Source organism: Rutidosis leptorrhynchoides, chromosome 1 (genome assembly GCF_046630445.1).
Source record: "Rutidosis leptorrhynchoides isolate AG116_Rl617_1_P2 chromosome 1, CSIRO_AGI_Rlap_v1, whole genome shotgun sequence".
Lineage (NCBI taxonomy): Eukaryota > Viridiplantae > Streptophyta > Magnoliopsida > Asterales > Asteraceae > Rutidosis > Rutidosis leptorrhynchoides.
Window position 1 is genome coordinate 211,452,793 of NC_092333.1, and position 576,716 is coordinate 212,029,508.

The following is a 576,716-nucleotide window of genomic DNA, read 5'->3' on the forward strand; positions in this document are numbered from 1 at the left end:
ACCGACCTTAACAAGATGCATATAGAATATCCCCATCATTCCGGGACTCTCATCGGATATGATAAATCGAAGTACTAAAGCATCCGTAACTCGGATGAGGCTTGTTGGGCCAAATAGATCTATCTTTAGGATTCTCATCAATTAGGGGCCATTTCCCTAATTCTTAGGCTACCAAGCTAAAAAGGGGCATATTCGGTTCGATAATCCAACATAGAAAGTATTTTCGATTACTTGTGTTTATTTTGTAAAACATTTACAAAATCGCATGTATTCTCATCCCAAAAAAAAATAATAGATTTTAAAAGTGGGACTATAACTCACTTTCATAGATTTTTTACTTCGTCGGGAAGTAAGACTTGGCCACTGGTCGATTCACGAACCTATAACAAATATGTACATTTATATCAAAGTATGTTCAAAATATATTTACAACATTTTTAATACGTTTTAATGTTTTAAGTTTATTAAGTCAGCTGTGAAATGTCCCGTTCTTATTGATTAAAAACGTTCCATATTAATTGATTTCGTTGCGAGGTTTTGACCTCTATATGAGACGTTTTTCAAAGACTGCATTCATTTTTAAAACAAACCATAACCTTTATTTCATAAATAGAGGTTTAAAAAGCTTTACGTAGATTATCAAATAATGATAATCTAAAATATCCTGTTTACACACGACCATTACATAATGGTTTACAATACAAATATGTTACATCGAAATCAGTTTCTTGAATGCAGTTTTTACACAGTATCATACAAACATGGACTCCAAATCTTGTCCTTATTTTAGTATGCAACAGCGGAAGCTCTTAGTATTCACCTGAGAATAAACATGCTTTAAACGTCAACAAAAATGTTGGTGAGTTATAGGTTTAACCTATATATATCAAATTGTAACAATAGACCACAAGATTTCATATTTCAATATACATCCCATACATAGAGATAAAAATCATTCATATGGTGAACACCTGGTAACTGACATTAACAAGATGCATATATAAGAATATCCCCATCATTCCGGGACACCCTTCGGATATGATATAAATTTCGAAGTACTAAAGCATCCGATACTTTGGATGGGGTTTGTTAGGCCCAATAGATCTATCTTTAGGATTCGCGTCAATTAGAGTGTCTGTTCCTAATTCTTAGATTACCAGACTTAATAAAAAGGGGCATATTCGATTTCGATAATTCAACCATAGAATGTAGTTTCACGTACTTGTGTCTATTTTGTAAATCATTTATAAAACCTGCATGTATTCTCATCCCAAAAATATTAGATTTTAAAAGTGGGACTATAACTCACTTTCACAGATTTTTTTACTTCGTCGAGAAATAAGACTTGGCCACTGTTGATTCACGAACTTATAACAATATATACATATATATTAAAGTATGTTCAAAATATATTTACAACACTTTTAATATATTTTGATGTTTTAAGTTTATTAAGTCAGATGTCCTCGTTAGTAACCTACAACTAGTTGTCCACAGTTAGATGTACAGAAATAAATCGATAAATATTATCTTGAATCAATCCACGACCCAGTGTATACGTATCTCAGTATTGATCACAACTCAAACTATATATATTTTGGAATCAGCCTCAACCCTGTATAGCTAACTCTAACATTCACATATAGAGTGTCTATGGTTGTTCCGAAATATATATAGATGTGTCGACATGATAGGTCGAAACATTGTATACGTGTCTATGGTATCTCAAGATTACATAATATACAATACAAGTTGATTAAGTTATGGTTGGAATATATTTGTTACCAATTTTCACGTAGCTAAAATGAGAAAAATTATCCAATCTTGTTTTACCCATAACTTCTTCATTTTAAATCCGTTTTGAGTGAATCAAATTGCTATGGTTTCATATTGAACTCTATTTTATGAATCTAAACAGAAAAGGTATAGGTTTATAGTCAGAAAAATAAGTTACAAGTTGTTTTTGTAAAGGTAGTCATTTCAGTCGAAAGAACGACGTCTAGATGACCATTTTAGAAAACATACTTCCACTTTGAGTTTAACCATAATTTTTGGATATAGTTTCATGTTCATAATAAAAATCATTTTCTCAGAATAACAACTTTTAAATCAAAGTTTATCATAGTTTTTAATTAACTAACCCAAAACAGCCCGCGGTGTTACTACGACGGCGTAAATCCGGTTTTACGGTGTTTTTCGTGTTTCCAGGTTTTAAATCATTAAGTTAGCATATCATATAGATATAGAACACGTGTTTAGTTAATTTTAAAAGTCAAGTTAGAAGGATTAACTTTTGTTTGCGAACAAGTTTAGAATTAACTAAACTATATTCTAGTGATTACGAGTTTAAACCTTCGAATAAGATAGTTTTATATATATGAATCGAATGATGTTATGAACATCATTACTACCTCAAGTTTAGTAGGTAAACCTACTGGAAGTGACAAGAAATGATCTAGCTTCAAAGGATCTTGGATGGCTTGAAAGTTCTTGAAGTAGGATCATGACACAAAAACAAGTTCAAGTAAGATTTTTACTCGAATTAAGATAGTTTATAGTTATAGAAATTGAATCAAAGTTTGAATATGAATATTACCTTGAATAAGAAAGATAACCTACTGTATATAATAAAGGTTTCTTGATCTTAGATGATTACTTGGAATGGATTAGAAAGCTTGGAAGTAAATTAGTAAACTTGAAGGGATTTTTGAAGTGTTCTTCCTATGATGATTATAGCTTGATTCTTGAAGTGATTTTTTATGAAGATGATGATTAACTACTGGAAAAATACGTTCATAATAGTGTGTGTGTGTTGAGAGAGAATTAGAAAGAGAATTGGAAGTGAAATGGAGTGAATGATGAGTGGTAATTGGTGAGTGGTGAGTGGGGTTAAAAGGAGTTCTAGTTAGTTGACTAGCTCATAGTAGAAGCTAAAATTGATTAGTCATACATGACATAATCAAGAGTGGAATCCCATGCTAGTTCCTATTGGTATATACCCATAGTAAGTACGTTTTGAAGCTGTGTATAATACGGGTAAGAATACGACTAGAATTCTTGATGAAAGAAAAGAATGGGAAAGTAACTGTAACCATTTTCGTTAAGTATGAGTGTTTTGATATATGTCTTGAAGTCTTCTAAAAGTATTTTAATACATCTAAATACACTACATGTATATACATTTTAACTGAGTCGTTAAGTCATCGTTAGTCGTTACATGTAAGTGTTGTTTTGAAACCTTTAAGTTAACGATCTCAATTAATGTTGTTAACCCATTGTTTATTATATCTAATGAGATGTTAAATTATTATATTATCATGATATTATGATATATTAATATATCTTAATATGATATATATACATTTAAATGTCGTTACAACTATAATCGTTACATATATGTCTCGTTTCGAAATCCTTAAGTTAGTAGTCTTGTTTATATGTATATAACTCATTGTTAATATACTTATGGAGATACTTACTTATCATAATCTCATGTTAACCATATGTATATCCATATATATATCGTCATGTCGTTTTTACAAGTTTTAACGTTCGTGAATCGCCGGTCAACTTGGGTGGTCAATTGTCTATATGAAACATATTTCAATTAATCAAGTCTTAACAAGTTTGATTGCTTAACATGTTGGAAACATTTAATCATATAAATATCAATCTCAATTAATATATATAAACATGGAAAAGTTCGGGTCACTACAGTACCTACCCGTTAAATAAATTTCGTCCCGAAATTTTAAGCTGTTGAAGGTGTTGACGAATCTTCTGGAAATAGATGCGGGTATTTCTTCTTCATCTGATCTTCACACTCCCAGGTGAACTCGGGTCCTCTACGAGCATTCCATCGAACCTTAACAATTGGTATCTTGTTTTGCTTAAGTCTTTTAACCTCACGATCCATTATTTCGACGGGTTCTTCGATGAATTGAAGTTTTTCGTTGATTTGGATTTCATCTAACGGAATAGTGAGATCTTCTTTAGCAAAACATTTCTTCAAATTCGAGACGTGGAAAGTGTTATGTACAGCTGCGAGTTGTTGAGGTAACTCAAGTCGGTAAGCTACTGGTCCGACACGATCAATAATCTTGAATGGTCCAATATACCTTGGATTTAATTTCCCTCGTTTACCAAATCGAACAACGCCTTTCCAAGGTGCAACTTTAAGCATGACCATCTCTCCAATTTCAAATTCTATATCTTTTCTTTTAATGTCAGCGTAGCTCTTTTGTCGACTTTGGGCGGTTTTCAACCGTTGTTGAATTTGGATGATCTTCTCGGTAGTTTCTTGTATAATCTCCGGACCCGTAATTTGTCTATCCCCCACTTCACTCCAACAAATCGGAGACCTGCACTTTCTACCATAAAGTGCTTCAAACGGCGCCATCTCAATGCTTGAATGGTAGCTGTTGTTGTAGGAAAATTCTGCTAACGGTAGATGTCGATCCCAACTGTTTCCGAAATCAATAACACATGCTCGTAGCATGTCTTCAAGCGTTTGTATCGTCCTTTCGCTCTGCCCATCAGTTTGTGGATGATAGGCAGTACTCATGTCTAGACGAGTTCCTAATGCTTGCTGTAATGTCTGCCAGAATCTTGAAATAAATCTACCATCCCTATCAGAGATAATAGAGATTGGTATTCCATGTCTGGAGACGACTTCCTTCAAATACAGTCGTGCTAACTTCTCCTTCTTGTCATCTTCTCTTATTGGCAGGAAGTGTGCTGATTTGGTGAGACGATCAACTATTACCCAAATAGTATCAAAACCACTTGCAGTCCTTGGCAATTTAGTAATGAAATCCATGGTAATGTTTTCCCATTTCCATTCCGGGATTTCGGGTTGTTGAAGTAGACCTGATGGTTTCTGATGCTCAGCTTTGACCTTAGAACACGTCAAATATTCTCCTACATATTTAGCAACATCGGCTTTCATACCCGGCTGCCAAAAATGTTTCTTGAGATCCTTGTACATCTTCCCCGTTCCAGGATGTATTGAGTATCTGGTTTTATGAGCTTCCCTAAGTACCATTTCTCTCATATCTCCAAATTTTGGTACCCAAATCCTTTCAGCCCTATACCGGGTTCCGTCTTCCCGAATATTAAGATGCTTCTCCGATCCCTTGGGTATTTCATCCTTTAAATTTCCCTCTTTTAAAACTCCTTGTTGCGCCTCCTTTATTTGAGTAGTAAGGTTATTATGAATCATTATATTCATAGATTTTACTCGAATGGGTTCTCTGTCCTTCCTGCTCAAGGCATCGGCTACCACATTTGCCTTCCCCGGGTGGTAACGAATCTCAAAGTCGTAATCATTCAACAATTCAATCCACCTACGCTGCCTCATATTCAGTTGTTTCTGATTAAATATGTGTTGAAGACTTTTGTGGTCGGTATATATAATACTTTTGACCCCATATAAGTAGTGCCTCCAAGTCTTTAATGCGAAAACAACCGCGCCTAATTCCAAATCATGCGTCGTATAATTTTGTTCGTGAATCTTCAATTGTCTAGATGCATAAGCAATCACCTTCGTTCGTTGCATTAATACACAACCGAGACCTTGCTTTGATGCGTCACAATAAATCACAAAATCAACATTCCCTTCAGGCAATGACAATATAGGTGCCGTAGTTAGCTTTTTCTTCAATAACTGAAACGCTTTCTCTTGTTCATCATTCCATTCAAATTTCTTCCCTTTATGCGTTAATGCAGTCAAGGGTTTTGCTATTCTGGAAAAGTCTTGGATGAACCTTCTGTAGTAACCAGCTATCCTAAAAACTGGCGTATGTGTTTTGGAGTTTTCGGGGTTTCCCACTTTTCAACAGTTTCTATCTTTGCCAGATCCACCTTAATACCTTCTTTGTTCACTATGTGACCGAGGAATTGAACTTCTTCCAACCAAAATGCACACTTTGAAAACTTAGCGTACAATTCTTCCTTCCTCAATACTTCTAACACCTTTCTCAAATGTTCACCGTGTTCTTGGTCATTCTTTGAGTAAATAAGTATGTCATCAATGAAAACAATGACAAACTTGTCAAGGTATGGTCCACACACTCGGTTCATAAGGTCCATGAACACAGCTGGTGCATTAGTTAAACCAAACGGCATGACCATAAACTCGTAATGACCGTTATGTGTTCTGAAAGCAGTCTTTGGAATATCATCTTCTTTCACCCGCATTTGATGATACCCGGAACGTAAGTCAATCTTTGAATAAACAGATGAGCCTTGTAGTTGATCAAATAATTCGTCGATTCTCGGTAGTGGGTAGCGGTTCTTGATGGTAAGTTTGTTCAACTCTCGGTAGTCGATACACAACCTGAATGTACCATCTTTCTTCTTGACAAACAAAACAAGAGCTTCCCACGGTGATGTGCTTGGTCGAATGAAACCACGCTCTAAAAGTTCTTGTAATTAGCTTTGCAGTTCTTTCATCTCGCTGGGTGCGAGTCTGTAAGGAGCACGAGCTATTGGTGCAGCTCCTGGTACAAGATCTATTTGAAATTCAACGGATCGATGTGGGGGTAATCCCGGTAATTCTTTCGGAAATACATCGGGAAATTCTTTTGCAATGGGAACATCATTGATGCTCTTTTCTTCAGTTTGTACTTTCTCGACGTGTGCTAGAACAGTATAGCAACCTTTTCTTATTAGTTTTTGTGCCTTCAAATTACTAATAAGATGTAGCTTCGTGTTGCCCTTTTCTCCGTACACCATTAAGGGTTTTCCTTTTTCTCGTATAATGCGAATTGCATTTTTGTAACAAACGATCTCTGCTTTCACTTCTTTCAACCAGTCCATACCGATTATCACATCAAAACTCCCTAACTCTACTGGTATTAAATCAATCTTAAATGTTTCGCTAACCAGTTTAATTTCTCGATTCCGACATATATTATCTGCTGAAATTAATTTACCATTTGCTAATTCGAGTAAAAATTTACTATCCAAAGGTGTCAATGGACAACTTAATTTAGCACAAAAATCTCTACTCATATAGCCTCTATCCACACCCGAATCAAATAAAACGTAAGCAGATTTATTGTCAAAAAGAAACGTACCCGTAACAAGCTCCGGGTCTTCCTGTGCCTCTGCTGCATTAATATTGAAAACTCTTCCGCGGCCTTGTCCATTCGTGTTCTCCTGGTTCGGGCAATTTCTAATAATGTGGCCCGGTTTTCCACATTTATAACAAACTACATTGGCATAACTTGCTCCGACACTACTTGCTCCGCCATTACTCGTTCCGACACCATTTGTTCCTTTCGTTCTATTAACCCCTGGTCCGTAGACCTCACACTTCGCCGCGCTATGACCATTTCTTTTACACTTGTTGTAAAATTTGGTGCAGAACCCCGAGTGATACTTTTCACACCTTTAGCATAGCTGCTTCTGATTGTTGTTGTTGTTGCGGTTATTATTGTTGTTGGGATGATTGTTGTAGTTGCTGTTGTTGTTATTGTTGTTGTTGTTGTTGTTGTTATTGTTGTTGGGCCGTTTGTTGTAGTTGCGATTGATGTTGCGATTGTTGGGATAATTGTTGCGATTATTGTTGTAATTGTTGTTGTTGTTGTATTGGTGATTCTTATCACCGTTTTCCTCCCACTTTCTTTTGACTTGCTTCACATTGGCCTCTTCAGCAGTCTATTCTTTAATTCTTTCTTCAATCTGGTTCACTAGTTTGTGAGCCATTCTACATGCCTGTTGTATGGAGGCGGGCTCGTGTGAACTTATATCTTCTTGGATTCTTTCCGGTAATCCTTTCACAAATGCGTCGATCTTCTCTTCCTCATCTTCGAATGCTCCCGGACACAATAGGCATAATTCTGTGAATCGTCTTTCGTACGTGGTAATATCAAATCCTTGGGTTCGTAACCCTCTAAGTTCTGTCTTGAGCTTATTGACCTCGGTTCTGGGACGGTACTTCTCGTTCATCAAGTGCTTGAATGCTGACCACGGTAGTGCGTACGCATCGTCTTGTCCCACTTGCTCTAGATAGGTATTCCACCATGTTAACGCAGAACCTGTGAAGGTATGCGTAGCGTACTTTACTTTGTCCTCTTCAGTACACTTACTTATGGCAAACACCGATTCGACCTTCTCGGTCCACCGTTTCAATCCGATCGGTCCTTCGGTTCCATCAAATTCCAAAGGTTTGCAGGCAGTGAATTCTTTGTAGGTGCATCCTACACGATTTCCTGTACAGCTAGATCCAAGGTTATTGTTGGTATGTAGCGCAGCCTGCACTGTGGCTATGTTTGAAGCTAGAAAAGTACGGAATTCCTCTTCATTCATATTCACGGTGTGTCGAGTAGTCGGTGCCATTTCCTTCAAAATAGTCAAATGGAACAAGTTAATCATACAGAATATTAAGAGTAGTTAATAGTATTTCGTAGCATAATATGAACTCATTTATAAAAGCTTTTTCTTCATATTAGCGTTTTATAAGTTTAAATTCGGGTAGTACCTACCCGTTAAGTTCATACTTAGTAGCTAATATACAATTCAACTACTACAATTCTATATGAAAAACTGATTATAATAATATTTCGCGTTCAAACTTTTATACAATATTTTACAAACTTACAATACCGCTTATTTTACATAAAGTATGAAATATAGCACACAATAACTTTGATACAAGATAGTTGTGAAGATAATTCTAGCTAGTACACAAGTCGTTCAGCAAAGGCAATAAAGACACGTAATTCATACGTCCAGAAACAAGTCATGCATTCTGGTTTTACTAGGACTACTTCCCATCCTTGGTCTTGTGGAACATAACCGTTATGGCCGTTGATAAGACAGCCTGTTGTAACGTCGTCAAAGGGACGAGGGTTACGTAATGTCCAACAGTCCCGTAACAATCTAAAAACCTCATTTCTTACCCCAATTACCGACTCCATCACTTGTGGGAACGTTTTGTTTAATAGTTGTAGGCCGATGTTCTTGTTCTCACTTTGGTGAGAAGCGAACATTACTAATCCGTAAGCATAACATGCTTCTTTATGTTGCATGTTAGCCGCTTTTTCTAAATCACGAAGTCCAATATTCGGATATATTGAGTCAAAATAATTTCTTAACCCATTGCGTAAAATAGCATTTGGGTTCCCCGCAATATATGTGTCAAAGTAAACACATCGTAACTTATGGATTTCCCAATGTGATATCCCCCATCTTTCAAACGAAAGCCTTTTATAAACCAAGGCATTCTTGGAACGTTCTTCGAATGTCTTACAAACTGATCTCGCCTTAAATAGTTGTGCCGAAGAATTCTGACCGACTCTAGATAAGATTTCATCAATCATGTCTCCGGGTAGGTCTCTTAAAATATTGGGTTGTCTATCCATTTTGTGTTTTTATACTGTAAAATAGACAAGAGTTAGATTCATAAAAAAAAATACTTATTAATACAAGCAATTTTTACATATATCATAAAGCATAAGCACACTATATTACATATATTACACCACACGAATACAACTATCTTATTCCGACTCGCTTGTTTCTTCTTCTTCGGTTTTGGTTCGTTTTGCCAAGTTTCTAGGGATATATGATGTTCCCCTAATACGAGCCGTCGTTTTCCACATTGGTTTAGAAAAACCTGGTGGTTTAGAGGTTCCCGGGTCATTGTTACAACTTAAGGACTTCAGGGGTTGACGATACATATAAAGTTCATCGGGGTTGGAATTAGATTTCTCTATTTTTATGCCCTTTCCCTTATTATTTTCTTTTGCCTTTTTAAATTCAGTTGGGGTAATTTCTATAACATCATCGGAATTCTCGTCAGAATCCGATTCATCGGAGAATTGGTAATCCTCCCAATATCTTGCTTCCTTAGCGGAAACACCATTGACCATAATTAACCTTGGTCGGTTGGTTGAGGATTTTCTTTTACTCAACCGTTTTATTATTTCCCCCACCGGTTCTATTTCTTCATCCGGTTCCGATTCTTCTTCCGGTTCCGACTCTTCTTCCGGTTCCTCTTCGGGAACTTGTGAATCAGTCCACGAATCATTCCAATTTACATTTGACTCTTCATTATTATTAGGTGAGTCAATGGGACTTGTTCTAGAGGTAGACATCTATCACATAATATCAAATGCGTTAAGAGATTAATATATCACATAATATTCACATGTTAAAAATATATAGTTTCCAACAAAATTTGTTAAGCAATCATTTTTCAAGTAAACACGGTCGAAGTCCAGACTCACTAATGCATCCTAACAAACTCGATAAGGCACACTAATGCAAAATTCTGGTTCTCTAAGACCAACGCTCGGATACCAACTGAAATGTCCCGTTCTTATTGATTAAAAACGTTCCATATTAATTGATTTCGTTGCGAGGTTTTGACCTCTATATGAGACGTTTTTCAAAGACAGCATTCATTTTTAAAACAAACCATAACCTTTATTTCATAAATAAAGGGTTAAAAAGCTTTACGTAGATTATCAAATAATGATAATCTAAAATATCCTGTTTACACACGACCATTACATAATGGTTTACAATACAAATATGTTACATCGAAATCAGTTTCTTGAATGCAGTTTTTACACAGTATCATACAAACATGGACTCCAAATCTTGTCCTTATTTTATTATGCAACAGCGGAAGCTCTTAGTATTCACCTGAGAATAAACATGCTTTAAACGTCAACAAAAATGTTGGTGAGTTATAGGTTTAACCTATATATATCAAATTGTAACAATAGACCACAAGATTTCATATTTCAATATACATCCCATACATAGAGATAAAAATCATTCATATGGTGAACACCTGGTAACCGACATTAACAAGATGCATATATAAGAATATCCCCATCATTCCGGGACACCCTTCGGATACGATATAAATTTTGAAGTACTAAAGCATCCGATACTTTGGATGAGGTTTGTTAGGCCCAATAGATCTATCTTTAGGATTCGCGTCAATTAGGGTGTCTGTTCCCTAATTCTTAGATTACCAGACTTAATAAAAAGGGGCATATTCGATTTCGATAATTCAACCATAGAATGTAGTTTCACGTACTTGTGTCTATTTTGTAAATCATTTATAAAACCTGCATGTATTCTCATTCCAAAAATATTAGATTTTAAAAGTGGGACTATAACTCACTTTCACAGATTTTTTTACTTCGTCGAGAAGTAAGACTTGGCCACTGTTGATTCACGAACCTATAACAATATATACATATATATTAAAGTATGTTCAAAATATATTTACAACACTTTTAATATATTTTGATGTTTTAAGTTTATTAAGTCAGCTGTCCTCGTTAGTAACCTACAACTAGTTGTCCACAGTTAGATGTACAGAAATAAATCGATAAATATTATCTTGAATCAATCCACGACCCAGTGTATACGTATCTCAGTATTGATCACAACTCAAACTATATATATTTTGGAATCAACCTCAACCCTGTATAGCTAACTCCAACATTCACATATAGAGTGTCTATGGTTGTTCCGAAATATATATAGATGTGTCGACATGATAGGTCGAAACATTGTATACGTGTCTATGGTATCTCAAGATTACATAATATACAATACAAGTTGATTAAGTTATGGTTGGAATAGATTTGTTACCAATTTTCACGTAGCTAAAATGAGAAAAATTATCCAATCTTGTTTTACCCATAACTTCTTCATTTTAAATCCGTTTTGAGTGAATCAAATTGCTATGGTTTCATATTGAACTCTATTTTATGAATCTAAACAGAAAAATTATAGGTTTATAGTCAGAAAAATAAGTTACAAGTCGTTTTTGTAAAGGTAGTCATTTCAGTCGAAAGAACGACGTCTAGATGACCATTTTAGAAAACATACTTCCACTTTGAGTTTAACCATAATTTTTGGATATAGTTTCATGTTCATAATAAAAATCATTTTCTCAGAATAACAACTTTTAAATCAAATTTTATCATAGTTTTTAATTAACTAACCTAAAACAGCCCGCAGTGTTACTACGACGGCGTAAATCCGGTTTTATGGTGTTTTTCGTGTTTCCAGGTTTTAAATCATTAAGTAAGCATATCATACAGATATAGAACACGTGTTTAGTTAATTTTAAAAGTCAAGTTAGAAGGATTAACTTTTGTTTGCGAACAAGTTTAGAATTAACTAAACTATGTTCTAGTGATTACGAGTTTAAACCTTCGAATAAGATAGTTTTATATATATGAATCGAATGATGTTATGAACATCATTACTACCTCAAGTTTAGTAGGTAAACCTATTGGAAGTGACAAGAAATGATATAGCTTCAAAGGATCTTGGATGGCTTGAAAGTTCTTGAAGTAGGATCATGACACAAAAACAAGTTCAAGTAAGATTTTTACTCGAATTAAGATAGTTTATAGTTATAGAAATTGAATCAAAGTTTGAATATGAATATTACCTTGAATAAGAAAGATAACCTACTGTATATAACAAAGGTTTCTTGATCTTAGATGATTACTTGGAATGGATTAGAAAGCTTGGAAGTAAATTAGTAAACTTGAAGGGATTTTTTGAAGTGTTCTTGAAGTGTTCTTCCTATGATGATTATAGCTTGATTCTTGAAGTGATTTTTGATGAAGATGATGATTAACTACTGGAAAAATACGTTCATAATAGTGTGTGTATGTGTTGAGAGAGAATTAGAAAGAGAATTGAAAGTGAAATGGAGTGAATGATGAGTGGTAATTGGTGAGTGGTGAGTGGGGTTAAAAGGAGTTCTAGTTAGTTGACTAGCTCATGGTAGAAGTTAAAATTGATTAGTCATACATGACATAATCAAGAGTGGAATCCCATGCTAGTTCCTATTGGTATATACCCATAGTAAGTACGTTTTGAAGCTGTGTATAATACGGGTAAGAATACGACTAGAATTCTTGATGAAAGAAAAGAATGGGAAAGTAACTGTAACCATTTTCGTTAAGTATGAGTGTTTTGATATATGTCTTGAAGTCTTCCAAAAGTATTTTAATACATCTAAATACACTACATGTATATACATTTTAACTGAGTCGTTAAGTCATCGTTAGTCGTTACATGTAAGTGTTGTTTTGAAACCTTTAAGTTAACGATCTCAATTAATGTTGTTAACTCATTGTTTATTATATCTAATGAAATGTTAAATTATTATATTATCATGATATTATGATATATTAATATATCTTAATATGATATATATACATTTAAATGTCGTTACAACGATAATCGTTACATATATGTCTCGTTTCGAAATCCTTAAGTTAGTAGTCTTGTTTATATGTATATAACTCATTGTTAATATAATTATGGAGATACTTACTTATCATAATCTCATGTGAACCATATGTATATCCATATATATATCGTCATGTCGTTTTTACAAGTTTTAATGTTCGTGAATCGCCGGTCAACTTGGGTGGTCAATTGTCTATATGAAACATATTTCAATTAATCAAGTCTTAACAAGTTTGATTGCTTAACATGTTGGAAACATTTAATCATGTAAATATCAATCTCAATTAATATATATAAACATGGAAAAGTTCGGGTCACTACAAGCTGTCCTCGTTAGTAACCTACAACTAGTTGTCCACAGTTAGATGTACAGAAATAAATCGATATATATTATCTTGAATCAATCCACGACCCAGTGTATACACGTCTCAGGCTAGATCACAACTCAAAGTATATATATTTTTTGAAATCAACCTCAACCCTGTATAGCTAACTTCAACATTACTGCATATAGAGTGTCTATGGTTGTTCCAAATAATATATATAGATGGGTCGATATGATATGTCAAAACATTTGCATACGTGTCTATGGTATCCCAAGATTACATAATATATTAGAATACATGTAATTCAATATAAGTTAGCTAGGATATGATTAATATAGATTTGTTACCAATTTTCACGTAGCTACAACAAGAAAAATTATCCAATCTTGTTTTACCCATAACTTCTTCGTTTTAAATCCGTTTTGAGTGTTTCAAGTTGCTATGGTTTCATATTGAACTTAAGTTTATGAATCTAAACAGAAAAAGTATAAGTTTATAGTCGAAAATATAGGTTACAAGTCATTTTTGTAAAGGTAGTCATTTCAGTCGAAAGAACGACGTCTAGATGACCATTTTGGAAAACATACTTCCACTTTGAGTTTAACCATGATTTTTGGATATAGTTTCATGTTCATAAGAAAAATCCTTTTCCCAGAAGAAAAACTTTTAAATCAAAGTTTATCATAGTTTTTAATTAACTAACCCAAAACAGCCCGCGGTGTTACTACGACGGCGTATATCCGGTTTTACGGTGTTTTTTCATGTTTTCCGATTTTTAAATCATTAAGTTAGCATATCATATAGATATAGAACATGTGTTTAATTGATTTTAAAAGTCAAGTTAGAAGGATTAACTTTTGTTTGCGAACAAGTTTAGAATTAACTAAACTATGTTCTAGTGATTTCAAGTTTAAACCTTCGAATAAGGTAGTTATATATATATGAATCGAATGATGTTATGAACATCATTACTACCTTAAGTTTAGTAGGTAAACCTACTGGAAGTGACAAGAAATGATCTAGCTTCAAAGGATCTTGGATGGCTTTGAAAGATCTTGAAGTAGAATCATGACACAAAAACAAGTTCAAGTAAGATTATCACTTGAATTAAGATAGTTATAGTTATAGGAATTGAATCAAAGTTTGTATATGAGTATTACTTTGATTTAGAATGATATCTTACTATAAACAACAAGGATAGTAAACTTGGAAGTATTCTTGATTTTATGAAACTAGAACTTGTAGAATTTATGAAGAACACTTAGAACTTGAAGATAGAACTTGAGAGAGATCAATTAGATGAAGAAAATTGAAGAATGAAAGTGTTTGTAGGTGTTTTTGGTCATTGGTATATGGATTAGATATAAAGGATGTGTAATTTTGTTTACTTGTAAATAAGTCATGAATGATTACTAATATTTTTGTAATTTTATGAGATATTTCATACTAGTTGCCAAATGATGGTTCCCACATGTGTTAGGTGACTCACATGGGCTGCTAAGAGCTGATCATTGGAGTGTATATATCAATAGTACATACATCTAAAAGCTGTGTATTGTACGAGTACGAATACGGGTGCATACGAGTAGAATTGTTGATGAAACTGAACGAGGATGTAATTGTAAGCATTTTTGTTAAGTAGAAGTATTTTGATAAGTGTCTTAAAGTCTTTCAAAAGTGTATGAATACGTATTAAAACACTACATGTATATACATTTTAACTGAGTCGTTAAGTCATCGTTAGTCGTTACATGTAAGTGTTGTTTTGAAGCCTTTAGGTTAACGATCCTGTTAAGTGTTGTTAACCCATTATTTATTATATCAAATGAGATGTTAAATAATTACATTATCATGATATTATGATGCATTAATATATATTAATATGATATATATACAATTAAATGTCGTTACAACGATAATCGTTACATATATGCTTCGTTTCGAAATCCTTAAGTTAGTAGTCTTGTTTTTACATATGTAGTTCATTGTTAATACACTTATTGACATGTTTACTTATCATTTATCATGATTAAACATAGTGTATCAATATCTTAATATGATTCATATGTATTTAGTAAGACGTTGTTATAACGATAATCGTTATATATATCGTTTCGAGTTTCTTAATTCAATAAACTCAATTTTATGTATATAACTCATTGTTAAAATACCTAATGAGATACTTACTTATCATAATATCTTGTTAACTATATATAGAATCATATATATGTCATCATATAGTTTTTACAAGTTTTAACGTTCGTGAATCACCGGTCAACTTGGGTGGTCAATTGTCTATATGAAACCTATTTCAATTAATCAAGTCTTAATAAGTTTGATTGCTTAACATGTTGAAAACATTTAATCATGTAAATATACCAATTTCATTTAATATATATAAACATGGAAAAGTTCGGGTCACTATAGTACCTACCCATTAAATAAATTTCATCCCGAAATTTTAAGCTGTTGAAGGTGTTGACGAATCTTCTGAAAATAGGTACGGGTATTTCAGCTTCATTTGATCTTCACGCTCCCAGGTGAACTCAGGTCCCCTACGAGCATTCCATCGAACCTTGACGATCGGTATCTTATTTTGCTTGAGCCTTTTAACCTCACGATCCATTATCTCGACGGGTTCTTCAATGAATTGTAGTTTTTCATTGATTTTAATTTCGTCTAAAGGAATAGTGAGATCTTCTTTAGCTAATCACTTCTTCAGATTCGAGACGTGAAAGGTATTATGTACATTGGTGAGTTGTTGAGGTAATTCAAGTCGGTAGGCTACTGGTCCGACACGATCTAAAATCTTGAATGGTCCAATGTATCTTGGATTTAGTTTCCCCTGTTTACCAAATCGAACAACGCCTTTCCAAGGTGAAACCTTAAGCATGACCATCTCCCCAATTTCAAATTCTATATCTTTCCTTTTAAGGTCCACATAGCTCTTTTGTCGACTCTGAGCAGTTTTCAACCGTTGTTGAATTTGAATGATTTTCTCTGTAGTTTCTTGGATTATCTCTGGACCCGTAATCTGTCTATCCCCCAATTCATTCCAACAAATTAGAGATCTGCACTTTCTACCATAAAGTGCTTCGAACGGTGCCATTTCGATACTCGAGTGGTAACTGTTATTGTAGGAAAATTCTGCTAATGGTAGATGTCGATCCCAACCGTTTCCAAAATCAATAACACATGCTCGTAGCATGTCTTCAAGAGTCTGTATCGTCCTTTCGCTCTGCCCATCGATTTATGAATGATATGCAGTACTCATGTCTAGACGAGTTCCCAATGCTTGTTGTAATGTCTGCCAAAACCTTGAAACAAATCTACCATCTCTATCAGAGATAATAGAGATTGGTATTCCATGTCTAGAGACAACTTCCTTCAAGTATAATCTCGCCAACTTCTCCATTTTATCATCTTCTCTCATTGACAGAAAGTGTGCTGAGTTGGTGAGACGATCGACTATTACCCAAATAGTATCATAACCACTTGCAGTCCTTGGCAATTTAGTAATGAAATCCATGGTAATGTTTTCCCATTTCCATTCCAGGATTTCGGGTTGTTGAAGTAGATCTGATGGTTTCTGATGTTCAGCTTTGACCTTAGAACACGTCAAACATTCTCCTACGTATCTAGCAATATCGGCTTTTATAACCGGCCACCAAAAGTGTTTCTTGAGATCTTTGTACATCTTCCCCGCTCTGGGATGTATTGAATATCTGGTTTTATGTGCTTCCTTAAGTACCTTTTCTCTCACATCTCCAAACTTTGCTACCTAAATTCTTTCAACCCTATATCGGGTTCTGTCTTCCCAAATATTAAGATGTTTCTCCGATCCTTTGGGTATTTCATTCTTCAACTTTCCTTCTTTTACAACTCCCTGCTGCGCCTCCTTTATTTGAGTAGTAAGGTTAGTACGAATAATTATATTCATAGCTTTTACCCGCATTGGTTCTCTGTCCTTTCTACTCAAAGCGTCGGCTACCACATTTGCTTTCCCCGGGTGGTAACAAATCTCGAAATCGTAATCATTCAATAACTCAATCCATCTACGCTGCCTCATGTTAAGTTGTTTCTGATTAAATATATGTTGGAGACTTTTGTGGTCGGTATATATGATACTTTTGACCCCATATAAGTAGTGCCTCCAAGTCTTTAATGCAAAAACAACAGCGCCCAATTCCAAATCGTGAGTCGTATAATTTTGCTCGTGAATCTTCAATTGTCTGGATGCATAAGCAATTACCATCATTCGTTGCATTAATATACAACTGAGGCCTTGCCTTGAGGCATCACAATATATCACAAAATCTTCATTCCCTTCAGGCAATGACAATATAGGTGTCGTAGTTAACTTTTTCTTCAACAATTGAAAAGCTTTCTCCTGCTCATCCTTCCATTCAAATTTCTTCCCTTTATGCGTTAATGCAGTCAAGGGTTTTGCTATTTTGGAAAAATCTTGGATGAACCTTCTGTAGTAACCAACCAGTCCTAAAAATTGGCGTATATGCTTCGGAGTTTTCGGGGTTTCCCACTTTTCAGCTGTTTCAATCTTTGCCGGATCAACTTGAATACCTTCTTTGTTCACTATGTGACCGAGGAATTGAACTTCTTCCAACCAAAATGCACACTTTGAAAACTTAGCGTACAGTTTTTCTTTCCTCAATAACTCTAGCACTTTTCTCAAATGTTCTTCGTGCTCTTGATCATTCTTTGAGTAAATAAGTACGTCATCGATAAAAACAATGACAAACTTGTCAAGGTATGGTCCACACACTCGGTTCATGAGATCCATGAACACAGCTGGTGCGTTAGTCAACCCAAACGACATAACCATAAACTCGTAATGACCGTAACGCGTCCTAAAAGCAGTCTTTGGAATATCATCCTCCTTCACCCGCATTTGATGATACCCAGAACGTAAATCAGTCTTCAAATAAACCGACGAGCCTTGTAGTTGATCAAATAAGTCATCGATTCTCGGTAGTAGGTAGCGGTTCTTGATGGTAAGTTTGTTCAACGCTCGATAGTCAATACACAACCTAAATGTACCATCCTTCTTCTTGACAAACAAAACAGGAGCTCCCCACGGTGATGTGCTTGGTCGAATGAAACCACGCTCTAAAAGTTCCTGTAGTTGGCTTTGGAGTTCTTTCATTTCACTGGGTGCGAGTCTGTATGGAGCACGAGCTATTGGTACAGCTCCTGGTACGAGATCTATTTGAAATTCAACAGATCGATGTGGAGGTAGTCCCGGTAATTCTTTCGGAAATACATCGGGAAATTCTTTTGCGACGGGAACATCATTGATGTTCTTTTCTTCGGGTTTGACTTCTTCGACGTGTGCTAGAACGGCATATCAACCTTTTCTTATTAGTTTTTGCGCCTTCAAATTACTAATAAGATTTAGCTCCGCGTTGCTCTTTTCTCCGTACACCATTATAGGTTTTCCTTTTTCTCGTACAATGCGAATTGCATTTTTGTAACATACAATTTCCGCTCTCTCCTTTTTCAACTAGTCTATGCCGATTATCGCATCAAAACTCCCTAACTCTAGTGGTATCAAATCAATCTTAAACGTTTCGCTAACCAGTTTAATTTCTAGATTCCGACATATTTTATCTGCCGAAATTAATTTACCGTTTGCTAATTCGAGTAAAAATTTATTATTCATAGGCGTCAATGGACCACTTAATTTAGCACAAAAATCTTTACTCATATAACTTCTATCCACACCCGAATCAAATAAAACATAAGCAGGTTTTTCATCGATAAGAAACGTACCCGTAACAAGCTCCGGGTCTTCCTGCGCTTCTTCCGCATTAATGTTAAAAACTCTCCCACGGCTTTGCCCATTATTATTTCTCTGGTTTGGACACGCAGTTTTGTAGTGGCCCTTCTTCCCGCATCCATAACAAATAATGTGGGCATTACTTGTTCCTTTACCCGATGGTCCATAAATTTCACACTTCGTTGTATCATGTGAAATGTCCCGTTCTTATTGATTAAAAACGTTCCATATTAATTGATTTCGTTGCGAGGTTTTGACCTCTATATGAGACGTTTTTCAAAGACTGCATTCATTTTAAAACAAACCATAACCTTTATTTCATCAATAAATGTTTAAAAAGCTTTACGTAGATTATCAAATAATGATAATCTAAAATATCCTGTTTACACACGACCATTACATAATGGTTTACAATACAAATATGTTACAACAAAATAAGTTTCTTGAATGCAGTTTTTACACAATATCATACAAGCATGGACTCCAAATCTCGTCCTTATTTAAGTATGCGACAGCGGAAGCTCTTAATAATCACCTGAGAATAAACATGCTTAAAACGTCAACAAAAATGTTGGTGAGTTATAGGTTTAACCTATATATATATCAAATCATAATAATAGACCACAAGATTTCATATTTCAATACACATCCCATACATAGAGATAAAAATCATTCATATGGTGAACACCTGGTAACCGACATTAACAAGATGCATATATAAGAATATCCCCATCATTTCGGGACACCCTTCGGATATGATATAAATTTCGAAGTACTAAAGCATCCGGTACTTTGGATGGGGTTTGTTAGGCCCAATAGATCTATCTTTAGGATTCGCGTCAATTAGGGTGTCTGTTCCCTAATTCTTAGATTACCAGACTTAATAAAAAGGGGCATATTCGATTTCGATAATTCAACCATAGAATGTAGTTTCACGTACTTGTGTCTATTTTGTAAATCATTTATAAAACCTGCATGTATTCTCATCCCAAAAATATTAGATTTTAAAAGTGGGACTATAACACACTTTCACAGATTTTTACTTCGTCGGGAAGTAAGACTTGGCCACTGGTTGATTCACGAACCTATAACAATATATACATATATATCAAAGTATGTTCAAAATATATTTACAACACTTTTAATATATTTTGATGTTTTAAGTTTATTAAGTCAGCTGTCCTCGTTAGTAACCTACAACTAGTTGTCCACAGTTAGATGTACAGAAATAAATCGATAAATATTATCTTGAATCAATCCACGACCTAGTGTATACGTATCTCAGTATTGATCACAACTCAAACTATATATATTTTGGAATCAACCTCAACCCTGTATAGCTAACTCCAACATTCACATATAGAGTGTCTATGGTTGTTCCGAAATATATATAGATGTGTCGACATGATAGGTCGAAACACTGTATACGTGTCTATGGTATTTCAAGATTACATAATATACAATACAAGTTGATTAAGTTATGGTTGGAATAGATTTGTTACCAATTTTCACATAGCTAAAATGAGAAAAATTATCCAATCTTGTTTTACCCATAACTTCTTCATTTTAAATCCGTTTTGAGTGAATCAAATTGCTATGGTTTCATATTGAACTCTATTTTATGAATCTAAATAGAAAAAGTATAGGTTTATAGTCGTAAAAATAAGTTACAAGTCGTTTTTGAAAGGTAGTCATTTCAGTCGAAAGAACGACGTCTAGATGACCATTTTAGAAAACATACTTCCACTTTGAGTTTAACCCTAATTTTTGGATATAGTTTCATGTTCATAATAAAAATCATTTTCTCAGAATAACAACTTTTAAATCAAAGTTTATCATAGTTTTTAATTAACTAACCCAAAACAGCCCGCGGTGTTACTACGGCGGCGTAAATCCGGTTTTACGGTGTTTTTCGTGTTTCCAGGTTTTAAATCATTAAGTTAGCATATCATATAGATATAGAACATGTGTTTAGTTGATTTTTAAAGTCAAGTTAGAAGGATTAACTTTTGTTTGCGAACAAGTTTAGAATTAACTAAACTATGTTCTAGTGATTACAAGTTTAAACCTTCGAATAAGATAGCTTTATATGTATGAATCGAATGATGTTATGAACATCATTACTACCTTAAGTTCCTTGGATAAACCTACTGGAAAAGAGAAAAATGGATCTAGCTTCAACGGATCCTTGGATGGCTCGAAGTTCTTGAAGCAGAATCATGACACGAAAACAAGTTCAAGTAAGATCATCACTTGAAATAAGATTGTCATAGTTATAGAAATTGAACCAAAGTTTGAATATGATTATTACCTTGTATTAGAATGATAACCTACTGTAAGAAACAAAGATTTCTTGAGGTTGGATGATCACCTTACAAGATTGGAAGTGAGCTAGCAAACTTGAAAGTATTCTTAATTTTATGTAACTAGAACTTGTAGAATTTATGAAGAACACTTAGAACTTAAAGATAGAACTTGAGAGAGATCAATTAGATGAAGAAAATTGAAGAATGAAAGTGTTTGTAGGTGTTTTTGGTCGTTGGTGTATGGATTAGATATAAAGGATATGTAATTTTGTTTTCATGTAAATAAGTCATGAATGATTACTCATATTTTTGTAATTTTATGAGATATTTCATGCTAGTTGCCAAATGATGGTTCCCACATGTGTTAGGTGACTCACATGGGCTGCTAAGAGCTGATCATTGGAGTGTATATACCAATAGTACATACATCTAAAAGCTGTGTATTGTACGAGTACGAATACGGGTGCATACGAGTAGAATTGTTGATGAAACTGAACGAGGATGTAATTGTAAGCATTTTTGTTAAGTAGAAGTATTTTGATAAGTGTATTGAAGTCTTTCAAAAGTGTATAAATACATATTAAAACACTACATGTATATACATTTTAACTGAGTCGTTAAGTCATCGTTAGTCATTACATGTAAGTGTTGTTTTGAAACCTTTAGGTTAACGATCTTGTTAAATGTTGTTAACCCAATGTTTATAATATCAAATGAGATTTTAAATTATTATATTATCATGATATTATCATGTATGAATATATCTTAATATGATATATATACATTAAATGTCTTTACAACGATAATCGTTACATATATGTCTCGTTTAAAAATCATTAAATTAGTAGTCTTGTTTTTTTACATATGTAGTTCATTGTTAATATACTTAATGATATGTTTACTTATCATAGTATCATGTTAACTATATATATATATATATATATATATATATATATATATATATATATATATATCCATATATATGTCATCATATAGTTTTTACAAGTTTTAATGTTCGTGAATCACCGGTCAACTTGGGTGGTCAATTGTCTATATGAAACATATTTCAATTAATCAAGTCTTAACAAGTTTGATTACTTAAAATGTTGGAAAAATTTAATCATGTAAATATCAATCTCAATTAATATATATAAACATGGAAAAGTTCGGGTCACTACAGTACCTACCCGTTAAATAAATTTCGTCCCGAAATTTTAAGCTGTTGAAGGTGTTGACGAATCTTCTGGAAATAGATGCGGGTATTTCTTCTTCATCTGATCTTCACGCTCCCAGGTGAACTCGGGTCCTCTACGAGCATTCCATCGAACCTTAACAATTGGTATCTTGTTTTGCTTAAGTCTTTTAACCTCACGATCCATTATTTCGACGGGTTCTTCGATGAATTGAAGTTTTTCGTTGATTTGGATTTCATCTAACGGAATAGTGAGATCTTCTTTAGCAAAACATTTCTTCAAATTCGAGACGTGGAAAGTGTTATGTACAGCCGCGAGTTGTTGAGGTAACTCAAGTCGGTAAGCTACTGGTCCGACACGATCAATAATCTTGAATGGTCCAATATACCTTGGATTTAATTTCCCGCGTTTACCAAATCGAACAACGCCTTTCCAAGGTGCAACTTTAAGCATGACCATCTCTCCAATTTCAAATTCTATATCTTTTCTTTTAATGTCAGCATAGCTCTTTTGTCGACTTTGGGCGGTTTTCAACCATTGTTGAATTTGGATGATCTTCTCGGTAGTTTCTTGTATAATCTCCGGACCCGTAATTTGTCTATCCCCCACTTCACTCCAACAAATCGGAGACCTGCACTTTCTACCATAAAGTACTTCAAACGGCGCCATCTCAATGCTTGACTGGTAGCTGTTGTTGTAGGAAAATTCTGCTAACGGTAGATGTCGATCCCAACTGTTTCCGAAATCAATAACACATGCTCGTAGCATGTCTTCAAGCGTTTGTATCGTCCTTTCACTATGCCCATCAGTTTGTGGATGATAGGCAGTACTCATGTCTAGAAGAGTTCCTAATGCTTGCTGTAATGTCTGCCAGAATCTTGAAATAAATCTGCCATCCCTATCAGAGATAATAGAGATTGGTATTCCATGTCTGGAGACGACTTCTTTCAAATACAGTCGTGCTAACTTCTCCATCTTGTCATCTTCTCTTATTGGCAGGAAGTGTGCTGCTTTGGTGAGACGATCAACTATTACCCAAATAGTATCAAAACCACTTGCAGTCCTTGGCAATTTAGTGATGAAATCCATGGTAATGTTTTCCCATTTCCATTCCGGGATTTCAGGTTGTTGAAGTAGACCTGATGGTTTCTGATGCTCAGCTTTGACCTTAGAACACGTCAAACATTCTCCTACGTATTTAGCAACATCGGCTTTCATACCCGGCCACCAAAAATGTTTCTTGAGATCCTTGTACATCTTCCCCGTTCCAGGATGTATTGAGTATCTGGTTTTATGAGCTTCTCTAAGTACCATTTCTCTCATATCTCCAAATTTTGGTACCCAAATCCTTTCAGCCCTATACCGGGTTCCGTCTTCCCGAATATTAAGATGCTTCTCCGATCCTTTGGGTATTTCATCCTTTAAATTTCCCTCTTTTAAAACTCCTTGTTGCGCCTCCTTTATTTGAATAGTAAGGTTATTATGAATCATTATATTCATAGATTTTACTCGAATGGGTTCTCTGTCCTTCCTGCTCAAGGCATCGGCTACCACATTTGCCTTCCCCGGGTGGTAACGAATCTCAAAGTCGTAATCATTCAACAATTCAATCCACCTACGCTGCCTCATATTCAGTTGTTTCTGATTAAATATGTGTTGAAGACTTTTGTGGTCGGTATATATAATACTTTTGACCCCATATAAGTAGTGCCTCCAAGTCTTTAATGCGAAAACAACCGCGCCTAATTCCAAATCATGCGTCGTATAATTTTGTTCGTGAATCTTCAATTGTCTAGACGCATAAGCAATCACCTTCATTCGTTGCATTAATACACAACCGAGACCTTGCTTTGATGCGTCACAATAAATCACAAAATCATCATTCCCTTCAGGCAATGACAATATAGGTGCCGTAGTTAGCTTTTTCTTCAATAACTGAAACGCTTTCTCTTGTTCATCATTCCATTCAAATTTCTTCCCTTTATGCGTTAATGCAGTCAAGGGTTTTGCTATTCTGGAAAAGTCTTGGATGAACCTTCAGTAGTAACCAGCTAGTCCTAAAAACTGGCGTATGTGTTTTGGAGTTTTCGGGGTTTCCCACTTTTCAACAGTTTCTATCTTTGCCAGATCCACCTTAATACCTTCTTTGTTCACTATGTGACCGAGGAATTGAACTTCTTCCAACCAAAATGCACACTTTGAAAACTTAGCGTACAATTCTTCCTTCATCAATACTTCTAACACCTTTCTCAAATGTTCACCGTGTTCTTGGTCATTCTTTGAGTAAATAAGTATGTCATCAATGAAAACAATGACAAACTTGTCAAGGTATGGTCCACACACTCGGTTCATAAGGTCCATGAACACAGCTGGTGCATTAGTTAAACCAAACGGCATGACCATAAACTCGTAATGACCGTTATGTGTTCTGAAAGCAGTCTTTGGAATATCATCTTCTTTCACCCGCATTTGATGATACCCGGAACGTAAGTCAATCTTTGAATAAACAGATGAGCCTTGTAGTTGATCAAATAATTCGTCGATTCTCGGTAGTGGGTAGCGGTTCTTGATGGTAAGTTTGTTCAACTCTCGGTAGTCGATACACAACCTGAATGTACCATCTTTCTTCTTGAAAAACAAAACAGGAGCTTCCCACGGTGATGTGCTTGGTCGAATGAAACCACGCTCTAAAAGTTCTTGTAATTAGCTTTGCAGTTCTTTCATCTCGCTGGGTGCGAGTCTGTAAGGAGCACGAGCTATTGGTGCAGCTCCTGGTACAAGATCTATTTGAAATTCAACGGATCGATGTGGGGGTAATCCCGGTAATTCTTTCAGAAATACATCGGGAAATTCTTTTGCAATGGGAACATCATTGATGCTCTTTTCTTCAGTTTGTACTTTCTCAACGTGTGCTAGAACAGCATAGCAACCTTTTCTTATTAGTTTTTGTGCCTTCAAATTACTAATAAGATGTAGCTTCGTGTTGCCCTTTTCTCCGTACACCATTAAGGGTTTTCCTTTTTCTCGTATAATGCGAATTGCATTTTTGTAACAAACGATCTCTGCTTTCACTTCTTTCAACCAGTCCATACCGATTATCACATCAAAACTCCCTAACTCTACTGGTATCAAATCAATCTTAAATGTTTCGCTAACCAGTTTAATTTCTCGATTCCGACATATATTATCTGCTGAAATTAATTTACCATTTGCTAATTCGAGTAAAAATTTACTATCTAAAGGCGTCAATGGACAACTTAATTTAGCACAAAAATCTCTACTCATATAGCTTCTATCCGCACCCGAATCAAATAAAACGTAAGCAGATTTATTGTCAAAAAGAAACGTACCCGTAACAAGCTCCGGGTCTTCCTGTGCCTCTGCCGCATTAATATTGAAAACTCTTCCGCGGCCTTGTCCATTCGTGTTCTCCTGGTTCGGGCAATTTCTAATAATGTGGCCCGGTTTTCCACATTTATAACAAACTACATTGGCATAACTTGCTCCGACACTACTTGCTCCGCCATTACTCGTTCCGACACCATTTGTTCCTTTCGTTCTATTAACCCCTGGTCCGTAGACCTCACACTTCACCGCGCTATGACCATTTCTTTTACACTTGTTGCAAAATTTGGTGCAGAACCCCGAGTGATACTTTTCACACCTTTGGCATAGCTGCTTCTGATTGTTGTTGTTGTTGCGGTTATTATTGTTGTTGGGATGATTGTTGTAGTTGCTGTTGTTGTTGTTGTTGTTGTTGTTGGGCCGTTTGTTGTAGTTGCGATTGATGTTGCGATTGTTGGGATAATTGTTGCGATTATTGTTGTAATTGCTGTTGTTGTTGTATTGATGATTCTTATCACCATTTTCCTCCCACTTTCTTTTGACTTGCTTCACATTGGCCTTTTCAGCAGTCTGTTCTTTAATTCTTTCTTCAATCTGGTTCACTAGTTTGTGAGCCATTCTACATGCCTGTTATATGGAGGCGGGCTCGTGTGAACTTATATCTTCTTGGATTCTTTCCGGTAATCCTTTCACAAACGCGTCGATCTTCTCTTCCTCATCTTCGAATGCTCCCGGACACAATAGGCACAATTCTGTGAATCGTCTTTCGTACGTGGTAATATCAAATCCTTGGGTTCGTAACCCTCTAAGTTCTGTCTTGAGCTTATTGACCTCGGTTCTGGGATGGTACTTCTCGTTCATCAAGTGCTTGAATGCTAACCACGGTAGTGCGTACGCATCGTCTTGTCCCACTTGCTCTAGATAGGTATTCCACCATGTTAACGCAGAACCTGTGAAGGTATGCGTAGCGTACTTCACTTTGTCCTCTTCAGTACGCTTACTTATGGCAAACACCGATTCGACCTTCTCGGTCCACTGTTTCAATCCGATCGGTCCTTCGGTTCCATCAAATTCCAAAGGTTTGCAGGCAGTGAATTCTTTGTAGGTGCATCCTACACGATTTCCTGTACTGCTAGATCCAAGGTTATTGTTGGTATGTAGCGCAGCCTGTACTGCGGCTATGTTTGAAGCTAGAAAAGTACGGAATTCCTCTTCATTCATATTCACGGTGTGTCGGGTAGTCGGTGCCATTTCCTTCAAAATAGTCAAATGGAACAAGTTAATCATACATAATATTAAGAGTAGTTAATAGTATTTCGTAGCATAATATGAACTCATTTATAAAAGCTTTTTCTTCATATTAGCGTTTTATAAGTTTAAATTCGGGTAGTACCTACCCGTTAAGTTCATACTTAGTAGCTAATATACAATTCAACTACTACAATTCTATATGAAAAACTGATTATAATAATATTTCGCGTTCAAACTTTTACACAATATTTTACAAACTTACAATACCGCTTATTTTACATATAGAATGAAATATAGCACACAATAAATTTGATACAAGATGGTTGTGAAGATAATTCTAGCTAGTACACAAGTCGTTCAAAGGCAATAAAGACATGTAATTCATACATCCAGAAACAAGTCATGCATTCTGGTTTTACTAGGATTACTTCCCATCCTTGGTCTTGTGGAACATAACCGTTATGGCCGTTGATAAGACAGCGTGTTGTAACATCGTCAAAGGGACGAGGGTTACGTAATGTCCAACAGTCCTGTAACAATCTAAAAACCTCATTTCTTACCCCAATTACCGACTCCGTCACTTGTGGAAATGTTTTGTTTAATAGTTGTAGCCCGATGTTCTTGTTCTCACTTTGGTGAGAAGCGAACATTACTAATCCATAAGCATAACATGCTTCTTTATGTTGCATGTTAGCCGCTTTTTCTAAATTACGAAGTCCAATATTCGGATATATTGAGTCAAAATAATTTCTTAACCCATTGCGTAAAATAGCATTTGGGTTCCCCGCAATATATGCGTCAAAGTAAACACATTGTAACTTATGGATTTCCCAATGTGATATCCCCCATCTTTCGAACGAAAGCCTTTTATAAACCAAGGCATTCTTGGAACGTTCTTCGAATGTCTTACAAACTGATCTCGCCTTAAATAGTTGTGCCGAAGAATTCTAACCGACTCTAGACAAGATTTCATCAATCATGTCTCCGGGTAGGTCTCTTAAAATATTGGGTTGTCTATCCATTTTATGTTTTTATACTGTAAAATAGACAAGAGTTAGATTCATAAAAAAAATACTTATTAATACAAGCAATTTTTACATATATCATAAAGCATAAGCACACTATATTACATATATTACACCACACGAATATAACTATCTTATTCCGACTCGCTTGTTTCTTCTTCTTCGGTTTTGGTTCGTTTTGCCAAGTTTCTAGGGATATATGATGTTCCCCTAATACGAGCCGTCGTTTTCCACATTGGTTTAGAAAAACCTGGTGGTTTAGAGGTTCCCGGGTCATTGTTACAACTTAAGGACTTCGGGGGTTGACGATACATATAAAGTTCATCGGGGGTGGAATTAGATTTCTCTATTTTTATGCCCTTTCCTTTATTATTTTCTTTTGCCTTTTTAAATTCAGTTGGGGTAATTTCTATAACATCATCGGAATTCTCGTCGGAATCCGATTCATCGGAGAATTGGTAATCCTCCCAATATTTTGCTTCCTTGGCGGAAACACCATTGACCATAATTAACCTTGGTCGGTTAGTTGAGGATTTTCTTTTACTTAACTGTTTTATTATTTCCCCCACCGGTTCCGATTCTTCTTCCGGTTCCGATTCTTCTTCCGGTTCCGACTCTTCTTCCGGTTCCGACTCTTCTTCCGGTTCCTCTTCGGGAACTTGTGAATCAGTCCACGAATCATTCCAATTTACATTTGACTCTTTATTATTATTAGGTGAGTCAATGGGACTTGTTCTATAGGTAGACATCTATCACATAATATCAAACGCGTTAAGAGATTAATATATCACATAATATTCACATGTTAAAAATATATAGTTTCCAACAAAATTTGTTAAGCAATCATTTTTCAAGTAAACACGGTCGAAGTCCAGACTCACTAATGCATCCTAACAAACTCGATAAGACACACTAATGCAAAATTCTAGTTCTCTAAGACCAACGCTCTGATACCAACTGAAATGTCCCGTTCTTATTGATTAAAAACGTTCCATATTAATTGATTTCGTTGCGAGGTTTTGACCTTTATATGAGACGTTTTTCAAAGACTGCATTCATTTTAAAACAAACCATAACCTTTATTTCATCAATAAAGGTTTAAAAAGCTTTACGTAGATTATTAAATAATGATAATCTAAAATATCCTGTTTACACACGACCATTACATAATGGTTTACAATACAAATATGTTACAACATAATAAGTTTCTTGAATGCAGTTTTTACTCAATATCATACAAGCATGGACTCCAAATCTCGTCCTTATTTAAGTATGCGACAGCGGAAGCTCTTAATAATCACCTGAGAATAAACATGCTTAAAACGTCAACAAAAATGTTGGTGAGTTATAGGTTTAACCTATATATATATATCAAATCATAATAATAGACCACAAGATTTCATATTTCAATACACATCCCATACATAGAGATAAAAATCATTCATATGGTGAACACCTGGTAACCGACATTAACAAGATGCATATATAAGAATATCCCCATCATTCCGGGACACCCTTCGGATATGATATAAATTTCGAAGTACTAAAGCATCCGGTACTTTGGATGGGGTTTGTTAGGCCCAATAGATCTATCTTTAGGATTCGCGTCAATTAGGGTGTCTGTTCCCTAATTCTTAGATTACCAGACTTAATAAAAAGGGGCATATTCGATTTCGATAATTCAACCATAGAATGTAGTTTCACGTACTTGTGTCTATTTTGTAAATCATTTATAAAACCTGCATGTATTCTCATCCCAAAAATATTAGATTTTAAAAGTGGGACTATAACTCACTTTCACAGATTTTTACTTCGTCGGGAAGTAAGACTTGGCCACTGGTTGATTCACGAACCTATAACAATATATACATATATATCAAAGTATGTTCAAAATATATTTACAACACTTTTAATATATTTTGATGTTTTAAGTTTATTAAGTCAGCTGTCCTCGTTAGTAACCTACAACTAGTTGTCCACAGTTAGATGTACAGAAATAAATCGATAAATATTATCTTGAATCAATCCACGACCCAGTGTATACGTATCTCAGTATTGATCACAACTCAAACTATATATATTTTGGAATCAACCTCAAACCTGTATAGCTAACTCCAACATTCACATATAGAGTGTCTATGGTTGTTCCGAAATATATATAGATGTGTCGACATGATAGGTCAAAACATTGTATACGTGTCTATGGTATCTCAAGATTACATAATATACAATACAAGTTGATTAAGTTATGGTTGGAATAGATTTGTTACCAATTTTCACGTAGCTAAAATGAGAAAAATTATCCAATCTTGTTTTACCCATAACTTCTTCATTTTAAATCCGTTTTGAGTGAATCAAATTGCTATGGTTTCATATTGAACTCTATTTTACGAATCTAAACAAAAAAAGTATAGGTTTATAGTTAGAAAAATAAGTTACAAGTTGTTTTTGTAAAGGTAGTCATTTCAGTCGAAAGAACGACGTCTAGATGACCATTTTAGAAAACATACTTCCACTTTGAGTTTAACCATAATTTTTGGATATAGTTTCATGTTCATAATAAAAATAATTTTCTCAGAATAACAACTTTTAAATCAAAGTTTATCATAGTTTTTAATTAACTAACCCAAAATAGCCCGCGGTGTTACTACGACGGCGTAAATCCGGTTTTACGGTGTTTTTCGTGTTTCCAGGTTTTAAATCATTAAGTTAGCATATCATATAGATATATAACATGTGTTTAGTTGATTTTAAAAGTCAAGTTAGAAGTATTAACTTTTGTTTGCGAACAAGTTTAGAATTAACTAAACTATGTTCTAGTGATTACAAGTTTAAACCTTCGAATAAGATAGCTTTATATGTATGAATCGAATGATGTTATGAACATCATTACTACCTTAAGTTCCTTGGATAAACCTACTGGAAAAGAGAAAAATGGATCTAGCTTCAACGGATCCTTGGATGGCTCGAAGTTCTTGAAGCAGAATCATGACACGAAAACAAGTTCAAGTAAGATCATCACTTGAAATAAGATTGTCATAGTTATAGAAATTGAACCAAAGTTTGAATATGATTATTACCTTGTATTAGAATGATAACCTACTATAAGAAACAAAGATTTCTTGAGGTTGGATGATCACCTTACAATATTGGAAGTGAGCTAGCAAACTTGAAAGTATTCTTGATTTTATGTAACTAGAACTTGTAGAATTTATGAAGAACACTTAGAACTTGAAGATAGAACTTGAGAGAGATCAATTAGATGAAGAAAATTGAAGAATGAAAGTGTTTGTAGGTGTTTTTGGTCGTTGGTGTATGGATTAGATATAAAGGATATGCAATTTTGTTTTCATGTAAATAAGTCATGAATGATTACTCATATTTTTGTAATTTTATGAGATATTTCATGCTAGTTTCCAAATAATGGTTCCCACATGTGTTAGGTGACTCACATGGGCTGGTAAGAGCTGATCATTGGAGTGTATATACCAATAGTACATACATCTAAAAGCTGTGTATTGTACGAGTACGAATACGGGTGCATACGAGTAGAATTGTTGATGAAACTGAACGAGGATGTAATTGTAAGCATTTTTGTTAAGTAGAATTATTTTGATAAGTGTATTGAAGTCTTTAAAAAGTGTATAAATACATATAAAAACACTACATGTATATACATTTTAACTGAGTCGTTAAGTCATCGTTAGTCGTTACATGTAAGTGTTGTTTTGAAACCTTTAGGTTAACGATCTTGTTAAATGTTGGTAACCCAATGTTTATAATATCAAATGAGATTTTAAGTTATTATATTATCATTATATTATCATGTATGAATATATCTTAATATGATATATATACATTAAATGTCTTTACAACGATAATCGTTACATATATGTCTCGTTTAAAAATCATTAAGTTAGTAGTCTTGTTTTTTTACATATGTAGTTCATTGTTAATATACTTAATGATATGTTTACTTATCATAGTATCATGTTATATATATATATATATATATATATATATATATATATATATATATATATATATATATATATATATATATATATATCCATATATATGTCATCATATAGTTTTTACAAGTTTTAATGTTCGTGAATCACCGGTCAACTTGGGTGGTCAATTGTCTATATGAAACATATTTCAATTAATCAAGTCTTAACAAGTTTGATTGCTTAACATGTTGGAAACATTTAATCATGTAAATATCAATCTCAATTAATATATATAAACATGGAAAAGTTTGGGTCACTACATCATGACCCTTTCTATTACATTTAGTACTTGTTGCTGGACAAAAAGTAGTTGGATGGTACCCTGCACACCTTAGACACGGAATTTTCTAATTTTGATTACCAGTGTTGTTATTGAGATTGTTGTTGGGATTTTTGTTGTTTCGGTTGGTATTGTTGTTGGGATGATTGTTGTAGTTGTTGTTGTTGGAATGGTTTTTGTTGCGTTTGTTGTTGCGAAAAATGATGCGATTGTGGTTGTGATTGCGGTGTTGATTGTTGAAATTGTGACTCTCGTCACTGTGTTCTTCCCACTTTCTCTTGACTTGTTTTATTTTGGCCTCCTCGGCTGCCTGCTCTTTAATCCTTCCCTCGATCTGGTTTATAAGTTTGTGAGCCATTCGGCTTGCCTTTTGCATTGAAGTGGGCGTGCTTGCACTCACATCCTCCTGAATTCTCTCTGGTAACCCCTTTACAAACGCATCGATCTGCTCTTCTTCATCTTCGAACACTCTTGGGCACAATAAACACAACTCGGTGAATCGTCGTTCATATGTGGTGATATCGAATCCCTTCGTTCATAATTCTCTAAGCTCTGTCTTGAGCTTATTGACTTCGTTTCTGGGACGGTACTGCTCGTTCATCAAGTGTTTGAATGCTGACCACGGTAGTGCGTAAGCAGCATCTTGTCCCACTTGTTCGAGATAGGTATTCCACCATGTTAATGCAGTACCTGTGAAGGTATGCGTGGCATACTTTACCTTATCTTCCTCAGCACATTTGCTTATAGCAAACACATATTCGACCTTTTCGGACCATCGTTTCAGTCCGACTGGTCCTTCAGTTCCATCGAATTCCAGAGGTTTACAGGCAGTGAAAGCCTTGTAGGAGCATCCTACACGGTTTCCTGTGGAGTTAACTCCACTGTTAGACCCTGAGTTATTGTTGTTTTGCATTGCAGCCTGTACTGCGGCTATATTTGCTGCAAGGAAAGCACCGAAGTCTTCCTCACTCATGTTCAAGTTCTGACGAGTATTCGGTGCCATTTCCTTAAAAAATAGCCAAAAGAATTAAGTTAATCATATAGAATATTAAGAGTAGTCAATAGTATTCCATAGCATAATATGAACTCATTTATAAAAGCTTTTTCTTCATATTAGCATTTTATAAGTTTTAATTCGGGTAATACCTACCCGTTAAGTTCATACTTAGTAGCTAACATACAATTCAACTACTACAATTCTATATGAAAAAACTGATTATAATAATATTTCACATTCAAACTTTTATACAATATTTTGAAAATTTACAATACCGCTATTTTACATATATCATGAAATATAGCACATAAAAACTCTGATACAAAACAGTTGCGAAAACAATTCTAGTTAATACGCAAGTCGTTCAACAAAGGCAATAAAAACATGTAATTCATACGTCCAGAAACAAGTCATGCATTCTGGTTTTATTAAGACTACTTCCCATCCTTGGTCTTGTGGAATATAACCGTTGTGACCGTTGACAAGACAGCATGTTGTAACATCTTCAAAGGGATGAGGGTTTTGTAATGTCCAACAGCCCTGCAATAATCTAAAAACCTTGTTTCTCACCCCAACTACTGAATCCGTCACTTGTGGGAAGGTTTTATTTAAAAGTTGTAATCCGATGTTCTTTTTCTCACTTTGGTGAGAAGCGAACATCACTAACCCATATGCATAACTTGCTTCCTTATGTTACATTTTAGAAGCTCTTTTTAACTCATGAAATCCTATGTTGGGATATGTTGAGTCAAAATAGGTTCTTAACCCGTAGCATAAAATTGCATTTGGGTTCTCCGCACTTAACGCTTTAAAGAAAATACGGCGTAACTTACGGTCTCCCCAATGTGATATACCCCATCTATCAAAGGAAAGCCTTTTATAAACTAAGGCATTTCTGGAAAGTCTTTCAAATGTTTGACAAGTTAATTTCGCCATAACTAATTGTGCTGATGAATTCTGACCGACTCTAGACAAGATTTCATCAATCATATCCTCTGGTAGGTCTTCTAAAATATTCGGTTGTCTACCCTTAACGTCCATTTTATGTTTTTATACTGTAAAATTGACGAGGGTTAGATTCATAAAAGATAATTAACAAACAATACAAGCAATTTTTACATTTATCATAAAAGCACAAGCACACTATATTACATATATTACACAACATGATTAAAACTCTTTAATCCGACTCACTCGTTTCTTCTTCTTCGGACTTGGTTTGTTTTGCTAATTTCCTAGGGATATATGGTGCTCCCCTAATACGAGTTGTTGGTTTCCCCAATGGTTTAGAAAAACCTGGTGGTTTAGAAGTTCCCGGGTTATTGTTACAATTTAGGAAATAAGAATGTTGCCGATACATATAAAGTTCATCGGGGTTGGAATCAGGTTTCTCTATTTTTATACCTTTTCCCTTATTATTTTCTTTTGCTATATTAAATTGGGTCGAGGTAATTTCTATAACATCATCGGAATCCTCATCGGGATCCAATTCATCAGAAAATTGGTAATCTTCCCAATATTTTGCTTCCCCGGCGGAAACACCATTGACCATTTTTAACTTTGGTCCGTTGGTTGAGGATTTTCTTTTATTTAATCGATTTACTGTAGGTATCAATATTTCTTCCTCCGGAACCTCTTCTTCTTCCGGTTCCTCCTCTTTCGATTCCTCCTCTTCTGGTTCCTCTTCTTCTGGTTCCTCCTTTTCCGGTTCCTCTTCGGGAATTTGTGAATCTTCCCAAAGTATATTCGACTCTTCGTTATTATTAGGTGAGTCGATGGAATTTGTACTAGTGGTAGACATCTATCACACAATATCAAACACATTAAGAGGTTAATATATCACATAATAATTACATGTTAATAATATATAGTTTCCAACAAAAGTGTTAAGCAATCGTTTTTAAAGAAAACACGGTCGAAGTCCAGACTCACTAATGTATCCTAACAACCTCGATAAGACACACTAATGCAAATTTCCAGTTCTCTAAGACCAACGCTCAGATACCAACTGAAATGTCCCGTTCATATTGATTATAAACGTTCCATATTAATTGATTTCATCGCGAGGTTTTGACCTCTATATGAGACGTTTTTCAAAGACTGCATTCATTTTTAAAACAACCATAACCTTTATTTTATCGATAAAGGTTTAAAAAGCATTACGTAGATTATCAAATAATGATAATCTAAAATACACCGATTACACACGACCATTACATAATGGTTTACAATAAGAATATATTACATCAAAAGTAAGTTTCTTGAATGCAGTTTTTACACAATATCATACAAGCATGGACTCCAAATCTTGTCCTTATTTTAGTATGCAACAGCGGAAGCTCTTAATAATCATCTAAGAATAAACATGCTTAAAACGTAAATAAAAATGTTGGTGAGTTATAGGTTTAACCTACATATTATCAAATCATAATAATAGACCACAAGATTTCATTTTTATAACACATCTCATATCAGGCATTTCGCAAACTGCATAGAGATAAAAATCATTCATATGTTGAACACCTGGTAACCGACATTAACAAGATGCATATAGAATATCCCCATCATTCAGGGACTCTCATCGGATATGATAAATCGAAGTACTAAAGCATCTGTAACTCAGATGAGGCTTGTTGGGCCAAATAGATCTATCTTTAGGATTCGCGTCAATTAGGGGCCATTTCCCTAATTCTTAGGCTACCAAGCTAAAAAGGGGCATATTCGGTTCGATAATCCAACATAGAAAGTATTTTCGATTACTTGTGTCTATTTTGTAAAACATTTATAAAATCGCATGTATCTCATCCCAAATATGTACATTTATATCAAAGTATGTTCAAAATATATTTACAACATTTTTAATACGTTTTAAGTTTATTAAGTCAGCTGTCCTCGTTAGTAACCTACAACTAGTTGTTCACAGTTAGATGTACAGAAATAAATCGATATATATTATCTTGAATCAATCCATGAACCAGTGTATACACGTCTCAGGCTAGATCACAACTCAAAGTATATATATTTTTGGAATCAACCTCAACCCTGTATAGCTAACACCAACATTACTGCATATAGAGTGTCTATGGTTGTTCTAAACAATATATATAGATGGGTCGATATGATATGTCAAAATATTTGCATACGTGTCTATGGTATCCCAAGATTACATAATATATTAGAATACATGTAATACAATATAAGTTAGCTAGGATATGATTAATATAGATTTGTTACCAATTTTCACGTAGCTACAACAAGAAAAATTATCCAATCTTGTTTTACCCATAACTTCTTCGTTTTAAATTCGTTTTGAGTGTTTCAAGTTGCTATGGTTTCATATTGAACTTAAGTTTATGAACCTAAACATAAAAAGTATAGGTTTATAGTCGGAAATATAGGTTACGAGTCATTTTTGTAAAGGTAGTCATTTCAGTCGAAAGAACGACGTCTAGATGACCATTTTGGAAAACATACTTCCACTTTGAGTTTAACCATAATTTTTGGATATAGTTTCATGTTCATAAGAAAAATCATTTTCCCAGAAGAACAACTTTTAAATAAAAGTTTATCATAGTTTTTAATTAACTAACCCAAAACAGCCCGCGATGTTACTACGACGGCGTATATCCGATTTTACGGTGTTTTTTCTTGTTTTCCGGTTTTAAATCGTTAAGTTAGCATATCATATAGATATAGAACATGTGTTTATTTGATTTTAAAAGTCAAGTTAGAAGGATTAACTTTTGTTTGCAAACAAGTTTAGAATTAACTAAACTATGTTCTAGTTATTTCAAGTTTAAACCTTTGAATAAGGTAGTTTTATATATATGAATCGAATGATGTTATGAACATCATTACTACCTCAAGTTTAGTAGGTAAACCTACTGGAAGTGACAAGAAATGATCTAGCTTCAAAGGATCTTGGATGGCTTTGAAAGTTCTTAAAGTAGAATCATGACACAAAAACAAGTTTAAGTAAGATTATCACTCGAATTAAGATAGTTATAGTTATAGGAATTGAATCAAAGTTTGTATATGAGTATTACCTTGATTTAGAATGATATCTTACTATAAACAAAAAGGATTTCTTGAGGTTGGATGATCACTTTACAAGATTGGAAGTGAGCTAGTAAACTTGGAAGTATTCTTGATTTTATGAAACTAGAACTTGTAGAATTTATGAAGAACACTTAGAACTTGAAGATAGAACTTGAGAGAGATCAATTAGATGAAGAAAATTGAAGAATGAAAGTGTTTGTAGGTGTTTTTGGTCGTTGGTATATGGGTTAGATATAAAGGATGTGTAATTTTGTTTACTTGTAAATAAGTCATGAATGATTACTAATATTTTTGTAATTTTATGAGATATTTCATACTAGTTGCCAAATGATGGTTCCCACATGTGTTAGGTGACTCACATGGGCTACTAAGAGCTGATCATTGGAGTGTATATACCAATAGTACATACATCTAAAATCTGTGTATTGTACGAGTACGAATACAGGTGCATACGAGTAGAATTGTTGATGAAACTGAACGAGGATGTAATTGTAAGCATTTTTGTTAAGTAGAAGTATTTTGATAAGTGTCTTGAAGTCTTTCAAAAGTGTATGAATACATATTAAAACACTACATGTATATACATTTTAACTGAGTCGTTAAGTCATCGTTAGTCGTTACATGTAAGTGTTGTTTTAAAGCCTTTAGGTTAACGATCCTGTTAAGTGTTGTTAACCCATTATTTATTATATCAAATGAGATGTTAAATAATTACATTATCATGATATTATGATGTATTAATATATCTTAATATGATATATATATATATATATATATATATATATATATATATATATATATATATACAATTAAATGTCATTACAACGATAATCGTTACATATATGCCTCGTTTCGAAATCCTTAAGTTAGTAGTCTTGTTTTTACATATGTAGTTCATTGTTAATACACTTAATGACATGTTTAATTATCATTTATCATGATTAAACATAGTGTATCAATATCTTAATATGATTCATATGTATTTAGTAAGACGTTGTTATAACCATAATTGTTATATATATCGTTTCGAGTTTCTTAATTCAATATACTCAATTTTATGTGTATAACTCATTATTAAAATACCTAATGAGATACTTACTTATCATACTATCATGTTAACTATATATATAATCATATATATGTCATCATATAGTTTTTATAAGTTTTAACATTCGTGAATCACCGGTCAACTTGGGTGGTCAATTGTCTATATGAAACCTATTTCAATTAATCAAGTCTTAACAAGTTTGATTGCTTAACATGTTGAAAACATTTAATCATGTAAATATACCAATTTCATTTAATATATATAAACATGGAAAAGTTCGGGTCACTACAAATCTAGAACACAGGAAACCCGTACTAAGTCACGTGGGACTTTAACCGCGACCTTTCTTTCATTGTACACCCTGCTCTAGAGTCACAAGAGTAGCCAATTTCGGTACAATGAATGCAGTGTTGTTGTCCTGAACACGAGGATAACTGTGGATGGCACACCCACCTTTCAACAAGTATGAAACGAGTTTATCCACCTTAGTGGGTAGCTCCATGTACAAAATGTCCGATCAGTGCTCAAACCACCGTTCTGAAGTTTCGATGTATATAGTCAAAAAAAAGTAAAAAAAAACAAAATTCTATGTTTGTATTTATGTACAAAAGTGTGATTTGAGTGAAGTTTAATTTTATTCCAATGTATTGTAAATTCAGTATTGCTTGAGGACAAGCAACGTTTAAGTGTGAGAATATTTGATATTGCTAAAAACGTACACATTTCTAGTTGCAATATTATTGAGAAATAATAAGTATTTAATTGTAATTATTTCATATTCAAGTTGTAATTGAATAAATAATTCGAGAATGTAAACGGAGCTTCGAGGTGAAAATTATGTCAAGAAATCGGTTAAAGACGAAGATTTAAAAGTCAACAAACAGAAAGTACAAGAGATCAAATCTAGCCACCGGACAAGTTGGAACGATTCTACACGTTTGCACGATGATAATAATAATAATAATAATAATAATAATAATAATAATAATAATAATAATAATAATAATAATCATTATTATAGATGGAGTATTATCAATTGAGATTTATGCAGTAAATAATAATAAAGGGAGTAAACACACACTACAAACACAAACACACGCACGACACGTACACAAAATACACACGCTACACACACAAAAACACATTCCTCAAAATATATATTATATATACATACTCCATAAGACAATGGAGAGGACAGTACGTAGATAGATAGAGAACAGTAGGAGTAGTGTAGATAAAATGCTCAAATTCATAACTTAACTATATACTATTCTCTGTCTCTTTATCTCCAATTCATGTACCAAGTCTTCATATAAATTAAAATTAGGTTACGGATTGCAAGTGTGGTATTATTGTATAGTACGTGTGTTGTTATTTCAAATTTCTACCTATTTCAAGTTAATGGAAGTGAAGTCTTTTTTTGTAAGTTTACTATTTTAAATTACTTTCATTTTAAATTATTGTTATTTTAATTATTGTTATTATTATTATGTTTGTTATTGTTATATATTATTTATATTTTTATTTTCGTACCACTATTATGATTAGCTAATTTATTTTTGTATTTACTTGGACGTAGTTACCCTCAATATGGATTATTATCTTTTTATTACAAATGTTATTTTGATTATTTTTGATATTGTGTTTAACTAAAACAACCATTATTATGAAAACTTAGTACTTAATCTCAATCACATATTTTATTGAACCAGTGACGTGGTAATATATAGAATATGCTTCAACACTATTTTGTAATCTAGACAAAATGCAGGATTGTATTATTGACAACAATATAAGACTACGGATTTGGTAATTGGGTGATACTAAAGTGTAAATAGTCGTGAACTTATAAAAAGGGAAACCGTTATAATTTAGGTTTAACGAAAGTTTACGCCTGGTTAAATCACAATTCGAATAATCGGGGTATAGTTTGATTTGTTGAAATAAAGTAAACGAAATTTAATGGACTGTTAGTGAATCGAGACTTTATAAAATCGACGGGTTATCATGAGGTTATATACTTTAATATTTTGTAAACGGGCTTAACAACAATCCATAGTAAATTGATTGTGAATTGTCAATGATTCATATCAATGTGGGGAACGAAATCTAAGTAGATACACTTCATTTTACTTTCTATTTTTACTTTTACAGCATAATTAATTTTATTTGCTTTTTACTATATAGTTATTTTTATCGCTTTTCTGTATTATTTTCTTTTATAATTTTAAAGCTAAAAATCAAAACAAACCCCTTGTTCTAAAGTTTGATTAATAGTTATTAAAATCTTAAAAACACGCTTCTTCCTGTGGAACAAACTTGACTTGCCAGTATCTATTACTACACGATCGGGACCAGTTGCCTGTAGTGTGATAATATTTATTAGCTAGTTTGCTGTAATATTTAAAGGTCGGTATTATCACATCAGTGTACTCTGAATCGGGGTTCACGACTTCCTAATAACAGAGCCAATAACTACGTTCTATTAGTTGGAAATGCTATTGAGTTTAAAGCATAATCAGAAAGCATCTCGACAACATACACAAGCCATAAGATTATTTCAGCATTATAACTGACTACGTCATAACATACACTAAAGATAACTACTCGCTAATCATGGCAACAATATCACAAGGCATAATAATGGATAACATTATATAGAGATAAAGGATAGAAGTACCAGTAGATTAAATGAGTTCCGAATACAAAACTGACAACTTCAAACTCCGGACTGCTCCTAATACAATCTTCTTCTCCGGGTACTAGGTTTCCCTCGCGGAGTTAAAGACCTTGAAAGTATGACTAATATTGTACAAGAGAGAGAAAGAAGTGAATTGAAATGTGTCTTGAAATAGATGACAAAGACCCTTTAAATAAGCTTGAATTTTGCCTGCAAATGGCTGGCAGGCCGTTTGGCAAGCCGTTTGCAAGGGCCGATTTTCGTTTTAGCTCCGATTTTCTTGATTCTTTTTGCACCGTCTTCATAATAACTTGTTCTTCAATTTTAACTGACGAAGAGGGTATTTTGCCGATAAAGTTCGAAACTTTATTGTTTTTGGGCCTTAATACCGAGGTGAAAACGTGACTTTTTAGCCGATATCACACACTCAAACACAAGAAAGAAGATATGAGTTTGAATGAGTTGGGTAGTCACTTGAGAATTGAGGAATCAATTCGTGCACAAGATAGTGGCAAGGGGAAGGGTAAAGAAGTGGGATCTTCTTCAATTAACATGATTAAAGATAAGTCCCATGGGAACAAATTCAACAAGAAACCAAACAACAAGAAATGAAAGTTTGAAGGCAACAAGAATGCGTCCAATAAGAAGGACAAGAAGTCTTGTTGGAGATGTGGTAAACACGGCCACTTTAAGCAGGAATGCAAAGTCAAGATGGTAGAAGGAGGAAGCACATCGGGTGCGGGCCAAGGATCAAAGGATCCTACTCCTAATCAAGGTCAAATTTTTGACTTTACGACTATTCCAATTAAGAACTATGTTTCACATATTTCTGATGCATTCTATGTACAGGATGATACAATTGGATGGTGGGTAGATTCGGGTGCAACTTGCCATGCATACAAGGATCGTGAATGGTTCAAGACATTTGTACCAGAAAAGGATGTCTTGCATATGGGTAACTAACCTATTGCTAATGTTGTTGGTTATGGAAATGTTGTATTGGAGTTTAGCTCCTGAAAAACTATTACTCTTTATAATGTATTTTATATACCTAACTTGCGTAAGAATCTTATATCTAGTCCCATATTGAATAAATGTAGGTATAAATAAGTATTTGAAAGTGACAAGTATATATTGTCTAAAGGTGGTGTGTTTATTAGTTTTGGGTATTATAATAATGGTATGTTTATGCTTAATCTCAAGAAAGTTCCCAATGCCATGAATTGTACTTGCATGATTAGTTCTAGTTCTAATGATTCTAGTTTATGGCATGCACATCTAGGATATGTTCATTACAAAAGAATGAATGATATGTTTAGAGATGAGGTAATTCCAAGTTTTGATCCAAATCTTGAACAATGTAAAATTTGCATGTTAACTAAGATAACTAGATAACCTTTCAAGAATATAAACTGGGTATCTAAGACCTTAGAACTCATTCATAGTGATCTATGTGACTTTCATGCTACCCCTTCGTTGGGCAACAAGAAGTACATGATCACATTTATAGATGATGCGCCTAGGTTTTGCTACATTTACCTTTTGCATGCGAAGGATGAAGCATTAGACAAATTCAAAATCTATAAAATCGAAGTAGAATTGCAACTAAATGGATCAATTAAAACTTTGCGTACCGATAGAGGTGGTGAATACTACGACCTATTTTATTTCCAATCGATAGGTATTATTCACCAAACCACGGCTCCATATACACCACAACAAAATAGTGTTGCTGAAAGGAAGAATAGGACACCAAAGGAAATGGTTAACTCCATGATGTCCTATTCCGGTTTAAGTGAGGGATTTTGGGGTGAAGCCATGCTTACAGTTTGATATATATTGAATAAAGTTCCTAATAAGAAGGAAATGAAAACCCCCTTATGAAATTTGGTACAACAAGCGATCCAATTTGCATTACTTGCGAGTATGGGGCTGTCAGGCAGTCGTACGACTAACCGAACCCAAAAGGAAAACTTTGGGTGAAAGAGGTGTTGATTGCATTTTTATAGGATATGCCGAGCATCCTAAGACATATAGGTTCTATGTTATCGAACCCAATGATTCTATAACGGTTAATACCATTGTAGAATCGAGGGATGCAATATTTGATGAGTCAAGGTTTACCTCAATACCAAGACCAAAGGACATGACCCCCATTGAAAACACCTCCCAACGAGCTCAATTGGACCTAGTGAATCATTTGAACCTCCTAGAGGGAGCAGGACAAGAACTCTCAAATCATATGGTTCCGATTTTCAACTTTACTTGGTTAAAGGATCTAGAGATAGCATTCAACCTCAATCATATTATTATTACAATATTGAGGAGGATCCTAGAACGTATGAGGAGGCAATGAGGTCTCGGGACGTAGCTTTTTGGAAGGAGGCGGTATGTGATGATATGGACTCGATATTAGAAAATGACACTTGGGTTTTAGTGGATCTCACACCAGGGTGTAAGGCATTGGGAAATAAATGGATCTTCAAGAGGAAAATGAAGGTCGATGGTTTGATTGATAAGTTTAAAGCTCGATTGGTTATCTAAGGCTTTAGACAAAAGGAAGGTATTGACTATTTCGATACCTCTGCACCGGTTGCAAGGATCACCACCATTAGATTGTTGATAGCTCTTGCTTCAACTCACAATCTAGTAATTCACCAAATGGATGTAAAAACAGCCTTCTTGAATGGTGAATTGGATGAGGAGGTGTATATGAAACAACCGGAGGGTTTTGTAATACCGGGACAAGAAGCAAAGGTGTGCAAGTTGGTAAAGTCATTGTATGGACTTAAGCAAGCACCAAAAAAATGGCATCAAAAGTTTTATGATGTGGTCTTATTGCACGTGTTTACATTGAATCAATCGGATAAGTGTGTGTATAGCAAGTTAGATCACAAAGGTAAAGGTGTGATCATTTGTCTATATGTGGATGACATGTTGATCTTTGGCACCGACCAAGATGAAGTGGATAAAACTAAGGAATTTTTTTCATCCAAATTCTCAATGAAAGATATGGGAGTAGCGAATGTAATCCTTGGAATAAGGATTAAAAGAGAAGGGAAGAACATCACAATTATACAATCTCATTACATTGAGAAGATTGTCAAGAAGTTTACTTGTGAGTTTTGTTCGCCAGTTGATACTCCTATTGATCCAAGTGTTAAGCTTTTGTCAAATTCGGGCAAAGCAATGAAACAACTTGAATACTCAAAAGCAATAGGTTGTTTGATGTATGCTATGACATCAACAAGACTGGATATTGCTTATGCCATGGGAAAGTTGAGCTGATTTACAAGTAACCCGGGTACTCCCCATTGGCAAGTTGTTAATCGAGTGTATAAGTATTTGAAGCAAACAATGAGCTATGGTATTGTCTATTTCGGATTTCCTCCCGTTATAGAAGGATATTCGGATGCAAGTTGGACTACCAACACCGAGGATCATTCGTCCACGACGTGTTAGGTTATCTACTAAGTGGTGGAACGATTTCATGGGCATCGAATATGCAAACTTGTATTACTACTTCGACTATGGAATCTGAGTTGTCGCTTTGGCCGTGGCCAGTAGTGAGGCCGAATGGTTAAGGAATTTGATATATGAAATTCCTTTGTGGCAAAAGCTTATCTCACCTATTAGCATTCATTGTGATAGTGCTTCAACGTTGGCTAAGACTTATAGCCATATGTACAATGGTAAATCAAGACACTTAGGTGTGAGGCATAGCATGATTCACGAGTTGATCACCAATGAATTCATTTCGGTTGACTATGTGAGATCACAACAAAATTTGGCTGATCACTTGACCAAAGGTTTAGCAAGGGACTTAGTGCACAAGTCTGCTAGTGGTGTGGGATTGAAGTTCAATTAGATCTTCCATAGTGGGATACACAATTCCCTTCTAGTAAAATGCTAGGTTCAATTCAATGTGGAAAGCCTACTATTTAAAGATTAGAACACATGTAAATATAATCCCAATGTATGTGTTCGGACCTACAAGATAAAGGAGGTTGAAGTTTTGACACTTTTTAATAGTTTTCTTGATAAATTGCATTATAGGAGCAAGATTGAAGAAAACTACATATGTGAACATGAAGTGTAGCCTCTTCAAGAAAGCTCGGACTTAGCTTTTGATATGTTCATGAGAGGATTAGGACACATGGCTTATAATAGTGTCGGGTTAATTGTATAATGTATGAAACCGATGTGTATATTATCTTCTAGTTTTCAAATGGAATGATGGGTTCAAACGTTATGAACACCCTGATTTTTGAATTCTTGAAATGTGTAATATGCTAATGTGGAAATTCAATCGTCTCGACATGTCCATTTATGCGTTGGTTTGATTGTTTGTTTATCTTTAAGTAATTAAGGATAACACTAAAATGGGAGGGAGTTTTTGGTGATTTTAGTGTGATCTGAGATAATCAATGTTTCAGGTTATTGGATTACTTGGTTGAGAGTGGAAGTGATTGTTTGATACTCTACACGAATTCGGGAAGTGTGGAGTACACATTCGTAAAGAGTAAGACCAATCACTTAGTATATAGTTGAGCTTGGATGAAGTAGTGCTTAAAAATGGCTGATTCACAAAAATCAGGTTTAAGCCGCACCGCGGGTGTCCAAGCCGCGCCGCGAATCCTAGTGTTATTTGGGGTCAGACGTTTTGTTTTTTTCTTCAGATTTTGGAACAAATCACTAAGCCGCGCCGCGGCCGTATGAGGTGCAACGCGGCTCCAAGGGTAAATTGATTACAGGAAATCTTGGCATAAAAGGATGTCAAGTCCAGTGTTGAGCCGCGGCGCGGCCCTTCTAGCCGCGGTGCGGCTTAAAGCGTAAATCTGAACTGGTGCCTTTTTGACCCAAAAGGCATGTTGGTCCAAAATGTTGCTTGGCATTTCCTGGTCACTTTGGGATGGTTTTAATCATTAAAACTACATGTTTAGACACCAAATAAGTGGCGTTGATTCCCAAGATGTGTACCATTTCATTATGGTCACATATGAAAGGTTGTGACTCTTCATTCACACATTTTGGTCAACTATAAATAAAATGCTCATTCATTTGAGAAAAGGTTCCAGAATTTTTCCTTTCTCTCTCACTCTCATCATATTAACAAACATTTCCTGCATTATACTTTTGCAAGAACAACTTTTCTTGGTTTAGAAAAGATTATTGAACTAGTCTTATCTCAATATTGATTTTGTGCAACCCAAGACCAATAGGGGTGAAATACTTTATTGAGAAAGTGTTTCACGATCCTAGTTTCAATTGGGTGACTTTATCCTATTGAGCAATCCATATTTCCTAACAGAAAACGTCTTCAACCGAAGAGTACAAGAACTGAAACTGAATAGGCTCGTACCTAGAAAGCAACAATAACAAACTAGCTATCTATACCAAGCCTCATCTACACCACATCAAAACGACCGTACAAACTATAACCAGCGGTCTAAGAAACTACAAACAAACCTAAACATGAAACTACCAGACCACTAGAAATTACCACAAGCACACAAACAAGACAAAACAAAACATGTTGAGTGTAAAGTTCGAATTAAACAAGGAAACCAAAAATAAAATTTTGCGAGCTGCAATCGGAATTAGAGCTGGGTTCGAACACTACTTCGTGAACGGGAGAATTTTGCAAGTACAAGGCTTGTAATCACGAGAAAGGGTTCAGCGAGTTAGAATTGGATTTGTTTTAGGATTTTATTTTTGTGTCTAAATTGTTGTAATTAAGCACGAATATAACTACGTGCACAAAAATTAATAGCGGAAATCTCTGGTTGCACCCGTGGAGTAAATCATTTTCCGTGTTTTGGAGTTGAGATATAACCACGTTTAATCTTGTGTTATTTATGCATTTATTTGTCATTCGTATGCTTTAGTTATTTCGTTTGTCATTTATGGGTGAGTGATTAGTTTAAATCACTCGTCTTGTTGGGTTCTATAATCCTAATAAGTGGTATCAGAGCTTCAAGGTTTGAAGATCGGGCATGATGGCAATTTGAAAGCAAGGTTTTTAATAAGTTGATGATTTGAGATATATCATCGGGTTATTAATCTACGGGATTATGGATTTAGTTTTGTAACATGTATCCAGACCAGGTGATTCAGTTGGTCCCGATAAGCTAACGGGGTATGTCTATGTATCTTTGAGAGTTGATCACTTAGGATTCGGGTGATAGTTCTTGAATGTTATGTTGTAAACGCAATGCTGATTGCATTATGATAGTGATTTATTATTTGTGAATGGTTACAGAGTCAAGGGTCGGGTTGATGGTATCATTGCAGAGAGATTTTTGGGAGATTCGGGTAATTGTATCTAGGTTCTTGTTCATCGTTATCCAGTGCGAAGGAATAATTGAGTCAAATTTAATGATTCATGCGCAAATTAGGAGAAAAATCATACCGGGTTCGTTAACCATTGGATCAACTTGAATTTGGGGTTGTTGGTAGAAAACACATAAGTATACATGTGGTAAAAATTGGGGCTGATCGCACCATTCGATTCTCATATACGAATTTTATAATTTAGGCAGTTTCAGGATGAACTTTTCAGGTTTGATAACGCAAGTGCGCGAGGTTTTATCTTGTGATACTTCGAGCGATACGATCTATGTTTTTGAGGATGTTGGTATGTTACGGGAGCTCAGTGGGGGTGATTTAACCCAGATTTGGGCGAGGTTGTAGTGAACAGGGTGCATCGGTTTGTAAGTCAAGTGGGAGTTAACGGGGGAGTATGGTGCTTGCGTGTTTTAAAAGGGGGTGACCAAGTGTATGGTATTCCCGGGTCTATGGAATATACAGGCGGTTCTGAGTTCCTTATCATTAAGAAATTTGATTTTCGAAGGGTGTCGAATAAAATGTGCTCGACGGTTGGTCAGGTTTGTATGATGGTTCAAAAGGGGGACTGGTTTTCTTCGAGGGTGATTAACTAGAGTCTTTAGGTGCCGGATGGGGTGGATAATCTTGTAAGTCCCAGAACTTGAGTTTTCTAGGATCGTTGAGGGTGTTGGGAACCTGGTGTGAGTTTGGTAACCGACAAAAGTTGTCAAGCTAGTGCAGTTAGACTACTAGTAGGGTTGCGGGAATGGTTGAGCGAATTATTTCTCCAATGTTCTCAAGTTTCATGTATTGATTACGGATAATATTAGGGCTTCGAATACTAGTTTTACTCTTCAATGGTAAAGAAATTTGTGACTCACCGGTGGTACGAACCAAGTTTCTTCTCGAGTAGCCACAGTTTTATTCTTACTCGTATAGTGGTAGTGTGCTTGGGAGATAAGATGGGGTTTGTGAAATTTATAGCGCTATGAGGAGGTTAATGTATCAACGTGAAAATGGAAAGTTGAAAAAGGTAGTAGATTTCAAGGTAATGATTGTGTTCTCTCTAGGTACTTTGATGAATGATCTATAAAGGCGTCTGTTGGGATTTTCTTATTGTTGGTAAAGGAAATCATAAATAGACATGGATATTATGTATGAGTGATCGTTGACATGTGGGTTCGGTATTAGACGTGTCTAAAGCGATGGGTGAGTAGGGATGGCAAAATAACCCGTACCCGATGGGGAAACCCGAAACCCGTTATAATTGGGCCGGGTCTGACCCGAGTCCGATGGGTCATGGGGCGGGTATGGGGATGGTTACAAAAAAAATTCTTGGTTCGGGTTCGGGTATGGTTTTGGATACAAACCCGTTTACCCGACCCGCATACCCGTATACCCGGCCCAAGAAATTTTAATAATAATTTTTATGTAAAATTGTAGTATTAGTATTATATTTTTAATGTATGAAAGATTTCTTTTATTTGTTTTGAAAACGAGTATAATTTTATTCAATATAATCATATACAACAAGTTTTCGAGATGTGATATTTTATATATACTTTGTGTATTTGAGTATTTTAGAAACTTTTCAATCAACTTTTTGTATGTGATATTTTATAATACTCTAAACATGAAGTAGTTAAGTTATTTTTCAAAATTTTGATTTGGTAACTTATTGAAAAATAGATACAGAATGACTAATCGGGTATACCCGTTTACCCGTGGAAAAACCCGAAACCCGATAGTATGTAAGTAAATGGGGACCCGACGGGTTTCGGGCCAGGTTTGGGGCGAGGTTTCTTAATCGGGTTCGGGTCCGGGATTACTTAAACCTGCCCCAAACCCGACCCGATGTCATCCCTATGGGTGAGGCCATGTTGTCTCATGAAAGAATCCTATAACTGAAGTCTCGCTCACTTAAGTTGGTCTTCTACTTTAAGAAGATGGTGGTGAAAGAAACCGAGATGGCCCAATCTAGTAATTATGAGATTGGATTTACGCTCAACGGTGTTTTAGGTGTCGAAAGACTTCATTCCGTTGTAGATTAGCAATGAGAATGCGGTGTGAATCGGGTGTCTCATGTGGCGGTGTAAAAAGGATTTGTTAAATCGACTAATTTAGAGTTATTGTGGGGTTTGTATAAATATAGTTGATAGGTTGGTGAAGGATGTTTGATGTCTCTATCAAGTGGGAGATTTATTGAGTGTGAAATTCGAATTAAACAAGAAAATGGGAGACAAAAATTCGCGAGCTGCAAATCTGAATTGGAGTTGGCTTTGAACACTACTTCACGAATGGGGGAATTTTGCAAGTACACTACTTCACGATCACGAGAAGCGAGTCAGAATTGAATTGTCTAATTTGTTGTAGTTTAGCACTATAAATATAATCCTATGTACCTATAATCTAAGTGCACGAAAATTAATTGTGAAAATCTATGTTTTGTGCCCGTGGAGTAAACTCTTCTCCGTGTTTTGGAGTTGAGATATAACCACGTTAAATCCCGTGTCTTTATGCATTAATTATCGTTCGTATGCTTTAGCTATTTCGTTTGTCATTTGTGGGTGAGGTTTAAATCACTCGGCTTGTTGGGTCTTATAATCATAATGAAACACACACCGATTAAGAATCCACCTTAATCATCTTAACATTCACAATTTCGTGCCGAAACATTTTACCAGAGCGATTTTTGATCTTGACAGAAAGGATTGATTAAGGTGGATTCTTAATTGTGTGTTTTGTTTTGTCATCTTTGTGGTAATTTATAGTGGTCGTTCGCATCTTTTGGTTTTTTTATTTTGGGTTTGTTTGTCAGTTTCTTAGATCGTTGGTTATAGTTTGTTTGTTCCCTTTGATATAGTGTAGATGAGGCTCGGTATAGAGAATTAGTTTGTTATTGCCGCTTTCTAGGTAAGAGCATTATCGGTTTCACTTCTTGTATCCTTCGGTTGAAGACATTTTCTTTTCAAAAACGTATTCATTTGTATATAAGCTATCGTTAATTTTGAAAGAAAAAAATGTGTACTAGCACGTATTGCTTTAGCATACTATGAGTTGCAAATATAAAACTTGTAAGTATCAAATATCTATGCAAAATCCCTAGGATATACAATTAGATTTGCAAATTGTACTCAATTGTATTCATAAACTCTATATAAGAAGAAAAAAAAATCAAAATTAAAAAGACACGTAATATGTACATAACCTAAAATCCCTTAAATCATACATAGACAACTATGAATAACAAATAATATAGAACCTCATATGAAGACATCTAATCTACAATTTATATGTTTTTTTAACGGCGATATCAACATCGAATGCTTTCATTTGTCGCCCGCACACGCGTTAGGATGAAACTCTTCACACATCATCGCCGCATTAGGTATCTGGTGTGCTTTGGATTAAACTAAGAGGCTTAAGGGATCGTCTATCATCCCAACAGAATCCTTGAGAAAACCCCTACCAGGATTCGAACCCTCACCTATTATTTCAAAGACGTGAGTTAGGGATTAACATAGGAGTTGTACCACTCAGGTAGTTCATTCACTTTAGCTTCATAATCATCTACACCTTTGCTTCATAATCATCTACGTTCCTTGTATTCTTCAGAAACTCGGAGAGTATCTGAAGCAAGCCAACTATAAAAATGAAATTGTGATACCAAAAAACGTAAAACAAACAAGGATTCACAATCTTTTTTGTTGGTAATTAACGAATCTCTTACCTATTGACAACAAGATCAAAAAATGCATCCGACATTAACTTTCTTCATGATGTACTTTTACTTGCACAATACCCGACATCTTTCCAAATCTAAGTCGACGCAAGCTTTACTAGATCATTTGGGGGTTATAAGAAAGGCAGAGAACGAGAATCAGTGAGACAGTAGTATGTTGCAAATAATTGATCATATTATTCGACTCTTATACGCCGGCTAACATGTTAGTTTAACCAAATATCGTTCGACATATACATGTCATGGTTAATAATTATACGTATAAAATGTTCAAATGCAATTGTAATGATTTTTTATACAAGTCTAATGAAAGCTTATGTAACTCAATTTTTTAATCAATTCAAAACAGTATATTTAAGGGAGATGATTCTCACACACACTTTTTTGATCCTCACACACCAATTGAGTATTATTAGAAAAGCAAAAGGTTAAAATAGGTGTGTGAGGATCAAAAAGTGTGTGTGAGAATCACCCCCATATTTAATCTTTTGTTGTAGAAAAGCTATTTTTTGTCCTCAAGTGGCAGGTATATGTCTCAACTCTACCCATTAATTATCTATATCTCGACTTGAATTATTTCAAATTTATTCGCAATACAATACAAAACCTTTTGAGACTAAAATAATGACAAAATGTCAAATGAACACCAAATTTCATTCAAGTTGATCTATTACACTAGTTAGATGGTCTTTAATGGTTTCTCCATTTATTTCGATAAATTCACCACCATTATACTTCATCGCTTTTCGATGGATATTGACTATGTAACAAAATGGGTATCAAATATATGTTACAACTAAATAATTAGCGTTTTAGGAAGCGAACTTTTTTTTTTTTTTTTTTTTTAGGTATTTCTAGATTTAACGTGTTTTATATGTAGCTTGCTGATAATACTGAAATAGAGATCTGAACCCACAAACTTTAGAAATAGCTTAAACATACGTATCGCTTAAAGAATTAAAGATTGATCTTTAAAACTTTATGTATAAATATAAATAATTAGAAAAGGAGTGGGAGGCAAGCAGGCCTTCGTGATGGCAACTTAGGTTGTTAAGTTGACCAAATGAGGATCCTACCAATATCCAATCATATTCAATCTAAACATTAACATTGTTTTTAGAAAAAATAACGTCGATAGTACCTATGGTTTGTTATACTTATCGTCACAGCACCTATGGTTTTTTTTTAGCTTGAATGGTACCTGTAGTTTGTGGCTGTTTCATGTATAGTACCTGAAGCAAACTGCCGTCACTTTTGTGCCGTTAAGGTCTCACATGTGAGATGCATGTGAGGGCACTTTAGTCCTTTACATATTTTGTTCAATATAAAAGGCTTTTTAACCCATCAATAAACGGACGTGTTTCCTGAGTAATACCCAAATCGATATAAACCCTAATTTCGTAATTCCCCAATTCGTCACTATGGTTGATTGTTTTTGTGGAAGGTCGATCTTAATCCTGGTCGTCGCTATTACAGTTGCCCTACCAAGGTATTCACTTTTTTCTCTTTGGTGCTGTGATGATAAACCCTAATGTGGTTCGTTATAAACCCTAATTTATCGATAATTTTTTTTTGTTGTTGTTCAGTGGTCCAATTGTCCGTTTATTGCATGGTATGATCCTCCAATGTGTTCTCGTTCACTAGTTGTTATACCAGGGTTGTTTGTTGAGGTCCAAGAATACTCTTGAAGATGAGGTCAGGAGGGTAAAAGAGGAGGTCAAAATGCTGAAGAATCGAGAAAAGAAGTTGAAGTTTTTAGTTTTTAGTTATTGTGTTGTTGGTTTTTTTTTTTCATGTATGTTACTTTAGTTGTTTAGATTAGTAATTTGATGTATTGAAACGTATTTTGGCTCAATGTATTATGGAATGGTAGTTTGAATCCAAGAATAGTTGGAATGGTCCACTGTAACTCTTGTTTTGAATCAGAAATGAATCCATTTGCAGTTTCCTTTATAATATCCATTATTGTGCAATTTCGTACTCAGTTTTGATGTTTGTGTAACATATAGCATTTTTGAACTTTCTACTTTGCTTATTGCATATCTTAAGACTATTGCATTTTTGTGCATTTTCCTTTAAAGCATTTTTGTGCAGTGCCAAACAATAATTGAATGTAAGTGCCAAAAAGTGACTATAAGTGCCAAAATTCAGTGTTAGTGTCAAAAGTGACCTAAATTGACTATAAGTGACCTAAATTTAGTGATCAAAATAATCTGTTAGTATGTTCTTGTAGAATGTTATTGACTATAAGTGACCTAAATTGACCTACATTGACTTTTACTACCTAAATTTACCTAAACTGACTTTAAGTGCAAAAATTGAGCTAAATTGACCTGAATTGACTTTTAGTGCAAAAAAGTGACTTAAATTGACTGTTTAAAATAAACAGGTCAGTAAACCCATCCATTGTGGTATGTTTGACCCAATTCGACATTCTTGACCCAATTTGACATTAATGACCTTTTTTTTTTTTTTTTTTTTTTTTTTTTTTTTTTTTTACTACAAAGGTATAAATGACATCCATTTAACATAAATGGACAGTTTACCCATTCATGGTGGTTATCTATTTATGTTTGACCCAATTTGAACCCCTTGACCTGTTATTTATTTATTTATTTTTTAACATAAATGGACAGTTTACCCATTCATGGTGGTATGTTTGACCCAATTTGACATTCTTGACCCAATTTGACATTACTGACCTGTTTTTTTTTATTATTATTTTTTTATTTTTACTTTTTTTGTAATACAAAGGTCTAAATGACATCCATTTAACATAAATGGATAATTTTACATAAATGGACAGTTTACCCATTCATGGTGGTTATCTATTTATGTTTGACCCAATTTGAACCCCTTGACCTTTTTTTTTTTTTTTAACATAAATGGATAATTTACTCATTCATGGTGGTATGTTTGACCCAATTTGACATTCTTGACCCAATTTGACATTACTGACCTGTTTTTTTCCTTTTTTTAATTATTTTTTTTTATTTTTACTTTTTTTTGTAATACAAAGGTATAAATGACATCCATTTAACATAAAATGGACAGTTAACCCTAATAATAGAACCATTAAACATAAATCAACAGAAATGGTCAGTTTGACATCCATTCAACAGAAATGGTCAGTTTGACCTACAATAGTACCATTAAACATAAATCAACAGCATCCATCAAACCCTAACAATAAATAAGTTCAAAAAACTTAAATCAAAAACATCCATAATTTTGCATAACTTGATATTCTAGGTTCAAAAAACATAAGATAAAACACTAATTAAAAACATCAATAATTAAACTTCAGTCTTCTTATTGCCACCAGTTTTACCAGGTTATTTAGCTTGTCTTTTTGGTCCACTGCTATTACCAACACTACCTTCATTTGTACAGCCTCTTTGATTATGACCTAATCGACCACATTTTCCACAACGAGTTGTTTTCCCTTGCCTGGACAACTTACCACCTGAGTTCATGGTTGCAGCTTTATCCATACCCTTTCTCCTGTTCTTTTTTGGTCTTCCAGCAGTTGCCACAATCAAAGGTGGAAGAAATTTACTAGTAACATTTGATTTACACCACAGTTCCATTGAATTCAAAGGACTGATTTTGAAACTGTAAGTGTTCCTCCATGTTTCTAACCAATGAACACGATGAACCCAACTTTCAAGGTGACCTACACGTGTACCAAATGCACCCATGTAGTACAACACCATTCCAACCTTTTGTCTTCATGTTTTCATGTATGTGCCTCAAACAATATCTATGCTCAGCACATGGAAACAACCTTTCAATGGCTGGCATTAGACCCTGTAAAAAATTCAATTTATTTAAATTCAATAAATACATATTAGAGTTTAAAAAATAAAAAACTGAAACAATTATTTATATAAATAATACCTTTTGTCTATCACTAATGAATGTGAAGTTTGATCTTTCAGTTAGATCCAAATCCTCTCCTAGATTACTTAAGAACCATAACCAAGAATTGTATGTTTCTTTCTCAACAATAGCATAAGCCAAAGGATAAATACCATTGTTTGAGTCAACTCCAACTGCAGTTAATAGTTGACCTGTTGCTGGCTCTTTCATAAATGCCCCATCCAAACCAAGCAAATCCCTATCTAAAGCATTGAACCCTGCTTTCAAAGGTCCTAAACAAATATATACCCTCTTAAAGATCATAGCTGTACCATCTGCTTCACAAGTTTCTGTTGCAACTTTAACAGTAGTACCTGGATGAACTCTTTTCAGTTCAACTAAATAATCCCTTAAATGATTATATTGTTCTGCATAATCTCCTTCAACAATTTTTTTTGCCTTCTGTAATGCTCTGTATGCCTTCATCATGTGTACATTAATTCCATATTGTTTTTCAGCCTGAACCTTTATAGCCTTTGCAGGTAATCTTGGATTTGAGGGTAGTTGTGCAACAACCTGTGTTGCAAGAAAATTATATGTGCAGTGCTTAACATCTCTAGAATAAGAACACAAGTGTTTATCCTTCAATGTTACAACTTGCCAAGTCTCTGAACCACTTTTCTTTGAAATATGAACTACCCACTTGCATTCCACTTTGTTAAGCTCTTTGTTTCTCCAACTTTTCTTTCCTTCGGATGCTGTTTTGTCATCCTCAACTACACTCTTGCCCTTATCATTAGTAGAACCAACAACCTGATTACCTTTTTCAGCCACTATCACAACATCTGATATTAACCCTTTACAAACTGCTCTAACCCTTCTCTCATCATTGTATTTAAACACAATATCCCTTTGGGTTTCAATAGCATGCAACTTGATGCATTCCATAGCTTCTTTTTTTGTCCCAAATTCTTGTCCCAAATACAAATTAGTCTTTGACAAATCACACAACTGGTTTTCTTGGATCTTTAATTCCTTTAACTTCTTCTTTCTGTCACCTTCAATGTCATCTGCATACTCATGATCACTATCAAAATCATCATGATTCAAAGTTTCTATAACAACCATCTGCTGCTCATTATCACTTACTTCAACAACTTTAGAAGAATTTCCCATGAATTCACTATCTTTGTCGATGCTACAATGGAAGTCATTCATATCAACATCAAAGTCTAGTAGGTGATTATCTTCATGAACATAAAAGTCACTATCATCATCCTCACTTTGTTCATTACTTATTTCATTCTCAACATAATTGTCACTCTTATCCTCCTCAACTATTACCAATCTATTATCCTGATCATGATTGAAATACGTGGACTGTTGTTCTTCATTTACAATAAACACACTAATTTCCTTATTCAATCCAACATGTTGCTTTAAATTGTTAACATCAATCTCACTCTCTAATGGCTCTAATCCAAAATCCAAATTAGAATCAGGAACACAAAAATGGTAAGACATCCTAGAATTGCAATCATAACCAAGATCCAACACCATTTTTCTTATCTCATTAACACTAAAGGTATCACCTACAACCAAGTCAAAATAATTTACCTTTCCATTAACATAATCCCTACGTGGAGGATGAGTAAAATTGCCACCATGATGTAGTTTGATTGTAAACAATCCGGGATATACATCTACATGTACATAAGAAAATGAAAAAATTGATCTTAATGAATGAAACAGTAAAATCAGTTTCATAAAAAAAAAAAAAAAAAAAAAAAAAAGAAGTTTAATAAACCATAATCTTACCATATATGTTGTTGACATCGAATGAGGATAACTGGTCACGCATTTGATACAAATTGGAATCCATCAGGTTGATTATTAGGGTTTGTGTTGGAAGCAGAATATTATGAACCGTAGTTTGATATTTTTGAAGGCTAATATACAGATTATAATGACATCCGCTGATTGGAATGCCTGTAATGTGTAACAAAAAATAGGAATGGACCAAAATGCCCTCATATGCATGGCACATGACAGATTTGATCTGTTAAAAAGGGACGGCAGTTTGCATCAGGTATTATCCATGATACAGCCACATACTTCAGGTACCATTCAAGCAAAAAAAAAAACCATAGGTGCTGTGACGAAAAGTTCAACAAACCACAGGTACCATCGACGTAATTTTTTCTTGTTTTTACCTTCTGTTTTTATGTCAACAGTTTTACCATTTATTTTGTTGGAATATACCCCTTTACAAAATCCAAATTATATGCATCATTAAGACAAAGGTATGTCTAATTACACGATATCGATATCCAACCTTTAAAGGGGTTTATATCTTTTATTGTTAATTGCGTTTTTAATGGAAAACTAGACTTTTTTTATACCGATCATTAAGTTTTAACATTTGGGACGCTTTTATAGAAAAACTTGAATAAATCTTGTTAGAAGGTATCTTCAAGTTCATCAAATGATCAAACTACATTTAGTTCCATATAAACCTGATCAACAATTTTGGATTTTGAAACACGAGGAAACTACGTTTTTATAGCAAAGTAACACACCCAACTCACAACCTCTTGACTAGAGGGATTATCTTGATGTCACCAAGTCAAATAGTCCTTTGGTAACACGACCATATTACTATATTAGAAACAAACATTTTTTGAACCTAAGAATAATTGAAATTAACTGATTATGCTAACATAACGCACACAAAATGCTAACAAGTACATGTTAAATCTTTAAGTTGTCTTAGAAAGTTTGATCATCATATAATAATATAAGTAGACATGTACCAATCATACATTATGTTAATGACATGGTACCCACTCATATAATTCATAAACGTAGTAACATCAGTCAACCACTCCAAAAAACAATTCAAACCTTCATAAGGTTCCAAATACAATAAAACAAACTTAAATCCCCTATTTAAACTCCCTGTATTTCCCTCACATTAAGTCAAACCTTCCCAAATAAACTTTCTTAATTACACAAACCCAAAAATAAAGAAGGAAAAAATGGAGCTGAACTTTCAAAATGATAATGTTTTTTCTCCTCCGTCGTCCTCATTGTCAAGAAAAGCCCTATATACCAAAACAAACGGTCGAAATTCAAATAGAAGCAAATTTGTTGGAGTTAGGCAACGCCCGTCGGGTAAATGGGTGGCAGAAATCAAAAAATCTAGTCAAAAGATAAGGATGTGGCTCGGGACATTTGACACTGCAGAGGAAGCTGCTAGGGCCTATGATGAGGCCGCCTACTTACTCCGCGGAGCCAATGCCCGAACCAATTTTATACATCATGTACCCATCAATTCTGCACTTTCTCTCAAGATAAGAAACTTACTTAACCACAAAAAATGTATTATTAGACAAAATTCCATCACCAAAACCAGCAACAACACCATCAACACTCAAACACGCTCCACGGACGTCCCCAAATGTGCATCAGTGGATTGTACGGTACAAGACAACAATGCAAAGATTGAAACTTTTTCATCTGGGCATCAAGGATTTGAGGTGTTTACTGATGGTTATAAGCCAGATTTGACTAATTGTATTGGAAATGTTCAGATTGGTGTTACAAGTGGTGGTTCTTGTTTTGAGCTACAGTCTGCGCCTTTGCCAATGAATATTGGGGCTGAATTTGATGGTTTTGACTTGGGAACAATTACAAAAAAAGGTGATCATGATGATGCAAGCACAAATGATTTTGAAAGGATGAAAGTAGAAAGACAAATATCTGCATCATTATATGCCATGAATGGAGTGAATGAATATTGGGAGAATATTCTTCATGGTTGTAGTGATAGTACATCTTATTGGGATCTGCCAATGTTGTCACAGATGTTCGGCCCAATTACTTAGAATTCCTTAAAAAAAATTACTTAGAATTGTATACAGTCACTTTATGTTTTTTGTTAATTTTATGTTTTTTGATAATTGAATTATAATTCAAAGGTGTATTATTCACCTGGTTACGGGTCTCGTCGCTCGGGCTCGCCAGACAAGGGTTTTACTCGTTAGTGGGTACTCATGTAGTTGCCGTTAAAGAGATTTTCTCTGCGAAAAAAAAAGAAAAAAAAATACTTAGAAAGAATTATTGAAATGAGTACAAGTATGTTTTCTAAATATGTATGTTAAATTGGTATTACCCAAAATCTGATTTTTGATCAATGCGGTTATTTGGTTTCTTAAAGTTTCACATTTGTGGCATCTGATATAAACTTAAGTGAAACCCAAACATGAATATTACTCTGTTTTATTATTCTTGTTTTGTCTCAAATTATTGACTGTTTGAGATATTAATATATATGAGAGCTTAGTCTATTAAATGTAGGATAGCAGTAGCATAACAAAACAAAAACAAAAAAAGGATTACGTATCAGTTTCAAGTTTTTTAAAGTGGCTGAGTTGTAGCTAGAAGATCAGCTTTTGATGGCCAATCAATTGCGTTTATACTAAGGTGAGGATGCTGAATTCTCTCTCCGTACAACCCCAACAACAAACACAAAACACTCAAAACTCAACTTCCATTTACCCTTCCATTCCTAACAATGTTCACCAAAATCCACTTCCAAACCAAGTTCCACAATCACCATCTTTAACACATTCATATGCCGATGCCGTCATGGGTAACAGTCCAAATTGTCAACGTACCAACGGTGTTCAATCTCCGGGCAAGCAAGCCAATATTGGGGCAAATAACGTGAAGGAATCAGATGGTCAACGACAACGTAAGAAGATCACGACTGTTTTCGTGGGAAATATCTCTAGGGCTACAACTCCCATGGTGATTAGCAATGCTTTTAGGAGATTCGGATGGATTCAAAATATTGCGTGGAGGAACGGGCGTAATTATGCCTTCATAAAGTTTGCTAATTTTGAACAAGCATCGGATGCTATTACTTATATGAATGGGAGGTTTCTCTTGGGGAAAAGGTTAAGAATGGGATTCGCTAAGTTTGATAAAGAGGCAGGCCCGGTTAATAATGCTAGAAGATACAATCATCAACAAGAGCAAGCGGAGAGAAATAACTATATGTTTTCGAATAAACGGAATGATAACCACTAAAGGAAGGAGGTTAACAACCACATTCAACTTCAATTGAATGAGGACAACAGCGATGGCATGGAGAGAACTGTTTTGATCATTGACAAAGAAGAAATATCCAAAGTTAAACTTGCGGAGTGGATCATTGGTCGCAAGGTGGAGATCGATAAGTGTTCTTCCTGGGGAAAATATGGTGTAATGATAAGATGTTGCCAGTGTTGGAAATATGTTCTCGGGTTGGCTACGGTTCGACCGTGGTTTGACCGTGGTACATATATTCTGAAGATATGCCCATGACATTAAATAATAAAAGTCTATTTATCCTATTCGGTCACACACAAAGACCAATCGTAAATTGTTTGATATACCTTCTAATCGGAAATTAATTTATTAATCATTAGTTAATGGTTTAATAAATTAAGTAAGTTTTTTCTATGTGTATACATATACTTACAAATCTAAATATGTAGAGATTTGATTTGATTTTGCAAATCATATTTTATATAAGATATAAGATTTGATTTGATTTATAAAATATGATTTGATTTTGTAAATCTTATTTTATATAAAGATTTGATTTTGCAAATCTTTCCATATTTTTATTTATTACATTTGTACTAGATGTATTAATTGTATCAATTATGTAATATATAATACCAAGCCTTGGTATTGGAAAAGTTATGAAAAAGATACAAAAACACACATACAAAAATGCTATTTTTCTTTATTATTTTCAAGTAACCAAAAATACTTGGAATCTATAATTGGGTTCGGTTTTTGGTGAAAATAACGAAGAAGAAAATATCCGTTAAGTAGAAGGTATAGATTGAAGCAAGGTTGGAACTTTGGGTGTCTACCGTTTAGAGGAACTCTTCTTTGAGTTTTCAAATTCGATCTTCAAAAGGCTACAAAGGTTGTATTCTAATCTTCTCTTGTTCGATTTCGTTAATTTGTTTTGTTTGCCAAAGTTTTGTACAATGATCCGTGGAAGAGTATGATTTTGTAAAGTTTTAAAAATGCTTCCGCTCACTTTGAATTTGTATCATACTCCAACAGTGGTATCCGAGCCATCTTGTACAAGTTTTAGCAAACTTTTCTCATGATATTTAATTTTGATGGATGCGTTGTGCATGATTCTTGGAGATGATCATGCATAACAAACATTCAAAACAAGTATCATGATTTATGTTTTATGTTTCCTAAATACTAATTTGAATCTTGGATTTTGGCAAAATGTAAAATGGGTTAAACTCATTTTTTTCATTTAAGAATTTTTTTTTCCAGCTTGGACAGTCCGTCTTTGATGGACTGTTTCGGAGCATTAAAGTCAATATTATTGTATGAGACCAATTGCATTTGAAAGCTAACTGAAAGAACTTAAATTTGAAAAAAAAATCATCGAAAACGGACTAGAAATGAGTAAGATATGACCATCTGAAGTTGCATGTATGAATCTGCCAAAATCCGAAAATTTTATAAGGTAACTTGAATGTTGACTAAAAGTGATTCAAAGTTTAGAAAAATAAAGTACATAAATTATATTCATGTTTTACATGAAATGAGAAAATTAAAATTGTTAATTTTAAACTTTATGCTTTGTTAAAGTGGATAAATCTCCAACATGTTTTAATTCACTTAATATGTTTGTTTAGATGGTTTTGGCATGAAAACCATACTTACAAAATATGAAGTGGGTTTTCATACATAAGTTATGTAAACAAGGATTGATATTTGCTATGTGACATTAAGTGTTGTTTAAATCAATTCTTATCGAAACATGTTTCATAAAATGGATGTTTGACACTCCATTTGTAATGTATATGATTGTTGTATGAAATCGGTAGTATTTGCCTCTATAAGACCCTTGTGTGAATGTTTGGTTGTGTGATTTAATTTATTATTTATTCGGGATGAATGTAATAATTTATTAAACGACTTGCATGTCGTATTTCTTATTTATTCGGGATGAATGTAATAATTATTAAACGACTTGCATGTCGTATTTCTTTTTCATATTGTATTTGTAGTAGTATAGAAAATAGAATAGTTATTTTGTAAAATAATGCAACCAAGATTGGAATCACGAAAATGATGTTCACAAGGCGGCCCGTCCGAGCATTTAATGGAGATGGCGGTTTTAGTAGGAGCCAATTCTCACACAAGGTTATGTCCCTAGTTGACCAAGTTTTTTCGTGTGTTGGCTCACCGGAAAAACGCATAGGACTCGAGGCATACTACCGATAATTGCGTGTCATGATTATTATTGTGTTCTTATTTGTCTATGCCATGCTAGCTAGAAAATTAGTATAGAAACAAAAAGACAATAATCACTTAAAATGATTTGGTTAAAATTAGTTTAACAAACGCAATACGCAATACATAATTAGCAAATGTTTTGAAATGGAATAAACTACTTTTGCTAAAAGAAAACAAAACCCCATTTTAAATGTAAACTTTACGCTACTCATGAGTTGTACACACATCCGAATCTTCTACCTGTTAGAGTTCGCGATACCTGAGAGTCTTGGGCCGGACTTTAATTGGGTGTTGGGAAGGGTGAGGTGAATTTTGCGATACCCGAGAGTCTTGGGCCGGATTTCACGTGTATCTATCACGGACGGTTTACAATCTGAAATCGTGGTTCGCGGCAAACCCGCCACGAGGAAGGATTAGCGTAGAAGGGATTAAACATGCCAAGTGAAATAATTGATTATCACTAATTCCTGCAGAACCTAAGAATTTCATAATGGATGAAATTGGTAATATAGTTACCTACCTAAATAGCTTATGATTGACGATCCGCGGTAAACCCGTCGTTACCATAAGTGAAATATGGATCTTAACCTTGTTAATTATAATTGTTTGAATATTGAACACACTTGGGTAATTATCTTAACAAGGATTAAACATATCAAACTAACTAATACAACTTACTTTAAAAATATGATAGATGTCTGCAACAAACACAAATCCTACTCCGTCATCAATCACTAATTTATGCCTTAAAGGGCTCCTCGCAAAGGACAAGCTTACGGGCTTGAACTACATGGACTGGCTTCGCAATCTAAGAATTGCTCTTAGGATGGAAGAAAAGATCGGGGCAATTGAGGAACCCTTACCGGCAGAACCCGGATCGAGAGCTACTCAAGCGGCTAGGGACGAGTTTGAAAAACTGCTTTTCGAGTCTAATTAGGTAGCATGCTTGATGTTGGCGACCATGTCTCCAGAGCTCCAAAAGGGCATGGAGAGCTTAGGGTCGTACGACATGCTTAACCAACTAAAGGACATGTTCCAACAACAAGCAAAGCAAGAAAGGTTTGACACCGTGAAAGCTCTCGTATCTTGCAAAATGGCAACGGGAAGTAGCGTTAGTGTCCATGAACTACAAATGAAAGGGTACATAGACCGGCTGGAGCGCCTTGGTTTTTCCATAAGTCAAGAGCTTGCAACGGATTTTATCCTGAACTCGCTGACTAGTGCATATGAAGGATTCATTATGAACTATAATATGAACAATATGGAGAAAACAATCATGGAGCTCCATGGCATGTTGAAAACCGCTGAGGCTAATATGGCCAAAGATAAACCCGTAACTACCTTCCTAGCCATTCGTGAAAGTGGGATCAAGAAGAAGAAAAACAAAGCAAAGGGCAAGAACAAGGGCAAGGGTAAGGTTGGCACGTCCAACTTCAAACCTAAATCTAAGGGCATTGCTAACTCTTCTACATCAAAGATCCCGCAAACCAAGTCTCCTGAAGAAGCAATATGCTTCCATTATGGGGATAAAGGACATTGGAGGCTGATGTCGTAGCACGGGGTTACAAAATAGTGTATATTTTTAATACGGAATGCTACAAAATTTAACAAGTTTTAATTAAATATTTACAAAATGGATATACCAAAACCTTGCTACAACACAATAGGCAGTGTACCTAGTCGCGAAGTAGTATAGTTTTTAGTAAGTCCGGTTCGTTCCACAGGGAGACGGGCTTATGAAACACTTTATTTTTATATAACAATATATAAATATAAATATAAAAAGGGGGGTTTTACCGTTTAATGACCGGTTTGTCGATTTTATATTTTAAAGTCACAATTAAAAGCTAATGCAAAATATTAAAAATAACTAAAAACTTAATTTAAAGAGTAAAGTAAATGACGATAATTAAAATGACAGAAATTAAAGTGCGAAAATTAAAAGTGCAATTAAATATGAAATAAAAGGGATTATGCTTATTTAAACTTCCATAATCATGATGTTCGGCGTATTAATTTTAGTTTTATGCCCATGGGTTAATTGTCCTTTGTCCTGGATTATTTAATATGTCCGTCTGGTTTTTGTCCATAACAGTCCATCAGTCATAAATATAAAGTGCGAGTGTCCTCGTCAAATTATCCTTATACCCGAAGTTAAATATTCCAACTAATTGGGGATTCGAATTGTAACAAGGTTTTAATACTTTGTTTAATGAATACACCAGGTTATCGACTGCGTGTAAACCAAGGTTTTACTACTTTGTTAGCAATTACACCAATTACCCTTGAATGTAATTTCACCCCTGTTTTAATTATTCTAGTGGCTATTAATCCATTCCCGTGTCCGGTTAAATGAACGATTATTCGTACATATAAATACCCCGCCCATCGTGTCCGATTGAGTGTATATGGTAATTTATAGGGACGCCCAATTGTAAATCTTTATATTAACATTAACAAACTTTCATTTAGTTAAACAAATATAAAGCCCATTAATAGCCCATAGTCTAATTTCCACAAGTGTCGTTCTTTTGTCAAAACCCCAATTAAGGTACAAAGCCCAATAACCCCGTCTTTAATATTTAGTCCAACATCATGATTACTTTGGCTCAAATAAGCATAATAATAACTTAAGTACGAGACATTAATTTAAAAAGAAGAACATAGCTTACATTGATTATTTATCGCGTAGTGTTACACGGACAGAATTTCGACTTCAAAAACCCGTAAAATAACCTTTACATAACCCGAACTAATCTAATATAACACTAATCTATACAAATATATATATTATATATTTATTTATTACATTATTCTTACAGAGTATTATTATGTATTTGTGTGTGTGGTGTTAAAAACGAACGAAAAACTGGCAATTTATAGAATGTGAGCTGATTCTGATCCTCATGCGACTCGCATGGGTTTATGCCTATTTGCCATGCGACTCGCATAGCCACGCTGGACAGCTCACATATCTTTTGTCTTCTTGTTCGTCGACATATTTATTAAATATATATAAAATATAAATAATTTTAATAATTATTTATATATTATATTATATTTATGTGCATAGTAGACTAGATATTTTTGGTCCATTGCGTCGGGCGTTTCTTCTTGGCTCGGGTCCCGGTTCCGGATTTTCGAACGTCCTTTCGTACTATTTTATATCGTGTACTTTGCGTTCCGCAACTTGTACTCTTGTCATTTTTAGACGTTCTTCATCAATAATTTGAACCTTTTTAATTGTATCTTGTATATTTGAGCATTTTGGACCTTTTTGTCTTCAATTCGTCGTTTTCGCCTTTTGTCTTCGCACTTATTTAATATAAACGAATATTACTTGAATATGGAACAATTACAACTAAAATCTTGTCATTTCGGAAGGATATTGATACTAAATATATGTTCATTTAGAGCACTATCAAATATCCCCACACTTGAACGTTGCTTGTCCTCAAGCAATACAGTCTTGAAATAATATAATACATCACACGAATCACTTCTTTATTCTTCACACTTTGTACATCAGTGATTTTGATAGAGCGGTATAAACAATGATAGTAATGATAGAACCATGGTTAAAGGTGGGTGTGTCATCCACAGTTGCCTTGGGTTTAGGTCAACGACACTTACAATCAAATAGCCGATTTACTTTCGGTTTTCAAAGCAAAGTGCACATTTAAAAGGTGGTTTACAGTCCCACATGACTATAAAAATGTAGATCCTTAAGGAAATTGGATCTTTATGAAAACATTTGATCTTTTAAAAATTCAAGCTAGATTTTACTCTAGACAAGTTTTCTGATTTGATCTATCATCGGTGTTGCAAAATATATTTGTGGATCAATATTTTGGCTTAAAACTTTTAGGTTCGTGTAATCCACTGCTATCCCGGTATCGGAAGCACACATCCAGTTTACTTGTTCCGTATATTACCTTTCGGTAAACTACCGTCCGGTTGTAAAGGAAATCGATGAACAAGAAACTGTTACGGCAATGTCTAATGACATGCATTTGTTCATGGTCTAATTAACGTGTCGGATGCTAGAACTATCCTTGGTAGGAGCAATAGTAAAGATCATCCTTTAATTTTTCGGTCTGGCACAAGGTCCTGTCTCCGACCATGCTATGCAACCACCGTTCTTACGGTTGACACCCGATTTGGTTCAGGTGACCTAATGAATTCCAGGTGAATTCCTAAGATTTTACGTTCAATGGTAATGAACGCATTGAAAATGGATTTTCAGAAAACAAATCGGTTTGTATTTTTGATCAAAATATTTTCTCGTTCAAGCTCGAGTTTAGATATCATTGAATTCCATGAGTTTGAATTCTCAATCTTTAAGGTCAATCTCAAGGATTGAGTAATATCAGGCTTAAAAGCTGATTTTTAATCTTTAAGGAGATTATCCTTTCTGGGGATCTGATTCATTAGTCTTATCAAGCTAATTTGCACGGTGCCTCCCCATTGTACGAGATAAATCCTTCTCATGGTTAGGATAAATCTGACCACTTGGCGACCCTGTTTGATGCTGAGGTCCGTGGATTTCCAGCTGATTTTAGAGATGACTTTTCTAGATTTTTCGTCAACCTACAGCTGGTCTGAACGACAACTTCATGACCTAAATCAAGAAGCACGTGTCTTTTTCGGAAGACTTTACTTTCTTTTAATGATGGAATTGATTCATCGTGTAGATCCATCTATTCTTTTTTTTCATCGGGTAAAATAGTTAATTTAGTTCAAAACAAAAACACCTGCAATAACTTTGTACAAACATGTGATAGATAGTTTTTTTTTAATTGAATAACTTGGTACATTCTCCCCACACTTAGTTTCTTTCTTTGCCTTTTTATTCTCCTTTATTCCATTTTAAATGAATTCAAGCGTTTTGGGTTGTTTCTCAATTTATGTCCTTTTCGAGGTAACGATAATTTCGGTATTAACACCTAGTTTTCATCGTTCATAAATATGTATAAACATGATTTTGAGTTCATTTAATTGAATTTTTTTCAAATTTTCACAAAATTTCGGCAAATAAACCAAGTATAAACCCAAGAGAATTTATAACCCTTCCCCACACTTGAGATCATGCAATGCCCTCATTTGCATGAAATCAGACTCTAATTATAAATTCATGAGGGTGATTAGTGTAGAAAAGTGATTAAGAATACCTAGTTTGTACTTACAAAGCTCGACGAATGATAGATGGCGCGCCTCATCGTTCATTCCTTCTTGTATTATCACACATGTTTTTCTTCAAAAATGGTTGCTTTTCTGAACTGTTTGCTAATCTTTGAAAATGCATCTTTTACCCTAATTTATTATGCATGTTTATTAACGAGTTATGCACTAACCCGAACCCCTAATTTAATGTTAAGTGGGGTTAGACTTCCCCACACTTAGCTGACGACATGTGAAATCGGTGGAATAAGTTCCACGAATTAAAATAGTGAGCCAGTTATTTGCATCTCGGGTGGTGTATAATATATCAATGGGTTTAAAGTTTAGACTCACCCGATCGTCACTACTTAATTTTTTTTTAAGTGTAGCTTTTAGTAAATGGATATGTCTCTTTTCTGGTTCTTGGTCAAATGGATCGATATACACCGACATACTTATATCTATAGGGTGGTCAATTCCAAAAGTGTCCTTCCGTTTATTCTCGGGATTAAAGTTTTCACCTCTATTACCCAATTGGGTGAAATTCGAGGTGTCATTATCTATTACAGCTCGTAGTTCATCTTCAGTAGATGACTCGTCTATTGAGAATATTGGGTTGGAAAGTTGTGGGATGGTAAAGTTCGGTTTGGCCTCGGGGGTAAAATTTTCAACGTTATCGTTTTCCCAAGAGTACCAATTTGTCACCCTTTCTTCTTCTTCATCCTCCATTGATGGATTGATTATTTCGTCGGTAGAGGCTAATGTGTCGATATGTTGTGAATTTGGTAAGACTGAATAAAAAGTATCATCGGGATAGTTGGTGATTTCGGAGCTCCCGAATTCATCAAAATTCGATGATTTGAGATTTTCTTGCACACGACTCCTCAGATCAACAGGTGTGTAATCTGATAGAGTTTCAGCTTGCCGGTTTACAAACTCTCTCATTTGTTCCTTTTGAGCATCAAGTTCTTCGAGTTTGATTTTCATATTGTCTAAAGAATTTTCGGACACGTAATTTTCCTCGTCTTCTGGTTGTTGAGTTTGGATATATTCTTGGGAATAATCCCAGTTTGAATTGCGTTCTTCATAATCGTTCCATTCAGGTTCTGTGGGTACGTAATTTTCCATAGGAACGTAATAATAACATTCCCATGTTGAGTGATAATCTCCACAGATTTCACAACCAGTTATTGTTTCGTCATTTGTGATCCAAGATTGACTGAACGAATTGTCATCAACACTCGGTTGAGAGTATTGATTTAATTGATTTTGGAGTTCAAAAAGAGTTTCCAAGGCCTTGTTTTCAAAATTTTCCATTTTATTGCGACGGCCAAATTCTAGCTACATTCACAAATGATCCTATTAGTTATAAAAATAGAAAAACTTATATAAGTTGTCCAATTAATAGACTTTTCTGATTTTTGCCCACGTTTCGAATAGCCAAAAGATGCAGCAGGTAGCCAGGACCCTTTAAATCGGAAGCCCACAACTAGCCACTAACAAATCCAACTATTACTACGAACCAGAAAAATGTCAACGTCCATTAATTTAACCGCTTAAATAATTTTTCTTTCTGTTTGAGATATTAGATAAGAAATAGAGAAAATTCTAGGTCCTAAAAACTAGAGTGTCGAGAAAATAGAAAGAAATAGATTGCGCGTCGAAAAGTGTCGAAAAATAAAAAGGTAGAAAAATAGACGTCGAAAAATAAAAGTAAGAAAGTCGTACGAAAAATGGCGTCGCAAAATTCTAAAGCACCTAAATCTTAGTCTAAGGAATAAGTACTTAAGGGATTTTACGGCAAACCTAAAAATCTAGAAATATAAAAATAAACTACGGCAAAATCTATATTTAAAACTAAGTACGAACGACAAAATACAAATATTACGCTAAACGACTAAAAGATACAAAATATAAAAATATATAAAAAGTTGAGAAAAAGAATAATTTTTATAAAAAAAAAATATTATTTTTATATTATTATTTATTAAAGATATTAATTTATATATTAATAAAACTAATTAAAAGTAAAATACAAATTAATTAAGAATTAAAACTAATTAATATTAAATTAATAAACTAATTAGGGTTTATATTAATAATAATAAATAAAATACCGTATTTAATGCGAAAGTAGGGTTGTATGTGGCCCTGTCAGACCCCTCATGCGACTCGCATGGGGTTCAGGCTAAGGGTCATGCGAGTCGCATGACCTCCAGAGCCGGTTCAAATGTAGTAGCGTGGTAAGTATTCCCGCCTGTCACGCGGGTGACCCGGGTTCGATCCCCGGCAGCGGCGCCAAAAACTTGATGTCGTAGCACGGGGTTACAAAATAGTGTATATTTTTAATACGGAATGCTACAAAATTTAACAAGTTTTAATTAAATATTTACAAAATGGATATACCAAAACCTTGCTACAACACAATAGGCAGTGTACCTAGTCGCGAAGTAGTATAGTTTTTAGTAAGTCCGGTTCGTTCCACAGGGAGACGGGCTTATGAAACACTTTATTTTTATATAACAATATATAAATATAAATATAAAAAGGGGGGTTTTACCGTTTAATGACCGGTTTGTCGATTTTATATTTTAAAGTCACAATTAAAAGCTAATGCAAAATATTAAAAATAACTAAAAACTTAATTTAAAGAGTAAAGTAAATGACGATAATTAAAATGACAGAAATTAAAGTGCGAAAATTAAAAGTGCAATTAAATATGAAATAAAAGGGATTATGCTTATTTAAACTTCTATAATCATGATGTTCGGCGTATTAATTTTAGTTTTATGCCCATGGGTTAATTGTCCTTTGTCCTGGATTATTTAATATGTCCGTCTGGTTTTTGTCCATAACAGTCCATCAGTCATAAATATAAAGTGCGAGTGTCCTCGTCAAATTATCCTTATACCCGAAGTTAAATATTCCAACTAATTGGGGATTCGAATTGTAACAAGGTTTTAATACTTTGTTTAATGAATACACCAGGTTATCGACTGCGTGTAAACCAAGGTTTTACTACTTTGTTAGCAATTACACCAATTACCCTTGAATGTAATTTCACCCCTGTTTTAATTATTCTAGTGGCTATTAATCCATTCCCGTGTCCGGTTAAATGAACGATTATTCGTACATATAAATACCCCGCCCATCGTGTCCGATTGAGTGTATATGGTAATTTATAGGGACGCCCAATTGTAAATCTTTATATTAACATTAACAAACTTTCATTTAGTTAAACAAATATAAAGCCCATTAATAGCCCATAGTCTAATTTCCACAAGTGTCGTTCTTTTGTCAAAACCCCAATTAAGGTACAAAGCCCAATAACCCCGTCTTTAATATTTAGTCCAACATCATGATTACTTTGGCTCAAATAAGCATAATAATAACTTAAGTACGAGACATTAATTTAAAAAGAAGAACATAGCTTACATTGATTATTTATCGCGTAGTGTTACACGGACAGAATTTCGACTTCAAAAACCCGTAAAATAACCTTTACATAACCCGAACTAATCTAATATAACACTAATCTATACAAATATATATATTATATATTTATTTATTACATTATTCTTACAGAGTATTATTATGTATTTGTGTGTGTGGTGTTAAAAACGAACGAAAAACTGGCAATTTATAGAATGTGAGCTGATTCTGATCCTCATGCGACTCGCATGGGTTTATGCCTATTTGCCATGCGACTCGCATGGCCACGCTGGACAGCTCACATATCTTTTGTCTTCTTGTTCGTCGACATATTTATTAAATATATATAAAATATAAATAATTTTAATAATTATTTATATATTATATTATATTTATGTGCATAGTAGACTAGATATTTTTGGTCCATTGCGTCGGGCGTTTCTTCTTGGCTCGGGTCCCGGTTCCGGATTTTCGGACGTCCTTTCGTACTATTTTATATCGTGTACTTTGCGTTCCGCAACTTGTACTCTTGTCATTTTTAGACGTTCTTCATCAATAATTTGAACCTTTTTAATTGTATCTTGTATATTTGAGCATTTTGGACCTTTTTGTCTTCAATTCGTCGTTTTCGCCTTTTGTCTTCGCACTTATTTAATATAAACGAATATTACTTGAATATGGAACAATTACAACTAAAATCTTGTCATTTCGGAAGGATATTGATACTAAATATATGTTCATTTAGAGCACTATCAGAGGCGCAATTGTACTAAGTACTTAAAGGAACTTAATGAACTACGGGCTAAGGGTGTCGCTGTACCTTCAGGTTTGTTCATGATTGAACTAAACAATACTACTATTTCTAATTCCTAGGTATTGGACACAGGATGTGGTACTCACATTTGTACAAATGTGCAGGGACTCACAAGAAGTAGGAAGCTGAAGACCGAAGAGCTCAATCTAATCATGGGGAATAAGAACGTAGCCTCTGTTAATATGATTGGAGAATACAAGCTTTCTTTTGATACTGGTCTATGTATTGTTTTATCTAATATTTGCTACAGTGCCGAAATGGCAAGAAATATTATATCTTTTGATGCTTTATTTAATGATGGTTTTGATTTTAGTTTTGATAATGGATCAATACTTGTTCACAAAAATGAGATGTTTTATTTCAAGGCTAGTCCTTGTAAAGGCATCTTAGAAACCACAACAAAGCTAAATGATAGTTCAATCTATAATGTTGATTCATCCAAAGATGTTTTGGATAAAACTTACCTATGGCATTGTCGTTCAGGCCACATAAACAAGAAACGCATAGCCAAACTCCAGTCAGATGGAATTCTAGAATCATTTGATATAATATCATATGATGAATGCGAATCTTGCTTATCAGGAAAAATGACAAAGGCACCTTTCACAGGAAACTGTGAATGGGCTAAAGATCTGTTGGGGTTGGTACACACTGATGTGTGCGGTCCGTTCAGATCGCCTAATAGACACAATGAACGATACTTCGTAACATTTACTGATGACTTCAGTAGATATGGTTACGTTTATTTAATTAAACTAAAGTCTGAAACTTTGGGAGTGTTCAAGGCATACCAAAATGAAGTAGAAAATCACCTGAACAAAAGAATTAAGATTCTCCGATCTGATAGAGGTGGTGAATATCTTAATGATGAATTTCGTGATCATCTACGGGGTTGTGGGATAATCTCACAATTAGCTCCGCCAAGAACACCACAATATAATGGTGTGGCTAAAAGGAGGAATCGGACATTACTTGATATGGTTCGATCCATGATGAGCCACACAAAGCTTCCAATCAGTTTTTGGGGTTATGCCCTACAAACTGCCGCAAGGATCCTTAACCTCATCCCAACCAAGAAAGTTTCTAAAACACCTTATGAGATATGGCATGGTAAAATTGTGTCTCTCTCATATCTAAGAATCTGGGGTTGTGAGGCTTACGTTCGTCGTGAAGCTCAAGATAAACTTGAACCCAGATCTGAAAAGTGTTTATTTGTTGGTTACCCGACTGATTCTTTTGGATATTTGTTTTACAACCCTACTGAGAACAAAGTCTTTGTGTCTCGAAGGGGAGTCTTCCTTGAAAAGGATTTCATGTCAAAAGGAACCAGTGGGAGCAAAATTGACCTTGAAGAAATTCAAGAATCAACCGACATAGAAACCGATATTGGAATCGATTCTCCTCAAGAGGTCGACGAGCCTGCAGTTGAAAGAGAAACTGGCCTACAGCCACCACCCATACGTAGATCTGATAGAGTGCGTCGAACACCAAAGAAATATAATTTACACATATTTGAGGGTGATGACGAAAATATATATTCTGATGAACCTATTACCTATCAGGAAGCAATGACAGGCCCCGAGTCTGTCAAATGGAAGGAGGCTATGGACAGACAACGAGATCCAATCCATGCATGATAATCAAGTTTGGACCTTGATTAATCATATACCAGGTACTAAAACCATTGGGTGTAAGTGGGTCTTCAAGAAGAAGACCGATATGGATGAAAATGTACACACATTCAAAGCCAGACTGGTGGCTAAGGGTTACACGCAATAATATGGTGTAGACTATGATGAAACTTTTTCACCAGTAGCTATGTTGAAATCTATTAGAATACTTCTTGCCATAGCCGCATTTTATGACTATGAGATATGGCAAATGGATGTAAAAACAGCTTTCCTGAATGGTAAGCTAACAGAGGATGTGTTTATGACACAAACTGAGGGTTATGTACATCCTAAGTATCCTAATAGTGTGTGCAAGCTTCAAAAGTCCATTTATGGACTTAAACAAGCTTCTCGTAGCTGGAATCTTTGCTTTAATAAGAAGATCAAAGAATTTAGTTTTATTAGAGGCGAAGATGAGCCATGTGTCCATGTTAGGTCTAGTGGGAGTGTTGTAGTCTTCCTTGTACTATATGTCGATGACATATTACTCATGGGAAACGATATCCCAACATTGAAAGATGTCAAAGCTTGGCTAGGGAAATGTTTCTCCATGAAAGACATAGGAGATGCATCATATATTTTGGGAATAAAGATCTATCGAGATAGGTCAAGGAGATTAATTGGGCTAAACCAAAGTGCATATATAGATAAGATACTGAAGAAATTCGGTATGCATAGCTCCAAGAAAGGGTGCATTCCTATGAACTCTGGAATGATATTGAGCAAGTCTCAATGTCCTAATTCTGACTTGGATTCAGCTACCATGAGTCGGACTCCATATGCTTCAGCTATAGGATCGATCATGTATGTGATGATATGCACTAGGCTTTATGGGTCGTACGCACTAAGCGTGACTAGTCGTTATCAGGCCAATCCCGGTGAAGCTCATTGGATAGCAGTCAAGAACATTCTAAAGTATCTTAGGAGGACTAAAGAGATGTTCTTGGTCTATGGTGGGAATGACAAGCTGAGCGTCAAAGGATACTCTGATGCTAGTTTCCAATCAGATAGAGATGATTGCTCTTCACAATCAGGATTTGTATTTATGTTGAACGGTGGAGCCGTCACATGGAGAAGTGGCAAGCAAAGTACTATTACTGATTCTACGACAGAAGCTTAGTATATAGCGGTAAATGAAGCTGCTAAAGAGGCCATGTAGATAAAGAAATTCATCGGGGATCTGGGCGTGGTTCCTAAAGCACACACGGCACATACTCAGAAAGTACCATTACATCCATCAACTTGTAGCAGAAAATGACATATTATTAAGTAGAGTAGACACGACTAAGAACTTGGCTGATCCTTTCACCAAGCCTTTGCCACAGACTAAGAATGATGCTCATAGCATGTCTATTGACATTCGTGTCATTGATGATAAAGTTTGATTGTATTTTTTATGTTAAGTTTGAAACTTTAAACATTGGGTAATAATATATGTTGCAATTGATTTGATGATTAATATATTGAGATTATATTATACGCAAGATGCGATCATTTCATTGTATATTGCCATGTTTCATTTTGCATGTTTTAACTTCCAATGAATATTATTTCATAAACTTCCACAGTCGGTCATTCTCTAAGGAAGAGAGAATTGAATTAAGGCTGCTATGAAGTGTAGTAATATAGGCTTATATGAAACTACATTCATGAGGAACTTGATAGTTGATTCAAGGTTCTGGAATGACCACTCTTAGACATTACTTCATGGTTTTGAAGTCAAAAGGTAAGCTCTAAGATGGCAACATCATTTATCCTAGAGTGGATATGTATGAGAAATCCTGACATAAACTATGTTATACTTTGACCTGTTTCTAACGCTGTGCGTAAATGCTGGTCATAAGGGAGCAGATTGAGTATATCATGGAATGTGGTGGATGACTATACAGTTGAAGCAATTTGTTCCTTCTTCTTTAAGCGAGTTTAAGCGATATCTCTGGGCCCATCGTTGATTTGTGCTGAATTAAATGCATGGCCACGCTACGACTGAATTAATGCAATTACAGTCTATTTGATCACCACAAATCTCCATCGGGAAACATAATCTTGAACGATGATGATTGACACTTAACCATGTCACACGTTCATATAGATATCTTGAACAAAAGGATGATTGATATAAATCAAAATATAGGAGTGTAACGTAGCAGACTAGTTGTTATACATGGTGTGTCTTTTAAGACAGACCAATATTATTAATGTCAGTGCAAGTGGGAGTCTGTTGGAAATATGTTCTCGGGTTGGCTACGGTTCGACCGTGGTACATATATTCCGAAGATATGCCCATGACATTAAATAATAAAAGTCTATTTATCCTATTCGGTCACACATAAAGGCCAAACGTAAATTGTTTAATATACCTTCTAATCGAAAATTAATTTATTAATCATTGGTTAAGGGTTTAATAAATTAAGTTTTTTTTTATGTGTATACATATACTTACAAATCTAAATATGTAGAGATTTGATTAGATTTTGCAAATCATATTTTATATAAGATATAAGATTTGATTTGATTTATAAAATATGATTTGATTTTGTAAATCTTATTTTATATAAAGATTTGATTTTGCAAATCTTTCCAAATCTTTATTTATTACATTTGTACTAGATGTATTAATTGCATCAATTATGTAATATATAATACCAAGTCTTGGTATTGGAAAAGTTATGAAAAAGATACAAAAACACACATACAAAAATGCTATTTTTCTTTCTTATTTTCAAGTAACCAAAAATACTTGGAATCTATAATTGGGTTCGGTTTTTGGTGGAAATAACGAAGAAGATAATATCCGTTAAGTAGAAGGTATAGATCAAAGCAAGGTTGGAACTTTGGGTGTCTACCGTTTAGAGGAACTCTTCTTTGGGTTTTCGAATTCGATCTTCAAAAGGCTACAAAGGTTGTATTCTAATCTTCTCTTGTTCGGTTTCATTAATTTGTTTTGTTTGCCAAAGTTTTATACAATGATCCGTGGAAGAGTATGATTTTGTAAAGTTTTAAAAATGCTTCTGCTCACTTTGAATTTGTATCATACTCCAACAGTTAGGAAGAAAGTTATCACAATATTTGTCATCACTTTTTACAGTCTTGTAATAAGGGGGATTTTCTCAAAGTGATCCCGATGAAAGATAGACGGGGTAAATTTTCAAGGGCGACATGGGTCGAGATTAGAGGGATTCCGTATGATTATGGATGTATGGAAAGTGTATTAGCGGTAGTACAATCTCTTGGTGATGTGCTGTACTACTCTAAGAAGTCTTATGATCCAATTCAAGCAGAATCTTTGGTGGTATTCATGGAGGTTTCTGATGCAAGATACATTGACAGAGAGATTATTACGGAGTTAAAAGACAAACAGATAACCAAGTTATGGGTTCATGAAGTTTACAATGATTTTGATCCCAGGGCTCATATTGTATCAGAAGACAACGAAGAATTTATTAAAGAAATCAATGAAGCAGTCAAAGAAAATTTGAATAAGAATGTTATGCCCGGGAATGATAATTTTAATAATCAAGAGTCAGGTGTTGGCGATGAAGGTGCACATGGGCTGGTTATACCTGAAAGGGTGATCTCTCCCGAAAATGTGTTTGCACCGGAGAAAGAAATCTCACCGGAAAAGGTGCCTGCTACACCTGTTACTCCGATAGAGGATGGATATGTCATAAAAAATTCAAATTTTGAATTCTTTGGAAGTCAAACGGGTAGGTCGTCTGATCCAGTGGGTATTAGCATTGGGTCTAAATCCAACTTAAACTTAGACGTTTATGAGATTTACAAAGGTTCGGTGTTGAAGAAGCAATCGGGTTCTGTGCCATTAAAGGAGAAAGAAGCTACCTGTTTTTGGAATAAAGTACCTAAAAACTTGAAAATCAACCGGGAGAGTTCCTTCTGTATGGATGATAAGGCAAAAGGGACGGCTAACAACTCTGTACCTATAGTTGCTTTATCCAGTAAAGTACCGATTGGTTCCCCATGCTCAAACAGGCCCAATTCCGATAAGTTTAATGGGCCAGATAAATATACTATTAAGCCCAGTAGTAACATTAATCCCACAGAAAATGTGGTGGGAATTAAGAGTCCAGAGTTTGATGTTGAATTACCTGACAGTCGGACCTTCTTCCACGCTGCTAGATACTCTCATGATAAACAAGATCTGCACAAGTGCCTCACGTTAGATTGCCGATCTAGTTGTGCGATCTATAAAAAAAATGCACAGGAAACCAAGGCTTTAGCAAAGAAGGATGTTGTTTCTCCACATCGAAGTCCGTCTAAGGGACACAAAAGGAAAAAGTTAAAGGCAAGGGATTTTTCTGAAGTTATGGGGGCTGGATCAACAGAACACTCTGATGATGACATTGAGGATGATGGGCAAGAAGAAGAATCTGTTGTGTTTGCTCGAAAACCTATCAAAGTCTATGGCAAGATCTTAAATCCAAAAAAAGAACTACAAAAAGAAAAATAAGGAAGCATCAGAGGGTTTTCTTGAGGGATTGCTCGAGAGTAACGAGCGTCCTAACAAAGCTAAGACATGAAGATTGCCACGTGCATTACTAGGGTCTAGGGGATAAAGACAAAGGAAGAAGAATGGGTAATTTGTTTAACAAATTCCAAATTCAGTTCATAAATTTGGTAAATCATATGCTAGTTAGCTGCATTGAATGGATGAATCTAGGGTATGGGAAAGCTTGTCATGTTAACATTGTGAATCGCGAATAGTTTTAGTATTCTTAATGGAGTTTGAAGTGGATGCTCTTGTTGTAATTTAAATGGGTTCTTTACAAGTCTTGTAGTGGTTTATAGTCATTCGGGTTTGTTTAGCGGGTAGTTGATTTGGGTGTCATGACGTTTCTTTGGTGAAATCCTTTGATATAAGTTGTTAGAAGTTGCAATTGTGGAAGGGAATAGTAGTTTCTTCAATAAATGATTCATTATATTTGTAGCGACCCCGACAAATCGTCAAGTGACGGCGTCGGCTACGTGGGTCCCATTACCTGATTATATGTCTTTAAGATAACGTTTGACCAAAATATGTCGCCTTCATTTCAAAATAAAGATTGGTTCAAAGTTTACAAGAATTGTTCAACCAAAAGTTAAGTTACAACGTTATGAGTACGATTGAAATCTAGGCGACACGGTTTAAAGTAACGTCAAAAGACGCTCCATGAAATGCAGGTATACTCGACATCCAATGCAAGTATCAAATAATGAGCGGAAGCATGTATCACATATCGTGCAAGACCTGAGAAAAACATAGAAATCTGTCAACGAAAACGTTGGTGAAATCATAGGTTTAGTAAGTAAATTGTATTGAACCACAAGGTTCTTTAAGAATTGCTCAATCAGAATCGTTCACATTCCAAAATAGTATTTGTATCACGAGCACCCAATTATCAAGGCTTAACCGAATCTTCCCTCTGAATTTTGAATTTAGTGTTAGAACTTACACTATACATTGTTGAAATTATATTTCATTCACTAACGGTAGCGAACCGTCTGAATGAGGGTTTGTTAAACCCGTATGGCCACACAACATAATTACACGCTTACACTTACACCCTGCAAGTGGAACTAATGATAATTGGATTGAGGACTTTTGTTCAAACTCGTATGCATCCTTGTATTCGTATTTGTTCACAATGTAAAAGCATGAAAAGTAAATAAGTGTGAAATGTATGTGTTTCTCAGCCCACGATGTAAAGAATAAAAGTGATTAAAAAGTGGGACTATGATCTCACCTTTGATTGCAAGAGTGAAATAGTACTTCAACAAGTAAACGTGCAAAGAACAATGCTAGTATCGACCTAAACAATTAGGTTGTATCAATAACGATAGTCACGAAGGGTCAAAGATGTTCAATTAGTCCTATGGCTCAACACGACTCGATTATGTAGCATGTGAGGCAAATTGTCAAGTTTCATGCAAGTTACAAGTATAGAATCATGTTAGAAAGATTGCATAATTAATTGGTTAAGTTTGACAAAAAGTCAAACTTGGTCGGGTCAAAGTCAACAAAAAAGTCAACATGTTCGGGTCAGGTCCCGGACTATTTTTCTATGCTAATTATTCATATACAAGTGTATTAAAACAAGTTTCATGTGAATCGGAGGTCCGTAGGTCATCAAACATTTCACGTGAAATGGGACGAGGAGGTCAGAATCTGACCAGGCACATCTGCGCGCCGCGCGGGGATGGGGCGCGCCGCGCCACCATCTGTGCAGGTCTGTTTCTGTTTTTCCACAAGTATGCACGAGCCAAAAACCAAATAACCACATTTTATGATCCGTAAACAATTAGAACATGTATCTTATATCATCGGAAAGGTAATTTGACGAGGAAAACACCTAGACACATTTCATCAAGCAATTCAACACTTACAACAACACAAAACCGCATTAAACGTTCATAATTAAAGTTTCAAGTTCTAAAAACGCATTTCATGATTCGGGCAACCAATTTACATGTATGATATGCCGTTTTGAAGGTAATCAAGCACACATTGCAACCAAACACTTATCAACAACAATTCATAGCATTTGATGCACCAAAAGTTCATATAAAGCTTATCAAATCCTAATCCAAGTTCACAAAATCACAAATCAAGTTCTTGAAGTTTTCTTAATCAACCTATACACCAAAACGAAGCTAATGATACTAGTAACACAATTAAAACATGGACTTTAACAATCTAACAACATATGAGCATCCAAAACACAAGATTAAGCAAGCATTTTTCATATTCAAGCTAGTTACACCAAAACAACAAATCGAGCATACAAATTACATACACGACATCACAATGAGCCATAGACACTAATTGACACACTTTTAAGTCAAGAACATGAATTTAAAGAAATCTAGTGTTTTAGAAATGTTACCCAAACTTGATGATATTGGTATCAAAATGTAGAGGATGAAGAGAGGATCACGAAAATGTAATTTGTTTTGATGTTTGCTTCTCCAATCGGATTTAGATGATGATTGAATGAATTTGGAATTTGGGTGTGTTCTTGCTAGAGAGAAAGAGAGAGAGAGAGAGAGAGAGATGGTTGAATGGTGGTGATTGGGGTGGACTAGGTGACCTAGTCAACTAGTTTGCCCCGTGTCAATTTTAGTCCCTCGAGTTTGTAGTCGGGTGCGGAAAATACCTAAACGGAATATTTTAAAACGCGTATTAACGGAAGATATTAAAATTCGATAACGAGAAATTTAGAATGTTAGCTAACGGAGGTTACGAATCTAGATACGAGGAATATTATCTAAAAAGAAAAAGACGGCGTTAAAAATAATTTAACGGAAAAATGCGGGATGTTACATTATCCACACCTCGAAAGAAATTTCGTCCCGAAATTTAGTTGGAAGTAATAGTCGATGTCTCTTGCTCGAGACCTTTCGTTGTCAATGCTATAAGTAAGTGAGGATACGTCCTTGGACATTTTCACGATTTCGGATAGTCGGGATTTTACGTTGTATTAAGGTTCGATTTCACGATCCATGATTTCAACCAGTTTTCCCATGCAGAGGAGTTTGTCATCAATAGTTGGTGCATCTAGAAGGATTGCACGTTCCTGTTCCGCAGGACACGTTTCTAAATTTGTTACACGAAATGTAGGGTAAACGGAAACTTAATTGAGTCGGAAGTTCTAAACGGTAGGAAGCGGTTCCAATACGCCCCAAGGTTTCAAAAGGTTCGATATTGCGGATATAGCCTTTCTCGATTTCCCAAAATGGATTACACCTTTCCAAGGTGCGGTTTCTCAATATTATGCGGTTACACACTGGGATTTGTGAGGTTTTCATCTAAGTTTGGTATAACTCTTCTGGCGACTACGGGTCATCTCGAGCCCGTCTCGGACTTGAACGATCTCAATTGTTGTTTCTTGATGGAGTTCAGATTCGGTGATTTGCTTGCCACATGCTTTGGTTAGATGAATCGGGGTATGACATTAGCGGTCCTATAGGGTTTCAGAAAGTGCGTGTGAACACACGAGTGGTGACTACTGTTGTAAGAGGGATCTACTAAAAGCGACCATGCAAGTTTGAAACATGTCTTTCGAAGACGTAAATCGTTCGTTTGTTCGGTTCGTCTGTTTGTGGGAGATACACGGTACATGTGTCTAAGCGGGTTCCCAAGGTCTCTTGTAACGCTAGAAGTGAAACGAGTATTTCGATACAGGATAAATGACGAAGATACACCGTGTTGGAATAGAATCTCTTAAGATATGTTTGAACAAGTCAGTTAGGGTTCGAAAAATGTTCGTTAGGACTATTCACCCTCGTGGCGAATACTAATGTAATATGAGGAGTTTATCTATCCATGGAGAAATGTTACAAGGAGTTTCCTTAAACGGAAATGCGAGCGATGAGGATAGGAGTGAAATGAGGACTTTGAATAGGATGAGCCTACATCTCGAGGTTGCCATAACGTGCCTCTAGTTGTCAAAAGTTGAAGTCTGAAAGAGAAACGAGATAGTACACGTAGTTGTATAGTTCGGGGTTGCATAATAGTTGGCCGATTATCAGAAACACAAGGGCGTTAAGTCAAAGAAGAGTGAGGTATCGTTGGATTGTGTGTTATCTTAAATTCCAGTAATATCAGACGGAAATGGTGAAATATCAGAGGTATGTAGTGTGGTACGAGATGACGAGAAAATTGATCGGATCCACAATTTAGTATTCGACTTCTCCGTGCAAAATAACGAATTTAACTAGAAATGTTGGTGTGAAGAATCACGCTCAAGGTTCGATCGCGGAGAGATTAAAGTCGTGTAGCACGAGAAAAGTCAGAAATGAATTTTCGGTAATAACAGACGAGATCTAAGATTTTACGAATACAAGTCTGAGTGGGGAGAGTTTCCTGATTACATGTGGCTTGATTTCGAGATTGATTGTAATGCCTTGACCATTAACATTATGGTCTAGAAAATTGGACTTCGTTCAACAGAAATTCTCACTTGGAGAATTTGGTATAGAGTTGCTCTTTTCTCAAAAGTTCGAGCGTAAGATGGTGATGTTGTTCGTTTTCCTTCTTTACTTGAATAAGTTAGGATGTCATCTATAAATACGATAACAGATTTGTCTAGATAAGTTTGCATACGTGGTTTAGGAGGTTTATGGATACGGACGAGCCTTGGATAAATCGAATGGTACTAAGAGAGATTTACAACTAACGTTGCGAGTTCGGAAAAGACTCAGGAGACATTATCTCCCTTAACCCCCAATTGATGATAACCGGAACGGAGGTCGTTTTGGAATACACACGGGATTCATGCAAGAAATCATGAGGTCATGGATGCGAGGGAGAGGGTATCGGTTTCCAACCGAAAATTACTCAGTTCACAATAATCTATACAAGACGATGGGGAAACATTTTTTTTTTTTTTTTTTTTTTTTTACGAATAGGTTCCGAGCTCCCTAGTTCTATAGGTGTCAAGTCAAAAGTCTTAATGTATATCCTCCAATAAAATTTATAGGCACACCATATTTTCCGTTGGTTACTTAAATTGCCTAAGTAGTGTCTAGGGGAAAAAGGTGGAGTGCAAAGGGTACGAGTCAAAGTCTTGTTTATAAAACGTCTAACGGTAACCGAATCGAATAAACATGAAACGTGAGAATTTCGAGAAGAAACATACCCGTGACTAGTCCATCGTCGTCTCGGGCATCCTAGGCGTTGATGTTGAAAGTTTAACGGCGTGCGTTGGGGTTGATTTTCTTATTTGGGCACGCACTCCTAAAATGACCCGGTTGGCCACATTCAAAACAAACACCCGTCTTGGGTGCATTGGGCTCCTTTTGAGCGACGGGAGCGGTATTCCTACAATCGTGGGCTACATGGCCACTTCTTTGACACTTCAAGCAAAATGGTTTGCCACATTCACCTAAATGATATTTGTAGCACTCATTACAATACGGTAGGTGTCCGGTATAACCTTTCTTGCCGTTGGGGATGAAGGGCTTCTTGGCGAGGTTGTTGTAATTGCTTGATTGGGGGGCTTCCCATTTTCTTTTGTTGTCACCCGACTTATCCTCGGCTTTAGGTGCCGGCACTTCAATCTCGTCCACTGTTTCAATCAATTGGCGGGCCATATTCAAAGCCTCTTGGTGGTTAGCGGGTTTGGATGACATTACTCCTTGTTTGATGCTCTTGGGGAGACCATCCATGTAAAGTTCAACCCTTAAAGATTCGGGGTTCACAAGATTTGGGCACATCAAAGCAAGTTCGGAGAATCGTTGATTATAGGCCTTAAGGTCGTTCCCGACCGCTTTCAGAGCTCTTAGCTCTTGTTCGAGCCTTCGGGTTTCTTCGCGAGGAAAATATTCGGTGATCATCTTTCCTCTTAAGTCGGCCCAAGAGAGAGCGTGGGCTTCGTGGATACCCACCGATTGTACATACGAATTCCACCATGTGAGAGCGATACCGGCGAAGGTGTGAGTGGAATATCTAACCTTGTCTTGGTCTCGACAACCGCTTATGCTAAAGACGGCTTCCGTTTGCTCAAACCATCGGGTGAGCACAACCGGTCCTCCGGTTCCATCAAAAGTGTGAGGTTTGCACCCCATGAAATTCTTATAGGAGCATCCTTCGTTGGAATTTCCGGCTCCATTGCTGTTGTTGTGATGATTGTTGTTATTGTTGTTGTTGGAGGAGTGACCGGCCATGGCCGCATCCACAGCAGTGGCTATCATACGTTGGAGGGCTTGCTCGGGAGTTTCGGGAGGAGCGCGTCGACGAGCCATTGTTCCTTCATGACACAAGAATATCGTTGGTTAGTATTTTCAACAATACTAACCTGAGTATGGAATAAGGATAGAGAGAAAATTTTTCCTTGACTCGCCCTAAATTCTTTATGTCATAATGTCGGAATGTCCATATGAATCACCGTAATATAATCCCGGAAATTATATTACCCTGATTCTCATGTGCATTTAACATTACTTCACAAAGTCAAGGTGGCGCATCAACAAAATTTATCAACGTAAGATCAAGATCGAATACGAGTTAGATATGATAGAAGAGTTCGAGTATAAATGCACAAATAGTCAAGTAATTCCTACTTCAGTCTATATGCCGGTTGTAGTCTAGATTCACCTATGTACCCTATGACTCGGGGTGGACACAAATGAACTCTAAATCCCTACAACCAAGGCTCTGATACCACTTGTAGCGACCCCGACAAATCGTCAAGTGACGGCGTCGGCTACGTGGGTCCCATTACCTGATTATAAGTCTTTAAGATAACGTTTGACCAAAATATGTCGCCTTCATTTCAAAATAAAGATTGGTTCAAAGTTTACAAGAATTGTTCAACCAAAAGTTAAGTTACAACGTTATGAGTACGATTGAAATCTAGGCGACACGGTTTAAAGTAACGTCAAAAGACGCTCCATGAAATGCAGGTATACTCGACATCCAATGCAAGTATCAAATAATGAGCGGAAGCATGTATCACATATCGTGCAAGACCTGAGAAAAACATAGAAATCTGTCAACGAAAACGTTGGTGAAATCATAGGTTTAGTAAGTAAATTGTATTGAACCACAAGGTTCTTTAAGAATTGCTCAATCAGAATCGTTCACATTCCAAAATAGTATTTGTATCACGAGCACCCAATTATCAAGGCTTAACCGAATCTTCCCTCTGAATTTTGAATTTAGTGTTAGAACTTACACTATACATTGTTGAAATTATATTTCATTCACTAACGGTAGCGAACCGTCTGAATGAGGGTTTGTTAAACCCGTATGGCCACACAACATAATTACACGCTTACACTTACACCCTGCAAGTGGAACTAATGATAATTGGATTGAGGACTTTTGTTCAAACTCGTATGCATCCTTGTATTCGTATTTGTTCACAATGTAAAAGCATGAAAAGTAAATAAGTGTGAAATGTATGTGTTTCTCAGCCCACGATGTAAAGAATAAAAGTGATTAAAAAGTGGGACTATGATCTCACCTTTGATTGCAAGAGTGAAATAGTACTTCAACAAGTAAACGTGCAAAGAACAATGCTAGTCTCGACCTAAACAATTAGGTTGTATCAATAACGATAGTCACGAAGGGTCAAAGATGTTCAATTAGTCCTATGGCTCAACACGACTCGATTATGTAGCATGTGAGGCAAATTGTCAAGTTTCATGCAAGTTACAAGTATAGAATCATGTTAGAAAGATTGCATAATTAATTGGTTAAGTTTGACAAAAAGTCAAACTTGGTCGGGTCAAAGTCAACAAAAAAGTCAACATGTTCGGGTCAGGTCCCAGACTATTTTTCTATGCTAATTATTCATATACAAGTGTATTAAAACAAGTTTCATGTGAATCGGAGGTCCGTAGGTCATCAAACATTTCACGTGAAATGGGACGAGGAGGTCAGAATCTGACCAGGCACATCTGCGCGCCGCGCGGGGATGGGGCGCGCCGCGCCACCATCTGTGCAGGTCTGTTTCTGTTTTTCCACAAGTATGCACGAGCCAAAAACCAAATAACCACATTTTATGATCCGTAAACAATTAGAACATGTATCTTATATCATCGGAAAGGTAATTTGACGAGGAAAACACCTAGACACATTTCATCAAGCAATTCAACACTTACAACAACACAAAACCGCATTAAACGTTCATAATTAAAGTTTCAAGTTCTAAAAACGCATTTCATGATTCGGGCAACCAATTTACATGTATGATATGCCGTTTTGAAGGTAATCAAGCACACATTGCAACCAAACACTTATCAACAACAATTCATAGCATTTGATGCACCAAAAGTTCATATAAAGCTTATCAAATCCTAATCCAAGTTCACAAAATCACAAATCAAGTTCTTGAAGTTTTCTTAATCAACCTATACACCAAAACGAAGCTAATGATACTAGTAACACAATTAAAACATGGACTTTAACAATCTAACAACATATGAGCATCCAAAACACAAGATTAAGCAAGCATTTTTCATATTCAAGCTAGTTACACCAAAACAACAAATCGAGCATACAAATTACATACACGACATCACAATGAGCCATAGACACTAATTGACACACTTTTAAGTCAAGAACATGAATTTAAAGAAATCTAGTGTTTTAGAAATGTTACCCAAACTTGATGATATTGGTATCAAAATGTAGAGGATGAAGAGAGGATCACGAAAATGTAATTTGTTTTGATGTTTGCTTCTCCAATCGGATTTAGATGATGACTGAATGAATTTGGAATTTGGGTGTGTTCTTGCTAGAGAGAAAGAGAGAGAGAGAGAGAGAGAGATGGTTGAATGGTGGTGATTGGGGTGGACTAGGTGACCTAGTCAACTAGTTTGCCCCGTGTCAATTTTAGTCCCTCGAGTTTGTAGTCGGGTGCGGAAAATACCTAAACGGAATATTTTAAAACGCGTATTAACGGAAGATATTAAAATCCGATAACGAGAAATTTAGAATGTTAGCTAACGGAGGTTACGAATCTAGATACGAGGAATATTATCTAAAAAGAAAAAGACGGCGTTAAAAATAATTTAACGGAAAAATGCGGGATGTTACAATATTCTCCTGATAGGTCTTATAATCTACATGTGAAGCTTCAAGTGGTTATGTTTCTCGATGCATATGGTTTGAATATAGGTGGTCTATTGGAGTGTGAGTTCTCTTACATTTAAATGGATAGATTGATCTTTTAATGTTCAAGGTAATGGAGTGATTGAGTTGGTTCAATGGTGGTTCTCTTTTCAGGTGGTGCCAAAGTTTTCAAAGGGATCAGTTTGCAGGAAAGTGGTCTTTTTAATGTTATGCTTGTAATTGTTTAGGTTATAATGTACGCATTTGGGCTTATGTATGTGAGCCTAGTTTGCAAGTTCATATTGGTCTTTTCTTGATTTCTCATATTTTCACTTTTTGGTGAAAATATTTATTAATATATTTCATGTTTTTTGCCAAAAAAAGATCAGCTTTTGATGAGTCATGGATCATATCCATCCATCCCATTAATTCTAATAGATCATGAGTCAAACCAATTCTAAATAGCTCATTACTTCATGGGTGAAAACAGACCCAAACAGTCAGGGTGAAAACAGACCCCAATCAGACTATTGATAACTTATTCACCATAAACTTGTTGAACTAATAGTTAGGATTATTGGATTTGGACCCAAGACGAGTGATTTTAATTAATCACTCACCCACAAACAATAAACGATATTGCTAAAGCATATGAACGATAAATAAAAGCATAAACGACGCGGGATTTAACGTGGTTATATTCCAACTCCAAAACGTAGAGAATGGTTTACTCCACGGGCGCAAACCAGAGATTATTTAATATATTTTTCGTGCACATAGATTAGAGGTACATAGGACATATTTATAGAGCTAAAACTAAGATGAATTAGACTCAAACGTGAACTCCTAATCGTATTACAATTTTTAGTAGCCGAGAGGCACATCGCGATCTGGATACATTCATCGCGGTCGCGATCTGCATCTAAACATAAACTTTTTGTGATTCGTGAGCCTTCATATTCCTTGTTGTTGGAAATATGTTCTCGGGTTGGCTACAGTTCGACCATGGTTTGACCGTGGTACATATATTCCGAAGATATGTCCATGACATTAAATAATAAAAGTCCATTTATCCTATTCGGTCACACACAAAGGCCAATCATAAAATTGTTTGATATACCTTCTAATCGGAAATTAATTTATTAATCATTAGTTAATGGTTTAATAAATTAAGTAAGTTTTTTTATGTGTATACATATACTTACAAATCTAAATATGTAGAGATTTGATTAGATTTTGCAAATCATATTTTATATAAGATATAAGATTTGATTTGATTTATAAAATATGATTTGATTTTGTAAATCTTATTTTATATAAAGATTTGATTTTGCAAATCTTTCCAAATCTTTATTTATTACATTTGTACTAGATGTATTAATTTTATCAATTATGTAATATATAATACCAAGTCTTGGTATTGGAAATGATATGAAAAAGATACAAAAACACACATACAAAAATGCTATTTTTCTTTATTATTTTCAAGTAATCAAAAATACTTGGAATCTATAATTGGGTTCGGGTTTTGGTGGAAATAACGAAGAAGAAAATATCCGTTAAGTAGAAGGTATAGATCGAAGCAAGGTTGGAACTTTGGGTGTCTACCGTTTAGAGGAACTCTTCTTTGGGTTTTCAAATTCGATCTTCAATAGGCTACAAAGGTTGTATTCTAATCTTCTCTTGTTCGGTTTCGTTAATTTGTTTTGTTTGCAAAAGTTTTGTACAATGATCCGTGAAAGAGTATGATTTTGTAAAGTTTTAAAAATGCTTCCGCTCACTTTGGATTTGTATCATACTCCAACAGTGGTATCCGAGCCATCTTGTACAAGTTTTAGTAAACTAATGTACTCTATGATAATCGGTTTTGATGAGTGTGTTGTACATGATTCTTGGAGATGATTATGCATAACAAACATGCAAAACTATTATCATGATTTGTGTATTTTTGTTTCCTAAATAACATTTGAATCTTGGGTTTTAGCAAAATGTTAAATGGTTAATCTCATTTTATTAAAAAAAAAATTTAGCTTGAACAGTCTGTCTTTGATGGACTGTTTCGAGGCTTTAAACTCAATATTTTCGTATGAAGCCAATTGCATTTGAAAGCTAACTGAAAGAACTTAAATTTGAAAAATAAAATCATCGAAAACAGATTAGAAATGAGTAAGATATGACCATTTAAAGTTGATGTATGAATCTGTCCAAAATCCGAAAATTTTAATAGTAGCTTTATTGTTGACTATTAAAGATTCAATGTTTAGGAAAATAAAGTTCATAAATTATATTCATGTTTTACATGAAATGAGAAAATTAAAATTGTTAATTTTAGACTTTATGCCTTGTTAAAAAGTGAATAATTCTCCAACATAGTTTGATTCACTTAATATGTTTGTTTGGATGGTTTTGGCATGAAAATCATACTTACAAATATGAAGTGGGTTTACATACATACATAAGTTATGTAAACAAGGATTAATTATTTTGTGTGCCACTAAGTGTTTAAATCAATCCTTATCGAAACATGTTTCATGAAAATGGATATTTGGCACTTCATTTGTTATGTATGTGATTGTTGTATGAAATCGGTAGTATTTGCCTCAATAAGACCCTTGTGAGGATGTTTGGTTGTATGATTTAATTTATTATTTATTCAGGATGAATGTAATAATTTATTAAACGGCTTGCATGTCGTGTTTATTATTTATTCGGGATAAATGTAATAATTTATTAAACGACTTGCATGTCGTCTTTCTATTTATATTGTATTTGTAATAGTATAGAAAATAGAATAGTTATTTTGTAAGATAATGCAACCAAGATTGGAATCAAGAAGACGATGTTCACAAGGCGGCCCATCCGAGCATATAATGGAGATGGTGGTTTTAGTGGGAGCCAATTCTCACACAAGGTTATGTCCCTAGTTGACCATGTTTTTCCGTGTGTTGGCTCACTGGAAAAAAGCATAGGACTCGAGGCATACTACCGATAATTGCGTGTCATGATTATTATTGTGCGCTTATTTGTCTATGCCATGCTAGCTAGAAAATTAGTATAGAAACAAAATACAATAATCACTTAAAATGGTTTGGTTAAAATTAGTTTAACAAATGCAACACGCAATACATAATTAGAAAATGTTTTAAAATGGAATAAACTACTTTTGCTAAAAGAAAACAAAACCCCGTTTTTAATGTAAACTTTACGCTACCCATGAGTAGTACATACATCCGAACCTTCTACCTGTTAGAGTTTGCGATACCCGAGAGTCTTGGGCTAGACTTTAGTTGGGTGTTGGGAAGGGTGAGGTGAATTTCGCGATACCCGAGAGTCTTGGGCCGGATTTCACGTGTATCTATCACGGACGGTTTACAATCTGAAATCGTGGTTCGCGGCAAACCCGCCACGAGGAAGGATTAGCGTAGAAGGGATTAAACATGCCAAGTGAAATAATTGATTATCACTAAATCCCGCAGAACCTAAGAGTTTCATAATGGATGAAATTGGTAATATAGTTACCTACCTAAATAGCTTATGATTGGCGATCCGCGGTAAACCCGTCGTTACCATAAGTGAAATATGGATCTTAACCTTGTTAATTATTATTGTTTGAATATTGAACACACTTGGGTAATTATCTTAGCAAGGATTAAACATATCAAACTAACTAATACAACTTACTTTAAAAATATGATAGATGTCTGCAACAAACACAAATCCTACTCCGTCATCAATCACTAATTTCTGCCTTAAAGGGCTCCTCAAAAAGGACAAGCTTACGGGCTTGAACTACATGCACTGGCTTCGCAACCTAAGAATTGCTCTTAGGATGGAAGGAAAGATCAGGGCAATTGAGGAACCCTTACCGGCAGAACCTGGATCGAGAGCTACTCAAGAGGCTATGGACGAGTTTGAAAAACGTCGTTTCGAGTCTAATGAGGTAGCATGCTTGATGTTGGCGAACATGTCTCCAGAGCTCCAAAAGGGCATGGAGAGCTTAGGGTCGTACGACATGCTTAACCAACTAAAGGACATGTTCCAACAACAAGCAAAGCAAGAAAGGTTTGACACCGTGAAAGCTCTCGTATCTTGTAAAATGGCAATGGGAAGTAGCGTTAGTGTCCATGTACTACAAATGAAAGGGTACATAGACCGGCTGGAGCACCTTGGTTTTTCCATAAGTCAGGAGCTTGCAATGGATTTTATCCTGAACTCGCTGACTAGTGCATATGAAGGATTCATTATGAACTATAATATGAACAATATGGAGAAAACAATCATGGAGCTCCATGGCATGTTGAAAACCGCTGAGGCTAACATGGCCAAAGCTAAACCCGCAACTACTATTTTAGCCATTCGTGAAGGTGGGATCAAGAAGAAGAAAAACAAAACAAAGAGCATGAACTAGGGCAAGGGTAAGGTTGGCACGTCTAACTTCAAACCTAAACCTAAGGGCATTGCTAACTCTTCTACTTCAAAGATCCCGCAAACCAAGTCTCCTGAAGAAACAATATGCTTTCATTGTGGGGAGAAAGGACATTGGAGGCGTAATTGTACCAAGTACTTGAAGGAACTTAATGAACTACGGGCTAAGGGAGTCGCCGTACCTTCAGGTTTATTCATGATTGAACTAAACAATACTACTATTTCTAATTCCTGGGTATTGGACACAGGATGTGGTACTCACATTTGTACAAATGTGCAGGGACTCACAAGAAGTAGGAAACTGAAGACTGGAGAGCTCAATCTAATCATGGGGAATAAGAACGTTGCCTCTGTTGATATGATTGGAGAATATAAGCTCACTTTTGATTCTGGTCTATGTATTGTTTTGTCTAATGTTTGCTACAGTGGCAAAATGGCAAGAAACATTATATCATTTGATGCTTTATTTAATGATAGTTTTGATTTTATTTTTGATAATGGATCAATACTTGTTCACAAAAATGGAATGTTTTATTTCAAGGCTAGTCCTTGTAAAGGCATCTTAGAAACCACAGCAAAGCTAAATGATAGTTCAATCTACAATGTTGATTCATCCAAAGACTTTTTGGATAAAACGTATCTATGGCATTGTCGTTTAGGCCATATAAACAAGAAACGCATAGCAAAACTTCAGTCAGATGGAATTTTAGAATCATTTGATGTTACATCATATGATGAATGTGAATCTTGCTTGTTAGAAATGACAAAAGCACCTTTCACAGGAAACTGTGAGAGGGGTAATGATCTGTTGGAGTTGGTACACACTTATGTGTGTGGTCCATTCAGATCGCCTACTAGACACCAGGAACGATACTTCGTTACATTTACTGATGACTTCAGTAGATATGGTTATGCTTATTTAATTAAACAAATGTCTGAAACTTTGGGATTGTTCAAGGCATACCAAAATGAAGTAGAAAATCAACTGAACAAAAGAATTAAGATTCTCCAATCTGATAGAGGTGGTGAATATCTTAAAGTCTTTGTGTCCTACTAATTCTTTTGGATATTTGCTTTACAACCCTACTGAGAACAAAGTCTTTGTGTCCAGAAGGGGAATCTTCCTTGAAAAGGATCTCATATCAAAAGGAACCAGTGGGAGCAAAATTGACCTTGAAGAAATTCAAGAATCAACCGACATGGAAACTGATATTGGAACCGATTCTCCTCAAGAAGTTGACGAGCCTGTAGTTGAAAGAGAAACTGACCTACAGCCACCACCCATATGTTGATCTGATAGAGTGCGTCGAACACCAAAGAAATATAATTTACACATATTTGAGGGTGACGACGAAAATATAGATTCTGATGAACCTATTACCTATCAGGAAGCACTGACAGGCCCCGTGTCTATCAAATGGAAGGAGGCTATGGACAACGAGATCCAATCCATGCATGATAATCAAATCTGGACCTTGATTAATCATATACCAGGTACTAAAACCATTGGATGTAAGTGGGTCTTCAAGAAGAACACCAATATGGATGGAAATGTACACACATTCAAAGCCAGACTGGTGGGTAAGGGTTACACGCAACAATATGGTGTAGACTATGATGAAACTTTTTCACCAGTAGCTATGTTGAAATCCATTAGAATACTTCTTGCCATAGCTGCATTTTATGACTATGAGATATGGTAAATGGATGTAAAAAAAGCTTTCCTTAATGGTAAGCTAACAGAGGATGTGTATATGACACAACCTGAGGGTTATGTACATCCTAAGTATCCTAATAGTGTGTGCAAGCTTCAAAAGTCCATTTATGGACTTAAACAAGCTTCTCGTAGCTGGAATCTTTGCTTTAATGAGAAAATCAAAGAATTTGGTTTTATTAAAGGCGAAGATGAGCCATGTGTCTATGTTAGGTCTAGTAGGAGTGTTGTAGTCTTCCTTGTACTATATGTCGATGACATATTACTCATGGGAAACGATATCCCGACATTGAAAGATGTCAAAGCTTGGCTAGGGAAATGTTTCACCATGAAAGACATAGGAGATGCATCGTATATTTTAGGAATAAAGATCTATCGAGATAGGTCAAGGAGATTAATTGGGCTAAACCAAAGTGCATATATAGATAAGATACTGAAGAAATTCGGTATGCATAACTTCAAGAAAGGGTGCGTTCCTATGAACCCTGGAATGATATTGAGTAAGTCTCAATGTCCTAATTCTGACTTGGAGTCAGCTACCATGAGTCGGACTACATATGTTTCAGCTATAGGATCGATCATGTATGCGATGATATGCACTAGGCCTGACGTGTCGTATGCACTAAGCAGGAGTAGTCGTTATCAGGCCAATCCTAGTGAAGCTCATTGGATAGCAGTCAAGAACATTCTAAAGTATCTTAGGAGGACTAAAGAGATGTTCTTGGTCTATGGTGGGAATGGCGAGCTGAGCGTCAAAGGATACTCTGACGATAGTTTCCAATCAGATAGAGATGATTGCTCTTCACAATCAGGATTTGTATTTATGTTGAACGGTGGAAGCCTTTGCCACAAACTAAACATGATGCTCATAGCATGTCTATTGGCATTCGTGTCATTAATGATAAAGTTTGATTGTATTTTTTATGTTAAGTTTGAAACTTTAAACATTGGGTAATAATATATGTTGCAATTGATCTGATGATTAATATATTGAGATTATATTATACGTACGATGCGATCATTTCATTGTATATTGCCATGTTTCATTTTGCATGTTTTAACTTCCAATGAATATTATTTCATAAACTTCCACAGTCGGTCATTCTCTAAGGAGGAGAGAATTGAATTAAGGCTGCTATGAAGTGTAGTAATATAGGCTTATATGAAGCTACATTCATGAGGAACTTGATAGTTGATTCAAGGTTCTGGAATGACCACACTTAGACATTACTTCATGGTTTCAAGTCAAAAGGTAAGCTCTAAGATGGCAACATCATTTATCCTAGAGTGGATATGTATGAGAAATCCTGACACAAACTATGTTATACTTTCACCTGTTTCTAACGATGTGCGTAAATGCTGGTCATAAGGGAGCAGATTGTGTATATCATGGAATGTGGTGGATGTCTATACAGTTGAAGCAATTTGTTCCTTTTTCTTTAAGCGAGTTTAAGCGATATCTCTGGGCCCCTCGTTGATTTGTGCTAAATTAAATGCATGGCCATGCTACAACTGAATTAATGCAATTGCAGTCTATTTGATCACCGCAAATCTCTATCGGGAAACATAATCTTGAACGATGATGATTGACACTTAACCATGTCACACGTTCATATAGATATCTTGAACAATAGGATGATTGATATAAATCAAAATATAGGAGTGTCACGTAGCAGACTAGTTGTTACACATGGTGTGTCTTTTAAGATAGTCCAATATTATTAATGTCAGTGCAAGTGGGAGTCTGTTGAAAATATGTTCTCGGGTTGGCTACAGTTCGACCATGGTTTGACCAATGTACATATATTCCGAAGATATGCCCATGACATTAAATAATAAAAGTCCATTTATCCTATTCGATCACACACAAAGGCCAATCGTAAAATTGTTTGATATACCTTCTAATCAGAAATTAATTTATTAATCATTAGTTAATGGTTTAATAAATTAAGTAAGTTTTTTTATGTGTATACATATACTTACAAATCTAAATATGTAGAGATTTGATTAGATTTTGCAAATCATAATTTATATAAGATATAAGATTTGATTTGATTTATAAAATATGATTTGATTTTGTAAATCTTATTTTATATAAAGATTTGATTTTGCAAATCTTTTCAAATATTTATTTATTACATTTGTACTAGATGTATTAATTGTATCGATTATGTAATATATAATACCAAGTCTTGGTATTGGAAAAGATATGAAAAAAATACAAAAACACACATACAAAAATGCTATTTTTCTTTCTTATTTTCAAGTAACCAAAAATACTTAGAATCTATAATTGGGTTCTGGTTTTGGTGGAAATAACGAAGAAGAAAATATCCGTTAAGTAGAAGGTATAGATCGAAGGTTGGAACTTTGGGTGTCTACCGTTTAGAGGAACTCTTCTTTGGGTTTTCAAATTCGATCTTCAAAAGGTTACAAAGGTTGTATTCTAATCTTCTCTTGTTCGGTTTCGTTAATTTGTTTTGTTTGCCAAAGTTTTGTACAATGATCCGTGGAAGAGTATGATTTTGTAAAGTTTAAAAAATGCTTCCGCTCGCTTTGAATTTGTATCATACTCCAACACTTGTTTGATCCGAACTTCACACTCAACAATCTCTCAATAGAAAAAGATATTAAACAACCTTCACCAACCTGTCAACTATGTTTGTACAAACCCACGGTAACTCTAAACTAATTAACAACCCCTTTTGATACCACCGGATGAGACACCCGAATCACGCTACACTTCACTCGTTAGCCTATGAGTAAGTGAAGACTTTAGACACCAAAAACACCGTTGAGCGAAAATCTAATCTCTTAGTTACTAGCTTGGGCCATCTTGGTTTCTTTCGCCACCAATTTTCATAAACTAGAAGATCATCTTTATAGAAGCCGAATTGAAGTAAGCGACTCTTCAATTATAGGATTCTTTCAAGACACAATAACGCCTCACCCATCAATCTAGACACGTCCAATCCCGAACTCACATGTCAACGACCACTTGTACAATACTATCTCCGTCTATCTATGATTTCCTTTACCAACAATAAGAAAAACCCAACAAACGCCTTTTGTATATCATTCATCAAAGTATTCTATTGAGAACGCAATCACCACCTTGAAATCTACCACCTTTTACAACTTTTCGCTTTCTCGTTGGTACACTAACCTCCTCAGAGCTATGTATTTCACAAACCTCATCTTCTAACTGAAGCACGCTCTCACTGTACGAGTAAGAATTAATACGAGTAATAATTAAGCACGGCTACTCGAGAAAAAACTTGGTTCGTACCACCGGTCACTCGAAATTACATTTCCATTGGAGAGTAAAACAAGTATTCAAAGCCCTAGGGTTACTCGGAATCATCCCACTAATCTTCAGAATATTGGAGAACAGCGTCGCATAACCATCTCCACAACTCCACTAGTTAACTAACTCCCACTAGCTTGATAACTTCCTTCACTTACCAAACTCATACCGAGTTCCCGACACCCTCAAAAAACCTAGAAAGCTCAAGTTCTGGGACTTATAAGATTATTCACCCCTATCCTTCACATAAAGACTACTACTTTATCACCCTCGAAGAAAACCGCTCCCTTTATTGAACCATCAACCAAAACTCGAGAAACCGTCGAATGAGTTCTATCTGAAACCCTTCGACAACCAATTTCCTTAATGACAAGGAGCTCAAACCATCCCACGTATTCCATAAACCCCTGGAATATCCGACCATACACTTGGTCACCCTATTTCAAAACACGTAAGCACCAAACTTCCCCGCTAACTCCCACTGTCAACTTTCTAACCGAGGCACCCCGTTCATTACAACACCGCCAAAATCAGAGTTAAACCACTCTACTAAGCTCCCATAACAAACCAACATCTTTGAAAAAATATCTCGTATCACTTGAAGTTTCACGAGACAAAACCGTCTCGCACTTGCGTCAACAAACCAGAAAAGTTTATCCTGAAACTGCCTAACTTTAAAAAATTCGTATATGAAAATCCAACGGTTTGATCAGCCTCAAATTTATACCACATGTAGGCCCATGTGTTTGATACCTACATCCAAACATTCAAGTTAATCCAATATGTAACGAACCCGCTATGAATTTTCTCCTACAGTTGCGCATGAACATCCAAATTTCAGTCAATCGTTCCTACTTACGGGATATCGAGGAATGAAAACTCAGACCCGTCACCTGGATCTATAAAAAATCTCTCTGCAATGAAACCATCAACCCAAACCCAGAAATCGTAACCCTTTGCGACCAATTGCATCATAACATTTTTCAGAACCGTTACGCGAATCCTGATGTGATTAACTCCCATATACATAAACATACCCATGAGTTCTTCATGACCAACTATGTCATCTGGTATCGATACATGTTGCAAAACAAATCCTTAAGCTTGACATTTAATAATCTTGATGAAAAAACAAATCATCAAACATATCAAACACCCTTGCTTTCAAATCGCCAACGTGCACGATCTTCAAACCTTGAAGCTCTGATACTACTTGTTAGGATTATTGGACCCTACAAGAAGAGTGAATTTTAACTAATCACTCACTCGTAAACAAAGAATGATATTGCTAAAGCATATCAACAATAAATAAAAGCATAACACAACGTGAAATTTAACGTGGTTATATCCGAACGTAAAATGCGGGGAAGGGTTTACTCCATGGGCGCAAACTGGTGATTATTTATATTTTTCATTCACGCAGGTTATAGGTACATATGATGTATTTATAGAGCTAAAATCAAGCCGAATTAGACTCAAGCGTGGACTCCTAATCACATTACAATTTCCAGTCACCTGAGGCACGTCAAGGTCATGATACATGCATCGCAGTCGGAACCACATCAAAATATAAAATTTCTTTTTTGCAATACGTGAGCCTTCCTATTCCTTGTTTAATTCGAAATTCACACTTAACAATCTCCCACTTGAAGGAGACATTATACAACCTTCACCAACCTGTCAACTATGTTTGTTGAGAAACACAATAACTCTATACTATCCGATTAACATCTCTTTTTATACCGCCGGATGTGACAACCAAATCACGCCGCACTTCACTCATTAAAGTACTAGTAAGTGAAGTCTTTCGACACTAAAAACATCGGTAAGCGATAATCTAATCTCTTCATTACTAGGTTGGACCATATTAGTTTCTTACGCCACCATCTTCATAAACTTGAAGATCTTACACTATAAAACCAATTAAAGTATGCGACTCTTCAATTATAGGATTCTTTCATTAGAAAATAATGCCTCACCCATCGATCTTGACACGTACAAGTAGAAATCACATGTCAACGACCACTTGTACAATATTATCCCCTTCTATCTACGATTTCCTTTACTAATAATAAGAAAACCTCGACAGACGCCTTTGTAGATCATTCATCAAAGTACCCTAGTGAGAACCCAATCACCACCTTGGAAATCTACCACATTTTCCAATTTTCTGCTTTCTTGTTGGTACACTAACCTCCTCATAGCTATGAATTTCACAAACCCTATCTTCTCACTCAAGCACGCACTCACTATAAGAATTAACCACGGCTACTCGAGAAGAAACTCAGCTAGTACCACTGGTTACTCGCAAATTACTTTGCCATTGGAGAGTGAAACAAGTATTCCAAGTCCCAGTGTTACCGGGAATCATCACACTATCTTGAATATATTGGAGAACAATGTCACAAACCATCTCTACAACTCCTCTAGTTGATCAACTCCTACTAGCTTGATAACTTTCGTCGATTACAAAACTCATACCGAGTTCCCAACACCCTCAACAATCCTTGAAAGCTCAAGTTCCAGGATGTAAGTAACTAGAGGGGGGTGAATAGTTACTTAATACGATTTTGGCACTTTTTCGATGATCAACAAGATTTGAACAATCCTTGATCACTTTAATCAACTCAAACCAATGTGTGGTGTGTTTTATGTTTGTAATGATGTGGAATGTAAAGTAAAGAACACAAATAAAAGGATTTATAGTGGTTCGGGTGGATGTTAACTAATCTACCTTAATCCACTCCCCGATTCACTAATCGGAATTTTTTGCTTCACTAAGCACCTTTCTCCAAATCCGGTGGAGATCCGATTTACAAGCCGCGTACTTCTCCTTAGACAACAGACCTAATCCTTCTATCCTTTTGAAGGATTACCTTCAACTTAGATCAACTTGTCTTCACCTTAGACAAGTATTAATCTCCAATGAGATTAATTAAATCCCTAGTTCCCTTTAAGGAAGATGATAGCTAAACTAGCATATGCTTCTAATTACAAAGTACAAAGACTCACCCTTTTCTAGTGATGATAATCCTAAGACAATTCTAAGGATTAATACAACACTATGTAAACTCACAAAGATAAGAATTTGAAAGTAAGTTTACAAAGACCCCTTCTATAACCTACGAGATTATAGAACTTCTCTTGCTAATCACAAACACATGTAGAAGTGATATGTTCTTGTGATTCTCTGATGATTTTGAGTTGTAGCATGCAAGAGGTCCAAGTCTTCAAAGTTCTTCAAGCCTTGATATTTATATGGAGAGATAAACAAGTCAGTCGACACTGTGGCTTGGACCACAGTCAACCGTGGGTCGACCGCACGCGGTCCAATCCAAAATATATATCCGTTGTATAGCCGTTTGAATAAGTTTTGGACATCACTCTTTGGATACTTTACTTCATTTAACACCTGCAAAAGATACCCAACATCCTATATAAGTACTATATGCATTAAATGTTCATTTACCTTGGATGTATTGCCTTGATAGTGACATATCATGCTCAAAGTGGAAAGTCTAACATTCTTGGATACAAGTCATGACGCAATATCAATTCTGTCATAATCCTTTATTTGTAATTAACACTTTTGCTAAATCTCTATTGGTTGGTCAACATGTCATTGATGACACTAACCCACTTCTATCACAAAGCATGCTAGTATTCAAATTTGAACTTTTTTGTAATTAATTTAGTGTGTTAATGATGTATTGACAATTTAAGCAAGTAATAACAATTAAGCATGTTGCAAGGCATCAAGTTAAATCAAGTTTAAACTTATTCATAAACTTAATTTTAGACTTAAGCAAACCTATGTGTGTTAATTATTCATTGTCTTTTAAGATCACTAGATTATGACATTTTAAGGATTATCCACGTAGCACAAGCATATAATGAAGTAGTCCAAATACTAGTTGGTGAAATCCAACTTGTAACACATAGGAAGACATGGTTCATACATACACATATTAAATAACTACTTAGCATTTAACACTTAGCACATAGTCAAATAATACACATGTATTAGTAGCAAGTAGTCATGTAATATTCATGTAATGACTAGAAAGAGATCACTAAATAATTTAGAATTAAACATATAGTGATAACATAGCATTGAATTAAGGCTATGTAAGTTTTACTTTCAAAGTGGCATTTGCAAGATTAATGTATAAGTATACATTAATACCCAACACATGTATAAGGAAGGAGCAATTCTTGGTTGGGACTTGGTGACCATCCTAAGAATGTCTAGATACATTTTAGATGTACATGTTTTCCTAAAACATTTATGTGTTATTCTTAATCAATGCTTAATCGTCATTAAGGTGTCATTAGGCGTGATTAACCAAGATTGGTGTTCTAGTGACCAAAACCCCTTTGGGTATGAAGGAGGCAACTATTCTAAGAATGTTTGAACATGTTTCATGAATTATAGATGTCCCGAAGTAGTCGAACTAAAATTGATGGAACTTGGGACAGAAGCTTCTATGGTCGATCCACGGTCGGCCGTGGAGTCGACCGTGCAGCCCTGATTTCATAAATCTGGGTACAAGTCTCCACGGTCTGACCTGCGGTCGACCGTGGTCCTAACCGTGTATCTCAGTTTTCATTTTAAGCTTTATTTGGTTTTGGTCTTTTTCTAGAGTAAGTGCGGATTAGTGAACTCGTATATTTATGTCAAGATGTATACCATCACCTTTAGTTATGTGCATATGTCATCATCAAAATGCTTATTGTTATGGGTTAAGATTAGTATAGTCATTCAGTATAATTCCACATTAACCCACATTCTCCCCCAACAAAGGACATAAAAGATTATCCACCTTTATTCATCACCTAAAGACTAGTAATTGATCACCCTCGAAGAAAACTGCTCCCTTTGTTAAACTATCAACCAAAACTCGAGCAACTGTCGAATACGTTCTATTCGACACCCTTAGACAACCAATTTCCTTAGTGACATGGATCTCAAACTAGCCAAAAAATTCCATACACCCCTATAATATCCAATCATACACTTGGTCAACTCATTTCAAAACACGTTATCACAAAACTTCCCCGATAACTCCCACTGTTGACTTTCAAACTGATGAACCACGTTCATTACAGCATCGCATAAATCATAGTTAAACCACCCTACTAAGCTCCTATAACAAACCAACATCTCTGAAAAACACAGCTCGTATCGTATGAAGTTTCACGAGACAAAACCGTCTCGCACTTGCGTCATCAAACCCGAAAAGTTCATCCTGAAACTGTCCAATTTTTAAAATTCGTATTTGAAAATTCAACGGTCCGGTCAGACTCAAACTTTTTCCGCATGTAGACCCATCTGTCTACTACCTACAGCCCTAAATTTCAAATCGATCCAACGGCTAACGAACCCGCTATGAAATTTCTCCTATAGATGCGCATAAACATCCGAATTTTGCTCAATTGTTCCTTCGCATGGGATAGTGATATTGCTTGGTTTATACATATTTATCTTTTAAATATCGATCCTTGTGAAAGAACCTGTTCATATACATTATAAACGATTCACAATAGTTGATTACATTGCGAGGTATTTGACCTCTAAATGATACATTTTACAAATATTGCATTCATTTTTTTAAAGATAAACTTTCATTTCAACGAAAGTTGACAGACATACATACTATCTCATAATATATATTCAAACTATGAATGACTTATTATCAATCTTGATGAACTCAACGACTCGAATGCAACGTCTTTTGAAATATGCCATGAATGACTCCAAGTAATATTTTAAAATGAGCAAATGCACAGCAGAAGATTTCTTTAATACCTGAGAATAAACATGCTTTAAAGTGTCAACCAAAAGGTTGGTGAGTTCATAAGTTTATCATAATCAATTATTTCCATTTATATAATAGACCACAAGATACTCATATTTAGAAAAACAATATGTTCAGGTCTACTCCTGCTATAAAATCATTCATATGAAGAACACTAGAACCTTTCAAAACCACTCGCCAACGGTAGCTAGTGCGTAGTGCAATGCAAAATCATCTCACCGTGGTAGTTAATACAATATAATTTTACAACGGTAGCTAATGCGTAGTGCAATGCAAAATCATCTCACCGATGGTCGATAATACAATCTTTATAGAAATTGAACCTCTGAATCCAAATAATTCTATCATAGAATGTAGTTTTGAATACTTGTGTCTATTTCATCAATCATTTATAAAAGCAGTTCATGTATTCTCAGTTCAAAAATATATCTCAAAAACATTTAATAAAGCATTTATAAAAAACAGCGCATGTATTCTCAGTCCCAAAAATGTAAGGAGTAAAAGGGAATCAAATGAACTCACAATATTGTATTTCGTAGTAATTAAGCATATGATGGCATTGAACAAGTGCAAGGTTGGCCTAGAATTCACGAACCTAAATTAAGTATATATATTTGTATGTTGGTCAATATTTGTTTAACAATATAGGTCAAGTCGTAGTGTATCACAATCCTAATGCTCGAGACTAAATATGCAAAAGTCAACAAAAGTCATCTTGACCAAAATGACTTCCAAAATTTATACGTGATTATTATATAGTTTAAATATAGTCATTTTATATATTTAAATATTTTTAACAAATTTTATTAGAGTAAATAATATAATTCATTTATTAATAAATAAAATTTTATATTAAAATTTATATAATAAAAATATACTTTTATATATCTTAAGTAATAATATTTATAAAGTTCATTTAATATCATAAAAATAATATGATAGGTATTATTAATGTAATTTTATTACACGTAGTAAAATATCTTTGTATCACATATTTATTTGATAAAATAATATCGATAATAACAATAGTACGTAAAAATTTTATTATTTTATAATAATAATTATTATTATTCTACTAATAATAATAAAAATATTTATATTTACTAAAAAAATGATATTATGGTAAAAAGATAATTTTTATTAAAATGATAATGATATTTTATATTAACAATGATATTCCTATAAATAATAATTTTTGTAAAAATGATAGTTTTAATATTTATAATACTTTTAATAATAATAATGATAAAAATAATGAAAACGATATTTTTATCTAAATCAATACCTTTCAATATTTTAATTTTATCGTGATACTTATACTCATTATTTCTTAATCAATTTGTTAATAACTTTTAGTCGTCTTTTACATCGCGTTTGTAATAATGATAATAATAGTAATCATAATAATTAGATATTACTAATATTAGTTTTAATTATAATAATACTAATAATAATAAATATTATGATAATATTAATGATAATACTAATAACTATTTTAATGATAACTAATAATACTAATAATAACGATAGTAATAATAATAAAAATAACAATTTTTAATGATAATACCTTTTATTAATAAAGATAATGATGATGATGATGATAATAATAATAATAATAATAATAAAAATAATAATAATAATAATAATAATAATAATAATAATAATTATTATTATTATTATTATTATTATAATAATTAGATAATAATTATAACGACGATAATAATAATAATCATTTTAACAATAAAACTAAAATTCAATTAACTATAACTTCTAATCCGTTCATCGAAACCATTCGATATCTAAATGAAAAGTTCTTAATTTTCCGCTAGCTTTCCAACGACATGCATATCATATACCTTATCCTAGTAGCATATGTATCTAATTCAGGATTCAACATAACCTATCTAACGACAATATCAAACGTACAAGCATGATAATCCTATATGCTCGAGCACTAGTCAGGGATACACTAATAATATATAAAAGTTAAGTTATGAGTGCTCACGTATCAATATTGTGATTCAATATTGCAGGAAAAATACGTAGACGTAATGGAGATGATAAACACTAGATTGACCTCATGAGCATACCCCTGAACCATACCCATAACCTCCAAAGCTATAACCCATAATTTCTGTAGCTCTATCCCGCTCATAAAATCCGTTTTGAAATAACTTGGACAGGGCCTCGTCGTAGTATTTTATGTATAATACTAATAATAATGATATCTAATTATACTAATACTAATAATAATAAGATTAATATTATTAATAATAATAATATAAATAATAATAATATGATTAACAATAATAATAATATAAATATATGTATGTATCGTGAGAGAGATAGAATGAGGAATGAATTCGAGCAGAGAAATAAGCGAGCTTTATAGACCCACCTGTCCATCCATCTCATGCGATCGCATGAGATGTGTGTGGAACTGTCATGCGATCGCATGACACTGTTTTATAGCTCATGATCGTTTGTTTCATTCTGCCGACACTCATTTTTAATATTTATTATATATTTAATTAATTTATATAATTATATATATATTATATTATATTATATTTATGAGCATAGATGACTTGAAATTTTGGTTCCAAAAATTTGTACATTAACGCTCGACTTATGTCCTAGTTCCGGGTTTTCAAACTAAGTTTCGTACACTTAGAAAACTAGCACTTTACGTTATGTGACTCGTACTCTTGTCAAAATATAGACTAAAATCATTGATAAACAATATTACACAGAGTGTAACTTATACATTTGAGTGTTTTGGTCATTTGCTTCTATAAATCGACTTCTCGCTGTTTTATTAAAATATATTTAATAAACAATATTACCTAAATCCAAACGTTTTATAACTATTTTAATATTACTTTGTAAAATATATATATACATGTATCTTTATTTAGAAATATAAACTATATATATAATTGGAATATTTATTTAATATAATATTTAGTTTTTCAAAACTAATTTTTTTAAGTGTGTTTGGCGCGTAGCTTATTGAAGCTTATGGAAGCTTATGGGAGCTTGAGCTTATGATTTTAATAAACTCCAAGTCATAAGCTTCGTTTGGTAGACAAAAAAAAAATAGAGCTTATGAAAATCATAAGCTCTGTAAAAATAAGCTACTTGTAGTAGCTTATGAAAAAAAGTAGAGCTTATGAACTGAAAAATATGCTCCAGCTAGTTTATCAAACATTTATAAAAAATAATAAGCTCCAGCTACCAGCTTTAAAAATAAGCTCCAGCTCCAGCTCCAGCTCCAGCTCATGCTCATGCTCATAAGCTCCAGCTCCAACTATAAGCTCCAGCTCCAGCTACTTTCGTCCAAACACATCCAAAGTCCATTTTATATTGGTTAACTCGTTTAAATAGTAAAAGTTATTATATCAATTAATATTTTTAATAATATGAAAACTAAATAATTAATTTTTCAAGGGACACGAGGTAAATCAAGTAAAGCACGCTTTTGAAATTTAAACGGGAATCTTTACTAACTTTTGACTAACTCTCGTTAATGATACTTTTGTAAATCACTTTACCAAATATTCCGAATATCGTTAAAAAGGAAAGATTTCTCAAATCAATGTGGACCTCTCAACAGAGACTCGTAATCATAATTCAATCATTTGATCTTATTTTTTAGTTTCGTCGATAATCATATTGAAAAAAATACGTTCATGTAAAGTATTATACGTTTAATACTTTTTTAACATTTTCAAGTTATAATATATATACATATATATAAATATATAATCATACTCGTTCATTTAATGGTTCGTGAATCGTCGGAAATTTGGTCGAGGTTAAATGAATGTATGAACATAGTTTAAAATTCTTGAAACTTAACTTAACAAACTTTGCTTATCGTGTCGGAATAATATAAAGATAAAGTTTAAATTTGTTCCGAAATTTCCGGGTTGTCACAGTACCTACCCGTTAAAGAAATTTCGTCCCGAAATTTGATTGAGATGGTCATGGCTGACAATAAATATGCTTTCATGACTCATATGAGCTGAAAGTTAGAATTTTATCATTAGCAAGTAATATAGACAAAACAATTTGATTTTGTGAAGCGTACGAGTGGAGTTATCACAAAAATGTAATGAGTAAGCGTAGTTTCATCATATCTTTTGACGTGGATAGAATTGATTTCCGGTGTTCAAGGAATTTAGAGGAAATCTTCGTAATAAGATTTGATTCTTCGGTAATTAAGGTAATTGCTATCTGCTTTAAATGTGATTATCTGTTTTGATTGCTCTGTCGGATATTTTAATATAAATCCACCCCCTTCGTTTCCTTACAACTCACACCTTCTATTTTTTCTCCTTCAACTCATATTTTAAAGTATTCATCAATATGCTCCATCCAGTACTGATTCTTGATATACTCCTCACTTTCATATATGTCATTCTTCTCTTTTGTCTACCACAGGAGGATTTTATTTATTTCTACTTGAAACGACCCGACCCAATCCATAGGAACGAATACAATAACATATGATTACATTGCGAGGCATTTTGAAAGGACCCGTTTATATACATTATAAACGATTCACAATAGTTGATCACATTGCGAGGTATTTGACCTCTATATGATACATTTTACAAACATTGCATTCGTTTTTAAAAGACAAACTTTCTTTACATCAAAAATTGACAGGCATGCATACCATTTCATAATATCCACTATCCAACTATAAATTGATTTAATAATAATCTTTGATGAACTCAATGACTCGAATGCAACATTCTTCGAAATATGCTATGAAAGAATCCAAGTAATATATTTAAAATGAGAAAATGCACAGCGGAAGATTTCTTTAACACCTGAGAATAAACATGCTTTAAAGTGTCAACCAAAAGGCTGGTGAGTTCATTAGTTTATCATAATCATTCATTTTCATCATGTTAATAGACCACAAGAATTTCATTTCCAGTTCTCATAAATATACGTCTCATGCATAGAGACAAAAATAATCATTCATATGGTGAACACCTGGTAACCGACATTAACTAGATACATATAATAATATCCTTATCATTCCGGGATCCTCCTTCGGACATGATATAAATTTCGAAGTACTAAAGCATCCGGTACTTTGGATGGGGTTTGTTAGGCCAAATAGATCTACCTTTAGAGTCCGCGTCAATTAGGGTTTCTGTTCCCTAATTCTTAGATTACCAGACTTAATAAAAAGGGACATATTCGATTTCGATAATTCAACCATATAATGTAGTTTCAATTACTTGTGTCTATTTCGTAAAACAGTTATAAAAACAGCGCATGTATTCTCAGTCCCAAAAATATATATATTGCAAAAGCATTTAAAAATGGATTAATGAAACTCACGCATATAAATATTGTAAAACAGTTAATAAAGCATTTGCATGTATTCTCAGTTCAAAAATGTAATGAGTAAAAAGGGAATCAAATGAAACTCACCATACTGTATTTCGTAGTAAAAATACATATAACGTCATTGAACAAGTGCAAGGTTGGCCTCGGATTCAAGAACCTAAATTAATTATATATAATTATGTGTTGGTCAATATTTGTCTAACAAATTAGGTCAAGTCATAGTGTACCACAATCCTAATGCTCGAGACTAATATGCAAAAGTCAACAAAAGTATATTTGACTCAAAAATAATTTCCAAAAATCTATACATGATTAATATATAGTTTAAATATCGTCGTTTTATATTTTTAAATATTTTTAAAAGATTTATTAGAGTAAATAATATAATTTATTTATTAATAAATAAAATTTTTATATTAAATTTATATAATAAAATATACTTTTATATATATATTAAGTAATAAAATTTATAGGGTTCATTTAATATCATAAATATAATATGATAGGTATTATTAAAGTAAGTTATTACACGTAGTAAAATATGTTTGTATCACATATTTATTTGATAAAATAATATCTATAATGATAGTAAGTAAAAGTTGTATTATTTTGTAATAATAATTATTATTATAAAAATATCAATATTTATAATTACTAAGATGACATTATGATAAAACGATAATTCTAATTATGATAACTTTAATATTTACGATAATTTTTAATATTATCTTTAAAATAATAATTCTATTTAAAATAATAATAATAATGATATTTTATAGTAACAATGACATTTCTATTAAAATGATAATTTTTGTTAAAATGATAGTTTTAATACTAACGATACTTTTAATAGTAATAGTAATGATAAAAATAATAAGAACGATAATTTTATCTAAATCAATATCTTATAATATTTTAATTTCATCATGATACTCTTACTCATTATTTCCTAATTGTTTCGTTTAATAGCTTTTAATCGTCTTTTATATCGTGTTCATAATAATGATAATAATAGTAATCAAAATAATTAGGTGTTACAAATATTTGTTTTAATTACACTAATATTAATAATGATAGTTACTATAACATTATTAACGATAATACTAATAATTATCTTAATGATAATATAGTAATAATAATAATAACAATAAAAATAACCATTTTCAAATAATGATATATATATATTAATAATGATGATAATAATAATAATACTAATAATAATAATAATAATAATAATAATAATAATAATAATAATAATAATAATAATTGGATAATAATAATAATACTAATTATAACTTTAACAATAATAATGATAGTAATAATAAAAAAAATAACATTTTTTAATGATAAATCCCTTTTATTGATAAAGATAATAATAATGATAATAATAAGATAAAACTAGAACGACGATAAAAACGACGATAATAATAATCATTTTTAATAAAAATATCAAAAATTCAATTGATTATAACTTCTAATCCGTTCATCGAAACCATTCGATATCTAAAGGAAAAGTTCTTAATTTTTCGCTAGCTTTCTAAGGACATGCATATCTTATACCTTATCTCAACCGCAAGTGTAACTAATTCAATATTCAACCTAACCTGTCTAAGGGCAATATCAAAAGTACAAGTATGCATAATCCTAAATACTCGAGCACTAGTCAGGGATACACTATTAGTATGTAAAAGTTAAATTATGAGTACTCACGTATCAATATTGAGATTCAATATTGCAGGAAAGGTACGTAGACGCAACGGGAATGATAAACACTATATTGACCTCACGAGCATACCCATGAACCATACTCAATCACCTCCATAGCTATAACCCATAATTTCCTTAATCCTATCCTACTCGAAAAACAATTTCGAAATCACTCGGACAGCACTCCGTCGTAATATTTTATGTATACTAATAATATCTTGAAATAATACGGAGTAAATATATATATGTAAATCGATTGAGAGAGTTTAGAGAAAAATATTTTCAAGTTTCTATGAAATAATAAAACCTATTGAATTCTATTTATAATAGATTTTTGAATTATTAAAGTGAATTATTAAAGTATAAATTATTAAAGTGAATTATTAAAGTATGAATTATTAAAGTGAATTATTAAAGTTAAAGTAAAGTAAAAATAAAGTAAAGGTAAAGTTTAAGTATAGTAAAAGTATAAAACTATGTACGTATAATACGCGTATAAATATATATAATATTAATTTAAATCTTTATATATATTTAATAATATAAAATATAAATATCGTTATCTTTATCATACTAGTTAAGTAATGAGTTGTCAAAAGTGGTTCTAGATATTTATAAAAGTTATATACGTTTTAATAATAAAGTTCTTTTTTAGCTGAAAACGTTTTTGTACGTTTGAAACTAAATAGATCAATCGAGTCTTTATTAGATTCAATCTTCCACTATCCTTTGTCTAGTTCTCAATGATTGACAATTTATTCTTATTTATAAATCACTTTACTATTTTTCGAATATTGTTAAAATGGAAAGATTTCTCAAATCAACGTGGGCCATTCAACAGAGACTTGTAATCATAATTCAATATATCTGATAATTCAATCATTTGATCTTATCTTCTAATTCTATTGATAAACATTTTGAAACATATACAATCATATAAAGTATTTAATCTAATATTTTGTTACGTTTCAAGTTATAATATATATACACATATACATATATAATCATATTCGTTCAATGGTTCGTGAATCGTTGGAACTTGGTCGAGGTTGAATGAATGTATGAACATAGTTTAAAATTCTTTCAATTTAACTTACAAAATATTGCTTATCGTGTCGGAAACATATAAAGATTAAAGTTTAAATTTGGTTGGAAATTTCCGGGTTGTCACAGTACCTACCCGTTAAAGAAATTTCGTCCCGAAATTTGAGTGGAAAGGTCGTGAATGATAATAAGTATGTTTTCATGATGCATACGGGCTGAAAATTAGAGTTTTATCATCAGTGAATAATTTGGATAAACAATCCATTTTTATGAAGAGTACGAATGAACCTAACATAGAAGAGTGAAATGAGTAAGTGTAGATTCATCTTATCATTTGACGTAGATATGATTGATTCCCAGATTTCAAGGGATTTGAAGAAAATCTTCTTAATAAGATTTGACTCTCCGGTAATCAAGGGAATTAGGATCCGCTTTAAATGCGATCGTCCATTTTAATTGTTCTGTCGGAGATTTTCTTATAAATTCACCTCCTTTGTTTCCTTACAACTCACACCTTCTGTTGATGCATTTTATGCAAGTCCCTAGTCATCTACCTACGTCCATTGCAGGTACAACAGTTTACAGGCCACCATGATTGCTCGTTATTATCCTATCCGTGTTTGTATGTGATTACAGGAACTGCAGGAATGAGATTTAAATGTTTGACTATGTTAGACTTAGTCAGATGTACGAGTGAAGCCTCACTAGTACGACTGACAGGCTCATATGCACGGTTGATGCTGAGCTAAGTCACAATTACAACCTAAATGAGAAGACACGAGTGAGTGATCACCCGTACGGCTGATGAAGCCAACTCGTACGTGTGATGAATGAATCGTATGGGTGAGTCAACAGCAGGGGTATATAAAGTCTTATGTTCTTCATTTTAGGTTAAGCCTCTCATTTGTTACACACACTCAGATCTAGTAAGCTCCTCCGATTCTCTCTCAGTCCAAATCACCCAGGTGGTGAATAATAGCCTTAGGTGTTGATCTAATCACACTTGATTTAGTTGTGCTTTGACTAAATTAATCAAAAAAACTTAACCTATTTACTAGAGGGTTTGATTCACTTATTACGCCATTGTGTGAGTTAAATCTGTTGATTTCTAAGTTCCTAGTCATGTTTCATCAGCTTCTATTCTTTCCCCCTCAACTCATATTTTAAAGTATTCATCAATATGCTCCATCCAGTTCTGATTCTCGATATACTTCTAACTTTCATATCGGTCATTCTTCTTTTTCATCTACCGCCGAAAGAATCTATTTACTTCTACTATACTCTTGGGTTTATAGTGTTTCTAGTTCTCCCGTGTCTTTATATTGCTATATGCATTGATATATATGGTTTATAATTTCTGGTTAATCGTTGGGATTTATATGTTCCCTTATATTTCAAAGTCTCTGCTTCTGTCTTCTATAATCATTATCATTCACAGTTAATGCTCTCTTTTATTTGCTGCAATTTATACCCCAATTTCTATTTCGGAGTTTTGTCCTTTCGTTTCTTCTTCTTGCTATTAAGCACCGCTTGTAATGGTCCAGAATTCACAGATATGAATTTTGGAATGAACATTGTTAATGTTCTAGGAAGGAACTTGTGATGGCACGATCTTGACTTGTCAAGTTACTAGAATACCTTGGAAAAGGCCGAATCATCAAGAAATATTTTCTTGATATTTTAGAGGTTAAATAGAATACAAGAGTCGTATAACATGGCACATGATGATGTTATGATCTGTGAATCATCACGTTCCATTTAGAAACTCAGCATGACTTACTGTAATATAATCACATTGATCAAGTGTCATTATATTATACTAATTCATGATTCAGTTCCCAACATTACTTCAAAATATTCCTATTTTAAACTTGAATGTTTCAGAATTTAGAAACTAAAATAGTTTCTTTTATGATGTAATACAGATAGCGCGAAGAGGTAAATGATTTCAAATAAGAAAAATTAAGAAAATATCTTCAGAAATATGGAGGATATTTATAATGAAAGATATGATGATATTTTAGAATTTATAATATCAGAGGATGATGAAGAATATTGTCCTTAGGGGTTTAGAGTCAGGAGCAAGGTATTCGTTAATGACTTCAGCAGGTACTGAATCATTTGGATCCTTTGAAGTCAGGTTCAGTCTTTGTAATTTGCCCACAGCCTCCTTCCTACTTTGCTCAATCCGTTTTCCAGTTCCAAAACTTCTCTTTTTCTGCGCTTTGCCAGCACACTTCATCATTATCATCCAGCTTTTACCGTTTAAAGTCGTTTATAGTTTTTGCTGCTTCATCAGCATTTTTTTTTTCCATTTTCGGAGAACCAATTCGTAGTTCGGAGTGTTTTTCAGAAACTTCACATTCAAATTAAGTCCAGAAGATAGACGTTATATATACACATATAACTGTTGGCGTAGACATCCTGCGAGATTTCTAAATACTAATTGCTAATTCCCAATGATTCGTATGGCAATTCTCTTTACAAGATGCGAATGAGTAAATGATGGGGTTTCAATGAATAATTATAATGACTTTTTGGAGAGGCTAAAGTCAAAGGGTAATGAAGTTGTTGGTACATCTGCTAATAATGTGGTGGAATGTAAAAGGTTCCCTGGTAACGATGGTATATATCTCAAGGTTATAATAAGGTTAGTCTGACTGAAAAGTCGAAGTTGACTTGCTGGAGCTGTGACAAAACTGGCTACTTTGAATAGGAGTCGCAAAGTTATTTTTTCTAATAAATGCCAAAGAATCTGACGCGGATACGTTGTTTAAACTTTTACTTTGGTTTCAAGAGTTTTTCGGGTACATAACTGTGGGTAACATGTGGTTGGATCATCATCTCGATTGCTCATCATTCGAAGTGTCTTCAGAAATTTTCGAAGGGTTTGAACACAGATTGTAATCGTTAACATACATTTGATGTTCTAACACAGTTTTGAAGTCAAAATATAGCTTGTGAAAGATGTAAGGATCTAAGAGTGATGATTTTGGTCATATCTCAAGTTGAATTTTGAGATTTTAAAATCAGAATATGTAATTAAATTTTGAATGAGTATGGTTGTTTTGATTTCTATAAAATAATGTATATTGTTGTGAAAGTAGGGAGTATAATGGATGATTTGTTGAATCAGATTCGAAGAATGTAACATATTAATTGTGAATTTATATATCTCTCGGGTATTACCTACCCGTTAAAAAAAAATTTCACAATTAATATTTTGTACAAAAGAATTTTATTACAGTCTTTATGAAAATATATATATATATATGTATATTTTATTCAGATGTAACATAGATTTAATGAGTTAATGTTAAATTAAACTCATTTGATTTATGGTTGAAACTAGAATTGAATAATCCCTAAAGGCTTTAAAAAGTACATAACTTTTACACAGTATTTCTTTAATGACATTGAAATTATGAATCAATACTTCGTTATTTGTTGATGTATGATGTTTGGTTGGTGGAATTCTTGTGAATTTCGCAAAGTACGAATGATGTTATCTGAAAAGTTTCGGGTATATCGATGATGAAAGTGTAAAATCAAATAAATACTTGATTTATTATGAATTGGAATTTGTTGAATTGCGACAGAGATTGTAGTTAAAGCTGGTTAAGTTGCGGCCGAAGGACGTACATTATTGCATATTTGTAATATGAATTAACCGAGTAGTTAAGATTCACACACAATAGCTTAGCACGGAAAGATTATATATATATATATATATATATATATATATATATATATATATATATATATATATATATATATATATATATATATATATATATATATATATATATATATATATATATATATATAATATACATATAATTTCTTCAGAGGGAATGAGTTAATTCTTCATAACTCGTTGATACAATATACACGTTATTGATTCGTAATGATGTCCACAGTGATTCTTGAACTGACGGAGTTTGTGATGTTATCGGTGTTGTTGATTCGGATGTTGACTGTACTGACGATGCTGGTAACGCTGACGGTACTGTTGATGCTATTGGTAAAGCAAGTTTAGCTTGTTAATCATACACCATTTTTGTCAGGGTTTCTACTCTTCCTTCTATCATTTTGGTTCGTTTAACTGATTTATGGTTAGGGCTAGATTAGATAATCTCTAAGACTTTAGAGATTACGTAATCACCGCGGAATGTTTCTCCAATGAAGTTATGAATTAATACTTCGTCAGTTATTGTTGTTGGTACTCCTTGGTATCTATGGTGCGTATGACGTTGATGCTCGTGGGACTGATTGTGAAGTTGAGGATTACGACGCAGTTGTGGTTGGAGGTGGTAATGGTACTGTTGGCGTTGATGATGGTGGTACTGGTTATGCTGCTGATGCTGCTGCTGGTGTTTGTAATCTCTGCACCATATTCTCCAAAGCCACTACCCGAGCGCGAAGCTCGTTGACTTCTTCTATTACACCGGGGTGATTGTCGGTTCGGACGATCGGATAAATAAAATCTAAAATTTGATGTAATATATAATCGTGACGAGATACTCTGGAAATGAGCGAGAAAATGGTGTTTCGGACAGGTTCGCCGGTAAGTGTTTCAGGTTCTTCTTCAAGAGGGCAATGTGGTGGATGGAAGGGATCACCTTCTTCTTGTCTCTAATGATTGAGGAGGCTACGAACCCATCCCCAATTCATCCAGAATAGGTGATGACTGATTGGTTGATCTATTCCGGTCACACTGCTTTCGGAGCTTGAATGGGATTCCATTTCGGAATCTGAATGACTTGAACTGAAAACGAATTCCATTTCATACGATTGGATAAAGGATTTTTTTTCCCGATATGAAATGATTTTGGCTAACGGATGGTATTCTAATTACATAGAATATATATATATATATATATATATATATATATATATATATATATATATATATATATATATATATATATATATATATATATATATATATATATATATATATATATATATATATATATATATATATATATATATATATATATATAGATCAAAAGATTTCGTAGATTACGGAGGACTTTGCGGGATATGTCAGGCAAAGTTTAAAGTAACAGATACGATAAGATATGATTTAACAGATATGCTAAGATATGAATTTTTGTCTATACACTATTCATGCAATCAATGCAGCAAGACGTGTCTTAGACTAAAAATGATAAGCAGGTAATTTCCTGAGGATGATAAGTAGTTAATTTTCGACACAAAATGATAAGCAAAACTTTTGACATGCAGACACGGTCGAAGTCCAGACTCACTAATGCATCCTATCGACTTATCAGTTAGACACACTAATGCAGACCTGGTTCGCTAAGACCACCGCTCTGATACCAACTGAAAGGACCCGTTCATATACATTATAAATGATTCACAATAGTTGATCACATTGCGAGGTATTTGACCTCTATATGATACATTTTACAAACATTGCATTCGTTTTTAAAAGACAAACTTTCTTTACATCGAAAATTGACAGGCATGCATACCATTTCATAATATCCACTATCCAACTATAAATTGATTTAATAATAATCTTTGATGAACTCAATGACTCGAATGCAACATTCTTCGAAATATGCTATGAAAGACTCCAAGTAATATCTTTAAAATGAGCAAATGCACAGCGGAAGATTTCTTTAACACCTGAGAATAAACATGCTTTAAAGTGTCAACCAAAAGGTTGGTGAGTTCATTAGTTTATAATAATCATTCATTTTCATCATTTTAATAGACCACAAGAATTTCATTTCCAGTTCTCATAAATATACGTCCCATGCATAGAGACAAAAATAATCATTCATATGGTGAACACCTGGTAACCGACATTAACTAGATACATATAATAATATCCCCTATCATTCCGGGATCCTCCTTCGGACATGATATAAATTTCGAAGTACTAAAACATCCGGTACTTTAGATGGGGTTTGTTAGGCCCAATAGATCTACCTTTAGAGTTCGCGTCAATTAGGGTTTCTGTTCCCTAATTCTTAGATTACCAGACTTAATAAAAAGGGGCATATTCGATTTCGATAATTCAACCATATAATGTAGTTTCGATTACTTGTGTCTATTTCGTAAAACAGTTATAAAAACAGCGCATGTATTCTCAGTCCCAAAAATATATATATTGCAAAAGCATTTAAAAAGGGATTAATGAAACTCACGCATATAAATATTGTAAAACAGTTAATAAAGCATTTGCATGTATTCTCAGCTCAAAAATGTAATGAGTAAAAAGGGAATCAAATGAAACTCGCAATACTGTATTTCGTAGTAAAAATACATATAACATCATTGAACAAGTGCAAGGTTGGCCTCGGATTCACGAACCTAAATTAATTATATATAATAATGTGTTGGTCAATATTTTTCTAACAAATTAGGTCAAGTCATAGTGTACCACAATCCTAATGCTCGAGACTAATATGCAAAAGTCAACAAAAGTATATTTGACTCAAAATAATTTCCAAAAATCTATACATGATTAATATATAGTTTAAATATCGTCGTTTTATATTTTTAAATATTTTTAAAAGATTTATTAGAGTAAATAATATAATTTATTTATTAATAAATAAAATTTTTATATTAAATTTATATAATAAAATAAACTTTTATATATATTAAGTAATAAAATTTATAGGGTTCATTTAATATCATAAATATAATATGATAGGTATTATTAAAGTAAGTTATTACACGTAGTAAAATATGTTTGTATCACATATTTATTTGATAAAATAATATCTATAATGATAGTAAGTAAAAGTTGTATTAATTTGTAATAATAATTATTATTATAAAAATATCAATATTTATAATTACTAAGATGATATTATGATAAAATGATAATTCTAATTATGATAACTTTAATATTTACGATAATTTTTAATATTATCTTTAAAATAATAATTCTATTTAAAATAATAATAATGATATTTTATAGTAACAATGACATTTCTATTAAAATGATAATTTTTGTTAAAATGATAGTTTTAATACTAACGATACTTTTAATAGTAATAGTAATGATAAAAATAATAAGAACGATAATTTTATCTAAATCAATATCTTATAATATTTTAATTTCATCATAATACTCTTACTCATTATTTCCTAATTGTTTTGTTTAATAGCTTTTAATCGTCTTTTATATCGTGTTCATAATAATGATAATAATAGTAATCAAAATAATTAGGTGTTACAAATATTTGTTTTAATTACACTAATATTAATAATGATAGTTACTATAACATTATTAACGATAATACTAATAATTATCTTAATGATAATATAGTAATAATAATAATAACAATAAAAATAACCATTTTCAAATAATGATATATATATATATATTAATAATGATAATAATAATAATAATACTAATAATAATAATAATAATAATAATTGGATAATAATAATAATACTAATTATAACTTTAACAATAATAACGATAGTAATAATAAAAAAAAATAACATTTTTTAATGATAAATCTCTTTTATTGATAAAGATAATAATAATGATAATAATAAGATAAAACTAGAACGACGATAAAAACGACGATAATAATAATCATTTTTAATAAAAATATCGAAAATTCAATTGATTATAACTTCTAATCCGTTCATCGAAACCATTCGATATCTAAAGGAAAAGTTCTTAATTTTTCGCTAGCTTTCTAAGGACATGCATATCTTATACCTTATCTCAACCGCAAGTGTAACTAATTCAATATTCAACCTAACCTGTCTAAGGGCAATATCAAAAGTACAAGCATGCATAATCCTAAATACTCGAGCACTAGTCAGGGATACACTATTAGTATGTAAAAGTTAAATTATGAGTACTCACGTATCAATATTGAGATTCAATATTGCAGGAAAGGTACGTAGACGCAACGGGAATGATAAAAACTATATTGACCTCACGAGCATACCCATGAACCATACTCAATCACCTCCATAGCTATAACCCATAATTTCCTTAATCCTATCCTACTCGAAAAACAATTTCGAAATCACTCGGACAGCACTCCGTCGTAATATTTTATGTATACTAATAATATCTTGAAATAATATGGAGTAAATATATATATGTAAATCGATTGAGAGAGTTTAGAGAAAAATATTTTCAAGTTTCTATGAAATAATGAAAGCTATTGAATTCTATTTATAATAGATTTTTGAATTATTAAAGTGAATTATTAAAGTATAAATTATAAAGTGAATTATTAAAGTATGAATTATTAAAGTGAATTATTAAAGTTAAAGTAAAGTAAAAATAAAGTAAAGGTAAAGTTTAAGTATAGTAAAAGTATAAAACTTTGTACGTATAATACGCGTATAAATATATATAATATTAATTTAAATCTTTATATATATTTAATAAAATAAAATATAAATATCGTTATCTTTATCATACTAGTTAAGTAATGAGTTGTCAAAAGTGGTTCTAGATATTTATAAAAGTTATATACGTTTTAATAATAAAGTTCTTTTTAAGCTGAAAACGTTTTTGTACGTTTGAAACTAAATAGATCAATCGAGTCTTTATTAGATTCAATCTTCCACTATCCTTTGTCTAGTTCTCAATGATTGACAATTTATTCTTATTTATAAATCACTTTACTATTTTCTGAATATTGTTAAAATGGAAAGATTTCTCAAATCAACGTGGGCCATTCAACAGAGACTTGTAATCATAATTCAATATATCTGATAATTCAATCATTTGATCTTATCTTCTAATTCTATTGATAAACATTTTGAAACAGATACAATCATATAAAGTATTTAATCTAATATTTTGTTTACGTTTCAAGTTATAATATATATACACATATACATATATAATCATATTCGTTCAATGGTTCGTGAATTGTTGGAACTTGGTCGAGGTTGAATGAATGTATGAACATAGTTTAAAATTCTTGCAATTTAACTTACAAAATATTGCTTATCGTGTCGGAAACATATAAAGATTAAAGTTTAAATTTGGTTGGAAATTTCCGGGTTGTCACACATTTGACCTCTATATGATACGTTTTATAAACCTTGCATTCTTTTGAAAAGATATACCATAAATGAATATTTAAAATTCAATGTTTTTGACATCAGATGATTTCTACATATAGACAATCACCGTAAATAACAGTTTACAAGAATACTTCCGTTGACAATGCAGTCAAAATAAATACACGGTGATGATTTTGTGAATGCAATGCTTCCTCGAATAAAACATGTATGACTCCATGCACATGGTTTCTCTAACATATATTCAAACAGCGAAAGACTTCTAGGAACCTGAGAATAAACATGCTTTAAACGTCAACATAAAGTTGGTGAGATATAGGTTTAATGCTAGCAGCGTTATAAATATAGACCACACGATTTCATATACATAAACGTTTTAATAAAAATATTCTAAGTGGTTGAGCACTTGATAACCATACTTAACATTTAATCAACGTCGCATATTCCCTTTATTATGAAATCTCACTACACTTTACCAAGTGTAGTCACCGAAACGAAGTACTGTGCAACCGTTGAATACTGGTCGTCCAGTCCGGTTGGGGTTGTCAGGCCCGATAGATCTATCAACAGAATTCGAGTTTACAATACCACATCTAAATAGTAGTTACCAAGCTACAGGGAAGTATGCCAGTGGTACAACTTAACGTAGAATATATTTTTTTATCACTTGTGTCCATAACGTAAATCATAAAATGCATGTATTCTCATCCCGAAATATTTAGAGTTTAAAAGTGGGACTATATACTCACTTTTGCCTTGAAGGTATTTAACCCGACTTGGTCTCCGATAGATATCACGAACCTAACCATATATATATAATATATCAACATATTTTCTTTTCAAGTAATCGTTATATATATATATATATATATATATATATATATATATATATATATATATATATATATATATATATATATATATATACTTATAATACTTTTAATATTTTCTTAGTCCGTAGTTAGCAGTCCGATGTTAGTGGTCCACAATTAGTTGCTCAATAAAATAAATAAAGACCCCATCGTATTCGTATTGATCAGAATTAATCTCGACCCATGGTACCATGTTGTCAAATGACGTGTTGCGTACATAAAGTACCGTGTTGTCAAATGACGTGTTGCGTACAATCATGAGGTCTTATGATTAATCTTCTCGTGTTGTTTACGGGTGGTCCTGAAATATATAAAATTAAATCATAAGTAATTATATATAAAATATCATATTAATTAGAAAAGATATGATTAATTTACTTTATCTCCAAATATTTTCGTAGCTAAACTAGCTTCGGATACCCAATCTTGTTTTAGTCGTAGTTTCTTCATTACAACTCCGTTTTTGTTGGTTCAACTTGCCACATCCTTGGATCGAGTCAAATTTTAAGAATATGAACTGAAAATACCTTAGTTTGTATTCAAAATCACAAGTTATAGGTCAAACTTTGGTAAAACTTATGAAAGTGATCATTTTCCATCATAAAAACAACATTTAATGATCATTTTTCTAAAAATACTTACACTTTGAGTTAAACCATGAAATTTTTATGTGTTAACATATTCATAAGAAATATCATTTTTCCAAGACATGAACTTCCAATTCATAGTTCAAGATGGTTTTTAATTATCCAACCCAAAACAGCCCCCGATTGCACTCCGACGACGTAGATTAAGTTTTTAAGGTGTTCTTTGTAAAACCAAGTTATATCTTGTTAAGTTAGCATATCATTATGATATATTACAGGTCTTGAAGTGTTTTAAAAGTTAAGTTAGAAGGATCTATTTAGTTTGCAAACAAGTTTGAAATCATTCAAACTATGTTCTTGTTGTTAAAATTTTACAACATAAAATAAGATAGCTATATAATTATGAATCGAACAAGATTATGAACAAGGTTACTACCTCAAGTTACTTGGAAAAAGTTACTGTAAGATATAAGAAAAAATCTTGGAATCAAAGAGTGGTGGAGTTAGATCAAAAGGTTGGAAGTATACTTCTTCAAATGGGTGGTTATTTTGATATGTTCTTGGAAGAGTTTTCTTATGGTGTTTAAGGCTTGTAATTGAAGCTAAATGATGGGAGAAATGCTTGGAGATGATCAAGTATGAAGTTAGGAGTATTTTGAGAGAGAAATGAGGGTGTAGGTATGAGAAAATGGAGTGAAGAAATGGTGTTCATTCATAAAAACGTTTTTAGTTTATAAAGAAAGAAAAGGATTCCTAATTTTGTTTTCTTACTAATAATTCATGCTACTTGACAAATCCTAGTTACCTCATATCTAGGGCAGTAATAATGTTGATTAGGATGTTGATTTGATGTGTATATACCAATAGTAAATACATATAGAAGCTGGGTATGATACGGGTACATATACCCTAGATATACGTATAGAAATCTTGAGGAAACGGAATGAGAATTCAAATATAGCTATCTTTTCTGAATATACTTATATTGTTTTATGTATTTAAGTCCTTAAAAAGTGATTAAATACATTATATATACGATACATGTATAAGCATTATAGGTTATAAGTATATATATCAAAGAATGTTATGTATAGTTATTGTTTTGAAAACTTAAGTTAGTAGTTTCAAAATATACTTATAACTCATTGTCATTAGTACACAATGAGATGTTAAACCATCCTTAGATCATGTTAAATATATATAAATACATATATATACACAAACGTATAATTATCGTATGTTATATAGTTCGTGATATCATCGGTCAAATTGGACTGTCAAACGTTGTGTAAAACTCTTTTCAAAAACACAAGTCTCAACAATTTGGATTGCTTATCATGTTGGTAAGGTTTAATTTATGTACATATTAATCTCATAAGTATAAAACGATTGGAAAAATCCGGGTCGTTACAGTACCTACCCGTTAAATAAATTTCGTCCCGAAATTTGAATGAGATGGTCATGGCTGACAATAAGTATGTTTTCATGACGTATACGAGTTGGAAATTAGAGTTTTATTAGCATCAAGTAATATTGATAAAGCAATTTGATTTTTGTGAAGAGTACGAGTGAGGCTATTACCAAAGGGTGAAATGAGTAGGTATAGATTCGTCATATCTTTTGACGTAGATAGGATTGATTTCCAAGTTCAAGAGATTTGGAGTAAAATCTTCATAATGAGATCTGATTCTTCGATAATCAAGGAAATTAGAATCCGCTTTAAATGTGATCATCTATTTTGATTGCTCTGTCGGATCTTTTACTATAAATCCACCTCCCTTCATTTCCTTACAACTCATACCTTCTATTCTTCCTCCCTCCATTCATACTTTAAAACATTTATCAGTATGCTTCATCCAGTACTGATCCTGGATATACTCTTAACTTTCATCTCTATCATTCTTCTTTTTCATCTACCTCCGGAGGATTTTATTTATTTCTACTATTACCTTGGGGTTATAGTATTGTTAATTCTCCCGTGCCTTTATGTTGCAATACGTATTGATATACACGGTTTGTAATTTATTTGTTGTTGTCGAGCTTTATATTTTCTTTTATATTCAACAGTTCCATACTTCTGTTTCCTCTTCCTGACTTCGAGTCAAGCGAATAATGGTCCGGAATTCGTAGGTATGGTTTTTGAAATAAACATAGTTAATGTTCTAAGAAGGAAATAGTAATTGCACGATCTTGATTTGGTAAGTTACCAGAATGTCTGAAAAGATAGAATTATCAAGGAGATATGTTCTTAATATGTTTGGAGATTGGGTAGAATGTAAGTGTTGTGTAACATGGCACATGATGACGTTATGATCTGTGAATCATTATGTTCCATTTAGAAACTCAGCATGAATTACTGTAATATAATCACGTTGATCAAGTGTCATTATATTATACTATTTCATGCTTCAGTTTCCAACACTACTTCAAAACATTCATATTTTAAACTCAAAATTTTCAGAATTTAGAAACTAACACAGTTTCTTTTATGTTGTAACGCAAATATTGTGAAGAGATAAATGATTTTTGATGAGGATAGTTGGGAATATATCTTCAGGAATATCGAAGATATTTATAATGAAAAATACGATGATATCTTAGAATATCTAAGATCAGGGAATGATGCGGAAAATCTGTCTGTGAAGGTTTAGAATAAGGAGTAAGGTTCTTACTAACGGTTTCAGCAGACACTGAATCATTTGAATCCTTTGAAGGTAGATTTTATCATTGTGATTTGTCCACGACCTCCTTTATACTTTGCTCAACCCGTTTTCCAGTACCAAATTTTTCGTTCGAGCTTTTCCAATCTATTATTCTTTATTGTCAAACTTTTGACCGTAATTGTTGTCTACTGTCTTTACCACTTTATCAGTCTTTTCCAAAACTTAATAGCACTAATTCGTAGACTGGAGCATTTTTCAGAAACTTCACATTTGAAATATGTAATTCTTGGGGATAGACGTTGTATATATATATATATATATATATATATATATATATATATATATATATATATATATATATATATATATATATATATATATATATATATATATATATATATATATATATATATAACTGCCAAAATAGAAATGCTACGAGATTTCAAAATACCAATTGTTGATTCCGCCAAAGGGGTAACGAGTTGCTGGTACATCTGCTGATAATGTCGTGGAATATAAAAGGTTCTCTGGTAACAAAAGGGTAATCGTATGTATTACAGGTTATAATAAGGCTACTTCGAATGAAAAGTCGAGGTTGACTTGCTGAAACTGTGACAAAATTTGCTATTTTGAAAAGGAATCGCAAAGTTATTTTTGCTAATAAATGCTAAAAGATTTAACGCAGATACGTGTTAAATTATGTCCTTGGTTTTGAGAGCTTTTCGGGTGCAAGACTGCGGGTAATGTGTGGTTGGATCATCATCTCGATTGTCCATTATTTGAAGTGTCTTCAGGAATTTCGAAAGGTTTGATCATAGATTGTAATTGTTAATATACATATGATGTTTTAGGACTTTGAATGATACAAATATTTTTCTGGATTCCAAGAATTGAATGATGTTCTAGCATAGTTTTGAAGTCAAAGTATAGTTTTGAAAGATGTAAGAGTCCTAAGAGTGATGTATTCTGTTAAGTCTTGACTTGGATTTCGTTTTGTCGTAATCAAATTTGGATGAGAATGGTTGTTTTGATTTCTATGAAAGAATGTATATTATTGTGAAGGTAGTGAGTATAGTTGATGATTGTGGAATCAGAGTCGAAGAATATAATCATATTAATTGTGAATTTATATATCTCTCGGGTATTACCTACCCGTTAAAAAAAAAATTCACAAGTAATGTTTTGTACCAGAGAATTTTATTACAATCTTTATGAAAATATATGTACATATATATCTTCTTCAGATGTAATCATGAATTTAATAAGTCAATATAATATTAGACTCATTTGATTTTCGGTTTGAGCTAGAATAAGTAATCTCTAAAACGATTAGGAACCACATATTCTTCACAGAATATTAATGAAGTTATGGATCAATACTTCATTATTTATTCTTATATATATTTCCTTAGTGAATCATGCTGATACTCATTGAACTCTTGCTAACTTCGCAAGATATGAATGTTGTTTCCCAGTAAGCTTCGAGTACATTGAAGATGAAAGTATAAAATCAAACATATTATTGAATAATACACTTGGTTTATTATAAAATGAAATTCATTGAATTGAAACAGGGATTGTAGTTAACGATGATTAAGTTGCTGACGAAGGATGTACATCATTGCATATTTGTAGTATGAATTTAAACGAGTAGTATCTACCCTTTTTCAATTCATACTTAATAGCTTAGTACGAAAAGATTTATTTTGGTTTCCGAATTCATATATATAAAATATTTATATAAATTCTTCAGAAGAATGAGTTAATACTTCATAACTCATTGATGCAATATACGCGTTATTGATGATGTCCACGGTGATTCTTGAACTGGTGGAGCTTGTGATGTTAAAGTTGCTGACGTTGCTGAAGCTGGTAATTTTTGCACCATATCCTCCACATTGATTACTCAAGCGCGAAGCTCATTGACTTCTTCTATTACTCCGGGATGATTGTCGGTTCGGACGAGCGGATAAATAAAATCTAGAATTTGATGTAGTATATAATCGTGACGAGATACTCTGGAAATGAGAGAGAAAATGGTTTCTCGAACAGGTTCGCCGGTAAGTGCTTCAGGTTCATCGTCAAGAGGGCAATTTGGTGGATGGAAGGGATCACCTTCTTCTTGTCTCCAATGATTGAGGAGGCTACGAACCCATCCCCAATCCATCCAAAATAGATGATGACTGATTGGTTGATCCATTCTGGTCACACTGCTTTCGGAGCTTGAGTGGTATTCCATATCGGAATCCGAGGGACTTCAACTAGTGACGAGTTCCATTTCGTATGATTGAATAAAGGATTTTTCGATATGAAATGATTTTTCGGCTATCGGGTGGTATTCTAATTATATAGAATATCCACATATATAGAACAAAAGATCTCATAGATTACGGAGGGATTTACGGAATATGTCAGACAAAGTTTACAGTAACAGATACTTGTAGATATGAATTAGCAAATATGCTAAGATATGAATATTGTCTATACACCATTCATGCAATGAATGCAGTAAGACACGTTTAGACTTAAGATGATAAGCATGTAATTTCCTACAGATGATAAGTAGATGGTTTTTGACACAAAATGATAAGCAAAACTTTGGACATGCAGACACGGTTGAAGTCCAGACTCACTAATGCATCCTAACGACTTATCAGTTAGACACACTAATGCAGACCTGGTTCGCTAAGACCACCGCTCTGATACCACATGAAACGACCCGACCCAATCCATAGGGACGAATACAATAACATATGATTACATCGCGAGGCATTTGACCTCTATATGATACGTTTTATAAACATTGCATTCTTTTGAAAAGGTATACCATAAATGAATATTTAAAATTCAATGTTTTCGACATCTGATGATTTCTACATATAGACAATCACCGTAAATAACAGTTTACAAGAATACTTCCGTTGACAATGCAGTCAAAATAAATACACGGTGATGATTTTGTGAATGCAATGCTTCCTCGAATAAAACATGTATGACTCCATGCACATGGTTTCTCTAACATATATTCAAACAGCGGAAGACTTCTAGGAACCTGAGAATAAACATGCTTTAAACGTCAACATAAAGTTGGTGAGATATAGGTTTAATGCTAGCTGCGTTATAAATATAGACCACAAGATTTCATATACATAAACGTTTTAATAAAAATATTCTAAGTGGTTGAGCACTTGATAACCATACTTAACATTTAATCAACGTCGCATATTCCCTTTATTATGAAATCTCACTACACTGTACCAAGTGTAGTTACCGAAACGAAGTACTGTGCAATCGTTGAATACTGGTCATCCAGTCCGGTTGGGGTTGTCAGGCCCGATAGATCTATCAACAGGATTCGCGTTTACAATACCACATGTAAATAGTAGTTACCAAGCTACAGGGAAGTATGCCAGTGGTACAACTCAACGTAGAATATATTTTTTTATCACTTGTGTCCATAACGTAAATCATAAAATGCATGTATTCTCATCCCGAAATATTTAGAGTTTAAAAGTGGGACTATATACTCACTTTTGCCTTGAAGGTATTTAACTCGACTTGGTCTCCGATAGATATCACGAACCTAACCATATATATATAATATATCAACATATTTTCTTTTCAAGTAATCGTTACATATATATATATATATATATATATATATATATATATATATATATATATATATATATATATATATATATATATATATATATATATATATATATATATATATATACTTATAATACTTTTAATATTTTCTTAGTCCGTAGTTAGCAGTCCGATGTTAGTGGTCCACAATTAGTTGCTCAATAAAATAAATAAAGACTCCATCGTATTCGTATTGATCAGAATTAATCTCGACCCATGGTACCATGTTGTCAAATGACGTGTTGCGTACATAAAGTACCGTGTTGTCAAATGACGTGTTGCGTACAATCATGAGGTCTTATGATTAATCTTCTCGTGTTGTTTACGGGTGATCCTGAAATATATAAAATTAAATCATAAGTAATTATATATAAAATATCATATTAATTAGAAAAGATATGATTAATTTACTTTATCTCCAAATATTTTCGTAGCTAAACTAGCTTCGGATACCCAATCTTGTTTTAGTCGTAGTTTCTTCATTACAACTCCGTTTTTGTTGGTTCAACTTGCCACATCCTTGGATCGAGTCAAATTTTAAGAATATGAACTGAAAATACCTTAGTTTGTATTCAAAATCACAAGTAATAGGTCAAACTTTGGTAAAACTTATGAAAGTGATCATTTTCCATCATAAAAACAACATTTAATGATCATTTTTCTAAAAATACTTACACTTTGAGTTAAACCATGAAATTTTTATGTGTTAACATATTCATAAGAAATATAATTTTTCCAAGACATGAACTTCCAATTCATAGTTCAAGATGGTTTTTAATTATCCAACCCAAAACAGCCCCCGATTGCACTCCGACGACGTAGATTAAGTTTTTAAGGTGTTCTTTGTAAAACCAAGTTATATCTTGTTAAGTTAGCATATCATTATGATATATTACAGGTCTTGAAGTGTTTTAAAAGTTAAGTTAGAAGGATCTATTTAGTTTGCAAACAAGTTTGAAATCATTCAAACTATGTTCTTGTTGTTAAAATTTTACAACATAAAATAAGTTAGCTATATAATTATGAATCGAACAAGATTATGAACAAGGTTACTACCTTAAGTTACTTGGAAAAAGTTACTGTAAGAGATAAGAAAAAATCTTGGAATTAAAGAGTGGTGGAGTTAGATCAAAAGGTTGGAAGTATACTTCTTCAAATGGGTGGTTATTTTGATATGTTCTTGGAAGAGTTTTCTTATGGTGTTTAAGTCTTGTAATTGAAGCTAAATGATGGGGGAAATGCTTGGAGATGATCAAGTATGAAGTTAGGAGTATTTTGAGAGAGAAATGAGGGTGTAGGTATGAGAAAATGGAGTGAAGAAATGGTGTTCATTCATAAAAACGTTTTTAGTTTATAAAGAAAGAAAAGGATTCCTAATTTTGTTTTCTTACTAATAATTCATGCTACTTGACAAATCCTAGTTATCTCATATCTAGGGCAGTAATAATGTTGATTAGGATGTTGATTTGATGTGTATATACCAATAGTAAATACATATAGAAGCTGGGTATGATACGGGTACATATACCCTAGATATACGTATAGAAATCTTGAGGAAACGGAATGAGAATTCAAATATAGCTATCTTTTGTGAATATACTTATATTGTTTTATGTATTTAAGTCCTTAAAAAGTGATTAAATACATTATATATACGATACATGTATAAGCATTATAGGTTATAAGTATATATATCAAAGAATGTTATGTATAGTTATCGTTTTGAAAACTTAAGTTAGTAGTTTCAAAATATACTTATAACTCATTGTCATTAGTACACAATGAGATGTTAAACCATCCTTAGATCATGTTAAATATATATAAATACATATATATACATAAACGTATAATTATCGTATGCTATATAGTTCGTGATATCATCGGTCAAATTGGACTGTCAAACGTTGTGTAAAACTCTTTTCAAAAACACAAGTCTCAACAATTTGGATTGCTTATCATGTTGGTAAGGTTTAATTTATGTAAATATTAATCTCATAAGTATAAAATGATTGGAAAAATCCAGGTCGTTACACTACTATTACCTTAGGGTTATAGTAATTTTTATTCTCCCGTGCCTCTATGTGCCAATACGTATTGATATGCACGGTTTGTAATTTATATGTTGTTGTCGAGCTTTATATTTTCTTTTATATTCAAGAGTTCCATACTTTTGTCTCCCCTTCCCGACTTCAAGTCAAGCGAATAATGGTCCAGAATTTGTAGGTATGGATTTCGGAAGGAACATAATTATTGTTCTAAGAAATTGTAATGACAAAATCTTGATTTGTCAAATTACTAGAATACCTCGAACAAGACCAAATCATCAAGAAAATATTTTATTGATATTATTAGAGGTTAAATAGAATACCAGAGTCGTGTAACATGTATATGATGATGTTATGATCTGTGAATCATCACATTCCATTTAGAAACTCAGCATGACTTACTGTAATATAATCACGTTGATCAAGTGTCATTATATTATACTAACTCATGATTCAGTTTCCAACACTACTTCAAAAACATTCTTATTTTAAACTTGAAGGTTTCAGAATTTAGAAACAAAAATAGTTTCTTTTATGATGTAATACAGATAGTGCGAAGAGGTAAATGATTTCGGGTAAGAATAATTATGGAAATATCTTCAGAAATATGGAGGATATTTATAGTGAAAGATACGATGATATCTTAAAATTTCTAATATCAGAGGATGATAAGGAATATTGTCCACAAGGGTTTAGAGTCAGGAGCAAGGTATTCGTTAATGACTTCAGCAGATACTGAATCATTTGGATTCTTTGAAGGCGGTTTAGTCTTTGTGATTTGTCCACATCCTCCTTCATAACTGGCTCAATCCGTTTTCCAGTTCTAAACCTTCTCTTTTTCTAAGCTTTGCCAACACACTATTCTTTATCATCAAACTTTTTACTGTTAAGGTCGTTTACAGTTTTTACTGCTTCATCAGCATTTCGAGAACTAGTTCGCAGTTCAGGGTGTTTTCCAGAAACTTCACATTTAAAGTATGTAAGTCTAGAAGATAGACATTATATGTACACATATAATTGTCGGTGTAGACATGCTGCGAGATTTCAAAATACTGATTGCTGATTCCCAGTAATTGGTATGACAATTCTAGTTACCAGATGCGGATGAGTACATGATAGGGTTTCAATAAATAATATAATGACTTTTCGGAGAGACTAAAGTCAAAGGGTAATGAAGTTGCTGGTACCTCTGCTGATAATGTGGTGGAATGTAAAAGGTTCCCCAGTAATGATGGCGAAAAGATAACATATATATCGAAGTTATAATAAGGTTAGTCCTACTGAAAAGTCAACGTTGACTTGCTGAAGCTGTGACAAAATCTGCTACTTTGAAAAGGGATCGCAAAGTTATTTTTTTTTGCTAATAAATGCCAAAGGATCCGACACGGATACGTGTTAAACTATGACTTTGGTTTCGAGAGTTTTTCAGGTGTATGACTGTGGGTAACATGTGGTTGGATCATCATCTCGATTGTTCATTGTGTGAAGTGTCTTCAGGAATTCTGGGGGTTTGAACACAGATTGAAGTCGTTAATATACATATGATGTTCTAGCACAGTTTTGAAGTCAAAGTATAGTTTTGAAAGATGTAGGAATCTAATACTGATGTTTTCTGTTAAATCTTAACTTGGATTTTGATTTTCAAAATCAGAATATGTAATCAAATTTGGATGAGGATAGTTGATGATTGCTGAATCAGATTCGAATGATGTAACATATTAATTGTGAATTTATATATCTCTCGGGTATTACCTACCCGTTAAAAAAAATTTACAATTAATATTTTGTACAAAAGAATTTTTATTACAGTCTTTATAAAAATATATATGTGTATATCTTCTTTAGATGTAACATAGATTTAATGAGTTAATATTAAATTAAACTCATTTGATTTATGGTTGAAACTAGAATTGAGTAATCCCTAAAACTTTAGAAATTACATAAGTATTTCTTCAATGATATTGAAATTATGAATCAATACTTCGTTATTTGTTGATGCATGATGTTGGTTTTCGTGAAATTCTTGTGAACTTTGCAAGGTACGAATGATGTTATTTGAAAAGTTTCGAGTACATCGATGATGAAAGTGTAAAATCAAACATATATTTGAATAATTCACTTGATTTATTATGAATTGGAATTTATTGAATTGAGACAGAGATTGTAGTTAATGATGGTTAAGTTGCAGACGAAGGATGTACATCATTGCTTATTAGTAATATGAATTAACCGAGTAGTTAAGATTTATACATAATAGCTTAGTACGGAAAGATTCATTATGGTTTAAAAATTTATATATATAAGATATACATATAAATTCTTTAGTGGAAATGAGTTAATACTTCATAACTCGTTAATATGACATACTTGTTGCTGATTTGTAATGATGTCCACGGTGATTCTTGAACTATTGGAGCTTGTGATGTTATAAGTGTTGCTAGTGTTGATGATGCTGACGGTACTGACGATGTTGGTGATGCTAACGGTACTGTTGATACTGTTGATAAAACAAGTCTAGCTTGTAAATCACGCACCATTCTTGTCAGGATTTCTATTCTTCCTCCTATCATTTTGGTTCATTCATCTGATTTATGGTTAGGGCTAGAATAGATAATCTCTAAGACTTTAGAAATTACATAATAGACGTAGAATGTTTCCCCCAATGAAGTTATGAATTAATACTTCATCGGTTATTGTTGTTGGTACTCCTTGGTATCTATGGTGCGTATGGCGTTGATGTTCATGGGGCAATTTGTGATGTTGAAGTATGGAATGTAGATGTTGTTGTTGATGGTGGTAATGGTACTGTTGCTGCCAGTACTGCTGCTGGTACTTGTAACCTTTGCACCATATTCTCCAAAACTACTACGCGGGCGCGCATCTCGTTGACTTCTTCTATTACACCGGGATGACTGTCGGTTCAGACGAGCGGATGAATAAGATCTAGAATTTGAGATAGTATATAATCATGACGAGATACTCTGGAGATGAGAGAGAAAATGGTGTTACGAACAGGTTCGCCGGTAAGTGCTTCAGGTTTTTCGCCACGAGGGCAATGTGGTGGATGGAAGGGATCACCTTCTTTTTGTCTCCAATGATTGAGGAGGCTACGAACCCATCCCCAATTCATCCAGAATAGATGATGGCTGATTGGTTGATCCATTCCAGTCACACTGCTTTCGCAGCTTGAGTGGGATTCCATATTGGAATCCAAAGGACTTGAACGAGTGGCGAGTTCCATTTCGTACGATTGAATAAAGGATTTTTCGATATGAAATGATTTTTCAGCTATCGGGTGGTATTCTAATTACATAAAATATCTATATATATATAGAGCAAAATATTTCGTAGATTACATAGGAATTTACGGAATATGTCAGGCAAATTTTACAGTAACAGATACGCTAAGATATGAATTTTGTATATACATTATTCATGCAATCAATGCAGTAAGATGTTTTTAGACTAAGAGTGATAAGCCAGTGATTTCCTAAGGATGATAAGCATGTAATTTTTGACACAAAATGATAAGAAAAACTTTTGACATGCAGACACGGTTAAAGTCCAGACTCACTAATGCATCCTAATTACTATCAGTTAGACACACTAATGCAGACCTGGTTCGCTAAGACCACCGCTCTGATACCAACTGAAAGGACCCGTTCATATACATTATAAAAGATTCACAATAGTTGATTACATCGAGAGGTATTTGATCTCTAAATGATACATTTTACAAACATTGCATTCGTTTTTTTAAAAGATAAACTTTCATTTCAACGAAAGTTGACAGACATGCATACTATCTCATAATATATATTCAAACTATGAATGACTTATTATCAATCTTGATGAACTCAACGACTCGAATGCAACGTCTTTTGAAATATGCCATGAATGACTCCAAATAATATCTTTAAAATGAGCAAATGCACAGCGGAAGATTTCTTTAATACCTGAGAATAAACATGCTTTAAAGTGTCAACCAAAAGGTTGGTGAGTTCATAAGTTTATCATAATCAATTATTACCATTTATATAATAGACCACAAGATACTCATATTTAGAAAAACAATCTGTGCAGGTCTACTCCTGCTTTAAAATCATTCATATGAAGAACACCGGAACCTTTCAAAACAACTCACCAACGGTAGGTAGTGCGTAGTGCAATGCAAAATCATCTCACCGTGGTAGTTAATACAATATAATTTTACAACGGTAGCTAATGCGTAGTGCAATGTAAAATCATCTCACCGATGGTCGATAATACAATCTTTATAGAAATCGAACCTCTGAATCCAAATAATTCTATCATAGAATTTAGTTTTGAATACTTGTGTCTATTTCGTTAATGATTTATAAAAGCAGTTCATGTATTCTCAGTTCAAAAATATATCTCAAAAACTTTAATAAAGCATTTATAAAAAACAGTGCATGTATTCTCAGTTCCAAAAATGTAAGGAGTAAAAGGGAATCAAATAAACTCACAATATCGTATTTCGTAGTAATTAAGTATATGATGGCATTGAACAAGTGCAAGGTTGGCCTCGGATTCACGAACCTAAATTAAGTATATATATTTGTATGTTGGTCAATATTTGTTTAACAATATAGGTCAAGTCGTAGTGTATCACAATCCTAATGCTCGAGACTAAATATGCAAAAGTCAACAAAAGTCATCTTGACCAAAATGACTTCCAAAATTTATACGTGATTATTATATAGTTTAAATATAGTCATTTTATATATTTAGATATTTTTAACAAATTTTATTAGAGTAAATAATATAATTCATTTATTAATAAATAAAATTTTATATTAAAATTTATATAATAAAAATATACTTTTATATATCTTAAGTAATAATATTTTTAAAGTTCATTTAATATCATAAAAATAATATGATAGGTATTATTAATGTAATTTTATTACACGTAGTAAAATATCTTTGTATCACATATTTATTTGATAAAATAATATCGATAATAACAATAGTACGTAAAAATTGTATTATTTTATAATAATAATTATTATTATTCTACTAATAATAATAATAATATTTATAATTACTAAAAAAATGATATTGTGATAAAAAGATAATTTTCATTAAAATGATAATGATATTTTATATTAATAATGATATTCCAATAAATAATAATTTTTGTAAAAATGATACTTTTAATATTTATAATACTTTTAATAATAATAATGATAAAAATAATGAAAACGATATTTTTATCTAAATCAATACCTTTCAATTATTTTAATTTCATCATGATACTTATACTCATTATTTCCTAATCAATTTGTTAATAACTTTTAGTCGTCTTTTACATCGCGTTCATAATAATAATGATAATAATAGTAATCATAATAATTAGATATTACTAATATTAGTTTTAATTATAATAATACTAATAATAATAAATATTATGATAATATTAATGATAATACTAATAACTATTTTAATGATAACTAATAATACTAATAATAACGATAGTAATAATAATAAAAATAACAATTTTTAATGATAATACCTTTTATTAATAATGATAATGATGATGATGATAAAAATAATAATAATAATAATAATAATAATAATAATAATAATAATAATAATAATAATAATAATAATAATAATAATAATAATAATAATTAGATAATAATTATAACGACGATAATAATAATAATCATTTTAACAATAAAACTAAAATTCAATTGACTATAACTTCTAATCCGTTCATCGAAACCATTCGATATCTTAATGAAAAGTTATTAATTTTCCGCTAGCTTTCCAACGACATGCATATCATATACCTTATCCTAGTAGCATATGTATCTAATTCAGGATTCAACATAACCTATCTAATGACAATATCAAACGTACAAGCATGCATAATCCTATCTGCTCGAGCACTAGTCAGGGATACACTAATAATATATAAAAGTTAAGTTATGAGTGCTCACGTATCAATATTGTGATTCAATATTGCAGGAAAAATATGTAGAAGCAAAGGGGATGATAAACACTGGATAGACCTCACGAGCATACCCCTGAACCACACCCATAACCTCCAAAGCTATAACCCATAATTTTCGTAGCACTATCCCGCTCATAAAATCCGTTTTGAAATAACTTGGACAGCGCCTCGTCGTAGTATTTTATGTATAATACTAATAATAACGATATCCAATTATACTAATACTAATAATAATAAGATTAATATTATTAATAATAATAATAATAATATAAATAATAATATGACTAATAATAATAATAATATGAATATATGTATGTATCGTGAGAGAGATAGAATGAGGAATGAATTCGAGCAGAGAAATAAGCGAGCTTTATAGACCAACCTGTCCAGCCATCTCATACGATCGCATGAGATGTGTGTGGAACTGTCATGCGATCGCATGACACTGTTTTACAGCTCATGATCGTTTGTTTCATTCTGCCGACACTCATTTTTAATATTTATTATATATTTAATTAATTTATATAATTATATATATATTATATTATATTTATGAGCATGGATGACTTGAAATTTTGGTTCCAAAAATTTGTACATTAACGCTCGAATTATGTCCTAGTTCCGGTTTTTCAAACTAAGTTTCGTACGTTTAGAAAACTTGCACTTTACGTTACGTGACTCGTACCCTTGTCAAAATATAGACTAAAATCATTGATAAACAATATTACACAGAGTGTAACTTATACATTTGATTGTTTTGGTCAATTGCTTCTATAAATCGACTTCTCGCTGTTTTATTAAAATATATTTAATAAACAATATCACCTAAATCGAAACATTTTATAACTATTTTAATATTACTTTGTAAAATATATATATACATATCTTTATTTAGAAATATAAACTATATATATAATTGGAATATTTATTTAATATAATATTTAGTTTTTCAAAACTAATTTTATTTCAAAGTCCATTTTATATTGGTTAACTCGTTTAAATAGTAAAAGTTATTATATCAATTAATATTTTTAATAATATGAAAACTAAATAATTAATTTATCAAGGGACACGAGGCAAATCAAGTAAAGCACGCTTTTGAAATTAAAATGGGAATCTTTACTAACTTTTGACTAACTCTCGTCAATGACACTTTTGTAAATCACTTTACCAAATATTCCGAATATCGTTAAAAAGGAAAGATTTCTCAAATCAATGTGGACCTCTCAACAGAGACTTGCAATCATAATTCAATATTTCTGATAATTCAATCATTTGGTCTTATCTTTTAATTTCATCGATAATCATATTGAAACAAATACATTTATCTAAAGTATTATACGTTTAATACTTTGTTAACATTTTCAAGTTATAATATATATACATATATATACATATATAATCACACTCGTTCATTTAATGGGTCGTGAATCGTCGGAAATTTGGTCGAGGTTAAATGAATGTGAAAGGACCCGTTCATATACATTATAAATGATTTACAATAGTTGATTACATCGCGAGGTATTTGACCTCTATATGATACATTTTACAAACATTGCATTCATTTTTTTTTAAAAGACAAACTTTATTCACATCTAAAGTTGACGGCATGCATACCATTTCATAATACTTCCAACTATAATTGACTTAATAATAATCTTGATGAACTCAATGACTCGAAAGCAACATCTTTCGCTATATGCCATGAATGACTCCAAGTAATATCCTTAAAATGAGCTAATACACAGCGGAAGATTTCTTTCAAACCTGAGAATAAACATGCTTTCAAGTGTCAACCAAAAGGTTGGTGTTCATTAGTTTATCATAATCATTCATTTCCATTATTTTAATAAACCACAAGATTTTTATTAAACATAATTCCAATAGCAGAATCCTCTCGTCTGCATAAAGGTAAAATCATTTCCAATAATATAATAGACTACAAGATTTTCATTTTTCATAAACATAATCCTCAAGCAGAATCATCTCGTATGCATTAAGGTAAAATCATTCATATGGTGAACACCTGGTAACCGATATTAACAAGATACTTATAGAATATCCCCAAAACAGAATCCTCTCGTCTGTATAATAGAATCCTCTCGTCTGTATAAAAATCAAAGTACTAAAGCATTCGTACCTCAGATGGGGTTTATTAGGCCCATAGATCTATCTTTAGGACTCACGTCAATTAGGGGTACTGTTCCCTAATTCTTAGGTTACCAAGCTAAAGGTGTGATATTCAATTTCGATAATCCAACCATAGAATGTAGTTTTGATTACTTGTGTCTATTTCATCAAACATTTATAAAACCAGCGCATGTATTCTCAGTCCCAAAAATATATATTGCAAAAGCATTTAAAAAGGGAGCAAATGAAACTCACGCATAAAAATATTATAAAACAGTTAATAAAGCATTTACATGTATTCTCAGCACAAAAATGTAAAGAGTAAAAAAGGGCAAATGAAACTCACTATACTGTATTTTGTAGTAAAAATACATATGACGTCATTGAACAAGTGCAATGTTGGCCTTGGATTCACGAACCTATATTAATTATATATATTTATATGTTTGATCAATATCTGTCTAACAATTTAGGTCAAGTCGTAGAGTATCACAATCCTAATGCTCGAGACTAAATATGTAAAAGTCAACAAAAGTCATATTGACCAAAATGTCTTTCAAAATTTATACATGATTATTATATAGTTTAAATATAGTCATTTTATTTATTTAAATATTTTAATAGATTTTATTAAAGTAAATAATATAGTTCTTTTATTAATAAATAAAATTTATATTAAAATTTATATAATAAAAATATACTTTTATATATCTTAAGTAATAAAATTTACTATAAAGTTCATTTAATATCATAAAAATAATATAATAGGTATTATTAATGTAATTATATTATACGTAGTAAAATATCTTTGTATCACATATTTATTTGATAAAGTAATATTGATAATAATAATAATAAGTAAAAGTTGTATTATTTTGTAATAATTATTATTATTCTACTAATAATAATAACAATAATTATATGTTGTAAAAATGATAAAATGATAATTTTTATTAACAATAGTACTAAAACGATAATAATAATAATGATGTTTCATATTAACAATGATATTTTTATTAAAAATAATAATTTTAGTAAAAATGATATTTTTAATATTAATAATACTTTTAATAATAATAATAGTAAAATAATTAAAACGATATTTTTCCTTTAAATCAATATCTTACAATATCTTAATTTCATCATGATACTCATACTCATTATTTCCTAATCGCTTCGTTTAATACCTTTTAGTCGTCTTTTATATCGCGTTCATATTAATAATAATAATAGTAATCATAATAATTAGCTATTACTAATATTTGTTTTAATTATAATAATACTAATAATAATAATATTAATGATAATACTAATAACTATTTGAATGATAATAATAATAATAATAATAATAATAATAATAATAATAATAATAATAATAATAATAATAATAATAATAATAATAATAATAATAATAACCTTAACGATAATAACGATATAACAATAATAAAAATAACAATAATATATTTTATTAATAACAACAATGATAATAATAAGAATAATAATAATAATAATAATAATAATAATAATAATAATAATAATAATAATAATAATAATAATAATAATAATAATAATAATAATAATTAGATTATAACGACGATAATAATAATAATTAGATTATAACGACGATAATAATAATCATTTTTAATAATAATACAAAAATTCAATTGACTATAACTTCTAAACCGTTCATCGAAACCATTCGATATCTAAATGAAAAGTTCTCAAATTTTCGCTAGCTTTCCAACGACTTGCATATCATATACCTTATCTTAATAGCATATGTATTTATTTCAAGATTCGACATAACCTATCTAACGACAATAACGAACGTGTAAGCATGCATAATCATATATATATATATATATATATATATATATATATATATATATATATATATATATATATATATATATACTCGAGCACTAGTCAGGGAAACACTAATAATATATAAAAGTTAAGTTATGAGTGTTCACGTATCAATATTGAGATTCAATATTGCAGGAAAAGTACGTAGATGCTACGGAGATGATAAACACTAGTTTGACTCACGAGAAATACTCTCGAACCATACCCATAACCTCCATAGCTATAACCCATAATTTCCTTAGCTCTATCCCGCTTGAAAAATAATTTCAAAATCACTCGGATAGCACTCCGTCGTTATATTTTATGTATACTAATAATATCTTGAAATAATACGGAGTAAATATATATATTGAAATCGATTGAAAGAGTTTAGAGAAAAATATTTTCAAGTTTCTATGAAATAATGAAACCTATTGAATTCTATTTATAATAGATTTTTGAATTATTAAAGTGAATTATTAAAGTATGAATTATTAAAGTGAATTATTAAAGTATGAATTATCAAAGTGAATTATTAAAGTATGAATTATTAAAGTATGAATGATAATGCTAAAAACGAACATATATTTCATAGCATTATCCCTCAAGAAAGACAAGCTTTTAGTTGCAATTGTTCTATTTACAAGTAATATTCGTTTAAATAATAAAAGGTGAAGACAAAAGACAGATTCGACGAATTGAAGACACAAATGACCAAAAAGCTCAAAAGTACAAAATACAATCAAAGTGGTTCCAATTATTGATAAGAAACGTCTCAAAATTACAAGAGTACAAGATTCGAAACGCAAAGTACAAGATATTAAATTGTACACAAGGACGTTCGAAAATCCGGAACCGTGACCAGAGTCAACTCTCAACGCTCGACGCAACGGACTAAAAATTATAAGTCAACTATGCACATAAATATAATATAATATTTAAATAATTCTTATAATTATTTATATATTATATTTATTTAATTAAAAAGTCGACAAACAAGAAAACAAGGAACTTTGAGCTGTCACCAACGGCCATGCGATCGCATGGCCTAGAGGAAGAAACTCCATGCGATCGCATGAGCCCTTTTTCCAGGCCTGTCCTATAAAGTTCACGAGTTTTGGACTCAAAAACATATCTTTTTCCATCTTTATTCATCAACTTATTATATATATATATATATATATATATATATATATATATATATATATATATATATATATATATATATATATATATATATATATATATATTATAATTTTAATTTTAATTTTAATTTTAATTTTAATTCTAATAATAAGGGTATGTTAGCGCATATTGTAAGGGTGTAAGTCGAAATTCTGTCCGTGTAACGCTACGCTATTTTTAATCATTGTAAGTTATGTTCAACCTTTTTACATTAATGTCTCGTAGCTAAATTATTATTATGCTTATTTAATGCCGAAGTAATCATGATGTTGGGCTAATTACTAAAATTGGGTAATTGGGCTTTGTACCATAATTGGGGTTTGGACAAAAAGAACGACACTTGTGGAAATTAGACTATGGGCTATTAATGGGCTTTATATTTGTTTAACTAAATGATAGTTTGTTAATTTTAATATAAAGATTTACAATTGGACATACCTATAAATAACCACATACACTCGATCGGACACGATGGGCGGGATATTTATATGTATGAATAATCGTTCATTTAACCGGACACGGGAATGGATTAATAGTCACTAGAATTATTAAAACATTGGTGAAATTATGTACAAGGACACTTGGCATAATTGATAACAAAGTATTAAAACCTTGGGTTACACGCAGTCGATAACCTGGTGTAATTATTAAACAAAGTATTAAAACCTTGTTACAGTTTAAGTCCCCAATTAGTTGGAATATTTGACTTCGGGTATAAGGATAATTTGACAAGGATACTCGCACTTTATATTTATGACTGATGGACTGTTATGGATAAAAATCAGACGGACATATTAAATAATCCAGGACAAAGGACAATTAACCCATGGGCATAAAACTAAAATCAACGCGTCAAACATCATGATTACGGAAGTTTAAATAAGCATAATTCCTTTATTTTCATATTTAATTGCACTTCTAATTATTGCACTTTTATTTATTGTTATTGTATTTAATTGCACTTTTATTTATTGTACTTGTATTTAATTGCACTTTTAATTTTCGTACTCTTTAATTATCGCAATTTTATTTTATCGCACTTTTATTTATCGCAATTTCATTATCGTTATTTATTTTACGCTTTAAATTAAGTCTTTTATTTATTTAATATTTTACATTAAGTTTTAACTGCGACTAAAGTTTTTAAAATCGACAAACCGGTCATTAAACGGTAAAAACCCCCCTTTATAATAATAATATTACTTATATATATATTTGTATTTTTATAAATTAAAACTAATATAGCGTTAAGCTTTGTTTAAAGATTCCCTGTGGAACGAACCGGACTTACTAAAAACTACACTACTGTATGATTAGGTACACTGCCTATAAGTGTTGTAGCAAGGTTTAGGTATATCCATTCTATAAATAAATAAATATCTTGTGTAAAATTGTATCGTATTTAATAGTATTTCGTTGTAAAAATAAAGCTATTTCATATACACCTCGCATAACATCAAGTATTTTTGGCGCCGCTGCCGGGGAACATATCTGCTTAAACGCCGGAAGCGCAACGCTAATATAAAAAAAAAGATTTTTATTTTTAAGTTTACTTTTATAAAAAAAATACGCTTTTGTAAAAATACGTTTTAAATATTCTAAAATATAAAAAGAAAAACAAAAATATAAATATTTTTAAGAGTTTGTTAAATATTTAAGTTTTATAAAGTTTCTTTATTTCTATTTTTAGTTTGTAAAAATATAAGTTTTATTTAATTTATATAAATATATTATATATATATATTTTAGCAAAATAGAAAAAAAAAATATAAATAAATTCGAGTCCAGTACTGTAGCAGCCCAGTCACTGGCCCGAAACCCTAGCCCATGCGATCGCATGGCCGGGTAACTTAGGACTCATGCGATCACATGAGCCCTGCTGACACGCCACAGTTGACATCGTACTGCATTAATTACGGGGTATTATTTATTATTATTATACTTTAACCCTAATTAGGGTTATAATTTTAATATTAATTAATTTTAGTTTTTAATTTGTTTTATTTTAGTTTAATTAGTTTTAAAATTAATAGTTTTATAAAATAAATAATATAAAAATAATATTTTTATAAAAATTGTACTTTTTACAAATTTTAGTATATTTTTATATTTTGTCTCTTTTTATTTGTTTTTAGCGTAATATTTGTATTTTTCGCTCGTTTTTAGTTTTTAAGATATAGCTTTTGCCTTAGTTATTTTTATTTTTCTAGATTTTTAGGCTTTGCCGTAAAATCCCTTAAGTGCTTTTTCTTTAGACTAAGATTTAGGTACTCTAGAATTTTGCGACGCCATTCTAAGTTTTAGTACCTTTTAAAGTTTCAACGCGCTACTTTCTTATTTTTATTTTTCGACGCCTTTTACCTATGTATCAATTATCACTCCAATTAGTAATCTCAATTTGCAATTTTAATTTTAAGTTAGTGATAATAATAAGGTTGGGTTAGTCGAGTGTTTTAAAGTTTTATAATTCACTCTTTTTCTTTCTTATTTCTTCAATTTTAATTTTAATTCCGACGCGCTCTTTTTCTTTTTTATTTCTCGCCATTCTAGTTTTTAGGACTTAGAATTTTCTCTACTTCTTCTCTAAATTTCTTTAAATTACGAAAATTTATTTTAAGTGGTTAAATTGATAGACATCAAAATTTTCTGGTTCGTAGTAATAGTTGGATTTATACGTGGACCGGGTTATTGGAGCCAAACAGTACTCAATTATATTGAGACCAAACGAATCCTGCCCCTCTGCTGCATCTTTTGGCTATTCGAAACGTGGGAAAAATCAGAAAAGTCTATTAATTGGATAACTTATATAATTTTTCTTTCTTTTTAAAAACTAATAGGATATTCAGTGAATGCACCGAGCAAAACGTTCACCACCTTTTGTACGTTCACCACCGGTAACTCGATCAAGACATCTAGCAAACATTGTCATCGTTGATTTTTCTTTAGAATCGTCATCCAGTCAACCAAGTACTCCAATTCAAATTTTCGATAATCCATTTTTTGAACCCGACCTCACAATTGAGAATCCGGAGAATATTCAGGGACGATTTATAGATCCTAAACCATTAATCTTTCCTCCGGAACCACCAATCATTCAAACAGAGATTTTTGAGGAACGAACCATTAAATCAGAATCCTCTAGTGATTCAGATTCAACAAATTCAATCATGGAAAATCTGGAACCTCTAAGTATGGAAGACCGAATGAGAGCTAAACGCACTAGCCAAGGTCACGCAATTACTCAACCAGACATTAATGCGCCAGATTATGAAATCAAAGGACAAATTCTACACATGGTAGCAAATCAATGCCAATTTAGTGGTGCACCGAAGGAAGATCCAAATGAACATCTTCGTACCTTTAATAGGATCCGCACACTATTTAAAATAAGAGAAGTTGAAGATGAACAGATATATCGCATGTTATTTCCCTGGACTTTAAAGGGAGAATCCAAAGATTGGTTAGAATCGTTACCTGAAGGGGCGATTGATACATGGGACGTTTTAGTTGAAAAATTTCTTAAACAATTCTTTCCAGCATCTAAAGCCGTAAGACTTTAAGGAGAAATTATTACGTTCACACAGAAACCGAATGAAACTCTATATGAGGCGTGGACTAGATTTGGAAAGTTATTAAGAGGATGTCCGCAACATGGTTTAGACACTTGTTAAATAGTACAAATATTCTACCAAGGATGCGACATCACTACAAGGAAAGACATCGATATAGCAGCTGGTGGTTCCATTATGAAGAAAACCGAAACTGATGCTTACAAAATTATTGATAACACTGCTTCCCACTCACATGAGTGGCTCCAAGAAAAAGATATCGTTAGATCATCTAAAGCAGCTAGAGCCGATTCTAGCCATGACTTAGATTCCATTTCCGCAAAGATAGATGCTGTCGAGAGACGAATGGAAAAGATAACTAAAGATATTCACTCAATACGAATTAGTTGTGAGCAGTGTGGAGGACCACATTTGACAAAAGATTGTCTCAGTATTGAACTAACAATGGAACAAAGAGAGAATATTTCATACATAAACCAAAGGCCTGGAAATAATTATCAGAATAATTATCAACCGCCAAGACCGATTTACAATCAAAACCAGAATTATAACCGAAATATTCCATACAACAACCAACAAGGTCCTAGCAATCAATAAGTATCCAATAATACTTACAATCAGCAAATACCTAATTTTCAAAACAAACCACAAATCGATGATAAAAAGCCGAATTTAGAAGATATGATGACGAAGCTAGTTGAATCTCAAACTCAATTTTTCACATCTCAGAAACAAACCAATGAACAAAATGCTCAAGCATTTAGAAATCAACAAGCTTCTATTCAAAATCTGGAACAAGAAGTAAGTAACCTAGCAAGGTTAATAGGTGAAAGAAAACCGGGAAGTCTACCTAGTGATACAAATGCTAACCCCCGGAATGAAACAGCTAAAGCTATTACCACAAGAAGTGGTATTACACTTAAAGCACCTGAAATACCTGTAATTTCTAATGAAGATATTCCTACTCCACAAGAACCATGACATGAACAAGATAAGGAAAAAGAATCGGTAGTTGAAAAGGTTAATGAAGATAACACAGTTAAAGCTAAACCTTATGTTAAACCATACCAACCACCACTTCCTTACCCGGGTAAAATGAAAAAAGAGAGACTTGAAGCCGAGCAATCCAAATTTTTGGATATGTTTAAACAGATAAATGTAAATCTTTCTTTCATTGATGTGATTTCAGGAATGCCTAGATATGCTAAATTTCTAAAAGATCTAATATCGAATAGAAAGAAAATGGAAGAACTCTCGGCTGTTACTATGAATGCTAATTGTTCTGCAGTACTGTTGAAAAAGATACCAGAAAAATTATCAGATCCAGGAAGTTTCACAATTCCATGTTTTCTGGGTAGTCTTAGTTCAATAGAAGCATTGGCAGACTTAGGTGCTAGTATAAATCTAATGCCGTATTCACTATACGCTAAACTAGACCTTGGAGAATTGAAACCAACACGAATAAGCATACAACTAGCCGATAGATCAATAAAATATCCTAGAGGGATAATGGAGAACATTCTAGTTAAAGTTGGTACTTTAGTATTTCCAGTAGATTTTGTTGTTCTGGACATGGAAGAAGATTCTCAAGTTCCTCTCATATTAGGAAGACCATTCTTAAACACGGCTAAAGCAATGATAGACGTGTTTGGTAAGAAATTGATCCTAAGTATAGAGGATGAGAGTGTTACCTTTTCAGTTGATAGAGCTATGCAACAACCGCAATCTGCAGATGATACATGCTTTTATATTCAAACTATAGAATCACATGCAGAATTGTTAGAAGAATTTCCAGAATTACAAGGAACAGGAGAATGTTCTTTAGGAGAAGGTACTGAACCAATTGATGAAACTGAAATGTTAACTACACTTATGGCTAATGGATATGAACCAACAACAGAAGAAATTCAAATGCTAAAAGAAGAAGACAGATATCGATATAAATCATCGATAGAAGAACCTCCGACATTAGAGTTAAAGCCACTTCCAAACCATTTGAAATACGCTTATTTACATGGTGAATCTGAATTACCTGTAATAATATCGTCTTCTCTTACTAAAAATGAAAAATCTCAACTCATTTCTGTGCTAAAAGCTCATAAACCAGCTATTGCATGGAAGATTCATGATATTAAAGGAATAAGTCCTTCGTATTGCACACATAAAATCCTTATGGAAGAAGGTCATAAAACATATGTGCAACGCCAACGAAGACTAAATCCTAATATGCAAGATGTTGTTAAAAAAGAAATTATTAAACTGCTTGATGCAGGTTTAATTTATCCAATCTCTGATAGTCCATGGGTAAGCCCAGTTCAATGCGTACCTAAGAAGGGTGACATGACTGTTATTACAAATGAGAAAAATGAGCTTATTCCTACTAGGACTTTAACATGATGGCGTGTATGTATTGATTATAGAAAATTAAATGACGCCACCAGAAAAGATCACTTTCCCTTACCTTTTATTGATCAAATGTTGGAAAGATTAGCCAGAAATAGTTACTATTGTTTTCTTGATGATTTTTTTGGATATTTTCAAATTCCAATAGCACCCGAGGACCAAGAAAAAACCACATTCACGTGCCCTTATGGTACTTTTGCTTACAAACGCATGCCATTTGAACTTTGCAACGCCCCTGCAATCTTTCAAAGGTGCATGATGGCGATTTTTCACGACATGATAGAAGAATGCATGGAAGTTTTCATGGATGACTTTTCAGTCTTCGATGATACATTTGAATCATGTCTAGTTAATCTTGAACGAATGCTTATTAGATGCGAACAATCAAATCTAGTACTTAATTGGGAGAAATGCCATTTATGGTTAAAGAAGGCATAGTTCTTGGACATAAAATTTCGAAGGAAGGAATTGAAGTGGATAGAGCTAAAGTAGATGTAATTGCTAAACTTCCACATCCCACCAATGTTAGAGGAGTTAGGAGTTTTTTAGGGCATGTCGGTTTTTACCGACGTTTCATAAAAGATTTTTCTAAAATTGCCACTCCTATGAATAAACTCCTAGAAAAGGATGCTCCATTCATCTTTTCAGATGAATGCATCAAATCTTTTAATATTCTTAAAGAAAAACTCACTAATGCACCGATCATGATAACACCAAATTGGAATCTACCGTTTGAACTAATGTGCGATGTAAGTGATTTTGCAATGGGAGCCGTTTTAGGACAAAAGATTGAAAAACAATTTCAACCTATATATTATGCTAGTAAGACGTTACAAAGAGCACAAACAAATTACACAACTACTGAAAAAGAACTCCTTGCTATTGTCTTTGCTTTTGACAAATTTCGATCATATCTCGTTCTAGCAAAAACGGTGGTCTATACCGACCATTCTGCTCTTAGATACCTATTTTCGAAATAAGATGCTAAACCAAGATTAATCCGTTGGATCTTACTCTTACAAGAGTTCGATATTGAAATCCGAGACAAAAAGGGAGCAGAAAATCTCGCCGCTGATCATCTTTCTCGTCTTGAAAATCCTGAATTAGAAGTTCTAAATGAATCGGCCATACAAGACAACTTTCCTGATGAATATCTATTGAAGATAGATTATAATGAAATTCCATGGTTTGCAGACTATGCAAACTACTTAGTATGTGGATTTCTTAAAAAAGGATTGTCGTACCAAAAACGAAAGAAATTCTTTAGTGATATAAAACACTATTTCTGGGAAGATCCACATTTGTTTAAAAGTTGCCCCGGTGGAATAATACGCCGATGTGTATTCAGAAATGAAGCTAGTAAAATCTTAAACCATTGTCACACAGGACCAACAGGAGGGCATTATGGGCCTCAACTAACAGCAAGAAAAGTTTATGATGCTGGATTCTATTGGCCTACAATTTTCAAAGACGCACACCTTCTTTGCAAATCCTGTGATGCTTGTCAAAGGGCCGGAAAAATAAGTCAACGTGATGAAATGCCACAAAATGTCATTCAAGTATGTGAAGTATTTGACATTTGGGGTATTGACTTTATGGGTCCATTTCCAAAATCTCATAATAATCTCTACATTCTCGTAGCCATTGATTATGTATCTAAATGGGCGGAAGCACAAGCTCTCCCAACTAACGATGCACGAGTTGTAGTCAACTTTTTAAAACGTCTTTTTGCAAGGTTTGGAACACCGAAAGCTTTAATAAGTGATCGGGGAACTCATTTCTGTAATAATCAACTTGAGAAAGTTCTCAAAAGATATGGAGTAACTCATAAAATCTCCACTGCTTATCATCCACAAACAAGTGGACAAGTTGAAAATACCAACCGAGCTTTAAAACGTATTCTAGAGAAAACCGTAGGATCAAATCCGAAGGAATGGTCCATTAAATTGGAGGATGCACTCTGGGCTTTTAGAACAGCCTATAAAACTCCAATTGGAACCACACCTTTTTAACTCGTTTACGGAAAAGCATGTCATCTTTCAGTAGAAATTGAACACAAAGCATTTTGGGCTTTGAAGACATGTAATCTTGATTTACATGAAGCTGGACGTTTACGGTTAAGTCAACTAAACGAATTAGAAGAATTAAGACATGAAGCATACAAAAATTCGTTAATCTATAAAGAAAGAACGAAGAAATGGCATGATAAAAGAATCAGAAGTTCAAAAGAATTTAAAGAAGGAGACAGAGTTCTTCTTTTCAATTCACGATTCAAGCTATTTCCTAGAAAATTGTAATCAAGATGGTCTGGACCATTCATAGTCAAAAGAGTTTTTCCATACGAAACAGTTGAATTGATAAATTCAAATGGGATTGAATTTAAGGTTAATGGTCACAGAGTTAAACATTACATAGATAGTCCGATGGAAGTTGACAACGAAGTTAATCACAATTTTGATACCACAGCTACTAAGTGTGGGGAGAATCAAGTCTTTTAAAGAATAATATGTATTTCTGTTAGAGTTAGATTTTCTGTTTTCGTGTAGTTCTCGAAAATGGAACCCGAATGGTCTTTCCCTAGCAGACCCTAAAGAACTAGTCTTCTCCCCCCATTCTGAATTTTTATTTTTTTTAGGTTTTTACGAAATGAAGACTTCCTGTGAATTAAACCATGGTCTAATGCTACACGCTTTGATCACTAAACGTAATAATGACACCCTTCCAAGTGAAATAGTATCATTAATCAGAGGTAAATTGGACGGAGTAAGAAAAGAATCCAGATGCGAAGATAATAAGTTACAATTTGGTAAAGGAAAATCAAAATCCGTAGCGAAAAGAAGAGCACGACACCTTGAAAGATGTCACAAATGCGGAAAATGGTCACACGAAGGTAAATGTTCAAATAATCAAACCTATTCATACACCGAATTTGTTACTTTATGCAGAGACGGACCGTTTATATGTTTAGAAGAAAAGCGTTGAATGCTCGAGGTTACGCCTATGTAGCCATGGAAAATCAATTAGTCCGACTATCTTATGAGTGGGCTAGAGCATATGACTAAGAAATATATTTCACAGGTAAGTTTGTACAGTTTTCATTTTTATTTTTATTTTTATTTTTAACCTTTTGATAATAAACGCAAATTTGTTCACTATAAAGTATTAAATTGATATTCGATAAAATTAGGTCTTGCGACCGAAATTATTGTTATCATTCAAAAATTTATTACATCACTGCGAAATTTAACGTTTATTCTTAAGGTATAAATATCTTTAATCAATCAACCCAAAATATTTCAAAAATTCGTCATGAGTTAAATTAGGTCATGGAACAGAAATTACTTTACCGAAAAGAGGGGCGCATATTTTTGATAATATTTGATTGATTAAAGTGGGATAAAAGCCAAAAAGATTTTCAATTTTTTTTTACCATGTTTTTAAAATTAATATATAAATATTAAATTAATATTGTAAACTTCTTTAAAATTGTAAATATTTGAAAAATTAATATTTTTAATATAAGTTTGTATGTATAAAAATAAAAATATAATTTAAGTTTGGTGTGAATTTTTAATATTAATTTTTTATTTTATGCATTTTAAATTTAAGTTTGGTGTGAATTTAAAAACAAAAATTTACTTTATTTCGCTAAGTTAAAAATATGATTTTTAAAATTCGTCGTGAGTTGAAGACTAGGTCTTTGAACCGAAATTGCTTTACCCGAGGGAGGGACGAGAACTTTTATTATCATTTTTTTAATCTTATTGAATTAAAGTATGCCAAAAATATTTAAAAAACCCAAAAATCTTTGCTTTTAAAACCGCGCTTTGAATTGACAAATTTTAAAATTTTGTTGAGGGACAGACTAGGATATCGATCCGAAACGCTCTCATCCTAAACAGAAACAAATTTTTAAAATTTTATTAATAATATGTTTTATAAAGTTTAAGGTTATATAAAAAATAAAAAAAAAAAAAAAAAAAAAACTGAAAGTACTCTACCCGGGACTCCATGCGATCGCATGGAGTTTGCCCTTTGCATCCATGCGATCGCATGGGGAGAGAAATCTGGCCAGGATCAAAAACTTCCAGCGAGCTGTTCTTCACACAAACACACACACATATACACGAAAAACACTCAAAATCCTCTCAAATTTCATCATTTTTTCACCGTAATTCGTCATTTTTCTTGCTCTAATCATGCCTAGATTCTCATTCTTCAGCAAAAAGGTAAAAATTACACCCCTAAACTCATAAATTTTTTAGTTTTTGTGATAATTACTAATATTTTACCTAATGCAATTTTGTTAATTTCTAGTGTAATTAGTGTTAAATTGTTAGTATTTTATGCATGTATAACCTAGATTGATGCTATTTAACATGATTTGAAGCCAAAAACTTCAAAAATTTTAGAAATCTAGGGTTTGTGTTCTTGAGCAATTTGGGGCTTTTTGACATAAACAGGTTATGGCCAATTTTTGTCATGAATTATTGCTAAATTGAGTAGTGTAACATGTTTAGGTAGTTAAATGATCCAAACATTGATCCTAAACATGATTTTTGAAGATTAAAGTGGACTTTTTAAGTCCAAAATTCATGAACTTGATTAATTTGATATATTTTCCATTTGAGACTTGTTTAATTGTTAGTAATGACTATTTTGACATGTTATTTGAGTTAAATGCTTATGAACTTTGTCTACATTTTCATATGTGCTTATTTGGAAAAGTATAGAATTGTAAAAATTGTGAAAATGTGTATAAGTTTAATTTTGATTTAACATGTTATTGTGAATGTTTTAAGTTGTTATTTTGCTAACACTAATGCATATTTGGATGCACAAATTTTGTGTTTAATGTGTTTTGCAGAAAGCCGATACTGGAGGTTCAAGAGCATCATCATCTAGACAGCCTGCTCCAGCACCAGAACCAGAACCAGAAATGCAACACGAGCCAGAACCCGAACAAGAACCACAACAGGAACCACAACAACAGCCTGATCAACACGTACCTTATTATGATCCGGTACAGTTTGTTAATTAATTCATAGTATTCCTGATGAGGCCGCCAGTAGAATACCCAACGATTCCTGAGCACACTTTGCATCCTAATCTGAAATTTGATAGAAGATGGAGGAATTACGAGACATATCAAAGGAACAAATTCAGATTGGTAACTAAAAATGTAAAGGTGCCAAGGGTAATCGATTGGGATCCTTTGGAAAGAGTTCAGCTAGCTAATAGAGTCAGACTGCTACTGATTCAGAGGTACGGGAACTCTTCTTTTACAGATTGGGAATGTCTTTTCACCATTCGTAGACCTGTATATAAGAAATGGTGTGTTGAGCTCATGAGTACTGTATCACTTGATACAAATATAGTTAGAATAGATGATAGAAGATTTCTTAGGTTTATCCTTGGCGGTAGGATGTACAGAATGTCCATGCTGGACATGGCCAGGGCTTTACAGATATATACTCCAGGTGAGTTGCTACTACCCGATTGTACAAATTAGATTCATTATGGTGAAAGGGTAGATAGCAACTTTGACGCTGACGCCATTTGGAGGCGTATGTCACATTTTGATGTTTTTACACGAGCGGGAGGACACTCCTATACACATATTGACAGATCCGAGCTTCGTATCTTTCATAGATTTTTGGCTAACTCGATTACACAAAGAGGTAACAATAAAGAAAAAATAACCTTACATGATTTATTCTACCTAAAGTGTATTCGGGATCCTAGAAGCTTTGTCAATATCCCTTACTGTGTTGGTTTTTATTTATCTAAAATGGTAGAAGGAATGCAGGACGAGAGTATAATAGGAGGAGGTATTTTTGTTACTCTCATTGGAGAGTATTTAGGTGTTGATAGGAACCAAGGGGGTCTATTACAGGTAGAAAGGGGCTCAGATGAGGAAATGGAGGAGGCGGAAGACATTAGGGATGTCTTTCGAGATGTTATTCTTGACGTCCACGTTCGTATAGATGAGGAATCAATAACGAACGCGGCCAAACATAGTATGTACGAGCAGTGGAACTCCGAGCGAGTATATGAGGATTATAGGCGACGCTAACACGATAGCTGGTTAGTTCATCAGCACCAAATCATGAGCCAGCTATCATATCAGGTACCAAATAATTACGTGCCTACTCAACCTGCTCATTTTCCGCCACACAACCCCGACATCCGACCACCCTTTAACCGGTATGACTATAACCAAGCCTATCAGAACACCTATAACTAACAATGGAACCCACCTGACGAGATGAACTGGAACCCCTATCCAGACTGATTTGGTTCCAATGGTTATTTTTATGATTTTTATGTTTTTATCTTTTTACTTATTCATGTTGAAACTTATGTTATTAGATATATTTATGTAATTTTTATCATTTTTATTATTATTGTGTACTAATATTTCACATTTAGGATTTGAAAGTGGGATATTAAGTCCCATTTCAATTTTCCATGCATGTTTATATTTGTATGTACGTATATTGTCGATTGTACAAAACAGGGTAAAACAGCGCATTTTCAAAGACTGGCATTAAGTTCAGCAAAAGCTACTAATTTTGACGACAAGATGAAAAATAAATGTGATGTAACAACAAGATGGAATGAACAAATGATGTGCACCATTTATCATTCAGCGAACAAACGCCAATATGTTTGGAAACTTTGGTAAAATTTAATCATTTTTCTACGCTATTTACCCTCAAAAATTTAAATTGTTACTGATTTCTTGCAAATGAGGGCATTGCAAGATCTTAAGTGTGGGAAGGGGTTAAATTATTTCGGATTTTAAAAAAAAAATTTTGATTTAAACACTTGGTTACCATTAAAAATACTAGTAACGCAGTAGTTGTATTAGAATCTAGTGCTCTCTGACAATAAAGAACAGCCCTAGTCTTATATACTAACTACCCAATTCTAGTAAAAATTTTCAAAATTTTCAATTAAATGAATTCAAAATCATGTTTATACATATTTATGAACGATAAAACTAGGTGTTAACACCGAAATTATTGTTACCTCGGAAAGGACATAAATTGAGAAACAAACCAAAATGTTAGAATTCATTTAAAATGGAATAGAGGACAATAAAAAGGAAAATAAAAGCCAAGTGTGGGAAAATTACCAAGTTATTTTAAAACATATATCACATATTTTTGTACAAATAATTGAAGATACTTTTGCTTTGGACTAATCTAATCAGTTTTACCCGATTTACTGTAAAAAAGATGGATCTACACGATGAATCAATTCCATCATTAAAAGGAAGTAAAGTCTTCCGAAAAAGAAACGCGCTTCTTGATTTAGGTCATGAAGTTTTCGTCCAGACCAGCTGTAGGTTGACGAAAAATCTAGAAAAGTCATCTCTAAAATTAGCAGGAAATCCACGGACCTCAGCATCAAACAGGGTCGCCAAGTTGTCAGACTTATCCTAACCATGAGAGGATCTGTCTTGTAAAATGGGGAGGACGCCATGCAAATTAGCTGGATAAGACTAATGAATCAGATCCCCAGAAAGGATAATCTCCTTAAAAGATCAAAAATCAGCTTTTAAGACTGATATTACTCAATCCTAGAGATTGACCTTAAAGATTGAGAATTACAAACTCATGGAATTCAATGATATCTAAACTCGAGCTTGAACGAGAAAATATTTTGATCAAAATTACAAACCGATTTGTTTTCTAAAAACCCATTTTCAATGCGTTCATTACCATTGAATGTAAAATCCTAGGAATTCACCTAGAATTCATTAGGTCACCTGAACCAAATCGGGTGTCAACCGTAAGAACGGTGGTTGCATAGCATGGTCAAAGACAGGACCTTGTGCCAGACCGAAAAATTATAAGGGTGAGCTTTACTATTGCTCCTACAAAGGATAGTAATTGCGTCCGACACGTTATAGACCATAATTAAAAGCATGTCAGGGGACATTGCCTTAACAATTGCTTGTTCAACGCTTTCCTTTACAACCGGACGGTAGTTTATCGAAAGGTAATTGATGTTATGCGAGGCGTATATGAAATAGTGTATATTTTACTAGGAAATACTATTTAATACGATACAATTTTACACAAGATATTTATTTATTTAAAGAATGGATATACTTAAACCTTGCTACAACACTTATAGGCAGTGTACCTAATCGTACAGTAGTGTAGTTTTTAGTAAGTCCGGTTCGTTCCACAGGGAAAAATCTTTAACCAAAGCTTAACGCTATATTAGTTTTAATTTATAAAAATACAAATATATAAATAAGTAATATTATTATTATAAAAGGGGGTTTTTTACCGTTTAATGACCGGTTTGTCGATTTTAAAAAAAATTTAGTCGCAGTTAAAACCTAATGTAAAATAATAAAAATAAATATAACTTAATTTAAAGCGTAAAGTAAATAACGATAAGGAAATTGCGATAAATAAAAGTGCGATAAAATAAAACTGCGATAATTGAAAAGTACGATAATTAAAAGTGCAATTAAATACAATGACAATAAATAAAAGTGCGATAATTAGAAGTGCAATTAAATGTAAAATAAAGGAAATTAAATATGAAATAAAAGAATTATGCTTATTTAAACTTCCGTAATCATGATTGTTGACGTGTTGATTTTAGTTTTATGCCCATGGGTTAATTGTCCATTGTCCTGGATTATTTAATATGTCCGTCTGGTTTTTGTCCATAACAGTCCATCAGTCATAAATATAAAGTGCGAGTATCCTCGTCAAATTATCCTTATACCCGAAGTCAAATATTCCAACTAATTGGGGACTTAAACTGTAATAAGGTTTTAATACTTTGCTTAATAATTACACCAGGTTATCGACTACGTGTAACCCAAGGTTTTAATACTTTGTTATCAATTATGCCAAGTGTCCTTGTACATAATTTCACCCCTGTTTTAATAATTCTAGTGACTATTAATCCATTCCCGTGTGCGGTTAAATGAACGATTATTCGTACATATAAATATCCCGCCCATCGTGTCCGATCGAGTGTATATGGTTATTTATAGGGACGTCCAATTGTAAATCTTTATATTAAAATTAACAAACTATCATTTAGTTAAACAAATATAAAGCCCATTAATAGCCCATAGTCTAATTTCCACAAGTGTCGTTCTTTTGTCCAAACCCCAATTATGGTACAAAGCCCAATTACCCAATTTTAGTAATTAGCCCAACATCATGATTACTTCGGATTAAATAAGCATAATAATAACTTAGCTACGAGACATTAAATTAAAAAGGTTGAACATAACTTACAATGATTAAAAATAGCGTAGCGTTACACGGACAGAATTTTGACTTACACCCTTACAACATTCGCTAACATACCCTTATTATTAGAAATTAAAATTAAAATTAAAATTATAATATATATATATATATATATATATATATATATATATATATATATATATATATATATATATATATATATAATACGTTTGATAGAGAGAAAGAAAGATGGATATTGATGAACCAAACACTCGTTTTTATAGGGCATGTGGGCTGGAAAAGGTGCTCATGCGATCGCATGAGCTTTACCCTTCAGGCTCATGCGATCGCATGGCCAGCTGGGGAGGCTCAAAAGTCTACAAAAACGTGAGCTGCTTATTTATTTATTATATAATATAATATATAATTAAATTTAATTATATATATATATATTATATTATATTCTTGTACTCCGTTGACTTGTAATTTTTAGTCCGTTGCGTCGAGCGTTGAGAGTTGACTCTAGTCCCGGTTCCGAATTTTCGAACGTCCTTGCGTATAATTTAATATCTTGTAATTTGCATTTTGAATCTTGTACTCTTGTAATTTCGAGACGTTTCTTATCAATAATTGGAACCTCTTTGATTGTATTTTGTATTTTTGAGCTTTTTGGTCGTTTGCGTCTTCAATTCGTCGAATCTGTCTTTTGTCTTTACCTTTTATTATTTAAACGAATATCACTTGTAAATAGAACAATTGCAACTAAAAGCTTGTCTTTCTTGAGGAATAATGCTATGAAATATATGTTCATTTTTAGCATTATCAAATATTCCCACACTTGAGCGTTGCTTGTCCTCAAGCAATATAGTCTTGAAATACTAGAATCACTTCTTTATTCTTCACACTTTGTATATCAGTGATTTCTTTACGGCGGTATAAACAATGGTAGTAACGATGTGGTTTACAGTCCCACATGACTTATAAAAATTTAGATCCTTAAGGAAATAGGATCTTTATGAAAACATTTGATCTTTTGAAAATTTCATTCTAGCTTTTACCCTAGATAAGTTTTCCGGAATAACCCTTCACCGGTGTTTGCAAATTCTTTTTGTGGGTTTGGTGGGTTTCAGATTTGAAAACTTTAGCTCAAAACTTGTGGTTTTGTGTCACCCACTTGCTAACCTTGTATTGGGAAAGCAACACGTCCAGTTTACTTGTTTCGAATATTACCTTTCGGTAAACTACCGTCCGGTTGTAAAGGAAAGCGTTGAACAAGCAACTGTTAAGGCAATGTCCCCTGACATGCTTTTAATTATGGTCTTATAACGTGTCGGACGCAATTACTATCCTTGGTAGGAGCAATAGTAAAGCTCACCCTTATAATTTTTCGGTCTGGCACAAGGTCATGTCTTTGACCATGCTATGCAACCACCGTTCTTACGGTTGACACCCGATTTGGTTCAGGTGACCTAATGAATTCCAGGTGAATTCCTAGGATTTTACGTTCAATGGTAATGAATGCATTGAAAATGGGTTTTTAGAAAACAAATCGTTTTGTAATTTTGATCAAAATATTTTCTCGTTCAAGCTCGAGTTTAGATATCATTGAATTCCATGAGTTTGTAATTCTCAATCTTTAAGGTCAATCTCTAGGATTGAGTAATATCAGTCTTAAAAGCTGATTTTTGATCTTTAAGGAGATTATCCTTTCTGGGGATCTGATTCATTAGTCTTATCAAGCTAATTTGCACGGCGTCCTCCCCATTTTACAAGACAGATCCTCTCATGGTTAGGATAAGTCTGACCACTTGGTGTCCCTGTTTGATGCTGAGGTCCGTGGATTTCCTGCTGATTTTAGTGATGACTTTTCTAGATTTTTCGTCAACCTACAGCTGGTCTGAACGACAACTTCATGACCTAAATCAAGAAGCGCGTTTCTTTTTCGGAAGACTTTACTTCCTTTTAATGATGGAATTGATTCATCGTGTAGATCCATCTTTCTTACAGTAAATCGGGTAAAACTGTTTAGTTTAGTCCAAAGCAAAAGTATCTTTAATTATTTGTTACAGAAATATGTGACATATGTTTAAAATAACTTGGTAATTTTCCCACACTTGGCTTTTATTTTCCTTTTTATTGTCCTCTATTCCATTTTAAATGAATTCTAACATTTTGGTTTGTTTCTCAATTTATGTCCTTTCCGAGGTAACAATAATTTCGGTGTTAACACCTAGTTTTATCGTTCATAAATATGTATAAACATGATTTTGAGTTCATTTAATTGAAAATTTTGAAAAATTTTACTAGAATTGGGTAGTCAGTATATAAGACTAGGGCTGTTCTTTATTATCAGAGAGCACCAGATTCTAATACAACTACTGCGTTACTAGTATTTTTAATGGTAACCAAGTGTATAAAGTAAAAATTTTAAAAATCCGAAATAATTTAACCCCTTCCCACACTTAAGATCTTGCAATGCCCTCATTTGCAAGAAATCAGTAACAATTTAAATTATTGAGGGTGATTAGCGCAGAAAAATGATTAAATTTTACCAAAGTTTTCAAACATATTGGTTTGCTGAATGATAAATGGTGCATATCATTTGTTCATTCCGTCTTGTTGTTACATCACATTTATTTTTCATCTTGTCGTCAAAATTAGTTGCTTTTGCTGAACTTAATGCCAGTCTTTGAAAATGCGCTGTTTTACCCTGTTTTGTACAATCGACAATATACATACATACAAATATAAACATGCATGGCAATTTGAAATGGGACTTAATATCCCACTTTCAAATCCTAAATGTGAAATATTAGTACACAATAATAATAAAAATGATAAAAATTACACAAATATATCCAATAACATAAGTTTAAACATGAAAAAGTAAAAAGATAAAAACATAAAAATCATAAAAATAACCAAATGGAACCAAATCAGTCTGGATAGGGGTTCCAGTTCATCTCGTCAGGTGGGTTCCATTGTTGGTTATAGGTGTCCTGATAGGCTTGGTTATAGTCATACCGGTTAAAGGGTGGTCGGATCTCGGGGCTGTGTGGTGGAAAATAAGCAGGTCGAGTAGGCACGTAATTATTTGGTACCTGATATGATAGTTGGCTCATGATTTGGTGCTGATGAACTAACCAGCTATCGTGTTGGCGTCGCCTATAATCCTCGTATACTCTCTCGTAACACGCTCGTCATTGATTCATCATCTATACAAACGTGGACGTCAAGAATAGCATCTCGAATGACATCCCTGATGTCTTCCGCTTCCTCCATTTCTTCGTCTGAACCCCTTTCTACCTGTGGATGATTACCTTCATAGGGAAGTGCCTGGTTACGTCTACTTTTCAATACCTTAGCACCTACATAAACCCGCAATCCTATGGTCTCATCCTGTTCTCTACAAAGCAGTAATGGACCCCCTCGGTTCCTATCAACACCTAAATACTCTCTAATGAGAGTAACAAAAATACCTCCTCCTATTATACTCCCTTCCTGCATTCCTTCTACCATTTTAGATAAATAAAAACCAACACAGTAAGGGATATTAACAAAGCTTCTCGGGTCCCGAATACACTTTAGGTAAAATAAATCATGTAAGGTCAGTTTCTCCTTATTGTGACCTCTTTGTGTAATCGAGTTAGCCAAAAATCTAAGAATCACACGAAGATCGGCTTTGTTAATATGTAAGTAGGAGTGTTTACCTCCTAGTGTAAAAACATTATAGTTTGACATACGCCTCCAAACGGCGTCAGCGTTAAAGTTCCTATCTACCCTTTCCCCACGATAAATCAAACTCATACAATCGGGTAGTAGCAATTCACTAGGAGTGTAAATCTGTAATGCCCTGGCCACATCCATCATGGACATTCTGTACATCCTACCGCCAAGGATAAATCTAAGAAAACTTCTATCATCTAACCTATCTACATCTACATTTAACGCTATAGTACTCATCAGCTCAACACACCATTCCTTATATACAGGTCTACGAATGGTGAAAAGACGTATCCAATCTGTAAAAGAAGAACAGCCATACCTTTGTACCAAATGCTGTCTAACACGGTCAGCTAGATGGACCGTTTCCAAAGGATTCCAATCAATTATCCTTGGCACCTCTACCTCTTTTGTTACTAATTTGAACTTATTACTTTGATATGATGGATAATCTCTCCATCGTCTATCGAATCTCAAATTAGGATGCAATGTGTGTTCCGGTATCGTTGGGTATTCTACAGGTGGATGTGGCGGAAATACTGTCAATTCATTAGGTAACTGTAGCGAATCATAATAGGGTACGTGCTGTTCAGGCTGATGTTGTGGTTCCTGTTGTGGTTGTTGTTCAGGTTCATATTGCATTTCTGGTTCTGGTTCTGGAGCTGGAGCAGGCTGTCTAGATGATGATGCTCCTGAACCTCCAGTATCGACTTTCTGCAAAACACATTAAACACAAAATTTGTGCATCCAAATATGCATTAGTGTTAGCAAAATAACAACTTAAAACAATCACAATAACATGTTAAATCAAAATTAAACTTATACACATTTTCACATTTTTTACAATTCTATACTTTTTCAATTGAGCACATATGAAAATGTATACAAAGTTCATAAGCATTTAACTCAAATAACATGTCAAAATAGTCATTACTAATAATTAAACAAGTCTCAAATGACAAATATATCAAATTAATCAAGTTCATGAATTTTGCACCTAAAAAGTCCACTTTAATCTTTAAAAATCATGTTTAGGATCAATGTTTGGATCATTTAACTACCTAAACATGTTACATTACTCAATTAAGCAATAATTCAGGACAAAAATTGGCCATAACCTGTTTATATCAAAAAGCCCCAAATTGCTCAAGAACACAAACCCTAGATTTCTAAAAATTTTGAATTTTTTGGCTTCAAATCATGTTAAATAGCATCAATCTAGGTTATACATGCATAAAATACTAACAATTTATCATTAATTACACTAGAAATTAACAAAATTGCATTAGGTAAAATATTGGTAATTATTACAAAAACTAGCAAATTTATGAGTTTAGGGGTGTAATTTTTACCTTTTTGCTGAAGAATGAGAATCTAGGCATGATTAGAGCAAGAAAATTGACGAATTACGGTGAAAAACTGAAAATTTTAGAGGTGATTTGGGAGTATTTTCGTATATGTTGTGTGTGTGTTGGTGTAAAGAGCAGACAGTCGACTGTTTTTGTTTCTGGCCAAATTTTCAGCCTCATGCGATCGCATGAGGTTGAAGTATAAACCCCATGCGATCGCATGGGGTGCCGGCTACAGTGATTTTTAGTTTTTTTTTTTTTTTATAAAACCTTATACTTTATAAAACATAAAATTAATAAAATTTTAAAATTTTGTTTCTTTTTAGAATGAGGGCGTTTCGGATTGATGTCCTAGTCTGTCCCTCGACAAAATTTTAAAATTTGTCAATTCAAAGCGCGGTTTTTAAAAGTAAAGATTTTTGGGTTTTTTTAATGTTTTTGGCATATTTTAATTCAATAAGATTAAAAATAATGATAATAAAAGTTCTCGTCCCGCCCTCGGGTAAAGCAATTTCGGTTCAACGACCTAATCTTCAACTTACGACGAATTTTAAAAATCATATTTTTAACTTAATGAGATAAAGTAAATTTTTGTTTTTTAAATTCACACCAAACTTAAATTTAAAATGCATAAAATTAAAAATTCATATTTTAAAAATTCACACCAAACTTAAGTTATATTTTTGTTTTTATACATACTTAAATATATTGATTTAAAAAGTTTACAATATCAATTTAAGATTTATATATTAATTTTAAAAACATGGTAAAAATAAAATTAAAAATCTTTTTGGCTTTTATCCCACTTTAATCAATCAAATATTATCAAAAATATACGCCCCTCTTTTCGGTAAAGTAATTTCGGTTCCATGACCTAATTTAACTCATGATGAATTTTTGAAATATTTTGGGTTGATTGATTAAAGATATTTATACCTTAAGAATAAACGTTAAATTTCGCAGTGATGTAAAAAATTTTTTTTTTATGATATCAACAATTTCGGTGGCAAGACCTAATTTCATCGAATACCAATTTAATACTTTATAGCGAACAAATTAGCGTTTATTATCAAAAGATTACATAGGCGAACAAATTAATTCTTAGTGATATGCTCTAGCTCACTCATAAGATAGTCGAACTAATCGATTTTCCATGGCTACATAGGCGTAACCTCGAGCATTTAATGTTTTTTCTTCTAAACATATGAACGGTCCATCTCTGCATAAAGTAACAAATTCGGTGTTTGAATAGGTTTGATTATTTGAACATTTACCTTCGTGTGACCATTTTCCGCATTTGTGACATTTTTCAAGGTGTCATGCTCTTCTTTTCGCTGCGGATTTTGATTTTTCTTTACCAAATTGTAACTTATTATCTTCGCATCTGGATTCTTTTCTTACTCCGTCCAATTTTTCTCTGATTACTGATACCAGTTCACTCGGTAGTGTGTCATTATTACGTTTAATAATCAAAGTGTGTAGCATTAGACAATAGTTTAGTTCACAGGAAGTCTTCATTTCGTAAAAACCTAAAAAAAAAAAAAAATTCAGAATGGGGGGAGAAGACTAGTTCTTTAGGGTCTGCTAGGGAAAGACCATTCAGGTTCCATTTTCGAGAACTACATGAAAATAGAAAATCTAACTCTAACAGAAATACATATTATCCTTTAAAGACTTGATTCTCCCCACACTTAGTTAGCTGTGGTATCGAAATTGTGATTAACTTCGTTGTTGACTTCCATCGGACTATCTATGTAGTGTTTAACTCTGTGACCATTAACGTTAAATTCAATCTCATTTGAATTTATTAATTCAATCGTTCCGTATGGGAAAACTTTTTTGACTATGAATGGTCCAGACCATCTTGATTTCAATTTTCCAGGAAATAGCTTGAATCGTGAATTGAAAAGAAGAACTCTGTCTCCTTCTTTAAATTCTTTTGAACTTCTGATTCTTTTATCATGCCATTTCTTCGTTCTTTCTTTATAGATTAACGAATTTTCGTATGCTTCATGTCTTAATTCTTCTATTTCATTTAATTGACTTAACCGTAGACGTCCAGCTTCATGTAAATCAAGATTACATGTCTTCAAAGCCTAAAATGCTTTGTGTTCAATTTCTACTGGAAGATGACATGCTTTTCCGTAAACGAGTCTAAAAGGTGTGGTTCCAATTGGAGTTTTGTAGGCTGTTCTAAAAGCCCAGAGTGCATCCTCCAATTTTATGGACCATTTCTTCGGATTTGATCCTACGGTTTTCTCTAGAATACGTTTTAAAGCTCGGTTGGTATTTTTAACTTGTCCACTTGTTTGTGGATGATATGCAGTGGAGATTTTATGAGTTACTCCATATCTTTTAAGAACTTTCTCAAGTTGATTATTACAGAAATGAGTACCCCGATCACTTATTAAAGCTTTCGGGGTTCCAAACCTTGAAAAAAGACGTTTTAAAAAGTTGACTACAACTCGTGCATCGTTAGTTGGGAGAGCGTGTGCTTCCGCCCATTTAGATACATAATCAATGGCTACGAGAATATAGAGATTATTATGAGATTTTGGAAATGGACCCATAAAGTCAATACCCAAAATGTCAAATACTTCACATACTTGAATGATATTTTGTGGCATTTCATCATGTTGACTTATTTTTCAGGCCCTTTGACAAGCATCACAGGATTTACAAAGAAGGTGTGCGTCTTTGTAAATTGTAGGCCAATAGAATCCAGCATCATAAACTTTTCTTGCTGTTAGTTGAGGCCCATAATGCCCTCCTGTTGGTCCTGTGTGACAACGGTTTAAGATTTTACTAGCTTCATCTCCGAATACACATCTGCGTATTATTCCGTCGGGACAACTTTTAAACAAATGTGGATCTTCCCAGAAATAGTGTTTTATATCACTGAAGAATTTCTTTCGTTTTTGGTACGATAATCCTTTTTCAAGGAATCCACATACTAAGTAGTTTGCATAGTCTGCAAACCATGGAATTTCATTATAATCTATCTTCAATAGATATTTATCAGGAAAGTTGTCTTGTATGGCCGATTCATTTAGAACTTCTAATTCGGGATTTTCAAGACGAGAAAGATGATCAGCGGCGAGATTTTCTGCTCCTCTTTTATCTCGGATTTCAATATCGAATTCTTGTAAGAGTAAGATCCAACGGATTAATCTTGGTTTGGCATCTTGTTTCGAAAATAGGTATCTAAGAGCAGAATGGTCGGTATAGACCACCGTTTTTGCTAGAACGAGATATGAACGAAATTTGTCAAAAGCAAAGACAATAGCAAGGAGTTCTTTTTTAGTAGTTGTGTAGTTCGTTTGTGCTCCTTGTAACGTCTTACTAGCATAATATATAGGTTAAAATCGTTTTTCTATCATTTGTCCTAAAACGGCTCCCATTGCAAAATCACTTGCATCGCACATTAGTTCAAACGGTAGATTCCAATTTGGTGTTATGATGATCAGCGCATTAGTGAGTTTCTCTTAATGGAGCATCCTTTTCTAGGAGTTTATTCATAGGAGTGACAATTTTAGAAAAATCTTTTATGAAACGTCGGTAAAAATCGGCATGCCCTAGAAAACTCCTAACTCCTCTAACATTGGTGGGATGTGGAAGTTTAGCAATTACATCTACTTTAGCTCTATCCACTTCGATTCCTTCCTTTGAAATTTTATGACCAAGAATGATGCCTTCTTTAACCATGAAATGACATTTCTCCCAATTAAGTACTAGATTTGATTGTTCGCATCTAATAAGCATTCGTTCAAGATTAACTAAACATGATTCAAATGTATCACCGAAGACTGAAAAGTCATCCATGAAAACTTCCATGCATTCTTCTATCATGTCATGAAAAATCGCCATCATGCACCTTTGAAAGGTTGCAGGGGCGTTGCAAAGTCCAAATGGCATGCGTTTGTAAGCAAAAGTACCATAAGGGCACGTGAACGTGGTTTTCTCTTGGTCTTCGGGTGCTATTGGAATTTGAAAATATCCGGAAAAACCATCAAGAAAACAATAGTAACTATTTCCGGCTAATCTTTCCAACATTTGATCAATAAAAGGTAAGGGAAAGTGATCTTTTCTGGTGGCGTCATTTAATTTTCTATAATCAATACATACACGCCATCCTGTTACAGTCCTTGTAGGAATAAGCTCATTCTTCTCATTTGTGATGACAGTCATGCCACCTTTCTTAGGTACGCATTGAACTGGGCTTACCCATGGACTATCAGAAATTGGATAAATTAAACCTGCATCTAGCAGTTTAATAATTTCTTTCTTAACAACATCTTGCATATTAGGATTTAGTCTTCGTTAGAGTTGCACATACGTTTTATGACCTTCTTCCATAAGGATTTTATGTGTGCAGTACGAAGGACTTATTCCTTTTATATCATGAATCTTCCATGCAATGGCTGGTTTATGAGCTTTCAACACAGAAATGAGTTGAGATTTCTCATTTTCAGTAAGAGAAGACGATATTATTACACGTAATTCAGATTCACCATGTAAATAAGCATATTCCAAATGGTTTGGAAGTGGCTTTAACTCTAGTGTTGGTGGTTCTTCTATTGATGATTTATATCGATATCTGTCTTCTTCTTTTAGCATTTGAATTTCTTCTGTTGTTGGTTCATATCCATTAGCTATTAGTGTAGCTAACATTTCTGTTTCATCAATTGGTTCAGTTCCTTCTCCTAAAGAACATTCTCCTGTTCCTTGTAATTCTGGAAATTCTTCTAACAATTCTGCATGTGAATCTTTAGTTTGAATATAATAGCATGTATCATCTGCAGATTGCGGTTGTTGCATTGCTCTATCAACTGAAAAAGGTAACACTCTCGTCCTCTATACTTAGGGTCAGTTTCTTACCAAACACGTCTATCATTGCTTTAGCCGTGTTTAAGAATGGTCTTCCTAATATGAGAGGAACTTGAGAATCTTCTTCCATGTCCAGAACAATAAAATCTACTGGAAATACTAAAGTACCAACTTTAACTAGCATGTTCTCCATTATCCCTCTAGGATATTTTATTAATCGATCGGCTAGTTATATACTTATTCGTGTTGGTTTCAATTCTCCAAGGTCTAGTTTAGTGTATAGTGAATACGACATTAAATTTATACTAGCACCTAAGTCTGCCAATGTTTCTATTGAACTAAGACTACCCAGAAAACATGGAATTGTGAAACTTTCTGGATCTGATAGTTTTTCTAGTATCTTATTCAATAGCACTGCTGAACAATTAGCATTCATAGTAACGGCCGAGAGTTCTTCCATTTTCTTTCTATTCGATATTAGATCTTTCAGAAATTTAGCATATCTAGGCATTCCTGAAATTACATCAATGAAAGAAAGATTTACATTTATTTGTTTAAACATATCCAAGAATTTGGATTGCTCGGCTTCAAGTTTCTCTTTTTTCATTTTACTCGGGTAAGAAAGTGGTGGTTGGTATGGTTTAACATAAGGTTTAGCCTTAACTGTGTTATCTTCATTAACCTTTTCAACTACCGGTTCTTTTTCCTTATCTTGTTCAGGTTGTGGTTCTTGTGGAGTAGAAATAGCTTCATCAGAAATTACAGGTATTTCAGGTGGTTTAAGTGTTGTACTACTTCTTGTGGTAATGGCTTTAGCTGTTTCATTCCGGGGGTTAGCATTTGTATCACTAGGTAGACTTCCCGGTTTTCTTTCACCTATTAACCTTGCTAGGTTACTTACTTCTTTGTTCCAAATTTTGAATAGAAGCTTGTTGATTTCTAAATGCTTGAGCATTTTGTACATTGGTTTGTTTTTGAGATGTGAAAAACTGTGTTTGAGTTTCAACTAGCTTCGTCATCATATCTTTTAAATTCGGCTTTTTATCACCGGTTTGTGGTTTGTTTTGAAAATTAGGTCTTTGCTGATTGTAAGTATTATTGGATACTTGTTGATTGCTAGGACCTAGTTGGTTGTTGTATGGAACATTTCGGTTATAATTCTGGTTTTGATTGTAAATCGTTCTTGGTGGTTGATAATTATTCTGATAATTATTTCCAGGCCTTTGGTTTATGTATGAAATATTCTCTCTTTGTTTCATTGTTATTGAGTGAATATCTTTAGTCATCTTTTCCATTAGTCTCTCGACAGCATCTATCTTTGCGGAAATGGAATCTAAGTCATGGCTAGAATCGGCTCTAGCTGCTTTAGATGATCTAACGATATCTTTTTCTTGGTGCCACTCATGTGAGTGGGAAGCAGTGTTATCAATAATTTTGTAAGCATCAGTTTCGGTTTTCTTCTTAATGGAACCACCAGCTGCTATATCGATGTCTTTCCTTGTAGTGATGTCGCATCCTTGGTAGAATATATGTACTATTTAACAAGTGTCTAAACCATGTTGCGGACATCCTCTTAATAACTTTCCAAATCTAGTCCACGCCTCATATAGAGTTTCATTCGGTTTCTGTGTGAGCGTAACAATTTCTCCTTGAAGTCTTACGGCTTTAGATGCCGGAAAGAATTGTTTAAGAAAATTTTCAACTAAAACGTCCCATGTATCAATCGCCCCTTCAGGTAACGATTCCAACCAATCTTTGGCTTCTCCCTTTAAAGTCCAGGGAAATAACATGAGATATATCTATTCATCCTCCACTTCTCGGATTTTAAATAGTGAAGATCCTATTAAAGGTACGAAGATGTTCATTTGGATCTTCCTTCGGCGCACCACTAAATTGGAATTGATTAGTCACCATATGTAGAATTTGTCCTTTGATTTCATAATTTGGCGCATTAATGTCTGGATGAGTAATTGCGTGACCTTGGCCAGTGCGTTTAGCTCGCATTCGGTCTTTCATACTTAGAGATTCCAGATTCTCCATAATTGAATTTGTTGAATCTGAATCACTAGAGGATTCTGATTTAATGGTTCGTTCCTCAACAATCTCTGTTTGAATGATTGGTGGTTCCGGAGGAAAAATTAATGGTTCAGGATCTATGAATTGTCCCTGAATATTCTCCGGATTCTTAATTGTGAGGTCGGGTTCAAAAAATGGATTATCGGAAATTTGAATTGGAGTACTTGGTCGACTGGATGACGATTCTAAAGAAAAATCAATGGCGACAATATTTACTAGATGTCTTGATCGAGTTACAGGTGGTAAACGTACAAAAGGTGATGAATGTCTTGCTCGGTGCATTCACTGAATATCCTATTAGTTTTTAAAAGGAAAGAAAAATTATATAAGTTATCCAATTAATAGACTTTTCTGATTTTGCCCACGTTTCGAATAGCCAAAAGATGCAGCAGAGGGGCAGGATTCGTTTGGTCTCAATATAATTGAGTACTGTTTGGCTCCAATAACCCGGTCCACGTACAAATCCAACTATTACTACGAACCAGAAAATTTTGATGTCTATCAATTTAACCACTTAAAATAAATTTTCGTAATTTTAAGAAATTTAGATAAGAAGTAGAATAAAAATCTATGTCCTAAAACTAGAATGACGAGAAATAAGAAAGAAAAAGAGCGCGTCGGAAAAGGTCGAAAAAGAAAAGAGTTGAAAAATAAAAGGCGTCGAAAAATAAGAAAGAAAAAGAGTGACTTATAAAACTTTAAAATACTCGACTAACCCAACCTTATTACTATCACTAACTTAAAATTAAAATTGCAAATTGAGATTACTAATTGGAGTGATAATTGATACATAGGTAAAAGGCGTCGAAAAATAAAAATAAGAAAGTAGCGTGAAGAACGGCGTCGCAAAATTCTAAAGCACCTAAATCTTAGTCTAAAGAAAAAGCACTTAAAGGATTTTACGACAAAGCCTAAAAATCTAGAAATAAAAATAACGCTAAAATATTATTTTTATATTATTTATTTTATAAAAGTATTAAGTTGTAAAAATAATTAAAAAGGGACAAAATATAAAAATATACTAAAAGTTGTAAAAAGTACAATTTTTATAATAATATTATTTTTATATTATTTATTTTATAAAAGTATTAAGTTTATATAAATTAAATAACCTAATTAAAACTAAATAATACAAAATAATAAAATTAAAACTTAAATATTATAATAATACAACCCTAATTAGGGTTTGATTAATAATAATAATAATTACTCCGTATTTAATGCTGTACGATAATCAAATGTGGCGTGTCAGAAGGGCTCATGCGATCGCATGAGTCCTAAGTTACCCAGCCATGCGATCGCATGGGCTAGGGTTTCGGGCCAGACACTGCGCTGCTACAGTACTGGACTCGAGTTTTAATATATTTTTTTTCTGTTTTGCTGTATTATATACTTATAATATATTTATATAAATTAAATAAAAATTATATTTTTACAAACTAAAAATAGAAATAAAGAAATTTTATAAAACTTAAATATTTAACAAACTCTTAAAAATATTTATATTTATATTTTTCTTTTTATATTTTCGAATATTTAAAACGTATTTTTACAAAAGGGTATTTTTTTTTATATTAGCGTTGCGCTTCCGGCGTTTAAGCAAGAAATTCGATTCCCCGGTAGCGGCGCCAAAAATACTTGATGTTATGCGAGGCGTATATGAAATAGTGTATATTTTACTAGGAAATACTATTAAATACGATACAATTTTACACAAGATATTTATTTATTTAAAGAATGGATATACTTAAACCTTGCTACAACACTTATAGGCAGTGTACCTAATTGTACAGTAGTGTAGTTTTTAGTAAGTCCGGTTCGTTCCACAGGGAAAAATCTTTAACCAAAGCTTAACGCTATATTAGTTTTAATTTATAAAAATACAAATATATAAATAAGTAATATTATTATTATAAAAGGGGGTTTTTTACCGTTTAATGACCGGTTTGTCGATTTTAAAAAAACTTTAGTCGCAGTTAAAACCTAATGTAAAATAATAAAAATAAATATAACTTAATTTAAAGCGTAAAGTAAATAGCGATAAGGAAATTGCGATAAATAAAAGTGCGATAAAATAAAATTGCGATAATTAAAAAGTACGATAATTAAAAGTGCAATAAAATACAATGACAATAAATAAAAGTGCGATAATTAGAAGTGCAATTAAATGTAAAATAAAGGATATTAAATATGAAATAAAATAATTATGCTTATTTAAACTTCCGTAATCATGATGTTTGACGTGTTGATTTTAGTTTTATACCCATGGGTTAATTGTCCTTTGTCCTGGATTATTTAATATGTCCGTCTGGTTTTTGTCCATAACAGTCCATCAGTCATAAATATAAAGTGCGAGTATCCTCGTCAAATTATCCTTATACCCGAAGTCAAATATTCCAACTAATTGGGGACTTAAACTGTAACAAGGTTTTAATACTTTGTTTAATAATTACACCAGGTTATCGACTGCGTGTAACCCACGGTTTTAATACTTTGTTATCAATTATGCCAAGTGTCCTTGTACATAATTTCACCCCTGTTTTAATAATTCTAGTGACTATTAATCCATTCCCGTGTGCGGTTAAATGAACGATTATTCGTACATATAAATATCCCGCCCATCGTGTCCGATCGAGTGTATATGGTTATTTATAGGGACGTCCAATTGTAAATCTTTATATTAAAATTAACAAACTATCATTTAGTTAAACAAATATAAAGCCCATTAATAGCCCATAGTCTAATTTCCATAAGTGTCGTTCTTTTGTCCAAACCCCAATTATGGTACAAAGCCCAATTACCCAATTTTAGTAATTAGCCCAACATTGGATTAAATAAGCATAATAATAACTTAGCTACGAGACATTAAATTAAAAAGGTTGAACATAACTTACAATGATTAAAAATAGCGTAGCGTTACACGGACAGAATTTCGACTTACACCCTTACAACATTCGCTAACATACCCTTATTATTAGAAATTAAAATTAAAATTAAAATTAAAATTATAATATATATATATATATATATATATATATATATATATATATATATATATATATATATATATATATATATATATATATAATACGTTTGATAGAGAGAAAGAAAGATGGATATTGATGAACCAAACACTCGTTTTTATAGGGCATGTGGGCTGAAAAAGGTGCTCATGCGATCGCATGAGCTTTACCCTTCAGGCTCATGCGATCGCATGGCCAGCTGGGGAGGCTTAAAAGTCTACAATAACGTGGGATGCTTATTTATTTATTATATAATAAAATATATAATTAAATTTAATTATACATATATATTATTATATTCTTGTACTCTGTTGACTTGTAATTTTTAGTCCCTTGCGTCGAGCGTTGAGAGTTGACTCTGGTCCCGGTACCGGATTTTCGAACGTCCTTGCGTATAATTTAATATCTTGTACTTTGCGTTTTGAATCTTGTACTCTTGTAATTTCGAGACGTTTCTTATCAATAATTGGAACCTCTTTGATTGTATTTTGTATTTTTGAGCTTTTTGGTCGTTTGCGTATTCAATTCGTCGAATCTGTCTTTTGTCTTTACCTTTTATTATTTAAACGAATATCACCTGTAAATAGAACAATTGCAACTAAAAGCTTGTCTTTCTTGAGGAATAATGCTATGAAATATATGTTCGTTTTTAGCATTATCAGTAATATACTGAGCAAGTATACTGGACGTGTTGCTTTCCCAATACAAGGTTAGCAAGTGGGTGACACAAAACCACAAGTTTTGAGCTAAAATTTTCAAAGCTGAAACCCACCAAACCCACAAAAACAATTTGCAAACATCGGTGAAGGGTTATTCCGGAAAACTTATCTAGGGTAAAAACTAGATTGAATTTTCAAAAGATCAAATGTTTTCATAAAGATCCAATTTCCTTAATGGATCTAAATTTTCACAAGTCATGTGAGACTGTAAACCACATCGTTACTACCATTGTTTATACCGCCGTAAAGAAATCACTGATGTACAAAGTGTGAAGAATAAAGAGGTGATTCTAGTATTTCAAGACTATATTGCTTGAGGACAAGCAACACTCAAGTGTGGGAATATTTGATAATGCTAAAAACGAACATATATTTCATAGCATTATCCCTCAAGAAATACAAGCTTTTAGTTGCAATTGTTCTATTTACAAGTAATATTCGTTTAAATAATAAAAGGTGAAGACAAAAGACAGATTCGACGAATTGAAGATGCAAACGACCAAAAATCTCAAAAGTACAAAATACAATCAAAGTGGTTCCAATTATTGATAAGAAACGTCTCAAAATTACAAGAGTACAAGATTCGAAACGCAAAGTACAAGATATTAAATTATACACAAGGACGTTCGAAAATCCGGAACATGGACCAGAGTCAACTCTCAACGCTCGACGCAACGGACTAAAAATTACAAGTCAACTATGCACATAAATATAATATAATATTTAAATAATTTTTATAATTATTTATATATTATATTTATTTAATTAAAACGTCGACAAACAAGAAAACAAGGAACTTTGAGCTGTCACCGACGGCCATGCGATCGCATGGCCTGGAGGAAGAAACTCCATGCGATCGCATGAGCCCTTTTTCCAGGCCTGTCCTATAAAGTTCGCGAGTTTTGGACTCAAAAACATATCTTTTTCCTTCTTCATTCATCAACGTATTATATATATATTATAATTTTAATTTTAATTTTAATTCTAATAATAAGGGTATGTTAGCGCATATTGTAAGGGTGTAAGTCGAAATTCTGTCCGTGTAACGCTACGCTATTTTTAATTATTGTAAGTTATGTTCAACCTTTTTACATTAATGTCTCGTAGCTAAATTATTATTATGCTTATTTAATGCCGAAGTAATCATGATGTTGGGCTAATTACTAAAATTGGGTAATTGGGCTTTGTACCATAATTGGGGTTTGGACAAAAAGAACGACACTTGTGGAAATTAGACTATGGGCTATTAATGGGCTTTATATTTGTTTAACTAAATGATAGTTTGTTAATTTTAATATAAAGATTTACAATTGGACATACCTATAAATAACCACATACACTCGATCGGACACGATGGGTGGGATATTTATATGTATGAATAATCGTTCATTTAACCGGACACGGGAATGGATTAATAGTCACTAGAATTATTAAAACAGGGGTGAAATTATGTACAAGGACACTTGGCATAATTGATAACAAAGTATTAAAACCTTGGGTTACACGCAGTCGATAACCTAGTGTAATTATTAAACAAAGTATTAAAACCTTGTTACAATTTAAGTCCCCAATTAGTTGGAATATTTGACTTCGGGTATAAGGATAATTTGACGAGGATACTCGCACTTTATATTTATGACTGATGGATTGTTATGGACAAAAACCAGACGGACATATTAAATAATCCAGGACAAAGGACAATTAACCCATGGGCATAAAAATAAAATCAACGCGTCAAACATCATGATTACGGAAGTTTAAATAAGCATAATTCCTTTATTTTCATATTTAATTGCACTTTCACTTTTATTTATTGTTATTGTATTTAATTGCACTTTTATTTATTGTACTTGTATTTAATTGCACTTTTAATTTTCGTACTCTTTAATTATCGCAATTTTATTTTATCGCACTTTTATTTATTGCAATTTCATTATCGTTATTTATTTTACGCTTTAAATTAAGTCTTTTATTTATTTAATATTTTACATTAAGTTTTAACTGCGACTAAAGTTTTTTAAATCGACAAACCGGTCATTAAACGGTAAAACCCCCCCTTTATAATAATAATATTACTTTATATATATATATATATATATATATATATATATATATATATATATATATATATATATATATATATATATTGTATTTTTATAAATTAAAACTAATATAGCGTTAAGCTTTGTTTAAAGATTCCCTGTGGAACGAACCGGACTTACTAAAAACTACACTACTGTACGATTAGGTACACTGCCTATAAGTGTTGTAGCAAGGTTTAGGTATATCCATTCTATAAATAAATAAATATCTTGTGTAAAATTGTATCGTATTTAATAGTATTTCGTTGTAAAAATAAAGCTATTTCATATACACCTCGCATAACATCAATGAATTATTAAAGTTAAAGTAGAGTAAAAATAAGGTAAAGGAAAAGTTTAAGTATAGTAAAAGTAGAAAACTATGTACGTATAATACGCGTATAAATATATATAATATTAATTTAAATCGTTATATATATTTAATAAAATAAAATATAAATATCGTTATCTTTATCATACTGGTTAAGTAATGAGTTGTCAAAAGTGGTTCTAGATATTTATAAAAGTTATATACGTTTTAATAATAAAGTTCTTTTTAAACTGAAAACGTTTTTGTATGTTTGAAACTAAATCAAATAAATATGATAATTTTGTTTTCCAAAACTAAATATATTTAAGAATCATTTTGTTTAAAGTTTAAAATAATGGAAATCGTTATATCATAAAACGTTTTAGAAAAGTAGAATCATATATATTCATAATAGGTTTCAAGTTTTTAAATTACAGTCTGTTGGTGAAGCATGGGATAAAGTTCAAAGGTTAAATAAACGTATGAAATCATCTTAATGAAAAATGTCGAGTTACTTAACTTGTCGATGTCCAACATCTAAGTTATTTACACTCTACATTCTTACTTATAAATCACTTTACCATTTTCTGAATGTTGTCAAAAAGAATAGATTTCTTAAATCACAGTGGACCTCATAACATAGACCTGTAATCATATCACAATGTATCTAATAAATCAATCATTTGATATTATCTTCTAATTCCATCGATAAACATATTGAAACAAATACATTCATGTAAAGTATTATACGTTTAATACTATATTAATATTCTCAAGTTATAATATATATATATATACATATATATACATATTTATTTATATATAACGGTTCGTGAATCGTCGAAATTTGGTCGAGGTTATAATGAATGTATGAACACAATTTAAAATTCTTGAGATTTAACTTAACAAACATTGCTTATCGTGTCGGAATAATATAAAGATAAAGTTTAAATTTGGTTAGAAAATTCCGGGTTGTCACAGAATGTATGAACATAGTTTAAAATTCTTGAAAGTTAACTTAACAAACTTTACTTATCGTGTCGAAATAATATTAAGATAAAGTTTAAATTTGTTCAGAAATTTCCGGGTTGTCACACCTTGTTTGGTTAGTTTCGAGCATTATTGAAGGTTAATTCGATGAAGATTGTTAAAGTTTGACACCTTTTGTGTCGAGGTGTTATTTGAGTTGGTTGATAGTGCTCCAAATGAACATATATTTAGGCACAATATCCTTCCAATATGTAAAGCTTTTAGTTACTATTGTTCTATTTTTATGTAATAATCGTTTAAATAAATAAGTGCGAAGACAAAAGAAGAAAACGGAGATTTGAAGACGCAAATGACCAAAAAGCTCAAATGTATAAGATACAATCCAAGTGGTTCAATTTATTGATGAGAAACGTCTAAAAATGACAAGTGTACAAGTCGCGAAATGCAAAGTACAAGATATTTAAGCATACGAAAAGGCGTTTGAAAATCCAGAACCGAGGCATGAACCGAGCATCAACGCGCGAGTCAACGGAGCTAAAATTACAAGTCAACTATGCACAAGAATATAATATAATATATATATAATTATATATATTATATATATTATATATATTTATTAATTATGTCGACAAGCAAACGGCCAAAAATTGGTGAGCTGGAATCAGGACCTCCACGATCGCGGAGCTGCAAAAATCAGATTTGGCCTATAAAAGGCACGAGCATTCTGCCGAGTTACATACCCCTTTTCTATCTTTCTTTCTCAATATATATATATATATATATATATATATATATATATATATATATATATATATATATATATATATATATATATATATTTTAATTTTAATTTTAATTTTAATTTTAGTTAATTTTAATAATAAAGTTATGGTTTTGTTGGGTTATTGTAAGAAATGTTTTACGAGTTTTAAAGTCAGAACTCTGTCCATGTAACGCTACGCGATAAATAATCACTGTCAGCTATTTTCTTCCTTTTTCAATTAATGTGTCGTAACTAAGTTATTATTATGCTTATTTGAGCGGAAGTAATCGTGATGTTGAGCTAAATATTAAGACGAGGTTATTTGGTTTTGTACCATAATTAGGGTTTGGACAAAAGACTGACACTTGTGAACATTGGACTATTGACTATTAATAGGTAGGGGGTATTGTCTAATTGAATGACAACTCATTGGAACCTGTCGAACCTATCTTCAAATTAGTTAATCTAATAATTATTAAATTGATTACGAATGTCTTATTTAGTGACGTTTATACGACATCGTTTACAATCATTTAATTAGTCAATTGGATTGGGTAATTGATTATTCATTATGGCCAAGTGAATAAATTAATGTATCAGTGACTAATTAAAACAGGGGTGGATTATATACAAGGGTAATTGGTGTAATTGTTAACAAAGTATTAAAACCTTGAATTACACGCAGTGGATAACCTGGTGTAATTATTAACAAAGTATTAAAACCTTGTTACGGTTCGAATCCCTAATTAGTTGGAATATTTGACTTCGGGAATAAGGTTAATTTGACGAGCATTTTATAATTATGACCGATGGACTATTATGGACAAAAACCAAATAGGTATCAAATAATCCAGGACAAAGGACAATTAACCCAGGGTAATAAATTAAAATCAAAACGTCAAACATCATGATTACGGAAGTTTAAATAAGCATAATACTTTTATTTCATATTTCATCGTACTTTTATTTACTGTCATTTTATTTATCGTCATTTATTTTTACGCTTTATTTGTATTTTTAATTATTGTACGCACTTTAATTATTGTCATTTATCTTTACGCTTAAAATATAAAATCGACAAACCGGTCATTAAACGGTAAAACCCCCCTTTTATAATAATAATATTACTACGTATATAATTATATATATTTTATATAAATATAGTTGTTAAAAATATAGTACGTAATCACTAGCTCCCTGTGGAATGAACCGGACTTACTAAAAACTACACTACTCTATGATTAGGTACACTGCCTATAGTGTTGTAGCAAGGTTTAGGTATATTCCATCCGTAAATAAATAATAAAACTTGTGTAATATTTCGTCGTATTTCGTAGTAAACAATAATAGTATTTCGTACCCCCTCCGCTCACACATCATTGGTTATAGTGCTTTTTATGAGGTTTTATTGAAGATTTGAAGTTGTAGTTGTCATCCGAGCTGATCTGGTGAGAAGAAAGAAAAACGCCCAGAATAGCAGCAATCCCCATCGGGGATCTCAACACATCCCCATCAGGGATCTACATGGTTTTCAAGAAATTTGATCAGAAATACTCCCCTATCAGAGATTCCTTGATATCCCCATCGAGGATCAAAAAAAAAAAATATCAAGATCCCCATCCGGGATCCCTACTTTCCTATGCGAGATCTGCTAGAAACAGGGCTGATAAGTTTTTAACCCTATTTCGAGCTAGACTTTGAGATATCTTTTATCATCTTTTGGCTGAAGCGTTTTTGGGCGATTTGAGGGTTCTAAAACCCCGTCTTCATCAAATCTAAAAGGTTTTCACAACAATGTGAAGATTGGCAAAGATTGATCATTGGTATATTAGTTTTCATCTTTATTATTAATTTTAATTATGAATTCTCTTGTCATCTTTTGTTAATTGATTACTCCATGAACATGTTAGGCTAAAAACCTTGTGTTTGCTTATATGTGAAACTTTTAGTTGTGAATTGTCTTTATATTTATGATTTTGATTGTTTGAATATTGATTATTGATTATTGAGTTTGATCAAAAGATCCACTATTGTGTTCATCATATACTATACTTTAATTATATGATTTGTTGACTAGTTAATGTGAGTTGATTAGTGATAAACAGGTTATGTATCCACTTAGTTATCTAGGCACTTGCATTTGCGTGTAAGTGATAATTAATTGGTAATTTGATAGCATAGTCATGTAACTGCATCAAGTGATCGTTGTAATTAAGATTTTACGTAAGTTTAATCTTGGTTGAGTCTCAATAGTTTATTCAAACATAGTTTAGTCTTTTGATTGAGTTAATGTGAGTTATACAGTTCATTTGATTAAATTATACATTTATTAGACAACTAATCAGTTTTAACTGAAAAGGACAATCCGCACAAATTATAAATCATCTGAGTGGGCATCGTTTCTCCATCTGATTTATTGTTTACTTTACTTTTCAGATTTTATTTTTATTATAAATCCAATTAGTTTAAACCTTTTCTTTAGAACAATTATTAGTTAACTGAATCTTGAACACAATGCTCTCTGTGGACGAACTTGGACTTACTTTAACAGATTATATACGATTGAGACCAGCTGCTCATTTGTGTTGAATTAAACCTTAAGTTGTCCTATCTAAAATAGGTGTGGTTTCCCACATTAGATAGCGAGAAACGAGAACTTGGACACGTCACCCGGATCTACAGAAAATATCTCTGCAACGAAACCATAGACCCGACCCCTGACTTCATAACCCTTCGTGAATAAAATATCACCATCATAATACAACAGTCGTGACCAACTGCATCATAAAATTTCAGAACCGTTACCCGAATCCTGATGTTATCAACTCTCTCGGATACATAGACATACCCATGAATGCATCGCAACCAACTAAGTCACCTGGTCTTGATACATGTTGCAAAACAAATACTTAAGCCCGTCGTTTAATAACCTTGATGAAAAAATGAATCATCAACCATATCGAACACCCTTGCTTTCAAATGTCCATCGTGTCCGATCTTCAAACCTTGAAGCTCTGATATCACTTGTTAGGATTATTGGACTTAACAAGACGAGTGATGTTAACTAATCACTCAACCACAAACGATAAAGGATATTGCTAAAACATACAAATGAGAAATAAAAGCATAAAATGCTATACGATTTAATGTGGTTGTATCCCAACTCCAAAACACAGAAAAGTGTTTTTTCCCACGGGCGCAAACCAGAGACTATTTACTATATTCTTTGTGTACATACATTAAAGGTACATAGAATGTATTTAGAGAGCTACAAGTAAGAAGAAATAGATTCAAACATGGACTCCTAATCGCATTACAATTTCTAGTCGCCTGGAGGCACGTCACGGTCGAGATACATGCATCGCGGTCGGGATCCACATCAAAACATAAACTTTTCTTTTTGCGATTCATGAGCCTTCCGATTATTTGTTTAATTCAAACTTCATACTCAACACTAACATCTATATTTTTCAACATTAGTCTGGAGTGTTGGATAAACTTTCAAGTTTAGTATGTTACATTCATATGTGGCAATGTGGCATTTTTATTCTTGTTAATTCATGAAACGTGTTAATTCGAGAGCCTTCCTATTCTTTATTTAATTCGAACTTCACACTCAACAATAACATCTATATTTTTCAACATTAGATTGGAGTGTAGATAAACTATCAAGTTTAATATGTTACATTTATGGCAATGTGGCGTTTTTATTCTTGTTAACTCATGAAACTTGTGAAAAATATGTACAATTTATAATAGATTCACCAAACTTAAAGGAAAAAGAAGTAAAATATAAAACTTAAAGTTACTACTGAAACTAGGTACAAAGATTAACTGCAATTAGTTACAAAGACATTAAAAGGGTTTGGGTACGCATTTTCAAAATAGTTTTCCATTTCCAAAAAAGCCATTTTGAAAAAGCATGTTTTAACTTGCTTTTTCAAATTTGCATATCATTTTTTGGTATACACCTTTTGGTGCAGATGACGTTTTCCTTTAGAAACGACTTCGTTTCTATAATGATTATTCATTTTTTCGAAGAAAGAAAATCTCTTCAAATCGCAAATACAAACACCCCTAAGGTCTAAGCTAAACTTGATATTAAAATTAACTGTTCAAATAATAATGTTAACCGATTGACCGATAAGTAAAGGGGCTTGAAGATTAGGCCCAATTAACTACGGAGTATAAGAAGTTTGAGTTTCTGGCCCAAGTTTTACAGCTTATATATAGCAGACTGTAATACCCCGTCAGAATCCACTAACGGTGTATTAATTCCGGTCCCACAGTTTAACGGTCACGCCCTCTATATGTGACGTTTCCGAAAAAGTATTCGCATTAAATTTCAAAACAAAGTCATATAATAAAGAAATCATTCTAAAAAGCTGTTGACATAAATAACCAACATAAGTAACTTAAAACATTATTTAAAACAGCAGTTTTCAATGCGAATATATGTTCTTGAAATAAAAGTGACAAAGTATGCTGGACATCATTCCAGTTCTAGCAGGAAACAAGCAAGACAACCTTAGCTATGCGGAAGCAATACCTCTATGGACCTGAGATAAAAACATGCAAAACGTCAACGAAAAACGTTGAGTAAATCTACAAGTTTAGTAAAGCATTTCATAAGTTAGGCCACAAGATTTCTGAAAAACATCGTAAAAATTACACATAAGCATGAGCACTTGATTATAAAGCTTTAACCCTGCGGATAGCTAAAGCGCTACGCGTCTTCCCTTTACCCTTTCTAAGCATACACTGATCAAGTGTATAAGTTACAACAGAATAAGCACCTCGTACGTTGAGGCGAGGTTCGTCAAACCTAACGGTACCGTCCCTATAAGTCGAGCTTACTAAAAGTAATTAATATAATCAAGCTAAGGGATTTTTGATCTGAACTCATATGTATATCGTTTAGTTACTTGTGCCTAATATTTAAAACATTTTTAAAAAGCAAGTTATCTCATCCATGGAAAATGCAGTAGGGACTGTAGACTCACCTTAGCAAAAGCACTGAAATCTCTTAGTAACCGTACAGTAGTCGAACAATCTCGATCGAACAATGCAACCTAATCAAATAGGTCATCTTAAGTATACATATAGGTCACACTATGTCAACCCAAAGTGTACGCAACGTCCTAGTGCTCAGACGGACTCAATAAACAGGTAAAAGTCAACTAGTCCAAGCAAGTCAACCAAAGTCAACCAAAGTCAACCCAAAAGTCAACTCGGTCAGAGTGGTCAACTAAAGTCAAACATCTCAGTAGGTCATGCAATCATGGTCAACATGTCATTCCTAAGTCAAGTAACATGTTACAGCTCATAGTTCAACAATTTGCACATTCGTAGTTTATCGTATGTCCTTAAAATACTTGTATCATAGAAAGAAACGAGTGTAACTCTTAGCACATAATTCATGAAAACATGGAAAACTCCATATCCCAACTAGACTCAAAATCGATTCCAAAAAGTCTAACCCGGCCCTCATACGACGTCTATAAGTCGGGTTTCAGAAAAGGTCTAGTTACAGTTTACCAAATCAGTTTCAGCATGCGCATCAGTTTTAGAACATTTCTCATTTAATATTGAAAATAGATTTTGATGAAAGGCCAATTGGGGATGACTCAAAACACTCCAAAGTTTCAGTGATAAAATAATCAAAAAGACATTCATTTAGCCAATTGGTACATATTAGCCTATCTCTACAGACCCTTCAGTTTTAGTCAACAAACAGACATATCATTTGGTCAAGCATATAACTCATGGTAAATCACGTTTTCAGAAGTTAGCATGCAAATGAGCTATACTTAGGAACATATAAACGTAGTCAACAAACATACACTATTAGACACGAATCTTCGTTTTGACACACCGAGAGCATTACAAAAGCTTTTGACGCAAATCTTAAGTCCAACATGCATGATTTTTCACAAGGATTACAATGATACACAATTCAATAGCTAAATCATAAAGCACACAACTCAGAAAATTCGGATTACAAGCAAAACCTAATCAAAACTTCAATATAGCATATCTTAAGCATACGATAACGAAATCATGCGAAATCAAAGTCCAAACTTATTAATTTTTTGACAACTATCCATCTAGATAACATACAAGATCAATATATAAACCAATTTGATCAGATCCATAGCATACAAATTCGTGATACACGTAAACGATAACAATCTAGCAATTTAACGACAAACGACAACTCTATACGCAATCAATTGAGCACTAGACTTGATTACACTATGAAATTGATAAAAAAAACTGATCTAGAAAAATTAGGGTTAGCAAATATACCTCAATCGATCAAATAGTTTATACAATCGCGTAGAGAACGACGAGAGCAACGACGTTTATCTTTACCACTTGTTCTAATTTTGAGTTTTGGTGTGTGTGTGGGTGTATGTTGTGGTCGATGACAAGAAGAGAGGGGGAGAGGGAGTAATCGGCCAAGAATAAGAAAAGAATGAGGGTTTAGGCTAGTTGTTTGCTATTTATATGTCGGGTTGGGCCTAATTTAATCATTAAAGATCCAATAAGCCAACAATTAAGTCCATAAGGGTGCCCACTAAGGGGGTTCGGCCGAATGGCCTCTTAATGGGGTCTCGGGCTCATTTTTGCTTAACTCTTGGTACTCGCGTGGTCTGTTTCGAGTGCCGTTAACCGTACCGGGTCTCCGAAACGTTAACTAGTCGTTGAAACAAAATCACCGGGTTTAATTCATTAAATAAATAATAACTTAAATAAGTTTTTCGTAAAGTCCGTAATTATTAAAAATAATTATTTTGTCATTTTTCTTAGTTCCGTAAACTGGAAAACTTTCTAGGCGATTAACTTAATCGTATCGTTTTCTAGTTATTTCGTTATCCGAAACAAGTTCATAAATTAATATAGCATATTAATTCAAGTAATCCAATAGGATCAAGTATGCATTTAAATCCGTTAAACACATAAAGTTCTAGGTAATCACCGTTAAATATTTAACGGACAAGTAACGATAGTAACGGAAAAAGTCGGGTTGTTACATAAACACAAAGGGTATGGGATACACTTCTTTAAGGGATTTCTGGTTTTGCCCAATGTGTATATATGGTTCTTTGGCAAAAAAAAGAATGTAGTCGGATGTTATGTTCTTCAAATTTAATTTGTATCATCCATAACTAATAAGGATAAGGATAAATGGATTTAGTAGTGACCATTATGAGTATTTGAAAATATGTGCTACAATTCTAACTTAACCATATGAAAAAGACAACTTTGATATAATCATAAAGTAATTTTTTTTTAAAAGGCAAGGAAAATTTTATTACGCGTATAGAGTTGTTACTAGTGAGGATCCATAAGTGTATGGATCAATGCAAAAGAATACGAACTAAAGTACTAAACTATACAAGCACATGAAATACACACACACTTAGCTAGACAATAAGCCTTTGCAAACATAATCGAGTAGATGATCATATTTGTGTGAGATACACGTTCAGATTAGTTATCCAAGTATGCCAATCGATTTCGTTCCTCTCGCTCTATTTGAGATCCAATCAAAGGAGACAGTTTATATTTCATTAAGGGCAACCGGAGGGTTCCAAGATTTACCTCGGAACACCATGTTATTTTGATTTTTCCAAATGAAATACACATCGATCCATCTAATAGTTGCCCACAATGATTTCTTGAAGCTCGAACATACGGTTAAGTTGCTTCTCTCACCTAGTACATTGCATAACCCGGAATTGTTGAAATTACCCATGTTTCGCCATCTATAAATGTGATCCCATATCTTAACCACATGCTTGCACCACACTAATGAATGTTCCATCGATTCCAAGTCATCATCACAGAGCGGACAACATATAGTATTGAGGTTAATCCCACGTTTATCAAGCTCAACTCTTACCGGTAATCTACCTTTTAATCTCCACTCGCATATTTCAAGTTTTTTTTGGTACTAATCTGTTTCGCGTGGTACACGTCGATGAAATTACTGAAACAAGAAGATTTCCATCAAGAATTGAAGATAATGCTTTCACTGTATAGATACCATGATGCAAGTGACCAGTTCCATTTGTCTTTAATCCCTCAATCGAAAGAAGTTGTTGATAACGGCTCAAGTAGAGCGTTGAAATCAGTTTCTACTCTTCCACTTGGCTCGCGTTTCCATTTCCAATCTGCTGAAGATGCGAAATCAGCACTGCCCTTTTGGTCTTTGATTGTTGTGTTGGGTTGAAGATGAAGCCGAAATAATCTAAGGAAAAGATTACATAGCTTATCGCCTCCAATCCAATGCTCTTTCCACAATAATGTATTATCACCATCACCCACCGTCTTTATGAACGAGTCTTTGAAGTAAACCTGCAAGTCTTCCATATCTCTTCCTGCTAAAACAATATTGTACCAAATGCCATGATTTATGGGTGTTTCATTATTAGAAATTAATCCACCACATAAACCGTGGATGCTACGAATAACTTTGGTCCAAACTGAGTCAGTTTCGGTTTAAAACATCCACCACCACTTCCCAAAAAGTGCAAGATTTTTACTTTTTAAAGAACCGATGTTTAAACCTCATTCCCGTAAGTATTTAAAACATTATCCCATTTGACCCATGAAAATTTTTTTCACCCGAACCCGACCCTCCCAAAAAAAGAACGTCTCACACTCTCCAAAAGATTGATCACACATGGTAGGGCACATAAGAGCGAGAAGTAGAACAATGGAAAACTCGAAAGTACCGATTTAATCAAGGTTAAACATTCACCAAAAGACATCGAACGCATTTTCCAACCCGAAAGTTTACTATTGAATTTATCTATAATAAGTCTCCAATCCTTTACTTTATTCATTTTTGCTCCAATAGGTAACCCGAGATAAATGAAAGGAAAACTACCAACTTGACACCCCAAATGATCTTCTAATGGGTTGACTACCGAAGTATCAACCCACACACCGATAAACACTACTTTTTTGAAAATTAACTTTTAAACCCGAAGATAACTCGAAAAACTTAAGGATATACCTTAAATTAAAGGCATTAGCTCGGCTCCATTCCCTGAAACAAAATTGTATTATCCGTATATTGAAGATGTGATACAAGTATTTTATCACTCCCGACTTCAATGCCCTTGAAAAACCTTTCTCCATGGCCGCTTTCGTAAGAATATTTAATCCTCAATCGCTAATATGAAAAGAAAAGGCGAAAGTGGATCGCCTTGTCTAACACCTATACCAAGTCGAAATTCGGAGTTGGAGCATCATTTACGAGGATAGAAATTGAAGCCGACTTTTGATATGCCCCAAAACGGCCAATTTTATTTATGCGGTGTCGTTATGTCGCAAAACGTCAGAGTCAGTTACCAATAGAGAGTAATGGTTTTATTATTTATATTTAGCTGGGTTTCCTAGCTATAGTTCACCTACTTGTCTTCCTTTTAACGAGTAAGTGGTAAATATAACTTATGTTCGTATTTTTGTATGTTTGCTCAGTAACATGGGATAAAAGTGCCTAAATAGTTAACCCTAGTGACAAGTGGTGAATGATTAAGATTAACTAAAAGTAATACAAACTATAAAGATAGAAATGGATAGGTATGAAGTATATAATACTGACGGAGAACTATCACAAGAGTTTAACTTCCTAGAATAAACACTAAACCTCAATCAACTAGGCTATGAACCTAATTGACTTGTCACTAAGAGTTTAGGCTTTGAAGATTCTGGCTAAGATTGTGATAACCCGGATTTTTTCGACTAGGTTTTCTTAACCTAACTTGAATGATTTAAGTTTTGACACGATAAGCAATTTGATGTCTTGAGTCTTTTTAGTCTTTTGTAAGATTTATAGTCATTTTGTAAGCATTTACGGAACTACTTTCACCCTAACTTTAATTCACAAGGTAACAACAAATAAAAGACTATAACATTTTTACATATACACATTTCATGAGTGTATGTAAATAAATTTCTTAAGTATTTACTATAATATATAAAAGACGTTATTACCTAGTAACATGTAAAATACATCTTTTTATATCAAAGTGATACTTGAACATGTACATTAAAATGAATCTTGCATCATTTTTAAACTAACTAGCACCATTAACACTTAGACTCATGATTAATTCACTAGCCACAATTACTTAACCTTAAGTGTGATTAAGAAGAATGCATGCAATTAAGCTTACTTAATCACATGCACTAGCCATCACCTCATTGCATTTAATTTTTCATGTAACTTTGTTGCCTTCTTCCTCTCTTTTCTTCCCTAAAACACGCCACCACCACCATCATTCTTTCCATCACCATCAAACTTCATACTTGCACATTTTCTCTCAACATTCATCCACCTTCATATCAATCTTCATCCATATTCAAACCATCTTCAAGTCATCTTCATCATATTCATCTTCAATCATCTTCATAAAGGTATAAAGATTTAACAAATTCTTCATCTTTTACAAGCCCTCTAACAAGATCAAACTTGGTGAGAATACTTGAACTAGTGTTTAAACACAAGGATGTTCATGTGCCAAAGCTATGATTGAAATGTCCCGTTCTTATTGATTAAAAATGTTCCATATTAATTGATTTCGTTGCGAGGTTTTGACCTCTATATGAGACGTTTTTCAAAGACTGCATTCATTTTAAAACAAACCATAACCTTTATTTCATCAATAAAGGTTTAAAAAGCTTTACGTAGATTATCAAAAAATGATAATCTAAAATATCTTGTTTACACACGACCATTACATAATGGTTTACAATACAAATATGTTACAACAAAATAAGTTTCTTGAATGCAGTTTTTACACAATATCATACAAGCATGGACTCCAAATCTCGTCCTTATTTAAGTATGCGACAGCGGAAGCTCTTAATAATCACCTGAGAATAAACATGCTTAAAACATCAACAAAAATGTTGGTGAGTTATAGGTTTAACCTATATATATCAAATCATAATAATAGACCACAAGATTTCATATTTCAATACACATCCCATACATAGAGATAAAAATCATTCATATGGTGAACACCTGGTAACCGACATTAACAAGATGCATATATAAGAATATCCCCATCATTCCGGGACACCCTTCTGATATGATATAAATTTCGAAGTACTAAAGCATCCGGTACTTTGGATGGGGTTTGTTAGGCCCAATAGATCTATCTTTAGGATTCGCGTCAATTAGGGTGTATGTTCCCTAATTCTTAGATTACCAGACTTTATAAAAGGGGCATATTCGATTTCGATAATTCAACCATAGAATGTAGTTTCACGTACTTGTGTCTATTTTGTAAATCATTTATAAAACCTGCATGTATTCTCATCCCAAAAATATTAGATTTTAAAAGTGGGACTATAACTCACTTTCACAGATTTTTTTTTTTACTTCGTCGGGAAGTAAGACTTGGCCACTGGTTGATTCACGAACCTATAACAATATATACATATATATCAAAGTATGTTCAAAATATATTTACAACACTTTTAATATATTTTGATGTTTTAAGTTTATTAAGTCAGCTGTCCTCGTTAGTAACCTACAACTAGTTGTCCACAGTTAGATGTACAGAAATAAATCAATAAATATTATCTTGAATCAATCCACGACCCAGTGTATACGTATCTCAGTATTGATCACAACTCAAACTATATATATTTTGGAATCAACCTCAACCCTGTATAGCTAACTCCAACATTCACATATAGAGTGTCTATGGTTGTTCCGAAATATATATAGATGTGTCGACATGATAGGTCGAAACATTGTATACGTGTCTATGGTATCTCAAGATTACATAATATACAATACAAGTTGATTAAGTTATGGTTGGAATAGATTTGTTACCAATTTTCACGTAGCTAAAATGAGAAAAATTATCCAATCTTGTTTTACCCATAACTTCTTCATTTTAAATTCGTTTTGAGTGAATCAAATTGCTATGGTTTCATATTGAACTCTATTTTATGAATCTAAACAGAAAAAGTATAGATTTATAGTTAGAAAAATAAGTTACAAGTCGTTTTTGTAAAGGTAGTCATTTCAGTCGAAAGAACGACGTCTAGATGACCATTTTAGAAAACATACTTCCACTTTGAGTTTAACCATAATTTTTGGATATAGTTTCATGTTCATAATAAAAATCATTTTCTCAGAATAACAACTTTTAAATCAAAGTTTATCATAGTTTTTAATTAACTAACCCAAAACAGCCCGCGGTGTTACTACGACGGCGTAAATCCGGTTTTACGGTGTTTTTCGTGTTTCCAGGTTTTAAATCATTAAGTTAGCATATAATATAGATATAGAACATGTGTTTAGTTGATTTTAAAATTCAATTTAGAAGGATTAACTTTTGTTTGCGAACAAGTTTAGAATTAACTAAACTATGTTCTAGTGATTACAAGTTTAAACCTTCGAATAAGATAGCTTTATATATATGAATCGAATGATGTTATGAACATCATTACTACCTTAAGTTCCTTGGATAAACCTACTGGAAAAGAGAAAAATGGATCTAGCTTCAACGGATCCTTGGATGGCTCGAAGTTCTTGAAGCAGAATCATGACACGAAAACAAGTTCAAGTAAGATCATCACTTGAAATAAGATTGTTATAGTTATAGAAATTGAACCAAAGTTTGAATATGATTATTACCTTGTATTAGAATGATAACCTACTGTAAGAAACAAAGATTTCTTGAGGTTGGATGATCACCTTACAAGATTGGAAGTGAGCTAGCAAACTTGAAAGTATTCTTGATTTTATGTAACTAGAACTTGTAGAATATATGAAGAACACTTAGAACTTGAAGATAGAACTTGAGAGAGATCAATTAGATGAAGAAAATTGAAGAATGAAAGTGTTTGTAGGTGTTTTTGGTCGTTGGTGTATGGATTAGATATAAAGGATATGTAATTTTGTTTTCATGTAAATAAGTCATGAATGATTACTCATATTTTTGTAATTTTATGAGATATTTCATGCTAGTTGCCAAATGATGGTTCCCACATGTGTTAGGTGACTCACATGGGCTGCTAAGAGCTGATCATTGGAGTGTATATACCAATAGTACATACATCTAAAAGCTGTGTATTGTACGAGTACGAATACGGGTGCATACGAGTAGAATTATTGATGAAACTGAACTAGGATGTAATTGTAAGCATTTTTGTTAAGTAGAAGTATTTTGATAAGTGTATTGAAGTCTTTCAAAAGTGTATAAATACATATTAAAACACTACATGTATATACATTTTAACTGAGTCGTTAAGTCATCGTTAGTCGTTACATGTAAGTGTTGTTTTGAAACCTTTAGGTTAACGATCTTGTTAAATGTTGTTAACCCAATATTTATAATATCAAATGAGATTTTAAATTATTATATTATCATGATATTATCATGTATGAATATCTCTTAATATGATATATATACATTAAATGTCTTTACAACGATAATCGTTACATATATGTCTCGTTTAAAAATCATTAAGTTAGTAGTCTTGTTTTTACATATGTAGTTCATTGTTAATATACTTAATGATATATTTACTTATCATAGTATCATGTTAACTATATATATATATATCCATATATATGTCATCATATAGTTTTTACAAGTTTTAACGTTCGTGAATCACCGGTCAACTTGGGTGGTCAATTGTCTATATGAAACATATTTTAATTAATCAAGTCTTAACAAGTTTGATTGCTTAACATATTGGAAACATTTAATCATGTAAATATCAATCTCAATTAATATATATAAACATGGAAAAGTTCGGGTCACTACAGTACCTACCCGTTAAATAAATTTCGTCCCGAAATTTTAAGCTGTTGAAGGTGTTGACGAATCTTCTGGAACTAGATGCGGGTATTTCTTCTTCATCTGATCTTCACGCTCCCAGGTGAACTCGGGTCCTCTACGAGCATTCCATCGAACCTTAACAATTGGTATCTTGTTTTGCTTAAGTCTTTTAACCTCACGATCCATTATTTCGACGGGTTCTTCGATGAATTGAAGTTTTTCGTTGATTTGGATTTCATCTAACGGAATAGTGAGATCTTCTTTAGCAAAACATTTCTTCAAATTCGAGACGTGGAAAGTGTTATGTACAGCCGCGAGTTGTTGAGGTAACTCAAGTCGGTAAGCTACTGGTCCGACACGATCAATAATCTTGAATGGTCCAATATACCTTGGATTTAATTTCCCTCGTTTACCAAATCGAACAACGCCTTTCCAAGGTGCAACTTTAAGCATGACCATCTCTCCAATTTTAAATTCTATATCTTTTCTTTTAATGTCAGCGTAGCTCTTTTGTCGACTTTGGGCGGTTTTCAACCGTTGTTGAATTTGGATGATCTTTTCGGTAGTTTCTTGTATAATCTCCGGACCTGTAATCTGTCTATCCCCCACTTCACTCCAACAAATTGGAGACCTGCACTTTCTACCATAAAGTGCTTCAAACGGCGTCATCTCAATGCTTGAATGGTAGCTGTTGTTGTAGGAAAATTCTGCTAACGGTAGATGTCGATCCCAACTGTTTCCGAAATCAATAACACATGCTCGTAGCATGTCTTCAAGCATTTGTATCGTCCTTTCGCTTTGCCCATCAGTTTGTGGATGATAGGCAGTACTCATGTCTAGACGAGTTCCTAATGCTTGCTGTAATGTCTGCCAGAATCTTGAAATAAATCTACCATCCCTATCAGAGATAATAGAGATTGGTATTCCATGTCTGGAGATGACTTCCTTCAAATACAGTCGTGCTAACTTCTCCATCTTGTCATCTTCTCTTATTGGCAGGAAGTGTGCTGATTTGGTGAGACGATCAACTATTACCCAAATAGTATCAAAACCACTTGCAGTCCTTGGCAATTTAGTGATGAAATCCATGGTAATGTTTTCCCATTTCCATTCCGGGATTTCGGGTTGTTGAAGTAGACCTGATGGTTTCTGATGCTCAGCTTTGACCTTAGAACACGTCAAACATTCTCCTACATATTTAGCAACATCGGCTCTCATACCCGGCCACCAAAAATGTTTCTTGAGATCCTTGTACATCTTCCCCGTTCCAGGATGTATTGAGTATCTGGTTTTATGAGCTTCTCTAAGTACCATTTCTCTCATATCTCCAAATTTTGGTACCCAAATCCTTTCAGCCCTATACCGGGTTCCGTCTTCCCGAATATTAAGATGCTTCTCCGATCCTTTGGGTATTTCATCCTTTAAATTTCCCTCTTTTAAAACTCCTTGTTGCGCCTCCTTTATTTGAGTAGTAAGGTTATTATGAATCATTATATTCATAGATTTTACTCGAATGGGTTCTCTGTCCTTCCTACTCAAGGCATCGGCTACCACATTTGCCTTTCCCGAGTGGTAACGAATCTCAAAGTCGTAATCATTCAACAATTCAATCCACCTACGCTGCCTCATATTCAGTTGTTTCTGATTAAATATATGTTGAAGACTTTTGTGGTCGGTATATATAATACTTTTGACCCCATATAAGTAGTGCCTCCAAGTCTTTAATGCAAAAACAACCGCGCCTAATTCCAAATCATGCGTCGTATAATTTTGTTCGTGAATCTTCAATTGTCTAGATGCATAAGCAATCACCTTCGTTCGTTGCATTAATACACAACCAAGACCTTGCTTTGATGCATCACAATAAATCACAAAATCATCATTCCCTTCAGGCAATGACAATATAGGTGCCGTAGTTAGCTTTTTCTTCAATAACTGAAACGCTTTCTCTTGTTCATCATTCCATTCAAATTTCTTCCCTTTATGCGTTAATGCAGTCAAGGGTTTTGCTATTCTCAAAAAGTCTTGGATGAACCTTCTGTAGTAACCAGCTAGTCCTAAAAACTGGCGTATGTGTTTCGGAGTTTTCGGGGTTTCCCACTTTTCAACAGTTTCTATCTTTGCCGGATCCACCTTAATACCTTCTTTGTTCACTATGTGACCGAGGAATTGAACTTCTTCCAACCAAAATGCACACTTTGAAAACTTAGCGTACAATTCTTCCTTCCTCAATACTTCTAACACCTTTCTCAAATGTTCACCGTGTTCTTGGTCATTCTTTGAGTAAATAAGTATGTCATCAATGAAAACAATGACAAACTTGTCAAGGTATGGTCCACACACTCGGTTCATAAGGTCCATGAACACAGCTGGTGCATTAGTTAAACCAAACGGCATGACCATAAACTCGTAATGACCGTAACGTGTTCTGAAAGCAGTCTTTGGAATATCATCTTCTTTCACCCGCATTTGATGATACCCGGAACGTAAGTCAATCTTTGAATAAACAGACGAGCCTTGTAGTTGATCAAATAAGTCGTCGATTCTCGGTAGTGGGTAGCGGTTCTTGATGGTAAGTTTGTTCAACTCTCGGTAGTCGATACACAACCTGAATGTACCATCTTTCTTCTTGACAAACAAAACAGGAGCTCCCCACGGTAATGTGCTTGGTCGAATGAAACCACGCTCTAAAAGTTCTTGTAATTGGCTTTGCAGTTCTTTCATCTCGCTGGGTGCGAGTCTGTAAGGAGCATGAGCTATTGGTGCAGCTCCTGGTACAAGATCTATTTGAAATTCAATGGATCGATGTGGGGGTAATCCCGGTAATTCTTTCGGAAATACATCGGGAAATTCTTTTGCAATGGGAACATCATTGATGCTCTTTTCTTCAGTTTGTACTTTATCGACGTGTGCTAGAACAGCATAGCAACCTTTTCTTATTAGTTTTTGTGCCTTCAAATTACTAATAAGATGTAGCTTCGTGTTGCCCTTTTCTCCGTACACCATTAAGGGTTTTCCTTTTTCTCATATAATGCGAATTGCATTTTTGTAACAAACGATCTCTGCTTTCACTTCTTTCAACCAGTCCATACCGATTATCACATCAAAACTCCCTAACTCTACTGGTATCAAATCAATCTTAAATATTTCGTTAACCAGTTTAATTTCTCGATTCTGACATATATTATCTGCTGAAATTAATTTACCATTTGCTAATTCGAGTAAAAATTTACTATCCAAAGGCGTCAATGGACAACTTAATTTAGCACAAAAATCTCTACTCATATAGCTTCTATCCGCACCCGAATCAAATAAAACGTAAGCAGATTTATTGTCAATAAGAAACGTACCCGTAACAAGCTCCGGGTCTTCCTGTGCCTCTGCCGCATTAATATTGAAAACTCTTCCGCGGCCTTGTCCATTCGTGTTCTCCTGGTTCGGGCAATTTCTAATAATGTGGCCCGGTTTTCCACATTTATAACAAACTACATTGGCATAACTTGCTCCGACACTACTTGCTCCGCCATTACTCGTTCTGACACCATTTGTTCCTTTCGTTCTATTAACCCCTGGTCCGTAGACCTCACACTTCGCCGCGCTATGACCATTTCTTTTACACTTGTTGCAAAATTTGGTGCAGAACCCCGAGTGATACTTTTCACACCTTTGGCATAGCTGCTTTTGATTGTTGTTGTTGTTGCGGTTATTATTGTTGTTGGGATGATTGTTGTAGTTGCTGTTGTTGTTGTTGTTGTTGTTGTTGTTGAGCCGTTTGTTGTAGTTGCGATTGATGTTGCGATTGTTGGGATAATTGTTGCGATTATTGTTGTAATTGCTGTTGTTGTTGTATTGGTGATTCTTATCACCGTTTTCCTCCCACTTTTTTTTGACTTGCTTCACATTGGCCTCTTCAGCAGTCTGTTCTTTAATTCTTTCTTCAATCTGGTTCACTAGTTTGTGAGCCATTCTACATGCCTGTTGTATGGAGGCGGGCTCGTGTGAACTTATATCTTCTTGGATTCTTTCCGGTAATCCTTTCACAAACGCGTCGATCTTCTCTTCCTCATCTTCGAATGCTCCCGGACACAATAGGCACAATTCTGTGAATCGTCTTTCGTACGTGGTAATATCAAATCCTTGGGTTCGTAACCCTCTAAGTTCTGTCTTGAGCTTATTGACCTCGGTTCTGGGACGGTACTTCTCGTTCATCAAGTGCTTGAATGCTGACCACGGTAGTGCGTACGCATCGTCTTGTCCCACTTGCTCTAGATAGGTATTCCACCATGTTAACGCAGAACCTGTGAAGGTATGCGTAGCGTACTTCACTTTGTCCTCTTCAGTACACTTACTTATGGCAAACACCGATTCGACCTTCTCGGTCCACCGTTTCAATCCGATCGGTCCTTCGGTTCCATCAAATTCCAAAGGTTTGCAGGCAGTGAATTCTTTGTAGGTGCATCCTACACGATTTCCTGTACTGCTAGATCCAATGTTATTGTTGGTATGTAGCGCAGCCTGTACTGCGGCTATGTTTGAAGCTAGAAAAGTACGGAATTCCTCTTCATTCATATTCACGGTGTGTCGAGTAGTCGGTGCCATTTCCTTCAAAATAGTCAAATGGAACAAGTTAATCATACAGAATATTAAGAGTAGTTAATAGTATTTCGTAGCATAATATGAACTCATTTATAAAAGCTTTTTCTTCATATTAGCATTTTATAAGTTTAAATTCGGGTAGTACCTACCCGTTAAGTTCATACTTAGTAGCTAATATACAATTCAACTACTACAATTCTATATGAAAAACTGATTATAATAATATTTCGTGTTCAAACTTTTACACAATATTTTACAAACTTACAATACCGCTTATTTTTGATGTCAAAGCTAAGGGGTATAAAATACTATTGAAGTTTACAAGGAAACACTATTAAATACGATACAATTTTACACAAGATATTTATTTATTTAGAGAACGAATATACTTAAACCTTGCTGCAACACTTATAGGCAGTGTACCTAATCGTACAGTAGTGTAGTTTTTAGTAAGTCCGGTTCGTTCCACAGGGAATCTTTTTTAGACAAAGCTCAACGCTATATTAATTTACTTTTATAAAAATACAAACATATATATAAGTAATATTATTATTATAAAGGGGGGTTTTTACCGTTTAATGACCGGTTTGTCGATTTTAAAACTTTAGTCGCAGTTAAAACCTAATGTAAAATATTAAATAAATAAAAGACTTAATTTAAAGCGTAAAATAAATAACGATAATAAAATTGCGAATAATAAAAGTGCGATAAAATAAACTTGCGATAATTAAAAAGGACGATAATTAAAAGTGCAATTAAATAACAATAAATAAAAGTGTGATAATTAGAAGTGCAATTAAATATAAAATAAAGGAAATTAAATATGAAATAAAAGAATTATGCTTATTTAAACTTCCGTAATCATGATGTTTGACGTGTTGATTTTAGTTTTATGCCCATGGGTTAATTGTCCTTTGTCCTGGATTATTTAATATGTCCGTCAGGTTTTTGTCCATAACAGTCCATCAGTCATAAATATAAAGTGCGAGTGTCCTCGTCAAATTATTCTTATACCCGAAGTTAAATATTCCAACTAATTGGGGATTCGAATTGTAACAAGGTTTTAATACTTTGTTTAATGAATACACCAGGTTATAGACTGCGTGTAAACTAAGGTTTTACTACTTTGTTAACAATTACACCAATTACCCTTGAATGTAATTCACCCCTGTTTCAACAAGTTTATTAACTATTAATCCATTTCCGTGTCCGGTTAAATGAACGATTATTCGTACATATAAATACCCCGCCCATCGTGTCCGATTGAGTGTATATGGTAATTTATAGGGACGCCCAATTGTAAATCTTTATATTAACATTAACAAACTATCATTTAGTTAAACAAATATAAAGCCCATTAATAGCCCATAGTCTAATTTCCACAAGTGTCGTTCTTTTGTCCAAACCCCAATTATGGTACAAAGCCCAATTACCCAATTTTAGTAATTAGCCCAACATCATGATTACTTCGTTTTAAATAAGCATAATAATAACTTAGCTATGAGACATTAATGTAAAAAGGTTGAACATAACTTACAATGATTAAAAATAGCGTAGCGTTGCATGGACAGAATTTCGACTTACACCCTTACAATATTCGCTAACATACCCTTATTATTAGAATTATAATTAAAATTAAAATATAAATTATAAATATATATATATATATATATTTTACGTATGAGAAGAAGAAGAAAAAGATGGATGAAAATGATCAGAATTCGGTTTGCTTTATAGGGAGTTTCAAAACTGGGGGCTCCGCGACTCGCGGTGAAATCCTCTTCAAACTCCGCGAGTCGCGGAGAATGAATTTACAGCTCAGTCCCTTTGGAGTCTTTCTCTGCCGACGGTTTTTATTTATAAATATAATATATATATAATTAATATAATTAATTATATATTATATTATATTTATATACATAGTTAACTTGTAATTTTTAGTCCGTTGCGTCGAGCGTTAAGAGTTGACTCTGGTCCCGGTTCCGGATTTTCGAACGTCCTTGCGTACAATTTAATATCTTGTACTTTGCGTTTTGAATCTTGTACTCTTGTAATTTCGAGACGTTTCTTATCAATAATTGGAACCTTTTTGATTGTCTTTTGTACTTTTGAGCTTTTTGGTCGTTTGCGTCTTCAATTCGTCGAATCTGTCTTTTGTCTTCACCTTTTATTATTTAAACGAATATCACTTGTAAATAGAACAATTGCAACTAAAAGCTTGTCTTCTTTGAGAAATAATGCTATGAAATATATGTTCGTTTTTAGCATTATCAAATATTCCCACACTTGAGCGTTGCTTGTCCTCAAGCAATATCGTCTTGAAATACTAGAATCACTTCTTTATTCTTCACACTTTGTACATCAGTGATTTCTATACGGCGGTATAAACAATGGTAGTAACGATATGGTTTACAGTCCCACATGACTATAAAAATTTAGATCCATTAAGGAAATTGGATCTTTATGAAAACATTTGATCTTTTGAAAATTAAATCTAGTTTTTACCCTAGATAAGTTTTCCGGGATAACCCTTTACCGGTGTTTGCAAAATATTTTTGTGGGTTTGGTGGGTTTCAGATTTGAAAATTTTAGCTCAAAACTTGCGGTTTTGTGTCACCCACTTGCTAACCTTGTATTTAGAAAGCAACACGTCCAGTTTACTTGTCCCGTATATTACCTTTCGGTAAACTACCATCCGGTTGAAAGGAAAGCGTTGAACAAGCAACTGTTAAGGCAATGTCCCCTGACATGCTTTTAATTATGGTCTATAACGTGTCGGACGCAATTACTATCCTTGGTAGGAGCAATAGTAAAGCTCACCCTTATAATTTTTCGGTATGGCACAAGGTCCTGTCTTTGACCACTATGCAACCACCGTTCTTACGGTTGACACCCGATTTAGTTCAGGTGACCTAATGAATTCCAGGTGAATTCCTAGGATTTTACGTTCAATGGTAATGAACGCATTGAAAATAGGGTTTTCAGAAAACAAATCGGTTTATAATTTTGATCAAAATATTTTCTCGTTCAAGTTCAAGTTTAGATATCATTGAATTCCATGAGTTTGAATTCTCAATCTTTAAGGTCAATCTCTAGGATTGAGTAATATCAGTCTTAAAAGCTGATTTTTAATCTTTAAGGAGATTATCCTTTCTGGGGATCTGATTCATTAGTCTTATCCAGCTAATTTGCATGGTGCCCCCCCCCCCCATTGTACGAGATAAATCCTTCTCATGGTTAGGATAAATCTGACCACTTGGCGACCCTGTTTTATGCTGAGGTCCGTGGATTTCCAACCGATTTTAGTGATGACTTTTCTAGATTTTTCGTCAACCTACAGCTGGTCTGGACGACAACTTCTTGACATAAATCAAGAAGCGCGTGTCTTTTTCGGAAGACTTTACTTCCTTTTAATGATGGAATTGATTCATCGTGTAGATCCATCTCTTCTTTTCTTTCATCGGGTAAAACAGTTTAGTTTAGTCCAAAGCAAAAGTATTTTCAGTTATTTGTTACAGATATATGTGACATATGTTTAAGATAACTTGGTAAATTTTCCCACACTTGGCTTTTATTTTCCTTTTTATCGTCCTCTATTCCATTTTAAATGAATTTTAACATTTTAGTTTGTTTCTCAATTTATGTCCTTTCCGAGGTAACAATAATTTCGGTGTTAAAACCTAGTTTTATCGTTCATAAATATGTATAAACATGATTTTGAATTCATTTAATTGAAAATTTTGAAAAATTTTACTAGAATTGGGTAGTCAGTATATAAGACTAGGGCTGTTCTTTTTTATCAGAGAGCACTAGATTCTAATACAACTACTGCTTTACTAGTATTTTTAATGGTAACCAAGTGTTTAAGATAAAAATTTTAAAATCCGAAAGAATTTAACCCCTTCCCACACTTAAGATCTTGCAATGCCCTCATTTGCAAGAAATCAGTAACAATTTAAATTATTGAGGGTGATTTGTGTGAAAATGATTAAATTTTTACCAAAGTTTCCAAATATAATGGCGTTTGTTTGCTGAATGATAAATGGTGCACATCATTTGTTCATTCCGTCTTGTTGTTATTTCACATATATTTTGCATCTTGTCGTCAAAATTAGTTGCTTTTGCTGAACTTAATGCCAGTCTTTGAAAATGCGTTGTTTTACACTGTTGTGTACATAAGATAAACTGCAAACATATATACATATTTTTAAAGTTTGGTATATTACCCCACATTCAAAAATTATTAAAATCTAAGAATAAAAGTTAGATAATTATAAAAATGATTACAATATTAACAAAAGTATTAAACGTATCAATAATTACAAATTACAAAATAAAAAAAAATAATAAGTAAACTAAGGATGATATTGGTACCAATAGGGGTTCCAGGCATAACCATAGGTGCTATAGAATGCTTCGGCAGGGTCATACGTAGGATATGGTGGCTGCATCTCTATAGACCAAGGAGGGAAGATGGGTTTCGGTGTAGGAATATAGTTTCTACCTATATGTTGGCAATGAGCTATGATTTGGTTCTGATGAACTTGCCAATAATAACCCACACAATACGGTATACTTACAGCGCTTTGTGGGTCTCGAATACACATATGGTAAAACAAATCCTGTTCATTTACTTTTTCCTTGTTCTTACCCCTTTGTGTAATCGAATTAGCTAAAAACCTATGTATCACTCTTAATTCGGCTCTATCTATATCCAAATAAGAGTAATTTCCCCCTTTGAAACGGTGATGGCTTGTCATTTGACTCCACACACCGTGTGTATCAAAATTTTCATCTATCTTTCTACCGTTTAGTATCAATCCTCTACAATCGGCAGATGCTAACTCCTCAGGCGTATATATACGTAAAGCCTGAGCCATGTCCAGTAAAGACATGTGGCGCATCGAACCGCCTAACAAAAATCTAATAAAAGAACGATCGGTTAAACTAGCTACCCGATCATTCAACTCTATACTACATAACAATTCTTCACACCATACTTTATATACAGGTCTACGTATGGTGAATAAACGTACCCAGTCATTAAAAGAAGAATTACCATACCACTGTACAAGTAATTCCCTAATTGGCCCGGCCAATTCTACAGCTTCTAAGGGTCCCCATTCTATGACCCTTGGTACCTCAACAACCTTAGAATGAAGAGTATGCAAACCCCTTTGATATTTTGGATAATCTATCCAAAGTCTGTCAAATCTCAGGTTCGGTTGCAATTCTTCCAAGTGTATATCAGAAAAGGTCATGACTGGATGAGGTATATCCTGCTTGTAGTAGTTATCCACCTCCTGTTGTTCCAAATTCTCAGCAGGAGCATTGCGGGCTTGGGATGAAGATTCACCCCTTTCAGTCTGCAAAACACATCAAACACAAATTTTGTGCATCCAAATATGCATTAGTGTCAGCAAAATCATCAATCAAAATAATTACAATGACATTATCAATTTATATCAAACTTAAGCTCATTTTCATATTTTCATCAAATCTACACTTTTTCAAATAAGCATATACGAAAATGTTCGCCAAGTTCATAATCATTCAACTCAAATAACATGTCAAAATAATCATTACTAGCAATTAAACAAGTTTCAAATGGCATTATCTTTCAAAAATCAAGTTCATGAATTTTAGACTTGAAAAAGTCCACTTTAATTCTCAAAATCATGTTTAGGCTCAGAGTTTGGATCATTTAACTACCTAGACATGTTACACTACTCAATTTAGCAACAATTCATGACAAAAATCGGCCATAACCTGTTTATATCAAAAAGCCCCAAATTGCTCAAGAACACAAACCCTAGATTATTCAAAATTTGAAGTTTAAGGCTTCTAATCATGTTAAACAGCATCAATCTAGGTTATACAAGCATAATACATAAACAATTTAAGCCTAATTACACTAAAAAGCATCAAAATCAAATTGGAAAAAAAATTGCTCAAGAACATCAAATTTCGAATTAAATGGTGTTTAGGTGTAGAAATTTACCATTTTTCTTGAGTAATTCTTAGATAGCATCCTTCTCAACATGATTTTAGCAAAAGATTTGGTGATTAACGGTTAAAAATTGTGATTTTGGGGGTTTTTTTCGTGTTTTTGCGGAGTGTTTTTCGCAGTTATTTTGCTGTTGGGGGTGTGGACTGATCAGTTTGCAGCTCTTTATTTTTTTTTCTGATTTCCGACCCCTCCGCGAGTCGCGGAGATTTAAGCTCCAAACTCCGCGAGTCGCGGAGTTTGGTATTTTTTTTTTTTTTTATTTTTATAATCATTAACTTATTAAAACAATTAAGTAATTAATTTTAAAATTTTGTTTCCCTTGTTATTTAGGACGAGGTCGTTTCGGATCGATGTCCTAGTCCGTCCCTCGACAAAATTTTAAAATTTGTCTTTTTGTAGCGATTGTTTTAAAAGCTAAGATTTTTAGGTTTTTTTTTTTTTTTTTTTTTATGTTTTTGGCATACTTTAATTCAATAAGATTTAAAAATAATGATAATAAAAGTTCTCGTCCCTCCCTCGGGTAAAGCAATTTCGGTTCAAAGACCTAGTCTTCAACTTACGACGAATTTTAAAAATCATATTTTTAACTTAATGAGATAGAGTAAATTTTTGCTTTTAAATTCACACAACTTAAATATAAAATTCAAAATTTATATTAAAAATTCACACCAAACTTAAAAATTGAAATGCATAAAATTAAAAATTTATATTTTAAAAATTAAAAATTCACACCAAATTTAATTTAAAAATTTATAAATTCATATCAAACTTATATTAATTTTTCAAATATTTACAATTTTAAATATATTGTTTTTACAAAGTTTACAATATTAATTTAAGATTTAAATATTAATTTTAAAAACATGGTAAAAATAAATTTAAAAATCTTTTTGTCTTTTTATCCCACTTTAATCAATCAAATATTATCAAAAATATGCGCCCCTCTTTTCGGTAAAGTAATTTCGGTTCCAAGACCTAATTTAACTCATGACGAATTTTTGAAATATTTTGGGTTGATTGTTTAAAGATATTTATACCTTAAGAATAAACGTTAAATTTCGCAGTGATGTAATAAATTTTTGAATGATATCAATAATTTCGGTCGCCAAACCTAATTTTATTTAATACCAATTTAATACTTTTTAGCGAACAAATTAGCGTTTATTATCAAAAGGTTAAAAATAAAAATAAAAATAAAAACTGTACAGACATACCTGTGGAATAGATTTCTTAGTTATATGATCTATCCCATTCATAAGATAGTCGGTTTAATTGATTTTCCATGGCTACATAGGCGTAACCTCGAGCATTCAGTGTCTTTTCTTCTAAACATATGAACGGTCCGTCTCTGCATAAAGTAACAAATTCGGTATTTGAATAGGTTTGATTATTTGAACATTTACCTCCATGTGACCATTTTCTGCATTTGTGACATCGTTCTAGGTGTCGTGCTCTTCTTTTCGCTGCGGATTTTGATTTTCCTTTACCAAATTGTAACTTATTATCTTCGCATCTGGATTCTTTTCTAACTCCGTCCATTCTTTCTCTGATTACTGATACTAGTTCACTCGGTAGTATGTCATTATTTCTTTTAGTGATCAAAGCGTGTAGCATTAGACCATGGTTTAGTTCACAGGCAGTCTTCATTTCGTAAAAACCTAAAAAAATAAAAATTCAGAATGGGGGGAGAAGACTAGTTCTTTAGGGTCTGCTAGGGAAAGACCATTCGGGTTCCATTTTCGAGAACTACACGAAAACAGACAATCTAACTCTAACAGAAATACATATTATCCTTTAAAGACTTGATTCTCCCCACACTTAGTTAGCTGTGGTGTCGAAATTGTGATTAACTTCGTTGTCGACTTCCATCGGACCATGTATGTAATGTTTAACTCTGTGACCATTAACTTTAAATTCAATCCCATTTGAATTTATCAATTCTATCGTTCCGTATGGGAAAACTCTTTTGACTATGAATGGTCCAGACCATCTTGATTTCAATTTTCCAGGAAATAGCTTGAATCGTGAATTGAAAAGAAGAACTCTGTCTCCTTCTTTAAATTCTTTTGAACTTCTGATTCTTTTATCATGCCATTTCTTCGTTCTTTCTTTATAGATTAACAAATTTTCGTATGCTTCATGTAATAATTCTTCTAATTCGTTTAGTTGACTTAATCGTAGACGTCCAGCTTCATGTAAATCAAGATTACATGTTTTCAAAGCCCAAAATGCTTTGTGTTCAATTTCTACTGGAAGATGACATGCTTTTCCATAAACAAGTCTAAAAGGTGTGGTTCCAATTGGAGTTTTGTAGGCTGTTCTAAAAGCCCAGAGTGCATCCTCCAATTTAATGGACCATTCCTTCGGATTTGATCCTACGGTTTTCTCTAGAATACGTTTTAAATCTCGGTTGGTATTTTCAACTTGTCCACTTGTTTGTGGATGATATGCGGTGGAGATTTTATGAGTTACTCCATATCTTTTAAGAACTTTCTCAAGTTGATTATTACAGAAATGAGTACCCCGATCACTTATTAAAGCTTTCGGTGTTCCAAACCTTGCAAAAAGACGTTTTAAAAAGTTGACTACAACTCGTGCATCGTTAGTTGGGAGAGCTTGTGCTTCCGCCCATTTAGATACATAATCAATGGCTACGAGTATATATAGATTATTATGAGATTTTAGAAATGGACCCATAAAGTCAATACCCCAAATGTCAAATACTTCACATACTTGGATGACATTTTGCGGCATTTCATCACGTTGACTTATTTTTCCGGCCCTTTGACATGCATCACAGGATTTGCAAAGAAGGTGTGCGTCTTTGTAAATTGTAGGCCAATAGAATCCAGCATCATAAACTTTTCTTGCTGTTAGTTGAGGCCCATAATGCCCTCCTGTTGGTCCTGTGTGACAATGGTTTAAAATTTTACTAGCTTCATCTCCAAATACACATCGGCGTATTATTCCATCGGGACAACTTTTAAACAGGTGTGGATCTTCCCAGAAATAGTGTTTTATATCACTGAAGAATTTCTTTCGTCTTTGGTACGATAATCCTTTTTCAAGGAATCCACAAACTAAGTAGTTTGCATAGTCTGCAAACCATGGGATTTCATTATAATCTATCTTCAATAGATATTCATCAGGAAAGTTGTCTTGTATGGCCGATTCATTTAGAACTTCTAATTCGGGATTTTCAAGACGAGAAAGATGATCAGCGGCGAGATTTTCTGCTCCTCTTTTATCTCGGATTTCAATATCAAACTCTTGTAAGAGTAAGATCCAACGGATTAATCTTGGTTTAGCATCTTGTTTTGAAAATAGGTATCTAAGAGCAGAATGGTCGGTATAGACTATCGTTTTGGATAGAACGAGATATGAACGAAATTTGTCAAAAGCAAAGACAATAGAAAGGAGTTCTTTTTCAGTAGTTGTGTAATTCGTCTGTGCTCCTTGTAATGTCTTACTAGCGTAATAAATAGGTTGAAATCGTTTTTCAATCCTTTGTCCTAAAACGGCTCCCATTGCAAAATCACTTGCATCGCACATTAGTTCAAATGGTAGATTCCAATTTGGTGTTATCATGATCGGCGCATTAGTGAGTTTCTCTTTAAGAATATTAAAAGATTTGATACACTCATCTGAAAAGATGAATGGAGCATCCTTTTCTAGGAGTTTATTCATAGGGGTGGCAATTTTAGAAAAATCTTTTATGAAACGTCGGTAAAAACCGGCATGCCCTAGAAAACTCCTAACTCCTCTAACATTTGTGGGATGTGGAAGTTTAGCAATTACATCTACTTTAGCTCTATCCACTTCAATTCCTTCTTTTGAAATTTTATGTCCAAGAACGATGCCTTCTTTAACCATGAAATGGCATTTCTTCCAATTAAGTACTAGATTTGATTTTTCGTATCTAATTAGCATTCGTTCCAGATTAACTAGACATGATTTAAATGTATCACCGAAGACTGAAAAGTCATCCATGAATACTTCCATGCATTCTTCTATCATGTCGTGAAAAATTGCCATCATACACCTTTGAAAGGTTGCTGGGGCGTTGCAAAGTCCAAATGGCATGCGTTTGTAAGCAAAAGTACCATAAGGGCACGTAAATGTGGTTTTCTCTTGATCTTCGGGTGCTATTGGAATTTGAAAATATCCGGAAAATCCATCTAGAAAACAATAGTAACTATTTCCGGCTAATCTTTCCAACATTTGATCTATGAAAGGTAAGGGAAAGTGATCTTTTCTGGTGGCGTCATTTAATTTTCTATAATCAATACATACACGCCATCCTGTTACAGTCCTAGTAGGAATAAGCTCATTTTTCTCATTTGTGATGACAGTCATGCCACCCTTCTTAGGCACGCATTGAACTGGGCTTACCCATGGACTATCAGAGATTGGATAAATTAAACCTGCATCTAGCAGTTTAATAATCTCTTTCTTAACTACATCTTGCATATTAGGATTTAGTCTTCGTTGGCGTTGCACATACGTTTTATGACCTTCTTCCATAAGGATTTTATGTGTGCAATACGAAGGACTTATTCCTTTAATATCATGAATCTTCCATGCAATGGCTGGTTTATGAGCTTTTAACACAGATATGAGTTGTGATTTCTCATTTTCAGTAAGAGAAGACGATATTATTACAGGTAATTCAGATTCACCATGTAAATAAGCGTATTTCAAATGGTTTGGAAGTGGCTTTAACTCTAATTTCGGAGGTTCTTCTATCGATGATTTATATCGATATCTGTCTTCTTCTTTTAGCATTTGAATTTCTTCTGTTGTTGGTTCATATCCATTAGCTATAAGTGTAACTAACATTTCAGCTTCATCAATTGGTTCATTACCTTCTCCTAAAGAACATTCTCCTGTTCCTTGTAATTCTGGAAATTCTTTTAATAATTCTGCATGTGCATCTATAGTTTGAATATAATAACATGTATCATCTGCAGATTGTGGTTGTTGCATTGCTCTATCAACTAAAAAGGTAACACTCTCATCCTCTATACTTAGGGTCAGTTTCTTACCGAACACGTCTATCATTGCTTTAGCCGTGTTTAAGAATGGTCTTCCTAATATGAGAGGAACTTGAGAATCTTCTTCCATGTCCAAAACAACAAAATCTACTGGAAATACTAAAGTACCAACTTTAACTAGCATGTTCTCCATTATCCCTCTAGGATATTTTATTGATCTATCGGCTAGTTGTATGCTTATTCTGGTTGGTTTCAATTCTCCAAGGTCTAGTTTAGCGTATAGTGAATACGGCATTAGATTTATACTAGCACCTAAGTCTGTCAATGCTTCTATTGAACTAAGACTACCCAGAAAACATGGAATTGTGAAACTTCCTGGATCAGATAGTTTTTCTGGTATTTTATTCAACAGCACTGCTGAACAATTAGCATTCATAGTAACAGCCGAGAGTTCTTCCATTTTCTTTCTATTTGAGATTAGATCTTTCAAGAATTTAGCATATCTAGGCATTCCTGAAATCACATCAATGAAAGGAAGATTTACATTTATCTATTTAAACATATCCAAGAATTTGGATTGCTCGGCTTCAAGTTTTTCTTTCTTCATTTTACTCGGGTAAGGAAGTGGTGGTTGGTATGGTTTAACATAAGGTTTATCCTTAACTGTGTTATCTTCATTAACCTTTTCAACTACCGGTTCTTTTTCCTTATCTTGATCAGGTTGTGGTTCTTGTGGAGTAGGAGTAGCTTCATCAGAAGTTACAGGTATTTCAGGTGGTTTAAGTGTTGTACCACTTCTTGTGGTAATAGCTTTAGCTGTTTCATTCCGGGGGTTAGCATTTGTATCACTAGGTAGACTTCCCGGTTTTCTTTCACCTATTAACCTTGCTAGGTTACTTACTTCTTGTTCCAGATTTTGAATAGAAGCTTGTTGATTTCTAAATGCTTGAGCATTTTGTTCATTGGTTTGTTTCTGAGAGGTGAAAAACTGCGTTTGAGTTTCAACTAGCTTCGTCATCATATCTTCTAAATTCGGCTTTTTATCATCGGTTTGTTGTGGTGGTTTGTTTTGAAAATTTGGTCTTTGCTGATTGTAATTATTATTGGATACTTGTTGATTGCTAGGACCTTGTTGGTTGTTGTATGGAATATTTCGGTTATAATTCTGGTTTTGATTGTAAATCGGTCTTGGCGGTTGATAATTATTCTGATAATTATTTCCAGGCCTTTGGTTTATGTATGAAATATTCTCTCTTTGTTCCATTGTTAATTCAATACTGAGACAATCTTTTGTCAAATGTGGTCCTCCACACTGCTCACAACTAATTCGTATTGAGTGAATATCTTTAGTCATCTTTTCCATTCGTCTCTCCACAGCATCTATCTTTGCGGAAATGGAATCTAAGTCATGGCTAGAATCGGCTCTAGCTGCTTTAGATGATCTAATGATATCTTTTTCTTGGTGCCACTCATGTGAGTGGGAAGCAGTGTTATCAATAATTTTGTAAGCATCAGTTTCGGTTTTCTTCATAATAGAACCACCAGCTGCTATATCTATGTCTTTCCTTGTAGTGATGTCGCATCCTTGGTAGAATATTTGTACTATTTGACAGGTGTCTGAACCATGTTGCGGACATCCTCTTAATAACTTTCCATATCTTGTCCACGCCTCATATAGAGTTTCATTTGGCTTCTGTGTAAACGTAACAATTTTTGCTTGAAGTCTTACGGCTTTAGATGCAGGAAAGAATTGTTTAAGAAATTTGTCAACTAAAACATCCCATGTATCAATCGCCCCTTCAGGTAACGATTCCAACCAATCTTTGGCTTCTCCCTTTAAAGTCCAGGGAAATAACATGAGATATATCTGTTCATCCTCCACTTCTCGGATTTTAAATAGTGTGCAGATCCTATTAAAGGTACGTAGATGTTCATTTGGATCTTCCTTCGGCGTACCACTAAATTGGCATTGATTAGTCACCATGTGTAGAATTTGTCCTTTGATTTCATAATCTGGCGCATTAATGTCTGGATGAGTAATTGCGTGACCTTGGCCAGTGCGTTTAGCTCTCATTCGGTCTTCCATACTTAAAGGTTCCAGATTCTCCATAATTGAATTTGTTGAATCGGTATCACTAGATGATTTTGATTTAATGGTTCGTTCCTCAACAATCTCTGTTTGAATGATTGGTGGCTCCGGAGGAAAGTTTAGTGGTTCAGGATCTACGAACCGTTCCTGAATATTCTCCGGATTCTCAATTGTGAGGTCGGGTTCAAAAAATGGATTATCGGAAATTTGAACTGAAGTACTTGGTCGACTGGATGACGATTCTAAAGAAAAATCAACGGCGGTTATATTTGCTAAATGTCTTGATCGAGTTACAGGTGGTGAACGTACAAAAGGTGGTGAACGTCTTGCTCGGTGCATTCACTGAATATCCTATTAGTTTTTAAAAAGGAAAGAAAAATTATATAAGTTATCCAATCAATAGACTTTTCTGATTTTGCCCACGTTTCGAATAGCCAAAAGATGCAGCAGAGGGGCAGGATTCGTTTGGTCTCAATATAATTGAGGACTGTTTGGCTCCAATAACCCGGTCCACGTACAAATCCAACTATTACTACGAACCAGAAAATTTTGATGTCTATCAATTTAACCACTTAAAATAAATTTTCGTAATTTTAAGAAAATTTAGATAAGAAGTAGAAAAAATTCTAAGTCCTAAAAACTAGAATGGCGAGAAATAAGAGAGAAAAAGAGTTCGTCGCAAAAGGTCGAAAAAGAAAAATGGTTGAAAAAGAAACTTATAAAACTTAAAAATACTTGACTAACCTAATCTTATTACTACAACTAACTTAAAATTATAATCGCAAATTGAAATTACTAATTGGAATGATAATTGATACATAGTAAAAGGTGTCTAAAAATATTAAAGCTTACAGGAAAAACTAAATCCCAAATGGAAATAACTTAAAAAGAAACTAAAACTTAAAAAGGCGTCGCAAAATTCTAAAGCACCTAAATCTTAGTCTAAAGAAAAAGCACTTAAGGAATTCTACGGCAAAGCCTAAAAATCTAGGAGTAAAAATAACTATAGCAAAAACTAAGTTTAAAATTAAATATGAGCTAAAAATACAAATATTACGCTAAAACGATTAAAAAGGGACAAAATATAAAAATATACAAAAAGTTGTAAAAAGTACAATTTTTATAAAAATATTATTTTTTTATTATTTATTTAATAAAACTACTAATTTTACAATTTAATAAAACTAATTAATACTAAATACATAAATTAAATAAAAAGTAAAAGTTAAAATAAAATTAATTATAATAATAATAATAATTAGGGTTAATAATAATAATAATTATTAAATAACCCGTAATTAATGCTGAATTAGGGTTCTGTCGCGTGTCAGAGTCACTCCGCGAGTCGCGGTAATTAATGCAGAAAACCCCGCGAGTCGCGGGGTTCAGAAATTCAGATGCCAGCTTATTAAATTCGACGCGTTTTTTCTTTATTTATTTATTTTTTTTTTTTTTTGTTTTTTAATTTTTTTTTGTTTATATATAAAAAAAAATATGTGTATAATAAAAACTTATATTTAAAACTTAAATAAAAATAGAATTACTTTATAATTTTAATAAATAAAATGCTTAAAACTAGATTTATATATATATCTTTTTTTATGTTTTTTAAATAAAAACAAAATACTTAAATAAAACTTATGTTTTTATAAGATAAAAATAAAGAAACTTTATAAAACTTAAATATTTAACAAAATCTTAAAAATACTTATATTTTTGTTTTTCTTTTTATATTTTTGAATAATAATTAAAACGTATTTTTACAAAAACGAATTTTTAATAGAAGTAAACTAAAAATTTATTATTATTTTTTTTTATTAGCGTTGCGCTTCCGGCGTTTAGAAAGTTCCCCGGCAGCGGCGCCAAAAATACTTGATGTCAAAGCTAAGGGGTATAAAATACTATTGAAGTTTACAAGGAAACACTATTAAATACGATACAATTTTACACAAGATATTTATTTATTTAGAGAACGGATATACTTAAACCTTGCTGCAACACTTATAGGCAGTGTACCTAATCGTACAGTAGTGTAGTTTTTAGTAAGTCCGGTTCGTTCCACAGGGAATCTTTTTTAAACAAAGCTCAACGCTATATTAATTTACTTTTATAAAAATACAAACATATATATAAGTAATATTATTATTATAAAGGGAGGTTTTTACCGTTTAATGACCGGTTTGTCGATTTTAAAACTTTAGTCGCAGTTAAAACCTAATGTAAAATATTAAATAAATAAAAGACTTAATTTAAAGCGTAAAATAAATAACGATAATGAAATTGCGAATAATAAAAGTGCGATAAAATAAACTTGCGATAATTAAAAAGGACGATAATTAAAAGTGAAATTAAATAACAATAAATAAAAGTGCGATAATTAGAAGTGCAATTAAATATAAAATAAAGGAAATTAAATATGAAATAAAAGAATTATGCTTATTTAAACTTCCGTAATCATGATGTTTGACGTGTTGATTTTAGTTTTATGCCCATGGGTTAATTGTCCTTTGTCCTGGATTATTTAATATGTCCGTCTGGTTTTTGTCCATAACAGTCCATCAGTCATAAATATAAAGTGCGAGTGTCCTCGTCAAATTATTCTTATACCCGAAGTTAAATATTCCAACTAATTGGGGATTCGAATTGTAACAAGGTTTTAATACTTTGTTTAATGAATACACCAGGTTATCGACTGCGTGTAAACCAAGGTTTTACTACTTTGTTAACAATTACACCAATTACCCTTGAATGTAATTCACCCCTGTTTCAACAAGTTTATTAACTATTAATCCATTTCCGTATCCGGTTAAATGAACGATTATTCGTACATATAAATACCCCGCCCATCGTTTCCGATTGAGTGTATATGGTAATTTATAGGGACGCCCAATTGTAAATCTTTATATTAACATTAACAAACTATCATTTAGTTAAACAAATATAAAGCCCATTAATAGCCCATAGTCTAATTTCCACAAGTGTCGTTCTTTTGTCCAAACCCCAATTATGGTACAAAGCCCAATTACCCAATTTTAGTAATTAGCCCAACATCATGATTACTTCGTTTTAAATAAGCATAATAATAACTTAGCTACGAGACATTAATGTAAAAAGGTTGAACATAACTTACAATGATTAAAAATAGCGTAGCGTTACACGGACAGAATTTCGACTTACACCCTTACAATATTCGCTAACATACCCTTATTATTAGAATTATAATTAAAATTAAAATATAAATTATAAATATATATATATATTTTACGTATGAGAAGAAGAAGAAAAAGATGGATGAAAATGATCAGAATTCGGTTTGCTTTATAGGGAGTTTCAAAACTGGGGGCTCCGCGACTCGCGGTGAAATCCTCTTCAAACTCCGCGAGTAGCGGAGAATGAATTTACAGCTCAGTCCCTTTGGAGTCTTTCTCTGCCGACGGTTTTTATTTATAAATATAATATATATATAATTAATATAATTAATTATATATTATATTATATTTATATACATAGTTAACTTGTAATTTTTAGTCCGTTGCGTCGAGCGTTAAGAGTTGACTCTGGTCCCGGTTCTGGATTTTCGAACGTCCCTGCGTACAATTTAATATCTTGTACTTTGCGTTTTGAATCTTGTACTCTTGTAATTTCGAGACGTTTCTTATCAATAATTGGAACCTTTTTGATTGTCTTTTGTACTTTTGAGCTTTTTGGTCGTTTGCGTCTTCAATTCGTCGAATCTGTCTTTTGTCTTCACCTTTTATTATTTAAACGAATATCACTTGTAAATAGAACAATTGCAACTAAAAGCTTGTCTTCTTTGAGAAATAATGCTATGAAATATATGTTCGTTTTTAGCATTATCAATTTTACATATAGCATGAAATATAGCACACAATAAATTTGATACAAGATGGTTGTGAAGATAATTCTAGCTAGTACACAAGTCGTTCAGCAAAGGCAATAAAGACACGTAATTCATACGTCCAGAAACAAGTCATGCATTCTGGTTTTACTAGGATTACTTCCCATCCTTGGTCTTGTGGAACATAACCGTTATGGCTGTTGATAAGACAGCGTGTTGTAACGTCGTCAAAGGGACGAGGGTTACGTAATGTCCAACAGTCCCGTAACAATCTAAAAACCTCATTTCTTACCCCAATTACCGACTCCGTCACTTGTGGGAACGTTTTCTTTAATAGTTGTAGCCCGATATTCTTGTTCTCACTTTGGTGGGAAGCGAACATTACTAATCCGTAAGCATAACATGCTTCTTTATGTTGCATGTTAGCCGCTTTTTCTAAATCACGAAGTCCTATATTCGGATACATTGAGTCGAAATAATTTCTTAACCTGTTGCGTAAAATAGCATTTGGGTTCCCCGCAATATATGCGTCAAAGTAAACACATCGTAACTTATGGGTTTCCCAATGTGATATCCCCCATCTTTCAAACGAAAGCCTTTTATAAACCAAGGCATTCTTGGAACGTTCTTCAAATGTCTTACAAACTGATCTCGCCTTAAATAGTTGTGCCGAAGAATTCTGACCGACTCTAGACAAGATTTCATCAATCATGTCTCCGGGTAGGTCTCTTAAAATATTGTGTTGTCTATCCATTTTGTGTTTTTATACTGTAAAATAGACAAGAGTTAGATTCATAAAATAAAAAAAAATACTTATTAATACAAGCAATTTTTACATATATCTTAAAGCATAAGCACACTATATTACATATATTACACCACACGAATACAACTATCTTATTCCGACTCGCTTGTTTCTTCTTCTTCGGTTTTGGTTCGTTTTGCCAAGTTTCTAGGGATATATGATGTTCCCCTAATACAAGCCGTCGTTTTCCACATTGGTTTAGAAAAACCTGGTGGTTTAGAGGTTCCCGGGTCATTGTTACAACTTAAGGACTTCGGGGGTTGACGATACATATAAAGTTCATCGGGGTTGGAATTAGATTTCTCTATTTTTATGCCCTTTCCCTTATTATTTTCTTTTGCCTTTTTAAATTCAGTTGGGGTAATTTCTATAACATCATCGGAATTCTCGTCGGAATCCGATTCATCGGAGAATTGGTAATCCTCCCAATATTTTGCTTCCTTGGCGGAAACACCATTGACCATAATTAACCTTGGTCGGTTAGTTGAGGATTTTCTTTTACTTAACCGTTTTATTATTTCCCCCACCGGTTCTATTTCTTCATCTGGTTCCGATTCTTCTTCCGGTTCCGATTCTTCTTCCGGTTCCGACTCTTCTTCCGGTTCCTCTTCGGGAACTTGTGAATCAGTCCACGAATCATTCCAATTTACATTTGACTCTTCATTATTATTAGGTGAGTCAATGGGACTTGTTCTAGAGGTAGACATCTATCACATAATATCAAACGCGTTAAGAGATTAATATATCACATAATATTCACATGTTAAAAATATATAGTTTCCAACAAAATTTGTTAAGCAATCATTTTTCAAGTAAACACGGTCGAAGTCCAGACTTACTAATGCATCCAAACAAACTCGATAAGACACACTAATGCAAAATTCTGGTTCTCTAAGACCAACGCTCGGATACCAACTGAAATGTCCCGTTCTTATTGATTAAAAACGTTCCATATTAATTGATTTCGTTGCGAGGTTTTGACCTCTATATGAGACGTTTTTCAAAGACTGCATTCATTTTAAAACAAACCATAACCTTTATTTCATCAATAAAGGTTTAAAAAGCTTTACGTAGATTATTAAAAAATGATAATCTAAAATATCCTGTTTACACACGACCATTACATAATGGTTTACAATACAAATATGTTACAACAAAATAAGTTTCTTGAATGCAGTTTTTACACAATATCATACAAGCATGGACTCCAAATCTCGTCCTTATTTAAGTATGCGACAGCGGAAGCTCTTAATAATCACCTGAGAATAAACATGCTTAAAACGTCAACAAAAATGTTGGTGAGTTATAGGTTTAACCTATATATATATCAAATCATAATAATAGACCACAAGATTTCATATTTCAATACACATCCCATACATAGAGATAAAAATCATTCATATGGTGAACACCTGGTAACCGACATTAACAAGATGCATATATAAGAATATCCCCATCATTCCGGGACACCCTTCGGATATGATATAAATTTCGAAGTACTAAAGCATCCGGTACTTTGGATGGGGTTTGTTAGGCCCAATAGATCTATCTTTAGGATTCGCGTCAATTAGGGTGTCTGTTCCCTAATTCTTAGATTACCAGACTTTATAAAAGGGGCATATTCGATTTCGATAATTCAACCATAGAATGTAGTTTCACGTACTTGTGTCTATTTTGTAAATCATTTATAAAACCTGCATGTATTCTCATCCCAAAAATATTAGATTTTAAAAGTGGGACTATAACTCACTTTCACAGATTTTTTTTTTTACTTCGTCGGGAAGTAAGACTTGGCCACTGGTTGATTCACGAACCTATAACAATATATACATATATATCAAAGTATGTTCAAAATATATTTACAACACTTTTAATATATTTTGATGTTTTAAGTTTATTAAGTCAGCTGTCCTCGTTAATAACCTACAACTAGTTTTCCACAGTTAGAAGTACAGAAATAAATCAATAAATATTATCTTGAATCAATCCACGACCCAGTGTATACGTATCTCAGTATTGATCACAACTCAAACTATATATATTTTGGAATCAACCTCAACCCTGTATAGCTAACTCCAACATTCACATATAGAGTGTCTATGGTTGTTCCGAAATATATATAGATGTGTCGACATGATAGGTCGAAACATTGTATACGTGTTTATGGTATCTCAAGATTACATAATATACAATACAAGTTGATTAAGTTATGGTTGGAATAGATTTGTTACCAATTTTCACGTAGCTAAAATGAGAAAAATTATCCAATCTTGTTTTACCCATAACTTCTTCATTTTAAATTCGTTTTGAGTGAATCAAATTGCTATGGTTTCATATTGAACTCTATTTTATGAATCTAAACAGAAAAAGTATAGGTTTATAGTCGGAAAAATAAGTTACAAGTCGTTTTTGTAAAGGTAGTCATTTCCGTCGAAAGAACGACGTCTAGATGACCATTTTAGAAAACATATTTCCACTTTGAGTTTAACCATAATTTTTGGATATAGTTTCATGTTCATAATAAAAATCATTTTCTCAGAATAACAACTTTTAAATCAAAGTTTATCATAGTTTTTAATTAACTAACCCAAAATAGCCCGCGGTGTTACTACGACGGCGTAAATCCGGTTTTACGGTGTTTTTCGTGTTTCCAGGTTTTAAATCATTAAGTTAGCATATAATATAGATATAGAACATGTGTTTAGTTGATTTTAAAAGTCAAGTTAGAAGGATTAACTTTTGTTTGCGAACAAGTTTAGAATTAACTAAACTATGTTCTAGTGATTACAAGTTTAAACCTTCGAATAAGATAGCTTTATATATATGAATCGAATGATGTTATGAACATCATTACTACCTTAAGTTCCTTGGATAAACCTACTGGAAAAGAGAAAAATGGATCTAGCTTCAACGGATCCTTGGATGGCTCGAAGTTCTTGAAGCAGAATCATGACACGAAAACAAGTTCAAGTAAGATCATCACTTGAAATAAGATTGTTATAGTTATAGAAATTGAACCAAAGTTTGAATATGATTATTACCTTGTATTAGAATGATAACCTACTGTAAGAAACAAAGATTTCTTGAGGTTGGATGATCACCTTACAAGATTGGAAGTGAGCTAGCAAACTTGAAAGTATTCTTGATTTTATGTAACTAGAACTTGTAGAATATATGAAGAACACTTAGAACTTGAAGATAGAACTTGAGAGAGATCAATTAGATGAAGAAAATTGAAGAATGAAAGTATTTGTAGGTGTTTTTGATCGTTGGTGTATGGATTAGATATAAAGGATATGTAATTTTGTTTTCATGTAAATAAGTCATGAATGATTACTCATATTTTTGTAATTTTATGAGATATTTCATGCTAGTTGCCAAATGATGGTTCCCACATGTGTTAGGTGACTCACATGGGCTGCTAAGAGCTGATCATTGGAGTGTATATACCAATAGTACATACATCTAAAAGCTGTGTACTGTACGAGTACGAATACGGGTGCATACGAGTAGAATTGTTGATGAAACTGAACGAGGATGTAATTGTAAGCATTTTTGTTAAGTAGAAGTATTTTGATAAGTGTATTGAAGTCTTTCAAAAGTGTATAAATACATATTAAAACACTACATGTATATACATTTTAACTGAGTCGTTAAGTCATCGTTAGTCGTTACATGTAAGTGTTGTTTTGAAACCTTTAGGTTAACGATCTTGTTAAATGTTGTTAACCCAATATTTATAATATCAAATGAGATTTTAAATTATTATATTATCATGATATTATCATGTATGAATATCTCTTAATATGATATATATACATTAAATGTCTTTACAACGATAATCGTTACATATATGTCTCGTTTAAAAATCATTAAGTTAGTAGTCTTGTTTTTACATATGTAGTTCATTGTTAATATACTTAATGATATATTTACTTATCATAGTATCATGTTAACTATATATATATATCCATATATATGTCATCATATAGTTTTTACAAGTTTTAACGTTCGTGAATCACCGGTCAACTTGGGTGGTCAATTGTCTATATGAAACATATTTTAATTAATCAAGTCTTAACAAGTTTGATTGCTTAACATGTTGGAAACATTTAATCATGTAAATATCAATCTCAATTAATATATATAAACATGGAAAAGTTCGGGTCACTACAATGATATTGTCAAGTTGTGGCTGTACTTTATACTTACATATATGTTATATATAACTAATAAAAGTTATTTGAAGATTTGAACACTAAAACACAAGAAAAACTAACTAAAACACTTAGAAACTTTAAAACCATCAAGCTGTCCAAATCAGCCTTTGTAAGTCTTTCACTCAATACCCAACTTAGACTTTAGATCTGGGCTTTACAAGTTTAAACATGTTCATATATATGTTCTAAGCTCTCTGTAAGGTTTCCATGATTTTTCTCAAAGAAAAAGGTATTTTTGATTTTTATTTTCACTCTATGTGTCAGGCTTTGGACTGATCTGACCAAGGTCCAAAGATAGAGGTATAAGTCAAAAACTATAAAGGTTCTGGAAAAATAATTTTTAGATCTATAAAGAGGACACGTAGGGGAGTAAATCCAAATTGAACCACCTAAAAACGTGTAATATTCAAGGAGAAATGACCATTTCTTCTTGACCTATGAAAATTTTGCTGTCAGAATTAGGTCTAGAAAACCACTTTCAAAAACTAACTTAATGGAAACCTAGAGTCAAATCCTTTTAAAAATAAGTTATTTTATGTCTTGGAAACCCTCTGTAAAGAGCTCAAGTCAAACAAAGGTGTTTTGCTATTTATAAACTTGCATGGGAGTTGATAGTGTAAATCTGGACAGTTTGGCACACCTGTGAAAACATGCACTTTTGACCAACTTTTATTTGGAGTCTTAAACAGAGCCTTACATTTCTAAAAAGAGAACTCAAAGACCTTTCCAGAGGTTGTAATCTAATCCTAAATGGGTGTGTATTTTAGGAGTAACACTAGGATCAAACTGATGGTTCAAATCGGAAAAATCAGAAAACACTAAGTTAAGAAACTAAGAACTAAACGAAACCGAAAACCGAAACAAACAAGTAAAACTTACTAAATCACATAATAAACTTAACTAAATACTATATTTATCATAGTATGACCTCGGACCTAAATCATTTATCTAGGTTCTTGATCTCGGAGTCGTTGAAACACTTAACCGCACTTACTACTTTAGCCGTTACGCATCATTGTGAGTATCATAGTCCCATTTTTACTTGCTTTTATCAAACTTATTATTTTGGAATGAGAAACATGCTACTTTTATGTTTTACACATTATGGACATAAGTGCTTAAAACTATATTCTATTGTGTTGAGTTTATGACTTAGCTTAAACCCCGATTCTGATATCGTTAATTACTTGTTTGTGGTAAACGCGAATACTATGGATAGATCAATTTGAGGGTGAATCCTCACATCTGGCATAGTCTTCAGGCTAGCGGGTGCATAACCTTCGACTTTGTAGCTCTAGCTAAGTGAGACTACATGATTTCGGGTTCTTGATTGTTAAGTTCGATATCGGGAGCTCATGTTTACTTAGAATATATTTACAACTATTTATACTTGAAAATCTTATGGTCCATACATTTATATACATTAAACCTATGATCTCACCAACATTATTGTTGACGTTTTTAAGCATGTTTTTTCTCAGGTCCTTAAGTAGGAGTCCGCATACATTCAGGTTGGCTTTTAGGATGTCGTCAGGATGTCAGGACATCATTTTAAAAGTAAATCATCATGCACTATGTTTAAGTGTTGTACTTTGTCATGTTATGGTTGTAAGTGTTGTACTTTTCTTTTAAGTCCCAACATGTAACTTGAAAGTTGTACTTGTATGTCGTAATAAAAATGTTTCCGCTGCTGAAATGTCCCGTTCATATCGATTATAAACGTTCCGTATTAATTGATTTCGTTGCGAGATTTTGACCTCTATATGAGATGTTTTTCAAAGACTGCATTCGATTTTTAAACAAACCATAAACTTTATTTTATCAATAAAGGTTTAAAAATATTACGACGATTATCAAATAATGATAATCTAAAATATAGCGTTTTCACACGATTATTACATAATGGTTTACAATAATATTACACATGAATTTAAATCTTCGAATGCAGTTTTTAAACATTATTATACAAACATGCTGACTCCAACTCTTGTCCATAAATTAGCATGCAACAGCGGAAGCTCTTAATAATCACCTGAGAATAAACATGCTTTAAACATCAACAAAAATGCTGGCGAGTTATAGGTTTAACCTATATATATCAAATCGTAATAATAGACCACAAGATTTCATCTTTCAATAACATACAATCTGTATAAAAATCATTCATATGTTGATCACCTGGTAACCGACATTAACAAAATGCATATAGAATATCCCCAAAACAGAAATCCATCTGTATTAATAACTCGAAGTACTAAAGCATACCATTTTCCAGTATGGGGGAGTTAGGGCCCGTAGATCTACCTTTAGGATTCGCGTCAATTAAGGTGTCTGTTCCCTAATTCTTAGGCTACCAAGCTAAAAGGGTGATATTCGATTCGATAATCCAACCATAGAATATAATTTTCGAGTACTTGTGTCTATTTCGTCAAACATTTATAAAAACAGTGCATGTATTCTCAGTCCCAAAAATATATATTGAAAAAGCATTTAAAAAGGGAGCAAATGAAACTCACTTTAATAAATCAAGTCTTAACAAGTTTGATTGCTTAACATGTTGAAAACATTTAATCATGCAAATATAGTTTTCATTTAGTATATAATCATGAAAAAGTTCGGGTCACTACAGTACCTACCCGTTAAATAAATTTCGTCCCGAAATTTTAAGCTGTTGAAGGTGTTGACGAATCTTCTGGAAATAGGTACGGGTATTTCAGCTTCATTTGATCTTCACGCTCCCAGGTGAACTCGGGTCCCCTACGCTCATTCCATCGAACCTTGACGATCGGTATCTTATTTTGCTTGAGCCTTTTAACCTCACGATCCATTATCTCGACAGGTTCTTCAACGAATTGTAGTTTTTCTTTGATTTTAATTTCGTCTAAAGGAATAGTGAGATCTTCTTTAGCTAAGCACTTCTTCAGATTCGAGACGTGAAAGGTATTATGTATATTGGCGAGTTGTTGAGGTAATTCAAGTCGGTAGGCTACTGGTCCGACACGATCTAAGATCTTGAATGGTCCAATGTATCTTGGATTTAGTTTTCCCTATTTACCAAATCGAACAACGCCTTTCCAAGGCGAAACCTTAAGCATGACCATCTCTCCAATTTCAAATTCTATATCTTTCCATTTAAGGTCCGCGTAGCTCTTTTGTCGACTCTGAGCGGTTTTCAAACGTTGTTGAATTTGGATGATTTTCTCGGTAGTTTCTTGGATTATCTATGGACCCGTAATCTATCTATCCCCCAATTCATTCCAACAAATCAGAGATCTGCACTTTCTACCATAAAGTGCTTCGAACGGCGCCATTTCGATACTTGAGTGGTAACTGTTGTTGTAGGAAAATTCTGCTAATGGTAGATGTCGATCCCAACTGTTTCCAAAATCAATAACACATGCTCGTAGCATGTTTTCAAGCATTTGTATCATCCTTTCACTCTGCCCATCAGTTTATGGATGATAGGCAGTACTCATGTCTAGACGAGTTTCCAATGCTTGCTGTAATGTCTGTCAAAACCTTGAAACAAATCTGCCATCCCTATCAGAGATAATAAAGATTAGTATTCCATGTCTGGAGACAAATTCTTTCAAGTATAATCGTTCCAACTTCTCCATTTTGTCATCTTCTCTCATTGGCAGAAAATGTGCTGATTTGGTGAGACGATCGACTATTACCCAAATAGTATCATAACCACTTGCAGTTCTTGGCAATTTAGTAATGAAATCCATGGTAATGTTTTCCCATTTCCATTCCGGGATTTCAGGTTATTGAAGTAGACCTGATGGTTTTTGATGTTCAGCTTTGACCTTAGAACACGTCAAACATTCTCCCACATATCTAGCAATATCGACTTTCATACCCGGCTACCAAAAATGTTTCTTGAGGTCCTTGTACATCTTTCCCGCTCCATCATGTATTGAGTATCTGGTTTTATGTGCTTTCCCAAGTACCATTTTTCTCACATCTCCAAACTTTGGTACCCAAATTCTTTCAGCTCTATACCGGGTTCCGTCTTCTCGAATATTAAGGTGTTTCTCCGATCCTTTGGGTATTTCATTCTTCAAATTCTCTTCTTTTACAACTCCCTGTTGCGCCTCCTTTATTTGAGGAGTAAGGTTAGTACGAATAATTATATTCATAGCTTTTACCCGTATAGGTTCTCTGTCCTTTCTACTCAAGGCATCGGCTACCACATTTGCCTTCCCCGGGTGGTAACGAATCTCGAAATCGTAATCATTCAATAACTCAATCCACCTACGCTGCCTCGTGTTCAGTTGTTTCTGATTAAATATGTGTTGGAGACTTTTGTGGTCGGTATATATAATACTTTTGACCCCATATAAGTAGTGCCTCCAAGTCTTTAATGCAAAAACAACAGTGCCTAGTTCCAAATCGTGTGTCGTATAATTTTGCTACTGAATCTTCAATTGTCTAGACGCATAGGCAATTACCTTCGTTCGTTGCATTAATACACAACCGAGACCTTGCTTTGAGGCGTCACAATATATCACAAAATCATCATTCCCTTCAGGCAATGACAATATAGGTGCCGTAGTTAACTTTTTCTTCAACAATTGAAATGCTTTTTCTTGTTCATCCTTCCATTCAAATTTCTTCCCTTTATGCGTTAATGCAGTTAAGGGTTTTGCTATTTTGGACAAATCTTGGATGAATCTTCTGTAATAACCAGCTAGTCCTAAAAATTGGCGTATGTGTTTCGGAGTTTTCGGGGTTTCTCATTTTTCAATGGTTTCAATCTTTGCCGGATCCACCTGAATACCTTCTTTGTTCACTATGTGACCAAGGAATTGAACTTCTTCCAGCCAAAATGCACACTTTGAAAACTTAGCGTACAGTTTTTCTTTCCTCAACAATTCTAGCACTTTTCTCAAATGTTCTTCGTGCTCTTGATCATTCTTTGAGTAGATAAGTATATCATCGATGAAAACAATGACAAACTTGTCAAGATATGGTCCACACACTCGGTTCATAGGGTCCATGAACACAGCTGGTGCGTTAGTCAAACCAAATGGCATAACCATAAACTCGTAATGACCGTAACGCGTCCTAAAAGCTGTTTTTGAAATATCATCCTCCTTCACCCGCATTTGATGATATCCAGAATGTAAATCGATCTTCGAATAAACCGACGTGCCTTGTAGTTGATTAAATAAGTCGTCGATTCTCGGTAGTGGATAACGGTTCTTGATGGTAAGTTTGTTCAACTCTCGGTAGTCGATACACAACCTGAATGTACCATCCTTCTTTTTGACAAACAAAACAGGAGCTCCCCATGGTGATGTGCTTGGTCGAATGAAACCACGCTCTAAAAGTTCTTGTAATTAGCTTTGGAGTTCCTTCATTTCGCTGGGTGCGAGTCTGTATGGAGCACGAGCTATTGGTGCAGCTCCTAGTACATGATCTATTTGAAATTCAACGGATCGGTGTGGAGGTAGTCCTGGTAATTCTTTCGAAAATATATCGGGAAATTCTTTTGTGACGGGAACATCATTGATGTTCTTTTCTTCGGTTTCTACTTTCTCGACATGTGCTAAAACAGCATAGCAACCTTTTCTTATTAGCTTTTGCGCCTTCAAATTACTAATAAGATTTAGCTTCGCTTTGCTCTTTTCTCCGTACACCATTAAGGGTTTTCCTTTTTCCCGTACAATGCGAATTGCATTTTTGTAACATACGATCTCAGCTCTCTCCTTTTTCAACCAGTCTATGCCAATTATCACATCAAAACTTCCTAACTCTACTGGTATCAAATCAATCTTAAATGTTTCACTAACCAGCTTAATTTCTCGATTCCGACATATATTATCTGCTGTAATTAATTTACCGTTTGCTAATTCGAGTAAAAATTTATTATCCAAAGGCGTCAGTGGACAACTTAATTTAGCACAAAAATCTCTACTCATATAGCTTTTATCTGCACCCGAATCAAATAAAACATAAGGAGATTTATTGTCAATGAGAAATGTACCCGTAACAAGCTCCGGGTCTTCCTGTGCTTCTGTCGAATTAATGTTGAAGACTCTTCCACGGCTTTGCCCATTTGTATTTCCTTGGTTTAGGCATTTACTCTTGACGTGGCCCGGTTTTCCACATCCATAACAAATAAAGGCAGCATTACTTGTCCCGACATTACTCGTTGCATTATTTTTGTTAATCACCGATCCGTAGAGTTCACACTTCGTCACGCTATGACCACCTCTCTTACACTTAGTACACGTTGTCATGCAGAACCCAGTCGGATGGTATCCTTCACACCTCTGACATGGTTTTTGCCTTTTGTTATTATTGTTGAGATGGCTGCTGTTGTGGTTGTTGTTGTTGTTGGGACGTTTGTTGTAGTTATTGTTAGGATTGCGGTTATTATTGCGATTGTTGTTGCGGTTGTTGGGATAGTTGTTGCGATTGTGGTTATAATTGTTGTTGTAGTTGTACTGGTGACTCTTGTCACCGTTTTCCTCCCACTTCCTCTTGAGTTGTTTCGTGTTGGCTTCTTCGGCCGCCTGCTCTTTAATTCTTCCCTCAATCTGATTTATGAGTTTATGAGCCATTTGACTTGCCTTTTGTATGGAAGCGGGCTCGTGTGAACTCACATCTTCTTGAATCCTTTCTGGTAACCCTTTTAGAAACGCGTCGATCTTCTCTTCTTCATCTTCGAACGCTCCCTGACACAATAGGCACAACTCTGTGAATCGTCGTTCATATGTGGCAATGTCGAACCCTTGTGTTCGTAACTCTCTAAGCTATACCTTGAGCTTATTGACCTCGTTTCTGGGACGATACTGCTCGTTCATCAAGTGCTTGAATGCTGACCACGGTAATGCATAGGCTGTATCTTGTCCCACCTACTCGAGATAGGTATTCCACCATGTTAACGCAGTAACTGTGAAAGTATGCGTAGCGTACTTTACTTTGTCTTCTTCAGTACATTTACTTATGGCAAACACCGATTCAACCTTCTCAGTCCACCGTTTCAATCCGATTGGACCCTCGGTTTCATCAAATTCCAAAGGTTTGCAGGCAGTGAATTCTTTGTAGGAGCATCCTACACGATTTCTTGTGGAATTAGTTCCACTGCTAGAACCAGAGCTATTGTTGTTATTTTGCATTGCGGCCTGCACGGCGGCTATGTTCGCAGCAAGGAAAACATGGAAGTCTTCCCCACTCATGTTCAAGTTCTGACGAGTAGTCAGTGCCATTTCCTTCAAAAATAGCCAAAAGAATTAAGTTAATCATATAGAATATTAAGAGTAGTCAATAGTATTTCGTAGCATAATATGAACTTATTTATAAAAGCATTTTCTTCATATTAGCGTTTTATAAGTTTTAATTTGGGTAGTACCTACCCGTTAAGTTCATACTTAGTAGCTAACATACAATTTAACTACTACAATTCTATATGAAAAACTGATTACAATAAATTTCACGTTCAAACTTTTATACAATATTTTACAAATTTACAATACCGCTATTTTACATATAGCATAAAATATAGCACACAATAATTTTGATACAAAACAGTTGTGACAACAATCCTAGTTAATACGCAAGTCGTTCAGCAAAGGCAATAAAAACATGTAATTCATAAGTCCAGAAACAAGTCATGCATTCTAGTTGTATTAATATTATTTCTCATCCTTGGTTATGTGGCAGATAACCATTATGACCGTTAGCTAGGCAGCATGTTGTAATGTCGTCAAAAGGACGAGGGTTTCGTAATGCCCAACAGCTCCGTAACAATCTAAAAACCTTGTTTCTCACCCCAACTACCGAATCCGTCACTTGTGGGAAGGTTTTATTTAAAAGTTGTAATCCGATGTTCTTTTTCTCACTTTGGTGAGAAGCGAACATCACTAACCCGTAAGCATAACATGCTTCTTTATGTTGCATGTTAGAAACTCTTTCTAAAGCACGGAGTCCTATGTTGGGATATGTTGAGTCAAAATAGGTTCTTAACCCGTAGCGTAAAATTGCACTTGGGTTCCCCGCATTTAACGCTTTAAAGAAAACATGGCATAACTTAAGGTCTCCCTAATGTGATATACCCCATCTTTCAAAAGAAAGCCTTTTATAAACTAAGGCATGCCTTGAACGTTCTTCAAATGTTCTACAAACTAATTTTGCCGTAAACAATTGTGACGACGAATTCTGACCGACTCTAGACAAGATTTCATTAATCATGTCCCCGGGTAGGTCTTCTAAAATTTTTGGCTGTCTATCCTTAACATCCATTTTGTGTTTTTATACTGTAAAAATAGACGAGGGTTAGATTCATAAAATATACTTAACAAATAATACAAGCAATTTTTACATTTATCATAAAAGCACAAGCACACTATATTATATATATTACATCACATGATTACAACTCTTTATTCTGACTCACTTGTTTCTTCTTCTTCGGACTTGGTTTGTTTCGCTAATTTTCTAGGGATATATGGTGCTCCCTAAAACGAGCCGTCATTTTCACAAATGGTTTAGAAAAACCTGGTGGCTTAGAGGTTCCCGGGTTATTGTTAAAATTTAAGAAGTACGGGTGTTTACGATATATATAAAGTTCATCGGGGTTGTAATCAGATTTCTCTATTTTGATACCTTTTCCCTTATTGTTTTCTTTTGCTTTTTCAAATTGGGTCAAGGTAATTTCTATAACATCATCGGAATCCTCGTCGGGATCCGATTCATCAGAAAATTGGTAATTTTCCCAATATTTTGTTTCCTCGGCGGACACACCATTGACCATTATTAACTTTAGTCCGTTGGTTGAGGATTTTCTTTTATTTAATTGTTTAACTGTAGGTATTAATATTTCTTCCTCTGAAACCTCTTCTTCTTCTTCCGGTTCCTCCTCTTCCGGTTCCTCTTCTTCCGGTTCCTCCTCTTCCGGTTCCTCTTCTTCCGGTTCCTCCTCTTCCGGTTCCTCCTCTTCCGGTTCCTCCTCTTCTGGTTCCTCCTCGGGATTTTGTGAATCTTCCCAAAATATATTCGACTCTTCATTATTATTGGGTGAGTCGATGGGATTTGTACTAGAAGTAGACATCTATCACACAATATCAAAAACGTTAAGAGATTAATATTTCACATAATATATACATGTTAATAATATATATAGTTTCCAACAAAAAGTGTTAAGCAATCGTTTTTGAAGAAAACACGGTCGAAGTCCAGACTCACTAATGCATCCTAACAACTCGGTAAGACACTATTCTGGCTCTCTAAGACCAACGCTCGGATACCAACTGAAATGTCCTGTTCATATCGATTATAAACGTTCCATATTAATTGATTTCGTTGCGAGGTTTTGACCTCTATATGAGACGTTTTTCAAAGACTGCATTCGATTTTTAAACAAACCATAACCTTTATTTTATCAATAAAAGTTTAAAAATATTACGACGATTATCAAATAATGATAATCTAAAATATAGCGTTTTCACACGATTATTACATAATGGTTTACAATAATATTACACATGAATTTAAATCTTCGAATGCAGTTTTTAAACATTATTATACAAGCATGCTGACTCCAACTCTTGTCCATAAATTAGCATGCAACAGCGGAAGCTCTTAATAATTACCTGAGAATAAACATGCTTTAAACGTCAACAAAAATGTTGGTGAGTTATAGGTTTAACCTATATATATCAAATCGTAATAATAGACCACAAGATTTCATCTTTCAATAACATACAATCTATATAAAAATCATTCATATGTTGAACACCTGGCAACCGACATTAACAAAATGCATATAGAATATCCCCAAAATAGAAATCCATCTGTATTAATAACTCGAAGTACTAAAGCATACCATTTTCCAGTATGGGGGAGTTAGGGCCCGTAGATCTACCTTTAGGATTCACGTCAATTAAGGTGTCTGTTCCCTAATTCTTAGGCTACCAAGCTGAAAGGGTGATATTCGATTCGATAATCCAACCATAGAATGTAATTTTCGAGTACTTGTGTCTATTTCGTCAAACATTTATAAAAACAGCGCATGTATTCTCAGTCCCAAAAATATATATTGCAAAAGCATTTAAAAAGGGAGCAAATGAAACTCACTTCAATAAATCAAGTCTTAACAAGTTTGATTGCTTAACATGTTGGAAACATTTAATCATGCAAATATAGTTTTCATTTAATATATAATCATGGAAAATTTCGGGTCACTACAGCTGCCATCATTAGAAATCGTTAACTATAACTGGGACACCTATCACGTCACATTTCGAAATCGAAATGGGGTCGTGACAAAGACGGATATCCCTACTCCCAACGTTATCCTTAGAAGGTTTAAACGACCTTATGGAAAGAGTCATAGGTACATGAATAAAGTAGTATATCTCTAAAGGAAAGTCTCAGCTTTTCTTAATTCTAGTTGGTCTAACTATGGTAATATTCCACCACTTAATACTAAGTTATGCCTTAACATTAACAGATGTGCAATCTTAGATATTCTAAGGTACTGCTAATTAAATTAGAGGTCTCTCCTTTGCGATCACTTACTCAACCCCGGATTATCTTACAACATCTCAAGAACGTTGCTTCTGATGCGAATCATGCTTTTGAGCAAGCTAGTGTTCACTGAACTCTATGTTGCCTACTTTAATCACAACCTAAATGGGCAGCTCTTCTTTGACGAATAAATGAGTATTCGTACGTAGGTGCTATATCCCTATTGTGAAGTTAAGCACACATAACTACTTACCTTGTATCCTAGGGTTGATCAAGTCCTAATACTAGGTTATAGCCACGTGAATAAGCGGAAAGGGTGATCCGTAAATTAGACTTCTAAACTGTCAAGGTTTTAGCATAACAATAGCATAAGTTTCAGATAAGTTATTCAACATGTAATAAACATTTGCAACGAATAGATAAGCATGCAAGATGAAAGCAATTTAAAGTAACAAGATAACTTTAGCACATAAGATTTCTGTTCGTAGCGTTCAAGCGATCTTTGTTTCGCAAGACGTAGGAGCGAAAACTTGGTTTTACTCTTTTTGTTATTCCCTAACCTTTTTCTGCAAGCATGAGAGAAGTTACATAACTAAAGCTATCTCAATCGGGTCACTCAATTCACTAAAGTGTATCGGGTATCCTATAGTTCTAAGAAATGAAATCGCTCATAGTTAGTCATGTTTGCATTCTTCATCATAGGATTGATCAAGACTCAAATCTCTATCACTTATTTGAGAGAACTTTGAGTTATAGACTCAGTTTATGTCATGAAGAGATGGTGACTTTGGAGGTTAAAGGGTGTAAAGGGTTGGATAGATAGGAGTTCTTTTAAGGATCGATTTTGATAATCCTTTCAGCTTTTTGTCGGGAATTTCAGGGCGAGCATCCTTCTTTTTGACTTTCAGGAGTTCTTTTCTCGAATCTTTTCGGTTCTGCTCCCTTTCTCAGAACCTTTATTCATCATATTATATTATATTATATATATATATATATATATATATATATATATATATATATATATATATATATATATATATATATATATATATATATACACACACATTTTTAGCAAGCATCTTTTGCTTTTCTCTTTGAGGTCTCCTTTTATTGGCGGTCTCTTTGATATTTGACTTGGATGCTCGCGTTTTTCTAATACGGTTTCATAGAAGATTTCCCGAAAATATGATTTTGTTGGGATTTATTTCTTTATTATGAAATAAATGGAACGTAGCGGTAGATAGATTTGTGGTGGCTTGGAATGAAAATGGAAGTGAAGGTTTGTGATGTGGGTGTTTTGTCTTCACGAATAGCCGAGGTTTCTAACCTAGTAGTTCTTGTCAAAAGGTGTGATTCCGAAATGTAGATCAGGAGCAAGTTCTGATTCAGAGATGCTAACATCGGCGCACTCAACGAAAAATATAGTGAAGCATTAAAAATGAGTGCTTATTAGGCCTTATTTAGGGTGCCTCACAACAATTATAATGGGTTAAATTGCGCCTTTCGATATGCAATGCTCTTTTGGATAATTTGGTTCCGTTTTCGCAAAAAGTTTTGACCTTGTTTATCTTTTTTTATCTATTTTGTAACAAAAACTTTTTGATCATTTATAGAATTTTGTAATCCTAAGTGTTTTATGGCTCGAAAAGTTTTAAATTTTTGTGAAAAATTTAGTTTTATAAACACTTGAGGATTTTGCGAGAATCGTTATGTGCAATATTGCTATCCTACACGTTAAAGTAACATTGTCCACAATGTTAAGGATTCGGCGTATCCCACACTTAGGTTTTGAAAAGGTCTTTTGTTATGAAAAGTTTATGTTGATGGAGTTGGTAATCCCACACTTAGTGTTTGAAGTGGTCTAATATATTGCGTATATTCTATTGAAATAACGGTGAAGACGTAGTACTCCCCTATGGTTGCAAGGCGTGTAATGGATGGTTCGCCAATTATGGTTTCTTCTAATCTCGTAGTGGCGTCATTCTTGTTCAATGCGTTCTTGCTCCAAGTCGTGCTTCCACCTTGTACGGTCTCGATTGTCGTTTGTTTTGTGACGTTTATTCATACAATTTTATTCTACCAAACTTAAATATAAAAAGTAGTTATGCCCAAGATTGGGCGTTCAGACATAATGTAATAATGTAATAACATCACAGGTAATCATAAAATGAAATAGAGAGATAGGGAGAATCATGGCTGATCTGGTTGGTGTGGAGGGAGAGAATATGATACGCTCGTGCGGGACTGCTTTGGGTTCCTTAGAGTTGATTGCCCCTCGTCAGCTATCTCCTCGTCGGTGGTGAACTGTCGTTCTAATTCTGAAGTGTTCACTTCTGAAGATATTCTGAAATGAACCTCGTTTGAACGTGCAATCAGTCCGGTAAGCGATGAGGTGCTGGTATCAATCATGGGCCCTATACACCATCCATGTCCTTCCATCAGATCCCGACCCCAATCATTATGCATACCCATTACTCTAAAACCTTGTGTCACATCCTTAGCCATACCTCGGCTCACAACCTGATCCCATGTGGAGGTCTGAGCAGCGGTGGATTTATCTCTGTGGGTGCTGATGAGGTTTGTCACGAAAATGCTGGTAGCCAAACCCTCGTGTCCTGTGCTCTGCTCCCGAGGTGGAGAAGAAAAGACTGTGTGATGAGTATAATGATACTGAGGAGGAGGAGGTGGTGGGCGCTGATAACTAGTCCCTGCTTCTCTAGGCTCTCTGTGGGCGACCATTAAAGGATACTGGTGAGGATACGGTGGGATATTAAGCTGGCTGGCTGCATAATGCGTAAAGTGATCCAGATTCTGAAAGATAACAGTCTCAGCAAACAATCTCTCTGCCCCAGGTAAATCCCCCATGTGGTAATGATACGACTCAAAGCGTGGCTGATCTTCCTGACGTGTTAATGAGCGTCGGTGGTTGTCAGTATCAGTAGGCCCACCATGCATTGTGGGATCATCCTCATCCCTCGACTCTGTAGCGACCCGACTAAATCGTCATTGACGGCGCCGTCTACTTAGGTCCTGTTACGTAGTCATAAGTCTTTAAAATGATGTTTGACCAAAAATATGTCGCATTCATTTCAAATGTAAAGATGTTTCAAGTTTACAAAAGTAATTCAACGACTAGTTACAATACAACGTTTAACGTACAAATGAAACCTATGCGACACAATCTAAAAGCAAGTCAAAAGATGCTCCATGTATGTATGCATGTATACTCAACATCCAAGCAAGTATCAAAAATAGTGAGCGGAAGCATGTATCACATAGCGTTCAAGGACCTGAGAAAACATATAGAAAACTGTCAACGAAAACGTTGGTGAAATCATAGGTGTAGTAATAAACGTTGCTTTTGAACTACAATATTTAATATAGTTGATTTTCCAAATCGTTTGCATTCCAAAATGTTTGTGGAGCACCCAATTATTAAGACTTTACTGTTTGGTACCCTGTTACATAGTGTTAGAACATACACTAAAATCGAAAATATATTTCATCCGCCGACGGTAGCGAACCGTTCGAATGAGGGCACATCTAGCCCGCATGGATCCATACAACATAAGTTCACGCTCACACCCGCAAGTGTAACTAATGATAATTGAATTGAGGATTTTCGTTCAAACTCTCATGTGGAATGTTTGTTTCGTACTTGCGTTCAAAGTATAAATGTAAGTAGCATAAATGTATATGTTTCTCATCCCATGTTTTAAAAGAATAAAAGTTGTTGAGAAGGTGGGACTATGATCTCACCTTGAGTGCACGGTTTAAAAGGTACTTCACAAAATAACGTGTGCAAAGAACAATGCTAGTCTTGACCTAAACAAATAGATTGTATCAATAACGGTAATCACGGTCGGTCAAATTCATTCAATTAGTCCTATGGCTCGTTACGACTCGATTATATAGGACATCTGAATCATGTTGTCAAGTTTCATGCAAGATATAAGTATAAAAGCATGTTAGAACGATTGCATAAGTGTTTGGTTAAGTTTGAATAAAAGTCAACTTTGGTCAAGTCAAAGTCAATGAAAAAGTCAACACGTTCGGGTCGGGTCCCGAACTATTTTTCTGAGGTTTTTAATCATATATAAGCATGTTGACCAAGTTTCATGTTAATCGAAGGTGCGTAGCATAGTTAGAATTAAATGAAAAAGTGAAATTTTGGACAACCGGGTTTGGAGCGCCGCTCTATGTATCTGTTCAGCAATTCTGGCAGTTTTCAAGTGTCCAAAACGAGCTAAACTTCAAACAAGCATAATTTATGAACCGTAAACATTTAAAACGCGTATCTTATATCGTTGGAAAGGTAATTTAACGCGGAATACAACTAATCACTTTTCATCTCACAAAAATATCATTTACAATAACCGAATTCTCGTCAAGTGATCATTAAAGTTTCATTATCAAGGTTTCAAGTTCACAAAATGCATAAGATGATTTGGGAACTTAATACACACATGTAATACGCCTTTTCGTAGGTAATTACACATACAATACTACTAAACACTTACAAACAACATTGCAAGGCCTTTGATGCATCAAAGATCACATTTAAGGCCACCAAACCCTAACTAACAATCATAAAATCCTTAATCATGTTAATGAGGCTTTTCCAAGTCAACTTACATACCAAATTGAAGCTAGTGATGCTAGTAACACATTTAATACATGCACTTTTAACATCTAACAACATTTAAGCAACCAAATCTCAAGATCAAACACACCCATTTCAAGTTTAAGCTAGTTACATCAAAATGACAAGAACAAACATATAAATCATATATTCATGTTAGACTTGAGCCATAGACACTAATTAACACTTTTATAAGTTAAAAACATCAAGAACCAAGAATCTAGTGATTTTAGAAAGTTACCCAAAAGTGATGAAGTTGGTATAGAATCGAAGAGGAAGTTGCAAGGATTCCAAATATGTAATTTGTTTTGTAAAACACTTGCTAGATCGGAAATAGATGATGAATCTTTGTATTGGGTGTTTGAGAGTAAAAGGTGAAAGTATTAGATTTGAGGAGGTGAATGAATGGATGAGGAAGAAGTTGACCACTTTGACCTAGTCAAAACTTTGGTCACTTGGCAAGTTTAGTCCCTCGACTTTAAAAGCGGGTGCGTGAATTACCTAAATGAGTTATTTTAAAACGCGTTTTAACGGAAGATGTTATAATAATATAACGGACTTTAAATAAATAAATGGAAAGTAAACGGAAAAAGGCGGGGTGTTACATTACCTACTCCTTAAGAGAAATTTCGTCCCGAAATTTAAGTAGGCGTAGTGGTCGTTGTTTCTTCTTCGAGATCTTGCGTTTCCGCATCCACGAATAAATGAGGGTACTTCCTTTGTATTTGATATTGTCTTTCTCAAGTAAACTCGGGTCCTCTTTTGGCTTTCCAATGGACTTTAACGATCGGGATTCTACTTTGTTTTAACGTTTTGACGGAGTGGTCCACAATTTCAACCGGTTCCTCCACAAAATGAAGTTTGTCATCAATAGTAAGCTCTTCGAGAGGAATGACGAGTTCGGGTTCGGCAAAACACTTCTTTAAATTTGACACATGGAAAGTAGGATGAACGGAGCTCAGTTGAAGCGGAAGATCTAAACGACAAGCAACGGTTCCAACACGCTCCAAGATTTTGAAAGGATCAATATACGGCGGATTTAGCTTCCCACGTTTCCTGAAATGGATTACACCTTTCTAAGGTGCGACTTTTAACATTACGCGGTCACCGATTTGAAATTCGAGGTCGTTGCGTCTTTTATCAGTATAGCTATTTTGACGACTACGGGCCGTCCTGAGCCTATCTCGGATTTGAACGATCTTCTCGGTTGTTTCATGAATGAGTTTGGGTCCGGTGATTTGTGTGTCGCCTACTTCGGCCCAATAAAGAGGAGAACGACATTTGCGGCCATATAACGCTTCAAAAGATGCGGCTTTAATACTCGTGTGATAACTATTGTTGTAAGAGAACTCGGCTAGTAGCAAATGCTTGTCCCAAGCTTTTCCAAAATCGACAACGCAAGCTCGTAACATGTCTTCCAAAGTTTGAATTGTGTGTTCGCTTTGTCCATCGGTTTGGGGATGATATACGGTGCTCATATCTAAAGGTGTTCCCAATGCTTCTTGTAAGGTACGCCAAAATCTAGAAACAAAACGGCCATCTCGGTCCTAAATAATCGATAATGGTACACCGTGACGGGCTACGATCTCTTTAATGTAAAGTTGTGCAAGTTTCTCCATTTTGTCGGTTTTCTTCATGGCTAGGAAGTGGGCGGATTTGGTGAGACGGTCAACAATAACCCAAATGGTATCATAACCGCTCACCGTTCTTGGTAGTTTAGTGATAAAGTCCATTGTTATTCTTTCCCACTTCCATTGCGGGATTTCGGGTTGTTGAAGTAACCCGGATGGCCTTTGGTGTTCAGCTTTGACTTTGGAACAAGTCAAACACTTTGCAACATAAGTAGCAACGTCCCTTTTAATGTTCAGCCACCAATATTGTTCTTTAAAGTCATGGTACATCTTATTGGCACCGGGATGAATCGAGTATCTTGACTTATGGGCTTTGTCTAGAATAAGGCTTCGTAACTCCCCATAACTAGGCACCCAAATTCTTCCGGTGAAATATCGGAGTCCGGTCTCCTTAACTTCGAATCGAGAGGCGAGGACGTTCAAATGTTCATGAGAAATATTATCATCCTTGAGAGCCTCATCTTGGGCTACCCGAATTTGACTATTGAGGTTGGTGTGAATGGTGATGTTTAAATCTCAGACACGAAGAGGCACCGCTCTTTCTTTTCGACTTAAGGCATCGGCTACTACATTTACCTTCCCGGGATGGTAACGAAGCTCGCAATCATAAACGTTCAAAGTTTCAATCCACCTTCGTTGTCTCATGTTTAGTTGCTTTTGGTCGTAGATGTGTTGGAGGCTTTTATGATCGGTGAAGATAGTACTCTTGGTTCTATAAAGACAGTGTCTCCATATTTTAAGTTCAAAGACAACAGCTCCGAGTTCGTGATCATGTGTCGTGTAGTTTTGTTCATGAATTTTTAGTTGTCGAGAGGCATAAGCAATGACCGTCCTTCGTTGCATTAATACACACCCAAAACCATGTTTCGAGGCATCGCAATACACAACAAAATCATCATTGCCTTCAGGAAGTGACAAGATAGGAGCGGTGGTTAGCTTTGTCTTCAAGATTTGAAATGCGGATTCTTGTTCGGTTTCCCAAATGAATTTCTTTCCCTTGTGAGTTAACGCGGTTAGAGGACGAGCAACCAAGGAGAAATCTTTGATGAATCTACGATAGTATCCGGTGAGACCCAAGAATTGACGAATGTTAGTAGGAGTAGTAGGAGTCTCCCATTTACTAATGGCTTCGATTTTTGCGGGATCGAATTTAATACCTTGATCACTTTCAACATGACCAAGAAATTGAACTTCCTTCAACCAAAATTCACACTTGGAGAATTTGGCATAGAGTCGTTCTTGTCTCAAGAGTTCAATCACAAGTCAGAGATGTTGTTCGTGCTCTTCATCGCTTTTAGAATAGACCAATATATCATCGATGAACACGATAACGAATTTGTCGAGGTATGGTTTGCACACGCGGTTCATAAGGTCCATGAACACCACCGGTGTGTTAGTGAGACCAAATGGCATTATAAGAAATTCATAACTACCATAACGAGTCCGAAAAACGGTTTTGGAGACATCTTCCCCCCCCCCCCCCGAGCGGAGATCGATTTTTGAATATACACAAGACCCTTGTAGTTGATCAAAGAGGTCATTAAATCGTGGAAGAGGATATCGGTTCTTAACCGTCAATTTATTTAGTTCACAATAATCAATGCACATTCGTAGGGATCCATCTTTCTTCTTAACGAACAAAATCGAAGCGCCCCAGGGTGAATGGCTAGGTTGGATAAAACCACGGTCAAGTAGTTCTTGGATTTGACTTTGTAATTATTGCATCTCGGATGGAGCAAGTCTATACGGTGCATATGCTACGGGTGTGGCTCCCGGAATAAGATCGATTTGGAATTCAACCGGTCGATGAGGTGGAAGACCCGGCAATTTGTCGGGAAATACATCGGAAAAGTCACTAACAATTGGCACATCATCGATACACTTCTCATCGGTCTCGACTTTTTTAACGTGAGCTAGAATCGCGAAACAACCTTTACGAAGTAATTTTCTAACTTTAAGGCACGAGACGAGGTTGAGTCCGGCGCAACTCTTATCGCCATAGACAATCAAGGGTTCACCATTCTCAATAGGAATTCGGATTGTGTTAAGATCACAAAGGATGTGAGATTTCATTTTGACTAACCAATTCATACCGATTATTACATCAAAGCTCCCTAGTTCCATGGGTATCAAGTCAATTTCAAATTCTTTACCCAAAATGTTTAATGTACACCCCCGGTAATATGTGTCGGCACTTAATAAGTTTCCGTTGGCCACCTCAATAGCATAAGTAATATCTAGGGGAAGTGATGGAGTGCAAAGAGTATGAGTCAAAGCCTTGGATACAAAACATTTATCGGCACCCGAATCGAATAAGCAAGAAACATAAGAGTTGTTAAGAAGAAATGTACCCGTGACTAGTTCATTGTCATCCCGGACCTCTTGGGCATTAATGTTGAAAGCTCGGCCGCGTGTATTGGGGTTGTCTTTCTTCTTTGGGCATGTATCCCTATAATGGTCCATTAGGCCACATCCGAAACAAACACCCGGTTTTGGTGCATTGGGTCCCTTTTGAGTGACGGGAGCAGTATTCCTACAATCATTGGCCACATGGCCACTTCTTTGACATTTGTTGCAAAATGGCTTGCCACATTCACCATAATGATGTTTGTGGCACTTGTTGCAAAATGGTTTATTCCCAGCATAACTTTTCCTATCGTCGGAGGTGAAAGGCTTCTTAGCGGGGTTGTTGTTGTTGTTTCTTTATTAGGGGGCTTCCCACTTTCTTTTGTTGCCACCCGATTTATCCTCAGCCTTAGATGCCGGTACTACGATTTCGTCCACCGTTTCTATCAATTTACGGGCCATCTTCAAAGATTCTTGATGATTAGCGGGTTTGGATGATATTACCCCGTGTTTGATGCTCTTTGAAAGACCATCCATGTAAAGTTCAACCCTTAAAGACTCGGGGTTCACAAGGTTTGGGCACATCAAGGCTAGTTCGGAAAATCGTTGATTATAGGCCTTGAGATTGTTTCCGATCGCTTTTAAAGTTCTTAGCTCTTGTTCGAGCCTTCGGGTTTCTTCACGAGGAAAGTATTCGATGATCATCTCCCTTAAATCGGCCCAAGAGAGTGCGTGGGCCTCATCGGTACCCACCGATTACACATAGGTGTTCCACCAAGTAAGAGCGACACCGGCAAAAATGTGAGTGGAGTATTTAACCTTGTCTTGGTCTCGACAACCGCTTATGCTAAAGACGGCTTCCGTTTGCTCAAACTATCGGGTGAGTACAACCGGTCCCCCGGTTCCATCGAAAGTGTGAGGTTTGCACCCCATGAAGTTCTTGTAGGAGCACCCTTCGCTTGAATTACCGGCTCCTTGATTGTTGTTGTTATTATGGTTGTTGTTATTGTTGTTGGAGGAGTGACCGGCCATGGCCGCATCTACGGCGGTGGCTATCATCCGTTGGAGAGCTTGTTCAGGTGTTTCATGGCGTAGTACACGGCGAGGAGGCATTGTTCCTTCAAAACACAAGAATAATGTTGATTAGTATTCTCAATAATACTAACTGTGATATGGAATAAGGATAAAGAGAAAATTTTCCTTGACTCGCCTTAAATTCTTTATGTCATAATGTCGGAACGTTCATATGAGTCACCGTAATATAATCCCGGCAATTATATTACCCTAATTCATATGTGCATTCGACATTATTTCACTAAGTCAAGGTGGCGTGTCAATCAAATTAAACAACGTGAGATTAAGATGGAAATAAGAGTTAGATATGAATAGAAAAGTTCGAGTATAAATGCACAGGTAGTCACGTAATTCCTACTTCAAGTCTATATGCCGGTTGTAGTCTAGACTCACTAATGTACCCTATGACTCGGGGTTGAAACCAATGAACTCTAAATCCCTACAACCAATGCTCTGATACCATTTGTATTGACCCGACAAAATCGTCATTGACGGCGCCATCAACTTAGGTCCCGTTACGTGGTCATAAGTCTTTAAAATGACGTTTGACCAAAAATATGTCGCATTCATTTCAAATGTAAAGATGTTTCAAGTTTACAAAAGTAATTCAACGACTAGTTACATTACAACATTTAACATACAAATGAAACCTATGCGACACAATTTAAAAGTAAATCAAAAGATGCTCCATGTATGCATGTATACTCGACATCCAAGCAAGTATCAAAAATAATGAGCGGAAGCATGTATCACATAGCGTTCAAGGACCTGAGAAAACATATAGAAAACTATCAACGAAAACGTTGGTGAAATCATAGGTGTAGTAATAAACGTTGCTTTTGAACCACAAGATTTAATATAGTTGATTTTCTAAATCGTTTGCATTCCAAAATGTTTGTGGAGCACCCAATTATCAAGACTTTACTGTTTGGTACCCTTTTACATAGTGTTAGAACATACACTAAAATCGAAAATATATTTCATCCGTCGACGGTAGCGAACCGTCCGAATGAGGGCACGTCTAGCCCGCATGGATCCATACAACATAAGTTCGCGCTCATACCCGCAAGTGTAACTAATGATAATTGAATTGAGGAATTTCGTTCAAACTCTCACGTGGAATGTTTGTTTCGTACTTGTGTTCAAAGTATAAATGTAAGTAGCATAAATGTATATGTTTCGCATCCCTTGTTTTAAAAGAATAAAAGTTGTTGAGAAGGTGGGACTATGATCTCACCTTGAGTGCACGGTTTAAAGGTACTTCACAAAGTAACGTGTGCAAAGAACAATGCTAGTCTTGACCTAAACAAATAAATTGTATCAATAACGGTAATCACGGTCGGTCAAAGTCGTTCAATTAGTCCGATGGCTCGTTACGACTCGATTATATATGACATGTGAATCACGTTGTCAAGTTTCATGCAAGATATAAGTATAAAAGCATGTTAGAACGATTGCATAAGTGTTTGGTTAAGTTTGAATAAAAGTCAACTTTGGTCAAGTCAAAGTCAACGAAAAAGTCAACACATTCGGGTCGGGTCCTGAACTATTTTTCTGAGGTTTTTCAATCATATATAAGCATGTTAGCCAAGTTTCATGTTAATCGGAGGTGCGTAGCATAGTTAGAATTAAACGAAAAAGTGAAATTTTGGACAGCTGGGTTTGGAGCGCCGCTCAAGGTATTGGAGCGCCGCTCCATGTATCTGTTCAGCAATTCTGGCAGTTTTCAAGTGTCCAAAACGAGCCAAACTTCAAACAAGCATAATTTATGAGCCGTAAACACTTAAAACGCGTATCTTATATCGTTAGAAAAGTAATTTAATGAGGAATACAACTAAACACTTTTCATCTCACAAAAATATCATTTACAATAACTGAATTCTCGTCAAGTGATCATTAAAGGTTCATTATCAAGGTTTCAAGTTCACAAAATGCATAAGATGATTCGGGAACTTAATACACACATATAATACGCCGTTTCGTAGGTAATTACGCATACAATACTACTAAACACTTACAAATAACATTGCAAGGCTTTTGATGCATCAAAGATCACATTTAAGGCCACCAAACCCTAACTAACAATCATAAAATCCTTAATCATGTTAATGAGGCTTTTCCAAGTCAACTTACATACCAAATTGAAGCTAGTGATGCTAGTAACACATTTAATACATGCACTTTTAACATCTAACAACATTTAAGCAACCAAATCTCAAGATCAAACACACCCATTTCAAGTTTAAGGTAGTTACATCAAAATGACAAGAACAAACATATAAATCATATATTCATGTTAGACTTGAGCCATAGACACTAATTAACACTTTTATAAGTTAAAAACATCAAGAACCAAGAATCTAGTGATTTTAGAAAGTTACCCAAAAGTGATGAAGTTGGTATGGAATCGAAGAGGAAGTTGCAAGGATTCCAAATATGTAATTTGTTTAGTAAAACACTTGCTAGATCGGAAATAGATGATGAATCTTTGTATTGGGTGTTTGAGAGTAAAAGGTGAAAGTATTAGATTTGAGGAGGTGAATGAATGGATGAGGAAGAAGTTGACCACTTTGACATAGTAAAAACTTTGGTCACTTGGCAAGTTTAGTCCCTCGACTTTAAAAGTGGGTGCGTGAATTACCTAAACGAGTTATTTTAAAACGCGTTTTAACAGAAGATGTTATAATTATATAACAGACTTTAAATAAATAAACAGAAAGTAAACGGAAAAAGGTGGGGTGTTACAGACTCCTGCGAACCTCGTCGCCTCCTACCATCCCTCGTCCTCAGGCCAGGTCTAAAATTCCTAATTGTCACACCAGGCACTGTCCGATCTACCGAATCTGCAATTACCGGATTAGCTAAAACTATCAAATGCTGATCTTGTACCCGAATGAACTGCCAGTTGTGCAGCAGTTTATACCCGATCTCCTCTGACTCAGTCACCCTTCGATAACCCAATCCCTCAATACTACCCAAAATATGCATCCGACGAAGAAGTTTGGTGACAACGGCTCCCAAGACTGGTGAAACTGTACCCGGTGCGTTCCTCTCATTAGTGAATGCATGGGCCAGAAGATATGTAACCTGCATGTTCTAGTTGTGGATCATGGCGTGCATAAGGTGCATGTCAGCAATGGTGACAGCTCTACTATATTGGATTTTCGGATGAAGAATCTTGAAGATGAGGTGGTGGAGGATGCGATGAACGGGGTTAATAAAACTGGAAGCCTTTTTACCTGACCTCCAGGCTTCCTGATCGGTGGTGTAGGTTTGCCAAAAGACTTGGTGATCGATCATTGGGTCCAAAGTGGTGTACCCTCTTTTAAACACTGAGCGATTAACATGAGTTCTTGTACAGTTCTAGGTGAATGGCGAACTATGCAAGAGTGAGGTGATGCACGATGTTTTGGTGGCAGAAATGGATGCAAAGACGACTATTGTACTCCTCTGGGTCAACGTTTGCTTCGAAATTCCATGTTGCCGTAAACTCAGCAAACGGTTCCTGATACACCCGTTCATTAATCTCAAACAGCTTTTGCCAGGCGCTGTGATTTTTTCCATTCGCCTGAAACTTAACATTCTTCTCAACTCATCTGCCCATCCACACTGTTCCATTATTTCTCAGTTGATATACTTGTTGTGACCCTTTTGCCTATTTATCCAATTAAGCATAAACGACTCGTATTCTCCCGGGTTATCTTGCCCGTGAATGGAGTGGGGCAACTCGTATTCGTCTGGAAGATAGTTAGCCATCTGCAAGAGTCAAACAATGTAGGTTATGTTCCAAAATAATAAAACTTATAATAGCACTTAGAAACGAAAAATGCTTATATTTTTCGGAAAAAAATTCGAAATGAGGGCTTTAAAAATGGCATTTTCCATATCCCTATTATTGTTAATTATAGCCAAAATTACCGCAAACAATATCTAAACTAACTATAAACTTATTTCTAAACAAAATTCGAAGCGTACCCGTGATTGCAACAAATAATGCTAAAAATAATAATTATAGTGAGTTAGTCGTAATAAGCAATTTTGATCAAAGTAAGATGATTTTTAAGCATAGAATGATCCTAATGACCATTTTTAATTACCTTAAATATTTTTAAACATCAAACACTGCCTATAACGTCCTTAAGTCGTGATTTAAGACCATTTTTATCGAAAATATTCATTATAATCAAAACGTACAAAATAAGAAAAATCAAAGACTAGGTTCCAATTTCATTCTTAAGTCAATAATATCTAAATTTAGACTAGTTTTCAAGTAATCCTAAGTTTTAAAAACGTTTTAACGTTAGGAAAAATCAAAAGTCTAAATTCGTACATTTTTACCAAAATTCCAATTTTCAATCAAACAATCCTAAATTGTTCCAAAAAGCTAGTTTCTAAGCGTATTAGGCGAATCGCTAAGCCTAAATGAGCTAGCAAAACATAAAATTTCTAAGAATTTCACCAATTCCTAGACAAAAAGTCAAATTCACGAATCGTTAGCTAAAAGTGAACTAAAATGCATCAATCGAACCTAAAAACTAAGCATGTAGGGAATCAAAATTGGGCATAAAACACGAATTTTTACAAAAGTAAAAAATTTGACTCTAAGCAAAAACTTGATTTTTAACCGTGAAAGAGTACCTTTCGTGCGAAATTGATAGTGGGAACGAGTTTAGATGGCACGAGAGACTTACATTAGTGCTTCGAATCGTTGAAATTGGTCAAAAATTAGTGATGGAGGTGGTGGTGGTGTGCCGTCGGTCGAGAGAAAAGAGAAGGGAAGAAGAGAAAAGGAAAAGGAAAAAGAGAGGAGAATGAGAAAGAAAAGGAGAAAAAATTGGGCCCGTATGGCGTACGGGCTTATTTCCCTGACCAGACTCACGATTTTTTCATATTTTAAAATTTTAAACTTTATCATAAAATAAAGGATTTACAAAATTTTGCTTCGGATTTTAATTCGGTTATTTTTACTTATTAAACTAAAATTAAAAAGAAAAAGACAAACGAACAGAGTAAAATAAAAATTCTTATTAATAACACCAATTACACAGGTTCCACAACTATGTTCCAGAAATGACGCGGAAAGAAAGATAAATTTAAAGTTTCTTTGACCATCCAGAGTAAATCAGCGTAGTGTACTGAAAATATTTCAAAATCGCTTAGCATTTTACGCTCACGCTTTTGTAAATCTTTGATGTCGTCCATAAGTTTAACCAAAGCCCTTCTAACTTTCTCAATGTTTGAAATTCCATCCCTAAGTCCAGTATCTCGGTAATTAAGTTCGAAAAGAAGTTTTGACACTGTGTCTTGAAATAAAAGATCTTCCGCGCAGTCAGGATCACCAATAGTAAATTTAAAGGTTTCAGATATTTCTCGGATAACCTTTCTTTGCGGAGTTGTAAATGAAAATTTTGACATAGTGAGGATTTGCACGAGTTCTGAATATACTTCTTTTCTTTTTGCGAAGAAATTCCGATGTATTCTTTCCTCGGTTAAATTCGGAAAACTTCGATTAATCGTTTGATGAGAGATGAGGCTGGATCAAAGTAGAAGAAATCTCGATCTCCATATTTTGAAATAGGGTTAGGTTTTTTGCTTTCAATCTAAAATTCTAATTCAGAAATCATTGCGGCGACATAACGGTTGATATGAATTTGAGAAAATTCCTTATCACTGATGTGAGGTAGAAAACTGACGAATGACTCTAAATCAAATTTGAGGTCAATTTCTGCATCCTGATACTTGACAAAAGTATCATCCGCACATTCCCTTAACAGTTTGTAAAGAGAACGAACTTGATTACGCAGCTCTTTTAATAGTTTATTTGAAATTTTGAAAATGGGAAATCAGAGGAATAGAGGTGCCTAATGAATTCTCTATAGATGTCTAATCTTCTGCTATGATTTAATAAATTTCCAGTAAATGGAGCTTTTGATTTATCAATGTGTCGTTTCTCTTTTGGAGTATATTCAAACAAGTCCGGATATTTGAAAATAGTTGGGTATTCTTCCCGCATTTCATCTTCCATAATGAGGGGTTCATTAAGACTGATGTAACACCCTCGAAGCGGGCCTAGATGTTAGATTACTATTTTTGCCCTCAGGGTGTGTGGTGTTATTATATGCTTTTATTTTAATTTTATATTTATTATTAAATAATGATGTGGTTAGGACCAGTTTGTGACAAGGGTCATAGAACAGGTTTGTTTATCTAATTTGGACTTCGTTTGGGTTGCCAAATGATGTACGAAAGATATCAGATAACTGATAAATACCCATGTGTTGTACAGTGTGGGAATTAAACCCAATTAAGTGACTAGTGAGCTGTGTTCTTCCCATTTTCTAGACTTTTCTTCTCAAACCTCGTTCTTCATCTTCTCCACCTACACCAAACCCTAATCCTTAATTCTTGTTTTAAAGCTCAAATCGTTTGTATCTTGGTGTTCCTTGCGATTTACTGATTCTATCAAGGTAAGAATCACAAGTTTTCATGCTTTAATCTTTGAGAAAATTGGATTTTTGTGTAAGTTTTTACAAAGTGTGTAATTTGGGTCAAAGTGGTTAAATTTGATGTTGTTTGAGTCCAAATCTTGTGGGTTTATGTTTCTACATGTTTAGTGTCATTGATTTGGTCAGTTTTGAGGTCGTAATCGAGCTCTAGAGCAAGAATTGGTCGATTTTGGGTGAAACTCGTCACTTTGTTCTTCAACTTCTACAGATAAACACAGTCGGCCAACTGTCTCTTGACAATCGACCGACTGACTCGACCATCGACCGACTGACTCGACCATCGGTCGAGTGTGTCTGTGAGAGACCATCGACCGAGTGTCTAGACACTCGGCCGAGTGAGTGTAGACAGTCGGCCGACTGTCTCTGACAGTCGGCCGAGTGTCTTTGGCAGTGTAAAATTTTACTAAGTGTTGATTTTTAGCCGTTATGCTGCCTGTTTGTATTTTGATGATCATAATATTATAACTAACTTGTGAGTATTGTTTTCAGGTGATACAGACGAGGAGAAGACTCGGTGACATTAGACTACCGAGTGATGTCGGTATCGGTGAGTGGGACTAACTGGAGAACGTAGTATAGAGTAGCATGTTATATTATGATTGCCATGCTTGTTAGCTATACTTACTTATACAGTTAGTTAGTACGTTTTGATGACTGCATGTTGGTTGATGCTTGTCTGCTGGAGCCCAGTGCGTCCCTATTGTGTGGTGGCCTCGGTAGGAGAGATCAACCTGCGGGTTGGGTTTCTCATGTGGTGGCCTAGACAACCGTGGTGTATATATATGTGAATGACGCGTCCTCGCATGTGGATTATATATGTACAATACGGTGGTGGAGGAACTTCTGGTAAGCCCCAGTCCGATTAGCTGGTGGTTAATGGTTTGGCCGAGCCGCCAGAGTCTCTGTAGATGACACTTGGGTGATGTTTATGTGTTAGATTATATGACATAATTATTATGATGGTTCCTGTATACTATTGCCTGTAGTTAGTTGCACTCACTTAGCTTCGTGCTAATCCCCCACATCTTCCCTGTAGGTTATGGATTTGTTATATGATAGTTATCAAGGTGAAGATGGGATGCTGGAAGATATGTTTGACAAAGCTGAAAACTCTGATGTCGCGTCTTTTCTATTAAAAGTTGTATTTACGGTTAATATAACACCCGGTCATTTATTTATTGACGTGTTTATTATTAATGGGATTTTATACTTATAATATATTAATACTTATATATATATATATATATATATATATATATATATATATATATATATATATATATATATATATATATATATATATATATATATATATATATATATATATATATATATATATATATATAAGTATTAATACTTATAATATATTAATACTTATATATATACTTATATATATATATATATATATATATATATATATATATATATAAATTAGGGGTGTTATAAGTTGGTATCAGAGCGTAGGTTCGGCAGCGTGTGCACGGAAGTGACATGTTCCCAAACCGTGTGTTGAGTCAAACATATCTTGGGGGTGGGTTAAGTGAGTGAAGTAGGTATTGACGAGTTAGTTGGCGGAAACTAACAGATTATCTACTAAGCTTTTGTGTGTGAGATGTTGTGATAAGACAGGTATGAAGATCGATTCCACCCTGCTGGTGCCCCGTTGACCCTCAGTGCTAACAGAACTTTGGTGGATGCATTTTTATGCCGATTTGGATGAAGGATTTGACGAGTATTAGTTGACGTGGCTCCAATGATGAGGATTCAGTTGCAGAGTTGATGAGGGTTAAGGGTGCGGGTGCGATCGAGGTGTTGATAGAAACAGAAGATGTCTTCTTATTCATAAAGGTACATTCCCATTACATTACTGTAACTATTATTATTAATGAACCTGTAGATTGTGTTCATGCTTTTGTCAATTGTGTGTTTGTTGTAATGATAATCTGTGATGATTAGTGATTCTAGTTGCGATTGGGTAATTATTCCTGTAAGATAGAAGTATATGATAGTTGACGGATATAGTTAAGACGATTGTGTCTGGAACTACCCTAGCCACTATCGGGATTTTATTCCCTTAGACTGACTGCTATGTTCTGTGAGACTTTATAGACATGACCTTTGGAATATTGTGTCATGCTTTTGTGAATTGTTATTATATGGCCTGTTATACTATACGTGAGACTACTGTTGGCCTAGACTGGAAGAATTGAGGTGAATAATTTGTAGTATTAACCAAGACGAATATGAAGTCTTATCTTTACCATTGACTGTCGGGACACGTGTAGTGACCCATAGAGACTGATTAGGGTAGTGACACCCTGATGATTGGTGAAGGTCCCGGAACCTTTTGTGTAACTATGTGAAGTGTAGATTTCATGCTTGTCGACCGTGACTGAACCTGTAAATGATGGACCCTAGGATATTGTTGTATAACAGGACTAGTTGTGTTGGACTTAGGTGAAATATAATTCCTTTCCATGGATCGGCGTGACACACCTAATGGCCCGTAAGGATTGGGATAGAGTAGTAGTTTTCTTGTTGATGTCTGCGGCGGCGTATACGAAATAGCTTATATTTTAGCAGAAAATACTATTAAATACGATACAATTTTACACAAGATATTTATTTATTTATAGAATGGATATACTTAAACCTTGCTACAACACTTATAGGCAGTGTACCTAATCGTACAGTAGTGTAGTTTTTAGTAAGTCCGGTTCGTTCCACAGGGAAATCATTAAACAAAGCTTAACGCTATATTAGTTTACTTTTATAAAAATACAAATATATATATAAGTAATATTATTATTATAAAGGGGGGTTTTTACCGTTTAATGACCGGTTTGTCGATTTTAAAACTTTAGTCGCAGTTAAAACCAAATGTAAAATAATAAAAATAAATACAAGACTTAAATTAAAGCGTAAAGTAAATAACGATAATGAAATTGCGAATAATAAAAGTGCGATAAAATAAACTTGCGATAATTAAAAAGTACGATAATTAAAAGTGCAATTAAATAAAATAACAATAAAAATGCGATAATTAGAAGTGCAATTAAATATAAAATAAAGGAAATTAAATATGAAATAAAAGAATTATGCTTATTTAAACTTCCGTAATCATGATGTTTGACGTGTTGATTTTAGTTTTATGCCCATGGGTTAATTGTCCTTTGTCCTGGATTATTTAATATGTCCGTCTGGTTTTTGTCCATAACAGTCCATCAGTCATAAATATAAAGTGCGAGTGTCCTCGTCAAATTATCCTTATACCCGAAGTTAAATATTCCAACTAATTGAGGACTTAAACTGTAACAAGATTTTAATACTTTGTTTAATAATTACACCAGGATGTCGACTGAGTGTAACCCAAGGTTTTAATATTTTGTTATCAATTATACCAAGTGTCCTTTTACATAATTTCACCCCTGTTTTAATTGTTCTAGTGGCTATTAATCCATTCCCGTGTCCGGTTAAATGAACGATTATTCGTACATATAAATACCCCGCCCATCGTGTCCGATTGAGTGTATATGGTAATTTATAGGGACGCCCAATTGTAAATCTTTATATTAACATTAACAAACTATCATTTAGTTAAAACAAATATAAAGCCCATTAATAGCCCATAGTCTAATTTCCACAAGTGTCGTTCTTTTGTCCAAACCCCAATTATGGTACAAAGCCCAATTACCCAATTTTAGTAATTAGCCCAACATCATGATTACTTTGGATTAAATAAGCATAATAATAACTTAGCTACGAGACATTAATGTAAAAAGGTTGAACATAACTTACAATGATTAAAAATAGCGTAGCGTTACACGGACAGAATTTCGACTTACACCCTTACAACATTCGCTAACATACCCTTATTATTAGAATTGTAATTAAAATTAAAATATAAATTATAAATATATATATATATATGTTTTACGTATGAGAAAAGAGAAAGATGGATATGTTTTTGGTGCACCAAAGCTCGATTTTTATAGGCATGTGGGCTGGAACTGGGGCTCATGCGATCGCATGGATTTTTGCCTTCCAGGCCATGCGATCGCATGGCCAGCTGGGGAGGCTCATTTTTGGTTGTTTTCTTCTGCCGACGGTTTTATAAATAATATAATATATTAAATAATTATAAGAATTATTTAAATATTATATTATATTTATGTGCATAGTTGACTTGTAATTTTTAGTCCGTTGCGTCGAGCGTTGAGAGTTGACTCCGGTCCCGGTTCCGGATTTTCGAACGTCCTTGCGTACAATTTAATATCTTGTACTTTGCGTTTTGAATCTTGTACTCTTGTAATTTCGAGACGTTTCTTATCAATAATTGGAACCTCTTTGATTGTATTTTGTACTTTTGAGCTTTTTGGTCGTTTGCGTCTTTAATTCGTCGAATCTGTCTTTTGTCTTCACCTTTTATTATTTAAACGAATATTACTTGTAAATAGAACAATTGAAACTAAAAGCTTGTCTTTCTTGAGGAATAATGCTATGAAATATATGTTCGTTTTTAGCATTATCACTTGTCTTCTAATAAGAGGACCTAGACCCTGTTTGTTACTGTCGTATGTATATAGTTTGCGCGTCATGTATGATGTAGACTTTTGGTTCAGATGTTCGTGATAGTAGTAAGACCTTGAGGATTCGCTTTTCCTGCCTTAGACTCATGTGAGTTGGTGGTGACCTTTAAGAAGTATGTTTGAAAGGAGCTTTCCATGTAGTCTTGATTGAAGATAGGAAAATTATGTTTTGTTGTTATGTGAGGATTATTACTAGCCTGGTTGTACCGTTGCAGGATTTGACTAGCTATGTTGGACTTGTAGAGTTGTCCTGAGAAGTTGTTGACTTTTATGAATTGATGTGACTCATTAGATGTCAGTGTAGGAGACGTTCGTTTAGTGACTTTCTTGGAAGTGGAGAAGACTTTAATCGGAATAGGAATTCAGTTCAAGCTGAATTGTGATGAATTTTAACTAGGTCGGGAGACGTGATTAGAACAGTGATCATATTATTGTTAAGGTAGAATCATTGATCTGATAGTTCGATAGTGACTAATGTGAATATCTTATCTTTTGAAGATTTGAATGCAGGATCGAGGACGGACAATAATAGTATTTGCAAATAAGATGAAGTAAGTAGGTATAGTTCATTGAATGTTGGGTCAGATTTTCAAATGTTGTTGCTAAAGAGGACTTAGTAGAATTAAGATCGAGCTAGAACCAAGTTAAGTGTTTACTTACAAGACTTCTTGCGGTTTTGATAGTCTTAGATTGTAAAATCTATTTGATTGGGGTATAGTGAAGATTTATAACTACCAGTGACTTGAGAAAATAGACCGTGTTGTATTGATAAACTCTATTAAGATCTTTTTCCGAAATACTCAAAATGAAAGTGTGATTTAGAATGATGTATTACGTCTGGCCAACGGAAATACATTGTAAATAAATCATATAGTAGTTTCGAGAGTCGGAAGAGATGTATCGAGTGTTAGATCGAGTGTTGTTTGACGATGAAGGTGATTTTTGATGGACCGTGGACCGAGAGTAGACTTTTCTGACATAGTACGGTTAGTTGAACCATATCTGGACTAGGCTATTGATGATCATATAAGCCTTAGTTTTGAGTTCTGATGAAGTTCGAAGAAAAATTAAGTCGATGCAGAGATAGTTTTAGTGGTGTCAAACGCGTGTATTGATATCATTTGACGGATTTAATTGTTAGATGGATGTTTATTGCTTGTGGTAGTGGATATTGTTGACTTGAAATCCATGTTTGAATGATTAATGTTGGTTTAATATTGCATTTGTAAGTGTTTCTTCTAATGATGAATTTTGGGTAAGTATCAACCTAGATAAGTGATTTATGACGAAACCCTTAGAAATCGATTTTGAACTAGGCATTTAATTGCGGGTTCTGGTAGCACTTTAACCAAGTAACGATCTATCTGATGTAACTGTATCGGTGTTGGGCATGTGTATTGATGTTACTTAAGGAAATTAATAATTGGATAATTACTTTCAGAATGTGTGGACGATTATTCTTTAATTAAGATTTGTGATGTAATGATTGAATTGATTTGAAATTGAGTTGGTAAACATTTCTACTATGATTGAGTAGACCAGAATCACGATTTAGTCGTTGAATAATTGGGAGAATATTGAACCAGATAAGCGAATTTCAATGAAATTCTTGAATATCGGGATTGAAACAAGTATTAAATTACGGAGTTTGGGAAATTTAGTGTAATCCGAGTTGATTTGGCTATGTTGTAGTGATGAAACTAGCCAAGTTTGTGTATTGTAAGGTAAATGATAACCATTATTCAGTGTTTTAGAGTGAGTTGATCTAGGAGATTCGATGATGGTGACTCGGGGATAACCTCAAATCATGATTGACAGATTTTAGGTAGTGGGTCATCAGTAGTGACTCGAGAGTTAGTGTGTAAAATCTAGACATGAGATGGAATTTTTGTGGTATTTTGTAAGATTAATGATAGACCAAGTTTGGAATTTAGACGAAATTAGACTTGTTCAGTTATTAGATAGCAGTAGGTTGTCAGCATTGAATTTCTTTAACTCGTGGTAAAGACTATTTTCTAAGATCAGAATGTGAGGAACAGTGCAGATATCGTGTAGTGTGAGTAAGTAAGTTTGCAGATCGGTGTATGGTGGGTCTTTGACCCTTGGATAGTAGACTAGCAGATGGTGTGTTTGGCCTTAGATCGATAAGTTAGCTTTTGACCTACGAGAATGGACGGAGCTTTGTAAGGTGTATGACCGTAGTACATGTTTTGACTTAGATTATGTTGTGGCCCGTTGTGGTGGTTTGTAATACCCATGACCTTTGTTGATTTGATGATGTAGAATTGTAGGCTTAATTGAGTTGTATCTTCATGCGACACGTGGGCAACAGACGGATGACTTAGAATAAACTGAATGGGAAATTTGATGGATCAGTCCGATTCGATGAAATTGACAGTTTATAACCGTTGGTATCTTCAGAAAGTGGGGTGTAGTGACAGTTTGACGTGAAAATTTTCGTGGGAAAATCGAGGAAATCAGACTGATTGATGTAAATTGGAGGACTAAATGATGGATAGTTACATATGATTCGAGAATACGATATGTAAGCGGAAACTTGTTGTGAACCATTTCGTGGAAATCAATTAAGTTGATGATGGGTCTGTATAATACTTTTGGGTTGTCTTGTATTTGAATGAATGTTGATTACTTCTAGGGTTGAATTGTTTGATCATTATCCTCCTAGCTTAGCGCTAGGATAAAAGATGACGTGCATGGCCCTTGTTAAATAGTAGATTATTGGTACTTGGTTACCCCTTCAAGCGATAATTGTGATGCTATAGACAATCGTGAGATAAATTATCTAAATGTTGTGTTTTGTGATTAGAGTTAGCCGTAACAGATAGGTTTGGCATTAACTTAGTGACAGTGAGTTTTTAAATTGACAATTTTGGGCTTATGGGTTGACGGATAAGAAAATTAGTGAACCTTGGTAACGCTTGTTATCTTAGGATGTGTTTTGATGTAGCTACCGGTGTGACCAGTTGTGTTGATATTTGTTACCTGTGACCCGTGTTGGCTTTGACTTAGCAGATTCCGAGGACGGAATCTCTTTAAAGGGGTAGATTTGTAACACCCTCGAAGCGGGCCTAGATGTTAGATTACTATTTTTGCCCTCAGGGAGTGTGGTGTTATTATATGCTTTTATTTTAATTTTATATTTATTATTAAATAATGATGTGGTTAGGACTAGTTTGTAACAAGGGTCACAGAACATGTTTGTTTATCTAATTTGGACTTCGTTTGGGTTGCCAAATGATGTACGAAAGATATCAGATAACTGATAAATACCCGTGTGTTGCACAGTGTGGGAATTAAACCCAATTAAGTGACTAGTGAGCTGTGTTCTTCCCATTTTCTAGACTTTTCTTCTCAAACCTTGTTCTTCATCTTCTCTACCTACACCAAACCCTAATCCTTAATTCTTGTTTTAAAGCTCAAATCGTTTGTATCTTGGTGTTCCTTGCAATTTACAGATTCTATCAAGGTAAGAATCACAAGTTTTCATGCTTTAATCTTTGAGAAAATTGGATTTTTGTGTAAGTTTTTACAAAGTGTGTAATTTGGGTCAAAGTGGTTAAATTTGATTTTGTTTGAGTCCAAATCTTGTGGGTTTATGTTTCTACATGTTTAGTGTCTTTGATTTAGTCAGTTTTGAGGTCGTAATCGAGCTCTAGAGCAAGAATTTGTCGGTTTTGGGTGAAACTCGTCACTTTGTTCTTCAGCTTCTGCAGATAAACACAGTCGGCCGACTATCTCTTGACAATCGACCGACTGACTCGACCATCGGCCGAGTGTGTCTGTTAGAGACCATCGACCGAGTGTCTAGACACTCGGCCGAGTGAGTGTAGACAGTCGGCCGACTGTCTCTGACAATCGACCGAGTGTCTTTGGCAGTGTAAAATTTTACTAAGTGTTGATTTTTAGCCGTTATACTGCCCGTTTGTATTTTGATGATCATAATATTATAACTAACTTGTGAGTATTGTTTTCAGGTGATACAGACGAGGAGAAGACTCGGTGACATTAGACTACCGAGTGATGTCGGTATCGGTGAGTGGGACTAACTAGAGAACATAGTATAGAGTAGCATGTTATATTATGATTGACATGCTTGTTAGCTATACTTACTGATACAGTTAGTTAGTACGTTTTGATGACTGCATGTTGGTTGATGCTTGTCTGCTGGAGCCCAGTGCGTCCCTATTGTGTGGTGGCCTCAGTAGGAGAGATCAACCTGCGGGTTGGGTTCCTCATGTGGTGGCCTAGACAATCATGGTGTATATATATGTGAATGACGCGTCTGTCGCGTGTGGACTATATATATACAATACGGTGGTGGAGGAACTTCTGGTAAGCCCCAGTCTGATCAGCTGGTGGTTAATGGTTTGGCCGAGCCGCCAGAGTCTCTGTAGACGACACTTGGGTGATGTTTATGTGTTCGATTATATGACATGATTAGTTTGACGGTTCCTGTATACTATTACCTGTAGTTAGTTGCACTCAATTAGCTTCGTGCTAATCCCCCACATCTTCCCTGTAGGTTATGGATTTGTTGTATGATAGTTATCAGGGTGAAGATGGGATGCTGGAAGATATGTTTGACAAAGCTAGAAACTCTGATGTCGCGTCTTTTCTATTAAAAGTGTATTTACGGTTAATATAACACCCGGTCATTTATTTATTGACGTGTTTATTATTAATGGGATTTTATACTTATAATATATTAATAAATTGGTCTTCCACTGTATATATATATATATATATATATATATATATATATATATATATATATATATATATATATATATATATATATATATATAATCAGGGGTGTTATAACTGAACCTCCCTTTTGGATCGTGAAGAGGGTCGAATCCTGGTTCATTTGAGTAGAACTTATCTAAAAGCAATGAAATCTCTAAGTCGGATGAAGTTATCCGGCTTCTCGGACTACAAGGATCAAATTAATTCTTGATGAGACTCATCAGGGTTTAGATTTGTTTCATTTTTATGTTTATAAAGAAAAACTTCTCCGGTTTCCGAAGTTGTGGGAGAGTAACTGCCTTTCGCACTTTCTTCGTAATCGGTTAAATTTGAATTGGAATCTACAGAAATTAATACCATAATTAATCTTTTTGTTTTTATAGTTTTAAAAAAAAGGGTTTACTATAATGGCGACTTTAAATCCTTTACCGACAAACTCCCTATTTGTTAAGCATGTGTGTTTCTTATCAATTTATCTGTGAAACAAGTGGCCAGGCCGACAACGGAGAGGCAGGATCCTTTTAGTTCCAATATAATTGGAGACTATTCGGAAAATCCAACAACCAAGTCCGTGTATAATTGTCTTTCTTAGACACCACTCAAGAATCTCAGATTTCCTGACAGAATCAACAGTTACCTTAACAAACAGAAAATTCGATCCCCGGCAGCGGCGCCAAAAACTTACTTCCCTCGATGTGGCCAAAACGGACGGTTTTATTCATGCGGTGCCGTTAGGTTGTAAAACGTCAGAATCAGTTACCAAAAGAGAGTAATGATTTTATTATTTATATTTAGCTTGTTTCCTAGCTATAGTTCACCCATTTGTCTTCCCTTTAACAAGTAAGTGGTAAATATAACTCAGGTTAGTATTTTTGTATGTTTGCTCAGTAACGTGGGATAAAAGTGCCTAAATATTTAACCCTAGTGACAAGTGGTGAATGGTTAAGATTAACTAAAAGTAATACAAACTATAAAGATAGAAATGGATAGGTATGAAGAATAGAATACTGACGGAAACCTATCACAAGAGTTTAACTTCCTAGAATAAACACTAAACCTCAATCAACTGGGCTATGAACCTAATTGACTTGTCATTAAGAGTTTAGGCTTTGAAGATTCTGGCTAAAATGGATATTCCTACTCCCAACGTTAACCTTAGAAGGTTTATACGACCTTATGGAAAGAGTCCTAGGTACATGAATAAAGTGGTATAACCCTAAAGGAAAGTCTCAGCTTTTCTTAATTCTAGTTGGTCTAACTACAGTAATATTCCACCACTTAATACTAAGTTATGCCTTAACATTAACAGATGTGCAATCTTAGATATTCTAAGGTACTGCTAATTGGATTAGAGGTCTCTCCTTTGCGATCACTTACTCAACCCCGGATCATCTTACAACATCTCAAGAACGTTGCTTCTGACGCAAATCATGCTTTTGAGCAAGCTAGTGTTCACTGAACTCTATGTTGCCTACTAGGGGTGTTCATCGGTTCCGTTTTTGGTTTTTCGGTTTATTCGGTTCGGTTTTTTCGGTTTTGAAACTTATAAAATCAAAATCAAAAACCAAACCGAAACCAAATTTAAATATCAAAACCATAACCAAAACCGAACCGAAAACCAAATTTGATTTCGGTTTGGTTTCAGTTAAAATCGAAAATCACTAAAAATTAAAATCCTAACCATCATAAACTTACATATAAATTAGGAATAACGGTTGTGGAATTAATTTAAGTATACAAGTATATAACATGTTTGTTGTTAATAAAAATAAAATAATACATCAAATATAATATAAATATATAAATATATAAATATTATAAATATAAATATGTTTTAATATGTTATTACTTTGAATTCGGTTTTCGGTCAACCGAATTTAAAATTTTCAAAAACCAAAAACCAAACCGAAAACCGGATTACGAATTCGGTTTCGGTTTCGATCGATCCAAAAATTGTTTAAACTCGGTTTGGCGTTTTTCTATTTGGATTCGATTCGATATTCGATTTATTTGGTTTGAAACCAAATGGTGCACACCCCTATTGCCTACTCTAATCACAACCTAAATGGGCAGCTCTTCTTTGACGGATAAATGATTATTCGTACGTATGTACTATATCCCTATTGTGACGTTAAGCACACATAACTACTTACCTTGTATCCTAGGGTTGATCAAGTCCTAATACTAGGTTATAGCCACGTGAATAAGCGGAAAGGGTGACCCGTAAATTAGACTTCTAAACCGTCAAGGTTTTAGCATAACAATAGCATAAGTTTCAGATAAGGTATTCAACATGTAATAAACATTTGCAACGAATAGATAAGCATGCAAGATGAAAGCAACTTTAAGTAACAAGATAACTTTATTAAATTAAGGAAAGGGTTCACCGTTTACAGACGAGATCTGGACCATTACAAGTGCTGACATCCTCTAGACCGCTCCTAGTACAATCTTCGGCGTTCGCCTCCGGGTACTTAATTTCCCGCTCGGAGGTGAGAAGACCTTGAAAGCTCTAGTGAGAGAAAGTGTATTGTAGTGAGAGAATGAAGAGAGGTGTGTTGAAAATGGATGACAAAAAGCCTCTAAATAGAAGTGAATTTGGCCTGCATACGGCTGGCAGGCCGTATGGCAGACCGTTTTTGCCATCCGTTTGCCCTGGTCAGCTGTTTGCTCTGGCCGTTTGGTTGGGCCGTATGGCATGCCGTTTTCCCTATAGGCAGGCCGTATGGCAAGCCGTTTCGATTTTACTGGATCGTAACTTGATTTCCCTGATCGTGACTTGGTTTCTTGTCTTTCACCGTTTTCGCTCTAGAATCTTCATTTTTTAGCTCTGATTCTCTTGATTCTTTTTGCATCGTCTTCTTAATTATAAATTCTACAAAATTAACCGACAAAATGAATATTTTACCAACAAAGCTTGGAACTTTATTACTTTTGGGCTCTAATATCGAGGTAAAAACGTGACTTTTTAGCCATATCAACTTTAAACAAGCAAATATCCACTTTCTCCATCTCAACCCGAAACCCATGCTTTTTATAACATCTATCAAGAAGTTCCAATTAAGGCTATCAAAAGCCTTTTCGAAATCTACTTTAAAATCAAAACCTTTCTTTTAAGTAGCTTTGAGATAATCAATGATTTCATTGACTATTAAAGCCCCATCTAAAATAAGTCGGCCTTTTAAGAACGCAATTTTTTCCGGGCCTACAAGAGCGGGTAACACCTTCCTAAGGCGATTTGATAAATTTTTTGCAACAATTTTATAATAACTACCTATAAGGCTAATAGGTCGATAATCATTCACACCTAAAGGATCATTCATTTTAGGAATGAGTATAACAAAGAAGCATTACACCCTCGCGAAATATCTCTCGTTTCCCAGAACCACGAAATTGCATCAACTAACTCACCTTTTATAACATCCCAGATTTTTTTATAAAATTGCAAGTTAAATCCGTCCGGACCCGGTGTCTTAGAACTTCCACACTTATTTATAGCCGCTAATATTTGAGATTCTTTAAATTTTCTTTCAAGTTCACTGACATCCTCGCGAAAAATAGAGGGGTACGAAAGGTCTTCTAAAGATGGTCTTAGCATATTTGGTTCCTTAAAACGCGTACTAAAATGCTCAAAAGTCGCATCTTTTATTGGCTGCGGGTTATCAGTCCACTCCTCATTTACAATGGCGGAGGCAGTAGGGTGGCTTGGGGGTGTTGAGCCACCCTCAAGTGGACCACCGACACCATATGCCATATGTTAAATTTTGTGAAATAAATTATGAGCATCCCCTAAGGGCCAGATTTCTGGGGTGGCCAGGGGCGGATCCACGTTAAAATGATTTACAATGATGTATTTATGTATAGATAACTCAAAATTAATTTTAACGAAGGTATTACAGAGTCTGCAAATTCTCGGTGAAGAAGACAAAAGAAAAGAGGGGTTGGTGGGGATAGTTTCACTTTGTTACATCTTTACACCAACACCCCTAGAAATTCTTTTACATGTCATAATAAACCCCTAAATTTCTTTTTTCTTTTTTTTTTTAACGTCCAAAGAATCAATTTATTTCTCTTTGTTTAGCTCTAGTTATACAATAGTAAATTATTGCTATAAAATTTAAGAACAAGTTAAAGATACATTTACAACAAATTAAGTGGTACAAGTATTACAAATTGAAAATGGTTAACACGGAGTTTAAATATCTGATAAATTATAACTTCGCCGGCTTCTTTTTTATTCCTAATGACTAACCTTTATAACCCAACGTTTTTTTTCAAAGGTTCTTTAGTTCATTAAATCTTTTGCCCTCAAACTATCAAATTTTGCTCAAAATTCTTCAAATTTTGCCCCAGGTGGATTTTTTTTGCCCCAAAACCATCAAATTTTGCCTAAAATTCTCCAAATTTTGTCCCAAAACCTTCATAATTTTCCTAATAACCTTCATTTTCCCCCCCAAAACCTCCATATTTTGCACACAAAAATTGCTACGTTTTTAATTTCTTTTTTGCTCCCGCTGAAAAAATCCTGCTTTCGCCACTGTTCGTAAGCATCCCCTATTCTGTATTCCTGGCTTCGCCTCTGCTCATTTATGATGAGTCCTCAGATGTTGCAGCGATTATGCTTATGTCGAATAACATAGTGAAAGAGACTTGAGTTTTCGTCACCCTCAAGAATTCAACGTACACGCGCTTTCTGTTTTAATATATTCTTCTTTATTTTTTATTTTTACAACCAATTTTTTCTCGCGGATTGCCACATTTCAGCTTCATCCAAATAATGTCTCATTCTCAGCTTCAAAAAGTATTTTAAAACCGTTTAATGTTGTTATTTATATTATATTTTAAAAAATTAAGATTTAGAGAATGAGCTCAACAATTTTATCCTCGTTGAAGATGAAGTGTAACATCCACTTAGAAAATACATTTGCCTAATCTTGCTTAACTTCACGCTTATTTAAAAAAAAAAATGTAAGCTTGTGGATATGGATTAAGTGGAGCGTCTGAATACAAATGATGCTAGTTTGGCACAAAGTGCAGTGTCTAGATTTCGGATTAAAAGGAGGAAACGTTTCCCTTTAATCAAACATCATTTTATTAAGTTCGTTATGGAAAGGAAACAAATGAAGCGTAAATTTAACGACCCGTCAAAGTATACTTGACAACCATCGTTATCTTGGTCCCACAGCTTGATCATAACTCTATATGAATTTAATAAATAACCTTGCATTCTTTGTTTAAAAATGATTTCCTATAAAGGAAATCTACCAAAATATGTAAGTTTAAAAAAACCATACATTAATACTTAACCAAGAGTTGACCAAAACAAAGTCAACAACATCCACTATTAAATGTTTCAAAATAGAATGCAAGTTATTGTCTAACAAAAGCTGCCATCATAAATATGCAGACTCTCTAAGCACAGCGAAAGCAATCAATCATGAACCTGAGAATAAAACATGCGAGTAACTGTCAACAAAAATGTTGAGTGAATTATAGGTTTAATATTGCAAACAATATTTAATTTAAACCGTAAAAATTTATGTTTGAAAACATAAAAACTCCTTTTTGGACCACAAAATTATATGCTAGAAAACATATAATAAAACATTATTCCATTTTCCGTGAGCCACCTGGTAACCACTTAACCCTTTATTTACCCTTGCCAAACACAATAAATAATATACACCGAACAAGTGTATCTACAACAAAATACGAAGTACTAAACATTCCGATTATAAATTGCTAGCGCGACTAGCTCGAAATGGGGTTGTCAAACCCGATAGATCTATCCGTAGGATTCGCGTTCACCAGTAGAAACCAGTGATTACAGTTACCAGACTAGGGAATATTTTTGTTCAACTCACAATGAATAATTTAAACCAACTTCCACATGTGTCCAAAAATATAAAATAAATTGCATGTATTCTCATCCCAAAAGATTTAAAATAGAAAAATGGGACTATAACTCACCTTAAATAGCAAACGAAGTAACCACACAAATATGCGAACAGCAAATGAAGTAAAGTGATCAGGAATGATCACAACGCCGACCTATAAATAAAGCAGGTCGATATAAATAACTAGCTTATGTCAAGTCTTAGTATGATAGCTATTGTACATGTTGCAAGTAGACATAGAACAACACTCAACATGCATCGGTTTGATCGGAACAGCGTACGGACACACACTTTCTATTTTTAGAAAGTTTCTATTTTTAGCAGGTTTCCATTTTTGAAAAGTTTCTATTTTAGGAAAGTTTCTATTTTTGGAAAGTTTCTATTTTTGGAAAGTTTTCAAATTTAGAAAGTTGCTATTTTAGGAAAGTTTATAAGTTAGGAAAGTTTCCTTAATTAGAAAGTCAACAAAAGTCAACTGAAAGTCAAAGTCAACCGAAAGTCAACTCAAAAGTCAACCTTGGCCAAACATAGTCAACGTTAATTTTAAAAGTGTAAGTTATAATAATAATGTAAGTTATAATGTTTATTAAAGTTAAATATGTCTAATTATGTCATAACATAAGTTTAATGAAATTAAAATGAATTATTAAAGTTAATATAAGTTTAAATGATATAATTAATATAACATACGTATTTAATTAATTAATTAAATATTAGTCATAATATAAATATTATTAATTAATAATAAATTTTAAATCATATCATAAGTATTATTAATTAATAATGAATTATTAATCATATCATAAGTTTCTAATTATAATTATTAAATCATAAGTATTTAATAATTAAATTATAATTAAATAATAACCAAGTCTTATAATAATTAAATAATTATTTAATCCTTATTATAAGTCTTATTATAATAATCTCATAAAATAAGTTTAATACTTATCATAAGTATTTCTCATTAATAATAAAAGTATTATTAATCATATGTTTAATTAAAAGGTTAATTAAATCATAGGTAATAATTAATTGATATAATAAATATATATCATAAGTCTTAAATAATAATAATTACTTTTTATATCATAAGTAATTAGATGATAATGAATTTCATTATTTATAATATAAGTTTCATAATTAGTCAAAAGTTTTAAATCAAAAGTTCATTGGGTCGTATCCTGAGCCCCGGGTATCAGTTTTCGGCGAGCCTTATATATATCTTCGTCTAACCAACCCACCCGACACATTAGTGTGCTCAAGAACATCCCAAGAACAGTCACCAAGTCGTGACTTACAGTTCTTAATCAGTTTGGACCTTTAATCCGCTCAAAAACGTGTTTTAGTCATAACGGGTGATTCGTAACTCGGATTGAGATGACCCGAACATGAAAGTTCATCCCACCATCAGTCCTAACACACTAACACACCCTAAAGTCACCAAATATGGTCACAAAGTTGGACCAAACCTGGTTCATACCAATGTCACAATTCAATCTTAACAAAATATTACTTTGATCATAATTAGGGCTCCGAAAATCGAAACGACATGAATCCGGAGTCTAAAATTAATGTCTTGATGAAAAGAACTCATTTATATACTTTATTTTATGATCAACATCAGTTACAATATCATAAACACACGAAAAAGCTGCTGTCCCAATTTTATCAAACCGAAAAATATGCAATCGAGCAATTCTACGCATACAATCAACATTACAACAACTAATAATCATCATAATAATAATATAAACATAAAATACAGAAAAATAAAGAAAAATTAAAAGTTCTAGGGTTAGGGTTTATACCCTAATCAAGAAACAATTGGTATGATCGCGTAGAGAACGGAACGAGGAACACGTTGGTGTTAATTGATTGATGATCCAAGTAATAAAATTGGTTGATGAAGATGATGTTGTGGGGTGATGGTGCCGTCACCAAAGGGAGAAGGAAGAGGGAGGAGAGCAAATTAAATGTTAGGTTTTTAATTAAAAGTGGAAGTGATAAAATTAAAATCCCAAAAAAAAGAAAATGGGGAGTATTACTCCCTCCCCCTTGGAACTTTGGCTGAATAGGGGTGTGTGGAGTGGGACCCACTAGCCCAAGTTGCTAAGTGATTATTTCCTGATGGCCCGAAAGCCCGAACGAGTCCCGAAATGCGAAAACGCACTTACGCGATTAAAAATCCGGAAAGATAACAAACGCGCGACGAAAAATAAATATAAATACCCTATATAATAATATGATCTTAAAATATCATATTTAAAATAATTAGGATTTAAATGTCCCAAAAACGCGACCGTTGGTTTGAAAACCGAAAAGATTCTCCGGACAGAAATCCGCGACACGTAGAAACGTATAATTTAAAATACGAATACAAATATTCACATAACACTTAATAATTAATATATTATTATTAATATAATAATATAGGCCATAGAAATGACATAGCACGAATAACATTTAACGGTCGTTAAATAATTAACGATAAAAGATAACGGAAAAAGTAGGGTCGTTACAGTACCTTCCCGTTACGGAAATTTCGTCCCGAAATTTAAGCAGGTGCAGGGGTTTCCTCGTCATTTGGGAACAAATGCGGGTACTTCTGCCTCATCTGACCTTCACGCTCCCAAGTGAACTCGGGATCTGGTCTGGCGTTCCATCTAACTCAAACAATAGGAATTCTACTCTGCTTAAGAGTCTTAACCTCTCGATCCATAATCTCGACAGGTTCCTCAATAAAATGGAGTTGTTTATCAACATGAAGTTGATCAAGAAGAATGGTTTCATTGGCCTCGGCCAAACACTTCTTCAAATTCGATACATGAAAACGTTATGAAAAGCGCTAAGCTCTTGTGGCAATTTCAAACGACAAGCCACGGGTCCAATTCTTTCGATAATCTCAAATGGTCCAACAAGTCGAGGATTCAACTTTCCTCTCTTACCAAATTGTACCACACCCTTTCAGAGTGATACTTTCAACATGACAAGATCACCAACTTTGGAACCTAAAGGCATCCCGTAAAATACCGAGTACCATCGGTTCGTACCTCTAACTGTTTACTCAAGCCTCGGACCTTCCCGTTACGAAATTCTCCTCCTTCAAGGCTTCTTTTTGAGCTGCAAGAATATGCCTTGCGAGGTTTGTTCTAATTGTCATATTCAAGGCTTTAAACCTGCGAGGTTCAGCCCTTTCTTTACGACTTAACGCATCGGCCACAACGTTGGCCTCTCCCGGATGATATAAAAGTTCACAATCATAATCATTCAACGTCTCAACCCTTCTTCGTTGCCTCATATTCAACTGTTTCTGATCAAGGATATGTTGAAGACTTTTGTGATCAGTGTACACAGTACTTTTGACCCAATAAAGATAATGTCTCCATATCTTGAGCGCAAACACAACAGCTCCTAATTCTAAATCATGGGTTGTATAATTCTATTCGTGAATCTTCAACTGACGTGACAAGTATGCAATAACTTTCTTTCGTTGCATCAAAACACAACCAAAGCCCTGACGTGAACATCACAATAAACAACAAAATCATCATTACCCTCAGGTAGTGACAATATTGGAGCGGTAGTCAACTTCTTCTTCAAAGTTTGAAAAGCAGTCTCTTGTTCATCCTTCCACTCATACTTCTTCCCCTTGTGCGATAAAGCAGTCAGAGGTTTCGCTATACGAGAGAAATCTTGAATGAACCTTCTATAATAGCCTGCCAAACCTAGGAACTGACGAATCTGGTAGGAGTTTTTGGAATTTCCCACCTTTCAATCGCCTTAATTTTAGCAGGATCAACTTGTATTCCCTGTTCACTAACAATATGTCCAAGGAATTGAACTTCTCTTAACCAGAAAGCACACTTAGAGAACTTAGCGTACTATTCTTCTTTTCTCAACAAATCAAGCACCAACTTCAAATGTTCTTCGTGCTCTTCATCACTCTTGGAATAAATAAGGATGTCGTCGATGAAAATGATAACGAATTTATCTAGATAGGGTCTGCACACACGGTTCATGAGGTCCATGAACACAGCAGGTGCATTTGTTAATCCGAACAGCATAACAAGGAATTCGAAGTGACCATAACGGGTGCGAAAAGCGGTTTCCGGAACATCAGATTCTTTAACGCGCAATTGGTGATAACCAGAACGAAGATCAATCTTAGAATAAACGGACTAACCTTGAAGTTGATCGAACAGATCATCAATTCTCGGAAGAGGATAACGGTTCTTAATCGTAAGCTTGTTCAACGCGCGATAATCAATACACCATCGGAATGAACCACCTTTGTTCTTAACAAACAAAACAGAAGCTCTCCAAGGGGACGAACTGGGACGAATGAAATATAGTTGCAACCAACAAAGAAAACATTATATATAGTAGCCACCTCAGTGGTATAGATGTTTAAGACAATTCCTTCAAGGAGATAACGATTATCATGAACTTCAAAGTAAATTTTCATTACATTTCTGAAAGGAAGACGTACGGAAGGTGTGATCTTTAAACGAGGGTGAACTTCCTAGCACAAGGAGCGAGGCAATCTAGGATTCATTCTTATTCTTCAATTTATGAGCGGATGAAAAGAAACGTGAATCGTGGATTATAAAGAATAGTCGACTCCAGGTGAGATGAATCTCCAAAAAAATGACTCTGTGCATCTCAAAGTATTGAATCATAGGATTGATGTTTACGAGGGTGTTGCTGTTGACAGCGAATATTGAGAGTAGAAACTCCTCAAACGGTCTTGCATAATATATATCCATGATACCCACTATAATAACAGTTGGGGTAGAAACCCACCTAGCGCCTTTTCTACAATAGGGTGACCACCGAGTGTACCCCAGAAAATTGATTTACCGGTCCGCGTTTCGGCCATGTCCAACCATAAAAGGGTAAATTTTACGAGCGCAAGGACTTTTCAACAAATTTAATAAAGCCGACATCCAAAGTGGTGTAAGAGTTTCTATCAATGAACTTAATGGTAGGTTTCATCCTTAAACGGAGGATGAGAAAAACTGTGATCCAGACACTCTGTAGGGTAATGCGAAAAGTTGATAAAATTAATCAAAAGGGGTTTTGAAAAAGCTTTAAACGTTTGATGCGACATCATAAACGGAGCGAAGTTCTTAGTAATTTAGAAGTATGTACAACGTGTACCATTTTATATAAAACAATTTGACTTAATCAAACAGCTCAATAAATGAGTGGTTTAAAATAATTCTTGAAGGTATGATTTAGTATATACTAGCCAAAATAGGTAAGGGTAAATTTATTCATTTGAATCCATACGTACATATATGATTTTATAATTTGTATACATGACAAAATATTTCATTACTTCTATTCACCCATAAATCCCGTGATAACCGCCCAATTAAACAAATGTGTAAAACTCCCAATGATAAACAGAGTATCTGTATTCAGAGGTTACAAGTTGAAGTAAGATCGTGGAAGATCGAGTAAAGGACTTGAATCATCGTGCGACATAATGTTACGAGGTCATGAAAACCAATGAGTTAAATGTTGTTTTGACTAATATCATGACATAAGTCCTTAGGCCAAAACTGTTCCCGAGCGAAGCTGTTGCTAACAAGCGAGTTATGAAGGATAGAGCATGAGATAGATAATCCGGTTAAAACGAGCTTCTCATATATCAACAAATAAGATAATGAATGTTTTCCCTACCCATGTAATACATCGGAATTTCTGAATGAGTGGTGTAAAAATTTTCTTTGACTCGCTTTCTATTCCTCATGTCACAATATTGGGACTTCTTTATGAATTAACGTAATATAATCACGTTGGCCTGACGCCATTATATTTCACTAATTCATAGTTCCATTCCAATAGCACTACATGAGGTCAGGACACGCGATCAACCTCTAATTTCCACACAATTTCTCTAAAATGATTTCTTAAACAATGTGCTAAGGATAGCACAAGAGACAAAACATCAAAAGTAATGAATAGGAATAACGATGACATAAAAATGTCTTCGAAGTACCAAGAATATCTAAAAGTCAAGAATGACGTTTTTCGGTTTAAAAACCAAAGCACATAGGCACAACGGCACAAAGGCACGTAATATAACAAGAATGTTATATACCTAAACATAATAGCTGACATTGAAATGCCGAGCATTTAGAAGTCAAGAATGACATCTCGCGTAATATAACTCAAGCGTTATATACATAACCATAATAGATGACATAGAAATGTCTAGAATTTCAGAAGTCAAGAATGACATCTCGCGTAATATAACTCAAGCGTTATATACATAACCATAATAGATGACATAGAAATGTCTAGAATTTCAGAAGTCAAGAATGACATCCCTCGGTTTCACTTTCCGAGGTGTTCTTATAATGATAAACTCGCATGAGCCGGAGAATACGTTTAAATCAGAATGGGAGTTCCTCTCGGATTCGGAACATAATAGAGATGTATGTATGATAACAATATACATACCAATACAATACAAATAATCACATATAATAATATATTATAGGCTGGGCTGTAGACTAGACTCACTAATGCACCTTATTGACTCGGGTATCGACATTAATGCAGCCTAATTCCCTACAACCAGAGCTCTGATACCAACTTTAACGACCCGTCAAAGTATACTTGACGACCATCGTTATCTTGGTCCCACAGCTTGATTATAACTCTATATGAATTTAATAAATAACCTTGCATTCTTTGTTTAAAAATGATTTCCTATAAAGGAAATCTACCAAAATATGTAAGTTTAGAAAAACCATACATTAATACTTAACCAAGAGTTGACCAAAACAAAGTCAACAACATCCACTATTAAATGTTTCAAAATAGAATGCAAGTTATTGTCTAACAAAAGCTGCCATCATAAATATGCAGACTCTCTAAGCACAGCGAAAGCAATCAATCATGAACCTGAGAATAAAACATGCGAGTAACTGTCAACAAAAATGTTGAGTGAATTATAGGTTTAATATTGCAAACAATATTTAATTTAAACCGTAAAAATTTATGTTTGAAAACATAAAAACTCCTTTTTGGACCACAAAATTATATGCTAGAAAACATATAATAAAACATTATTCCATTTTCCGTGAGCCACCTGGTAACCACTTAACCCTTTATTTACCCTTGCCAAACACAATAAATAATATACACCGAACAAGTGTATCTACAACAAAATACGAAGTACTAAACATTCCGATTATAAATTGCTAGCGCGACTAGCTCGAAATGGGGTTGTCAAACCCGATAGATCTATCCGTAGGATTCGCGTTCACCAGTAGAAACTAGTGATTGCAGTTACCAGACTAGGGAATATTTTTGTTCAACTCACAATGAATAATTTAAACCAACTTCCACATGTGTCCAAAAATATAAAATAAATTGCATGTATTCTCATCCCAAAAGATTTAAAATAGAAAAATGGGACTATAACTCACCTTAAATAGCAAACGAAGTAACCACACAAATATGCGAACAGCAAATGAAGTAAAGTGATCAGGAATGATCACAACGCCGACCTATAAATAAAGCAGGTCGATATAAATAACTAGCTTAGGTCAAGTCTTAGTATGATAGCTATTGTACATGTTGCAAGTAGACATAGAATAACACTCAACATGCATCGGTTTGATCGGAACAGCGTACGGACACACACTTTCTATTTTTAGAAAGTTTCTATTTTTAGCAGGTTTCCATTTTTGAAAAGTTTCTATTTTAGGAAAGTTTCTATTTTTGGAAAGTTTCTATTTTTGGAAAGTTTCCAAATTTAGAAAGTTGCTATTTTAGGAAAGTTTATAAGTTAGGAAAGTTTCCTTAATTAGAAAGTCAACAAAAGTCAACTGAAAGTCAAAGTCAACCGAAAGTCAACTCAAAAGTCAACCTTGGTCAAACATAGTCAACGTTAATTTTAAAAGTGTAAGTTATAATAATAATGTAAGTTATAATGTTTATTAAAGTTAAATATGTCTAATTATGTCATAACATAAGTTTAATGAAATTAAAATGAATTATTAAAGTTAATATAAGTTTAAATGATATAATTAATATAACATAAGTATTTAATTAATTAATTAAATATTAGTCATAATATAAATATTATTAATTAATAATAAATTTTAAATCATATCATAAGTATTATTAATTAATAATGAATTATTAATCATATCATAAGTTTCTAATTATAATTATTAAATCATAAGTATTTAATAATTAAATTATAATTAAATAATAACCAAGTCTTATAATAATTAAATAATTATTTAATCCTTATTATAAGTCTTATTATAATAATCTCATAAAATAAGTTTAATACTTATCATAAGTATTTCTCATTAATAATAAAAGTATTATTAATCATATGTTTAATTAAAAGGTTAATTAAATCATAGGTAATAATTAATTGATATAATAAATATATATCATAAGTCTTAAATAATAATAATTACTTTTTATATCATAAGTAATTAGATGATAATGAATTTCATTATTTATAATATAAGTTTCATAATTAGTCAAAAGTTTTAAATCAAAAGTTCATCGGGTCGTATCCTGAGCCCCGGGTATCAGTTTTCGGCGAACCTTATATATATCTTCGCCTAACCAACCCACCCGACACATTAATGTGCTCAAGAACATCCCAAGAACAGTCACCAAGTCGTGACTTACAGCTCTTAATCAGTTTGGACCTTTAATCCGCTCAAAAACGTGTTTTAGTCATAACGGGTGATTCGTGGCTCGGATTGAGATGACCCGAACATGAAAGTTCGTCCCACCATCAGTCCTAACACACTAACACACCCTAAAGTCACCAAATATGGTCACAAAGTTGGACCAAACTTGGTTCATACCAATATCACAATTCAATCTTAACAAAATACCACTTTGATCATAATTAGGGCTCCGGAAATCGAAACGACATGAATCCGGAGTCTAAAATTAATGTCTTGATGAGAGGAAATCATTTATATACTTTATTTTATGATCAACATCAGTTACAATATCATAAACACACGAAAAAGCTGCTGTCCCAATTTTATCAAACCGAAAAATATGCAATCGAGCAATTCTACGCATACAATCAACATTACAACAACTAATAATCATCATACTAATAATATAAACATAAAATATAGAAAAATAAAGAAAAATTAAAAGTTCTAGGGTTAGGGTTTATACTCTAATCAAGAAACAATTGGTATGATCGCGTATAGAACAGAACGAGGAACGCGTTGGTGTTAATTGATTGATGATCCAAGTAATAAAATTGGTTGATGAAGATGATGTTGTGGGGTGATGGTGCCATCACCAAAGGGAGAAGGAAGAGGGGGGAGAGCAAATTAAATGTTAGGTTTTTAATTAAAAGTGGAAGTGATAAAATTAAAATGCCAAAAAAAAAGAAAATGGGGAGTATTACTCCCTCCCCCTTGGAACTTTGGCTGAATAGGGGTGTGTGGAGTGGGCCCCACTAGCCCAAGTTGCTAAGTGATTATTTCCTGATGGACCGAAAGCCCGAACGAGTCCCGAAACGCGAAAACGCACTTACGCGATTAAAAATCCGGAAAGATAACAAACGCGCGACGAAAAATAAATATAAATACCCTATATAATAATATGATCTTAAAATATCATATTTAAAATAATTAGGATTTAAATATCCCAAAAACGCGACCGTTGGTTTGAAAACCGAAAAGATTCGCCGGACAGAAATCCGCGACACGTAGAAACGTGTAATTTAAAATACGAATACAAATATTCACATAACACTTAATAATTAATATATTATTATTAATATAATAATATAGGCCATAGAAATGACATAGCACGAATAACATTTAACGGTCGTTAAATAATTAACGATAAAAGATAACGGAAAAAGTAGGGTCGTTACAGTAAAAGATGTCGTGATAAACGTTCTTGGTATGAAAGGTTCGTTATCGATGATTTGCTGAATGATTCAGATGAACATGATGATAATGATGACGACAACGATTGTTGCTCATCCTGCTGCTCATCATTCGGATCAAAAACATAGAATTATGTGTTCCGTCGTGGTTTTTTGTTGGTATTGGGCATCTTCGTGTGTTTTTTTCCGCGTATGACTTTTGGTTGTTAGGCATGCGGTTTGAGGATCTTCTAGTTAGATTTCGTGTTTTCGTGTCTGGTTAGGTTGAGTGTTGTTTCGTGTATTCGCTAGCTTCTAGCTAGTTTTTTTCGTTTGATTTTTTTATATATTGCCTTTCGGGAAAAAAAAGTTAACAATATTTCCACAACTTGTTCTTGAGTAAACATTATTGCCTCAACTTGTTCTCAAGTTCTTACATTATCATATATGGAGTTGCTTAAAGCTAGGGATGACATCGGGTCAGGTTTGAGCCGAGTTTAGGTTATCTCAGACCCGAACCCGGTTGTGAAACCCTATCCCAAAATCGGACCCATGCTCTTGGTCCCCATTAACTTACTAACCATCTGGTTATCAGCCTTTCCCACGGGTAAACAGGGATCCCCGTTTACTTACTAACACTCGGGTTAACGGGTTTTTCGCTAGTATCAAATATCTCCTTTGTTACTCATTCTCATTCACCATTCATCTAATTTCAATTTTTGTTTCACGATTGTTATTAAAATGAGTAGTAAATCTAAATGAATATATATAAATATTGAACAATAGTACAATATCACACCACATTATAGCTTATATTAATATTGTTAAATTTTATTAATGTATATTAGTAAAATTAAATTTCCCTTCGAGTTGGGTGTACGGTAATATGGATCGGGTATACGAGCCGGGTATGCGGGTTTATTTCTAAACCCATCCTCATACCCGAACCCGCAAAAAAATTAAAACTACCCTGTCCACGACCCGAATACCCGGACCCGAACCCTCCTCAAAAGTATCGGGTTTCAAGTTTACCCATCGAGTGCGGGTCTTTTTGCCATTTGTTAAAGTCTTAAAAAGGAAAACGGAATGGTATTTAAGTAATGTGAACTCATAAGTGGACTTCATTTCAACTTAGAAAGTTGAATTTGGTTCAACTTGGTCCATTTTGGACCCACAAACCTTTTTTAGCAAGTTGGTTGAATGACAACCTCTTTTATCAAATTTATTATGCAAAAAGAACAAATAATTAATATGAAAAATAATTAAAAATTATGAAAATGAAATTGGCATTATAGAAGTTATATGGCGAAACAACTTTGGAAAAATTGACAATCACATAAACTATACTACTATTATCAAAAGTTGAGAATGATCTTGAGAAAGAACTATGAGGATCGTAAATCGTTCCTGTATTTTACCAAAAAATAAATATAGAAAAAGAAAAAAAGTGAAATCTACCATATAATATAATATAGATCGCATTGTTCAACTCCTATAATTTTTATAGTCCAAAAAACACGAGTAATCAGAAACAGTTGACAAAAATAAAACCAATAAACCATTAATTAAGTAATATTAATTATTAATTATTATTAATTTAATATAAACATAAAAATAAAAATACTGTATAAATAATTAATATTAATAATTAATAATGATGATAATAATAATACTAATGGATAATATGTAATATGTTTTTCTTTTTATACCACAAAATTTCTTAGTTCTCATAAATGTGTGTGTGTGTGTATATATATATATATATATATATATATATATATATATATATATATATATATATATATAGTGGTAGGATCAAGAGGGAAGTAACCAATCGGGGGGAAGCGGGGGGAAGCAAAACTTTTTTTTTTTCATTTTTTGAAAAAATTTTGTTCACGAACATTATAGATGAGATGAAAATATGAACATTTAGTAGAGACACTTTGTGATAAATGTTTTTATTTTGACGGGAAAACGCTCGAAGAAGTAATATATATCAATTATCATGTTTTTCGAGCGTATATTGAGGTTTTAGCTATTGAGGTTTAGATATTAGGGTTTATTGGGTTTAGATATTATAGTTTAGAAATTTAGAGTTTAAGGTTTAGATTTAGGATTTAGATTGAGTTTTTAACACGAACGGTTTAGAGTTTAGGGTTTAGGGTTTGGTGTTTTGGGTTTATGGAATAAACCCTAAACCCTAAACTCTAAATCGGGCTAAATTTTACTTCACAAAACATGAAGAAAAAAAAACGTTCATATTTTTCAAGAACAATATTATCTTGAATGTTATTTTTATCGATCGTTTTTCCGCCTAAATAATAACATTCATCACGAAGTGTCTCTTCTAAATGTTCATATTTTCGTGTGATCTTGATGCCGGAAAAAAATTCCAAAAAAAACGAATTTTTTTTTTTGCTTCCCCCCGATTGGTTACTTCCCCATCATGGTTGCAAAAATCGGGAGAACTCGGTGAGAACTCGGAATTTCATTCCTGGCGAGAACTCGTTTTGAAATCGGTCAAAAAATCGGTCAAATCTTCAAAAAATCGGTCAATTCTCGGAAAAATCGGTCAAATCTCAAAAAAATCGGTCAAATCTCGGTAAAATCGGTCAAATCTCGGGAAAAACTCGATAAAATCTCAAAAGTCAACGAAAGTCAACCGCCGATAACTCCCCGAGTTCTAGTTTTGGAGACCCTGCCGAGAACTCCCCGAGAACCGATTTCTGCAACCTTGTTCCCCATTGATCCTGCCCATATATATATATATATATATATATATATATATATATATATATATATATATATATATATATATATATATATATATATATTTTATAAATGATTATTATGATTTCAATTATTTATGAACATGTTCAAGATCAATACTTTTAGAATAATTTTTCGTCTCAAAATAATTGTCATTTAATTTTTAATTTATTTTCTCAACTTCAACTTTAAATATTTATATTTACTCTATATATATATTTGAAAAATTTTATACGAATCGATTATGATTAAAAGTGTTTCAATGATATAACTTTTATCAAATATTATACAACATACTAAATAAATAAATTTAAAGTTTAAACATAAAACATAACCAACATTTGTTTTTGTATTGATAAATAAAGTGAATACTAATCATACTAATCTTAATAGGAGGTAATCTATCCAAGTGTAAATTTGATATATCCATTTTAATTTAACAATATCTTTCAGAAATACCCTTACATAAATTTTAACATAGAATTTGTGTAACACATCACTTAAAGGTTTAGACTTTAATAATTTGATATATCAAAATCATGAGTAAAAATATCACCACCCAATATATATATATATATATATATATATATATATATATATATATATATATATATATATATATATATATATATATATATTGGTAGGATCAAGAGCGAAGTAACCATTCGGGGGGAAGCGGGGGGAAGCAAAAACTTTTTTTTTTTTCGTTTTTTGAAAAAACTTTGTCCACGAACATTATAGATGAGATGAAAATATGAACATTTAGTAGAGACACTTTGTGATAAATGTTTTTATTTTGGCGGGAAAACGCTCGAAGAAGTAATATATAACAATTATCGTATTTTTCGAGCGTATTTTGAGATTTAAGCTATTGGGGTTTAGATATTAGGGTTTAGATATTAGGGTTTATAGGGTTTAGATATTAGGGTTTAGAAATTTAGGGTTTAGGGTTTAGATTTAGGATTTAGATTGAGTTTTTAACACGAACGGTTTAGAGTTTAGGGTTTAGGGTTTAAGGTTTGGTGTTTTGGGTTTATAGAATAAACCCTAAACCCTAAACCCTAAACTCTAAATCGGGCTAAATTTTACTTCACAAAACATGAAAAAAAACGTTCACATTCTTCACGAACAATATTATTTTGAATGTTATTTTTGTCGATCGTTTTCCCGCCTAAATAATAACATTCATCACGAAGTGTCTCTTCTAAATGTTCATATTTTTGTGTGATCTTGATGCCGGAAAAAAAAATTAAAAAAAAAACGAAAAAAAAAAAAAATTTTGTTTCCCCCGCTTCCCCCCGATTGGTTACTTCCCCATTGATCATGCCCATATATATATATATATATATATATATATATATATATATATATATATATATATATATATATATATATATATATATATATATATATATATATATATATATGGTAGGATCAAGAGTGAAGTAACCAAGCGGGGGGAAGCGGGGGGAAGCAAAAACTTTTTTTTCTCCTTTTTTGAAAAAACTTTGTTCACAAACATTATAGATGAGATGAAAATATGAACATTTAATAAAGACACTTTGTGATAAATGTTTTTATTTTGGCGGAAAAACGCTCGAAGAAGTAATATATAATAATTATCGAGTTTTTCGAGCGTATGTTGAGGTTTTAGCTATTAGGGTTTAGATATTAGGGTTTAGATATTAGGGTTTATAGAGTTTAGATATTAGGGTTTAGAAATTTAAGGTTTAGGGTTTAGATTTAGAGTTTAGATTTAGGATTTAGATTGAGTTTTTAACACGAACGGTTTAGAGTTTAGGGTTTAGGGTTTAGGGTTTAGAGTTTGGTGTTTTGGGTTTATGGAATAAACCCAAAACACCAAACCCTAAACCCTAAACTCTAAATCGGGCTAAATTTTACTTCAAAAAACATGAAAAAAAAAACGTTCACATTCTTCACGAACAATATTATCTTGAATGTTATTTTTGTCGATCATTTTTCCGCCTAAATAATAACATTCATTACGAAGTGTCTTTTCTAAATGTTCATATTTTCGTGTGATCTTGATGTCGGAAAAAAATTCAAAAAAAACGATTTTTTTTTTGCTTCCCCCCGCTTTTCTCCGATTGGTTACTTCCCCATTGATCCTGCCCATATATATATATATATATATATATATATATATATATATATATATATATATATATATATATATATATATATATATATATATATATATATATATATATATATATATATATATATATATATATATGTGTGTGTGTGTGAATCCAACAATTTCCTTGAAATTTAAGGGACCAATCAGAGTGGAACAATGGCGCGACAATCACATGTGATTGAAAAAAAATTCAAAATTTTTTTTTTCAAATTTTTTTTATTCGTTTTTACATTATATGCAGAATCACATGTGATTTAGTTTTACAATCACATGTGATTAACATGCAGAATCACATGTGATGTACCGCATGTCAAATTCAATCACATATGATTGAAAAAAAAATTGAAAATAAAATTATCTTAATTATCTGCTAAATAATTATGATGATAACTTAATTTATATTAATAAATTAATATAAATTATTATAATCACATGTGATGTACCGCATGTCAAATTATTATTAAAAAAAATTAATAATTAATTATAATGAATAATTAATAATTAATAATTAATAATCAATAATAATAAAATATTCTTCTTTGAAAAACTTTACCATTATCCATCTCCATCTTCTTCGGGTAAAATCTCATTCTTTGTTTCATTTTTATTTTTATTTTTATATTAATATAATCCCCTCTTATCTATGGATTCAAGTTCCTGATTCCTTGTGATGTATACATACATACATACATACATACATCATATATTCACATACGCACACTTGTTCAATTCACCTTATCAAAGATCAATACTTTGCATATTGTTTCCGTAAAGGTTTTTAATTTCTGTTACCCTTTTGATCTTATTGTGATTTTTGTATATATTTTTAGGGTTTTGGTATCTTGTTCATGTTTTCATTAAAAATTTTAAATTTTAATTTATGTTTAAAAATTGAAATAAAAATAATACGGAGTATATAACTTAGGGGCCATGTTTTTTGATCATTCAGTTCGTTGCTTGTTCTTGTATATTTACTTTTGTATAATCTTTAGTTTAATTTAATAAATTCTTGTGCTTTTAGGTTACTGAACTAATTTGAATTTATTGATGTACTATTAGACTAGGATCATCTATATGTAGTAGATTTATGCAATTTATCCCTCACCCCACATAATTACATGCTTTAATTTGTGTTCTCTTATATGTACAGTAAATAGAACCAACTAATCATGTTAATTGTTTACAATCAAGAAAAGGTCCACTTTTTAATATCAATTTTGACTTCAAATATTGATTGACTAGTTGAAAGCTTGTTGATTTTGTTTGTAAAACTGAAAAATTAAAGAGTATTAGGTTAAAACTGTAATGGAGATATAGGAGGCTACTAAATAATTGTGCTGTGTTGTGGTCAATCACATTTTTTTGTTGTGATATTCATTAAACGATTTACGAATTTAATCTTTTTTTTAATCTTTAACATGTGATGTAGATTTCTGTAGAAGTATTTTTGGAGTGTTGAGAAAATGTCGGGTGGGGAAGGCAGAAACGTATCGCCTAGCGATATACAAATGGTATGGTTTTCTAACAACTAGTAAATTTTAATTTTAATTTTAATCATGTTTATGATGGTCTAAACCTTGATTATGATCTATGGGCTTCAGATTCAGAATCTGATAGAACAATGTCTACCGTATTATATGACTCGTAAGCAAGTTATCGAGATTCTCTATCAGCAAGAAAAAATTGAGCCTAGTATTACAGAGCTTGGTATGTAATTTACAACCTTTTTGTTTGATAATTTGTATACGAATTCTATATTTTGTGTCGCTTCAACAATGTCTTTTTTTTTTAATAAGTTTGGCAGAAACTTGAAGAACAGAATCAAGAATTTTTTAGGGGATATCATTTGAGGTTGATGGTGAAAGATCAAATCATGGAATTTAATAAGCTGCTTGATAGGCAGGCTGCATTGATGCATCAATTAGGTCCAACAGGCGTTAATTTCCAACCTAAGTCTAACGGATCCCATATGCCACCAAGTAAGCTTATATAATGTTAGACTTTTACTTAAGATGACTAATTATGAAAAGTGTTTGAATCAAATACGATCTTTATCGACTATGAGATCCCTTTAGTATCTATGTATCAACAGATTTAGTTCAATCCGAGGTGTTTGCCATTGCTTTTCATCAAGGTTGCAAAAATTGCTACTCGTGGGGGAGTACTCGGTCGGGACTTTTAGGGAGTACTCGGTAACTTAGGAAGTACTTGGATGTTGACCAAGTTTGACTTTGACTGATTTTGACCAAGTTTTGACTGATTTTCCGAGTTTTTGCTGAGTTTTGATCTAATTTTGACCGATTTTCCGAGTAATTCTGAGTTTTGGTCCAGTTTGAACGAGTTTTGACCAAGTTTGATACCAAGTTTGATACCCGAGTTGCAAAAGCCAAGTACTCGCAGAGTAATTCCAAGTTCTGGAACACTGCTTTGCATAATTCACTAGTGATTATCTAAGTATTGCATTTTCATGTTGCAGATAATCAGTTTATAACGTTTGGGGTACACTGACACTGATTAGGGGTTTAAATAATTGGGCATATAATATCTTAGCGTATCTTGCTTTATCAAACGTAAAACAAGTCCTTACCTAACTTCCCAATTATTTACTATGATGTGACATGATATATTGCTGACATGGCACCTGTTATTCTGATGTGACATCATATTTTGCTGCCACATTATTAAAAAACGCCGTTAGTTGATTCAACGGTAACAAGGGACATCCAATAGCAAATTTTGGGAGTTTCGTACATACAATAGAAACTCTTTTAGTTTAAAACCTACATACAATAGCAAAAATGGTAGTGTTAAATACATTATGGTGTAACATGTCTTATATAACCATTGCAGGCTTGCCTCAGTGGTATCCCCAACCTTTTGTGTGGGGCTTGGGTTTAGGTGTCATGGGTTTGAGCCTAGCTCTGGCCATCCTATTAATCAATCTGCCTGGAATATGGAGCTCCCGATTCCAGATTTACCCTAGGGGGTTTTTCTCCCGGATCCATTCAGGATTCAAACCTGATCCACCTGCCTCTCGGGATGGTTTAAGGATTGGGTTCCTGCAATGCGATTCTGGTTTCCTCTCGAAAACGCATGTGCGTCGCGAAGGTGGTTAAGTAGGGTGGACTTGCCTTTAAAAAAAAAAAAATAATAAAAAAAAAAAATAAAAAAAATATGTCCTATATAATCAGTTTATTAGTGATTGCAACAATACTTTTTTTTTGGGGGGGAAACTTTTTATTACCATTATACCCCTCATTCAACCCCTAATGCTTTTAACCAAATTCTCACTATCGGTTTCTTTTGCCAAGAATCTGTTTAGATTATCGTTTTTGGTCAAATTGCTTATTAGTTCTTATTATTGGTTTTGCTTTTTCCAAGTGCACCAAAACTATACGGCCGAAAATACCGGTATAGCACCGAAGACCGAAAACGTGACCAATTTCTCAAGAGGATTTAACAATTGCGGACTTCCGACACCCAATATGTTAGCGACTCACAACTCAAACGTTGGAATTACAAATGGTGTTTCAGTGAAAACCGAATCCAATTATATTAATAATAATTCAAGCTTCATTTACGGGCCTGATGGTAATGTTCTGGATACGAGGCCTACAATCGGAGATGCATCGGTTTCGTCTTTTAGTTGCTTAGAGTCTGACCCGAACCAGTTGAACGGAACACTACTCAATGACAGTTCTTTGTTTGGTTTGTTGGGTCCCATGTCTCAAAACTTTGGTCTATCAGAGTCGACTGCTGACTTCACTAATAGTTCTGGTACGGATTTGTGTATATCACTGTTTCTACGTATAGCTTGAGGTGGCAATATTGACCCGTCACATATTAATGGGATGATTGGGTTGTGTTTTATTTTGAATTGGTCAATTATGAAAGTTAGATACAAGGAAAAAGGGTCAGAGAGGTAAATGGCCTTAAGTTTCTCAATGCATTTAGTTGCATAAAAGTGAGTTTTGTTACCCAAAAATTATTCTTGAAAAACAAGAGTACGATTTTTTCCAAAAAAAAAATAAAAATCACTTAAAGAATTTCTTTGTAACCAAACGCACACTTACTTTGTTGTTTTCCAAAGATTTCGACTACTATTTCAATCATAATTAACACATAAAGCGTTCACATTTTTTAAAAAGTGGACCAAAAACGGTGTGTGGATCAACCCAGCCCGATTCAACGTGTACTAAAATGGACAAATACTGTCCAGCTTTAGCATATAGTCTTGATATATTTTCGATTAATGTTGGTATTATTTTTCAGACATGCTAGACAGCTTTTCTAGGTCTGCGTTTTTGTCGTCAGATCGAGACAATTTCTTGGATTCTCATAGTAGTACGGTAGATCATCAAGGTACGATCTTTTACGGTTACCAATTTTTCTTTTTTATTCGAAAGACGGTTGTTAACATACATATTGTATTTCAGGTGATAATAAGAGGGTTGACATACCAGAAAACTTAGGTTATGAAGATTTCGGCAGTGAATCATAGAACAATCAAATGGTATTATTCTTGATTTAGTTCTAAATTTTGATTTGATTATCTTGTGTTTACATTTGCATAAAAATTTGACTGTCTGATGATTTGTACTTGGAGTTGCAATAGTTAGTTTAATGTTTGGGTGAATAAGTTCTATTCATTAATTTTTCATCCCATGGTGTCGTAATCTTATAATTACTTTCATACAACACATACATACGCCCCCTAAATCGTTACCAATTAGACCCTACTTGTCGTTAATGAAAAATACCATCTTGGCACCATGTTCGCGTTTAACGCTGTTTGGTTAACTTTTTCTCATCGTATGATTGCTTGTATTGTTGCAGGTCAAACTACTTTCGTAGGACATTAATCGTTGTAAATAACTTGTGAAATTGGAGACTTGAGGTATTGTAGATTGGTGTGTGCAATGCAGGGGTAATAATCAATGTTGAGAATGTGTTTAAGGGGGTTAAATACCATAATAATAATAATAATAATAAATATTGATTAAAGTTAATCTATTTTATACATGGAATGCTAATGAATATGATCACTCCCCCTTGTTAGAATTTGGTCTAGGATATGACAAATGAACTTTTGATCGTTGTAAATTACATTCTGCAGAAGATAATTTATGGGTGTTTATGTTTCTCTTTTGATGTTTTTGAATCTTAAACAAGATGTTTAAACATTGTGTTTATCAAAGTTCCAGTTACTGTAATTGTACGTATATGACATTTTTTTTTTTTTTTAATTCTGTAAGTTGTATATATATGACATTTTAAAACTTATGTGGTTGCTAGAATTCATATGAATATGGATATTTGGTTGTCCAATCGCACTGGTAAAGTCGTGCGGTTTTCTAAAGTCCGTTTTTCAAGCCGATTTTCAAGCAAAAAATCGGCATTGAGAAATAAGAGTACGAGTAACTTGTTTAGAGAGGTCAATCCTTCGGGTACTTAGTTTAGTGGTTTTGTTTTCTGTGCGGTTGGTTTAAGAGGTCTGTTTAGCTAGGTGCTTTTGTTGAGCTTGTTCTCTTTGTTTGTTTCGTTAGTTTGTTAGGTTATGGCCTTGTTGTTGTTGTCCGGGTTATTCCGTTTTATTTGTATGCGGGTTTCTTTCATCAAACATCGTTTGACGAAAGGTGTCTTGTTTCTTAACACAGTTTGTTTTTCTGCAAAAAAAAATAAAGTGAAAATGCAATTTGCAACCATCTTAAGAAACCATGTACAACCAACAAGCTCCTTCACGTATGGTACATGTTTCTTCGGATGTCGGTGTGCGCTATGTGGAAGCTCTTTTCAAATGTGGGCACGGTTCCAACCTATTCAGTAGGTTCGATAGAAAACACTCATTTTGAGTATTTGCGGCCTTGCCTATATACACCTTTTCTAGAGGAAACCATGTACATATAAAACATGATGTGTTGCATTTCTTGCACTTTATGATCTCCATATCATCAATCAACATGACATTATATACGCGAAAGTTTTAGAACCCGTCAAATGTTTCAAACATATTTCGTGTCACAACAACACACACTACACGCAACAAAGTTTAACAACAAAAAGATGATTAGACAATAATGTATGCACTTCAATCTTCAAGCCATAAATCCACAAAATAAAGTTTCTTCACAGTTAGCACTCATCTTCGTCACCGTCACCTTCATCGTCACCACCTTCTGCACCAACTTCTTCATAATCTTTCTCGAGAGCCGCAAGATCTTCACGAGCTTCTGAAAACTCACCTTCTTCCATACCTTCACCGACGTACCAATGAACAAACGCCCTTTTGGCATACATTAGGTCAAACTTGTGATCAATACGCGAAAAGACTTCTGCAACTGCTGTATTATTGCTGATCATGCACACGGCTCGTTGCACCTTAGCTAGATCGCCACCTGGTACAACTGTTGGTGGCTGATAATTTATACCACACTTGAAACCAGTTGGGCACCTGTTCAAATTTAGAATCTCAATTCAGTTATCCGATTACCGTTTTTTCAGAATTCATTCAATTTATTTAATTAAACATTTAAAGAGGTATCTAAAAAAACAACCAACTTCACAAGACTTACTTATTTACCAGTTTTTGCTGTATTTAAACCATTTTTTGTAAAATGTGATATGTTGTGGAATCCTTAGAAATTGAGTTTGATCATATACAATGTTGCTCTTTTTTCTGAATTTGCCATTTTTGGCACACACAAAAAAATAAATAGATAAAAGTTGACTTTTTTGTTGCAAACTTGACTTTTTCGTTATAAATTGACTGTGTGCAAAATGCCAGACTATTTCTTTGCAAAAGATGTTGACTTTTGACATATCCAAAAAAGGGAACTTTTGATGGCATTTGGTTGGAAGATAAAATTAAACGCTTTGGGTCATTTTGGGTGTGTTTAGTTTATGGGAGTGAGGGAATGGGTTTCATTTCCATAAAAAATGTTTGCTTAACTGGTTTAGTATTCAAAAATAGGAATCAAACCCGTGTAAGGTGGGTATGAAAACCCATTTTCCTTTCACTTTTGAAGCCTATTCCCAATTTCAAACCAAACACTAATTTATAAAGTTTCAAAACTATAAATCGAGTAATTGAAAATCAAGAAGTAACTAATTATTTGTTAATTTCTTACCAGTCAACAAACTGAACAGTCCTCTTGGTCTTAATCGTCGCGACAGCCGCATTAACATCTTTAGGTACAACATCACCCCGATACATCAAACAACACGCCATGTACTTACCATGTCTCGGGTCACATTTAGCCATCATATTTGCAGGCTCGAACACTGCATTCGTGATTTCAGGTACCGATAGCTGCTCGTGGTACGCCTTTTCAGCTGAAATAACAGGGGCATATGAAGAAAGCATGAAATGAATACGAGGGTATGGCACGAGGTTAGTCTGGAACTCGGTTATATCGACATTAATCGCTCCATCAAACCGTAGAGAAGTTGTCAATGATGATACGATTTGAGATATTAGTCTGTTTAAGTTGGTATATGTTGGTCTTTCGATGTCTAACGATCTCCTGCAGATGTCGTAAATAGCTTCGTTGTCTAATAGGACTGCAACATCTGTATGTTCTAGAAGAGCGTGTGTAGAGAGAACGCTGTTGTAAGGTTCAACGACTGCAGTTGACACCTACAAATCAATAAATAGGTTAGCATACGGTGTAATCACGATTACTATTGTAAAAAAGCCCGATTACTCCCGATTATTCCTTTTTTAAGAATATTTTGATTTGATTTTCCAAATTCCGTGTAATTAATCGGTCAACGTCGGTTAATGCCTGGTCCAAATCGGATTTGTTGGTCAAAGTAGGTCAAAGTAGGTCAAAGTCAAATTTGGTCAACATTTTAATATGAATTTAAACGAGAATTTTAATGTTTTTGAACATATGAACGATTATGTTATGTTTATAGATAATTATGTTCAAGTATATGTTTATGTTTGTGGTTTTTTTCTATATTTACAGCCTTACAGGTATATGTTAAAACTTATTACTATGTAATTGTGTATAGTCCAATGTGAATAATCCCCGATTAATTTTTCCGAGTACTCCCCGAGTAGCAACCTTGATCACGATATGGGTCAATTTGGCCAAGAAAGATAGCGGGTTCGACCAAGTTTTTATTTTAGCGCGCCCATTTGAGATTTGAGTTCTATTGCACTAAAAATGGGGGTAGAAGATGGTGTTTGTATATCCGTATATTGTTTGAAGTTACCATAAAATGCGAAATTTACTATCAAAACGGACATCAACAGTTTGCAGAATAATCACCTGCGGAGAAGGGTAGATGGTAAAACCGAGCTTTGACTTTTTTCCGTAGTCAACAGATAAGCGTTCCAACAACAACGATCCCAAACCAGATCCCGTACCTCCACCAACAGCGTTGAACACTAAAAAACCTTGCAAGCCGGTACAGTTATCTGCTAACTTACGTACTCGATCAAGACAAAGGTCAACGATATCCTTACCAACTGCAAGTCAAACAATACAATTTTGGGTACAATTTGACACATTCATAAACACTTAACCAAAAAAAAAAAAAAAAAAACTTGTTTATCTTAATATCATTTTTTTTTTAAGTGTTGAATCTTGTAAGTACCTGTATAATGACCTCTAGCAAAGTTATTAGCAGCATCTTCCTTTCCTGAAATAAGCTGCTCGGGATGGAACAGCTGGCGATACGTCCCGGTTCTAACTTCATCAATAACGGTTGGTTCGAGATCAACAAATATTGCTCTCGGGACGTGTTTTCCAGCACTCGTCTCGCTAAAGAACGTGTTGAATGCATCGTGTGCTACACCAACTGTTGTGTCACTACATAAAGATTAAATCTTTTTAGCTAAAATGACATTTGTTATATGTACACAACCTATTTTTGTTATATACACAACCATCATGCTTTACAGTATTGTACTGTACAACACCGTAAAGCATGATGGTTGTGTACATAACAAAAGTAGGTTGTGTACATATCACTCCCCATCTTGGGGCACTGTGGACTTACAGCTTCTACGATAAGCAAGTGAATGGAGCCGGTGCGTGGCGAACGGAACGGCCCCATTCACTTGCTTATCATAGAAGCTGTAAGTACACACTGCCCCACAACTATGAATAGTATAGTGGGGTTGAAAGACAAGAGTGCCCGCCCCTTCTTTCTCAAGTAGGCTACTTTTTCCGGAACTTAAAACAGTAAATAAAGTCAGAATATACTTACAATTATATACTACATTATTAAGACAAAAAAAAAAAAAAAAAAAATCAATAACAATTATCCAGATATGGAACTATCAAACCTTAATAGTAACTTATATTTCATGAATCATCGAAAAGATTATAATTATAATTATAATTATAATCATACATATAAAAGGGGTGAAAGCAGCAAAGTTTGCAGTTGCTTATAAAATGAAACAAGACTAAGATATCATCATTATCAAACAACAACCACCATTCTGATATATGGGAATCATAAACCCCAATAGTAATAGTAAACATATATTACAAGAATCATCAAAAAGATAAAAAAATTTAATCATAAAGACAAAAGGGGTTATCTTAAACAGTATATAAAGTTGCTAAAAAATTAAAAATTAAATAAATAAAATTACCTAGGCATCATGCCATCAGGCTGGATTCCATGCTCAAGGCAATAGAGTTCCCAACAAGAGTTACCAACTTGAATTCCAGCTTGCCCTATGTGTATACTTATGATCTCCCTCATATTTTTTTTTTTTTTTTTTTTTTTGGTATCTGAATTTAAGAATTTTTTTCCCCTTATGGATGCTTGAAAAATGAAAAGTCTGATTGTACTTTTGGTTGTGTAGAATTATTGACTAATTATTCTAGACTTATAAAAAAATTGGTTGTTTCGCTGTCTCTAGAATTATGAAAGTCATGTTTTTTTCTTGATTTATTTAGTTTTGTTTTGGGAAAAATATATGAAAATACATTCAACTTTTATTAAATTCTTATGGTATGCATTCAATTTTTAGATCTCCTATTGTAAGCATTCAACTTTTAAATTTCTCCTATTGTATGCATTTAACCTGTCATAACAGATAACTTATAAGTCACCACAATTTCAAAATTACATCATTGGTCCCTCATGTTTTTAAACTCTAATTTCAATGGTCCCTTACACAAAACATTTCATATTCATCCATTATTCATCATCCATTTACAGATGTGAACAACCGATTTCAACATCCAGCCTCGCCTTCAACATCCAACACCTCACCTTCAACATCCAGTCTCACCATGGTCATCATCACTTTCATAAAAAATTCCCTCTTTCACTTAAAAACCAAAATGATATCAATTTTGTTAATCTGAAAAAGAAAATATAAACTTACATAAATCTGAAAACAGAGAGTTCAAACCCAGTGCATTCATACAGTAAGTTCATGTCCAAAAGATGATAATAATTACACAAATTCAACATTTTTATACACTTACAAATTTCTTCAACTCATAGATCAAGTAACTCCAATGGAGGGCTTGCGATGGTATCCTCTTTGTATCAAAAATGGCCGCGACTGTAGCTCTGATCATCTTCACCATCGATTACGATCATCAAGCACGACGATTGATGGTTCAGACACCTTCAAACACCTTTCATCTTCATCGCAAAGCCCTAAAATTCAAAGTAAAAATCGAACCCAAGTTTAGATCTGAGATGGAAATGGTAAAACACCTCGGAATCAAATACGCCACCCTCGGTCAACATCTTGTCACCTACAGCGGCTACAGCGGCTAATGATGACAGGAAAGCTTCACCGTTTTTTTTCTTATTATTTGTGTTGGGCTTGCGATGGTATCCTCTTTGTATCAAAAATGGCCGCGACTGTAGCTCTGATCATCTTCACCATCGATTACGATCATCAAGCACGACGATTGATGGTTCAGACACCTTCAAACACCTTTCATCTTCATCGCAAAGCCCTAAAATCCAAAGTAAAAATCGAACCCAAGTTTAGATCTGAGATGGAAATGGTAAAACACCTCGGAATCAAATACGCCGCCCTCGGTCAACATCTTGTCACCTACAGCGGCTACAGCGGCTAATGATGACAGGAAAGCTTCACCGTTTTTTTTTCATATTATTTGTGTTGGGTTATTCTTTGTATCAAAAATGGCCACGACTGTAGCTCTGATCATCTTCACCATCGATTACGATCATCAAGCACGACGATTGATGGTTCAGACACCTTCAAACACCTTTCTTCTTCATCGCAAAGCCCTAAAATCCAAAGTAAAATTCGAACCCAAGTTTAGATCTGAGATGGAAATGGTAAAACACCTCGGAATCAAATACGCCGCCCTCGGTCAACATCTTGTCACCTACAGCGGCTACAGCGGCTAATGATGATAGGAAAGCTTCACCGTTTTTTTTCTCTTATTATTTGTCATAATAGATAACTTATAGGTCACCACAATTTCAAAATTACATCATTGGTCCCTCATGTTTTTAAACTCTAATTTCATTGGTCCCTTACACAAAACATTTCATATTCATCCATTATTCATCATCCATTTACAGATATGAACAACCGACTTCAACATCCAGCCTCGCCTTCAACATCCAACACCTCACCTTCAACATCCAGTCTCACCATGGTCATCATCACTTTCATTAAAAATTCCCTCTTTCACTTAAAAACCAAAATGATATCAATTTTGTTAATCTGAAAAAGAAAATATAAACTTACATAAATCTGAAAATAGAAAGTTCAAACCCAGTGCATTCTTACAGTAAGTTCATGTCCAAAAGATGATAATAATTACACAAATTCAACATTTTTATACACTTACAAATTTCTTCAACTCATAGATCAAGTAACTCCAATGGAGGGCTTGCGATGGTATCCTCTTTGTATCAAAAATGGCCGCGACTGTAGCTCTAATCATCTTCACCATCGATTACGATCATCAAGCACGACGATTGATGGTTCAGACACCTTCAAACACCTTTCATCTTCATCGCAAAGCCCTAAAATCCAAAGTAAAAATCGAACCCAAGTTTAGATCTGAGATGGAAATGGTAAAACACCTCGGAATCAAATACGCCGCCCTCGGTCAACATCTTGTCACCTACAGCGGCTACAGCGGCTAATGATGACAGGAAAGCTTCACCGTTTTTTTTTCTTATTATTTGTGTTGGGTTATTCTTGAAATTTAATTGAATACCCATTTGTATAAAGTTGAGTCTTTGTTCATGGAAGCAACTATTCATCTCAAATAGTTGATTTCTTGATTTGGCACCTCTTTAATCGTGTACGGAGCATCATTTTCTGAATACTTGTGACAACTGATTATCTTGAAGATATTTTCTAGATTTATTGTGTTTAAAATTACCCTTAGATATGAGTAATTAGGCTCAATTCTTAGGGTTTACGAAAGTGGACTGATGAATGAATGAAGATGCAATTTTTTTGTAATTGAAGAAGGTGTATATATAGGTTTTGAAATTGAAGATGTATAACATGCTTTTGAAATTGAATAAATGGGTTTATTTTTTATTTTTTATTTTTTATTTGAAAGGCAATTAATTCATTCCACAATAAACATTACAGAAGGAACCTGCACAAGCAGGATATATGCCTGGCTCTGTATAAAAATACTAAACGAAACTAGGGCTAGGATACAGTTTGATTCTATAATACACGACATCAATACATGAAACAGAACAGGGGGATGATGAGGGAGCATCCTTATCACGAGTACAAGCTAGGAGAAACACGATATTGGATTTGATAACCACCGTAACCAATCCACCGATCTTCCTTTAATCCTTCTAGAAATCCATTCGAAAGATTTGACTTAAATATCATTTAGAGCCATCGGACCGTTCCATGATGAGTTTTTGAAAATCTTTTGATTCCGATTTTTCCAAATGAGATAGCCACATGACCACTCTACCGCCTGCCACACTTTAGCTTGAAGGGGCATCAACACTTGCGTCGATCTTCCAAGAAACATTTCACTAATGTTAAGGTTCGACACGTGGGTGAAGCCCCACCATTTATACACTTTCTCCCAAACTTCCATAACATGATTGCATAAGACAAAAGAATGTTCCACCGACTCTATATCGTTTTTACATAAAGGACAAAGTAACGAGTCGAGGTCCAAACCTCGCTTGTCTAGTTCCACACGAAAGACCAATCTTCTCAACCTTGCTCTCCAAATAAAAATCTCGATCTTTTTCGGGACAAGTTGATTATGTAGCGTCTCGATGTGAAGCGAATCCCTTCATTAATCTTTTCCTCAATTTTTTCTTTGAGTGCGTTGGTTGTAAATTTACCATTTGATGACATGCTCCAACTCCATGAATCGTCAGCCTCACTGTTTCTATAAACAAAGGAATGTATTAAATTTGATAAATTTTCTAGCTCACCCAATGCTCGACCCGAAGGTGTTCTGACCCAATTCCACGATCCCAAACAGCAGCCTTCACCTTGAATGACCCTTTCCAGTACCACATGTGACGACCCGAAAATTTCCGACCAAATTTAAACTTAATCTCTATATGATTTCGACATGATAAGCAAGTTCATTTAATTGAATCTCAAAATATTGAACTGTTGTTATACATTCAAATTACCCTTTGACTATTTCCGACGATTCACGAACAACTATTTGTAAATAGGTATGTATATATTTAAAATATATATATATATATATATATATATATATATATATATATATATATATATATATATATATATATATTATGATTTGAAATTTAATTTATGATGTAATTGTTAGAAAAATAATTATGTAAAAATAATAATTATTATTTAAAATATATCTCTATATATAAATAAAGTATATTAAAAGAAAATATTAAATAATTGTAATACTCATTTTGTGTTTCGATTGATATTAAGCAAGTTAAATTCAAACTATTGTAATTTTAAAATAAAAGGAGATACGAAAATGATATCTATAAATTTTAGACTTACTAAAATTATATTTAGGACTTAGTTATTAAATTTCAACACTTTTTATATTTTATCCATAAATGAGAGGGACAGTTGATGTAATTTTCATTCAACCAATTTATGATCAAATTTTATACCATAATAACCAAAACAAATAAAATTATTTAATTTAAAAATATGAAATATTTCCGAAGACTTTTTATCCACCACTGTTTAACAATGGAACACGAATTTCAGTCCGGGAAAACATGTCGACGGATAATACAACTTGTATGGATACTTCAGTGTTTTAAATTGATCCATTATGTGATTGATTGTATGTAATTAATATTATATTATTATATTTAATTAAGATTCATATTTCATATATCAATATATATTATGATATATACAGATGTTATGATTTAACAGGTAACAACTACACTCTCATATAATTGACAAACATCCGTGATATAATTTGTTGTAGTCATCGTCATATTATGTAAGCATATACATAATGCATTTGGATGCATTGAACATATCATCTATCGCATTACTTTATTAAACCATCCCATACCCACCATCGATGAATCACAAAATCACATAATCACTCACCACTTTTCATTTTTCTTTCTACTTCATCATCACCTATACGACTACCACTGTTCGGTTATGGTTTACAGCCAAAACATCACAACCAATGGTCGTCGCTGCTATATATATTTTTCTGGTAAAAACCCACACCTTACATCACCATTTTTTTATTCATTTTCATTTATCATTATGCTGCTACGCTGCTACCATGTTCTGTTTCCTATCTGGTATAAACGCTACCATGAACTGTCACCAAGAAACCATCAGACTATTTCGATGAATGTTGCTATATTTACTGGGTCCGATTACCACAACTCTACTCGATCACCATCTGATAACATCACTTCACCATCCTTTGAATCGTCAACCATTTAACCAAGGACCACCACCTACATGATCACAACCACCACGTACAAAATTTCTTTCGTTCTTATTCGAGTACCAACACCTCAACCCACCATTGAACCCCATATTAAACTACGCTACCAGTTTCTGCTTCTGATCGATCAGCAAGTCTTCTGTTATTTTCTTTCTGCCAAAATCAACCTCGTCAATTGGTATTGTTTCACTTGTTTCCATTTCAAATTGAATTATGGTGATTTTTATATTGATAATAGGATGCCGTAATGGATATGAATGATGCGTTTTCTTCAGTTAAATAATTATAAGTGGAACTAATGACCCACCATCAATTCCTGCCGACACAAAGTATCTCGGTACCAAATATTTCAAGTGGATTTTTTTTACACGTTTTGGTTTCCTTTTTCTTTAATATTTGGATTACTCACTTTGGGCTTTTAAGTGGACCACGATATTAGGATATATATAATGTGGGTTGAGAGCTTGTATGGTGGAACAATGATAATGATATACACAATCTTGTGATGATACATGACATAAAATAATATAGATGATGACGGTATCTAAATGATAATGATAATTAGATGATGATGTGTGTGATCTTATATTGATAAAGATTGTGATTAGATTATGATATAGATATGGGAGGATGATAATATTGATTACGATGTTTAGTTATGATCATGATAATTATTATGATAATGATAATTTCATAATAGGAAAGATGTCAAATGATGATAATAATACGCGTAGCAATGATGATCAAAGGATTAAGATAAAAATGATAATAATAACCGTAGTGATGATGATCATATGTTATGAGGAGGTTACGATTAGAATTTACGATTAGGGTAATGATGATGAGTAGATTATAATGATGATTATGATATTGGTTAGATGATTATGATGATACATGAAGTTTCACGATAAAAAGAAATGATGGATACATAATCTTATGATGTTATAATGAAGATGATACGTAGATAATTATGGTAACGGGTTAGGAAATGAAGATAATAATGATTCATGATCGATGATAATAATATTGGTCACAATGATGATGATATTATGAACATAAAATAATGAAGACGATTTCATATGAACTATGAAGAAGAAGGGAGCAGATTCAATTGAGTTTAAATGAATTAGGGTAGTGATTAAATCAGAAATGAAATGGCGATGGAATGTTTAGGATGTTATCGGGTTAACGGGACGTCGCGGGTTCAATACCGGACTTGGGCATTTTTTTTCAGGATTACTCCTTTGAGGTAGTTTAATTATTACTCATCTTTATTATTATTATTACTATTATTATAATTTTTATTATCATTACTAATATTATTATTATTATTACTATTATTTTTACCACTTTTATTATTATTATTTTCATATAACATTTTTATGATTTTATTATTATTATTATTAGTAGTATTATTATTATCATTAAAAGTATTGTCATTTGTATTATTATCATTACTATTATTATTTTGAGTATTATTATTTTTAGAATCATAATCATTATTATTATCATTATTAAGTATATTTACTAATATTATTATTATAAAATAAAATAACTTTTTATTTTTATTAATATTAATTTATCAAATGATTTTTAGTTATACAACACTATAGTTAATACATAAAATATATGTAAATACTGGTTTGATTATGATTATTTGTTTTTTAATATATATATATATATATATATATATATATATATATATATATATATATAAATGATATAGGTTCGTGAATCCAAGGTCAACCCTATATATATATATATATATATATATATATATATATATATATATATATATATATATATATATATATATATATATATATATATATATATATAAATGATATAGGTTCGTGAATCCAAGGTCAACCCAACACTTGTTAACTGACATCATATGTATTTTTACTACAAAATACATTATTGTGAGTTTCATTTGCCTTTTTACCCTTTATATTTTTGGGCTGAGAATACATGCGAAATTTTTATAAATGTTTTACGAAATAGACACAAGTAATCGAAACTACATTATATGGTTGAATGATCGAAGCCGAATATGCCCTTTTTTAGCTTGGTAGCCTAAGAATTTGGGAACAGACCCCCAAATTGACGCGAATCCTAAAGATAGATCTATCGGGCCCAACAAGCCCCATTCTGGAATTTTGGAATGCTTTAGTACTTCGAGTTTATCATGTCCGATGGGTGTCCCGGAATGATGGGGATATTCTATATGCATTATGTTAATGTCGGTTACCAGGTGTCCAATCCATATGAATGATTTTTGTCTCTATGCATGGGACGTATATTTATGAGAACTGAAAATGAAAATCTTGTGGTCTATTAAAATGATGAAAATGATTATTTATGTTAAACTAATGAACTTACCAACCTTTTGGTTGACACTTTAAAGCATGTTTATTCTCAGGTATGAAAGAAATCTTCCGCTGTGCATTAGCTCATTTTAAGGATATTATTTGGAGTCATTCATGGCATATTTCGAAAGACGTTGCATTCGAGTCGTTGAGTTCATCAAGATTATTATTAAGTCAAATATAGTTGGATGTATTATGAAATGGTATGCATAATGTCAACTTTCGATGAAAAGAAAGTTTGTCTTTTAAAAACGAATGCAATGTTTGTAAAATGTATCATATAGAGGTCAAATACCTCGCGATGTAATCAACTATTGTAAATCGTTTATAATCGATATGGACTTCGTCCGGATGGATTAGGACGGGTCCCTTCAGTTGGTATCAGAGCGATGGTCTTAGCGAACTAGGTCTTGTATTAGTGTGTCTAACTGATAGTTGTTTAGATGCATTAGTGAGTCTGGACTTCGACCGTGTCTGCATGTCAAAAGTTTTGCTTATCATTTCTCGTCGGAAATCATCTGCTTATCATTCTTAGCGTAAACATATCTTACTGCATTGATTGCATGAATAGTGTATAGACAAAATTCATATCTTAGCGTATCTGCTAATTCATATCTTAGCGTATCTGTTATTGTTACCTTTGCCTGACAGCTTCCGTAGATTCCTCCGTAACTTATGGGATTTTAGTATTATATATGCATATGTAAATTATGTATTGCAGGGTACTAATCTACATCCTATAATCTATTTCTTATCGAAAATCCTTCATCTGATCGTACGAGATGAATCACTCAACCAGTTCGAGTCCCTCAGATTTCGATAGCTATTCCGATAGTTATTCCGACAGCTATTCCGACATGGATATTTACCTAAGCTCCGAAAGCGGTGTCACCAGAATGAATCAATCAATCAGCCATCCTTAATTCATCTAATGGGTTCGTAGTCGATTTAATCAATGGAGACGCGAAGAAAGCGATCCCTTCCACCAACCGAATTTACCTCTTGGCGATGAACCTGAAGCACTTACCGACGAACCTGTTCGTAATACTATTTTCTCTCTCATTTGCCGAATATCTCGCCAAGATTATATTCTATCTAAAATTCTAAACCTTATTCATTCGCTCGTTCCAACCGAAAATCACCCCGGAATAATAGAAGAAGTCAACAAACTTCGCGCTCGAAAAATAAATTTGGAGAATATGGTGCAAAATTTACCAGCTTCAGCAACATCACCGGCACCAACAGTACCATCAGTAACAACACCCGTACCATCAACATCACATGCTTCAACATCTCATTCTGTACCTCGATTATAATCATCATACTACATATCGTTCTACATCAATTATCTTCGTTCTTCATAGCGATTATGTAATCTCTAATGTTTTAGAGATTATATATTCTTGTTTCAACGGTAAATCAAATGAGTTTAATATCATATTAACTCTTTAAATCCATGATTACATCTGAAGAAAATATATATGTATATATGTTTTCATAAAGATTGTAATTAAAAATTCTTTCGTACAAACCGTTAATGATTGAAAATATTTTAACAGGTAGGTAATACCCGAGGAATATTTAAATTTTGTATTAATAAGTACACTGTACATTCTTTCAAATCTAATTCAACAGTCATTTACTATCCTATTTACAACCACCGATATACGTATCCGTTCACCGCAAAATAATCATTTTCATTCAATTTCATATTTGGATTTTGACTTATCAGAATCCAACAAGTGGCATAATAAAGAAAACATTGGACAAAATAAAAATTGTTAGAAACAAACAAATTAACTATGATGAAAATTTTGTTAAGAATCCACGCTAACTGTTTCCAGCTAACTGTTCCTAGCTAACTGATTACATTTTATTTATCGCAGTTTATTTATCGCAATTTAATTATTGCAATTTTATTTATCGTCATTTAATTTCTGTTATTTACTTTACGCATTTTATTTATCGTCATTTAATTTCTGTATTTATTTTACGCACTTTAAATATCGGGACACATATACAAGGTTTTGACATATCATATCGACGCATATATATATATATATATATATATATATATATATATATATATATATATATATATATATATATATATATATATATATATATATATATATATATATATATATTATTTGGAATAACCATAGACACTCTATATGCAGTAATGATCGAGTTCTCTATACAGGGTTGAGGTTGATTCTATAATAATATATATACTTTGAGTTGTGATCGAGTCTGAGACATGTACACGGGTCACGATACGTATTAATTAATTCGAATATTATATATTAAATTATATATGAATTATTGGACTGTTAACTGTGGATTATCGACTGTGGACTAATGACATTGGACAATTATAATGAATTAAAATATTGATTATAATATATGAAACTAAATACTTCTTCAAGTTTGCCACTTGATTTCATCTTAAACCTCATTTGTATCTTGACGATTTCAATCTGCGTTCAAACCTTTCATGATTCTTAAAAACACCTCAATCGAGAGGATGAACCAACCGCACTTCATCTACGAAAGAAAAGATTGATGCATATAGTTATGCACCTAAAAACACTCGGAACCTGTGTAAACGTTTAACACGTGTCTGTTCTAGCTCCTTTGGCATTGTTATTACCGAAAATAACATTTCAACTCTTTTTCCAATTAGCCAATTTTGTCATAGCTTCAGCAAATCAATTTCGACTTCCATTCGAATTAGCCTTATTATAACCTCGATATATAAGTTTGCCTGTCGTCATCGTTACCGGGGAACCGTTCATATTCCACCACATTAGCAGTAAACTTACCATCAACTTCAATGAATTTGGACTTTCCAAAAAATCATTATATTCATTGAAACCCCATCATGTATACATATATACCCTGTAACAATAATTGCCATACCAATTACCAAGAATCAGCAATCAGTATTTCGAATCTCATAGTATTTCTACATCAATAGTTATATGTATACATATAATAATTATCTCCTAGAATTACGACCTTCAATTCTAAAATTTTGAAAAGCACCCAGCCTACGAATCAATACATTGAACTTTGAAAAAGCTGAATGAAGCAGCAGAAACTATGGGCAACTGTAAACGATCTTAATCGTCGAAAGTTTGATGATAAAGAATTGTATGTTGGCAAAGCTCAGAAAAAGTTTGAAACTGAAAAACTGATTGAGCAAACTACGAAGGAGTCTCTGAACAATTCACAAGGACTAAACTTGTAGATTAAGAATCCTGATGATTCTATTTCTGATGAAATTTTTAGCGAATACCTTGCTTCTGACTCCAAACTCCTGCGGACAAATTTTCTTCACCATCCTTCGATATTAGAAATTCCAAGATATCATCATATCTTTCATTATGAATATCCTCGATATTTCTGAAGATATTTTCATAACTAATCATATCTGAAATCATTAATCTCTTCGTGCTATCAGTGTTACATCATATAGAAACTGTTAGTTTCTATATTCTGTAAACTTTCGAGCTTAAAATACGAATGTTATTGAAGTAATGTTGGGAACTAATGCATGAGTTAGTATAATATAATGACACTTGATCAACGTAATTATATTACAGTAAGTCATGCTGAGTTTCTAATGGAACGTGATGATTCACAGATCATAACGTCATCATGTGTCATGTTACATAACTCTTTCATTCTGCTTAACTTCTGAACATATCAAGAAAGTATATTCTTGATAGTTTTACTCTCAGTGATTCAGGTAATTTGACAAATCAGCTATTATGTTCTTTCTTGTTTAGAACATTAAGTTCATTCGAAACTCCATACTTACGAATTCTGGACCATTACTCGTTTTACTAGAGGTCGAGAGGAGAAAAAGGCAAAGAGCTCCAAAATGTAAGAGAAAATATAAAGCCCAATAATAACACGGAGGTTACAAACCGTGGATATTAATACGAATAGCAATATAAAGACATGGTAGAATTAAGAATAGTATCATCCCAAAGTAATAGTAGAAGTAACAGATTCATCAGGTGGAAGATTGAAAAGAAGGATGACAGAAATGATGATTAGGAAAATATCAAGGATTAGAACGGAATTAAGTATTTTCACAATCTTTTGGATGTATGAACTAAGAAAGAAAGTATAGGAATAGTGAGAATAATGGAACGGAAGACCTTAATTTATAATGGAAATATCAGACAGAGTAATCAAGGCAGATCACCGTATTTAATTATAGAGATCTTAATTTCCTTACTCGCCGAAGAATCAAATCTTTTAGATTTCGAAAATTTTCTTTAAATCCCCTTGAATTCCAGAATTCAACCCTGACTTTGTCAAAAGTTAAGATGAATCTTTTCTTTCCTATTTCACTCTTTGGTGATAGCTTCATTCATTCATACTCTTCGAATAATCGAATTGTTTTATCTATATTACTCAATGATGATAAAACTCTATTTATCAACTCATATTCGTCTTGAAAACATTTTTATGGTTAACCATGACGACCTCACTCAAATTTTGGGACGAAATTTCTTTAACGGGTAGGTACTGTGACGATCCGGAAATTTTCGACCAAATTTAAACTTAATCTCTATATGATTTTGACATGATAAGCAAGTTTATTTAATTGAATCTCAAAATATTGAACTGTTGTTATACATTCAAATTACCCTTTGAGTATTTCCGATGATTCACGGACAACTATTTGTAAATAGGTATGTATATATTTAATATATATATATATATATATATATATATATATATATATATAATATATATATAATATATATATATATATATATATATATTATGATTTGAAATTTAATTTATGATGTAATTGTTAGAAAAATAATTATGTAAAAATAATAATAATTTTTTAAAATATATCTCTATATATAAATAAAGTATATTAAAAGAAAATATTAAATAATTGTAATACTCATTTTATGTTTCGATTGATATTAAGCAAGTTAAATTCAAACTATTGTAATTTTAAAATAAAAGGAGATACGAAAATGAGTTCTATAAATTTTAGACTTACTAAAATTATATTTAGGACTTAGTTATTAAATTTCAACACTTTTTATATTTTACCCATAAATGAGAGGGACAGTTGATGTAATTTTCATTCAACCAATTTATGATCAAATTTTATACCATAATAACCAAAATAAATAAAATTATTTAATTTAAAAATATGAAATATTTCCGAAGACTTTTTATCCACCACTGTTTAACAATGGAACACGAATTTCAGTCCGGGAAAACATGTCGACGGATAATACAACTTGTATGGATACTCCAGTGTTTTAAATTGATCCATTATGTGATTGATTGTATGTAATTAATATTATATTATTATATTTAATTAAGATTCATATTTCATATATCAATATATATTATGATATATATACAGATGTTATGATTTAATAGGTAACAATTACACTCCCATATAATTGACAAACATCCGTGATATAATTTGTTGTAGTCATCGTCATATTATGTAAGCATATACATAATGCATTTGGATGCATTGAACATATCATCTATCGCATTACTTTATTAAACCATCCCATACCCACCATCGATGAATCACAAAATCACATAATCACTCACCACTTTTCATTTTTCTTTCTACTTCATCATCACCTATACGACTACCACTGTTCGGTTACGTTTTACAGCCAAAACATCACAACCAATGGTCGTCGCTGCTATATATATTTTTCTGGTAAAAACCCACACCTTACATCACCATTTTTTTATTCATATTCATTTATCATTATGCTGCTACGCTGCTACCATGTTCTGTTTCCTATCTGGTATAAACGCTACCATGAACTGTCAACAAGAAACCATCAGACTATTTCGATGAATGTTGCTATATTTACTGGGTCCGATTACCACAACTCTACTCGATCACCATCTGATAACATCACTTCACCATCCTTTGAATCGTCAACCATTTAACCAAGGACCACCACCTACATGATCACAACCGCTACGTACAAAATTTCTTTCGTTCTTATTCGAGTACCAACACCTCAACCTACCATTGAACCCCATATTAAACTACGCTACCAGTTTCTGCTTCTGATCGATCAGCTAGTCTTGCTGTTATTTTCTTTCTGCCTAAATCAACCTCGTCAATTGGTATCGTTTCACTTGTTTCCATTTCAAATTGAATTATGGTCATTTTTATATTGATAATAGGATGCCGTAATGGATATGAATGATGCGTTTTATTCAGTTAAATAATTATAAGTGGAACTAATGACCCACCATCAATTCCTGCCGACACAAAGTATCTCGGTACCAAATATTTCAAGTGGATTTGTTTTACACGTTTTGGCTTCCTTTTTCTTTAATATTTAGATTACTCACTTTGGGCTTTTAAGTGGACCACGATATTAGGATATATATAATGTGGGCTGAGAGCTTGTATGGTGGAACAATGATAATGATATACACGATCTTGTGATGATACATGCCATAAAATAATATAGATGATGACGGTATCTAATTGATAATGATAATTAGATGATGATGCGTGTGATCTTATATTGATAAAGATTATGATTAGATTATGATATAGATATGGGAGGATGATAATATTGATTACGATGTTTAGTTATGATCATGATAATTATTATGATAATGATAATTTCATAATAGGAAAGATGTCAAATGATGATAATAATACGCGTAGCAATGATGATCAAATGATTAAAATAAAAATGATAATAATAACCGTAATGATGATGATCATATGTTATGAGGAGGTTACGATTAGAATTTACGATTAGGATAATGATGATGAGTAGATATTATGATATTGGTTAGATGATTATGATGATACATGAAGTTTCACGATAAAAAGAAATGATGGATACATAATCTTATGATGTTATAATGAAGATGATACGTAGATAATTATGGTAACGGGTTAGGAAATGAAGATAATAATGATTCATGATCGATGATAATAATATTGGTCACAATGATGATGATATTATGAACATAAAATAATGAAGACGATTTCATATGAACTATGAAGAAGAAGGGAGCAGATTCAATTGAGTTTAAATGAATTAGGGCAGTGATTAAATCAGAAATGAAATGGCGATGGAATGTTTAGGATGTTATCGGGTTAGTGGGACGTCGCGGGTTCAATCCCGGACTTGGGCATTTTTTTTAGGATTACTCCTTTGAGGTAGTTTAATTATTACTCATCTTTATTATTATTATTATTACTATTATTATTATTTTTATTATTATTACTAATATTATTATTATTATTACTATTATTTTTACCACTTTTATTATTATTATTTTCATATAACATTTTTATGATTTTATTATTATTATTATTAGTATTATTATTATTATCATTAAAAGTATTGTCATTTGTATTATTATCATTACTATTATTATTTTGAGTATTATTATTTTTAGAATCATAATTATTATTATTATTATCATTATTAAGTATATTTACTAATATTATTATTATAAAATAAAACAACTTTTTATTTTTATTAATATTAATTTATCAAATGATTTTTAGTTATACAACACTATAGTTAATACATAAAATATATGTAAATACTGGTTTGATTATGATTATTTGTTTTTTAATATATATATATATATATATATATATATATATATATATATATATATATATATATATATATATATATATATATATATATATATATGTATATAAATGATATAGGTTCGTGAATCCAAGGTCAACCCAACACTTGTTAACTGACGTCATATGTATTTTTACTACAAAATATATTATTGTGAGTTTCATTTGCCTTTTTACCCTTTATATTTTTGGGCTGAGAATACATGCGAAATTTTTATAAATGTTTTACGAAATAGACACAAGTAATCGAAACTACATTATATGGTTGAATGATCGAAGCCGAATATGCCCCTTTTTAGCTTGGTAGCCTAAGAATTTGGGAACATACCCCCAAATTGACGCGAATCCTAAAGATAGATCTATCGGTCCCAACAAGCCCCATTCTGGAATTTTGGAATGCTTTAGTACTTCGAGTTTATCATGTCCGATGGGTGTTCCGGAATGATGGGGATATTCTATATGCATTATGTTAATGTCGGTTACCAGGTGTTCAATTCATATGAATGATTTTTGTCTCTATGCATGGGACGTATATTTATGAGAACTGAAAATGAAAATCTTGTGGTCTATTAAAATGATGGAAATGATTATTTATGTTAAAGTAATGAACTCACCAACCTTTTGGTTGACACTATAAAGCAAGTTTATTCTCAGGTATGAAAGAAATCTTCCGCTGTGCATTAGCTCATTTTAAGGATATTATTTGGAGTCATTCATGGCATATTTCAAAAGACGTTGCATTCGAGTCGTTGAGTTCATCAAGATTATTATTAAGTCAAATATAGTTGGATGTATTATGAAATGGTATGCATAATGTCAACTTTCGATGAAAAGAAAGTTTGTCTTTTAAAAACGAATGCAATGTTTGTAAAATGTATCATATAGAGGTCAAATACCTCGCGATGTAATCAACTATTGTGAATCGTTTATAATCAATATGGACTTCGTTCGGATGGATTAGGACGGGTCCCTTCACCACAGCATCCTTCACAGCCTCTAACTTGTGCAACCTTTTGAACTTTGATTTAAGGTTTCCATCGTCAAGCCATGTGTCATCCCAAAAAGATGTAGTGGCACCGTTTCCTACAGTCTTGACAAAGGAGGTACTGAAGGGAAGTCCCAAGCTATCAATCTTTTTACCTGCAATAACAACTAATGATACGCATATCCGCAAAACTGTGCGGATTGCGCATCTAAATCCCTAAACCGCACATAAACTGCCATGTAAGGCATATGGCACGGGTATAGCCGCACCTTGTGTGCCTATACCATCTGATGCGAGTTTCATATACTTGCATAAGGATCCAGTACATTCTAGAAGAATGTACGGTATAATCAATTCGGATTCTTTTCCTTAAATAACGAAAGTTAGTTGGGACAAGATCACATTTAATTAGGGAAGAGATTCTGTCGAAACCCTAATTCGTGAGCCTATAAATACATAGCTCATGTGTGATGCCCCGTACAAAATTAACGTGTACGGATCATCAACAACAGGATCATTACAAGGTCAAACACTATATGCTGTTTTAAAATAAGTTTGCATTCATAAGAAAAGGTGACGTCATAACCAACGTCAAATGTTTAACATACGACAGTGTGCTTCTACAAATAGAAGGAAATAATAATAGTACGTGACCCAATGGTCATTACAAATTCATTGTTTCAAAAGTAACATAGTTTGAATGCAAAATAAATGTTTCATGCGGAGACATCTCTAACAGAAGTAGCGGGTGTCTACACAGCAATACTACAACAGCGGAAGCAATCAAACCTCTAAGCACCTGAGAAAACATGCTTAAAAACGTCAACACAAATGTTGCCGAGCAATAGTTTAAGTATAACAGTAATGTAAGGTAGGCCACAAGATTTCAGTGTTTCAAAACAGTATGAAAAGTATGTGTTCAACCGTGGGCACTTGGTAACTAACTTAACGTAATATCACCCCTTAAAAGTACACTTGGCGAGTGCGTAAGTTTAAAAAGTATTAAACACCCGTTAAGTGCTAGCGCTACTAGCCCGAGTGGGGATGTCAAACCCTATAGATCCATATCTAAGATTCGCGTTCACCGGTTCAAAGACCAATGACTAAACGTTACCGAGCTAAGGGGAATGTTTATGCCGTTGTATAACCCACACATATATAAAGTTTATGTACTCGTGCCTAGTATGTAAAACGTAAAACGCGCATGTATTCTCAGTTCCCAAAATAGTTAAAGTAAAAAGGGATGCTATAACTCACAGTGAAAAGTAGTAAGGTCGGTACGAGATAAGTAAGCAAGTAGTTGGTCTGAAAGGTCCTCAACCTAAGTCAAAAGTTACTAAGTCAGTAAATCATTTCGAAAGGTTTAAAAGTATGTAAATTAGGTCTTAAGTATCATCATCATTCATCATAAGTCAAAAAGGGTAAAGTAAGTTTCAATCAAGAATAGAGTTCGAAACAAAGGATGAATTCGGTCAGTCACCACGACATCTATACAAACTGAAATGAGGTGAGACCAGTGGCCATGGCTCCGTATATGAGTCCCCTAGTTGTTGACCAATTTACAGAACCAAATTCGACTTCGTTTGACCGTGGTGACGGTTTAAGTGCGAGTAGGTCAGAAATTTCAGCACAACGTTATAAGGGCGTAGTGACTTTCGGAAGGCTATAAATCCTAAACCGTAACTCGGATTAAGACGAAGCCTAAACGAAAAATCATCTACTCAAACCGAAATAACTGGAAATAAACTTTCCAGTAGCCCAGGTAGCCTGATCAGACCCATAAAATAGTAAACAAAGTGCTCCAGTGGGTTCTTGGTGGTTGATGCTCATCACGGTTCTTATCCTTGATGCCTATAGCTTCAAGTGTACAACTTGTTGATGTGTTTGCATCATCTTAACCAAGTTTTGACCATCATAACACTAGTGTATGTCTAAGATATGTAGCATAACTCATTTAAGGGTTGCAAGTAGGTTGATGAACTAAAGTTACATCAAGATCTTAGATCCGACACATACATGAGTTCTAATAGCTATAAACTTGAATGTAAACTAAATAAACAAGATCTTAAGTTGTAGAACTTAGATCTTCTTAAAGATCCTAGACTAAAAAGTCTAGATCTAGTGTTCTTAAGTTAAACCCTAAGTTATAGAACTTGGATCTTTACTTTAATGAAACCATAAGTTATGAAACTTAGATTTTCATTTTGAAAATGTATTTTAGCTCATAAGCTTTTGTTTACAACAAAATTAGAAGACCATAAGCTATAGAAACTTAGATCCAACATAAGTGTATGAAGTTATAACTAAAAAGTTTAACTTCCATATTCTTGAACTTACAAGTTTAACTTTAGTTTCAAGAAAAATGAGATCAAGTTTGACTAGTAATACTTGACCAACATATATAAATCATGAATTTAAAAGAAAGAAATAAACTAAATCTACAAGTAACAAGTTCATGTTTGTTTCAAACTTAAGAAGATTCAAGCCAAAACTTGGATCTTTAAGAACATAAACCTTAAGTTTACAAAACATGAACACAAGTAAGATCTTAAAGCTTATGAACTTTAGATTTTTATAACATTTTAAGTGTAGAACCATAAGTTATAAAACTTAGATTCTTGTTCTTGACTTCTTATCAAATAAAGGATGGAAGGAAACAAGATTTATGAAGATACAAACTAACAAGTTTGATCTTTAACAACAAACAACAACAAACAAGTAACAAGCAAATGATGATGATACATGTGCTAGTAATTGGTTTTTCAAAGGAAAAAGAGAAGAAAGAAAAAGATATGTTACTTACAATTTGAGAGAAAAGTTAGAGTGAAAGAAAGTGTAAGTATGAAGTGTGTGTAAAATGAAGTAGAATACTAGCAAATAAGTAACAAAAAATTTTTTAAAATGGAACTCCCTTCACCCCTACACAAACCGTCGCCCAAGGTGTCAAAAAGGGGAATTCAATGTGGTGCTTTCATGTGTGGGAAGATGTTGTTTGCTAGGAAAGTGTATAAGTTAAATGCATGGGAAAGAGGTGTAAGCATGCTTGCAATATTTGTCTCCTCATTTAACTAATTAATCCATGTTTAAGCTTAATGGATCATTAGCATAATAGTGGATTTACTAGTAGTCCATTAAGAAAAGTAGGGTGGGCTTCCAAGTCCAAATCCATTAATAAAAGCCCAAGTCCAAGTATGTAACAATTAAATAAATAAAGCCCAAGTAATTAACTACTTGCATTAGTTAATTAAAATAATTAATAATAAATTAATTATGAATGTAAATAATATTCGAAATATTATCCGTGAAAAGTGCGCGTCGAAATGACAAGTCGGGACATTTAAAGTCGAATACGGTAATAAGTAAAATGTATGAGAATACATTTAGTATAACACAAGTATTTATAATAAATATTAATAATATAAGTCGAAAAATCCAGGGTCGTTACATTACCCACCTGTTAAAGAAAATTTCATCCCGAAATTTTAACCTGAGGTAGATGGAGGAGTTGGGAAAAGGTGAGGATACTTTTGCATCATCTGATCCTCTCGTTCCCAGGTAAACTCTGGTCCTCGTTTGGTATTCCATTGGACTCGGACGATCGGAATCTTGTTGCGTTTCAAAGTTTTGACCTCACGGTCCATAACTTCAACAGGTTCTTCCACGAAGTGGAGTTTGTCATCAATCGTAAGTTCTTCCAGTGGTATGACAAGTTCCGGTTCAGCAAGACACTTCTTCAAATTCAATACGTGAAAAGTAGGATGAACTGAGCTCAATTGAGTCGGAAGATCCAAACGGTAAGCAACGGGTCCAACACGCTCCAAGATTTCGAAAGGACCAATGTATCGCGGGTTGAGCTTCCCACGTTTTACAAAACGGATCACACCTTTCCAAGGCGCGACCTTCAATATTACACGGTCACCGAAGTTGAATTCGAAGTCTTTACGTTTAAGGTCGGCATAACTCTTTTGGCGATCACGGGCTGTCTTGAGTCTCGCTTGAATTTGGACAATCTTCTCGGTGGTTTCATGGACTATCTCGGGTCCGGTGATTTGCTTTTCGCCTACTTCAGCCCAACAAATAGGTGAACAACATTTTTGGCCATACAACGCTTTGAAAGGTGCGGCATTAATACTCGAATGATAACTGTTATTGTAAGAGAATTCGGCTAGCGGTAAATGCCTTTCCCAAGCCTTTCCGAAATCAATAACACAAGCACGCAACATGTCCTTCAAAGTCTGAATCGTGCGTTCGCTTTGTCCGTCAGTCTGCGGGTGATATGCAGTACTCATGTCGAGACGAGTCCCCAAGGCTTCTTGCAAAGAACACTAAAATCTGGAAGCAAAACGGGCATCTCGGTCTGAAATAATCGATAAGGGTACACCATGATGAGATACAATTTCCTTTATGTATAGTTGAGCGAGTCTCTCCATCGTATTCGTTTCTTTCATGGCTAAGAAGTGTGCAGATTTGGTAAGACGGTCAATGATAACCCAGATGGTATCGTATCCGCCCACCGTCTTTGGTAGTTTCGTGATGAAGTCCATCGTTATCCTTTTCCACTTCCATTGCGGGATTTCCGGTTGCTGAAGTAACCCAGATGGCCTTTGATGTTCGGCCTTAACCTACGAGCAAGTCAAACACTTCCCAACATAAGTTGCAACATCCTTCTTAAGATTAGGACACCAATACTGTTCCTTAAGATCGTGGTACATTTTACCGGCTCCGGGATGAATCGAATATCTTGAATTGTGGGCTTCGTCTAGAATGAGGCTTCGCAAATCCCCATAACTAGGCACCCAAATTCTTCTGGAAAAGTATCGGAGTCCAGTCTCCTTAACTTTGAATCGAGAGACGAGAATGTTCAAGTGTTCATGAGAAATATTCTCCTCCTTGAGAGCCTCATCTTGGGCTACTCGAATTTGGATGTTGAGATTCGAATGAATGGTGATGTTCAGGGCCCGAACACGAAGAGGTTCCATCCTCTCCTTTCGGCTCAAAGCGTCGGCTACAACATTTACCTTGCCAGGATGGTAACAAAGTTCACAATCATAGTCGTTCAGCGTCTCGATCCATCGTCGCTGTGTCATGTTCAGTTGTTTCTGATCGAATATGTGTTGGAGGCTTTTGTGGTCGGTGAAGATAGTACTTTTAGTTCCATAAAGATAGTGTCTCCACAATTTGAGCGCAAAAACAGCGGCTCCAAGTTCGAGATCGTGAGTAGTGTAGTTTCGCTCGTAAATCTTCAGTTGACGAGAAGCATAAGCAATGACCTTTGTTCTTTGCATCAATACGCAACCAAAACCATTTTTAGAGGCATCGCAATACACAACGAAGTCGTCACTGCCTTCAGGAAGTGATAAGATGGGCGCGGTGGTTAACTTCTACTTCAAGGTTTGAAATGCTGATTCTTGTTCAGTTTCCCAAACGAACTTCTTCCCTTTGTGAGTCAGCACGGTCAAAGGACGCGTAATCAGAGAGAAACCTTCAATAAATCTTCGGTAGTAACCGGCGAGACCTAAAAATTGGCGGATATGAGTCAGAGTAGTGGGGGTTTCTCACTTGCTGATAGCTTCAATCTTTGTGGGATCAACTTTGATACCTTGACCGCTCACAATATGACCCAGGAATTGGACTTCCTTCAACCAAAACTCACACTTGGAGAATTTGGCATAAAGTTGCTCTTGTCTCAAGAGTTCAAGCACTAGTTCGAAGATGTTGCTCATGTTCTTCTTAGTTTTTGAAGTAGATGAGGATATCATCTATGAAGACGATAACGAACTTATCCAGGTATGGCTTGCATACACGATTCATGAGATCCATAAGCACGGCAGGTGCGTTGGTTAAACTGAATGGCATCACGAGAAACTCATAATGACCATAACGGGTTCTAAACGCAATTTTCATCACATCACTCTCCTTCACCCTCAACTGGTGATAACCTGATCACAAATCGATCTTAGAGTAAACGCTTGATCCTTGCAGCTGATCGAAAAGATCATCAATTCAGGGAAGGGGATACCGATTCTTGATCGTCAACTTGTTCAGCTCACGATAATCGATACACATGCGGAAAGATCCATCCTTCTTCTTTACAAATAAAACAGGTGCACCCCAAGGCGAAGAACTTGATTGGATAAATCCACGGTCTAGCAGTTCTTGTAGTTGGCTCTGCAACTCTTGCATTTCGAAAGGTGCGAGTCGATAAGGTGGCGAGCTACAGGTGTAGCTCCTGGCACTAAATCGATCTGAAACTCTACTGCTCTCGTTGGCGGTAATCCCAGCAATTCTTTTGGGAAGACATCGAGAAATTCGTTCACAATTCTTACATCATCTACGCTCTTCACCTCGGTCCCTAATGTTTTCACATGTGCTAAAACAGCAAGACGTCCTTTCTTCATGATCTTTTGTGCTTTCATGCAACTAATGAGGTTCAGCTTCGAGTTACATCTCTCTCTGTAAATAATCAGTGGCTCACCATCTCCGTGTGATATACGAATAGCTTTATCTTCACAGATAATGTCGGCCCTTACCTTGGTCAACTAGTCCATACCGACAATTACATCAAAACTTCCCAATTTGATGGGTATCAAGTCAATCTCGAAATCCACACCAGCTACGTTGATAATACCTCCTCGGCTAATTTGGTCAACTTTCTCAAGTTTTCCATTGGCTACCTCAACAAGCATACTCTCCTTTAAAGGAACTAACGACCAATTTATCTTAGAGCAAAAGTGTCTACATACAAAACTCCTATCGGCACCAGTATCAAATAGGACAGAAGCTAATAGATTGTTGATAGTGAATATACCTGTAACCAAGTCGGGGTTCTCACGGGCATCCCTTGCATTTGCATTGAAAGCTCTTCCACGCGCTGGCCCACCGTCCTTTCTCTTGTTGGGACATTCATTCATGAAGTGGCCCTGTTGTCCACACTCATAGCACTTCCTTGGTCCAGTAGGGTTTGTCTTCACAGTTGGGGTAGTGATCTTGCAGTCTTTGCCAATATGCCCAGTCCTTTTACACTTTTCACAGACCATGTTGCAGTACCTGGTATGATGCTTGTAGCATCTCTTACACTGCGGGAGATTACCCTTGTAGTTAGGGTTTGAGCTAGGGTTCGGGTTGGAGTTGTTTCCCTTGAAACTTTCATGCCTCTTAGCTGGGTTTTGATCAAAGACCCTTCCCTTGTTGCTGTCCCACTTACGTTTCTCATTACTAGTTCCCGATTTGGATTTCCCCTTTTCTGGTTCTTTGCTGGTAATTTGGTTCATCAGGGTGTGCACCATGTGCATAGCTTCCGGGACATCAGCTGGTTTTGAAGAGGTGACATTTCCTTGGATGGACTTGGGAAGTCCCCACAAATACCGTTCCATTCGCTTAAATTCCGGGGTAACCATCGTGGGACACATCAAAGCTAGTTCCAAGTACCTTCGGTTATAACTGTCAAGATCGGTTCCCACAACCTTCAACTCCCAAAACTCAGCTTCCATTTTCTGAATCTCCGTTTTAGGGCAGTACTCCTCGATCATAGCCCCCTTAAATTCCTCCCACGGTGTAGCATAAGCCTCGTCAATACCCTTAACCTGAGCAAGTATGTTCCACCAGGTTAAAGTGCCGTCCGACAGTGTACAGGAGGCATACTTAGTCTTGTTCATTTCTGAGCAGTTGCTCACACAGAACACAGCCTCCAATTTCTCAAACCACCTCGTCAGTCTAACCGGCCCCTCAGTACCACTGAAATTGTGGGGCTTACAGCTTTGAAATTCCTTATAGGTGCACCCGTTATGATTGTGCTGGTTAACAGGTGGAGCTTGGGGGTTGATGATGTGCGTAGAGGTGTATACGAAATAGTTATATTTTTACTACAAAATATTATTAAATACGATACAATTTTACACAAGTTATTTATTTATTTATAGAGTGGATATACCTAAACCTTGCTACAACACTTATAGGCAGTGTACCTAATCGTACAGTAGTGTAGTTTTTAGTAAGTCCGGTTCGTTCCACAGGGAGCTAGCCAATTTTAACGCAATATTTTTAAAACTATATTTGTATAAATATAAATATAAATATAAGTAGTATTATTATTATAAAAGGGGGTTTTTATCGTTTAATGACCGGTTTGTCGATTTTAAAACTTTTAGTCGCAGTTAAAACCTAATGTAAAATATTAAATATATAAAAGACTTAATTTAAAGCGTAAAGTAAATGACAAATAATTAAAGTGCGATAAATAAAAGTACGATAATTAAAATGACAATAAATTAAAATGCAATAATTAAAAGTGCTATTAAATATGAAATAAAGGAATTATGCTTATTTAAACTTCTGTAATCATGATGTTTGACGTGTTGATTTTAGTTTATTACCATGGGTTAATTGTCCTTTGTCCTGGATTATTCGATATGTCCATCTGATTTTTGTCCATAACAGTCCATCAGTGATAAATATAAAGTGCGAGTGTCCTCGTCAAATTATTCTTATATCCGAAGTCAAATATTCCAACTAATTGGGGACTTAAACTATAATTACACCAATTTTCCTTGTATGTAATTCACCCCTGTTTTAATAAGTCCATTAACTATTAATCCATTCCCGTGTCCGGTTAAATGAACGATTATTAGTACTTATAAATATCCCGCCCATCGTGTCCGATCGAGTGTATATGGTTATTTATAGGTACGTCCAATTGTAAATCTTTATATTAAATTAATAAACTATCATTTAATTAAACAAATATAAAGCCCATTAATAGCCCATAGTCTAATTTCCACAAGTGTCGTTCTTTTGTCCAAACCCCAATTATGGTACAAAGCCCAATTACCCCGTCTTTAATATTTAGCCCAACATCACGATTACTTCAATTTAAATAAGCATAATAATAACTTAGCTACGAGACATTAATTTAAAAAGGTTGAACATAACTTACAATGATTAATAATAGCGTAGCGTTACACGGACAGAATTTCGACTTACACCCTTACAACATTCGCTAACATACCCTTATTATTATTAAAATTAAAATTATAATATATATATATATATATATATATATATATATATATTACGTTTGAGAGAGAGATAGATAAAAGATGTGTTAAGTTCGACCAAAAACTGCGAAATTTATAGATGTGGCCAGATATTTGCTGCCATGCGATCGCATGGAGATTGTTCTTGCTGGCCATGCGATCGCATGGCCTGGGATTCCAGCTCACATTCGATTGTTTTCTTCTTGCCGACGGTTTTATTAAATAATATAATATATAAATAATTTTAAGAATTAATTATATATTATATTATATTCATGTGCATAGTTGACTTGTAATTTTTAGTCCGTTGCGTCGAGCGTTGAGAGTTGATGAAAGGACCCGTTCATATACATTATAAACGATTCATAATAGTTGATTACATCGCGAGGTATTTTGACCTCTATATGATACATTTTACAAACATTGCATTCGTTTTTAAAAGACAAATTTTCTTTACAACGAAAGTTGACGGAATGCACACCATTTCATAATACATCCAACTATAATTGACATAATAATAATCTTGATGAACTCAATGACTCGAATGCAACGTCTTTTAAAATATGCCATGAATGACTCCAAGTAATATCCTTAAAATGAGCTAATGCACAGCGGAAGATTTCTTTAATACCTGAGAATAAACATGCTTTAAAGTGTCAACCAAAAGGTTGGTGAGTTCATAGGTTTATCATAATAATCATTTCAATATATTAATAGACCACAAGATTTCCGTTTATAAATATATGTACACTCGCAAGTGTATAAAAGTATTCTATAAGTTGTAGGCACCCGGTAACAAGCCTTAACGTTCATGTTTTACCCTCTGAAGTACACCAGATCAGGTGTGTTTAAAATAACCTCGAAGTACTAAAGCATCCCATAGTCATGATGGGGTTTGTCAGGCCCAATAGATCTATCTTTAGGATTCGCGCCTACCGTACATAGACAAGTAGTTTAATGTTACCAAGCTAAGGGTATATTTCTGGTTTAAACCCACGTAGAATTAGTTTTAGTACTTGTGCCTATTTCGTAAAACATTTATAAAAACAGCGCATGTATTCTCAGTCCCAAAAATATATATAAAAGGGAGCAAATGAAACTCACCATACTGTATTTCGTTTAACAAGTGCAAGGTTGGCCTCGGATTCACGAACCTATATTAATTATATATATTTATATGTTGGTCAATATTTGTCTAACAATTTTTGGTCAAGTCATAGTGTACCACAATCCTAATGCTCGAGACTAATGTGCAAAAGTCAACTTGACCCAAAATGACTTCTAAAATTTATACGTGTTTATTATATAACTTAGCTATAGTCGTTTTATATATTTAAATATATTTATTAGATTTTATAATAATAAAAGTCATTTATTAATAAAAATTTATATTAACGTTTATATATGATAAAATATACTTTTATATATCTTAAGTAGTAAAATTTATAAAGTTCACTTAATATCGTAAAACTATAGTGGTAAGTATTATTAATGTAATTATATTACGCGTGGTGAAAAATATCTTTGTATCCCCTATTTATTTGATAAAATAATATTGATCATAATAATAATAAGTAAAAGTTGTATTATTTTGTAATAATAATTATTATTATTCTATAAAAAAAATAACAATATTTATATTTACTAAAAATGTTATTATGATAAAATGATAATACTAACATAATAGTAATAATGATATTTTATAATAACAATGATATTTCTATTAAAATAATAACGACGATAGTAATAATAATCATTTTAACAATAATACTAAAATTCAGTTGACTATAACTTCAAATCCGTTCATCGAAACCATTCGATATCTAAATGAAAAGTTCTTAATTTTTCGCTAGCTTTCCAATGACATGCATATCATATACCCTATCTCAGTAGCATATGTATCTAATTCAGGATTCAACAAACCTATCTAAGGACAATATAGAATGTACAAGCATGCATAATCCTATATACTCGAGCACTAGTCAGGGATACACTATTGATATATAAAAGTTAAGTTATGAGTACTCACGTATCAATATTGAGATTCAATATTACAGGAAAGTACGTAGACGCAACGGAGATGATAAAAACTAGATTGACCTCACGAGCATACCCATGAACCATACCCATCACCTCCATAGCTATAACCCATAATTTCCTTAGCTTCGACTCATTCAAAAAACTATTTTGAAATCACTCGGACATCACTCCGTCGTAATATTTTATGTATACTAATAATATCTTGAAATAATATAGAGCAAATATATATATATATATATATATATATATATATATATATATATATATATATATATATATATATATAAATTGATTGAGAGAGTTTAGAGAAATATATTTTCAAGTTTCAATGAAATAATGAAACCTATTGAATTCTATTTATAATAGATTTTTGAATTATTAAAGTGAATTATTAAAGTATGAATTATTAAAGTGAATTATTAAAGTATGAATTATTAAAGTGAATTATTAAAATATGAATTATTAAAGTGAATTATTAAAGTATGAATTATTAAAGTGAATTATTAAAGTATGAATTATTAAAGTGAATTATTAAAGTATGAATTATTAAAGTGAATTATTAAAGTATGAATTATTAAAGTGAATTATTAAAGTATGAATTATTAAAGTATGAATTATTAAAGTATGAATTATTAAAGTAAATTATTAAAGTTAAAGTAAAGGTAAAGTAAAGTAAAGGTAAAGTTAAAGTATAGTAAAAATATAAAAACTATGTATGTATAATACGTGTATAAATATATATAATATTAATTTAAATCGTTATATATATTTAATGAAATAAAATATAAATATCGTTATATTTATTATACTGGTTAAGTAATGAGTTGTCAAAAGTGATTCTAGATATTTATAAAAGTTATATACGTTTTAATAATAAAGTTCTTTTTAAACTGAAAACGTTTTTGTACGTTTGGAAATAGATTAATAGAATATTATGGAAACCAATTCTCCAATAGCTTTTGTCTAACTTTCGTAAATGACACTTTTTATTTTTATTTATAAATAGCTTTACAAATTATTCCGAATATCGTTAAGAGAAATAGATTTCTCAAATCATAGTGGACCTCTCAACAGAGACTTGTAATCATAATTCAATATTTCTGATAATTCAATCATTTAATATATATTTTTTTAATTTCGTCGATAATCATATTGAAATAAACACATTCATATAAAGCATTATACTTTTAAATAATTTGTTGACATTTTCAATTTATAACATATACACATATACATACATATTCATATATGTTCATTTAATGGTTCGTGAATCATTGGAATTTGGTCGAGGTTTAAATGAATGTATAAACATAGTTTAAAATCCTTGAGATTTAACTTAACAAACATTGCTTATCGTGTCAGAATAATATAAAGATAAAGTTTAAATTTAGTCGAAAATTTCCGGGTCGTCACAGTACCTACCCGTTAAAGAAATTTCGTCCCCGAAATTTGATAGAGGTCGTTATGGCTAACAATGAGAATGTTATTATGACGATTATGAAGTTTTATCATGTCTAAGAAGTATGGATAAAATAATTCGATTACTCAAAGTGTATGAGGGAAGTTATCGTAAATGAAGGAAATAAGATTATAGTGATTCGTCATATCTTTTGACGTCATCACAATTGATCTCCGAATTTAAAGAAAATCTTTGTAATCTATGTTGGATTTGATGCTTCGGTGATTAAGGAGATTATGATTCTCTTCGAATTAATACGATAATCCATCTTGATTTCTCTGTCGGGTATTTCACTATAAATCCACCTCCTTCGTTTCCTTACAACTCACACCTTCTATTCTTTCTCCCTCAACTCATATTTTAAAGTATTTGTCAATATGCTTCATCCAGTACTGATTCTCGATATACTCCTCACTTTCATATCTGTCATTCTTCTTTTTCATCTGCCTCCGGAAGAATCTATTTACTTCTACTATATTCTCGGTTTTATAGTGTTTTTAGTTCTTCCGTGTCTTTATATTGCTATATGCATCGATATATACGGTTTATAATTTTTGGGTGGTTGTTGGGTTTTATATCTTCCCTTATATTTCAAAGCCCCTGCTTTTGTCTTCTATAATCATTGACATCCAAGTTAATGCTCCCTTCTATTTGCTGCGATTTATACTCCAATTTCTATTTTGGAGTTTTGTCCTTTCGTTTCTTCTTCTTGCGATTAAGCAACGTTTGTAATGGTCCAGTATTCGCAGATATGAATTTCAGAATGAACATAGTTAATGTTCTAAGAAGGAAATGGTAATGGCACGATCTTGATTTATTAATTTACCAGAATACCCTGAAAAGACCGAATCATCAAGAAAATATATTCTTGATATTTTTAGAGATTAAATAGAATACAAGAGTCGTGTAACATAGAACATGATGACGACATGGTCTGTGAATCGTCATGTCCCATTAGAAACTCAGCATGACTTACTGTAATATAATCACGTTGATCAAGTGTCATTATATTATACTAACTCATGCTTCAGTTCCCAACACTACTTCAAAACATTCATAATTTAAACTCGAAAGTTTATAGAATAAATAAACTAATAGTTTCTTATATGATGTAACACTGATAGCGCAAAGAGATAAATGACTTCAGATAAGATTAGTTGTGAAAATATCTTCAGAAATATCGCGGATATTTATAATGAAAGATATGATAATATCTTAGAATTTCTAATATTGATGGATGATGATGAAGATTTGTCTGTAAAGGTTTAGAATAAAGAGTAAGGTATTCGTTAATGACTTTAGCAGGCACTGAATCATTTGGATTCTTTGAAGGCAGATTTAGTCTTTGTGATTTGTCCACAGCCTCCTTCATAGTCTGTTCAATCCGTTTTCCAGTTTCAAACCTTCTCTTTTTCTCAGCTTTACCACCTTACTATTCTTTGTCATCAAACTTTTTACTGTTAAGATCGTTTACAGTTTTTGATGCTTCGTCAGCATTTCAAGAACTAGTTTGCAGTTTAGAATATTTTTCAGAACTTCACATTCAAAGTATGTAAGTCCAGGAGATAGACGTTTTACGTACACATATAACTGTTGGCGTAGACATGCTGCGAGATTTCAAAATACTGGTTACTGTTTTTCGATGATTCGTATGACAATTCTAGTTACAAGATGCGAATGAGTAAATGATGTGATTTCAATAAATATAATGATTTTTCGAAAAGTCAAAGATAATTGAAGTTGTTGGTAAGTTTATTACTAAGGTGGCGAGATATGAAAGGTCCCCAGTAATGATGACGAAAGGGCAACGTATCTATCGAGGTTATAATAAGACTAGTCCGACTGAAAAGTCGAAGTTGACTTGCTGGAGCTGTGACAAAACTGTCTACTTTGAAAAGGAATTGAAAAGTCATTTTAGCTAATAAATGCCAAAGGGTCTGACATGGATACGCGTCGAACTATGACTTTGGCTTCGAGGGCTTTTTAGGTACATAAATGTGGGTAATATGTGATTGGATCATCATCTCGATTGTTCATTGTTTGAAGTGTCTTCGAAAACTTCGGAGAGTTTGAACACAGTTTGTAATCGTTAATATACATATGATGTTCTAACACGGTTTTGAAGTCAAAGTATAGCTTTGAAAGATGTAGGAATCTAAGAGTGATGTCTTCTGTTAAATCATGACTTGGATTTTGATTTTTCAAAATCAGAATGCGTAATCAAATTTGGGTGAGAATGGTTGTTTTGATTTTTATACAAGAATGTATATTGTTGTGAGATTTTGAGAGTATAGTTGATGATTTGCTTAATCAGATTCGAAAAATGTAATATATTAATTGTGAATTTATATATCTCTCGGGTATTACCTACCCGTTAAAAAAATTTTTCACAATTAATATTTTGTACAACAGAATTTTATTACAGTCTTTATGAAAATATATATGTGCATATTTTCTTCAGATGTAACATAGATTTAATGAGTTAATATTAAATTAAACTCATTTGATTTACGGTTGAAACTAGAACTGAATAATCCCTAAAGACTTTAGAAATTACATAACTTTTACGGAGTATTTATTCAATAAAATTGAAATTATGAATTAATACTTCGTTATTTGTTGGTGTTTGTAACCCTTGCACCATATTCTCTAAAGCCACTACTCGAGCGCGAAGCTCGTTGACTTCTTTTATTACATCGGGGTGATTGTCGGTTCGGACGAGCGGATAAATAAAATCTAGAATTTGATGTAGTATATAATCGTGACGAGATACTCTGAAAATGAGAGAGAAAATGGTGTTTCAGACCGGTTCGCTGGTAAGTGCTTCAGGTTCATCGCCAAGAGGGCAATGTGGTGGATGGAAGGGATCACCTTCTTCTTGTCTCCAATTATTGAGGAGGCTACGAACCTATCCCCAATTCATTCATAATAGATGATGGCTAATTGGTTGATCCATTCCGGTCACACTGCTTTCGGAGCTTGAGTGGGATTCCATATCGGAATTCGAGGGACTTGAACTAATGACGAATTCCATTTTGTTCGATTGAATAAAGAATTTTTCGATATGAAATGATTTTTCGGCTATCGGGTGGTATTCTAATTACATAGAATATCTATATATATAGCGCAAAATATTTCGTAGATTACGGAGGAAATTACGGGATATGTCAGGCAAAGTTTACAGTAACAGATACGCTAAGATATGGATTAGCAGATACGCTAAGATATGAATTTTGTCTATACACTATTCATGCAATCAATGCAGTAAGACGTGTCTAGACTAATAATGATAAGCAGGCAATTTCTGACAAAAATGATAAGCAAAACTTTTGACATGCAGACACGGTCGAAGTCCAGGCTCATTAATGCATCCTAACGACTATCAGTCAGACACACTAATGCAGACCTGGTTCGCTAAGACCACCGCTCTGATACCAACTGAAAGGACCCGTTCATATACATTATAAACGATTCATAATAGTTGATTACATCGCGAGGTATTTTGACCTCTATATGATACATTTTACAAACATTGCATTCGTTTTTAAAAGACAAATTTTCTTTACAACGAAAGTTGACGGAATGCACACCATTTCATAATACATCCAACTATAATTGACATAATAATAATCTTGATGAACTCAATGACTCGAATGCAACGTCTTTTAAAATATGCCATGAATGACTCCAAGTAATATCCTTAAAATGAGCTAATGCACAGTGGAAGATTTCTTTAATACCTGAGAATAAACATGCTTTAAAGTGTCAACCAAAAGGTTGGTGAGTTCATAGGTTTATCATAATAATCATTTCAATATATTAATAGACCACAAGATTTCCGTTTATAAATATATGTACACTCGCAAGTGTATAAAAGTATTCTATAAGTTGTAGGCACCCGGTAACAAGCCTTAACGTTCATGTTTTACCCTCTGAAGTACACCAGATCAGGTGTGTTTAAAATAACCTCGAAGTACTAAAGCATCCCATAGTCAGGATGGGGTTTGTCAGGCCCAATAGATCTATCTTTAGGATTCGCGCCTACCGTACATAGACAAGTAGTTTAATGTTACCAAGCTAAGGGTATATTTCTGGTTTAAACCCACGTAGAATTAGTTTTAGTACTTGTGCCTATTTCGTAAAACATTTATAAAAACAGCGCATGTATTCTCAGTCCCAAAAATATATATAAAAGGGAGCAAATGAAACTCACCATACTGTATTTCGTTTAACAAGTGCAAGGTTGGCCTCGGATTCACGAACCTATATTAATTATATATATTTATATGTTGGTCAATATTTGTCTAACAATTTTTGGTCAAGTCATAGTGTACCACAATCCTAATGCTCGAGACTAATGTGCAAAAGTCAACTTGACCCAAAATGACTTCTAAAATTTATACGTGTTTATTATATAACTTAGCTATAGTCGTTTTATATATTTAAATATATTTATTAGATTTTATAATAATAAAAGTCATTTATTAATAAAAATTTATATTAACGTTTATATATGATAAAATATACTTTTATATATCTTAAGTAGTAAAATTTATAAAGTTCACTTAATATCGTAAAACTATAGTGGTAAGTATTATTAATGTAATTATATTACGCGTGGTGAAAAATATCTTTGTATCCCCTATTTATTTGATAAAATAATATTGATCATAATAATAATAAGTAAAAGTTGTATTATTTTGTAATAATAATTATTATTATTCTATAAAAAAAATAACAATATTTATATTTACTAAAAATGTTATTATGATAAAATGATAATACTAACATAATAGTAATAATGATATTTTATAATAACAATGATATTTCTATTAAAATAATAACGACGATAGTAATAATAATCATTTTAACAATAATACTAAAATTCAGTTGACTATAACTTCAAATCCGTTCATCGAAACCATTCGATATCTAAATGAAAAGTTCTTAATTTTTCGCTAGCTTTCCAATGACATGCATATCATATACCCTATCTCAGTAGCATATGTATCTAATTCAGGATTCAACAAACCTATCTAAGGACAATATCGAATGTACAAGCATGCATAATCCTATATACTCGAGCACTAGTCAGGGATACACTATTGATATATAAAAGTTAAGTTATGAGTGCTCACGTATCAATATTGAGATTCAATATTGCAGGAAAGTACGTAGACGCAACGGAGATGATAAAAACTAGATTGACCTCACGAGCATACCCATGAACCATACCCATCACCTCCATAGCTATAACCCATAATTTCCTTAGCTTCGACTCATTCAAAAAACTATTTTGAAATCACTCGGACATCACTCCGTCGTAATATTTTATGTATACTAATAATATCTTGAAATAATATAGAGCAAATATATATATATATATATATATATATATATATATATATATATATATATATATATATATATATATATATATATATATGTATATGTAAATCGATTGAGAGAGTTTAGAGAAATATATTTTCAAATTTCTATGAAATAATGAAACTTATTGAATTCTATTTATAATATATTTTTGAATTATTAAAGTGAATTATTAAAGTATGAATTATTAAAGTGAATTATTAAAGTATGAATTATTAAAGTGAATTATTAAAATATGAATTATTAAAGTGAATTATTAAAGTATGAATTATTAAAGTGAATTATTAAAGTATGAATTATTAAAGTGAATTATTAAAGTATGAATTATTAAAGTGAATTATTAAAGTATGAATTATTAAAGTGAATTATTAAAGTATGAATTATTAAAGTGAATTATTAAAGTATGAATTATTAAAGTATGAATTATTAAAGTAAATTATTAAAGTTAAAGTAAAGGTAAAGTAAAGTAAAGGTAAAGTTAAAGTATAGTAAAAATATAAAAACTATGTATGTATAATACGTGTATAAATATATATAATATTAATTTAAATCGTTATATATATTTAATGAAATAAAATATAAATATCGTTATATTTATTATACTGGTTAAGTAATGAGTTGTCAAAAGTGATTCTAGATATTTATAAAAGTTATATACGTTTTAATAATAAAGTTCTTTTTAAACTGAAAACGTTTTTGTACGTTTGGAAATAGATTAATAGAATATTATGGAAACCAATTCTCCAATAGCTTTTGTCTAACTTTCGTAAATGACACTTTTTATTTTTATTTATAAATAGCTTTACAAATTATTCCGAATATCGTTAAGAGGAATAGATTTCTCAAATCATAGTGGACCTCTCAACAGAGACTTGTAATCATAATTCAATATTTCTGATAATTCAATCATTTAATATATATTTTTTTAATTTCGTCGATAATCATATTGAAACAAATACATTCATATAAAGCATTATACTTTTAAATACTTTGTTGACATTTTCAATTTATAACATATACACATATACATACATATTCATATATGTTCATTTAATGGTTCGTGAATCATTGGAATTTGGTCGAGGTTTAAATGAATGTATAAACATAGTTTATAATCCTTGAGATTTAACTTAACAAACATTGCTTATCGTGTCAGAATAATATAAAGATAAAGTTTAAATTTAGTCGAAAATTTCCGGGTCGTCACAGTTGACTCTGGTCCCGGTTCTGGATTTTCGAATGTCCTTGCGTACAATTTAATATCTTGTATTTTGCGTTTTACGGCTCGTACTCTTGTAACTTTTAGACGTTTCTCATCAATAATTTGAACCACTTTGATTGTATTTTGTACTTTTGAGCTTTTTGGTCGTTTGCGTCTTCAATTAGTCGAATCTATCTTTTGTCTTCACCTTTTATTATTTAAACGAATATCACTTTTAAATAGAACAATTGCAACTAAAAGCTTGTATATCTTGAAGGATAATGCTATGAAATATATGTTTATTTTTAGCATTATCAAATATTCCTACACTTGAGCGTTGCTTGTCCTCAAGCAATATGTCTTGAAATAAAAATACTAGAATCACTTTTTTATTCTTCACACTTTGTACATCAGTGATTTCTATATGGCGGTATGAACAATGGTAGTAACGACGTGGTTTACAGTCCCACATGACTATGAAATTTTAGATCCTTAAGAAAATTGGATCTTTATGAAAACATTTGATCTTTTGAAAATTCAATCTAGTTTTTACCCTAGATAAGTTTTCCGATTTAACCCTTCACAGGTGTTTGCAAATTGTTTTTGTGGGTTTGGTGGGTTTCATATTTGAAAATTTTAGCTCAAAACTTGCGGTTTTGTGTCACCCACTTGCTAACCTTGTATTGGGAAAGCAACACGTCCAATATACTTGCTCCGTATATTACCTTTCGATAAACTACCTTCCGGTTGTAAAGGAAAGCGTTGAACAAGCAACTGTTAAGGCAATGTCCCATGACATGCTTTTAATTATGGTCTATAACGTGTCGGATGCAATTACTATCCTTTGTAGGAGCAATAGTAAAGATCATCCTATAGTTTTTCGGTCTGGCACAAGGTCCTGTCTTTGACCATGCTATGCAACCACCGTTCTTACGGTTGACACCCAATTTGGTTCAGGTGACCTAATGAATTCCAGGTGAATTCCTAGGATTTTACGTTCAATGGTAATGAACGCATTGAAAATGGGTTTTCAGAAAACAAATCGGTTTGTAATTTTGATCAAAATATTTTCTCGTTCAAGCTCGAGTTCAGATATCATCGAATTCCATGAGTTTGAATTCTCAATCTTTAAAAGTCAATCTCAAGGATTGAGTAATATCAGTCTTAAAAGCTGATTTTTGATCTTTAAGGAGATTATCCTTTCTGGGGATCTGATTCATTAGTCTTATCAAGCTAATTTGCATGGCGCCCTCCCCATTTTACGAGACAGATCCTCTCATGGTTAGGATAAGTCTGACCACTTGGCGACCCTGTTTGATGATGAGGTCCGTGGATTTCTAGCTGATTTTCGAGAAAACTTTTCAAGATTTTTCGCAGACTCTACAACTGGTCTGGACGACAACTTCCTGACGTAAATCAAGAAGCGCGTGTCTTTTTCAGAAGACTTTACTTCCTTTTAATGATGGAATTGATTCATCATGTAGATCCATCTTTCTTTCAAATATATTACAATTTACCGGGTAAAACGGTTAATTTTGTCCAAAACAAAAGTATCTTCAATTATTTGTACAAAAATATGTGATATATGTTTTAAATAACTTGGTAAATTTTTCCCACACTTGGCTTTTATTTTCCTTTATTTGCCTTTTTATTGTCCTCTATTCCATTTTAAATGAATTCTAACATTTTGGGTTGTTTCTCAATTTATGTCATTTCCGAGGTAACAATAATTTCGGTGTTAACACCTAGTTTTATCGTTCATAAATTTGTATAAACATGATTTTGAATTCATTTATTTGAAAATTTTGAAAAATTTTACTAGAATTGGGTAGTCAGTATATAAGACTAGGGCTGTTCTTTATTATCAGAGAGCACTAGATTCTAATACAACTACTGCGTTACTAGTATTTTTAATGGTAACCAAGTGTTTAAATTAAAATTTTAAAAATTCGAAAGAATTTAACCCCTTCCCACACTTAGGATCTTGCAATGCCCTCATTTGCAAGAAATCAGTAAAAATTTAAATTATTGAGGGTGATTAGCGTAGAAAAATGATTAAATTTTACCAAAGTTTTCAAACATATTGGCGTTTGTTTGTTGAATGATAAATGGTGCACATTATTTGTTCATTCCGTCTTTGTTGTTACATCACATTTGTTTTTCTTTTTGTCGTCAAAATTAGTAGCTTTTGCTGAACTTAATGCCAGTCTTTGAAAATGCGATGTTTTACCCTGTTGTGTACAATTGACAAAATACATACATACAAATAATAACATGCATGGTAATTTGAAATGGGACTTAACATCCCACTTTCAAATCAAATATGAAATATTAGTACAACATAATAAAAATATTAAAACTTACATAAAAGTATCACAATATAATATGTTTAAACATAAATAAATAAAAATGATAAAAAGATAAAAATCATAAAAATCACCAACAGAACTATATCAATCTGGATAGGGGTTCCAGTTCATGTCGTCGGGCGGGTTCCATGGTTGGTTATAGGTGTACTGATATGCCTGGTTAGGGTCGTAGAGAGTAAATGGTGGTCGCATATCGGGCTGGTGTGGAGGATAGTAAGCAGTTCGGGTCGGTACGTAGTGATCCTGAGGTGATAGCTGGCTCATGATATGATGCTGATGATAGTTCCATCTATCATGCTGTCGTTACCTAGAATGCTCGTACTCATTCTGGGATTGCCACTGCTCGTACCGACTATGTCTATCCTGGTTTATCATTTCTACCTCATCTATACACTGGTAGACGTCAGTCATAGCCCCCTAATGACATCCCTAATGTCATCTGCTTCCTCTATTTCCTCATCTGAACTTCTCTCTACCTGTGGATGATTACCATCATATGGTATTGCCTGATTGCATTTGCTCTTTATTACCTTAGCACCCTGATAGACCTTCAATCCTAAAGTATCATCCTGTTCCCTACATACCATAAGTGGACCCCCTTGATCCCTATCTACACCCAAATACTCTCCAATGAGAGTAACAAAAATACCTCCTCCTATTATTCCCCCGTCCTGTATTCCTGCCACTACTTTGGACAGATAAAAACCAATACAGTAGGGGATATTAACAAAGCTTCTAGTGTTTCGAATACACTTAAGGTAAAATAAGTCATGTAAGGTCATCTTTTCCTTGTTTTTACCTCTTTGTTAATCGAAGTAGCTAAAAATCTATGTATAATACGAAGCTCTGCTTTGTTAATATCTAAGTAGGAGTGTCTTCCTCCTAGCGAAAAAAATATTATAATCTGACATACGCCTCCAGACGGCGTTTGCGTCAAAATTCCTATCTACCCGCTCCCCATGATAAATCAAATTTGTACAATCGGGTAGTAGTAATTCACCAGGATTGTAAATCTGTAAAGCCCTGACCATGTCTAGCATGGACATCCTGTACATCCTACTGCCAAGTATAAATCTAAGAAAACTTCTATCATCTAACCTATCTACATCCGCATTAAGTGAAATAGTACTTATAAGCTCAACACACCATTCCTTATATACAGGCCTACGAATGGTTAATAAACGTTCCCAATCAGGAAAAGAAGAGCTGCCATACCTTTGGATCAGATGCAGTCTAACTGAGTTAACTAGGTGGACCCTTTCCAAAGGCTCCCAATCAATTACCCTAGGCACTTCTACATTTTTCGTTACCAGTTTAAATTTGTTACTTTGGTACGTCGGGTAATCTCTCCAACTTTGATCAAATCTCAAATTGGGATGCAACTGTTCTTCATGAATCGTCGGGTGTGCTACTATCGGATGAATCGGAAAAATTACGTAGGCATTAACATATTCTTGTTGCGGATCATAATAAGGTACGTGTTGATCAGGTTGTTGTTGTTGTTCCTGTTGTTGCTCCGGTTCATATTGTGGCTCATATTGCATTTCTGGTTCAGGTTCTGGAGCAGGTTGCCTAGATGATGATGCACCATCAGTATCGATATTTTTCTGCAAAACACATTAAACACAAAATTTGTGCATCAAAATATGCATTAGTGTTAGCAAAATAACAAATTAAAATAATTACAATAACATGTTCAATCAAAATTAAACTTATACACATTTTCACAATTTTCACAATTCTACACTTTTTCAAATAAGCATATATGAAAATGTTTACAAAGTTCATAAGCATTCAACTCAAATAACATGTTAAAACAACCATTACTAGCAATTAAATAAGTTTCAAATGGCATTTACATCAATTTAATCAAGTTCATGAATTTTAGACCTAAAAAGTCCACTTTAATTCTCAAAAATCATGTTTAGGATCAAAGTTTGGATCATTTAGCTACCTAAACATGTTACACTACTTAATTTAGCAATAATTCATGACAAAAATCGGCCATAACCTGTTTATATCAAAAATCCCCAAATTGCTCAAGAACACAAACCCTAGATTTCTAAAAATTTTAAAGTTTTTGGCTTCAAATCATGTTAAATAGCATCAATCTAGGTTATACATGCATAATATAGTAACAATTTATCTCTAATTACACTAGAAATTGACAAAATCAAATTAGGTAAAATATTGGTAATTATCACAAAACTAAGAAATTTAAGAATTTAGGGGTGTAATTTTTACCTTCTTGCTAAAAAATTCGAACCTAGGCATGATTGTAGCGAAATTTTGTGAGAAATTTGGAGTAATTTGGTGAAAAAATGGTGATTTGAGGAGTGTATGTGTGTGTATGCTCGTGTGTTTGTGTGTGTGGTGGTGTAGAGAAGAAGCAGCTCGTCTGCTTTTGTTCCTGAGCTGATTTTTTACTCCATGCGACCGCATGGATTTTGTGAAGGAACCCCATGCGATCGCATGGGGTCTGTTAATTTTTTTTTTTTATAAAAACCTTTACTTAATAAAACATAAATTAAATTAAATTTAAAATTTTGTTTTCCTTTTTATTTAGGACGAGGTTGTTTCGGATCGATGTCCTAGTCCGTCCCTCGACAAAATTTTAAAAATTTGTCATTTCAAAGCGTTGTTTTAAAAGCAAAGATTTTTGGGTTTTTTAAATGTTTTTGGCATACTTTAATTCAATAAGATTAAAAATAATTGATAATGCTAAAAATGAACATATATTTCATAGCATTATCCCTCAAGAAAGACAAGCTTTTAGTTGCAATTGTTCTATTTACAAGTAATATTCGTTTAAATAATAAAAGGTGAAGACAAAAGACAGATTCGACGATTTGAAGACACAACCGACCAAAAAGCTAAAAAGTACGAAGTACAATCAAAGTGGTTCAAATTATTGATGAGAAACGTCTCAAAATTGCAAGAGTACAAGACGCAAAATGCAAAGTACAAGATATTAAATAGTACACAAGGACGTTCGAAAATCCGGAACCGGAACCTAAGTCAACTTTCAACGCGAGACGCAACGGGCTGAAAATTACAAGTCAACTATGCACATAAATATAATATAATATATAAATAATTCTTAAAATTATATATATTATATTTATATTTTAAAAACCGTCGGCAAAGCTAGGATCCAAAGTTTGAGCTGGAATCCACAACTCCGCACTCGCGCAGGTTCGAAGGCAAGAAAAACCGCACTCGCGGAGTGCACAGTATCCAGATGGGGCCTATAAAAGGAAACGCATTTTGCTGAATTCGATACATCTTTTTCTTCTTCATTCACTCGTATAATATATATATATATATATATATATATATATATATATATATATATATATATATATATATATATATATTTTAATTTTAATTTTAATTTTAATTTTAAATTCTAATAATAAGGGTATGTTAGCGAATGTTGTAAGGGTGTAAGTCGAAACTCTGTCCGTGTACCACTACGCTATTAATATCCACTGTAAGTTATGTTTAATTTTATTGTTAAATTAATGTCTCGTAGCTAAGTTATTATTATGCTTATTTAAGACGAAGTAATCATGATGTTGGGCTAAAATATTAAAGATTGGGTAATTAGACTTTGTACCATAATTGGGGTTTGGACAAAAGAACGACACTTGTGGAAATTAGACTATGGGCTATTAATGGACTTTATATTTGTTAACTAAATGATAGTTTGTTAATTTAATATAAAGATTTACAATTGGACGTACCTATAAATAACCTTATACACTCGATCGGACACGACGGGCGAGATATTTATATGTACGAATAATCAATCGTTTATTTAACCGGACACGGGAATGGATTAATAGTTAATAGACTTATTAAAACAGGGGTAAATTATGTACAAGGACACTTGGCATAATTGTTAACAAAGTATTAAAACCTTGGGTTACACGCAGTCGATATCCTGGTGTAATTATTAAACAAAGTATTAAGACCTTATTACAGTTTAAGTCCCCAATTAGTTGGAATATTTGACTTCGGATATAAGGATAATTTGACGAGGACACTCGCACTTTATATTTATGACTGATGGACTGTTATGGACAAAAACCAGACGGACATATTAAATAATCCAGGACAAAGGACAATTAACCCATGGGAATAAACTAAAATCAACATGTCAAACATCATGATTATGGAAGTTTAAATAAGCATAATTCCTTTATTTCATATTTAATTGCACTTTTAATTATCGCACTTTTATTTATTGTCATTGTATTTAATTGCACTTTTAATTATCGTACTTTTTAATTATCGCAATTTTATTTTATCGCATTTTTATTTATCGCAATTTCATTATCGTTATTTATTTTACGCTTTAAGTTATATTTATTTTTAATATTTTACATTAGGTTTTAACTGCGACTTAAGTTTTAAAATCGACAAACCGGTCATTAAACGGTAAAAACCCCCTTTTATAATAATAATACTACTTATATATATTTTTGTATTTTTACAATTATAAGTTAAAAATATAGCGTTAAACTTGGCTAAAGATCCCTGTGGAACGAACCGGACTTACTAAAAACTACACTACTGTACGATTAGGTACACTGCCTATAAGTGTTGTAGCAAGGTTTAGGTATATCCATTCTATAAATAAATAAATATCTTGTGTAAAATTGTATCGTATTTAATAGTATTTTGTAGCAAAAATATAACTATTTCATAGTACGCCTCGCATACATCAAGTATTTTTGGCGCCGCTGTCGGGGAAAGTTAAACGCCGAAAGCGCAACGCTATATAAATTTTTTTATTAAGTTTTAGTTTATTTTTGTAAAAATACGTTTTAAATATTAAAAATACAAATATAAAAAAAATATCTATATATTTTTAAGAATTTGTTTAAAATATATAAAATTATAAAGTAATTCTATTTCTATTTTTTAAATTATAAGTTTTTATTTATTTTATATAAATATTTAAAAAAAAAAAATTTAAATAAAACAAACTGAGCCTGAAAAATTCGACCTGCATCTCATCTGAATCTGTGGTATCCGCACTCGCGGTACTTTTTGCCAGTTGGCATCTGCACTCGCGGAGGTTTCTGACAGGTCAAATACTGCAGCTTTAATTACGAAATTAGGGTTGTTTAATTAATTATTATTATTAATTACGGTTTAATTAAAATATTAATTAGTTTTAGTTAATTAAATTTGTATTTTTTGGTTTTAATTAGTTTTATTACTTATAAAATTAATACTTTTATAAAATATTAATTTAAAAATAATTTTTTTTTTAAAAATTGTATTTTTACAACTTTAAGTTTTATTTTTAAAATTTCGTACCTTTTTAATCGTTTATTCGTAATATTTGTATTTTTCGTTCGTATTTAGTTTTAAGTCATAGTTTTTGCCGTAGTTTTTTTTATTTCTAGATTTTTAGGCTTTGCCGTAAAATCCCTTAAGTGCTTTTTCTTTAGAATAAGATTTAGGTGCTTTCGATTTTTGTGACGCCGTTTTATAAATTTTAGTACTTTTTAAGTTTATACCGTTTTGGATATAGAATTTATTTTAAGCTTTAATACCTTTAGACGTAACTTTTAATTCTTAGTTTTTAGACTTTTAAGTTTCGACGCGCTACGTTCTTTTTTTATTATTTTTCGATCTTTTATTTTTCGACGTTTTTCGACGCGCTCTTTTTCTTTCTTATTTTTCGCCACTCTAGTTTTTAGGATATAGAATTTTCTATTTATTCTCTAAAATTTCTTTAAACTTCGACGAAAAATTATTTTAAGTGATTAAATTGATAGACATCCAAAATTTTCTGCTTCGTAGTAATAGTTGGATTTGTTAGTGGCTGAGTTGTGAGCTTCCGATTTAAAGGGTTCTGGCTCCCTGCTGCATCTATTGGCTATTCGAAACGTGGGCAAAAGCAGAAAAGTCTATTAATTTGATAACTTATATAATTTTTATCTTTTATAACTAATAGGATATTCAGTGAATGCACCGACCAAAACGTTCACCACCTTTTGTACGTTCACCACCTGTAACTCGATCAAGACATCTAGCAAATATTATCGCCGTTGATTTTTCTTTAGAATCGTCATCCAGTCAACCAAGTACTCCAATTCAAATTTTCGATAATCCATTTTTTGAACCCGACCTCACAATTGAGAATCCGGAGGATAGTCAGGGACAATTCAGAGATCCTGAACCATTAATCTTTCCTCCGAAACCACCGTTCATTCAAACAGAAATTGTCAAGGAACAACCCATTAAATCAGAATACTCTAGTGATTCAGATTCAACAAATTCAATAATAGAAAATCTGGAACCTCTAAGTATGGAAGACCGAATGAGAGCTAAACGCACTGGCCAAGGTCAAGCAATTACTCAACCAGACATTAATGCGCCAGATTATGAAATCAAAGGACAAATCCTACACATGGTAACTAATCAGTGCCAATTTAGTTGTGCACCGAAGGAAGATCCAAATGAACATCTTCGTACCTTTAATAGGATCTATACTCTATTTAAAATCCGAGAAGTGGAGGATGAATAGATATATCTCATGTTATTTCCCTGGACTTTAAAGGGAGAAGCCAAAGATTGGTTGGAATCGTTACCTGAAGGGGCGATTGATACATGGGACGTTTTAGTTGAAAAATTTCTTAAACAATTCTTTCCGGCATCAAAAGACGTGAGACTTCAAGAAGAAATTGTTACGTTCACGCAAAAGCCAAATGAAACTCTATATGAGGCGTGGACAAGATTTGGAAAGTTATTGAGAGGATGTCCGCAACATGGTTTAGACACTTGTCAAATAGTAACATCACTACAAGGAAAGACATAGATATAGCAGCCGGTGGTTCCATTATGAAGAAAACCGCAATTGACGCTTATAAAATTATTGATAACACTACTTCCCACTCATATGAGTGGCACCAAGAAAAAGATATCATTAGATCATCCAAAGCAGCTAGAGCCGATTCTAGCCATGACTTAGATTCCATTTCCGCAAAGATAGATGCTGTCGAAAGACGAATGGAAAAGATGACTAAAGATATCCACTCAATACGAATTAGTTGTGAGCAGTGTGGAGGACCACATTTAACAAAAGATTGTCTCAGTATTGAACAAACAATGGAACAAAGAGAGAATGTTTCATACATAAACCAAAGGCCTGGAAATAATTATCAGAATAATTATCAACCGCCAAGACCAATCTACAATCAAAATCAGAACTATAACCGAAATGTTCCATACAACAACCAACAAGGTCCAAGCAATCAACAAGTATCTAATAATACTTACAATCAGCAAAGACCTATTTTTCAAAACAAACCACCACAAACCGATGATAAAAAGCTAAATTTAGAAGATATTATATCGAAGCTAGTTGAATCTCAAACTCAATTTTTCATATCTCAGAAACAAACCAATGAACAAAATGCTCAAGCATTTAGAAATCAACAAGCTTCTATTCAAAATTTGGAACGAGAAGTAAGCAACCTAGCAAGGTTAATAGGTGAAAGAAAACCGAGAAGTTTACCTAGCGATACAAATGTTAACCCCCGGAATGAAACAGCTAAAGCCATTACCACAAGAAGTGGTATTACACTTAAATCACCTGAACTACCTGTAATTTCTGATGAAGCTATTCCTACTCGACAAGAACCACAACCTAATCAAGATAAGGAAACAGAACCGGTAGTTGAAAAGGTTAATGAAGATAACACAGCTAAGGCTAAACCTTATGTTAAACCATACCAACCACCACTTCCTTACCCAATTAAAATGAGAAAAGAAAGACTTGAAGCCGAGCAATCCAAATTCTTGGATAAATTTAAACAAATAAATGTCAATCTTCCTTTCATTGATGTGATTTCAGGAATGCCAAGATATGCTAAATTTCTAAAAGATCTAATCACAAATAGAAAGAAAATGGAAGAACTCTCGGCTGTTACAATGAATGCTAATTGTTCTGCAGTACTGTTGAATAAGATACCAGAAAAATTATCTGATCCAGGAAGTTTCACAATTCTGTGTTTTCTGGGTAGTCTTAGTTCAATAGAAGCATTGGCAGATTTAGGTGCTAGTATAAATTTAATGCCATCTTCACTATACGCTAAACTAGACCTTGGAGAATTGAAACCAACACGAATAAGTATACAACTAGCCGATCGATCAGTAAAATATCCTAGAGGGATAATGGAGAACATGCTAGTTAAAGTTGGTACTTTAGTATTTCCAGTAGATTTTGTTATTCTAGACATGGAAGAAGACTCTCGAGTTCCTCTCATATTAGGAAGACCATTCTTAAACACGGCTAAAGCAATAATAGACGTGTTCAGTAAGAAACTGACCCTAAGTATAGAGGACGAGAGTGTTACCTTTTCAGTTGATAGAGCCATGCAACAACCGCAATCTGCAGATGATACATGTTATTATATTCAAAATATAGATTTACATACAGAATTGTTAGAAGAATTTCTAGAATTACAAGGAACAGGAGAATGTTCTTTAGGAGAAGGAACTGAACCAATTGATGAAACTGAAATGTTAGCTACACATATGGCTAATGGATATGAACCAACAACAGAAGAAATTCAAATGCTAAAAGAAGAAGACATATATCGATATAAATCATCGATAGAAGAACCACCGACATTAGAGTTAAAGCCACTTCCAAACCATTTGGAATATGCTTATTTACATGGTGAATCTGAATTACCTGTAATAATATCGTCTTCTCTTACTGAAAATGAAAAATCTCAACTCATTTCTGTGCTAAAAGCTCATAAACCAGCTATTGCATGGAAAATTCATGATATTAAAGGAATAAGTCCTTCGTATTGCACACATAAAATCCTTATGGAAGAAGGTCATAAAACGTATGTGCAACGCCAACGAAGACTAAATCTGAATATGTAAGATGTTGTTAAGAAAGATATTATTAAACTGCTAGATGCAGGTTTAATTTATCCAATCTCTGATAGTCCATGGGTAAGCCCAGTTCAATGCGTACCTAAGAAGGGTGGCATGACTGTCATTACAAATGAGAAAAATGAGCTTATTCCTACTAGGACTGTAACATGATGGCGTGTTTGTATTGATTATAGAAAATTAAATGATGCCACCAGAAAAGATCACTTTCCCTTACCTTTCATTGATCAAATGTTGGAAAGATTAGCCGGAAATAGTTACTATTGTTTTCTTGATGGTTTTTCCGAATATTTTCAAATTCCAATAGCACCCGAGGACCAAGAGAAAACCACGTTCACATGCCCTTATGGTACTTTTGCTTATAAACGCATGCCATTTGGACTTTGTAACGCCCCTGCAACCTTTCAAAGATGCATGATGGCGATTTTTCACGACATGATAGAAGAATGCATGGAAGTTTTCATGGATGACTTTTCAGTCTTCGGTGATACATTTGAATCATGTCTAGTCAATCTTGAACGAATGCTTATTAGATGTGAACAATCAAATCTAGTACTTAATTGGGAGAAATGTCATTTCATGGTTAAAGAAGGCATCGTTCTTGGTCATAAAATTTCAAAGGAAGGAATTGAAGTGGATAGAGCTAAAGTAGATGTAATTGCTAAACTTCCACATCCCACCAATGTTAGAGGAGTTATGAGTTTTCTAGGGCATGCCGGTTTTTACCAACGTTTCATATAAGATTTTTCTAAAATTGCCACTCCTATGAATAAACTCCTTGAAAAGGATGCTCCATTCATCTTTTCAGATGAATGTATCAAATCTTTTAATATTCTTAAAGAGAAACTCACTAATGCGCCGATTATGATAACTCCAAATTGGAATCTACCGTTTGAACTAATGTGCGATGCAAGTGATTTTGCAATGGGAGCCGTTTTAGGACAAAGGATTGAAAAACAATTTTAACCTATTTATTATGCTAGTAAGACGTTACAAGGAGCACAAACAAATTACACAACTACTGAAAAAGAACTCCTTGCTATTGTCTTTTCTTTTGACAAATTTCGTTCATATCTCGTTCTAGCAAAAACGGTGGTCTATACTGACCATTCTGCTCTTAGATACCTATTTTCAAAACAAGATGCTAAACCAAGATTAATCCGTTGGATCTTACTCTTACAAGAGTTCGATATTGAAATCCGAGATAAAAAGGGAGCAGAAAATCTCGCAGCTGATCATCTTTCTCGTCTTGAAAATCCCGAATTAGAAGTTCTGAATGAATCGGCCATACAAGACAACTTTCCTGATGAATATCTATTGAAGATAGATTATAATGAAATTCCATGGTTTGCAGACTATGCAAACTATTTAGTATGTGGATTCCTTGAAAAAGGATTATCGTACCAAAAACGAAAGAAATTCTTTAGTGATATAAAACACTATTTCTGGGAAGATCCACATTTGTTTAAAAGTTGTCCCGGTGGAATAATACGCCGATGCATATTCGGAAATGAAGCTAGTAAAATTTTAAACCATTGTCACACAGGACCAACAGGAGGGCATTATGGGCCTCAGCTCACAGCAAGAAAAGTTTACGATGCTGGATTCTATTGGCCTACAATTTTCAAAGACGCACACCTTCTTTGCAAATCCTGTGATGCTTGTCAAAGGGTCGGAAAAATAAGTCAACGTGATGAAATGCCACAAAATGTCATTCAAGTATGTGAAGTATTTGACGTTTGGGGTATTGACTTTATGGGTCCATTTCCAAAATCTCATAATAATCTCTACATTCTCGTTGCCATTGATTATGTATCTAAATGGGCGGAAGCACAAGCTCTCCCAACTAACGATGCACGAATTGTAGTCAACTTTTGAAAACGTGTTTTTGCTAGGTTTGGAATACTGAAAGCTTTAATAAGTGATCGAGGTACTCATTTTTGTAATAATCAACTTGAGAAAGTTTTTAAAAGATATGGAGTAACTCATAAAATCTCCACTGCTTATCATCCACAAACAAGTGGACAAGTTGAAAATACCAATCGAGCTTTAAAACGTATTCTAGAGAAAACCGTAGGATCAAATCTGAAGGAATGGTCCATGAAATTGGAGGATGCACTCTGGGCTTTTAGAACAGCCTACAAAACTCCAATTAGAACCACACCTTTTAGACTTGTTTATGGAAAAGCATGTCACCTTCCAGTAGAAATTGAACACAAAGCATTTTGGGCTTTGAAGACATGTAATCTTGATTTACATGAAGCTGGACGTCTACGATTAAGTCAACTAAACGAATTAGAAGAATTAAGACATGAAGCATACGAAAATTCGTTAATCTATAAAGAAAGAACGAAGAAATGGCACGATAAAAGAATCAGAAGTTCAAAAGAATTTAAAGAAGGAGACAGAGTTCTTCTTTTCAATTCACGATTCAAGCTATTTCCTGGAAAATTGAAATCAAGATGGTCTGGACCATTCATAGTCAAAAGAGTTTTCCCATACGGAACGGTAGAATTAATAAATTCAAATGGGATTGAATTTAAGGTTAATGGTCACAGAGTTAAACATTACATAGATAATCTAATGGAAGTTGAAGATGAAGTTAATCACAATTTCAACACCACATCTAACTAAGTGTGGGAAGGTTCGAATCTTTTTAGGTTAATATGTATTTCTGTTAGAGTTAGATATTCTGTTTTCGTATAGTTCTCGAGAATGGAATCCGAATGGTCTTTCCCTAGCAGACCCTAAAGAACTAGTCTTCTCCCTCTATTCTAAATTTTTATTCTTTTAGGTTTTACGAGATGAAGAATTCCTTTGATCTCAACCATGGTCTAATGCTACACGCTTTGATCACTAAACGTAATAATGACACACTCCCGAGTGACCTGGTATCAGTAATAAGAGCCAAATTGGACGGAGTAAGAAAAGAACTCAGAAACGATCATAATAAGTTACATTTTGGTAAAGGAAAATCAAAATCCGCAGCGAAAAGAAGAGCACGACACCTTGAAAGATGTCAAAAATGCGGAAAATGGTCACACGAAGGAAAATGCTCAACGAATCAGACATATTCCAATACCGAGTTCATTACTTTATGCAGAGAAGGACCGTTCATATGATTCGAAGAAAAATCGTTGAATGCTCGAGGTTACGCCTATGTAGCTATGGAAAACCAATTAGTCCGACTATCTTATGAGTGGGCTAAAACAGGTCAGTGAGAATTCTATCTTACAGGTAAGTATGTACAGTTTTTATTTTTTTTATTTTGCTTTTAACCTTTTGATATTAAACGCTAAATTGTTCGCTATAAAGTATTAAATTGATACTCAATAAAATTAGGTTTTGCGACCGAAATTTTTGATATCATACAAAAATTTATTACATCACTGCGAAATTTACCGTTTATTCTTAAGGTATAAATATCTTCAATCAATCAACCCAAAATATTTCAGAAATTCGTCAGGAGTAAAACTAGGTAATATAGCCAAAATTACTTTACCGAAAAGAGGGGCGTATATTTTTGATAATATTTGATTGATTAAAGTGGGATAAAAGACCAAAAAGATTTTTAATTTTTATTTTTACTTTGTTTTTAAAATTAATTTTAAATTAATATTGTAAATTTTTTAAAATCAATATATTTAAGTTTGTAAATATTTGAAAATTTAATATTTTTAATATAAGTTTGTATGTTTTAAAAATAAAAATATAATAAAAGTTTGGTGTGAATTTTAATAATATGAATTTTTAATTTTATGGATTTTAAATTTAAGTTTGGTGTGAATTTTAAAAAAAAAATTTACTTTATTTCGTTAGGTTAAAAATTTGATATTTAAAATTCATCGTGAGTTGAAAACTAGGTCGTTGAACCGAAATTGCTCTACCCAAGGGAGGGACGAGAAATTTTATTATCATTATTTTTAATCTTATTGATTTAAAGTATTCCAAAAATATTAATGATGTGGAGCGAGGTGTATATAAAATAGTTATTATTTTACTAGGAAAATACTATTAAATACGATACAATTTTACACAAGATATTTATTTATTTATAGAATGGATATACTTAAACCTTGCTACAACACTTATAGGCAGTGTACCTAATCGTACAGTAGTGTAGTTTTTAGTAAGTCCGGTTCGTTCCACAGGGAAATCTTTAAACAAAGCTCAACGCTATATTAGTTTACTTTTATAAAAATACAAACATATATATAAGTAATATTATTATTATAAAAGGGGGGTTTTTACCGTTTAATGACCGGTTTGTCGATTTTAAGATTTTAGTCGCAGTTAAAACCTAATGTAAAATATAAAATAAATACAAGACTTAAATTAAAGCGTAAAGTAAATAACGATAATGAAATTGCGAATAATAAAAGTGCGATAAAATAAACTTGCGATAATTAAAAAGTACGATAATTAAAAGTGCGATTAAATAACAATAAATAAAAGTGCGATAATTAGAAGTGCAATTAAATATAAAATAAAGGAAATTAAATATGAAATAAAAGAATTATGCTTATTTAAACTTCCGTAATCATGATGTTTGACGTGTTGATTTTAGTTTTATGCCCATGGGTTAATTGTCCTTTGTCCTGGATTATTCAATATGTCCGTCTGGTTTTTGTCCATAACAGTCCATCAGTCATAAATATAAATTGCAAGTGTCCTTGTCAAATTATTATTATACCCGAAGATAAATATTCCAACTAATTGGGGATTCGAATTGTAACAAGGTTTTAATACTTTGTTTAATGAATACACCAGGTTATCGACTGCGTGTAAACCAAGGTTTTACCACTTTGTTAACAATTACACCAATTACCCTTGAATGTAATTTCACCCCTGTTTTGATTATTCTAGTGGCTATTAATCCATTCCCGTGTCCGGTTAAATGAACGATTATTCGTACATATAAATACCCCGCCCATCGTGTCCGATCGAGTGTATATGGTAATTTATAGGGACGCCCAATTGTAAATCTTTATATTAACATTAACAAACTTTCATTTAGTTAAACAAATATAAAGCCCATTAATAGCCCATAGTCTAGTTTCCACAAGTGTCGTTCTTTTATCCAAACCCCAATTATGGTACAAAGCCCAATTACCCAATTTTAGTAATTAGCCCAACATCATGATTACTTCGTTTTAAATAAGCATAATAATAACTTAGCTACGAGACATTAATGTAAAAAGGTTGAACATAACTTACAATGATTAAAAATAGCGTAGCGTTACACGGACAGAATTTCGACTTACACCCTTACAACATTCGCTAACATACCCTTATTATTAGAATTATAATTAAAATTAAAATATAAATTATAAATATAAATATATTTACGTATGAAGAGGAAGAGAAAAAGATATATCAAATTTGATCAGAATTCGGTTGGCTTTATAGCCAGACTTGATTTTTGGGGCTCCGCGACTCGCGGCAAAATGGCCTTAAAACTCCGCGAGTCGCGGAGAGATATTTACAGCTCACACCCTTGGAGTTTCTTGCTGCCGACGGTTTTTATTATATATATATAATATATATATAATTAATATAATTAATTATATAATATATTATATTTATATACATAGTTAACTTGTAATTTTTAGTCCGTTGCGTCGAGCGTTAAGAGTTGACTCTAGTCCCGGTTCCGGATTTTCGAACGTCCTCGCGTACAATTTAATATCTTGTACTTTGCGTTTTGAATCTTGTACTTTTGTAATTTCGAGACGTTTCTTATCAATAATTGGAACCTTTTTGATTGTCTTTTGTTCTTTTGAGCTTTTTGGTCGTTTGCGTCTTCAATTCGTCGAATCTGTCTTTTGTCTTCACCTTTTATTATTTAAACGAATATCTCTTGTAAATAGAACAATTGCAACTAAAAGCTTGTCTTTCTTGAGGAATAATGCTATGAAATATATGTTCGTTTTTAGCATTATCAAATATTCCCACACTTGAGCGTTGCTTGTCCTCAAGCAATATCGTCTTCAATTCGTCGAATCTGTCTTTTGTCTTCACCTTTTATTATTTAAACGAATATCTCTTGTAAATAGAACAATTGCAACTAAAAGCTTGTCTTTCTTGAGGAATAATGCTATGAAATATATGTTCGTTTTTAGCATTATCAAATATTCCCACACTTGAGCGTTGCTTGTCCTCAAGCAATATCGTCTTGAAATACTAGAATCACTTCTTTATTCTTCACACTTTGTACATCAGTGATTTCTATACGGCGGTATAAACAATGGTAGTAACGATATGGTTTACAGTCCCACATGACTATAAAAATTTAGATCCATTAAGGAAATTGGATCTTTATGAAAACATTTGATCTTTTGAAAATTAAATCTAGTTTTTACCCTAGATAAGTTTTCCGGAATAACCCTTTACCGGTGTTTGCAAAATATTTTTGTGGGTTTGGTGGGTTTCAGATTTAAAAATTTTAGCTCAAAACTTGCGGTTTTGTGTCACCCACTTGCTAACCTTGTATTTGGAAAGCAACACGTCCAGTTTACTTGTCCCGTATATTACCTTTCGGTAAACTACCGTCCGGTTGTAAAGGAAAGCGTTGAACAAGCAACTGTTAAGGCAATGTCCCGTGACATGCTTTTGATTATGGTCTATAACGTGTCGGACGCAATTACTATCCTTGGTAGGAGCAATAGTAAAGCTCACCCTTATAATTTGTCGGTCTGGCACAAGGTCCTGTCTTTGACCACTATGCAACCACCGTTCTTACGGTTGACACCCGATTTAGTTCAGGTGACCTAATGAATTTCAGGTGAATTCCTAGGATTTTACGTTCAATGGTAATGAACGCATTGAAAATAGGGTTTTCAGAAAACAAATCGGTTTGTAATTTTTGATCAAAGTATTTTCTCGTTTAAGCTCGAGTTTAGATATCATTGAATTCCATGAGTTTGAATTCTCAATCTTTAAGGTCAATCTCTAGGATTGAGTAATATCAGTCTTAAAAGCTGATTTTTAATCTTTAAGGAGATTATCCTTTCTGGGGATCTGATTCATTAGTCTTATCCAGCTAATTTGCATGGTGCCCCCCCATTGTACGAGATAAATCCTTCTCATGGTTAGGATAAATCTGACCACTTGGCGACCCTGTTTAATGCTGAGGTCCGTGGATTTCCTGCTGATTTTAGTGATGACTTTTCTAGATTTTTCGTCAACCTTACAGCTGGTCTGGACGACAACTTCATGACCTAAATCAAGAAGCGCGTGTCTTTTTCGGAAGACTTTACTTCCTTTTAATGATGGAATTGATTCATCGTGTAGATCCATCTCTTCTTTTCTTTCATTGGGTAAAACAGTTTAGTTTAGTCCAAAGCAAAAGTATTTTCAGTTATTTGTTACAGATATATGTGACATATGTTTAAAATAACTTGGTAAATTTTCCCACACTTGGCTTTTATTTTCCTTTTTATCGTCCTCTATTCCATTTTAAATGAATTTTAACATTTTAGTTTGTTTCTCAATTTATGTCCTTTCCGAGGTAACAATAATTTCGGTGTTAAAACCTAGTTTTATCGTTCATAAATATGTATAAACATGATTTTAATTCATTTAATTGAAAATTTTGAAAAATTTTACTAGAATTGGGTAGTCAGTATATAAGACTAGGGCTGTTCTTTTTTATCAGAGAGCACTAGATTCTAATACAACTACTGCTTTACTAGTATTTTTAATGGTAACCAAGTGTTTAATATAAAAATTTTAAAATCCGAAAGAATTTAATCCCTTCCCACACTTAAGATCTTGCAATGCCCTCATTTGCAAGAAATCAGTAACAATTTAAATTATTGAGGGTGATTTGTGTGAAAATGATTAAATTTTTACCAAAGTTTCCAAATATATTGGCGTTTGTTTGCTGAATGATAAATGGTGCACATCATTTGTTCATTCCGTCTTGTTGTTATTTCACATATATTTTGCATCTTGTCGTCAAAATTACTTGCTTTTGCTGAACTTAATGCCAGTCTTTGAAAATGCGTTGTTTTACCCTGTTGTATACATAAGATAAACTGCAAACATATATACATATTTTTGAAGTTTGGTTTATTACCCCACATTCAAAAATTTTTAAAATCTAAGAATAAAAGTTAGAAATTATAAAAATGATTACAATATTAACAAAAATATTAAATGTATAAATAATTACAAATTACAAAATAATAAAAAATAATAAGTAAACTAAGGATGATATTGGTACCAATAGGGGTTCCACGCATAACCATAAGTGCTATAGAATGCTTCGGCAGGGTCATACGTAGGATATGGTGGCTGCATCTCTATCGACCAAGGAGGGAAGACGGGTTTCGGTGTAGGAATATAGTTTCTACCTATATGTTGGCAATGCGCTATGATCTGGTTCTGATGAACTTGCCAATCTTCAAATGCTCTCTGTCTAGCATTTTCGTATTCCTGAGAAGCTATAAACCTATGCATTTCTTGCATCTCATTCCCCCCTCCTACATTACCTTGTTCCTGGTTTCTCTCTACCTGTGGATGTCTACCATTGTATCGTACTGCGGCGTTATTTCGCCGCTTCAAAACTTTCGCACCATGGTATACATTTAAACCTATAGTGTCGCGGGGTTCCGGCTCTTCTACTAATAATCCCCCCCGACTTATATCCACACCGAGATATTCACCAATCAAAGTAATAAAAATACCACCTCCTATTATGCTATGTGGACGCATCCCCCGAACCATAGCTGATAAATAATAACCCACACAATATGGTATACTTACAGCGCTGTGTGGGTCTCGAATACACATATGGTAAAACAAATCTTGTTCATTTACCTTTTCTTTGTTTTTACCCCTTTGTGTAATCGAATTAGCTAAAAACCTATGTATTACTCTTAATTCGGCTCTATCTATATCCAAATAAGAGTAGTTTCCCCCTTTGAAACGGTGATGGCTTGTCATTTGACTCCACACACCGTGTGTATCAAAATTCTCATCTATCTTTCTACCGTTTAGTATCAATCCTCTACAATCGGCAGATGCTAACTCCTCAGGCGTATATATACGTAAAGCCTGAGCCATGTCCAGTAAAGACATGTGGCGCATCGAACCGCCTAACAAAAATCTAATAAAAGAACGATCTGTTAAACTAGCTACCCGATCATTCAACTCTATACTACATAACAACTCTTCACACCATACTTTATATACAGGTCTGCGTATGGTGAATAAACATATCCAGTCATTAAAAGAAGAATTACCATACCTCTGTACAAGTAATTCCCTAATTGGCCCGGCCAATTCTACAGCTTCCAAGGGTCCCCATTCTATGACCCTCGGTACCTCAACAACCTTGGAATGAAGAGTATGCAAACCCCGTTGATATTTTGGATAATCTATCCAAAGTCTGTCAAATCGCAGGTTAAGGTGCAACTGTTCCAAGTGCATATCTGAAAAGGTCATGACTGGATGAGGTACATCCTGCTTGTAGTAGTTATCTACCTCCTGTTGTTCCAAGTTCTCAGCAGGAGCATGGCGGGCTTGGGATGAAGATTCACCCCTTTCATTCTGCAAAACACATCAAACACAAATTTTGTGCATCCAAATATGCATTAGTGTCAGCAAAATCATCAATCAAAATAATTACAATGACATTATCAATTTATATCAAACTTAAGCTTATTTTCACATTTTTATCAAATCTACACTTTTTCAAATAAGCATATACGAAAATTTTCGCCAAGTTCATAAGCATTCAACTCAAATAACATGTCAAAATAATCATTACTAGCAAATAAACAAGTCTCAAATGGCATTATCTTTCAAAAATCAAGTTCATGAATTTTGGACTTGAAAAAGTCCACTTTAATTCTCAAAATCATGTTTAGGCTCAAAGTTTGGATCATTTAACTACCTAGACATGTTACACTACTCAATTTAGCAACAATTCATGACAAAAATCGGCCATAACCTGTTTATATCAAAAAGCCCCAAATTGCTCAAGAACACAAACCCTAGATTATTCAAAATTTGAAGTTTAAGGCTTCTAATCATGTTAAACAGCATCAATCTAGGTTATACAAGCATAATACATAAACAATTTAAGTCTAATTACACTAAAAAGCATCAAAATCAAATTGGGTAAAAATTAGCTCAAGAACACTAAAATTCGAATTAAATGGTGTTTAGGTGTAGAAATTTACCGTTTTTCTTGAGTAGTTCTTAGATATCATCCTTCTCAACATGATTTTAGCAAAAAATTTGGTGATTAACGGTTAAAAATTGAGATTTTTGGGGGTGATTTTCGTGGGTTTTCGCAGTATTTTTCGGGTGTTTATGCAGTGTGTTTGTGTGTGGGAGCTGATCAGTTCGTGTGCAGCTCTTATTTTTTTTTCTGTAATCCGGTCTCTCCGCGACTCGCGGAGATTTACCCTCCAAACTCCGCGAGTCGCGGAGTTTGGTATTTTTTTTTTTTTTTTTTTTTTTTATAATCTTTAACTTATAAATCAATTAAGTATTTAATTTTAAAATTTTGTTTCCCTTGTTATTTAGGACGAGGTCGTTTCGGATCGATGTCCTAGTCCGTCCCTCGACAAAATTTTAAAATTTGTCTTTTTGTAGCGATTGTTTTAAAAGCTAAGATTTTTGGGTTTTTTCAATGTTTTTGGCATACTTTAAATCAATAAGATTAAAAATAATGATAATAAAAGTTCTCGTCCCTTCCTCGGGTAAAGCAATTTCGGTTCAAAGACCTAGTCTTCAACTTACGACGAATTTTAAAAATCATATTTTTAACTTAATGAGATAAAGTAAATTTTTGTTTTTAAATTCACACAACATAAATATAAAATTCAAAATTAATATTAAAAATTCACACCAAACTCAAAATTTAAAATGCATAAAATTAAAAATTAATATTTTAAAAATTAAAAATTCACACCAAACTTAATTTAAAAATTTATAAATTCATATCAAACTTATATTAATTTTTCAAATATTTATAATTTTAAATATATTGTTTTTACAAAGTTTACAATATTAATTTAAGATTTAAATATTAATTTTAAAAAAAATGGTAAAAATAAAATTAAAAATCTTTTTGTCTTTTTATCCCACTTTAATCAATCAAATATTATCAAAAATATGCGCCCCTCTTTTCGGTAAAGTAATTTCGGTTCCAAGACCTAATTTAACTCATGACGAATTTTTGAAATATTTTGGGTTGATTGATTAAAGATATTTATACCTTAAGAATAAACGTTAAATTTCGCAGTGATGTAATAAATTTTTGAAGGATATCAATAATTTCGGTCGCCAAACCTAATTTTATTTAATACCAATTTAATACTTTTTAGCGAACAAATTAGCGTTTATTATCAAAAGGTTAAAAATAAAAATAAAAACTAAAAACTGTACAGACATACCTGTGAAATAGATTTCTTAGTTATATGATCTATTATATTCATAAGATAGTCGGTTTAATTGATTTTCCATGGCTCCAAAGGCGTAACCTCGAGCATTCATTGTCTTTTCTTCTAAACATATGAACGGTCCGTCTCTGCATAAAGTAACAAATTCGGTATTTGAATAGGTTTGATTATTTGAACATTTACCTCCATGTGACCATTTTCCGCATTTGTGACATCGTTCTAGGTGTCGTGCTCTTCTTTTCGCTGCGGATTTTGATTTTCCTTTACCAAATTGTAACTTATTATCTTCGCATCTGGATCCTTTTCTAACTCCGTCCATTCTTTCTCTGATTACTGATACTAATTCACTCGGTAGTATGTCATTATTTCTTTTAGTGATCAAAGCGTGTAGCATTAGACCATGGTTTAATTCACAGGCAGTCTTCATTACGTAAAAACCTAAAAAAAATAAAAATTCAGAATGGGGGGAGAAGACTAGTTCTTTAGGGTCTGCTAGGGAAAGACCATACGTGTTCCATTTTCGAGAACTACACGAAAACAGACAATCTAACTCTAACAGAAATACATATTATCCTTTAAAGACTTGATTCTCCCCACACTTAGTTATCTGTGGTGTCGAAATTGTGATTAACTTCGTTGTCGACTTCCACCGGACCATGTATGTAATGTTTAACTCTGTGACCATTAACTTTAAATTCAATCCCATTTGAATTTATTAATTCTATCGTTCCGTATGGGAAAACTCTTTTGACTATGAATGGTCCAGACCATCTTGATTTCAATTTTCCAGGAAATAGCTTGAATCGTGAATTGAAAAGAAGAACTCTGTCTCCTTCTTTGAATTCTTTTGAACTTCTGATTCTTTTATCATGCCATTTCTTCGTTCTTTCTTTATAGATTAACGAATTTTCGTATGCTTCATGTCTTAATTCTTCTAATTCGTTTAGTTGACTTAATCGTAGACGTCCGGCTTCATGTAAATCAAGATTACATGTCTTCAAAGCCCAAAATGCTTTGTGTTCAATTTCTACTGGAAGATGACATGCTTTTCCATACACAAGTCTAAAAGGTGTGGTTCCAATTGGAGTTTTGTAGGCTGTTCTGAAAGCCCAGAGTGCATCCTCCAATTTAATGGACCATTCCTTCGGATTTGATCCTACGGTTTTCTCTAGAATACGTTTTAAAGCTCGGTTGGTATTTTCAACTTGTCCACTTGTTTGTGGATGATATGCGGTGGAGATTTTATGAGTTACTCCATATCTTTTAAGAACTTTCTCAAGTTTATTATTACAGAAATGAGTACCCCGATCACTTATTAAAGCTTTCGGTGTTCCAAACCTTGCAAAAAGACGTTTTAAAAAGTTGACTACAACTCGTGCATCGTTAGTTGGGAGAGCTTGTGCTTCCGCCCATTTAGATACATAATCAATGGCTACGAGTATATATAGATTATTATGAGATTTTGGAAATGGACCCATAAAGTCAATACCCCAAATGTCAAATACTTCACATACTTGGATGACATTTTGTGGCATTTCATCACGTTGACTTATTTTTCCGGCCCTTTGACATGCATCACAGGATTTGCAAAGAAGGTGTGCGTCTTTGTAAATTGTAGGCCAATAGAATCCAGCTTCATAAACTTTTTTTGCTGTTAGTTGAGGCCCATAATGCCCTCCTGTTGGTCCTGTGTGACAATGGTTTAAAATTTTACTAGCTTCATCTCCAAATACGCATCGGCGTATTATTCCATCGGGACAACTTTTAAACAGATGTGGATCTTCCCAGAAATAGTGTTTTATATCACTGAAGAATTTCTTTCGTCTTTGGTACGATAATCCTTTTTCAAGGAATCCACAAACTAAGTAGTTTGCATAGTCTGCAAACCATGGGATTTCTTTATAATCTATCTTCAATAGATATTCATCAGGAAAGTTGTCTTTTATGGCCGATTCATTCAGAACTTCTAATTCGGGATTTTCAAGACGAGAAAGATAATCAGCGGCGAGATTTTCTGCTCCTTTTTTATCTCGGATTTCAATATCAAACTCTTGTAAGAGTAAGATCCAACGGATTAATCTTGGTTTAGCATCTTGTTTTGAAAATAGGTATCTAAGAGCAGAATGGTCGGTATAGACCACCGTTTTTGCTAGAACTAGATATGATCGAAATTTGTCAAAAGCAAAGACAATAGCAAGGAGTTCTTTTTCAGTAGTTGTATAGTTCGTTTGTGCTCCTTGTAATGTCTTACTAGCATAATATATAGGTTGAAATCGTTTTTCAATCCTTTGTCCTAAAACGGCTCCCATTGCAAAATCACTTGCATCGCACATTAGTTCAAATGGTAGATTCCAATTTGGTGTTATCATGATCGGTGCATTAGTGAGTTTTTCTTTAAGAATATTAAAAGATTTGATACATTCATCTGAAAAGATGAATGGCGCATCCTTTTCTAGGAGTTTATTCATAGGAGTGGCAATTTTAGAAAAATCTTTTATGAAACGTCGGTAAAAACCGGCATGCCCTAGAAAACTCCTTACTCCTCTAACATTGGTGGGATGTGGAAGTTTAGCAATTACATCTACTTTAGCTCTATCCACTTCAATTCCTTCTTTTGAAATTTTATGTCCAAGAACGATGCCTTCTTTAACCATGAAATGGCATTTCTCCCAATTAAGTACTAGATTTGATTTTTCGCATCTAATTAGCATTCGTTCCAGATTAACTAGACATGATTTAAATGTATCACCGAAGACTGAAAAGTCATCCATGAATACTTCCATGCATTCTTCTATCATGTCGTGAAAAATCGCCATCATACACCTTTGAAAGGTTGCAGGGGCGTTGCAAAGTCCAAATGGCATTCTTTTGTAAGCAAAAGTACCATAAGGGCACGTGAATGTGGTTTTCTCTTGGTCTTCGGGTGCTATTGGAATTTGAAAATATCCGGAAAATCCATCTAGAAAACAGTAGTAACTATTTCCGGCTAATCTTTCCAACATTTGATCTATGAAAGGTAAAGGAAAGTGATCTTTTCTGGTGGCGTCATTTAATTTTCTATAATCAATACATACACGCCATCCTGTTACAGTCCTAGTAGGAATAAGCTCATTTTTCTCATTTGTAATGACAGTCATGCCACCCTTCTTAGGTACGCATTGAACTGGGCTTACCCATGGACTATCAGAAATTGGATATATCAAACCTGCATCTAGCAGTTTAATAATCTCTTTCTTAACTACATCTTGCATATTAGGATTTAGTCTTCGTTGGCGTTGCACATACGTTTTATGACCTTCTTCCATAAGGATTTTATGTGTGCAATACGAAGGACTTATTCCTTTAATATCATGAATCTTCCATGCAATGGCTGGTTTATGAGCTTTCAACACAGAAATGAGTTGTGATTTCTCATTTTCAGTAAGAGAAGACGATATTATTACAGGTAATTCAGATTCACCATGTAAATAAGCGTATTCCAAATGGTTTGGAAGTGGCTTTAACTCTAATTTCGGAGGTTCTTCTATCGATGATTTATATCGATATCTGTCTTCTTCTTTTAGCATTTGAATTTCTTCTGTTGTTGGTTCATATCCATTAGCTATAAGTGTAGCTAACATTTCAGCTTCATCAATTGGTTCATTACTTTCTCCTAAAGAACATTCTCCTGTTCCTTGTAATTCTGGAAATTCTTCTAATAATTCTGCATGTGCATCTATAGTTTGAATATAATAACATGTATCATCTGCAGATTGTGGTTGTTGCATTGCTCTATCAACTGAAAAGGTAACACTCTCATCCTCTATACTTAGGGTCAGTTTCTTACCGAACACGTCTATCATTGCTTTAGCCGTGTTTAAGAATGGTCTTCCTAATATGAGAGGAACTTGAGAATCTTCTTCCATGTCCAAAACAACAAAATCTACTGGAAATACTAAAGTACCAACTTTAACTAGCATGTTCTCCATTATCCCTCTAGGATATTTTATTGATCTATCGGCTAGTTGTATGCTTATTCTGGTTGGTTTTAATTCTCCAAGGTCTAGTTTAGCGTATAGTGAATACGGCATTAGATTTATACTAGCACCTAAATCTGCTAATGCTTCTATTGAACTAAGACTACCCAGAAAACATGGAATTGTGAAACTTCCTGGATCAGATAGTTTTTCTGGTATCTTATTCAACAGCACTGCTGAACAATTAGCATTCATAGTAACAGCAGAGAGTTCTTCCATTTTCTTTCTATTCGTGATTAGATCTTTCAAGAATTTAGCATATCTTGGCATTCCTGAAATTACATCAATGAAAGGAAGATTTACATTTATCTGTTTAAACATATCCAGGAATTTGGATTGCTCGGCTTCAAGTTTCTCTTTCTTCATTTTACTCGGGTAAGGAAGTGGTGGTTGGTATGGTTTAACATAAGGTTTATCCTTAACTGTGTTATCTTCATTAACCTTTTCAACTACCGGTTCTTTTTCCTTATCTTGATCAGGTTGTGGTTCTTGTGGAGTAGGAATAGTTTCATCAGAAGTTACAGGTATTTCAGGTGGTTTAAGTGTTGTACCACTTCTTGTGGTAATAGCTTTAGCTGTTTCATTCCGGGGGTTAGCGTTTGTATCACTAGGTAGACTTCCCGGTTTTCTTTCACCTATTAACCTTGCTAGGTTACTTACTTCTTGTTCCAGATTTTGAATAGAAGCTTGTTGATTTCTAAATGCTTGAGCATTTTGTTCATTGGTTTGTTTTTGAGATGTGAAAAACTGCGTTTGAGTTTCAACTAGCTTCGTCATCATATCTTCTAAATTCGGCTTTTTATCATCGGTTTGTTGTGGTGGTTTGTTTTGAAAATTCGGTCTTTGCTGATTGTAAGTATTATTGGATACTTGTTGATTGCTAGGACCTTGTTGGTTGTTGTATGGAATATTTCGGTTATAATTCTGGTTTTGATTGTAAATCGGTCTTGGTGGTTGATAATTATTCTGATAATTATTTCCAGGCCTTTGGTTTATGTATGAAATATTCTCTCTTTGTTCCATTGTTAATTCAATACTGAGACAATCTTTTGTCAAATGTGGTCCTCCACACTGCTCACAACTAATTCGTATTGAGTGAATATCCTTAGTCATCTTTTCCATTCGTCTCTCGAAAGCATCTATCTTTGCCGAAATGGAATCTAAGTCATGGCTAGAATCGGCTCTAGCTGCTTTAGATGATCTAATGATGTCTTTTTCTTGGTGCCACTCATGTGAGTGGGAAGCAGTGTTATCAATAATTTTGTAAGCATCAGTTTCGGTTTTCTTCATAATAGAACCACCAGCTGCTATATCTATGTCTTTTCTTGTAGTGATGTCGCATCCTCGGTAAAATATTTGTACTATTTGACAGGTGTCTAAACCATGTTGCGGACATCCTCTTAACAACTTTCCATATCTTGTCCACGCCTCATATAGAGTTTCATTTGGCTTCTGTGTGAACGTAACAATTTCTGCTTGAAGTCTTACGGCTTTAGATGCAGGAAAAAATTGTTTAAGAAATTTGTCAACTAAAACGTCCCATGTATCAATCGCCCCTTCAGGTAACGATTCCAACCAATCTTTGGCTTCTCCCTTTAAAGTCCAGGGAAATAACATGAGATATATCTGTTCATCCTCCACTTCTCGTATTTTAAATAGTGTGCAGATCCTATTAAAGGTACGTAGATGTTCATTTGGATCTTCCTTCGGCGCACCACTAAATTGGCATTGATTAGTCACCATGTGTAGAATTTGTCCTTTGATTTCATAATCTGGCGCATTAATGTCTGGATGAGTAATTGCGTGACCTTGTCCAGTGCGTTTAGCTCTCATTCGGTCTTCCATACTTAAAGGTTCCAGATTCTCCATAATTGAATTTGTTGAATCGGTATCACTAAATGATTCTGATTTAATAGTTCGTTCCTCAACAATCTCTGTTTGAATGATTGGTGGTTCCGGAGGAAAGTTTAATGGTTCAGGATCTACGAACCGTTCCTGAATATTTTCTGGATTCTCAATTGTGAGGTTGGGTTCAAAAAATGGATTATCGGAAATTTGAACTGAAGTACTTGGTCGACTGGATGACGATTCTAAAGAAAAATCAACGGCGGTTATATTTGTTAAACGATGTCTTGATCTAGTTACAGGTGGTGAACGTACAAAAGGTGATGAACGTCTTGTTCGGTGCATTCACAGAATATCCTATTAGTTTTTAAAAGGAAAGAAAAATTATAATAAGTTATCCAATCAATAGACTTTTCTGATTTTGCCCACGTTTCGAATAGCCAAAAGATGCAGCAGAGGGGCAGGATTCGTTTGGTCTCAATATAATTGAGGACTGTTTGGCTCCAATAACCCGGTCCACGTACAAATCCAACTATTACTACGAACCAGAAAATTTTGATGTCTATCAATTTAACTACTCAAAATAAATTTTCGTAATTTTAAGAAATTTAGATAAGAAGTAGAATAAAATTCTAAGTCCTAAAAACTAGAATGTCGAGAAATAAGAAAGACAAAGAGTTCGTCGCAAAAGGTCGAAAAAGAAAAATGGTTGAAAAATAAAAGGTGACGGAAAAATAAAAGAAACTTATAAAAACTTAAAAATACTTAACTAATTTAACCTTATTACTACAACTAACTTAAAATTATAATCGCAAATTGAAATTACTAATTGAAATGATAATTGATACATAGTAAAAGGTGTCTAAAAATATTAAGGCTTACAGGAAAAACTAAATCCCAAATGGAAATAACTTAAAAAAAAACTAAAACTTAAAAAGGGCGTCGCAAAATTCTAAAGCACCTAAATCTTAGTCTAAAGAAAAAGCACTTAAGGAATTCTACGGCAAAGCCTAAAAATCTAGGAGTAAAAATAATTATAGCAAAAACTAAGTTTAAAATTAAATATGAGCTAAAAAAAATACAAATTTTACGCTACAACGATTAAAAAGGTACAAAATATAAAAATATACAAAAAGTTGTAAAAAGTACAATTGTTATAAAAATATTATTTTTATATTATTTATTTTATAAAACTATTAATTTTACAATTTTATTAAAACTAATTTAACTAAAATATATAAATAAAAAGTAAAAGTAAAATTAAAACTAATAATAATAATAATAATAATAATTAGGTTTTAATAATAATAATTAAAAATACCCGTAATCAATGCTTGATTAGGGTTTTGTCCGTGTGTCAGAAGCCCTCCGCGAGTCGCGGCAAAGAGAGAAGAAAACCCCGCGAGTCGCGGGGATCCAGAATTCAGTTGACAGGTTTTACTTTTTACGCGTTTTTCTTTATTTTTTTTTTTTTATGTTTTCTGTTTTTAATTTAAATAAACGATTTTAAAATAAAACTTATATTTTTATAAACTAAAATAGAAATAAAGAAACTTATAAAACTTAAATATTTACAAAATCTTAAAAATACATATATTTTTGTTTTTCTTTTTATATTTTTCGAATATTTAAAACGTATTTTTACAAAACGAATTTTAATAAAAGTAACTAAAAATCTTTTTTTTTTTTTTATATTAGCGTTGCGCTTCCGGCGTTTAAGAGTTTGATCCCCGGCAGCGGCGCCAAAAATACTTGATGTGGAGCGAGGTGTATATAAAATAGTTATTATTTTACTAGGAAAATACTATTAAATACGATACAATTTTACACAAGATATTTATTTATTTATAGAATGGATATACTTAAACCTTGCTACAACACTTATAGGCAGTGTACCTAATCGTACAGTAGTGTAGTTTTTAGTAAGTCCGGTTCGTTCCACAGGGAAATCTTTAAACAAAGCTCAACGCTATATTAGTTTACTTTTATAAAAATACAAACATATATATAAGTAATATTATTATTATAAAAGGGGGGTTTTTACCGTTTAATGACTGGTTTGTCGATTTTAAGATTTTAGTCGCAGTTAAAACCTAATGTAAAATATAAAATAAATACAAGACTTAAATTAAAGCGTAAAGTAAATAACGATAATGAAATTGCGAATAATAAAAGTGCGATAAAATAAACTTGCGATAATTAAAAAGTACGATAATTAAAAGTGCGATTAAATAACAATAAATAAAAGTGCGATAATTAGAAGTGCAATTAAATATAAAATAAAGGAAATTAAATATGAAATAAAAGAATTATGCTTATTTAAACTTCCGTAATCATGATGTTTGACGTGTTGATTTTAGTTTTATGCCCATGGGTTAATTGTCCTTTGTCCTGGATTATTCAATATGTCCGTCTGGTTTTTGTCCATAACAGTCCATCAGTCATAAATATAAATTGCAAGTGTCCTTGTCAAATTATTATTATACCCGAAGATAAATATTCCAACTAATTGGGGATTCGAATTGTAACAAGGTTTTAATACTTTGTTTAATGAATACACCAGGTTATCGACTGCGTGTAAACCAAGGTTTTACCACTTTGTTAACAATTACACCAATTACCCTTGAATGTAATTTCACCCCTGTTTTGATTATTCTAGTGGCTATTAATCCATTCCCGTGTCCGGTTAAATGAACGATTATTCGTACATATAAATACCCCGCCCATCGTGTCCGATCGAGTGTATATGGTAATTTATAGGGACGCCCAATTGTAAATCTTTATATTAACATTAACAAACTTTCATTTAGTTAAACAAATATAAAGCCCATTAATAGCCCATAGTCTAGTTTCCACAAGTGTCGTTCTTTTATCCAAACCCCAATTATGGTACAAAGCCCAATTACCCAATTTTAGTAATTAGCCCAACATCATGATTACTTCGTTTTAAATAAGCATAATAATAACTTAGCTACGTTGGCGTTGCACATACGTTTTATGACCTTCTTCCATAAGGATTTTATGTGTGCAATACGAAGGACTTATTCCTTTAATATCATGAATCTTCCATGCAATGGCTGGTTTATGAGCTTTCAACACAGAAATGAGTTGTGATTTCTCATTTTCAGTAAGAGAAGACGGTATTATTACAGGTAATTCAGATTCACCATGTAAATAAGCGTATTCCAAATGGTTTGGAAGTGGCTTTAACTCTAATTTCGGAGGTTCTTCTATCGATGATTTATATCGATATCTGTCTTCTTCTTTTAGCATTTGAATTTCTTCTGTTGTTGGTTCATATCCATTAGCTATAAGTGTAGCTAACATTTCAGCTTCATCAATTGGTTCATTACTTTCTCCTAAAGAACATTCTCCTGTTCCTTGTAATTCTGGAAATTCTTCTAATAATTCTGCATGTGCATCTATAGTTTGAATATAATAACATGTATCATCTGCAGATTGTGGTTGTTGCATTGCTCTATCAACTGAAAAGGTAACACTCTCATCCTCTATACTTAGGGTCAGTTTCTTACCGAACACGTCTATCATTGCTTTAGCCGTATTTAAGAATGGTCTTCCTAATATGAGAGGAACTTGAGAATCTTCTTCCATGTCCAAAACAACAAAATCTACTGGAAATACTAAAGTACCAACTTTAACTAGCATGTTCTCCATTATCCCTCTAGGATATTTTATTGATCTATCGGCTAGTTGTATGCTTATTCTGGTTGGTTTTAATTCTCCAAGGTCTAGTTTAGCGTATAGTGAATACGGCATTAGATTTATACTAGCACCTAAATCTGCTAATGCTTCTATTGAACTAAGACTACCCAGAAAACATGGAATTGTGAAACTTCCTGGATCAGATAGTTTTTCTGGTATCTTATTCAACAGCACTGCTGAACAATTAGCATTCATAGTAACAGCCGAGAGTTCTTCCATTTTATTTCTATTCGTGATTAGATCTTTCAAGAATTTAGCATATCTTGGCATTCCTGAAATTACATCAATGAAAGGAAGATTTACATTTATCTGTTTAAACATATCCAGGAATTTGGATTGCTCGGCTTCAAGTTTCTCTTTCTTCATTTTACTCGGGTAAGGAAGTGGTGGTTGGTATGGTTTAACATAAGGTTTATCCTTAACTGTGTTATCTTCATTAACCTTTTCAACTACCGGTTCTTTTTCCTTATCTTGATCAGGTTGTGGTTCTTGTGGAGTAGGAATAGTTTCATCAGAAGTTACAGGTATTTCAGGTGGTTTAAGTGTTGTACCACTTCTTGTGGTAATAGCTTTAGCTGTTTCATTCCGGGGGTTAGCGTTTGTATCACTAGGTAGACTTCCCGGTTTTCTTTCACCTATTAACCTTGCTAGGTTACTTACTTCTTGTTCCAGATTTTGAATAGAAGCTTGTTGATTTCTAAATGCTTGAGCATTTTGTTCATTGGTTTGTTTTTGAGATGTGAAAAACTGCGTTTGAGTTTCAACTAGCTTCGTCATCATATCTTCTAAATTCGGCTTTTTATCATCGGTTTGTTGTGGTGGTTTGTTTTGAAAATTCGGTCTTTGCTGATTGTAAGTATTATTGGATACTTGTTGATTGCTAGGACCTTGTTGGTTGTTGTATGGAATATTTCGGTTATAATTCTGGTTTTGATTGTAAATCGGTCTTGGTGGTTGATAATTATTCTGATAATTATTTCCAGGCCTTTGGTTTATGTATGAAATATTCTCTCTTTGTTCCATTGTTAATTCAATACTGAGACAATCTTTTGTCAAATGTGGTCCTCCACACTGCTCACAACTAATTCGTATTGAGTGAATATCCTTAGTCATCTTTTCCATTCGTCTCTCGAAAGCATCTATCTTTGCCGAAATGGAATCTAAGTCATGGCTAGAATCGGCTCTAGCTGCTTTAGATGATCTAATGATGTCTTTTTCTTGGTGCCACTCATGTGAGTGGGAAGCAGTGTTATCAATAATTTTGTAAGCATCAGTTTCGGTTTTCTTCATAATAGAACCACCAGCTGCTATATCTATGTCTTTTCTTGTAGTGATGTCGCATCCTCGGTAAAATATTTGTACTATTTGACAGGTGTCTAAACCATGTTGCGGACATCCTCTTAACAACTTTCCATATCTTGTCCACGCCTCATATAGAGTTTCATTTGGCTTCTGTGTGAACGTAACAATTTCTGCTTGAAGTCTTACGGCTTTAGATGCAGGAAAAAATTGTTTAAGAAATTTGTCAACTAAAACGTCCCATGTATCAATCGCCCCTTCAGGTAACGATTCCAACCAATCTTTGGCTTCTCCCTTTAAAGTCCAGGGAAATAACATGAGATATATCTGTTCATCCTCCACTTCTCGTATTTTAAATAGTGTGCAGATCCTATTAAAGGTACGTAGATGTTCATTTGGATCTTCCTTCGGCGCACCACTAAATTGGCATTGATTAGTCACCATGTGTAGAATTTGTCCTTTGATTTCATAATCTGGCGCATTAATGTCTGGATGAGTAATTACGTGACCTTGTCCAGTGCGTTTAGCTCTCATTCGGTCTTCCATACTTAAAGGTTCCAGATTCTCCATAATTGAATTTGTTGAATCGGTATCACTAAATGATTCTGATTTAATAGTTCGTTCCTCAACAATCTCTGTTTGAATGATTGGTGGTTCCGGAGGAAAGTTTAATGGTTCAGGATCTACGAACCGTTCCTGAATATTTTCTGGATTCTCAATTGTGAGGTTGGGTTCAAAAAATGGATTATCGGAAATTTGAACTGAAGTACTTGGTCGACTGGATGACGATTCTAAAGAAAAATCAACGGCGGTTATATTTGTTAAACGATGTCTTGATCTAGTTACAGGTGGTGAACGTACAAAAGGTGATGAACGTCTTGCTCGGTGCATTCACAGAATATCCTATTAGTTTTTAAAAGGAAAGAAAAATTATAATAAGTTATCCAATCAATAGACTTTTCTGATTTTGCCCACGTTTCGAATAGCCAAAAGATGCAGCAGAGGGGCAGGATTCGTTTGGTCTCAATATAATTGAGGACTGTTTGGCTCCAATAACCCGGTCCACGTACAAATCCAACTATTACTACGAACCAGAAAATTTTGATGTCTATCAATTTAACTACTCAAAATAAATTTTCGTAATTTTAAGAAATTTAGATAAGAAGTAGAATAAAATTCTAAGTCCTAAAAACTAGAATGTCGAGAAATAAGAAAGACAAAGAGTTCGTCGCAAAAGGTCGAAAAAGAAAAATGGTTGAAAAATAAAAGGTGACGGAAAAATAAAAGAAACTTATAAAAACTTAAAAATACTTAACTAATTTAACCTTATTACTACAACTAACTTAAAATTATAATCGCAAATTGAAATTACTAATTGAAATGATAATTGATACATAGTAAAAGGTGTCTAAAAATATTAAGGCTTACAGGAAAAACTAAATCCCAAATGGAAATAACTTAAAAAGAAACTAAAACTTAAAAAGGGCGTCGCAAAATTCTAAAGCACCTAAATCTTAGTCTAAAGAAAAAGCACTTAAGGAATTCTACGGCAAAGCCTAAAAATCTAGGAGTAAAAATAATTATAGCAAAAACTAAGTTTAAAATTAAATATGAGCTAAAAAAAATACAAATTTTACGCTACAACGATTAAAAAGGTACAAAATATAAAAATATACAAAAAGTTGTAAAAAGTACAATTGTTATAAAAATATTATTTTTATATTATTTATTTTATAAAACTATTAATTTTACAATTTTATTAAAACTAATTTAACTAAAATATATAAATAAAAAGTAAAAGTAAAATTAAAACTAATAATAATAATAATAATAATTAGGTTTTAATAATAATAATTAAAAATACCCGTAATCAATGCTTGATTAGGGTTTTGTCCGTGTGTCAGAAGCCCTCCGCGAGTCGCGGCAAAGAGAGAAGAAAACCCCGCGAGTCGCGGGGATCCAGAATTCAGTTGACAGGTTTTACTTTTTACGCGTTTTTCTTTATTTTTTTTTTTATGTTTTCTGTTTTTAATTTAAATAAACGATTTTAAAATAAAACTTATATTTTTATAAACTAAAATAGAAATAAAGAAACTTATAAAACTTAAATATTTACAAAATCTTAAAAATACATATATTTTTGTTTTTCTTTTTATATTTTTCGAATATTTAAAACGTATTTTTACAAAACGAATTTTAATAAAAGTAACTAAAAATTTTTTTTTTTTTTTTTATATTAGCGTTGCGCTTCCGGCGTTTAAGAGTTTGATCCCCGGCAGCGGCGCCAAAAATACTTGATGTGGAGCGAGGTGTATATAAAATAGTTATTATTTTACTAGGAAAATACTATTAAATACGATACAATTTTACACAAGATATTTATTTATTTATAGAATGGATATACTTAAACCTTGCTACAACACTTATAGGCAGTGTACCTAATCGTACAGTAGTGTAGTTTTTAGTAAGTCCGGTTCGTTCCACAGGGAAATCTTTAAACAAAGCTCAACGCTATATTAGTTTACTTTTATAAAAATACAAACATATATATAAGTAATATTATTATTATAAAAGGGGGGTTTTTACCGTTTAATGACCGGTTTGTCGATTTTAAGATTTTAGTCGCAGTTAAAACCTAATGTAAAATATAAAATAAATACAAGACTTAAATTAAAGCGTAAAGTAAATAACGATAATGAAATTGCGAATAATAAAAGTGCGATAAAATAAACTTGCGATAATTAAAAAGTACGATAATTAAAAGTGCGATTAAATAACAATAAATAAAAGTGCGATAATTAGAAGTGCAATTAAATATAAAATAAAGGAAATTAAATATGAAATAAAAGAATTATGCTTATTTAAACTTCCGTAATCATGATGTTTGACGTGTTGATTTTAGTTTTATGCCCATGGGTTAATTGTCCTTTGTCCTGGATTATTCAATATGTCCGTCTGGTTTTTGTCCATAACAGTCCATCAGTCATAAATATAAATTGCAAGTGTCCTTGTCAAATTATTATTATACCCGAAGATAAATATTCCAACTAATTGGGGATTCGAATTGTAACAAGGTTTTAATACTTTGTTTAATGAATACACCAGGTTATCGACTGCGTGTAAACCAAGGTTTTACCACTTTGTTAACAATTACACCAATTACCCTTGAATGTAATTTCACCCCTGTTTTGATTATTCTAGTGGCTATTAATCCATTCCCGTGTCCGGTTAAATGAACGATTATTCGTACATATAAATACCCCGCCCATCGTGTCCGATCGAGTGTATATGGTAATTTATAGGGACGCCCAATTGTAAATCTTTATATTAACATTAACAAACTTTCATTTAGTTAAACAAATATAAAGCCCATTAATAGCCCATAGTCTAGTTTCCACAAGTGTCGTTCTTTTATCCAAACCCCAATTATGGTACAAAGCCCAATTACCCAATTTTAGTAATTAGCCCAACATCATGATTACTTCGTTTTAAATAAGCATAATAATAACTTAGCTACGAGACATTAATGTAAAAAGGTTGAACATAACTTACAATGATTAAAAATAGCGTAGCGTTACACGGACAGAATTTCGACTTACACCCTTACAACATTCGCTAACATACCCTTATTATTAGAATTATAATTAAAATTAAAATATAAATTATAAATATAAATATATTTACGTATGAAGAGGAAGAGAAAAAGATATATCAAATTTGATCAGAATTCGGTTGGCTTTATAGCCAGACTTGATTTTTGGGGCTCCGCGACTCGCGGCAAAATGGCCTTAAAACTCCGCGAGTCGCGGAGAGATATTTACAGCTCACACCCTTGGAGTTTCTTGCTGCCGACGGTTTTTATTATATATATATAATATATATATAATTAATATAATTAATTATATAATATATTATATTTATATACATAGTTAACTTGTAATTTTTAGTCCGTTGCGTCGAGCGTTAAGAGTTGACTCTAGTCCCGGTTCCGGATTTTCGAACGTCCTCGCGTACAATTTAATATCTTGTACTTTGCGTTTTGAATCTTGTACTTTTGTAATTTCGAGACGTTTCTTATCAATAATTGGAACCTTTTTGATTGTCTTTTGTTCTTTTGAGCTTTTTGGTCGTTTGCGTCTTCAATTCGTCGAATCTGTCTTTTGTCTTCACCTTTTATTATTTAAACGAATATCTCTTGTAAATAGAACAATTGCAACTAAAAGCTTGTCTTTCTTGAGGAATAATGCTATGAAATATATGTTCGTTTTTAGCATTATCAAATATTCCCACACTTGAGCGTTGCTTGTCCTCAAGCAATATCGTCTTCAATTCGTCGAATCTGTCTTTTGTCTTCACCTTTTATTATTTAAACGAATATCTCTTGTAAATAGAACAATTGCAACTAAAAGCTTGTCTTTCTTGAGGAATAATGCTATGAAATATATGTTCGTTTTTAGCATTATCAATTAATAAACCCAAAAATCTTTGCTTTTAAAACAACGCTTTAAAATGACAAAATTTTAAAATTTTGTCGAGGGATGGACTAGGTCAACGTACCGAAACAACCTCGTCCTAAATAAAAAGGAAAACAAAATTTTAAATTACTCCCTAAATTGTTTTATTATTAAAGGTAAAAAAAAAAAAAAACCGCACTCGCGGAGGTCTGGAATCCCAGACCAGATAAACTGGTCGAACAGACCAGTTTCCACACACCCCATCTCATTTTTTGCGAAAAAACCCACAAAATCACTCCCAAAATCGCGATTTTTCACCGATAAACATCAAATTTTTTGCTAAAATCATGTTGAGAAAGATGCTACCAAGAAGTTACTCAAGAAAATCGGTAATTTCTACGTCTAAACACCCTTTAATTTGGATTGTTAGTGTTCTTGAACAAAAATATACCTAATTTGATTTTGATGATTTCTAGTGTAATTATGCTTAAATTGATTGTATATTATGCTTGTATAACCTAGATTGATGCTATTTAATATGATTAGAAGCCTTAAACTTCAAATTTTGAGTAATCTAGGGTTTGTGTTCTTGAGCAAAATTGGGGCTTTTTGATATAAACGGGTTATGGCCGAATTTTGATGTTAGTTTATACTAAATTAAGTAGTGTAACATGTTTAGGTTGCTAAATGATCAAAACTTTGATCCTAAACATGATTTTCAAGTATTAAAGTAGACTTTTTGAAAAAAAAAATGCATGAACTCAATTTAATTGATATAAAGGCCATTTGGAACTTGTTTAATTGCTAGTAATGATTATTTTGGCATGTTATTTGAGATAAAAGCTAAAGAACATTGTATACATTCTCATATTTGTTCATTTGTAAAAGTGTAGAATTGTTAATGTTATGAAAATGCGTATAAAGTTTAATATGGATTAAACATGTCATTATGATTGTTTTGGTTTATGATTTTGATAACACTAATGCATATTTGGATGCACAAAAATTGTGTTTAATGTGTTTTGCAGACTGAAAGGGGTGAATTTTCATCCGCATCTGAGGCTCACAATGCCCCTCCTGAGAATGCAGAAGAACAGGAGATTAATGACCAATATAGACAAGATCTACCGCATCAATTCATTTCATATTCAAATATAGAATTGGCAGATTTACATCCTAATTTAAGGTTTGATCGACATTGGATAGATTACCCAAAATACCAGAGGAACTTGCACACACTTCAGTCTAATGTTGTTGAAGTACCTAGAGTAATAGATTGGTAATCGTTAAAAACAGTCGGATTGGCCGGTCCAATCAGAGAATTAGTTACACAAAGGTATGGTAATTCTACTTTTACTGATTGGGAACGTTTGTTTAATATACGTAGGCATGTATATAGAGAATGGTGTGTAGAATTATTATGTAGTGTTGAAATAAATGATCGGGTATCTACCTTAACCGATCATAGTTTTATTAGATTTTTATTAGGAGGTGTGATGCGCCATATGTCTCTAATAGACATGGCTCGGGCTTTGTGTATATATACGCCTGAGGAACTAGCATCTGCTGATTGTCAAAGGTTGATAGTTGAGGGTAGGAGGGTTGATGAGAATTTTTATATGAATGGTGCATGGAGTAGAATGACTAGGCATAACCGATTTCGTGGGGGGAATAACTCTTATACTGATATTGATAGAGCTGAGCTAAGAGTAATCCATAGGTTCTTAGCAAACTCGATTACACAGCGAGATAAGAACAAAGAGAAAGTAAATGAGAATGATTTATTTTATCTCATGTGTATTCGAGACCCATAGAGCGCTGTGAGTATACCTTATTGTGTGGGTTATTATTTATCAGCTATAGTTAAGAGTATACGGCCTAATGGTATAATCGGAGGTGGTATCTTTGTTACTTTAATTGCTGAGTATCTCGGTGTCAATAGAAGTCGGGGGGGGGGGGATTAATAATTGCAGCACCAGAACCCCGTGATCCAATTGGTTTGAAAGTATATCATGGTGCTAAGGTTTTAAAGAAACGACATAACGCTGCAGCACCATATGATAGCTCGCATCCACAGGTCGAAAGAGATCAGCAGCAAGGTAACGCGGGAGGGGGGAATGAGATGACAGAAATGCAACTTTTTATGGCTCATCATGAGTATGAAATGGCTAGACAAAGAGCATTTCAAGATTGGCAGTATCATCAAAACCAAATCATAAGTCATCGTGCACATATAAATGCAAACTACATTGCTACTCCAATGCCCGTATTTCCTCCCTGGACTATACAGACCCGACCACCATACCCTACATATGATCCAGCTCAAGCATTCTACAGTACATACGACTATGAATGGAATCCCTACTGGCACAATCCTTATCAACCCTGATTTTCTTTATGTTTTTTTATTTGGTAACTTGTAATTTTATACTTTTAATATTTCTTTGATACTTTAATAGTTTTTATAATTTTCTAACTTTTCTTATTAGATTTTCAATAATTTTTGAATGTGGGGTGATATACCCAACTTCAAAAATATGTATATATATGTTTGTAGTTTATCTCATGTACAAAACAGGGTAAAACAGCGCATTTTCAAAGACTGGCATTAAGTTCAGCAAAAGCAACTAATTTTGACGACCAGATGCAAAATATATGTGAAATAACAACTGCAGGAATGAACAAATGATGTGCACCATTTATCATTCAACAAACAAACGCCAATATGTTTGGAAACTTTGGTAAAATTTAATCATTTTTTTCTACGCTAATAACCCTCAATAATTTAAATTGTTACTAATTTCTTGCAAATGAGGGCATTGCAAGATCTTAAGTTTGGGAAGGGGTTAAATTCTTTCGGATTTTTAAAATTTTAACTTATACACTTGGTTACCATTAAAAATACTAGTAACGCAGTAGTTGTATTAGAATCTAGTGCTCTCTGATAATAAAGAACAGCCCTAGTCTTATATACTGATTACCCAATTCTAGTAAAATTTTTCAAAATTTTCAAATAAATGAATTCAAAATCATGTTTATACATATTTATGAACGATAAAACTAGGTGTTAACATCGAAATTATTGTTACCTCGAAAAGGACATAAATTGAGAAACAACCCCAAAATGTTAGAATTCATTAAAAATGGAATAGAGGACAATAAAAAGGCAAATAAAGGAAAATAAAAGCCAAGTGTGGGAAAAATTTAACAAGTTCTTTAAAACATATATCACATATTTTGTACAAAGATACTTTGTTTTGGACAAAATTAACCATTTTACCCGATTTATTATAATACTTTTGAAAGAATAGATGGATCTACACAATGAATCAATTCCATCATTAAAAGGAAGTAAAGTCTTCCGAAAAAAACACGCGCTTCTTGATTTAGGTCAGGAAGTTGTCGTCCAGACCAGTTGTAGAGTCTACGAAAAACCTTGAAAAGTTTTCTCGAAAATCAGCTGGAAATCCACGGACCTCAGCAACAAATAGGGTCGCCAAGTGGTCAGCCTTATCCTAACCATGAGAGGATCTGTCTCGTAAAATGGGGAGGGCACCGTGCAAATTAGCTTGATAAGACTAATGAATCAGATCCCCAGAAAGGATAATCTCCTTAAAGATTAAAAATCAGCTTTTAAGCCTGATATTACTCAATCCTAGAGATTGACCTTAAAGATTGAGAATTACAAACTCATAAAATTCGATGATATCTAAACTCGAGCTTGAACGAGAAAATATTTTGATCAAAATTAAAACCGATTTGTTTTCTGAAAACCTATTTTCAATGCGTTCACTACCATTGAACGTAAAATCCTAGGAATTCACCTGGAATTCATTAGGTCACCTGAACCAAATCGGGTGTCAACAGTAAGAACGGTGGTTGCATAGCATGGTCGAAGACAGGACCTTGTGCCAGACCAAAAAATTATAGGGTGAGCTTTACTATTGCACCTACAAAGGATAGTAATTGCATTCGACACATTATAGACCATAATTAAAAGCATGTCATGGGACATTGCCTTAACAGTTGCTTGTTCAACGCTTTCCTTTACAACCGGAAGGTAGTTTATCGAAAGGTAATATACGGAGCAAGTATACTGGACGTGTTGCTTTCCCAATACAAGGTTAACAAGTGGGTGACACAAAACCATAAGTTTTGAGCTAAAATTTTCAAATCTGAAACCCACCAAACCCACAAAAACATTTTGCAAACACCGGTGAAGGGTTATGCCGGAAAATTTATTTAGGGTAAAAACTAGATTGAATTTTCAAAATATCAAATGTTTTCATAAAAATCCAATTTCCTTAAGGATCTAAATTTTCATAGTCATATGGGACTGTAAACCACAACGTTACTACCATTGTTCATACCGCCGTATAGAATTCACTAATGTACAAAGTGTGAAGAATAAAGAAGTGATTCTAATATTTTTATTTCAAGACTATATTGCTTGAGGACAAGCAACGCTCAAGTGTGGGAATATTTGATAATGCTAAAAACGAACATATATTTCATAGCATTATCCCTCAAGAAAGACAAGCTTTTAGTTGCAATTGTTCTATTTACAAGTAATATTTGTTTAAATAATAAAAGGTGAAGACAAAAGACAGATTCGACGATTTGAAGACGCAAATGACCAAAAAGCTAAAAAGTACAAAGTACAATCAAAGTGGTTCAAATTATTGATGAGAAACGTCTCAAAATTGTAAGAGTACAAGACACAAAATGCAAAGTACAATATATTAAATAGTACACAAGGACGTTCGAAAATTCGGAACCGGGACCTAAGTCAACTTTCAACGCGCGACGCAACGGGCCGAAAATTACAAGTCAACTATGCACATAAATATAATAATAATATATAAATAATTCTTAAAATTAAATATATATTATATTTATATATTAAAAACCATCGGCAAAGCTAGGATCCAAAGTGTGAGCTGGAATCTACAGCTCCGCACTCGCGGAGCTTCGAAGGCAAGAAAAACCACACTCGCGGAGTGCACAGTATCTAGATGGGGCCTATAAAAGGCAACACATTTTGCTGAATTCGATACATCTTTTTCTTCGTCATTCACTCGTATAATATATATATATATATATATATATATATATATATATATATATATATATATATATATATATATATATATATATATATATATATATATTATAATTATAATTTTAATTTTAATTTTAATTTTAATTTTAAATTCTAATAATAAGGGTATGTTAGCGAATGTTGTAAGGGTGTAAGTCGAAACTCTGTCCGTGTACCACTACGCTATTAATATCCACTGTAAGTTATGTTTAATTTTATTGTTAAATTAATGTCTCGTAGCTAAGTTATTATTATGCTTATTTAAGACGAAGTAATCATGATGTTGGGCTATAATATTAAAGATTGGGTCATTGAACTTTGTACCATAATTGGGGTTTGGACAAAAGAACGACACTTGTGGAAATTAGACTATGGGCTATTAATGGGCTTTATATTTGTTTAACTAAATGATAGTTTGTTAATTTAATATAAATATTTACAGTTGGACGTACCTATAAATAACCATATACACTCGATCGGACACGATGGGCGGGATATTTATATGTACGAATAATCGTTTATTTAACCGGACACGGGAATGGATTAATAGTTATTAATAGACTTATTAAAACAGGGGTGAATTATGTACAAGGACACTTGGCATAATTATTAACAAAGTATTAAAACCTTGGGTTACACACAGTCGATATCCTGGTGTAATTATTAAACAAAGTATTAAGACCTTGTTACAGTTTAAGTCCCCAATTAGTTGGAATATTTGACTTCGGATATAAGGATAATTTGATGAGGACACTCGCACTTTATATTTATGACTGATGGACTGTTATGGACAAAAACCAGACGGACATATTAAATAATCCAGGACAAAGGACAATTAACCCATGTGAATAAACTAAAATCAACATGTTAAACATCATGATTACGGAAGTTTAAATAAGCGTAATTCCTTTATTTCATATTTAATTATACTTTTCATTATCGCACTTTTATTTATTATCATTGTATTTAATTTCACTTTTAATTATCGTACTTTTTAATTATCGCAATTTTATTTTATCGCAATTTCATTATCGTTATTTATTTTACGCTCTAAGTTATATTTATTTTTAATATTTTACATTTAGGTTTTAACTGCGACTTAAGTTTTAAAATCGACAAACCGGTCATTAAACGGTAAAACCCCCTTTTATAATAATAATACTACTTATATATATGTTTGTATTTTTACAATTATAAGTTAAAAATATAGGGTCAAACTTGGCTAAAGATCCCTGTGGAACGAACCGGACTTACTAAAAACTACACTACTGTACGATTAGGTACACTGCCTATAAGTGTTGTAGCAAGGTTTAGGTATATCCATTCTATAAATAAATAAATATCTTGTGTAAAATTGTATCGTATTTAATAGTATTTTGTAGCAAAAATATAACTATTTCCTAGTACGCCTCGCATACATCAATAATGATAATAAAAGTTCTCGTCCCTCCCTTGGGTAGAGCAATTTCGGTTCAACGACCTAGTTTTCAACTCATGACGAATTTTAAAAAATCATATTTTTAACTTAGTGAAATAAAGTAAATTTTTGTTTTTAAATTCACACCAAACTTAAATTTAAAATGCATAAAATTAAAAATTTCATATTATTAAAATTAAAAATTTACACCAAATTTATATTATATTTTTGTTTTTATACATACAAACTTATATTAAAAATATTAATTTTTAAAATATTTAAAAACTTAAATATATTGATTTTAAAAATTTACATTAATAATTTAATATTTATATATTAATTTTAAAAACATGGTAAAAATTAAAATTCAAAATCTTTTTGGTCTTTTATCCCACTTTAATCAATCAAATATTATCAAAAATATACGCCCCTCTTTTCGATAAAGTAAACGAATTTTTGAAATATTTTGGTTTGATTGATTAAAGATATTTATACCTTAAGAATAAACGGTAAATTTCGCAGTGATGTAATAAATTTTTGTATGATATCAATAATTTCGGTTACGCATACCTAATTTTATTGAATACCAATTTAATACTTTATAGCGAACGATTCAGCGTTTATTATCAAAAGGTTAAAAGCAATAAAAATAAAAATAAAAACTGTACATGCTTACCTGTGAGAAAGAATTCTCAGAGACCTGCTTTAGCCGACTCATAGGAGAGTCGTGTGATTTAGTTCTCCATAGCTTCATGTGACCATTTTCCGTATTTATAACATCTTTCAAGATGTCGTGCTCTTCTTTTTGTTGCTGATTTTGATTTGCCTTTACCAAAATGTATCTTATGATGATCTTTTCTTAGTTCTTTTCTTACTTCGTCCATTTTGCTTCTTATGAATGATACCAATTCACTCAGAAGGGTGTCATTATTACATTTAGTAATCATAGCGTGTAGCTTTAGACCATGGTTCAGATCAAAGGAATTCTTCATCTCGTAAAACCTAAAAAAAATAAAAATTCAGAATGGAGAGAGAAGACTAGTTCTTTAGGGTCTGCTAGGGAAAGACCATTCAGATTCCATTTTCGGAAACTACACGAAAACAGAATATCTAACTGTAACATAAATATATAATACCCTATAAGATTCGAACCTTCCCACACTTAGTTAGCTGTGGTGTCGAAATTGTGATTAACTTCATCTTCACTTAGTTAGCTGTGATGTCTTGATCGAGTTACAGGTGGTGAACGTATAAAAGGTGGTGAACGTTTTGCTCGGTGCATTCACTGAATATCCTATTAGTTATAAAAATAAAAATTATATAAGTTATCAAATTAATAGACTTTTCTGATTTTGCCCACATTTCGAATAGCCAATAGATGCAGCAGGTAGCCAGGACCCTTTAAATCGGAAGCCCACAACTCGCCACTAACAAATCCAACTATTACTACGAACCAGAAAATTTTGGATGTCTATTAATTTAACCACTTAAAATAATTTTTTCGTCGAATTTTAAAGAAATTTTAGAGAAGAAATAGAAAATTCTATGTCCTAAAAACTAGAGTGTCGAGAAATAAGAAAGAAAAAGAGCGAGTCGAAAAACTTCGAAAAAATAAAAGGTCGAAAAATAATTAAAAGAACGTAGCGCGTCGAAACTTAAAATTAAAAACTAAAAATTAAAAGTTGCGTCTAAAGGTATTAAAACTTAAAAGGAATACTATATCCAAAACGGCAATAACTTAAAAAGTACTAAAATCTTAAAACGGCGTCGCAAAATTCTAAAGCACCTAAATCTTAATCTAAAGAAAAAGCACTTAAGGGATTTTACGACAATGCCCAAAAATCTAGAAATAAAAATAACTACGGCAAAAACTATATCTTAAAACTAATTACGAGCGAAAAAAAATTTACAACATACGAATTAAACTAATAAAAAGATACGGAAATATAAAAATAAAACTAAAGTTATAAAAATACAATTTTTTATAAAAATATTATTTTTATATTATTTATTTTATAAAAGTAATAAGTTTATATATTTAATAAAACTAATTTTAACTTAAAATACAAATAATAAATAAACTAAACTAATTAATATAAAATATAACCCTAATTAGGGTTTAATAATAATAATAATTAATAATAACCGTAATTATTGCTGTTACCAGGTTCAGTAGGGCGTGTCAGAACCCTTCATGCGGTCGCATGAGTTTTGGTCTGCAGATCCATGCGGTCGCATGAATTAAAAAATCGGGCCAGATTATTTGGGCTGCTACAGTGTAGCCCGAATATAATTTTAATTTTTTTTCTGTTTTAAATTTTCTGTTTTATAATTATATAAAATAAATAAAAACTTATATTTTTACAAAAAAAAACTACCTATTAGTTTTTGTAACTAAAAAAAATACAAACTTTTTAATTTTTTTTATATTTTGAACAACTCTTAAAAATATATATATTTTGTTTTTCTTTTTATATTTTTGTATTTTTAATATCTAAAACGTATTTTTACAAAAGTAAATTAAAAATCTTTTTTTTATATATATAGCGTTTCGCTTCCGGCGTTTAAGCAGTCCCCGGCAGCGGCGCCAAAAATACTTGATGTGCATAGAGGTGTATACGAAATTGTTATATTTTTACTACAAAATATTATTAAATACGATACAATTTTACACAAGTTATTTATTTATTTATAGAGTGGATATACCTAAACCTTGCTACAACACTTATAGGCAGTGTACCTAATCGTACAGTAGTGTAGTTTTTAGTAAGTCCGGTTCGTTCCACAGGGAGCTAGCCAAGTTTAACGCTATATTTTTAAAACTATATTTGTATAAATATAAATTTAAATATAAGTAGTATTATTATTATAAAAGGGGTTTTTACCGTTTAATGACCGGTTTGTCGATTTTAAAACTTTTAGTCGCAGTTAAAACCTAATGTAAAATATTAAATATATAAAAGACTTAATTTAAAGCGTAAAGTAAATGACAAATAATTAAAGTGCGATAAATAAAAGTACGATAATTAAAATGACAATAAATTAAAGTGCAATAATTAAAAGTGCAATTAAATATGAAATAAAGGAATTATGCTTATTTAAACTTCCGTAATCATGATGTTTGACGTATTGATTTTAGTTTATTACCATGGGTTAATTATCCTTTGTCTTGGATTATTCGATATGTCCATCTGGTTTTTGTCCATAACAGTCCATCAGTCATAAATATAAAGTGCGAGTGTCCTCGTCAAATTATTCTTATATCCGAAGTCAAATATTCCAACTAATTGGGGACTTAAACTATAATTACACCAATTTTCGCTGTATATAATTCACCCCTGTTTTAATAAGTCCATTAACTATTAATCCATTCCCGTGTTCGGTTAAATGAACGATTATTAGTACTTATAAATATCCCGCCCATCGTGTCCGATCGAGTGTATATGGTAATTTATAGGTACGTCCAATTGTAAATCTTTATATTAAATTAACAAACTATCATTTAATTAAACAAATATAAAGCCCATTAATAGACCATAGTCTAATTTCCACAAGTGTCGTTCTTTTGTCCAAACCTCAATTATGGTACAAAGTCCAATTACCCCGTCTTTAATATGTAGCCCAACATCACGATTACTTCAATTTAAATAAGCATAATAATAACTTAGCTACGAGACATTAATTTAAAAAGTTTGAACATAACTTACAATGATTAATAATAGCGTAGCGTTACACGGACAGAATTCCGACTTACACCCTTACAACATTCGCTAACATACCCTTATTATTATTAAAATTAAAATTAAAATTAAAATTATAATATACATATATATATATATATATATATATATATATATATATATATATATATATATATATATATATATATATATATATATATATATATATATATATATATATATATATATATATATATTACGTTTGAGAGAGAGATAGATAAAAGATGTGTTAAGTTCGACCAAAAACTGCGAAATTTATAGATGTGGCCAGATATTTGCTGCCATACGATCGCATGGAGATTGTTCTTGCTGGCCATGCGATCGCATGGCCTGGGATTCCAGCTCACATTCGATTGTTTTCTTCTTGCCGACAGTTTTATTAAATAATATAATATATAAATAATTTTAAGAATTAATTATATATTATATTATATTCATGTGCATAGTTGACTTGTAATTTTTAGTCCGTTGCGTCGAGCGTTGAGAGTTGACTCTGGTCCCAGTTCCGAATTTTCGAATGTCCTTGCGTACAATTTAGTATCTTGTATTTTGCGTTTTGCGGCTCGTACTCTTGTAACTTTTAGACGTTTCTCATCAATAATTTGAACCACTTTGATTGTATTTTGTACTTTTGAGCTTTTTGGTCGTTTGCATCTTCAATTAGTCGAATCTGTCTTTTATCTTCACCTTTTATTATTTAAACGAATATCACTTGTAAATAGAACAATTGCAACTAAAAGCTTGTCTTTCTTGAAGGATAACGCTATGAAATATATGTTTGTTTTTAGCATTATCAGTTGACATTCGCAATTGTTGCGGCTATTCGTTCAGTTATCATTTCCTCAATCTGTGCTGCTGTGGGCGTTGATCTTCCGTTTGCCATTGATATTCGAAACAGAAATTTCGACTTAAGTCAAAATCCAGCATTCAATAAATAGTAATACGGTATATGGTAACCAACATGGAATCAACACAACACATGCTAATTAAGTAATGCAACTAGATACAGATACCACAAAATCATCATATAGTAACGTGAATAGTTCACCGTACAGAAATTAAACAACACAAAGTTCCATTTATTAAATAAGAAAGTTGCATACATCCGCATAAGGTTCGTACAATACATGAGTAAAACATGAAACTACAACGAGATTACATAATGAAATCTAATACAATAGCTCTATGGTGACGGTGGGTAAAGGATGTCCATCATGTGGGACACCTGGTCCTCGAGCTTAGTTACCCGAGCACGGAGGATATGCAGTTCCCTCGTCAGTTTCTCGACGACGGGGGATACTGGTGGGGCAGGCGGTGCAGATGGTACAGGTGGAGCTGGTGGTGCAGACGATGCTGGTGGAGCTGGTGGTGCAGATGGTCCAGCACCAGAAGTAGATGCTGCATAACGGGAAGCCTTACGCACGAATGGATCGGCAGGGTAAGGCACAACCCGCTTACAGGCGGTAACTCTAACCTTCAGTCCATGTGCGTTAACGAATGACCTACCTCCGTTAACCCCCGAAATAATAGTACCATCGAAACGATACCGCTTCTTCGGCAGGGTAGAGGGCGGCTGCACGGGCGCCTCCTCAGGGTCCTCGTCGGAATCCTCGTCAGAATCCTCCTCGCTAAAGTCATCGGATGATGAGTCTTCTGAATCATCTGAAGGCGGATGTGCTCGGCCAGTAGTCATAAGTCGGTATATGCCGGGCGGGATCAGCACGACACGTCCATCAGGAAGGCGTCTAGCCCAATGTCCATGCTCATTGCAGAAAGGACCGTCCCCATTTTCCCCAGGAATCACAGCACCACCGGAATGGTGTTGTGGCTCCGAGAGTCATGGGTTAGGTGGAGCTGGAATCTCCTCTGGCTCCTCGTCTCCATCGGAGATGATGATCAGGTCAGGTGCATGGCTACTGTCCCCAGAGGATGAATCGCCAGAGTCACTGGAAGGTAGCGATGACGGGATCTGTGAGTCGGCAGCAGCTGCAGGCGAGGCGGCAGATGAATCTGAGTCGTTGTCCAAGTCAATGATGATGGGCGGGATATCCGACATCTGAACAAGGAAAAATAACTTTTTCCATGTTAGTAAGTCATATAGCAAGCACGTATTAGGCAAAGTAACTACGACAGTCTAGATCATGTATAGTAGTAAGTAGCATGGCAATAATGACAAATATCATGCAATCGAAAGCAGATAATAGCATGCAGTAGTGAAAGCAAGTAGTAGTATATGGATATATCAGTAAAAGTAAGCAGCAGCATGTAGCAAGTTCCGCAGAAACAAGTAAACTAGCAAGTTGTAGATTAGTCCTATTAGTGAATCCTACTCGATCCGGTCTAGACTCACTAATGCAACCTAATTCCCTACAACCAACGCTCTGATATCAAATGTGATGCCCCATACAAAATTAACGTGTATGGATCATCAACAACAGGATCATTACAAGGTCAAACACTCTATGCTGTTTTAAAATAAGTTTGCATTCATAAGAAAAGGTGACGTCATAACCAACGTCAAATGTTTAACATACGACAGTGTATTCTACGAATAGAAGGCAATAATAATAGTACGTGACCAAATGGTCATTACAAATTCATTGTTTCAAAAGTACATAGTTTGAATGCAAAATAAATGTTTCATGCGGAGACATCTCTAACAGAAGCAGCGGGTGTCTACACAGCAATACTACAACAGCGGAAGCAATCAAACCTCTAAGCACCTGAGAAAACATGCTTAAAAATGTCAACACGAATGTTGGTGAGCTATAGTTTAAGTATAACAGTAATGTAAGGTAGGCCACGAGATTTCAGTGTTTCAAACCAGTATGAAAAGTATATGTTCAACCGTAGGCACTTGGTAACTAAAATATCACCCCCTAAAAGTACACTTGGCGAGTGCATAAGTTTAAGAAGTATTAAACACCCGTTAAATGCTAGCGCTACTAGCCCGAGTGGGGATGTCAAACCCTATGGATCCATATCTAAGATTCGCGTTCACCGGTTCAAAGACCAATGACTAAACGTTACCGAGATAAGGGGAATGTTTATGCCATTGTATAACCCACACATATATAAAGGTTATGTACTCATTCCTAGTATGTAAAACGTAAAACATGCATGTATTCTCAGTTCCCAAAATAGTTAAAGTAAAAAAGGAATGCTATAACTCACAGTGAAAAGTAGTAAGGTCGGTACGAGATAAGTAAGCAAATAGTTGGTCCGAAAGGTCCTCAACCTAAGTCAAAAGTTACTAGTTAGTAAATCATTCCCAAAGGTTTAAAAGTATGTAAATTAGGTCTTAAGTATCATCATCATTCATCATAAATCAAAAAGGGTAAAGTAAGTTTCAATCAAGAATAGAGTTCGAAACAAAGGCTGACTTCGTTCAGTTGCCCCGACCTCTATATAAACTGAAATGAGGTGAGACCAGTGTTCATGGCTCCATATATGAGTCCCCTAGTTGCTGACCAATTTCCAGAACCAAATTTGTCTTTCTTTGACCGTGGTGACTGTTTAAGTGCGAGTAGGTCAGAAATTTCAGCACAACGTTATAAGGGCGTAGTGACTTTCGGAAGGCTATAAATCCTAAACCGTAACTCGGATTAAGACGAGGCCTAAATGGAAAATCATATACTCGAACCAAACTAACTGGAAATAAACTTTCTAGTAGCCCAGGTAGCCTGATCAGACCCAGAAAACAGTAAACAAAGTGCTCCGGTGGGTTCTTGGTGTTTGATGCTCATCACGGTTCTCATCCTTGATGCCTATAGCTTCAAGTGTACAACTCGTTGATATGTTTGCATCATCTTAACCAAGTTTTGACCATCATAATACTAGTGTATATCTAAGATATGTAGCACAACTCATTTAAGGGTTGTAAGTAGGTTGATGAACCAAAGTTACATCAAGATCTTAGATCTGACATATACATGAGTTCTAAAAGTAATATTAAGCTATAAACTTGAATGTAAACTAAATAAACAAGATCTTAAGTTGTAGAACTTAGATTTTAGTTAGATCTTAAAGATCCTAGACTAAAAAGTCTAGATCTAGTGTTCTTAAGTTAAACCCTAAGTTATAGAACTTGGATCTTTACTTTAATGAAACCATAAGTTATGACACTTAGATTTTCATCTTGAAAATGTATTTTAGCTCATAAGCTTTTGTTTACAAAAAAAATTGGAAGACCATAAGCTATAGAAACTTAGATCCAACATAAGTGTACGAAGTTATAACTAGAAAGTTTAACTTCCATGTTCTTGAACTTACAAGTTTAACTTTAGTTTCAAGAAAAATGAGATCAAGTTTAACTAGTAATACTTGACCAACATATATAAATCATGAATTTAAAAGAAAGAAATAAACTAAATCTACAAGTAAAAAGTTCATGTTTGTTTCAAACTTAAGAAGATTCAAGCCAAAACTTGGATCTTTAAGAACATAAACCTTAAGTTTATAAAACATGAACACAAGTAAGATCTTAAAGCTTATGAACTTTAGATCTTTATAACATTTTAAGTGTAGAATCATAAGTTATAGAACTTAGATTCTTGTTCTGGACTTCTCATCAAATAAATGATGGAAGGAAACAAGATTTATGAAGATACAAACTAACAAGTTTGATCTTTAACAACAAACAACAACAAACAAGTAACAACCAAATGATGATGATACATGTGCTAGTAATCGGTTTTTCAAAGGAAAAAGAGAAGAAAGAAAAAGATGTGTTACTTACAATTTGAGAGAAAAGTTAGAGTGAAAGAAAGTGTAAGTATGAAGTGTGTGTAAAATGAAGTAGAATACTAGCAAATAAGTAACAAAAAAAAATTTAAAATGGAACTCCCTTCACCCCTACACAAACCGTCAGCCAAGGTGTCAAAAAGGGGAAGTCAATGTGGTGCTTTCATGTATGGGAAGATGTTGTTTGCTAGGAAAGTGTATAAGATAAATGCATGGGAAAGAGGTGTAAGCATGCTTGCAACATTTTTCTCCTCATTTAACTAATTAATCCATGTTTAAGCTTAATGGATCATTAGCATAATAGTGGGCTTACTAGTAGTCCATTAAGAAAAGTAGGGTGGGCTTCCAAGTCCAAATCCATTAATAAAAGCCCAAGTCCAAGTATGTAACAATTTAATAAATAAAGCCCAAGTAATTAACTACTTGCATTAGTTAATTAAAATAATTAATAATAAATTAATTATGAATGTAAATAATATTCGAAATATTATCCGTGAAAAGCGCGCGTCGAAATGACAAGTCGGGACATTTAAAGTCGAATACGGTAACAAGTAAAATGTATGAGAATACATTTAGTATAACGCATGTATTTATAATAAATATTAATAATATAAGTCAGAAAATCAAGGGTCGTTACATCATGAACCCTAATAGAGATATTCATTAGGTTACTCATACGTAAACCACAGCATACAAATCTCCATCGTACGAATAAAGCTTCTTACGATCTTAAAGACTTTCAGGTACGTCTCGAACTATAAATCCTTCATGTCTTTGGGCCACTCAACCTCGTATGCTAGGTTGTTGGTGGACTCTCAAATCGGACACCCTGTCGGAATCGAAACGATACCGATGTGGGTTATCCACGACTACGCGTCAGAGGTCCGAATGTCGCTAGTCCATAAACCCTATTATGCACTCAAGTGTAAGTTCACCTTGACCCCGTGAAAATATGCTTGATCATTTGGCGCCATCCGTGGGAACGGTTACATGAACAAGAAGGAAATTCATATTGAATATAATTCGTTTTTGTGTTTTCCATAAAATATTATTTGTTCACACTAATCGGTCGATTTCAGGTAATTCACCTAATTCAGATCAATGGCGGGCAACAAAGGTTCGAAGCTGACTTTTCAGACATTTACAGGTCAACGAACACCTGCACAAACATCAAAACAGGCATCTGTGGTAGAAGGGAAAAAGGTGTCAAAACCTCCTTCGACAGAAGCTATCCTAACGGGGCCGACAGCCGCCGTGACTGAAAAAACGTTTCCTCCAATCATGGTAGGGACATAAAGTGAACGGCTGCAGAGTGATGGGGAAGATACGCCCCCAGCAGTAGAAACTAGCTATATACGTTTCAAAGAAACGGAAACGGGAAGCACGAAGTTTAACGACCCGTCCTAATCCATCTAGATGAGTGTATTACATTTGGTTACATCATGAGGTACTTGACCTCTATATGATATATTTTACAAACATTGCATTCGTTTTTAAAAGATAAACTTTCATTTCATCGAAAGTTGACAGACATGCATATCATTTCATAATATATCCAACTATAAACGACTTAATAATAATCTTGATGAACTTAATGACTCGAATGCAACGTCTTTTGAAATATGTCATGAATGACTCCAAGTAATATCCTTAAAATGAGCAAATGCACAGCGGAAGATTTCTTTCATACCTGAGAATAAACATGCTTTCAAGTGTCAACCAAAAGGTTGGTGAGTTCATTAGTTTATCATAAACAATCATTTTCAATAAGATAATAGACCACAAGATTTCCTTCATTCAATAATCATACACTCGCAAGTGTTTAAAAATCATTCATATGGATTGAACACCTGGTAACCGACATTAACATAATGCATATAGAATATCCCCAAAACAGAAATCCATCTATATAATATAAACTCGAAGTACTAAAGCATACCATTTTCTAGTATGGGGGGAGTTAGGGCCCGCAGATCTACCTTTAGGATTCGCGTCAATTAGGGTGTCTGTTCCCTAATTCTTAGGTTACCAAGCTAAAAGGGTGATATTCGATTTCGATAATCCAACCATAGAATGTAGTTTCGATCATTTGTGTCTATTGCGTAAAACATTTATAAAAGCAGCGCATGTATTCTCAGTCCCAAAATATATATTGCAAAAGCATTTAAAAAGGGAGCAAATGAAACTCACGATACTGTATTTTGTAGTAAAAATACATATGACGACATTGAACAATGCAGGGTTGGCCTCGGATTCACGAACCTATATCATTTATTTATTTATTAATACACATTATTGTAATCGAACAATATATATATAATTTTATTAGTTATATCATTTTTATATTATATATATATATATATATATATATATATATATATATATATATATATATATATATATATATATATATATATATATATATATATATATATATATATATATGTTTTATATTTTCATTTTGTATATAAAAATATTAGTTCTGTTATATTTTATGTATTAAATATTATTTATATATATTTTTCATTTGTCTGTTAAAATAGTAATTATAATAATACCAAAATAATATTAGTAGTGATTAAAATGATAATAATGATGATAATAATGATAATGTAGTTGTTATAATAATAATAATGATATTAGTAATAATAAAAATGATACTAATATTAATAATGTCAAAATTAATAATCTTATTTTTAAAAATAATAATTTTATATATCTTTATACGGATCTTTATGACTTATAAACTTAGTAGTAGTAATTAGCATCTTACGTCATTTTTATCTTAATATCAGGATGTATATATTATGTTTATAGTCTAACTATAATTTTATTAACATCTACTTAATACTTTTAAATTCTAAGATCATCATATTAATATTAAAACTAACTCAATTAATAATAATAACAGTAATAATAATAATAATGATAAATATAATAACGATAATGGTTTTTCTCATAATGATACCACTAATAATAACCTAAATGATAATGCTAATAATAATACTTAATACTTAATAATAATAATAATAATAATAATAATAATAATAATAATAATAATAATAATAATAATAATTGTAACTATAATCGTAATAACAAATGATACTCCGTACTTAATACTTGTATAACAGTTATAATAATAATATTAATAATAACAATAACAATAACAATAACAATAATAATAATAAAAATAATAATAATGATAATAGTAAATAAAATACTACCTCAAAGGAAAGTGTCTTAAAAAAAATAGCAGCCCACGCCCGGGCTCGAACCCCTGACCACTCGCAAACCCACTAACACCCTTAGCCATCGCTCTGTCGCTTGTTTATCTGTTTTAAACCCTTTCCATTTACTTATATCCCATATTATTATTATGTTCCTATTCTTCTTCCTCTTCCTTAATTTCAGTCGACCGAACCCAAATGTAAATCATAACAACAACAACAACAGCAAAAAATTCGTTTTTATTTTGTAATCAACACAGAATATCAGGTTGTGAGAATTTAAAAAAAAATAATAATAAAAGAAACAGCAATTCTGTTGCAGTCGCGAAGAAAGAAAGAAAAAGAATAAATAAATAACTCAAACATGATTTTGAATTCAAGATCATTTTGGACAAAGCTTATAACACGAAGTAGGTTCTAATTCACTCCTAGAATCTTTCTCACCCATCAATTTATCTCTAATCATAAAAACGAATTCCAATTTTTCTCAAGAACAATTTAGTTGACTTTTGTAATTACAGCTTTGACTCGAAAATTCTCAATGGATATAATGAATTGGAAGCTGAGATTTTACAGAAAGTTTGTGTGAAAAATACCTAACAACACTGTATTAATAGATTTTGAAGAATCGTTTGAAATTGAGCTATAAAAAAATGTACACGAACAGAGGCTTCAGCGGTTTTATATCTTTTTTTCTGTTTTTGTTTTTCGAATTGCAGCAAAAGGATTTTATGGAGTGATTGAGTACAGAATGAGGCTTCTATAATTGATCACAATTGTAGTAATGTGAATTGATATGGACACTTAACAAATTGAAGACAGAAATTAGACAGGAACGAATAAAGAAAAAAATATAGTACATTTTGATTTTGATGGCTAACCAATTTTGCTTTATCTGATTCCTTTTAATTTGTACAAAAATTACGAGACACCCAAAATCGATCTACAGCATGATAGCTGATGTGTGCGAGGTGTAGTACGAAATACTATTAATTTTACTATGATATACGACGAAATATTATACGATTTACACAAGTTTTATTTATTTATATAGAATGGGATATACCTAAACCTTGCTACAACACTATAGGTAGTGTACCTAATCGTAGAGTAGTGTAGTTTTTAGTAAGTCCGGTTCATTCCACAAGGAGACGGCTTATTGCGTACACTATATTTTTAAACAATTATATTTGTATATATATATATATATATATATATATATATATATATATATATATATATATATATATATATTAGTAATATAGTATTATTATTATTATTATAAAAGGGGGTTTTACCGTTTAATGTGTGACAACCCGGAAATTTCCAACCAAATTTAAACTTTAATCTTTATATGTTTCCGACACGATAAGCAATATTTGTTAAGTTAAATTTCAAGAATTTTAAACTATGTTCATACATTCATTCGACCTCGACCAAGTTCCAACGATTCACGAACCATTAAATGAATATGATTATATATGTATATGTGTATATATATATTATAACTTGAAACGTAAACAAAATATTAGATTAAATACTTTATATGATTGTATCTGTTTCAAAATGTTTATCAATGGAATTAGAAGATAAGATTAAATGATTGAATTATCAGATATATTCAATTATGATTACAAGTCTCTGTTGAAAAGCCCACGTTGATTTGAGAAATCTTTCTATTTTAACAATATTCAGAAAATGGTAAAGTGATTTATAAATAAGAACAAATTGTTAATCATTGAGAACTAGACAAAGGATAGTGGAAGATTGAATCTCATAAAGACTCGATTGATCTATTTAGTTTCAAACGTACAAAAACGTTTTCAGTTTAAAAAGAACTTTATTATTAAAACGTATATAACTTTTATAAATATCTAGAACCACTTTTGACAACTCATTACTTAACTAGTATGATAAAGATAACGATATTTATATTTTATTTTATTAAATATATATAATGATTTAAATTAATATTATATATATTTATACGCGTATTATACGTATTATGTAGTTTTATACTTTTACTATACTTAAACTTTACCTTTACTTTATTTTTACTTTACTTTAACTTTAACTTTAATAATTCACTTTAATAATTCATACTTTAATAATTCATACTTTAATAATTCACTTTAATAATTCATACTTTAATAATTCACTTTAATAATTCATACTTTAATAATTCACTTTAATAATTCATAGTTTAATAATTCACTTTAATAATTCAAAAATCTATTATAAATAGAATTCAATAGGTTTCATTATTTCATAGAAACTTGAAAATATTTTTCTCTAAACTCTCTCAATCGATTTACATATATATATTTACTCCATATTATTTCAAGATATTATTAGTATACATAAATATTACGTCAGAGTACTGTCCGAGTGATTTCGAAATTGTTTTTCGAGTGGGATTGGATTAAGGAAATTATGGGTTATAGCTATGGAGGTGATTGGGTATGGTTCATGGGTATGCTCGCGAGGTCAATATAGTATTTATCATCTCCGTTGCGTCTACGTACCTTTCCTGCAATATTGAATCTCAATATTAATACGTGAGTACTCATAATTTAACTTTTACATACTAATAGTGTATCCCTGACTAGTGCTCGAGTATATAGGATTATGCATGTTTGTACTTTTGATATTGCCTTTAGTTAGGTTATGTTGAATCCTGAATTAGTTATATATGCGACTGAGATAAGGTATAAGATATGCATGTTGTTGGAAAGCTAGCGAAAAATTAAGAACTTTTCATTTAGATATCGAATGATTTCGATGAACGGATTTGAAGTTATAGTCCATTGAATTTTTGTATTATTATTAAAAATGATTATTATTATCGTCGTTATTATCGTCGTTCCAGTTTTATCTTATTATTATTATTATTATTATTATTATTATTATTATTATTATTATTATTATTATTATTATTATTATTATTATTATTATTATTATTATTATTATTATTATTATTATTATTATCTTTATCAATAAAAGGATTTATCATTAAAAAAAATTATTATTTTTTTATTATTACTATCGTTATTATCGTTAAAGTTATAATTAGTATTATTATTATTATTATCCAATTATTATTATTATTATTATTATTATTATTATTATTATTATTATTATTATTATTATTATTATTGGTATTATTATTATTATTATTATTATTATTATTATTATTATTATCATTATTAATATATATATCATTATTTAAAAATGGTTATTGTTATTGTTAATATTATTATTACTATATTATCATTAAGATAATTATTAGTATTATCGTTAATAATGTTATAGTAACTATCATTATTAATATTAGTGTAATTAAAACAAATATTTGTAACACCTAATTATTTTGATTACTATTATTATCATTATTACGAACATGATATAAAAGACGATTAAAAGCAATTAAACGAAACGATTAGGAAATAATGGGTAAGAGTATCATGATGAAATTAAAATATTATAAGATATTGATTTAGATAAAATTATCGTTCTTATTATTTTTATCATTACTATTATTATTAAAATTATCGTTAGTATTAAAACTATCATTTTAACAAAAATTATCATTTTAATAGAAATGTCATTGTTACTATAAAATATCATTATTATTATTATTTCAAATAGAATTATTATTTTAAAGATAATATTAAAAATTATCGTAAATATTAAAGTTATCATAATTAGAATTATCATTTTATCATAATGTCATCTTAGTAATTATAAATATTGATATTTTTATAATAATAATTATTATTACAAAATAATACAACTTTTACTTACTATCATTATAGATATTATTTTATCAAATAAATATTTGATACAAACATATTTTACTATGTGTAATAACTTACTTTAATAATACCTATCATATTATCTTTATAATATTAAATGAACCCTATAAATTTTATTACTTAATATATATAAAAGTATATTTTATTATATAAATATAATATAAAATTTTATTTATTAATAAATAAATTATATTATTTACTCTAATAAATCTTTTAAAAATATTTAAAAATATAAAACGACGATATTTAAACTATATATTAATCATGTATAGATTTTTGGAAATTATTTTGAGTCAAATTTACTTTTGTTGACTTTTGCATATTAGTCTCGAGCATTAGGATTGTGGTACACTATGACTTGACCTAATTTGTTAGACAAATATTGACCAACACATAAATATATATAATTAATTTAGGTTCGTGAATCCGAGGCCAACCTTGCACTTGTTCAATGACGTTATATGTATTTTTACTACGAAATACAGTATGGTGAGTTATAGTCCCACTTTTAAAATCTAATATTTTTGGGATGAGAATACATGCAGGTTTTATAAATGATTTACAAAATAGACACAAGTACGTGAAACTACATTCTATGGTTGAATTATCGAAATCGAATATGCCCCTTTTTATTAAGTCTGGTAATCTAAGAATTAGGGAACAGACACCCTAATTGACGCGAATCCTAAAGATAGATCTATTGGGCCTAACAAACCCCATCCAAAGTACCGGATGCTTTAGTACTTCGAAATTTATATCATGTCCGAAGGAGGATCCCGGAATGATAGGGGATATTCTTATATGTATCTAGTTAATGTCGGTTACCAGGTGTTCACCATATGAATGATTGTTTTTGTCTCTATGCATGGGACGTATATTTATGAGAACTGGAAATGAAATTCTTGTGGTCTATTAAAATGATGGAAATAAACGATTATGATAAACTAATGAACTCACCAATCTTTTGGTTGACACTTTAAAGCATGTTTATTCTCAGGTGTTAAAGAAATCTTCCGCTGTGCATTTGCTCATTTTAAAGATATTACTTGGAGTCTTCAATAGCATATTTCGAAGAACGTTGCATTCGAGTCATTGAGTTCATCAAAGATTATTATTAAATCAATTTATAGTTGGATAGTGGATATTATGAAATGGTATGCATGCCTGTCAATTTTCGATGTAAAGAAAGATTGTCTTTTAAAAACGAATGCAATGTTTGTAAAATGTATCATATAGAGGTCAAATACCTCGCAATGTAATCAACTATTGTGAATCTTTTATAATGTATATGAACGGGTCCTTTCAGTTGGTATCAGAGCGGTGGTCTTAGCGAACCAGGTCTGCATTAGTGTGTCTAACTGATAAGTCGTTAGGATGCATTAGTGAGTCTGGACTTCGACCGTGTCTGCATGTCAAAAGTTTTGCTTATCATTTCTAGTCAGAAATCATCTGCTTATCATCCATGGGAAATTATCTACTTATCATTATTAGTCTAGACACGTCTTGCTACATTAATTACATGAGTAGTGTATAGACAAAATTCATATCTTAGCGTATCTGCTAAATCATATCTTATCGTATCTGTTACTTTAAACTTTGCCTGACATATCCCGCAAATTCCTCCGTAATCTATGAAATCTTTTGATCTCTATATATAGATATCGTATGTAAATAGAATACCACCCGATAGCCGAAAAATCATTTTATATCGAAAATCCTTTATCCAATCGTACGAAATGGAATTTGTCATCAGTTCAAGTCACTCGGATTCCGAAATGGAATCTCACTCAAGCTCCGAAAGCAGTGTGACCGGAATGGATCAACCAATCAGTCATCACCTATTCTGGATGAATTGGGGATGGGTTTGTAGCCTCCTCAATCATTGGAAACAAGAAGAAGGCGATCCTTTCCATCCACCACATTGCCCTCTTGGCGAAGAACCTGAAGCACTTACCGGCGAACCTGTTCGAGACACGATTTTCTCTCTCATTTCCAGGGTATCTCGTCACGATTATATACTACATCAAATTCTAGATTTTATTTATCCGCTCGTTCCGACCAACAATCATCCTGGAATAATAGAAGAAGTCAACGAACTTCGCGCTCGGGTAGTGGCTTTGGAGAATATGGTGCAGAGATTACAAACACCAGCAGCAGCACCAGCAGCATAACCAGTACCACCATCATCAACGCCAACAGTACCATTACCACCTCCAACCACAACCGCGTTGTAAACCTCAACTTCACAATCTGTCCCACTAGCATTAACGTCATACGCACCATAGATACCAAGGAGTACCAACAACAATAACTGACGAAGTATTAATTCATAACTTCATTGGAGAAACATTCCGCGGCGATTATATAATCTCTAAAGTCTTAGAGATTATCTAATCTAGCCCTAACCATAAATCAGTTAAGCGAACCAAAATGATAGAAGGAAGAGTAGAAACCCTGACAAAAATGGTGTGTGATTAACAAGTTAAACTTGTTTTAACAACAGCATCAACAGTACCGTCAACGTCACCAGCATCGTCAGTACAGTCAACATCAGAATCAACAATACCTATAATATCACAAACTCCGTCAGTTCAAGAATCACTGTGGACATCATTACGAATCAATAACGTGTATATTGTATCAACAAGTTATGAAGAATTAACTCATTCCCTCTGAAGAAATTATATATATATATATTTTTTATATATATATTTTGAAATAAAAAATAAATCTTTCCGTGCTAAGCTATTGTGTGTGAATCTTAACTACTCGGTTAATTCATATTATAAATATGCAATAATGTACGTCCCTCGCCCGCGACTTAACCATCGTTAACTACAATCTCTGTCTCAATTCAACAAATTCCAGTTCCTAATAAATCAAGTATATATTTGATTTTACACTTCATCATTGATGTAACCGAAACTTTTCAGATAACATCATTCGTACTTTGCGAAGTTCACAAGAATTTAACGAAAACCAACATCACATCTCAACAAATAACGAAGTATTGATTCATAATTTCAATATTATTGAAGAAATACTTATGTAACCTCTAAAGCCTTCAAGGAATTATTCAATTCTAGTTCCAACCGTAAATCGGATGAGTTTAATTTAGTATTAACTCATTAAAATCTATGTTACATCTGAGGAGAATATATACATATATATTTTCATAAAGACTGTAATAAAATTCTTATGTACAAAATATTAATTGTGAAAATTTTTTAACGGGTAGGTAATACCCGAGAGATATATATAAATTCACAATTAATATGTTACATTCTTCGAATCAGATTAAGCATATTAACAATTATACTTCCTACTTTCACAATAATATACATTCTTTCATAGAAATTAAAACAACCATACTAATTCAAACCCAATTACATATTCTGATTTTAAAATCTCAGAATTTAATTCGAGATATAATCGGTACTATCACTTTTAGATTCCTACATCTTTCAAAGCTATACTTTGACTTCAAAAGTGTGTTAGAACATCAAATGTATATTAACGATTACAATCTGTGTTCAAAATCCTTCAAAATTCCTGAAGACACTTCAAATAATAAACAATCGAGATAATGATCCAACCACATATTAACCACAGTTTTGCATCTGAAAAGCTCTCGAAACCAGAGTCATAATTTAACACGTATCCGTGTCAGACCCTTTGGCATTTATTAGCAAAAATAACTTTGCGATTCCTTTTCAAATTAGTCAGTTTTGTCACAGCTTTAGCAAGTCAACTTTGACTTTTCAGTTGAAACAGTCTTATTATAACCTTGATATAGACGTTGCCCTTTCGTCATTGTTACCGGAGAACCTTTTATGTCTCACCACATTAAAAATAAACTTACCAACAACTTCACTGATCTTTGACTTTCCGAAAAGTCATTATATTTATCGAAACCCCATCATTTACTCATCCGCATCTTGTAACAAGAATTGTCATGCCAATTACTGGGAATCAGCAATTAGTATTTTGAAATCTTGCAGCATGTCTCTGCCAACAGTTATAGGTGTATATATAACGTCTATCTCCTAGACTTATATACTTTGAATGTGAAGTTTCTGAAAAACACCCTAAACTGCGAACTAGTTCTCCGAAGTTTGGAAAATGCTGATGAAGTAGCAAAAACTGTAAACGACCTTAACAGTCAAAAGTTTGATAATAAAGGATAGTGTGTTGGAAAAGCTTAGAAAAAGAGAAGGTTTGGAACTGGAAAACGGATTAAGCAAACCATGAAGGAGGCTATGGACAAATCACAAAGACTAAACCTGCCTTCAAAGAATCCAAATGATTCAGTGTCTGCTGAAATTATTATTAAATACCTTACTCCTGACTCTAAACCCTTGTGAATAATATTCTTCATCATCCTCTGATCTTAGATATTCTAAAATATCATCATATCTTTCATTATAAATATCCTCCATATTTCTGAAGATATTTTCTTACCTATTCTTATCTGGAATCATTTATCTCTTTGCGCTATCTGGATTACATCAAAAAGGAAACTGTTTAGTTCCTATACTCTGTAAACCTTTGAGTTTAAACTATGAATGTTTTTGAAGTAGTGTTGGAAACTGAAGCATGAGTTAGTATAATATAATGACACTTGATCAACGTGATTATATTACAGTAATTCATGCTGAGTTTCTAAATGGAACGTGATGATTCACAGATCATAACATCATCATGTGCCATGTTATACGACTCTTGTATTCTATTTAACCTCTAAAATATCAAGAAAATATTTCTTGATGATTCGGCCTTTTCCAAGGTATTCTAGTAATTTGACAAGTCAAGATCGTGCCATCACAATTTCCTTCCTAGAACATTAACAATGTTCATTCCGAAATTCATATCTGTGAATTCTGGACCATTACAAGCGGTGCTTAATCGCAAGAAGAAGAAACGAAAGGACAAAACTCCGAAATAGAAATTGGGGTATAAATTGCAGTAAATAAAAGAGAGCATTAACTGTGGATGACAATGATTATAGAAAATAGAAACAGAGACTTTGAAATATAAGGGAAGATATAAATCCCAACGACAAACCAAAAATTATAAACCATATATATCGATGCATATAGCAATATAAAGATACGGGAGAACTAGAAACACTATAAACCCAAGAGTATAGTAGAAGTAAATAGATTCTTCTGGCGGTAGATGAAAAAGAAGAATGACCGATATGAAAGTTATAAGTATATCGAGAATCAGAACTGAATGGAGCATATTGATGAACACTTTAAAATATGAGTTGAGGGGGAAAGAATAGAAGGTGATGAAACATGACTAGGAACTTAGAAATCAACAGATTTAACTCACACAATGACGGAATAAGTGAATCAAACCCTCTAGTAAGTAGGTTAAGCGTTTTGGGATTAATTTAGTCATACCATAACTAAATCAAGTGTGATTAGATCAACACCTAGAGCTATTATTCACCACCTGGGTGATTTGGGTTGAGAGAGAATCGGAGGAGCTCACCAGATCTGAGTGTGTGTAACAAATGAGAGGCTTAACCTAAAATGAAGAACATAAGACTTTATATACCCCTGCTGTTGACTCACCCGTACGATTCATCCATCACACATACGAGTTGGCTTCATCAGCTGTACGGGTGATCACTCACTCGTGTCTTCTCATTTAGGTTGTAACTGTGACTTAGCTCAGTATCAACCGTGCGTATGAGCCTATCAGCCGTACGAGTGAGGCTTCACTCGGACGTCTGACTAAGTCTAACATAGTCAAACATCCAAATCTCATTCCTGCAGTTCCTGTAACCACATACAAACACAGATAGTATAATAACGAACAATCATGGTGGCCTGTAAACTGTTGTACCTGCAATGGACGTGGGTAGATGTCTAGGGACTTGCATAAAATGCATCAACAGAAGGTTTGAGTTGTAAGGAAACGAAGGAGGTGAATTTATAAGAAAATCTCCGACAGAACAATTAAAATGGACGATCGCATTTAAAGCGGATCCTAATTCCCTTGATTACCGGAGAGTCAAATCTTATTAAGAAGATTTTCTTCAAATCCCTTGAAATCTGGGAATCAATCATATCTACGTCAAATGATAAGATGAATCTACACTTACTCATTTCACTCTTCTATGTTAGCTTCATTCGTACTCTTCATATAAATGGATTGTTTATCTAAATTATTCGCTGATAATAAAACTCTAATTTTCAGCCCGTATGCATCATGAAAACATACTTATTATCATTCACGAGCTTTCCACTCAAATTTCGGGACGAAATTTCTTTAACGGGTAGGTACTGTGACAACCCGGAAATTTCCAACCAAATTTAAACTTTAATCTTTATATGTTTCCGACACGATAAGCAATATTTGTTAAGTTAAATTTCAAGAATTTTAAACTATGTTCATACATTCATTCGACCTCGACCAAGTTCCAACGATTCACGAACCATTAAATGAATATGATTATATATGTATATGTGTATATATATATTATAACTTGAAACGTAAACAAAATATTAGATTAAATACTTTATATGATTGTATCTGTTTCAAAATGTTTATCAATGGAATTAGAAGATAAGATTAAATGATTGAATTATCAGATATATTCAATTATGATTACAAGTCTCTGTTGAAAAGCCCACGTTGATTTGAGAAATCTTTCTATTTTAACAATATTCAGAAAATGGTAAAGTGATTTATAAATAAGAACAAATTGTTAATCATTGAGAACTAGACAAAGGATAGTGGAAGATTGAATCTCATAAAGACTCGATTGATCTATTTAGTTTCAAACGTACAAAAACGTTTTCAGTTTAAAAAGAACTTTATTATTAAAACGTATATAACTTTTATAAATATCTAGAACCACTTTTGACAACTCATTACTTAACTAGTATGATAAAGATAACGATATTTATATTTTATTTTATTAAATATATATAATGATTTAAATTAATATTATATATATTTATACGCGTATTATACGTATTATGTAGTTTTATACTTTTACTATACTTAAACTTTACCTTTACTTTATTTTTACTTTACTTTAACTTTAACTTTAATAATTCACTTTAATAATTCATACTTTAATAATTCATACTTTAATAATTCACTTTAATAATTCATACTTTAATAATTCACTTTAATAATTCATACTTTAATAATTCACTTTAATAATTCATAGTTTAATAATTCACTTTAATAATTCAAAAATCTATTATAAATAGAATTCAATAGGTTTCATTATTTCATAGAAACTTGAAAATATTTTTCTCTAAACTCTCTCAATCGATTTACATATATATATTTACTCCATATTATTTCAAGATATTATTAGTATACATAAATATTACGTCAGAGTACTGTCCGAGTGATTTCGAAATTGTTTTTCGAGTGGGATTGGATTAAGGAAATTATGGGTTATAGCTATGGAGGTGATTGGGTATGGTTCATGGGTATGCTCGCGAGGTCAATATAGTATTTATCATCTCCGTTGCGTCTACGTACCTTTCCTGCAATATTGAATCTCAATATTAATACGTGAGTACTCATAATTTAACTTTTACATACTAATAGTGTATCCCTGACTAGTGCTCGAGTATATAGGATTATGCATGTTTGTACTTTTGATATTGCCTTTAGTTAGGTTATGTTGAATCCTGAATTAGTTATATATGCGACTGAGATAAGGTATAAGATATGCATGTTGTTGGAAAGCTAGCGAAAAATTAAGAACTTTTCATTTAGATATCGAATGATTTCGATGAACGGATTTGAAGTTATAGTCCATCGAATTTTTGTATTATTATTAAAAATGATTATTATTATCGTCGTTATTATCGTCGTTCCAGTTTTATCTTATTATTATTATTATTATTATTATTATTATTATTATTATTATTATTATTATTATTATTATTATTATTATTATTATTTTCTTTATCAATAAAAGGATTTATCATTAAAAAAAATTATTATTTTTTTATTATTACTATCGTTATTATCGTTAAAGTTATAATTAGTATTATTATTATTATCCAATTATTATTATTATTATTATTATTATTATTATTATTATTATTATTATTATTATTATTATTGGTATTATTATTATTATTATTATTATTATTATTATTATCATTATTAATATATATATCATTATTTAAAAATGGTTATTGTTATTGTTAATATTATTATTACTATATTATCATTAAGATAATTATTAGTATTATCGTTAATAATGTTATAGTAACTATCATTATTAATATTAGTGTAATTAAAACAAATATTTGTAACACCTAATTATTTTGATTACTATTATTATCATTATTACGAACATGATATAAAAGACGATTAAAAGCAATTAAACGAAACGATTAGGAAATAATGGGTAAGAGTATCATGATGAAATTAAAATATTATAAGATATTGATTTAGATAAAATTATCGTTCTTATTATTTTTATCATTACTATTATTATTAAAATTATCGTTAGTATTAAAACTATCATTTTAACAAAAATTATCATTTTAATAGAAATGTCATTGTTACTATAAAATATCATTATTATTATTATTTCAAATAGAATTATTATTTTAAAGATAATATTAAAAATTATCGTAAATATTAAAGTTATCATAATTAGAATTATCATTTTATCATAATGTCATCTTAGTAATTATAAATATTGATATTTTTATAATAATAATTATTATTACAAAATAATACAACTTTTACTTACTATCATTATAGATATTATTTTATCAAATAAATATTTGATACAAACATATTTTACTACGTGTAATAACTTACTTTAATAATACCTATCATATTATCTTTATAATATTAAATGAACCCTATAAATTTTATTACTTAATATATATAAAAGTATATTTTATTATATAAATATAATATAAAATTTTATTTATTAATAAATAAATTATATTATTTACTCTAATAAATCTTTTAAAAATATTTAAAAATATAAAACGACGATATTTAAACTATATATTAATCATGTATAGATTTTTGGAAATTATTTTGAGTCAAATTTACTTTTGTTGACTTTTGCATATTAGTCTCGAGCATTAGGATTGTGGTACACTATGACTTGACCTAATTTGTTAGACAAATATTGACCAATACATAAATATATATAATTAATTTAGGTTCGTGAATCCGAGGCCAACCTTGCACTTGTTCAATGACGTTATATGTATTTTTACTACGAAATACAGTATGGTGAGTTATAGTCCCACTTTTAAAATCTAATATTTTTGGGATGAGAATACATGCAGGTTTTATAAATGATTTACAAAATAGACACAAGTACGTGAAACTACATTCTATGGTTGAATTATCGAAATCGAATATGCCCCTTTTTATTAAGTCTGGTAATCTAAGAATTAGGGAACAGACACCCTAATTGACGCGAATCCTAAAGATAGATCTATTGGGCCTAACAAACCCCATCCAAAGTACCGGATGCTTTAGTACTTCGAAATTTATATCATGTCCGAAGGAGGATCCCGGAATGATAGGGGATATTCTTATATGTATCTAGTTAATGTCGGTTACCAGGTGTTCACCATATGAATGATTGTTTTTGTCTCTATGCATGGGACGTATATTTATGAGAACTGGAAATGAAATTCTTGTGGTCTATTAAAATGATGGAAATAAATGATTATGATAAACTAATGAACTCACCAACCTTTTGGTTGACACTTTAAAGCATGTTTATTCTCAGGTGTTAAAGAAATCTTCCGCTGTGCATTTGCTCATTTTAAAGATATTACTTGGAGTCTTCAATAGCATATTTCGAAGAACGTTGCATTCGAGTCATTGAGTTCATCAAAGATTATTATTAAATCAATTTATAGTTGGATAGTGGATATTATGAAATGGTATGCATGCCTGTCAATTTTCGATGTAAAGAAAGATTGTCTTTTAAAAACGAATGCAATGTTTGTAAAATGTATCATATAGAGGTCAAATACCTCGCAATGTAATCAACTATTGTGAATCGTTTATAATGTATATGAACGGGTCCTTTCATAATGACCGGTTTGTCGATTTTAAATAAAGCGTAAAGATAAATGACGATAATATAAATGACAGAATTTAAATTGCGATAAAGTAAATTACAGTAATTAAAATGACAGTAAATAAAAGTACGATGAAATATGAAATAAAAGTATTATGCTTATTTAAACTTCCGTAATCATGATGTTTGACGTTTTAATTTTAATTAATTGTTACCCGGGTTAATTGTCTTTTGTCCTGGTTTATTTGATACCTATATGGTTTTTGTCCATAATAGTCCATCGATCATAATTATAAAATGCTCGTCAAATTAACCTTATTTTCGAAGTCAAATATTCCAACTAGGGATTCGAACTGTAACAAGGTTTTAATACTTTGTTTAATGATTACACCAGGTTATCGACTGCGTGTAATCCAAGGTTTTAATACTTTGTTAACAATTAAACCAATTATCCTTGTATGTAATCCACCCCTATTTTAATGAGATATGAATATTAATTTACCCACTTGATCAGAATGAATAATCAATTATCCAACCCGAATAATTAATTAAATGATCGTAAAAGATGTCGTATAAACGTCACTAAATAGAAAATACATAATCATTTTAATAATTATTAGATTAACTAATTTGAAGATAGGTTCGACAGATTCTAATGAGTTGTCATTCGATAAGACAATACCCCCTATCTATTAATAGTCAATAGTCCAATGTCCACAAGTGTTGGTCTTTTGTCCAAACCTTAATTATGGTACAAAATCTAATAACCCCGTCTTTAATATTTAGTCTAACATCACGATTACTTTGGCTCAAATAAGCATACTAATAACTTAGTTACGAGACATTAAATTAAAAGGGAAGAACATACCTTACAGTGGTGATTAATTGCGTAGCGTTGCACGGACAGAATTTTGACTTACAAAACCTTAAAACATTTCTTACATTAACCCAATTATTATTAAACTTAATTTAAAATTAATATTATAAATATATATATATATATATATATATATATATATATATATATATATATATATATATATATATATATATATATGTTTTCGTTACAGAGAAGGAAAAGAAAAAGATGTACATAATTCGCATAAAACTGGCCAATTTATAGGACTTGGCCTGCTACAGGGCACCATGCGATCGCATGGATTTTAGGCATCCTGGCCATGCGATCGCATGGCCAGCTGGATCAGCTCAAAATGCACTAAAAACATGGGCGGCTGTTATTTATTTAATATATAATATAATATATATAATTTTATATAATTATATATATATATTATATTATATTCTTGTGCATAGTTGACTCGTAATTTTAGGTCCGTTGTCTCGCGTGTTGATGCTCGGTTTATGTCTCGGTTCCGGATTTTCGAACGTCCTTTCATACGTGTAGATATCTTGTACTTTACGTTCCGCGGCTCGTACTCTTGTCATTTTTAGACGTTTCTTATCAATAAATGGAACCACTTGAATTATATCTTGTATATTTGAGCTTTTTGGTCATTTGCGTCTTCAAATCGTCATTTTCTTCTTTTGTCTTCGCACTTATTTATTTAAACGAATATTACATAAAAATAGAACAATTACAACTAAAAGCTTTACATATTGGAAAGATATTGATACTAAATATATGTTCATTTAGAGCACTATGAAATATCCCCACACTTGAGCGTTGCTTGTTCTCAAGCAATACAGAACTTAAAATTAAATCACATTTCACTCGAATCACTCTTTTTATTCTCACACTTTATACATCAGTGATTTTGATACGGCGGTATAAACAATGATAGTAACGATGTGTTTTACAGTCCCACATGACTATGAAAATTTCGATCCTTTAAGGAAATTGGATCTTTATGAAAACATTTGATCTTTTGAAAATTCATTCTAGATTTTATCCTAGATAAGTTTTCCGGAATAACCCTTCATCGGTGTTTGCAAAATGTTTTTGTGGGTTTTTTGGGTTTCAGATTTTAAAATTTTGACTCAAAACTTATGGTTTTGTGTCACCCACTTACTAACCTTGTATTAGGAAAGCACACGTCTAGCATACTTGCTCCGTATATTACCTTTCGGTAAACTACCGTCCGGTTGTAAAGGAAAGCATTGAACAAGTAACTGTTAAGGCAATGTCCCGTGACATGCTTTTGATTATGGTCTATATCGTGTCGGATGCAATTACTATCCTTTGTAGGAGCAATAGTAAAGATCACCCTATAGTTTTTTGGTCTGGCACAAGGTCCTGTCTTCGACTATGCTATGCAACCACCATTCTTACGGTTGACACCCGATTTTGTTCAGGTGACCTAATGAATTCCGATGAATTCCTAGAATTTTACTCTTAATGGTAATGAACACATTGAAAATAGGGTTTTCAGAAAATAAATCAGTTTTAATTTTGATCAAAATATTTTCTCGTTCAAGCTCGAGTTTAGATATCATCGAATTCCATGAGTTTGTAATTCTCAATCTTTAAGGTCAATCTCAAGGATTGAGTAATATCAGGCTTAAAAGCTGATTTTTAATTTTTAAGGAGATTATCCTTTTCTAGGGGTCTGATTCATTAGTCTTATCAAGTTAATTTGCACGGCGCCCTCGCCATTTTACGAGACAGATCCTCTCATGGTTATGATAAGTCTGACCACTTGGCGACCCTGTTTGATGCTGAGGTCCGTGGATTTCTAGCTGATTTTCGAGAAAACTTTTCAAGATTTTTCGTAGACTCTACAACTGGTCTGGACGACAACTTCCTGACCTAAATCAAGAAGCGCGTGTCTTTTTCGGAAGACTTTACTTCCTTTTAATGATGGAATTGATTCATCGTGCATATCCATCTTTCTTTCAAATATATTACAGTAAATTAGGTAAAACTGATTAAAATCGTCCAAAACAAAAGTACCTGCAATAATCTGTACAAACATATGTGATATGTGTTTTAAATAATTTGGTAAATTCTTCCCACACTTAGCTTTTATTTATTTTTTTCTTTGCCTTTTTATTCTCCTCTGTTCCATTTTAAATGAATTCTAACGTTTTGAGTTGTTTCTCCATTTATGTTCTCTCTGAGGTAACAATAATTTCGACATTAACACCTAGTTTTATCGTTCATAAATATGTATAAACATGATTTTGAATTCATTTAGTTGAAATTTTTTCAAATTTTCACAAAATTTGGCAATTAAACTAATTGTAAACCCGAGAGAATTTATAACCCTTCCCAACACTTGAGATCATGCAATGCCCTATTTGCATGAAATCAGACTATAATTATAAATTCATGAGGGTGATTAGTGTAGAAAAGTGATTTAAAAATACCGAGTTTGCAAACATATTGTTTTATAACACATTTGATATTTTACGTCATGTTGTTAAAATTAGTAGCTTTTGCTGAACTTAATGTCAGTCTTTGAAAGTGCGATGTTTTACCCTGTTTTGTACATAAGATAAACTACAAACATACATAATATTATTATTATTATTATTATTTTTTATAAAATCTTTATTTATTAAAACAATTTAAATGAATAATTTTTTAAAATTTTGTTTCCTTTTACTTTAGGTAGTTTCGGTATGTTTACCTAGTCCGTCCCTTGACAAAATTTAAAATTTGTCATTAAAGCGATTGTTTTAAAAGCAAAGATTTTTGGGTTTTTAAATTTTTTTGGTATACTTTAGATCAATAAAATTAAAAATAATGATAACAAAATTTTTCGCCCCGCCCTCGGGTAAAGCAATTTCGGTTCCATGACCTAGTCTTCAACTTACGATGAATTTTAGAAATCATTTTTTTTAAACTTAATGAAATAAAGTAATTTTTGTTTTTAAATTCACACAAAACTTAAATTTAAAAATGCATATTAATTTTATACAAAACCTACAAAAGAAAAATTCAGAATGAGGGGAGAAAACTAGTTCTTTAGTGTCTGCTAGTGGAAAAGACCAATCAGATTCCATTCTCGGAACTACACAAGAACAGAACAACTAACTCTAGACATCATTTTTCTTTTTAGAACATTTGAATCTCCCCACACTTAGGTAGCTGTGGTGTCGAAATTGTGATTAACTTCATCGTCAATTTCTTTTGGACCATAATCAACTTGCATATATGTGACTTTTGCTTTAAGCCATTGGTCGGATTCCTGTGTAATATCCACAAATTCAACTAGTTTTGCCTTTTCTTTAGGCGATAGATTGGATACTAACCGGTTACATAACTTAAAGTTCCCCTTGGTTCTAGCATCGCGAATCCGTTTAATAAGTTTCTTCATTGAACTGTTAATAACGGAGTCATTTAATTTCGTATCAACAACGGGGTTCTTTGTTATCAGGTCATCATTAGGTGTTACTTCATTTTCCCCACACTTAGGCGTTTTATTATTGTTAAGCACTACCGTTGAAGTTGGTAAAAAAATGTGGTTCTTACCAATCGTTTTTGTTGGTTCAACGGTTTTGGTTGGTGGAGATTTAGACTTTCGAATCACAAAGATGATTGATTTTTCATCATTACTAAGTGTCATTCTACCCTTTCTTACATCAAATAATGCCCCGGTGGATGCTAAGAATGGTCGACCTATAATTAGAGGAATGTTTGAGTCCTCTTCTATGTCAATGACAATAAATTCGACTAAAAAGGTTAAATTACCCACTTGAACGGGTAGGTTGTCAGCAATTCCAACTGGGTGCCTAATTGTTTGATCAAAGAGTCGAACACTCATCTCTGTTGGACTTAACTCACCTACTCCTAATCTCTTATATAATGATAGAGGCATAACACTCACACTCGCACCTAAATCTGCTAGTGCATCATACATGACACAATCACTAAGTAGACAAGGAACAATAAATTCACCTGGATCACCCACCCTGGGTGGAGGTTTTGGTGGAACTGTCTTCACCGGGTTTATCTTTACGGTTTTTGTTTCTTGTACTTTCTTATTCTTCTTCTTCTTTCCAGAGATATCACAAACTTTATTACCTATTACTTGCTCATACTCAACTCCTTTTCTTGGAAACGGGATGGGTGGTTTGTATGGTGCCACCACTGGCTTTACATACTCGGGTGGTGGTGGTTGTAACTTCTTCATTGTTACTCACATCAAAAACCTTCCCATCTTCTGATGCTGGTTTTTCAGAATTTGTTGAAACCATATTAACATTCTCATTCTGAGGATTTACTTCAGTATTACTAGGTAGCTTTCCTTGTTCCCTCTCACTCATCATGCTAGCAAGAGTACCTACGTGTTTTTCAAGATTCAAAATGGAAGCTTGTTGAGTTCTTAATGACTGATCAAACCTCTCATTCGTTTGGGTTTGAGACGTAATAAATTGTATTTGAGATTCCATTAGCTTTACCATCATTTCTTCCAGATTTGACTTTTTCTCTTCGGTTTGTTGTGGTGGTTTATACAAGCCAGGTCTTTGTTGATTGAAAGTGTTGTTTTGAGTTGGTTGGTTATTCGGATCTTGTTGGTTGTACGAGTTATTGTTGGGTCCATTTGGGTTGTAAAGAATGTTTTGATTTCGATTAAAGTTTGGCCTTGGCGGTTGATAATTATTTCCCGGCCTTTGGTTCATGTAGGAAACATTCTCTCGTTGTTCCATCATTTTCTCAATGTGACAATCTTTCGTTAAGTGTGGTCCACCGCATTGCTCACAACTGATTCGTATTGCGTGAATATCTTTATTCATCTTTTCCATTCGTCTTTCGAAAGCATCTATTTTTGTGGAAACAGAATCAAAGTCATAGCTAGAATCGGCTCTAGCCGCTTTAGATGAACGAAAAATATCTTTTTCCTGGTGCCACTCATGTGAGTGGTGTGAAGACCCGTCCTAATCCATTCGGACGAAGTCCATATCGATTACAAACGATTCACAACAGTTGATTACATTGCGAGGTAATTGACCTCTATATGATAAATTTTACAAACATTGCATTCGTTTTTAAAAGACAAACTTTCGTTACATCGACAGTTGACAGGCATGTAAAGCATTTCAAAATATATCCAAATATAATTGACTTAATAATAATCTTGATGAATTCAACGACTCGAATGCAACATCTTTTGAAGTATGTCATGAATGACTCCAAGTAATATCTCTAATATGAGCAAATGCACAGCGGAAGATTTCTTTCGTACCTGAGAATAAACATGCTTTAAAGTGTCAACCAAAAGATTGGTGAGTTCATTAGTTTAACATAAATAATCATTTCATAATTTTAATAGACCACAAGATTTCATATTTCCATTTCTCATAAACATACGTCCCATGCATAGAGACAAAAATATCATTCATATGGATTGAACACCTGGTAACCGACATTCACAATATACATATAAGAATATCCCCATCATTCCGGGATCCTCCTTCGGACATGATATAAATTTCGAAGTACTAAAGCATCCGGTACTTTGGATGGGGCTTGTTGGGCCCGATAGATCTATCTTTAGAGTTCGCGTCAATTAGGGTGTCTGTTCCCTAATTCTTAGATTACCAGACTTAATAAAAAGGGGCATATTTGATTTCAATCATTCAACCATATAATGTAGTTTCGATTACTTGTGTCTATTTCGTAAAACATTTATAAAAGCGCATGCATTTTCAGTCCCAAAATTATATATTGCAAAAGCATTTAAAAAGGGATTAATGAAACTCACCATACTGTATTTTGTAGTAAAAATACATATAACGATATTGAACAATGCAGGGTTGGCCTCGGATTCACGAACCTATATTAGTTGCATAGTCATTAATACATATAACCGAAATCGAACAAATATATATATTATTATTTGTGATATAATTTTTATGTTACTAACTTATATATATATATATATATATATATATATATATATATATATATATATATATATATATATATCATTATTTAATTAAAAGTATTTATTTTATATATTTTAAATAACTAAAAGTATTAATATAGTTAAGTTATGTGTACTAATTATATTTTTATGTAAAGATCACTTAATAATAATTGTAAATATACTAGATTAAAGATAATAATAATAATGATAATAATAATAATAATATTGTTAATAATGATACTTATGATAATAATCATAATAATCTTAATAACTATAACAATGATATTAATACTAGTATTAATGAAAATAATAAGGTTAATTCCAATACTAATGTTAGTAATAATAATGGCAATACTTTTACCGGTCATTTTAATACTAATGATAATAATTTTAATAGTAATAACAATAATAATAATTATATTTTTAATATTAACTTTAATCATCATGTTAATAATAATATTAATAAGGGTGTTTAGACGATAATTCTAATGCTAATATTAATAATAATAATACTTAGTAACAACAATAGTATTAATAACGTTAATTATATTAGCGATGATAATAGTCGTATAATTAGTAATAATAATAATTCATATCACAATATTTATTATTAACAATGATAATAGTAATCAATGACAACAATAATAATAATAATAATAATAATAATAATAATAATAATAATAATAATAATAATAATAATAATAATAATAATAATAATAATAATAATAATAATAATAATAATAATAATAATAATAATAATAATAATAATATAATAATAATAATAAAGATCATAAAACTACCTCTTTAAAAAAAAAACCATACCAAAAAGAAACTGCCCCTAGCAGGAATCGAACCCAAGACCTCTTGAAACCCGACACAACACCCTAACCATCAATCCATCCTTGCTTTTCTGAAATCATAACCAAACTATACCTATATATCTATAAATTTTCGGTATCCACTTCATCTCCTTCATACAACTAGTCTCCCAAGCTTGAATTAATCACAAACACCTTATATATTTGTCTTAGAACTTTCATACGAATTGTATTCAACCTATATTGATCTTTGATTTAAATGAAAACACGAAGAAAAAAAAATATAAAAAAAAAACAGCCAGTATCGTCGCTGATTAATAAGAAAAAAAAAAAATATTAACTTTGATTTCGAGGACGTTTTAGATAAAGCTTTCAACACAAAATGTGTTCTAAATCACTCCTACAAACTACCTGTAACCTCAATTGAACCAGAAACCTCGATTTGAATTCGAATTTGATGATGAAAAAAAGTTTGACTTTTCAAAATTATAACTTTGACTCCACAATTAAGATTCGATATTAGAAGTTGGGATTTGAAACTTTACAGATACCTTGACTAGAAGATTTCTAACACTTTGGTTTTTATAAATTTTGAAATTTGATTCGGTTTTTGAATTCTTGAATTAAAGGTTTTGAACAGGGGTGTCGAACAAAATAAAAAAAATATCCCTCTCACTCGATTACAGCTGTACAAGTCATAGATATATTGAAGGGATTTGTTTAATACTGTAAATGAATTAGACAGGTAACAACCCATCGACAGAAACAAATTTGAGAAAAGTTTGATGGCTCCTTGAAATCTAATTCGTACACTTTTCTTTATATAATACATAATTAATATAAATATATTAATATTAATAATAATTACATAAATAATGATTATTAAATAATAACAATAATAATAATAATGAATAAGATACTGGTTTTCTAATAACTACATTTATATATATCTATTTATATCTATATATCACTATATATGTATATCTCTTTATATATTTATCTTTATAGGTTTTAATTAATATAAATATAACCATAATATTAAATGCTCTTAATATAATATACATAATAATAATACAAATTTATAATAATATAATATTTATAATGATAATGATATCATTCACCATATATAATACAATAATATTATTAATAATACTAATTATACTAATATCATCAATAATAACAATAATATTAATAATAATAATAATAACATATCAAATCATAAATACCAACTTATTCATACCCAATTTCGTATATATATATATATATATATATATATATATATATATATATATATATATATATATATATATATATCTTGTATTAGAAATAATAATATTAATGATATAAATATCAATATTAATACTAACATTAATAATAATAATAAAAATAATAGTAGTGATATTAATTTAACAAATGTATAATTATATTTGACATATTAATAGTACATATTATGGTTGTACCACATCTAACATATGTTGAATATTATTTATTCATTTTAATATAAATACATTATACAATTTGTGTTTATATTTTAAATATGATTGTCTTATATATTTATAAGTATTATATATGTATTTACTTGGCATAGTTATTTTCTTTTGTTAATATAAGTTTCGACATATAATATCTATAACTTTTGTATATATTCATATATACATTTTTATTTCAAATCAATTGTTCGTGAATCGTCGGGAATGGTCAAAGGTTAAACTAATATAGTAAAATAGTTCAAAAACATTGAGACTCAACTTTACAGACTTTGCTTATCATGTCGAGATCATATACAGTTTTAGGTTTAAATTTGGTCAAAAATTTCCGGGTCACTACAGTACCTACCCGTTAAAGAAATTTCGTCCCGAAATTTGAGTGAGGTGGTCATGGTTAACAATAAAAATGTTTTCATGACGAATATGAGTCAATAATTAAAGTTTTATCACCCTCAGGTGATTTGAATAAAAACAACTCAATTATTCGAAGCGTACGAGTGAAATTATCACAAAAGATTGAATTAGGATACGTAAAGATTCGTCGTAACTTTTGACAGAGTCAGGGTTGAATTTTTGAAAGTAAGATGCATCTTAACTTTTGACGTAGTCACGATTGAATTTAGAAAACAGGATGCGTCTTAACTTTTGACGTTGTTTTGGTTGAATTCCGGAATTTAAGGGATTTGGAGAAAATCTTCGAAATCTAAAAGATTTGATTCTTCTGCGAATAAGGAGATTTAGATTTCTATAATTAAATGCGGTGATCTGCCTCGATTCCTCTGTCTGATATTTTCACTATAAATTTTACCTTTTCCGTTCCATTAATCTTCACCACTTCAATACTCAATTCCCAAATTCAAAAGATCGTGAAATGCTTAATCCAGTTCTGATCCTTGTCCTTATCCTGATTATCGCAGCAATCATTCTCTTTTTCCAACTTCCACCAGAGGAATACGTTTATTTCTACTATGCTTTAGGGATTATTGTATTTATAATCCTCCCGTGTCTTTATATTGCTATACGCACTGATATCCACAGTTTGTAATTTCGGTGTTGTTGTTGAGCTTTATATTTTCTCTTATATTTTGGAGCTCTTTGCCTTTTTATTATCCTCCCGACCTCTAGTAAAGCGAGTAATGGTCCAGAATTCGTAAGTATGGAATTTCGAATAAACATCGTGTTCTAAATAAGAACTAATGTATTAGCACGATTTGATTTATCAAATTACCAGAATCACTGAGAATAGAACTATCAAGAAAATACTTTCTTGATATGTTCAGAAGTTAAGCATAATGAAAGAGTTATGTAACATGGTACGTGATGACGTTAGGATCTGTGAATCATCACGTCCATTAGAAACTCAGCATGACTTACTGTAATATAATCACGTTGATCAAGTGTCATTATATTATACTAACTCATGTATCAGTTCCCAACATTACTTCAATAACATTCATATTTTAAGCTCGAAAGTTTACAGAATATAGAAACTAACAGTTTCTATATGATGTAATACTGATAGCACGAAGAGATTTATGATTTCAGATAAGAATAGTTATAAAAATATCTTCAGAATATGGAGGATATTTATAATGAAAGATACGATAATATCTCGGAATATCTAAGATCAGAGGATGATAGAAACTATTGTCCGCAAGGATTTAGAGTAAGGAGCAAGATATTCACTAAAGACTTTAGCAGACATTGAATCATTTGGATTCTTTGAAGTCAAACTTATTCTTTGTGATTTGTCCACGGCTTCTTTCATAGTTTCGCATAATCCGCTTTTCGATACTAAATTTTCTATTGAATGTTTCCACTATAATGATACACAGGAAGCACGAGGAGGTATATAATTTCGAACAAGAATATTTATGAAAATATCCTCAGAAATATCGAAGATATTGATGATGATATTTTGGAATTTCTAAGTTCGATGGTTGATGGAGAAAGATTTTCCTCAAGATTTTAACATGACTTCGGAGCAAGATATTCTCTAAAGTTTTCAACTGATCTAGAGTTACCTGAATCCTTTGAATATAGGGTTTGGTCCTTGTATTTGTCCTTGGTCTCCTTCATGGTTAGCTCAATCCATTTTTCAATACCCAGTTTTTTTTTTTTTTTTATCGAGCGTTCCTAACACTCCTTTCTTTATCATCAAACTTTTGGTCATTTAGACCATCTACCATTTTTCTGTTTTCTCTGCATTTAATGCTATGATATCTGAATCATCGGTTATTAATCCGAGGTGGTTTCAGGAAAATTGTGTTTTTAGATGATTAAACGCTGATGGTAATATGGTGGAATAAGAAAGGTTCTCTGGTAACAATAAAAGAGCACGCGTATATATCAACGTTATAATAAGGTTGTTTCGTACGAAAAGTCGAAATTGTCTTGCTGGAGCTGTGACAAAACTGGCTATCTCGAACAGCAGATGCAAAGTTATTTTCGGTAATAATAACGCTAAAGGAATTAGCACAGCTACGAGTTAAACGTTTACTCAGGTTCTGAGTGTTTTCAGGTGTATAACTATATGCATCACTCTTTCCTTCCGTAGATGAAGTGCGGTTGATTCATCCTATCGATTGAGGTGTTTTCAAGAATCATGAAAGGTTTGAACGCAGATTAGAATTGTCAAGATACAAATGAGGTTTAAGATGAAATCAAGTGGCAAACTTGAAGAATTGTTTAGTTTCATATGTTATAATCAATATTTTAATTCATTTTAATTGTCCAATGTTGATAGTCCACAGTTACTAGTCCACAGTTAGCATTTCAATAATTCATATATAATATTCGAATTAATTAATACGTGTCGTGACCCGTATACGTCTCAGACTCGATCACAACTCAAAGTATATATATTATTGTAGAATCAACCTCAACCCTGTATAGAGAACTCGATCATTACTGCATATAGAGTGTCTATGGTGATTCCAAATAATATATATAGATGCGTCGATATGATATGTCAAAACCTTGTATACGTGTCCCGATATTTAAAGTGCGTAAAATGAATATCAGAAAATAAATGACGATAAATAAAGTGCGTAAAGTAAATAACAGAAATTAAATGACGATGAATAAAATTGCGAGAATATAAATTGCGATAATTAAATTGTGGAAAATAAAATGTAACCAGTTAGCTAGGAACAGTTAGCCTGGATTCTTAACAATATTTCAATTAGTTAATTCGTTTGTTTCTAGCAAATTTTATTTTGTTCAATGTTTTCTTCATTATGCCACTTGTTAGATTCTGAGAAGTCAAAATCCAAATATGAAATTGAATAAAAATGGTTATTCTGTGGTGAACGGATTTGTATATCGATGAATGTAAATAGGATAGTAAATGTCTGTTGAATCAGCTTCGTCGAATGTACAGTGTAACTTATTAAAGTGAAATCTAAATATTTCTCCGGTATTACCTACCCGTTAAAATATTTTCACCATTAACAGTTTGTACGAAAGAATTTTTAATTACAATCTTTATGAAAATATACTTACATATATATATCTTCTTCAGATATAATCATGGATTTAATGAGTTAGTATGATATTAAACTCATTTGATTTACCGTTAGAACTAGAATGGATAATCTCTAAAACTTTAGAGATTACTTAATCGCCATATCGAACGGGGATAAAATAGATAGAACGATACGTAGAATGATGATTATACTCAAAGTACAGATGATGATATTGAAGCATGGATTGTTGATGGTACTGGTGCTGTTATTACTGGTATTGTTGGTGTCGGTGATGTTGTTGAAGCTGGTACATTTTGCACCATATTCTCTGAATTGTTTATTCGAGCGCGAAGTTCGTTGACTTATTATTCCAGGATGATTGTCGGTCGGAACGAGCGGATGAATAAGGTTCAGAATTGTGGATAGAATATGATCTTGTCGAGTTACCCTGGAAATGAGACTGAAAATGGTGTTTCGAACAGGTTCCCCGGTAAACGCTTCAGGTTCATTGTCAAGAGGTTAATTTGGTTGGTGGAAGGGATTGCCTCCTGCGCGTTTCCATTAATTAAGTCGACTACGAACCCATCAGATGAATTGATAATGGCTGATTGGTTGATTCATGCCAATGACGCTGTTTTCGGAGCTTAGGTGAACATCTATGTCGGAATAGCTGTCGGAATAACTATCGGAATAGCTATCGGAATCTGATGGACTCGAACTGGTTGCAGGATTTATCTAGTACGATCAGATGAAGGATTTTCGATAATAAATAGATTATAGGATGTAAATTAGTACCCTGCAATACATAATTTACATATGCATATATAATACTAAAATCCCATAAGTTACGGAGAAATCTACGGAAGCTGTCAGGCAAAGTTACAGTAACAGATACGCTAAGATATGAAGTAGCAGATACGCTAAGATATGAATTTTGTCTATACACTATTCATGCAGTCAATGCAGTAAAACGTGTCTAGACTAAGAATGATAAGCAAGTGATTCTCTAAGAATGATAAGCAGGTAATTTTTGACAAAAATTGATAAGCAAAACTTATGACATGCAGACACGGTCGAAGTCCAGACTCACTAATGCATCCTAACAACTTATCAGTTAGACACACTAATGCAGACATGGTTCGCTAAGACCACCGCTCTGATACCAACTGTGAAGACCCGTCCTAATCCATCTGGACGAAGTCCATATCGATTACAAACGATTCACAACAGTTGATTACATTGCGAGGTAATTGACCTCTATATGATAAATTTTACAAACATTGCATTCGTTTTTAAAAGACAAACTTTCGTTACATCAACAGTTGACAGGCATGTAAAGCATTTCATAATATATCCAAATATAATTGACTTAATAATAATCTTGATGAATTCAACGACTCGAATGCAACATCTTTTGAAATATGTCATGAATGACTCCAAGTAATATCTCTAATATGAGTAAATGCACAGCGAAAGATTTCTTTCGTACCTGAGAATAAACATGCTTTAAAGTGTCAACCAAAAGGTTGGTGAGTTCATTAGTTTAACATAAATAATCATTTCATAATTTTAATAGACCACAAGATTTCATATTTCCATTTCTCATAAACATACGTCCCATGCATAGAGACAAAAATATCATTCATATGGATTGAACACCTGGGAACCGACATTCACAATATACATATAAGAATATCCCCATTATTTCGGGATCCTCCTTTGGACATGATATAAATTTCGAAGTACTAAAGCATCCGGTACTTTGGATGGGGCTTGTTGGGCCCGATAGATCTATATTTAGAGTTCGCGTCAATTAGGGTGTCTGTTCCCTAATTCTTAGATTACCAGACTTAATAAAAAGGGGCATATTCGATTTCGATCATTCAACCATATAATGTAGTTTCGATTACTTGTGTCAATTTCGTAAAACATTTATAAAAGCGCATGCATTCTCAGTCCCAAAATTATATATTGCAAAAGCATTTAAAAAGGGATTAATGAAACTCACCATACTGTATTTTGTAGTAAAAATACATATAACGATATTGAACAATGCAGGGTTGGCCTCGGATTCACGAACCTATATTAGTTGCATAGTCATTAATACATATAACCGAAATCGAACAAATATATATATTATTATTTGTGATATAATTTTTATGTTACTAACTTATATATACATATATATATATATATATATATATATATATATATATATATATATATATATATATATATATATATATATATATATATATATATATATATATATATATATATATATATATATATATATATATATATATATATATATATATATATATATATATATATATATATATATATATATATATATATATATATATATATATATATATATATATCATTATTTAATTAAAAGTATTTATTTTATATATTTTAAATAACTAAAAGTATTAATATAGTTAAGTTATGTGTACTAATTATATTTTTATGTAAAGATCACTTAATAATAATTGTAAATATACTAGATTAAAGATAATAATAATAATGATAATAATAATAATAATAATATTGTTAATAATGATACTTATGATAATAATCATAATAATCTTAATAACTATAACAATGATATTAATACTAGTATTAATGAAAATAATAAGGTTAATTCCAATACTAATGTTAGTAATAATAATGGCAATACTTTTACCGGTCATTTTAATACTAATGATAATAATTTTAATAGTAATAACAATAATAATAATTATATTTTTAATATTAACTTTAATCATCATGTTAATAATAATATTAATAAGGGTGTTTAGACGATAATTCTAATGCTAATATTAATAATAATAATACTTAGTAACAACAATAGTATTAATAACGTTAATTATATTAGCGATGATAATAGTCGTATAATTAGTAATAATAATAATTCATATCACAATATTTATTATTAACAATGATAATAGTAATCAATGACAATAATAATAATAATAATAATAATAATAATAATAATAATAATAATAATACTAATAATAATAATAATAATAATAATAATAATAATAATAATAATAAATAATAATAATAATAATAATAATAATAATAATAATAATAATAATAATAATAATAATAATAATAATAATAATAATAATAATAATAATAATAATAATAAAGATCATAAAACTACCTCTTTAAAAAAAAAACCATACCAAAAAGAAACTGCCCCTAGCAGGAATCGAACCCAAGACCTCTTGAAACCCGACACAACACCCTAACCATCAATCCATCCTTGCTTTTCTGAAATCATAACCAAACTATACCTATATATCTATAAATTTTCGGTATCCACTTCATCTCCTTCATACAACTAGTCTCCCAAGCTTGAATTAATCACAAACACCTTATATATTTGTCTTAGAACTTTCATACGAATTGTATTCAACCTATATTGATCTTTGATTTAAATGAAAACACGAAGAAAAAAAAAATATAAAAAAAAAAATAGCCAGCATCGTCACTGATTAATAAGAAAAAAATAAATATTAACTTTTATTTCCATGATGTTTTAGATAAAGCTTTCAACACAAAATGTGTTCTAAATCACTCCTACAAACTACCTGTAACCTCAATTGAACCAGAAACCTCAATTTGAATTCGAATTTGATGATGAACAAAAGTTTGACTTTTCAAAATTATAACTTTGACTCCACAATTAAGATTCGATATTAGAAGTTGGGATTTGAAACTTTACAGATACCTTGACTAGAAGATTTCTAACACTTTGGTTTTTATAAATTTTGAAATTTGATTCGGTTTTTGAATTCTTGAATTAAAGGTTTTGAACAGGGGTGTCGAACAAAATAAAAAAATATCCCTCTCACTCGATTACAGCTGTACAAGTCATAGATATATTGAAGGGATTTGTTTGATATTGTAAATGAATTAGACAGGTAACAACCCATCGACAGAAACAAATTTGAGAAAAGTTTGATGGCTCCTTGAAATCTAATTCGTACACTTTTCTTTATATAATACATAATTAATATAAATATATTAATATTAATAATAATTACATAAATAATGATTATTAAATAATAACAATAATAATAATAATAATGAATAAGATACTGGTTTTCTAATAACTACATTTATATATATCTATTTATATCTATATATCACTATATATGTATATCTCTTTATATATTTATCTTTATAGGTTTTAATTAATATAAATATAACCATAATATTAAATGCTCTTAATATAATATACATAATAATAATACAAATTTATAATAATATAATATTTATAATAATATTTCTAATGATAATGATATCATTCACCATATATAATACAATAATATTATTAATAATACTAATTATACTAATATCATCAATAATAACAATAATATTAATAATAATAATAATAACATATCAAATCATAAATACCAACTTATTCATACCCAATTTCGTTATATATATATATATATATATATATATATATATATATATATATATATATATATATATATATATATCTTGTATTAGAAATAATAATATTAATGATATAAATATCAATATTAATACTAACATTAATAATAATAATAAAAATAATAGTAGTGATATTAATTTAACAAATGTATAATTATATTTGACATATTAATAGTACATATTATGGTTGTACCACATCTAACATATGTTGAATATTATTTATTCATTTTAATATAAATACATTATACAATTTGTGTTTATATTTTAAATATGATTGTCTTATATATTTATAAGTATTATATATGTATTTACTTGGTATAGTTATTTTCTTTTGTTAATATAAGTTTCGACATATAATATCTATAACTTTTGTATATATTCATATATACATTTTTATTTCAAATCAATTGTTCGTGAATCGTCGGGAATGGTCAAAGGTTAAACTAATATAGTAAAATAGTTCAAAAACATTGAGACTCAACTTTACAGACTTTGCTTATCATGTCGAGAATATATACAGTTTTAGGTTTAAATTTGGTCGAAAATTTCCGGGTCACTACAAGTGGGAGGCTGTGTTATCAATAATTTTGTGAGCTTCAGTTGCGGTTTTCTTCATAATGGAACCACCAGCTGCTGTGTCAATGTCTTTTCGTGTAGCGACGTTGACACCTTGGTAGAATATTTGTATTATTTGATAGGTGTCTAAACCGTGCTAAGGACATCCTCTCAACAACTTTCCGAATCTTGTCCACGCCTCATATAATATTTCATATGGCTTTTGCGCGAACGTAACAATTTCTCCTTGAAGTCTTACAGCTTTAGATGCCGGAAAGAATTGTTTAAGAAATTTCTCAACTAAAACATCCCATGTGTCAATCGCCCCTTCAGGTAACGATTCTAACCAATCTTTGGCTTCTCCCTTTAAAGTCCAGGGAAATAACATGAGATAGATCTGTTCATCCTCAACTTCTCTTATTTTGAATAGAGTACATATCCTATTAAAGGTTCGAAGATGTTCGTTTGGATCTTCTTTTGGTGTACCACTATATTGGCATTGATTAGTTACCATGTGTAGGATTTGTCCTTTGATTTCATAATCAGGCGCATTAATGTCTGGCTTAATAATGGGGTGACCTTAGCCCGTGCGTGTGGCTCTCATTCGGTCTTCCATACTTAGAGGTTCTGTTATTTCCATATTTGAAATTATTGAATCTGAATCACTAGAGGATTCTGATTTAATGGTTTCTTCCTTGACAATCTTCGGATGAGTAATTTGTGGTTTAGAAGGAATGATTAGTGGTTCAGGATCTCTGAATTGTCCTTGAATATCCTCCGGATTCTCAATTGTGAGGTCGGGTTCAAAAAATGGATTATATGATGCCCCGTACTAAATCAACATGTACGGACCATCAACAACAGGATCATCACAAGGTCAAACACTATATGTTGTTTCAAAATACGTTTGCATTCATAAAAGGATGACGTCTTAACCAAACATAAAATGTTTAACAACCAAAAGTATGCTTCTACGAATAGCAAGCATAAGTAATAGTACGTGACCCATAGGTCGTTACAAATACATCGTTTCAAAAGTAACAAAGTTTGAATGCAAGATAAAATGTTTCATGCGGTAACATCTCTAATAAGGCAGCGGGTGGCTAATCAGCAAGACTAGTACAACAGCGGAAGCAAGCAAACCTTAAGCACCTGAGAAAAACATGCTTAAAAACGTCAATCCAAAGGTTGGTGAGCTATAGTTTAAGTATAACAGTAATGTAAGGTAGGCCACGAGATTTCAGTGTTTCAACAGCGTTTCAAAACAGTATGAAAAGTATATGTTCAACCGTGGGCACTTGGTAACTAACTTAACGTTTATAACCCCCTAAAAGTACACTTGACGAGTGCGTATGTTTACGAAGTATTAAAAACTCGTTAAATGCTAGCGCGACTAGCCCGAGTGAGGATGTCAAACCCTATGGATCTATATCTAAGATTCGCGTTCACTGGTTCAAAGACCAATGACTAAACATTACCGAGCTAAGGGGAAAGTTTATGCCGTTGTATAACCCACACATATATAAAGTTTAAGTACTCGTGCCTAGTATGTAAAACGTAAAATGCGCATGTATTCTTAGTTCCCAAAATAGTTAAAGTAAAAGGGATGCTATAACTCACAGTGGAAAGTAGTAAAAGTCGGTACGCGGGAAAATAGTAAGCAAGTGGTTGGTCCAAAAGTCCTCAACCTAAGTCAAAAGTACTAAGTCAGTAAATCGTTCCTAAAGGTTTAAATGTATGTAAATTAGGTCATAAGTATCATCATCATTCATCATTAAGTCAAAAGGGTAAAGTAAGGTTTCATTCAAGAATAAGGTTTAAAACAAAATCTGACTTCGTTCAGTCGCCACGGCCTCTATACAAACTGAAATGAGGTGAGACTAGTGGCCATGGCTCCGTATATGAGTCCCCTAGATACTGACCAATTTCTAGAACCAAACTCATCTTCGTTTGACCACGGTGACGGTTTAAGTGCGAGTAGGTCAGAAATTTCAGCACAACGTTAATAGGGTGTAGTGACTTTTGGGAGGCCATAGATCCTAAACCGTAACTCGGATTAAGACGAGATCTAAACAGAAAATCATCTACTCAAACCGAAATAACTGAAAATAAACTTTCCAGTAGCTCAGGTATTCTGATCAGACCCGAAAAACAGTAGGTTAAGTGTTCCGGTGGGTTCTTGGTGCTCGATGTTCATCACGGTTCTCATCCTTGATGCTTATAGCTTCAAGTGTACAACTCGTTGATGTGTTTGCATCATCTTTACCAAGTTTTGACCATCAAAATACAAGTACAAGTCTAAGTTATGTAGCACAACTCAATTAAGGGTTGTAAGTAGTTTGATGAACCAAAGTTACATCAAGATCTTAGATCCGACACATACATGAACTCTAATAGTGATATTAACCAAGTTTTGACCATCATGACACTAGTGTAAGTCTAAGACATGTAGCACAACTCACTTAAGAGTTGTATGAAGTTTGATGAACCAAAGTTGCATCAAGATCTTAGATCCAACACATACATGAGTTATAAAAGTAATATTAAGCTACAAACTTGAAAGTAAACTTATATAAACAAGATCTTAAGTTGTAGAACATAGTTCTTAGTTAGATCTTGAAGATACTAGTCCCAAAAGTCTAGATCTAACATAAGTGTACAAAGTTATAATTAAAAAGTTTTACTCACATGTTCTTGAACTTACAAAGTAGTTTCAAGAAATATGAGATCAAGATTAACTAGTAATACTTGACCAAATTAACAACACTACAACTTTAAATAATTGAAATGAAGAAATAAACTAGATCTACAAGTATTAAGTTCATGTTTGTTTCATACTTAGAAAGATTCAAATCAAAGTTTGGATCTTAGGATTTAAGTCTACAAACATGAACACAAGTAGAATAATGAAACTTATGAACTTTAAATCTTGAAAACATTTAAATGTAGAACCATAAACTAACAAGTTTAGGTTCTTGTTCTTGGTTCTTCATCAAACAAAGAATTGAAGAGAGCAAGATTCATGAAGATGCAAACTAGGAAGTTTGATCTTGAATAACAACCAACAAACAACAACAAACAAACATCAAGTAACAAAACTAGTAAATGATGATGATATCTTGTGCTAGCTTCGGTTTTTAGAGAGAAAAAAGAAGAAGAAAAATGTAGTTACTTACTAAGTTCTAGAGAGAATATGGAGATGAAATGAAGTGTTGTATGTATGTGTGAAATGAGGAAGTAATACTAGTAATAAGTAAAAAAAATAAAAGAAATGGAACTCCTCTTTCTCTCCTTGCAAGCCGACGGTCCTAAGTGGCCAAATGAGGAAGTCAACTAGCAACTTTTAAGTGTTGGAAGAGTGTTAAAGCTAGGAAAGGGTAGTAAGTTAAATGCATGGGAGAAAGGTGTAGCATGCTTGAAGTGTTTTGTCTCTAAATTAAGTTAATTAATCCATGATTATTCTTAATGTAATACTAGCATATAACATGGGCTTCCAAGTCCATTCAGAGTGTAGGGTGGGCTTACTAGTCCATGAAATAAAAATCCAAGCCCAAGTAACCAACAATTGAATAAAAGGCCCAAGTAATTAACTACTAACCTTAGTTAATTAAAAATGATTAATAATAAATAATCATGAATGTAAATAATATTCAAAAATATTATTCATGAAAAGTACGCGCGTCACAAAGACAAGTCGGGCCATGGTAATTCAAATACGATAACAAGTAAATGTATAAAAATACATTTAATAAAGCGCAAGTATTATTAATAAATATTATTAATAAAGGTTGGAAAAACCAGGGTCGTTACAGATTATCGGAAATTTGAATTGGAGTACTTGGTTGACTAGATGACGATTCTAAAGAAAAATCAATGGCGACAATGTTGGCTAGATGTCTTGATCGAGTTACAGGTGGTGAACGTATGAAAGGTGGTGAACGTTTTGCTCGGTGCATTCACTGAATATCCTATTAGTTATATATATATATATAAAATTATATAAGTTATCAAATTAATAGACTTTTCTGGTTTTGCCTATGTTTCGAATAGCCAATAGATGCAGTAGGTAGCCAGGAACCTTTAAATTGGAAGCCCACAACTCGCCACTAACAAATCCAACTATTACTACGAACCAGAAAATTTTGGATGTCTATCAATTTAACCGCTTAAACTAATTTTTCGTCGAAATTTTAAGAAAATAAAGAAAATTCTATGTCCTAAAAACTAGAGTGTCGAGAAATAAGAAAGAAAAAGAATGCGTCGAAAAACGTCGAAAAATAAGCGTCGAAAAATAATAATAAGAAAGTAGCGCATCGAAACTTAAAAGTCTAAAAACTAAATATTAAAAGTTGCGTCTAAATATATTAAAACTTAAAAGGAATTCTATATTCAAAACGGTAATAACTTAAATAGGCACTAAAATCTATTAAATATTAAGCGATAAGCGACGTCGTAAAATTCTAAAGCACCTAAATCTTAGTCTAAAGAAAAAGTACTTAAGGGATTTTACGGCAAAACCTAAAAATATAGAAATATAAAAATTCTACGGCAAAAACTATGCTTAAAACTATATAACGAACTAAATGATACAAATTATAAAAAGATATATTATAAAAAGATAAAAATAAAATTTTATATAAAAATATTATTTTTATATTATTAGTTTATAAAAATATTAATTTATATAAATAATAATAATACTTAATATTAATATTACAAAATATAAATTAAAACTAATTACTAAATACAAATTAAATAAATAAAAACCCTAAACCGTAATTAATGCGTACCAGGTTAGTCCTGTCAGCCTACACCATGCGACTGCATGGAATTTAGGCATCCGGCTCATGCGATCGCATGGGCCTGGATTGCAGATCAGTTTTGGGCTTCGACTGGTTCGGCCCAATCTTTAATTTCAATTAATTTTTTTTTCTAATTTATATAAAATATTTATATAATATAAAAAACTTATATTTTAAAAATCTAAAAATAAAAATAAAAATACTTTTTAATTTTATATATTTTAAACAAACTCTTAAAATATATATATATATATATATATATATATATATATATATATATATATTTTTTTTTTTTAAATATAGCGTTTCGCCGAGTCCCCGGCAGCAGCGTCAAAAACTTGATGTGTGCGAGGTGTAGTACGAAATACTATTAATTTTACTATGAAATACGACGAAATATTATACGATTTACACAAGTTTTATTTATTTATATAGAATGGGATATACCTAAACCTTGCTACAACACTATAGGCAGTGTACCTAATCGTAGAGTAGTGTAGTTTTTAGTAAGTCCGATTTGTTCCACAGGGAGACGACTTATTGCGTACACTATATTTTTAAACAATTATATATATATATATATATATATATATATATATATATATATATATATATATATATATATATATATATATATATATATATATATATATATATATATATATATTAGTAATATAATAGTATTATTATTATTATTATAAAAGGGGGACTTTACCGTTTAATGACCGGTTTATCGATTTTAAATAAAGCGTAAAGATAAATGACGATAATATAAATGACAGAATTTAAATTGCGATAAAGTAAATTGCAGTAATTAAAATGACAGTAAATAAAAGTACGATGAAATATGAAATAAAAGTATTATGCTTATTTAAACTTCCGTAATCATGATGTTTGACGTTTTGATTTTAATTAATTGTTACCCGGGTTAATTGTCCTTTGTCCTGGTTTATTTGATACCTATCTGGTTTTTGTCCATAATAGTCCATCGGTCATAATTATAAAATGCTCGTCAAATTAACCTTATTTCCGAAGTTAAATATTCCAACTAATTAGGGATTCGAACTGTAACAAGGTTTTAATACTTTATTTAATGATTACACCAGGTTATCGACTGCGTGTAATCCAAGGTTTTAATACTTTGTTAACAATTACACCAATTATCCTTGTATGTAATCCACCCCTGTTTTAATGAGATATGAATATTAATTTACCCACTTGATCAGAATGAATAATCAATTACCCAACCCGAATAATTAATTAAATGATCGTAAAAGATATCGTATAAATGTCACTAAATAGAACATACATAATCATTTTAATAATTATTAGATTAACTAATTTGAAGATAGGTTCGATAGATTCTAATGAGTTGTCATTCGATTAGACAATACCCCTATCTATTAATAGTCAATAGTCCAATGTCCACAAGTGTCAGTCTTTTGTCCAAACCTTAATTATGGTACAAAATCTAATAACCCCATCTTTAATATTTAGTCTAACATCACGATTACTTTGGCTCAAATAAACATAATAATAACTTAGTTACGAGACATTAAATTAAAAAGAAAGAACATAGCTTACAGTGGTGATTAATTGCGTAGCGTTACACGGACAGAATTTCGACTTACAAAACCTTAAAACATTTCTTACATTAACCCAATTATTATTAAACTTAATTTAAACTTAATATTATAAATATATATATATGTTTTCGTTACAGAGAAGGAAAAGGAAAAGATGTACATAATTCGCAGAAAACTGGCCAATTTATAGGACTTGGCCTGCTACAGGGCACCATGCGATCGCATGGATTTTAGGCATCCTGGTCATGCGATCGCATGGCCAGCTGGATCAGCTCAAAATGCACTAAATTGTGGGCGGCTGTTATTTATTTAATATATAATATAATATATATAATTTTATATAATTATATATATATTTATATATTATATTATATTCTTATGCATAGTTGACTCGTAATTTTAGGTCCATTGTCTCACGCGTTGATGCTCGGTTTATGTCTCGGTTCTGGATTTTCGAACGTCCTTTCGTACGCGTAGATATCTTGTACTTTGCGTTCCGCGGCTCGTACTCTTGTTATTTTTAGACGTTTCTTATCAATAAATGGAACCACTTGAATTATATCTTGTACATTTGAGCTTTTTGGTCATTTGCGTCTTCAAATCGTCATTTTCTTCTTTTGTCTTCGCACTTATTTATTTAAACGAATATTACATAAAAATAGAACAATTACAACTAAAAGCTTTACATATTGGAAGGATATTGATACTAAATATATGTTCATTTAGAGCACTATCAATAGCTACTTAAAGCAGATTGTGATTCTAATTCCATTTATAAATAATTTTATATAAATAATATTAATAATTAATAATTATAATTATATTATTGATAATCAAAATAATAATAATAATAATAATAATAATAATAATAATAATAATAATAATAATAAGAGTAATAATAAAAGTAATTATAGAAATGGTATAAATAATATTATTAATGATAAAAAATATTTTATATTTTTTATAATAATGATAACTACAATAAAAATAATGATTTTAAATAATAATAGTAATAATAAAAATGAAAATAATAATTTTATTAATGATACTAATAATAATTCTAATATTAGTATTATTAATGATAATAATACTAGTAGTAATATTAATAATCTAACAATATCAATTTCCATATCTATATATTATATATTTAAATTAATTGTATTAATAATACTGGTATTAATATAAATATTGAAAGTAATAATAATATTAATTTAATAACTATATTTTAACTTATAATTAATTTAATTAGTTTAAATTTGGTTGAAAATATCCGGGTCGTCGCACGAAGTCTCCGGAAAAAATAAGTTTCGGATCTCCAGCCAACATGAGCTATATACGCTCTAAAGAAACAGACGACGGGCATGACTCTCCGCCAAGTGGTGCCAAGCTAATAGCAAAAACTACGTATGTAGGAACAATCCCAATTATCATAATGATGGAACCAGAAACTCAAACTTTGAAGGTTACCCAGGCAAGTGTGCAAGAAGAAATTAGAAGATTGGGTTTGAGAAACATAGATGGTTCGTATATTACAGTAGCGCCACTACAAGCAAAGATGACCTATGCACCACCCCAACCAAATGTAGGTGGGTTAATACGAACTCAACACCAGGGTGATGAGGGGAGTGTGCATTATAATCCGCTGGAACCAAGCAGCTCGAATAATTTTATTTAACAATTGCAGCAAGTTGCACCTCCACATTTAGCGCAAGCACTCAATGAGCCAGCGCGATTCCAGGATTTTATGCAAAACTAGTTTGCAGTAATGCAAGAGCATAAAGCAAGACAATCTCTAGAGGTGGCTCCCACTACAGAAAAATTCGCCGCACATATAGCGAATCACCCGTTCCCTCAAGCACCTGTAATACCGCTAACATTAGGAAGCTACGATGGGTTATCTGACACTGATGACTTCCTACAAAGCTTTGAGGGAACGGCAAGAACCCACAACTGGGGAGACGCGGTAGCATGTCACATGCTACCAATTGTGCTGCAAGGAGTGGCGCGGGAGTGGTTCAACAATTTAACTCCCAGAAGCATAACAGGTTATGCAGATTTAAGATCTCGGTTTCTACTTATTTTTCATAGTCTGCGTGCACGAAGAAGAACGCACGTGGAATTCCATTACATAAAGCAAAAACCCAAAGAATCTTTGGGTGAGATTATTGATAGGTACACAAAGGAAGTGGCTAAAATACCAGATCTACCAGAAAGCCAAAAGGTGTCAGGATTTATACACTGCCTTGATAAAGAAAAGCACCTGTCTTTGTGGCAGAGGTTGCGAAGGAAAGTTCCACAAACATTTGTGGAAGCAATAAAGGAAGCACATGATTACATGCGGGCGCAAGAAGATATAACGCAAAATTGCAGAAAAAGCTATCTGGGCAGGAATAATGATGATGATCATCATCGCAATCAGGGCAAGAGCTCTGGGTCTGCAAAGAGATATAATAATAATAGCACTCTCAAAGGCGGAAGTTACAACAATAACAATAAGTACCGATGGTATAATAACAGCAGAGGAGGTGGCAATTACAGAAGCAAGAGCGTCCACGACGATAATTATGAAATCATAAAAGACCTCAGCAAAACGCCAAAGGAGATATTGGAAACTGAGTCAGTGTGTAAAACATTCGAAGCTCCAGCACCACTACCCGATTATGCAAAAAAGGACAAAACCAAATTTTGTGATTTTCATGATGATTTTGGTCGTGAAACTAATATGTGCAGGCAGTTAATCGAGAGAGTGGTTGCAGAACTAAAAAAGGGAAGGTTGCAGCATTTAAAGAAATCGGCTAAAGCAGAAGGCCATAAATCAAGACATGAAAAAGAATATCCGTTGCAAAAGAAAAGCGAACCAAAAGCAGGAGAAGCAGAAAAATCCATAAATATGGTAACAAGTGAGAACGTGATAACGAAAGTGAGAAAGGTTAGAGATTGGAAAAAAAAAATAGAAATCTCATTTAAAGCAAGTGAAAGGGACTGGTTGAACAAACCCGTGGTGATTAAAGGACACATCAAAAGTTACAATCAGGAACTAAAGGGGTTGTGTGTAGACACTGGCTGCGGTATAGATATAATGTATGAACATTGCTACATGTCGCTGCCTATGTCAGTTAAGTCGCAGCTGAAAAAGAAATCAGTTACTTTGTTTGGTTTTGCTGGTGAAATGGTCCCGTAATTAGGGACGATTAAAGTTGGGTTAGAACTACGAGACGACACCAATGATAAAAAGAGAAGGGATGTTGAGATTGAATTCACTGTACTCAAATCAAGAGCTGAGCATAACGCACTATTAAGCAGGAACACCTTGCAGAAGCTAGGTGCCATACCATCCACAATACATGGCTTGTTAAGATTCCCAACAAAATGGGGAGTCGCAACTATAAAAATCAGAAGTGGATGGGAAGGACAGAACGATGCAAAAAGTCATAAGACGGGGAGAAAAAGATGTGGAGTCAAGTAAACAGCGAATGACCCAAGAAACGCTATGCTCACAGGTACACAAATATTTCAATTCGATATTTAATGTTGCAATGTCACAGTTTCTAAGAAAAAAGTATAAGCACCAATTTGTATTTCAAACAAAGTTGCTTACTTTAAAGTAATAAACAATTAAGATAAATGCTTAATTACGTAATAAGGGTGCATAAAAACTCTATTGTAACTACTTGTTTTAAAAATATTATACACTATTATAAGGTGCAGGGCCTGGAAAATCTTAGAAAAAGTGTAAAGACGAACCAGGGAATCAAAAGAAACTGCGGAGAAAAGATCCGCACCCGCATCATTGGTTTTGCGAGAAAGCGCAAACCAAGGAACAAGGAAAAAGCCGCACATGGAAGGGTCAAAAAATTACCTAACGACAAAAAGTGGCAACTTTTTCACGGGGTCAAGGTGAACTTACGCTTGAGTGCATAATGGGGTTTAAGGACAAGCGACATTCGGACCTCCGACGCGTAGTCGTGGATAACCCACATCGGTATCGTTTCGATTCCGACAGGGTGGCCGATTTAAGAGTCCACCAATAACCTAGCATACGAGGTTGAGTGGCCCAAAGACATGAAGGTTTTATAGTTCGAGACATACCTCAAAGTCTTTAAGATCGTAAGAAGCTTTATTCGTACGATGGAGATTTGTATGCTGTGGTTTACGTATGAGTAACCAAATGAATATCTCTATTAGGGTTAATTAGCTATGTATTTATAGGCTCACGAATTAGGGTTTCGACAGAATCTCTTCCCTAATTAAATGTGATCTTGTCCCAACTAACTTTCGTTATTTAAGGAAAAGAATCCGAATTGATTATACCGTACATTCTTCAAGAATGTACTGGATCCTTATGCAAGTATATGAAACTCGCATCAGATGGTATAGGCGTACAAGGTGCGGCTATACCCGTACCATATGCCTTACATGGCAGTTTATGTGCGGTTTAGGGATTTGGATGCGCAACCCACACAGTCTTGCGGATATGCGTATCATTAACAACATTTTGCCAAGTGCCACGTGAAGGTGAATGTCGATGAAAAGTGTCTGACTCGAACCCTCCATCTGGACCATACAAGCTTTTTATGACTTTGGCCTAAATTGAGTTATGGTCGATTAGAAACCTCCATCTCCATTTACCTAGTAAGGCTAAGTTTTTTGAATCAAGAGATCCTATATTTAGACCTCCCTCTTCAAAAGGTAAGAGAACGTGATCCCATTTAACCCATGATATTTTCCTATCGTTAAATTCCTGCCCCAAAAAAATTTTCTCCTCACACGCTCAAGTTCATTTATCACACAAGACGGAGCACGATAGATTGAGAAATAATATAATGCGAGACTATTCAATACCGACTTCACTAATGTCAACCTTCTACCAAATGATAACGATCTAGTTTTCAAATTCGCAAGCCTTTTACGGAATTTTTCAATGACCGGTTTCCATTCACTCGCTTTCTTCATATTCGAGCCGATTGGGAGCCCGAGATATAGAAAAGGAAGGGATCCTTTTTGGCATCGAAATCTCTCGGCAATTGCAACAGTCTCATCATCTGAGACACCAACACCAAAGATAGATCTCTTATGAAAATTAACACGAAGCCCCGATGCTAGCTCAAAGCACATTAAGATCTTCATCAAATTTTTTACATTCCCTCTATTTCATTTACCAAAGAACATCGTATCATCCATATATTGCAAATGAGTTATGTTGATCTTGTCTTTACCCACTTCCACACCTTTGAAAAAACCTCTTTCGGACGCCGACTTGGTTAGAATATTCAACCCTTCTGCCGCTAGTATGAACACGAAAGGAGATAGGGATCGCCTTGTCTTACACCCCTACCTAATGAAAACTCCTTTGTCGGAGACCCATTGATCAAGATCGAGACAGACGCCAACTTAAAGGAAATGGGTTTTATTTGTATTTGCTGTGTTCTTTGCTTTTCATGAATGTAAAAGTGGAATAAATGGGTTTTATTTGGTTTTTGATTTTGATTTAGTTTAAATATAGTTTGATTTGATTTTGTTAACATGAATAAATTATTGGTGAGATTTGTAAAAAAGAGAAATGAAGTTGAAGAAGAGTGATGAAGAGGAAGAGGATATAGCTTCGTTATAATTTCGTTAGATAAATTGATGTTTATTTTAATTTCGTTATGTTGAGGGACTAACTACGTCAAAAAATTAACTTTGGTAACCTGTTACCTGATGAATAAGTCAAGGATTGCGTACAATAGGAGAAACATAAAAGTTGAATGCATACAATAGGAGTTCTAAAAGTTGGATGCATACAATAGAAATTGAGTGAAAGTTCAATGCCTTTTCGTATACTTTTCCCTTTTCTTTTATTTTAACGACCACTCTGTATAATACTAACATATTTGTATATTTGCATAGCTGACATTAAAAAATAATAATAATCGTATTGGAAAATGCTAAAAGAATATGGTTAAGTTTGTATATTCGTCTCAGATTCAAATTTATAACTTACTTTTATTATGATTAAATATAAATATAAATATTCTTATTCTTAAAATTAAGTAAAAGTTGAAAGTTAAAGTAATATTTAAAATGATAATTTTTTTTTTCTTTTTTTGTGAAAAGCAAGTATCATACAATCACCCCGTTTAATCAAAACCACCTAAGAAATGAAATGGGACTTTAGGCCATCTGCGTCTAATAAAGGGGACTTAACCAACACCTACATGATGGGGGAGCCGCAACATAGAAGGATGGGTTGATTAGCCATTGGTGTCATTCGATTTGCTTCTTTTTTCTTGATCGTTTGGATATCCAACTATAGTTTGGGATTGTATTTCGGATAAGATACTTGCGGGGATCCATTCTTCTATTGTGAAGACTTTTATTTTTCTATATTTTCATATTGTATAGCATACGATTCATTTGGTTGCTTGTCATAATGTAGAGCCCATGCTATTACATGTGAAAGATTGATTGTTGATTATGGCATCGTCGACATTAGTAATTGTAGAATAATTTTGGTTCCACCAATCTAAAACAAGTGATTATATTTGGGAAGCTTTGGGACAATGGACTAGTATATGTTCGGTTGATTCAATATAGGCAAAGGATGGTGTCGAGGTCGATGCCTCTTTTTATCTAATTCGACCCTTACCGTTAACTTCTTTTGGACGACTGTCCATGCGAATATGTTGACTTTTTGTGGTGTAAATTTTTTGTGTGGGATTGAAATATTCGATGCGCGTATTCCAAGTTTCAAGTTATTTATTAGATGGGCCAAGGACTTAGTCGTAAAGGTACTTGTTGGATCAATAACACATTTCCAAGTGTCCGGTAATGATACGCATACCTACGCGCATGGCGCTCATGCGTATCACGTGCAGCGCGCACGTCCAGAATAATACCGGAGTATCTGATTAGGAGCTTCGCACGCGGGTTTTACTTAGCGCACATGAAAGCAGTCGGATATGATTTTATCTATAATTAAATGTGATCCTTTTCCAACTATAAACCTGTTATTTATGGTTGTTATCCGATAGGATCTAGAACCTAATTATGAGGCATTCTAGGGTTAGGGTTTTATTATAAATACAACCCTAAACCTCCTTCACTCGACACAACGTTTTCTGTATTACTCGAATTTAAGATTGCATCCAGAAAACGCTCTTACGGTAACACGTATGTTCCATGAACATAAACCCTATGCAACCACCTCTAGTGGCCATTGTTGCGGAAACTGCCATCAATGGTAGACGTAGCTTTGATCACCCTTTCGCAGATCATCATCTCAATAAGGGTTATTCACGGTAAACCAGATCGGAGATCAAAGTTATAAATGTTCTTAAACACTCCCTCATGCACTCCACATTATTCTTGCTATATGAGCAGATTTATGTTTGATCAAATGGCGCCATCTGTAACGACCCTGGATTTTCCAACTTTTATTAATAATATTTATTATTAATACTTGCGTTTTAATAAATGTATTTTTATACATTTACTTGTCACCGTGATTGACTTTACATGTCCCGACTTGTCTTTGTGACACACGCTTTTCACGAATAATATTTAGAATATTATTTACATTCATGATTAATTATTATTAATCATTTTTAATTAATTAATGCAAGTAGTTAATTACTTGGGCTATTTGTTATATACTTACACATGGGCTTTTGTTAATGGATTTGGACTTGGAAGCCCACCCTACTTTTCTTAATGGACTACTAGTAAGCCCAATATTATGCTAATGATGCTTTAAGACTAAACAAGGATTAATTAAGTTTATGAGGAGACTTGTCACAAGCATGCTAGCACCAACTTTCCATGCATTTAACTTTAATCCATTTTAAGCTTACACCATCTCCCAACACTTGAAAGTTAGCTTTTGACCTTCCTCTTTGAGCCTCCAAAACCGTTGGAATTCATGGGTGGGGAGGGGGCTCCAATTATCTTTTTTTGTTACTTATTTACTAGCCTTTACTTCACTTCACACACACACAACATACTTACACTTATTTTCTTTCAACTTTCTCTCTAAATTTGTAAGTATTACATCTTCTTCTTTCCTCTCTTTTTCCTTTGAAAAACCGAAACCATCATCATCAATTTGCTTGTTTTGTTGTTTGTTGTTAAAGATCAAACTTTATAGTTTGTATCTTCATGAATCTTGTTTCTTCCATCTTTGTTTGATGAGAAATCAAGAACAAGGATCTAAGTTACTATAACTTATGGTTCTACACTTAAGTATTATGAAGTTTTAAAGCTCATAAGCTTTATAATCATATTTGTGTTCATGTTTTGTTAACTTAAGGTTTAATTTCTTAAAGATGCAAGCTTTGGCTTGAATCTTCTTAAGTTAGAAACAAACATGAACTTGTTACTTGTAGATTTAGTTTAATTCTTTCTTTTGTAAGTATTTAATTTCATGTTTGTATTTATTTTGGTCAAGTGTTACTAGTTAATCTTGATCTCATTTTTCTTGAAACTAAAGTTAAACTTTGTAAGTTCAAGAACATGGAAGTATAACTTTCTAGTTATAACTTCATACAATTATGTTGGATCTAAGTTTCTATAGCTTATAGTGTTCCGAATTTGTTGTAAAAAAGAGCTTATAAGCTTATATACATTTTATAAGATAAAAATCTAAGTTTCATAACTTATGGTTTTATTAAAGTGAAGATCCAAGTTCTACAATTTAGGATCTAACTTAAGAACACTAGATCTAGACTTTCTAGTCTAGGATCTTTAAGATCTAGCTAAGATCTAAGTTCTACAACTTAAGATCTTGTTTATTTAGTTTACTTTCAAGTTTATAGCTTAATATCACTATTAGAACTCATGTAAGTCTCGGATCTAAGATCTTGATGTAACTTTGGTTCATCAACCTACTTACAACCCTTAAATGAGTTGTGCTACTTATCTTAGACATACACTAGTGTCATGACGTTCAAAATTTGGTTAAGGTGATGCAAACACATCAACGAGTTGTACACTTGAAGCTACAAGCATCAAGGATGAGAACCGTGATGAGCATCAAGCACCAAGAACCCACCGGAACACTTTACTTACTGTTTTTTGGAACTGATCAATAACCTGGGTTACTGGAAAAGTTAATTTCTAGAATTTTCGGTTCAAGTAGATGACTTTTCATTTAAGACTCGTCTTAATCCGATTTACGGTTTAGGATTTATAGCCATCCGAAAGTCACTACACCCTTTTAACATTGTGCTGAAATTTCTGACCTACTCGCACTTAAACCATCACCACGGTCAAACGAAGACGAGTTTGGTTCTGAATTTTTGTCAGAAACTAGTGGACTCACATACGGAGCTAAAGCCACTAATTACGTGTCTTTTCGATTTACGTAGAGGTCGTAGCATCTGATCAAAGACAGCCTTTGTTTCGATCTCTATTCTTGATTGAAAACTTACTTTACTCTTTTGTTTGATGATGAATGATGATAATACTTAAGATCTAATTTACATACTTCTAAACCTTTGGGAACGATTTACTGACTTAGTAACTTTTGACTTAGGTTGAGGACCTCTCGGACCAACTACTTGCCTACTTATCTCATATCGACTTAACTACTTTTCACTGTGAGTTATAGCATCCCTTTTTACTTTAACTATTTTGGGAACTGAGAATACATGCTCATTTTACGTTTTACATACTAGGCACGAGTACTTAAACTTTATATATGTGTGGGTTTTACAACGGCATAAACTTCCCCTTAGCTCGGTAACATTTAGTCATTGGTCTTTGAACCGGTGAACGCGAATCTTAGATATGGATCCATAGGGTTTGACATCCCCACTCGGGCTAGTCGCGCTAGCATTTAACGGGTGTTTAATACTTCATAAACTTACGCACTCGCCAAGTGTACTTTTAGGGGGTGATGATTACGTTAAGTTAGTTACCAAGTGCCCACGATTAAACATATACTTTATCATACTGATTTGAATTACTGATTTAAACTGTTGGTTGAAGCATTAAAATCTCGTGGCCTACATTACATTACTGATTACAAACAAACTATAGCTCATCAACAATCGTGTTGACTTTTTAAGCATGTGTTTCTCAGGTGCTTAAACGTTGTTGCTTCCGCTGTTAGATTTGCTGTCTTGGTGTTACAGACTTGCTGTGTTAGACTTCCGCTGCACTACTTAGAGATGTCTCAATCATAGAACTTTTATTTTGCATTCGTAACTTACGTTATTTTCAAACAATGGCTTTGTAACGACCTTTGGGTCACGTACTTATGTTTATGCTTCTATTCCTAGGAAGCATGTCATCTTTTGTAAAACGCTATATTTTCATGAATGTAAAACTGGTTTTCAAACAGCATATAGTGTATGACCTTGTAATGATCCTGTTGTTGATGATCCGTACACGATGGTTTTGTACGGGGCATCACATTTGGTATCAGAGCATTGTTTGTAGGGAATTAGGTTGCATTAGTGAGTCTTGAACGAGTCGAGTAGGATTCGCTAATAGGATTAATCTACAACTTGCTCGTTTACTTATTTCTGCGAAACCTGCTGCATGCTACTGTGTTATATTACTGCATGTTATTGCTTACTACTACTGCATGCCACTACTTACTTCTACTGCTGTATGAACTTGTTGCATGCTACCGTTTCCTTTTACTGCTATGTAAACTCGCTGTATGCTTTTGCTTATTCTCGCTACTGCATACTACTATCTGCTCTTAGCATGTTACCTTGGTATGATACTGTCACTGTTGCTATGCTACGTACTACTGTTGACGATCTAGGCTGCTGTAGTCGATATGTCTGATTACGCTCTTGCTACATGCCTGCTATTCACTGTACCGACTTGGAGAACTTATCCTTCCCAGTTCAGATGTTTTCTGAACTACTTTTCCCACTCGTCTAACCCTAAGAACTAGAAATGTAATCCACCTGTTACTGCTACTAGAAATGTAATCCACCTGTTACTGCTATTCCACCATTCCAGAGATCGAAACATTACTTCACGCAATCTAGAAGGAGTACCCCTCGGATTACACGCCCACTAAAGTTGATCCTCGGAGTAGGACATATGCAAGGACTTGTCGGAGTAACCGCACCCCGAGCTCACTCTAATTAGCCATGTACAACGTATGAACATTAGAAGGCTGTTCAGTTTCCGCGAGTTGACTCGTATCCTGTACGCTTTCATGACCCTCACTTATCTCTTTCACTGCTCGACGATCTAACGACACCTCTGGACTTAGGTCCCTGACACTCCTAGGCATTGGAGAAGTCGGGAAGACATCTCCTTTCACAAGGACAGAGTGCCTTCTACAGATGCTCAGCTATACCCAAAGACTTGAGAGTCACCTCGAGACATATCGTATCACTACTTGCTACACGTACAACTCGACACAAGACCCAGATTGAATTTCTAGAAAGGAACCTAACGACGTTACTTGAACCCGAACATTTTGAAGAAATTTTGGGACATTTAGGCGTTGATGCATGACCTACGGAACCTACGCGCCCACACCAAGAAATCGTGAGATTAATTACGTAGATTCTGTTTTGAGATAGCAGAGATAAAGCATCGTTAGATGAAGTTGAGTAGAACTGGAAGTGATCACGTTACATTGACCATATGTAATAATATTGGAATGAAGGTACGATTTAGTACAATATAATAACGCCAGGCCAGCGTGATTATATTGAGGTAAATCATGCAGAAGTTCCAATGTTACTACATGAGGAATATGAGGTGATCCAGGGAAAAATTTTGGCAGGGATCACTTGAGCATACCCATTGTAGTCTGTTAAAGGTAGGGAAGGAATAACTACGTAGCCCAGATACTGTACCAGAAGGGCCTTGATTGCAGAATTGATAATCTAAAAATTTGTTATAGATATCGAAACCCTGGACATTTAAGGAAAAAGTTCCCATATAGGAAAAACTTTAAACTTACCTGCGGTAAAGCAATCGTTATGGAGACTCGCATGGAATCTTGATTTTAGCTAGGGTACGTTTCGTCACAATGTTTTATTATTTCGGAGTTGTTTAATACCAGAACGATAGAAACCTTATACCTAAGAACCTTAGCGTTATGAATAGTAAGCCATTAACAACCATGAGGGTTAAGTATTCTATAGGACAAGCAAGTGGTCAGCTGGCGGAGATAGAGGAATAATTTAAGGTAGTACCTTAAAATTAACAGGTGGGTCATTTGGAGATGACCTCATATTAACAAAACTTGGAAGTTTTAATGTAGTAGTTGAAAAGGATTAGTTACCTATGCACAAACAAATGATATTTGTGAAGGTTGATAGAATTTTTCGCCATAGTATAATAAGATTTGATTGGAATAAACCTTAAGAATTACCTAACACCCATCAAGTTAGGAAGCTTTGATGAAATAGTTGGAACAAACTGGCTTTCAAGGATGAAAGAGAAAGTTATTTATAGTGAGAAAATTTTTCGTATGCCTCGCGAGAATGGTAAGCTAAAATCCATCTGGGTTACTTCAACAACCCGAAATCCCACAATGGAAATGGGAAAGAATAATGATGAATTTCCTCAAGAAGTTACCGAAAACGGTAGGCGGGTAGGATATCATCTGGGTTATTATTGACCATCTCACCAAGTCTGCTCACTTTCTAGCCATTAGAGAGACCGATACAATGGACAAACTTGCACAACGATACCGAAAGGAAATTGTATCCAGTCACTTCAGCGATTCAAATTCTATATTAAAGATTACCCAAGAATCTTATTTGATACTCATCCTTACGCGACTCTAAATCCTAACTTATTACGAGAAATTACTTATTCGATGATAATCACAACATCATCCTTCTTACTTTAATATTAGTCATACCAGTTCGAAATTTTCCTAAAATTAATGAGTGGTTAATTCTCATCCTCATACTCCCCCATTCGTATCTCACTTATAAGCAACAACTTCACACTTAAGCATTTTCGGTCAAAGGACTTGTGCCCTACTAATAGTCATCAACCACATTTAAATCCAACAGTTTTCATTACCTCGTAACATTTTTGCTCAAATATCACCCGAGATTTTCAAAAGTCTTTTACTCGGTTCTCATCAATCTTTTTCCAACTTGTAACCTCCGAAATATGAAAATGTTGTTTGCCAAAATTTTACATACACTGTTTTACTGTGCGATCCTCTCAAAGTTTTGTAAAAAAAAAAAATTATTATATTTGTCATACGTGCAAATTTTAGAAATCGTATATGTTAAAGTAAATAATTACTTATTTTGACTAGTACATGTGAGAATTTTACTTTCATTTTTACAAATCCATTCTTTTAATCAAAAGATATTTTTACTTAAAATAGTCTATATTTACTAAGAACTTCATTTCTTTTCTTACATTGTCACCTTAAACGATTTCGATAAAATTTTCATTGCTTGCTATATAATATTTTTTTTGTGTTATTCGTATCCAAGTCATCATGAAGACTTTACAACCGTCGAAATCGAGATATTCATGTGTGTATGTGTTGAAGACACTTACTGCCACGCCATTCTGAGCCTTTGGGTATCCACTAACACTTATACCATTTAAAATTATTGCGTTACCCCATGGATCTTATTCGCCACACCTGTTGAAACAATGCCCTTTCTTACATGTAACGACCCGGAAATTTCCGACCAAATTTAAACTCTAATCTCTATATGGTTCCGACACGATAAGCAAAAACCCTAAAGTTGACCCGCATTTTTTTTCGATCGTTCTATACTTATAAGATTAATATTTACATAAATTAAAACTTACCAACATGATAAGTAATCCAAATTGTCGAGATTTATATTTCCGAAAAGAGTTTTACACAACGTTTGACCGTCTAGTTTGACCGACGATATCACGAACTATACAATATATGATAATTATACGTTTGCGTATATATATGTATATATACATATTTAACATGATTAATGAATGTTTTAATATCTCATTTTGTATTAATAACAATAAGTTATGAGTATATTTTGAAACTACTAACTTAAGTTTTCAAAATGATAACAATACGTAACGTTATTTGACATAAATACTTAAGACTTATAATATGTATACATATATCGTAGAAGTAATGTATTTAATCACTTTTAAGAACTTAAATACATAAAACCATATAAGTGTATTCACAAAAGATAGCTATATTTGAATCCTCATTCCATTTTTCACAAAATTTCTATACGTATATTTAGAGTATTTGTACTCGTATCATACCTAGCTTCTATACGTATTTACTAATAGTAAATACATGTCAAATCACTACCTAACCAGCCATTGTACATGCCCTTAGGGCTAGGTAATTGTATTTGGATGCAAGTATGACTAAATACATAAAATGATTACTTGAAAATTTTGTCCATATACTCCTTAAATCACGTTTTTTTAGAGTATAAATACATGATCATTTTGTTTCATTTTACTTCAATATTTTAGCCAAAACACACACATACTTTGAAGCCTTAAAACCCTTAATCAATTCAGCAAAGTTTTCAAAAAGATCTAGCTTCAAAAACCTTACTTAAACACCATAAGAAAACCATACAAAAATACTTCAAGAAAACCCTCCAAGAACACCAACTTACTTCCAATCTTTCATCCACTTCCATCACCCTTTTGATTCTAGCTTCTTACTCCTCTTTTACAGCAAACATATCCAAGGAACTTGAGGTAGAATCTATGTTCATAACCTTGTTCGATTCATATATATATAGCTATCTTATTTTGTGGTACAAAAGTTTAACAACAAGAACATAGTTTGAATGTTTTCAAACTTGTTTGCAAACTAAATAGATCCTTCTAACTTAACTTTTAAAATACTTCAAGACCTATAATATAACTTATGTATATGCTAATTTAACAAGGTAAAACTTGGTTTTTCAAAGTATAAGTATTTTTAGAAAAATGGTCATTAAATGATTTTGTTGTAGCAAAAATGTTTAACTTCATATGTTTCACTAAAGTCTCACCTATGCCGTATGATTTTGAATACAAACCAAGGTATTTACAGTTCATAGACTTAAAGAAGAACTCGATCCAAGAAGATGGCAATTTGAATCAACGAAAACGGATTTGTAACGAAGAAACTATGACTGAAACAAAATTGGTTATCCTAGATCATTTCAACTACGGGATCAATTGGAAAAAAATTATATAAATCACATATTTCTAAGATAACATGATATTTTATATATATGTACTCATAATTCAATTTCATATGGTTCAGGATCACCCGTAAGCAACACGAGAAGATTAATCATAAGATCCCATGTTTGTACGCAACACGTCATTTGACAACACCGGTACTTTATGTACGCAATACGTCATTTGACAACACCGGTACCGTGGGTCAAGATTAATCTCGACCAACACATATACGATGGGGTTTTATGGGAGTTTTATTTATTTCGTTGGGGGTTTATTTATTGCGGGTATATTAAACATCTAAAAATGAACCATTAAAATTGAATTACTAACATCGAAACGCTAACTACGGACTAAGGAATTATTCAAAGTATTAAAAGTATTATAAATATATATACGAGACGTTTGTTTAAAATGAAAATATATTGATATATTATATATGGATAGGTTCGTGATATCAACCGGAAGACCAAGTCAAAAATATATATATCTTCGAGACAACAGTGAGTATATAGTCCCTTTTTGAACTTTAAATATTTTTGGGATGAGAATACATGCGCTGTTTTATAAATGATTTACGTTATGGACACAAGTAACTGAAAAATATATTCTACGTTGAGTTGTACCACTGGCATACTTCCCTGTAGCTTGGTAACTAATATTTACAGCGGTATTGTAAACGCGAATCCTGTTGATAGATCTATCGGGCCTGACAACCCCAACCGGACTGGACGACCAGTATTCAACGGTTGCACAGTACTTCGTTTTGCGACTACACCTTGGTACGGTGTAGTAAGATTTCATATTAAAGGGAATATGCGACGTGATTAAATGTTAAGTATGGTTACCAAGTGCTCAACCACTTAGAATATTTTTATTGAAATGATTATATACGAAATCTTGTGGTCCATTGTTATAACGCTGCTAGCATCAAACCTATATATCTCACCAACTTTATGTTGACGTTTTAAAGCATGTTATTCTCAGGTACGAATTAAGTCTTCCGCTGTGCATTAGCTCATGTTAAGGATACTACTTGGGACCATTTAAGCTATGATACAAGGACGTTGCATTCGAGTCATTGAAGTTCATTAAAGACTATTGTTATGAAAATGGCAGATTAGATCATTTGGTTGTTATAAAATGTTAGGCTAATATGTCAACTCTCGATGTAATAATAGATTGCCTTTAAGAAATAAATGCAACGTTTGTAAAATGTATCATATAGAGGTCAAGTACCTCGCGATGTTATCAACTATTGTAATTCGTTTTTAATCTATATGGACGATGTCCGGATGATTAGTTTCGGATCCTTTCAGTTGGTATCAGAGCGTTGGTCTTAGCGAACCAGGCCTTGCATTAGTGTGTCTAACTAGTAGTTGTTAGGATACATTAAGTAAGTCTGGACTTTGACCGTGTCTGCCTGTCAAAAGTTTTGCTTATCAATCCTAGTCGGAAATCATCTGCTTATCATTCTTAGAGAACTGTCTGCTTATCATTCTTAAGTCTAGACACGTCTTATTGCATTTAAGTGCATCGATAGTGTATAGACAAAAATTCATATCCTAGCGTATCTGTTACTCTAGACATTGCCTGACGTATTTCAAAGATTCTCCGTAATTCATGGGATTTTGATATTATATATATACATATGTAAATTATGTATTGAAGAGTACCAAACCCAACTCCTATAATCTATTCCAAACCAAAAATTCATTTCTCCGACCATACAAGATGGATTCTTCATCCAGCTCAAATTCCTCCGACTTCGATAGCTTCGCCGATATGGATTTCCATTCGAGCTCCGAGAACAGCGTTACCGGAATGGATCAACCGATTTCCCATCATCTATTTTGGATGAATTGGGGATGGGTTCGTAATATACTAAATCTCTGGAGGCAAGAAGAAGGTGATCCATTCCATCCACCAAATTGTCCTCTTAACGATGAACCTGAAGCACTTACCGGCGAACCTATTCGAAACACCATTTTCTCGCTCATTTCTAGAGTATCTCGTCATGATTACATACTATCCCATATTTCGAATCTTGTTCATTCGCTCGTTCCAACCGTCAATCATCCCGGTATAATAGAAGAAGTCAACGAGCTTCGCGCTCGGGTAGTGGCTTTAGAAAATACGGTGCGAAGGTTACAAACACCAGCAGCAGCACCAGCAGCATAATCTATACCACCATCATCAACGCCGACAGTACTCTTGTCACCCCCAAAATCTCAACATCACAATCTGTATCTCGAATATCAACATCACACGACTCAATATCTGTACTTCAAGTATGATCTTCGTTCTATATATCGTTCTACATCGATTATCTTCGCTTTACGTATCGTATGACGATTATGTAATTTCTAAAGTCTTAGAGATTATGTAATCTAGAATTAACGATAAATCAAATGAGTTTATTATCTTATTGACTCATTAAATCTATGATTATCTCTGAAGAAAATATATATGCAAGTATATTTTCATAAAGATAGTAATTAAAAATTCTTTCGTACAAACTAATAATGATGAAAATATTTTAACGGGTGGGTAGTACCCGAGGAATATTTAGAATTCACATTAATAAGTTATATTGTACATTCTTGAATCTGATTCAACGGTCATTTGTTATTTTACTTACAACCATCGATATACGTATCCGTTCACCCCAGAATAACCATTTCCATTTAAATTTCATATTTGAATTTTTTTTTACCTATCCAAATCCAACAAGTGGCATAAAGAAGAAACATTGGACAATTAAAATGAAATAAAATGTTGATTATAACATATGAAACTAAACAATTCTTCAATTTTGCCACTTGATTTCATCCTAAACCTCATTTGTACTTCGACAATTATAATCCTCATTCAAATCTTTTCATGATTCTTGAAAACACCTCGATCGAGAAGTTGAACCAGCCGCACCTCGTTTACGAAAGAAAGATTTATGCATACAGTGATGCACCTGAAAAATTTTCGAAACCGAAGTTATAGTTAAAACGTATCCGCGTCGAATTCCTTATCATTCATTATCAAAAACAATCATACGATTCCTTTTCAAGAAGCTAATTTTGTCACAGCTCCACTTCGACTTCTCAGTGAGACTACTCCTATTATAATCTCGATATTTATACTTTGTCCTTTCGACGTTGTTACCGGAGAACCTTTTTCACAACATCATCAGCAGACGTACCAGCAACTCGTTATCTCTTTGGCGAAACCCGCAATCAGTATTTTGAAAATCTCGTAGAAATTCTCCCAGTTATACCGAGAACGACTATCCCTAAGAATTACATTTTTCGAATGTGAAGTTCTGAAAAACATCCTGGACTATGAAGTAGTTCTTGAAATGCTGAAGAAGCAGAAAAAAAAAAAAAAACTGTAAACGACTTTAACAGTCAAAAGTTTAATGATGAAGTACATTGTATTGGTAAAGCTTAGAAAAAGAGGAGAGTTGGAACTGGAAAACGGATTGAGCAAAGTATGAAGGAGGATGTAGATAAATCACAAGAACTGAATCTGCTTTCAAAGGATTCAAACGATTCAGTGCTTGCTGAAACCATTAGTAAAAAAAAAACCTACCCCTTATCCTAAACCTTTCCCGATGATATTCTTCATCATCATCTTATCTTAGATATTATAAGATATCTTCATATCTTTCGTTATACATATCCTCCATATTTCTGGAGATATTCTCACAACTGTTCTTATCCAAAATCATGTATTTCTCCGTAATATATGCGTTACAATATAAAAGAAACTGTGTTAGTTTCTAAGTTCTAAAACCTTCAAGTTTAAAATAGGAATGTTTTGAAGTAGTGTTGGGAACTGATACATGAATTAGTATAATATAATGAAACTTGATCAACTTCATTATATTACAGTAAGTCATGTTAAGTTTCTAATGGAATGTGATGATTCACAGTACCGTCATCATGTGCCATGTTACACGGCTCTTACATTCTATCAAGTCTCCAAACATATTAGAACGTATCACCTTGATAGTTCTATTTTTCCGGAATATTCGAGTAATTTAACGAATCAAGATCGTGCCATTACAATTTTATTCTAAAACCAATAGCTAGGTTCATTCCAAATTTTATACCTACGAATTCCGAACTATTGATCGCTTGACTCAAGGACGGGAAGAAGAAACGAAGGGACAAAGTCCCAAAATAGAAATTGGGGTATAGATCACAGCAAATAGGAGAGAATATTAACTATGGATGACAATGATTATGGAAAACAGAAGCAGGAGCATCGAAGTATAAGGAAAGATATCAAACCCAACAACCACCCAGAAACTACAAACCGTGTATATCAATACGTATGGCGACGTAAAGACACGGGTGAATTAGAAACATTATAATTCCAAGAAAATCATAAAAGTGAATAGATTCTTCTGGCGGTAGATGGAAGAGAAGAATGAAAGATATAAAAGTTAGAAGTATAACAAAAATCAGAACGGGATGAAGCATTTCAAAGGATACCTTAAAGTAGGAATTAAGGAGAAAGAGTAGAAGATGCGAGTTGTGAAAAATAAGGAAACGAAGGGGTGGATTTATAGTGAAATATCCGACAGAGAAATCGAAACAGATTACCGCATTAAATCAAAGAAGATTCTGATCGCCGAATAACCAAATCTTATTACGTAAGATTTTTCCTAAATCCCTTAAATCCCGGAAATCAATTCTAAACCACGTCATCGATTAAAAACGATTCCATATTTACTCATTTCATTTTTTTTTTTGTGATAGCTTCGCTCGTGCGTCTCACATAACCAAATCGTTTTATCTAAATCTTTCAATAATGATAAAATTTCATTATTACCTCATATTCGTCATGAAAACATTCCTATGGTTATTTATGACAACCTCTACCAAATTTCGAGGACGAAATTTCTTTAACGGATGGGTACTGTAACGACCCGGAAATTTCCGACCAAATTTAAACTCTAATCTCTATATGGTTCCGACACGATAAGCAAAAACCCTAAAGTTGACCCGCATTTTTTTTCGATCGTTCTATACTTATAAGATTAATATTTACATAAATTAAAACTTACCAACATGATAAGTAATCCAAATTGTCGAGATTTATATTTCCGAAAAGAGTTTTACACAACGTTTGACCGTCTAGTTTGACCGACGATATCACGAACTATACAATATATGATAATTATACGTTTGCGTATATATATGTATATATACATATTTAACATGATTAATGAATGTTTTAATATCTCATTTTGTATTAATAACAATAAGTTATGAGTATATTTTGAAACTACTAACTTAAGTTTTCAAAATGATAACAATACGTAACGTTATTTGACATAAATACTTAAGACTTATAATATGTATACATATATCGTAGAAGTAATGTATTTAATCACTTTTAAGAACTTAAATACATAAAACCATATAAGTGTATTCACAAAAGATAGCTATATTTGAATCCTCATTCCATTTTTCACAAAATTTCTATACGTATATTTAGAGTATTTGTACTCGTATCATACCTAGCTTCTATACGTATTTACTAATAGTAAATACATGTCAAATCACTACCTAACCAGCCATTGTACATGCCCTTAGGGCTAGGTAATTGTATTTGGATGCAAGTATGACTAAATACATAAAATGATTACTTGAAAATTTTGTCCATATACTCCTTAAATCACGTTTTTTTAGAGTATAAATACATGATCATTTTGTTTCATTTTACTTCAATATTTTAGCCAAAACACACACATACTTTGAAGCCTTAAAACCCTTAATCAATTCAGCAAAGTTTTCAAAAAGATCTAGCTTCAAAAACCTTACTTAAACACCATAAGAAAACCATACAAAAATACTTCAAGAAAACCCTCCAAGAACACCAACTTACTTCCAATCTTTCATCCACTTCCATCACCCTTTTGATTCTAGCTTCTTACTCCTCTTTTACAGCAAACATATCCAAGGAACTTGAGGTAGAATCTATGTTCATAACCTTGTTCGATTCATATATATATAGCTATCTTATTTTGTGGTACAAAAGTTTAACAACAAGAACATAGTTTGAATGTTTTCAAACTTGTTTGCAAACTAAATAGATCCTTCTAACTTAACTTTTAAAATACTTCAAGACCTGTAATATAACTTATGTATATGCTAATTTAACAAGGTAAAACTTGGTTTTTCAAAGTATAAGTATTTTTAGAAAAATGGTCATTAAATGATTTTGTTGTAGCAAAAATGTTTAACTTCATATGTTTCACTAAAGTCTCACCTATGCCGTATGATTTTGAATACAAACCAAGGTATTTACAGTTCATAGACTTAAAGAAGAACTCGATCCAAGAAGATGGCAATTTGAATCAACGAAAACGGATTTGTAACGAAGAAACTATGACTGAAACAAAATTGGTTATCCTAGATCATTTCAACTACGGGATCAATTGGAAAAAAATTATATAAATCACATATTTCTAAGATAACATGATATTTTATATATATGTACTCATAATTCAATTTCATATGGTTCAGGATCACCCGTAAGCAACACGAGAAGATTAATCATAAGATCCCATGTTTGTACGCAACACGTCATTTGACAACACCGGTACTTTATGTACGCAATACGTCATTTGACAACACCGGTACCGTGGGTCAAGATTAATCTCGACCAACACATATACGATGGGGTTTTATGGGAGTTTTATTTATTTCGTTGGGGGTTTATTTATTGCGGGTATATTAAACATCTAAAAATGAACCATTAAAATTGAATTACTAACATCGAAACGCTAACTACGGACTAAGGAATTATTCAAAGTATTAAAAGTATTATAAATATATATACGAGACGTTTGTTTAAAATGAAAATATATTGATATATTATATATGGATAGGTTCGTGATATCAACCGGAAGACCAAGTCAAAAATATATATATCTTCGAGACAACAGTGAGTATATAGTCCCTTTTTGAACTTTAAATATTTTTGGGATGAGAATACATGCGCTGTTTTATAAATGATTTACGTTATGGACACAAGTAACTGAAAAATATATTCTACGTTGAGTTGTACCACTGGCATACTTCCCTGTAGCTTGGTAACTAATATTTACAGCGGTATTGTAAACGCGAATCCTGTTGATAGATCTATCGGGCCTGACAACCCCAACCGGACTGGACGACCAGTATTCAACGGTTGCACAGTACTTCGTTTTGCGACTACACCTTGGTACGGTGTAGTAAGATTTCATATTAAAGGGAATATGCGACGTGATTAAATGTTAAGTATGGTTACCAAGTGCTCAACCACTTAGAATATTTTTATTGAAATGATTATATACGAAATCTTGTGGTCCATTGTTATAACGCTGCTAGCATCAAACCTATATATCTCACCAACTTTATGTTGACGTTTTAAAGCATGTTATTCTCAGGTACGAATTAAGTCTTCCGCTGTGCATTAGCTCATGTTAAGGATACTACTTGGGACCATTTAAGCTATGATACAAGGACGTTGCATTCGAGTCATTGAAGTTCATTAAAGACTATTGTTATGAAAATGGCAGATTAGATCATTTGGTTGTTATAAAATGTTAGGCTAATATGTCAACTCTCGATGTAATAATAGATTGCCTTTAAGAAATAAATGCAACGTTTGTAAAATGTATCATATAGAGGTCAAGTACCTCGCGATGTTATCAACTATTGTAATTCGTTTTTAATCTATATGGACGATGTCCGGATGATTAGTTTCGGATCCTTTCATTACATAACTCTAAGTCCTGACTTATTCTAAAAGACTCTCATTTAGTGATACTACCACCATCAGTATTCCGACTTTATTATTAGTCATAACCTGTTTGGCATTTTGCAAAGTCAAGAAGCGATTAACTTCTCATCCTCATGCTCTATCCTTCATACCTCACTTTTTAGCAACGGTTTCGCACGTGAACATTTTTGGCCCAAAGACTTATGTCCTGATAATTATCAAAACTACATTTAATTCATTAGTTTTCATTACCTAGTAACATGTCACCCGATGATTTAAAGATTTTCCACTCAATCTTTTTCAAATCGCAACCTCTGAAATACGAAAATCTATGTTATCAAACTTTTTACACGTTGATTATTCGTGCGGTCCTCACGGGATTTATGGACAAATGAAAGTAATAAGATTTTCTGTCACCTATGCGATTTATAAAATCATATATGTATGTATGTAATTAAGTTAATAAATTTACCCTTACTTATTTTGGTTAGTACATACTAAGTTATACCTTCAAATTATTCAAAAAAAATCAATCGCTCCTTTACTAAGTTGGTTAACTTAAGTCAAATAGTTTTGTGCAGAATGGTACGCGTTGTACATACTTCTAAATTTACTAAAAACTTCGTTCCGCTTATGCTGTCACGTCAAACGTTTAAAGGTTTTTCAAAACTTTCTTGATTGATTTTAATAAAGATTTTCGTATTAGACTACACCATGTATGGACCACACTTTCTCTCGCCCTCCGTTAGGGATGAAACTTACCATTAAGATCTTTGTTAAAAACTCTTGAGCCACTTTGGATGGCAGTTTTATAAAATTTGTTAGAAAATCTTTGCACCCATAAAATGTTCCTTTTAAGGTTAGACATGACAAAAATGCGGGCCAATAAATCAGTTTTCTGAGGTACACTTAGTGGTCACCCTATTGTAGGAAAGGCACTAGGTGGGTTTCTATTCTCAATACTTCACGACCAATCGCAACACCCTCGTAAACCTCATCTCTATGAATCTGTATATAGAGGTACAAGAAATCATTTTTGAGATTCTTTTCACTTAGAGTAAACCATTCTTTATGACCAAGGGTTCACGTATCTTCTCATCCATACATCCCCTTAAGTACACAGATAAATTCAGAATGAACCGCTCGAAGAGTTCACTCTCGTTCAAAGATCACACCTTTCATGCGACTTTCTTTCGGAAATGTAATATAAGATACTTTGAGAACCTAAGAATCTTATTATCCCTTTTGGGAGGGGACTGCTTAAAATATTTACGACACTGATGTGGTTACTCTACACATTCCTTCCTTCGTTGGTTGCAACTATATGTTGCTCTAGTTAACGTTAATCCTAACTTCAACATGTAACTGAAAGGATAAAGTTACATTATGGAACTATGTTTTCATTCCATCCCAGGGATAAGTTCACACACTGTATTTTAAACTTGGTGATATCTTTCATTGTTCGTTCAGACCATTCTGAAGGCACTATAAATAATTATGGATTGCAAACATTATTAAGAATCGGGTTCTTCATGCCTATGGCCTCCCTCCGAAATCAAGGGGCTAGTAAAATTCGTGGCTTACACTATCCAGACATCAAATCGCATGGTTGCGATCACCATGTTTTCCATTCTACCTGTCAGCTTTGTATTGCGACATAAGCGCTCAATGTTTTAGATGAGCTTAGAAACATTCATGATGCATTTCACGCATCCAGTTTACTGAAGATGCCTGTAAGGCTAAGCACACTATCTTTCCTTTTGTGGATATACATTCAGATGACATACTCATGTTAATCAGAAACGAAATCAATTTGTTGATCTCTTAGGACAAGAGACTTAATCAATGGCATACACCTATTAACAACGTTCCATATTAATTGATTTCGTTGCGAGGTTTTGACCTCTATATGAGACGTTTTTCAAAGACTGCATTCATTTTTAAAACAAACCATAACCTTTATTTCATAAATAAAGGTTTAAAAAGCTTTACGTAGATTATCAAATAATGATAATCTAAAATATCCTGTTTACACACGACCATTACATAATGGTTTACAATACAAATATGTTACATCGAAATCAGTTTCTTGAATGCAGTTTTTACACAATATCATACAAACATGGACTCCAAATCTTGTCCTTATTTTAGTATGCAACAGCGAAAGCTCTTAGTATTCATCTGAGAATAAACATGCTTTAAACATCAACAAAAATGTTGGTGAGTTATAGGTTTAACCTATATATATCAAATCGTAACAATAGACCACAAGATTTCATATTTCAATACACATCCCATACATAGAGATAAAAATCATTCATATGGTGAACACCTGGTAACCAACATTAATAAGATGCATATATAAGAATATCCCCATCATTCCGGGACACCCTTCGGATATGATATAAATTTCGAAGTACTAAAGCATCCGGTACTTTGGATGGGGTTTGTTAGGCCCAATAGATCTATCTTTAGGATTCGCGTCAATTAGGGTGTCTGTTCCCTAATTCTTAGATTACCAGACTTAATAAAAAGGGGCATATTCGATTTCGATAATTCAACCATAAAATGTAGTTTCACGTACTTGTGTCTATTTTGTAAATCATTTATAAAACCTGCATGTATTCTCATCCCAAAAATATTAGATTTTAAAAGTGGGACTATAACTCACTTTCACAGATTTTTACTTCGTCAGGAAGTAAGACTTGGCCACTGGTTGATTCACAAACCTATAACAATATATACATATATATCAAAGTATCTTCAAAATATATTTACAAAACTTTTAATACATTTTGATGTTTTAAGTTTATTAAGTCAGCTGTCCTCGTTATTAACCTACAACTAGTTGTCCACAGTTAGATGTACAGAAATAAATCGATAAATATTATCTTGAATCAATCCACGACCCAGTGTATACGTATCTCAGTATTGATCACAACTCAAACTATATATATTTTGGAATCAACCTCAACCCTGTATAGCTAACTCCAACATTCACATATAGAGTGTCTATGGTTGTTCCGAAATATATATAGATGTGTCGACATGATAGGTCGAAACATTGTATACGTGTCTATGGTATCTCAAGATTACATAATATACAATACAAGTTGATTAAGTTATGGTTGGAATAGATTTGTTACCAATTTCCACGTAGCTAAAATGAGTAGTTTTTACCAATTTTGTTTTGCTCGCCATTTATTCGTTTCTAATCCGTTTTGAGTGATTTAAGCGGCCACGGTTTCGTATTGAACTTGAATTTATGAAACTAAACAGAAAAGGTATAGGTTTATTTTCGGAAATACAAGTTACAAGTTGTTTTTAAAAGAGGTAGTCATTTCCGTCGAAAGAACGACATCTTGATGACTGTTTTGAAAAACATACTTTCACTTTGAGTTTAACCATGATTTTTGGATATGGTTTCATGTTCATAAGAAAAATAACTTTCCCAGAAGTATAGCTTTTAAATCAAAGTTTTTCATAGTTTTAATTATCCAAACCAAAACAGCCCCCGGTTGTAACTACGACGGCGTAAATCCGGTTTTATGGTGTTTATCGTGTTTCCGGGTTTTAAATCATTAAGTTAGCATATCATATAGATATAGATCATGTGTATATTTGATTTTAAAAGTGTAGTTAGAAGGATTAACTTTATTTGCGAACAAGTTTAGAATTAACTAAACTATGTTCTAGTGATTACTAGTTTACCACTTCGAATATGATAGCTTTTTATGTATGAATTGAATGATGTTATGAACATCATTACTACCTCAAGTTCCCTGTATAAACCTACTGGAAATAAGAAAAATGGATCTAGCTTCAACGGATCCTTGGATGGCTCGAAGTTCTTGAAGCAGAATCATGACACGAAAACAAGTTCAAGTAAGATCATCACTTGAAATAAGATTGTTATAGTTATAGAAATTGAACCAAAGTTTGAATATGATTATTACCTTGTATTAGAATGATAACCTACTATAAGAAACAAAGATTTCTTGAGGTTGGATGATCACCTTACAAGATTGGAAGTGAGCTAGCAAACTTGAAAGTATTCTTGATTTTATGAAACTAAAACTTTTGGAATTTATGAAGAACACTTAGAACTTGAAGATAGAACTTGAGAGAGATCAATTAGATGAATAAAATTGAAGAATGAAAGTGTTTGTAGGTGTTTTTGGTCGTTGGTGTATGGATTAGATATAAAGGATATGTAATTTTGTTTTCATGTAAATAAGTCATGAATGATTACTCATATTTTTGTAATTTTTTGAGATATTTCATGCTAGTTGCCAAATGATGGTTCCCACATGTGTTAGGTGACTCACATGGGCTGCTAAGAGCTGATCATTGGAGTGTATATACCAATAGTACATACATCTAAAAGCTGTGTATTGTATGAGTACGAATACGGGTTCATACGAGTAGAATTGTTGATGAAACTGAACGAGGATGTAATTGTAAGCATTTTTGTTAAGTAGAAGTATTTTGATAAGTGTCTTGAAGTCTTTCAAAAGTGTATGAATACATATTAAAACACTATATGTATATACATTTTAACTGAGTCGTTAAGTCATCGTTAGTCGTTACATTTAAATGTTGTTTTGAAACCTTTAGGTTAACGATCTTGTTGAATGTTGTTAACCCATTGTTTATTATAACAAATGAGATGTTAAATTTTTATATTATCATGATATTATGATATATAATATATCTTAGTATGATATATATACAGTTAAATGTCGTTACAACGATAATCGTTACATATATGTCTCGTTTTGAAATCATTAAGTTAGTAGTCTTATTTTTACATATGTATTTCATTGTTAATACACTTAATAATATATTTACTTATCATTTAACATAATTAACCAAGTGTATCAATATCTTAATATGATTCATATGTACCTAGTAAGACGTTGTTATAACGATAATCGTTATATATTTCGTTTTCGAGTTTCTTAAATTAATAGTCTCATTTTTATGTATATAACTCATTGTTAAAATACCTAATGAGATACATACTTATAATAAAATCATGTTAACTATATATATAACCATATATATGTCATCGTATAGTTTTTACAAGTTTTAACGTTCGTGAATCATCGGTCAACTTGGGTGGTCAATTGTCTATATGAAACCTATTTCAATTAATCAAGTCTTAACAAGTTTGATTGCTTAACATGTTGGAAACACTTAATCATGTAAATAACAATTTCATTTAATATATATATAAACATGGAAAAGTTTGGGTCACTACAGTACCTACCCGTTAAATAAATTCGTCCTGAAATTTTAAGCAGTTGGAGGTGTTGACGTATCTTCTGGAAATAAATGCGGGTATTTCTTCTTCATCTGATCTTCACGCTCCCAGGTGAACTCGGGTCCTCTACGAGCATTCCATCGAACCTTAACAATCGGTATCTTGTTTTGTTTAAGTCTCTTAACCTCACGATCCATTATTTCGACGGGTTCTTCAATGAATTGAAGTTTTTCATTGATTTGGATTTCTTCCAACGGAATAGTGAGATCTTCTTTAGCAAAACATTTCTTCAAATTTGAGACGTGGAAAGTGTTATGTACAGCTGCGAGTTGTTGAGGTAGCTCCAGTTGGTAAGCTACTGGTCCGACACGATCTATAATCTTGAATGGTCCAATGTACCTTGGATTTAGTTTCCCCCGTTTACCAAATCGAACAACGCCTTTCCAAGGTGAAACCTTAAGCATGACCATTTCTCCAATTTCAAACTCTATATCTTTTCTTTTACTGTCCGCGTAGCTCTTTTGTCGACTATGGGCGGTTTTCAATCTTTGTTGAATTTGGATGATTTTCTTGGTAGTTTCTTGTATTATCTCCGTACCCGTAATCTGTCTATCCCACACTTCACTCCAACAAATCGGAGACCTGCACTTTCTACCATAAAGTGCCTTAAACGACGCCATCTCAATACTAGAATGATAACTGTTGTTGTAGGAAAATTCTGCTAACGGTAGGTGTCGATCCCAACTGTTTCCGAAATTAATAACACATGCTCGTAGCATGTCTTCAAGCGTTTGTATCGTCCTTTCGCTCTGTCCATCAGTTTGTGGATGATAGGCAGTACTCATGTCTAGACGAGTTCCTAATGCTTGCTGTAATGTCTGCCAGAATCTTGAAATAAATCTGCCATCCCTATCAGAGATAATAGAGATTGGTATTCCATGTCTGGAGACGACTTCCTTCAAATACAGTCGTGCTAACTTATCCATCTTGTCATCTTCTCTTATTGACAGGAAGTGTGCTGATTTGGTGAGACAATCAACTATTACTCAAATAGTATCAAAACCACTTGTAGTCCTTGGCAATTTAGTGATGAAATCCATGGTAATGTTTTCCCATTTCCATTCCGGGATTTCAGGTTGTTGTAGTAGACCTGATAGTTTCTGATATTCAGCTTTGACCTTAGAACACGTCAAACATTCTCCTACATATTTAGCAATATCGGCTTTCATACCTGGCCACCAAAAATGTTTCTTAAGATCCTTGTACATCTTCCCCGTTCCAGGATGTATTGAGTATCTGGTTTTATGAGCTTCTCTAAGTACCATTTCTCTCATATCTCCAAATTTTGGTACCCAAATTCTTTCAGCCCTATACCGGGTTCCGTCTTCCCGAATATTAAGATGCTTCTCCGATCCTTTGGGTATTTCATCCTTTAAATTTCCCTCTTTTAAAACTCCTTGTTGCGCCTCCTTTATTTGAGTAGTAAGGTTAGTGTGAATCATTATATTCATAGATTTTACTCGAATGGGTTCTCTGTCCTTTCTGCTCAAGGCGTCGGCTACCACATTTGCCTTCACCGGGTGGTAACGAATCTCAAAGTCGTAATCATTCAACAATTCAATCCACCTACGCTGCCTCATATTCGGTTGTTTCTGATTTAATATGTGTTGAAGACTTTTGTGGTCGGTATATATAATACTTTTGACCCCATATAAGTAGTGCCTCCAAGTCTTTAATGCAAAAACAACCGCGCCTAATTCCAAATCATGCGTCGTATAATTTTGCTCGTGAATCTTCAATTGTCTAGACGCATAAGCAATCACCTTCGTCCGTTGCATTAATACACAACCGAGACCTTGCTTTGATGCGTCACAATAAATCACAAAATCATCATTCCCTTCAGGTAATGACAATATAGGTGCCGTAGTTAACTTTTTCTTTAACAATTGAAATGCTTTCTCTTGTTCATCTTTCCATTCAAATTTCTTCCCTTTATGCGTTAATGTAGTCAAGGGTTTTGCTATTTTGGAGAAATCTTGGATGAATCTTCTGTAGTAACCAGCCAATCCTAAAAATTGACGTATATGCTTCGGAGTTTTTGGGGTTTCCCACTTTTCAACGGTTTCGATCTTTGCCGGGTCCACCTGGATACCTTCTTTGTTCACTATATGACCGAGGAATTGAACTTCTACCAACCAAAATGCACACTTTGAAAACTTAGCGTACAGTTTTTCTTTCCTCAATACTTCTAGTACTTTTCTCAAATGTTCTTCGTGCTCTTGATCATTCTTTGAGTAAATAAGTATGTCATCGATGAAAACAATGACAAACTTGTCAAGATATGGCCCACACACTCGGTTCATAAGGTCCATGAACACAGCTGGTGCATTAGTCAATCCAAACAGCATAACCATAAACTCGTAATGACCATAACGCGTCCTAAAAGCAGTTTTTGGAATATCATCCTCCTTTACTCGCATTTGATGATATCCAGAACGTAAATCGATCTTCGAATAAATCGACGAGCCTTGTAGTTGATCAAATAAGTCGTCAATTCTAGGCAGTGGATAACGGTTTTTGATGGTAAGTTTGTTCAACTCTCTGTAGTCAATACACAACCTAAATGTACCATCCTTCTTCTTGACAAACAAAACAGGAGCTCCCCATGGTGATGTGCTTGGTCGAATGAAACCACGTTCTAATAGTTCTTGCAGTTGGCTTTGCAGTTCTTTCATCTCGCTGGGTGCGAGTCTATAAGGAGCACGAGCTATTGGTGCATCTCCTGGTACAAGATCTATTTGAAATTTAACAGATCGATGTGGAGGTAGTCCCGGTAATTCTTTCAGAAATACATCGGGAAATTCTTTTGCGACGGGAACATCATTGATGCTCTTTTCTTCAGTTTGTACTTTCTCGACGTGTGCTAGAACAGCATAGCAACCTTTTCTTATTAGTTTTTGTGCCTTCAAATTACTAATAAGATGTAGCTTCATGTTACCCTTTTCTCCGTACACCATTAAGGGTTCTCCTTCTTCTCGTACAATGCGAATTGCATTTTTATAACATACGATCTCTGCTTTCACCTTCCTCAGCCAGTCCATGCCAACTATTACATCAAAACTCCCTAACTCTACTGGTATCAAATCAATCATAAATATTTCGCTACCCAGTTTAATTTCTCGATTCCGGCATATATTATCTGCTGAAATTAATTTACCGTTTGCTAATTCGAGTAAAAATTTACTATCCAACGGCGTCAATGGACAACTTAATTTAGCACAACAATCTCTACTCATATAGCTTCTATCCGCACCCGAATCAAATAAAACGTAAGCAGATTTATTGTCAATAAGAAACGTACCCGTAACAAGCTCCGGGTCTTCCTGTGCCTCTGCCGCATTAATATTGAAAACTCTTCCGCGGCCTTGTCCATTCGTGTTATCCTGGTTCGGGAAATTTATAATAATGTGGCCCAGTTTTCCACATTTATAACAAACTACATTGGCATAACTTGCTCCGACACTACTTGCTCCGCCATTACTCGTTCCGACACCATTTGTTCCTTTCGTTCTGTTAACCCCTGGTCCGTAGACCTCACACTTCGCCGCGCTATGACCATTTCTTTTACACTTGTTGAAAAATTTGGTGCAGAACCCCGAGTGATACTTTTCACACCTTTGGAATAGCTGCTTCTGATTGTTGTTGTTGTTGCGGTTGTTATTGTTGTTGGGATGATTGCTGTAGTTGCTGCTGTTGTTGTTGTTGTTGTTGTTGTTGTTGTTGTTGTTGTTGTTGTTGTTGTTGTTGTTGTTGTTGTTGTTGTTGTTGTTGTTGTTGTTGTTGTTGTTGTTGTTGTTGTTGTTGTTGTTGTTGTTGTTGTTGTTGTTATTGTTGTTGTTGGGCCGTTTGTTGTAGTTGCGATTGATGTTGCGATTGTTGGGATAATTGTTGCGATTATTATTGTAATTGCTGTTGTTGTTGTATTGGTGATTCTTATCACCGTTTTCCTCCCACTTTCTTTTGACTTGCTTCACATTGGCCTCTTCAGCCGTCTGTTCTTTAATTCTTTCCTCAATCTGGTTCACTAGTTTGTGAGCCATTCTACATGCCTGTTGTATGGAGGCGGGCTCGTGTGAACTTATATCTTCTTGGATTCTTTCCGGTAATCCTTTCACAAACGCGTCGATCTTCTCTTCCTCATCTTCGAACGCTCTCGGACACAATAGGCACAATTCTGTGAATCGTCTTTCGTACGTGGTATTATCAAATCCTTGGGTTCGTAACCCTCTAAGTTCTGTCTTGAGCTTATTGACCTCGGTTCTGGGACGGTACTTCTAGTTCATCAAGTGCTTGAATGCTGACCACGGTAGTGCGTACGCATCATCTTGTCCCACTTGCTCTAGATAGGTATTCCACCATGTTAACGCAGAACCTGTGAAGGTATGCGTAGCGTACTTCACTTTGTCCTCTTCAGTACACTTACTTATGGCAAACACCGATTCGACCTTCTCGGTCCACCGTTTCAATCCGATCAGTCCTTCGGTTCCATCAAATTCATAAGGTTTGCAGGCAGTGAATTCTTTGTAGGTACATCCTACACGATTTCCTGTACTGCTAGATCCAAAGTTATTGTTGTTATGTAGCGCAGCCTGTACTGCGGCTATGTTTGAAGCTAGAAAAGTACGGAATTCCTCTTCATTCATATTCACGGTGTGTCGAGTAGTCGGTGCTATTTCCTTCAAAATAGTCAAATGGAACAAGTTAATCATACAGAATATTAAGAGTAGTTAATAGTATTTCGTAGCATAATATGAACTCATTTATAAAAGCTTTTTCTTCATATTAGCGTTTTATAAGTTTAAATTCGGGTAGTACCTACCCGTTAAGTTCATACTTAGTAGCTAATATACAATTCAACTACTACAATTCTATATGAAAAACTGATTATAATAATATTTCGCGTTCAAACTTTTATACAAAATTTTACAAACTTACAATACCGCTTATTTTACATAAAACATGAAATATAGCACACAATAACTTTGATACAAGATAGTTGTGAAGATAATTCTAGCTAGTACACAAGTCGTTCAGCAAAGGCAATAAAGACACGTAATTCATACGTCCAGAAACAAGTCATGCATTCTGGTTTTACTAGGACTACTTCCCATCCTTAGTCTTGTGGAACATAACCGTTATGGCCGTTGATAAGACATCGTGTTGTAACGTCGTCAAAGGGATGAGGGTTACGTAATGACCAACAGTCTCGTAATAACCTAAAAACCTCATTTCTTACCCCAATTACCGACTCCGTCACTTGTGGGAATGTTTTGTTTAATAGTTGTAGCCCGATGTTCTTTTTCTCACTTTGGTGAGAAGCTAACATTACTAACCCGTAAGCATAGCATGCTTCTTTATGTTGCATGTTAGCCACTTTTTCTAAATCATGAAGTCCTATATTCGGATACATTGAGTCAAAATAATTTCTTAACCCGTTGCGTAAAATAGCATTTGGGTTCCCCGCAATATATGCGTCAAAGTAAACACATCGTAACTTATGGGTTTCCCAATGTGATATCCCCCATCTTTCAAAGAAAGTCTCTTATAAACCAAGACATTCTTGGAACGTTCTTCGAATGTCTTACAAACTGATTTTGCCGTAAATAGTTGTGCCGAAGAATTCTGACCGACTCTAGACAAGATTTCATCAATCATGTCTCCGGGTAGGTCTCTTAAAATATTGGGTTGTCTATCCATTTTGTGTTTTTATACTGTAAAATAGACAAGAGTTAGATTCATAAAAAAAATACTTATTAATACAAGCAATTTTTACATATATCATAAAGCATAAGCACACTATATTACATATATTACACCACACGAATACAACTATCTTATTCTGACTCACTCGTTTCTTCTTCTTCTTCGGTTTTGGTTCGTTTTACCAAGTTTCTAGGGATATATGATGTTCCCCTAATACGAGCTGTCGTTTTCCACAACGGTTTAGAAAAACCTGGTGGTTTAGAGGTTCCCGGGTCATTGTTACAACTTAAGGGCTTCGGGGGTTGACGATACATATAAAGTTCATCGGGGTTGGAATTAGATTTCTCTATTTTTATGCCCTTTCCCTTATTATTTTCTTTTGCCTTTTTAAATTCAGTTGGGGTAATTTCTATAACATCATCGGAATTCTCGTCGGAATCCGATTCATCGGAGAATTGGTAATCCTCCCAATATTTTGCTTCCTTGGCGGAAACACCATTGACCATAATTAACCTTGGTCGGTTGGTTGAGGATTTTCTTTTACTTAACCGTTTTATTATTTCCCCCACCGGTTCTATTTCCTCCTCCGGTTCCTCCTCTTCCGGTTCTGATTCTTCTTCCGGTTCTTCTTCGGGAACTTGTGAATCAGTCCAATATATATTCGACTCTTCGTTATTATTAGGTGAGTCAATGGGATTTGTGCTAGAGGTAGACATCTATCACACAATATCAAACATGTTAAGAGATTAATATATCACATAATATATACATGTTAATAATATATAGTTTCCAACAAAAATGTTAAGCAATCATTTTTAAAGAAAACACGGTCGAAGTCCAGACTCATTAATGCATCCTAACAAACTCGATAAGACACACTAATGCAAATTTTCTGGTTCTCTAAGACCAACGCTCGGATACCAACTGAAATGTCCCGTTCTTATTGATTAACAACGTTCCATATTAATTGATTTCGTTGCGAGGTTTTAACCTCTATATGAGACGTTTTTCAAAGACTGTATTCATTTTTAAAACAAACCATAACCTTTATTTCATAAATAAAGGTTTAAAAAGCTTTACATAGATTATCAAATAATGATAATCTAAAATATCCTGTTTACACATGACCATTACATAATGGTTTACAATACAAATATGTTACATCGAAATCAGTTTCTTGAATGCAGTTTTTACACAATATCATACAAACATGGACTCCAAATCTTGTCCTTATTTTAGTAAGCAACAGCGGAAGCTCTTAGTATTCACCTGAGAATAAACATGCTTTAAACGTCCACAAAAATGTTGGTGAGTTATAGGTTTAACCTATATATATCAAATCGTAACAATATACCACAAGATTTCATATTTCAATACACATCCCATACATAGAGATAAAAATCATTCATATGGTGAACACCTGGTAACCGACATTAACAAGATGCATATATAAGAATATCCCCATCATTCCGGGACACCCTTCGGATATGATATAAATTTCGAAGTACTAAAGCATCCGGTACTTTGGATGGGGTTTGTTAGGCCCAATAGATCTATCTTTAGGATTCACGTCAATTAGGGTGTCTGTTCCCTAATTCTTAGATTACCAGACTTAATAAAAAGGGGCATATTCGATTTCGATAATTCAACCATAAAATGTAGTTTCACGTACTTGTGTCTATTTTGTAAATCATTTATAAAACCTGCATGTATTCTCATCCCAAAAATATTAGATTTTAAAAGTGGGACTATAACTCACTTTCACAGATTTTTACTTCGTCGGGAAGTAAGACTTGGCCACTGGTTGATTCACAAACCTATAACAATATTTACATATATATCAAAGTATCTTCAAAATATATTTACAAAACTTTTAATACATTTTGATGTTTTAAGTTTATTAAGTCAGCTGTCCTCGTTAGTAACCTACAACTAGTTGTCCACAGTTAGATGTACAGAAATAAATCGATAAATATTATCTTGAATAAATCCACGACCCAGTGTATACGTATCTCAGTATTGATCACAACTCAAACTATATATATTTTGGAATCAACCTCAACCCTGTATAGCTAACTCCAACATTCACATATAGAGTGTCTATGGTTGTTCCGAAATATATATAGATGTGTCGACATGATAGGTCGAAACATTGTATACGTGTCTATGGTATCTCAAGATTACATAATATACAATACAAGTTGATTAAGTTATGGTTGGAATAGATTTGTTACCAATTTTCACGTAGCTAAAATGAGTAGTTTTTACCAATTTTGTTTTGCTCGCCATTTATTCGTTTCTAATCCATTTTGAGTGATTTAAGCGGCCACGATTTCATATTGAACTTGAATTTATGAAACTAAACAGAAAAGATATAGGTTTATTGTCGGAAATACAAGTTACAAGTCGTTTTTGAAAGAGGTAGTCATTTCCGTCGAAAGAACGACATCTTGATGACTGTTTTGAAAAACATACTTTCACTTTGAGTTTAACCATTATTTTTGGATATGGTTTCATGTTCATAAGAAAAATCATTTTTCCAGAATTATAGATTTTAAATCAAAGTTTTTCATAGTTTTAATTATCCAAACCAAAACAGCCCCCGGTTGTAACTACGACGGCGTAAATCCGGTTTTATGGTGTTTATCGTGTTTCCGGTTTTTAAATCATTAAGTTAACATATCATATAGATATAGATCATGTGTATAGTTGATATTAAAAGTGTAGTTAGAAGGATTAACTTTATTTGCGAACAAGTTTAGAATTAACTAAACTATGTTCTAGTGATTACTAGTTTACCACTTCGAATATGATAGCTTTTTATGTATGAATTGAATGATGTTATGAACATCATTACTACCTCAAGTTCCTTGGATAAACCTACTGGAAATGAGAAAAATAGATCTAGCTTCAACGGATCCTTGGATGGCTCGAAGTTCTTGAAGCAGAATCATGACACGAAAACAAGTTCAAGTAAGATCATCACTTGAAATAAGATTGTTATAGTTATAGAAATTGAACCAAAGTTTTAATATGATTATTACCTTGTATTAGAATGATAACCTACTATAAGAAACAAAGATTTCTTGAGGTTGGATGATCACCTTACAAGATTGGAAGTGAGCTAGCAAACTTGAAAGTATTCTTGATTTTATGAAACTAAAACTTTTAGAATTTATGAAGAACACTTAGAACTTGAAGATAGAACTTGAGAGAGATCAATTAGATGAAGAAAATTGAAGAATTAAAGTGTTTTTAGGTATTTTTGGTCGTTGGTGTATGGATTAGATATAAAGGATATGTAATTTTGTTTTCATGTAAATAAGTCATGAATGATTACTCATATTTTTGTAATTTTATGAGATATTTCATGCTAGTTTCCAAATGATGGTTCCCACATGTGTTAGGTGACTCACATGGGCTGCTAAGAGCTGATCATTGGAGTGTATATACCAATAGTACATACATCTAAAAGCTGTGTATTGTACGAGTACGAATACGGGTGCATACGAGTAGAATTGTTGATGAAACTGAACGAGGATGTAATTGTAAGAATTTTTGTTAAGTAAAAGTATTTTGATAAGTGTCTTGAAGTCTTTCAAAAGTGTATGAATACATATTAAAACACTACATGTATATACATTTTAACTGAGTCGTTAAGTCATCGTTAGTCGTTACATGTAAATGTTGTTTTGAAACCTTTAGGTTAACGATCTTGTTGAATGTTGTTAACCCATTGTTTATTATTACAAATGAGATGTTAAATTTTTATATTTTCATGATATTATGATATATAATATATCTTAGTATGATATATATACAGTTAAATGTCGTTACAACGATAATCGTTACATATATGTCTCGTTTCGAAATCATTAAGTTAGTAGTCTTATTTTTACATATGTATTTCATTGTTAATACGCTTAATAATATATTTACTTATCATTTAACATAATTAACCAAGTGTATCAATTTATTAATATGATTCATATGTACCTAGTAAGACGTTGTTATAACGATAATCGTTATATATATCGTTTTCGAGTTTCTTAAATTAATAGTCTCATTTTTATGTATATAACTCATTGTTAAAATACCTAATGAGATACATACTTATAATAAAATCATGTTAACTATATATATAACCATATATATGTCATCGTATAGTTTTTACAAGTTTTAACGTTCGTGAATCATCGGTCAACTTAGGTGGTCAATTGTCTATATGAAACCTATTTCAATTAATCAAGTCTTAACAAGTTTGATTGCTTAACATGTTGGAAACACTTAATCATGTAAATAACAATTTTATTTAATATATATATATAAACATGGAAAAGTTCGGGTCACTACAGAAGTACCTTTCGAGGTAAATAACTCACTTTTGAGCCCACGAGTCTCACGGAACTTTGATACACTCCTTCTTATTCAAATACGGTACCATTGTTGGTCACTCCTTAAAATTTCAGGACGAAATTTTCTTTAACAGGTGGGTAATGTAACGACCCTGGATTTTCCAACTTTATTAATAATATTTATTATTAATACTTGAGTTTTAATAAATGTATTTTTATACATTTACTTGTCACCGTGATTGACTTTACATGTCCCGACTTGTCTTTGTGACACACGCTTTTCACGAATAATATTTAGAATATTATTTACATTCATGATTAATTATTATTAATCATTTTTAATTAATTAATGCAAGTAGTTAATTACTTGGGCTATTTGTTACATACTTACACATGGGCTTTTGTTAATGGATTTGGACTTGGAAGCTCACCCTACTTTTCTTAATGGACTACTAGTAAGCCCACTATTATGCTAATGATGCTTTAAGACTAAACAAGGATTAATTAAGTTTATGAGGAGACTTGTCACAAGCATGCTAGCACCAACTTTCCATGCATTTAACTTTAATTCATTTTAAGCTTACACCATCTCCCAACACTTGAAAGTTAGCTTTTGACCTTCCTCTTCGAGCCTCCAAAACCGTTGGCATTCATGGGTGGGGAGGGAGCTCCAGTTTTCTTTTTTTGTTACTTATTTACTAGCCTTTACTTCACTTCACACACACACACACAACATACTTACACTTATTTTCTCTAAACTTTCTCTCTAAATTTGTAAGTATTACATCTTTTTCTTTCCTCTCTTTTTCCTTTGAAAAACCGAAACCATCATCATCAATTTGCTTGTTTTGTTGTTTGTTGTTAAAGATCAAACTTTATAGTTTGTATCTTCATGAATCTTGTTTCTTCCATCTTTGTTTGATGAGAAATCAAGAACAAGGATCTAAGTTTCTATAACTTATGGTTCTACACTTAAGTATTATAAAGATTTAAAGCTCATAAGCTTTATAGTCATAGTTGTGTTCATGTTTTGTTAACTTAAGGTTTAATTTCTTAAAGATCCAAGCTTTGGCTTGAATCTTCTTAAATTAGAAACAAACATGAACTTGTTACTTGTAGATTTAGTTTAATTCTTTCTTTTGTAAGTATTTAATTTCGTGTTTGTATTTATTTTGGTCAAGTGTTACTAGTTAATCTTGATCTCATTTTTCTTGAAACTAAAGTTAAACTTTGTAAGTTCAAGAACATGGAAGTATAACTTTCTAGTTATAACTTCATACACTTATGTTAGATATAAGTTTCTATAGCTTATGGTCTTCTGAATTTATTGTAAATAAGAGCTTATAAGCTTATATACATTTTACAAGATAAAAATCTAAGTTTCATAACTTATGGTTTTATTAAAGTGAAGATCCAAGTTCTACAATTTAGGATCTAACTTAAGAACACTAGATCTAGAATTTCTAGTCTAGGATCTTTAAGATCTAGCTAAGATCTAAGTTCTACAACTTAATATCTTGTTTATTTAGTTTACTTTTAAGTTTATAGCTTAATATTACTATTAGAACTCATGTATGTGTCGGATCTAAGATCTTGATGTAACTTTGGTTCATCAACCTACTTACAACCCTTAAATGAGTTGTGCTACTTATCTTAGATATGCACTAGTGGCATGACGGTAAAAATTTGGTTAAGGTGATGCAAACACATCAACGAGTTGTACACTTGAAGCTACAAGCATCAAGGATGAGAACCGTGATGAGCATCAAGCACCAAAAGCCACCGGAACACTTTACTTACTGTTTTCTGGAACTTATCAGAAACCTGGGCTACTGGAAACGTTAATTTCCAGAATTTTTGGTTCAAGTAGATGACTTTTCGTTTAAGACTCATCTTAATCCGATTTACGGTTTAGGATTTATAGCCATCCGAAAGTCACTACACCCTTTTAACGTTGTGCTGAAATTTCTGACCTACTCGCACTTAAACCGTCGCCACGGTCAAACAAACACGAGTTTGGTTCTGAATTTTGGTCAGAAACTAGTGGACTCACATACGGAGCTATAGCCACTGATTACGGATCTTTTCGATTTACGTAGAGGTCGTAGCAGCTGATCAAAGTCAGCCTTTGTTTCGATCTCTATTCTTGATTGAAAACTTACTTTACTCTTTTGTTTGATGATGAATGATGATGATACTTAAGACCTAATTTACATAATTCTAAACCTTTGGGAACGATTTACTGACTTAGTAACTTTTGACTTAGTTTGAGGACCTTTCGGACCAATTACTTGCCTACTTATCTCATATCGACTTAACTACTTTTCACTGTGAGTTATAGCATCCCTTTTTACTTTAACTATTTTGGGAACTGAGAATACATGCGCATTTTAAGTTTTACATACTAGGCACGAGTACTTAAACTTTATATATGTATGGGTTATACAACGACATAAACTTCCCCTTAGCTCGGTAACGTTTAGTCATTGGTCTTTGAACCGGTGAACGCGAATCTTAGATATGGATCCATAGGGTTTAACATCCCCACTCGGGCTAGTCGCGCTAGCATTTAACGGGTGTTTAATACTTCGTAAACTTACGCACTCGCCAAGTGTACTTTTAGAGGGTGATGATTACGTTAAGTTAGTTACCAAGTGCCCATGGTTAAACATATACTTTATTATACTGATTTGAATTACTGATTTAAACTGCTGGTTGAACCACTGAAATCTCGTGGCCTACATTACATTACTGATTACAAACAAACTATAGCTCACCAACATTCATGTTGACTTTTTAAGCATGTTTTTCTCAGGTGCTTAAACGTTGTTGCTTCCGCTGTTAGATTTGCTATCTTGGTGTTACAGGCTTGCTGTGTTAGACTTCTGCTGCACTACTTAGAGATGTCTCAATCATAGAAATTTTATTTTGCATTCGTAACTTACGTTATTTTCAAACAATGGCTTTGTAACAACCTTTGTAAAACGCTATATTTTCATGAATGCAAAACTGGTTTTCAAACATCATATAGTGTATGACCTTGTAATGATCCTTTTGTTGATGATCCGTACACGATGGTTTTGTACGGGGTGTCACACCATCCGTGGGACCATAACTAGAATCGCGTAAAAAGTTTTATATGTTACGAACGATTAATTATAAAGCTTTTAACCTTTTTATGGTTTTTCTTGTAACTGGTTACAATGGGAAAGTCTGGTAGCAATCAATTGTCTCGTTCTCAGGGTCCTGATGTTACGGGATCGAAACAAGCAAACCTAGACAAGACTCCTCTCACAAGTAAAACTCCAATATCTGGAGCAGTTAAGATCTCGAAAAAATCAAAAACGTCGTCAACAGTTACTCCCCCCGGTGTGTCAGTCGTTGACGTCACGAACAACTACCGAATACTGGGCACCGGGTGACGAAGATGATGAAGAAGAGGAGTATGAGGAAGAGGTCCCTCTTACTACGGTAGGGTCCGTTCCCATCTACTCTACGCCAAAGTCAACGGTTCATAGTCGGTGAGTAATGACCCCAGCGAGTGCATGCGAGTATTTAGTAGGGCAGAACATCGATATTGGACATCCAACCAAAGATCGCACTCCCTTGGACAAAATACAAAGAAAGCGCATGTCTTCGCCCATTCCCAGGTTATCGTCCTTTCTTTCGTCAAGTACACCTTTGGGGTATACTACCGATCCTGCGGGCGATAGCAAGAAGAAGAGCCAAGAAGATTTACTTGCCATACTGGCTGGAGTTGTGCCAGATAAATATGCGCAGGCATTCGCAGTGCCAGACAAGGGTGAAAAAGTGTTGGATAACTTCTATGCGGGAATAATGGGGCGAGAGGTAAAACCATTCATGGAGGTTGCGCCAGTTAATGAAAAGTTTGCACCCCATATTGTCAATTATGTGCCCGAATCTCCTCCTATTATTCCATTAACTATGGGATGGTATGATGGCACAACAGATACAGATGATTTCTTACAAAGCTATGAAGGAACGGCGCGCGCTCAGGCTTGGAACGATGAAACCAAGTGTTTAGAACTTCAAACTTTGTTGCAGGGAGTCGCAAGGGAATGGTTTAGTAATTTGCCATTACCGCTTGTCACCTCCTATAATGATCTTCGAGCACGCTTTCTGTTAAACTTTCACAACATGTGCGCCCGCAAAAGGACGCATGATGAATGTCATGATATCAGACAAGGTACAAGAGAATCCCTTAGGCAATTCATAGATCGATATACCAAGGAAGTCGTTAAAATGGCTGGACTCCCCGAAAGTCAAAAAGTGTCCGGTTTTATACACGGGTTATGTAGAGAGCGACATCCTGCCCTGTGGCAGCGCTTGCGCATGAAGGTTCCTGATACTTTAGTCAATGCAATTAAAGAAGCACACGAGCATATGAGTGCGAGGGAAGATACCACTATAAATAGTGGAAAAAATCCCGATGGCAAAAGTAACAAAGACGACGATCCTTATCGCAGTCAAGCAGGAGGATCAAAGCCTAAGGGTGTTAATTACAACCAGGGTCCTGCATCATCAAAATACAATAAATTTCAGAAGTCAGGCAATTCTGATCAAGGGAAGGGTCACTTCCCAAGTCAAAACTTTGCAATTATGCGTGAATTAACTAAAACGCCAAAGGAAATCCTAGCCACCGAGCCAATTTGTCTGACGCTCTCTGCTCCTGCGAAAATGTCAGAATACGCTAGGAGAGACAAATCTAAATATTGAGAGTTTCACGACGACTATAGGCACGAGATTGATCGATGCAAGTCTTTTATCGAAAAAGTGGTCGAATGTTTGAGAAGGGTGAGCTTAATCACCTGAAACCCTTAACAAAGCAGGGGACTGCGTCGCAGGGTAATCAATCAGAGAAAATCGTACCCAACCAAAAGAAGGGTGGTGACAAAAATTCTGATAAAACGATAAACATGGTGCATGCTTGGCATTCTGGTCAGAGGCGCAAGGCCGAGCAATTGGAAGAATGGGAGGCGGAACCTATTATCTTCCCTCCAATGCAAACGATTAATCCTTCACATGCGCCCATAAATATTAAAGGTCGCATCACTGACTATGGATACAATGTGCGATGGTTAAATGTCGAAACGGGCAGCGATGTTGACTTAATGTATGAACACTGCTTCAGGCAGCTACCAACGACAATCAAGTCCAAGATGTGGGCATCCATAACTGTTCTGTCAGGATTCTCCAGCGAATCTGCATGGCCATTAGGGTGCATCGAGCTTGAACTAGAGCTGGTCAATAATAATGATTCAACCCGCACGAGGGCCGTCCCTGTTCAATTCTATTTGGTGCATTCTTATTCGTATTACAATGCACTCCTCGGGAGAGTGACTTTGCAGAAGTTTGTCGTGGTACCCTCTACCGTTCATGGCATGATCAAGTTTCCTACTAAGAAAGGTATTGCTACTATTCGGACGGAGTTCGGAAGAGCACTATGCACTTCGGTAACACCGCCTAAACCATTACCACAGTTGAAGAACAGATACAAAGCAGTTCTATCCTAGTCAATCCAAAGTACCCTGACAAACGAATTCAAATTGGGGGCAACCTTTCGGATGATATCAAAGTCCAGTTGTGCGACATACTGGTAGCCAACATGGACATCTTCGCGTGGTGTGAGGATGATATGACTGGGGTACCATGAAATATCGCTGAGCACAAGCTGCATGCAAATCCAAACTTAACTCCGGTGCGACAAAAGAAGTGCCCAATGGTGCCAGAAAGAAGCGAATGGTTAAGGTCGGAGGTGGACAAGCTGGTTCATGCGAACATTCTTAGAGAGGTGCGGTATCAGACTTGGGTCACGAATCCTGTTTTGGTTAAAAAAGGAGATGGCTAATGGCGCATGTAATGACCCAACCCATTATTCAACCGAAAACACGACCCAATTTTTTTTTTTTTTGAGAGTTAGTGCATCTGGACGGCGTCCAGTATTGAAGGCCAGGACGGCGTCCAAGCAATTTGGACGACGTCCAAATGAACTGCCAGGGGCTGTCCCCGGGGTCCAACTTACCCGAACGGAAAACCCGTTTCCCGAAACTTTTTCACTGAACCAATTATCACAACACTTTATAATAAGTAAAACTAAGAAGTTTTCACACTAAAACTGAGTTTTACATCACCGGGCCCACAATGACCCATTTTACTAATTTCGTTCAAAATACAAGTTTCGACCATAAGAGTTTAAATTCCAAATGACACCTAGAGCATGGTGTTTGGGGTTAAACTACCCACATCTTGGTCAAACTTCAAAAGCTAAACTTCCAAAAGCGTCCCCTATCCAAAACAAAGCGGGAGGCCACTAATCTAACCGTATACCCTTACCTTTATCCATGTCGGAGCCTAAAAGGTAATCAACGAGAGGGTAAGCAAAACGGTTCGTGAATGCAATAATTATACACATACATATATAATATACCTATTTGCAAACACTTACACACATACCACATATACGCTAGCAATATAATTAGCATACCATCTCAAGTACAAAGCTAATAATCTCCAATACCGCAACTAGCATAATCAATAACATATAATCGAAACAATACAATATGCTACACTACAACACATAACCAATGGTTAACCAATCGAACAAAGGATGGTACTCAAATTTCCCATCGGTGTTCATAACAACCATTAGAGTACTTAACACGTCGTACACTAATCCCACGGGTGGCATCTTAACACGTCGATGCTTCACCCCGGGTGGCGTCTTAACACGTCGACACTTCACCCGTGATAGTTCTTGGAGTGGCATCTTAACACGTCGATGATTCACTCCGAGTGGTGTCTTAACACGTCGACACTTCACTCTTTATGTTACTTAGGGTAGCATCTTAACACATCGATACTTCACCCCGAGTGGTGTCTTAACACGTCGACACTTCACTTATCACGTGACACGTGGTGTCTTAGCACATTGACACTTCACATCTCACGCTACAACAAATCAACACATTATATACCTACGCATAAAATTATTTCACTCACCTTAATGTCTTTCGTGAATGATAACCAAGCTTGCAACCTTCAATGTAACGTACCTATTACATTATGCATATAATCAATCACACAATCAAGTTGGTCAACCAACTCACTCACCATTCTAGTGTCGTTTTGACCCATAGCGCAAATTTTGACCCATTTGCACCCTTAACCCTAATCATTAGGTCATCTTCGCCAAACCCTAACACTAGCCAATTTTGATCTTAATTCACTTATTAACACAAGGTTATCGCATTTTCACACTCATTAACAACTTAGGTCATCAAAGACTCATTTGACTCATTTCAAGGTTAATACACCCATTTACTAAATCTCTAGGTGTGCTAGTAATCAACTAACCAATTTAAGACTCATAAGCTCATCTATCATTTCAAAACCCTAGGTTAGCCATCTTTAAGTCCTCATGACCCAATCTTACCTAAAAACCCCCAAACCACTAACAAATGGGTTTTATGTTCATCTCAAACCCAAACCCTAACCCTTAAGCAACTTAAAATAAGGAAATCAAGGTTAAGACTTACCACCACGTAGCTAGAGACTAGATGGACAACTTTAAAACTTGCACTTTAACCTGAAACACGCTTCTTCCTTCCTTGATTGAGCTCTCTCACTCTAGAAACCTTTTCTCTCACTAGAATTAAAGTGGAAAGGAAGTGGTGGTTGAAAATGGAGTAATGGCACTCTATGAACTGATCTTGTGGCCTTTAACTCGTTTCATAAGTAAAATTACCAAAAAGCCCCTTTGAAACATCTAAAATAAGACAGCTGGCCCGCCAGTTCATTTAGACGGCGTCCAGAAACCGTGACGGCGTCCAGCCCTTCACATTTGGACAGCGTCCCACCAAATTGGACGGCGTCCCAAACAACTGGAAGACAGGATCTTACAACTCTCCCCCACTTGAACCGGATTGCGTCCTCGCAATCCAAGCCGCATGTAAACTCTCCCCCACTTGAACCGGATTGCGTCCTCGCAATCCAAGCCGCAGGAAGATACACCAAAACAAACTCTTTGGACTCCCATGTAAACTCGAAACCTTTACTACGACGCCATTGAACTTTAAAAGTTCTCACCTCTTTATTTCTCAACATTTTCACTTTTTCATCAAGTATAGCTATCGGCTCTTCAACATACTCTAACTTGTTGTTTAGCTCAATCTCTTCTAGTGACACCCATGATGAATCATTCACAAGACACTTACGGAGATGGGAAACATGAAATGTATTATGGATCCCCGCAAGCTCTTCGGGTAATTCCAAGCGATACGCAACTTCACCAACACGGGCTAAAACTTTAAATGGCCCAATAAACCGAGGAGCTGACTTTCCCCATTTTCGAAACCGAATAATACCCTTCCATGGTGAAACCTTAAGCATCACCATATCACATTCTTGGAACTCGATTGGTCGCCTACATTTATCGGCATACAACTTTTGTTTATCTTGAGCCACTTTCAAACGAGTTCGAATCAATTCAATCTTGTTATTCGTCTCTAAAACTAAATCGGTACTCCCGATTTTCCTTTGTCCCACTTCACCCCAATAAATTGGAGTTCGACACTGATATCGGCCAAAAAGTCACATTTTTACCCCCAATATTGAGCCCTAGAACAATAAAGATTTAAACTTTGTTGTCAAAATTATTGCTTTTTCAGTTGATTTTGTAGATTAAGTAATTACGAAGGCGATGCAAAAAGAATCAAGTAAAACAAGGCTAAAACGAAGATTCTAGAGCGAAAACGGTGAAAGATAAGAAATCAAGTTACGATCCAGCAAATCAGCAAGCCAAACGGGCTGCAAACGGGCTGCCAGTATAGAAAATGGCCTGCCAAATGCCTAGATTAAACGACCTCGTTAAACGGCTTGCCTTAGCAAACGGGTCCTGCAAACGGCTTGCCAAACGGCATGCCAGCCGTTTGCAGGTAAATTTTAAGTCTATTTAAAGGGCTTTCTCCATCCATTTCAACACACACTCAATTTGAAATTCATTTCATATTTTTAAGCTTTTAGTTAGTTTTTAGTAGTAGTTAGCTTAGCTTTTATTTTCCGGAGGATATCCCGGCGAGTCCCTGCAATTTCAGGCAGATTTCTTGGTCGAAACGCTTGTCTTTTGTATTAAACATGTGTTCTTACTTTTTATGTTTAATAATGCATTCCGATATTACCATGATAGCTTAATTAATCTGTATGTTGCCATGACAGAAGTTTGGATTAGCGTAATTATGTTAATTTAGTACGATTACTGTTATAATAATGAACTAGGGAGTCTGGTAGATTTGTATGCTAGCATCTTAAGGATTGACCAACCTAGGTTATGATCAAGACTTGTCTACTTATATGAAATTAGCTACTTCATAGGATTAAGACCCCTGGTTATACTGTATCTGAAGATTCTATGAACTCGGTATGGCCGAAATTCCCGAGAGGCATTTAATGCGCTTTTAGGACACGGAACTTAGGAATTGAGACATGAATGACCTAGTATGCCTATTGACTGTTCCGAAGAGACTTCTTAGGAGCTATTAAGATCTATTTAGTGCCTTCACTGTGTGACCCAAGCCTATTGCATGTTCTTGTCTGATTGTTGCCTTAGGTCTTAGTCATATCAACTGTTTAGGTATTCATTAGGTTTCTATCTGCTTTACTATCAGTATATCAACTGTAATGCTGTATAATGCTTGAATTGATATGATCTCATTAGTATGATGGAATGGTTGTTAGTTTTCATTTAATGTTTTGCGAACTTAAACCGACGAATTTCTTCCGTTTGTAATCTGTGTTCAATCAACACGGCATGTTGTTATTCAGTTAACTAAACTGATAACGAGGGTTAGGATTAGAGCTTAACTCATTAATAAACCTAGTACTTTACTGAGGATAACCTCTGAGGTATAGATACCTTTCAATTATACGACCAAGTGACATACTTCTCACTGCTCAAAGAGAACTCCGAGAGTTCATAGATAAGTAGGTCTGTGTAATTGGCTCATCCAACCAGATCTACATCATTCCAAGCATAGTCTTAACATAAGCATAATTACCTTTCCCTAACCCAACATTGATATCTTGGTCAACATTTCCCTAATCTGCATACTCCGGATATCCTTCCACTTATTTACTTTTCCACACTTAGGACTTTTAGCTTAAACCAACTACTATCTTTTATCCAGGTAATTTAACTAAAAGACAATTATCCACTTGATCTTTAATTCGTTAATCCATAAAAAACACGACACTAGGTTAACTTACACCTTCTACACCTTAGAAAGTAAAAGTAAATTTAGGCCCCGCACAATATAAATAAACGAAGACACCGTGTGCTACCGAACTGGACATCCTGTGACCTAACGACACCGCCTAAATAAAACCATCCATTAGTAGCATATCAGACACCTTCGCCCATAAAGCATCTCGTAAGGTGGCATCCCGATACTAGTATGATAACTATTATTGTACGAGAATTCCACCAAAGGTAAGTGCTCATCCCAACTACCACCAAAATCAATGACACACGCTCGTAACATATCCTCCAATGTTTGATTCGTACGTTCAGTTTAACCGTCTGTTTGCGGATGGTACGCCGTGCTTATTTTCAATTGTGTACCCATATCTTCATGAAACTTATTCCAAAATTGAGACGTGAAACGAGTATCTCGATCCGAAACAATAGATATAGGAACCAAATGTCTCGATATCACCTCCTTGATAAACAAATTAGATAAAGTCTCTGACGATATTATTTCCCGAATGGGAAGAAACAAAGCACTCTTCGTCAATCGATCAACTATCACCCAAATCGTATCAAATTGGGTTCTCGCCGTCTTTGGTAACTTGGTAATGAAATCCATGGTAATGTGCTCCCATTTCCATTTTGGAATTTCTAACGGTTGTAACATACCGTACGGCTTTTGATGCTCAGCCTTAACTTGCAAGCACGTAACGCATTGCTCAACATACTTAACGACATCACGTTTCATGCCCGACCACTAATACTCTTTCTTCAAATCAATATACATTTTTGTCGCGCCCAGATGAATGGAATACTTTGACTTATGCGCTTCATCAAGTAGTACTTGTCGGTAATCTCCCATTCTAGGCACCCACACTCTTCCTTGAAAGGACAACAAACCATGCGGGCCTAAGGTAATAGACTCCGTTTGCCCCACGATTCGTTCTTCATGCTTGTTGTTGAAAAAAGCTTCAATTTGAATCTCACCAAGCTTTACAAGAAAATCGTTAGTAATAATCATGCGTAACGATCCTACTCGTATCGCCGGATGTTGAATCTTTCGACTCAACGCATCCGTGACCACATTCACCTTACCCGGATGGTAAAGTATCTCACAATCATAATCCTTCACCACATCCATCCATCTACATTGACGATAATTCAAATCTCGTTGGTCAAAGAGATGTTTTAAACTTCTATGATCCGAATAAATCGTACACTTGACACCATACAAGTAGTGGCGCTAAATGTTCAACGCATGCACCACCGCCGCCAATTCAAGATCATGAGTCAAATATCTCTTTTCGTGTTCCTTTAATTGTCGAGAGGCGTAAGCGATAACTTTACCCCTTTGCATTAGAACACACCCGAGCCCATTTAAAGAAGCATCACAATAAACCGTCATGTCTTCTACCCCTTCCGGCAACACTAACAATGGAGCTTGACACAACTTCTCCTTCAACAATTGGAAAGCGATCTCTTGCTCATTTTCCCATTTAAATCTCACGTTCTTCCTTGTCAACTTCGTCAATGGAGAAGCGATTTTAGAAAAGTCTTGGATAAACCGACGATAATAACCGGCCAATTCGAGAAAACTTCGAATTTCCGTAGGTGTATTCAGTTGTCCCCAACTCTTTACCGTTTCTATCTTCCCCGGATCTACTTGAATACTGTCCTTGTTCACAATATGGCCAAGGAATTGAACTTCCCTTAGCCAAAATTCACATTTTGAGAATTTCGCATACAACTTCTCCTTCCGCAATGTCTTCAACACTCCACGCAAATGATGTTGATGTTCCTTCATACTCTTCGAATAGACAAGTATGTTGTCAATGAACACAATTACCGACTTGTCCAACATAGGTTGGCACACTCGGTTCATAAGGTCCATGAATGCCGCCGGTGCATTCGTAAGACCGAAGGACATAACCACAATTTCAAAATGCCCGTAACGAGTTCGAAAAGCCGTCTTCTCAATATCTTCCTCACGGACCTGCATTTGGTGATAGCCGGACCGTAAGTCAATCTAAGAAAAATACGTCGCGCCTTGGAGTTGGTTAAACAAATCGTCAATCCGAGGCAATGGATAACGATTCTTGATCGTCACTTTATTCAACTCCCGATAATCGATGCACATCCTCATACTACCATCCTTCTTCTTTACGAATAAAATTAGAGCGCCCCATGGCGAAGCACTCAGTCGGATAAAACCCTTTTCAAGCAACTCTTGGGTTTGATTCAACAACTCTTGCATTTCCGTTGGTGCTAAATGATAAGCAGTCTTAGCAATGGGGGTAGCCTCCGGAACCAACTCAATGCGAAATTCAACTTGTCTTTCCGCCAGAACACTCGGTAACTCGTCCAAAAAAACGTCTTCGAATTCATTAACCACCGGAAATTCACGAATAGATGGTGGCTCTTCACGAGTATCAACTACATGGGCAAGAAAAGCCATGCCACCACTACTAAGAAAATGATGTGCCCGTGCGTAAGTGCATAATGGCACAAGTCTTCTCCGTTTCTCGCCATGAATAATTAACTCTCCCCCACTTGGGGTCTTCACACGAATAGACTTTTCATGGCATGCAATATCGGCTCTATAACGATCGAGCCAATCCATACCAACGATTATATCAAACTCACCCAAAGTCATCGGAATGAGATCAACTTTAAAAATTTTGACACCAAACACAATACTAAAATCTTTATAAACATCAACCCCTAGCACCGTCTTGCCATCCGCTATTTCAACTTCTACCGGACGACTTAACTTAGCTAGCGGTTTGTTAAGCTTAGGCACAAATTGAGGTGACACAAATGACAAATTAGCTCCGCTATCAAATAATATCCTTGCCGGATTAGAGTTAACCATGAAAGTACCTGAGACAACTTCATTGGATTGCTTGGCCTCATCATTGGTCATTAAATAATTTCGCCCCCGAGCCGTACCCGCCGCTTTCTCCAACTTCTTAATATCCTTGCTTTTGACAATTAAAACATGTGAGTGTGCTTGTGGAGGATGGGTTCGGACAATCACGAGCCATGTGACCCTTTTGTCCACAATTGTAGTACGTATAATAAAAACCCCCAGAAGCACTCTTCTTCACACTATTAACACTTTCGGAACCCTTCTTGTTCTTCTTGCTTGTAAAGTTCGAATGACTCGAACCTTCAAACTTTATTTTGCCAAAAGTAAAACCACTCTTTCTCAAAACGAGCGACTCAAAACCCTTTGCCATATCGAACAACTCATCAAAAGTTTTCACCGAGTTTACACTAATCTTTTCTTGATAGTTGTCGTTCAAGGTTCGATAGAAGTCTTCCTTCAACATGTGATCATTACTGACATACTCCGGGCAAAATTGGGTCTTTGACAAGAAAGTGGACTTAAGAGTATTCAAGTCCATCGACCCTTGCCTCAAAGCACGCAACTCATCTTTAAGCCTTGAAAGATCGGCCGAAGTTCGGTATTCCTTGAAAAATTCCGCCTTGAACTCATCCCACGTGAATTCCATACATTATTCTTCACCATAGAGCTGAATCTTTTCATCTCACCACATCTTAGCATCACCCCTTAACATGCTACAACCATACCTTGTCTTTTTATCGAGCGGGCATTCACAAGTACGAAAACCCCCCTCCATATCGAAGATCCAAAGATTGCTCTTTAGTGGATCCCGTTCGACCTCAAAAGTGGTAGGTTGAGCATCCTTGAAATTTTTGTAGAAAAAGTCTCGTCTTCCCACATTATCTTCATGAAGGACAACCTTTACTTGTTCCTTGACTAGATTGACTACTTGCTCGTCAATCGAATCTAAGAACATCTTCTTAACATCCTCCAAGAAGGCCGCGTGACGCCTTTACATAATGGCCTCAACTTTGGCCGTGAACTCGGCGTCCTCGCTCGTACCTCCATCATTAGTATCGTGTCTGTTTCTCATCTTCATTCTATAAAACGGAATAGGTTAAACAACGAAACAAAAAGACATAACATATATATGTATACACCTCACCGCCCCATCTTGCTCAACAATCGTCGTACATCGCTCGCTTAACATGATTTGAACCCGTGACAATGGTAGCTAGTCATTGTTACACGAGCACGTCGCGTTAACTTGCTAGTACAATGTCCATCTCGCTTGATGATTGCAATCATAACACAAAACAATTAGCGCAAGGTTAGTTCACATAAACCTAAGCACTAGCCAATCCCGGCCCGACCTGTCTCCTACAAGTCCTGCATAAAGTGCACACATAATAAAAGTCTAAGTCTAGGCATCTATCTCAAGTCGCCTAAATCCCTTAGACCATGCTCTGATACCACTTGTAATGACCTAACCCATTATTCAACCGAAAACACGACCCAAAAAAAAACATTTTGAGAGTCAGTGCATCTGGACGGCGTCCAGTTATCTGGATGGCGTCCAGTATTAAAGGCCAGGACGGTGTCCAAATGAACTGCCAGGGGCTGTCCCCGGGGTCCAACTTACGAGAATGGAAAACCCGCTCCCGACACTTTTTCACGAAACCAATTATCACAACACTTTATAATACGTAAAACTAAGAAGTTTTCACACTAAAACCGAGTTTTACATCACCGGGCCCACAACGACCCATTTTACGAATTCCGTTCAAAATACAAGTTGCAACCATAAGAGTTTAAATTCCAAACGACACCTAGAGCATGGTGTTTAGGGTTAAACTACCCACATCTTGGTCAAACTTCAAAAGCTAAACTTCCAAAAGCGTCCCCTATCCAAAACAAAGCGGGAGGCCACTAATCCAACCGTATACCCTTGCCTTTATTCAAACCGGATCCTAAAAGGTAAACAACGAGAGGGTAAGCAAAACGCTTAGCGAATGCAATAATTATATACATACGTATATAATATACCTATTTGCAAACACTTACCCACATTCCGCATATACGCTAGCAATATAATTAGTATACCATCTCAAGTACAAAGTTAATAATCTCCAATACCGCAACTAGCATAATCAATGGCATATAATCGAAACAATACAATATGCTACACGACAACACATAACCAATGGTTAACCAATCGTACAAGGGATGGTACTCAAATTTTCCATCGGTGTTCATAACAACCATTAGAGTACTTAACATGACTTACACTAATCCCATGGGTGGCATCTTAACACGTCAATGCCTCACCCTGGGTGGCGTCTTAACACGTCGACACTTCACACATGATAGTTCTTGGAGTGGCATCTTAACATGTTGATGCTTCACTCCGAGTGGTGTCTTAACACGTCGACACTTCACTCTTCATATTACTTAGGGTGGCATTTTAACACGTCGATACTTCACCCCAAGTGGTGTCTTAACACGTCGACACTTCACATCTCACGCTACAACAATTAAATACATTATATACCTACGCATATAATTATTCCACTCACCTTAATGTCTTTCGTGAATGATAACCAAGCTTGCAACCTTCAATGTAACGTACCTATTACATTATGCATATAATCAATCATACAATCAAGTTGGTCAACCAACTCACTCACCATTCTAGTGTCGTTTTGACCCATAGTGCAAATTTCGACCCATTTGCACCCTTAACCCTAATCATTAGGTCATCTTCGCCAAACCCTAACACTAGCGAATTTTGGTCTTAATTCACTTATTAACATAAGGTTATCACATTTTCACACTCATTAACAACTTAGGTCATCAAAGACTCATTTGACCAATTTCAAGGTTAACACACCCATTTACTAAATCTCTAGGTGTGCTAGTAATCAACTAGCCAATTTAAGACTCATAAGCTCATCTATCATTTCAAAACCCTAGGTTAGCCATCTTTGAGTCCGCATGACCCAATCATACCCAAAACCCCCCAAACCGCTAACAAATGGGTTTTATGTTCATCTCTAACCCAAACCCTAACCCTTAAGCAACTAAAATAAGGAAATCAAGATTAAGACTTACCACCACGTAGCTAGAGACTAGATGGACAACTTTCACTTTAACCCGAAACACGCTTCTTCCTTCCTTGATTGAGCTCTCTCACTCTAGAAACCTTTTCTCTTACTAGAATTAAAGTGGAAAGGAAGTGGTGGTTGAAAATGGAGTAATGGCACTCTATGAACTGATCTTGTAGCCTTTAACTCGTTCCTGATAATGCTAAAAACGAACATATATTTCATAGCATTATTCCTCAAGAAAGACAAGCTTTTAGTTGCAATTGTTCTATTTACAAGTGATATTCGTTTAAATAATAAAAGGTGAAGACAAAAGACAGATTCGACGAATTGAAGACGCAAACGACCAAAAAGCTCAAAAGTTCAAAATACAATCAAAGAGGTTTCAATTATTGATAAGAAACGTCTCGAAATTACAAGAGTACAAGATTCAAAACGCAAAGTACAAGATATTAAATTGTACGCAAGGACGTTCGAAAATCCGGAACCGAGACCAGAGTCAACTCTCAACGCTCGACGCAACGGACTAAAAATTACAAGTCAACTATGCACATAAATATAATATAATATTTAAATAATTCTTGTAATTATTTATATATTATATAATATATTATAAACCGTCGGCAAATTAAAAGACAAAATGGTGTGAGCTGGTTTTACGAACTCCGCGACTTGTGGAGTTCGAAGAGAAAACGGGCCGAGACTCGCGGAGCCCCAAAGTTTGAAACTGTCTATAAAAGCTCGCGCATTCTGATCGTAAAAATCATCTTTTTCTTCTTCTTACTTATACGTAAGATATATATATATATATATATATATATATATATATATATATATATATATATATATTTATATATATATTTATATTTATATTTATATTTATATTTTAATTTTAATTTTAAATTCTAATAATAAGGGTATGTTAGCGAATGTTGTAAGGGTGTAAGTCGAAATTCTGTCCGTGTAACGCTACGCTATTTTTAATCATTGTAAGTTATGTTCAACCTTTTTAATTTAATGTCTTGTAGCTAAATTATTATTATGCTTATTTAATCCGAAGTAATCATGATGTTGGGCTAATTACTAAAATTGAGTAATTGGGCTTTGTACCATAATTGGGGTTTGGACAAAAGAACGACACTTGTGGAAATTAGACTATGGGCTATTAATGGGCTTTATATTTGTTTAACTAAATGATAGTTTGTTAATTTTAATATAAAGATTTACAATTGGACGTCCCTATAAATATCCATATACACTCGATCGGACACGATGGGCAGGGTATTTATATGTACGAATAATCGTTCATTTAACCGGACACTGGAATGGATCAATAGTCTATGGAATTATTAAAACAGGGGTGAAATTATGTACAAGGACACTTGGCGTAATTGTTAACAAAGTATTAAAATCTTGGGTTACACACAGTCGATATCCTGGTGTAATTATTAACAAAGTATTAAAACCTTGTTACAGTTTAAGTCACCAATTAGTTGGAATATTTGACTTCGAGTATAAGGATAATTTGATGAGGATACTCGCATTTTATATTTATGACTGATGGACTGTTATGGATAAAAACCAGACAGACATATTGAATAATCCAGGACAAAGGACAATTAACCCATGGGAATAAAACTAAAATCAACACGTCAAACATCATGATTACGGAAGTTTAAATAAGCATAATTATTTTATTTCATATTTAATTTTCTTTATTTTATATTTAATTGCACTTCTAATTATCGCACTTTTATTTATTGTTTTTGTATTTAATTGCACTTTTAATTATCGTACTTTTTAATTATCGTAAGTTTATTTTATCGCACTTTTATTTATCGCAATTTCATTATCGTTATTTACTTTACGCTTTAAATTAAGTTATATTTATTTTTTTACATTAGGTTTTAACTGCGACTAAGTTTTAAAATCGACAAACCGGTCATTAAACGGTAAAAACCCCCCCTTTTTATAATAATAATATTATTTATATATATATTTGTATTTTTATAAATTAAAACTAATATAGCGTTAAGCTTTATTTAAAAGATTCCCTGTGGAACGAACCGGACTTACTAAAAACTACACTACTCTACGATTAGGTACACTGCCTATAGTGTTGTAGCAAAGTTCAGGTATATCCATTCTATAAATAAATAATTAAAACTTGTGTAAAATTGTATCGTATTTAATAGTATTTTCTTATAAAATTTAATTGTATTTTATACCCCTTAGCTTAAAGTATCAAGTATTTTTGACGCCGCTGCCGGGGAACTCGGCAAAACGCTATATTTTTAATCTATTTTTGTACAAATATAAAAAAAAATATAAAGCTGATTGTTTTTGGTTGTTGCAAATTCTGTGACCCACCCATGTGGGAGTTGTCACGAAAAGAAAAAAAAAACAAGGTGACAAGCATTAATTGGCTTTCGTGGTTTACAAAACCGTCTACGTATCTTTTATAGCAATTATAGTTCTTCGTGTTAGGTTGCTCCCTTAGCTTCCAATTTTATAATGTTTTAATCGTTTTGTGTTTTTTTTTTATGTTTGTCGTGTGTGGCCCGCTCCTTCTGTTTTCATGGCTCTCGTTTGTATTTGTTCTACTTCATTGACAGTTGTAGAATCTTCCTTGTTTTAAAATAAAAAAAATTAAAAAAATTAAAAAATAAAAAAAAACGTTTAAAAAAAAAAACGTTTTAAGAAAAAAAACGAAAAAAAAACATTTATATAGTTTTTTTCTTTTCTTCCTTCTTGGTCCACACACACCCACTCAAAACCACTACTCTTTCCCTCAAATTGTCTTTTACGTGAAAAAAAAAACGAACGAATTAAGAAGGAGTAGCTGTTTTCCAACTAGGTTACACATGGGTTGATAAGTGGGGTTGCAAGTTTGAAAAAAAAAAAAGGAAACAAACGAAAATGGAAACATGTAGGAGCACTAACAAGGCTCCACTTAACAATTCACTTTAATCAAACATGTTAGTATATATAAAAAAAAAAAAACGTTACCATTGGTATTTGTTTATCTTTCATTGACTAAAGGATATTAATTTATTAAGATTAGGGTTTAATTTAATAATAATTAGTTTATTTTTAATTAATTTTGTATTTTAAGTTTTAATTAGTTTTATTAATTTATAAATTAGTACCTTTTTAATAAATAATACAAAAATAATATTTTTATAAAAATTGTATTTTTATAACTTTAAGTTTTATTATTTGTATCTTTTTATTATATAGTACGTAGTTTATAATTATCGTTCGTAATTAGTTTTAAGTTAGTTTTTGCCTTAGTTATTTTATATTTCTAGATTTTTAGGCTTTGCCGTAAAATCCCTTAAGTGCTTTTTCTTTAGACTAAGATTTAGGTGCTCTAGAATTTTGCGACGCCTTTTTAAGTTTTAGTACCTTTTTAAGATATTGCCATTTGGGATATAGTTTTTCTTGTAAGCTTTAATATTTTTAGACGAAACTTTTATTTTTTTTAGTTTTTAGTTCCTTTTTAAGTTTCAACGCGCTACTTTCTTATTTTTATTTTTCGACGCCTTTTACCTATGTATCAATAATATCACTCCAATTAGTAATCTCAATTTGCAATTTTAATTTTAAGTTAGTGATAGTAATAAGGTTGGGTTAGTCGAGTGTTTTTTTTTAGTTTTATAAGTCACTCTTTTCTTTCTTATTTTTCGACACATTTTATTTTTCAACCCTTTTCTTTTTTGACCTTTTTCGACGCGCTCTTTTTCTTTCTTATTTCTCGTCATTCTAGTTTTAGGACTTAAAATTTTCTCTACTTCTTATCTAAATTTCTTAAAATTACGAAAATTTATTTTAAGTGGTTAAATTGATAGACATCAAAATTTTCTGGTTCGTAGTAATAGTTGGATTTGTACGTGGACCGGGTTATTGGAGCCAAACAGTACTCAATTATATTGAGACCAAACGAATCCTGCCCCTCTGCTGCATCTTTTGGCTATTCGAAACGTGGGCAAAATCAGAAAAGTCTATTAATTGAATAACTTATATAATTTTTCTTTCCTTTTAAAAACTAATAGGATATTCAGTGAATGCATCGAGCAAGACGTTCACCACCTTTTGTACGTTCACCACCTGTAACTCGATCAAGACATCTAGCTAATATTACCGCCGTTGATTTTTCTTTAGAATCGTCATCCAGTCGACCAAGTACTCCAATTCAAATTTCCGATAATCCATTTTTTGAACCCGACCTCACAATTGAGAATCCGGAGAATATTCAGGGACGATTCATAGATCCTGAACCATTAATTTTTCCTCCGGAACCACCAATCATTCAAACAGAGATTGTTGAGGAACGAACCATTAAATCAGAATCCTCTAGTGATTCAGATTCAACAAATTCAATCATGGAGAATCTGGAACCTTTAAGTATGGAAGACCGAATGAGAGCTAAACGCACTGGCCAAGGTCACGCAATTACTCATCCTGACATTAATGCGCCAGATTATGAAATCAAAAGACAAATTCTACACATGGTGACTAATCAATGCCAATTTAGTGGTACGCCGAAGGAAGATCCAAATGAACATCTTCGTACCTTTAATAGGATCTGTACTCTATTTAAAATCCGAGAAGTGGAGGATGAACAGATATATCTCATGTTATTTACCTGGACTTTAAAGGGAGAAGCCAAAGATTGGTTGGAATCGTTACCTGAAGGGGCGATCGATACATGGGACGTTTTAGTTGAAAATTTTCTTAAACAATTCTTTCCGGCATCTAAAGCCTTAAGACTTCAAGGAGAAATTGTTACGTTCACACAGAAATTGAATGAAACTCTATATGAGGCGTGGACAAGATTTGGAAAGTTATTAAGAGGATGTCCGCAACATGGTTTAGACACCTGTCAAATAGTACAAATATTCTACCATGGATGCGACATCACTACAAGAAAAGACATCGATATAGCAGCTGGTGGTTCCATTATGAAGAAAACAGAAACTGATGCTTATAAAATTATTGATAACACTGCTTCCCACTCACATGAGTGGCACCAAGAAAAAGATATCGTTAGATCATCTAAAGCAGCTAGAGCCGATTCTAGCCATGACTTAGATTCCATTTCCGCAAAGATAGATGCTGTCGAGAGATAAATGGAAAAGATGACTAAGGATATACATTCAATACGAATTAGTTGTGAGCAGTATGGAGGACCACATTTGACAAAAGATTGTCTCAGTATTGAACTAACAATGGAACAAAGAGAGAATATTTCATACATAAACCAAAGGCCTGGAAATAATTATTAGAATAATTATCAACCGCCAAGACCAATTTACAATCAAAACCAGAATTATAACCGAAATGTTCCATACAATAACCAACAAGGTCCTAGTAATCAACAAGTATCCAACAATACTTACAACCAGCAAAGACCTAATTTTCAAAACAAACCACAACAAACCGATGATAAAAAGCCAAATTTAGAAGATATGATGACGAAGCTAGTTGAAACTCAAACGCAATTTTTCACATCTCAGAAACAAACGAATGAACAAAATGCTCAAGCATTTAGAAATCAACAAGCTTCTATTCAAAATTTGGAACAAGAAGTAAGTAACCTAGCAAGGTTAATAGGAGAAAGAAAACTGGGAAGTCTACCTAGTGATACAAATGCTAACCCCCGGAATGAAACAGCTAAAGCCATTACCACAAGAAGTGGTACAACACTTAAACCACCTGAAATACCTGAAATTTCTGATGAAGCTATTCCTACTCCACAAGAACCACAACCTAAGAAAGATAAGGAAACAGAACCGGTAGTTGAAAAGGTTAATGAAGATAACACAGATAAGGCTAAACCTTATGTTAAACCATACCAACCACCACTTCCTTACCCGAGTAAAATGAAGAAATAAAGACTTAAAGCCGAGCAATCCAAATTCTTGGATATGTTTAAACAGATAAATGTAAATCTTCCTTTCATTGATGTGATTTCAGGAATGCCTAGATATGCTAAATTTCTGAAAGATCTGATCACAAATAGAAAGAAAATGGAAGAACTCTCGGCCGTTACTATGAATGCTAATTGTTCAGCAGTGCTGTTGAATAAGATACCAGAAAAATTATCTGATCCAGGAAGTTTCACAATTCCATGTTTTCTGGGTAGTCTTAGTTCAATAGAAGCATTGGCAGACTTAGGTGCTAGTATAAATCTAATGCCGTATTCACTATACGCTAAACTAGACCTTGGAGAATTGAAACCAACAAGAATAAGCATACAACTAGCCGATCGATCAATAAAATATCCTAGAGGGATAATGGAAAACATGCTAGTTAAAGTTGGTACTTTAGTATTTCCAGTAGATTTTGTTGTTCTGGACATGGAAGAAGATTCTCAAGTTCCTCTCATATTAGGAAGACCATTCTTAAACACGGCTAAAGCAATGATAGACGTGTTCGGTAAGAAACTGACCCTAAGTATAGAGGACGAGAGTGTTACTTTTTCAGTTGATAGAGCAATGCAACAACCGCAATCTGCAGATGATACATGCTATTATATTCAAACTATAGATTCACATGCAGAATTGTTAGAAGAATTTCCAGAATTACAAGGAACAGGAGAATGTTCTTTAGGAGAAGGAACTGAACCAATTGATGAAACTGAAATGTTAGCTACACTAATGGCTAATGGATATGAACCAACAACAGAAGAAATTCAAATGCTAAAAGAAAAAGACAGATATCGATATAAATCATCGATAGAAGAACCTCCGACATTAGAGTTAAAGCCACTTCCAAATCATTTGGAATACGCTTATTTACATGGTGAATCTGAATTACCTGTAATAATATCGTCTTCTCTTACTGAAAATGAAAAATCACAACTCATTTCTGTGTTAAAAGCTCATAAACCAGCTATTGCATGGAAGATTCATGATATAAAAGGAATAAGTCCTTCGTATTGCACACATAAAATCCTTATGGAAGAAGGTCATAAAACGTATGTGCAACGCCAACGAAGACTAAATCCTAATATGCAAGATGTTGTTAAGAAAGAAATTATTAAACTGCTAGATGCAGGTTTAATTTATCCAATTTCTGATAGTCCATGGGTAAGCCCAGTTCAATGCGTGCCTAAGAAGGGTGGCATGACTGTCATTACAAATGAGAAAAATGAGCTTATTCCTACAAGGACTGTAACAGGATGGCGTGTGTGTATTGATTATAGAAAATTAAATGACGCCACCAGAAAAGATCACTTTCCCTTACCTTTTATTGATCAAATGTTGGAAAGATTAGCCGGAAATAGTTACTATTGTTTTCTTGATGGTTTTTTCGGATATTTTCAAATTCCAATAGCACCTGAAGATCAAGAGAAAACCACATTCACGTGCCCTTATGGTACTTTTGCTTACAAACGCATGCCATTTGGACTTTGCAACGCCCCTGCAACCTTTCAAAGGTGCATGATGGCAATTTTTCACGACATGATAGAAGAATGCATGGAAGTTTTCATGGATGACTTTTCAGTCTTCGGTGATACATTTGAATCATGTTTAGTTAATCTTGAACGAATGCTTATTAGATGCAAATAATCAAATCTAGTACTTAATTGGGAGAAATGCCATTTCATGGTTAAAGAAGGCATCGTTCTTGGACATAAAATCTCAAAGGAAGGAATTGAAGTGGATAGAGCTAAAGTAGATGTAATTGTTAAACTTCCACATCCCACCAATGTTAGAGGAGTTAGGAGTTTTCTAGGGCATGCCGGTTTTTACCGACGTTTCATAAAAGATTTTTCTAAAATTGCCACTCCTATGAATAAACTCCTAGAAAAGGATGCTCCATTCATCTTTTCAGATGAATGTATCAAATCTTTTAATATTCTTAAAGAGAAACTCACTAATGCGCCGATCATGATAACACCAAATTGGAATCTACCATTCGAACTAATGTGCGATGCAAGTGATTTTACAATGGGAGCCGTTTTAAGACAAAGGATTGAAAAATGATTTCAACCTATATATTATGCTAGTAAGACATTACAAGGAGCACAAACAAATTATACAACTACTGAAAAAGAACTCCTTGCTATTGTCTTTGCTTTTGACAAATTACGTTCATATCTCGTTCTAGCAAAAACGGTGGTCTATACCGACCATTATGCTCTTAGATACCTATTTTCGAAACAAGATGCCAAACCAAGATTAATCCGTTGGATCTTACTCTTACAAGAATTCGATATTGAAATCCGAGATAAAAAAGGAGCAGAAAATCTCGCCGCTGATCATCTTTCTCGTCTTGAAAATCCTGAATTAGAAGTTCTAAATGAATCGGCCATACAAGATAACTTTCCTGATGAATATCTTTTGAAGATAAATTATAATGAAATTCCATGGTTTGCAGACTATGCAAACTACGTAGTATGTGGATTTCTTGAAAAAGGATTATCGTACCAAAAACGAAAGAAATTCTTCAGTGATATTAAACACTATTTCTGGGAAGATCCACATTTGTTTAAAAGTTATCCCGATGGAATAATATGCCGATGTGTATTCGGAGATGAAGCTAGTAAAATCTTAAACCATTGTCACACAGGACCAACAGGAGGGCATTATGGGCCTCAACTAACAGCAAGAAAAGTTTATGATGCTGGATTCTATTGGCCTACAATTTACAAAGACGTACACCTTCTTTGCAAATCCTGTGATGCATGTCAAAGGGCCAGAAAGTAAGTCAACGTGATGAAATGCCACAAAATGTCATTCAAGTATGTGAAGTATTTGACATTTGGGGTATTGAATTTATGGGTCCATTTCCAAAATCTCATAATAATCTATACATTCTCGTAGCCATTGATTATGTATCTAAATGGGCGGAAGCACAAGCTCTCCCAACTAACGATGCACGAGTTGTAGTCAACTTTTTAAAAAGTCTTTTTGCAAGGTTTGGAACACCGAAAGCTTTAATAAGTGATCGGGGAACTCATTTTTGTAATAATCAACTTGAGAAAGTTCTTAAAAGATATGGAGTAACTCATAAAATCTCCACTGCATATCATCCACAAACAAGTGGACAAGTTGAAAATACCAACCGAGCTTTAAAACGTATTCTAGAGAAAACCGTAGGATCAAATCCGAAGGAATGGTCCATTAAATTGGAGGATGCACTATGGGCTTTTAGAACAGCCTACAAAACTCCAATTGAAACCACACCTTTCAGACTCATTTATGGAAAAGAATGTCATCTTCTAGTAGAAATTGAACACAAAGCATTTTGGGCTTTGAAGACATGTAATCTTGATTTACATGAAGCTGGACGTCTACGGTTAAGTCAATTAAACGAATTAGAAGAATTAAGACATGAAGCATACGAAAATTTGTTAATCTATAAAGAAAGAACGAAGAAATGGCATGATAAAAGAATCAGAAGTTCAAAAGAATTTAAAGAAGGAGACAGAGTTCTTCTTTTCAATTCACGATTCAAGCTATTTCCTGGAAAATTGAAATCAAGATGGTCTGGACCATTCAGAGTCAAAAGAGTTTTCCCATACGGAACGATAGAATTAATAAATTCAAATGGGATTGAATTTAAGGTTAATGGTCACAGAGTTAAACACTACATAGATAGTCCGATGGAAGTTGACAACGAAGTTAATCACAATTTCGACACCACAGCTAACTAAGTGTGGGGAGATTCAAGTCTTTAAAGGATAATATGTATTTCTGTTAGAGTTAGATTTTCTGTTTTCGTGTAGTTCTCGAAAATGGAACCCGAATGGTCTTTCCCTAGCAGACCCTAAAGAACTAGTCTTCTCCCCCCATTCTGAATTTTTATTTTTTTTAGGTTTTACGAAATGAAGACTTCCTGTGAACTAAACCATGGTCTAATGCTACACGCTTTGATCACTAAACGTAATAATGACACACTTCCAAGTGAAATAGTATCATTAATCAGAGGTAAATTGGACGGAGTAAGAAAAGAATCCAGATGCGAAGATAATAAGTTACAATTTGGTAAAGGAAAATCAAAATCCGCAGTGAAAAGAAGAGCACGACACCTTGAAAAATGTCACAAATGCGGAAAATGGTCACACGAAAGTAAATATTTAAATAATCAAACCTATTCAAACACCGAATTTGTTACTTTATGCAGAGATGGACCGTTCATATGTTTAGAAGAAAAAACATTAAATGCTCGAGGTTACGCCTATGTAGCCATGGAAAATCAATTAGTCCGACTATCTTATGAGTGGGCTAGAGCATATCACTAAGAATTATATTTCACAGGTAAGTTTGTACAGTTTTTATTTTTATTTTTATTTTTATTTTTAACCTTTTGATAATAAACGCTAATTTGTTCGCTATAAAGTATTAAATTGGTATTCGATAAAATTAGGTCTTGCGACCGAAATTATTGATATCATACAAAAAAAATTTACATCACTGCGAAATTTAACGTTTATTCTTAAGGTACAAATATCTTTAATCAATCAACCCAAAATATTTCAAAAATTCTTCATGAGTTAAATTAGGTCATGGAACCGAAATTACTTTACCGAAAAGAGGGGCACATATTTTTGATAATATTTGATTGATTAAAGTGGGATAAAAGCCAAAAAGATTTTTAATTTTATTTTTACTTTATTTTTAAAATTAATATTAAAATAATATTGTAAACTTGTTAAAATTAAATCAATATATTTAAAATTGTAAATATTTGAAAAATTAATATTTTTAATATAAGTTTGTATGGTTAAAAACAAAAATATAATTTAAGTTTGGTGTGAATTTTTAATTTTAAAATATGAATTTTTAATTTTATGCATTTTAAATTTAAGTTTGGTGTGAATTTAAAGACAAAAATTTACTTTATTTCGCTAAGTTAAAAATTTGATTTTTAAATTCGTCGTGAGTTGAAGACTAGGTCGTTGAACCGAAATTGCTCTACCCAAGGGAGGGACGAGAACTTTTATTATCATTATTTTTAATCTTATTGAACTAAAGTATGCCAAAAACATTTAAAAAAAAAACCCAAAAATCTTTACTTTAAAAATCGCGCTTTGAATTGACAAATTTTAAAATTTTGTCGAGGGACGGACTAGGACATTGTTCCGAAACACCCTCATCCTAAAAAGAAACAAAATTTTAAATTTAATTAATTATATGTTCTAAAAGTGTAAGGTTTAAAAAAAATGAAAAACAAATGTGATGTAACAACAAGACGGAATGAACAAATGATGTGCACCATTTATCATTCAACAAACAAACGCCAATGTGTTTTGGAAATTTTGGTAAAATTTAATCATTTTTCTACACTAATCACCCTCAATAATTTAAATTGTTACTAATTTCTTGCAAATGAGGGCATTGCAAGATCTTAAGTGTGGGAAGGGGTTAAATTCTTTCGAATTTTTAAAATTTTTATCTTAAACACTTAGTTACCATTAGAAATACTAGTAAAGCAGTAGTTGTATTAGAATCTAGTGCTCTCTGATAACAAAGAACAGCCCTAGTCTTATATACTGACTACCCACTTCTAGTAAAATTTTTCAAAATTTTTAACTAAATGAATTCAAAATCATGTTTATACATATTTATGAACGATGAAAACTAGGTGTTAACACCGAAATTATCGTTACTTCGGAAAGGACATAAATTGAGAAACAACCCAAAATATTAGAATTCATTTAAAATGGAATAGAGGAGAATAAAAAGGCAAAGAAAGGAAAATAAAAACCAAGTGTGGAAAATTTTTACCAAATTATTCAAAACATATATCACATATTTTTGTACAAATAATTGAAAATACTTTTGTTTTGGACTAAAATAATCAGTTTTACCCAGTTTATGGTAATACTTTTGAAAGAACGATGGATCTATACGATGAATCAATTCCATCATTAAAAGAAAGTAAAGTCTTCCGAAAAAGAAACGCGCTTCTTGATTTAGGTCATGAAGTTGTCGTCCAGACCAGCTGTAGGTTGATGAAAAACCTAGAAAAGTCATCTCTAAAATTAGCAGGAAATCCACGGACCTCAGCATAAAACAGGGTCGCCAAGTGGTCAGACTTATCCTAACCATGAGAGGATCTGTCTCGCAAAATGGGGAGGGCACCGTGCAAATTAGCTTGATAAGACTAATGAATCAGATCTCCAGAAAGGATAATTTCCTTAAAAGATCAAAAATCAGCTTTTAAGACTGATATTACTCAATCCTTGAGATTGACCTTAAAGATTGAGAATTACAAACTCATGGAATTCGATGATATCTAAACTCGAGCTTGAACGAGAAAATATTTTGATCAAAATTACAAACCGATTAGTTTTCTGAAAACCCATTTTTAATGCGTTCATTACCATCGAACGTAAAATCCTAGGAATTCACCTGGAATTCATTAGGTCACCTGAACCAAATCGGGTGTCAACCGTAAGAACGGTGGTTGCATAGCATGGTCAAAGACAGGACCTTATGCCAGACCAAAAAATTATAAGGGTGAGCTTTACTATTGCTCCTACCAAGGATAGTAATTGCGTCCGACACGTTATAGACCATAATTAAAAGCATGTCAGGGGACATTGCCTTAACAGTTGCTTGTTCAACGCTTTCCTTTACAACCGGACGGTAGTTTACCGAAAGGTAATATACGGAGCAAGTATACTGGACGTGTTGCTTTTCCAATACAAGGTTAGCAAGTGGGTGACACAAAACCGCAAGTTTTGAGCTAAAATTTTCAAATCTGAAACCCACCAAACCTACAAAAAGAATTTGCAAACACCGGTGAAGGGTTATTTCTGAAAACTTATCTAGGGTAAAAGCTAAATTTAATTTTCAAAAGATCAAATGTTTTCATAAAGATCCTATTTCCTTAAAGGATCTAAATTTTATAGTCATGTGAGACTGTAAACCACATCGTTACTACCATTGTTTATACCGCCATATAGAAATCACTGATGTAAAAAGTGTGAAGAATAAAGAAGTGATTCTAGTATTTCAAGACTATATTGCTTGAGGACAAGCAACGCTCAAGTGTGGGAATATTTGATAATGCTAAAAACGAACATATATTTCATAGCATTATTCCTCAAGAAAGACAAGCTTTTAGTTGCAATTGTTCTATTTACAAGTGATATTCATTCAAATAATAAAAGGTGAAGACAAAAGACAGATTCGACGAATTGAAGACGCAAACGACCAAAAAGCTCAAAAGTACAAAATACAATCAAAGAAGTTCCAATTATTGATAAGAAACGTCTCGAAATTACAAGAGTACAAGATTCAAAACGCAAAGTACAAGATATTAAATTGTACGCAAGGACGTTCGAAAATCCGGAACCGGGACCAGAGTCAACTCTCAACGCTCGACGCAACGGACTAAAAATTACAAGTCAACTATGCACATAAATATAATATAATATTTAAATAATTCTTATAATTATTTATATATTATATAATATATTATAAACCGTCGGCAAATTAAAAGACAAAATGGTGTGAGCTGGTTTTACGAACTCCGTGACTTGCGGAGTTCGAAGAGGAAACGGGCCGTTACTCGCGGAGCCCCAAAGTTTGAAACTGCAAAAGCTCGCGCATTCTGATCGTAAAAATCATCTTTTTCTTCTTCTTACTTATACGTAAGATATATATATATATATATTTTAATTTTAATTTTAATTTTAATTTTAAATTCTAATAATAATGGTATGTTAGCGAATGTTGTAAGGGTGTAAGTCGAAATTCTGTCCGTGTAACGCTACGCTATTTTTAATCATTGTAAGTTATTTTCAACCTTTTTAATTTAATGTCTCGTAGCTAAGTTTTTATTATGCTTATTTAATCCGAAGTAATCATGATGTTGGGCTAATTACTAAAATTGGGCAATTAGGCTTTGTACCATAATTGGGGTTTGGACAAAAGAACGACACTTGTGGAAATTAGACTATGGGCTATTAATGGGCTTTATATTTGTTTAACTAAATGATAGTTTGTTAATTTTAATATAAAGATTTACAATTGGACGTCCCTATAAATAACCATATACACTCGATCGGACACGATGGGCGGGGTATTTATATGTACGAATAATCGTTCATTTAAGCGGACACGGGAATGGATTAATAGTCTATGGAATTATTAAAACAGGGGTGAAATTATGTACAGGGACACTTGGCATAATTGTTAACAAAGTATTAAAACCTTGGGTTACACACAGTCGATATCCTGGTGTAATTATTAACAAAGTATTAAAACCTTGTTACAGTTTAAGTCCCCAATTAGTTGGAATATTTGACTTCGGGTATAAGGATAATTTGACGAGGATACTCGCATTTTATATTTATGACTGATGGACTGTTATGGACAAAAACCAGACAGACATATTGAATAATCCAGGACAAAGGACAATTAACCCATGGGCATAAAACTAAAATCAACACGTCAAACATCATGATTACGGAAGTTTAAATAAGCATAATTATTTTATTTCATATTTAATTTCCTTTATTTTATATTTAATTGCACTTCTAATTATCGCACTTTTATTTATTGTTTTTGTATTTAATTGCACTTTTAATTATCGTACTTTTTAATTATCGTAAGTTTATTTTGTCGCACTTTTATTTATCGCAATTTCATTATCGTTATTTACTTTACGCTTTAAATTAAGTTATATTTATTTTTTTTACATTAGGTTTTAACTGCGACTAAGTTTTAAAATCGACAAACCGGTCATTAAACGGTAAAAACCCCCCTTTTTATAATAATATTATTATTTATATATATATATTTGTATTTTTATAAATTAAAACTAATATAGCGTTAAGCTTTATTTAAAAGATTCCATGTGGAACGAACCGGACTTACTAAAAACTACACTACTCTACGATTAGGTACACTGCCTATAGTGTCGTAGCAAGGTTTAGGTATATCCATTCTATTAATGAATAATTAAAACTTGTGTAAAATTATATCGTATTTAATAGTATTTTCTTATAAAATTTAATAGTATTTTATACCCCTTAGCTTTAACTATCAGTTCCATAAGTGAAATTACCAAAAAGCCCCTTTAAAACATCTAAAATAAGACAGCTGGCCCGCCAGTTCATCTGGACGGTGTCCAGAAACCAGGTCGGCGTCCAGCCCTTCACATTTGGACGCCATCCCACCAAATTGGATGGTGTCCCAAACAACTAGAAGACGGGATCTTACAGCATGTGCGTCGATTTTAAGGACATCAACAAAGCATGTCCTAAGGATAATTATCCTTTGCCTGAGATTGACTGGAAGATTGAATCCCTTACCAGTTTCAGGTTCAAATGCTTTTTGGACGCTATAAGGGGTATCACCAGATTCAGATGGCGGTAGGGGATGAAGACAAGACTGCATTCCACACCAATCAGGGTACCTATTGTTACACAAAAATGCCCTTCGGGTTGAAGAATGCGGTGGCAACATACCAGAGAGTAGTGGATTTGGCATTCAAGGATCAAATCGGCAGAAATATTGAGGCTTACATAGATGATTTAGTCATCAAAAGCAACACAGAGGTACAATTATTGGCTGATATCTAGGAAACGTTCAACTCTCTGCGGAAAATCAACATGAAGCTTAATCTTATAAAGTGCAGTTTTGGGGAGGAAGATGAAATGTCCCGTTCTTATTGATTAAAAACGTTCCATATTAATTGATTTCGTTGCGAGGTTTTGACCTCTATATGTGACGTTTTTCAAAGACTGCATTCATTGTAAAACAAACCATAACCTTTATTTCATCAATAAAGGTTTAAAAAGCTTTACGTAGATTATCAAATAATGATAATCTAAAATATCCTGTTTACACACGACCATTACATAATGGTTTACAATACAAATATGTTACAACAAAATAAGTTTCTTGAATGCAGTTTTTACACAATATCATACAAGCATGGACTCCAAATCTCGTCCTTATTTAAGTATGCGACAGCGGAAGCTCTTAATAATCACCTGAGAATAAACATGCTTAAAACGTCAACAAAAATGTTGGTGAGTTATAGGTTTAACCTATATATATCAAATCATAATAATAGACCACAAGATTTCATATTTCAATACACATCCCATACATAGAGATAAAAATCATTCATATGGTGAACACCTGGTAACCGACATTAACAAGATGCATATATAAGAATATCCTCATCATTCCGGGACACTCTTTGGATATGATATAAATTTCGAAGTACTAAAGCATCCGGTACTTTGGATGGGGTTTGTTAGGCCCAATAGATCTATCTTTAGGATTCGCGTCAATTAGGGTGTCTGTTCCCTAATTCTTAGATTACCAGACTAAATAAAAAGGGGCATATTCAATTTCGATAATTCAACCATAGAATGTAGTTTCACGTACTTGTGTCTATTTTGTAAATCATTTATAAAACCTGCATGTATTCTCATCCCAAAAATATTAGATTTTAAAAGTGGGACTATAACTTACTTTCACAGATTTTTACTTCTTCAGGAAGTAAGACTTGGCCACTGGTTGATTCACGAACCTATAACAATATATACATATATATCAAAGTATGTTCAAAATATATTTACAACACTTTTAATATATTTTGATGTTTTAAGTTTATTAAGTCAGCTGTCCTCGTTAGTAACCTACAACTAGTTGTCCACAGTTAGATGTACAGAAATAAATCGATAAATATTATCTTGAATCAATCCACGACCCAGTGTATACGTATCTCAGTATTGATCACAACTCAAACTATATATATTTTGGAATCAACCTCAACCCTGTATAGCTAACTCCAACATTCACATATAGAGTGTCTATGGTTGTTCCGAAATATATATAGATGTGTCGACATGATAGGTCGAAACATTGTATACGTGTCTATGGTATCTCAAGATTACATAATATACAATACAAGTTGATTAAGTTATGGTTGGAATAGATTTGTTACCAATTTTCAAGTAGCTAAAATGAGAAAAATTATCCAATCTTGTTTTACCCATAACTTCTTCATTTTAAATCCGTTTTGAGTGAATCAAATTTCTATGGTTTCATATTGAACTATATTTTATGAATCTAAACAGAAAAAGTATAGGTTTATAGTCGGAAAAATAAGTTACAAGTCGTTTTTGTAAAGGTAGTCATTTCAGTCGAAAGAACGACGTCTAGATGACCATTTTAGAAAACATACTTCCACTTTGAGTTTAACCATAATTTTTGGATATAGTTTCATGTTCATAATAAAAATCATTTTCTCAGAATAACAACTTTTAAATCAAAGTTTATCATAGTTTTTAATTAACTAACCCAAAACAGCCCGCGGTGTTACTACAACGGCGTAAATCCGGTTTTACGGTGTTTTTCGTGTTTCCAGGTTTTAAATCATTAAGTTAGCATATCATATAGATATAGAACATGTGTTTAGTTGATTTTAAAAGTCAAGTTAGAAGGATTAACTTTTGTTTGCGAACAAGTTTAGAATTAACTAAACTATGTTCTAGTGATTACAAGTTTAAACCTTCGAATAAGATAGCTTTATATGTATGAATCGAATGATGTTATGAACATCATTACTACCTTAAGTTCCTTGGATAAACCTACTGGAAAAGATAAAAATGGATCTAGCTTCAACGGATCCTTGGATGGCTCGAAGTTCTTGAAGCAGAATCATGACACGAAAACAAGTTCAAGTAAGATCATCACTTGAAATAAGATTGTTATAGTTATAGAAATTGAACCAAAGTTTGAATATGATTATTACCTTATATTAGAATGATAACCTACTGTAAGAAAAAAAGATTTCTTGAGGTTGGATGATCACCTTACAAGATTGGAAGTGAGCTAGCAAACTTGAAAGTATTCTTGATTTTATGTAACTAGAACTTGTAGAATTTATGAAGAACACTTAGAACTTGAAGATAGAACTTGAGAGAGATCAATTAGATGAAGAAAATTGAAGAATGAAAGTGTTTGTAGGTATTTTTGGTCGTTGGTGTATGGATTAGATATAAAGGATATGTAATTTTGTTTTCATGTAAATAAGTCATGAATGATTACTCATATTTTTGTAATTTTATGAGATATTTCATGCTAGTTGCCAAATGATGGTTCCCACATGTGTTAGGTGACTCACATGGGCTGCTAAGAGCTGATCATTGGAGTGTATATACCAATAGTACATACATCTAAAAGCTATGTATTGTACGAGTACGAATACGGGTGCATACGAGTAGAATTGTTGATGAAACTGAACGAGGATGTAATTGTAAGCATTTTTGTTAAGTAGAAGTATTTTGATAAGTGAATTGAAGTCTTTCAAAAGTGTATAAATACATATTAAAACACTACATGTATATACATTTTAACTGAGTCGTTAAGTCATTGTTAGTCGTTACATGTAAGTGTTGTTTTGAAACCTTTAGGTTAACGATCTTGTTAAATGTTGTTAACCCAATGTTTATAATATCAAATGAGATTTTAAATTATTATATTATCATGATATTATCATGTATGAATATCTCTTAATTTGATATATATACATTAAATGTCTTTACAACGATAATCGTTACATATATGTCTCGTTTAAAAATCATTAAGTTAGTAGTCTTGTTTTTACATATGTAGTTCATTGTTAATATACTTAATGATATGTTTACTTATCATAGTATCATGTTAACTATATATATCCATATATATGTCATCATATAGTTTTTACAAGTTTTAACGTTCGTGAATCACCGGTCAACTTGGGGGGTCAATTGTCTATATGAAACATATTTCAATTAATCAAGTCTTAACAAGTTTGATTGCTTAACATGTTGGAAACATTTAATAATGTAAATATCAATCTCAATTAATATATATAAACATGGAAAATTTCGGGTCACTACAGTACCTACCCGTTAAATAAATTTCGTCCTGAAATTTTAAGCTGTTGAAGGTGTTGACGAATCTTCTGGAAATAGATGCGGGTATTTCTTATTTATCTGATCTTCACGCTCCCAGGTGAACTCGGGTCCTCTACGAGCATTCCATCGAACCTTAACAATTGGTATCTTGTTTTGCTTAAGTCTTTTAACCTCACGATCCATTATTTCGACGGGTTCTTCGATGAATTGAAGTTTTTCGTTGATTTGGATTTCATCTAACGGAATAGTGAGATCTTCTTTAGCAAAACATTTCTTCAAATTCGAGACATGGAAAGTGTTATGTACAGCCGCGAGTTGTTGAGGTAACTCAAGTCGGTAAGCTACTGGTCCGACACGATCAATAATCTTGAATGGTCCAATATACCTTGGATTTAATTTCCCTCGTTTACCAAATCGAACAACGCCTTTCCAAGGTGCAAATTTAAGCATGACCATCTCTCCAATTTTAAATTCTATATCTTTTCTTTTAATGTCAGCGTAGCTCTTTTGTCGACTTTGGGCGGTTTTCAACCGTTGTTGAATTTGGATGATCTTCTCGGTAGTTTCTTGTATAATCTCCGGACCCGTAATCTGTCTATCCCCCACTTCACTCCAACAAATCAGAGACCTGCACTTTCTACCATAAAGTGCTTCAAACGGCGCCATCTCAATGCTTGAATAGTAGCTTTTGTTGTAGGAAAATTCTGCTAATGGTAGATGTCGATCCCAACTGTTTCCGAAATCAATAACACATGCTCGTAGCATGTCTTCAAGCGTTTGTATCGTCCTTTTGCTCTGCCCATCAGTTTGTGGATGATAGGCAGTACTCATGTCTAGACGAGTTCCTAATGCTTGCTGTAATGTCTGCCAGAATCTTGAAATAAATCTGCCATCCCTACCAGAGATAATAGAGATTGGTATTCCATGTCTGGAGACGACTTCCTTCAAATACAGTCGTGCTAACTTCTCCATCTTGTCATCTTCTCTTATTGGCAGGAAGTGTGCTGATTTGGTGAGACGGTCAACTATTACACAAATAGTATCAAAACCACTTGCAGTCCTTGGCAATTTAGTGATGAAATCTATGGTAATGTTTTCCCATTTCCATTCTGGGATTTCGGGTTGTTGAAGTAGACCTGATGGTTTCTGATGCTCAGCTTTGACCTTAGAACACGTCAAACATTCTCCTACATATTTAGCAACATCGGCTTTTATACCCGGCCACCAAAAATGTTTCTTGAGATCCTTGTACATCTTCCCCGTTCCAGGATGTATTGAGTATCTGGTTTTATGAGCTTCTCTAAGTACCATTTCTCTCATATCTCCAAATTTTGGTACCCAAATCCTTTCAGCCCTATACCGGGTTCCATCTTCCCGAATATTAAGATGCTTCTCCGATCCTTTGGGTATTTCATCCTTTAAATTTCCCTCTTTTAAAACTCCTTGTTGCGCCTCCTTTATTTGAGTAGTAAGGTTATTATGAATCATTATATTCATAGATTTTACTCGAATGGGTTCTCTGTCCTTCCTGCTCAAGGCATCGGCTACCACATTTGCCTTCCCCGGGTGGTAACGAATCTCAAAATTGTAATCATTCAACAATTCAATCCACCTACGCTGCCTCATATTCAGTTGTTTCTGATTAAATATGTGTTGAAGACTTTTGTGGTCGGTATATATAATACTTTTGACCCCATATAAGTAGTGCCTCCAAGTCTTTAATGCTAAAACAACCGCGCCTAATTCCAAATCATGCGTCGTATAATTTTGTTCGTGAATCTTCAATTGTCTAGACGCATAAGCAATTACCTTCGTTCATTGCATTAATACACAACCGAGACCTTGCTTTGATGCGTCACAATAAATCACAAAATCATCATTCCCTTCAGGCAATGACAATATAGGTGCCGTAGTTAGCTTTTTCTTCAATAACTGAAACGCTTTCTCTTGTTCATCATTCCATTCAAATTTCTTCCCTTTATGCGTTAATGCAGTCAAGGGTTTTGCTATTCTGGAAAAGTCTTGGATGAACCTTCTGCAGTAACCAGCTAGTCCTAAAAACTAGCGTATGTGTTTCGGAGTTTTTGGGGTTTCCCACTTTTCAACAGTTTCTATCTTTGCCGGATCCACCTTAATACCTTCTTTGTTCACTATGTGACCGAGGAATTGAACTTCTTCCAACCAAAATGCACACTTTGAAAACTTAGCGTACAATTCTTCCTTCCTCAATACTTCTAACACCTTTCTCAAATATTCACCGTGTTCTTGGTCATTCTTTGAGTAAATAAGTATGTCATCAATGAAAACAATGACAAACTTGTCAAGGTATGGTCCACACACTCGGTTCATAAGGTCCATGAACACAGCTGGTGCATTAGTTAAACTAAACGGCATGACCATAAACTCGTAATGACCGTAACATGTTCTGAAAGTAGTCTTTGAAATATCATCTTCTTTCACCCGCATTTGATGATACCCGGAACGTAAGTCAATCTTTGAATAAACAGACGAGCCTTGTAGTTGATCAAATAAGTCGTCAATTCTCGGTAGTGGGTAGCGGTTCTTGATGGTAAGTTTTTTCAACTCTCGGTAGTCGATACACAACCTGAATGTACCATCTTTCTTCTTGACAAACAAAACAGGAGCTCCCCACGGTGATGTGCTTGGTTTAATGAAACCACGCTCTAAAAGTTCTTGTAATTGGCTTTGCAGTTCTTTCATCTCGCTGGGTGCGAGTCTGTAAGGAGCACGAGCTATTGGTGCAGCTCCTGGTACAAGATCTATTTGAAATTCAACGGATCGATGTGGGGGTAATCCCGGTAATTCTTTCGAAAATACATCGGGAAATTCTTTTGCAATGGGAACATCATTGATGCTCTTTTCTTCAGTTTGTACTTTCTCGACGTGTGCTAGAACAGCATAGCAACCTTTTCTTATTAGTTTTTGTGCCTTCAAATTACTAATAAGATGTAGCTTCGTGTTGCCCTTTTCTCCGTACACCATTAAGGGTTTTCCTTTTTCTCGTATAATGCGAATTGCATTTTTGTAACAAACGATCTCTGCTTTCACTTCTTTCAACCAATCCATACCAATTATCACATCAAAACTCCCTAACTCTACTGGTATCAAATCAATCTTAAATGTTTTGCTAACCAGTTTAATTTCTCGATTTCGACATATATTATCTGCTGAAATTAATTTACCATTGCTAATTCGAGTAAAAATTTACTATCCAAAGGCGTCAATGGACAACTTAATTTAGCACAAAAATCTCTACTCATATAGCTTCTATCCGCACCCGAATCAAATAAAACGTAAGCAGATTTATTGTCAATAAGAAACGTACCCGTAATAAGCTCCGGGTCTTCCTGTGCCTCTGCCGCATTAATATTAAAAACTCTTCCGCGGCCTTGTCCATTCGTGTTCTCCTGGTTCGGGCAATTTCTAATAATGTGGCCCGGTTTTCCACATTTATAACAAACTACATTGGCATAACTTGCTCCGACACTACTTGCTCCGCCATTACTCGTTCCGACACCATTTGTTCCTTTCGTTCTATTAACCCCTGGTCCGTAGACCTCACACTTCGCCGCGCTATGACCATTTCTTTTACACTTGTTGCAAAATTTGGTGCAGAACCCCGAGTGATACTTTTCACACCTTTGGCATAGCTGCTTCTGATTGTTGTTGTTGTTGTTATTGCGGTTATTATTGTTGTTGGGATGATTGTTGTAGTTGTTGGGCCGTTTGTTGTAGTTGTGATTGATGTTGCGATTGTTGGGATAATTGTTGCGATTATTGTTGTAATTGCTGTTGTTATTGTATTGGTGATTCTTATCACCGTTTTCCTCCCACTTTCTTTTTACTTGCTTCACATTGGCCTCTTCAGCAGTCTGTTCTTTAATTCTTTCTTCAATCTAGTTCACTAGTTTGTAAGCCATTCTACATGCCTGTTTTATGGAGGCGGGCTTGTGTAAACTTATATCTTCTTGGATTCTTTCCGGTAATCCTTTCACAAACGCGTCGATCTTCTCTTCCTCATCTTCAAACGCTCCCGGACACAATAGGCACAATTCTGTGAATCGTCTTTCGTACGTGGTAATATCAAATCCTTGGGTTCGTAACCCTCTAAGTTCTGTCTTGAGCTTATTGACCTCGGTTCTGGGACGGTACTTCTCGTTCATCAAGTGCTTGAATGCTGACCACGGTAATGTGTACGCATCATCTTGTCCCACTTGCTCTAGATAGGTATTCCACCATGTTAACGCAGAACCTGTGAAGGTATGCGTAGCGTACTTCACTTTGTCCTCTTCAGTACACTTACTTATGGCAAACACCGATTCGACCTTCTCGGTCCACCGTTTCAATCCGATCGGTCCTTCGGTTCCATCAAATTCCAAAGGTTTGCAGGCAGTGAATTCTTTGTAGGTGCATCCTACACGATTTCCTGTACTGATGGATCCAAGGTTATTGTTGGTATGTAGCGCAGCCTGTACTGCGGCTATGTTTGAAGCTAGAAAAGTACGGAATTCCTCTTCATTCATATTCACGGTGTGTCGAGTAGTCGGTGCCATTTCCTTCAAAATAGTCAAATGGAACAAGTTAATCATACAGAATATTAAGAGTAGTTAATAGTATTTCGTAGCATAATATGAACTCATTTATAAAAGCTTTTTCTTCATATTAGCGTTTTATAAGTTTAAATTCGGGTAGTACCTACCCGTTAAGTTCATACTTAGTAGCTAATATACAATTCAACTACTACAATTCTATATGAAAAACTGATTATAATAATATTTCGCGTTCAAACTTTTACACAATATTTTACAAACTTACAATACCGCTTATTTTACATATAGCATGAAATATAGCACACAATAAATTTGATACAAGATGGTTGTGAAGATAATTCTAGCTAGTACACAAGTCGTTCAGCAAAGGCAATAAAGACACGTAATTCATACGTCCAGAAACAAGTCATGCATTCTGGTTTTAGTATGATTACTTCCCATCCTTGGTCTTGTGGAACATAACCGTTATGGCCGTTGATAAGACAGCGTGTTGTAACGTTGTCAAAGGGACGAGGGTTACGTAATGTCCAACAGTCTCGTAACAATCTAAAAACCTCATTTCTTTCCCCAATTACCGACTCCGTCACTTGTGGGAACGTTTTGTTTAATAGTTGTAGCCCGATGTTCTTGTTCTCACTTTGGTGAGAAGCGAACATTACTAATCCGCAAGCATAACATGCTTCTTTATGTTGCATGTTAGCCGCTTTTTCTAAATCACGAAGTCCAATATTCGGATATATTGAGTCAAAATAATTTCTTAACCCATTGTGTAAAATAGCATTTGGGTTCCCCGCAATATATGCGTCAAAGTAAACACATCGTAACTTATGGATTTCCAAATGTGATATCCCCCATCTTTCGAACGAAAGCCTTTTATAAACCAAGGCATTCTTGGAACGTTCTTCGAATGTCTTACAAACTGATCTCGCCTTAAATAGTTGTGCCGAAGAATTCTGACCGACTCTAGACAAGATTTCATCAATCATGTCTCCGGGTAGGTCTCTTAAAATATTGGGTTGTCTATCCATTTTGTGTTTTTATACTGTAAAATAGACAAGAGTTAGATTCTTAAAAAAAAAATACTTATTAATACAAACAATTTTTACATATATCATAAAGCATAAGCACACTATATTACATATATTACACCACACGAATACAACTATCTTATTCCGACTCGTTTGTTTCTTCTTCTTCGGTTTTGGTTCGTTTTGCCAAGTTTCTAGGGATATATGATGTTCCACTAATACGAGCCATCGTTTTCCACATTGGTTTAGAAAAACCTGGTAGTTTAGAGGTTCCCGGGTCATTGTTACAACTTAAGGACTTCGGGGGTTGACGATACATATAAAGTTCATCGGGGTTGGAATTAGATTTCTCTATTTTTATGCCCTTTCCCTTATTATTTTCTTTTGCCTTTTTAAATTCAGTTGGGGTAATTTCTATAACATCATCGGAATTCTCGTCGGAATCCGATTCATCGGAGAATTGGTAATCCTCCCAATATTTTGCTTCCTTGGCGGAAACACCATTGACCATACTTAACCTTGGTCGGTTGGTTGAGGATTTTCTTTTACTTAACCATTTTATTATTTCCCCCACCGGTTCTATTTTTTCATCCGGTTCCGATTCTTCTTCCGGTTCCGATTCTTCTTCCGGTTCCGACTCTTCTTCCGGTTCCTCTTCGGGAACTTGTGAATCAGTCCACGAATCATTCCAATTTACATTTGACTCTTCATTATTATTAGGTGAGTCAATGGGACTTGTTCTAGAGGTAGACATCTATCACATAATATCAAACGCGTTAAGAGATTAATATATCACATAATATTCACATGTTAAAAATACATAGTTTCCAACAAAATTTGTTAAGCAATCATTTTTCAAGTAAACACGGTCGAAGTCCAGACTCACTAATGCATCCTAACAAACTCGATAAGACATACTAATGCAAAATTCTGGTTCTCTAAGACCAACGCTCGGATACCAACTGAAATGTCCCGTTCTTATTGATTAAAAACGTTCCATATTAATTGATTTCGTTGCGAGGTTTTGACCTCTATATGAGACGTTTTTCAAAGACTGCATTCATTTTAAAACAAACCATAACATTTATTTCATCAATAAAGGTTTAAAAAGCTTTACGTAGATTATCAAATAATGATAATCTAAAATATCCTGTTTACACACGACCATTACATAATGGTTTACAATACAAATATGTTACAACAAAATAAGTTTCTTGAATGCAGTTTTTACACAATATCATACAAGCATGGACTCCAAATCTCGTCCTTATTTAAGTATGTGACAGCGGAAGCTCTTAATAATCACCTGAGAATAAACATGCTTAAAACGTCAACAAAAATGTTGGTGAGTTATAGGTTTAACCTCTATATATCAAATCATAATAATAGACCACAAGATTTCATATTTCAATACACATCCCATACATAGAGATAAAAATCATTCATATGGTGAACACCTGGTAACCGACATTAACAAGATGCATATATAAGAATATCCCCATCATTCCGGGACACCCTTCGGATATGATATAAATTTCGAAGTACTAAAGCATCCGGTACTTTGGATGGGGTTTGTTAGGCCCAATAGATCTATCTTTAGGATTCGCGTCAATTAGGGTGTCTGTTCCCTAATTCTTAGATTACCAGGCTAAATAAAAAGGGGTATATTCGATTTCGATAATTCAACCATAGAATGTAGTTTTCACGTACTTGTGTCTATTTTGTAAATCATTTATAAAACCTGCATGTATTCTCATCCCAAAAATATTAGATTTTAAAAGTGGGACTATAACTCACTTTCACAGATTTTTACTTCGTCGGGAAGTAAGACTTGGCCACTGGTTGATTCATGAACCTATAACAATATATACATATATATCAAAGTATGTTCAAAATATATTTACAATACTTTTAATATATTTTGATGTTTTAAGTTTATTAAGTCAGCTGTCCTCGTTAGTAACCTACAACTAGTTGTCCACAGTTAGATGTACAGAAATAAATCGATAAATATTATCTTGAATCAATCCACGACCCAGTATATACGTATCTCAGTATTGATCACAACTCAAACTATATATATTTTGGAATCAACCTCAATCCTGTATAGCTAACTCCAACATTCACATATAGAGTGTCTATGGTTGTTCCGAAATATATATAGATGTGTCGACATGATAGGTTGAAACATTGTATACGTGTCTATGGTATATCAAGATTACATAATATACAATACAAGTTGATTAAGTTATGGTTGGAATAGATTTGTTACCAATTTTCACGTAGCTAAAATGAGAAAAATTATCCAATCTTGTTTTACCCATAACTTCTTCATTTTAAATCCGTTTTGAGTGAATCAAATTGCTATGGTTTCATATTAAACTCTATTTTATGAATCTAAACAGAAAGAGTATAGGTTTATTGTCGGAAAAATAAGTTACAAGTCATTTTTGTAAAGGTAGTCATTTCAGTCGAAAGAACGACGTCTAGATGACCATTTTAGAAAACATACTTCCACTTTGAGTTTAACCATAATTTTTGGATATAGTTTCATGTTCATAATAAAAATCATTTTCTCAGAATAACAACTTTTAAATCAAAGTTTATCATAGTTTTTAATTAACTAACCCAAAACAGCCCGCGGTGTTACTACGACGGCGTAAATCCGGTTTTACGGTGTTTTTCGTGTTTCCAGGTTTTAAATCATTAAGTTAGGATATCATATAGATATAGAACATGTGTTTAGTTGATTTTAAAAGTCAAGTTAGAAGGATTAACTTTTGTTTGCGAACAAGTTTAGAATTAACTAAACTATGTTCTAGTGATTACAAGTTTAAACCTTCGAATAAGATAGCTTTATATGTATGAATCGAATGATGTTATGAACATCATTACTACCTTAAGTTCCTTGGATAAACCTACTGGAAAAGAGAAAAATGGATCTAGCTTCAACGGATCCTTGGATGGTTCGAAGTTCTTGAAGCAGAATCATGACACGAAAACAAGTTCAAGTAAGATCATCACTTGAAATAAGATTGTTATAGTTATAGAAATTAAACCAAAGTTTGAATATGATTATTACCTTGTATTATAATGATAACCTACTGTAAGAAACAAAGATTTCTTGAGGTTGGATGATCACCTTACAAGATTGGAAGTGAGCTAGCAAACTTGAAAGTATTCTTGATTTTATGTAACTAGAACTTGTAGAATTTATGAAGAACACTTAGAACTTGAAGATAGAACTTGAGAGAGATCAATTAGATGAAGAAAATTGAAGAATGAAAGTGTTTGTAAGTATTTTTGGTCGTTGGTGTATGGATTAGATATAAAGGATATGTAATTTTGTTTTCATGTAAATAAGTCATGAATGATTACTCATATTTTTGTAATTTTATGAGATATTTCATGCTAGTTTCCAAATGATGGTTCCCACATGTGTTAGGTGACTCACATGGGCTGCTAAGAGCTGATCATTAGAGTGTATATACCAATAGTACATACATCTAAAAGCTGTGTATTGTACGAGTACGAATACGGGTGCATACGAGTAGAATTGTTGATGAAACTGAACGAGGATGTAATTGTAAGCATTTTTGTTAAGTAGAAGTATTTTGATAAGTGTATTGAAGTCTTTCAAAAGTGTATAAATACATATTAAAACACTACATGTATATACATTTTAACTGAGTCGTTAAGTCATCGTTAGTCGTTACATGTAAGTGTTGTTTTGAAACCTTTAGGTTAACGATCTTGTTAAATGTTGTTAACCCAATGTTTATAATATCAAATGAGATTTTAAATTATTATATTATCATGATATTATCATGTATGAATATCTCTTAATATGATATATATACATTAAATGTCTTTACAACGATAATCGTTACATATATGTCTCGTTTAAAAATCATTAAGTTAGTAGTCTTGTTTTTACATATGTAGTTCATTGTTAATATACTTAATGATATGTTTACTTATCATAGTATCATGTTAACTATATATATATCCATATATATGTCATCATATATTTTTTACAAGTTTTAACGTTTGTGAATCACCGGTCAACTTGGGTGGTCAATTGTCTATATGAAACATATTTCAATTAATCAAGTCTTAACAAGTTTGATTGCTTAACATGTTGGAAACATTTAATCATGTAAATACCAATCTCAATTAATATATATAAACATGGAAAAGTTCGGGTCACTACAGAAGAGGGCAAGTTCTTGGGATATGTAGTGACTCCACGAGGAATCAAGGCTAATCCCAAGAAGATCGAAGCCGTAGAGCGCATGAGCTCCCCAAAATCAAGGAAAGATGTGTAAATTTTGACAGGCAAGTTAGCTGCGCTAACTAGAATCTTGTCAAAAGCCGCGGAGCGGTCATTTCCTTTTTTCCAGACCCTTAAGAGTTCATTGAAAAAGTTAGACTTCTGGTGGACTGAAGAGGCCGAGAAAGCTTTTGTCGAGATGAAGTCGTTCTTAAGGGAGTTGCCTACTTTGACTGCGCCAATAGTGGGTGAGACATTGATGCTGTATATTGCGACTTCAAAAGAAGCGATCAGTTCTGTTCTTTTCGCAGATAGGGGGTAGGTATGTCTCATATTGAGACTTGGAATACATATTGAATGTAATGCTTACTATGTGTTTCCCACTATTTTGGATGCAGGTACTGTAGTGACCCGAACTTTTCCATGTTTATATATATTAATTGAGATTGATATTTACATGATTAAATGTTTCCAACATGTTAAGCAATCAAACTTGTTAAGACTTGATTAATTGAAATATGTTTCATATAGACAATTGACCACCCAAGTTGACCGGTGATTCACGAACGTTAAAACTTGTAAAAACTATATGATGACATATATATGGATATATATATAGTTAACATGATACTATGATAAGTAAACATATCATTAAGTATATTAACAATGAACTACATATGTAAAAACAAGACTACTAACTTAATGATTTTTAAACGAGACATATATGTAACGATTATCGTTGTAAAGACATTTAATGTATATATATCATATTAAGAGATATTCATACATGATAATATCATGATAATATAATAATTTAAAATCTCATTTGATATTATAAACATTGGGTTAACAACATTTAACAAGATCGTTAACCTAAAGGTTTCAAAACAACACTTACATGTAACGACTAACGATGACTTAACGACTCAGTTAAAATGTATATACATGTAGTGTTTTAATATATATTTATACACTTTTGAAAGACTTCAATACACTTATCGAAATACTTCTACTTAAAAAAATGCTTACAATTACATCCTCGTTCAGTTTCATCAACAATTCTACTCGTATGCACCCGTATTCGTACTCGTACAATACACAGCTTTTAGATGTATGTACTATTGGTATATACACTCCAATGATCAGCTCTTAGCAGCCCATGTGAGTCACCTAACACATGTGGGAACCATCATTTGGCAACTAGCATGAAATATCTCATAAAATTACAAAAATATGAGTAATCATTCATGACTTATTTACATGAAAACAAAATTACATATCCTTTATATCTAATCCATACACCAACGACCAAAAACACCTACAAACACTTTCATTCTTCAATTTTCTTCATCTAATTGATCTCTCTCAAGTTCTATCTTCAAGTTCTAAGTGTTCTTCATATATTCTACAAGTTCTAGTTACATAAAATCAAGAATACTTTCAAGTTTGCTAGCTCACTTCCAATCTTGTAAGGTGATCATCCAACCTCAAGAAATCTTTGTTTCTTATAGTAGGTTATCATTATAATACAAGGTAATAATCATATTCAAACTTTGGTTCAATTTCTATAACTATAACAATCTTATTTTAAGTGATGATCTTACTTGAACTTGTTTTCGTGTCATGATTCTGCTTCAAGAACTTCGAGCCATCCAAGGATCCGTTGAAGCTAGATCCATTTTTCTCTTTTCCAGTAGGTTTATCCAAGGAACTTAAGGTAGCAATGATGTTCATAACATCATTCGATTCATACATATAAAGCTATCTTATTCGAAGGTTTAAACTTGTAATCACTAGAACATAGTTTAGTTAATTCTAAACTTGTTCGCAAACAAAAGTTAATCCTTCTAACTTGACTTTTAAAATCAACTAAACACATGTTCTATATCTATATGATATTCTAACTTAATGATTTAAAACCTGGAAACACGAAAAACACCGTAAAACCGGATTTACGCCGTCGTAGTAACACCGCGGGCTGTTTTGGGTTAGTTAATTAAAAACTATGATAAACTTTGATTTAAAAGTTGTTATTCTGAGAAAATGATTTTTATTATGAACATGAAACTATATCCAAAAATTATGGTTAAACTCAAAGTGGAAGTATGTTTTCTAAAATGGTCATCTAGACGTCGTTCTTTCGACTGAAATGACTACCTTTACAAAAACGACTTGTAACTTATTTTTCCGACTATAAACCTATACTTTTTCTGTTTAGATTCATAAAATAGAGTTCAATATGAAACCATAGCAATTTGATTCACTCAAAACGGATTTAAAATGAAGAAGTTATGGGTAAAACAAGATTGGATAATTTTTCTCATTTTAGCTACGTGAAAATTGGTAACAAATCTATTCCAACCATAACTTAATCAATTTGTATTGTATATTATGTAATCTTGAGATACCATAGACACGTATACAATGTTTCGACCTATCATGTCGACACATCTATATATATTTCGGAACAACCATAGACACTCTATATGTGAATGTTGGAGTTAGCTATACAGGGTTGAGGTTGATTCCAAAATATATATAGTTTGAGTTGTGATCAATACTGAGATACGTATACACTGGGTCGTGGATTGATTCAAGATAATATTTATCGATTTATTTCTGTACATCTAACTGTGGACAACTAGTTGTAGGTTACTAACGAGGACAGCTGACTTAATAAACTTAAAACATCAAAATATATTAAAAGTGTCGTAAATATATTTTGAACATACTTTGATATATATGTATATATTGTTATAGGTTCGTGAATCAACAGTGGCCAATTCTTACTTCCCGACGAAGTAAAAATCTGTGAAAGTGAGTTATAGTCCCACTTTTAAAATCTAATATTTTTGGGATGAGAATACATGCAGGTTTTATAAATGATTTACAAAATAGACACAAGTACGTGAAACTACATTCTATGGTTGAATTATCGAAATCGAATATGCCCCTTTTTATTAAGTCTGGTAATCTAAGAATTAGGGAACAGACACCCTAATTGACGCGAATCCTAAAGATAGATCTATTGGGCCTAACAAACCCCATCCAAAGTACCGGATGCTTTAGTACTTCGAAATTTATATCATATCCGAAGGGTGTCCCGGAATGATGGGGATATTCTTATATATGCATCTTGTTAATGTCGGTTACCAGGTGTTCACCATATGAATGATTTTTATCTCTATGTATGGGATGTGTATTGAAATATGAAATCTTGTGGTTTATTGTTACGATTTGATATATATAGGTTAAACCTATAACTCACCAACATTTTTGTTGACGTTTAAAGCATGTTTATTCTCAGGTGAATACTAAGAGCTTCCGCTATTGCATACTAAAATAAGGACAAGATTTGGAGTCCATGTTTGTATGATATTGTGTAAAAACTGCATTCAAGAAACTGATTTCGATGTAACATATTTGTATTGTAAACCATTATGTAATGGTCATGTGTAAACATGATATTTTAGATTATCATTATTTGATAATCTACGTAAAGCTTTTTAAACCTTTATTTATGAAATAAAGGTTATGGTTTGTTTTAAAAATGAATGCAGTCTTTGAAAAACGTCTCATATAGAGGTCAAAACCTCGCAACAAAATCAATTAATATGGAACGTTTTTAATCAATAAGAACGGGACATTTCAGTTGGTATCCGAGCGTTGGTCTTAGAGAACCAGAATTTTGCATTAGTGTGTCTTATCGAGTTTGTTAGGATGCATTAGTGAGTCTGGACTTCGACCGTGTTTACTTGAAAAATGATTGCTTAACAAATTTTGTTGGTAACTATATATTTTTAACATGTGAATATTATGTGATATATTAATCTCTTAACGCGTTTGATATTATGTGATAGATGTCTACCTCTAGAACAAGTCCCATTGACTTACCTAATAATAATGAAGAGTCAAATGTAAATTGGAATGATTCGTGGACTAATTCACAAGTTCCCGAAGAGGAACCGAAAGAAGAGTCAGAACCGGAAGAAGAATCGGAACCGGAAGAAGAATCGGAACCGGATGAAGAAATAGAACCGGTGGGGGAAATAATAAAATGGTTAAGTAAAAGAAAATCCTCAACCAACCGACCAAGGTTAATTATGGTCAATGGTGTTTCCGCCAAGGAAGCAAAATATTGGGAGGATTACCAATTCTCCGATGAATCGGATTCCGACGAGAATTCCGATGATGTTATAGAAATTACCGCAACTGAATTTAAAAAGGCAAAAGAAAATAATAAGGGAAAGGGCATAAAAATAGAGAAACCTAATTCCAACCCCGATGAACTTTATATGTATCGTCAACCCCCGAAGTCCTTAAGTTGTAACAATGACCCGGGAACCTCTAAACCACCAGGTTTTTCTAAACCAATGTGGAAAACGACGGCTCGTATTAGGGGAACATCATATATCCCTAGAAAATTGGCAAAACGAACCAAAACCGAAGAAGAAGAAATAAGCGAGTCAGAATAAGATAGTTGTATTCGTGTGGTGTAATATATGTAATATAGTGTGCTTATGCTTTATGATATATGTAAAATTGCTTGTATTAATAAGTATTTTTTTTATGAATCTAACTCTTGTCTATTTTACAGTATAAAAACACAAAATGGATAGAAAACCCAATATTTTAAGAGACCTACCCGGAGACATGATTGATGAAATCTTGTCTAGAGTCGGTCAGAATTCTTCGGCATAACTATTTAAGGCGAGATCAGTTTGTAAGACATTCGAAGAACGTTCCAAGAATGCCTTGGTTTATAAAAGGCTTTCGTTCGAAAGATGGGGGATATCACATTGGGAAATCCATAAGTTACGATGTGTTTACTTTGACGCATATATTGCGAGGAACCCAAATGCTATTTTACGCAATGGGTTAAGAAATTATTTTGACTCAATATATCTGAATATTGGACTTCGTGATTTAGAAAAAGCGGCTAACATGCAACATAAAGAAGCATGTTATGCTTACGGATTAGTAATGTTCGCTTCTCACCAAAGTGAGAACAAGAACATCGGGCTACAACTATTAAACAAAACGTTCCCACAAGTGACGGAGTCGGTAATTGGGGTAAGAAATGAGGTTTTTAGATTATTACGGGACTGTTGGACATTACGTAACCCTCATCCCTTTGACGACGTTACAACACGCTGTCTTATCAACGGCCATAACGGTTATGTTCCACAAGACCAAGGATGGGAAGTAGTCCTAGTAAAACCAGAATGCATGACTTGTTTCTGGACGTATGAATTACGTGTCTTTATTGCCTTTGCTGAACGACTTGTGTACTAGCTAGAATTATCTTCACAACTATTGTAAGTTCGTAAAATATTGTGTAAAAGTTTGAACGCGAAATATTATTATAATCAGTTTTTCATATAGAATTGTAGTAGTTGAATTGTATATTAGCTACTAAGTATGAACTTAACGGGTAGGTACTACCCGAATTTAAACTTATAAAACGCTAATATGAAGAAAAAGCTTTTATAAATGAGTTCATATTATGCTACGAAATACTATTAACAACTCTTAATATTCTGTATGATTAACTTGTTCCATTTGACTATTTTGAAGGAAATGGCACCGACTACTCGACACACCGTGAATATGAATGAAGAGGAATTCCGTACTTTTCTAGCTTCAAACATAGCCGCAGTACAGGCTGCGCTACATACCAACAATAACCTTGGATCTAACAGTACAGGAAATCGTGTAGGATGCACCTACAAAGAATTCACTGCCTGCAAACCTTTGGAATTTGATGGAACCGAAGGACCGATCGGATTGAAACGGTGGACCGAGAAGGTCGAATCGGTGTTTGCCATAAGTAAGTGTACTGAAGAGGACAAAGTGAAGTACGCTACACATACCTTCACAGGTTCTGCGTTAACATGGTGGAATACCTATCTAGAGCAAGTGGGACAAGACGATGCGTACGCACTACCGTGGTTAGCATTCAAGCACTTGATGAACGAGAAGTACCGTCCCAGAACCGAGGTCAATAAGCTCAAGACAGAACTTAGAGGGTTACGAACCCAAGGATTTGATATTACCACGTACGAAAGACGATTCACAGAATTGTGCCTATTGTGTCCGGGAGCATTCGAAGATGAGGAAGAGAAGATTGACGCGTTTGTGAAAAGATTACCGGAAAGAATCCAAGAAGATATAAGTTCACACGAGCCCGCCTCCATACAACAGGCATGTATAATGGCTCACAAACTAGTGAACCAGATTAAAGAAAGAATTAAAGAACAGACTGCTGAAGAGGCCAATGTGAAGCAAGTCAAAAGAAAGTGGGAGGAAAACGGTGATAAGAATCACCAATACAACAACAGCAGCAATTACAACAATAATCGCAACAATTATCCCAACAATCGCAACATCAATCGCAACTACAACAAACGGCCCAACAACAACAACAACAACAACAACAACAACAACAACAACAACAACAACAACACCAACAGCAACTACAACAATCATCCCAACAACAATAATAACCGCAACAACAACAACAACAATCAGAAGCAGCTATGCCAAAGGTGTGAAAAGTATCACTCGGGGTTCTGCACCAAATTTTACAACAAGTGTAAAAGAAATGGTCATAGCGCGGTGAAGTGTGAGGTCTACGGACCAGGGGTTAATAGAACAAAAGGAACAAATGGTGTCGGAAAGAGTAATGGCGAAGCAAGTAGTGTCAGAGCAAGTTATGCCAATGTAGTTTGTTATAAATGTGGAAAACCGGGCCACATTATTAGAAATTTCCCGAACCAGGAGAACACAAATGGACAAGGCCGCAGAAGAGTTTTCAATATTAATGCGGCAGAGGCACAGGAAGACCCGGAGCTTGTTACGGGTACGTTTCTTATTGACAATAAATCTGCTTACGTTTTATTTGATTCGGGTGCGGATAGAAGCTATATGAGTAGAGATTTTTGTGCTAAATTAAGTTGTCCATTGACGCCTTTGGATAGTAAATTTTTACTCGAATTAGCAAGTGGTAAATTAATTTCAGCAGATAATATATGTCGGAATCGTGAAATTAAACTGGTTAGTGAAACATTTAAGATTGATTTGATACCAGTAGAGTTAGGGAGTTTTGATGTGATAATCGGTATGGACTGGTTGAAAGAAGTGAAAGCAGAGATCGTTTGTTACAAAAATGCAATTCACATTATACGAGAAAAAGGAAAACCCTTAATGGTGTACGGAGAAAAGGGCAACACGAAGCTACATCTTATTAGTAATTTGAAGGCACAAAAACTAATAAGAAAAGGTTGCTATGCTGTTCTAGCACACATCGAGAAAGTACAAACTGAAGAAAAGAGCATCAATGATGTTCCCATTGCAAAAGAATTTCCCGATGTATTTTCGAAAGAATTACCGGGATTACCCCCACATCGATCCGTTGAATTTCAAATAGATCTTGTACCAGGAGCTGCACCAATAGCTCGTGCTCCTTACAGACTCGCACCCAGTAAGATGAAAGAACTGCAAAGCCAATTACAAGAACTTTTAGAGCGTGGTTTCATTCGACCAAGCACATCACCGTGGGGAGCTCCTGTTTTGTTTGTCAAGAAGAAAGATGGTACATTCAGGTTGTGTATCGACTATCGAGAGTTGAACAAACTTACCATCAAGAACTGCTACCCACTACCAAGAATCGACGACTTATTTGATCAACTACAAGGCTCGTCTGTTTATTCAAAGATTGATTTACGTTCCGGGTATCATCAAATGCGGGTGAAAGAAGATGATATTCCAAAGACTACTTTCAGAACACGTTACGGTCATTACGAGTTTATGGTCATGCCGTTTGGTTTAACTAATGCACCAGCTGTGTTCATGGACCTTATGAACCGAGTGTGTGGACCACACCTTGACAAGTTTGTCATTGTTTTCATTGATGACATACTTATTTACTCAAAGAATGACCAAGAACACGGTGAACATTTGAGAAAGGTGTTAGAAGTATTGAGGAAGGAAGAATTGTACGCTAAATTTTCAAAGTGTGCATTTTGGTTGGAAGAAGTTCAATTCCTCGGTCACATAGTGAACAAAAAAGGTATTAAGGTGGATCCAGCAAAGATAGAAACTGTTGAAAAGTGGGAAACCCCGAAAACTCCGAAACACATACGCCAATTTTTAGGACTAGCTGGTTACTACAGAAGGTTCATCCAAGACTTTTCCAGAATAGCAAAACCCTTGACTGCATTAACGCATAAAGGGAAGAAATTTGAATGGAGTGATGAACAAGAGAAAGCGTTTTAGTTATTGAAGAAAAAGCTAACTACGGCACCTATATTGTCATTGCCTGAAGGGAATGATGATTTTGTGATTTATTGTGATGCATCAAAGCAAGGTCTCGGTTGTGTATTAATGCAACGAACGAAGGTGATTGCTTATGCGTCTAGACAATTGAAGATTCACGAACAAAATTATACGACGCATGATTTGGAATTAGGTACGGTTGTTTTTGCATTAAAGACTTGGAGGCACTACTTATATGCGGTCAAAAGTATTATATATACCGACCACAAAAGTCTTCAACACATATTTAATCAGAAACAACTGAATATGAGGCAGCGTAGGTGGATTGAATTGTTGAATGATTACGACTTTGAGATTCGTTACCACCCGGGGAAGGCAAATGTGGTAGCCGATGCCTTGAGCAGGAAGGACAGAGAACCCATTCGAGTAAAATCTATGAATATAATGATTCATAATAACCTTACTACTCAAATAAAGGAGGCGCAACAAGGAGTTTTAAAAAAGGGAAATTTAAAGGATGAAATACCCAAAGGATCGGAGACGCATCTTAATATTCGGGAAGACGGAACCCGGTATAGGGCTGAAAGGATTTGGGTACCAAAATTTGGAGATATGAGAGAAATGGTACTTAGAGAAGCTCATAAAACCAGATACTCAATACATCCTGGAACGAGGAAGATGTACAAGGATCTCAAGAAACATTTTTGGTGGCCGGGTATGAAAGCCGATGTTGCTAAATACGCAGGAGAATGTTTGACGTGTTCTAAGGTCAAAGCTGAGCATCAGAAACCATCAGGTCTACTTCAACAACCCGAAATCCCGGAATGGAAATGGGAAAACATTACCATGGATTTCATCACTAAATTGCCAAGGACTGCAAGTGGTTTTGATACTATTTGGGTAATAGTTGATCGTCTCACCAAATCAGCACACTTCCTGCCAATAAGAGAAGATGACAAGATGGAGAAGTTAGCACGACTGTATTTGAAGGAAGTCGTCTCCAGACATGGAATACCAATCTCTATTATCTCTGATAGGGATGGCAGATTTATTTCAAGATTCTGGCAGACATTACAGCAAGCATTAGGAACTCGTCTAGACATGAGTACTGCCTATCATCCACAAGCTGATGGGCAGAGCGAAAGGACGATACAAACGCTTGAAGACATGCTACGAGCATGTGTTATTGATTTCGGAAACAGTTGGGATCGACATCTACCGTTAGCAGAATTTTCCTACAACAACATCTACCATTCAAGCATTGAGATTGCGCCGTTTGAAACACTCTATGGTAGAAAGTGCAGGTCTCTGGTTTGTTGGAGTGAAGTGGGGGATAGACAAATTACGGGTCCGGAGATTATACAAGAAACTACCGAGAAGATCATCCAAATTCAACAACGGTTGAAAACCGCCCAAAGTCGACAAAAGAGCTACGATGACATTAAAAGAAAAGATATAGAATTTGAAATTGGAGAGATGGTCATGCTTAAAGTTGCACCTTGGAAAGGCGTTGTTCGATTTGGTAAATGAGGGAAATTAAATCCAAGGTATATTGGACCATTCAATATTATTGATCGTGTCGGACCAGTAGCTTACCGACTTGAGTTACCTCAACAACTCGCGGCTGTACATAACACTTTCCACGTCTCGAATTTGAAGAAATGTTTTGCTAAAGAAGATCTCAGTATTCCGTTAGATGAAATCCAAATCAACGAAAAACTCCAATTCATCGAAGAACCCGTCGAAATAATGGATCGTGAGGTTAAAAGACTTAAGCAAAACAAGATACCAATTGTTAAGGTTCGATGGAATGCTCGTAGAGGACCCGAGTTCACCTGGGAGCGTGAAGATCAGATGAAGAAGAAATACCCGCATCTATTTCCAGAAGATTCGTCAACACCTTCAACAGCTTAAAATTTCAGGACGAAATTTATTTAACGGGTAGGTACTGTAGTGACCCGAACTTTTTCATGTTTATATATATTAATTGAGATTGATATTTACATGATTAAATGTTTCCAACATGTTAAGCAATCAAACTTGTTAAGACTTGATTAATTGAAATATGTTTCATATAGACAATTGACCACCCAAGTTGACCCGTGATTCACGAACGTTAAAACTTGTAAAAACTATATGATGACATATATATGGATATATATATAGTTAACATGATACTATGATAAGTAAACATATCATTAAGTATATTAACAATGAACTACATATGTAAAAACAAGACTACTAACTTAATGATTTTTAAACGAGACATATATGTAACGATTATCGTTGTAAAGACATTTAATGTATATATATCAAATTAAGAGATATTCATACATGATAATATCATGATAATATAATAATTTAAAATCTCATTTGATATTATAAACATTGGGTTAACAACATTTAACAAGATCGTTAACCTAAAGGTTTCAAAACAACACTTACATGTAACGACTAACGATGACTTAACGACTCAGTTAAAATGTATATACATGTAGTGTTTTAATATGTATTTATACACTTTTGAAAGACTTCAATACACTTATCAAAATACTTCTACTTAAAAAAATGCTTACAATTACTTCCTCGTTCAGTTTCATCAACAATTCTACTCGTATGCACCCGTATTCGTACTCGTACAATACACAGCTTTTAGATGTATGTACTATTGGTATATACACTCCAATGATCAGCTATTAGCAGCCCATGTGAGTCACCTAACACATATGGGAACCATCATTTGGCAACTAACATGAAATATCTCATAAAATTACAAAAATATGAGTAATCATTCATGACTTATTTACATGAAAACAAAATTACATATCCTTTATATCTAATCCATACACCAACGACCAAAAACACCTACAAACACTTTCATTCTTCAATTTTCTTCATCTAATTGATCTCTCTCAAGTTCTATCTTCAAGTTCTAAGTGTTCTTCATATATTCTACAAGTTCTAGTTACATAAAATCAAGAATACTTTCAAGTTTGCTAGCTCACTTCTAATCTTGTAAGGTGATCATCCAACCTCAAGAAATCTTTGTTTCTTACAGTAGGTTATCATTCTAATACAAGGTAATAATCATATTCAAACTTTGGTTCAATTTCTATAACTATAACAATCTTATTTTAAGTGATGATCTTACTTGAACTTGTTTTCATGTCATGATTCTGCTTCAAGAACTTCGAGCCATCCAAGGATCCGTTGAAGCTAGATCCATTTTTCTCTTTTCCAATAGGTTTATCCAAGGAACTTAAGGTAGTAATGATGTTCATAACATCATTCGATTCATACATATAAATCTATCTTATTTGAAGATTTAAACTTGTAATCACTAGAACATAGTTTAGTTAATTCTAAACTTGTTCGCAAACAAAAGTTAATCCTTCTAACTTGACTTTTAAAATCAACTAAACACATGTTATATATCTATATGATATGCTAACTTAATGATTTAAAACCTGGAAACACGAAAAACACCGTAAAATCGGATTTACGCCGTCGTAGTAACACCGCGGGCTGTTTTGGGTTAGTTAATTAAAAACTATGATAAACTTTGATTTAAAAGTTGTTATTCTGAGAAAATGATTTTTATTATGAACATGAAACTATATCCAAAAATTATGGTTAAACTCAAAGTGGAAGTATGTTTTCTAAAATGGTCATCTAGACGTCGTTCTTTCGACTGAAATGACTACCTTTACAAAAACGACTTGTAACTTATTTTTCCGACTATAAACCTATACTTTTTCTATTTAGATTCATAAAATAGAGTTCAATATGAAACCATAGCAATTTGATTCACTCAAAACGGATTTAAAATGAAGAAGTTATGGGTAAAACAAGATTGGATAATTTTTCTCATTTTAGCTACGTGAAAATTGGTAACAAATCTATTCCAACCATAACTTAATCAATTTGTATTGTATATTATGTAATCTTGAGATACCATAGACACGTATACAATGTTTCGACCTATCATGTCGACACATCTATATATATTTTGGAACAACCATAGACACTCTATATGTGAATGTTGGAGTTAGCTATACAGGGTTGAGGTTGATTCCAAAATATATATAGTTTGAGTTGTGATCAATACTGAGATACGTATACACTGGGTCGTGGATTGATTCAAGATAATATTTATCGATTTATTTCTGTACATCTAACTGTGGACAACTAGTTGTAGGTTACTAACGAGGACAGCTGACTTAATAAACTTAAAACATCAAAATATATTAAAAGTGTCGTAAATATATTTTGAACATACTTTGATATATATGTATATATTGTTATAGGTTCGTGAATCAACAGTGGCCAAGTCTTACTTCCCGACGAAGTAAAAATCTGTGAAAGTGAGTTATAGTCCCACTTTTAAAATCTAATATTTTTGGGATGAGAATACATGCAGGTTTTATAAATGATTTACAAAATAGACACAAGTGCGTGAAACTACATTCTATGGTTGAATTATCGAAATCGAATATGCCCCTTTTTATTAAGTCTGGTAATCTAAGAATTAGGGAACAGACACCCTAATTGACGCGAATCCTAAAGATAGATCTATTGGGCCTAACAAACCCCATCCAAAGTACCGGATGCTTTAGTACTTCGAAATTTATATCATATCCGAAGGGTGTCCCGGAATGATGGGGATATTCTTATATATGCATCTTGTTAATGTCGGTTACCAGGTGTTCACCATATGAATGATTTTTATCTCTATGTATGGGATGTCTATTGAAATATGAAATCTTGTGGTCTATTGTTACGATTTGATATATATAGGTTAAACCTATAACTCACCAACATTTTTGTTGACGTTTAAAGCATGTTTATTCTCAGGTGAATACTAAGAGCTTCCGCTATTGCATACTAAAATAAGGACAAGATTTGGAGTCCATGTTTGTATGATATTGTGTAAAAACTGCATTCAAGAAACTGATTTCGATGTAACATATTTGTATTGTAAACCATTATGTAATGGTCATGTGTAAACAGGATATTTTAGATTATCATTATTTGATAATCTACGTAAAGCTTTTTAAACCTTTATTTATGAAATAAAGGTTATGGTTTGTTTTAAAAATGAATGCAGTCTTTGAAAAACGTCTCATATAGAGGTCAAAACCTCGCAACGAAATCAATTAATATGGAACGTTTTTAATCAATAAGAACGGGACATTTCAGGTACAAATGCCTGTGTATTTTGTCAGCGAAGCACTTAGCGGCAGCGAAGTTAACTACCCACCTATTGAAAAGCTCGTATACGCGCTAGTACACACAGCTCGTCGGATTCTCTGGTACTTCCAGGCGCATCCAATAGTGGTGTTAACTGATCAACCGATAAGACATGTATAAGTCGCGGCATGCGCATCCCAATCTCTTTTTCACACAATCTTATAAGACGCCAAATATGCGCTTGAATTAATTGTGATACGCTGATAACATGTGATGACAGTTATTGTACAAGCCTAAGGTTTCAGGTAGATTGGCTAAATGGGCTATCGAATTGGGAGAGCAAGAAATCAATTACTCCCCCGTGCACGGCGATTAAAGGCCAGATTCTTGCAGATTATTTGGTTGAGACGACGGGAGAAGTAGAGGTACTCGCAAAAAGTACTACAGTCGGCTGTGATGAGAATCAAGTCTGGGAACTGCATACGGATGGAGCTTGTGGGCCCTAAGGTGTTGGCGCCAGATAGGTTCTCACAAGCCCCGATGGAGAGGAGCATACTTATGCACTCCGATTCACATTTGCTGCAACCAATAATGAAATGTCTGGGATGTGCACAGCACAGCAACTTGGAATAAAGCACTTAGATGCATATGTTGACTCGCAGTTGGTCGCTAACCAGGTCAATGGATCATTCGAAGCGCATGAAGCCTTTATGCAACGGTACATGGAACTGGTCCACGCATTAGCAAATGAGTTTGATGTTTTTAGGTTGACGCAGGTACCCAGGGGACAAAACAAGAATACGAACGTGCTGAGCAAGTTGGCCGCCTTAGCTTCCAATCATCTGCGCAAAAACGTATGGTTTGAAGTGCTAACAGAAAAATCTATTGATGAGAAATCAATTGTTGCGCCCATCGTGGAGGAAAGCCAAATTTGGATGACACCATTGGTAAAATTCCTAACTAAGGGTGAACTCCCAGCAGACGAAAAGAAAGCACGAAAGATTTGCATGAAAGCCCCCATGTACGCGTTAATTGAAGATGTTTTATACAGAAAATCCTATCTAGGCTCAAGCCTGCTGTGCATTGGGCCTAATCAAGCTAAAGCGGTGCTTCGAGAAGTTCATGAAGGCTCTTGTGCTTTACACTCTGGGTACAGAACAATTGCCGCAAAAGTGATGCGCTTAGGGTATTACTGGCCCTCCATTCACAGCGACGCGGCAGAAATAGTGAGGACATGCCAATTGTGTCAACAGTACACGCCAATAAGTCGAGCGCCGCGGCACCCAATGATACCAATAACGGCAGCATGGTCGTTCAGAAAGTGGGCCATCGACATTGTCGGTCCCATTACTGCGTACTCAGGTACTCTTGAAATAAAACGCTTATGTAATACTTTGCAATATACGCGCTTTACCAGTATTCACATCATCATTGCTTGCTCAGGAGGAATAAAATTCTTGGTGGTAGCAATTGATTATTTCACCAAGTGGGTGGAGACAAAAGCATTGGCAACAGTTACAGACAGGCGCATCCGAAACTTATTTTCGGAAGATATTGTGTGCAGGTTTGGTATCCCCAATGAAATTGTTAGCGACTAGGGTACTCAGTTTGAAGGCAAGCCTTTTAAGAGCTGGTGTCAGGAGCTGAATATCAAGCAATATTTCACTTCGCTCGTGCACCCACAGGCCAATGGCTAATGTGAAGTAACAATTCGAGATATTGTAAAGGGGATAAAGGCGCGCCTGGGTTTGTATGGTAGTGAGTGGGTCGATGAGCTCCCGATTGTTTTATGGGCGCATCGTACCACTCATAAAAATAGCACAGGAGAAACACCGTTCAGCTTAGTCTACGAAACTGAAGCAGTAATCCCCGCAGAATTGGTAGTTCCAACATAGCGCATACGCAGCTTTGACGAGTCAAGTAACGATGAGGGCTTGCGCGCTAATGTAGATATGCTAGAAAAGCACAGAGAAATAGCTGCCATACGAAAAGCAGTTAACAAGTAGAAGATCCCTAAGTACTACGACAAGCGCGTTAAGCCTATGTCATTCAGGGTTGGAGATAATGTGTGACGTATTAATGAAGCAAGTCGGGCTGAGAATACTGGAAAGCTGGGACCAAACTGGGAAGGTCTTTATGAAGTTATTGGAATAAGCGCAACGGGGTCCTATATCCTGGCAGGATTGAATAGAGAACGAATACCCCGCACTTGGCATGCGACCAATTTGAAAAGATGTTACATATAATTGTCAGGCTGCAGCACCAGTGATTGATCACCCCGACTTTTAAACATTTGCATATTTTAGTTCCTTTAAAATGTTATTTTGTTTACTTTTAAGACAAATTGTATTTCTTTCATGGTTGCAATAAATTGTCATTTGGATATGACTTGAGAATTTAATTTATTTTGCAATGAATAAATATAAGTTTTTGAATGGAAGTGTTTGGTTACATTTCAACTCCCAATATGACAGTTATTACGTGCATCCTGCCTCCTTAAGGGATGATCTCTAGCTCCCACGTGGCAGAAGCTTGTTTGGTTACAAGGCTAGATCTTAGGGTGGGTAACAGGCATTGGTTTGCCTAGACCAACACACTCTTGCAGATTAGAAGACTGCAAGTAATGACTATAAACGACAAGCATTGGGGTTGCTTGCCCACTAACCTAAGTGTTGGTTCACTTGGAAGACTCTGAATAATTTACTTAATAATGTAATGAAAAGAGTCAGGTATGTGCACAATAGTTTGGCGTCGGTTAGTGTTGTTAAATTTGGAGAATAAACGAGTATACATTGGTTTGTATGCAAATGAAACTTTAAGTTTTAAGAACTTAATACGGCTAATGACGCGAACAATACAATAAGAAAGATATTGGATTACTTTACTTATTATCATTATGAAAGAAACAATGCATAGTATTGGTTACTGTAAGACCCGTTTATTCGTACGATGTATATATGTAGAGCACGTACGACGTATATATATATATATATATATATATATATATATATATATATACATGCATGTATAAAGAGTGCGAGAGTTGATCGAGGGTTGTTATACATGTTCTAAAGTGTATGTACGTTGCACGAATGAAGAGTTCGAAGCGTGTACGAGTGGAAGAAATTCTAGTACGCGAAAAATGAACAATTTGGCTGTTGAGCCGCGGCGCGGGACCAATGGGGTGCGGTGCGGCGCGGCATATGGTGTATTTCACAAATAGAAACTTGACAAAAAAAACAACCATCAGACCCTGCTGGGGGCGCAGCGCGGAGGAAGAAGGCCGCGGCGCGGCCTGCCTACAGTTCAGGTCCTATTTTCAGTTTTAAAAAGGGTAGGTCGAGGGTATTTTTGTCTTTCCACGTGTGGATCATATTATGGCTCTAAATCCCAGCCACTTATCTCTTTTTCTTCATTTCTTTTATCTTTTCTTTCTCTCTTCTCTCTCAAATCTCAAAACCCTCTTAGATTGAAAGTGAGATTTGAAGGTGAAGATTTGTGATTTGATTCTCGATGCGTGAAGGAAAGTTGTTCTCCTCATTCTTAGTTACAAGTTGATACTAGCGGTAAGCTCTAACTCCGAATCTTGTTTTTGTGTTCATCATTTAAATTTAGGGCTTTTGATTGTATGCTCTTGAACAAAACCCCAATAGTTGTTAAATTGAAGGTTTGAACTAGTAAATGGTGAGGAAGACCATTTTGGTGGGTTTAGGGTTGGATGATGAATTTGGTGAGTTGATAAGCATGTTTAAGAGTTTAAATCACCAACTAACTTGTGTTGAAAGTGATTTGAAGTGTAAGTATGCAAAATGAGTGTTTTGACTTGATTTTAAGTCAAAATGAGATTTTGTGCAAATGTCATTATGAAATGAGTTTAAAGGCTAAAAGGGGTGTAATTAGCTATTTCGGAAACGCGGGAATTGGTCTTGTTGGTTTCGGACCTTCGAGTAGCGTTAAAAGTGCAAAAGGGTGTAAATTGCACTTGTTGTTCATTTGGGCGGGTAGAGAGTCCAAATGAGTTTGTATTGATGATTATGTGATAATTGGAAAAGGTACGTTCCATTAGCGAGTTGCGGGATTGGTTTGCACTTCATCTAGGCGTTTAAGGTGAGTGTAAATTTACTATACGTGTATGTATGCATAGGATGGGTGCGTGTGTGTAGGGTGACCCTTGCTCGGGTTTACTCTATGTTTGTGTGGGATAATGGAATCCTCTTGTACTTCGCGTCCATGTGATACGCTTATGCGTTTTGGGTTACTACCCTTGATGTTGTGATTGGCTAGCGTATTGGATAAACCCTTTGGCAATGGGTTTGCTAGCATTTGTCGTGGAGATGATGTGGGTAGTGATTCGCGTGTAGTTCGGCTTCACTAGTGAATCTCATGTAGTTCGGATTCACAATGTCCCTTGTAGTTCGAGCATTCCCATTGTTGTTGTTGATGCGGCCTAGGGTAGTGATTCGCGTATAGTTCGGCTTCACTAGTGAATCTCATGTAGTTCAGATTCATATTGTCTTGTGTAGTACGGACATCCCTATTTTCATTGTGGAGAAAGGTAGTGAATCTTGTGGAGTTTGGATTCACTTAGGCGCGTGTAGTTCGGCCAACCTTCATGTGGTTTATGTTAAGGGGTTAACCTTATTGATGTTGTTGATTGAATTTATTGTATATGCGTATATACTTATTGTTGTGTTGTAGCTAATCTTGTGGCGTTAGCTTGGTGATTACATAGCGTGTAGCTACTTTATGTATGTGCTCTTTTGTAGCTTGTTTACCATGCGGAGGTAGTATGTGTTTAATTTTTGTGCTTGGTGATGCGTAGCCATCTTATGCATATGTGTAGTACCCCATCCTAATCCATCCGGACGAAGTCCATATCGATTATAAACGATTCACAACAGTTGATTACATCGCGAGGTACTTGACCTCTATATGATACATTTTACAAACATTGCATTCGTTTTTGAAAAGACAATCTTTCATTTCATCGAAAGTTGATGACAGACATACCATTTCATAATATATCTAACTATAATTGATTTAATAACAATCTTGATGAACGCAACGACTTGAATGCAACGTCTTTTGAAATATGTCATGAATGACTCCAAGTAATATCTCAAAGATGAGCAAATGCACAGCGGAAGATTTCTTTCATACCTGAGAATAAACATGCTTTAAAGTGTCAACCAAAAGGTTGGTGAGTTCATTAGTTTAACATAAATAATCATTTCCATCATTTTAATAGACCACAAGATTTCATATTTCCATTTCTCATAAACATACGTCCCATGCATAGAGACAAAAATATCATTCATATGGATTGAACACCTGGTAACCGACATTCACAATATGCATATAAGAATATCCCCATCATTCCGGGATCCTCCTTCGGACATGATATAAATTTTGAAGTACTAAAGCATCCGGTACTTTGGATGGGGCTTGTTAGGCCCGATAGATCTATCTTTAGAGTTCGCGTCAATTAGGGTGTCTGTTCCCTAATTCTTAGATTACCAGACTTAATAAAAATGGCATATTCGATTAGATAATCCAACCATAGAATGTAGTTTCGATTACTTGTGTCTATTTTGTAAAGCATTTATAAAAGTTACGCATGTATTCTCAGCCCAAAAATTTAAAGGGTAAAAAGGTAAATGAAACTCACCTAATGTATTTTGTAGTAAAAATACATATGACGACATTTAACAAGTGGGGTTGGCCTTGGATTCACGAACCTATATCATTTGTATATCTATATTAAAACATATAATCATAATCGGATAAGTTTATATTCAATAATAATATACTTTGTTATTTTAATAAACAATTATATGTTATATTAATTAAATATATTTATTATATGTTTTAATTAGAAAGTTTAAAAAAAAATTAATTTGTTAAATACTTATTAATACATTATATATTTCTAGTATATCTATACAAAATGTTATATTATGATTATTTGATGATTTTAATAGCATAGGTTTTATCCAAAATTTTTGTAGTTTATATGTAAATATGTTTAATCATATATATATATATATATATATATATATATATATATATATATATATATATATATATATATATATATATATATATATATATAAACATTAGTTATATTTGATGGAATACCACATGTAAACAAAGTCACAAAACCCATTTTGATAAGTATATATATTCGGCCATATATATATAGAACAAGAGGAAGCATATTCAATTGTTTAATGTGTATTTTAACCTTTTAATTTGTATTCCATTTATAGATCTAGTCTTGAAAATACACTAAAATGTAAAAGAAGCTAGTTAGGGTTTATACCTTCTCCTAAAATGGAGGTTGAAGCAAGAAGATGAAGATGATGATATAGATGAAGGAAGCCTTTAACTTGAAGCCTCAAATCTTTGATACCCACAAGCTTTTACCAACACCCAAGTGGTTAGGATTTTAGACACTTAAAACACTTGCAAAATCAACCAAAACCCCTTGATGGATGCTCCTAATTTTCGGCCCAAAAATGGAAGAGAGGAGAGAAAAATTTGCAAGTTCAAGTTCAAAAATGCTAGAGTAAAGAGTGTGTATTGAGATGACCAAAATGCATGTACATGTAATAATTATATGGAGTAAACAAGGCAAAGTGGTTGGCTTTTGGAGTCCCCAAAAACGCCACCCTCACCACTTCCCTCCTTTTATTTTTATTTTATTCTTTATTAAAATGTACATGCATCTAGTTACAAGCATTTTATTTTATATACCTAATACAAATTAAAATGCTACACACATATGTAACATATACTTTATATTATTTATAACCTATATAAATAATATGTAACATGTAGTATACTTATAATTATCCAAATAATTATATCTAGCATTTATTTTAGAAAACCAATTTCTAAAATCCGAGTGTCGTGTATTAGCTTTAATGATCCAATCGTCAAAACAGATACATAAAGTGTTGATAGCTTGTTATTGGGTATGACCCGACTTGGGTCATAACATGTAAGCCACATTGATTAATTATGTCTCTCGGGCATAAGAAAATCCTTCAATCTCCCACTTGCACGAGAAACATAAGGAATTAATGCAAGTGACAGATACCACCCAACGACCGTCCATCACCCCCAACATGTTATGACTTAGTGCCATTCAATAACATCATCCCTTTCGAGTTCCCATCTCGAATATGATTAGGTGAATCTTTCAATATATCCTTTCGTCCTAGATGTCATGTTAAATCCAAGAGACATAGAATGATCACTCTCTTATAGATTTAACTTTATCAGGCCTTAGACATCCGACTCTCAACGAATAAGAGGGACAAATTCCATCTTGACTACATACGTCCTAGACACTACACCTTGTACCATACCTGAAGCCTCCCTTATGTACTACCATATTTCAGAATAGCGAAGGAAAGAATCAAGGCACAATATTCGGTGAATATCTGAACCCAATATGTGTCTCAGGTCAGAGGATATAATGATCTTCTCCTTTACTCAAGATTACATGTGATCAACCACAAAGGCTCCATATAGTAAATCTTGAGAGCGGGTCTTCCAATATTTGTGTCCCACAAATATCTATGAACCTTGGTTGCAACCTTGCCCCACATTCATCTTTTGAATGTTAACCAATCCAAGTTCATAATAGTCTAAACCTCACACTTGTTCCCACAAATGTGATCAACTACGGAATTTAGAATAATAGTTTATTCATGGATCAAATATGCAAAATTGGAACATGACTCATAATTAAATTAATACCATAATTATATTAATGAGTTTGAACTAATTCGTTCTGTTACAGTACATAAAATAGATCACTTCCAATCACTAGAATATCGAAGCCCTAATGCACAAACATGTCCCTCATGTTTTGGCCCATGTAAAAGCTTCGTGAGTGGATCCGCAACATTTTGATCTGTGTGAACTTTGTGAATACATATCTTTCTCTTTTCAACCTCATCCCTGATGTAGTTGAATCTCCACTCAATGTGACGAGTCTTTTGATGAGCACGAGGTTCCTTGATTTGAGCAATCGCACCCTCATTGTCACAAAAGATCTCAAGAGGGTCCTGAATGGTAGGGACCACTCCTAAGTCGTCGATGAATTTCTTCATCCATGCAGCTTCCTGAGCTGCCAGTGAGGCGGCAATGTACTCCGACTCTGTAGTGGATAACGCAACAACTTCCTGTTTTGAGCTCTTCCAAGAGACTGCACCACCATTTAACATGAAGACATAACCGGATTGTGATCGAGAGTCATCTCGATCAGTTTGGAAACTCGCGTCCACGTAACCTTTTACAGCGAGTTCCTCCTCACCAGACCCATATATTAGAAACATATCCTTAGTTCTCCTAAGGTATTTCAATATACTTTTAACAGCAATCCAATGACTGTTTCCTGAGTTGTTCTGGTATCTACTCGTCAAGCTTAGAGCGCATGACACATCCGGTCTAGTACATATCATTGCATACATGATAGACCCAATAGCAGATGCGTATGGGACTTTCTTCATTCTCTCTTGTTCATCTTTCGTGGTAGGACATTGAGATGAACTGAGAATGGTTCCTCTTTGAATAGGTACCAAACCTTTCTTAGAGTTTTCCATCTTGAACCTTTTCAAGATTTTATCAATGTATGTACTTTGACTTAAACCTATCAATCTCTTGGATTTATTCCTATAGATCCCAATCCCCAATATGTATTGAGCTTCTCCAAGATCCTTAATGGAGAAGCAACTCTTTAGCCAAGTTTTGACTTCTTGCATTGTGGTAATATCATTCCCAAATAATAATATATCATCCACATATAGCACAAGGAACATTATGGAGCTCCCACTAGCCTTCTTGTATACACAAGCTTCATCACCGTTTTTAATGAAGCCAAATTTCTTTGCCTCTTCATTAAAACGATGATTCCACATTCTAGATGCTTGTTTCAATCCGTAGATTGATTTCTTTAACTTGCATACCTTTTTAGGATTTTTCGGATCAACAAAACCTTCGGGCTGTACCATATAGACATCTTCCTCAAGATATCCATTTAGGAAAGCGGTTTTGACATCCATTTGCCATATTTCATAGTCATAGTGAGCAGCAAGGGCAAATAATATCCTAATAGACTTTAGCATTGCCACTGGCGAGAAAGTTTCATCATAGTCAACCCCTTGAGTTTGAGTGAAACCTTTTGCTACAAGTCTAGCTTTGTATGTATCCAAGTTTCCATGTATGTCGGTTTTCTTCTTGAAAAGCCACTTGCAATCAACTAGCTTGGAGCTAGGAGGTTGCACAACAAGTTCCCAAACTTGATTTTCATACATGGAATGCATCTCGGCGTTCATGGCTTCCTGCCATTTATCCTTATCAATCCTTGATAAAGCATCTTCGTAGTTTGTCTGTTCATCCAAATCAACCGTATAGCAACCATCCACGAGAAACCCATATCTCTCGGGAGGATTACTAATCCTACCAGATCTTCGAACGTCTTGTGTACCTTGATCATCCACTTGATCATTTTCAACATCCTCATGTTGAGTACTAGTGCCAACCAATTGTGTATCATAGGCTTGATCTTGTACCTCTACAAGATCTATCTTCCTTTCACCATCACCTTCCATAAGGAATTTGGTTTCAAGGAATTCCGCCTTTCGAGCAACAAATACATTTTGCTCGGTCGGGTCATAGAAGTAGTATCCCATATCATCTTTGGGATATCCTATGAAAATACACTTTGTGGATCGAGCATGTAGCTTATTAGCTACATAACGCTTAGGATAAGCTTCACATCCCCATACTTTCAAGTATGAAAGAGAAGGAGGTTTTCCAAACCACATCTCATGAGGAGTTTGTTCCACTTTCTTGGTTGGGGCCATATTTAAAATACGAACCACGGAGCTTAGACAATAACCCCAAAATGATAGAGGCAACGAGCTTCTTGCCATCATAGATCGAACCATATCCATTAGGGTTCGGTTCCTCCTTTCGGAAACTCCATTAAGTTGGGGTGTTCCGGGTGGAGTAAGTTGTGAGATGATCCCACAACTCCTAAGATGATCTTGGAAGGCTTCGCTTAGGTATTCACCTCCTCTATCGGTACGAAGTACCTTAATTGTCCTATGGAGTTGATTTTGTACTTCGTTTTGATATTCTTTGAATGCTTCAAACGTTTCGTCCTTGTGTCTTAATAAGTAGACATATCTGAAACGACTAAAGTCATCAATGAAGGTAACAAAGTATCTTTCACCATTCCTAGTCATGGGTTTAAAGGGTCCACATACATCCGAATGTATTAATCCCAATAAATCTTTAGCCCTCTCATAAGTCCCTTTGAAAGGTGCTTTAGTCATCTTGCCTTGTAAACAAGATTCACATACATCAAACGAATCCATTTCATTTGATTTCAAAAGTCCATTCTTTTGAAGTGTATGCATTTGGTTCTTGTTTATGTGTCCAAGGCGACAATGCCATAAATAGGAATCACTCAAATCCCTTTTGAGTTTCTTGGTGCTAGTATGGTATATAGAGCTCGATGATGCGTCATCATGAACCAATTCATAAATTCCATTTGAAGGCGAAGCCTTGAAATAGAATACATTATCTTTAGAAACATGAATATCATCATCAATAAAATTAACAACGTAACCACATTGTTTTAAGCGAGAAATAGAAATAATGTTTCTACACAAATCCGGAGCATACAAAACATTTTCTAAAATAAGTTCCAATCCGCTTGGAAGCTTCAAAACAAAATCTCCTTGAGCTTTAACATGCACCTTTGCACCATTGCCCATATAGAGACTTGATGTTCCCGCCTTATGATCACTTCTTTTGAACCCCTGCAATGAATTGCAAATATGAGTTCCACATCCAGTGTCTAATACCCATGTATTAGAAGAAGTAACACTAAGCTCTATATATACCATATATATATTACCTGAGGTTTGCCCTGCATCCCTCTTGTCCTTCAACTCCTTAAGATAGACCGGACAGTTTCGTTTCCAATGACCCATCTCACCGCAACCGAAACATGGGTCTTCCTTGGGGTTTGCCTTCTCGGCTACCTTTTGCTTCTTAGCCTTGTTGATGGTTGGGGTAACCATCTTCCCCTTCCCTTTTCCTTGATAGGCGGGTCCTTTTCTCTTAGCCACCTTTGGCTTAGAGGTGTTACCTTTGGATCCACCTTGATCGATTGCTAACACGGGTAAAGCCCTTTTACCCATGCTAGTTTCCGCCGTTCTAAGCATACCGTGAAGCTCACCTATACTCTTATCCATCCCATTCATATTGTAATTAATTACAAATTGATAAAACCTTTTTGATAGGGAGTTAAGGATAAGATCGGTGGCTAACTCATTTGATATGTTTAGGTTAAGGCGGTTAGCACGATCAATGAGGCTTTTCATCTTAAGTACATAAGATGAAACCGATTGGGTATCGTCCATACGACAAGCATGTAGCGCCCGAACGGTCTCGAAACACTCGACACGTGCTTGTTGAAGGAACATCTCCTTCAATTGCGTTATCATGTCGTATGCACTATGATGCTCGAAATCCTTTTGGAGTTCGGGAATCATAGTCCCAAGTATTAGGCATGAGACTTAAAGGGAGTCGTGGCAATACTTATCGTAAGAGGCCATTGCCTCCACATCATTCTCATCCGGTTGATCGGGAATGGGGTCCTCAAGTACATACGCTTTATCCTCTTGTTTGAGGACAATCCGAAGATTGCGGAACCAATCCATAAAGTTGGTATGGTTGAGTTTGTCTTTCTCTAAGAGAGACCTTAATGATAGGTTGTTCATGTTAAGTGATGCGTTTTGCATGTTGTTGTTGTTATTAGCGGCCATCTACAAAATTCAACAAAGTCCTTTTAAGTACCGATTTCAAATTTAATAAACAACACCCTTTTAATTTGTTTTATTAAATATTAGAATCCAACGGTAAATCAAATTTCGGTTAGGTGACCTTTATCCCGTCATTTGATTTAGCTAGGTAGTCATAATGACAATTGCAATCCTTTTGCAACTTCTAATTTATGGGATCATGCAATCCTTTTGCATGGCATATTTATCCCATCAACGCCAATTTGTTCCTCATGCTTCGGTGAACCTAAGTTCATGATTCCCAAATCAAGTCGTCCTACTTGTGTAGACATGTAAATTTAACAAACAAGTGGTTAGGTGACCTTTATCCCACTAGTGTGCGAAATTTACCTTATTCATATTAGTCCGCTCATGACGGTTAGGTGACCTTTATCCCATCAAGAGTTTCCTAATACGTCTAAGTGTTTTCACAAAAGGATGGCGTTTTAACTTGTTTACCTTGTTATAGTTAAAGGGATTTTACGTTTTCTACATTCTAGTTTTAGAAAACAAAAGGCTATACACCAACATGCATTTGGTGTGTAGTATATTATGAAAAACCCATTTTCATGTCTTTTTAGTAAAACCAATTACTAGTTATAAACCAATTTAATACCTTTTAAATAAACCATTTTATTTAGGTCTAATAACCAATTATTAGTGTCGTTATGTTATGTTTTATTATAACCACTTATAATGTATTATGCACGTGTTAACATGTGAAATTGTTGTAGCAATCCAAACATACAAACATAATCATACAAGCATGCAAAATAAAATGTTCACAATCAAGAGCCATTTTGGTGGACATTTGTTTAGCCAAAAAACAAATGTCACCTATAAGGGTTAACAAAAGTAAGAGATTTTATACAAAATCTCCCACTTAATCTTGTAATCTTCAAATGCTCCAACTTGTAATCTTCATCTTGAATCTTCATTTTCATTATACAAAATTATATCCTAATACAATTTTTCTAGAAAATGAAATAACAACCTATTCTATTTTTACAAACAAATAGAATAAATTACATGAAAAATTACAAGATTTACTTACAACTTATTACAAACCAAAATTACAAAATTATTACAAATTAATACAAACCAAATGAATGAATATTACAACCATGAATAATAACCAAATCATTCTAACATTCAACCACATGGTCTAGGCTCGATTGTGAACAATAACATAACAACAAATCTTGGCCAAACTTGAAATCCCAAACCCACTTTTGGGACCCAAAATTTCGGCCAAACCAACAAACCCACCAAAACTCAAGATTTTTACATTATACTTTCATGCATGTTGGTAGATTGTAAAATAAATGAGTTTACTAGCTAAAAACAAGAAGCATATTAACAAGACTTTGGCTCTAGATACCATTGATGGAATACCACATGTAAACAAAGTCACAAAACCCATTTTGATAAGTATATATATTCGGCCATATATATATAGAACAAGCGAAAGCATATTCAATTGTTTAATGTGTATTTTAACCTTTTAATTTGTATTCCATTTATAGATCTAGTCTTGAAAATACACTAAAATGTAAAAGAAGCTAGTTAGGGTTTATACCTTCTCCTAAAATGGAGGTTGAAGCAAGAAGATGAAAATGATGATATAGATGAAGGAAGCCTTTAACTTGAAGCCTCAAATCTTTGATACCCACAAGCTTTTACCAACACCCAAGTGGTTAGGATTTTAGACACTTAAAACACTTGCAAAATCAACCAAAACCCCTTGATGGATGCTCCTAATTTTCGGCCCAAAAATGGAAGAGAGGAGAGAAAAATTTGCAAGTTCAAGTTCAAAAATGCTAGAGTAAAGAGTGTGTATTGAGATGACCAAAATGCATGTACATGTAATAATTATATGGAGTAAACAAGGCAAAGTGGTTGGCTTTTGGAGTCCCCAAAAACGCCACCCTCACCACTTCCCTCCTTTTATTTTTATTTTATTCTTTATTAAAATGTACATGCATCTAGTTACAAGCATTTTATTTTATATACCTAATACAAATTAAAATGCTACACACATATGTAACATATACTTTATATTATTTATAACCTATATAAATAATATGTAACATGTAGTATACTTATAATTATCCAAATAATTATATCTAGCATTTATTTTAGAAAACCAATTTCTAAAATCCGAGTGTCGTGTATTAGATTTAATGATCCAATCGTCAAAACAAATACATAAAGTGTTGATAGCTTGTTATTGGGTATGACCCGACTTGGGTCATAACATGTAAGCCACATTAATTAATTATGTCTCTCGGGCATAAGAAAATCCTTCAATATTTATAACTCACGTCTTATAAATATATTTACTATTTTATTAATGTTTCATTAATCAATTTTAAGCTATATATATTTTATACGTAATTCTCATTTAATTGTAATATATTAAAAGTAGGCTCATATTAATACTTATATCAAAATTTAACCTTTGTAAGTTTTCTATATATCTATATACAAATGTATATGTATATGTATATGTATATATATATATATATATATATATATATATATATATATATATATATATATATATATATATATATATATATATATATATATATATGTTACATATAATTATATATTTTTTACTCATCTCAATCCTAATCTTCAAGCAATCTTATCATATTATCTCATATTATAATATAACCTTTATGTACAAAACATATTACTTATCATATGTACATACATATAGCTATACCCAATTCTTTATACTTACCTTTTATTTACAATCATATTCACATCATAAATTCATTTTCATATTTAAAGTTAATAATACTTATCATACAAATTTCATATATCAATATGTTATCATTAACATTTACAATAATAATAATAATAATAATAATAACGATAATAAACAATAATACTAATAATAATAATAATAACACAAGAAAAAAAATACCTCAAAAATCGGCCAAAAAGAATCATTGTGACCCTGAAAGGGTTTGAACCCGAGACCTTGCCAATACCCAAACACCCATACAACCACTCTTCCATCTCTTTGTTTCTTATTTTATAACCCAGAAAAATAAATATAACTAGTTTCTATTTTTGTTCCCTATTCTCCTTCTTCCTCAATTCTCAAACGACCCCAACTCATTTTTAATCTTAACAACCTTTACTAAAATAGATTTTTAGGATTTATTAACCAATCCCATAAACAATTATTTATGAATAATCGAATAAATAAATAAAAAAAATAAAAAAATAAACTGCACTGCTACTGCTGTCGCTAATATTTAAGAAGAAAAAAAAATTAACTTTGATTTTTATGCATTTTTAGATCACGATTTCTTCACGAATTATGTTCCAAATCACTCCTAGAAACTATACCAATCGTCAATTGAACTCAAATCATCAAAATGAAATTCAATTTCACCATGAACACACAGTTTGACTTTTGAATCCTAAAACTTTGACTATTAAATTAACGATTGAATTGATAAATTAAACCTTGAAAATTTTCAGAGAGCTTCACCAGATGATCCTTAACCACTCTGCATTATTAAATTTTGGTGTTTGATTCGAAAATGGTTTATGTGTTAAAATGGGTTTACGGAAGAAAAAAAAAATAAGGTTGCTGTGGTTTCTGTAAGACCCGAATATTCGTAGTGTACATATGTGTATATGAGTTACTCAAGTTTGGGGTTTTTGTTGCACATAATTAAAAAGACAAAAGATGCTGAACTGAGAGGTAGCGCACCGCGCGGCTAGGTGGCGCGCCGCGCCATCTGTCTGCGACAGATTCCTTTCTTCTTTTTAAAATAGATATTTTGAGGGCGATTGTGTAATTTCACTTGGGGCCGAATTTAATACCCTAGATCAGTTTTGGGGAGCTCATTTACTACTCCCACAACAACCTCATCTTCTCCAATTAAACTCTAGAGAGAGAGTGCAATCCTTGAGAGAGAAAGCTCCATTAAAGGGTAAAAGAGGTTGAATCGGGTCTCGGTGCAAGTTATAAAGTCGTTCATCTAGTCGATAGCTACGTGGTGATTGTGTTGGTAAGTTATAAAACCCAATTTCTTACTTTAATTGCTTTAAGGGTTAGGGTTTGGGCTAGTGATGAACCAAAGACCCATTTTGTTAGTATTTTGGGGATTTTGGGTGAATATGGGTTATGAAGGCTCATTGATGACTAACCTAGGGTTTGAATGTGTTAATTGGACTTTTGAGTCTTAAATTTAGTTAGTTAGTGCTAGAACACTTTAATAATATGTAAATGGGTGTTATTGGGTATGGATGACCCAAATGGGTGTGTTAACCTTGAAATGGGTCAAATGAGTCTTTAATGACCTAAGTGGCCTAGCAATTATGAAAACGAGTTAGCCTTGTGACCTAAATGTGTTTTAAACCCATCTTGACGAATGATTAGGGTTTTGGTGTGTGTTGACCCAATTTAGGGTTAAGGGTGCAAATGGGTTGAAATTGCACCATTGGGTCAAAATGGCTTAGAATGGTGAAAGGGTTTGGTTGACCGACTTGAGTTTGCGTTTGATGATGTGTATAATATGATAGGTACGTTACTTTGAGGTCTTGCAAGCTCGGGTATCTTTTCACAAGACTTTGAGGTGAGTGGAATAATTATATGCGTATGTATATAATGTATTTATTTGTTGTAGCGTGAAAGGTGTAGTGTCGAGGTATTAAGACACCACGTTTCACATGAAGAGTGTAGCATCGAGGTGTTAAGATGCCACTCGGGTGTAGCATCGAGGTGTTAAGATGCCACCTAGGAGTGTAGTGTCGAGGTGTTAAGACACCACTCTGTAAAATAATGAGTGTTGCATCGAGGTGTTAAGATGCCACTCGGGGTGATGTGCCGAGGTGTTAAGGTGCCACCCTAGGGGTTAGTGGTGCGAGGTGTTAAGTGCCCTAACGGATGTTATGAACACCGATGGCGTTTTCGCGAGCGCCGTTCCCTTGTACTATTGGTCGACCATGGTTATTTGTGTTGTAAGCATATTATATTATTCGAGTTATATTCATATGCGGTTATTATTCTAGCTTGTAGTATTGGTGATTTATAGCTCGTTATTGTGACGGTAAGCTAAGTGTGTATGCTAGCGTGTTTGCGGTTTGGTGTGTAAGTGTATGCAAGTAGGTATAATTATATATGTATTCGTATAATTATTGCATTCACTAAGCTTTGCTTACCCTCTCGTTGTTTACCATTTTATAGGTTCGGTTTTGGACAAGGGTAAGGGCATCGTTTTGGACTAGAGATCCCGCTAGATGCTAGGGGACGCTTTTGGCTTTAGTAGCTCTTGAAGTTTGACTGATAGTTGGGTAGTTTAATCCCAAATGCCATGCTCATTGTGTAGTTTGGAACTTTAACTTTTTGGTGGTCGAAACTCGTAGATGGTATTAAACTCGTAAAACGGCCGATGTGGGCCCCACTTGTAAAACATCATTTTTATGTTTGAATCGTGATAGTTTTACATATTTGAATGCGTGGTTAAAAGCGTGTCGTCTAAAAATGTCGGGAACTAGCCGATCTTTTTCGCATTTTAAAACTTTCCGGACAAACCACTTTGGCGCGCCGCGCCCCTACCTGGCGCGCCGCGCGGGTATGCTGCACAGGAAATTTTTTATTTTTTTTTTATTTTCGCGTGGTTTGGTCGAGGGTTGGTTTGGGTTGTTACAAGTGGTATCAGAGCATGGTCTAAGGGATTTAGGTGACTTGAGATAGGCGCCTAGACTTAGACTTTTTGTGTGCGCGTTTATGCGGGACTTGTAGGACTTTGTGTCGGATCGGGATGGTTAGTGCATAGGTTTATGTGAACTAATCATGCGCTATTTGTTGTATTGTGTTTAGCAATCATCAAGCGAGATGGACGTTGTACTAGCGAGTTAACGTGACGTGCTCGCTTAGTAATGACTAGCTACCATCACTACGAGTGCAAATCGTGTCAAACAAGTAATGTACGACGATTGTTGAGCGAGATGGAGTAGTGTGGCATATATGTATGTATATATGTAATCTGTCCTTCCGTTTTGAGGTTTAACCTAATTCGTTTTATAGAATGAAGACGAGAAACGGTCCCGAACATGATAATGGAAGTACAAGCGGGGACGCCGAGTTCTCAACCAAGGTTGAGGCCATCTTTAAGAAGTTAAAATTGGATTTTCTTGCGGACGTTCGAAACGTCTTCCAAGATTCGGTTGATGAGCAAATAACCGATCTAATTAATGAACGAATGAAGGCCACTATCGAAGAGGCCCTTGACGCTAGGAATATCTACCCTCGCGGTGAAGGAGGTGAAGGAAGGCGGGACTTCCACTACAAAAACTTCAAGGATGCTCAACCCCCGATGTTTAATGGGGTACGGGATCCTTTAAAAAGTACATGTTGGATCTCCGATATTAAGGGAGCTTTCCGTACCGCGGAATGTCCTCCCGAAAGGAAGACGAGGTATGGTGCTAGCATGTTACGCGAAGAAGCTAAGTTGTGGTGGGACGATAAAATCAACTTGTATGGTGAAGAACAATGTATGGGCTTGACATGGGAGGAGTTCAAGAAAGAATTTTTCAGAGAATACCGAACTTCATCCGATCTCGATAGAATCCGGGACGAGTTGCACCATTTGCAACAAGGTTCCATGGATTTGGTTACCCTCAAGTCTACATTCTTGGCAAAGACTCGTTTTTGCCTGGAATATGTGGGTGATGATCATAAGCTCATGAAGGATTTCTACCTTACTTTGAATGATGAGTACAAGGGGAAGATTAGTCGGGGTATGGCTAAGTCTTTTGATGAATTGTTCGAGTTGGCTCGGGGTTTTGAGCCGGAGGTTCCAAGAAAGAGTGATTTCATGTTTTCCAAAAGAAAGTTTGAAGGTTCTAGTTACTCTAACGCCTCAAGCAAGAAGAGCAAGAGCATGATGGGGGTCGAAAGTGTCAATAGTGCGAAGAAGGGCACTACCGGCGGGTTTTCTTATACGTGCTACAACTGTGGGCAACCTGGTCATATGGCTCGTGAGTGTCCGAAACCACGTTCCGGAAACAAAATCACTTGTTTTAATTGCGGCAAAGAGGGGCATAAGAAGCCGGAGTGTCCCGATTTGCGAAATTGTAATGTGAAGCGGTTAGAGAAGGCGGCGGGTACGGCTAGGGGTCGCAACTACTTGATGACTAATGATGAAGCCAAACAATCGAACGAAGTTGTCTCAGGTACTTTCATGGTTAATTCTAATCCGGCGAGGATTCTTTTTGATAGCGGTGCAAATTTGTCGTTTGTGTCTCCTAAATTTGTGCCTAAACTTGATAGACTATTAGCTAAGTTGAGTCGTCCGGTAGAAGTTGAAATAGCGAACGGCAAGACGGTGCTAGTGGTTGATGTGTGTGAAAATTGTGATGTTGATTTTGGTGCCGAAACCTTTAAAATTAATCTTATTCCAATGACCTTGGGCGACTTTGATATTGTCGTTGGTATGGATTGGCTTGATCGTTATAGAGCCGATATTGCATGCCATGATAAGTTTATTCGTGTGAAGACCCCAAGTGGGGGAGAGTTGATTATTCATGGTGATAGGCGGAGGAGACCGGTGCCGATATGCACTTTTGCACGGGCACTTCGTCATGTTGTTACCGTCGGCATGGCTTTCCTTGCTCATGTTGTTGATACTCGTGATGAGCCGCCACCCATTCGTGGAATTCCGGTTGTTAGTGATTTCAAAGACGTTTTTCCGGACGAATTACCGGGTGTTCCGGTGGAAAGACAAGTTGAATTTCGCATCGAGTTGGTTCCGGGGGCTACCCCCATTGCTAAAACTCCATATCGTTTAGTGCCAATGGAGATGCAAGAGTTGTTAAATCAAATTCAAGAATTGCTCGAGAAGGGTTTTATTCGACCGAGTGCTTCACCGTGGGGCGCTCCGGTGTTATTTGTGAAGAAGAAAGATGGTAGTATGCGTATGTGCATTGATTACTGTGAGTTGAATAAAGTGACGATCAAGAATCATTATCCATTACCTAGGATTGACGATTTATTTGATCAACTTCAAGGTGCAACGTATTTCTCTAAGATCGACCTACGGTCCGGCTATCACCAAATGCGGGTCCGTGAGGAAGATATTGAGAAAACGGCTTTTAGAACGCGGTATGGGCATTTTGAGTTTGTGGTGATGCCTTTTGGCCTTACGAATGCACCGGCGGCATTCATGGATCTTATGAACCGAGTGTGCCAACCTATGTTGGACAAGTCGGTAATAGTGTTCATTGACGACATACTAGTCTACTCGAAAAGTATGAACGAGCATGAACGTCATTTGCGTGAAATATTGAAGACGCTACGAAAGGAGAAGTTGTATGCTAAGTTCTCCAAATGTGAATTTTGGCTAAGGGAAGTCCAATTCCTTGGTCATATTGTGAACAAAGACGGTATTCAAGTAGATCCGGGGAAGATAGAGACGGTGAAGAGTTGGGGACGACCGACTACACCTACGGAAATCCGAAGATTTCTCGGATTGGCCGGTTATTATCGTCGATTTATCCAAGACTTTTCTAAGATTGCTTCTCCATTAACGAAGTTGACGAGGAAGAATGCTAAGTTTATTTGGGAAAACGAACAAGAAATTGCTTTTCAATTGTTAAAAGTGAAGTTGTGTCAAGCTCCGGTGTTAGTATTACCGGAAGGTGTGGAAGATATGACGGTTTATTGTGATGCTTCGCTAAATGGGCTCGGGTGTGTTCTAATGCAAAGAGGTAAAGTCATCGCTTATGCCTCTCGACAATTAAAGGAACACGAAACAAGATATCCGACTCATGATCTTGAGTTGACGGCGGTAGTGCATGCGTTGAAAATTTGGCGCCATTACTTGTATGGTGTCAAGTGTACGATTTATTCGGATCATAAGAGTTTGAAACATCTCTTTAATCAACGAGATTTGAATTATCGCCAACGTAGGTGGATGGATGTGGTGAAAGACTACGATTGTGAAATACTTTATCATCCGGGTAAGGCGAATGTTGTCGCGGATGCATTGAGTCGAAAGAGTCAACATCCGGCGATAAAAGTGGGGTCGTTACGTTTGATTATTTCCAACGATTTTCTTGAGAAGCTTGGCGAGATTCAAATAGAGGATTACGTTCACAATAAGCATGTGGAACGAATCGTGGGCCAATCGTAGTGTACATATGTGTATATGAGTTACTCAAGTTTGGGGTTTTTGTTGCACATAATTAAAAAGACAAAAGATGCTGAACTGGGAGGTCGCGCGCCGCGCGGCTAGGTGGCACGCCGCGCCATCTGTCTGCGACAGATTCCTTTCTTCTTTTTAAAATAGATATTTTGAGGGCGATTGTGTAATTTCACTTGGGGCCGAATTTAATACCCTAGATCAGTTTTGGGGAGCTCATTTACTACTCCCACAACAACCTCATCTTCTCCAATTAAACACTAGAGAGAGAGTGCAATCCTTGAGAGAGAAAGCTCCATTAAAGGGTAAAAGAGGTTGAATCGGGTCTCGGTGCAAGTTATAAAGTCGTTCATCTAGTCGATAGCTACGTGGTGATTGTGTTGGTAAGTTATAAAACCCAATTTCTTACTTTAATTGCTTTAAGGGTTAGGGTTTGGGCTAGTGATGAACCAAAGACCCATTTTGTTAGTATTTTGGGGATTTTGGGTGAATATGGGTTATGAAGGCTCATTGATGACTAACCTAGGGTTTGAATGTGTTAATTGGACTTTTGAGTCTTAAATTTAGTTAGTTAGTGCTAGAACACTTTAATAATATGTAAATGGGTGTTATTGGGTATGGATGACCCAAATGGGTGTGTTGACCTTGAAATGGGTCAGATGAGTCTTTAATGACCTAAGTGGCCTAGCAATTATGAAAACGAGTTAGCCTTGTGACCTAAATGTGTTTTAAACCCATCTTGACGAATGATTAGGGTTTTGGTGTGTGTTGACCCAATTTAGGATTAAGGGTGCAATGTGATGACCCGGAAATTTCCAACCAAATTTAAACTTTAATCTTTATATAATTCCGACACGATAAGCAAAGTCTGTAATGTTGAGTCTCGAAAATTTTGAAACTATATTCATGTAATTAAATACCCTTTGATCGTGCCTAACGATTCACGAACGATTATGTGTATATAGATATGTATATACAATATATACTTGTTAATTGAAAACGTTAACAAAGTATTAAATATGTAATACTTTACATGAACGCATTTTGTTCCAATATAAGTTTATTATAGTGATCGACGAGATTAAAAGATAATATCATATGATTGAATTATCAGATACATTGAATTATGATCACGAGTCTCCGTTGTGAGGTCCACTGTGATTTAAGAGATTATCACATTTTTTTAACGGTATTCGGAAATAAAGGTAAAGTGATTACAAGTAAGAACAAATGTGTCAATTAACGAAAGTTAGACAAAAGTTAGTGGAAAAATTGAATTTCATAATATTTGATTGATCTATTTTTAAACGTGTGAAAACGCTTTTCTAACCAATAGAATTTGATTATGAAAATGTTTTGTTTAAATAATATAATTTGAATATATAAATAGGATATCAATTATTAGAATTAAATATATAAATAACTCGCAACGCGTATATGAATATTGAAAATATATATGATTTTAAAATAAACGGAGATCCGAAAATGAGTTCTATAAATTTTAGGCTTACTAAAAATATATTTAGGATCTAGTTATTAAATTTTAACACTTTCTATAGTTTACCCATAAATGAGAGGGACAGTTGATGTAATTTTTATTTATTAAATTAATGACTGAATTTTATACCATAATGACTGAAATAAATAAAGGAAGTTAATTTAAGAATTTGGAACTTTTCTGAAAACTTTTATCCGCCCCTGATTAGTAACGGGTACGAAATACTATTCGAATTAAATCCGTTGGAAGGAAAGTTACAAAATAAATGGCTGCTGAACTGTTAATGAATGCGCACATTGAGAATCATGTGAAATTAATACTATATTAATATTATTATTTAAACACCGTTTATGATTGATTGCAAGCACTAAATGATTAATATCATGAATGCATGTGTATAATTAATTATTAGTGGTTTACTGTGTTTGTTTGCTCTCCCATATAATTAATATATACATATGCATTTGCAAGTTGATTCACATATCTCTATCTTTCCTTCTTGTCCTGTAACCAAAGCAACATCCTAACAAATCCATCATGAGCCATCCTTTAAACCACCACCCACTTGCTTTATAATTTCAAGATTTAGCATTTTATAACTAAATGAAATATTTGTATACAAACACTTCTAAGATCCTATAATAAATGCAAACAATTAATTACGATAGCTTATTTTCCCATTCAAAGTGGAATCCCATAACCTCGTGATTTAAGCTACACAATTTTATCATCACCGTACACCGGCCACCACCAACGAGCCACCATAACCCGTCACCCTTCTCTCTTTCTCACTATCTCCCTCTCCTCTCACACAACCATGGTTCCATCATACACCACCACGGAAACCATGACCACCGCCATTCTCACTCTACTCTCTCTCCTAAATTGTTCAAGACCACTACAAACACCACCATTAAAAATCGCTGATGTTTATACTTTTTATTTCCATTGTTGTTTACAACCCAAGAACTCATAAACCACTATCATCATAGTAATGATATTGCTATTGTTCGTTCCTGTTATAAACGATAATAATAATAGAAGAGACGATGAATAGTGAACCTGCAAACCCCTCTAATTACTGCTACCGATGTAATACTTTTGGTTTCTATTTTTAAGTTAAACGCGAACAAAATTGATGGTGCTACAACGACTGTTAACTACTGTTGCTATTACGCTATCGTGTTTCTGTTTTGTCAACCAAACCGCAACTATTAATGTTACTGAATGGTGATAAGTGAAGATGTTGCACGAAGAAGATAATGATGAACAGTGGGATCGATGATAAGTTCAAATCATATAAAAAGATGATTGTGATTTTATGTGAAGAAGACGATGAACAGTAAAACGTGTTAGATGGATAATGAAGACGATGTTTTCCTGCAACTGTTTTTCTGTTGTAAAATCATCACGAACTACTTCCTGCAAACACTATTATACGGTGCTACGGTTACACGTTTGTTTTTCTATTTTGCTGTTCGATCAAACAAAACCCACGAATCACAAGGTCAATTGTTACTGCTGCTTCGTTTTTCTGTGACAATGAAGATGATGATTAAAGTTGATGATTTAGATGATTATGATGTAGTGAGGGAAGATGATGAAGGATAGATGGTGACGAAACGCGATTATGATAAGTGATGTTCGAGTATGATAATGATAAAGAACGATGATGATGTAACATAATAGTGAGGATACCAAAGCGATGATTATGATGACGATGATCTTCACTGTCTGATAAGTGAAGGATGATGTAAATAATCGTGATGATAAGGAACCGAAACTTCATAGTTTACTTCCTAGTTTTATTTATTTATTTATTTTTCTCCTGGACGTTCACAACAAATCCCATATTATTCAACGTGGGCCAATTTACGACAATGGGCCGAGATATATTTTGTTGGGCTTCGGATTTTTTTGTTGGGTCGTGGCCAACTTATATTGTTATGTTGGGCCATGAATAATTTGGACGAGACAAATGACGGGTTAAGTAAATATTTGGAGCTAAGTAAAACAGAAAAACAGGAGCAGAGGGACGGATAAGGGTATTGTGTGTTGAGCGAGAGGATGCGGGTTCGAGTCTTGGTTCAAGTGTTTTATTGTTTTTAAGTCTTTAAAGGTAGTTTTCATAATTATTATTATTATTATTATTATTATTATTATTATTATTATTATTATTATTATTATTATTATTATTATTATTATTATTATTATTATTATTATTATTATTATTATTATTATTATTATTATTAGTTTAGATTACTTATTATTATTACTAAGACTAATAACATAATTATTATTATTATTATCATTAATATAAATTATATTGTTATCATTATTATTATTATTATCATTATTTTCATTTTTAATATTATTAACATTATTATTATTATTATTATGAATATAGATACAAATATTATTATAGAAACGATTAAGTTGCAAATTAAATAAAATTATTAATTTTATTATTACTATCATCACTATATTATTATTATAATAACAAACAAATATTTTTATATATAAATAACTACATTTAATACATGTAACTTAACTATATTAATATTTTTACTAATTATTTACCTAAAGTATATAAGATAGAGTTATTTGATTAAATGATTAATGAAACCTATAAATTATTAAATATAACAATTATATCACTAATAATAATATATAAATCTGTTCGATCACAATTATATGTGTTAATATATATATAAATGATATAGGTTCGTGAATCCGAGGCCAACCCTGCATTGTTCAATGTCGTCATATGTATTTTTACTACAAAATACAGTATTGTGAGTTTCATTTGCCCCTTTTACTCTTTACATTTTTGGACTGAGAATACATGCAAATGCTTTATTAACTGTTTTACAATATTTATATGCGTGAGTTTCATTTGCCTTTTTACCCTTTATATTTTTGAGCTGTGAATACATGCGTAACTTTTATAACAGTTTTACGAAATAGACACAAGTAATCGAAATTACATTATATGGTTGAATGATCGAAATCGAATATGCCCCTTTTTATTAAGTCTGGTAATCTAAGAATTAGGGAACAGACACCCTAATTGACGCGAACTCTAAAGATAGATCTATCGGGCCCAACAAGCCCCATCCAAAGTACCGAATGCTTTAGTACTTCGAAATTTATATCATGTCCGAAGGAGGATCCCGGAATGATGGGGATATTCTTATATGCATATTGTGAATGTCGGTTACCAGGTGTTCAATCCATATGAATGATATTTTTGTCTCTATGCATGGGACGTATGATTATGAGAAATGGAAGTATGAAATCTTGTGGTCTATTAAAATTATGAAATGATTCTTTATGATAAACTAATGAACTCACCAACCTTTTGGTTGACACTTTAAAGCATGTTTATTCTCAGGTACGAAAGAAATCTTCCGCTGTGCATTTGCTCATATTAGAGATATTACTTGGAGTCATTCATGACATTTTTCAAAAGATGTTGCATTCGAGTCGTTGAGTTCATCAAGATTATTATTAAGTCAATTATATTTGGATATATTATGAAATGCTTTACATGCCTGTCAACTGTCGATGTAACGAAAGTTTGTCTTTTAAAAACGAATGCAATGTTTGTAAAATTTATCATATAGAGGTCAATTACCTCGCGATGTAATCAACTGTTATGAATCATTTGTAATCGATATGGACTTCGTCCGGATGGATTAGGACGGGTCTCTACAGTTGGTATCAGAGCGGTGGTCTTAGCGAACCAGGTCTTGCATTAGTGAGTCTAACTGATAAGTCGTCAGGATGCATTAGTGAGTCTGGACTTCGACCGTGTCTGCATGTCAAAAGTTTTACTTATCATTAGTGTCGGAAATTATTTGCTTATCATCCTTAAAGTCTAGACACGTCTTACTGCCTCTATTGCATAGACAGTGTATAGATAAATTCATATCTTAGCGTATCTGTTATTGTTACCTTTGCCTGACAGATTCCGTAGATTCCTCTGTAACTTATGGGATTTTAGTATTATATATGCATATGTAAAACTATGTATTGCAGGGTACTAATCTACATCCTATAATCTATTTCTTATCGAAAATCCTTTATCTGATCGTACAAGATGAATCCCTCAACCAGTTCGAATTCCTCAGATTCCGACAGCTATTCCGATATGGAGTTTCACCTAAGCTCCGAAAGCAGTGTCACCAGAATGAATCAACCAATCAGCCATTATCAATTCATTTGATGGGTTCGTAGCCGACTTAATTAATGGAAACGTGTAGAAGGAAATCCCTTCCACCAACCGAATTCACCTCTTGACAATGAACCTGAAGCGTTTACCGGCGAACCTGTTCGAGACACCATTTTCAGTCCCATTTCTAGGGTAACTCGACAAGATTATATTCTATCCACAATTCTGAACATTATTCATCCGCTCGTTCCGACTGACAATCATCCTGAAGTAATAAGTCAACAAACTTCGTGCTCGAATAATCAATTCGGAGAATATGGTGCAAAATGTACCAGCTTCAGCAACATCACCAGCACCAACGGTACCACCAACAATAGTACCGACACCAACAGTACCACCAACAACAACATCCGCATCCCACACCTCAACATCACAATCTGTTCCACAAATATCAAAATCATACGCACCATGGATACCAAGGAGTACCAACAACAATTAACAATGAAGTATTGAACCATAACTTCATTAATATTCTGCGAAGAATATGTGGTTCCTAATAGTTTTAAAGATTACGTATTCTAGCTCAAACCGAAAATCATATGAGTCTAATATTATATTGACTCATTAAATCCATAATTACATCTGAAGAAAATACATATGTATATATATTTTCATAAAGATTGTGATTAAAAATTCTTTCGTACAAACTGATAATGATGAAAATATTTTAACGGGTAGGTAATACCCGAGGAATATTTAGATCTCACTTTAATAAGTTACACTGTACATTCTTCGAATATGATTCAACGGCCAATTACCATCCTACTTACATCCACAAACATATGAATCTGATTCACCACAGAATAACCATTTTCATTCAGTTTCATATTTGGATTTTAATCTATCAGAATCCAACAAGTGGCATAACGAAGAAAACATCTGACGGAATAAAATGTGTTAGAAACAAACAAATTAACTATAAGAAATTTTGTTAAGAATCCACGCTAACAAAATCCTAGCTACCTATGGACTAATCAACTGAGGACTATCAACAGTGGACAATTAAAATGAATTAAAATATTGATTATAACATATGAAACTAAACAAATCTTCAAGTTGCCACTTGATCTCATCTTAAACCTCATCTGTATCTTGACGATTACAATCTGCGTTCAAACCTTTCATGATTCTTGAAAACACCTCAATCGATAGGGTGAATCAACCGCACTTCATCTACAGAAGGAAAGGTTTATGCATATAGTTATGCACCTGAGAAACTCTCGGCAACTGAGTAAAAGTTTAACACGTAGCCGCATCAGATCTTTGGCATTTATTAGCAAAAATAACTTTGCGATCCCTTTTCAAAGTAGCCAATTTTGTCACAGCTCCAGCAAGTCAACTTCGACTTTTCATTCGAAGTAGCCTTACTATAATCCTGATATATACAATTACCCTTTTTATAACGGAGAATTCTTTTATATTCCACCATATTACCAGAAGACGTACCAGCAGCCTCGTTGTTTTTTTTGGCTTAAATCTCTCTGACAAATCATTATATTTATTCATTGAAACCCTATCACATACTCATCCACGTCTTGTAACTAGAACTGCCATACCAATTACCGGGAATTAGCAATCAGTATTTTGAATCTCGCAGCATTTCTACATCAATAGTTATATGTATACATATAACATTTATTTCATAGAATTATGAACTTTCATTCTGAAATTCTGAAGAGCACTCTAGCTTACGAATCAGCTCTCTGAGTTCTGAAAAATGAATCGAGCAAACATGAAGGAGACCAAGGACAAATACAAGGACCAAATCATGTATTTAAAGAATCCTGATGATTCTGTTTCTGATGAAATCTTTAACGAATACCTTACTCCTTAACCGCTCTAAATCATCGTGAATAAATTTCTTCATCAGAATTTGGTTCTAACATTCCAAGATATTATCGTATCTTTCATTACAAATATCCTCAATATTTCTGAAGATATCTTCATAAATATTCTAGTCCGATATTAATTATCTCTCCACGCTATCTATGATACATCATAAAAGAAACAGTTTTGGTTTCTATCTTTCTATAAAATTCGAGTCTAAATATGAATGTTTTTGAAGTAGTGTTAGGAACTGATGCATGAGTTAGTATAACATAATGACACTTGATCAACATGATTATATTACAGTAATTCATGCTGAGTTTCTAATGGAATGTGATGATTCACAGAACATACCGTCATCATGTGCCATTTACACGACTCTTACATTATACCCAATCTCTAAACATATCAAGAACATATCTTATTGATAGTTCTATCTTTTTAGATATTCTGGTAATTTGCCAAATCAAGATCATGCCATTTCGATTTCTTTCTGAGTACATTAACTATGTTCATTTCAAAATCCATACCTACGAATTCTGGACCATTATTCGCTTGACTTGTAGTCGGAAAGAGGAGACAAAAGTATGGAACCCTTGAATATAAAAGGAAAGATATAAATCTCGACAACAACACATAATTTATAAACCATGCATATCAATACGTATTGCCACGTAAAGACACGGAAAAAAAATTAAAAACACTATAACCTCAAGGTAATAGTAGAAGTAAATAAAATCCTCTGGTGGTAGATTAAAGAGAAGAATGACAGATATGAAGGTTAGGAGTATATCAAGGATTAGAACGGGAGGGGGTGGATTTATAGTAAGATATCCGTCAGAGCAATCAAAACAGATGATCGCATTTAAAGCGGATCCTAATTCCCTTGATTACCGAAGGATCAAATCTTATTACGAAGATTTTCTCCAAATCTCTTGAACTTGGAAATCAATCCTATCTACGTCAAAAGATATGACAAATCGATACCTACTCATTTCACTCTTTGGTGATAGCTTCACTCGTACTCTTCACAAAATCAAATGGTTTTATCCATATTAGTCAATAATGATAAAACTCTATTTATCAACTCATATTTGTCTTGAAAACATTCTTATTGTTATCCATGATGACCTCTATCAAATTTCAGAGACGAAATTTCTTTAACGGGTAGGTACTGTGATGACCCGGAAATTTCTAACCAAATTTAAACTTTAATCTTTATATAATTCCGACACGATAAGCAAAGTCTGTAATGTTGAGTCTCGAAAATTTTGAAACTATATTCATGTAATCAAATACCCTTTGATCGTGCCTAACGATTCACGAACGATTATGTGTATATAGATATGTTTATACAATATATACTTGTTAATTGAAAACGTTAACAAAGTATTAAATATGTAATACTTTACATGAACGCATTTTGTTCCAATATAAGTTTATTATAGTGATCGACGAGATTAAAAGATAATATCATATGATTGAATTATCAGATACATTGAATTATGATCACGAGTCTCCGTTGTGAGGTCCACTGTGATTTAAGAGATTATCACATTTTTTTAACGGTATTCGGAAATAAAGGTAAAGTGATTACAAGTAAGAACAAATGTGTCAATTAACGAAAGTTAGACAAAAGTTAGTGGAAAAATTGAATTTCATAATATTTGATTGATCTATTTTTAAACGTGCGAAAACGCTTTTCGAACCAATAGAATTTGATTATGAAAATGTTTTGTTTAAATAATATAATTTGAATATATAAATAGGATATCAATTATTAGAATTAAATATATAAATAACTCGCAACGCGTATATGAATATTGAAAATATATATGATTTTAAAATAAACGGATATCCAGAAATGAGTTCTATAAATTTTAGGCTTACTAAAAATATATTTAGGATCTAGTTATTAAATTTTAACACTTTCTATAGTTTACCCATAAATGAGAGGGACAGTTGATGTAATTTTTATTTATTAAATTAATGACTGAATTTTATACCATAATGACTGAAATAAATAAAGGAAGTTAATTTAAGAATTTGGAACTTTTCTGAAAACTTTTATCCGCCCCTGATTAGTAACGGGTACGAAATACTATTCGAATTAAATCCGTCGGTAGGAAAGTTACAAAATAAATGGCTGCTGAACTGTTAATGAATGCGCACATTGAGAATCATGTGAAATTAATACTATATTAATATTATTATTTAAACACCGTTTATGATTGATTGCAAGCACTAAATGATTAATATCGTGAATGCATGTGTATAATTAATTATTAGCGGTTTACTGTGTTTGTTTGCTCTCCCATATAATTAATATATACATATGCATTTGCAAGTTGATTCACATATCTCTATCTTTCCTTCTTGTCCTGTAACCAAAGCAACATCCTAACAAATCCATCATGAGCCATCCTTTAAACCACCACCCACTTGCTTTATAATTTCAAGATTTAGCATTTTATAACTAAATGAAATATTTGTATACAAACACTTCTAAGATCCTATAATAAATGCAAACAATTAATTACGATAGCTTATTTTCCCATTCAAAGTGGAATCCCATAACCTCGTGATTTAAGCTACACAATTTTATCATCACCGTACACCGGCCACCACCAACGAGCCACCATAACCCGTCACCCTTCTCTCTTTCTCACTATCTCCCTCTCCTCTCACACAACCATGGTTCCATCATACACCACCACGGTAACCATGACCACCGCCATTCTCACTCTACTCTCTCTCCTAAATTGTTCAAGACCACTACAAACACCACCATTAAAAATCGCTGATGTTTATACTTTTTATTTCCATTGTTGTTTACAACCCAAGAACTCATAAACCACTATCATCATAGTAATGATATTGCTATTGTTCGTTCCTGTTATAAACGATAATAATAATAGAAGAGACGATGAATAGTGAACCTGCAAACCCCTCTAATTACTGCTACCGATGTAATACTTTTGGTTTCTGTTTTTAAGTTAAACGCGAACAAAATTGATGGTGCTACAACGACTGTTAACTACTGTTGCTATTACGCTATCGTGTTTCTGTTTTGTCAACCAAACCGCAACTATTAATGTTACTGAATGGTGATAAGTGAAGATGTTGCACGAAGAAGATAATGATGAACAGTGGAATCGATGATAAGTTCAAATCATATAAAAAGATGATTGTGATTTTATGTGAAGAAGACGATGAACAGTAAAACGTGTTAGATGGATAATGAAGACGATGTTTTCCTGCAACTGTTTTTCTGTTGTAAAATCATCACGAACTACATCCTGCAAACACTATTATACGGTGCTACGGTTACACGTTTGTTTTTCTATTTTGCTGTTCGATCAAACAAAACCCACGAATCACAAGGTCAATTGTTACTGCTGCTTCGTTTTTCTGTGACAATGAAGATGATGATTAAAGTTGATGATTTAGATGATTATGATGTAGTGAGGGAAGATGATGAAGGATAGATGGTGACGAAACGCGATTATGATAAGTGATGTTCGAGTATGATAATGATAAAGAACGATGATGATGTAACATAATAGTGAGGATACCAAAGCGATGATTATGATAACGATGATCTTCGCTGTCTGATAAGTGAAAGATGATGTAAATAATCGTGATGATAAGGAACCGAAACTTCATAGTTTACTTCCTAGTTTTATTTATTTATTTATTTTTCTCCTGGACGTTCACAACAAATCCCATTTATTCAACGTGGGCCAATTTACGACAATGGGCCGAGATATATTTTGTTGGGCTTCGGATTTTTCTGTTGGGTCGTGGCCAACTTATATTGTTATGTTGGGCCATGAATAATTTGGACGAGACAAATGACGGGTTAAGTAAATATTTGGAGCTAAGTAAAACAGAAAAACAGGAGCAGAGGGACGGATAAGGGTATTGTGTGTTGAGCGAGAGGTTGCGGGTTCGAGTCTTGGTTCAAGCGTTTTATTGTTTTTAAGTCTTTAAAGGTAGTTTTCATAATTATTATTATTATTATTATTATTATTATTATTATTATTATTATTATTATTATTATTATTATTATTATTATTATTATTATTAGTTTAGATTACTTATTATTATTACTAAGACTAATAACATAATTATTATTATTATTATCATTAATATAAATTATATTGTTATCATTATTATTATTATTATCATTATTTTCATTTTTAATATTATTAACATTATTATTATTATTATTATGAATATAGATACAAATATTATTATAGAAACGATTAATTTGCAAATTAAATAAAATTATTAATTTTATTATTACTATCATCACTATATTATTATTATAATAACAAACAAATATTTTTATATATAAATAACTACATTTAATACATGTAACTTAACTATATTAATATTTTTACTAATTATTTACCTAAAGTATATAAGATAGAGTTATTTGATTAAATGATTAATGAAACCTATAAATTATTAAATATAACAATTATATCACTAATAATAATATATAAATCTGTTCGATCACAATTATATGTGTTAATATATATATAAATGATATAGGTTCGTGAATCCGAGGCCAACCCTGCATTGTTCAATGTCGTCATATGTATTTTTACTACAAAATACAGTATTGTGAGTTTCATTTGCCCCTTTTACTCTTTACATTTTTGGGCTGAGAATACATGCAAATGCTTTATTAACTGTTTTACAATATTTATATGCGTGAGTTTCATTTGCCTTTTTACCCTTTATATTTTTGAGCTGTGAATACATGCGTAACTTTTATAACTGTTTTACGAAATAGACACAAGTAATCGAAATTACATTATATGATTGAATGATTGAAATCGAATATGCCCCTTTTTATTAAGTCTGGTAATCTAAGAATTAGGGAACAGACACCCTAATTGACGCGAACTCTAAAGATAGATCTATCGGGCCCAACAAGCCCCATCCAAAGTACCGGATGCTTTAGTACTTCGAAATTTATATCATGTCCGAAGGAGGATCCCGGAATGATGGGGATATTCTTATATGCATATTGTGAATGTCGGTTACCAGGTGTTCAATCCATATGAATGATATTTTTGTCTCTATGCATGGGACGTATGATTATGAGAAATGGAAGTATGAAATCTTGTGGTCTATTAAAATTATGAAATGATTCTTTATGATAAACTAATGAACTCACCAACCTTTTGGTTGACACTTTAAAGCATGTTTATTCTCAGGTACGAAAGAAATCTTCCGCTGTGCATTTGCTCATATTAGAGATATTACTTGGAGTCATTCATGACATATTTCAAAAGATGTTGCATTCGAGTCGTTGAGTTCATCAAGATTATTATTAAGTCAATTATATTTGGATATATTATGAAATGCTTTACATGCCTGTCAACTGTCGATGTAACGAAAGTTTGTCTTTTAAAAACGAATGCAATGTTTGTAAAATTTATCATATAGAGGTCAATTACCTCGCGATGTAATCAACTGTTGTGAATCGTTTGTAATCGATATGGACTTCGTCCGGATGGATTAGGACGGGTCTCTACAGTTGGTATCAGAGCGGTGGTCTTAGCGAACCAGGCCTTGCATTAGTGAGTCTAACTGATAAGTCGTCAGGATGCATTAGTGAGTCTGGACTTCGACTGTGTCTGCATGTCAAAAGTTTTACTTATCATTAGTGTCAGAAATTATTTGCTTATCATCCTTAAAGTCTAGACACGTCTTACTGCCTCTATTGCATAGACAGTGTATAGATAAATTCATATCTTAGCGTATCTGTTATTGTTACCTTTGCCTGACAGATTCCGTAGATTCCTCCGTAACTTATGGGATTTTAGTATTATATATGCATATGTAAAACTATGTATTGCAGGGTACTAATCTACATCCTATAATCTATTTCTTATCGAAAATCCTTTATCTGATCGTACAAGATGAATCCCTCAACCAGTTCGAATTCCTCGGATTCCGACAGCTATTCCGATATGGAGTTTCACCTAAGCTCCGAAAGCAGTGTCACCAGAATGAATCAACCAATCAGCCATTATTAATTCATCTGATGGGTTCGTAGCCGACTTAATTAATGGAAACGTGTAGAAGGAAATCCCTTCCACCAACCGAATTCACCTCTTGACAATGAACCTGAAGCGTTTACCGGCGAACCTGTTCGAGACACCATTTTCAGTCCCATTTCTAGGGTAACTCGACAAGATTATATTCTATCCACAATTCTGAACATTATTCATCCGCTCGTTCCGACCGACAATCATCCTGAAGTAATAAGTCAACAAACTTCGTGCTCGAATAATCAATTCGGAGAATATGGTGCAAAATGTACCAGCTTCAGCAACATCACCAGCACCAACGGTACCACCAACAATAGTACCGACACCAACAGTACCACCAACAACAACATCCGCATCCCACACCTCAACATCACAATCTGTTCCACAAATATCAAAATCATACGCACCATGGATACCAAGGAGTACCAACAACAATTAACAATGAAGTATTGAACCATAACTTCATTAATATTCTGCGAAGAATATGTGGTTCCTAATAGTTTTAAAGATTACGTATTCTAGCTCAAACCGAAAATCATATGAGTCTAATATTATATTGACTCATTAAATCCATAATTACATCTGAAGAAAATACATATGTATATATATTTTCATAAAGATTGTGATTAAAAATTCTTTCGTACAAACTGATAATGATGAAAATATTTTAACGGGTAGGTAATACCCGATGAATATTTAGATCTCACTTTAATAAGTTACACTGTACATTCTTCGAATATGATTCAACGGCCAATTACCATCCGACTTACATCCACAAACATATGAATCTGATTCACCACAGAATAACCATTTTCATTCAGTTTCATATTTGGATTTTAATCTATCAGAATCCAACAAGTGGCATAACGAAGAAAACATCTGACGGAATAAAATGTGTTAGAAACAAACAAATTAACTATAAGAAATTTTGTTAAGAATCCACGCTAACAAAATCCCAGCTACCTATGGACTAATCAACTGAGGACTATTAACAGTGGACAATTAAAATGAATTAAAATATTGATTATAACATATGAAACTAAACAAATCTTCAAGTTGCCACTTGATCTCATCTTAAACCTCATCTGTATCTTGACGATTACAATCTGCGTTCAAACCTTTCATGATTCTTGAAAACACCTCAATCGATAGGGTGAATCAACCGCACTTCATCTATGGAAGGAAAGGTTTATGCATATAGTTATGCACCTGAGAAACTCTCGGTAACTGAGTAAAAGTTTAACACGTAGCATCATCAGATCTTTGGCATTTATTAGCAAAAATAACTTTGCGATCCCTTTTCAAAGTAGCCAATTTTGTCACAGCTCCAGCAAGTCAACTTTGACTTTTTATTCGAAGTAGCCTTACTATAATCCTGATATATACAATTACCCTTTTTATAACGGAGAATTCTTTTATATTCCACCATATTACCAGAAGACGTACCAGCAGCCTCGTTGTTTTTTTTGGCTTAAATCTCTCTGACAAATCATTATATTTATTCATTGAAACCCTATCACATACTCATCCACGTCTTGTAACTAGAACTGCCATACCAATTACCGGGAATTAGCAATCAGTATTTTGAATCTCGCAGCATTTCTACATCAATAGTTATATGTATACATATAACATTTATTTCATAGAATTATGAACTTTCATTCTGAAATTCTGAAGAGCACTCTAGCTTACGAATCAGCTCTCTGAGTTCTGAAAAATGAATCGAGCAAACATGAAGGAGACCAAGGACAAATACAAGGACCAAATCATGTATTTAAAGAATCCTGATGATTCTGTTTCTGATGAAATCTTTAACGAATACCTTACTCCTTAACCGCTCTAAATCATCGTGAATAAATTTCTTCATCACAATTTGGTTCTAACATTCCAAGATATTATCGTATCTTTCATTACAAATATCCTCAATATTTCTGAAGATATCTTCATAAATATTCTCGTCCAATATTAATTATCTCTCCACGCTATCTATGATACATCATAAAAGAAACAGTTTTGGTTTCTATCTTTCTATAAAATTCGAGTCTAAATATGAATGTTTTTTAAGTAGTGTTAGGAACTGATGCATGAGTTAGTATAACATAATGACACTTGATCAACGTGATTATATTACAGTAATTCATGCTGAGTTTCTAATGGAATGTGATGATTCACAGAACATACCGTCATCATGTGCCATTTATACGACTCTTACATTCTACCCAATCTCTAAACATATCAAGAACATATCTTATTGATAGTTCTATCTTTTTAGATATTCTGGTAATTTGCCAAATCAAGATCATGCCATTTCGATTTCTTTCTGAGTACATTAACTATGTTCATTTCAAAATCCATACCTATGAATTCTGGACCATTATTCGCTTGACTTGTAGTCGGAAAGAGGAGACAAAAGTATGGAACCCTTGAATATAAAAGGAAAGATATAAATCTCGACAACAACACATAATTTATAAACCGTGCATATCAATACGTATTGCCACGTAAAGACACGTAAAAAAAAATTAAAAACACTATAACCTCAAGGTAATAGTAGAAGTAAATAAAATCCTCCGGTGGTAGATTAAAGAGAAGAATGACAGATATGAAGGTTAGGAGTATATCAAGGATTAGAACGGGAGGGGGTGGATTTATAGTAAGATATCCGTCAGAGCAATCAAAACAGATGATCGCATTTAAAGCGGATCCTAATTCCCTTGATTACCGAAGGATCAAATCTTATTACGAAGATTTTCTCCAAATCTCTTGAACTTGGAAATCAATCCTATCTACGTCAAAAGATATGACAAATCGATACCTACTCATTTCACTCTTTGGTGATAGCTTCACTCGCACTCTTCACAAAATCAAATGGTTTTATCCATATTAGTCAATAATGATAAAACTCTATTTATCAACTCATATTTGTCGTGAAAACATTCTTATTGTTATCCATGATGACCTCTATCAAATTTCGGGGACGAAATTTCTTTAACGGGTAGGTACTGTGATGACCCGAAAATTTCTAACCAAATTTAAACTTTAGTCTTTATATAATTCCGACACGATAAGCAAAGTCTGTAATGTTGAGTCTCGAAAATTTTGAAACTATATTCATGTAATCAAATACCCTTTGATCGTGCCTAACGATTCACGAACGATTATGTGTATATAGATATGTATATACAATATATACTTGTTAATTGAAAACGTTAACAAAGTATTAAATATGTAATACTTTACATGAACGCATTTTGGTCCAATATAAGTTTATTATAGTGATCGATGAGATTAAAAGATAATATCATATGATTGAATTATCAGATACATTAAATTATGATCACGAGTCTCCGTTGTGAGGTCCACTGTGATTTAAGAGATTATCACATTTTTTTAACGGTATTCGGAAATAAAGGTAAAGTGATTACAAGTAAGAACAAATGTGTCAATTAACGAAAGTTAGACAAAAGTTAGTGGAAAAATTGAATTTCATAATATTTGATTGATCTATTTTTAAACGTGCGAAAACGCTTTTCGAACCAATAGAATTTGATTATGAAAATGTTTTGTTTAAATAATATAATTTGAATATATAAATAGGATATCAATTATTAGAATTAAATATATAAATAACTCGCAACGCGTATATGAATATTGAAAATATATATGATTTTAAAATAAACGGAGATCCGGAAATGAGTTCTATAAATTTTAGGCTTACTAAAAATATATTTAGGATCTAGTTATTAAATTTTAACACTTTCTATAGTTTACCCATAAATGAGAGGGACAGTTGATGTAATTTTTATTTATTAAATTAATGACTGAATTTTATACCATAATGACTGAAATAAATAAAGGAAGTTAATTTAAGAATTTGGAACTTTTCTGAAAACTTTTATCCGCCCCTGATTAGTAACGGGTACGAAATACTATTCGAATTAAATCCGTCGGTAGGAAAGTTACAAAATAAATGGCTGCTGAACTGTTAATGAATGCGCACATTGAGAATCATGTGAAATTAATACTATATTAATATTATTATTTAAACACCGTTTATGATTGATTGCAAGCACTAAATGATTAATATCGTGAATGCATGTGTATAATTAATTATTAGCGGTTTACTGTGTTTGTTTGCTCTCCCATATAATTAATATATACATATGCATTTGCAAGTTGATTCACATATCTCTATCTTTCCTTATTGTCCTGTAACCAAAGCAACATCCTAACAAATCCATCATGAGCCATCCTTTAAACCACCACCCACTTGCTTTATAATTTCAAGATTTAGCATTTTATAACTAAATGAAATATTTGTATACAAACACTTCTAAGATCCTATAATAAATGCAAACAATTAATTACGATAGCTTATTTTCCCATTCAAAGTGGAATCCCATAACCTCGTGATTTAAGCTACACAATTTTATCATCACCGTACACCGGCCACCACCAACGAGCCACCATAACCCGTCACCCTTCTCTCTTTCTCACTATCTCCCTCTCCTCTCACACAACCATGGTTCCATCATACACCACCACGGCAACCATGACCACCGCCATTCTCACTCTACTCTCTCTCCTAAATTGTTCAAGACCACTACAAACACCACCATTAAAAATCGCTGATGTTTATACTTTTTATTTCCATTGTTGTTTACAACCCAAGAACTCATAAACCACTATCATCATAGTAATGATATTGCTATTGTTCGTTCCTGTTATAAACGATAATAATAATAGAAGAGACGATGAATAGTGAACCTGCAAACCCCTCTAATTACTGCTACCGATGTAATACTTTTGGTTTCTGTTTTTAAGTTAAACGCGAACAAAATTGATGGTGCTACAATGACTGTTAACTACTGTTGCTATTACGCTATCGTGTTTCTGTTTTGTCAACCAAACCGCAACTATTAATGTTACTGAATGGTGATAAGTGAAGATGTTGCACGAAGAAGATAATGATGAACAGTGGGATCGATGATAAGTTCAAATCATATAAAAAGATGATTGTGATTTTATGTGAAGAAGACGATGAACAGTAAAACGTGTTAGATGGATAATGAAGACGATGTTTTCCTGCAACTGTTTTTCTGTTGTAACATCATCACGAACTACTTCCTGCAAACACTATTATACGGTGCTACGGTTACACGTTTGTTTTTCTATTTTGCTGTTCGATCAAACAAAACCCACGAATCACAAGGTCAATTGTTACTGCTGCTTCGTTTTTCTGTGACAATGAAGATGATGATTAAAGTTGATGATTTAGATGATTATGATGTAGTGAGGGAAGATGATGAAGGATAGATGGTGACGAAACGCGATTATGATAAGTGATGTTCGAGTATGATAATGATAAAGAATGATGATGATGTAACATAATAGTGAGGATACCAAAGCGATGATTATGATGACGATGATCTTCGCTGTCTGATAAGTGAAGGATGATGTAAATAATCGAGATGATAAGGAACCGAAACTTCATAGTTTACTTCCTAGTTTTATTTATTTATTTATTTTTCTCCTGGACGTTCACAACAAATCCCATTTTATTCAACGTGGGCCAATTTACGACAATGGGCCGAGATATATTTTGTTGGGCTTCGGATTTTTCTGTTGGGTCGTGGCCAACTTATATTGTTATGTTGGGCCTTGAATAATTTGGACGAGACAAATGACGGGTTAAGTAAATATTTGGAGCTAACTAAAACAGAAAAACAGGAGCAGAGGGACGGATAAGGGTATTGTGTGTTGAGCGAGAGGTTGCGGGTTCGAGTCTTGGTTCAAGCGTTTTATTGTTTTTAAGTCTTTAAAGGTAGTTTTCATTATTATTATTATTATTATTATTATTATTATTATTATTATTATTATTAGTTTAGATTACTTATTATTATTACTAAGACTAATAAAATAATTATTATTATTATTATCATTAATATAAATTATATTGTTATCATTATTATTATTATTATCATTATTTTCATTTTTAATATTATTAACATTGTTATTATTATTATTATGAATATAGATACAAATATTATTATAGAAACGATTAAGTTGCAAATTAAATAAAATTATTAATTTTATTATTACTATCATCACTATATTATTATTATAATAACAAACAAATATTTTTATATATAAATAACTACATTTAATACATGTAACTTAACTATATTAATATTTTTACTAATTATTTACCTAAAGTATATAAGATAGAGTTATTTGATTAAATGATTAATGAAACCTATAAATTATTAAATATAACAATTATATCACTAATAATAATATATAAATCTGTTCGATCACAATTATATGTGTTAATATATATATAAATGATATAGGTTCGTGAATCCGAGGCCAACCCTGCATTGTTCAATGTCGTCATATGTATTTTTACTACAAAATACAGTATTGTGAGTTTCATTTGCCCCTTTTACTCTTTACATTTTTGGGCTGAGAATACATGCAAATGCTTTATTAATTTTTTTACAATATTTATATGCGTGAGTTTCATTTGCCTTTTTACCCTTTATATTTTTGAGCTGTGAATACATGCGTAACTTTTATAACTGTTTTACGAAATAGACACAAGTAATCGAAATTACATTATATGGTTGAATGATCGAAATCGAATATGCCCCTTTTTATTAAGTCTGGTAATCTAAGAATTAGGGAACAGACACCCTAATTGACGCGAACTCTAAAGATAGATCTATCGGGCCCAACAAGCCCCATCCAAAGTACCGGATGCTTTAGTACTTCGAAATTTATATCATGTCCGAAGGAGGATCCCAGAATGATGGGGATATTCTTATATGCATATTGTGAATGTCGGTTACCAGGTGTTCAATCCATATGAATGATATTTTTGTCTCTATGCATGGGACGTATGATTATGAGAAATGGAAGTATGAAATCTTGTGGTCTATTAAAATTATGAAATGATTCTTTATGATAAACTAATGAACTCACCAACCTTTTGGTTGACACTTTAAAGCATGTTTATTCTCAGGTACGAAAGAAATCTTCCGCTGTGCATTTGCTCATATTAGAGATATTACTTGGAGTCATTCATGATATATTTCAAAAGATGTTGCATTCGAGTCGTTGAGTTCATCAAGATTATTATTAAGTCAATTATATTTGGATATATTATGAAATGCTTTACATGCCTGTCAACTGTCGATGTAATGAAAGTTTGTCTTTTAAAAACGAATGCAATGTTTGTAAAATTTATCATATAGAGGTCAATTACCTCACGATGTAATCAACTGTTGTGAATCGTTTGTAATCGATATGGACTTCGTCCGGATGGATTAAGACGGGTCTCTACAGTTGGTATCAGAGCGGTGGTCTTAGCGAACCAGGTCTTGCATTAGTGAGTCTAACTGATAAGTCATCAGGATGCATTAGTGAGTCTGGACTTCGACCGTGTCTGCATGTCAAAAGTTTTACTTATCATTAGTGTCGGAAATTATTTGCTTATCATCCTTAAAGTCTAGACACGTCTTACTGCCTCTATTGCATAGACAGTGTATAGATAAATTCATATCTTAGCGTATCTGTTATTGTTACCTTTGCCTGACAGATTCCGTAGATTCCTCCGTAACTTATGGGATTTTAGTATTATATATGCATATGTAAAACTATGTATTGCAGGGTACTAATCTACATCCTATAATCTATTTCTTATCGAAAATCCTTTATCTGATCGTACAAGATGAATCCCTCAACCAGTTCGAATTCCTCGGATTCCGACAGCTATTCCGATATGGAGTTTCACCTAAGCTCCGAAAGCAGTGTCACCAGAATGAATCAACCAATCAGCCATTATCAATTCATCTGATGGGTTCGTAGCCGACTTAATTAATGAAAACGTGTAGAAGGAAATCCCTTCCACAAACCGAATTCACCTCTTGACAATGAACCTGAAGCGTTTACCGGCGAACCAGTTAAATAAAAAATATATTTTATTATTTTTTTTTCTTACCTTCAATATGCTCTCAATAATTAATTTATGTTTTAAATTATTTTAATTTATCTTCCATAATAACTTAATCACATAATAGTTATATATATATATATATATATATATATATATATATATATATATATATATATATATATATATAATTATTTTCATGTACGATTATTTCTATTTACAATTTAAGGTTCGTGAATCGTCGGGAATAGTCAACGGGTAATAGATTACATGAACACAGTTTAAAGTTTTTGAAACATAAACATTACAGACTTTGCTTTTCGTGTTGAATTCATATAAAATTCAAGTTTAAATTTGGTCGGAAATTCCCGGGTCATCACAGTACCTACCCGTTAAAGAAATATCGTCCCGAAATTTAAGTGAGGTCGTCATGGCTAGCAATAAATATGTTTTCCTGACGAATAGGAGCTGATAAATAGAGTTTTATCATTATTGAATAATACAGATAAAATAATTCGATTATTCGAAGAGCACGAATGAAGCTATCACAAAAGAGTGATATGAATAAATGAAGTTTCGTTTTAACTTTTGACGTTGCCTTGGTTGAATTCCGAAATTCAAGGGATTTAAAAGAAAATCTTGGAAATCTATTAGATCTAATTCTTCGGCGAATAAGGAAATTAAGATCTCTATAATTAAATACGGTGATCTGCCTCGATTACTCTGTCTGATATTTCCATTATAAATTAAACTTTTTCCGTTCAATTATTTTCACCATTTCTATACTTTCCTTCTTAGTTCATACATCCAAAAGATTGTGAAAATGCTTAATCCAGTTCTAATCCTTGTCCTTATCCTTACTGTCACAACAATCATTCTTGTAAGACCCAAATATTTATTGTACATATTGTATTTATGGTGTACGATGCGTATATGAAGTGTACGAAACATGTACGTGCTGCTTGCTCGAATGTCGAAGAAAACTGGACGTTGCTGGAGGTACAAGGGGTGTGCGTATCTTTTCAACCCCAAATAAAGTTTGAGTTGATGTTTCAAAGCCTTACCATTGGAAAGGAAATCTTATTACGTTTCCAACGATATTTGGTTCATCGAAAACGGAGCTACGGTCAAAAAGTTATGGCCAAAACAAGTTTCTGGAATCTGACCTGCAGTATGGAGCGGCGCGCGACCTTTTGGCGCGGCGCGCCGAATGGGTCTGATGCGTTTTTTTCAGCATTTTAAGTGCCTAAATGAAGGGTATTATGGTCCTTTCACTTGTGGACGGATTTGTGACTTTTAGATCAGTTTTGGATCTAGTTTTGGATCATATTTCAAGTCCATAAACACTCTCATTTCATTCTTAGAGAGGGAGAGATTTCTAGTGAGAGATTAGGCAATTTGAAGAAGAAGAAGCACGAATCGATTTAAAGTCCAAGTGTTAAAGTTGTGCACATCGTTCTTAGCCACATTTTGGTTGTTTTGGTAAGTCCTAACTCCAAGTTTTCATATTATGATTAGTGTTTATAATTGGGGTTTTGATTAGGGTGTTCTTGAGTAAACCCACTAGTTGATAATTGGATGATTGAATTAGTAAGTGGTGTTAGTAACCATTGTTGGTGGGTTTGTAAAACTAAATTAGTTGATGAAATCACTAGCTACTTGGATTGTTGGTGATTAGAGGTGTAAACTTACAATTTGGTGTTTTGACTAGTTTTAGGTCAAAATGGGTTTTTGAGTAAACGACCCTATAAATGGCGTTTAAGGGCTAAAAGAGTTAAGATTAGCTATTTCGGGAGCGCGGGATGTGATTTCATAAGTTTTGGACTTGTGAGTATCGTTTTATGCATATTAGGGTGTAAAACACACTTTAGGACCAAATGGGCGGGTCGTGTGTTTAAATGAGTGATCGAATGACCAAACCATGTTTAAATGATGTTGCTGAGGCATAATCACAAGTCATTTGTGATTATGAAGGTTTTCGAGCGAAAAATGGTCTTTGGTCAAAGTTGGTCAATAGGATGTTCTAGAAGAACATAAGTGTTGTTCGAGTCGAATAAGCATTTTGTGTAGCTTATTTGCATTGATACTTTGCGTAGGTGATTCGCGTGAAGTCGGTGGAAGAAGTAAGATCGCGGATACGTTCTTCAAGTGTTCAAGGTGAGTGGAATATTTATACATGTATGTATGTGGTTTATTTACTCGTACGCGATGCGGGCCTTTGGCGTCACTTCGTGAGTATTGGATGTTATGTCACAAGTTGGTGACTTATTTGGGATTTGGGTGAAGAGAACTACGGGTCGGTAGTATCTCGCTAGGTGCCTCACAAGTCGGTGACACCTCATGGTGGTTCACAAGGCGGTGACCCTTATTAGATGTTCGTTAGGTGATTACAAGTCGGTAATACCTATTAGTGTTCACAAGTCGGTGACACTTTGTGGTGGATCACAAGTCGGTGATGCCTTAGGTCGGGGAAGTGATTCACAAGTCGGTGACACTTCATAGTGCTCACAAGTCGGTGGCACTTAGTGGTGCTTCACAAGTCGGTGACACCTCTTGGAGGTTCACAAGTCGGTGGCCTCATATGTAATGGCGGGTGGTGCACAAGTTGGTGACACCCTATAGTGTTCACAAGTCGGTGACACTTGGTGGTACTTCACAAGTCGGTGATGCCACACGGCGTTCACAAGTCGGTGACGCCTTATGATGAGTCACAAGTCGGTGACATTACTTAGTGTTCACAAGTCGGTGACACTAGGTGGGGCTTCACAAGTCGGTGATGCTACATGGTGATTCACAAGTCGGTGACACCATATGACGAGTCACAAGTCGGTGACATGATACGAGTGAGACTCGATGAACTTGGTCGGCTACAAGTCGGTAGTAGCAAGCGGTGAACGGTTAGCGTGTTTATGCCTTTTATGTTTAGTATATTATTGTGTTGATTATTATACTAACGTTATTGCTAGTCGTGTGTTTGTTGATGCTAGCTCGTTTATCATTGTATATATGGTTTGTAAGTGGATGCGTGTAGGTAAATTACATATGTATATGTATAAGTATTGCATTCACTAAGCATTAGCTTACCCTCTCGTTGTTTACATTTTTAGGTTCGAAGGCGGACGTGGCAAGGGTATGCTCGGGATTAGATGATTATCCCTTTTGATGCTTGATTGGCTTACTTTTGGATTCGACCTAGGATTTGGGTAGTTTATCCCCAACATCATGCTCGTAGTTTTTGTTGGAACGTAAACTTTTGTGGTCGAACTTGTATTTTTGTACTCAAAGGGTAATTTGGGCGTATGTGGGCCCGGGTTTGTAAAACATCATTTTATGTTTGATTCGTGTTAGTTTTCATATATTGAACATGTGGTTAAAAGCGTTTTGCCTAAATATGTCGGGAACTAGTCAAACATTTTCGCATTAAAAAGTCCCGGGGACAGCCCGTTTTGGCGCGGCGCGCCAGGAAGGGGGCGCGGCGCGCGAGTTGCAGCAACAGGAAATTTTTTTTTTACTCCGTATTTTCACGTGGTTTAGTCGTGGGTTGGTTTGGGTTGTTACAAGTGGTATCAGAGCATGGTCTAAGGGATTTAGGTGACTTGAGATAGGCGCCTAGACTTAGACTTTTTGTGTGGACTATTATGCGGGACTTGTAGGATTACGGGTCGGTTCGGGTTTCTAGTTAGTGCCTTTGAGAATAGGTGCTTTAACTACATGTTGATTATGTGTTACTAATCATGTTGTGTTGTGTTGAATATCTAGCGAGATGGTTGTTGTATTCATGAGCTCGGCATGGCGTGTGAGCGTAATAATGCGTCGCGAACATTATTACGGTTGCAAGCCAAGTCATGCAAGTGATGTACAACAATTATTGGACTAGATGGGATGCGCGAACGTTGTCATACTTATATGAATGTGATTATTGTTCATGGCGGTGTATGTGACTTATTTGTGTTGCGTTCCTAATCGAATTCATTTCTTAGAATGAGGACAAGGAACGGACATGATAACGAAGATCAAAGCGATGACTCCGAGTTCACGGCCAAAGTCGAGGCCATTATACAAAGTCAACGAGCGGCTCTTCTAGAGGACGTTAGAGGGATGTTCCGGGACTCGATTAAAGAGGAATTAGTCGATATGGTCAAGGAACAAGTTAAGATTGCTCTTCAAGAAGATAATGTGAAAAGGCGGGACTTTTACTATAAGAACTTCAAGGATGCTCAACCTCCCACTTTCGAGGGAGAGCGGGATCCGCTTAAGAGTGCTCGATGGATCTCCGATATGGAGGGGGCTTTTCGTACTAGTGAGTGCCCTCTCGATAAGAAGACGAGGTATGGTAGTAGTATGTTGAGGGGCGACGCCAAGTTGTGGTGGGACGCGAAAATCCAACTTTATGGTGAGGAACAATGTATGGACTTTACATGGGACGAGTTTAAGGCAGAATTTTTCAATGAGTATCGAACTTCGGCCGATCTTTCTAGGCTTAAGGACGAGTTGCGTGCTTTGAAGCAAGGGTCAATGGATTTAAACACTCTCAAATCCGTTTTCTTATCAAAGACCCAATTTTGCCCGGAGTATGTCGGTAACGATAAGATGTTGAAAGAGGATTTCTATCGAATCTTGAACGATGGTTACCAAGAGAAGATTAGCGTGAACGTGGTGAAAAATTTTGACGAGTTGTTTGACATGGCGAAAGGTTTTGAGACGCTTGTTCTAAGGAAAAGTGTTTCCGATACTAGTAAGCGGAAGTTCGAGACTACGATGTTTTCGAACAAGAAAAGTAAAAGTGCTACCGAAGGCGTCGGAAGCGTAAAGGTGAATGACGCGGGTGGTTCTAAGTTCGCGTGTTATAATTGTGGGCAAACGGGGCATAAGTCTCGTGATTGTCCGTCGGGGAAGGTCACATGTTTTAAGTGCCGGAAAGAGGGACACCGGAGGTCGGAGTGTCCCGAGTTGAAGTGATGACTCTCGCGACGTGTATGTAAGGTATTATTTGATTTTGGTACCTACCTTATTTTGTTGTATGCGTGACCTTGTGTTTGGGTTGGTTTACCCATGTGTTGTAGTGACTAGCTAAGCCGGGTTAGTCCTTGCGTTTCGATTAACTAAGTCGGGTTAGTCAATTGTTGTTAGAGGTTTGACCAAGTCGGGTTGGCCTAGTGTATTTGACTTAACTAAGTCGGGTTAGTCAATTGTTGTTAGAGGTTTGACCAAGTCGGGTTGACCTAGTGGATTTGACTTAACCGAGTCGGGTTAAACATTTGTTGTTAGGAGAGTGTTGACCAAGTCGGGTTGACCTAATGGGTACGAGTTGACCGAGTCGGGTTAATTGATTTGGTGGTAAATTTTGATCGAGGCGGATTGACCGAGCGTATTTGACTAACCGGGTCGGGTTAGTTAAATTTTATAAAGGATTGACCAAGAGAGTTGACTTAACCAAGCCGGGTTAATCAACAAGTGTTAGAGGGTTGACTAAGTTGAGAGTTGACCGGGAGTATTTGACTTAACCGAGTCGGGTGGTCACTAGATACTAAGTGTTGACTTGGTCGGATTGGTTTAGGATGTTGACTTATCAACATCGGGATTAGTTGCTGTTATTGGAAGCTCAGCCGAGTCGGGCGTAACCATGACGTGGTAAGAGATTATTTACATTGCTTCCAATTACATGACGTTGTGACAAGGGGTTGACGTGATAGTTGACCTTGATGTTAGTGAGGTTTGTGTGCTATGTGGGAAATTCCTTCGTGTGAGGTGATGAAGGAACATCGTGTTTTATCCGGAAGAGTTTACGGTAACGGGGTCGAGTTAACCCGATGTTTCGTAAAGACTACCTTGCGGGTAGCGTTAATTGATGTACAATGTACAAGTCGAGTTGACTTTGGGTCATTGATTGATGAGTTTATGGAACAAGGTACCAAGTGGGGGAGTTTCACTCCCGCACGAAAGTGTTTGTGGACGAAAATTCCGAATGGTGTTCGTGTTAAATTCGGAATTTGGTGTCGAGACCTAGGATTGGTCGGTTCAATGTAGAGTTCGGTTCGGATTAAAGCGCCTTTTTGGATAAGATTAAGTTGCTACTCGAGGTAAGAATGTGGTGAACTCTAGTAAAGAGGCGACTTGTTGAATTTCTTCTTGTTTAAGAAGGTGGTGAGCGAGGTGTAGCGCTCGAAATCGTGGTATTGATGGGTCGTTAGCGGTGATCTTAATCAAAATGGCAATTTATGGAGAGAAGTTGCCAAAGGAGTTATGAAAAAAAAAAAAAAAAATATGAGAATTTTGGAAACGTTCGAAAGGTTTCGAGTTTGTGAGCGAGTCGAAGGACCGCGAAGTGTATGTCTGAATGGTTAAGTTACGAAGATCACGAGGGCGTGATCGAGTTTAAGTGGGGGAGAGTTGTAAGACCCAAATATTTATTGTACATATTGTATTTATGGTGTACGATGCGTATATGAAGTGTACGAAACATGTACGTGCTGCTTGCTCGAATGTCGAAGAAAACTGGACGTTGCTGGAGGTACAAGGGGTGTGCGTATCTTTTCAACCCCAAATAAAGTTTGAGTTGATGTTTCAAAGCCTTACCATTGGAAAGGAAATCTTATTACGTTTCCAACGATATTTGGTTCATCGAAAACGGAGCTACGGTCAAAAAGTTATGGCCAAAACAAGTTTCTGGAATCTGACCTGCAGTATGGAGCGGCGCGCGACCTTTTGGCGCGGCGCGCCGAATGGGTCTGATGCGTTTTTTTCAGCATTTTAAGTGCCTAAATGAAGGGTATTATGGTCCTTTCACTTGTGGACGGATTTGTGACTTTTAGATCAGTTTTGGATCTAGTTTTGGATCATATTTCAAGTCCATAAACACTCTCATTTCATTCTTAGAGAGGGAGAGATTTCTAGTGAGAGATTAGGCAATTTGAAGAAGAAGGAGCACGAATCGATTTAAAGTCCAAGTGTTAAAGTTGTGCACATCGTTCTTAGCCACATTTTGGTTGTTTTGGTAAGTCCTAACTCCAAGTTTTCATATTATGATTAGTGTTTATAATTGGGGTTTTGATTAGGGTGTTCTTGAGTAAACCCACTAGTTGATAATTGGATGATTGAATTAGTAAGTGGTGTTAGTAACCATTGTTGGTGGGTTTGTAAAACTAAATTAGTTGATGAAATCACTAGCTACTTGGATTATTGGTGATTAGAGGTGTAAACTTACAATTTGGTGTTTTGACTAGTTTTAGGTCAAAATGGGTTTTTGAGTAAACGACCCTATAAATGGCGTTTAAGGGCTAAAAGAGTTAAGATTAGCTATTTCGGGAGCGCGGGATGTGATTTCATAAGTTTTGGACTTGTGAGTATCGTTTTATGCATATTAGGGTGTAAAACACACTTTAGGACCAAATGGGCGGGTCGTGTGTTTAAATGAGTGATCGAATGACCAAACCATGTTTAAATGATGTTGCTGAGGCATAATCACAAGTCATTTGTGATTATGAAGGTTTTCGAGCGAAAAATGGTCTTTGGTCAAAGTTGGTCAATAGGATGTTCTAGAAGAACATAAGTGTTGTTCGAGTCGAATAAGCATTTTGTGTAGCTTATTTGCATTGATACTTTGCGTAGGTGATTCGCGTGAAGTCGGTGGAAGAAGTAAGATCGCGGATACGTTCTTCAAGTGTTCAAGGTGAGTGGAATATTTATACATGTATGTATGTGGTTTATTTACTCGTACGCGATGTGGGCCTTTGGCGTCACTTCGTGAGTATTGGATGTTATGTCACAAGTTGGTGACTTATTTGGGATTTGGGTGAAGAGAACTACGGGTCGGTAGTATCTCGCTAGGTGCCTCACAAGTCGGTGACACCTCATGGTGGTTCACAAGGCGGTGACCCTTATTAGATGTTCGTTAGGTGATTACAAGTCGGTAATACCTATTAGTGTTCACAAGTCGGTGACACTTTGTGGTGGATCACAAGTCGGTGATGCCTTAGGTCGGGGAAGTGATTCACAAGTCGGTGACACTTCATAGTGCTCACAAGTCGGTGGCACTTAGTGGTGCTTCACAAGTCGGTGACACCTCTTGGAGGTTCACAAGTCGGTGGCCTCATATGTAATGGCGGGTGGTGCACAAGTCGGTGACACCCTATAGTGTTCACAAGTCGGTGACACTTGGTGGTACTTCACAAGTCGGTGATGCCACACGGCGTTCACAAGTCGGTGACGCCTTATGATGAGTCACAAGTCGGTGACATTACTTAGTGTTCACAAGTCGGTGACACTAGGTGGGGCTTCACAAGTCGGTGATGCTACATGGTGATTCACAAGTCGGTGACACCATATGACGAGTCACAAGTCGGTGACATGATACGAGTGAGACTCGATGAACTTGGTCGGCTACAAGTCGGTAGTAGCAAGCGGTGAACGGTTAGCGTGTTTATGCCTTTTATGTTTAGTATATTATTGTGTTGATTATTATACTAACGTTATTGCTAGTCGTGTGTTTGTTGATGCTAGCTCGTTTATCATTGTATATATGGTTTGTAAGTGGATGCGTGTAGGTAAATTACATATGTATATGTATAAGTATTGCATTCACTAAGCATTAGCTTACCCTCTCGTTGTTTACATTTTTAGGTTCGAAGGCGGACGTGGCAAGGGTATGCTCGGGATTAGATGATTATCCCTTTTGATGCTTGATTGGCTTACTTTTGGATTCGACCTAGGATTTGGGTAGTTTATCCCCAACATCATGCTCGTAGTTTTTGTTGGAACGTAAACTTTTGTGGTCAAACTTGTATTTTTGTACTCAAAGGGTAATTTGGGCGTATGTGGGCCCGGGTTTGTAAAACATCATTTTATGTTTGATTCGTGTTAGTTTTCATATATTGAACATGTGGTTAAAAGCGTTTTGCCTAAATATGTCGGGAACTAGTCAAACATTTTCGCATTAAAAAGTCCCGGGGACAGCCCGTTTTGGCGCGGCGCGCCAGGAAGGGGGCGCGGCGCGCGAGTTGCAGCAACAGGAAATTTTTTTTTTACTCCGTATTTTCACGTGGTTTAGTCGTGGGTTGGTTTGGGTTGTTACAATTCTCCTCTTCCAACTTCCACCGGAGGAATCTGTTTTCTTCTACTTCGCCCTTTGGGTTATAGTGTTTTTAATTCTCCCTTATATTTCGAAGTCCCTGCTTCTGTCTTCTATAATCATTATCATTCACAGTTAATGCTCCCTCTTATTTGCTGCGATTTATACCCCCTTTCTATTTCGGAGCTTCATGCTTTTGTTTTCTTTTCACAAGTAATGGACCAGAATTTGTAGGTATGAAGTTTCGAATTATCATAATATACAAGGTAGAAAGGAAAGGTAGTAGCACGATTTGTTTTGTCAAAATACCTGAATCACTGAGAATAGAACTATCAAGAATATATTTTCTTGATATGTTCAGAAGTTAAACAGAATGAAAGAGTTATGTAACATGGCACATGATGAAGTTATGATCTGTGAATCAACACGTCCCATTAGAAACTCAGCATGACTTAATGTAATATAATCACGTTGATCAAGTGTCATTATATTATATAATCACGTTGATCAAGTGTCATTATATTATACTAACTCATGCTTCAGTTCCCAACATTACTTCAATAACATTCATATTTTAAGCTCGAAAGTTTACAGAATATAGAAACTAACAGTTTCTATATGATGTGACACTGATAGCACGAAGAGATTAATGATTTCAGATAAGATTAGTTATGAAAATATATTCAGAAATATTGAGGATATTTATAATGAGAGATATGATGATATCTTAGAATATCTAAGCTCAGAGGATGATGAAAAATATTGTCCGTAAGGGTTTAGAGTAAGGAGCAAGATATTCACTAAAGACTTCAGCAGGCATTGAATCATTTGGATTCTTTGAAGTCAAACTTATTCTTTGTGATTTATCCACGCCTTCCTTCATAGTTTCGCATAATCTGCTTTTCGGTACTAAATTTTCTATTGAGTGTTTCCAATACTCCATTCTTTATCATCAAACTTTCGACAGTTAAGGTAGTTTACGGTTGTCTACGGTTTCTGCTGCTTCATTCAGCTTCCTCAAAATTTGGAGTATTAATTCGTAGACTGGGTGCTTTTCAGAATTTCAGAATAAAAGATCATAATTCTAAGAGATAAATGTTATATGGATACATATAACTGTTGATGTAGACATGCTGTGAGATTTCAAAATACAGATTGCAAATTCTCGGTAATTAGAATGGAAATTCTCGGTATAAGATGTGAATGAGTATATGATAGAGTTTCAATGATTATAATGATTTTTCAGAAAATCAAAGATCAATGGAGTTGCTGGCAAGTTTACTTCTAATGTGGTGGAATATAAACAGTTCCCCGGTAACTATGATGAAAGGTAAACTTATATATCAAAGTTATAATAAGGTTTATTAAAATGAAAAGTTGAAATTGGTTTGCTGAAGCTGTGACATAATTGGCTACTTTGAAAAGGAATTGCATGGTTATTTTTGGTAATAGCAATGCCGAAGGAGCTAGCACAGATGCGTGTTAAACGTTTACTCAGGTCCCGAGTATTTTTCAGGTGCATAACTATATGCATAAATCTTTTCTTCCATGGATGAAGTGCAGTTGGTTCATCCTTTCGATTGAGGTGTTTTCAAGAATCATGAAAGATTTGAACGCAGATTAGAATTTTCAAGATACAAATGAGGTTTAAGATTAAATCAAGTGGCAAACTTGAAGAATTGTTTAGTTTCATATGTTATAGTTAATATTTTAATTCATTTTAATTGTCCAATGTTATTAGTCCACAGTCGATAGTCCACAGTTGACAGTCCAATAATTCATATTCATATATAATTTAATATATAATATTCGAATTAATTAATACGTATCGTGACCCGTGTACATGTCTCAGACTCGATCATAACTCAAAGTATATATATTATTATAGAATCAACCTCAACCCTGTATAGAGAACTCGATCATTACTGCATATAGAGTGTCTATGGTGATTCCAAATAATATATATAGATGCGTCGATATGATATGTCAAAACTTTGTATACGTGTCCCGATATTTAAAGTGCGTAAAATAAATAACAAAAATTAAATGACGATAAATTAAATGCGTAAAGTAAATAACAGAAATTAAATGACGATAAATAAAATTACGAGAATATAAATTGCGATAATTAAATTTCGATAAATAAATTGCGATAAATAAAATGTAATACGGAATTAACAGTTAGCTAGGATTTTGTTAGCGTGGATTCTTAACAAAATTCTTCTCATAGTTAAATTATTTGTTTCTAACAGATTTTATTTGTCCAATGTTTTCTTCATTATGCCACTTATTGGATTCTGATAGGTTAAAATCCAAATATGAAATTGAATGAAAATGGTTATTCTGCGGTGAACGGATACGTATAGCTATGGTTGTAAGTAGGATAGTAAATAACAGTTGAATCAGATTCGTAGAATGTACAGTGTAACTTATTAATGCGAAATCTAAATATTCCTCCGGTATTACCTACCCGTTAAAATATTTTCACTATTAACAGTTTGTACAATAAAAATTTTAATTACAATCTTTATGAAAACATATATACATATATATTTTCTTCAGACGTAATCATGGATTTAATGAGTCAATGTGATATTAAGCTCATCAGATTTACAGCTAGAACTAGAGTACATAATCTCTAAAACATTAGAGATTACATAATCATCACGAAGGACGAAGATAGTTTATGTAGAACGATTCGTAGAACGATGATTATGCTTGAGGTATAGATTGCGAGGTTGAGATGTGTGATGATGTTGTTGTTATTGGTACAGGTTATGCTGCTGGTGCTGCTGATAGTGGTACTGTTGCTGTCGGTGCTACAAGTGTTGTTGGTGCCGAGGTTGGTGATGATGTTGGTGTAGTAAGTATAGCTTGTAGATCACGCACCATTCTTGTCAGGGTTTCTATCCTACCCTCTATCATTTCTATCCATCCACTCATCTGATTCGATAGATCTTGATTATCAATTCGAAGTTCCCTAACTTCTTCTAATATTCCCCTTCGATTGGTATTCGAAAGTAGAGGTTGAATATTTTCTGAGATTGCAGTAATGCGACCTTCGAGGCGGAATATTTTAGCAAGAAGGGTGAATACAGTGTTGCTCATAGGTTCACCGGTGAGGACATCATTTTCTCGGATGTTAGGAGGTAAGTTTGGTTCGTGGTAGGGCTCGCCTTCTTCATTTCTCCATCGAGTGAGTAAGTCTCGGACCCACCCCCATCTCCTCCAGAAAGAAAAATAACTAAATGGTTGAGGCACTTCTGGTTCATTGACTTCGGAGTCTGTTTCAATATACATCTCGAAATCACTTCCGGAACTAATGGAATCCAAGCTAGTTGTAGGATCTATCTCTCACGATCAGTTAAAGGGTTTTGATATGAAATGATTTTTGAATATCGAATGATATTCTAATTATATATAGAATACCTATACATACTTCCAAAGATCCCGTGAATTACGGAGAAAATTAAGGAAACGTGTCAGATAAGGTCTACAGTGACAGATACGCTAAGATATGGATTTTGTCTATACATTATTCATGCAATCATTGCAGTCAGATGTGTCTAGACTAAGAATGATAAGCAGGTAATTTCCTAAGGATGATAAGCAGATGATTTTCGACAAAAACGATAAGCAAAACTTTTGACATGTAGACACGGTCGAAGTCCAGACTCACTAATGCATCCTAACGGCTATCAGTTAGACTCACTAATGCAAGACCTGGTTCCCTAAGACCACCGCTCTGATACCAACTGTAGTACCCCGTCCTAATCCATCCGGACGAAGTCCATATCGATTATAAACGATTCACAACAGTTGATTACATCGCGAGATACTTGACCTCTATATGATACATTTTACAAACATTGCATTCGTTTTTGAAAAGACAATCTTTCATTTCATCGAAAGTTGACGACAGACATACCATTTCATAATATATCTAACTATAATTGATTTAATAACAATCTTGATGAACGCAACAACTCGAATGCAACGTCTTTTGAAATATGTCATGAATGACTCCAAGTAATATCTCAAAGATGAGCAAATGCACAGCGGAAGATTTCTTTCATACCTGAGAATAAACATGCTTTAAAGTGTCAACCAAAAGGTTGGTGAGTTCATTAGTTTAACATAAATAATCATTTCCATCATTTTAATAGACCACAAGATTTCATATTTCCATTTCTCATAAACATACGTCTCATGCATAGAGACAAAAATATCATTCATATGGATTGAACACCTGGTAACCGACATTCACAATATGCATATAAGAATATCCCCATCATTCCGGGATCCTCCTTCGGACATGATATAAACTTCAAAGTACTAAAGCATCCGGTACTTTGGATGGGGCTTGTTGAGCCCGATAGATCTATCTTTAGAGTTCGCGTCAATTAGGGTGTCTGTTCCCTAATTCTTAGATTACCAGACTTAATAAAAAGGGCATATTCGATTAGATAATCCAACCATAGAATGTAGTTTCGATTACTTGTGTCTATTTCGTAAAGCATTTATAAAAGTTGCGCATGTATTCTCAGCCCAAAAATGTAAAGGGTAAAAAGGTAAATGAAACTCACCTAATGTATTTTGTAGTAAAAATACATATGACGACATTTAACAAGTGGGGTTGGCCTTGAATTCACGAACCTATATCATTTGTATATCTATATTAAAACATATAATCATAATCGGATAAGTTTATATTCAATAATAATATACTTTGTTATTTTAATAAGCAATTATATATTATATTAATTAAATATATTTATTATATGTTTTAATTAGAAAGTTTAAAAAAAAAATCAATTTGTTAAATACTTATTAATACATTATATAGTTCTAGTATATCTATACAAAATGTTATATTATGATTATTTGATGATTTTAATAGCATAGGTTTTATCCAAAATTTTTGTAGTTTATATGTAAATATGTTTAATCATATATATATATATATATGTATATATATATATATATATGTATATATATATATATATGTATGTATATATATATGTATATGTATATATATATGTATATATATATATATATATATATATATATGTATATATATATATATATATGTATATATATATATATGTATATATATATATACATATGTATATATATATATATACATATGTATATATATACATATATATATATATATATATGTATATATATATATATACATATGTATATATATATATATACATTAATAAAATAGTAAATATATTTATAAGACGTGAGTTATAAATATAACTAATGTTATATATATATATATATATATATATATATATATATATATATATATATATATATATATATATATATATATATGTATATATATATCTATATACATATGTATATATATATATATATGTATATATATATGTTACATATAATTATATATTTTTTACTCATCTCAATCCTAATCTTCATGCTATCTTATCATATTATCTCATATTATAATATAACCTTTATGTACAAAACATATTACTTATCATATGTACATACATATAGCTATACCCAATTCTTTATACTTGCCTTTTATTTACAATCATATTCACATCATAAATTCATTTTCATATTTAAAGTTAATAATACTTATCATACAAATTTCATATATCAATATGTTATCATTAACATTTACAATAATAATAATAATAATAACGATAATAAACAATAATACTAATAATAATAATAACACAAGAAAAAAAATACCTCAAAAATCGGCCAAAAAGAATCATTGTGACCCTGAAAGGGTTTGAACCCGAGACCTTGCCAATACCCAAACACCCATACAACCACTCTTCCATCTCTTTGTTTCTTATTTTATAACCCAGAAAAATAAATATAACTAGTTTCTATTTTTGTTCCCTATTCTCCTTCTTCCTTAATTCTCAAACGACCCCAACTCATTTTTAATCTTAACAACCTTTACTAAAATAGATTTTTAGGATTTATTAACCAATCCCATAAACAATTATTTATGAATAATCGAATAAATAAATAAAAATAAATAAAAAAATAAACTGCACTGCTACTGCTTTCGCTAATATTTAAGAAGAAAAAAAAATTAACTTTGATTTTTATGCATTTTTAGATCACGATTTCTTCACGAATTATGTTCCAAATCACTCCTAGAAACTATACCAATCGTCAATTGAACTCAAATCATCAAAATGAAATTCAATTTCACCATGAACACACAGTTTGACTTTTGAATCCTAAAACTTTGACTATTAAATTAACGATTGAATTGATAAATTAAACCTTGAAAATTTTCAGAGAGCTTCACCAGATGATCCTTAACCACTCTGCATTATTAAATTTTGGTGTTTGATTCGAAAATGGTTTATGGGTTAAAATGGGTTTACGGAAGAAAGAAAAAAAAATAAGGTTGTTGTAGTTTCCTTTTTGATTTCTCGAACAGCAGGATTTGTAAACGTACAAGTAAATGATTTATGTTACAGTAACAATTGATTGAATGTTGTTTTGTTGTGAGGATTTAGTCGACCAAGTTTCACAGATAAACAGAAAGGCATATATTAACAAGGAGAAGAAGTTAAAAAAAATATATACATATTATGTCATACAATAAACATTACGCGTGATATCTTATTTCTATGTATATTGTTTTAAATTTTTATAAATAATAATTATATAAATAATAATATTGATATTTTCTTAATAACAATAAACATACAATAATAACAATAATAATATTATCAAATAAACTCAATCTTAATAACAATAAGACTAAAAGTACTAATGATAATAATAATCCTAAAGAAATTAATCAAAATTATAGTTTTTGTCATTCTTTTATATTTGGCATTTGTACTTTGATAATCATAACCCTTTTTAACTATAACAATAATGCTAGTATTGGTATCAGTATTACTAATATTGATATTAATGTTTGTAGTAATAATGAAAGTATTAATACTAGTATTAGTACATCTATATTTACAACTTGTAATTAAGTCTAATATACCATTGTTACCTTTTATTAATTATGTAATATTTTCTAATTATATGTTATATCGTATTTTGAATATTTAATATTTATATATTTTAATATCTCATAACATACATTCAAAAATTATATAAAACATCGGATTTATATACATTTATATATTTTAACTACTACACAATTATGTTTTAAATATTAAATAGATAACTATATTAATTATATATATAAATAACTCAAGGTACATATTAAATATTTTGGTAACGTTGACCAGTTATATAAAAAATATATTTTATCATTTTTTTTCTTACCTTCAATATGCTCTCAATAATTAATTTATGTTTTAAATTATTTTAATTTATCTTCCATAATAACTTAATCACATAATAGTTAAATTTGTTATATATATATATATATATATATATATATATATATATATATATATATATATATATAATTATTTTCATGTACGATTATTTCTATTTACAATTTAAGGTTCGTGAATCGTCGGAATAGTCAACGGGTAATAGATTACATGAACACAGTTCAAAGTTTTTGAAACATAAACATTACAGACTTTGCTTTTCGTGTTGAATTCATATAAAATTCAAGTTTAAATTTGGTCAGAAATTCCCGGGTCATCACAATATGTATGTGTATAGTACCTTTACATTCACTAAGCATTAGCTTACCCTCTCGTTGTTGATATTTCTATAGGTTCGCGTGATGGCGGCTCAGGTAAGCGTGGGGATTAGAGATCTTGGCTAGGTTGCTTTAGAAGATCTTGCTTTTGGACTCGATTTAGGATTGGGTAGCGTAGTCCCAATCACCATGCTCGGTTTTGTGTAAAAGTAACTAGTCGAGTCATGAGTATAACCCAGTTTATGATTTAATTATGTAATGTACGTTTTATTAAAGTCGTTAGACGTAATGTGATAACAAATACGTTTTTGAAATTGTGTAATGTGACCAAAGGTATTATTTAATGTATATCAAAAAGGAAAAAAAATATGGGTCGGAAATCGACGGGTTGGGTCGTTACAAGTGTATCAGAGCATGGTCTAAGGGATTTAGGTGACTTGAGATAGGTGCCTAGACTTAGACTTTTGTGTGTGCTTATTTGTTGCGGGACTTGTAGCTGAACGAGTCAGACGGGGATTTGGTTAGTGCATTAGCGTGTAGGTGAACTAACTAGGATTGTGGCTTGTATCGTGATATTATTCTTGCGTTTTTTATATCGCGTAGGATTTTTGTTTGTGTTGGTTTATATCATCGAGTGAGGTGGTTATTGTACTAACAAGTTGATACGGCGTGTGCGCGTAATAATGACTAGCTACCATTGTTACGGGTGCAAATCTGGTTTATCAAGTGAAGTACAACGAGTGTTGAGCAAGATGGGGCGGTGTTGTACGTGTGGTTTTATACGTTCGTGGTCTAATCGTTTTGCATTCCTTAGAATGACGACAAGAAGCGGGATCGAGGCAAGCGATGATGAGTTTAACGCTAGAGTTTCATCTGCCGTTGCGGAGCAGTTGGGAGCGTTACGAGCAGAAATGGATGAGAAGTATTCCGAATTTCGAGGTAGTGGTGAAATGGACCGTTGTCATAAGAGCTTCATGAGGACTAAGCCTCCGATGTATGACGGGAAACCAGATTCTTTGGTAAGCACAACATGGATCTCGGATGTCGAAGGGTGTTTTCGCACTATTGAATGCCCTCCCAAGAAGAGGACAAGACTCGCTACTAGCTTGTTGCGGGGTAGGGCGAAGGATTGGTTGGATGGTAGAATCGATACTGTTGGTGGTGAATCGTTTATGGGGTTATCGTCGGATGATTTTAAGAAGGAATTCTTCGAGGAGTTCCGGATGCAAGCCGATTTGGCAGAATTGCGTGATGAGTTGCGAAATTTGAAACAAGGTTCTATGGATTTGAATACTCTCAAGACGACCTTTATGGCGAAGGCTCGTTTTTGCCCGAAGTATAACGGAAGAGATAGTAAGTTGATGGGAGATTTCTATCGAACTTTGAATGATGACTTGCAGAGCAAGTTTAGCCTTGGTCAAGTGAACTCATTCGTGAAGTTATTCGCCGTGGCTAGGGGTTTCGAAATGCATTCACAATCGATAGTTGGTGAACCTTCAAGTAAGAAAAGGGTTATTTCGTATGGTGCTCCAAGTAAGAGAACTAAGGGTGCAAGTGTGAGCACGGGTGGTATACGAACGTGTATATCGGATTCTAGTGCGTCTAGGTGTTACAATTGTGGCGTTAGGCATCACAAGTTTTGGGAAGGTTCGGTGCCAAAGGGTGATGGCACGGTATGCTTCAATTGCCAAGGAGAAGGATATCATAAGTCGGAGTGTCCTGAGTTAGCGGGAACGGGTGTGACGAGAAGACGTTAAGGTACTTTTCATTTTAATAAATATGTCCTTTGATTATTTATTATGTGCTGATGAATTCGGGTTGTAAATGCATTGTGTTGTGCATATTATTGTTATGGATGACGTTCCTAATGGAATTACCCTACGGTGGCATTTGGATTGACGGACGAAAGGAGTAAGACTTGGTGCAACCAAGCATTCCTCGGTGTTTGGAAAATGTTCCTACCAAGCTAGAGAATGGGCTTTGGTGTTCGGTTATTAAGCGCGTGTTCGCTTTTGTGTCGAGGATGGTAGAACCATGAGGTTCATCGGGTGGATGGGACCCTAGAGATCGAGTGCTTGATCTCTATGTATGCTGGTGGAGGAGTCTACGTGACGCGATGTTAGGTGCCTCTTTCATACCTACTAGCGTGGTATTCGACTCCGATGGTATTGTGGTTACATTGTACTTAGGGTATCGGCAAGAAACTCTTAGGTGCTTGAGTGACGGTGTGAAAGTTACAAGTGATAGCAACTCGGTTATTGCTAGAGTGATACTTGTACGGCTTGGTAAATACTTCGGTGAAGTAGCGAAGGACGATCTGACATCCTTCGTATGCTCAAGGTTGGAGCAAGGTATTGTGATGTGTGTGGTTGTGAGATACTTTTATCTCGATGATGTGATTATGGAATGGTTTTCTAAGTGTGGGAGTTTAAACTCTCGCACGAAGATGTTCTAGTGTGTTGATATTGGACGATGCTCGTATAGGTTCGAGGCTAATGTTGGGACCTACGATGTTCAATTGTGGTAAAAGTACGGTTTGGAATAAATTGTACTTATGGTTTTGGATTTAAATTATCACCGAGGTGGTAACGTGGTGAATCTCTTTGGGAGATAAGTGTACGTGTTCGACGAGCAAGGTGGGATCCCCGGTTAAGGGATGTGCGTGTCGAATTCTCTTCTAGAGAATTATTGTTTTGTGCCTATGTGCGATATAGGTGGTTCTTGCTCGATTATGGTGGCGTTGTGTACGCGTACATGTGATGCGTGTGCAAAGATTTCCAAGTGAGTGAAATGTTGCTAATTATGCGTATATACTTTCGCCTGTGGTGATTGGTTAGTGTATTCCGTTAGGATTCACTATGGTGTAGCAGGGCACGATGTTACACTAGTCGTTAACTGAGGCCAAAAGAGCGTGTGTGATTTGTGAGTTATGGCCGTTGTCTCGGTCCGCTAACTTCACCTTGGGAGTAGTGTTATATCGGCATGGTATAACGATATCGGAAAATGCGAGTACCGACGGGGAATAGGAGTACCATTCCTGTGTTGAGATTTGGGAAGTGAGTCTCGTGTGGTGCGGATTCACAATGACACTTGTAGATGCGGTCATTCTATTGGGATAGTGACTCTCTTGTGGTGCGGATTCACTAGGGTGCATGTATGTTCGGCCAATCCCGATTGTTGTTGCAGTGGAGGTAGTGAGTCGCGTGTGGTGCGGATTCACTAAGGCGCGTGTAGTTTGGCCAGCCTTCATGATGTTAGATTTGAGGACTATTGGTTGTTTTATACGCCGATGGTACAGTCGTGAGGACCATGTTGTGTGATTAGTGATGCATAGTCGTGTTTTGCTTACGTAATTGCGATAGTTGCGTATTAGCCGTGTTTGCACACTACGAGGGATGTTAGGTGCTAAGTGTTATTTGTAAGGGTTCACTTTCATTCGGTCTTCATCGGTTAGATGGTTGACCTTATTTTGGTATGTGGTTGTTCTTAGCATTGTACTTGATATGGGTACGCTAAGGAGTTGATATCTTGGTTCGAGATTGGTTGAGCTTTCCGATGTGAGGAATTGAGCAGGTTCTTGTGCTCAGGTTTGCGGATTCGATAAATCGCGGGTGACGATTTAGTTGTTGGGGGTGATCCATTGAGAAGAATCGCCTAGAGGAGTTAGAAGAATACATGGTGATTCCGCGTATTCTAAAAGATCGTTATAGACTTCGGATGTTGTGTGTATTGTGAAATGTCCCGTTCATATTGATTATAAACGTTTCATATTAATAGATTTCGTTGCGAGGTTTTGACCTCTATATGAGACGTTTTTCAAAGACTGCATTCATTTTTAAAACAACCATAACCTTTATTTTATCGATAAAGGTTTAAAAAGTATTACGTAGATTATCAAGTAATGATAATATAAAATATATCGTTTGCACACGACCATTACATAATGGTTTACAATAAGAATATATTACATCAAAAATAAGTTTCTTGAATGCAGTTTTTACATAATATCATACAAGCATGGACTCCAAATCTTGTCCTTATTTTAGTATGCAACAGCGGAAGCTCTTAATAATCACCTGAGAATAAACATGCTTAAAACGTCAACAAAAATGTTGGTGAGTTATAGGTTTAACCTATATATTATCAAATCATAATAATAGACCACAAGATTTCATATTTCAATATACATCCCATACATAGAGATAAAATTCATTCATATGGTGAACACCTGGTAACCGACATTAACAAGATGCATATAAGAATATCCCCTATCATTCCGGGAAATTCTTCGGACATGATAAAAACGAATTCGAAGTACTAAAGCATCCGGTACTTTGGATGGGGTTCGTTAGGCCCAATAAATCTATCTTTAGGATTCGCGTCAATTAGTAGATCGGTTTACTAATTCTTAGGCTACCAAGCAAAAGGGGCATATTCGGCTTCGATCATTCACCCATATAATATAGATTCATTTACTTGTGTCTATTTCGTAAAACATTTATAAAACTGCATGTATTCTCATCCCGAAATATTAGATTTTAAAAGTGGGACTATAACTCACTTTCACAGATTTTTACTTCGTCGGGAAGTAAGACTTGGCCACTGGTCAATTCACGAACCTATAACAAATATGTACATATATATCAAAGTATGTTCAAAATATATTTACAACACTTTTAATACATTTTGATGTTTTAAGTTTATTAAGTCAGCTGTCATCGTTAGTAACCTACAACTAGTTGTCCACAATTAGATGTACAGAAATAAATCGATATATATTATCTTGAATCAATCCACGACCCAGTGTATACACGTCTTAGGCTAGATCACAACTCAAAGTATATATATTTTTGGAATTAACCTCAACCCTGTATAGCTAACTCCAACATTACTGCATATAGAGTGTCTATGGTTGTTCCAAATAATATATATAGATGGGTCGATATGATATGTCAAAACATTTGCATACGTGTCTATGGTATCCCAAGATTACATAATATATTAGAATACATGTATAATACAATATAAGTTAGCTAGGATATTATTAATATAAATTTGTTACCAATTTTCACGTAGCTACAACAAGCAAAAATATCCAATCTTGTTTTACCAATAACTTCTTCGTTTTAAATCCGTTTTGAGTGTTTCAAGTTGCTATGGTTTTATATTGAACTTATGTTTATGAATCAAAACAGAAAAAGTATAAGTTTATAGTCGGAAATACAGGTTACAAGTCATTTTTGTAAATGTAGCCATTTCAGTCGAAAGAACGACGTCTAGATGACCATTTTGGAAAACATACTTCCACTTTGAGTTTAACTATGATTTTTGCATATAGTTTCATGTTCATAAGAAAAATCATTTTCTTAGAAGAACGACTTTTAAATAAAAGTTTATCATAGTTTTTAATTAACTAACCCAAAACAGCCCGCGGTGTTACTACGACGGCGTATATCCGGTTTTACGGTGTTTTTCGTGTTTTCCGGCTTTAAATTATTAAGTTAGAATATCATATAGATATAGAACATGTGTTTAGTTGATTTTAAAAAGTCAAGTTAGAAGGATTAACTTTTGTTTGCGAACAAGTTTAGAATTAACTAAACTATGTTCTAGTGATTACATGTTCAAATCTTCGAATAAGATAGTTTTATATGTATGAATCGAATGATGTTATGAATATCATTACTACCTCAAGTTTAGTAGGTAAACCTACTGGAAGTGACAAGAAATGATCTAGCTTCAAAGGATCTTGGATAGCTTGAAAGTTCTTGAAGTAGAATCATGACACAAAAACAAGCTCAAGTAAGATTATCACTCGAATTAAGATAGTTATAGTTATAGGAATTGAATCAAAGTTTTTATATGAGTATTACCTTGATTTAGAATGATATCTTACTGTAAACAACAAGGATTTATTGAGGTTGGATGATCACTTTACAAGATTGGAAGTGAGCTAGTAAACTTGGAAGTATTCTTGATTTTATGAAACTAGAACTTGTAGAATTTATGAAGAACACTTAGAAATTGAAGATGGAACTTGAGAGAGATCAATTAGATGAATAAAATTGAAGAATGAAAGTGTTTGTAGGTGTTTTTGGTCGTTGGTATATGGATTAGATATAAAGGATATGTAATTTTGTTTTCATGTAAATAAGTCATGAATGATTACTAATATTTTTGTAATTTTATGAGATATTTCATACTAGTTGACAAATGATGGTTCCCATATGTGTTAGGTGACTCACATGGACTGCTAAGAGCTAATCATTGGAGTGTATATACCAATATTACATACATTTAGAAGCTGTGTATTGTACGAGTACGAATACGGGTGCATACGAGTAGAATTGTTGATGAAACTGAACGAGGATGTAATTGTAAGCATTTTTGTTAAGTAGAAGTATTTTGATAAGTGTCTTGAAGTCTTTCAAAAGTGTATGAATACATATTAAAACACTACATGTATATACATTTTAACTGAGTCGTTAAGTCATCGTTAGTCGTTACATGTAAATGTTGTTTTGAAACCTTTAGGTTAACGATCTTGTTAAATGTTGTTAACCCATTGTTTATTATATCTAAAGAGATGTTAAATTATTACATTATCATGATATTATGATATATTAATATAACTTAGTATGATATATATACAGTTAAATGTTGTTACAACGATAATCGTTACATATATGTCTCGTTTCGAAATTCTTAAGTTAGTAGTCTTGTTTTACATATGTAGTTTATTGTTAATATACATAATGACATGTTTACTTATCATTTATCATGATTAAACATAGTGTAACAATTCCTTAATATGATTCATATGTAATTAGTAAGACGTTGTTATAACGATAATCGTTATATATATCGTTTCGAGTTTCTTAATTCAATACTCTCAATTTTATGTATATAACTCATTGTTAAAATACCTAATGAGATACTTACTTATCATAATATCATGTTAATTATATATATAATCATATATATGTCATCATATAGTTTTTACAAGTTTTAACGTTCGTGAATCACCGGTCAACTTGGGTGGTCAATTGTCTATATGAAACCTATTTCAATTAATCAAGTCTTAACAAGTTTGATTGCTTAACATGTTGGAAACAATTAATCATGTAAATATCAATTTCATTTAATATATATAAACATAGAAAATTCGGGTCACTACAGTACCTACCCGTTAAATAAATTTCGTCCCGAAATTTTAAGCAGTTGGAGGTGTTGACGTATCTTCTGGAAATAAGTGCGGGTATTTCTTCTTCATCTAATCTTCTCGTTCCCAGGTGAACTCGGGTCCTCTACGAGAATTCCATCGAACCTTAACAATTGGTATTTTGTTTTGTTTAAGTCTTTTAACCTCACGATCCATTATTTCGACGGGTTCTTCGATGAATTGAAGTTTTTCGTTGATTTGGATTTCGTATAGCCGAATAGTGAGATCTTCTTTAGCAAAACATTTCTTCAAATTCGAGACGTGGAAAGTGTTATGTACAGCCGCGAGTTGTTGAGGTAACTAAAGTCGGTAAGCTACTGTTCCGACACGATCAATAATCTTGAATGGTCCAATATACCTTGGATTTAATTTCCCTCGTTTACCAAATCGAACAACACCTTTCCAAGGTGCAACCTTAAGCATGACCATCTCTCCAATTTCAAATTCTATATCTTTTCTTTTAATGTCGGCGTATGATAGTTTGAGCAGGTGTATATAAAATAGCTTTATATTTTAGCAGGAAATACTATTAAATACGATACATTTTTACACAAGTTATTTATTTATTTACAGATAGGATATACCTAAACCTTGCTACAACACTTATAGGCAGTGTACCTAATCGTACAGTAGTGTAGTTTTTAGTAAGTCCAGTTCGTTCCACAGGGAAAATCTTTAAACAAAGCTTAACGCTATATTAGTTTACTTTTATAAAAATACAAATATATATATAAATAATATTATTATTATAAAGGGGGGTTTTTACCGTTTAATGACCGGTTTGTCGATTTTAAAACTTTAGTCGCAGTTAAAACCAAATGTAAAATAATAAATAAATACAAGACTTAATTTAAAGCGTAAAGTAAATAACGATAATGAAATTGCGAATAATAAAAGTGCGATAAAATAAACTTGCGATAATTAAAAAGTACGATAATTAAAAGTGCAATTAAATACAATAACAATAAAAATGCGATAATTAGAAGTGCAATTAAATATAAAATAAAGGAAATTAAATATGAAATAAAAGAATTATGCTTATTTAAACTTCCGTAACCATGATGTTTGACGTGTTGATTTTAGTTTTATGCCCATGGGTTAATTGTCCTTTGTCCTGGATTATTTAATATGTCCGTCTGGTTTTTGTCCATAACAGTCCATCAGTCATAAATATAAAGTGC

At 33.6% G+C, this 576,716-nt stretch overlaps 4 protein-coding genes across 6 annotated transcripts; 2 read left to right on the forward strand and 2 right to left on the reverse strand.

Annotated features, from left to right (window-relative positions):
• Window positions 1-58,533: 58,533 nt before the first annotated feature.
• Window positions 58,534-59,382, forward strand: LOC139868137 (ethylene-responsive transcription factor ERN1-like). Its single transcript, XM_071856471.1, has one exon. It carries the CDS (start codon window positions 58,534-58,536, stop codon window positions 59,380-59,382), a length of 849 nt encoding a protein of 282 aa, XP_071712572.1.
• Window positions 59,383-273,630: 214,248 nt separating this feature from the next.
• On the forward strand, window positions 273,631-278,284 carry LOC139868142 (uncharacterized). 2 transcript variants are annotated; one of them, XM_071856480.1, is made up of 8 exons: window positions 273,631-273,649; window positions 274,501-274,582; window positions 274,673-274,778; window positions 274,868-275,050; window positions 276,453-276,848; window positions 277,344-277,433; window positions 277,508-277,584; window positions 277,908-278,284. In XM_071856480.1, the coding sequence occupies exons 2-7, from the start codon at window positions 274,535-274,537 to the stop codon at window positions 277,570-277,572; spliced, it is 888 nt and encodes a 295-aa protein (XP_071712581.1). In that variant the 5' UTR covers window positions 273,631-273,649; window positions 274,501-274,534; the 3' UTR covers window positions 277,573-277,584; window positions 277,908-278,284. The 2 variants fall into 2 exon arrangements, with proteins under 2 accessions (XP_071712581.1, XP_071712576.1); XM_071856475.1 differs by lacking the exon at window positions 273,631-273,649 and adding an exon at window positions 273,701-273,845.
• Window positions 278,285-278,975: 691 nt separating this feature from the next.
• Window positions 278,976-282,816, reverse strand: LOC139868150 (tubulin alpha-5 chain). Of its 2 annotated transcripts, XM_071856490.1 has the most exons (6): window positions 282,685-282,816; window positions 281,676-281,890; window positions 281,348-281,547; window positions 280,199-280,707; window positions 279,402-279,522; window positions 278,976-279,316 (listed from the first exon to the last, which is right to left on the reverse strand). In XM_071856490.1, exons 1-6 carry the CDS (start codon window positions 282,795-282,797, stop codon window positions 279,167-279,169), a joined length of 1,308 nt encoding a protein of 435 aa, XP_071712591.1. In that variant the 5' UTR covers window positions 282,798-282,816; the 3' UTR covers window positions 278,976-279,166. The 2 variants fall into 2 exon arrangements, with proteins under 2 accessions (XP_071712591.1, XP_071712585.1); XM_071856484.1 differs by having other exon boundaries at window positions 278,976-279,522.
• A 134,123-nt stretch (window positions 282,817-416,939) lies between these two features.
• Window positions 416,940-417,386, reverse strand: LOC139894361 (uncharacterized). The gene has a single exon (XM_071877602.1). It carries the CDS (start codon window positions 417,384-417,386, stop codon window positions 416,940-416,942), a length of 447 nt encoding a protein of 148 aa, XP_071733703.1.
• Between the last annotated feature and the right edge of the window lie 159,330 nt (window positions 417,387-576,716).

What these genes read in the sequence shown, in the direction of transcription:
- LOC139868137 (XM_071856471.1), top strand. Translation starts at nt 58,534, where the DNA reads ATGGAGCTGAACTTTCAAAATGATAATGTTTTTTCTCCTCCGTCGTCC.
- LOC139868142 (XM_071856480.1), top strand. Translation starts at nt 274,535, where the DNA reads ATGTCGGGTGGGGAAGGCAGAAACGTATCGCCTAGCGATATACAAATG. An exon ending in CGGATCCCATATGCCACCAA is followed by an intron (nt 275,051 to 276,452) that starts GTAAGCTTATAT and finishes GCTTTTTCCAAG; the next exon opens with TGCACCAAAACTATACGGCC. An exon ending in TGACTTCACTAATAGTTCTG is followed by an intron (nt 276,849 to 277,343) that starts GTACGGATTTGT and finishes ATTATTTTTCAG; the next exon opens with ACATGCTAGACAGCTTTTCT.
- LOC139894361 (XM_071877602.1), bottom strand. Translation starts at nt 417,386, where the DNA reads ATGTGCTTTGAGCTAGCATCGGGGCTTCGTGTTAATTTTCATAAGAGA.
- LOC139868150 (XM_071856484.1), bottom strand. Translation starts at nt 282,797, where the DNA reads ATGAGGGAGATCATAAGTATACACATAGGGCAAGCTGGAATTCAAGTT. An exon ending in CCATCTACCCTTCTCCGCAG is followed by an intron (nt 280,708 to 281,347) that starts GTGATTATTCTG and finishes ATTGATTTGTAG; the next exon opens with GTGTCAACTGCAGTCGTTGA. An exon ending in ACTGTTCAGTTTGTTGACTG is followed by an intron (nt 279,523 to 280,198) that starts GTAAGAAATTAA and finishes AAATTTGAACAG; the next exon opens with GTGCCCAACTGGTTTCAAGT.